This window comes from Wolffia australiana, chromosome 15, assembly GCF_029677425.1.
Source record: "Wolffia australiana isolate 7733 chromosome 15, ASM2967742v1".
In the NCBI taxonomy this organism is placed as follows: Eukaryota; Viridiplantae; Streptophyta; class Magnoliopsida; order Alismatales; family Araceae; genus Wolffia; species Wolffia australiana.
The window spans coordinates 6,522,952-7,027,500 of record NC_135849.1 but is presented as its reverse complement, the minus strand read 5'-3'; the positions used below and the strand labels follow the sequence as shown (position 1 = coordinate 7,027,500).

At 40.6% G+C, this 504,549-nt stretch overlaps 24 protein-coding genes, 3 long non-coding RNA genes, 2 other non-coding genes and 1 pseudogene across 49 annotated transcripts; 13 read left to right on the top strand and 17 right to left on the bottom strand.

The window, feature by feature from the left end:
• Positions 1-13,914: 13,914 nt before the first annotated feature.
• LOC144712642 (transmembrane emp24 domain-containing protein p24beta2-like) lies at positions 13,915-14,964 on the bottom strand. Its single transcript, XM_078586913.1, has 3 exons — positions 14,871-14,964; positions 14,438-14,808; positions 13,915-14,366 (listed from the first exon to the last, which is right to left on the bottom strand). The coding sequence occupies exons 1-3, from the start codon at positions 14,962-14,964 to the stop codon at positions 14,172-14,174; spliced, it is 660 nt and encodes a 219-aa protein (XP_078443039.1). The 3' UTR covers positions 13,915-14,171.
• A 6,147-nt stretch (positions 14,965-21,111) lies between these two features.
• Positions 21,112-24,948, bottom strand: LOC144713012 (pentatricopeptide repeat-containing protein At3g02490, mitochondrial-like). 3 transcript variants are annotated; one of them, XM_078587466.1, is made up of 3 exons: positions 22,811-24,948; positions 22,171-22,307; positions 21,112-21,616 (listed from the first exon to the last, which is right to left on the bottom strand). In XM_078587466.1, the coding sequence occupies exon 1, from the start codon at positions 24,870-24,872 to the stop codon at positions 22,920-22,922; it is 1,953 nt and encodes a 650-aa protein (XP_078443592.1). In that variant the 5' UTR covers positions 24,873-24,948; the 3' UTR covers positions 21,112-21,616; positions 22,171-22,307; positions 22,811-22,919. The 3 variants fall into 3 exon arrangements, with proteins under 3 accessions (XP_078443592.1, XP_078443594.1, XP_078443591.1); XM_078587468.1 differs by lacking the exon at positions 22,171-22,307; XM_078587465.1 differs by lacking the exon at positions 21,112-21,616 and having other exon boundaries at positions 22,125-22,307.
• A 24,504-nt stretch (positions 24,949-49,452) lies between these two features.
• Positions 49,453-57,332, bottom strand: LOC144713095 (uncharacterized). The gene is made up of 6 exons (XM_078587585.1): positions 56,867-57,332; positions 56,536-56,681; positions 51,283-51,451; positions 50,221-50,319; positions 49,780-49,862; positions 49,453-49,693 (listed from the first exon to the last, which is right to left on the bottom strand). Exons 1-6 carry the CDS (start codon positions 57,263-57,265, stop codon positions 49,558-49,560), a joined length of 1,032 nt encoding a protein of 343 aa, XP_078443711.1. The 5' UTR covers positions 57,266-57,332; the 3' UTR covers positions 49,453-49,557.
• Positions 57,333-59,616: 2,284 nt separating this feature from the next.
• On the top strand, positions 59,617-71,541 carry LOC144712857 (indole-3-glycerol phosphate synthase, chloroplastic-like). Its single transcript, XM_078587222.1, has 10 exons — positions 59,617-59,855; positions 60,479-60,733; positions 60,816-60,992; positions 61,507-61,581; positions 61,655-61,699; positions 61,795-61,959; positions 62,137-62,215; positions 62,831-62,913; positions 70,807-70,875; positions 71,261-71,541. Exons 1-10 carry the CDS (start codon positions 59,697-59,699, stop codon positions 71,354-71,356), a joined length of 1,203 nt encoding a protein of 400 aa, XP_078443348.1. The 5' UTR covers positions 59,617-59,696; the 3' UTR covers positions 71,357-71,541.
• A 26,365-nt stretch (positions 71,542-97,906) lies between these two features.
• Positions 97,907-101,066, top strand: D6PKL2 (D6 protein kinase like 2). Its single transcript, XM_078587358.1, has 2 exons — positions 97,907-98,573; positions 99,739-101,066. Exons 1-2 carry the CDS (start codon positions 98,044-98,046, stop codon positions 100,508-100,510), a joined length of 1,302 nt encoding a protein of 433 aa, XP_078443484.1. The 5' UTR covers positions 97,907-98,043; the 3' UTR covers positions 100,511-101,066.
• A 2,400-nt stretch (positions 101,067-103,466) lies between these two features.
• Positions 103,467-106,117, bottom strand: LOC144713190 (uncharacterized). 2 transcript variants are annotated; one of them, XM_078587704.1, is made up of 2 exons: positions 105,320-106,117; positions 103,467-103,733 (listed from the first exon to the last, which is right to left on the bottom strand). In XM_078587704.1, exon 1 carries the CDS (start codon positions 105,925-105,927, stop codon positions 105,322-105,324), a length of 606 nt encoding a protein of 201 aa, XP_078443830.1. In that variant the 5' UTR covers positions 105,928-106,117; the 3' UTR covers positions 103,467-103,733; positions 105,320-105,321. The 2 variants fall into 2 exon arrangements, with proteins under 2 accessions (XP_078443830.1, XP_078443831.1); XM_078587705.1 differs by having other exon boundaries at positions 103,467-103,635.
• Positions 106,118-123,454: 17,337 nt separating this feature from the next.
• On the top strand, positions 123,455-128,672 carry LOC144712731 (S-adenosyl-L-methionine-dependent methyltransferases superfamily protein). Its single transcript, XM_078587022.1, has 17 exons — positions 123,455-124,254; positions 124,328-124,482; positions 124,572-124,635; positions 124,727-124,860; positions 124,950-125,033; positions 125,358-125,432; positions 125,511-125,588; positions 125,745-125,818; positions 125,961-126,013; positions 126,107-126,216; positions 126,322-126,390; positions 126,483-126,557; positions 126,660-126,752; positions 126,983-127,062; positions 127,149-127,248; positions 127,337-127,611; positions 128,513-128,672. Exons 1-17 carry the CDS (start codon positions 123,618-123,620, stop codon positions 128,550-128,552), a joined length of 2,196 nt encoding a protein of 731 aa, XP_078443148.1. The 5' UTR covers positions 123,455-123,617; the 3' UTR covers positions 128,553-128,672.
• Positions 128,673-128,683: 11 nt separating this feature from the next.
• On the top strand, positions 128,684-130,570 carry LOC144712732 (pentatricopeptide repeat-containing protein At5g66520 pseudogene; annotated as a pseudogene).
• Positions 130,571-159,338: 28,768 nt separating this feature from the next.
• Positions 159,339-167,457, top strand: LOC144712815 (flocculation protein (DUF1296)). 3 transcript variants are annotated; one of them, XM_078587146.1, is made up of 11 exons: positions 159,339-159,465; positions 159,577-159,870; positions 160,811-160,854; positions 161,937-162,039; positions 162,280-162,391; positions 163,152-163,558; positions 164,108-164,504; positions 164,630-164,927; positions 165,335-165,490; positions 165,898-166,383; positions 166,816-167,457. In XM_078587146.1, exons 2-11 carry the CDS (start codon positions 159,705-159,707, stop codon positions 167,080-167,082), a joined length of 2,436 nt encoding a protein of 811 aa, XP_078443272.1. In that variant the 5' UTR covers positions 159,339-159,465; positions 159,577-159,704; the 3' UTR covers positions 167,083-167,457. The 3 variants fall into 3 exon arrangements, with proteins under 3 accessions (XP_078443272.1, XP_078443273.1, XP_078443271.1); XM_078587147.1 differs by having other exon boundaries at positions 161,934-162,039; positions 165,338-165,490; XM_078587145.1 differs by having other exon boundaries at positions 161,934-162,039.
• A 7,167-nt stretch (positions 167,458-174,624) lies between these two features.
• LOC144712691 (calcium ion-binding protein) lies at positions 174,625-176,784 on the top strand. Its single transcript, XM_078586958.1, has 2 exons — positions 174,625-174,744; positions 174,895-176,784. Exon 2 carries the CDS (start codon positions 174,911-174,913, stop codon positions 176,642-176,644), a length of 1,734 nt encoding a protein of 577 aa, XP_078443084.1. The 5' UTR covers positions 174,625-174,744; positions 174,895-174,910; the 3' UTR covers positions 176,645-176,784.
• A 107-nt stretch (positions 176,785-176,891) lies between these two features.
• On the top strand, positions 176,892-179,953 carry LOC144712692 (uncharacterized). Of its 2 annotated transcripts, XM_078586961.1 has the most exons (3): positions 176,892-177,199; positions 177,621-177,897; positions 179,744-179,953. In XM_078586961.1, the coding sequence occupies exons 1-3, from the start codon at positions 176,904-176,906 to the stop codon at positions 179,888-179,890; spliced, it is 720 nt and encodes a 239-aa protein (XP_078443087.1). In that variant the 5' UTR covers positions 176,892-176,903; the 3' UTR covers positions 179,891-179,953. The 2 variants fall into 2 exon arrangements, with proteins under 2 accessions (XP_078443087.1, XP_078443086.1); XM_078586960.1 differs by lacking the exon at positions 179,744-179,953 and having other exon boundaries at positions 177,621-179,034.
• Positions 179,704-206,862, bottom strand: RNEE/G (RNAse E/G-like protein). Of its 4 annotated transcripts, none has more exons than XM_078586956.1 (15): positions 206,585-206,862; positions 203,006-203,106; positions 202,433-202,620; positions 201,302-201,563; positions 200,241-201,211; positions 198,429-198,746; positions 198,305-198,346; positions 197,779-197,903; positions 197,288-197,435; positions 194,519-194,591; positions 181,840-181,952; positions 181,317-181,436; positions 180,937-181,092; positions 180,349-180,576; positions 179,704-179,941 (listed from the first exon to the last, which is right to left on the bottom strand). In XM_078586956.1, the coding sequence occupies exons 1-14, from the start codon at positions 206,680-206,682 to the stop codon at positions 180,397-180,399; spliced, it is 2,895 nt and encodes a 964-aa protein (XP_078443082.1). In that variant the 5' UTR covers positions 206,683-206,862; the 3' UTR covers positions 179,704-179,941; positions 180,349-180,396. The 4 variants fall into 4 exon arrangements, with proteins under 4 accessions (XP_078443082.1, XP_078443081.1, XP_078443080.1 ...); XM_078586955.1 differs by having other exon boundaries at positions 179,704-179,865; XM_078586954.1 differs by lacking the exon at positions 179,704-179,941 and having other exon boundaries at positions 180,204-180,576.
• A 152-nt stretch (positions 206,863-207,014) lies between these two features.
• On the top strand, positions 207,015-209,285 carry LOC144713000 (SMAD/FHA domain-containing protein). 4 transcript variants are annotated; one of them, XM_078587452.1, is made up of 3 exons: positions 207,015-207,146; positions 207,489-208,070; positions 208,386-209,285. In XM_078587452.1, the coding sequence occupies exons 2-3, from the start codon at positions 207,649-207,651 to the stop codon at positions 209,209-209,211; spliced, it is 1,248 nt and encodes a 415-aa protein (XP_078443578.1). In that variant the 5' UTR covers positions 207,015-207,146; positions 207,489-207,648; the 3' UTR covers positions 209,212-209,285. The 4 variants fall into 4 exon arrangements, with proteins under 4 accessions (XP_078443578.1, XP_078443575.1, XP_078443577.1 ...); XM_078587449.1 differs by having other exon boundaries at positions 207,462-208,070; XM_078587451.1 differs by having other exon boundaries at positions 207,017-207,297; positions 207,462-208,070.
• A 3,708-nt stretch (positions 209,286-212,993) lies between these two features.
• LOC144713036 (uncharacterized) lies at positions 212,994-216,738 on the bottom strand. The gene is made up of 4 exons (XR_013583941.1): positions 214,775-216,738; positions 214,349-214,686; positions 213,232-214,273; positions 212,994-213,162 (listed from the first exon to the last, which is right to left on the bottom strand). It is a non-coding gene; the product is annotated as an uncharacterized LOC144713036 (long non-coding RNA).
• Positions 216,739-223,855: 7,117 nt separating this feature from the next.
• Positions 223,856-225,860, bottom strand: LYC (lycopene cyclase). The gene has a single exon (XM_078587129.1). It carries the CDS (start codon positions 225,527-225,529, stop codon positions 224,117-224,119), a length of 1,413 nt encoding a protein of 470 aa, XP_078443255.1. The 5' UTR covers positions 225,530-225,860; the 3' UTR covers positions 223,856-224,116.
• Positions 225,861-244,948: 19,088 nt separating this feature from the next.
• On the top strand, positions 244,949-249,652 carry LOC144712611 (SEC14 cytosolic factor-like). The gene is made up of 11 exons (XM_078586860.1): positions 244,949-245,183; positions 245,322-245,350; positions 247,204-247,287; positions 247,388-247,441; positions 247,542-247,619; positions 247,776-247,829; positions 247,930-247,989; positions 248,351-248,446; positions 248,555-248,656; positions 248,815-248,895; positions 249,147-249,652. Exons 1-11 carry the CDS (start codon positions 245,129-245,131, stop codon positions 249,429-249,431), a joined length of 978 nt encoding a protein of 325 aa, XP_078442986.1. The 5' UTR covers positions 244,949-245,128; the 3' UTR covers positions 249,432-249,652.
• On the bottom strand, positions 247,095-253,542 carry LOC144712610 (uncharacterized). 2 transcript variants are annotated; one of them, XM_078586859.1, is made up of 5 exons: positions 253,249-253,542; positions 253,113-253,180; positions 251,818-252,049; positions 250,350-251,666; positions 247,095-247,302 (listed from the first exon to the last, which is right to left on the bottom strand). In XM_078586859.1, the coding sequence occupies exons 3-4, from the start codon at positions 252,001-252,003 to the stop codon at positions 250,353-250,355; spliced, it is 1,500 nt and encodes a 499-aa protein (XP_078442985.1). In that variant the 5' UTR covers positions 252,004-252,049; positions 253,113-253,180; positions 253,249-253,542; the 3' UTR covers positions 247,095-247,302; positions 250,350-250,352. The 2 variants fall into 2 exon arrangements, with proteins under 2 accessions (XP_078442985.1, XP_078442984.1); XM_078586858.1 differs by lacking the exon at positions 247,095-247,302 and having other exon boundaries at positions 250,287-251,666.
• A 36,403-nt stretch (positions 253,543-289,945) lies between these two features.
• On the bottom strand, positions 289,946-293,608 carry LOC144712697 (zinc finger protein CONSTANS-LIKE 9-like). Its single transcript, XM_078586969.1, has 5 exons — positions 293,329-293,608; positions 292,282-292,938; positions 291,812-292,039; positions 291,135-291,445; positions 289,946-290,529 (listed from the first exon to the last, which is right to left on the bottom strand). Exons 2-5 carry the CDS (start codon positions 292,858-292,860, stop codon positions 290,400-290,402), a joined length of 1,248 nt encoding a protein of 415 aa, XP_078443095.1. The 5' UTR covers positions 292,861-292,938; positions 293,329-293,608; the 3' UTR covers positions 289,946-290,399.
• A 124-nt stretch (positions 293,609-293,732) lies between these two features.
• LOC144712694 (uncharacterized) lies at positions 293,733-299,749 on the bottom strand. 3 transcript variants are annotated; one of them, XM_078586963.1, is made up of 16 exons: positions 299,277-299,749; positions 298,222-298,916; positions 296,506-297,735; positions 296,207-296,425; positions 296,049-296,120; positions 295,890-295,970; positions 295,774-295,805; positions 295,608-295,695; positions 295,398-295,520; positions 295,115-295,306; positions 294,959-295,038; positions 294,824-294,896; positions 294,644-294,748; positions 294,455-294,560; positions 294,294-294,381; positions 293,733-294,207 (listed from the first exon to the last, which is right to left on the bottom strand). In XM_078586963.1, the coding sequence occupies exons 1-16, from the start codon at positions 299,614-299,616 to the stop codon at positions 294,054-294,056; spliced, it is 3,678 nt and encodes a 1,225-aa protein (XP_078443089.1). In that variant the 5' UTR covers positions 299,617-299,749; the 3' UTR covers positions 293,733-294,053. The 3 variants fall into 3 exon arrangements, with proteins under 3 accessions (XP_078443089.1, XP_078443090.1, XP_078443091.1); XM_078586964.1 differs by having other exon boundaries at positions 296,207-296,422; XM_078586965.1 differs by having other exon boundaries at positions 298,552-298,916.
• A 128-nt stretch (positions 299,750-299,877) lies between these two features.
• Positions 299,878-307,044, top strand: LOC144712696 (110 kDa U5 small nuclear ribonucleoprotein component CLO-like). Its single transcript, XM_078586968.1, has 10 exons — positions 299,878-300,720; positions 302,085-302,153; positions 302,582-303,775; positions 303,846-303,944; positions 304,008-304,166; positions 304,234-304,319; positions 304,392-304,590; positions 305,247-305,357; positions 305,448-305,654; positions 306,872-307,044. Exons 1-10 carry the CDS (start codon positions 299,971-299,973, stop codon positions 306,965-306,967), a joined length of 2,970 nt encoding a protein of 989 aa, XP_078443094.1. The 5' UTR covers positions 299,878-299,970; the 3' UTR covers positions 306,968-307,044.
• A 1,617-nt stretch (positions 307,045-308,661) lies between these two features.
• On the top strand, positions 308,662-312,788 carry LOC144712695 (uncharacterized). The gene is made up of 2 exons (XM_078586966.1): positions 308,662-311,715; positions 312,271-312,788. Exons 1-2 carry the CDS (start codon positions 309,012-309,014, stop codon positions 312,738-312,740), a joined length of 3,174 nt encoding a protein of 1,057 aa, XP_078443092.1. The 5' UTR covers positions 308,662-309,011; the 3' UTR covers positions 312,741-312,788.
• Positions 312,789-331,809: 19,021 nt separating this feature from the next.
• Positions 331,810-335,619, bottom strand: LOC144713293 (uncharacterized). Of its 3 annotated transcripts, XR_013583997.1 has the most exons (5): positions 335,480-335,619; positions 334,889-334,961; positions 333,664-333,973; positions 331,979-332,061; positions 331,810-331,907 (listed from the first exon to the last, which is right to left on the bottom strand). It is a non-coding gene; the product is annotated as an uncharacterized LOC144713293 (long non-coding RNA). The 3 variants fall into 3 exon arrangements; XR_013583998.1 differs by lacking the exons at positions 331,810-331,907; positions 331,979-332,061 and adding an exon at positions 332,554-333,173; XR_013583996.1 differs by lacking the exons at positions 331,810-331,907; positions 331,979-332,061 and having other exon boundaries at positions 333,612-333,973.
• Positions 335,620-335,874: 255 nt separating this feature from the next.
• Positions 335,875-337,397, top strand: LOC144712960 (sufE-like protein 1, chloroplastic/mitochondrial). Its single transcript, XM_078587392.1, has 2 exons — positions 335,875-337,017; positions 337,132-337,397. Exon 1 carries the CDS (start codon positions 335,975-335,977, stop codon positions 337,004-337,006), a length of 1,032 nt encoding a protein of 343 aa, XP_078443518.1. The 5' UTR covers positions 335,875-335,974; the 3' UTR covers positions 337,007-337,017; positions 337,132-337,397.
• On the bottom strand, positions 337,037-341,103 carry LOC144712959 (putative membrane protein At3g27390). Its single transcript, XM_078587391.1, has 10 exons — positions 340,925-341,103; positions 340,610-340,718; positions 340,313-340,505; positions 340,022-340,158; positions 338,933-339,221; positions 338,736-338,842; positions 338,494-338,632; positions 338,215-338,410; positions 337,889-338,129; positions 337,037-337,268 (listed from the first exon to the last, which is right to left on the bottom strand). The coding sequence occupies exons 1-10, from the start codon at positions 341,016-341,018 to the stop codon at positions 337,082-337,084; spliced, it is 1,692 nt and encodes a 563-aa protein (XP_078443517.1). The 5' UTR covers positions 341,019-341,103; the 3' UTR covers positions 337,037-337,081.
• A 23,822-nt stretch (positions 341,104-364,925) lies between these two features.
• On the bottom strand, positions 364,926-366,747 carry LOC144713026 (uncharacterized). Its single transcript, XM_078587493.1, has 4 exons — positions 366,506-366,747; positions 366,360-366,434; positions 366,248-366,298; positions 364,926-366,164 (listed from the first exon to the last, which is right to left on the bottom strand). Exons 1-4 carry the CDS (start codon positions 366,605-366,607, stop codon positions 365,205-365,207), a joined length of 1,188 nt encoding a protein of 395 aa, XP_078443619.1. The 5' UTR covers positions 366,608-366,747; the 3' UTR covers positions 364,926-365,204.
• Positions 366,748-367,318: 571 nt separating this feature from the next.
• Positions 367,319-375,006, bottom strand: LOC144713025 (RNA recognition motif (RRM)-containing protein). The gene is made up of 4 exons (XM_078587492.1): positions 374,875-375,006; positions 374,267-374,608; positions 368,463-369,439; positions 367,319-368,368 (listed from the first exon to the last, which is right to left on the bottom strand). The coding sequence occupies exons 1-4, from the start codon at positions 374,875-374,877 to the stop codon at positions 367,540-367,542; spliced, it is 2,151 nt and encodes a 716-aa protein (XP_078443618.1). The 5' UTR covers positions 374,878-375,006; the 3' UTR covers positions 367,319-367,539.
• Positions 375,007-382,831: 7,825 nt separating this feature from the next.
• Positions 382,832-382,904, bottom strand: TRNAT-UGU (transfer RNA threonine (anticodon UGU)). Its single transcript has one exon. It is a non-coding gene; the product is annotated as a tRNA-Thr (tRNA).
• Positions 382,905-388,036: 5,132 nt separating this feature from the next.
• TRNAM-CAU (transfer RNA methionine (anticodon CAU)) lies at positions 388,037-388,110 on the bottom strand. Its single transcript has one exon. It is a non-coding gene; the product is annotated as a tRNA-Met (tRNA).
• Positions 388,111-452,437: 64,327 nt separating this feature from the next.
• On the top strand, positions 452,438-489,940 carry PA200 (proteasome activating protein 200). 3 transcript variants are annotated; one of them, XM_078587301.1, is made up of 35 exons: positions 452,438-452,693; positions 454,758-454,860; positions 454,952-455,064; positions 456,923-457,045; positions 457,506-457,607; positions 457,690-457,855; positions 461,935-462,051; positions 462,146-462,213; positions 462,308-462,409; positions 462,479-462,695; positions 462,802-463,020; positions 463,101-463,228; positions 463,319-463,436; positions 463,527-463,745; positions 463,827-463,976; positions 464,056-464,132; positions 464,472-464,677; positions 464,914-465,130; positions 465,210-465,289; positions 465,378-465,495; positions 465,574-465,744; positions 469,300-469,465; positions 469,540-469,583; positions 469,681-469,723; positions 469,800-469,945; positions 470,109-470,203; positions 470,370-471,259; positions 478,917-479,186; positions 479,268-479,363; positions 479,885-480,063; positions 480,525-480,606; positions 488,262-488,386; positions 488,592-488,684; positions 489,444-489,597; positions 489,721-489,940. In XM_078587301.1, the coding sequence occupies exons 1-35, from the start codon at positions 452,485-452,487 to the stop codon at positions 489,760-489,762; spliced, it is 5,448 nt and encodes a 1,815-aa protein (XP_078443427.1). In that variant the 5' UTR covers positions 452,438-452,484; the 3' UTR covers positions 489,763-489,940. The 3 variants fall into 3 exon arrangements, with proteins under 3 accessions (XP_078443427.1, XP_078443425.1, XP_078443428.1); XM_078587299.1 differs by having other exon boundaries at positions 469,297-469,465; XM_078587302.1 differs by lacking the exon at positions 452,438-452,693 and having other exon boundaries at positions 454,957-455,064; positions 469,297-469,465.
• Positions 489,352-490,287, bottom strand: LOC144712908 (uncharacterized). 2 transcript variants are annotated; one of them, XR_013583897.1, is made up of 2 exons: positions 489,915-490,287; positions 489,352-489,496 (listed from the first exon to the last, which is right to left on the bottom strand). It is a non-coding gene; the product is annotated as an uncharacterized LOC144712908 (long non-coding RNA). The 2 variants fall into 2 exon arrangements; XR_013583896.1 differs by having other exon boundaries at positions 489,695-490,285.
• Positions 490,288-504,549: the final 14,262 nt, after the last annotated feature.

The following is a 504,549-nucleotide window of genomic DNA, read 5'->3' as shown; positions in this document are numbered from 1 at the left end:
AGATAATTTATTTTTTATAAATATCCGTAATTCTCTAGTTTTTCATGTTGTATTCAAATTTAATTTCTAAATATGGAAGTTTTGACTTAGTTTATGAGTTTGTTGAAAGAAAGATTGATTATTTAATGTGGTTATCTTATGTAAATTTCCCCTCTTATGAGATATCTAAAATTTTGTTTGCATTTAAACTCATATAGTTTAAATAAAAAATGTCAAGATATAAAAATTATGAATCATTTGAATATATATATGTATATCGATTTAATAATCTTATGAGTTATCATGAGATGTCCAACCTTTGCTTTTATCTATCTGAAGTAAATGATATATTAATGGGGTGCGTGGTCAATATGATCAATATTATGAGGCGAGAGTGAGATAGAAAAAATATATGAATCAAAGAGGACATTTAAGACTAAAACCAAAACATATCAATGATCAAATTGCCTTGTAGGGAGTCTAATATGCTACTGTTTGGTTCCTCAAATGAGTTTTATCTAGCCACACGTGTCTTACCTCTATATGTATCCAAAAAGTCATTGACACATTGGATTTCCTTATATTCTTCTTGATCAACATTTTTTTGGGACTTTCAAGGATCTTATAACCATTCCAATCATACTAAGGGAAAATGGCCTCAAGGATAAGAGTGAAGATCCAGAGGGATGCCCAAAAAGAAACCTGGAAGAGTGCGTTTCTCAATTCAAAATTTGGCCCTTGTATACCTGATAGAGTTTTTCAATAAATCTTATGCATGTGGCCCTCTAGACCATGTACCATTCTTGTTATTGAGTCCATAAGCCCAATAACTCTTTATATGCTTGCTTAATTAACAATATCCAATATAAATGGATCAATCTTAAATTTATTTAACCCAATCGAGGGGTTGAACAACTCAAAATGATAAGCAGCGAAATACTTTAATGAATCATAACAACATCAAAAAAATCATGAAATGAAGAACCTTGACACTAATCACATTCGTGATTCCTTCGGTCCTCAAATGAGTCAAGTGGAGCTGCTCATATGTGCAACCTCTAGAAATATCTATGCATTCCTAGCTCGTCGAATTTCCTCCTTTACATTGATGAGCTCCGTTCAAACTTCATCGTCGTTGTTACATCATCCTAATTGCATCAAGAATGGAGAGGAGACATGGGGAGAAGGGAGAAAAAGAGGAATTCCCCTAAAAAATTCTGGCCTGGGTGAATTTTGTTCAAGGCCTTTCCTTATTTATACTAAGTGGGTATTTTTATTAAAACCTCCATAACTTATGTATAAGTTTCTATGTCCAAAAGGCCATTATGTGCGACCCTCTAGGCCCATGTATCAGTCTAGTTTATAACTCAAACGACCCAATAAGCTTTATTGACTTTCCAAATTAATTAACTATATCTTCATATAGATTAATTAATGTCAGATCAATTTAACCCAATTGATATGTTGAGTTTCCAACATGTGGGGTGCCAAGCTACACCTCGTGCTCTAGAATATACAAAGGAGCGTGTATCGACTCACTCATGGAACATATTTATCATCGATTACCATGTATGTATAGTCCCTCGTCCACTTATCGCTCCTAGGATGACTTAGGATAATATCAACTGTCAAACCCTAATTGGTAATTCGAGTTAGTTCTGATGCGTTTGAAAATTATCGGAGAACTCTTCTCCGATATTTTACTACCTGAGTTGTCACCTTTTATACTGAAGGTGGATGATCCCATCTTCATCCCTAAATCATCTTCATGAACTTCTTGATGCACACAAACTAAGACTATTCATAATCCCATGGTTAGAGACTCATATGTCATAGTCAAATGCAATTGTACGTCCACAATACGTCTTTGGTGTCTCAGGTCTAAGGATCACTTACACAACCAAAAGGTTAATCATCTTGATTGACAATTTGGTATAATAGCATTCTAGGATTTTTATGGATCAATTGAGTGATCTCTTACCACTAAATAACACCCACTATCCTAAGTGTCTCTACACTCATGGCTATGAGAATGGCATACTCATCATATGAGTGAGGCTAGATAGTGTTATTCTATACGAATACTTCAATGCAGTTCTTGAGTATCTTTCGAATACGAATATTTAGAACACATGCTTAAAGACTAGTCATATTTGTGTTTCGATCTCATCATAACTCACTGAGTTGGAATGTGTAATCGTGGACTTCATTTAAAGCATCACACATGCACTATAATGAATATGTTCTATTAATATACATGGAATGAGATATAGGATGTGTGATTGGCGTGCTGGCCACATATATTTCCATCAACCTTCAGCCTCCCCAGCATCCCACCTGCCTTAGGAGTGTATAGCTAGTGACACCCCATTGTCCGCTTTCCTTTAGGGAATGGGACGAGTTCCTAATTGTCATTTTTACGAGAGCATGCATCGCTTCATCCAGACAGATTTTCAATTTGGCCTATCAAGTGCTTTATATACTCAAAAGGGGAAGAAAGATGTCTTCCAACCTTGTTATAAAACTCATGTACTAAGGCTCTAATTTCTCATACGACACAAAGTGCCCAATGGTATGTTGGGTTCTATAGGCCTTGAGATGGATGAACAAATCAAAACGATGCGCAACGGAATACTCTTTGCAAATCGAATGACATCGACAAAAACCATTAAATGAGGTACCTTTGCACGAATCTCATTCGTGATTTCTTCAATCTCAGAGCGAGACGAGTCGAGCTGCTCAAGTGTGCAGCCTCTAGATGTATCCACGTGGTCCTCAGCACGTCGGATCTCCTCCTTCTCGTTGACGAGCCCCGTTCTTTCTCCGTCGGTGTCGTTACGTCGTCCCGATCACATCAAGGATGGAGAGGGGGTGTGGGGAGAGTGGAGAAGAAGGGGAAAGGGCCCTGAACAATTCTGGCCTGGGTGAATTTCGTTCAGGGCCTTCCTCTATTTATACTAAGTGGGTATTTTTCATAAAACCCCCAAAACTTAAGTATATCTTCCAACGTCCAAAAGACCATTTGCGTGTGACCCTCTAGGCCAATGTATCAGTCTAGTTAACGACTCCAGCGACCCAATAACATTTATTGGCCTTCCAAATTAATTAACTTTATCATCATATAGATTAGTTAATGTCGAATCGATTTAACCCAATCGATAGGTCGAGACTCCGACACGTGGGGTGCCAAGCTACACCTCGTGTCCTAGAAGATACAAAGGACTGTGTATCGACTCACTCATGGAACCTGTTCATCATCAGTTAGCGTGTATGTATAATCCCTCATCCACTTGACGCTCCTTGGACGACTTAGGGTATGGTCAACTGTCAAACCCTAATCGGTCATCCGAGTTAGTACTGATGCATTTGGAAATCATGGGAGAGCTCTTCTCTGATATTTCACTGCCTTGGCGAAAGACTTCATCGCATCATCTTCCTTGAGCTGTCACCGCATCATCTTCCATGATCCCATCTTGACCACTTAATCGCCTTCGTGTACTTCTTGATGCACCCGAACTAAGACCGTTTAGAATCCCATGATTAGAGACTTGGTGGCTGTAGCCAAAGTACAACCGTCCGTCCACAAGACATCTTTGGTGTCTCAGGTCTAAGGACCACTTACACAACCGTGACATGAATCAACCTGATTGATAGTTCGGTATAATACCATTCAGGGATTCGTACGGATCAATTCAGTGAACTCTTTCCACTAAAGAGCACCCACTATCTATCCTTAGTGTCGCCGCACTAATGGCTACGGGACCGGCCATACTCATCATATGAGTGAGGCTAGATAGTGCTATTCTATCCGGATACTTCGATGTCCTTCTCGCGTATCCTTTGAATAGGAATGTTTAGAACACATGCTTAAAGACTAGTGATCTCCCTATTACGATCTCATCATAATTCACTAAGTCCGATCATGTATTCATGGACTTCATTATACGCATCACACGTGCACTATAATGAATATGTTCTATTAATGAATATGGAAGGAGATGTGGAATGTGTGATTGGCTTGCCGGCCACATATATTTCCATCATGGTATACCATACATTAGTTGGCAACTCCTTTCTACTTTCCTTAAGTCAATAGGCCACCTTAAGTCATCAGCATTTGGCAGTAATATGTCACCACCATTGGGTGATGTCTCTATTGATACATCAGGTGAATTACAAAATGAATTGATAAGTACTATGTTCCCTTCTCGCTCCACTATTGCATCAGGTGTAGTGACAATGTTTCCTTGTGCCTCTATAGGGTTGGAACATTGATGTTCTGTTTGCTCTCTCGGTGGCCTTGCCTCAAACTTGGAATACACCCTAGAAAGTTTAGGAATGACATATCATCCGGGCAGACACCTAACTTCCTTTCTAGTGTTCCAGCATTGAAGCACATTTATGTCTCATTATACATGATATCCGCTGAGAAAAACATTATGTGAAGGGGGATGATAATACTGGTATCCATTGTGTACCCAAATAACCAAAAAAATACACTAAAGAGCTCTAGGATCTATCTTCGAAGATGCTTTGATGGGGGACCATCCAGCTTTGAAGACCCCGTCGAACCAGTTTGTCGAGCGAGGGCTTATGCGCGAGACCTAGCCATCGGAGTACCTAGCCTCGTTACCTTGCATTTTCCTTGTTTAGTAGGCCATTTATGTCGGCCGCGTATGTGTTTATTTTTGTTTGTTTGCACGTGTTTGGATCGCTGTAAGGACCTACACATTTACGTGTGTGTGCGCCCATATGTGGGCGTGTTAGTGGGTTTCTCTCTCCTATTAGGGGGCCCTAATTACTCTTAATTGGGCCTTCTCCCCTTTCTAAGGGGAGGCCCATATTTGCCCCTATAAAAGGTGGGGCCTGCCCATAGGAAGAGAGAAGAGAAGAAAGATTGAAAAATGTGACTTTTGAAGGATTTTTCCTGATTTTTTAGTGTTTTTTAGTTTTTTTTGTATTTATGAAAATGCCACTGCAAACTTAGGAGAGAGAAAAACCCTAGAGTTAGCAAAAAATTTCCGTTGACATCACCGGTAACCGCCACTGTCTCAGCTTTTGTCGGAGCTTTGCCCATCGCTCCTGAGGCTGCCCATTCTCGGCAACGGCCGCCGAGCGCCACCAGTGGCCGTTCAGGTCCGGCTGCGACCGCCCCAGACCCCCTCGCAGCTTCCTAGACTCTCTGCAACCACCCAAACCACCCACGCTACCCAGGTCGCTCGCGGTCCAGCGGGCTGAGCTGGCGTTCTTTGGCAGCCCAAAGTGAGATTATTGGACCTAAAGGCCCCATAAATGCTAAGGGCCATACTAGGCCCAATTTCTCTCTAGTCTGCCTAGGGGATGTGAAGGCCTTAATGGTTGTGGAAAAGTTCTATTGGAGGTGGTACATTGGATGCAACCTTGTTAGCATTTTTTGCAGCTCCAATAGAGAGAGAGTTGGTTGTGGTGCAGTTCTGGAGCAAGAGGTAACGACCCCTCTAGGTAAGTGTCCTTCCTCTTCTCCTTTTGCAGGCATCCATGTGATTGTCCCTGTATCATGAAAGATGAGGGCTTGGCTGGGTATGCTGCATGTTTGGTTTAGCTGCATCAAGATGAGACCCAACATTTTCTTAATGTGGTTAAACCAATCTTTAGTTGCTTTTGCTCTAGCGATGAATGTGGCCACTTGGCACTCGAGATGTTCCGACAATGGGCGTGTCCATAGGGTATACCTTATTTTCACTACCTCATCACTACATCTACTACCATCAACATCACAGACCACCACTGCCATCACAATCCCTTCTCGTCTTCCCACTTTCTTATATTATAGTAAACCCTGAAGTAATAGACCCTAAATCACTCAACACTTAATCAACTACTTCTTATCATTAACCCTAATCTCGTTTCATGCCACCATTCCATCTACCTTTCTCCTCTTGTCCATCTTCATAAATTTCTACTAGTGCTATCACGATAATTATCTTCACCCATTCACCAACGTGTACACTATACATAACTATTCTTATCTGCTCGAATTCACCCGATCAAGAGAGTTCCTTCCTTAATATCTGTTTCCTGTTGAGATGACCTTTACTCTTCATTAGCTAACTAAATTATTTCACGAGTAAAGGTATATAAATATTATTTATTAAAATCAATTTCAAAATGATGTAATATAATTGATTAAAACTCAATTAAACTCAAGGTTTCTAATTTTTGAGTTTATCACACCTGTACTCATGGTATATGTGACACTCCCTTCAAACAAAAGTGTTCAAGTTGTACCTCGCCCAGTTCTCATTAAAGTACAATCCCTCCCCAAGTAGTTTGGACTAGGTGAGGTTCCTTCACGACTAAATACTTACTGAAGGTTCCCTTTTCTGGTGCCACATGATCAATCAAGCGATTATTTATTATCCACTGAATTATAGAAGGATCGTGCATAGAATCATGCATACATTATTGAATCAGAGAGGCAAAGTTGAGTTGGCCCTGAACTTGGTTGACACATTATGTCTGGGCATCTACCAAGTCTTGAGTTTTTGAGGTTTCAATATTTGCTTTCTTTCCCCCCTTTTGATTTTTCCAGGCCAGCTTCCAGCATGGCTTCTTTTATGGCATCGCCTTTTGTAATAAGCGAAGAATAAAGCATCTTTATTCTCATCTCCTTGTATTGAAATAATTGGATTAGTGCTTGACCTTGATCCATGTTTGCTCAAGGAGGTTGACTTTAATGCCGATTAGATCCTATGTGATTTGATGAGGTGTCAATCTTAGCTGATCCATACTCCAATTTCTTGATGGAGAATGTAGTGGAATTATTGAATGATGCATACCAACTTCAATCAACTCTCTTATTTCCTCATATTGACTGTGGCTTCCTCAAGCTCAATAATTTTCTCTGTGTGAGGACTTGGCTCCTCACATCCTCATACTGTGGATGAAGACCTATGAGGAATGTGAATAAATGTTGTTTCAAAATGTATTGTTGCTCAACAGCTTGAGGATTGTGAGTTGGTCATAGTTAGTCCATCTCCCCCCCAGATAACCTTCAAATTAGACGCATAGGCCAGAATGTTGTCGCGTCCTTGATGCGCTTGAGACGCTATGACATTGAGTTCTTTAATTTTTCAATTGTGGTTTTTAACATTATTTTTAACGCTTCTCATTATTTTTAACATCATTCCATAGTGTTTTGACCTAATCTATATAATAAGTGGATTCTCATTTCTTGTGTCATTGAGTCCAAAATCAGTCCATGAATTTGGGCTTCTCGTTTCCAAACCTTGTAACCTAGATCAAGAAGAGCTAGAAGTGGATCAATGAAATGGTGATCCACTTCTAGCTTAAAGAACTCAATTATATTTGGACATGCTTAAAGAACTCAATTATATTAAACCGATCAAAAGACCTCAGTGAGTCTTTGATAACATGCAAATAAATATGATAATTCATGTTTATTTCATATATTTAAGAGCATAATTAAGCTAATCATGAATTTTATGTAATTTTCACCAAAAAATACATATGTCCACTAAATAATTATTCTTGCATTAAAGTCAGCATTTTTTATGTTTATAATGATTTAAATGGATAGTATATTTAAAAAGAATTAATTTGGTGAAAGCTTCATCCAAAAAGGTACGATAGATAAAGAGATATTTAATCTTCAATTTTAGATAATTTTATTGATTATATTTGATATTTTCCAAGTATTTTTCTAGGTTAAAAAATTGCAAAATCAAGGCCCATTAAGGAGGGATGATGTGGAACAACTGGTGGCTTTATTTTCTTGAGGAACAAGTCAATTTTATGCCCTAAAAAAATGGATGATGTGGCATGCTCTGGTGGCTACCTATTGTGGTGGAATTAGTCAAATAAATGAATGGCTAGAAATGCTCAAAATTCAAATGGCCAAACTGCTGATCCCATGGGTAGTTTTTGTTGAAATTTCATGGGGAGACCCACCTCTTATTTCTCTTTTCATGACCTATGGCTGAGCCTATACAAAGATCCCAAAATTAGGTTCTTCTTGTACTCTTTTTGTCTTTCTCCATTTGGGAGACCTTGTGAAAGAAAGGTGTATGAGAGTCAATCTAGGGTTTTCCTTTTTCCAAGAGTGATTTTCTTCCCTCTCTTGATCTATCTTGAAGCCTATTACAACACGCCAAGGCGCGGAACGCAATATATGGGTCCATGAAGGGAGATTAATGCTTGGGAGCATCACCAAAGGAAGAGGTATGTCCTAAACACTTAATTATGATTTTGATTCAATTTCTCCATCTTTCTATCCATTCCACAATCTGTAATAAGTCATTAAACCCAATGAGTAGGGATTAATAGTTTATACCACCCATTCCTAATTAGGGTTTTCATAGGAAACCCCAAATTAGGATTCTTCATCACATCCATTCATTCCTCTCGTCCTATCTTTATTACAAGATTTTAATAAAATTCTAATCACTGTTATAAGTTCATAATTCTTATGAGTAAGAATTAAGAGTTTATACATATAAATAGTTAAAATAAATGATCATATAAGATTAATTATCTCTTCTTTCATACTTTTACACCTAATCCACTTTCTTAACTATTAATTTTCTTTAAAACCAATCTTAATCACTAACTCTTCTCTGTGATTCGACCCCTTACTCACAATTTACATCTGTAATAAGTGAATTAGGGTTAATTATAATTTTATCGCAATGAAGTCTCAAAATTACACATCGACTAGGCTAACCACCTAAATTTTAACTTATCAGTCTTATAGTATTATAGGTGGCGTACCCCCCTCAATCATTTATTGTCTCTCTTCTGTTGTTGTGGAGTAATAATTTTGACCATCATATGTTTTCGTAAGAAGCCAAGAATGGGATTACAGGACATCCACATGTAGAGGGAGCCTAAAGAAAATATTGTAGGGAAGGAGTACCATGAGGAAGGAAGACAACTGAAAGGCACAAGATCAATATGCGCTCCTCAAAAAAACAACATTGAGGTGTCTTGCTCTGACAACATGATGGAGAAGACAAGCTCCTTCACTACAGTGAAGCTGTTCTGTTAGGGTTTAGGATAAATAAAGAAAATCCCACTCTCAGGAATTTGACAAGATGGTATTTAACCAGCCTGCAAGCAATCAGGCCGGGCCGGACATTAACAATGTGGGTCGATCCAAACAAACTTGAGTGGGTCACTTATAAGTCTTGCCCCAATAGTACAGCTTGCAGGACAGGGTCTAAAAGGTATTATCTTACATTTTTCCAGGGCTAGATAAGAGAGATACTCTCGTCTGGAGAGGGAAATCACAATGACTTCATATTTGTTTCTTCCTTATCTTCTATTACCTTATATCATCCTTGATCTTGGATGAACATGTTGTTGTATATCACATTTCCCTTTATTCTTCTTTCCTGAATTGGAATCGTGGAGGTCCAACCCTTTCTTCTGAATTGCTGGATCGGTTCCTTCAATCTCGGTTCATTCGAGCTATATCATTCAAGATTGTTACAGATTCTTACGTTTGTAATCGTTCTTGAAACTTCTAAACTGGAAAGGAATGGGAAGCTTAAGAAACTAATAACCCAGATAAGAATCTGGAATCTGATAAATCCTTTTGATTTTCTTTGAAGGGGGGAGAATCTGAAAAAAACCTCTCTCCAGGTTTCTCTCTCTTTTAAACTCTAGACATCTCTCTATCTTGAGAAGTAGCGCTTACACTAGCTAAAGAATGACACCCATAAGGTTCTCTTTCCTCTTAAGGCCATATATTTCAGTTTTCTTTACAAAATTTGTCATCCTCAAAAACAAAAAAACTGGGCAGTATATGTTCTTTAGCTACACATCTATGCAATGTTGGTTACTTAACCGATGCCCAACTTTTTTCATTATCAGAACAATATTTCAAAGATGTCCGAGTTCTATTTACTTCATCTTGATTAATTTTCTAACTCTTTTGCTCATCAAGGCCCACATACAATCATATTAGGATTAATTTAGTTGGATGAATATGGTGTCTTTTATAATTAACCTAATGATTTACAGACAATGGAGGATGTCTCTATGGATGACACCAAGGCTTTGCACTATGAGCATTCATCACACTATTATACAAAAAACAGTGACGGTATTAATAAGCGTAAACAATAGAATATAATGGACAAAATAATGAGTTCAAAATATTAAGACATCAAAATGATGGAAGCACTTGAAAGCACACCATATGAAGGAACACAGAGACTTAAAGTTTCCTAGTACTAGAAGACATTCGGACACAAAATTTTCCAAGAGTTCAAATATTTTGACATAAATCTGGAGGAAGTAGAAACACTTTTGTTAAACCTCATTGTAAGTGTGGATTGATCTTTCTTGCTTACTAAAAATAAAAGGTTTAAGATAATATTAGCTTTTGATGCACAAAGGGATGATGCATGTATCCCAAGTGGGAGGATTGAACATTGCACATCAGCTGAAACATTTACGTAGGAAATGTAAAAGGTAAAAGAGTTGTTAAACAAATTGAAAAAGTGTCACTTGAGATGGACAGTTGTACCACTTCCGACAAAGTTCTCATTCTGGGGTTTAATGTTCACTATATTGATAAAATATTGGCGCTTAACACATGAGTTCTCCGCGTTCATCAAATAATCGGTTCTCATCAAAGTCCATTAGTTGTGGAGATATTACACGCCATGTTGAAGAATTATGATCTTACAAAAAAGGTAAAATATTATTAATGAATTATTGTGTATTAAAAATTAATTTAACTTGCTTTTTATTTTCTTAGGTGCTTGCTATCACAAGTGATAATGCAGTTAATAATAAAAGCACTGTTAAAATTTTATAAATGTTCATGAACAGCACTAGCTCAGCTTTCACTAACCAATATCTTGCACCTTTCATATCAAAAATTCTAAAACTTGATGGTGAAAGAAACTAGAAGGATCTAGGTATTTTAATTTATTTATTTTTTAATTATAATGCTTATTTTAAATTTACATAATGCATACTTTGACTCATATTACAAGAGTGACACATTCACTTTATGAAGAAAGTGATGACCACAATTTTCTTGTTAGTAAAAATCTATTTCATTTTAAGAAATTCTATGTAGATTTTTTAAACTTCTGATTACAGCTGAAGTTTCATGTCAAAGAGTTCGCCACTATCGTACTTTATGCCACGATTTAGGTATGCAAGATCGTAACTTGCTCCTTAAAGATTTTCCCGCCAGGTGGAACTCCACATATGAAATGATTGACAAAGCTTAAGAGAAGAGAACTGCATTAGATAAGATGCTGAGTGATAATCTAAATACATAAAATCTATTCTGTCATGCCTAAAGAGTGGGATCTAGAAGGTTTTGATGATGATTCTGACATCCTTTCACGGTCACAAAGGACTATGATGTCTACTAAAAAATAAAATAGAAGGCTAATAAAGTCACTTAATGCATCTACTGTTTTGAGGGGGCATCGACTTCTATTCAATTAATTGGAGACCGAAATTCATTCATTGAACAGAACTCCCAATCTCCGAAGGTCTCTTAGAAATAAAAAACAAGGTCACTTAAAAGTTTATGTGGTACAATAGAAGAGAAGCTGATAGATTATATATATTCCTATTTGTTGGATGCTTGAGATGAACATCGAGTTATCTGGATTGAATAACACTGTATGATCCTACCAATATGATAAACAAGGCTGATTTAGGTGCTACATTAATTTGGAGACACTAAGAACAAAGATTGGGTGCTTTTTTAGAGCAAGGGTTGATCGAAGTGATCCTTATGGATCCCTTGTTGTTATAATTCCTAAGCGTCTATGAGGTTGATTCATGTCAATGTTGTAGAAATGGTCTATTGACCTGAAATATCAATGTCGCCTTGTGAATGCACGACCATGTTTTCTCTAGACATACAAGTCCCTTGATAAGGAAGCAATGATCGACCTCGCTCAAAGAAATGACGACCGTTGCTTTCAACAAACTGTTATTTCAAAAGAGGGTTACAACTGTCCACTGCTGAGAATTAAAAAGAGAATGGACAACGGTCGAGAATTCACATGGTCATGTTGAGGGATATAAATACCCATGTGATGCATTAATTCATTGAGGCTTTATTTACCAAAATCTGTCTCCCAGGGTAGTGGCTCCGCCTGTCCCTCTTTCCCTTCTGTGATTCTCATCTCTCTATTTTGTTCTCTTAGGTTTCAGCCTGAATGACATTTGAGTTAAGGATTGTGAGATGTCCTCCATTTTCTTATTTATTCTTCTCTACTCCCCTCTTCTTGAATACATGACAACTCACTTTACTTTGCATCCCTAACCATGGGATTGAAACATGCCTTAACTTGGACATAGCAATAAATACATGAAGGTGATTTAGTGATCAAGGAAGGATTGTCCACCCTCAGTATTAGATGAGATTCAATTGAGGAAGAAGATGCCCCAGATTCTTGGCCAGTGTAGTACAGATACTACAAAAGGTGATCTCCAATGATCCATGTTTTGCATCAGTATTGACAGAATGAAGAGCCAAAGATTGACAACTAAGAATATTAAGTCATTTGGGAGTCTCAAGCATATGGAGGATTATACATAGACATTATAGGTTCCTCGAGAGAGTTAGAACACTACTCTATATCTTTTATAGCATGAGGTATAGCTTAGCATCCCACGGGCTGGAAACTTAATCCATCAATTGGGTTAAATAAATTTTTCAGTAATTAATCTTATGTCAATATAGTTTATTAATATGATTGGATTGTAAGTTTTAGTTGTCATTTAAAGTTACTAACTGTATTGATATATAGGCCATGGGGAGGCCACGCACATTAAATTAAAGGATGTTGGAACATACATTTTATTAATAATGAGTTTTATAAAAATTTCAAAATAACTGGGGCATCCACTTTAAGTGCCCAAACCGGATCCTCTCTTCTTCCTTTCACTCTCCACTCATTCCATTAAAGAGTCTTGATGGTGAGGAGATCAACAAGGTCTTCTATATGAGTAGGAGAAGAAGGAGAGGAGAGCCAACACCCCTCTGATTTTGTAGATGCTTCTAGAGGTGGAGCATGTGAATGACTTCAAGATATTCTCCCCAGAAGAAAGTCAAGGGTAGAAAAATTTTCCCAAAATGTACATAAATTTTATATAATTTTAGAGATCAATATTGTATTGATCTTCAGCTTACGCTTCTGGGAAAAGTGTTACCCAAACCTCCCTTCGCAGCCTACAACCCAACACCAACCCTACCAATCTGTATCAGATTGAACCAATTTTGTTACTCATCAATATCTAACCAAACCAGCCTATTACCAAACCAAACCAACTATCTCAATGTATACTAATCTGTGTTGAATAAAACCAAAAGAAACCAGTCATTACCAAATCAAACTGACCAAAAACTATCATCATCAGACCAAATAGGTCTTATTATCATTATCAAATCATCCTACCTATAGCCCAAGTGTTACTGACCTACACTGATCACTACCAAATGGATTCAAACCAAACATCCTAGTTATATAGCCAAACACCAAACAAGACATAATTGACCTGAGTTGATCTTAGCCGAATGGAACTGGCCAAAACATGTTTTAATTTTATTCAAGTATCAAAAAAATTATATATCTATCAATTCACAGGAGTTTTATCATTGTGGGGTGCATAAAACTTATTTTCTTATGATACAGAAGGGGACTGGGACATTTAGATTTCGTACATTCATAGAGGTCAAGTCCAATCAAATTGAAACGATGGAATTAATTAAAATGGACTACCGACGTTAATGTAAACTCTCATCTATAAAGATGGACCACGTTAATGTAAGCTCTCTATTAGCCACCCCTTCACACAGGAGATGGAGTCATAAAGAGCTGACTTCAATAACTCACCCTTCTAACCATCAAGAGTTTGTTCAAACATCGATGATTTCGCGCATGTTTCCCGTATTTTTTTCTCACAATATCGTGCTTAAGCATTGGCGAAAGATCATCTTGCGCTTACAATAGGGAGACTCGCTGATTCTGACTAAGATAACGAAGCAACAGAAGATGAAGATTTGGAAGTAAATTCATCTTAAGATCTTACAACAGCTTCACCGTTGAGTCTAAGGCTCTGTCCAGTATAGCCAGAACTGCCCCCTATACTGTATTGATCTTGTTCCATAATCCTGATCAATGTTATAACCAACACGAAGTGCGAGGAGATCATTTCATCATCCCCGCGTTGTCTTCACGATAGGCGAAATGCACCACCTGGATTTCGAAGTCGACGATCTCGTTGTTGGGTGAGTTGTTGAAGAAGCAGAAGCGGAGCAGTCCTTTGCGCCGCACGCTGAAGTTGAACATGTCGCTGAACTTGCCCCTCGATTCTCTGATCTGCATCCCTCTTGAATCCTTCACCTGATGATGATGATAATAACGATGATTATCATGATAATGATGATGGAGATGATGATAAGGTATGTACGTACCACAAGGTCAACGCCGGCCTCGGAGAACTTCCATGAATCGATTTTGATGACGACGAATGAAACTCTGATGGTGTCGCCTTCGTAGGGGACGTTCTTGGAGAAGCACTTACGCCGGGCGACGGCGAATCTGACGCCAACAACGGCCGGCGGCGACCACAAGACGCACAGGACAGCGATCGCTGCTAGCTGGACGTTCATCCGCCGTCTGATCAGCCACGGTAAGAACAAGAAGACGATGATGGAGAAGAGCAAGGGAAGGTCTCCTACCATGGTGTTCTCTTCCTCGAGTGTTGATCGGAACGCTGGCAAGAAGAGGAGAGATATCGGCTCCTCGTCTTTCTCTTCAGGTTTAGTTTTATCTCCGCTGACATCTGAGAGATGGGTACGGCAGCATGAACAAATTGTGTACTTATAATAAACTTGCGACAACAACAGGGAGAAGGAGAATCGACCGTGGCGGTCTTCGTGAAGAAGATGAACGCCATAAATGCGTCCAGAATATCAAACTTCTGAACCGCCGGGTCCATCTAAATGTATTGTTAATCCAAGAGGATGGATAGCGGTGACGAAAATTATCATCATGTTTGTGATGGTGATGATGATGGGTGGAATCTCGGGTCTAAGGGAAGTGGGTTCTCTTCCATCTTATCGTAATATGCTCATGAAAGTCTGATGTCCCATTGATCTCTACATTTAGAAGCAGGATTTTTCTATCAATCTGTATCGTGACGTGTAAACAGTCACCAACTTGCTCTCGCTTCTCTTTTTTTATCTTATCGTCCTGTTTCTCTCTCTTAAACTCACATCCCAAACAAGTAACTGGCATCTTGACATACAAAACAAGCATCGACCTTGCTCTTACTCCCTCTCTTTCTCTCTCTTTTTCTCGATATCCCTCTCTTTCTTTTAAACTCTCATTGGCGCCAAAAGAAGTCATCTTTCGATCAATCAGTAACTTGACACCGTACATTCAACCTCCAGTGTTCAACCGAAAGAAACCATAATGGGAAAATGCCATTATGGGTAAACGCTGATCGCCGCCGAAAAACATAAGCGCCATCAAGGAATCTGAAAGAAACCCATCATTGGTGTAGAAACGAGAGTATGTCGTGACCGAAATTAAGCGACCCCTTCTAAAGATTTTCGTAGGACCGCAAGTTTTCACCCACTTGTCGGCTCAATGCTGTATTTGAAACGTCTACAGTCAGACAGATAAACACCAAACCTCTCTCTCTCTCTCTCTCTCTCTCTCTCTCTCTCTCTCTCTCTCTCTCTCTCTCTCTCTCCCTCTCTCTCCTCTTTCAATCAAGATTCGAGCGATCAGATCCGATCCGATCCCCGATAGAGGCTCCCCCTCTTTCTTTCTTCTCTCCTCTTTCTCTCTCTCCTATCTCTATCTCCCACTCCCTATCTCTCTCTTCCTCTCTCCCTCCCTCTCCCTAGTTCTCTCTCTCTCTATCTACCCACCTATCTAATCTATCTATCTGTCCATCTATCTATCTATATATCTATCTATCATGCCTTTGTCTCTCTCTCGTTTCACAACTCTCAGCTCGTCTCTCGACTCCCATCTCTCTCTCGTCTCTTGAAAGTCGAAACAGGTGAAGTTTATAGGCCGACAGTGCAGTTTTGTGCGTTGTGCGGTGGGGATTTCCGTCTAAAGACTGCACCGCACAATGCGCATGGGTCTAGTGCGGTCGAAAATTCAGAACGGTATTGATTGCTCCAGAACTGAACAAATACTAACAGAACCGACCAGTACCAAATTGACTACAACCGATCAGTATCGATTAGGGTCGAACTGACCAATAAGAAATTGAACATTAACTGAAGTGCTGCTATCTCCAGTTGTCACACGGTCAGATCCCGAGCTAGGTCTCTTGCTCGAATCTGACGTGTGCCGGCCTTAGTGCTCGGAGCGAAACACTGAGCAGCCTTGATCACTTGCAGCGGAAGTCTTTGCAATTGCTTAAGATCGCATAGAAGGAGTTAGAGGAGATGGTGGGGACGCAGCCCCGTCAAGGAATAGGGTCATTTCATTCATATCATGAAAGGTTACGTCATAGTTGGGACAATTACATGGGGGAAGACGAGGGGTGATACAAACAAATGAGACGAGGCGCCTCACGCCAAGGTAGTGTCACCTCTCTGCCTCAAGCCCACCGATACGCGCGTGCCCGCTCTGTCGCTACCCATGTGCCCCCCCGTCGGGCGCCGCGCGCCCGCAGGCGTGGCGATCACACACGCCACCAGCAACAGTGCTGACACCATCATGCGCAGTCTGCACGGTGCCACCACATTCGACACCTCAAGTTGGGTGCTGTGCGCCCAACACTACCCGTAGGAGCGCTACTCACCTCTATGCCACCTCGACACTTTCAGTGCGCCACATGCCTTAGTTTCCTTGCGGGATGTCTCCCTACCGCGTGCCCCGCACAGGCAGTGCGCACGCTGCCCACGCGGCCGCTGCGTGGCACCTCGCAAACTCCGCACGCTGTACCCGCGGCACGCTGCCCAGCTTGCATGTCCCATGCCTGCGCGCGGCACTTCCTGCTCCCACGCAGCGCTTGGCGCCCGCGCGTGGCGCTTGGTGCTGGCGCATAGCGCTTGGCGCGTGCGCACTCACGCCTGTTGGCCCCCGCGCCCAGCACGCGCCGACTTCACCTGATTCGTCTCGCCTTGGGCGTGAACTGGCACGCGCATCGTCTGTAGTGTATCATCCACATACCAGGGCGATGGCTTGAAAGATCAAGTTTGGACATCATTACCCATAGATGACTCAGCCGTTAAATATTGTGAGTCTCAATGCAAACACACCCTCCCAATAAGCACGCAAGCCTCTGGGCAGGGAATGCTGCCTAGTTAGGGGCCTAACACCAATCTATAATTTGTATTTGTACGGATAACTAGTTCTTGATTGTTCTTACTCTAGAATTTTCCACAATTTTATAATGGAAATCCGGATAAATTAAAACAAATGCTTAGACAAATATTTAAATTAGTTTTCACAGCTTTTATAAATACTCTACTATTATATTGAATTTAATCCCTAGAAAAATATTAAAAACCAAAAAATGAAGAACATCTTTAAAAATCTAAAAATAAAGGTCTACAGTTTCATACATGTAATAAATCATTTTTTGGTGTAAGGTATTAAAATATTATTATATTAGGTTTAAAGAAAGAAAAAAACATATATTGTCGAGTTATATCATTATGGAGGGCTAAGCAAGCAGTCATAGTGTCGTCTATCACTTGACAATAAAGCATGTGAAGAAAAAACCAATGGATATCAGTTCAGCTCGAGAAAGACTATAACCAAATGTTTTGTATGGCCTAAATATATCAACGAAAGGTGAATAATTTGTTAAGTTTGGTACCACTTTGAGACACAAGTTGATTTACATTGTGATTCATAATACTAACTTGAAAATTTACTTGTAAATTATTTTTATAAAAATATATTTCAAATAAGATTTACACATATATGACTAATGCAGAAATCAAATTTATGATGTAAAAATTAATCAGTAACATTATTTCTTCTAAAAATCACGTCGACCAAGATAGAAGTCTACATGTATCTACATGTTTCTCTCATGTTTGATGTTTGCATGACTTGAAAATTCTGATTTCTTGGATTCATCACGACTTCAGTTTCTACGGTTTGCGTGCTTATTTCTCCAACCATTATAGGCATCTAAAATCTAGGAAACAACAATAGAGAAACTGTGAATGTAATTATATTAGGGGTTGAAATAGGAAACATCAAGAATGAAAATTAGTACTGTAAATAAGAACCCATAAATATTTTAATAAATCCAAATTATATTTTTATCTTCAAAATAAATTAATATAAGTTAATTTTATTATATTTTCAAAATTAATAAATCTGAAAATATGTTGGTTCAGAAAAAAATCATCCAATAGTTGATTATAAAATCTTATATAGTTTGAATATGTATATTTTTTGTGGGAATATAAATGTCTATGTGATTTTCAATTGTTCTCAACGAAGCGACATTATTATTCACAGAAACTCCAAGTTGAGTAAAATTTCCGACTTGACAAATATATTTGATATCCTTATTTTCTTATGTTTTATGCTCCTCGAATAATTTCTTCAGGATGAGAAAAAAATTACATATTTAACCTCGTGATGCCTATGGACCAGTTTTCAAGACCAATGTTTGAATCATGCTATTTTTTGTACTTATTTAACCTATGAAAAATTTTCACGTATATTTTTATTCATATGATCGCTAACTTTGTAAGTGACCATGTAATCACATATATAAATTAATGATGTATATAACTCATTTTAGCTAATAATATTTGTCATAATTGATAAGCCTAAAATTGGTGTGTAAATACGTTGTTGTTTGAGCTTTTAGAATTATGCAATAAAATTTATAATATACCTTAATCACTAAATACTACATATAGAGTGAGCAAGGAGTCGAACGATAGGAAGGCAGTAAGCAAGAATTATGTCCTATTTCAAATCAATTAATTCAATAAATGAATTAATTTTGCATTTCATGGACTTAAATTATGTTTAATTCTGTTTATAATTAATCAAAATTAAGTATAAACTTAATTTTGATATTAATATTTTCGGTTAAGACACTCAAGATAGGATAATTTTGATTATAATATCAGATTAATTTGGATTACCAATTTCCCAATCAAAGTAATTTTAAAAACAATTTTATGTATTAAAATTGGGAATTAATAATCAAGAAAGGGATTGTTGAAATTGGGCTTGAAGATGGACGAATTTTTGGATGAAATTTTGGATTTAGGTTTTTGATATATTGAGTTGAATTTCTAAATAATAAAATATGAAATCTAGAGAGAAAAAATAGGAGATCTAACCTATAAAGATAAAGTAGACTAATTTGGGGGAAAATGGATTAGAGAAGAAATTCAACCCTAACCTAAAGATCTAAAAATGCAGAATGGATCCAATTCAATGTAGAACTAATTATTAACAATCAGATATTGAATCAATCAAAATCAAAATGCAATGCTAATTTCATTTCAAATCAACTTCAAGGGCATGTACATTTCGCCCATGCCATTGCATTTTAGAATTTTTCAAGAAGAAGTTCAAAAACCAAATTAGAAACTTACAACTTTCAATGATGAATCAGGATCTGTCGACTTCCAAAGAAACTTGTGTCCTTCCTGGCCAAATCCTTGACCAGCTACCAGGGCAAGGGAGAGATGAATGTTTCAATGAGCCTCCATGAGACTAGTGCAGGAGTTTCAATGACATTGCACTGTATATCCGTGGAGAGAGCTTCGACTGTGCGCATCATAGGAGGAAACGAGAAAAAATAGAGGTGGAAAGAATATACATTGCAAGGACAAAGAAGCCCTGATTTTATACAATGTTCAAGTGTTACAGGGTTCAATGGTCAAAAAATGAAACAGATTTATATAAAATTACACAAACTTTTGGGTATGACTGTATAAATGGGAAAAAACTATTTTATTTTGTGGTTGAGGTTATCTTTGCTAACATTTTCATATTACCAAAGAGTGTTATACAGTTATTATGAGCAAAATCGTAGGTATAGAGAACACCAAAGTTCCAACAATACAGTAGAACTGATAAAAGTAATATGATAATGATTATGCTAAAGTATTCACTTTTTTACAGGTGGTTATTGTGTATCTTAGTGATATAATTAACGGGTTCAGAAAAAAATGAGAATTATCTAACTTATACTACAACTAAGTGACAACATAATGTTTAACTATATGTTGTGTAGATAAATTGGATTGATTTCTTCAAATAAAAAAAATTGGATTGATGTAATTTTGAAATCATTTTTATGATCTTCTGTGATATTTCATAAATGTTGGACTTTATTTACTAAAGTTTTTTAGAGGTTGCAATTAAATTTGTATTATTTGAATTCTTAAAATATTTCAATAAATGAAAGAATTCACCATTAAAGGGTACTTAGACTGGTCTAGCTTGCACGCTTTTTCCCCCTGACCAATCATGACACATCTTACTGTCTTTTCATGATATAGATCATATGTTTATTTTTTGTAGCTCAATGCCACATTTATAGAACCACAGTTTCATTTTAAACTTCTTTGGTCATACTGTCCTCAGAAAAAAATCATACAACATAACATGAAAAAGACAAATTTTAAAGGAACGGCCAAGTAAGCGACTTCCTCAACCATTAGGGATTATCTTAATGTTAGACTTATAAGAGCTGCACATGAACACCTTTACCAGTATCCTTATATCAAATGTCGATATCAGTCGCAGATGTCTGTTTTTCTAATATCTGCCTTAAAATATATATAATATATTACCTAGTTTTTGTACGAGGACAAAAACATATGACCAAATACTATGCAGAAGGACAATCTTATCAAATCATTACAAAAAAATCAAGTTCTAACAGTAACGCATGACTTAATTAGAGCTGATAAGTTTATTATTATGGGAAACGAACTAATTGGGCATGAAATGCTATTTTCCATTTTTCAGAATTTTCTTAATTGGGGATACGAGGATTCTTTTACGCGCTTAACATATCCATTGACTTCTCAGAAAATGCAAAATAACCCATGGAGGACTGGTCCAGGTGAACTGTGAGTTTACCTGGACCAGTCCCCCCACTAATCGTTGTGGAGTCTCGTCATGCAAGAAAGATATCAAAATTCAATGTTGACCTCACACCAAAACAATATATACAATGATTTTTGTATGCGTATGAGACAAAACACCTTTACAAAAAGCATAACAATTTCCAGATATTGGTTTCTGATATCCAGATATCAACATTGGAGATTCAGGTCTCAGATATAGGTGCAGATATCAGATTTCGATAATCGAATACCAGAAGTCAATATCCAGTACCATCATCTTCCACTGTCCACACAACTTTGGTATCCTTCCTGACTGATGTGGATCCAATTACCAATATCCATCCGATATCACATAACGTCATCTCGCATCATTATCATTTTCCCAGATATCGGATAGTTCGATATTGATTATGGCAAAGATACAAAAACACGAACACTAATAGTTGCTCACATGATGCCTTGGGAAGTAAGCACAGGAAGGGGGTGTAAAAGGTAACACAGCAAGATAGAGCAGGCTGCCGCCATATGCTAACAAATCCCATGGAATAATATTTTGGCCTGGGTAGTGATCAATGCAGATATTTTGTCAATGACTCCACTCCACAAGTATCTTTTCAGAGATAAATACAACCAGCGAAGGTCATAAGATGTAATGACCATCATTGCAGTCAAATTTTTTATATTTGTTAAACACGAGATCATTACATCTCATGTAAATTCCCATCAAATCATGAATAAATTTGCGTTTCGTGTTCAAAAGTTAGACATAAAATGATTAGACTTATATTCGAAGTTTTTCAGCGTTAACTTGCATAGAAGAAGCGAGTTTCTTTCAAATTTAGTATCAATTGACGCTTTTGACTTATGAATTTTGAGATATTCTAAAGCCATGTGGCCATTTTGGTTTCAAAACTTCGATAAAGAGAATTTTTTCTGCGTATTTGATGAGCTAATATAAATGCAACTAAAATTTTGAAATCAACCATAGTGACGAACTATATTCTTGAAAGTGAATCAAATTGCTTTCATCCAGGTAGTTGTATCTGTTTCAACGATGGAAAGTATATTCATAAAATATTTCCATCTTCCTGATTCTTAGAGATCAGACCTACCGTAATTGGAGTCTTCTACAATAAGTTCTTTGAAATCGGTTCAAGAATGAATGGCAAAATTTTCCAACTGCAATCGACTAATTCTCACATCCCTATGCGGCCAAGGAAAACTCCTCCCTTCTGTTTTCGAAAATGATCTACACAAAAAGGTTGAAGAACAGGAAGATTCAGACCAATCTACAGACAGAATAAACAATAATTACAAAATAAATTAAAGAGCCTACTAAACCCGTTGATGAACCTGTGTTCTTATTGTGGGGAACAACAGAGACACAATAAGGGAAAATGGTGATACGATATCACGCCAGACCTATGAAAGTGCAAGCGTGGTACCATATTGACCCCATTTCCGGAGAACAAAATTGGAGAAACCTAAACAAAACCTTTCTGAGGAGGACAGCTAAAATTATTTGCAAAGGAAAAACTCTAAAACCTAAAATCACCAAAATAACCCACCCAGAGATTAAATGACGAAATGCATGAGAGAAATCAATGCTCCTTTGGAAAAAATACAGAGTTTTTTAGAAAACGATGCTCTTTCGGTTTCATCGAAAAAAGGAAACATCAGATTAATCTCGAAGATTTATCGATTGAAAAATATAACCATAAAGGGAATTAATGCCATTGGTGATAGAGGCACCTGATTTCACAGAGATCAAAGAAACAGAATAGCCATCGGTGAGAAAGAACCGGCAAAACGACGCAGGCCCTCGCCTTCTGCCGGTGGGCCAGTTCTTTACAGAGAGGAATCAGGCAGGCGCCAAGTCTGGATTTGGGCTCCCCTTGGGCGAGTTATGAGAATAGACGAGGTTCAACACATCAGCATGGTTTCTAACAAAACATGGAGACTTGGAAAGAAGATCATCAGCTGTTTCTTTCCTCCCTGCCTTGAGTACACCCTCCAGCGTCCGGATAAAGACAGAAATAGAAGGAAAGGACTTCACTGTCATGGATTTCAGAAACACCATGGCATCCTCCCCACTTCCAAATTTGGAAATATACCCAAAGAACGGTTCTATAAAAGGAGGGTACCCGTGCCTCTTCATCAAAGTCAGAAGAGAGGAAGCCTCTTTGAGCTTGCCTTCACTTAGGAGCCTCTTGATCAATACCTTGTACGTGCTCTGCAGAGGTTCCAGCTTGTTCTTTTCAACCATGGCAGAGAGAACTTTATAAACATCCAAAACTTTGCTCCTTCGCAGGTGGGCAGTCACCAGGGCCTCAAAGGCAAACCCAACTTTCTCACTGCCATTCTTTTCGATCATACGGTTAAAAGAAGATAGGCATTTCTCAGTTGAACCGACCTGGGAATAGCACTGAATAAGAGAAACCCAACTCTTGGGATCAAACTTGTGGCCAGAGGCTTCTTTTTCTAAAATAAATTCTAAGGCTTCATCTGGCTTCCTTGCTCTGCATAATTCAACTGCTACACGGTCAGTGACGGCTCTGCTAGCAGAAAACCCACCTTCTTCCATGGCCTTTAACAGACTACTGCATTCCCCCAGCCTGCCAACGCTTACAACAGATTTAAGTACACTGCCAAAGATTGAATCTTTCAGAGGATACCCACCGTTTTTAAAAATCCTCACTGTTCTTGAGACTAGGTGCAGCTCCAGTTCCCTACACATGACAATTTTCCTCATCAGGTGCAAGAAATCTCTCAGAGATGGCTTCTCTCCAGCATCCATGGCGTGTTCAAAAAAATCTACTGCTTCCTTCGTCATTCCTCTGGAGAGAAATCGCCTGGAGACTTTTAAATAAGTCTCGGGTTCCAATCCTTGTCCAGCAAGCTTCATTTCCTGGAGAAGATCCCAGAACCTCTCCATGCTGCCTTCTCTACCCAAGATCCTGGCCATGGCATTGTAACTCTTGCCCTCTGGTTTGAAAGATGCATTGTCGCTTGCCCATCGGAAGAATAGGAAAGCTTTGGCCGGATAGCTGGATAACTTTTCTAAGACAGCGAAAACCAGATCAGAGGAGTAATTTGGATCTAAATCTTTGAGACTCTTCCAGACTTCGTCTCCCAGTTCATCTCCTTCCCTCAAAATCTTGCATACCCTCGATGCCGTTCTAGGAACCCAGTTTTCGCTTGAATTAGAGGCATAAAGTTCTTTCAATTTACCAAGATCCTCGTGCATAATCAACTGGTCGAAGCTCTTTGAAGCCTTGAAGAACGCGTTCTTCGAGAGGCAGTATCCTTTCTTCTTCATGACTTCCACCATCTCCCAAAACTCGCTAGATTTCCCCCCAGCGGCGAAGAAGCCAAGCATGGAGTTGTACGTCTCGGCGCTGAGCAAGTCGGGTTTTTTCTCTGCAGCCCAGTTAAACAGACGAACAGCAACGTCCGGCTTCCCATCCAGACTACGCAGCGAAGAATTCAAAAACCCATGATCGAATTTGATGTCGGCAGATTCCAACCGAGTCTCAACATCGTGGAGACCGCTATTGCCAGAGAAAATATCGAGCAAAAGAGCATGATCTTCACCGCACGGCTCGACAGAAGATATCTCCGAGGAGTAGAAACGGCGAGATGGGTACTCCGAATTAGCCCGAGATGGGTAATGGGGAGTGAACGTAGAATTTGATGGGAAACATCGCAGAGCCTGTGAAGATGGAAGATGATTCCAAAGGGTCCCGGAAAAAGAGATTCTTTCTGTTCGAAATAGGCCTCCTGGTCGGAGCAGAATCCTCCATGCAGACCTCATTCTGCAGCAATGGCAGCCGGGAGAGCTCGAGCGTTGAAGACGATCTCACTGGAAGTGGGTTACTCTCAGTTCTATCTAGGGTTTATGCATCGCGAGTTATCTCAAACTCGGGCAGATCGAATCGGTCGATCGATCGATTCGTGATCGGGCAAGTCGAACGATCGAAAGTAATTCTGACCCATTTATGTAGTTTTGTTTTCTTTTTTCCTTTTTCCTTTTCTTTCAAAGGGGTCATCACAGGAAAGACTTTATAAAGCCCTCCTAGAACACCCACAAAGGGAGGTGGTTTTTTTAGAAGAAAACACTCTTCGATTAGACATCTTGGATCACTGTCGTGTTGTGCAGAGTCACCCCGTCGCAATGCCACTCACCTGTGGTGACCGCGTCTCCCATATCTTCGCATGCATGCACTAGCATGTAGCTATTGTGTTTATTTTTGTGTGCAATCACGATAAACAATTCTAAACAATCTTAGATTGATCCAAATTCTAATCAATTGGAATATGATATTTGATGGATATTATGTAGTCGTCAAGCCAATCACACCACCATATTTATTTAAGTTCATTCAATAAAATATTACATTCATTATTATTCCAATGTGATGATTATAATCGTCCATGAATACGTGCAATGAACTAGTGAATTATGATGAGATCATAATATAGTGATCACTAGTCTTTAAACATGTATTCAAAATATTCTTATTCGATGGATAATCGAGATGGACATCAAATTATCCGGATAGAATAACACTGATTAATCCTACTTATATGATTAGTATAGTTGATCATGTGGCTATTAGTGTTGCGACAGTAAGGATAGATAGTGGGTGATCTTTGGAGAAAGAGTTCACAGAATTGATCCATATGAATCCCTGAATGGTATTATACTAAAACATCAATCAGGTTGATTCATGTCATAATTGTATAATTGATCCATTTACTTGAGACACTAAAGACATCACGTGGATGGACGACTGCATTTTGGTTACAGCTTGCGAGCCTCTAATCATAGGATTCAAACAAGTCATAGTTCGGATGTAGTAAGAAGCTCACATAGATGATTGAGTGGCCAAGATGGTATCATCCATCGTCGTTATAAGAGGACATCAACTCAAGGAAGACAATGCAGAAAATCCCTGGCCATGGTAGTGTGGATATTGGAGAAAGAGTTCTCCAATGATCCTCGTTACGCATAAGCACTAATTGAATGATGGATTAGGGTTTGAGGATCAACCATACCCTAAGTGTTCGAGAGTTTCGCGTGGATGATGGATTATAGATATACGGTAAAAGATGACAGTGAAGGTTCCAAGAGAGAGTTCAAACACTACACGATATCTTCTAGCGCACGGGTTGGAAACTTAACCTATCGATTGGGTTAAGTCGATCATTAGTTAATTAATTTATATGTTGATATAGTTAATCAATAAGGTTGACCAATAATTGGTATTGGGCCACTAAAGTTATTAACTACAATGATACGAGGGCCTAGAGGGTTACACGCATAAGATCATAAGGGCATTGGTGAATATATTTTACTTTATGGATTTTTGAGAAATAATTAAGTAAAATAGAAATGGGAAAGGGGTACTCATTTCATGCACCTAGGCCAACCAGAATTGTGAGGCCTCTCTTTCTCCACTCTACTCTCTTCTCCACTCAACCAAGGAGAGTGTCTTCATGGTGAGAAGATCTTCAAGATTTTCAAGGAGAAATGTAGAAGAAGAGGTGGAGATCCAAGCGCCAAGAGATCGCATACTAGAGGCCAGACATGTGAATGGCTTCAGAACGATCTCAATGAGAGCAAGTCAAGGATGGAACAAGTTCCCCAAAAGGTACATTTGATGTATTATTTTATAGATCGATTGAGAATCAATTCATATGCTTTCTCATCATGGAAGCCATGTTTTTCATGGTTAAACCAATGCATAGAACCCAAAAACATTGTGATCATATCGATCCTAGTCTCACTTATCTTCATTTATAGTTGGGTTCAAGATTTTAACTTTGGTGAAATAATTCTGTTTAGCTCTTAATGCTGGGAGACAAAAACCTAATCCTTATTTTTGTCTTTTCTCTAAAGGTGAGGGTACCTTTTGTTTGGAAATTAAATTATAACTCGTGTTTTATAGGAGCTTTTAAGAATACCTCAAGATTTTTTTTCCTTTTTCAGGTAATTTTAACCCACCACATATCAATGAATTGAAAACAAAACATCAAAATACAATGACAGATGCTGAAGCATGTTTGAGAAACCATATGAAACATAAACTAGCAAATCATTCAATCGAGCTCCGACCATGTTGCCCATGTCGTATGTGCGCTCTCTTTAGTTTGGTCCAAAGTTTTCAAATAATTGAAAAATAATTAATATCGTTGTAAAAATTATTATATTACACATTTAACTTTGGAGAAAACCCACCTAAGTACCTAGAATTTGATGTTCTTTCTCCCAATACGTGTAGAATTCTTTGCTCTATCATGTTATTTTATCTAATGTGTTGGTGTGATTTTAAATAAGGCAAAAAGTATGGCTATTCTTTTCAGGATTAGGACATCATAAATCCAAATTTGGAACTAAGTTAAATAATATTTTGGAGAGGAAATTATATGTTTGAAAATTTCAGATAAAATTCTATGAAAGGGGATAATTACCTCACATACCTGAAAACATGGATTCAAGAACTTTTTAAAATTCCCTCATTTAAATGCAACATTTTTTCTCCAATAAACACATGCTAATCCGCTAATATGAGTGAATATTTTTTGACAAAAAAAAACTATTACCTTGGTATGAAAAAAGAATCCGTTAACTGACATTAATATATTTGTAACAGAACCAAAATGCATTGCTTTAAATCCCCCTTGATGCACCCTTGTTACTCTACCTTGCAATTGGTATTGTTGCATAACATAAAAAATGAATATCATGGATATCTTTTTGCCAAGTAGGAAATTAAAATTAAAATCATTTGTAGCACAAGCTTTGGCCTCTACAACTACACATCGAGAGATCCTAATAAGGCATACGAAGTAGTGTAGTGATTGAATGTAATTTTAATGTGACATTATTTTTTGAACTTAGGCAAGAATATTTTCTAGTTCATGTTTCTCGTTGATAAAAAATATAGTATGAAAAAGGGGTGAGTCCATAAGTATGCAGCTATCAAAAGTGCATAAGGAAATAACTATTTAAAGGGATTATTTAAATAATTTTAGAATTATTTAAAAATTTTAGGTCTTCATCTTATTCAGAAATATCATAAATTCAATTTATAAAATTTTCCTTATTTATATTTAATTTTTATGCAATCTTACACCAAAATAATATCGCCATCAATTGTAATTGATGGCGTATGTGTCTTTGGGCATGAAACAATCATAGGAGTGTGATGAGTTAGGTATCTTATCAGCTGTTAGGAAAAAAGAATACCAGAAACCAAAAATTTGGCTATCTGGAGATAATCATTAAAGCAAAATGGGTTGCAATGGGGACAGAAAAAGTTTGAATGGAGTTAGACAAAAAATTGAATGAAAAAATGGGAAGAAAAGTTAGGGGGGGAGGGATGAATGATTTTTTATTAAATGATAGGGAGATATATTTTTTGGGATTTTCAGCCTTGATCAAATATGAACTCAATTGCATATCGGAAAATCAAATTGAAAATGGATCTAAAAACCAAAAATCATCTATAGAACCAAAAAAATCACCTTTGTACAAATATAATCTTTGATGTATTGGTTCCTTGAATGAGCATCTTGAAGCCATTCAGATATTTGGTCTCTAGATGTATCCAAAAAATATTTAGAACTTGGATATCCTCTTCTTTACCTTGAACCGTGATGACAGAAATCTTATTTCCTCACCATATAGTCTCACTAGAAGAAACACTCCAGAAGAGGAAGAGAATAAAGGGAACGCCACTAAAAACTTACTCACTTATGTATCAAAAGAGAGTGCCCCTATATATATGAGGAAGTTTCATAATTGTCCCCATCCTAGAGAAAATAAGATTTCTGTCATCACAGAAAATTTGATATAAGTCCCCACACTCAAAGTTTATCCAATATACTAAAAATATTATTTGTGACCCTCTAAGCCCACGTATTAGTCTAGTCAATAACTCTAGTGGCCATATAACATATATTGGTCACCCTCATTAGTTAACTGTATCAACATATATATTAGTTAATCAAGGATCTATTTAACCAAATTGGTAGGTTGAGTTTCTCGCACATGGGGTGCTAAGATACACCTCATCCTTTAGAATATCTAAAGGAGAATGTCAGCTCTTTCATGGGACCTTTGTCATCATCGGTTATTGTGTACATATAATTATTCATTCATGGGATAGTTTCAAATGACTTAGGGTATGGTTGACCATGAATCCCTAACCAGTCCTAGTTAGTACTAACATGTGGTTAAATCATTAGAGAACAATGTCATTGAATTTTGGCTAAATTGTTCAGGGATTTGACGACATATTCTTATTTGAGTCAGTCTCCTCTTATATCGAGGGTAGATGGTCCCATTTTGACCACAAAATCACGTCCATGGACTTTTTGCTGAATCTTACCTTTGTCGGTTTGAAATCATGTGATTAGAAATGTGTAGGTCATAGTCAAAATACAATTATCCATCTTTAAGCTTTATGTGGTGTCTCAGGTCCAAGCATCATTTATAGAGTCATGACATTAATCAATTTGATTGACATTATTTATAATACAATGCAAGGATTCATATGGATCAATTTTGTGAACTCTTTTCCTAACGAAAGACCATTGTTTTTTTGTATTGTGTCCACACTAATGGCTACAAGACTGGTTATAGTCATCATATTAGTGGGACTAAATAGTGATATCCTTTTTTGATATTTTAATGTCCTTCTCGAGTATCCTTTGAATAGGAATATTTTGTATCACATGTTTAAAGAATACTGATCCTTGTATTATGATTCCATCATAGCTCACATATTCATTTCTTCTAGCCATAGACTTCATTAATAAGTATCGCATGTGGATTATTATGCATATTTTCTGTCAAAAAAATCAAACAAAACAGAGAATGTGCAGTTGGCTTGTGGTCCACACATTTTCAACAACATTTCAGATAGATAACTGAACTATTGAAAAGTAAATTTAGGATTATGAGATAAAAAATAAATAAATAAATGTATGGAAATTAAGTTTTAAGAGGAATATGAGATAACTAACATTCCAAGATATGGATATTTATTAAAAAAATGTTAAACTAGTTATTATGCATTTTATTTTTCTTTTTGAATTGAATTGAAATTCTATTTACTATCAAGTTCTTCCTAGATCATCGGAATTCCACCCCAAGAAAGAGCTAGACAAGAATAATCTTATAAATTACAGCTTAAGATCCAATAAATGTTCACTCTACAGGTTGGTTTTCTTCCTAGCTACTTAAGTGTGGGTGAGCTTCCAAAGTGTTTTTTAATCGTTGAACTCTCTAAATAGATCCAACAACATGGTTGGATTGAGAATTAATGGAAAAAATTTCCCGCAACTTGGGCCCAATTAGAAGGTTGGATCTCCAGCTATCAATCCCATTCAGATTAATCTCACTGTTCTCTCACTTCCATGAAGCCACCAGCTTAATCAGCTTCTTTAATTTGCTCCAAATGTCACACTCTATTTGGTTAGCCTTATTCACTTCATTTTCTATATTTCAGTCATATGGTGCCACATGCCTTATGCTGGGGTTGAATCGCCGGGAAGAAATTTTCCACACCAAAAAGACTTGTTGTGCCACGTCTTTCAATGCTGCGCTAAAAAAAAAATTTAACTGCTTTTATGGTGCCTATTTTAGTGCCAAAAATGTACCATATTTAAAAATTTTGAATCACCCCATGCACTCAGTGCAAAGTTAATTACATAGAAAATTAGCTTTTTTTAATCAGCCATGTTTCTGCATCTTTCCATATTTTCTCCTTCTGCAATGTGTCCCTACACACTTAAAGTTACAAATTGAAACTCATGATTGGTCCATTTTTCGTTGTGAAATACTATGTCATTATGGGTAATTCTACATTGATTGTAAATTCAATCATTGGAGGAAATTATATCAAGGCAAAAGGCAAAAGTTGAATTAAAGCCCAAATTTTAATTCAATGGAATTATTCACTGGCTTGTAAAAATTAAGTTCATAATGAATCTGAATTTATAAAACACTAAAAAAATTCTGAAAATCATGAAAAAAATAAGAATATTAATTTAAAGGTAATTTTGATAATTTTAATCCACGATAAAGTTGATGTTGTCTTTATAATTTAACTCATATCTCAACATTACCTTAATGATACATGCATGAGGCTTGTATTTTTATGACATCAACCAAAATTTCATTTCTCTTAACATCTATGTGCTCTCAACCATTATATTTTTCCTCATTTATGTCATGATATATCAGCCAACAAAGAACATCTCTTCTAGGGTGATGGTTAGGGAGATGGACAAAAAATGTTTGTTACCTTTTCTAGTCAGGAAATTATCATTCCCCTGTTTATTTCTATCACGATAATGTACTCTTTGTGGGAAAGAATGAAAAACTAATGCATTCTTCTAATTCATCTAAAGAAAGTATTGTCCTCCAACAAAGATACCTTTAAATAAACAACTCCAGAACTTCAACAAAGATAACAACGAAGATGGTTGACGGTGGCACAACTCCATTCTGTCATTCTGACATATGTTGTCGGCCTCTAAATCTACCATTTTCTGAAGAAGATGATGGACACATCATCTTCTTAGTGGGATGCAACTTTTTCATTACATTCATTGTAGTGTTTCACTCCTATAAAAATATATACCTGGATGATTTCAACATCATTAGGTTACATGAAGCCATCTGCGATACCCACGGTAATTTTTTTAAGCTCTCCTTGCAGTTCTCAAACTTCTTTAGTAACCTCCCAGGATTGTTAGTTCAACAACTTCATACCACTAACAACTACCCGAGAGAATGATAAGCTCTGTGGTATCATCAACTTCCTTATTGATTCACTCTCCTATATCATTATGGGATCTTTCTCCATCGTCCACACATGTTCTCAAATGCTAAGCTTCGTTGGCCCAGCTTGGACATGATGATTAGGAGTTCAAATGGATTCATCACATATCTAAATTCATGCATGTATTTTATGATTTTTAAGGTCATATCATGTGTAAAGCATTGAATTATAATGCATATGTATTTATGTTTTATAATATTCCCATCATAGGCATTAAGTCGCATCTTATGTAAGTTTTCTATTTTTTCTTAATTTGGCATGATTTATGCACAAATGAGATAATGAATATAATCTCAATAGTTTAATTTTATTATAATGTTTGATCCTTCTTTCTAAGACAAATTATATTGAACTGTTTATGAGGTAATGGTAGTCATCATGGGATTTATATAAAATATAATTTAAAAAATGGGGAAATGAGAGTTTCAGGCCGCTGCAACAGCAGCCACAACTGGAGGGTGTAAGACAATCTCAGGGTACAACTTCATGCACTAAGGCAACTACAGGATGTGCAGCCAAAGGCTGTAGCCGCAACACTTCTGGTGGCCATCAGATTCAATATGTAAATACAGAGTCAAATCTTCTGTGCTTGCACACACTGGAAAGGTCGTCTTTTGAAAATAAAATGGATTAAAATTTTGAAATATTACATAATGTCTTGTTTTTTGGTATCTTATGATATGGGATTAACCGATTAGCACTTTTAACTGAATGTGGGCTGGGTCAAATGTGCTTAACGGAGAAGCTGACAAAGGCCTGCGGGCTGAAGTGTAAATAAAAAATAAGTAAATGATATAGGATATTTGAGCCTACCCTTGCCGAAGCCAAAACATAGTGACCCTTCTTTAAAAGCTTATGAATTAATCTCAACCGTCATTATTCATAATGAAGATTGAATGATCAAGTTTGATGCCCATTAATTTTAACTTTGTCTTATATGTTTCAGGTTGTGAGGTTGTAACTAGTGGCGTTGATGTAGACAAATCAAAAGCCAACATATGGAAGAGGTGGCTGCTGAGGCGCTGATGATGTGGATTAAGGACCATCATATCTGAAGGGAATCCACGACTACATTTTAATCTTGCTCATTGAGCCCCCCAGAATGGCGATCAAATAGATCAAGAAGGAGTCGTCGAGATCATTTATTGGCCAACGCTCCTTTCCATATTGACAGTCGATTCTAGCAAATGATAAGCTCAGGGAGTGGTCCACAATGACAAGAAGCTCTAGGAGTTATCCCACATCAGGTAACCACAAAATTCTGCTTGTCCTGACCTAAAAATATATTTTATGTTCACTTTTCAACCATCTTGTCCTCGAAATGAAAATTGATTATCAATATTTTAACTGGGGAAAGATCATCTTCTTCCATCATGTTCTTGATTTATCTTTCCAGTTGAGAGAATGGCACCTACTTTTTTTGGGGAGGCACGAGGGAGATAGTGATCGAAGAATGGAGATCTATTGACTCATCTGGAGGAAGGCATAAATGTAAGAAGGTATGAAGCCGACGACGGTCCTCAAACACGGTGATGGATTCCAAAAAGTCAACATACAAAACAAATCATATAATTAATTTTTTATTTACCCAAAACTATAAAGATCAACACATCAACATGAAGAAATTTTTAGTAGAACTCTACAAGTTCCATTCCTAGCATTTCATCAAACACGTGCAATAATTCCATTTTTGAACTGATTTTCTACATTTTATGCATTTTAATTACAATTAAATATATATTTTTCCTAAATTATATCCTTAAATATTTTGCTTATAACCAAATAAAAATTAACCAATTTCAGTATAAAGATTGATATAAATATTCTCTCCTTTTAGGCATTTTTACAAGCACCTAGTGTGTTATATTTATATCCTACAATTTTTACTTCTTTTTCTCTTGTGATAACTCTTCCTCATTCTCTAATCATTTTCCTAGCTCCTCCCTATCCTCTATACATAACTCTCCCACATTTTACCTATCTCTATATCTAGTTTCTATATTATTAATAATATTCCTCACAAGTATTATAACTCTCTAATTAATTATATCTCTGAATGCCAATCCTGAGAAGATGATATCCCTCACTAGAATACAAGGTGTGAGTTTCAATTTTACAAGTATTATTTGACCATAGCAAAATTAATTACAATAAATTAATACCCTAATTTTTCTTCGTCAATTCACACCCACAATTTTATTTAATATAATTCTAATCATTTTCCCATTATAGGAAGGATTATCAGTTGTAATCATAATTACTTGAAACATGAAAAACATAAATTACATGATTGAATAAATTACTCATAGAGTCACCAAAGATGTACCATCAAAGTGTAAAGCCATCAATAACCAACATTAACACCTCCCTCATTTTCTCTCCTGAATGTCCACAGTCAAGGTCCTGAATGGAAGCACAATATTTTTCTGATGGATATTATATGGCAGTCAAGCCAAACATGCCACCATATTTTTTTTGATTTTACTAGAAGGAATATTTATTCATTATTATTCTCGTGCGATGTTTATAACGAAGTACTTGAATATGTGTAATGACCTAGTGAATTACGGTGAGATCATTATACATAAATCACTAGTCTTTAAACATGTATTCCTATTTGATAGATAGTCAAGATGGACATCAAATTATCCGAACATTATAGCATAATATTATCCTGCTTATATGATAAGTATCACTTATTCTATGTGATAAGCTGGATTTATTGTAATTAACTAAGGTAATTACTATCGTTGTTTGTAATCAACTTATACAATAATATTTATAATGAACCCTCTTTATTAACATGTCAATGATCAGTAGAGGGGTCGTCCACATGGAAGCAGAGTTCAAGGATTTAACAAAAGATAAATAGAATGGAGTTTCAATAGATTTAATATTTGATTAGATATGATATTCCGGGAAGATCAGGTCTCCAAGATTAAATAGGGGTCATCTCTATTGATTTTCTTTCGATATAAAAGGGTAGATTTTTAGAGATCATAAGGTAGGAGAGATGAGAGAATATGAAGAGAATATAGGTCCTCACTTCATTTAACCTGATCCTCAAAAGAAGATCCAGAATCAGAAGTGTAATGGGATAAGAAGAGTACATAATATAGGGTTTTAAACAATAATGGTTGGCGAAGAATGTAGAAATTTAGAGGGAGGTAAGGGACTGACAATATAACTAGTTTTGAGGGTATTTTTATTTGATAATAGAACCCAATTATTAGCTAACTTCCTTCTTCAATCGAGATAAGAGCAAGTACATTTCGCCCTAGCCAATGCGATTTAAAAGAACACAAATCAAGATCAATGAACAAAGAAACTAAAAAATAAAATAAAAGCCTATGGGAAAAAGTGCAGACTGTGGTCGAGCATCCAAGAATGAAAAAGAGAGGAAACCTAGGAATTTATACCTAGGTTAAATAGGTGAGACAATTCCACTTTTTCCCCTGGGTTATCCTTAATTTAATTTATTTTTTGGACTATGATGGTCGATCTATCCATAAGGATGGAAATATGATAGAATGAAGAACTATCCCTCAAAATTTGAGCTCAGTCCGACAATTGGATCTTTACATCTCTAGGTTTGAATCAAGAGCAATCTAAGGTATTTAATTCTTTTGTCCTTCTTTCTCTACATGAAATTTGTAGAAAAACCCCTCCCCTTTTGTGCAGTCTTATTTTAACCTCAATCTTAGAAATATTTGGATATATGGCCCTACTCTCCAATTTTCCAGAAAAATTACAAAAAAGACTTCCATTCTTCCAAAAAACAAGTTACAATACCAAAACTTCACACAAATTAGAGATTTACGCCTGAAAAAACTACCGAGACAAGTTTGAGCCCTTTTCTTTATGTTCTCCACTCAATAATTTCAAAAAAAATCCATAAAAATCATTAAAATCAGGAAATTTTAGGAGAATATACTAAAGACAAATTATTTCATTTTTACTATGAAAACATGCAATTATAGTTATTTTAGTGCAAATATAAATACAATTTGTGTAAAATTAATATTTTAAATTGCATGTTATCACTATGGTAATTAGTATGGAGACACTAAGGATTGAAGATGAGTGCTCTTTAGAGAAATAGTGAACTAAATTGATGCCTATGAATCTCTGAATGGTATTATTCGTAATCGTAAATCAGGTTTATTCATGTCCTTGTTGTACAAGTAATCCATTGACCTGATACGCCATGGAAATCTTGTAGATAGATGACTATGTCTTATTAATCGCTAATCATGGCATTCAATTAAGTCTCAACTCTGATATAGCAAGAAGTACACAAAGTTGATAAAGTAGTCAAAATGAGATTGTCAAACCTTGGTAAAGGAGCAAATTGATTCAAGGAAGATGGTGCAATTAAATATGTGGTCACGATTGTGACGATACTGGAAAAGGTTTTCGCCAGTGATCCCCGTTATGCATCAATACTAACTGAATGATAAATTAGGATTTCAAAATTAACCATAGCTAAGTTTTTCAAGAGTCTCATGTACACAAAGGAATATACATATATAGTAACCAATGGTGGTAAAGGTTACACGAGAGAGTCCAAACAATATTTTATATCTTCTAGAACACAAGGTGTGGCTTGTGATAACACGCATTTTTAATACCTTAACGGAACCATATTTACATGTTTATTTGTATTAAATTTATTATATGCATGTTATCAAGCTTAAAATGATCAAATATATTTTTAGAATGATGTTATGAATTTTCCAGAATTTTTATGTATTTTTGGGATTTTTCTGACAATAAATTCTAAAATAATATAAATTTTGAGTCAGAATATTGTTTTTATGAAATTTTTGGACATCAAAATTGGAAAGATATGATTTTTTCTAAGTGAAAAAATATATTTATATGTATTTTTTGGACCTTTATTCTATTGAATAAGGATTTTAGAAGTCATTTTTTATTATCTATTTTAGCGTCACCCTGTGTTCCCTTCGATTCGTCAAATGACAACAAATCATAGCTAGCAGTAATGATTGGCGTCAGCCAATCATTCAGCTGAGCAATCATGGCATCGCGATTAGCGAATCCATGATTGCATTTATGACTAATGAATCAATTTTTGGATTTTTTCAGGGGAAGAGCAACGGGGACCAGTAAAAAAAGGGATGGTTTTTTTGCAATAAATGCTTGCCTGGACCATGGTGCAAAAAGACAAAAACTCACTTTTTCTTCCCTCTCTTTGAAAGTCAATAATGTCGACCTTGTGACGTGGTGCAACAACATGGCGCCATGTGTACATCTGGCGCCTACGTAGTGGCAAATATGTGTCAGATTTTTATTGAACGATAAAAGGAAATCGCTAACGTGGCTCGCACTGCCGTGATGCCACGTCAGATATGAGAATGATAAAGTAAAATATTTAAATAATATAAATAGAATGATTATTTTTTGTCTTTTCTCCAACTATAGGTACAGGTGGCGACTCTGAACGGCATGAGCATGGAAGATGATGTGGCGCGGAATTTGAAAGGATTTGACAGTTCAACTGAAAAAGGAAAAAGAGGAAGTGTCAAACACGGAAATATCTGACGATATACAACTTCGATTGAGCTGAAATTTCAGCATTGCTTCGTCTCCCCCTCCTCTTTCCATCCGTACTCTCTGATCTATAAAATAGAGGCCTCGATCACTATGAAGTTCATCCTAAACTTGCTTCCTACTTGTGTGGGGTAATTGAAAGATTGTGAGTTTTGAGATCCAACAAGTGTGTTCTTGGTGTCCTGGTTATGTGGGAAGAAGCATTATAGAAGAGGGGAGCTTACTGGCACTCATAAATAGGTATGTTCCTCGCAGAACATAAGGATCTAAGGTAAGCATCTTGGCCTTACGTTGTTCTTTATCAGCATCATCGTTAGCTTAATTAGATTTTACTATTACCTTTTCACTATCATTCCATTCTCTTACACCCCCCTTATCACGTCTCTATCTTTTCCATCACATCGTTCCTACATTCAATTACTATCATATCCTTCACGTTCTCTATCTCACCCACATATTGCTTCGCATAATTCTATGTTCACTTCCTCTTTTCTTCACTAATTTAAGTTGAATTTTAACTATTACATTGTTTTACTCGATATCACTAGCTCACATATTCTATTCTCGTCTTCTTCTCTTCTCATAATCACTATAGTAAGAAAATTAAATCCTTCCTCATTATTCCCTGTGGATACAATACTTACTCATCACTAACTAAAGATTCATAAGTATAGATAAATATATTTTATTGAATAATCTCAATTACCAACGACATATTGAAGCCCCTAAATTTGAGATTATTAGATTGGGCCCCCATGAGTTGGAAACTTAAGCTATGGATTGGTTTAAATCGAACATTAGTTCATTAATCTGTATGTTTTATAATTAATTAAAAAGGTCGGATAATAATTTTTATTGGGCCATTAAAGTTATGAACTAGAACGACACATGGGCCTAAAGGGTCACACACATCAAATTATAGGGGCGTCGATGGATATAATATATTTAAGGGATTTTTATAAAAAATAATTAAGTATAAATATGAGGGGCAACCATTTTAGGCACCCAAGCGAGCTAGAGCTGCCCCCCCTTTCTTCCTTCTCATTCCCTCCCTTCAATTAAGGAGTATGTTCATGGTGAGCAGATCTGAAAGGGCTTCATGAAGAGTTGGGGAAAAAGAAGTAGAGAATCTCTACAAAGATCACCTTGATCGTGTGGATACTAATAGAGGTTGAATACATGAATGGCTTCAGAACACTCTCTAAGGGACCAAGTAAAGGGTGAAACAAGTTCCCATAAGGTACACATGATGTGAATGTTTTAGAGATGGTTTTGGAATCGATCATCCCTTTTCTTGCATAGAAAATAGACTTCTTTCCTTCAATGAAGGCACCTAAACCCAACATCATTCTCCTTTTGCTACTCGAGAGTTTACTTGATAAATCTCATTCTGGTTGTAGGACTTCACGGGAGGTTCATTATGGATATGAGGTGCTTGAGCTCCATTTAGTTGTCTCAAAGGTGATTTCAGTGCCCAGCACTTAGGGTGTCACTTGGCCGGTTGGCCACTAATATCTTATTTTTTCACAATCCCCTTCAATTTGAAACATAATTTGCATTGAGAATTACAAGTTGCCTCTATAATAAACTCTTGACACTCTACTTATTCCTTTTGAAGATGGCATTGCATCAAGGTTTATCTTGTGACATAGCTAACCAGCATAATCTTGAGGTTCAGCCTGGATATAATATTCCATCACCTTGTACCTAGGTGCATAGTGCCCACAATCATATTTGAGGCCTTTACTTTCAGATCCATCACAGTGCCCAGAAAACACTTATCTCTTGAGTGCCATTTGGTTCACTATCCAAATGTCAATCACAAGGGATGAACTATCAAATGTTGGCCAATATGGCTCCTACCTTTCAAGAGATTGGACACTAGGACATGAGTAAAAATGTCTCTCGAAAGGAACCTCAATGGATTAAATTGATTCTAGAAACCATATTACACAAATTTTCTATAAGTCATATGCCTCATGTCACATCATAAGTCATCACTCTCACATCCCATTTGCCCCAAGGTTCAAAGTGAATATGGATGAATGAAAAGTCAGGCAAAAAATGGGCACCATAAACTTGAGTAAAGTCATGCTAGAAAAGGGCCTCAAAACAACATGCTCATTGGCCCACCTCAACTCCAGTTCAACATTATCTTGAATAGGGTATGGTGTCATCGGGGTCACGAGATCAGGATGACGGAACCCTGGTGATGCCATGGGAGCTGCATCCGTAGGGCCACATATAAACGGTGGTCTTGTCCACCAACTTTAGTAGCCCAATTATGTGCCAACGTGACCCTAACTTTAGTTCTATTTGTAAAATCATATGGTGGCACAAGATTCCAAAGAGATAAAGAGGAACACTCTCTATCTTGCCATCTTGCTCTCTATCTCTGTGCTTCTTCTCATTTTTTTACTCCCCTCACTATCATTTTTCTCCCCCTTAATCTTTACATCAATACCCTTATCTCTATCACTCTCTCTCTCTAAAACTCCATGTCTTAATGTGGCACCCCAAGTACTGGAATCCACTCCAGTCCTCGGTCGTGGCAACTTTTTACCCTGGGGTGTCATCATCCAGGGTCACACTACCTCATCGCAATGCACACTAGGGCCAGACGACACATCATATCTAGGACGATGTACCCGAATATGGATAGAGTATGTAGGATTGATTATATATATCAATGTATCTCACTAAATAAATATCTCTCTTTATTTATCTCTATCTCAAACTTAATCTCTCTTCTCTCTCTCTCCCTTTCTTTCAATGTCTCTCTATCTCCCTCTCCCTCTATCCCTCTATCCTCTCTCCCCCTCCCTCTCCCTCTCTCTTATTTATCAATCCCTTTCCCCATCTTCTCTCCCTCTCATTCTCCCTCTCTCTCCCCTATCAGCCTCTCTATCACTTCCCCTCTCTCTTCCCTCTCAATCTATTTCAATACACATATCCCTCTCTCTCTCTCCCTCTTTATCTCCCCTCTTAAATCTCTCTATCCATATACGTCTGCCTCCCTCCTCTTAATCCCTTATCCTTCTCCCGCACTATCTCCCACTATCCATCTTTCTCTCCATTTACCTCTGTCTCTCCTTTCTCAAATCCCACAATAAGTCTTCCCTGTTATCTCCCTCTTTCTCTCCCATCATATCTCTCTCTCCATCTACCTGTCTCTTCCCTCCCGATCCCACTATCCATCTCTCTCCCCCTCAATCTATATAATTATCTCATTATTTTTCTATCTAACTCTTCTCTATCCTCACTCTCAATCAATCTATCTAAACTACTCTCTCCAAATTAGGCTTGTTACATTTTTGATTTTACAATAAAGAGGATGAGTTTTATATGCAATTGAATTGAATCAGATAAGGTCTCCCTGACAAGTCTTGACAGAGTTAAACTATGTGAAACAAAATAAAATGTAAATTATAGGCATCTAATTTATTCTGTAGTTTTGATAACTTTGTCATTATTATACTAATATGATAAAATTTCAATTTTCATTTACACTTAAATGATAATAATGTATGTTATCAAGCATAAAATAATTATGTCTAACACATTCTGACTTTTCTGGGTTGTTTCGTATATTTTATGGAATTTTCAACTTCTTTTTGTAAGTACTTTTATAAGTCAGAATATATTTTCTAAAGAAATTTTTGTCTTTAAATTCATAATGAAATAAGTTTCTTGGTTGGAATTTTGTATAATTTTATGACATTAGAATTAGAATGGTTTACAATTTTATAATTTGATATTTTTATGAATTGAAATATGTTTTCATAAATATTTAAGGGTTTTATAATTATTATGGTTTTCCAAAATTTTGTGATAAATTGGCTGTTAGGCATGTGGATCAATGAGGAGAGAGCACACATCAAGACATCTGACGATCTATAAATATTTTTGAGCTGAAATTTTGTGTAGGGAACGGCAATCATCATCCATCACGTCACAGGTCACTGTGATAGAAACATGACGGATGACATGACAGTGATGGAATTCAGGGGTAGTGATGGTGACGGTGACGCATGACGAGGTTTACGTAACGGTGACGTGACAATGATGGGGTGCCATGGACGTTTGACGTGACGAAATGTCTGTCACAGATGACGACAGTAATGTTTTTTTAATACATTTTAATAATGAATTTAGTGACTGAAAATTATGAATATAATAAATTTAATAAAGTGATATATTGATTGAAAATTTAAGGAATTAGTGTCTTTTGTTTTTATATATTGCGCTAATCAAATTATTGACATAAAATTGTGAATATAATTAATTTAATAATCAATTACTTGATGGAAAAAGTAAAGATTTAGGGAGGTTTTTCTTGAAAAAAATTTAATAATTATTATACCGAATGTGAAATAATGAATATAATAATTGATTTCGTGACGGAAAAATTAAGAATTTCATTGATTTTTTAAAATTCTTTTTACTAATTAATTTGCTGATGGAAAATGTGTATAAATAATTTATTAATTAATTTCTTGATGGAGATATTAAGAATTTAGTGACGTATTTTTAAATACAATTTAATAACTAGTTTACGGAAGGAAAATTATACATAACATATCTTTAAATACAACCAAGGATTAAAAAAGTAGCATATCTTTACCCTCATTTGGATGAAATTTCGGCAATTTTTCTGGGACTGGTAAGTTTTAGAATTTTTTATCCTTGGAATGCGCCGTGCCATGAGGGGCTGAAAGTGTTATGACTGGCCGACCATTGCCCAAACTGAATTAGCCCACATGGGATTTCCCCCAATATCAGACACAAATTAATGCTTCGAGAACATAATCATGTTCATGTCCGTCTAAACTATCCCACATGGGATTCCCCCAAATATCAGACAAAAATTAATGCTGTGGGAACATGATCATGTTCATGCCCGTTCACAAGCATTCATTACAGACAGAAATGCATGATATAATATAACAAAAAACATTCTCAGAGAGATAATTAGAGGAAAATTGTTGCAATGGAGTATAGAGAGACCCCGGGGCCAGCTGCGTAGAATGTCTCACATGCCGCCAATTCCATCTGAGACATCATATAGACATGGTTAAGGAAGATCGACAAGAGACAATGAGGATTCCGGCCATTAGTGGTGGAGTAAAAGACGTAAACTGTCAGCTAAGCACAACGACTAATAAACAATTTTTGAAGCTTCAAAATATATATATACATAAAATTAAGTTCCTCCATGGAAACTCTCCAGAAATAGCTACCAGATAAGTAAGTAGATACTCGACAGTTTGTATATAGTTTTGAAGAAGTGGTCGAAAAGAATGGAAGGTGAATGTAACAACAATTGAAGACTCCAACAAAAAAGAAAATAGATTTTGCATTGTCATACCCTGATAATGAGATCGGATTCCATCATTAGCCATGAGATGAACAAAAAAGAAGAAAAGAGTTGGCATCATGATTTCAAGGTCATACAAGCACTGCCGAGGAGAAGCAAAGTGATATGGCACAGAGGAATGATGAGTCATCCATTGGCAAGAAAGAGAAAATTTTCATTCATAACTCTGAGGCCAAGTCATTCTATAGGGAAGCGTGTAAGAAGTTAAGTTTTGAAAAAAATAAAACACGCTTTAACTGTAGGAATCATGGTCAGTTTTTCTCAGAATACCCTGAATTGACAAGGGTCATAAGAAGATAATCAAAGTGTAAAGGAAATACAACTCTCCAATATATAAAAATTCAAATTGAATACATGGATAAAACCATTAAGACCATAAAAAAGTGTGGAACATGAATCATCAAAAAGTGAAGAAGAATAATACAAGAATAAGGATGTTGATCTTTGTTAGACTGCATACATCAACTTCAAAGGACTAACTATGAATAATATTTTATTTGATGTGATGGATGGGGATGATCATATATAGATGATGTTTAAAAAATAATGCATTTTCCAAGAAAAATGTAAGGTTGTAAAGAATAAAAAAATGTAGAGTATTTAATCATTACTTGTAAAATAAGAAAAGCACATCAAAAGAAAATATTTTGCTAAAGGGATAACTTTTTGGATGCCTATCTCTAATGTAGCAAGTAGCAACAACGAATTGGACCATAAAATTAATGAAATATAGCTTGAAACTATTATACTACTAAACGGTAAGGAAAAAATTAGAATCAAAAGTAAGTTGCCTTAGTTGGATGAAAAACAAAAAGAACCTAGGGCTTTCCATAGTATGGAGACAACTGAGAAATAAGACACTAGTGAGAAGTCAGGGAGCTATCATGTAAGCTCAAATATCATTAACATTATGTGGCCATCTTAAATATATTACTTCATTTTGGAGGGGTTAGAATCTGGAAAGTGGAAGCAAACTGAACAAAAAGTGGGTTATTGAAAGCTTGTGAAGAAATAAATATATCTCAAAGTGGGTTATCTTTCGGAACAAGAGTTTATGTAGAAATTAAGAATTCACATCTCTTTAGGACTCATGGATCAAAGTCAAGGAACAGACAAATCCAAACATTAAAAATGATACCATCCATGTTTGGTATGCTAGAGCAAGTTATACTAGATATAGACAACCATGTCGAGGTGAAATAATTCATTGAATGAGAACTATATTGTTGCACACACAAGGATGTGTATATGGGACTCATTGAGCCTTGATGCATTCCACTCATAGACAAGAGGTTAAATCATCGTCTAAAGCAAATTATCAATCTACTCTTGATGAAGAGTTTAATGTTTAATATCCAGATATTGAAACATTAACGTAACAAGTTGATTTTTTTAAAGAAAATGAATATCAATATTCTGATTGAGAACTCAAGGAGGATTGCGAGTTAGTTTAGTTCTTTAAAAAAAGGTACATGCTCTCGGATCAGGACAAAAGACATCGATCGCCGGACTAGAAGAATGGAAGAGACAATTTTCCCAACGATGATCGCCGTAGCCGCAAAAAAATTGTCCAATAAAATTACCTTAGAAGATTGGACCGATAGAAGTAAATTAAGAGTAATGACTTACACTAGTCTTCGTCATCAGAATAGTCATTCGCACTATCTCCATCACACAACTGAGCATTCTCAGCACGTAACAAACACTTGGTTGTGACCAGGAGATTGATACTTTCAGCAATAAGATGTGCCCGCTTGAAAGCGACTACTACACATCTTGCAGAGAATAAATGTTCTGCTGGGGCACGGTTACACATACTGAGAGAAACTCTTGTGCAAGGGTAGAAAGTCGCGGGTAGGTTCCTATGCCTGTGCGTGCCCACCATCCCAGTGTTGTCTCTGCGTCCTTCCTCTTTGTTGGTTGTAGATATGTCTTCAATTCCTCGGCTGGAGATGGTACTCGTCATTCTGTCTCCCTAGCTGGCGCTAAGCCATCGATGAGTTATATGAGTCAGTCATCATGCTCGGGGTCGTCACCTTGTAGGGGCATAAGTCAACAGAAAAATGCCAATGCATCTTAAATGCCACTAGGATCCAGTGACTCCCTTGTTGAAAGGGTCAAGAATTGCTGATGTCTTCGTCGCACGATTCTTTGAAATTATCTTCTCATATTTCAACATCTTACACTTCAGGCTCTCACAAGCTTTACGGATGGACGCAATTTAAGCAGCATTCATCTTTCTTCTAGGTGTGAATATTTTAGACATATCAAACTTGAGCAAGATTGTGTCGATATGTCACATCAATGCCTTTAAGATGTGAATGACTTCCACGACTCTCACTGTCTTTGAGCCACTAGCATAGTTTGTCATTCTGTAAAATGGCCCTAGAATGTCGCGGAAGTCGGCTACCATTTTCCACTCTTCACATGAGAGTCTCATGTCCTTATTTGTTACCGACAAGATTTTTAAAGCCATAAAATCTATGAATTCTCCCTTCTCCAACACGGCATACAACATGTCATGCATATTGTTCCACTACGTTGGGCAGTCTAATGGGATTTGGTTGTGATTCTGCATGTCTTTGCATGCCTTAACGTACTACTGTCATTGTTGTGTCGATGCTCGAATGCTTGTCACTAAGTGCCTAAGACGGGCAACAACATCCCCTAGGACAAGGCCACCGTCATGAATGACCATTTCTGCGTGACTTGCCGCAGCCTCCCACATGGCGTCCAAATCATCTATATCAGCATTGTAATCATGATCATATGTTGTGTACGTTGCGCAGCTATCTGCAGTCCTAGGAGGAGGTGTGTTCACTGATACACGTAATGATTTCAATGCAACCTGAACGATGATGTTCAGCAAGTGGTCAGCGCATGGGACATGTCGGTCCTCTGTGAAACGGTCATTCAGCGGCTTGAGTTCCTTTGCGCGCAGTGCTATCATCCGCCCGTTACTTGACGCATTGTTCGTTGTGAAAAATCCAACCTGCATGCTCAAAAGGTTAGTTTTGCAATAAGGTAGTACAAACTAAATGAAGCCAGACGGGATGTCGCCGACCTTCGTCTTCAACCCGACGTCTTCCAATGCTTGGAGCACTATTGTGCTCATATTCTCGCCATCGTGCTTCCCCACTAGCTTGCATATAGCAAGTACACGTTTGCATAGTTCCCAATGTTTGTTCACCCAATGAATCATGATGCTGAGAAGACCGCACGAATTCTCAGCGGTTCATGCATCCACCGTTAGTGAGACCTTGGGGACATTTGCCAATAACTCTATGAGCCTCCCCTTCATGGTCCCGTATAGCTTACGTGTCGCAGCCTTTATTACCTTCGAACCTGGTAGGTCAACTATCGTCTCCGCAGCGTACTTCCACATAATATTGAACCCCACATTGTCCACGATAGCCCACGGGGAGTCCGTGAGGCAAACAAACTACGCTGGGATCTCCTTTGTCTTCTCCAACGTCTTCTAGATAAATAGGGAGAGCAAAGAGGATGGAGATAGGGAGATAGAGAAATAGAGCGTGCAAAGAGGGATGGAGATAGGGAGATGGAGAGACAAAAATAGGGAGATAGAGAGAGTAAGCGCAGAGAGTGATCAAGATAGGGAGATAGAGAGATTGAGATTGGGAGATAGAGAAGTAGAGAGGGAAGAGAGGGAAGAGAGGGATGGAGATAGGGAGATAGTGAGATAGAGAGTTTGAGATTGGGAGATAGAGAGAGTGAGAGCAGAGATAGCAAAATTCAAAGACAGGTGATAGAGATAGTAAAATAGAGATATTGAGATAAGGTGATAGAGAAATAAATAGAGTAGACAGGGATGGAGGTGGGGAGATAGATAAATAGGGAGAGCAAAGAGGGATGGAGATAGGGAGATAGATAATCAGGAGAGCAAAGAGGGATGCAGAATTGTTATAAAAAAATTATATTTTCAAATTTTCTGGAGTAGATAACAGTTGATTCTGTTCAGATCAATCTAGTCCCAATAGTTCATATAAGTAGAGCAGAGTTCAAAGTAATCGATCCCAAAGAAACCAAGAGTTTAGATACCTTTTCAAATGCCATGGTCAGGTTTTATCGGGTTGTCAATAAAGGGTTCTCCACCGCCAAGCTCCGAAAGTAACAAAAATTGTTGTAACTTCGTTCCCCTCAGTAAAAATAGATATTATAGCAAGCTGCCAAAAACCATTCACTATTTAATGCTTGAGATAGAATTTGTTTTAACTTCAATTCCACAAACCTTCTCTTTGAATTTTAAAGGCCAAATTTACTGATGCCCAAATCAGGACCCAACAAAAGTGTAAGAAATTAGAAAAGAGCATCAGAGCCTCTGATAAATCGAAATCACACACAGTTCCAGACGAAAGAATGAATCATTGAGTTGACCAGCAAGACTTAAAAGAATTGGAAAACCAACACTAGATTTGCACAAAAGGAGGCAAGAATCGGGGGGAAAAGATAGGGAGGAAGAAAATAACCTTCCCCGAAGATCAATCGCTCGATTTGGAATCACCGCAGGGGGGAACGGCGATTAAAACAGCCCAAATGAAGCGAAAAGTTAGGACTTCCGCAGCACGACAGACACAAAACGCCGAGAAGAGGGAAAGGAAGCACAAACGAGAAGGAAAGGAAAAGGAACAACCGAACAAGGAAGGCCAGCCGTGGGGCTTCTAACGCGAGCCCTCGTCGAGCGTAGAACTTAGAAACTTAAAATTTAGTAAGTATTTCTGTCACCAATGACGGTGGCGTCGTCACAGTAATGGTGACCTGACGGAACGACGCGGCTGCATGACCGTATTTTCCCAAAATCCTCAGCCGTGTGATGAGACGGTGACGTGATGAACCGTTCGTCACCAATCGTCATCCGTCCTGTCACGTCCGTGGCGTCACGTGCTGGACGTGCCATTCCCTAATTTTGAGGGTAGATTTTTTCTCTCTCCTCTATCCATCCACCCCTGATATATAAGTTGATCCATCTATACATATACAAATCAACTTGGAATTGCTCCTATAGTAGAGCCAGTGAAAAAAGTGATATCGAGATCCATCTACTTTTCTCAGGGTCTATCATTGATCAAAGTTAGAAGACAAAGGAGAAGTTGAGGGGCTCTCCCACTGTCACAAATCAGCATGATCTTGGCAAATTGTAATGATATAGAGTGAGCCATGGGCTTACGTTGTTATCTTCTTCTCGATATATATCCACATGTCCATTTACATATATACATCTCATCCATATCATCCACACGTCATCCATCATTACCTAATTTAAATGTCATCGCTATTCACTATACCCACTTAATACATTTTTTTCAAAAAAAATTATATAGATTAATAGTTCCATACATCTATCCTTAATTATTGTCTTTCTTACCTCACCATAATACATATTTTATAAAATATCTCTTTTCATCCCCTAATCATTAATTTAAAAAGAATTAACTTTGTACTATCCTTTCCTTGTGGGGACCACTGTCACTCATCAATAGCTACTCCTATTCTTTTACTAGTCAAGGTTTTATAAAATTTTATTGATGAACTCAAATATCAATGACAAATTAACACCTCAAATTAATGCACTCAAATATCGCTCAGTGGTCAACCAAATTATTGCACATGGAGACTAGGCTTTGCACTTCAGAATTGAATTTAGCTTTAGATTGATGTTTGCTTAAATTTGGACGAGAAAGACCTTAAAATTGTGAAATCAAGGAAGAAAAAAGAGACCTTAATTATAAACAAGGTCACGTTTGATGTCACTTTGAATATTCATAATAAAGGATATATTTTCAAATGAAAAAATCATTGATGTTGAGATTTTTTACGCATAGAAAATCAAAGAGAACTATTAAAAACTGAGAGATATAGAGTGAAATATGATGAAACAATTTTAAACTAATTTCTTGAAAAATGAGTCGTCAAATTATGCGCTAGATCAATGTTTATGGTTATGAGTCAGATGACATCAGAGTTTAACAAAGCCCTACGGTCCTCTCCCAAGAGGTCAGGGGCTGGTAGGATGGGATAGAGTTTCCTATTTTTGCAAGCATTTCCAAGAACACAAATAACAATTGAACAAAAAGGATATCCTCGTACAACTTGGTGACCTGTGATGAGTCTGGATGCTGGGAAAAGTTGCAGAGTCTATCTTGAAAGGATAAACAAGAAGAGAGATGTGAAAAATAAGGATAGAAAGGCAGGGAAATTTCCGTGCCTTTTATATGCTTCGTTGGGTGGAAGAAATATGAAAAATAATTTACAAAAAAGGGTTGATGATAAGATGAGCTTTTGGAGTAGGTTATTAGAATACATAGCAATACGGATGTGTATAATGATATCTAATGGCTGGTTTAAAACCAACCAAAACTGTTTAGAAAAGCATTTCCTAATTCTTTACAAGTTCTTGTTTCATAAAGGAAAGATTATTTGTTTGTTCCTTCAAACGGCTATTGAAAACCAACAGAGTGGTCATCTAATCTCTTCACAACCTTTTCTGACGCACTTCTAAAACATAAAAACTTAATATGATTCTCTCTCACTCACATAAAAGCTTAATGTTTTAATGCAAGACAAATATATTTCATCAAACAGGGTGGAGTATCGACCCAAGATTGGATTAATAAATAATAAGGTTCACCTAAGAAAGAGGAAACAAAGGGCGAGGAAAATATTATTGATTTTATCTAATCTTTTTCAGCTTTCAAAGAGGAAGAAGCCTGGGAAGAGGCTACTGGAATTTCCGGCCGCAGAAGAAGATAAATAGCTGGCCCTGCAAAGGGGATTAAGGCCAACGGCAAGAGCCAAGAGCCCTTTTCATACCTGCGTAATAGAGACAGGCAACTGTTATCTGGAAGGTCAACCAACTTATGCAAGAAAATCGGTCAGGTCAAATCATCAATGCTCACCATTTTCTCACAGTCATATCATTGAAGACCCAGAATGCAGAAAATGCCGAGAGCAGGGAGAAATCAAGACACGTGGCGTGAATCTAGGAATAAGAGCGTAAAGTGTGGGTTGGGTGAGGGATTTTATCCAATTAAACAATAAAAACCATAGAAATGCAATCAAAATTTAAAATTATTAAAAAATATCATTTGTGGGAGATTAGATTTGATAATATGATACTTCTTCCTTCCATGCTAGGACCTTGAGGATACTACACCTGATGACCGTTTTTTCTCATTGTTGTAACAAGAAACAGTTAATGGAAGAAGGTTCATAATTATGGTATAAAAGAGATTAAAGCTGAGAATACTTTTTAAAAAAAATCAGTAGATTCCAATCCACCCACTATGAGAGAGAAAGAGAGAAAAGCGGAGAGTAAATAGTATGTATATTTTACTTACAAACTTGCTCTGTCTAAAATATTGGAAAAATTCCGTCCAGTCTTCACCAGAGGCCAGACCAGCATATGCAATTAATCCAATGCCTGAAGCTGCCACTACCTGAAATCCAGCGGATTAAATTATAGCACATCATCTGATTAAAGTAATTCCTTTAAACAAGCATATCCATTGAGAACCGAGGGTATCAAGATAAAACATATGCCTCATTATGAAATTATAAGCACTACCAGAACCATTATCAACGTTGCACTTGTTGAAAAAGTATAAAAAAATATTTAAAATGTTTATAAGAACAAGTGGTTTTCAATCAATCCAGAAAATCCAGCTTCAAAATATCCATTGCAACCCTCAATTTTATTTCAAAAATCTCCAACTGGTACGCACAAGAAATAGGCCAACTCCTGATATGTTATTTACTATATTGTACAAACGTCATTTCCATAGAAGGAAAGCACACCAGGACACACGTGCGAGTGCTTGCACGAGTGAACAAGTTTAAAAAGGATAAACGGGAGAAGGCCATCATCATTTCTTGCAAGTTGCACCTGAATTGGGAAAGAAGCAGCGGAGCACCGGAAGCTGGAGCAACGGAGATTAAAATCATGGAATCATATAAAATCTGCAGCCAAGGAGGATCTCGTCCATCTAGGGCAATCAATTCTTCTATGTTTTCTTTTCATCTCTCTTAAACTCTCAGTTACAGATTCTCAGAGCATTCTTGGACTTCTTGACTGGTTTGGAATTGAATAAGATCATGATTCACTCGGTCAATTCCCTTATGTGATAGCAAGCTTAGTGTATCAACTCCACAGTTTTTTGTTCAAGATCTTGTGAAATTAAATTTTCATCAGTCCAAGTTAAGGGAATAGTTCCCGGCCCCCTTACTTCTCCATTCAATCAAATAAGTACCTTCTTTCAGAATAGAGAAATTCTCTGGCTTGAATACCCGGATAATTTATTGGATTGTTGGATTGCCATTTTTATGATCTGAAATGGAATTTTCCATAACGTAAAACATGACACAGAATAACTTTTTGTTATATATATGGGTAAAGTTCCTACCGCTGCTGTAATCTTGGACTCCAGAAAATTCAGAGGCCAACGCTGCAGTTCTTCTTTCATTACAGGAGGAGGGGGAGGCTTCCAAAGAACAAAATAAGGGATCAAACCATAAGCTCCAGCAAAAAAAGAGACCATCAAAAAGGGCCACACAGGAACTTTGCTTCGAGAGCTGCAATGGAACACTAAAATGGTTTAAGACATTCATGTTATCGGATAGATAGGTATAACAGTTGAAAAATGATAAAGAAATTTTAATCTATAAAAGACATCAGAATGAATGATGATGTGAACCATGAAGAATTAGATAGTTCAAGACAAACCACAAAGAGTTACATCTTCAGAATAAGAACCCTCAAATACTAAGAACTCCTGAAGCATATTTACTTTGTCATGGTGCATCGGCATCCTTCATTGTTCATTGGAATATCAGATTTGATGATCTTTCTTGACATCTTCTTCTCATCAGTAAATAAAAGTAAATTTCGGTTTCAAGATCAGTTTTCAACATTGGATTTTAATTTTACGAACTGTAAGGGACAATATTACATAAATGATCCAACATCAACTTAACAACACCTTTTGTGTTTCTTGGTGACATTAATCAATTAAACAAAGTCATGTTAAACATACTGATTGGACTCCAGTCAAGACCTATCAGAGGCATAATCATACCAAACCTACAAATTAATTTGAATGTGCGAACCTAGCATTTACATACGATACAACAGAAGCAAGAATTTGCTAAAAAGGAAGCAAGCAGGGAGTTCCTGGAGAGTCTCCCTCTCCTCTGCCACTAGAGTTCAACCCGAACAGCATCTGGTAAGAGTGGGCAGGATGTGACTCATGTGAGATGCATCACGGGACTGTCCTGTCTCAAATCCCATGAGGAGGTGGGACCCAGTAATTTATAATAAAGAACTGATAATTGTCATCAAAAACTCATATTTAGACAGATAGGGTACATTAATATATTAAAAATATTCTTCAAATTTTATACTTAGACGAGTGAGGCCCAGAAATGTATAACAAGATATTTTAATATTCTCCTGGGGACGGAACATGTCCCATTCCATCATCTGTCCTGGGCTATGGGATGAGGCGTGATTTGAGATGTCGCATCCTGTCCTGTGTCAGGGGTGCTAGGAGGGGAGGGGATGCGACACATCTGGTCCCGTCCCCCAACTCTATCTACCAATCTAACTCATTTTATAGGCTTGGGGTATTTCTGTCATTTTCTACTCTGCATGTATTTCTTTTTAAGTAGGACAGCTCCCCCCTTGAGGAAGAAAGCCAAGAAACGAATGGAAGTTGTTGGTTCTCGTATCTCCTTCTCTTGTAATGTTCTTCCCACTGCTTACCTCCCTCTGCCGATAATCTTTCTGACATTTTTTCCCTCCCTCTGAGTTCCATGCAACGGTTTAATCGTTGGGTTATCCTCCTCTATTCCCAACTTCCACAATATAAACTCATGGGTTATTATCACTGATCAAGCATGGTTATCCTCTTTTCCTCTGACTAATTACCTATGGGTCCCTAGTTCCGCCACTCATTTTGGTCGGGTGATCTCATATCTCGACTGAGGAATCAATGGCCTTTGCAGAGTAGCTTGAACACATGGAAATTTTTGACTTTACCAGATCCAGCATTCAGCATTGCATCTACATCGTCTAATGTTGCAATCGATATTTTTGCTAACAAGCCGAGATAGGATTCAATTCTTAATAGAGAAAAAACTATCCTGTTTCTTAAGCTTTTCATAAATGCCATCCAGCACAAGCAGATTCAAACAGTGTATCTTGTTTTTTGAATCTCACATCACATAAAAAATCATTTTGATGTGATGGCTGGATGAGCCGCACTACTTTACAGGGTGGCTGATCAGAGATCTCAGCTTGTGCTGGGTTTATTGCCCTATCTACTTGCAAAAGGCAATTTATGTAAAACTTTTGTAATGACAAGTCAAATATCCACTTTTCACAACCAGAAACAATGGTTAGCTAATCGACTTCAATCTGCCACTTTGGTGATAGAAGTTTCTGTTCTGATGGCAGTGGAGAGGAACAGAAGCTCTACGCGTAGAGAGTGAGAGAGGGGGAGATAGAAAACAGGCCACAACCCAAATACATAGGCTACAGGAGGAGATTCATGAATAACCATGACGGGATATTATCTGGGCCAGCTAGTTGACTAGGAGTAAGGAAGAAGATGACTCAAAGAACGGGATATTATACCCTTCGAATATAAGGCATCAGCAGAGTTAAAATATAAATGGAGAAACAGATATAACAATGATACACCTTTCGCAATTATGTTTGGTGTAGTATTTTGGGAATATTCTAAGGCTGAGCAAGTGTCATTTGCCTATCTGCCTCACAAATACAAACAGGGAGAAATGTTGATAAATTGAGATAGAAGGAGAGTGAGGGGAAGAAGTGGGCCAAAGAACAATGAATAGATAGCAAAACAGTTTTCTAATAATCAAATCCAAATGACTCGGTAAACCCTTTAGAAAAAAAGGTGTGCCTCATACCTTTGTACTGTTTGATTTGAATCATACTTTGGGGTATAAACCCCTCCAACACCCAACTACCCTCTTCCCCTGGATAAGTGGGAGTATCTTCGATATATCTACATCCCTAGCTCCTTTCCTACTTACATTCACAAAAGCTTCCTCCACAATTTTGTAATTAACTACATCAAAGACTTTGACGGAATCCTCTTCTATCTGTTGAGACCCACTGATACTCGTAATGAAAACTCCAAAATGCTGTCCTCAACAAAGTTCGAACACAGAACAAATGGGAAAAGGTGGAAAAAGATAGAGGGAAACAGAAAGGAACGGAGTGGAGCACGCTTGCTCCCCTTGTCGCCAGGAGGCTCGGTTGCAGGGTTTAAGGTCGCTGTAGGAACAGGAAAGGAGAGGAGTTAGGGTCAGGGTAAAAGGGTGAAAGAGAGAGAGGGGAGGGGACTCACGATAGGATTTTCTTCAGGCCTCCCGGCTCCCTGGTCTCCTCTCTTAAATAGAGGGTTGGTCAGGAGCCGAAACGTCCCCCGGGGAAGTCGAAGTGTCCCCCCGGGAAGTTGAACATCAGGGGGCCTTTTCGACTTCCGTCTCTGATAAACCCTTAGCCGGGAAGTCGACGCATCCCCCGGGAAAGTTGAAACGTCAGGGGGCCTTTTTGACTTCCGTCTCAGATAAACCCTTAGCGGGGTCTTAACACTATCAAACTTAGGTGGTTTTTTTTTAATATAAAACGGGTGAACACCCAATGAATCGGTGAACCCCCCATCAGGACTTTAAAGTCCATTCACCATCAAGCCGATCATATTCAAACCCTCCCCTGTCCGCCTGTCTCCCGCAGAAGCCATGTCACCTTTAATCCCTCTGCTTCGTGTATGGCTCCATTTGTAGAAACCATTCTTCCCTTGAACAGCGCTACATTTCGATGCAATCAAATGACTCAAAACACCCCAATGCTCAGCCACCTCCTTCATTTCCTCCGCCTTTGTAATTATGGATTGAATCCCAGAAAGTCTCTTCAGATGTCACCTTTACCCTTGATAATACCTGTCTTGCACAAATCGTGCGACCAAATGATTACTCAAAGAAGAGATGATTGCAGTCTCCTTCCCCATTAGAGCATAGCAGGCATTGTGACGATGTGTCCACATATAGCCTTTTGCGAAAGACTCAAGTAATTACTCTTGTTCGTGCTGGCATCCAACCAAAGATCCTTATCTTCGGCGGTACTCTTTGTCGCCATATGAATCTTCATGCCCGAAATAGCGACCTGACTTCCTCCCGCCCCTCCCGGATCCTTGCATAGGCCTTCTGGACCGAGAAGGGGTCATTTGTCCATAGCCAACCATCCCACGCTCTGTCATTCGGTCTTAACTGGATTAGGGATTATTGCATGTCTATTAGTTCAGACACTCACTGGTTGAATAAGGCACCCTTTATGATCATGATCCACGATTCATCCCAACAGTACCGAACATGGGCATTTTGATTCTGTGCAAACGCGTACAGATGAGGGAACCTCTCACTCAAGATGCCTTGTGCCAATCGGGCATCCCTCCAGTATTGAAACGTCGCCCCGTTTCCTAGCTTGGCAGAAAAGAATCCTCATACTCGTGGAAAGGTCTGTCTAAGCCTTTGCCAGAATGGAGATGCCCCATGATACAGATCTGCCTTTCTGTCCCACTTTAGTCCCCAGCCATAGATGTCTCACAGTAATTTGATGTTCATACGTTGCTGCATGTGAAGGAACCCCATACCTCCCACGTGGGTAGGACGGCATACCTTATCCCAAGCCACCATCGCAAGTCCCCTGCTTTGTTCCGGCCCAGATCCTCTTCATAGAAAGCATCTCATCATGCCTTTTAATTTCTTCCCAACTCCCGCCAGCATCTTGAATACTGAGATGTGGAATATCGGATGGATGAGAGAACCAATAGCAACAACACCAATCGACCTCCTTTCGACAACACATTAGCTTTCCACCCCTCCAGTTGTCTTTCCACCTTCTCAATCACTGGTTGCCGATCTGCTCTTGCCATCCACCCCTTCGTCAGTGGTAGGCCCAAATACCGCATTGGCAGTAACTTCGGTGGTAAAAGCTACTGTTAAGGAGTCCCAATTTGGACGGAACTTTTAAAATCTCTCCATTAAGCCGATGGTTCTATCTTATATAAGGTTGCTTGATGGCCCAAGTGAAACATAGTTATACTGTCCCATTATGAGAGTCTGCTTATTTGAAGTAGATTAAGATCACAATAAGGTTACATTTTCAATATAAGAGATAACAACATAAGGATAAATATAAACTAAGGAAATAACGAAACATTAAAAAATGAATATACTGGTAATTTCTACCATTGCTCGACATTAATTTATAACATAAATTCTTGATACAATTTTAATTGAACTACCGGTAAGAGTGTGCTAGCATTTGATTTAAAAAATAAAGACATGTTTTGTCATTTGATGGAATGAAAGTAATTATGCATCAACCTCGTTTATACACACAGCATCAGCATAAGGGCAAGAACATTCATTGGTAATCTAATGAAGGCCAAGCATCGCAGTTGATTTTTTCATTAAAAATACTGGGAAGTCAGGATGAAAAATCTCCATCCAAGTTTTCAATCCAATGAAAGCTCATAAAATATTAATATGCACATCACTGACGGGTACCATCATTTCTGAAAGGAAATTAGCTTCATTAATGGGAACTGAGAATAATTGGTCACCTTCTAGCGCTCGGAAGTAACAACATGCTGTACACGAAGGGATATAATCCCATGATATACCACAAGGCAACGAGCACTTGGTTCATCTGGAAGCCATCATCTCCTTTCAGATTGAGCAGTTTCTGCAAAAAATAAATATCCGTAGACTGGAGAAAAGAAAAAGACGTCAGTCAAAGAACACACGCCCCAATAAATGAAGAAAAAAAGCGAAAAAATCAGCCCATGCAAACTGTATCACTAACGGGTTAATACTTGAGTAATGATGGATGAACTTCGTGAGAAGAAAAAAAAAGATACCGGAAATAAATCGCTCGAAAATAAGCAGCCTTACTGGTGTTTGGTCCGGAGCAAGCTGCGTCACATAAAACATTAGGGCACCCCAGAGTAAGAACAGAAGAACGGAAGTCGTCCAGTCCTCCTCTCCATCACCCCCAATCTGATCCATCGCCGCCAATTCGTCATCCTCGCTTGAACCGTCCGAACTCTCCCTTCCGGAGAAACTCGTCCGCTGAAGAAGGAATCGCGTTCTGTAAAATTGGAAACAGGGTTTCGACGATAACCCACCTCCGCTGCTACTCCGTCTTAGGCTTGGAACAATCCGAGATGAAAATCGGTCGCAATTGTGAGGAAGAGCGGCATTTTTAGGATTTCCGAGCCTAGAACAACGGGCATAAGGCAAATACGGGAAATTGCAGGAGGTGAGGCCGCTGCCGATCGACCCGAGCACCATTATCCAGCCCCGGATTGACGAGAGCCACCGCTCGGGGATGAATGAAGAGCAATGCTGCGAAATTCTCTGTTCTTTTAAAAAACGCTCTCTTTATTACACAAACTATTCTTGATTATTACAAGTCAACGTGGGTCCCAGAAAGTCAAACTAAAGAGACCCATATGCGTTACTCTTTGACTATTGTCATACGGTCTTAGTCAACTACAACGGTTGACGCTGGCGGGGATGTCTTTTTTAGGTAGATATCAAGTGGATGTATAGTTCCGGATCGTCGAGTATGAGGACGATGGACGGGACGGGACGAAGATCGTCCTGTCCGACATCTGGATAGTTCAACTTCATCCGAAAACGTCCCGTCCAGGGATTCGACCATTGAATAAAAAATCGTCCGGAGAAAAGCGTCCCGTTCCTCATCTCGGACAAAAAAAAGCATGTTTTTAACTTTTTCTTTTAATATGTAGGGAAATCTGGAGGAGAGAGAAAGCGAAGGGACATATGTACAATTACTTTTGGGCGAGGTCAGTTTGGGTGCATGAAAAAAAACAGGGACTTTCATGCAAAATGTCAATGAATTGATATTGCGATGCCACGTGGCAAGATATCAACTGTCCGAAGCGAATCTGGCAGATTTTCGTCCATCCCTTACCGTCCATCATGCGAGACCTCCGGATAGGACAGTTCTTCGTCCGACGATAGGAATAGCGTCCCATTTGTTCGTCCCGGGACAAATATCCATCCCGGTTTTTGTCCAATCTCACGGACGGGATAATTTTTTGGTCCTGGGATGAAAAAACCGTCACGTCCGCATCCCTGCACTATAAGTGGATGGCTGATGTTGAAGAACTTCTCAAGCGTCCTGATACTTGTCCACGTCTTCTAACGATCTAAAATCTTTACCATCGTCGTCGTCGTCAAACAAGCATCTATGATCAGACGAAATAGCAAGAAGATGACGATTGCCAAACCTAGTACATTTGCCTTGCAAAATGCACTACCGAAGCGAGTGCATGGTATTGTGATTGTCTTATATGGACAGTTCAAGAACCTAAATAGCCTGGGATAAAAAATAACTTTAAATATATGCCCTGGCTGTTAATATATTTTCTAATTTTTGAGAGAGAGAGAAAAGAGTTAGTGGAATAGAAGAGTGACTTGCTTTCATTTTGTTGTAATTTATCAAATATTAATGAGAATGCATTGAAAAAGATGAGCCCTAGGTATTTATCAGACGGGGTCTTGGTGTTTGTAAAACCCAATCCAATTTGGCCCAGAAGTAAGTGGGGACTAATTAATAGTGTATTTGAAGGTCATCACACCTACCACATCAACAAGTCTAACATAATTAACTCCATTAACAAAGGTTAATGCTACTCACACATCGGCGACATATCACTCCTACAGCTCAAATATACATTTATATGTTTCTTAGTAAAATGCGAGATCATTAAAATCATATCATAATCAATACATTGGATATCAAAAGAACCTATATCCAACACCGATATCTGGCATCATCATCCAACCTTTGAGACAAAGATGGATGCCAATGCAGAGATGTAGGGAGGTGTCGGATATCGATATTCAGATACTGGTAAAGAGGGATATCAGATTTCCCATTTCTGATATTTGGTTCATATAGTGCAGGGACGCGGACGGGACGATTTTTTCGTCCTATGACAAAAAAATCATCTCGTCTGCGAGGTTGGACAAAAACCAGGACAGAAATTCATTCCGAGACGAACAGATGGGACAATTTTCATCCAGACGGACAAAAAAAAACCATCCCGTCCGGAGGTCTGAGAGGATGGATGGTAAGGGATAGACGAAAATCTATCGAATTCGCTTCTGACATTTGAGATCTTGCCACGTGGCATCACTATATCAATTCCTCGACATTTTGCATCAAAGTTCCTGCTTTTTTTTGCCCTCACGACCTGACCTCGCCAAAAAGTAATTGAACATATGTCCCTCTGATTTTTCTCTCCTCCATACTTCGCTAAAAAACTTACAAAAATTCATATTAATTCAATCAGACCTTGGAACTGTTTTTATTGGATATTTGTCCTGGGACAAGACGAGATTTCTCTGATGCGGAGGGGATGATTTTTTTCGTCCAGGGACGAAAAAACTGCCCCGTCCACTTCAATGCACTGATACCGGACGTCAGACGGGAGGATTTTCGTCCCGTCCCCGTCCATCGTGCATATCGGGTCCGTCGGACGGGACGTTCCGGAACAATATCGGGTCCAGTCTGAGGACGTCAGAAGACGGCTCAATATCTTGCGGTCAAAGTTGACCGGTTCAGTCTTACACGTGTCGGTCGCGACGGTATTTAAGAGCGAGGCTGGTTTTAGACGTGTAACGGTCTAATCCTTTCTTTCCGTATATACTTGCTCGCCGGTTGAAGCAAAGAAGGGAATAAGAGATTGCGATGGAAGCAGCTGCCCTCGCGACTTCGGCCAACAAGCCGTGCACCTCTGTCCCCGCGATCGCCTCTGGACTTCGATGCTTTCGAATGAATTTCGGAAAATTTTCATTTCGGACCCCCGGGAAGCAAGTTCAGAGTTTTTCTTCCGTTCGAGCTCAACAGGTTTCCCTATGCTTATTTGGTGCCGGAATCTTTGGTTATTTGTTTTTAATACGTATTTTTTCGCTGCGTTTTAGCTTGTTTTCGAATGCGGTGTTTTGATTTGTTCGTGGATAGCGATTCTTTTTTGAGCTTTTGAATTTGTTGTGGGAAAGGGAGAGAGTAATTGACATTATAGAGAGCTCATTGTTTTCCTATTCATTCGCCGACGGAATCGCCTGATCGCGATCTTTCTAAACGATTCGTTCCGTTCTCCATCGGCCTCGATAATCTTCTTGTCTGGCGTTTACTATTTTTTATTTTTTCATGTTTTTTCTAATTACTAATAGTCCGTTGGTCTGCGGATCATGGGAGAACGCGCGCTAAATGAAAGTTCGTCGTGGATAACATTTTCATATAGAAGGCTCGATTTTTTAGTTCAGGACCTCTTTCTTCCATTGAACTTTGAGATTTATTTCGAAATATTTTTTCCCATTGTTGATGTGACGCCTTTTGTGAAGAACTGTGGCATCTTGTCATCCAAAAAAGTGAAATTCCAGGTTGTAGTGTTCAAACAAATCGATACTTCCCAACGTTACGTGTACTTCTACTTTTGCAGTTTTAACCTTTATCCTCTGGTTTTCCAGTCTGATCCTTCGGAGACTCCTTCCTCAACAACTGGGGATTCTCTGTCCAGTTCTGTTGAAGTCAGACAGTGGGAAAGTGGATATTCATATGATGATATTGCAGCACGTCAAGGCATCTCAATTAGACGACGACCCTCTACCGGTCCCCCTCAACATTATGTTGGTCCCTTTGAGTTTCGCCTGGAAAATGAAGGAAATACTCCACGAAATATCCTAGAGAAAATAGTGTGGCACAAAGACGGGGAAGTTAAAAAGGTAAAAATGGTTCTTTTTCATTGTCTTCAAGGCTTTTGTGATCTTTTTGTCGGATTATTGACTAGTTTTCCCTCTCTTTCAGATGAAAGAGAAGAAACCTCTTGTTCTACTGAAAAATTATATCGATTATGCTCCTCCTACTCGAGACTTTGTTGCTGCTTTGAGGGCAGCTTCTGAGAGGACCGAGATGCCTGCACTGATAGCGGAGGTCAAGAAAGCCTCTCCAAGCAAAGGAGTACTGAGAGAGGACTTTGATCCCGTAAGATTTTACATACCACTTTTTTTCGTTAGCATTGAGTTTTATCAAGTCTAATAGGTAAGCCTTTGATACTTCTTTTGCTTGTCCCGTGGAAAAAGGTGAGGTTATGCTGATGGGACTATTGATAAAAAATGCTCAAAATATATCTGGATAATGACTCGTGACATAAGTCAGAGTTTTGTCTCAAGAGAAACAATAAGGTTACTTTATGTTCAAATATTCTCTTCATAACCGTAGCCTCCTATGAATACTTGAACTGGGCATTGATCTAGAAATTAGTTCTATGAATACTTTTGTATTTGACTTATCCATTATTTTTTCTCTCTCTAAGCATTTACATCAAACTTAGTTGTTTTCATGCGGAATATGAATACTTTCTTATGAATTGCATTGGTGGGGAGGATATATTTGAACTGTACTTAAGGAAAAAGTGAAGTCTATCAAATATCTCATTTCTAATTTGAAGTCATGTATTGGGAAAGGCCTTTCAAGTCATTTATCAATCTGATTATAGGTCCGCATAGCCAAAGCATATGAGGCTGGTGGTGCAGCTTGTCTCAGCGTATTAACGGATGAAAAGTTCTTTCAGGTGACCAAAAGCTTTTATTATCTTTGTATTTGATATTTGGTTGGTTGCTATGACACATCTTCTATCCCACCAGGGAAGCTTTGAAAATCTAGAAGCAATACGCAAAGCCGGAGTCCAGGTATGCTTAAAATGATTTAATTTCACTGTCAAAATTTGGTAATGCAATTGATATATTTGTAATTAACTATTCTCTAACTTTGCCGGCTTTTTTAGTGTCCACTTCTCTGCAAAGAGTTCATTATAGACGCCTGGCAGCTATTCTATGCAAGAGTCAAAGGCGCCGATGCAGTTCTTTTAATTGCTGCTGTCTTACCTGACCTTGATATCAAATATATGACCCAGATTTGCAAGATTCTCGGCTTAGCTGCCCTTGTAGAGGTTAATCGAATTTACCTTGCATTTAATCTACCTCGAATTTTTCTTGGCAAGATGTTCAGTATTTATTATTCATTGTATTTTTCTTAAGTTTGATTATTTATCTAACTCCTTCTAAGATAAAGAATTCTTGATTTCTTCATTTCATTAGTTTAAGTTTTAATACTTGACGATTTCCAGGTTCACAATGAACAAGAGATGGACCGTGTTCTCGGAATTAGTGGAATTGAGCTCATTGGCATCAACAACAGAAACTTGGGTAAGATGTGTTTGGAGTGATCCATTTCTGCTTTCTCATGTCCAACGCAAATGTGTTTAATTATTACCTGGTTTAAGATGAGTGTGTACGAGTGTGTTTCATGCAAGTTACATATCTTTGATGTATAAAATTTCTTCAAGTAAGAAGATATGTGGGAAAAATTTTGATTGGGACGTGAGTTCTTCTTTGAACAACGAGGCAGATGCCTTGTTCCATCAAATGTGTGAACCGTTGGCAGTGGATGCTTTAAGCTGTGAGTTTGTTTAATTATCTATTTTAATCATCTTATCTGAGCTATGAACCTTAGAACCCAATCTGACTGTGTTTTCCTTGAATCTTACATCAGAATTTTCTGCGAATTAGTTCTAGACTCTTCAGGGTCAGGAAACTCAGTATTTTCATTTTATTGTGATAAATGTATGAACGATCTCATAATATCTGTTACGATTCATTCTTTCTTGAACCATTGCATTTAAAGAGAAGCCACAAAATGGGAGAAACGATCCAAAAGTTATATGCAAAGAAATTTTCTTCTTTGTTTTAGAAGACCATCAATTTCCTGATTGTATGCTGTCTGCTGCCCACTGAGAGCGTCTCTCATGGTGTTCTGTGTAGAAACATTTGAAGTTGACATTTCCATCACAAAGAGGCTCCTTGAAGGAGAACGGGGAGAAACCATACGGCAAAGAGATATAATTGTGAGTATTGTTGACACATTGTTAATTTTGATTCAAATTTTTTGTCTGAGTAAATCTTGATAACAACGTTCTGTATTAATAATTTACTTTCACATTAGAAACTTTTTGCATGCGAGAGGGCCACCTGGAGGCAAACATTTTACTATTTCATTCTATGAGGAGTATGAAGTAGAGCATAAAACATCGAACTGGCATAGATTATCATGTAAACCTCTAGTTAAAGGTTGACATTTACGTCCTTTAGATGACTTCTACACCGCCATTTGTACTGCATTAAAAAGTTGAATTGAGATTTGGAGAAGATAAAACTTTTATGTAGTTGTATCTCGTGATCTGAGTGCCTCCTCCAGTAATCGGTAGCATCATCTTCTTAAAACTAGGTCACTTGAGATTTTGAGGGAAAACGCAGGAAAGTTCAAGAAAGGAAGAATAACTGCATCGCTAGATTCAGGAAAAGTCCGTCTATAGTTGAAAGATAAAACGAAGACATTGAGATGACCTTTTTGTCACAACCCACCCTCAAACTTGGATACTGGATATCCTTAGCAGCAGACGTCAGCAAGATTTGAAGACGCGCATCAGATCTCTGCTGTCAACAGTGCAATACTACTCGAAATAGGGTATAATTCCCCATGGTCTCGCATAGAACAGTGAGGACCTGTGCTAGTTACATTATCAGTTCTAATAAACCAGAAAAAACTCAAGTTACGGGAATGCGGGAAAAATAGAAAAAGGGAAGTAAGAAAAAGGAATTCGTCACTCTAAACAAAAATATGAAGCTTTTTTACATCATGTTTGTGCCAGATTCCTGGCAGGTTTGGATCTTGGGGTTTCTCTATTAATCCTTGAAAACTGAAATATACTCTCCACCTCCCCCATTGGCTCTCTGTCGATTCCCTGTGGTCTGTCCCTCCATTTTTTTTGGGATTGTGCTGGTTCACCTTCTGCTTTTTCTGTATATATATTTTTGCGTTGTTTTTTCCTTTTTGTCTCTTCATTCTCCACTGCTTTCGGAGGTATTTTTTTGCCTTCTTCCCCCTTCGTGTTGAATTCCCTTTCTTTACCCTATGGGCCACCTCTTGTTCTCCATGATCTTTTTTTGGTTTAACGTCAGACCTGAGTCGCCCATGAATATCTTCAAATTTATATACTTTCGTTTTTAATTTCCCAGCCTGACCTGTGAAAATGAATTACGCATTAGATCTCAAAGCTGCTGCCAAGGCTGCTTGAATTATATGATATTAGTGTCAAGAAGTGTTTGTTCTTTTTTGGAGTTCCATCTTTTTTAAAAAAAAAATTCTCCTACTCTTGCTCAACCTTAAGTGTCATTTGGACCATTGAATGTTCGGGGTTAGATCATTGGAATTCATAATTGTAGACTTGAGTTTCCAGGTTGAGAATGAAATTAGTGTCAAGAAGTGTTTGTTCTTTTTTGGAGTTCTATCTTTTTTTTAAAAAGAAATTCTCCTACTGTTGCTCAACCTCAAGCGTCATTTGGACCATTGAATGTTTGGGGTTAGATCATTGGAATTTCATAATTGTAGACTTGAGTTTCCAGGTTAAGAATGAAATTAACCTTTGACTTTGATTGGACCCCTTAAGGACCTATCCCAAGAAGCTGGGACAACACGTGGCTCAGCCTTCAGCTGAGTCTTGGTGAGAGCTTAACTTATTTTTATGGTCTTCATGGGGGTATAAATACCTTTCCATAGTGCTTTTTAGGGTCTTTTTCTTATCGACCCAAGGATTCCTCTAGGCACATGGCGCTGCATCCAGGCAACATGAGGCCAGAACTACCATTCTGGAATTTCTTGAGGCTTCAGCCACTCCAGCTTCTCACCTTTTCTTTCTGCTCTCTTCCTCCTTTTTCCTCCTCGGAGAATCGGTCGGCCATATCCTTTGATGAAAAGGGGTGGTGCATTTTGATTGAAGTGACTGTACTTGCTGAGACTATGAGACTGTCAACCACCACCATGACCATGTCAATGCCTCTGAGCTTAGAAGGCCTTCCACCAAATCCATGGAAATAGCTTCCCGTATCTTCTCTGGAATTGATAATGGTTTCAACATTCCAGCAGGATCCCAAGCCAATGATTTGAAGCTTGGGTGCAACAAGGGCAAGAGTTGACATGAGCTTGATGCAGCATTTGATTGTGCCAAACAACTGCTGGTTGATGCTATGATAACTCTGCACAAATCCAGGTGGGCCCCAATTGGCCTTTCGTGAAATTCTCATGACAGGTCATCATCGGCAGAAGCTGGTCATATGGATCTCCTCCGATGATTCTCATTCCCTGGACTGGTGCGCCAGGAGCGCAGTGTAGGTGTCCTTGTTTGTGAGGCTTGTGCCTAGCTAAAGTTCCCATTAGAACCAATGCGCAGCGAACCCCCTCATGACCCCCTGAGGGGATAGGCCCCAAGGCCTTGGACAGGGGCCATTCCATAAACTGCAGGACTGTTGAACAGGCTGAACGCCTGGACCATCGGCAGGTGGATGGGCCCGCCTAGAGTCCTGCAAATAGGCTGTTTGATCAGCTGGTCAACAGGACTGCCTGATGGCGACTGGATGGGTTGGCTGGCGGTTGATGGATGGCCCTCCATCAGCCCGGAAACAGGTTGGTGGCTCACCTTTTAGTCAATGTGCCTGCTTTTCGGCATATGAATGGTCAGTTGCATACGCTGGCTGGTGGGCTTGCCCTCCCGTGAATATCAGATCCAGAGTGCATATCAGGATTCTGCATAAGTGGAGGTGGACCTCAAATGAAGACTGATTATTGTTCACCTGGCTGACATTTGATGTCCAGATGAAATCAAGAAGATTCCAGATATTGGGATGGAAATCATAGGTGTCAGGACATGTTGGATGCCAGTGCAGGATATCGGATATAGAAATCCGTACTGGAATGTCGGTATCTGGATATCGATATCACATATCTGGATATCAGTTTAAACAACAAGAACCCCCCCCATTGTTCCATATGGACAAAAAGAAAAGTGAAAAATAGTGTAAATGCTTTCAAAGAAAATCATAGTAAAAAAAGCACTGCATTCTATGCATCAAGCATTAAATAATGTTGACTATACTGGGCCTTTGGATGTTCGCGGAGTTGGGGCCAATGGACCTGGCAGGGCTATTTAATAATTCCAAGAATTTCAACTAGTCTAACTTAATTAAATATTGATAAAATTCATTAACAAATATTAATTACCCATATATATGTTTCAGAGAAAAACAATATGTTATTTAAATTATCTGTTAATTTATGTCTGCTATAAAAAACTGATATTCGACACTGATATCCGGTATTGTCATCCAACCCCTGAGATGAAGAAAGATATCGTTATCGGGATAGATAATGATATTGGATATCTGTTCTGTATCAACCGATATCTGATATTATCAGCTGATACACTATATGTCGTTCTGTTCTTTATCTTTCTTTCTATATTTGGCCCAATATGAGGCCCATTATGTACGACCCGTATACCTCATATATATTAGAGTATACAGGGACAATTTGAATAGTGTTCATTATTGTTTTTGTTCTCCACGTGAGTTAGCCTCCTTCCACCCAGCGTCTAGGGTTTGGCTGGAGGTGTAGCTTTCAGGAAAAAGTCCACAGATATCGTCATCTGATATCCAGATATTGGTAAAGATGGATATCAGATATTCCATTTCCAATATCCCATACAGCATCCGACCTGATATCATCATCTGATATTGGGCTCGGGACAGGCGAACACTGTGGATCATGATCAACTGTTGAAAATTGAGCAGTAGAAGTAGAGAAATCTCTTGAATGGGCAGGAGAAAGAGAAAGAAACTGATACGATCCCTGTCGTATCTATTTTGTCATTCCAGCCCAATAAGTGCATTTCAGTTATTTGGCCCTTAATTAATTCCTTTAAATTTAGGAGGGCAGCCAAGAAGTATCAACAGATTTTTTTGGCTCCCCAGCAATCTTTGCTCCGGCGATGTCCACCCCATCAGACCACCTTCTAGGCAACGTCCATTCTGCCTGCCTCTTGTCTTGCTGAAGTCTACCCTGGCATTCTTTGTCCCTTAGCCGACAACCATTCTGATGTCGTCTCCCTCCCTTCCCGACCTATCCCTGATACGAACCCACGGATACGAATCAGAAACTGCCACACACCCTTTCATTAAAGTTGGATCTGCAACAAGCTGTCCAGATGCTTCAAACATGTGCTTCCACTAGGCTCCATAACAAACAGTCCACCGCCCCGACAACCTGAAAACCTAGGTCTCTCAAGCTCCCTTGTAATCTGCCTCAAGATTAATGATATTTTTCTGATTCCTTGAAAATATTCAGTTTTTGTCTGCAAATGCCTCCACACTGGATAACCTGTGGTCCATCTGCAGGTACCAGACCTGATACAGTTCAAACAGAAACTCAAAGAAATGCTTGCAGTGCCGCTCCCATCACACCCAAAGTCTAGATCTACTGACTTTTGATCCAGAATTCTTACCTCACCGATATAATTCCATTGAAACTCCATTGCCTCGCTCAGTTATCAACTTCTGATGACCTCCTTCCCTGGAGTCAAAGGTCCTGACAGATGATGCCTTCTCCCTTTTGCCCTGATCTCCTTTAACACTTCCACCTTTCAAGATTCCCCAGTGGCTAGTCATGTAAGTCATCACGTCTTGGCTCATGTGGTGACTTATTCACTTCAGTCATTATTTGTTGACTATGTCTTTTACAGTTATCAGGACGCCTTCTTTCATGTATCAACTCTAAAACAGTAATCAGTTCTCTCAAAATTATTTAAGTTGAAGAATTCAAAGCACATCCTTACAATGAAGAACGGCCCAAATCAAGAATGGAACACGAAGCAAGAACTTGATACTTCCCGAGTAGAGCCGTATTGGATTCCTTGTAAAACTTTCAACTTTGATAATGGAACACGATACATTGTTCAACATTCACAACAGACAAGGAGAGAGATATGAGAGTGAGAGACATTCCTATGATGAAGAGAACGGAATGGCAAGGGGATGGTAAAGGATCGCCGACAAAGTGGTCGTTGCTTGGCAGGGAGTCGGACTTGCGAGGGCAAGGGGAGGAGATTACAACCACGTGAGGGACTGGAGATACAGCTCAAGAAAACTCATGATGCAATTACTGCACTAGCCTCTGAGGCAAGGCTTAAGTCCACCCAGTAATGGGCTGGGCCATCGTGTCTGGGCCATGCTTCTGTCTGGGCTTCTTCCTTTCCTAGATCTGGCATCGTATCATATTAGAATTCTCATATAGTCTCTGACCAGCCAAATCGACCTCTCTCCGATCTGGCAAATACCTTCCTCTTCATCATCATGATAGCTTTTTGTAATAGCTAATCACATGATGTGAATCACACTATTGATGTGTGCACCTCTTCTTTGGTTGTCACCGGTAAACTTTCAGAATGTTTTTTGTGATTATGATTTGGCTGTAGGAGCTTCCAGAAAGGGGTTTTAAGTGGCTCAATCTGCACGGGACTGTTTGGGAGGTTCCTGGCACTGCATAATAATAAAGACATCTGGCATTGATTCAGGTCCATGTGTAGACCTGATGTATCAGTCTTGATCTTTCTTGCTCCTTCATTTTTCTATTTCTAGAAACTTTGGATTCTATGTACTGGTATCAGAGCCTTTGAGATCCAAAGAACTAATTGACCAAGGAATATGAAACTGAAAACAGAAATGTAGGAAAACAGATTTTGCGATGTCAGCGGAAAAATGGACATGAAATTTCAATTTGAGTCGAAGAAGATTTAGAAGAGAGTGACATTGTCTATCAAGAAACCTGAAGAAAGATCTCTGAGAACACAGCAGGACAGAAGAGTTGACAACGAGAATGGAGGAGATGATGCCCAGTTCCAAGTGGTCAAGGGCGTAAAAGTAAAGGAAATATGGTCCATCTTATTGGAAGAGAGGATTTCCAGTCGGCACAGTCATTTTATCAGTCCAGCAGCGTAAGAGTGAAAACAGAAAGTCAATTCTACAGTAAAAGGAACAGTAATTCTTTTTTTGCACCTGACATGCAACTGGCTAGTAGGAAAGAAATTTCAATGTTTTTTCCTGAAAATAATCTGCTAGGATTGTGATTCGTAATTCCAAATTCCATATGAACTTGTAGCGATATTGCCAATGAAGATTTGCAAAAGATATTTTCAATGTATGCGCAACAGCCATCCCATGAACTTCGGATCTCGTTCAAGACAAAACATGAAGATTGAAAGGAAGAAAGATGGAGACAATGAAGATTGGCTTATTTCATGAGATGGTAAAAGCTGGATGTCATCGGATCATCTATCCGCCTGGAGATTGCCGGATCAGTCGCTCCCTGTTAGCCAAGATAATCTCCGTGCCCCTCTCGACTGTAGCTAGGACTTTCCTGATTCTGATGCGATCCGACAACGCATCTACGAACGTCGGCCCAAGCCCATGTCGAGGGGCCCATTAGCGGAGTCTACTTAACCCTACCCGCTGAGGAAGAGCGGCACTTTTGACTCTGGTAAGTGTCTACGCACCTCCCCAATTCGAAGGTCCCAATCTGACCTCCCTCGTTGCAGACAATCACTCCTGCGCGAGGGCAGCTCACCAGGCCGAGCCAGACGTCATCAACCCCGTCTGCTCGGAGGCGTCGTCAGCCCCGCCGCACGTCATCCCTATCCCTCTATTTCCCTATCTTTTGCTATCTTCCTCAGACACGAGAACAGTGGAGCTATTAAGTTCTATTAATATTGGAGTTGTTATTGGAGTTACACAGGGTTGTAACAATCAACTGCCTTTCTTGAGGATGATTCCTCTTATTAAGACTCCTTGCCCGTTCAAAACTTAGCAGTGACCCATACATGCCCCTCATGTGCACTTCAATTGTACTTCCTGGGTTGGCTCATATCAGATTGACCGAGCTGGGGAACTATTATTTACCTTCATCATATGAATGAGAGATATAAGTTGACAACTGCAGTGGTCAACTTTGAAGGAGAAGCACTCACTTGGTGGCAGCATTAACAGTCGGTGTCATTTCTGTTGCTTGGAAATACCAAGAGATCAGGCAATAGAGCATTTTGGGAAGTAAAATATGGTGATTAAAGGAGAAACTTTCCAGTATTCAACAGAAACAGACAGTTTTTCTTTTCAGTATTTATTTTTTGCATGTTCCAGGTGAAAATCAAATAGAGAACCCACGGGGAATTATTTGTCTCCGGTGAAAGAAAAGAAAATCCTTGCTCAATTTTCCCAAATCTTTCTAAAATTATTACCTCTCGAGGATTCCACTGCTTCTGGACCTTATATGTGGGCTTCAGTCATTATATCTAAAGACTTTGCGTTTTTACATAAACCGGTCTTTTTGCAATAGAAATAACTTTTCCCTTCTGTTATCCCCGACATTGTAGTCGTGCACCAAGTGCTTTTTCTTTTGACTATTTAACTTTTGCTTTCATTACATCTGTTGCGATATTGACAATCTGTCTCCAGACTTAGATCCGCCCGTCCCTTGAGGGGTATTTACACTTATCCAATCAGCACTGTTTACTTGGACCTTCTGGTATTTCCCTATATTCTGGTGAATTTTTTATACTTCTGCCTTGATTTTACGGTACAAGTATCATCCGAGCAGATTTTTGTCAGTTCAACTCTAAGATTATTCTCGTCACTTGGAAGTCAAAACTTTCTTCTGTGTTAATATTTGGCTCTTTGTTGTCTGGTCCTTTTGTGTCATCATATTTACATGAAGATCTTCATTTTATCTTCAACCTTGAGACGGTTGCCACTTCTTTTAATAAGTTATATTCATACATAGCTTTTTTGCAAATTAATATGATCCTGTTTACCTCATAATCTTTATCAAACTAGTGAACATTTTATTTCTTGTCGGTTAGGTGGTGGGTGAGTCCGGCCTGTTCACTCCGCAAGATATTGCCGTTGTTCAAGAAGCGGGAGTAAAAGCTGTGAGGCCCCTACTTTGGATTTTCCAAAAAATCTATAATTCTCCCTCTCATTATCTCCCTATTTCTTGACCTCCGTCTGTCTCTTACTCTCTCTAATTTATTCGCTCTTAGTCTCCATCTTTTTCAATCTCCATCTGTCTCTTACTCGCTCTAATTTTCTCTCTCTTACTCTTTATCTGTCTCTCTCTGTCCTACTCTCTCTAATTCTCTCTCTCTTAATCTCAGTTTCTCTTTACCTTCGCCAATATCAATCTCGCTCACTTTACTAGTTTCTTTCAATCTATCAATTATTTTTATCTGGACAATTTCATTATTTTGAGTACAAATGAATCCTTGCAGCATGAAGAAATAACCATTATCTTTGTCAAATTGCACACCTGTCCAGGTTTTGGTAGGAGAGTCCCTGGTAAAGCAGGATGATCCAACAAAGGCAATTGCAGGGCTTTTTGGGAAGAATATATCGCCTGATGTGTTCCATTGAAGTTCCCTGCTGTTGAATAATCCACTTAATGGCCAAGAGGAACAATCTTTCAAATCCTGCTTCAACCATATCAATTGAGGAGCCATGTTCCAGCGGTAAGAAATGACGTGACATGTTTCTTTGTGTTTGTCATATTTGATTTTTTCTCCCAGTTTTGGTTGGTATTGAGGTTATTTATTCTGATCTCTCTCTCCTCTCCGTCCTCTGCATGCTCCTCTCTTATATAAAACACTTCATTCGCACAAAAAGCTTAGAAAAAATGCAATCCATTTGTTGCTAACCAAATTATCTGTTTAGTCATCCGACAAAACATGAAAATACTGTTCTACTCCTGGATTTTGTTGCTGGATTGTTATTTAACACTATGTGTCTAATTTTGTTTACATTTTTTGGTACAAATAATTTAAGAAGACAATGTGATAATCACATTTGGGGTATTATCTCTGTCATGTAGGTTTTCGGAGAATTATGGGATAATGAGAATAAAATGAAATATAAGATTGAAGAAACCTTACACTAGTATCAGCACACTAGTGTACCGGAAACCATTAAAACTCCGAAGTTAAGTGTGCTTGGGCGAGAGCAGTACCAGGATGGGTGACTGCCTGGGAAGTCCTCGTTGGGGACCACAGCATGTGCATGTGATCACAGTTCAAAATTTCAAAAAAAAAAAGATTGAAGAAACCTTGAAGAAAAGTTAAAAAATTATTTATGAATATGACTCATTTACCTGTTCTCGATGACCGTTATGAATCATAATCCACTCTAAGCTAATGGATTATCTTGAGTTAATTACTGTTGCTGTATTGCATGATACCATCTGCCATCTGTTGATACTACTGATATGGACACCAGACAAACTGCTCTGGCTGTATATTAGCCTATTTAATATATATACTCCACGTTTTTCCTTTACTATGATTCTCTACTGTTATCATTATAATTACATAGACTCTCTCTCTCTCTTAGTGTCCACCTTGACTATGGTTCCATGTAGGGAAGGACACGGTCTGACCGAAGTTCGGTCAGACCGGACCGAACCGGACCGTCGGTCAGCCTTTTTTGGGCTGACCAAACCTTCCGGTCCGGGTCCGGTTCGCACATCGACCCAGACCGAAGACCGTTAGTCTCTCTCTCGCTTGCTCCCTCTCCCTCTCCCCCTCTCTCCCTCTGTTCTCTCTCCCGTTCTCTCTCCCTCTCTCTTTCATCCTCTCGCCCTCTCTCCCGCTCGTTCTCTCTCTCTGTCGTCCACTTTCTTTCTCGCCTGCGCGTTCTCTCTCCCTCTATCTCTCTCTCTTGTTCTCTCGTTGTCTCTCCCTCTCTCCCGCTCATTCTCTCTCACTCTCTCCCATTCGTTCTCTCTCCCTCTCTTTCTCTCCCTCTGTTCCGGTCTCACTCTCCCTCTCGTTCGCTCTCCCTCCCTCTCTCCTTCCCTTTTGGCCCTCTGTACCGTTCTCACTCTCTCCCTCTCGTTTTCTTTTTCTTTATTCCTCTCCCTATCTCATTCTCTCCCTCTCTTTCTCTCGCCCTCTCTCTCGTTCTCCTTCCTCTCTTCCTCACTCTTTCACCAGCTCTTCCTCTCTCTCTCCCCCTCCCTCTCCCTCTCTCTTCCGGTCTTCCTCTCTCTCGTTAGCTCTCCATCCCTCGCTCCCTCTTTCCATTGCTCCCGTTCTCATTCTCTTCCACTCATTTTATTTTCCTCTATCCCTCTCTCTATCTCGTTCTCTCCCCCTCTCTCTCACCTTCTCTCCCGATCTCCCTATCCTCCTCTCTCTATCTCGTTCTCTCCCTCTATCCCAATCTCCCTCCCCACCTCTCTCTATCTCGTTCTCTCCCTCACTCGCGCTCTCTCTCTCACCCTCTCTCCCTCTCCTCTCTCTCTCTCACCCCACTCTCCCTCTCCTCCTGTCTCCCTCTCTCAAGTCCCTCTCTCCCGTTCTCCATCTCCTCTCTCCCTCTCTCTCCACGCCATCTCGCTCTCCTTCTCTTCCTCTCTCCCTCTCTCTATCTCACCCTCTCTCCTACTCTCCCTCTCTCTCTCAAGGCCCTCTCTCCCTCTCTTCCCTCTCCCTCAAACTCTTGCCTGCTCTCTCTCTCCTCTCGCCCTCTCTCTCAAGCCCTCTCGTTCTCTCTCCCGCTCTCTGTCACCCCCTCTCTCTCCCTCTCTCTATCTCACCCTCTCTCCTACTCTCCCTGTCCTCTTCTCTCTCTCAAGGCCCTCTCTTCCTCTCTTTTCCCCTCTCCCTCAAATTCTCTCCTGCTCTCCCTTTCCTCCTCTCGCCCTCTCTCTCAAGCCCTCTTGTTCTCTCTCCCACTCTCTGTCCCCCCCTCTCCCTCCCTCTCTCATGCTCTTACTCTATGCCTCTCTTCCTCTAGTCCTCTCTCTCGCTCGCCCTCTCTCATTCTCTCTCACACACTCTCTCCCTCTCGCAATCTCTCTCTATTGAACTCCCTCCCTCTCGCCTACTCCCTCTCCCCCTCCCGTTCCCCCTCTCTCCATCTCTCACTCTCCTACTCTTTCTCTATTGTACTCTCCATCTTACCTGCTCCCTCTCTCTCTCTCTCTCCTCTCTCTCTCTCACACTTTCTTCCTATGGTATTCTCTTTGCCTTTGCACTATCTTAGTGTCATTCTCTCCCTCTCTCATGCTCACACCTTTCACTATCCCCCTCTCTCATTATTCAACATTGCTTCAGCACCAGAGGTGACATTAGATGCAGTGAGATGACCAAGTCAACTTAACCTTGAGTAGTCAACATGGCCGACCAAAGACCGGACCTTACCGAGCCTGGACCGAGACCGAGACTGGACCAAACTTAAGGTCTAGGTTTAGGTTTTGGTAAAACCGGACTGAGACCGGACTGTGTCCTTCCCTAGTTCCATGAAAGAATCTTTATATTAATATGCTCCTACCTCAATTGTTAATTATATTGAAGTGGCATGAGGCAATGTGTTCTAATAGGCCTTGTACTGTGACTATGGGCAAATGACAGGGTAAATGAATTAAGGATCAATGAAAACAATGAATCAAAAAATAAAGAATGTCATATTGGGTTATGATTTCACAAAATCAGGTTGAACAGAGAGAGAGAGAGAGATAAGATAAATAGAGAGTGATAAGTGTAATAATATAGATAGAAGGGAGAATAGAAAGAGAGATAAATCAGGGTGAGATAGAGTAGGAAATAAGGATAGAAGAGTGTTGGGACTTTTTGGCCTTTACTGACATGATCCAAACAAGGCCGAATTCTAACTTGAAGACAAATGGAAACAAAACCATCACCTTTATGATGATCACATCTATGATTTCTTGGTTTCTTGAGTGTGTGTCTTCAAGAAGGTCAGATGTTCAGCCTCTAGAAGTATTCAAACAATCTCTAAGAGTATTGGATCTCCTCTTCTTTCCAAAAAAAATAGCCTGCTAGAAATGTGATTTCCTCTCCATCTAGTATCCAATAGAAGCAGCACTCAAGGAAGAGGAAGAGAAGAACGAGGGGATCTCAAATTGACTCACATGGGTATTAAATGAGTCCCCCCTACTAAAACTCTCCAGCAAAAAAATCAATAAAGTCATTGGAAATTTCAAATAAAGTCCCTAAGTAAAAGTCATCATCCCTGGGAATATTTAAATAAAATCCCTAAACTTAAAGTACATCCAACAACATCCAAAAACCTTATGTTTGTGGCCTCTAAGCCCATGTATCAATCTAGTTAAAAATTTTAAATACACGATAATCTTTATAACAGCAATATCACATATATTTTAATTAATCATGTATTCATTTAACCCCATAGATTGGTTAAGTCGTCAGCCCGTGGGGTGCCAAGCTACCTCATGCCATAGAAGACACAAAGGAGTATGTCAACTCTCTCAATGAACTCTTCATCATTGATAATCCTTCAATCACGTGAAACTCTCAAATGAATCAAGGCATGGTTAATCATCAAACCCTAATTGGTTATATCGGTTACCATTAAAGGGTGGCAAAATCATCTAAGAATATCTTCTTTGACATTTACACTACCCTGGTCAAGGATTTAACAACATCATCTTACTTGGGTCAATCTCCAGTAATACTGAGGGCATACAATACCATTTCAACCACCCAATTACCTTCATGGACTTTTTGAATTTGAGCTAAAGTGGTTTGGAATCCTGTGATTAGAGACTCTTAACAAAATAGACCATCAACAAGTAGTTTTTGGTGACTCAAATCTAAGGACATCTTACAAAACCATAACATAAGTCAACTTGATTGATGATAGATATAATACCATTCAGGGATTAATGTGGATTAATTCAGTGAACTCTTTCTCCAAATAGCTCCCACTATCTCTCCTTAATGTATCCACACTAACACCAATGGAATGGGTCATACTCATCATATGAATGGGACTAACCACTATTATTCTAGTTGGATATTTTGATGCCTCTCCCCAGCATCCTTCGAATATGAGTATTCAGCACACGTGCTCAAATACCAATGATCAGTGTATTATGATATCATCCTCATTCACTTAGTCATTGTGCGTAGTTGTGAACTTCAATTATAAACATCACATATGCATTATGATGAATGTATTGTATTAGTGAATATTAAGTGAGACACAAATAAGTGTTAATCGGTGCGACGGTGGCGATGGCATTGGCGGTGACAAGAAGCTGGGTTTCTTGGATGCTAACCGCTCAAGAACCCCAATTCTTGAAGAACCCCAAGAACGTATGACAGCAGAATGGTGTTGTTGGCGGCAATTCCTCCACGGAGTGTTCTCTACATGGGGAACAGGTGCGGCGACGAAGATTGACGTCGGCACGCCCTCGGAGTGATCTCAACAAGGGGTGGTGGCTATGACAAATCTTGAAAAGAAACTTCAGGTCTTTAATGATACTTTATTTTAATAATGAACTTTATTTTATCAAAATTTAAGGTAAACATGCAATCAGTTGATATTTCTAATAGTTTTTTCAAATAAATTATGTTTAATTACATATTTAAATCAAAAGTAGTATTTAAGATCACTTAGATCATTAGATTCTTCATTTTTACGAGATTGAAATATTAATCATAAATGAGTGGCTTAAGCTCAACATCTGAAAAATTCCTAAAACTTAAATATATGTTCTTTATAACATGTTATGTTACATACATTATTCTCATCCCATCATCATCCAAACTCATCATCTTGTCATCATTTTATAATTTTTGTGGAGTTTTCATTGTCATCGTCTACACAATCTAATTCTCCCAAGCCTATAAATTGATGATGAAATTTTGGTGATAATGACGATGAACAATATCACAACTTCCAAATAGTTTATAAAAGACATTTTATTTACCAGGGAAAAATGAGTGTGTGGTGAAAAGGTTTATATTTGTTTTTCTTTCAAATTTTCCTTTGGAAAGAAAATATTTCTTAGCTCTATGGTATCGAATGAAACCATAAGTGGTTTTTATTTCAGTTAGTCATTAAAATTTTTTTGAGTAGATATTTCCATAATTTATTAATGAATCAATGATGGAATGTGAAAGGATAAATATGAGGATAGAAAAGAACAGTAAAAAAATGAGATGGAAACTCAATGCAATCAAAATTGAACATTAGTGTTGATAATGGAATAGCTCGAGGTAACTTACGATAATATTAAATTTCAAATAAAATCTTAATAACCCAGTGAAAGTCCACAATTAATTAGTTTATGGCTATCACTAACCAGTAAAATTGGAAATCAAAATAAAATTCAGTCAAAATATATGTTATCCCTTTGTGCTAAAAATATAACTTTAATGCAACTTTTTATGTGCCAAGGATAAAAATGGGTGAACTTAAATACAGAAACATTCATTAAATATATTAAATATTCTCTCATATTTTCCAAAATAGTAGTTAAAAATCAACATTCAAGACCTTAGTAGACCAAGAGTATCACAAAATATATTTGATATATTTAATCGTTTGTACATGAATACTGGATATGGTAATTTAAGTTTTTTTAAAAATATAAGTGTAAGGCATCAGAGGTATTTTCACATGTTAATTGGTGGACTAAAGGAGGAAAATTGGGGTGTTATTTTTTTAATAGTCATTGTATTTTTTATTTTCCTACAATCAAATAAATTTGATAAAATATAGAACTGACTCAAATGTATAGAGTGAGTAAGGTCGTCTCCACAGGGACTGGCCTTTAGGGATAATGTATTCAATAATCGAGTTGTTATTTATTAAGATATAATAATACTAAAGACAATGAATATACGGAGAATTAATTAATTAGTAAGTAGAGAGAATATTAGTTTAATAAGATAGTTAGAGAAGATAGAATATCAGATATTATAGGTAGGTATATTTTATAGATACTAAGAATAATGAAGAAGTAATATACTAGATATTATAGTTATAGATGGTCTGAATATAGTTGATGAAGAGGTATAGAGAAATTAATAAGACTAAGTAGTTTAATTAGATTAAATAATAAGAAGTAGAAGAAGCTAGATAGGTAGGGAAAGCCTATTCACTTTAGATAGGTAATCTAGAGAAGTATTTATATATGTTAAAAAGATAGATAGGAATGAATCAAGTAATTATCTAAATATGATATACTAGGTAAGTGTTTGATTATGGGGAGATATGAAGAATATATTTTTATAGAATTTTATAGATGTTCCATTAATAATTATCTAGCTAATTTTTGTATTTTATTTTTTATATATTTGTATATGTATGTTTATAATCAATTTCAAGAAATAAAGGGTGATTTAGTCGAACACCCAAGAGGTGTTCGATCAAATGCCCAAGAGAGGTAGAGATCTAAAGGATATACGAGTTATTTATATTTTATATTCTTTTTATATAGTTTAGATAGATTTTTTCTGAGTATAAAATGAAGACAAGAAGGGTTTTCTGTCGAACACCCCTCGAGTGTTCAACAGAATGCCCGATCGAATTCGATAGTGTATTTTTTAGATTTTTTTAAGTAGAAAACCAAGATAAAAGGGGTGTTTCTGCCAAATTCCCATGAGGAGTTTGATTGACTGAATACCTGAGATAAATCAGAGTAAGATGAATGCACATATTTTATATTGTATAAGGTAAAGAAATAGGAACTTATGTAAATCGTAAAAATTATGCGATGCTCATTGGGTGTTTGATAAAATGCCTCTAGAGACTGCGATGATACAACTCTAAGAAAACTCGATCAGTCTTATTTTGTGCACAAAATCATGCATTCAAAGTGTACTAGAACATAAAATTCAATCGAAGGTAATCGTAAGATCACCTAAATCGCCCTGATTCGAAGACCGAGAGTGGCGGCGATCACCGCCGCCGAGCTTTGGTTTAGGAGATCCCTCGTTATTCTCTACCGTCCAGGTGCGCATCCAAGCTGCTTAGACTCTTATTTGATGCCGCTCGGAGCTTCTAGAGCAGTCAGGAGGTTGTCACACCCTTCCTCCCACTCTCGCCGCCGCCGGTGATAAGCCTAAAAATGCGTGTAAATATGTCATTGATTTGATGTTTAGACTTGTACAATAAAATTTATAAATACCCTTAATCACTAAATATAGAATATAGAGCAAGAAAGGGGTCGAACCACAGGGAGGCAGCAAGTAAGAATTTTTATCAAATTTCAATGAATTAATTCAAAGAAGAATTAATTATGCACTTAATAAATCTTAATTATGCGTAATAGTGTTTTTAACTAATCAAAATCAAGTAAACTTAATTTTGATTTCAAATATTTCAGTCAGAAAGCTCAAGATATAAGTATTTCAATTATAAGATCAGATTAATTCGGATTATTAATTTCCCAATTATTATAATATTTTAAGACAATTTTTATGAATTAAAATTGGGAATTAAATAATCAAGAAAGGGATTTTTAAATTGAACTTCAAGATGGATGAATTATCGAATCAAATTTTATTTTTAGGTTTTTTCTATATTAAATTAAACAATAAAAATAAAAATATAGAGAGAGAAACTAGACAAATTAACCTAGAGAGAGAAAGTGAAGAATTCGGGGAAAAGATGAAATCCAACCCTAAATTAAAAATCTAATTATGCAAAAATGTTCTAAATTGATGTAGAATTAAAGATCAAAAATCAGATCTTGAATCAGAATCAAAATGCAGTGCTAATTTCATTCAAAACCAACTTCTAGGGCATGTACATTTCGCCCATGCCTTGGCATTTTAGAATCGTTCAAGAAGAAGATTGAAACACAAATCAGAAACTTAAAACTTTGAGTGCAGAATCAAGAACTGTCGACTTCCAAAGCATCCCTTGTGTCCTTCCGGGCCAAATCCTTGGAGAGAGCTTCAAAAAGTCATTTTTGCCCATTTTGAGACCTCCATTTAAAGATCCAGCCCTCTGGATTGTAAAGGGAGAAAAGACGAACCTGCCCTCAAAATTTCAGCCCAATCGGACGTCTAGATCTCAAGATATCAAGGTTTTAGTGAGGATTAATCTAGGCCATTGGATGTATTTATCTCTCCTCCAAGAAGGTAGGAAAATGGCATTTTTCTATTGGTCGGAATATCTTTTTCTCGTTTTATGCCTTCTTGGATTGCGCTCTGACACGTCATTGTGCGCATCCGCCGCCCACAATTATTGGAGAATATTCATCTTTTTAAACGACCAGGAATAAACCATGTCGGCCTTCTCTTTTTTTTCCCATTGAGCAGCAATTTTTGACCTGTGTCATTTTTAAAATAATAATAAGAAATGTGGTAACCTTACCGGGCGTCGATTTCTTTAAAAAAAATGTCGGTTAGCGCGTGCATTAAATGCACACGCTAACGACTTTAAAAAAATTAATATAAACCGTGCACGTGTGTGTCAGTTGCCACGTGCATTAAATGCACGCGGCAACTCGACGCCACATGCATGCTGATTAATTTATCAGTTAGCGCGTGTTGGTTGGCCTTTTTAATAAAAATCATTCGCTCATTATGGCATCGCAATTCGCGATGCCATAATGACTCAATAACGCTCTCTCTTTCTTATTATTATAAATAATAATCATCCACTCATTCGCCCGAATTTTGGGCGAATGATGTGGATGCCCCTTGATATATATATGTATGTATTATAAAATTCCAAATAAATTAGATATGTATTATTTAAATATATAAAAATCATTTCTTGGCTATATAATGGTAAAAAAATTGTATAAAAATATGGAACAATTCTAGAAAAATTAGGAAAGCCCTTACCAAACTTTAGCCAATTATTTAAGGCCCTGTAAAAAATACTTCTTCACTGAAATGAGGTTAAATTCCATATAAAAAATGATAAAAATCAGAAATAATAGTAAAACCAAAGTGCAAGTGATTTATCTTCATTTTTATATGATAACATGCAAATATAGTCATTAAAACACATAAATCTAATGTAAAATTCATTAATTAATCATGTTAATTTTCAAGTTATCATACCCCCCCACTTAAATCATTGCTAGTCCCTTAGCAATGTACCATTATTTCCTTAGATGACTTCTTCATCCATCAATCCTCATTCATCTGCATGAAGTGTTAGAATTATCAATAACATGCTCAAACAAAACTCACCTCGAAAATTTTGATTCCACCTTGTCAGGAATATGAGTGCCATCCCTCTTGGTTTTGGGTAGAGCTAATGAAATGAAATATAAAGATATACTTCTCTCCAGATATTACACTATGATCCAGAAGGTTCCTCACTGCACTCTTCAAGTGGTGGACCTCTCGCCTCTCATATCAAGATCACTCTCTTCCGGTAGCGGCCACTTTGTGTTAAAATTCTCCACTAAGTTTCCTCCAACTATAAGATAAAATCTAGACATTCTCCGCCTCCTAGTTAGCACAGAAAATCAAACATTGTGATGGCATGGGTAAGAGAATAAGAATGAATAAGAGATAGGATGCTCAAAGGGGAAAAGATGGATTTGGCATGAAAAGTTTCATCAAAGATATACATTTCAGGTTGCCTTATCCCAAAACTTAGACGAATGAGAAAGAAATAGAAAGAAAGAAATCATGTGTAATGCCCTTACTAGATTCAATAACTTGAAACAAAATTAATGTACTACCAATGCCTATCACAAAAATCCCCATTTTTTTTTAATAAATTCCTCATATTTTGCTTGAAGTTGAGGACTTTTTTTTTTCAGGGGTAAAGAAAATACTAAACATTGTGAAAGAGAAAAGAGAATAAAATTATCTTATTGACTCTAATAAGGGCATTATGTAAAATCATCGAAGAGAAGAAGAGGTAGTAAGAAATTGAAGAGTGAAATTAGACAGAAATGGTGATAGAGATGGGATAAAGGTGATCCCATGGAAAGGGAGATAGAATGGCTTGGGAGATGGCTACCATCCATGAAAGGCTGTTGGTTAGAGAAAGGTTCAAGAAAGTGGATAGGTATACAAAATGTGGTATAACAAATGAAAGGGCATATGGAATGGCATAGTGGAATGGCAAGGTAGATGGAGAATCAAGAAAAGGAAATTCTGTGCTGAAAGACTTGAAGAAATGTCTATCTTCCACCCTAAAGTAAGATTGACTCAATGAAAGAATAAAAACATTCAAGTAGGATCGGCTCAGTGAATGGTGGCGCAGTGGGGGGCCTCAATTCACTCAACTCTCTACCATTTTGAGTCATAGTGCTTCAATCCTTTGATTTTCCTATCCCCTACACACCCACTAGATACCCTTGCCATTTGGGCATTGACTCCCATATTATCCAAAATCAAAGTTTGTTTTATTTTTTCATGATCCTGATCTGCTATATAAAGCCAAACTTCCCTGCACATGTAATTCGAATTCATGGATGAAGGTCTCCTAAAGGTGGGTTTTCAATTATACATGGAATTTATATGACACAAAAACAAAGGTTTGCACTCCTAAGCACATGAAATGTTCTCCCCCTCACTAAATTATGCAATGTCCTCAATGCATGGGAATGGATCATAAATATAATTCAGAAGTTCAGAATTACAAACCTGTTTAGGTGTGATCTTTGAAGAACTTACTAATGATGAGCCAACATCTCGTTATGTGTGCGAATTATACTTCTTCTTTATTCCTGGAAAAGCTATAAACTGAAAACAAAAGAAACAAGAAAATTTGAAAGCTAGGGAATTAGGTTAATTTCTATTATTTGCAAAATAAAAATACAATAAAGAGAAGTTCTAGAATCCAAATCCTAGGTTGGTGCTTCTTGTTCGGTGGGCTCGATCTGGTTTAACAATATTGTTGCTGTGGGTTGCGATAAATCTTCTGCTTCCACATACGGCTTTAATCGCATGCCATTTACTGTGAACTCCTTCCCTGTCTTAGGATCAAAAATCAAAATTTCTCCATTATCATATATGTCAGTAATTATAAATGGTCCATCCCATCTTGATTTTAAATTCCCTGGAAAAAGTTTCAACCTTGAATTATAAAGCCATACCTTTTGATGTTTCTGAAAATGCTTACGGTTAATGTTCTTGTCATGAAAATACTTCATTCTGGCTTTATAAATTCTTGAATTTTCATGATTCATTCCTCGGCTCCTGGAGTTCGTGCATCTGCAATAAACGTTGTTTTCCTACTGCATCTAAAGAGAGATTAAGTTTTTTAATAGCCCAATAAGCTCTATGTTCTATTTCCACTAGAAGATGACATGCTTTACCAAAAACAACCCTATAAGGAGACATCCGTAAGGGTGTTTTGTAAGTAGTTCTATATGCCCAAAGTGCATCATACAACCTACTTGACCAATCTTTTCCATCAGGCCAGATAATCTTTTTAATAATCTTCTTAATCTCTCTATTTGAATTCTCAATTTGACCATTAGCTTGTGGATGATATGGGGTAGTGATTCTATGTTGAACCCCATATTTCTTTAGCATGGTCCTGAATTGAGAATTATTGAAATGGCTTCCTCCATCGCTAATAATTTCTCTAGGACAACCAAACCTGCAAAATATATGTTGTTGAATGAATGTAAGCGTTACTTTATGATCATTTGACCTAATGGGGATTGCTTCAACCCATCTGGAAAGATAATCTACTCCCATCAAGATGTACTCATGTCCATCTGAATTTGGGAATGGTCCCTTAAAATCAATCCCCCATAGGTCAAACATTTCTACTTCAATTATGGGCTGTAGTGGCATTCTATCATTCTTTTTGATATTTAACACATCTTGACACTTTAAAAGACTAGAGCATAACTTAAAGCATCCGAAAATAAGCTTGGCCAAAAAAATCCACAATTCAAAACCTTAAATGCAGTTAATTTTGGAGCACAATGTCCACCACATAAAGAAGAATGGCAAAGCATCTAATATTCTCCATTGTTCTTCTTCGGGCATACACCTTCTAAACACATGGTCAACACCTAATTTAAAAAGTTCAGGTTCATCATAGTAATAGTAATTAATATCTTTATAAAACTTCTTTCTATCATTAACATCCCAATCATTAGGTAATAACCCTGTGACAAGAAAGTTTACAATATGAGCATACCATGGAAGTTTTTTACTTTGAATTTCTAAAATATATTCATCAGGAAAATCATCATGGATAGGCAAAGATAATTCTGTAGATAATCTAGAAAGATGATCCGCAACTGTATTATCTATTCCACGTTTATCCTTGATTTCTAAATCAAATTCTTGTAAAAGTAAAATCCACCGTATTAATCTAGGTTTAGATTCTTTTTTATTTAATAAAAAATTTAAAGCTGCATGATCTGAAAAGATAATTATTTTACTACCTAACAGATAAGAATGGAATTTTTCTAAAGCAAATATAATAGCAAGCAATTGTTTTTCAGTTGTTGAGTAGTTTACCTGAGCTTCTCCTAAAGTTTTGCTTGCGTCGTAGATGGCAATTGGCCTCTTGACAATTATTTGTCCTAAGATAGCTCCCACTGCACTGTCGGAGGCATCACACATGATTTCAAAAGGTTTACTCCAATCTGGAGCTTGTAAGATTGGTGCTTGAATTAAAGCCTCTTTAATCTACAAAAATGATGCTTTAGCATTTTCATTAAAAACAAAGAATGTATCTTTAGAAAGTAAATTAGTTAAAGGTTTAGAAATTTTAGCAAAATCTTTAAGAAATCTTCTGTTGAAGCCAGCATGCCCTAGAAATCCCCTAAGTTGCTTTAGGGTTGTGGGCAGGGGAAGGTTCTTGATAACCTCGACCTTGGCCCTGTCCACCGTTAGTCCATCCTTGCTGATATGGTGCCCTAGGACAATTCCCTCCTCCACCATGAAGTGGGACTTCTCCCAACTTAGCACCAGATTGTTCTGTACACATATCTGCAATACCTTGGTTAAATTAGATAAACAACTATCAAATGATGAACCAAAGACTGAAAAATCATCCATAAAAATTTCTAAGCAATCCCCTACTAAATCAGAAAACATAGCAGTCATACATCTTTGAAAAGTAGCTGGCATTGCATTGCATTGCATAACCCGAAAGGCATCCTTTTAAATGCAAAATTACCTACTGGACATGTAAACGTTGTTTTTTCCTGATCACTTTCATTAATTTCAATTTGGTTATATCCTCAATATCCATAAAAAAAAAAATAAAAATTTTTACCTGAAAGTCTTTCAAGAATCTGATCAGTGAATGGTAATGGATTATGATCTTTCTTTGTTACCGAGTTAAGCTTCCTGTAATCAATGCATACTCTCCAACTAGAAGCCACTGCAGTTTGAACTTCATTTCCATTCTCATCCTTTGTCAATGTTATTCCTGTTTTCTTGGGTACTACATGTATAGGACTTATCCATGGGCTATCTGAAATGGCATATATGAAATCAGCTTTTCGTCATTTCATAATTTCTTTCTTAACAACCTCCAACATGTGCGGATTGAGTCTCCTTTGAGGTTGTCTTGTTGCTTTAGAATTTTCTTCTAAGAAAATTCTATGCTCACAAATTTTTGGACTAATGCCCTTAATATCATCAATTGTCCATCCTATAGCAGATTTGTAAGTAGATAAAACATCTAAAATCTCTAATTCTTGTTCAGATGATAACAATGATGATATACTTACGGGAAAAGAATTTTATGGTCCTAAATAAGCATACTTCAATGACGAAGGTAAAGGTTTAAGCTCAATTTCAGAATGTAATGAAATATTTGCAGGCATAGATGAATTTTCATTTAAAAACTCATTAGATTCACAAGAAAATAAATCATAAGAGCACGGATCAAAATCAAAGTCATCTTCTTCTACCAACCCTAGAAAACAAACATCCTCGCTTGTGTCTTTTGGGTATTTCATTAATTTTGAGATAGATAGTTCAATTTTTCATCTCCTACTTTGAGTTCCACAGTACCCTTATCCCAATCTGTTGTGGCTTTCGCCGTAGCTAGGAATGGTCTACTTAAAATAACATGAGCATGGCTCAAATTTCTTGTTATTTTCATATCTACAACTATGAAATCAACAGGAAATTTACAGTTCTCTAATTTCACAATAACATCTTCTAATTTTCCATAAGGTTGCCTAATTGATCCATCGGCTAATTTTAATTCAAGAAAAATAGGTTCAAGTTCACCAATTTAAATGTTAACACCAGCACCTGAATCAAGAAGTGATTTGCTAAAAACCATTCCTCCTATTTCACATTTTATGAGAGGAGCCCCTGGATCTCTTCTTTTTCTAGGAATATCATTCAATAAAATTGAACTAATATTTTCAGAAAGTTGTACTCTTTTCTGTTTTCTAGAAGGGGTGCACAATTCCTTCACATATTTTGCATAGGAAGGAATATTTTGTATTGCCTCAGTAAGGGGAATAGTTATGTTGCATTTTTAAATATATCAAGCAAATGAGAATTTTCTGATTTTTTCTTGGTTATATTTAATGCACTAGGAAATGGAATGGGTGGTCTATAATCAACTGGATTAGGGTCTGCCATTCTTGGATGCCTTTCCTCATCCTGGTAACCCTTATCTTGTTGATCATTTTCCATCTCTCCATTTTCTTTCTACACCCTTTTCATGAGAATCCAACAAAACCTTTCCACTTCTAAGTTTTGAAATTGCATGCACTTGCTCATCTTTATTATTTTTTTCATTCATATCTTCTTCACAACTATATAAACAATTATACGTAAAATCAGTGCATGATGCAACATTATTATTTTCACTAATGCAAGATTCATTCGTATTTTCAGAAGATACAAAACATGATGATTCTAAATTCCTTTCTACACACAACATGATATTCTTCGGATTAATATTAGGCTGGGTAGGGAGTTGACCTGGATGGCTTTCTCTTCGAAGGATTTCTTCCGATTTACCTTTCATTCTGAGAGCAGGTTGTTGTGCTTCAACGCCTTGTCCTCTCTTGAGCATTTCAATTTCTTTTTTGTACTCTTCTAAGGTCTGCATCAAAAATCTTTCTTTCTTTCTTCATGCATACTTTTTCTCTCTTCCTGCATTTCCCTAATAAAATCCATTAAGGTTGAGTTAGTGCTTTCATTATTGTTGTTAGGATGAGAGTAAAAAGGCTTAGAAAAATTTTGAAAATTTTGCGGATATGGCTGTGGAGCAAATTGCTTTGATGCGAAGTTGTTGTTTCCTCCTTTGTCACACCCTTCCTCCCACTCTCGCCGCCGCCGGATGGGATCCCCACCGTCCTCTAGACTTATGGTCAAAAGATATTGAAATTGGGGCCTTCATGCCCCTTTTAATGGCTTGGGAGGGACCTCCCAGGCTGTCCGATGGAGGGGGACAGCCTTGGGGGTCCTCCCATGCCGTTAGATCCTTTTGCGGTCCCCCCCTCGCCGGCCAAAAATGGCCTCCAGCAAGGGCGTTGACAGGGACGACATGAAGGGGAAGAGGACAATCCTCCCCCCCCCAACCGTTGGATTCGTCCGCCAGGGTTTTCGCGATCCGTGTCAGCTGTCTTGGACCAATCAGATGATCTGAAAAGCATAAACAAGATATTGTGATAAAAAGAGGCCGATCTCACCTCTTACTTAAAAGATCTAGTCCTCTTACTTAAAAACAGCTCGAAATGACATGGGCTTTGGGCCAAGCTGGCTCAAAGCCCGGTCTCTTTTTACTTTTGTTTTCTTCAAGATCGTGGACAATTAGGACGCGATCAATAGGTTGCTCAATGACCTCCCCGCTGTGATTAAAAAGATGAGGGGCTTTTTATCCCATATCGATAATTTCTAAAAGATGACACACTATATAAATGTCGGCAGAAATTATATAACGAATTGAAATGACATACCTCTCTAGTGTGCGACTTTGTCTTCTTTGTGGGCCTTTTCTCCTTGTGGCCAGCTAGACGTGCCTGTCAGGCGCTGTCCCTTGCCGATTGTGGGCTGGCTTGAGGCTTGTGCTCGCTGGCCTATGCCTGGCTTGGGCTTTGTGCGCCTGGTCGGCTCCTTAGCCGGCCCAATAAACAATTATATATTTGTATATATTTCTTTCTTATTCATTTCATTCATTTTCTCTATTTCTTTATTCTCTTTATTTCTCCAACTTCCTTTTCTTCCCTGCAATAGCATAGATACATACTAAGTAGAGAATTAAAAATTAAAAAGGTCTTAAATATATTTTTATTAATAAATATTTAAAGTTGTAGAACATGCAAAAAAAGGCATTAAAATGCATTATTTCATCGCTTGCTCTATTTAGTGCATGAAATGTAAACTTCTTATAAAATTGGAGAAAATACTCATGAAATGATCCCAAAATGACTTTAAAATATGTCCAGTTACATGACATATTTTGGGTCTATCATGGACCAACATAAACAAAACCGATGCAGTTTTTTTATTGGATTGAAAACACTATCACCTTGAGCTTTTCTATAATGCTTATATTTTATGATCTAGAATTTCACTTGAAAATATGTGAAATAGATGAGATAGTATTTTAAATAATTATCATGACTAGTCCTAAAAACTATACTCAAACCTCTGCAGCTTTTAAATTATCTCTGAAATTTCTACTAAAATTATTCACTTGTGATGCATTACATTCAAGAGAACTAGTATTTAAAAAATAATATAATATTCATTCCAAAATGCAAATTTTGAGAGAAACTAAACATATTTCATTGTAATAACAAAATCATGTGATTGCATCAACCTGGCCATCAAATAAGGTCATTCATTAAAATATGGCACAATTATCGTGAGCTTATTGTTTCTTACTTATTTTTTTGGAATTTTTTTCCCCAATTTTGTGTCCTTCCATCTTATAGATATAGGCATTTTCAGTGCATGACATGGTGTCAGAGTAAAGTCTTCAAAGGGGATTGTCTCCAGTCCTACTTGATTTGAGTTCCCTATAAATATATCACCTCGATGTCAGCATCTAGGGTGGAAACAAACCCATTTATTTCCAGTTCCCAACAGCTGAAGTGAAATTTTAACATAGGCTTAGTTCTTTATTTAGTGCCTGGTATTGGTTCAATAAGAAAATACATAAAAAGAGACAAAAAACATATGGTTTATTGTGCCAACAACCCTCTTTAAGATTGGTCTGGATGTTTAATATGCCAATCCTGCAAACCAACTTATATAAATTGATCCATGAACCTCCTTAGTGAATACATCTGCAACATGGTCAGTGGATACTGAAAGCAAATATTAGAGTTACATTTCAAATAAGTTCTCTTATGATGTGGAACTCAGACAATCCATGTTTATTCAAGGAAAATAAAAGTGGTTGGATATTGTACAATCTGATCATAAATCACAAAAACCAAGTTGAGACTTGAGAGTGATCAAAGCACATTTCTTATGTAAAAAATTATAAATAAGTGGTCATTTTATAAGACCAAATTGGATCATTTGAAATGTACGATGAGCAAAATATCTAAGAAATATCCATGTTTTTTATATTAGTATACATTCCATGAGATATTGTAACTATCTAATTAGTCCTTTAAGCTTATAATAAAATTTTGTGAGTTATGTAGTGAAAATAAATATTAATCTACTATTCATGCTCAAATAAATTTGCCATTGGAGAAAATATATGGATCACTATCACGTTATAAAATTATTGATAATAGGAACAAGATATTGAGTATGAATATATGAATAGTAGGAATATTAGAAATATAGGGTTTATGACTCATATTATACGTATTAAAATATATGCATGCTATCTTGAGTGATAATAAAATTTTCAAGGAAAAGGAAAGCATAATGTATCAACACTATTTTCTGTAATCAAAGATTTAATGCCATCTTTTTCATAATAGATTTAAGAAAGTGAAAAAAAATCCAAATATCAAATCAAGAAGGATAATAAGTCATTATAGGCATCAAGGAACAAAAGACAAGAAATCTCTAGTAAATACAAAAGGCTGAAAATTATCTACCTCATGAAAATATCAGGAATGAGACTATTTTCTTCCAATAAACATTTTTGTGATTCAAAAAACTATTTTCTTCCAAATTAAAACTTCATCTAGTAATAAATAAAGTATAACAGAGCGATTAAAATTTTCAAGGAAGTGAAAATAAGCTTTGTGTAACTAGGAAATAAATAATTTATATATACAAGGATGTCATACTTAGAAAGTAAAAAAGGCAACCTACAGTATAAAATTTCAAATATGAAATTTCAATCCACAGTATTAATATTTATCAAATAAAATAATATCACCTTAGTTTAAGAATCTTTTAACAAACAACAAATCTAACAACAGCATCATATATAGATCTTATAGAAGACAACGATACGTTGAAAGAGGGTATCATTAAATCTACTAATTAAATATGAATAATTGTCAATTGTATGTGTACATGTGAAATAAAAAATAATATGGATTTAAGAAAAAACGTAATATTTGGAAGACAAGTATCACATGAATTCAACATATCATTGTCTTCATTTGTGTACAAATGGTATTGCACCATTTGTGTACTTGTTGAGTTTTGTTTTCATATTATCACATGAATTTTGGATTGATAAAATTTATAGAGATGTAAACTTTCTAATGCTTGAGGAAATGGTTAGCCCATTCATGTGTGCCAGCACGCTATCTACTAGCGTTGTCACTTCTCATACCAAGATGATGACATCCAACACGTATTATGAACTGTTATGGGCTACATGAAAATATTCAAATACTCTAACTCACACTGGGCTAATGCACATATTTATGTCAAATGACTCTAATAGGGACCACAACATCACCCAACATGTGGTACATATATGTGAGAAGCTGGTTGACATGAGTGATAATACACACTTCTGGTAGCTTAACCTGACAATATTACATGTATATTTGCATTCAATTGATTATATATCAGTGTAATCAAGCTTAAAATGATTAATTTTATTTTTAGAATGATATTCTGAATTCCACGCATTTTTACATATTTTTAGGGATCGTTGTAACATCAAATTCTGAAAGAATATAATTCTTAAAGTCAGAATGTAATTTTCACGGAACTTTTTGACATTAAATTTGTAATATTTATGTTACAACAATTTAACAAATTTTAGAATATTTTTTAAGCTGTTTATTTTTGCGACGCCACGTGTCGTCGTTTGATTTGTCGAACGTTGACCAATCTTGGATAGGGATAATGATTGGCGACAGCCAATCATTAAACCAGGTTAATAATTGGTGTCAGCCAATCATTTACCTAAACCTTTATGGTATTGTAATTAGCAATGCCATCATGGCATTTAAAGCTTCACTCTTTTACGTTATATTTTTCTTAGTGCAGGTTGACTTGGCCCAATAAAAGAAAAAGAATGCTTTTGTCACAATACATGATGTGCCAGACCAAGGATTAAGGAATTTAAAAAATAATTTTTCTCTCTTTGTGGAACTGGTCAAAAGTTGTAGGCGCCCACGTGTCACAAGACAAATGGTGGGACGTGTACACATGGCGTGTATGTGTCAACCTTTGATTGGTTTTCAAAGAAACATGCTGACGTGGTATGCGCTGATGCACTGCCACGTCAGATACGACATAGTTATTAAATAATATATTTGATAATATATTTTTATTCCTTCTATTCTGTATTTTCCCAAGGCGACACTTGGCACGACAAGAGCTGACAAGTATGGATGATGAGGAAGAATTTGAGCCAATTATCACATTAAATGCCAAGATGAGACAAAACCCTAACTGAACGACATGACAGTGCTGACAAGGATGAGGAGAGAGAAATCTTTTGATTAAATCAATGGCTAGGAATCGTCCCACTTCCATGCTTGATATCTCACGATCTAGAAATACTATTGATCTTGATTTTTAAGGGGGTCTTCGCCTTTATGTCCTCTATCCATCCACATGGTTGGATCTATAAATTGAGCTCTAGATCATTGTAAAAAAAATATTTAAGCTCACTTCCTCCTAGAGAGACATACTGAAAGAAAGTGAAGTTCTGAAGGTTCGTCAAGGTTGTTCTTGGTCTCTCGAGTTCTTGGAGAGGGTCAACAAAGAAGTGGGGAGGCTGATCTTCATCACGAAGACGTCGTGATCCCATTGGAACATAGGGATCTAAGGTTAGTTTTTTGTCTTACATTGATTACTCTTCAACACAATTAGGTAGCTTATCCGTCATCATCATCCATCACATCCATCCAGCACCATCCTTATCTAGCATCCACTACCATCAAATTCATGTGTCACCTATGTCATCACAATCCCTTATCGTCTTCCCTCTCTCATATATTATATTAAACCCTAAAGTAGTAAACCCTAAATCATTTAACACTACATCAACTACTTCTTGTCATTAATTCTAATCTCCTCTAACGCCACCATCCACGTCTACCTTTGTTGTGTTCTAGAGGCCTTGACATGGATGAACAAAACAAAGCATTCTGCAATGGAACCTTAAACGGGATCAAACGACATCATTAAAACTATGAAATGAAGTACCTTTGCACAGATTGCATCTGTGATTTCTTCGCTCCCAGAGCAAGACGGGCCGAGCTGCTCAAGTGTGCAGCATCTAGACATATCCCCGCAATCCTCAGCACGTTGGATCTCCTCCTTCTCATTTACGAGCCCTGTACAATCTCCGTCATCACCGTTACGTCGTCCCGATCGCATCGGCGATGGAGAGCGGGTGTGGGGAGAAGGGAGAAGAAGGAGAAAGGCCCCTGAACAATTCTGGACTTGGTGAATTTCATTCAGGGCCTTCCCCTACTTATACTAAGTGGGTATTTTTCATAAAAACCCCAAAACTTACGTATATCTTCCGACGTCCAAAAGACCATTTATGTGTGAACCTCTAGGCCCATGTATCAGTCTAGTTAACCACTCCAGTGGCCCGATAACCTTTATTGGCCTTACGAATTAATTAACTATATCATCATATAGATTAATTAACATCGGATCGATTTAACACAATCGATAGGTCGAGTCTCCAACACGTCGGGTGCCAAGCTACACCTCGTGATCTAGAAGATACAAAGGAGTGTGTATTGACTCACTCGTAGAACGTGTTTGTCATCGGTTACCATGTATGTATAGTCCTTTATCCACTTGACGCTCCTTGGATGACTCAGGGTATGGTCAACTGTCAAACCCTAATCGATCATCTGAGTTAGTATTGATGCTTTCAGAAATCATCGGAGAACTCTTCTCTGATATTTCACTGCCTTGGACAAGGACTTCATCGCATCGTCTTCCTTGAGCTGTCACCTCTTATACCGAGGGTGGACAATCCCATCTTGATCACTCAATCATCTTCATGAACTTCTTGATGTACCCGAACTAAGACCGTTTAGAATCCAATGATTAGAAACTCGTTGGCCATAGTCAAAGTACAACCGTCCGCCCAGAAGGCGTCTTTGGTGTCTCATGTCCAAGAACCACTTATACAATCGTGACATGAATTGACCTTATTGACAGTTTGGTATAATACCATTTAGGGATTTGTATGGATCAATTCAGTGAACTCTTTCCACTAAAGAGCATCCACTATCTATCCTTAGTGTCTCCACACTAATGGCTATAGGACCGACCATACTCATCATATGAGTGACGCTAGATAGTGCTATTATATCCGGATACTTACGAATGTTTAGAACACATGCTTAAGGAATAGTGATCTCCGTATTACAATTGCATCATAATTCTGATCATGTAATCATGGACTTCATTATAAGCATCATATGTGCATTATAATGAATATGTTGTATTAATGAACATGGAACGAGGTGTGGAATGTGTTATTGGCTTGCCGGCCACATATATTTCCATCAACCTTTACCCTTTAACCCTACTGGCTTGATAACAATCCACTACTAGTACTATACTCGTCACATCTTCTTAAATTACTACTACCTCTATTTTGATTACTATCTTCACCCATTCAATACCTTGTATGATATATGTAATCCTTCTTATTTTCTCGAATTCACCCAATAGAGATAGCTCTTTTACTAATATTCGTTCGCTGTGGAGACAACCCTTGCTCATCACTAACTAATTAAATTTTTTATAAGTATATGTTTATAAATATTGACTAAACTCAATTTCACGGCATAATTTTACCCAAAATTTTGAGTTTATCAATGACATAGTTTATCAACTATGTCCTTGACATCATCGACATGTGCACTGTCATCTTCATTTGAATAGGAGCATCCACATCCATAGGCAGGTGCTGATGACGATTCACATATAGAATTCATTATTGCATGAAGGATGATATCAAAGATGTTGACCATACATAAGGTATGTCTTCTAGATGTCTTAAATTTATTTTTGAATTCCTTAGAGTTAGTAATGTGACACATTTTGAATGCATATATTTCCTGGCGTGATAGCTTTGAAGTACTTCAAAATATTTAGTTTCAAGTGTTATGTTCTAGTAGAAGTGGATTTCCCTTTGGGAAAAGTATAGTGAACATTTGAGATCATGGCCAACATGAAATAGTACTTTTTGGAAAGATGAGACGTTATCGCCAACAGGAAAGATGAGACGTTTTCTATGCAAGCTGAATGATGCAAGGGGCCAAAAGAAGTTTGACTACAAATATTATTATATGAAAGGAAATATGCTCATAGAATTCAAAACAAAAATATAGAAAATATTAAGAATAGGAAGGAGACATTGAAGTTAAAAGAGAGAACGTGCCAAAAGTAGATAGAGAGAGATCATAAATAAGATGGAGAATATTAAAATGTTCTCTAAAATAAGAAAAAATTTCCCTAGGATAATATGTTTGATTTGGCTGGTTAACCACTTACATGGCTTGATTTTTTTATTTTTTATTATAATTAAAATGCAACTGAAGCATTGTCAGATGATATGTTAAGAAGGTTCTCAACTTTTCCAAAAAAATCAGTTGTATGTTCAATTGCCAGAAGTTCTCACTCTCGATGTAAACAGCTGCACTGTTAATTCTTTGGAGGAGCCCATGCACTGAGTAATCTCAATGGTGGACCCTTCTCTTGCAACTTAATTTTCTTTTTCAGAAATTTCTCAATTTTCTATGCCTACCAATTTTTGTCAACAGATCATATTCAGAACAGAAGGATGAGAAATTGGTTCCAGAAAAAAAAAGCATTATGTAGCTGTTCAGAATGCAAAAAAAGTAAAATAAAAGGGTGAAGCAAAAGATTAGGGTTGACCCTACTGAAACAATTTCTTTCCAGAACAATTGAAGTGCTCCAGAATATGATCAAACTAGATTACCATTTGTATCATTCTGAGTTTACACTTCTAGTTCACTGCTTACCTTTTTATGCACCCAATTGTTCATAATACAATCGTGGAACACTTGAATTTCTCGTCCAACGAGTGATAATCAAAATCAAATCAATTTTCCTCGTCTTTTTACTGTACTTTTTTCATCACCACGTCAATGGTAGAACTAGAAGTTAATGGCCAATCATTACGAGAGGATTTTGATTTTCAAAATCGATGACGAAATCGACATCCGATGGCGTTGGCGGCAGGGCACGTCCGACGGGAAAGAGAAGATTCGGCAGAGGAGCGTCGTAGTTCTTCATTCAAAGTCGATTGAAGAGCAGACAGCGCAGAATTCGGCTAGGGTTTCTCGCCAATTAAAACCGCCACGGCCGCTCATCCTGCGCCGAAGATTTTGGCCGCCGATCTACGACCGGATTTCCGTTAAGGAGCGATTGAAGCTTTTCTGACCTAGATTCTACCCCAATTGTTTGGGCGGTGACGAAATTGAAGGTTTGATTTCGCCCGGGAACGAGGCGATGAAGCGCCTCTCGTCTTCTTCTTCCTCTTTCGTGATCTTCTTCTTCGGGGTTTGGCGGTGGTGGGGTTCGAATTGGGGGGGAGTGGGGAGAGGGAAAGGGGGCCCGGCAGAGGTCAAGGGAAATTTTGAACGGCTTCATCGGGACAGGGGAAAGTACAGACTACAGAGAGAAACACAAGAGGAGAGAGAGAGTGTGTGTGTGTGTTTTTCTGAGAGAGAGAGAGAGAAAAAAAAAAGACAAGGAGAGAGAGTATGGTCTTTTTAGGGAGAGAGAGAGAGAGAGAGAGAGAGAGAGAGAGAGAGAGAGAGATAGACAAGGAGAGAGAGTATGGTCTTTTTAGAGAAAGAGAAAGACAAGGAGGGAATGTGTTTTTAGAGAGAGAGAAAGACAAAGAGAGATAGTGAGTATGGGATTTTTAGAGAGAGAAAGACAAAGAGGGAGATAGTGAGTATGGGATTTTGGGAGAGAGAAAGACAGAGAGAGTATGGGATTTACAGAGAGAGAAAGACAGAGAGAGAGGGTATGGGCTTTTTAGGGAGAGAGAAAGGTATTGGCGTTTTAGAGAGAGAGAGAGAAAGACAGAGAAAGAAGATATGGGCTTTTAGAGAGAGAAAGACATAGAGAGAGAGGGTATGGACTTTGTAGAGAGAGAGAGAGAGAGAGAAAGAAAGACAGAGAGAGAGGGTATGGGCTTTTAGAGGGAGAGAGAGCATGGGCTTTTTAGAGAGAGAGAGAGAGGCTATGGGCTTTTTAGAGAGAGAAAGACAGAGAGAGTGCATGGGCTTCTTAAAGAAAGAGAAAGACAGAGAGAGAGAGAGAGAGAGAGAGAGAGAGAGAGAAAGACAGAGAGAGAGAGAGAGAGAGGATATGGGCTTTTTAGAGGGAGAGAAAGACAGAGAGAGAGGGTATGGGCTTTGTAGAGAGAGAGAGAGAAAGACACAGAGAGAGGGTATGGGCTTTTTAGAGGGAGAGAGAGAGTATGGGCTTTTTAGAGAGAGAGGCTATGGGCTTTTTAAAGAGAGAGAAAGACAGAGAGAGAGTATGGGCTTTCCAGAGAGAGAGAGAGAAAGACACAGAGAGAGGGTATGGGCTTTTTAGAGGGAGAGAGAGAGTATGGGCTTTTTAGAGAGAGAGGCTATGGGCTTTTTAGAGAGAGAGGCTATGGGCTTTTTAAAGAGAGAGAAAGACAGAGAGAGAGTATGGGCTTTCCAGAGAGGGAGAGAAAGACAGACACAGAGAGAGCATGGGCTTTTTAGTGAGGGAGAAAAAGACAGACAGCGTGAGAGAGTATGGCTTTTTAGAGAGGGAGAGAGACAGGGTGAGAGGGTTCTTTAAAGAGAAAGGACAGGGAGTGTGTGTGATTTCAGAGAGAGAGAGATAGACAAGGAGAGAGAGTGTGATTTAGATAGAGAAAAGACAGGGAGAGTGTGTGTGCGTGTTTGATTTTAGAGAGAGAGAGAGAGAGAGAAAGACAAGGAGAGAGTGTGTTTTCCAGAGGGAGAGAGAAATACAACAAGAGAGACTGTTATTGAGAGAAAGAGATAGAGAGAAAGATGAGAGAGTGTTTTAAGAGAGGAAGAAGAGAGAGCAAGACAAGGAGAAATAGTGTTTTTAGAGATGGGGGGAAAGAGATAGAAAGAGAGAGAAAGACAAGAAGAGAGAGTGTCTACAGAGAGGGAGAGAGAAAAATATAGAGAAAGCAAGACGAGAAATAGTGATTTTGAGAGAGAGGGTGTAAGAGCTAGAGAGAGAGAAGTACAAGGAGAGAGAGTGTCCACAGAGAGGGAGAGAGAAAAATAAAGAGAAAGCAAGACAAGAGAAATAGTGATTTTGAGAGAGAGGGTGTAAGAGCTAGAGAGAGAGACAAGGAAACAGAGTGTTTTTTTAAAAGAAAGAGAAATAGGGAGAAAAGCAAGAAACGCCAAGGAAGAGAGTGTTTTAGAGAGAGATAGAGGGAGTTTTTAAGAGAAAGAGATAGAGAGAGAAAGAGAGCTTGCTGTGCGATCTCTGGCTTTGTGGAGCAGAGTCGCCCTTGGACAAGGGAGGGGGGACAGGGGGCCAAAATATAATAAAAAGCTCTGACCGCAGCTTTGACCCAGAAAAGGACTACCCATCTCTCTCTCTTTCTCTCTCTCTCTCACTATCTCAAAAATCATCTCACTCTGGGCGCCTTTTATTAAATAATCCACCTTTCTCTTTTCCCTTCTTCCCCTCCTCCCTCTCCCCTCTGCAAAAGCTCCAAAATTCCAATCTTTGGTCGACACCCACTGTCCCGCCCTCTCTCTCTCTCTCTCTCTCTCTACCACCTCTCACTATTTGCTTTATTCTCTCTCTTACTCTCCTCTCCGGCACAGGGAAGCCGCGACGAGCGAAACCCAAGAGCCAAATCCAATCCCCCCCTCTCTCTTTCTCCCGCTATCTACCCTTCTTCGTCTTCTTTAAGGCACGGGGAGAAGTCTCTTCAATGGGGGCGCGGATCTGGTGAGAGAAGCTTCGATCTCGTCTCCAATGGCGGGGGGCGGCGAGAAGGGAGAGGGGAGCTCGGCGTCATCGTCGTCGTCGTCGTCGGCGAAGACGAGCGGGAAGGCGGTGGAGAGCGTCTGGCGGGGGAGCTTCGGCAGCGAGGTGAGCGAGGAGAGCACGAGCAGCGGCGGCGGCGGCGGCGGCGCGGCGGGGCGGCGCGGCGGCGACGGGCGGTGGGCCGCGGCGGCGGGGGGGCTGAGCAAGTTCAGGCTGGTGAAGAAGGTGGGGAGCGGGGACATTGGGACGGTGTATTTGGCTGAGGTGGCGGGCTGCGATTGGCGGTTCGCGGTGAAGGTGATGGACAAGAGGGCGTTGGAGGGGAGGAAGAAGCTGCTGAGAGCGCAGACGGAGAGAGAGATATTGAAGAGCCTGGATCATCCCTTCTTGCCCACCTTGTTTTCTCACTTCGACACGGAGAGCTTCTCCTGCCTCGTCATGGAGTTCTGCCCCGGCGGCGACCTCCACGCTCTCCGCCAGCGCCAGCCTCACAAACACTTCTCCGAGCCCGCCGCCAAGTACCCGTCTTCTCCTCCTTTCCCATCATCATCATCATCATCATCATCATCATCATCTTCTTCTTCTTCTTCTTCTTGTTATGCGTCCGATTCTTACGCATCGTCACCATCATCGGCATCTTCTACTTCTAGCCTTTTTTTTTTCTTCTTCTTCTTCACCATCACCATCAGCACCATCGTCGTCGTCATTATCACCATCTACACCATCGTCACCATCATCTTCTTCTTACCCATCATCTTCATCTCATGATCATCGCGGATCTTATTGTTATAGCCCGTCATCGGCATCACCATCGTCACCCTCGTCGTCTTCATCACCAACACCGTCATCTTCTTCTTTCTTTTTTTTCTTCTTCTTAGTTCTTACCCATCATCGGCATCATCATCATCTCATGCTCATGAGGATCTTATTGTTACTACCCATCATCGGCATCATCATCATCTCATGCTCATGGGGATCTTATTGTTACTACCCATCATCGGCATCATCATCATCTCATCATCATGGGGATATTATTGTTACTGCCCATCATCGGCATCATCGTCATCTCATCATCATATGGGGGATCTTATTGTTACTACCCATCATCGGCATCATCACCATCTCATCATCATACGGGGGACCTTATTGTTACTACCCATCATCGGCATCATCATCATGGGGATCTTATTGTTACCACCCATCATCGGCATCATCGTCATCTCGTCATCATGGGGATCTTATTGTTACTGCCCATCATCGGCATCATCGTCATCTCATCATCATATGGGGGATCTTATTGTTACTACCCATCATCGGCATCATCACCATCTCATCATCATATGGGGGACCTTATTGTTACTACCCATCATCGGCATCATCACCATCTCATCATCGTATGGGGATCTTATTGTTACTACCCATCATCGGTTTCATCGTCATCTCATGCTCATGGGTATCTTATTGTTACAACTTATCATCGGCATCACCATCATCATCATCTCATCATCATCTCATCATCATATGGGGATCTTATTGTTACTACCCATCATCCGCATCATCATCATGGGCGATCTTATTGTTATCACCCATCATCGGCACCATCATCATCAGCATCTCATTCTTTCAACTATTATCACCCATCATCATCATCATCATAGCGTAATCAGAGCAAAAACGTCGCAGGTTTTACGTGGCGGAGGTGCTGCTGGCGCTGGAATACCTCCACATGCTGGGAATCGTGTACCGGGACCTCAAGCCCGAGAACGTCCTCGTCCGCGAAGACGGCCACATCATGCTCTCCGACTTCGACCTCTCTCTCCGCTGTCACGTCAGCCCCACCCTCGTCCGCGCCGCCTCCCTCTCCACCTCCGCCGCCGTCTCCGGCTCCTGCGCCGCCACCTGCTTCCTCTCCAAGAACACCAAGAACACCAAGAAGAAGAAGAAGAAGAAGAAGGGGAGCGAGAGAGAAGAGGCGGCGTTGCTGGAGCTGGTGGCGGAGCCGACGGGGGCGCGCTCCATGTCCTTCGTGGGAACGCACGAGTACTTAGCGCCGGAGATCGTCCGGGGGGAGGGGCACGGCAGCGCGGTGGACTGGTGGACGTTGGGCATCTTCTTGTACGAGCTTCTCTTCGGGAGAACGCCGTTCAAGGGCGCCGGCAACCGGGCCACGCTCTTTAACGTGGTCGGGCAGCCGCTCAAGTTCCCGGCGGCGGAGGCGAGCGTGGCGGCGAGGGATTTGATAAGAGGGCTGCTGGCCAAGGAGCCCGGCCATCGGCTCGGGGGGAAGAGAGGCGCCGCCGAGATCAAGCAGCACCCGTTCTTTCACGGCGTTAACTGGGCTTTGATTCGGTGCGCTACTCCGCCCGAGATTCCGCCGCCGCCCGCCCTTCCTCCGCCGCCGCGCGCCGCCGGCGCCCGCGGCGACGACGGCTACCTCGACTTTGAGTTCTTCTAGTCTCTCTCTCGCTCACTCTCTCACTTTGTCTCTCTCCTTTTCTCTCTCACTCTGTCTTTCTCTCGCTCTCACTCTATCTCTATCTCTCTCTCTCACTCTGTCTCTCTCTTTCTCTCGCTCTCGCTCTATCTCTATCTCTCTCTCAATCTGTCTCTCTCTTTCTCTCTCTCTCTCTCTCACTCTGTCTCTCTCTTTCTCCCTCTCATTCTGTCTCTCTCTTTCTCTCGCTCACTCTGTGTCTCTCTTTCTCTCTCGCTCTCTCTATCTATCTATCTCTCTTTCTTGCTCTCTGTGTTTATTTCCTTGTCCCGCTAGTTCCGCGACGATGCTTACCTTGAGGCTTGACGTTGAGTGTGCGGTCTGTTCTCTCTCTAACTCTGTTTTTTTTCTAAGTTATCTCTTGTTCTCTGTTCGTCTGTGTAGCTATGTCTCGTGGAGGGATGAGAGAGAGATGAGCGACTCTCTCTTCCCTCTGTTTCGCTCTTTTCTTTCTTTTTTCTCTCTGGCTGTCTGTCTGTGGGTGGTACGGGTACGATGTTTAAGATTTTTTTCTCGTTGTAGAGTTGTAGAGACGAGAGGAGAGAGGTTTCTATAGAAGGTAACTGCGGGATCTGTGTGGTATGCCCGTTGGTCTTCTGATATATATATTTATGGGTTTGGAGTGTGTTCTTTCTTCTCAGCTTTTTTCTCTGAAAGAAACGAGAGAGGAGAGGCTCTTCTCTTTGGAAAATCTAAGCTTTTTACTCTCTCTCTCTCTCTCTCCCTCTCTCTATTTATATCTATCTTTCTCTCCCTCCCTCTCTCTATTTATATCTATCTTTCTCTCCCTCCCTCTCTCTATTTATATCTATCTTTCTCTCCCTCCCTCTCTTTATTTATATCTATCTTTCTCTCCCTCCCTCTCTTTATTTATATCTATCTTTCTCTCCCTCCCTCTCTCTATATACATCTATCTCTCTCCCTCCCTCTCTCAATATATATATATATATATATATATCTTTCTCTCTCCGTCCCTCTCACTCTATATATATCTATCTCCCTCTCTCCCTCCCCCTCTCTCTATATATATATCTCCCCTCTCTCCCTCCCTCACTACCTATATATCTATCTTTCTATTTAGTACGTGTAGGGGGACGACAACCCATTTAGTTCTGTCTGAAAAGTATGAATATCACTTTTATCAAAAGTAAAATTAGGTTTTTCATTGAACTTGTTATTTTGGAAATTTTGATTTAATTTGTTTCAACATACTACATTTAATAAACCTCTTTAACTGCATGTTATGGATGTAAATATTTTAATTTACAAATATTGCACGAACCCTTAACTTCAATATAGTTGATGAATGAAGGAATTGGACGGATAGATAAATTGTAAACATAGTGGTAGAGAGAGAGAGAGGGAGAGATAGGTAGAGATAGAGAGAGGGAAGAGAGGGGAAGGGATATAGATAAAACGAGAGAGAGAGGGAGAGGGGGAGAGAGATAGATAGGTAGAGATAGAGAGAGGGGGAGAGAGAATATAGGTAGAGATAGAGAGAGGGGGAGAGAGAATATAGGTAGAGATAGAGAGAGGCGGAGAGAGATAGAAAGAGGGAGAGAGGGGGGGAGATAGATAAATAGAGAGAGGGAGAGATAGATAGAGAGAGAGGGAGGGAGAAGGGGAGAGAAAGATAGATAGATAGAGAGAGGGAGGGAGAAGGGGAGAGATGGATAGGTAGAGATAGAGAGAGAGCAGAGACGGGAGAGAGATAGATAGAGAGAGGGAAGAGAGGGAGAGAGGGGCGGAGAGAGATAGATAGATAGAGAGAGAGGGAAAGAGAGGGAAGAGGGAGAGAGAGATAGATAGATAGAGAGAGGGAAAGAGGGGGAAAGAGGGAGAGAGAGATAGAGAGAGAGCGAGGGAAAGAGGGGGAAAGAGGGAGAGAGAGATAGAGAGAGAGCGAGGGAAAGAGGGGAGAGAGATAGGTAGAAAGAGAGGGGAAAGAGGGGGAGAGAGAGATAGATAGAGAGAGAGGGAAAGAGGGGGAGAGAGATAGATATTGAGAGAGATGGGAGAGAGGGGGAGAGAGAGATAGATCGACAGGGGGAGATAGATAGGTAGCGAGAGAGATAGATAGGGAGAGAGGGGAGAGAAGGGAAGAGAGAGAGAGAGAGAGTGAAAGAGGGGGAGAGATATAGATAGAGAGAGGGGAGAGAGGGAGAGAGATAGAGAGAGAGGGAAAGAGAGGGAGAGATATAGATAGAGAGAGAGGGGAGAGAAGAGGAAAGAGAGAGAGAGAGAGAGGGGAGAGAGGGGAGAGAGAGAGAGAGAGAGATAGAGAGAGAGGGGAGAGAGGGGGAGAGAGAGAGAGAGAGAGATAGAAAGGGAGAGAGAGAGAGGGAAAGAGGGGGCGAGAGATAGATAGATAGAGAGAGAGAGAGGGAAAGAGGGGGAGATAGATGGATAGAGAGAGAGCGGGAAAGGAGAGAGATAGATAGAGAGAGAGGGAGAGAGGGAGATAGGGAGAGACGGAGAGAGGGGAGATATATATAGAGAGAGAGGGAGAGAGAGGGAGAGAGAGAGATATAGATATAGAGAGAGAGGGGAGAGAGGGGGAGAGAGAGAGACCGAGAGAGGGGAGAGGGAGAGGGAGAGAGAGGAGAGAGGGGGAGAGGGAGAGAGGGAGAGAGGGGAGGGAGAGATAGAGAGAGAGAGGGGAGAGAGGGGGAGAGGGAGAGACCGAGAGAGGGGGGAGAGAGAGGGAAATTGGGGGAGAGATATAGATAGAAAGAGAGGGAGAGAAATAGATAGAGAGAGGGGGAGAGAGAGAGAGGGAGATAAATATATAGGTATAGAATAAAGAGACACAGAGAGGAAGGGAGGGAGAGAGGGGGAGGGAGGGAGAGAAAGAGAGGGGGAAGGAGAGAGAGAGATAAAAGAGAAATAGATAAGAGAGATGAGAAACGGAGTGAAGTTCAGACTTAAATACCCTGCGTTAATGCGTGGTCAAAAGTCAAGAACAATAGAGAAAGACAGAGAGGAAGGAAGAGAGGAGAAAGAGAGCGCGAGAGAGAGAACTCCAACTGGGCATTACCTTATGGCAGATCTCCAGAAACTGGGACTCCAAAGACGTGGTTATATCCCTGCAAGCGGCATCTCTCATCAGTTTACCATTATTTGGTGAAACAACAAGCCCAGTTGATTTCTCGAGTTGGGGTTGGATTCTTTGATAAACTCCTGTCTATTGCAGGGAAAAAATGCACCTAAATCAGATTCGATTTCGAAGGTTCGAGAAATATTAACCACAAGTATTCGAGAAAATTGACGCGGAAAATATCACATACGGCCTACAAATAAAATTGGGTCACAACTGAGACATAAATGATTCATATAAGCCATTGAAAACATAACTAATTTTTTAACGTTTCTTTCGATCATATTTTACAAATAAAATTGGATCACAACTGAGACATAAATGATCCATCAAAGCCATTGATACGAATAATACAAAAATAGCAAATAGATTATCTGTATAACTGAAGTAAATGACACGTTTGATATTAAATAAAGAAAACTCTCTTCTTCCATAGAGAATTATTTGAGAAACTCTTTTTTTTTAAGAAAATTCTTTGAGAAACTCTGCACTTAAGCGCTGCAAAAAAATGAGCACTACTGTTTTATTAGAGTTCCAAAGCGCTACAATGGGATTCTGCGCTTCATGTAGATCCAGTCACTGAAGTGTGAAGGCTTCTTGGATACAGGAAGATGATAAAATTCGAAAATGAACAAACATTTTCCTACAAATTGTGACGTCTTATCCGAATAATTCTCATTATTTATCAGAAAAAGTATATTTTCAAAATTATAGTTACCTAGGCCTCGTACATCAGAAGTCGACATTTTACATCCTGAGGACAAGAATATTAAAGACGAGTCTTTCCCACAGCATACAATTCACCAGATGCAAAGAAAACCAAATCAAATGGGTCGTTTTAAATAACGAGTAAATTGCTCCAAACTGCAAATAATCTCAAACAAGCAAATACAATTCTAGAAGGATACAAATATCAATTACTGGACCCATATCATAACTCTTTTTATTGGTCTATTTATCGCCAGATGCTCATGTTCTAAAGAGGAATCATGCGGAACCAGAATTTAACAGAAAATGCTCGTAAATAGAAGTCAGAGTTTTCTACGTTCAAATTCCGATGTGTATCAGCCATTACAGGCGTTATCCCTGATGTGCCAGTTTTGAATGGAAACATTCAAAGTGTGGAAGCATCAGTTTAGATTGGGAATTGGAAAATATTCGCCTCACGACCAATTTCATGATATTTAAAACTGAAATGACGACAGGAATATCAAAGCGGCATTTCAACTCGGTGGAGGGTATTTTGCAGGAAACAAGAAATTTATATTCCTAGGGGGGAGATAACAGTGTGAACGATTTAACCCATGAAAATAATCAGAAAGAATGAGTACAGTCAGAGTTCGTCCTTGTCTTCGCAAGAATCAGCTTGCTAATTTCAATTAAGAAAATACTATTATAGACTCGTGTACAGATCAAGAACACGGAAAAAGACAAACAAAACTGACTGATTTTCTGAACACAGAATATACATTTCTCGGACTTTTCATCGCTCGAAACAAAATTTGTCAGACTGGAACTTTTCTCGGCGTTAGCCCTTTCTAGACTAGATGTTCGAAAGTAGGCGCACTAAAGGATCGTTTTATGAGAAAATTTGTAAATCAGGTATCTCAAAGAACAAAAATAAGAGTTATAATGCAATACCAATCATAGAAAATAGTTTTTCTCAACCTCACCTTCACGCGTCAGAGGCGGAGCCAAGAGAGAAAGAGAAAATCTCGCGAACAACAGGCGAGAACTCCACAATCCCCACATCAATTGTGTACCCAGAAACAGGGAGCTTCAGATCTCGAAGAACGTTGAAAGCATCGGTGATCTTGTTCTTGGGCAAATCCTGGGCCACGGCGCAGTGAGGCACCCAGAAATCAGGCCGAAATTCCTCCAATATATCAAATCCATCCTTTCTCAGCAGATCAAACAGCTGTGAATGCAGGCTTAGAAGACCCGCGGAAGGCGTGGCGGCGAGGAACAAGGAAGGCGCCGATTGGAAGGCGCCGATGAAGGAGAAGGTGAGAGGGAGGGGTTCATGGCGGGCCGCGAAGGAACGGAGAGAAGGGAGGAGTTTTTGGGGCTCCATGAACGCGGAGACGGAGGGGGGGAAGGAGAAGAGCGTGATGTGCGGCCGGGATTCGATCTCGATGAGATGGGTGCTGATCTGACGGCGAGCGAGGACGTTCCAGGCCTTGAGAACTTGGTTTTCGAGCGCTGGATCGAAGTAGAGCTCCACCGCATACCCGCCTCGCTGGCCTTGCTCCGCCGCAGTCGCCTGCGACGCCATCTCCATCTCCGCCGCGCCTTCTCCACTTCGCCTTTGAAGGGATTTTGGCAAAAACCCACCACTCGATCGATCAGCAGAGCAGAAACCCAGCTCGCAAACTGCTCTCCCTGCGCCGACGACGCTTCTTCTGCCTCAAAGATCGCGACTTTGCGCTCGAGAAAGCGCGCCGGGAGGAAAAAATCACCCGTATAAAGGGGTCAAATGACTTTAATTTTATGAAACAAGTATGAAAAAGTGTAACTTTGCAGATGAGATTTGGGAAATATTTAGAGTGGATCGGACTTCTTGGACTTTCCATGAATTACCCAGTGGAGTTTGCCAGATTCAGAAAGTGAAAATATTGAAACTACGTCTTGAAAGGAAAGGGTAAGAAATATATATCTATTATAGAGAGAGAGAGAGGGAGAGAGAATTCTTATGTAGTTCTTGATGATGATTTTGTAATGCTTCTTATTTAAGCTTCTTTCACTGTCTGTTATTGGACCATGTTAATATTTTGGTCTTTAGGGACCGCTTTGTAAGATATTTCATATAAATGTCGTCAGCATGTTCGGAGGGTTCTCATTTAGGATTAATGGAAAAGGCAACATTATAAAAGTTAGTCAATCAAGTCATATCATCCACATTAGTTGTATGACTTTGATAATAAAAAACTAAAAGGGAATAAGTTAGTTGTTTGATCAATACACACACTATAAAATATATCAATTTGACAGATGTCATTGCACGATAAAATTTTACAAGTTTGAGAAGTCAGTGTGAGATGAGGGCATCTAAAGTGACAAAATGGCTAGTCTCTTGGACAATCACCGAGTAAAAACTCAATGAATCAATATACGCAACCTACCCGAAACAGTGAGAAAATATATAATTTATCCAAATGCTACACCATTTCAATAACTAAAAAATTCCTGACAAGGCATTGACTCACAAGGCATGTAGTGTCAAATCATATGTACACTTTCACTGTTCTCCGAATATGGTCCATGTTTTATGGATTTTCCTAATGCAAAATGATAGATTCCCTACCCCATTGACAGTGAGTTTCATATTTTTCTGGCCTCTCAGCTCATTTACCTCTTACTCTATCAATGTCTCTTTATTATGTCACATCATTGAGATTTTTTCCACTAAGTTGATTCAAAGAAAAAATTGAGCCAAGAAATTTTGTGCAAATGTGACTACACAACTAACTAGTTGGTATATTTTTTATGATTTAATGTTATTAGATATAATTGTAAATACATTATAAAACCTGATACTATCAGGTACATCAAACCTGACCTCAAACGAAGTCCCAAGAAAATTTTACGTAAACGAAAGCTAAACTCCTTCATTCTCATATCAAGTGGTAAAACATCATCCCGTTATTAAATCTTCTACAGGATAATGAATCCATACATTTAAATGGGTCAAACCATATATTTGAGGATAGGTTTCAAACTGTCCTAAAGAGAGTGTCATGTGAAAATGACATGATTATGATAGATTATAGATGGAATAAATTTCACGGCATCAGCGTCAATTATAATCAACATTAAAATAATCTGCACATGAAGAAAAGTGTTCATAATTGTTACATCATGTTAATGGAAGGGGGAAGGTTGGGCAGAATTGGGGCAGGGAGAGGGAGGGATTGGGGGAAGGGGAGGTGATAAGAGATGTAGGTTGGTGGGTTGGGGTGTTGGGGTGAGGGTGGGGAAGGGGAAGAGGGAAGAGGGCGATGAGGGAGAGAATTGGGGTAAAGAGAGGTATGTGATGAATATCTCCTAGGGTTAGGCTATTACAGAGTACAAGGCCTCGGGCCCATTAGTTAGCTTAAACCCTACTAAGTATCCTCCATGACCTAACACCCCCCCGCAAGTTGGGTATAGATGTTGATAATGCCCAAATTGGACACCAACACTTGGAATTGTGGGCCTGGGATGCCCTTCGTGAAGATGTCTGCGGTCTGTTCCAACGTAGGAACATATTACGGGACTATGTGTCCTTCGTCAATGTTCTGCTTGATGTAATGCCTGGCCACTCGTGCGTGTTTCGTGCGCTCATGTTGGACGGGGTTCTTCGCCATCGCAATGGCTGATTTGCTGTCTTATTGCAAAATCATACCTTTACCGTCATACAAGCGTAGGTCCTTTAGGATGCCTTGGAGCCACATGCCCTCGCAGACTCCCTTCTTCAAGGCTCGAAGCTCTGCTTCGGCACTTGAGAGGGAAACTTCCTTTTGCTTCTTGCTGCGCCATGTAACAAGGTTGCCACCGAGGAAGCTGCAGTACTCGGAGGTAGAGCGGCTGTCTTCAAAGGACCCTGCATAATCAGAGTCAGTGTATAAAGTAACACTAGGCTCACCTCCTGTCCGGAAGTACAGTCCCTGTCCAATAGTTCCCTTCAAGCAGGCTAAAATTCTGTCTGTTGCGCCTTGATGAGACTCCCGTGGATCGTTCATGAACTGACTCAGGGAGTTAACTACAAACGCAATATCAGGTCTCGTATGATTGAGGTATAGGAGTTTACCAATGAGCCTCTGAAACGAGGTTCTGTCCACCGGAGCATCCTTCTCATGCTGTTGTGCCTTCAGTTTGACATTAATGTCGATGGTGTGGCTGGACGATCCAGCTTACCGATTTCTTTCAACAAATCTAGAATGTACTTGTGCTGAGACAGTACAATCCCAGTCGCTGATTATACCACTTCAATTCCTAAAAAATACGTTAGAAGTCCAAGCGATTTAATATCAAATGATGAAGACATGTACCTTTCAAGGTTCTGAATTTCTTCGTCATCGTTCCCTGTTCTGATTATGTCATCCACATAAACAATTAATATTGCTACCTTACCTTCCTTACCGTGCTTTATGAAAAGTGTAAGGTCTCCTTCACTCAGGAAGTATCCTACTGTCAACATGGCCCGAGAGAACTTACCGAACCATGCTCTGGGGGACTGCTTAAGTCCGTATAGGGACTTTCGAGGCGCAGACGCTGGGTTTGTCGCTTACCTGATATCCAGGAGGTTGTGCCATATATACCTCCTCTTCAAGTTCTCCATGTAGGAAAGCATTCTTCACGTCGTACTAGTGTAGTTTCCATTTGTAGATTGCTGCTAGTGCAATCAGAATTCTGACCGTGTTTAGTTTTGCGACCGGGGCAAACGTCTCATTGTAGTCAATCCCATATGATTGCGTATACCCCTGGGCCACCAATCTGGCTTTGTGTCTTGCAATTGACCCATCTAAATGGTACTTAACCGTAAAGACCCATCTACAACCTACTACCTTTTTTCCCATAGGGAGAGGGCCTACTTCCCAGGTGCCGTTCTTCTTAAGTGCTTCCATCTCCTCGTCCATTGCCTTTCTCCATTCTAAGGATGTCAGAGCTTCTCTGACGTTCTTTGGGATAGACACAGCTATCATAGCCTGCACAACCTGAGTGTATTCTGGGGAAAAACGACTGTAGGAGACATAGTTGCTTACCGGATAGAGTTTGGTCTTTGTACACTTCCGGGTTCCTTTACTAACTGCAATCGGCCATCCATAGTTGCTTCGGTTTGGTTCTTCTGCTGGTATTTGTTCTTCACTTATGGCGTCGGCTATCGGGCGTGGTCCCTCATTTTCTGTCAAATCCGGCACAGCGCCCTCTTCAAGTTCCTCTGCACTATCCCTATGGGAAAAACAACTAAACTCCATACCTTCGGCATCTCCTTCCTCTGATTCCAAGTAGTCCCCGGATCTGTCTGTTGTCTCATAAAACATCCTGACCTCGTCGAATCTTACATCTGCAGAGATGTACACTTTCCTTGACTCCGGATGGTAGCACTTATACCCTTTCTGCGTGGTAGAGTAGCCCAAAAATACGCACTTTACTGCCCGATGATCCAATTTACCTGCATTGTGGACATAAACATACACAACACAGCCAAATACTTTGGCCGGCAGGTTAGTCTTTGATGTTATGTTAGGAAATTCAACGGATAATAGGTCGATTGGGGCCTTGAGTCCCAATGTCTTTGACGTTGTCCTATTTATGAGGTGTGTGGCCGTAGCTACTGCCTCAGTCCAGAGATGTTTAGGGAAATTTCCCTGAAATAGTAGTGCCCTGGCCGATGTCATAATATGGCCAATTTTCCTTTCAGCAAGCCCATTTTGCTGAGGAGTATTCACACATGAAGATTGATGAACAATTCCCTTCATTTCCATGTAGTTATTTACTTTTCCACAGAAGTATTCTTTGGCCTTGTCTGATCTCAAACATTTAATCCTTTTCCCAAACTGATTTTGAATCATTTCCCAAAATAACAGAATAATAGATGGTACTTCTGCCTTGGATTTCATTAGATATACCCATTATACCTTGTGAAATCATCTACGAAGAGAACAAACCATTTCTGGTGGGATAAACCAGATATGGAGCAGGGGCCCCATACATCACTATGAACACACTCGAAGGCCAAGGAGGCTTTGTGGTTCGTACTGACGTATGGGGATCGTTTGAGTTTCGCGAATTGGCAACTCTCGCAAATTAAATTTTCAAAAGGAATTCTTTTAAACATATGAGGATGCAACTGTTTTAAGATATGAAATGAGGGGTGTCCTAGTCTCCTATGAAGAAGGATGACCCGCTCCTCACTCTGGGCATTATAGACCATCGACTGCCCTTCTCCTTCCCGTGATTCATCTAGCATGAGAAGACCACCTCTCTGGCTAACAGATGAAATCTTCTGTCCGGTGTCCTTTACACATAAAAAACAGCAGTCAGAATCTAAGGAGAACCGCCACCTGGCATTCTCCACTAGCTGAATTAGAGACAAAAGATTTGCCTTTAATTCAGGAACGTGAAGAACACCCTACAAGATTTTTCCTTTAATGAGGATTGTTCCTCTTCCTTCTACCCGTAGGACTCCACCATTGGCGGTAAAAACTTTAAGATTCCCCTTCTCAGACTAATAAGTCTGAAATAAGGACCTGTGGGGTGACATGTGATCTGTCGCCCCTGAATCCAACACCCATGATACTGAAATTGATTTAGTATTTGTTAAAGTGGTAAATGCGAAACACTTACCAGACTGCACGAGGGATGTTGAGCTCATCTTCTGCAGGATTTTGCTTATTTCCGCTTGAATAAGCTTCTGAATGTCGCTCCCTGATTCCTCCTTCTCGGTGGAGGGTGGTTGGTCGCCTTCCCTGGCCATGTAGGCCTTCTTCTGCTGACCTGGGTTCCAGGTCCCTTTCTTGATTTGCTCCTCCTTCCACGCCAGTCTTCGGCAGTCCCGCTTGATGTGCCCTGGCTTTCTGCAGTACCCACAGATCAGTTCTGAGGTGTTACCTTCCTTTGGAGGGGCTTTGGCTTGCTGAGAAGATGGTGCCACTAGCTGTGGTGGTGCCCCAGGTTCTTCCTACTTTCTGCTCCTTGGAGCTCTGAAATTGCCTCTGCTAGCGTGAGAAATCTTTCCCGTTGTAGCATCTGACTTTGGAGGGTCTCGTACTCGGAATTGAGGCCCATCAGGAACTGCAGAGTTATGAATTTTACTTCACAAAGGTATGAGGGGGAATTTTTATCACCTGTGGGCCACAAGAGATCTAATTCCTGCCAAATCGCCTTCAGTCTGGCCGAATAGGTGGAGATCGTTAGATTTCCTTGCTTTAGCGTCCGCTCTTGCTCGCGGAGATCATAGACCCAAAAATCGCTGTGCATTTCTACACATGACTTGTTGACTTCTAACCAGAGGTCCCTGACACCGTCGATCAGAAGGTAGTCATCCTTCTATTCGTCTTCCATATTCTTCAACATCCAATTCATAATGAGAGCCTCTTTCGACTCCCATACTTCCCAATCGGCTTCGTCTTTTGACGGAGCTTCTTCAGTCAGGTGTCTCCCAAGGTAGGCTGCCTTGAGAGCCCTCTGTACCATAGTGATCCATTTTTGGCCATTTAGGCCATTGTTCTTCATGTCCAGGTCGGGTAGGACAGGCCTTCCCTGGATTGGTGTGGTGAACTGCATGGCGGTAGGGGCTGCTAGGGCAGCAGCTGGAGTGGAGGCAGCTAAGGAAGCAGCTAGGGAAGCCAACTCCTCAGCCTCCTTTTCTGCTTTGGCTGTGGCTCTGGTTCTGGACTTTCCCATAGAAATTTTTAGAAGAAAAAAAGTCACAAAAATCGGAACTTCACTAGACCTTCTGGTGGGCTTCAAACAGTGCTTCAGAAATGCCTCGAACAGGGCTTCAAACAGTGCTTCAGGAATGCTTCGAACAGAGCTCTAATGGAGACTTCAATCAGGGCTTCATAGGGCTTCAATCAGGGCTGCACTAGGTTCAGATCCAACCTTGCTCTGATACCATGTGATTAATGGAAAGAGAAAAAAGAAGAGAGAAGAATTTGGGGCAAGAAGGAATCATTTTTATTGCTGAACTGGGCCCCCTTTTATAGAAGAAAAAACTTCACTTGTTAGAAAGGGAATATTCCTAAGGAATATTCCTTGTTTCCAACGGTCATATATTTTGAATATATAACTGTTTGAAACAGAGAGGTCCAGCTGCTTTTAAAGCAGCTGGACTCTCCAACTAGTTTCAGCCGTTGGAGAGTTGGGCCTGACTGTGGTCAGGCCCAACATATATTAGGCCCTACTGGGCCTAATATATGGGCCCTACTGGGCCTACACTAATGGGCCCTTAATGGGCCCTTAGTGGGAAGTTAGGCGGCCCATGTTGGGCCTGAAGTAGTTATTTTTATTAATATCTCCTAGGGTTAGGCTATTACAGAGTACAAGGCCTCGGGCCCATTAGTTAGCTTAAACCCTACTAAGTATCCTCCATGACCTAACAGTACCTCTCCAGGATAATGGAGATATTGGAGAAAACATCCTCTAATGATCCATGTTATGCATTCTTAGTAACTAAATGATGTTGATTTGGTGATTAAGCATACCCAGAGCAGTTGGGGAGTATCACAAAATGAAGTATTATACATACATGATAGGCGATGAGGATTAGACTTCCATACGAGAGTGTGAACACCACTATGTAGCTTGGCACGATATATAGCTTTGCATTCCACCTGTTAGAAACCTATCACATCGATGGGGATAAACTAATATACATGTTGATAAAAGGAATTAAGAAGGTTCGCTAATAAATAGATAAAGGGCCACAAGATACACTGGCCTAGAGGGCCACACGTATAAGATTACAAGGGCATTGGTGGATATACTTTACTTGAGTAATTTTATAAAAATATATATATAAATCGAGGAGGAGCACCCAAGACATTGAGACATGGGTGTCCCCCGCCCCTTTTATTCCCTTCAATTAAGAAGAGTGTTTTCACAGCGAGAAAATTTAGAAAAGCTTTGAGAAGAGTTGGACAAGGTGAAGTGGAGATCCAAGAGCACCTTGATAGTGTGGATACTTCTAGATGTAGGATACATGAATGTCTTCAAAGTACTCTCTAAGGGAGAAAGTCCACGGTGGAAAAGTTTCCCCATAAGGAATTTAATGCTTGATTTGTTTTATGGATTGGTTTGAAATTACGTTCAGCTTTCAATAGTTTGAAAACATTTTTCTAGATTTCAATCAGTCCCCAAAATGCAACACCCTTCTCATCATCATTGAAGAAGTTCATAATCAATATATTTTTATGAGCGTTTCCAAGACTAGGGAAACATAGTAGGTGTTGCTTGCGTATTTAGGTTCATGACCCTACCTAGAGACTGCTCCAAACGCAGAATAACACCTAAAGTATGTAACGGCAAGCATCATTTGTCACATCATTCATCAGAGTAGTCGAGGTGCAAGGGATGATGTGATGTGACAAATGACGTTCTAGAAAGTCATGATAGTAGCAAATGACATGACAGAATAATGGCAATGAGTGTTGTGATGGTGATCGATGACATGATAGAATATCAGCGACGAGTGATGTGATCGTGATGGAGGACCTTGAACAAGTGAGTGACTGGACGTCCATGGAGGACGACAACAGTGAAAGAAGAGAAGAAGAGACACGAGAGATGGAGGCAAAGAGACGCCAAGAGAGAGAGAAAGAAAGATGAGGAAAAGAAATACAATGAGAGAGCAAGGCACCAAAAGAGTGATAGAGAGACGGAGAGACCAAGAGCAAAAAACACCAAGAGATATATATATATATATATATATATATATATATATATATATATATATATATATATATATATATATATATATAGAATACGAGACAAAAGAGGGAGAAAGCGAGAGACACAAATAGAGAGAAGAGAAAGAGGGACTATGAGAGAAAAAAGGAAGAGTGAGACATTGAAAGAGAGGAGAGAAAGAGGGACTGTGAGAAAAAAGGAAGAGTGAGACACCAAGAGAGAGGAGAGAAAGAGGGACAGTGAGAAAAAAGGAAGAGCGAGACACCAAGAAATAGGAGAGAAAGAGAGACCAAGAGAGAGAAGAGGGAGATAGAGAAAGAGAGGCCAGGAGAGAGGAGAGAAAGAGGAACTATGCAAAAAAAAGGAAGAGATAGACACCGAGAGAGATGAGAGAAAGAGAAACCAAGAGAGAGAATAGGGAGATAGAGAAGGAGAGGACGAGAGAGAGAAGAGAGACAGAATAAAGTGAGAGAAAAAGGGAGACCAATAAAAAGAGTGAGAGGAAGAGACCAAGAGAGAGGAGAGAAAGAGAGAATGAGAAAAAAAGAGACGAGTAAAGAAGAAGGGAGAGGAGAGAAGAAGAGACCAAGAGGGAGAGAGAATGAGAGTTCGAGAGAGAGAGGATAGAAAGAAAGAAAGACAAGGGCATCAAGAAAGAGACACAGTGAGATGGAGGGAGACATTGAAAGAAGGGAGGGTGATGGATATTATGTGGCCATCGAACCCAATCACACCACCATGATTATTTAAGTTCATTGAATACATTATTGCATTCCTTATAATGAAGTCAATGAATACATGCAATGGCATAGTGAATTATGATGATAGATCATAATACAGAGATCACTAGTCTTTAAAAATGTATTATAAATATTCTTATTCGATTGATAGTCGAGATGGACATCAATTTATCCATATAGAATAACACTAACTGATCCTACTTATACGAAAAATATAGCTGATAATGTGGATATCAGCGAGGCAACACTAAGGACATATAGTGGGTGCTTTTTGGATAAAGAGTTCGTTGAATTGATCCATATGAATACTTGAGTGGTATCATACCTAAATGTCATTAGGTTGATTCATGTCACGATTGTATAAGTCATCCACCGACCTGAGACACTAAGTACATCTCGTGAATGGACGACTACATTTTGATTACAACTTACTAGTCTCTAAGCACAAAATTTAGATAAGTCATAGTTGGGACGTAGGAAGAAGCCCAAATAGGTCATTGAGTGGTCAAGACATGATCATTCGGCCTCAATATACAAGGGGGTAGGTGATTCTCTTAGGATACACAAACAAGGGTGAAGAGAAAAAAAGTATCTAAATCAATGGATATTCAATATGCTTCTTCTAGTGTTCTAACATTGCTTAAGATAACTTATCATCCTATATCATCTTATAGTTTGGTTCTAAATATTGACAAGGTGAGGTGAGGATCTTCTCATAAACCACAAGCCATCTTCAGTTTATCAAATTCAGTCACATATTCTAAGGCACTATGATTTCCTTGTTGAATTCATTGCCATTGATCAACGAGACTATCTTGGTAATTAGAAAGAACAAATTTTTCTATTAACTTAGTTTTCACTTCCTCCCAAGTATCGATGGGTTCTTGAAATCTTCTAACTAAGATGCGTTCCACATTGCTCCATAGTAATTTAGCTGGGCCTAGTAACTTCAATTCCATAAGTCTAACTTTACGAGCCTCTTACATATCTACCCATGAGAAATAACTATTCATTTGAGATTCCCAATTCAGATATTCTTTTGGGTTAGTAACCTTCTAAGGTGGGAATATCTATCTTCACATGTTCATAATAATTATCGGAGTGTTGGGTTTGAATCCTCCCAAAAAGCATATATTTGGTTGTCTAGGTTTGGATTATGACCATAAAGGTTTCTTGGGAAATCATGGTTAGGATTCCTAGGATGTTCTATGGGTGGAGGAGCCTTAGTCCTATTTTCTAAACATGTTAAATGTTGTGTTATATTTTTGAGGCCATCCATAATCACTTTTGCCCAAGGAGGGATAGACTCTTCTATGGGAGTATTAGACTCTTTATCCTTTTGAGAATAATCTAGATCCGATCGATTCGTCATATTGAGATAAAATGTAAAAACAAGTGCAATAAAAGTTTTTTTCACTAAAGATGCGACAAAGTAAGTACGCTTATTTTTTTTAAGAAAAAGATAATCAAATAAGCAAATAAGACCTTTTGGCTCTGATACCACTTAATGTGGAACACAAAAACAGAATTCATGAAATTGATAAATTAACACCAATATAATATTAATTAAATGTTCCTTAAGGGTGATCCAAATTTGGTTTAATCCTATAGAAGGGGACTAAGTCGATGGAGCAGGGATTAATAATGACAATTTGGTAATGCTTATGATATTCCTAAATTAAGGGAAGTGGCAGATGAAATAATCGGCCAAAGTTTAGCACGCAGAATTCTGAAGTAAACAACCACTCAGAGCAAATTAACAATTATCATGAACCAATAATTATCTCAAAGTTAAGGTGTCACAAGGTGCCTCAAAGAAGGGAGCCAATAACTCGATTAGTCTGATGTTGAATGGCATTGATAGATATTGATCTACAGCTCCACAAGCGGATGTGAATAAAGAGATGAGACGGTGTGAAAAGCGGATAAATTGGGAGTGTGAGATTTGATCGGCACGAGAAGATGTCGATGTGTAAGGTGAGAGGGGTGGAGATGAAGTGTGGAGAATGATTTATATGATGGATGGGATATGGGTGTAATAATTGATGAAGATAATAAGAAGGGAGACAATGAGAACCAAATGGAGATGAAGAGATGTGTTCAATGAGGTCACATGTAATATGATATGAAAATGAAGGAAATGATATGGTATGGCTATAGGGAAAGGAGAAACCCAAGAGGAGTTGACCAGTGTTGAAGACGAGAAGCCGTCGTAGCCGTTCTGTTGACATTTTGTTGCCATTATCACCAGAAAATTATCAAAGAATCACTATTTCCTCACAACCTACTTCACCTCAATTCTCAAGCAAAAGTGTCCATACAAACACGCTCATAACCCTTTTAAAGGAAAAGAAACATGTAGTTACAACGAACATAAATTATCGATAATTTAAGAGAGAGTGGTAGAAAGATTGGAGGTTCACGTGGAGAAATTTGTGAGGAAAGGTGAGGGAGAGAGGTTATGATAAAAGTCAATTTAGAAGTTACGTGGAAGAGAGAAAGAAAGAAATTTAGAGAGGGAAGAGAATGATTGAATAGTAAATAATAATAGGTGGTTAAGAGGTTGAGAGAGAGGATAGAAAGAAAGAGAACAGGCGGAGAAGAAAAGTTAGAGAAAAAGAACATGAGAGAGAGAAGGGGACTGAGGGAGGAGAGAGACAAAGAACGCGAGAGATACAGAGAAAAAGAAAAGGGAGAGAAGAGAGAGGGAAATGCTAAAATATTTCTCATCAACGATGTATGTAAATCACTGGCCAAGGTAACAATGATATTGGAAAAGACATTTTCGAATGATCCCCGTTGCGCATCAATACTAATCGAATGACAGATTAGGGTTTTACAATCAAGCATACCCTAAGTCATTCGAGAGTCTCGCACGGATGATGGATTATACATGTATGATTACTGATATGACGGTAAAGGTTCCATGAGAGAGTTCAAACACTACTCGATATGTTCAATAGACAAGGTGTATCTTGGCATCCCACGGGCTAGAAACTTAACCTATCAATTCGGTTAAATCAATCCTTAGTTAGTTAATTTATATGTTGATATAGTTAATTAATATGATCGGCGAATAATTTGTAGTGGACTAGTAACAGTAAAGTTATTAACTAAAATGGTACATGGGCCTAGAAGGTCATGCGCATAAGATCATAAGGATATTGGTCAATATTTACTTTTTGAGATTTTTTCACAAAAGACTTTAATAAAATATAAGTAGAGAAGGGGCACTCATTTCAAGCACCCATGCCAGCCAAAATCGAGAGCCCCTCTTCATTCTAAGAACTTCTCTACTTAGCCAATGAGATAGTCCTCACGGCGAGAAGATCTTCAAAATTTTCAAGAATATTTGGAGAAGAAGAAGTGGAAATCCAATAGCAACTTGATTGCATTAATACTTCCAGAAGTCGGGCACATGAACGACTTCGGCACAATCTCAAAGTGAGCAAGTCAAGGGTGGGATAAGTTCCACGCAAGATACATACGATGTATCGATTTCGTAGATCGATTCTGAATCGTTAATAGCTTTTGTTGGATTGAAAAACTATTATCATTCGACCATGGCACTAGAAACCAACAACTCTATTGTTTTGACGTCCAATTGCTCTTAAGTTGCCACAACATCTAAAATTACATCAAAAGTTTCAAAAAAGTTAATGAACAATTATTGAATAATCTTTATGTTGGAAATGAATGTGGCTTGCAAGCCGATCACAAATTCACATGTTATTCAATATTCATTGAAACAATATATACTCACTAGAATGCATGCATGACGCTTATGGTAGGAGTACATGAATACATGTAATGAGTACATGAATTATGATGATACCATAATATAATGACCACTTATCTTTAAACATGTGTTTCAAATATTTTTATTTGAAGGACACTTGAGAAGGATATCCCATTATTTCGGTAGAATGGCCCTATCTAGTCCCCCTCGTATGATGAACATGGCTAATCCCCTAGCCATTAGTGCGGAGACATTAAAAGACATATATTGGGTGTTCTTTGGAGAAAGAGTTCACATAAATGGTCTATATGAATCCCTTAATGGTGTTATACCTATCTGTTGATTAATGTCATAGTTGTGTATGAGGTCCTTGACCAAGACACCAAATACATCTTATGGATGATGTTTGTGTTTTGACTATGACCTATGAGTATCTAGCAGGGGATTCTAAACTGCCCTAGCTTGGATGTGCTTACAAGTTCATGAAGGTGATTGTATGGTCAAGATGGGATCATCCAGCCTTGGTATTTGAGGGTTTTTATTATAAAAAAATGACGCAGTTAAATCCTTGTTTATGGTAGCATAAATATTAGAGAATGCATCCTCTGATGATTTTGCCAAGCATCAATATCATCTAGAATGATCAATCAGACATGACGATTAACTATTAATCTATCCTCTGATGATTTTGCCAAACAATCAATATCATCTAGAATGATCGATCAGACATGACGATTAACTATTAATCTAATTTGATTAAGTAAATTAAAAAATAACAAACACAAAAAAATGAATAACTAAAAAATAATAAAGTGAAAGGAATGAAACCATTGAGAGGAAATAACTAGCACAAAACACTCTTTAAAATATTAAGTGGTACGATTAAATCAAATAATCCCTTCTGAAATAAATACTTGGCTCTTTGAAGTCATAAGAGAGTCTCATAAGGATAAGGGAATAAATTAAACACACACAATAACTAATGACGGTAAAGGTTCCATTGAAAAAGTTGGCATACTATATTCTATCTTTAGGGCATGGGTTGTATCTTGGCAGCCAATGGGGCAGCAATTTAATAAAGAGATTGTGTTAAATAAATAATTGAATAATTATTCTTTATGTGATACAGTTAATTAATAAGTTTGGCCTAATGAAGCTTATTGGGCCTTTCGAGTCATTAACAAGATTTATACATGAGCCTTAAGGGCCATGCACACAAGGTGTTGAGACGTTGGTGGATATACTCAAAATTGAAGGATATCAATAAAGGGAGTATGACAAATTTAAATAGAGGGAGGGAACTGCATTTTGTACTTATGTTAGTCAGTTTAAGTGCTCCCTCTTTCTTCTATTGTTCTTCCTCGAGAGCTCATTCAAGTGGTTACAAGATAGAGAGGAAATTGAATTTCTAGCAGCAGGGTTTGTGGAAAGAAGAGGAGATACGTTGCTTTGTAGATTGCTTGAATATGTGTAGAGACCAGAAAACTTAACGGCTTGAAGATTCTCTCTAGAGGAACAAATAAATCACAAATTCGATTGGCACACATGTCATCATTTTGGTTTGATATGTTTTTATTTTTGGATCCACTTCAATTCAATATTCTGCTGTGCAATCGAGTTTAGATCACATCAACCAAATTCTCAAAATTTCCCAACACCATAGGCCAAACACAAAAAATAATTCAAGATGATTAATACTTGATGTTTCTAGTTGGGTGTTGATGTCAGTGTAAGACAAATGTCATGCCTTTCTGTTTTTTCCCTCAATGCCAATACTTAACAAAAATAAGTGTCTCAATACTTGGCTCATCTAGTCATGATTGCTTATAAATGACAATTGCTCGACCAACCTAAAGCCATTGTTCTGATGGAACACTTATTGCATACACTAACAGAAATCTGCGTACAATATTTTCTATTTTTTGGTAGAGGAGAAAGTCTTTGCCAACCCACCAAGTGTGTGCAGTCCCCCTCCCCCTTCCTTGGTGCACAATACGTAGGAATGTCTCAAATTCCTCCAAATGGGGCTCAATGCTAAGGGCATGAATGACCTTGGCCTTTGATGATGGTTGTTAATTTGGCATGTTTGTATTGCATCTGTCTTATACGATTTTAGGTGTAGTAGGGAGAATTCATCAAACATAGGATACCACATTAGAGTAGGATGCCTTATCAAACATTAATCCATTGCAAAATGGGTCATGTAACATTGAAGCGAGGACACCGTCTCATAGTTGGCCAGTTTTGTTTGCATGATGATGCATGAAATCATCAACAATGCTCGCTCATCTTGAGATAGTCTCCTTCTAATGAGTAACATGGATTCAACCAATCGCTTCATGGCATCCTCCACATTTCATGATAAAGTTTGAACCGGGAGGAGGACATCTTTGCCAAATAACTATATCAAGCAACTCACACGATTTATTGTGTATGCCAATAGACCGAATAGGGGAAGGTATGGCAAAATCCTTGAAACTCTCTCGTTCTTTACATGAAATATTCACCTGGCCTCACTCCTAACGTGAAGAATACAACCCTTGCATTGATCATGTCTCTCTTTACAATAGCTTCTTCTAGCATCTCATGCGCGCTACTCTACTGTGTTGGGTAATCGAGTGTAGGTAACATTGACTTCAATTTATGTGTCTTGCATATATCTTCATAATATATTCATCACCTTTATTTTCAACGAATGGCCCAAACTATTGTTCTTACTTTAGTCATTGCATCGCCAAAAGAATTTGTGTGTCTATGGGATGATTTGCTCGCTTCCCCTCCCTCCACCTCTGATTCACTGTCATAAAGGTCAACAATCACACTGATGTCGTTCCCTTCCGCAATTATGGGTGATGTACTTCAACTATGATATCCACCTTCACTCTCTCAAACAACTTCATCATTCATGTCTTGATGATTAGTGCTCTAGGAGAGGGCACCTCAGTGTGCATCACATATTACCACATCTCTTTCCAGACATTAGCATCAACCCAAAACTATGGCAACTCATTGGAATAGATAAGCTGACTAATGACGCCCTTTGTGTCTTATGGCATTCGATCCCTCGAGGGTCAACTTCCATTGAAGAGACAAAATGTCATGTCATTTATTAGCTCCTCAACACAATGTATTATCATAGTGTTGCCCTTCAACTCATCATGCTCTTTAGGATAACAATTATGAAATGGTGGCAGAAGACGCTTGTACTATCATTTGTTGGTCGCTTCATTTGGGCGATCTTTGTCGAGTTCTTGGCATGAAAAATTTCACACTCATATGTGGAATCCCCAACAAGTATAATGCATTTTAGTGTTGGGGACAGTTTCATTTGTTCGCGTAGCTTCAACACATTAGTAGTATGCTGTTATGGTAGTTCTTTGTAGGCCAGTCCCTCTCAATTTGGGGTAAAGTACTGTCTGTCGTGACATAGCAGCTGGTTAGGTGAATATTAAGGTCTATTCATAATGAACTCTATATGTTTCTTATTAAAAGTGGACTTTATAGAATAAATGAACATTAAATGAATGAATATATCTAAAGTAAACTCTTTACCGTAAAGAAAAAGCTGAACCAAAATAATAAAGTACATCAAAGTAAATATAACCAAAATAGAAATAAAATTGTTATTGCATTAACCTCTAACAAGAAGTGAAAGAAACCATGTGCCATGTTGTCATTATATTATTTTAGAATGTGATAACTTTATGGTGTCTGAGTTTAAGATGACCGATCTTGGATTGGTTTATGATTTTCATGTATTTCAGGTATTTAAAAAATTATTGCCTTTAGAAACATTGAATATGCACATAGTTGTGTATTTAAATTTCCATTATTATGGGAAGCATGTTACTGGTTTAGATATTACTCTTCGGAGATATCTAAAATACAATTCAAAATATCATTGATGAAAATATTAATAATCATGATCGATCTAATTGGCAGAGATCATATCAATTGGCTGATCCGATACATTAAGATTTTGAGTAACATCTGATCATTGATCAATTTGATCCGGCTTGGGTGATCAAGTTTGACTACCCAAAATAATCAGACCAGTTCCGCGTAATTGATCATGTAGGGTATGACAATCAAACCAAGTAGATCAATCTTCATACTTGATCCATGAACAGTCTGATCGATGATCCGTAACAGGTAACGTACGGAAAATTCCAATACCTTTCGAAGAATGACTACAAACCATTGCAGGATAGGTTTTTGAAAAAAAGTTTGGGTGTATCCGTTATCATTATCCATTAACAGATATCGAATGTCGATTACAGAAATTTCGATCATATACAAAATTTTTATGAAACACAACCCACTACTGGTATCCGATGCCCAGTTTCGTATATCTGTGTACTGAATGGTCACATCCTACAGTCCATCGTGATCACCATGCCTAAGAGCCGCCCTGCCCAAGAAAATTAACCACAGATGGACTAGCAAAAATTTCAAAAAATAAATCAAAATCCCCCAGAACACTATTAAAGGATCTTATCAAATGTAAATATAAAATCAGGCTTCCCAAGAATCATTACGTATAAATCAAAATTCCCCAGAATACTATTCAAGGATCTTATCAAATGTAAATATAAAATCAGGCTTCCCAAGGATCATGAAGTATAAATCAAAATTCCCCAGAATACTATTCAAGGATCTTATCAAATGTAAATATAAAATCAGGCTTCCCAAGAATCTTACTTAATGATATTATACAATGTAACTATGCGCCACTGGAACCGTTGTAGGATAATTCTCAGCAAAAAAGATCAAAATTAGACAAATACGGACCAGCAAAAAGATAAAAAAATAAAACCAAGCTTCCCAAAATTACAAGGAGCAGATGGCTAATTGAGCTGATGGGTCTTAACGGGTCGGATCCTGCCCAACGGGTCGTCGTCTGATCGGACTTGTGTCTTCTTCAACCTCTCGTTCTAGCAAAACCCTAAAACCCTTCTGCAAAATCTGCCTCTTCCGCACCAGTCTGCCCTTCTCCGATTTGCAGTTCCTCTTGCCCTCTATCTTCTTCTTCTTCTTCTTCTTCTTCTTCTTCTTCTTCTTCTTCTTCTTCTTCTCTCCCTCTCTGGTGGACCGCTGGACATGGTGCAGAAGAACAAGAAAGGCGGAAAGCCCCGTTCTTCCGAGACTAATAGGACAGAAGAGCCCGTGGAGCTCAACGTTCTCGAGGCAGACGTCAAGGTGAAGAAGAAGAAGAAAGGAAACGAGAAGGGTCGGCGCGTAGAATCGAGCGGTGAAGGGAATTCAATCCCAGTTCAACAATCAGAGAAGAAGATGAAGAAGAAGACGAAGGAAGTCGAGTCTGGCGAGGATGAGGGGTCGGAGAGGACGTCTCAGAAGCAGCCGAAATTAAAGAAGAACAAGAAGAATAAGCAAGAGAAGATCGAAGCTAATTCCGCAGAAGACGAAGTGAAACTCGCGGTGAAGCGGCGACAGAAGAAAAACGCTAAGCTGGGAGAGATCGATTACGAGGAGGAGGGAGATGAGCCTCAAGAGAAGCGCCCGCCAAAGAAGAAGAAGGGTTCGAAGAAGTCGAAGGGTGAAACCGAGGAGTTCGACTCTGGGAAAGAAGAAATTTCTAACTTTCGTCAGGAGGAGCCTTATATGGATCTCTTGGCCGGAGACGACGGCGGGGACGATGGAGAAGGATCTCTGTCTGGGTTTTCTTCTGATGGGGATGACCCATTTGCCGATGATGTTCTCCGAGATGATGAAGACGGTATGCTTACTTTGACCTTCATCCATCTTTGAAGATTTTGTTGCATAATTTCTGAACATTGATTTTCTTGCAGAGGAGGAACTGCCTTCTGGTTCAGACGAGTCGGATATAGAGACGAAGTCGAGGGCGATCGATGAAAAGAAGGCGAGGGAAGCTGAAGACGCAGACGAGGAGATGAAATTAAACATCAAGGGAGAATACGACGAGTTCAGATTGCCTACAAAGGAGGTAACTTGTTGCGTTGAAGCTCTTGTTCTTCGCTTTTCTTGATCTTCGGTTTCCATCTCATCGATTGGGGATACTTGTTTGATGCTTAGGAACTGGAAGAAGAGTCGCGTTCCCCACCCGATATTCAAAATTTGAAGCAAAGAATCCAAGAAAGTGAGTAATCGTTCTTACCCAGTCTTTAAACTGTCATTAACTTGAAGTTTTTGATGCTCCCGGTGTTGACATTGAGTTCTCTTTAATGAAGTTGTGCGGGTGCTTTCTAAGTTTAAGAAACTGAGGCCTGAAGGTGTCCCACGAAAGGACTACGTTGAGCAGCTCAAGAGGGATTTCCAATCATTTTATGGATATAATGAGTTCCTCATCGGTGTCATGATAGAGGTGCTTTGGAGTCATCTTATTGTCTTAATTCGGCGAATTATTCTGGGAAGATTATTAACCGTTTAATAAATATCTTCTTTTTCTGTTAGATGTTCCCTGCCCGAGAGCTGTTGGAACTGATCGAAGCATTCGAGAAGCCGCGACCGGTTTGTTTGCGTACCAACACTCTAAAGGTATGTTTTTTTCTTGATCTGGGGATTAAACTCTCAGCTGTATGTTTTAATCTGTGTCATTAATTCAAACTCTTGACTCTAAACCCTAAAATCGAAATTCTAGACCCTAAACGCCATATTATAAACCTCAACCCTATAATATCGTTGACCCTAATCTCCATAACCAAAAAATTGAACCCTACACCTTAAACTGTAAACCTAAAATCATATAACCCTAGACCCTGAATTATGAATCTGAAACATAAACCCTGCAGTAAAATTATTAATAATTGTCAAGGTTATCATGGATTCCTGAGCAGGAACTTTCTTTTTGTCTATCTCTAGACTCGTCGAAAGGAGTTGATAGCTGCTTTGGAGAGTAGAGGAGTGAATATACAACCTCTGGGAAAGTGGTCGAAGGTAAGGGGCGATGTTCTTTATTTCGTGGACAAAGAATCAATAATTTTGATGAATTTTGAAATACGTTCTTAATCACAGGTTGGGCTTGTAGCATACGATTCTCCCAAAGCTCCTAGCCTGGGCTCAACCACCGAGTACCTTGCTGGGCACTATATGGTAGACGACGCTAAAGTTTTTTCTTTACTATCAAAGCTTTAATTAGTTTTTTTCTTTCAATATTTTCAGTATTAATATAGTTTTTTAACTATTGAAGAGTCTTTTTGTTTATCAGCCTTTTCTGAGGCCGCATGATGGAATCTGTTTTCTTTACAGCTTCAAAGTGCAAACTCGTTTTTGCCTGTGATGGCTCTCGCTCCCCAGGAAAAAGAACGTGTCGTAGACATGGCGTAAGTGTAAACGATGGTTGTTTTCAATTGAGCAGATTATATTTATTACCCAAAAAGTTTTTGTTTGGCGTTTGATTCCCTTTCGGTATATTTTGACAACATGATCGGTACATTTGCTGAGCGTATCAGTCTTCTGTTTCAGGGCCGCACCTGGCGGTAAAACAACTTACATTGCGGCACTAATGAAGAATACGGGTATGTAGTTAAGTTGTCATCTTGCTCATTGGATAATTGGTTACAATAATTAATTTTTGCCCAAAAAATTATTTTTTTTCTTGTGGTGTGCAGGTATAATCTACGCGAACGAAATAAAAGAGTCTCGATTGAAGTCTCTGCTTGCCAATATGAATCGTATGGGAGTAAAGAACACTGTTGTCTGTAACTATGATGGACGTGAGGTTTGTATGCTTTGCTAGTTTGTTTACGTTGTTGTTCAACGACAAATTGTTTTGATTCATCGAATTCTAGTTCTAATTCTAATTCAATCCTTGAATTGGGTACAGCTTTCGAAGATCATTGGGCCAAATTCGGTTGACAGAGTGTTGCTCGATGCCCCCTGTAGTGGAACTGGGGTAATATATTTTTTTGGGTCATCATATGGATTTATGAGAGTTCTGTATAGCCTTTTCTCATTTGATTCGTTTATTTTCTTTTCTCCTCCCAGGTCATATCGAAGGATGAATCGGTGAAAGTGTCCAAGAGTGTTGAAGATATACAAAACTGTGCGTTTCTACAGAAGGTAGAGTTTCCAACGCCGAAGATAACATCTCCTACGATTCTTTATATTCTCGTTTACCATATTCTTGTTGAAAACATTCTGACCAAGATTCTCTTGTTGCAGCAACTTATTCTTGCGGCAATAGATATGGTTGATGCCCATTCAAAATCTGGAGGATACATCGTGTACTCGACATGTTCATTCATGGTTCCTGAGGTTTGCCCTTGAAGTTTTTTCTGAATTAAAATTTTTTTTTCAGCCTGTGACGCCCGCTAACGAAAAATTAAAACAGTCTCTTAAAATTTGACGGGGGAGTATTTTCTGAATTTTAAAGATTGTTACATTGTAAAGCTAGCAGCCAAACGTGTTTAATTAGACTGGTAAATCGATCTGGGAAAAAGAATGCGGCTTTTATCACGTTAAATCATTTTCCGGGGTGTCTGCAGAATGAAGGTGTAATCGATTATGCGCTGAGGAAGAGGGATGTGCAGGTTGTGCCATGTGGGCTTGATTTTGGCTGCCCAGGGTAATAATATTTATAAAAATGATCATGATGATGTTGTTTATAAAAAGCTGTAGACATCTTTATACTAATGATGTTTAAATTCACAGGTTCGTACGCTTCAGGGAGCACCGGTTTCATCCCTCGCTAGAAAAAACGAGGCGCTTTTACCCCCATGTCCATAACATGGATGGCTTCTTCGTTGCCAAGGTGATCTATAAAGAAATACATTGATCGATAAAATCAAAACCCCTTCTATGTTATGTTTTCATATTAATGCCATAATTCTCGGTTACAGCTGAAGAAGATGAGTAATGCCAAGGTAGCCTCGGGAGCATCTCCTGCAGAAGTGGGCAAAGAGGAGAATTCAACGGAGGAGGGAATTGAAGAGTTGAAAGACGAGGGAGTTGAGGAGAAGCAACCTCAGAAGAAGACCCAGATTAGAGAACAGACGCTGCGCAGAAAAAATAATAACAATAATAATAATAAGAAGAAAAAAGATTCGGTTGGTTTCAAGAAGGGCCCAGCCGGTCCCCAGGGGTTTCGCAAGAGGAAGGAGTTTTCGAAAGGAAGGTTCGGTTTTCCTCTCACTTGTCCCACTATTAGCCTTTTTCTTTTGTATTTTTCGATCGTTCTCTCTTACGGTTCTTCCTAATGAATCAATCTTCCTATATCTCTTTCTCTATATATCTGTGAATTTACCTTCTTCCGCTTGATTGCTATCACTAATATTACTCTTTATCAGTAAAAAATACGACACGTTTGGCTTTTCTTGATCGAATTTCATTGATTCATCTTCATTTTCTTCAGCTTGTTCTTCAAAATCATCAGTTAATTTGTATGACCATCTAGGAACCTTTTTTCTGATTTCTTCTGTTCCAGGAAGAATCAATCGATTATTTTTCTATCACTTGTTCTAGTACTTGCCCGGTTTAATGTATTCCCTATGAATCAATCAATCTTCATAAGTCTCTTTCTCTATATCTGTGAATTTACTCTCCATCCATCCATCAATCTGTCTGTCGATTAGACATGCTTGTTTGGTTCCTTTTGTGCGAATTGTTTGTTCTGTTCGGTTTTCCGAACAGAACAATATCAAATTCGAACAGATCATCGCACAGACCTGTGTGCAGTTCTATTGTTCGTTTTGTGTGAATTTTGTTCTAATTTTGTTCAAATGTGCAAATTTTGTTCGAATGTGCGAATTTTGTTTCTTTTTGTACAAAAAAAAAACAAAACAAAGAACAAGGCCTTGTGCTGTCCTTTTGTGCGAATTTTTTGTTCATTTCATACGAACAGAACAGAACAACTATGTCTACTGTAGATCAATTATACTTGTTGATTGATCTTTGAAATAAAGAAAGGTTAGGTTCCTCTTAAAATTCTTCATGTTAAAATTCTCTTAAAAGCTTGGGTGAATTTACTACATCACATCTATACTTACTTCTCATCCTTGTTGATTGATCTTTGACAGAAACGATAAAAGGGAGCAGAAGAAGGCGAAGACTGCCTAATTTCCAAGGCTTGCCCGCTAAACTCGGAGAAATCTCCCTTCTCCCAATTTTGATTTTTTTATATTTTTTACTGAAAACCTACCTACTTTATATAAAAAACACCACATTCATTCCGATAAACCCCCATCTTCTTCCTCGCGATGTTCGCTCTCTCCCAGGCGGCGGCGGCAGCGGCACCGCCACCTCCGCCGGAGCTCCGCCAGCTCCACGGCCAGCTCATCAAGACCGGCACTCCCATCTCCGGCGACCTCCGCCGGACCGCCGCCATCTTCGCCCAATCCCAGCCGTCCGTTCTCTTCCCGGCCTCCACCGCCGCCACGTGGAACTCTCGCATCCGCGCCACGGCGGAGTCCGCCGCCCCGATCGACGCCGTCTTCCTCTTCTCCCTCGCCGTCGCCGCCGCCGAGCCCGACAAGTACACCTTCTCCTTCGCCCTCAAAGCCTGCTCCCGCCTCCCGCCAACCCCCTCCACCCTCGCCATAGCCAAAACCCTCCACGGCTCCCTCCACAAGCGCCCCCATCTCTTCTCCGAGCTCCACCTCCGCAACGCCGTCGTCCACGCCTACGCCACCGCCGGCGGCCCCGGCGCCGCCCTCCAAGCGTTCGACGAAATGCCCGAACGAGACTCCGTCTCCTGGAACACGGTCATCGCGATGCTCGCCAAGGCGGGGGAGATGGAGGCCGCGGAGAAGCTCCTCTCCGCCATGCCCGAGCCGACGGTCCGGTCCTGGACCGCGGTCATCGCCGGGCACGTCCGCGCCGGCGACCCCACCGCCGCGGTCCGCCGCCTGGAAGACATGCGCGCCGCCGGCGTCCCGGCTAACGAAGTCACCGCCGTGGCGGGTCTCGCCGCCGCGGGCGACCTCGGCGACCTCCGCCTGGGTCGGGCCCTCCACCGCTTCGCGCGCCGCCGCGGCTTCCTCGGCAACGGCCTCCTACGCAACGCGCTGATCGACATGTACGCCAAGTGCGGGAGCTTGGAGGAGGCGCGGGAGGTGTTCGAGGAAATGCCGGACAAGACGGTGGTGACCTGGTCGACGATGATCTCGGGGCTGGCGCGGCACGGGCGGGCGGAGGAGGCGGCGGAGCTCCTGGAGAGGATGGTCATGGCGGGGGTGGCCCCCAACGGGGTGACCTTCCTGGGGCTTCTCCAGGGCTACAGCCACGCCGGGAAGGTGGCGGAGGGCCGCCGGGTGTTCGCCGCCATGGCGGCGGAGTTCGGCGTCGAGCCGGAGATGGAGCACTACGGCTGCATGGTCGACCTGCTGAGCCGGTCGGGGCGGCTGGCCGAAGCGTTGGAGTTCATCAGGGGGATGCCGACGGCGGCGACGGCGGCGGTCTGGGGCGCGCTGCTCGGCGGCGCGCGGCTCCACGGCGACGTGGGCGCGGCGGAGGTGGCGGCGGCGGAGCTCCGGCGGCTGGACCCCGGCAACGACGGGTACCGGATCGTGCTGTTCAACGCGTACGCGGCGGCGGGGCTGCGGGAGAAGGCGGCGGCGGTGCGGGTGGAGATGAAGGGGGAGGGGGTGAAGAAGAAGCCCGGGCGGAGCTCCGTCGCGGTGGGCGGCGCGGTGCACGAGTTCGGGGCGGGGGAGTGCGCGCACCCGCAGGCGGCGGCGGTGCGGCGGCGGTGGGAGGAGATGGCGGCGGAGCTGCGGCGGCGCGGGTACGTGCCGGACACGCGCGCGGTGCTGCTGGACGTGGCGGAGGAGGACAAGGAAAGGGCGCTGTTCGGGCACAGCGAGAAGATGGCGCTGACGTTCGGGCTGATGAACTCGCCGGCGGGGAGCACGATCAGGATCATCAAGAATCTGCGCGTCTGCGCCGACTGCCACGCCGCGTTCAAGCTCGTCTCCGCCCTCACCGGCCGGGAGATCGTCCTGCGCGACCGGAGCCGCTTCCACAGCTTCAGGGACGGCGCCTGCTCTTGCCAAGATTTCTGGTAGTTTGATGCCCATCATAATGCAAATGATGATCATGATGATGATGATCAATGATTGGGGGGATGCTGCTGCTGATGATGATGAGAGAGTGAGATTGAGAGTGATGGTGATGGTTACACTGCTGATCAAGAACCCCCATGTTGAGGATGAGAGTGAGGCACCTCAAGTTAGAGCTGTAGGACGGATGACATTTCGCCATCCATCCGTTCAAAAAACGTCGTCCGTTATCGTCCGGAGCAACGGACGGATGACTTTACGGAGAGCTTTTAGTCATCCGTCATTTGTCATCTGTCATTTGTGAGGGATGATGGATGACGAACGGATGACAAAAACAAACTGACGACGTTTTGGTAGCAGAAATATTTCTTCGTCTCCCTGTCTCTCACTCTTGATCGCTCCCTCTTCCTTTCTCTCGCGATCGATCACTCCCTCCTCTTCCTCTTCCTCTCTCTTTCTAGATCGCTCCCTCTTCCTCTCTCTCTCTCTCTTGATCACTCCCTCTTCCTCTCTCTTGATCGTTCCCTCTCCTTCTCCTCTCTCTCGATCGTTCCCTCTCCTCCCTCACTCTCTCTCTCGATCACTCCCTCTTCCTCTCTCTCTAGATCGTTCCCTCTCCTTCTCCCTCTCTCTCTCTCGATCATTCCCTCTTCCTCTCTCTCGATCGTTCCTTCTCCTTCTCCCTCTCTCTCTTTCTCTCTGTTGAAGAATGAAGAAGAGAGTAGACGAAAGACGAATATAGAAGAGATATCAAAGAAACAGAAGAGATAAAACAATGTATTCGTCTATGTCAAGTAGATTGCAAACCACTTTATTTATAGTGGTGCAAGTTTTCGAGTTTTATACATTGAAGAAAAGAAATTTGAATGAAGTCCGCCGTCGTGATACGATGGTGTTTATCATGGCGGAAGATGGCGGTGGTGCTTGATGGCAGGTAATGATGACAGCTGCCTTGGCGGTTAAGGCGGCTTAGACGCAGGTGACGACAACCGCCGTGTAGGTGATGAGTGACGTGAGTGTGGCGGCTGTGGCGGTTGATCCTGTTGGGCCATATTGGACTTGTGTCCTCAACACTCCCCTGCAAGCTAAAGTGCGGGTGAAGATTGAGCTTGGACTTGAGAATGGAAAATCGAGCCTTGGGAATATGTTTAGTGAGAAAGTCTGTAAGTTGATCTCGTGTAGATAGGAAGGAAACCTGCATTAACCCTTGTGAGACATAATCATGGACAACGTGGAAATCTATTTCACTATGCTTTGTCCGGGCATGAAATACCGGATTTTTAGTGAGGTCGGTGGCCAAGGTTATCGCACCAGAGTATTGGATGAGAATGAATAGTAATTTGAAGTCCTTGAAGAAGGGATTTGATCTAGATGAGTTCAGCGATAGCGTTGGCGACAGCTTTATATTCAGCTTTAGTGCTGGAGCGAGCGACAATAGTCTGCTTTTTAGACAACCAGTTGATAAGATCTTTACCTAAGTAAATCAGGAAACCACTTGTGGACTTTCGATCTAGGGGATCGCCAGCCCAGTCTGCGTCACGAAAAATATGCAATTTATGTGGAGAATCAGCATAAAATTGAAGAGAAAAATTGAAAGTACCTTTGAGGTATCTTAGAAGGTGTTTAAGAAAAACCCAATTACTGGGTTGAGATTCGTGCATTGACTGGCATGCCTTATTGACGGCAAAAGCAATGTTTGGGCGTGTAAAAGTCAAATATTGAAGACTGCCCTCTATTTTCCGATATAATGTATCATCTTCTTTGAGATGTGAAGAGCCTCCTTGATGGGAGGAGATGGTAGTGGAACATGGAGTGGTGACTGGTTTACAATCGACCATGTTTGCCAGTTGAAGAATTTTAATGGCATATTGTTCTTGTGAGAGAGACAAACCTGAGTTGTGACGAGTTAGGTGAATGCCGAGGAAACTTTGGGCTTGCCCGAGATCACGGACTGCGAATTGGGCGCGTAAGTTGTTAATAGTTTGAGAAATGAGTTGTTGATCAGGACTTAAGAGTAGCATATCATCTACATAAATGAGCATATTCAGTGGAGCTTTATTTGAAATTGTAAAAAATAGTTAAGGGTCAGTATGTGATCCAGTAAAGTGTTGAGCAAGGGAGAATGCACTTAGCTTTTCAAACCATGCTCTGGGAGCTTGCTTGAGTCCATATAGAGATTTTTGTAGTCGACAGACATGATTTGGTTGTTGCTGAGATATGAAGCCTAGAGGTTGTCGCATAAAAATGGTTTCAGCTAGATCACCATGAAGAAATGCGCTAGAGATATCAAGTTGATGAATGTGCCACCGGTGGCTGGCAGCTAAAGAAAGAAGTATTCGTAAGGAGGTCATTTTCAAAAGGGGACCGTAAGTTTCATGAATGTCAACTCTTGGGGTTTGACTAAACCCTTGATCTAGCAGGCGAGCCTTGCAACGATCAAGGGAGCCATCAGAATGAAGCTTGGTTCTAAAGATCCACTTACAGCCCACGAGTTTCACGTTCTTCGGTGGAGGGACAAGATCCCACATGGAGTTGTTGAGGAGAGCTGCATATTCATCAGACATAGCTTGGCGCCATAAGGGATGACTAAGTGCGGCTTTCACACTACTTGGTTCAGATGGTAGTTTGGTGGACATGTAGCATGAGTGAATGGGGTATCTGGTAGAGGCTGAGTACAATTCAGAGATATTTGTAACGTTGCGGTGGTGTGGATGATGGTGTTCTGGATGTCGTGCTAGTGGACTCAAGGGTTTCTGGACTAGCGCTGATGGGTTCAACAGTTTGAGTTTGGGGTTCTTTGGCTGTTGTCGGTAGACACAGAGGTGTGGGTGTATGGTGGCTTTTTGAGAGTGGCAAGGCTTGTGTTGGAAGCGGCAGATTGGATAGAGGCAGAGTGGACGGGTTGTGCAATTTGAAAGGATATATATTCTCATGAAAGACAACATCGCGAGAGATAATGATTTTATTTGTACGAAGATTAAGACATCTGTACCCGTGGTGACGAGAGCTGTGTCCAAAGAAGATGCACCTTTCCGAGCAAGAGCTCAGCTTTGAGTTAGCGTATGGCCTGAGGTTTGGGTAGCACAAACATCCAAAAATCTTGAGAAAACTTCTAATCAGGGTTTTGAGAATAGAGTACCTCATATGGGGACCAAAACTCCAGTTGAGCCATTGGGAGCCGGTTTATGAGATAGGTGGCGGTGGCTGTAGCTTCATCCCAGTAACGTTGCGGTACAGCTACATGATGCATGAGTGATAGAGCAGTCTCAATGACATGCATGTGTTTCCGTTCTGCGACTCTGTTCTGTTGATGAGCATGCGGGCAGGATACTTGGTGCTGAATGCCTTCTGGCTTGGCTGCAGCTAGATGATATAGCCCATTCCTCACATCACCCTTGAGAAGGATTTCTCGTGTCTGTCGATCCTTGACAAAACAAGTATGAGGTGAAATTCAACATAAACATTATTATCAAGAGTAAGTTGTCGAACAGACAGAAGAATTTTCGTGATTTTCGGAACATATAAGACATTTTGAAGTTGTATAGGTTTCATGCATGTAGGTAAACTAGATTTAATAGTAGCTTTAATAGACAAACCTGATCCGTCTCCTATGTAGAGCTTCTCGGTGCCGGAGTAGGGAGTGGATGGGTTGACGATCTATGGATCAGCCATGACATGATGAGTGGCACCACTATCTGGATACCAGTGAGTGGCATTGGTTGATGGGATCGACGAGGGACCGCTTGGGGACATGAAGTAGGCTTCAACAGTTGGATAGTTGAATTTTGTGTTAGGATTGGGGGACCAATTCTATGGAGTTCTTGGTCCAAACCGGTCGTAGCATACATCAGCTCGATGACCAATCCACATATTTGACATTTTGGCCCTTTCCTGGTGGATTAATTTCCGCCATGTCATCCACGTCCTCTATCGCGGTTGCCTGTTCCCCCCCAAGTTTGCTTTGAAGATTGCTCAGTGTGGGTCTCATTTGCTTCAGCAGGGGGCTGATCTTCAATTTCCTCTTCGTCACCAAAAGTTGTTAGATTTTCTTCAGCTCAAAGCATGGGAACAATGGAATCAAACAAAAGAAAGCTGGAGTACGTGTTCACGCTAGTTCTAAACGCTTGATACTTATGCCCCAAACCTCGAAGTAAAATGAATTTCAGTGTGCGCTCATGGACTGTCTCTCCTATGGTGCCCAATGATGTAGAAATTTTGTGTATTTCCTAAACAAAATCATTGATTGTACGCGTACCTCTGCGAATGTTATGGACCTTGTTTGTTAACTCCATGACTCTTGCCTCTGAGCTTGAGGAGAGTTCATTGGTGAGAGTTCTCCATGCATCAATAGCTGTGACACTGTCTTGAATGACTAGGAGAACGTCGTCGCTTATTGACGCCATTAGGATAGCCATGGCGGTCATATCCTTCTTCCACCAGACATTTTCTGGATCTGAAAACATGATGGTCTTTCATGAGTTAAATGCTTACCAAGCCCTTGGGCTATGATGGTGGCTTGCACGTAGCGCTTCCACACCGGGTAGTTTGTCAGGGTGAGCTTGATTCCAATTTGTGGAAGATGAGGCGCTGAGGCTTTTACTGGCGAACGAGTTTGTCGTTGCCTTTGACGCTGGATGACTCCTTCCTCAAAGGACGCGTCTTCAGGGCTCGTCAGGGCGTGCTCTGATACCATGTTGAAGAATGAAGAAGAGAGTAGACGAAAGACGAATATAGAAGAGATATCGAAGGAACAGAAGAGATAAAACAATATATTCGTCTATGTCAAGTAGATTGCAAACCACTTTATTTATAGTGGTGCAAGTTTTCGAGTTTTATACATTGAAGAAAATAAATTTGAATGAAGTCCGCCGTCATGATGCGACAGTGGTTATCATGGCAGAAGATGGCGGTGGTGCTTGATGGCAGGTAATGATGACAGCTGCCTTGGCGGTTGAGGCGGCTTAGACGCAGGTGACGACAGGCGCCGTGTGGGTGATGAGTGACGTGAGTGTGGCGGCTGTGGCGGTTGATCCTGTTGGGCCATATTGGACCTTGCGTCCTTAACACTCTCGAATGCTCTCTCCTCCATCTCTCTCTCTCTTGATCACTCCCTCTTCCTCTCTCTCTCTCTCTCTCGATTGTTCCCTCTCCTTCTCCCTCACTCTCTTTCTCTCTCGATCATTCCCTCTCCTTCTCCCTCTCTCTCTCTCGATCGTTCCCTCTCGATCGTTCCCTCTCTCTCTCTCTCTCAATCGTTCCCTCTCCTTCTCCCTCTCTCTCTCTCTCAATCGTTCCCTCTCCTTCTCCCTCTCTCTCTCTCTCAATCGTTCCCTCTCCTTCTCCCTCACTCTCTCTCTCTCAATCGTTCCCTCTCCTTCTCCCTCACTCTCTCTCTCTTGATCATTCCCTTCTCCTTCTCCCTCTCTCTCTCTCGATTGTTCCCTCTCCTTCTCCCTCTCTTTCTCTCTCGATCGTTGCCTCTCCTTCTCTCTCTCTCTCTCGATCGTTCCCTCTCCCTCTCCCTCTCTCTCTCTTGATCATTCCCTCTCCTTCTCCCTCTCTCCCTCTCTTTCTCTCTCTATCGTTTCCTCTCCTTCTCCCTCACTCTCTCTCTCTCTCTTGATCATTCCCTCTCCTCCCTCTCTCTCTCTCTCTCTCGATTTTTCCCTCTCCTTCTCCCTCTCTCTCTCTCGCGATCGTTCCCTCTCCTTCTCTCTCTCCCTCCCGATCGTTCCCTCTCCTTTTCCCTCACTCTCTCTCTCTCGATCATGCCCTCTCCTTCTCCCTTTCTCTATAACGCAACTACAGATAATGATCACAAGCCGCAGGTGCCAAGTCCCAGAAACAACAGTCCCAGGAGTAGCCGCCCGTCGTATGCCTCGACTGATGACAAGCAAAGTTGGCTCCCCTGCACATCGCCCAACAACAGTCCCCGGGACGTGGCGCCTACCTGCCGCCGTCAGCCGTACGCCTCAGCTGACGAGAAGACCTCGAAGCTTCCCGAGACTACCTTGGACATATCCCACTCTGCTATGCCCATAACGAAGAGGACATATGTCTTGCGATTCTGAGGTATTCCTCGTTTGCCAAAGGACGGCGCCACCAAGGCCGATGTACGTCATCATGCCACTCGGTATGATGACACCCTGTGGGTTAGGTATTATCATTAATGCCCCTAAACCGCCCTTGGCGGCTACAAATACTGGACGATCTGTTATTTTTCATATGGGATTTTCCTTCTCTTATCCCGTTCTTTCCCTCTATCCTTCTCTCTCTCTACATACTTTATTTCTCTCTCTTCATACTACGCCATATTTCAACATGGTATCAGAGCATGGTGAGGCCATCCGTGCCTCTACCAATGGCATTCCAATGCCTTCCGAAGCACATCCTGCTCACATTCCGCCGCTGTCTTGCACCTCCACTATGTCCACAGCACCAACGGTGTCGATCAAGCCTACAAAAGCAACCTACCTGATTTGGAAAATACAAATCGTGCCTATTGTGAAGGCATAGGGCTTGGGGAAGCATCTCACTCACCCCAAACCTCCTGAGGAAGAAGATATTGATGATGAAAACACTCCATGGAAGCGCAACGATCAATAGGTACTCTCTACAATTATCTCCTCCATGTCTGCCGAGCTTCTCCCTCTTGTCTCGAGCTGTGTAGAAAACTCGATAGCCAGAGACGCTTGGAGAAAACTCGAGATAGAACTTTCGTCGGCTTGTGAATCGCGCATCATGGAGTTAACTTCCCATTTTCACTCTATCAAAAAAGGGTCTCTTCCCCTCGATGATTACATTTCACATTTTCGCCAAGTTTTGGCAGAACTGGTCGATGCCATAGAACCAAAAGTTGAAAGAACAGTCAAATTTTTTTTTCTTCGTGGGCTAGGTCCCAAATTTTGCTCCTTTTGAACTGGTGTGACCACTCGCAATGAGAATCTTTCGTTAGATAATTTGAGAGTAGCTAATCTCCGCTCCAAAGTTCCTTAGATAATTTTGACAATGATGATGACGCCTTGGATGCACCTGGTTCTCCAATGGTGCATCAAGTCCAGACCAATCCTCCCAACCAGCCATCCTACCACAGCCAACCGTTGTCTTTTAATCGAGAACGTGGTGACCGTCATGGAACTGGTGGAGGAACCAGTCGGGGCCGTGGAGGATGCCATGGGCGTTTCATTCCTTGTTGTCAACTATGCCTTAAACAAGGTCATCAGGCTCCTGAGTGCCGATCTTTCTCCTATGGACATATGCACTCTCCTTCTCCTTCGGCGGTCATGATGCGTCCACCTACGCACACTTTTGGGGGACCTCCTCAAGCGAATGCGACATCTTTTGCTGGATCCGATGCATCACTGCCTCGCCCAATGTTGCCTCCAAGACCACATCCGTACCAGCAAGCTTGGTATCCAGACAGCGGTACTACTCATCACGTGACCTCCGATGTTCACAGCTTTTACGGGGTCGTTCCCTACGATGGATCGGAGCAGCTGTATGTTGGCCATGGAGCAGGTTTGCCCATACATTCCCTTGGCTCCTCTCAAATTTCTTCATCACACCTTTATCAACCTCTGCTATTAAAAAATGTTCTTCATGTTCCCCAAATCTCTAAAAATCTCCTTTCTATTCATAAACTAACAGTTGACAATCATGTATTCGTAGAGTTTCATCCTAATGCATACTATATCAAGGATCACACGATGAGGGAACTGCTCCTCACCGGAAATGGTTCGTGACGGGCTTTACTGCATCAACCCTCCACATGCAACAACATTTTTGAGAGAAAAATCAACACTGGATGTTTGGCACCTTCGGCTTGGACACCCTGCGTTTAGCATTTTGAAGAAAACAATTTCTCTTTTTCGGCTTCCTACATCACGAACTCTATCTACTTTTGTTTGTTCTGCTTGTTACCTTGCCAAATCTCGAAAACTCCCATTTTCTCCTACTACTCATACAACTTCACAACCTCTTCAAGTCATTCATTCTGACTTATTGGGTCCTGCGCCTGTTCAATCTTATTCTGGTTATTCCTACGATGTTTCTTTCATTGACAAATTTAGCAGGTTCACATGGCTCTACCCCCTAAAAGCCAATAGCAATGTCTACTCGACATTCATTCAGTTCCAATGCTTGGTGGAGAAGCAATTTTCTTGCAACATTCAGACCTTCCATTCAAACTGGGGAGGTGAGTTCCAGTCCTTGCATAAACATCGACTCAAATGTGGGATAAAACACTTTGTTTCGTGCCCACACACTCCGGAGCAAAATGGCACGACTGAGTGCAAACTTCAACATGTGGTTGAGACCGCTCTCAGCATGCTAAATCATGCCTCTTTACCAACAACTTTCTGGGACGAGGCAGTCACAACGGCAACATACCTCATCAACTGAATGATCTTGCATGTTCTAGGTAAAAAATCTCCATTTGAAAAGTTACATCCCAGATCACCTGAATACCAATTTCTCAAAGTCTTTGGATGTTTATGCTTCCTTAACTTACAACCATATTGTAAAAATAAACTGTCTCCCAGATCTGAGCAATGCGTATTTTTGGGATACAGCTCATTTCATAAGGGATATTGATGTCTTTCTCTCTCGACGTCTCGTCTTTATATTTTGCATGATGTTATTTCCCTTTTCTCCTATATTTAAAGAAGCTCGACAGTCTGACGGTCTGTTATGCTCAGGCCCTACTTACAACTGCACATTGTGCATTATCAATACACTTGAAGAGAATACTCTTGTCTCTAACGCTCGTTGTGAAGCACGTCTTGGAGTTAGCTCTCTTGCTGAAGCCTGCTCAACCCTTGGTCAGATGCCTCTACCCGCAATTTCTTCTCCTCTGTCCAGTACAACCTTGTCAACTCTGCATCTTCGTACTCGTGGCATCTACAATTTACTTAACATCCCTGACACGTCTCAGAAACGTGCTCGCCATTTATTTCTCTCAAACATCTTTCATACTCAGGTCACCTTCAATGTCATAACACTCTACCTCCCGAACCTACGAACATCTCACAAGCCTTGTACGATCCGTGTTGGCGGGCCGCCATGGAGGCATAAATTTCTGCCCTCCATAAAAATGGCACATGGGTGCTTGTGAACCCACCAAACGGTGTCAATATAGTTGGTTCAAAATGGATATTTAAATGTAAGTTATATGCAGATAGCACACTAGAGAGATGTAAAGCTTGTCTCGTCGCCCAAGGATTCAGTCAAGCCCCAAGAATCAACTACCAGGACACTTTCAGTCCGGTAGTCAAAATGACGACCATAAGGTTTCTTCTCTTTATTGCCCTCTGTAATAATTGGGAAATCAAGCAGCTAGATATCTCTAACGCCTTCTTACATGGAGACTTTAATGAAACCATCTTTATGAAACAACCCCCCGACTTTGTTAATCCAAACTTTCCTCATCATGTATGCTTACTTAAAAAATCTCTATATGGCCTTAAACAAGCACCTCGCATGTGGTATTAAAAGCTATCCGATTTTCTAACACTCAAAGGCTTCCACAGTTCTAAAACGGACACCTCGTTGTTCTTTAAAAACACACCCACTTCAATATTATTTCTTCTTGTGTATGTTGTTGACATACTTGTCATCGTTCTAACCCTTGTAAAGTTGCAGACACAATTTCTTCCATGCAAAGTGCATTCCCGGTTCAGAACCTCCGGAATGTGACATACTTATATGGGAATTGAATTAATTCCGCACTCAAAAAGTATTTATCTTTCTCAATCTAAATATCTGGCACAAATATTGCAAAATGCAAAAGTGGGCGAATGCAAGCCCACTAATACACCATGCAACGTGTCCTCCTATGTGCCATCAAAATTTCTGATAGGCCCGACCCAACATTTTACATAAAAATTGTTGGCAGTCTCTAATATCTAACAATTACTAGGCCTGACATTGCCTATGCTGTCAATCGGGCATGCCAGAATATGCATGACCCCCAACCCATACACTGGGCCGTTGTCAAACATTTACTTTGCTACTTGAAGGGAACTACTGACTTCTCCTTATCATACTTGCGTTCAACCACCATGAAAATTAATGTCTACAGTGATTTGGATTGGGCGGGCGATCCAAATGATAGACGCTTTACACATGGGTATCTTATTTTTCTCGGTCCTAACCTAATTAGTTGGTCATCCAAGAAACAAACCACAATGTCTCTTTCGAGCACTGAAGCGGAGTACAAGTTAGCCGCTCACGCCACAGCTGAAGTTATCTAGGTCGAATCCCTTCTTAACGAACTCAACCTCCACCCAACTACGCCGCCCCTACTTTGGGGTGACAATTTAGGTGCCACCTATTTAACAAAAAATCCAATTTTTTGTTCTCGTACAAAGCATATATAGATTGCTTTCACTTTGTATGAATATGTGTTTCAACAGGACTCTTGAAAGTGTCATTTGTGTCTACTAATGATCAACTTGCAGCAACATTCTCATTGGCTTCGTACAAAACTCGATGTGGTCCCCACCTTGGTTTTGCGGGGGCATATTAACGCAATTACAAATAAGGATGACAAGCCGCAGGTGCCAAGTCCCAAAAACGTGTCTGTCAGGAGCAGTCGCCCGCCATACGCCTCGACTGATGACAAGCAAAGTCGGCTCCCATGCACATCGCCCAACAACTATCATAGGGACGTGGCGCCTACCTGCCGCCGTCAGCCGTACGTCTCGGCTGACGAGAAGGCCTCAAAGCTTCCTGAGACTACAAGTGTGCGCCGCCTGCTACCTTGGACATCGTCCCACTCTGCTGTGCCCATAACGAATAGGACATCTGTCTTGCGGTCACGAGGCATCCCTCATCTGCCGAAGGCCGATGCACGTCATCATGCCACTCGGCATGATGACGCCTTGTCGGTTAGGTATTATCATAAATACCCCTAAACCGCTTTTGGCGGCTATAAATACTGGACGATTCGTTATTTTTCATATGAGAGTTTCCTTCTCTTATCATGTTCTTTTCCTCTATCCTTCTCTCTCTCTACATACTTTCTTTCTCTCTCTTCATACTACGCCATATTTCAACACACACTCTCTCTCTCTTTCTCTCTCTCTCTCGATCATTCCCTCTCCTTCTCCCTCTCTCTCTCGATCGTTCCCTCTCCTCCCTCTCTCTCTCTCTTGATCATTCCCTCTCCTCCCTCTCTCTCTCTCGATCATTCCCTCTCCTCCCTCTCTCTCTCTCTTGATCGATCACTCCCTCTTCCTCTCTCTCTCTCTATCATTCCCTCTCCTTCTCCCTCTCTCTCTCTTGATCTCACCCTCTCCCTCTGCTTCTCTCTCTTTCTCTCAATCACCCTCTCCTCTCTCTATCTCTCTATCACTCCCTCTCCTTCTACCTTGCTCCCCCCCTCTCTCTCTCGGTCACTCCCTCTCCTTCTCCCTTCTTCCCTCTCTCTCTCTCTTGATCACTCCCTCTCCTTCTCCCTTCTTCCCTCTCTCTCTTTCTTTCTCTCTCTCTTCCTCTTCCTCTCTCTCGCGCTCGTTCTCTCTCCTTCTCTCTCTCTCTCTCTCTCTCTCTCGTTTCCTCTCCTTCTCTCTCTCTCTCTCTCTTGATCATTCCCTCTTCCTCTCTCTCTTGTTCGTTCCCTCTCCTTTCTCTCTCTCCATCACTCCCCTCCCCCCCTCTCTATCTACTTCGTCATCCATTCGTCTGTTATCCGTTCCGTTTTTTATAACGGACGAATAACAGAACAGATAACAATGACAGACTTGTAATGATGATGAAACAATGACGAATGACGAATAGGATGAAACAAAATTCCATGGGCGGATAATGGAACGGAAGTCCGTTCAGTCCCATTCCGTCCATTCAAAAACGTCATTCATTTTTTGTCCAATAGCTGCACCTCAAGTTGTGTTCAGGTCCCCCATTACTAGGGATAGGTAGACCATGCCCGTCCATCTTTCATCGCTGTAGTCGGCCTCTGAGGGTGGTGGTGGCAGCGATGACCCACAACCATGAGGATGGTGTCAAAGATTTTTGGAAGTGTATGATTGTGATGATGAGGATAATGGTGATGATGATGATGATGCTGATGCTGATGATGATGATAGTGATGTTGGTGGTGATCATGGAAAGCGTCAGACAATGAGTGTGAGGCACCTCAAGTTGTGTTCCTGTTCCACATGAGTGGGGATCAGCAATTGCCGTCAGGCTTTGAGGATGATGGTGGTGATGACGATGATGGTTAATGCAAGATGTTATAAAGCTTCCTCGATGGCTATGTGATGATGACGTAAAGATAATAATGATACAATCATAGTTGTTAGATGACGGAGTTAAATGTATTTTACTCTTCAATTTTGCTTTAAATTGCCATTTTTTATTTAAGATATCATGTCATTTTGGAGAAAAATGTCAGATCCTATGTATAATATTTTGACATTTGGAACATATATATATACTATATATATATGGTATTTTGTATTGCATTACAAGTCACAAAAAAGAATAAAAGAGTACTATTCCAATTAATCATAGGGTTATGATGGAATATTTTGAGTACCTATAATATTCACTGGTCATGGATGGAATCGTTATACTGCTGTTACCTTTAAAGATCTGTAAAAGAATTAAGGACTATACATTGTGATATCTGCACCTTAGGACACCATATTTAAAGCTTAATATAAAGAAACATGATAAAATTAGTTGGATCTTGTTGAGAAAAAATAGATAGGAAATATTCTAAAATCAAATGAATGAAGTATTAATGAGACCTAAAAGCCTTTTGATCATTAATGAGACCTAAAAAACCTATTTATAATAATTTATTGAGACCAAATGAAAACCTTTTGGCACATTAGAAAATGTATCACTTTTTTTAAAATCGTAATAATTTAATATGATTTATATGATAATCAGGAATAAAAAGATAAAAAATAAATTGATGATGAATTTATTTGTTGATTGTGCTTCTTAATCAATGTTTTTTTTCAAAATACTATTGATTCAGTCATCAAAAGGAACATCAGTGCTATGTGAGATCTGTTGGAAAATTTTGAGGCTTGGATCAATAAGATCCAAACTGTTGGGTTCAGTGCCTTGGTTCCTCCATGGAAAACACGTTTCTATGGATGCAGAAGCGTGTCAATCGATTCACAATCGATCTTTAAAACAAAACATTCAAAGTACATTTTGGGCAACTCATTGCACCCTTGACTTTGTCGCTTCTAGATCGTTCTGAAGCCGTTCGCGCGTCCGGCCTCTAGAAGTATCCACCCGATCACTCGGCGCATGGATCTCCACATCTTCTTCTTCAACTCTTCTTGAAAATCTTGAAGATCTCCTCACCATGAAGACACTCTTCCTTGGATGAGTGGAGAAGAGAATGGAGAAATGTAGGGGATCTCAAATCAGGCTTGCATGGGTGCTTAAAATGAGACCCCTTCCCCTCTTTATATTTCACTTAAGGTTTTCTCAAAAACCTTACAAAGTAAAATATATCCACCAAAGCCCTTATTGACCATCATTATTAATTTACTATATCAACACATAGGTTAATTAAATATTGATCAATTTAACCCAATCGATAGATTAAGTTTCCAGCCCGTGGGGTGCCAAGCTACACCTCGTGCTCTAAAAGATACCGAGTAGTCTCGAACTCTCTCATGGAACCTTTACCATTATCGGTTACCATATATGTATAATTCATCATCAGCGTGAGACTCTCGAATGACTTAGGGTATGGTTTATAGTCAAACCCTAATCCGTCATTCGATTAGTATTGATGCGGAATAGGGAACATTAGAGAACACCTTCTCCAATATCCTCACTATCCTGGCCAGGGATTTTTCTGCATCTCCTTCCTCGAGTCAATCTCCTCTTATACCGAGGGCGGATGATCCCATCTTGACTACTCAATCATCTCCGTAAGTTTTTTACTACATTCGATCTATAACTTATTTGAATCCCATGATTAGAGGCTCGTAAGTCATAGTCAAAACTTAGTCATCCACTCACGAGATGTCCTTGGTGTCTCAGGTCAGTGGATCACTTACACAACCGTACTTGAATCAACCTGATTGACGTTTATGTATAATACCATTCAGAGATTCATACTGATCAATTCAGTGAACTCTTTCTCCAAAAGCACCACAATCTGTCCTTAGTGCCGTCACACTAATAGCTACCTGATCAACTATACTTATCGTATAAGTAGGATCAGCTTGTGCTACTCTATCCGCATAATTCGATGTCCGTCTCGACTATCCATCGAATAGGAATATCTAGAATACATGTTTAAATACTAGTGATCATTGTATTATGATCTCATCATAATTCACTTGCACGTATTCATGGACTTCATTATAAACATCACACAGAATAATAATGAATGCAAATATTTTATTCAATGAACTTATATGAATATGGTAGTGTGATTGGCTTGACGACCACATAATATCCATCACCAACTTAACAAATCCAAACTCTGTTGTGCAGTGGAATGTCGAATAAAAAACATATCTGAAAACCAAGAACCAATAGAAACAAAAAATATAGCCATCGAACGGATCAAGTCTGCAATTTCTGGGTTCCTCGAGTGAGCACCTATATGTATCAACTCAATCTTCAAAGTGCTGGATCTTATCTTCTTCCCCTGAATTCCACTGCTCGAAATTCAATTTCCTCTCTATCCAGTCCTAACTAGAATCAACACTCAGGGAATAGGAAGAGAAGAAAGGAGTACTCAAAGTAATTCACATGGGTGTCAAATGAGGATTCCTCGTTTATTTATATTGTCTAGGGAAATTTTCATGAAAGTCCTTATCTTGGGGAACAATTCATAAAAACCTACAAACTTTGAGTATATCCACTAATGTCAGAACCTTGTGTGAGTGACCTTGTGGGCCCATGTATTGGTCTAGATAATCAATTCAATGACCCAATAACCTTTATTGGGCCAACCTTATTAATTAACTATATCTCACATAGATTAAGTATCAACGATCTATCTAACCTAATCAATTAGTTATGTTTCTGATTTGTGGGGTGCCAGGCAGTACTTTATGTCCTAGAAGATACAAAGGATTATGTCAACTCTCTCATGGAACCTTTAACACCATTAGTTAGTGTGTGTATATAATCCCTCAACCGCACAAGATTGCTAAATGACTGAGTACATATAATCATCAAAATCTACTTGGTCATTCTAGTGAGTACTGATGCTCGACAAAATCATCCGAGGATGTGTTCTTCAATATTTCCATCCACATCCTTGATTAGAGTTTATTAGGTCATATTCAAAACAACCTTTTGTCCACATGGCTTCTTTGGTGTTTTAGATAGATGGATTACTTATATAATAGTGGCATGAATCAACCTGATTGACGTTTAAGTATAATACCATTCACGAGCTCATACAGATCGATTCAGAGAACTCTTTATCCAAAGAGCACGCACAATCTAAACTTAATGTCTCCACAATAATGGTTACATGATCGACTGTAATCATCATATGTGCGAACTAGAAAATATTATTCTACATGGATATTTTAATTTCCTTGAGTAAAGTTCAAATAAGAATGTTTTGAACACTTGTTTAGAGAGTAGTGATCTCTGTATTATGATTCCATAATAATTCACTCATTCATTGCATGCATTCATACTCTTCAATTATTAGCGTCACACATGTATTATAATGATTTATATATTCTATCACTGAATATGGAACAAGATGTGGAACGTGGTTTTGGCTTGCAGGCCACAAATATTTCTTACAATAAGTGCATTTTAATGAACTATATTACGTTCCAAAATGAGTATATATCTAATATTATACATAAAATTTATCATATGTAGTTGTAATTAATCAAAATAAACATTCTAGAATTGAAGTACTACTAAGGATCTTTTCATGATATCATTTTAATTATTTTATTTGTCTTACATCCTTTGGTGATATGGGAAATTTGGTTGCTTTTGATGGATATTATGTGGCAGTCAAGCCAAATCACATCACCAAATTTTTTATAAGTTTATTGAATAAAATATTAGTTCATTATTATTCTAGCGTGATGTTTATAATGGAGTTTGTGAATACGTGCAATGCCCTAGTGAATTTTGATAATATCATAATATACTGATCGTTATTCTTTACACATGTATTCAAAATATTTCTAGTCGATGGATAGTCAAGATGTACATTAAATTATCTGGACATAATAACACTAACTGATCCTTCTTATATGATAAGTATAGTTGATGTTGTGGCTATTAATGTGTCGACACTAAGGACAGATAGTGGGTGCTCTTTGGAGAAAGAGTTTACTGAATTGATTTGATCCAAAGAATCCCTGAATGGTATTATACCCAAAAGTCAATCAGGTTGATTCATGTGACAGTTGTATAAGTGATCCATTAACCTGAGACACCAAGGACATCTCGTGGATGGACGACTACATTTTGTCTACGACTTATGAGTCTCTAATCATTGGATTCAAATAAGTCATAGCTCGGATGTAGTAAGAAGCTCACGGAGATAATTGAGTGGTCAAGAAGGGATCATCAGTGCTTGATATAAGAGGAAATTGACTCAAGGAAGATGATGCAACTAAATCCATGGCTAGGGTAGTGAGAACTGACGTATCCAAATCCGTGCTTGCAATTTCATACTATTTGAAGAATATATGGTCTATTTAATGGGATTAATATATATGCTTCATGATATAGGATAAACAAATTCAATTTCATGTTTGTATTCATATATTATGTAACTATCCTATGTTTAATGAATTTAGCATGAATATGGAATAATATGTAACTCGTTAATAAAGTAAAAATAAAAAGAAAATAATAATAATAATAAGAAGAAGAAAATGCAAAAAAGGTTTTGGCGCCTAAGGTATCGCGAAGGAGCTATGGCCGCAGCCGCAGCTTGAGCGCCAAGGGCCCGAAGGACCCATTGATGTATGAGAGCACACAGTGACATTATGGTACACAAACTTGGACGTGTAAGAGTCTTTGTTTGTTTCCTTTCCAATACAAATCATTAATAGTTTCAAATTTTATATAGTTTTAAAGGATTATAAATCTTTCCATATGGGATTTACAAGTTAGAATTTTCAGAGAGGATCGGGATGGGCCAGGGCAGAATAATGAGTATGGGCAGGCCCGCGGACTGCAGTATGCAAAAATCATTGATAAAAAACACTCGTACTTCGCACGGCCCAGGCCCAAGCCCATGTTGGCATGTGCTTTTCCTAAAGCCTATGTCATAATCTTGACCGTTGATCTTCTTTAAGAATATTGAACAGTCAAGATCGATTCCTATTTCTTTTAATAATGCTATTTTCCTTATAGACGAATGCTCAGCGACAAACATCAACCTGGACCAATGGAGGAAGAACAGGTAGCGATCGTAGCTGAAGTTGCGGCGCCAACTGTGTTGGGTCCATCGAGAGTTAAGAGGATCCATGGCTACAATTTAATTGTAGCCGTTGAATCTTCTTGAGCAGGATAGGACGGTGGACGAGGAAGGGGATCTTCTTCAACCTCTTGATGCCATCTCCGTCGCTGGAGACTTCATTCCGGCAACGAGCAGGTGGATATCCACCAAATCACCACCGAAGAAGAAGGGGAACTAGTCCCATATCAATCAGGAAGGTTCTTGGACCAATCCTGACCTACAAAACACACTTCAGCTCTCCGGAAAGAACACCCAATTTACCATGATTGAATTTTATTTTTAGAACAAATCGGAGAGAAATACAAAATTTATTTTGTATCTTCTTGGATCTCTTAATTAAGAAGAGTGACAACTTCACGGGATGAGGATATGAAGCCGTCGGCGACCCCCCAACGGCAAGGAACTCTAGTAAGTAATAAAAATTTGGATAGCTTTAATTCATACGTTATATAATTTTGAACAAAGATTGAGGATTCATCCTCAATCCAACAACTCAAAATCATATGATTTCAGTCTAAAAGGACAAATCCCTTCTAATAATTTCATTGAACCCTTGATTTGCAATTTTTTCTTAAATGAATTCTTAATCAATTTTCTTAATATTTCTAAACCAATTAAAAATCTCCTAAAATATCTAATAGCTACAAATAAGTACACGTCTCGTCTCTTTTGATTTACTAGCTATAAAATACATAAAAAATCCTTTGCATGCTTTACAACGCATCATATACTTCCTCTCTTTCTTTCAGGCAATTCATCAAACACCACATCCATATATTCTTCAAATATTTACTCTGAATTTTATACCATCAATCAACTCCTAAAAATTCAATAAAAATTACCTAAATTTGCCAATTTACATTTACTTTCAATACACAAATTTTGAGATTCAAATAAAATCGCTAAGACGAATTTTCTTTATAGAAAATTCATATAAATTCCATCTCTCTCTGTTAGTCATTTCCACAAACACCTAGTGGTGTTTGTTATATCACTAATTGCTACCTTAATTTTTTAAAACGTGTCTTGCCTATTTTCACTCAGTGAATTATTTCTAATATTCTACTCAACTATCTTCAGTGAATCCATCCACATTCTCCTATTTTGTTTTCAAATACCAATAATCATAAGACTATTTATTAGCACCATCATTCTAGAATTCCTTATCTCTACTTCCTAACTAAGTAGTTAGAGCTAACTCTAAGAACCAATCCCTGAGGAGATGACCTTAATCGCTGCTATACAAATTTGAGTAAGACTACAAATTCATAAATTTTATTTGGTTGAAGTGAAATTAATAACAATGGCATTAACATCTCATTTTTGCTCCTATCAAGGATATTGGAGAAGGCATTCTCCAATGATCTTAGTTAAGCATTAGTACTAATCAAATGACAGACTAGGGTTGGATGATCAACCATACCCTAAGTTTTTTGAGAGTCTCGCGTGGATGAATGATTAAACATATATGGAAACCAATGACAATAAAGGTTCCATGTGAGAGTTTGAATACTATCAATATCTTTTAAAGCAAGAGGTGTAGCTTGGCGCCCCACGAGCTGGAAACTTAACCTATTGATTTGGTTAAATTGATCCTTAGTCAATTAATCTATATGTTGATATAGTTAATTTATAAGGTTGACTTATAACTGTTATTGGGCCACTAAAGTTATGAAATAGAATGATACATGGGCCTAGAGGGTCACACACATAGGAACCTAGGGGCATTGGAGAATACGTTTTACTTTATGGGTTTTTTGAGAAAAAAACTTAAGTTAAATATAAATAGGGGAAGGGGCACCCCTTTTAAGAAACCATGCCAGCCAGAATCGGAAGGCCTCCTCTATCTGATCCCTTCTCCACTCAACCAAGGAGAGAGTCTTCATGGTGAGAAGATCTTCAAGATTTTCAAGAAGAGTTGGAAAACATTTTCAAGATCTAAAGTAACTAATTAAGCTACTCGATTATTATTTTATTCAATATCTTTTCATAAGATTACTAAACTCAATAGTTTTTCTCCTTGTAGATTTAACACCACTATATAGCATAATAACTTAAAGTATATAAATTTATTTTATGAACTCCCCTAAATCTTGTTTATGAGTAAAAATTATGTGAAGGAAAAATTCATAAGGTATTAATCACTAATAAATGTTTTAATTGTTATTTATTTTCTTTCCTAATTTTTCAAATAATGTTGCTATGTAGAAGAGGCTACATTATTATATATTCAGTACATTAGGAGAGTGTTTTTTGAAAATTTTTAGTATAAAATTGATAACTTTGGGAAGAAAACTATGTACTTGGGAATCAGAAAACTAAGGCCTTGAGTCAAACTCATTAAAATGGAGGATGAAGTTGATAGAACACCATGATCCTATGCATAGAAAATTTAGCATATTGTTGATCCATTTAGGAAGTAGTAAATTTTAAAATAGAAAATGCATTCCTGAATTTTTTTCTAGCTTCCATGGTCTATCTGTTGAGGATCTAAAGTGAAGTTTTCTTTCAACCATGGGTTTAAATTGAGAATCATTTTGAAAATACTGTACTTGATAGAAAATAAAATTACTTATAGAAAATACAGCAGAGAATCGAACCAATGTGAGGATTCATTGAGTGAGGCATATGATAAATAAATGAATTAATCAGGAAATACCTTCAACATGGAAACACATATTGGCCATTTTTGAATAAAATTTATGACATACACACTTAAAGATCTAGAAAGTAGATTGACCTAGCCTGTGGAGGAATTTTTTTGACATGAATGATTATGAATTGGTTGATCTACTTCTGAAGAGAATGATTTTCATCATATGGGGCTCACAATGGTTAAAATTGCGTTCCTAAGAGATGAGATTGAGATTATATGGTGAATACTTTATTAGTTAAAGCAACTAAATTAATGGATGAAATCACCAAAATGATTCAAATTTTCATTAGGAAGCCTAAAATGTCTCATGTACAACTATAGTTGGTCTGTTTAATGTAAGTGAATGCTTTGAACAAGGAGCATCCAATATAATTCATGGAATGCATGAGGAAAATCAAGTTTCAACTCAGAGATCATGCCACCACTTTATCCAATGCCTCAATACTATCAACAGGTACAAGTAACTTATTAACACACTAATGAGTGAATGATGGTGTTCTTCAAATACATTAATGGAGAAGTAGACATGGATGATCCAACAATAACAAGGTGATAGTATGAAAGACATAGATGAGATAAAGAGGGCATACATGTACGTGAAAAGCTTGCAAACCATAGCATGTGACCTTAGTGAGTAGAGGATAACTCACAAAAGGATGATTTCCAACCTTAAGAGTAATCAACTAATAGAAACACTTAATAAGGCGACTATAACCATCATCTAAGATGATATTATTAATTATATCCCTTATTGTTCAAAGTATATCAATGAATGCTGCACACCTAATAGGAATCATAAAAGGATTAGTATTTCAGAAACTATAATTCCGTACTTGTAGACCACATCTGTTAAAAAAATGAAGAGCCCAGTAGAACCAATGAATAGATGTGAAATAGTATTCTCTATTTTCTCTAAATCATTATTGCATTCCATTATCAGTGTAAGCATCATGCAAAAGGCCATATACGAAAAAATTAAATTCAGTGATGTTGAGACCATTTTCATTGAAGTCCATTTATCCGATGGTTCCATTAGACAACCAAATGGGAGATTATGGAATACTATTGTGAGTGAAAATTTTTATTTCTAATAGTAGGACTCCAATTTGGTGATCTAGAGAACATTTTTATTGAACTCCAATTATCCGATGGTTCCATTTTATAACCACATAGGAGATCATGGGAGAAATGGGATATGATTGTGAGTGTAAAATTTTTTATTTCTAATACTAAGACTAATTCGGTGATCTAGAGACCATTTACACTGAACTCCAATTCTCTGATGGTTCCATTAGACAACCACATGGGAGGCTAAGGGATGTTATTATGAGTGTCAAAATTTTTGAGTCTTAGAGTAGGAGTTAATATCAACATCAGTAATGTTTTTGCCCACATGCTCAAAGATAAAATGGCGATTCAGAGGCCATTTTCATTGAAATTCAATAATCCGATGACTCCATTAGACAACCACATAGAGCATTGAATTGTGGCGGAGATGAAGGGGGCCGGAGATTTAATTCAAGCACCATTGATTTGGGCACACCCTTTCTAGCCACAGCCTAAGCCATCACAGGCTGGGAAAAAAAGATTATTGGAACTGAAAGTAGGAGAATACATTGTTTATCATCATGGATTATACGATAACTAAAAATGATGTTGACATAACAACAATAAATGGCATGAGGAAAATCTTCAATTTTTATTGGAGCAAGAAGTCTATTTGAGGTCAAAAGAACGTGTAGCATACTTGTGAGATAACTAAAAATAGTGTAGACATAAAAAAAAATGGCCTGAGGAAAATTTTGAATTTTTATCAGACCAAGAAGTCTATTGGAGAGTCAAAAGAAGTTGTAGCACATGCAGACAATATTATTTGTATGACATGCAGATAACATGCAACTGCCTGCCATTAGGATACTTGGTCATTTACAAGGATCAGATGGATATCACCTATCACTTTTTGACTCATTGAAGTGACACCTTCCTGGTCTAGCTACTTTTCAAAAATGAATATCTAATGACAAAAACTGAAGAGGTAAATAACATTTAACATACACCAGCGCCACATATTTGATATATAACCATTACTTGAGGGAGCTAAAATAACACTACTTAGTACATAAACTAGAATCAGAATTTAATCAACCAAGTACATGGACACGTATTCCCCTATCTTTTGAGGAATAGACACTATGTATAGAAATATTTATCCAAAAATAGAATGACTTGAACAATATGTAAAGAAGACTTTCATAAATTATTTTATCTACTTATTAATATTTATATCATCAAGACTTATTTGATTATTTTCTTTATTTTTTATGTCATGTGCTTCCTGACTTTACGCTGATTAAAAATGGTTTGGAAATATAACTCAATGGGATCTACATGACTTCTTGGATAAATCTTTATAAAGCATGATCCTTCGTCTCAGATAATTCTATTTCTCGAAAAAGTTGGCATTATAAAATCTTGAATATTGTGTATCCAACTGAATACTCACACATTAAAAAAAAATTACGAATCATGGATATGTTTTCCTGAGATGTCTAAAATTTCAGCCATATACGACACCAGGAACCATGATGACGTCTCTGGGAGCATACTTTTTTTGGAATATATTGGATAAATTCTAATATTTTAGCCCTATACAACATCAGGAATGGTGATGACTTCTCTGGGACCATGTTTTCTTAGATTATCATTAGTGTGATCTGGAATTCAATATGTTGGAATGAATTAAGTTTGATTGCATCAAATCTACTGAAATAGGGTAGATAAATTTTATTTAGGAAAATATTGGGGTCTATTTTTTATTTATTCAATATAATAGGTGGTTGAATTATGTTATCTTATTATTTTGTTTTGTTCTTATGTTTTGAATTTCAACGTGTCTTGTCTATTTAGTTTTCTACGTTCCAAATTTATGCATAGACTTATTTGTAATACCTTAGTGGGAAAAAATTAAGGTATAAGTTATGAAAATGGATATTTTAAATGCAAGATGCTGCTATTCCATTTGTCATGGCTATGATATTCTCATTTCCAAGAGCCTCACCCACGACCACACGCATCAATCTTAGACACCAATGTCAAAACTCTAAGAAACTATGGATTCTAAGAAACAATGGGTTAAAATTTCATTTTAAGGTAATGATTTATTCAATAAAACTTGAAATAATTTCCTTACCAAGAATTGATTGAGGGTCCAATCCACGTATAGCAGGTATTGATTTTTCAACTTTTTATTTTAGAAGTGAAATTTATTTTTTAGGATTTTATAATTTTATGATAATTATTTTTAATGAAGATGAAATTAGATTAATTTAAAATAATTTAGAAAACATCAAAAAAATCTATCTATTTGAAAATAAACTATCCAATGTTTCAAGGTTTAGTGCAAAAAAACAATTAAAAACCATGTACAATATTTTTGTTCGGTGCTGTTTGGTTGAACCCGTGATCTGATGGCAGCATTAGAAAGCACCCTCAGAAAAATCATGCTGCATTTGGGGATCACAATGTGTGGTGAGCAGCTGAATTGGGCTGCGGGGTGTGGTGTATTAAAAGCACTAACTTTTCTCATAGAAGGATTTTTTAGTATGGTTTGTGGCATTTGAAAGATATAGATCTTGGTAAAATTTTTGTGTCAAGAAGGTGAATATTTTAAAATAATGCACTAACCTTTTTTCACAATGGTTAGTGCTCAATATGGTGCCCACTAACCTTTTGTCACTAAACCTCAAAACATTGGGTAATTGATTTTCAGATATAAGAGATAATTTTAAATGTTTTATAAATTATTTTAAATTAATATAATTTGAATGAGGATGATTTAAACTAATTTACAAAAAATTCATTTTTGGTTTAATCATAGGGGATTAATCAGATCGTGTGTTTTTCTGTTGCAGATTCACACCCTGACACTGAAGTTAGAAGGCTTCTCGTCCAAAATCAAAGGATAAAATTCTAAATTAATCAAATAAATTTCAACAAATATTGTTATCTTATCTCAATAATGCCTATTATTTGATAAACAAAAATTCTCATGATCTTAAATAACAGTTAACTTGTCCTTATACATCACAGCTCTTTGTATTCCAATCTAAAGACATGAATGTTGCATATGCTTGCGTCGATTTGAATAGTTATTGGTATCTTTCAAACAGATCAACACATTAAGTTTATGTCAAGAAAACAAATCATTTAAAACATGCGAATTTTATCATGTCATCTCATCCCATTTACATCTACTTGTATCAAACTCTGTCACAGATGTCTCATACTTAAAAAATCCTCCAAAGTATGTCAATAAAAACCTGATGCCATGGAATTTTGTGCCTAAGCAACTATGAAACAAAGTTTTAATGCCTAAATGTCATTCAATAAAATTTCCAAATATCTTAAATTTGGGTAAAAACCTTAATCATGCTCACCATCCTTTTTATGGATATCAATCAGAGCAACCTAAAATTTTAACATTATAAGGTCAATAAAATTTTAAGTTTATTAAAATTCATTTCATTAGCAAATTGTTTTTTTCAACCCTCAGATATACAGAATTCTGAAAAGCGGTAGTCATAATTTTCTTACAAAAAGTAGGATATAAGGGCTCCAAGCGTTTAAAGAAGCGTTTATAGACGACAAAAGTCGTGTGATATTTGGAAACATAGAAGATGTAAATGTTATGGCAAAGGCCTGAACTTGGTATTAACGGGAGTTTCTCACTCTCCTCAATATATTTTATTTTCCCTCTCATTATATATGTGATGCCTCTAGCTCAAGTAATTCCTAGGTCTGGGTCTCTCATTGGCCTGTTTTCCACTTTAAACACCTGGGCCACGTCCATTTTTATCCCACCTAGTCTCATATTGCCCATGAGTTGTGATTGCTTTGCTCTGACTCTCAGGGTTCTTGGCAATGGGAGTGTTGTTATGCTTCATAATATCTCTCTATGAGTACACCATTACCTCCTTCGTGAGATAGATCAATTTCTAAAACAAGAAATAATGAAATATACTCCCCTTTGTATCATATTTAATATGGCGTTAGAAGTTGGGGAAAGTAATTTCCATTTTATGAGGACCTCAAAGCCATTAGGGACTTGATTTATCTCAGGACAGTTGTAGTTTTTTTCTTGATCAATGTTTGTCCAGCAGGATTGAGAACCCATCACCTTATCTTCATAGTCATAACTATGATCGTAAAATTGTACCCATGTAGCTTGTAGAGTAACCTTAAATATTCCATCTGGACTTTTTGTTTTCTCAATGAATATCATGAATTTAGTTCTCATTAGATTGTAACCATTTTTTGATGTACCCTGAATGTATTACATCTATCATCGATTCATGGGAGAAGTCTAAGAGTACCAGGACTCATGTGGACACCATTACCCATTGAGCCTTCTAAAGGGAAAATGTAATAATGCATATTTCTTGAGTTTATTAATAAAAATAACTACTTCAGGCCCAACATGGGCCGCCTAACTTCCCACTAAGGGACCATTAAGGGCCCATTAGTGTAGGCCCAGTAGGGCCCATATATTAGGCCCTACTGGGCCTAATATATGTTGGGCCTGACCACAGTCAGGCCCAACTCTCCAACGGCTGAAACCCAGCCGTTGGAGAGTCCAGCTGCTTTAAAAGCAGCTGGACCTCTCTGTTTCAAACAGTTATATATTCAAGATATATGATCAAGAAACAGGAATATTCCTTAGGAATATTCCCTTTCTAACGAGTGAAGTTTTTTCTTCTATAAAAGGGGGCCCAGTTCAGCAATAAAAATGATTCCTTCTTGCCCCAAATTCTTCTCTCTTCTTTTTTCTCTCTCCATTAATCACAGGTATTTAGCTGCATCGTCTTCCTTTAGTCATTCTCCTCCTTTACCAAGGTCAGAAGATCCTTCCTTGACCACTCAATCACCTATGTGTACTTCTCATTACATTTGAGCTAAGATTTATTTTCCTATGCTTTGAGACATGTAAGCCAAAATCAAAACATTGTCTTCCATCCACAATATGTCCTTGGTATCTTTGGTCAATAGATCTCTTACAGGACTGTGATATGAATCAACTTCATTGACTTTCTAGTATAATACCATTCAGGGATTCATATGGATCTGTTTAAGGAACTCTTTCTCTAATGAGCACCCACTGCCTATCCTTAGTGTCAACCATACTTATTGTATATGTAGGATCATAAAGTTATATTCAATCCATATAACTCGATGTCCATCTCACCTATGCATCGAATCAAAATTTTCATAATACGTGACACGTATTCTGAAAACCTAATAATGAATAATGGATCTCATCATAATTTAATATGTCATTGCACATATTTATAAAATTCATAGTAAACATCATGTTAATAAAAGTTTATTTTAATCAATAAAAGTTTCTTTTAATGAACGTAAACAAAACCTTATGGTGTGATTAGCTTGATGGTTACATAATATCCATCAAAATTGTTGGTGATACGGAATGACCTTCTCATAGAGATCTCATGAATGTGAACAAATGAATGGAATTTCCATTCACTTGTAAGGAGAAGTGACTATCCCATACACAAGCATCAATAATATTAATGAATTCATTGGTGGCGCTTAGGCTTTTCAATTCTTAGATAAAGGAAATTCCACTCATTTTGATAAATTTCATCTGCCATATTGAGTTTGATGATAACATTTAAGTTGAGTATGCGGTAATCAAATGGTTAAATACTTGCATTCGATAATATAATTAAGGGTTGGGGAGAAGCCTGATTTCATTTTTGATATATTTATTGGTAGGCTTTTGGTTAATTTCCTTGGGAGGGGTCCTTTTTATTGGGTTTGATGCTTTCGTTCGTCCATGGAAATCACGTTTCCATGGATGCGGAAGCATGGTCGATCGCTTCTCAATCGATCTTTAAAAAAAAAAATTGAAAGTACCTTTTGGGGAACTCGTTCCACCCTTGACTTTGCCGCTATGAGATCGTTCTGAAGCCGTTCACGCGTTCGGCCTCTAGAAGTATCCACGCGTTCACTCAGTGCTTGGATCTCCACTTCTTCTTCTTCAACTCTTCTTGAAAATCTAGAAGATCTCCTCATCATGAAGACAGTCTTCCTTAGATGAGTGGAGAAGAGAGAGGAGAAGGGGAGAGGCTCTTAAATTAGGCTTACATGGGTGCTTCAAATAAGACCCCTTTCCCTCTTTATACTTCACTTGAGGTTTTTCTCAAAAACCCTCCAAAGTAAAATATATCCACCAATGCCTTATGACCTTGTGCGTGTGACCCTTTAGGCCCATGTATCGTTCTAGATTATAACTTTAATGGCCCAATAATATTTATTTACCAACCTTGTTAATTAACTATATCAACATATGGATCGATTTAACCCAATCGATAAATTATGTTTCTAGCCCGTGGGGTGCCAAGCTACACCTCGTTTTCTAGAAGATACCGAGTAGTCTCGAACTCTCTCATGGAACCTTTACCATCATCGGTTAATGTATATGTATAATCCATCATCGGCGCGAGACTCTTGAACGACTTTGGGTATGGCTTATCGTCAAACCCTAATGCGTCATTCGCTTAGTACTAATGCGTAACATATATCATTGGAGAATGCCTTCTCCAATATCCTCACTATCCTGGCTAGGGATTTTTTTGCATCGTCTTCTCGGGTCAATTTCCTCTTACACCAAGGGCGGATGGTCCCATCTTGACCACTCAATCATCTACGTAAACTCCTTACTAAATCTGATTTATTACTTATTTGAATCCCATGATTAGAGACTCATAAGTCATAGTCAAAACATAGTCATCCACTCACGAGACGTCTTTGGTGTATCAGGTCAGTGGATCACTTATACAACCGTGACTTGAATCAACCTGATTGACGTTTAGGTAAAATACCATTCAAGGATTCGTACGGATCAATTCAGTGAACTCTTTTTCCAAAGAGCACCCATCATCTGTCCTTTGTGTCGCCACACTAATAGCTTACAAGATTAGCTATACTTATCGTATAAGTAAGATCAACTAGTGCTATTATATTCAGATAATTCAATGTCCGTCTTGACTATCCGTCAAATATGAATATTAAGAATATATATTTAAAAACTAGTAATCATTGTATTATGATCTCATCATAATTCACTAAGTCATTGCATGTATTCATGGACTTCATTATAAACATCACACGGAATAATAATGAATGCAAATATTTTATTCAATGAACTTAAATAAATATGGAAGTGTGATAGGCTTGACGGCCACATAATATCCATCACTTTTCTGGCATACTCATCACGTTTGATCATCCCAACAACTATTGACAATAGATTCTACAAAGATAAAAAATCAATAATATCATTAAATGAGACTCTTAAGAAGCTTGATTTTACTTTTCATATTATTTTTGTGACATATTTGGTTAATTTTCTTTGGGGGGGGGGAGGGTATTTCAAGCGTGGCGATCACACTGGGTTGGCTCAAAACCTCCCAACAGTGAATTCTACAAAGGTTCCAGTAGTTGCACATTTAAATATGGGAATACCAGTTTTTCTTGGATTTTCAAATATTGGAAAAGGGGCATTTTTGGCCAAGTGATCAGTGGCCAACATTTATATTCGATGGTATATTTAATTAAGATTCAGGTTGAATTTTGTTTTTTATTTTTGATATTTTTTTCTGGAAAGATGGCCCTTCTGGGCCGGGTGGGCCGGCCTGTTTAACACACGAGTAGGGTGAGAAATAGACAGAGACAGATCCGACTTAAAAAAAAAACTAAAAAAGTCGTTCTTTCTTCGGCGCAAGACGAATGAATGCTCTTTGAAGGTGGAAGCGGGGGAGGGGGGGAACGAGTCGGAGCTTCCTAGTTCCTACTTAGGTCTTCGTCTTCGCCGTCTTCTTCTTGTTCTTCTTCTTGTTATTGTTCTTGTTATTGTTCTTGTTTTTGTTGTTGTTGTTGTTCTTCTTCTCATTCAGTTAGGTTTTACAGCGGCCAGATCTCCTGCCACGCCCCATGGTTGATTGTGATCCTGAAGCTTGGGACATCGTACTCTGAAGCGGCCCGAATTGTTTGATTCCCCGTCTTCTGTACTCTGTGCCCTCGGTCGTTCATTGAGGATGAACAACGGCGACGCCTCTAGGGTTTTGATTCCGACCTCTGAGAGGAAGATTATCCAGGACATAAGGGAGATCGCGGGGAACCATGGTGATGATGAGATTTACGCAATGCTCCAGGAGTGCAATATGGATCCCAACGAAGCAGCGCAGAAGCTCCTTTTTCTAGGTTTCTCGGCTGATCTCTGATCCTTGCGAAGTCGAGTTCTTGTTTTCGTTCTTCGCCCTATTTTCGCTTTTGCCGCAGTGGGTTAGCCATCTTTTGGTGCGCACGTTCAATTTTCTGTTTTTGGGTGTTTTTTGTTGAGTTTGATAGATTATTCATTGGCTGAGAGATGTCGATTCTTTGAGCGCCCTCTTGTTCAGTCTCTGACTTCAAACCCGCAAATTGGTTCTTGTAATAACTTCTGTTTTGGGATTTCAAAAAAAAAAAAACTTCTGCTTTGCCCCCTTGTTTAGTCGGCCGAGTGCAATGAGTCCATCTCATTCAAAATGACATTTTTGTATTGATTCCCCGTTCAAACTTCCCGATTTCTGATAAGAAAAGATCGATTCTTATCAGTTCTCTGTTTGCACTGATATATGTGGTTGAATATGGTGATAGTTATGTTCGTTAACGCAGATCCTTAATCCTTAGATCCGGTACCTGATTCTCGAGGTTTTGACGATTGTTTGTTGATTTGATTTGCAAATCCCTTTCCTCTCTCGTTTATGCGAGTAACATAGCGGTGACGTCACGACTGTCTTATTTAAATCCCTGCGAGTTATATCCAACTGCTGATTTCTGTGTCACTTAATACTTGTTTGCCGAAATCATGTCCTCAGGATTTCCCTCTTTGATATCCGGTGGCTATTTGAATCATATTGATCCTTCGTATTTTATTTTAGTTTTGTTGTAATTGGATGAACTGTAGTCTGCTATCTCTTTCCTTTTCTGTCATTCTTGTCTCATTAGAGTCCAAATGTTCGTGAAAACTTGGCTTTTAAAATTCGTACCGGTCATCTTTTTGATAATACTTTCTAATTTATGCTACTCTTCTGCTTCCTCGCCTTTTGCATTGATTATTAGTGTGACGCAGTATCGTTTTTTGTTATTCGCGATTTTGCAGACACTTTTCACGAGGTGAAGAGGAAGCGTGAGAGGAAAAAAGAGGTGGTGCTCTCTTGTCTTCAACTGTTAATCTCAATTTTTTTCTCACCCTACATTTAATTTAGGCCAACTCGTTGAGAGTTATTATTTATCACAACGGAGGTCTGAATTCTGCGGTGAATGCAATATAGTCTATCCCTCACATAAAAATATTGACTATGATGTGTTCTACGACACCGATTCCTTTTTGTTTAGTTAATTATTTCGACAGAATCAGGAACTATCAATTTCTCGACTGAACTAAGATAGAGAACTCTGCGTTGGATTGGATACTCAAGAAAAATAATCGTGATTCTCAATTTGTTGAATTACTGAATTGATTAGAACAGCAATCCGGTTGCATTATTCGCTTAGCTTTCTTCATTACTTGTTGACTGGTGTATCTTTCGTTGGACCTCTTTTGTTGCCCCTATTTCATATTTATGAGACAACCTTTCATTATCTCCATATTTATTAGAGTTTTTCTGTGCTAAAAAAAGTGCAAGCAAAGAAGATGAAACCGCTCCGCAGTCGAGAACTTTCAACGCCAAAAACAACGTTGTTTCTTCCATTAACCTGTCAATTTTCCAGTTAGGTGGCATTCATTAATGAACTTTGAAAGGAGGCCGTTATCTTGAGATTTAATTCTGATATGATTTTGAATAATCTGCTTCATTTTTGTGACTATTCCCATTATTTTCTTCATTGCGTTTGTTTCTGAGTTTGAGGTCACATAGATAGTAAACTTCTAAATCATTGGTTTTTCTTAATCCCCAAACTTTCTTCTTTGTTCCTTGAGACGGACTGGCCAGGTGATAGTCTAAGGCTTTATAAGAAATCAATCTCTTAATTTAGAAACTTTGCTTAGGTTGGTGTACTAGTGTGTAACAAGCCGTCTTACAGGATTGGATTAATGGCGCCACATGTTAGTCCATCAATTTTAATCGAGGGATGAGCATTTTCATTTATTTTGTACGATTATTTCTGGCCTATTATCTGGCGTCTCTCTGTTTCTCTTTCAGCCAAACTTACCTTTTCTGATGATAGAAGTATTTATGAGATCTATTATTTTTATTTTCTCCTCTAAACATTCATTTTTTCAGCAGAGTGCTATCAACAAGGAGCCGCATGACAGTCAGTGGAGGTCCAGTTTGCAAGGTCGTGGGAGTAGAGGCCGCGGAGGTTACAACACCCGCTACCAGTCTTACGGTATATTTCTCCCATTTAATTTATTTTGTTTAAATATATGGTTTGCCATGATTGTTTATGCAAATTTAGATGGCATAATGATGAGATTGCATCTTATATTTCATTTTAGTAGAAACTCAGTTTCATGTCTACTTATAAGATTCGTTGATCATCTCAATTGTAGTGTTCATAGACGTTTCTTGAGGCTATCTGCCTTTGTGGTACTCCGAAGTTCTTTAATGTTTTTTTATTATTTCACAGATGCTGGCGGAGCTAACCCTGCAAAGAGAGATGTGGCCAACCGAGGAACTGAGAAAGGTGTTGATGTTAGATATCAGGAGAACGCTAATATATTAGACAGTCAAGTATCCCGGTATGTGTCACCTTTTCTGTCATTCTGTTTTTTTAAAAACATTTTTTCTGTCATTCTTTACCCAGAAAGTACTGACTTCTGTGCCATCAGCATATAAATACCCTGTCATATGATTTCTTTCAAAGAAAAATATCCTGTCATATGATGCGTCCACGAAGTCAACTAGTGTTTTCCTTTTTTGCCTGAATGCCTGTAATCTTCGTCCCTGTGGCTTTTTTCAATGCGTCTATTTTTCACTGTTCTGGATAATAAATCATGGATGATACGACTTATAAAATCAACTAAAAATATCAGCATTCTACACCATAGTTTCATAATAGAAAATTATGTATCCACAGAAGTCATATACATAAAATTCACACCTTGGAAACCTTGAAAGGAGCTAAAATTCTGTGAAATCTTCATATAAATATTCTGTCACATGATGTCCATTGAAGTCAACTAGTATTTTCTCTTTTTCTCTGAATGCCAGAAATATCAGCATTGATTTCTTTTGAAAAAAAATTCTACGCCATTGGTCTAATGTTTCAGTTAGGAAATTTCCTGGTCAAATGTGTTTAAATATGTAAGAATTTGAACGTAATTTTATATTAATAAGTTGCCATAAAGAGTTGACAATTTTCCTGCCTCTTTTTTCACGAGTGATGGTGATAACATGATTCATAAAGATTAAATCCTAGTAAATTATAATTTCTGCGAATGCTGCTGCCTTAGACTTATTTTATGTAGCTAATAAATTTATGGTAATTTTTTTTGTCAGCCCGGACTTTGAGGTCAATGATCCGTCAAAAGAGGAGTCCCTTAGCTCTCCGGGGGATGCTATACCTCAGATATCACGTGAGGAGATATCTCCATCCTCTGAACACCATACTGTCGAAGACAGTGCCGTATGTCATTCTGAAATTAATTCCCGAAGCTCGACATTTCTAGAAGCTCCAGCTTCTGTCATATCTGAATTTGATGCCGGTGCTCCTAATGATGCCAAACAATTTGAAGTTGGAACCAAAGAAACGAATGAGTATCCGAGGGGTAGTGGTTTCCCTTCAGAATCAGCTAATATTTCCGCAGGTGCTCAGAGGAAAGAACAGAAGTTTATACTGTCGTCTGCAAATAAGACGGTGTCTGCTGCAGGAGGCAGGTCTCAACAAGCAGTTGGTCACCAGAAAGGTGATATGGCGAACTTTCATCTTGTTTCATCTTATTGGTAATTTTAACGTTTTCTTACGGGGGTAACTGTGCACGTGAGGAATCAGATTTCATTATGTTCTTAACTTTTGATCTGCTGTTCATAATTGAATGATAAAAAAATTCTTTCCACTCAATAATATCGAATTTTATTGACCATATTTATTCTGTTTTTTTTCTATATCTAGATGGCTGATCGGTAGCTGCTAAACGTATAATACCTTCAACAAAGTGTCATTTACAATAATATAAAATATCCTAGGAAGGGATGCGTGTTATCTGCATTTCTACTCTCTGTTGGTTGATGCTTGATTGATATAATGCGATAAATTTTTATATACCAACCTATTGTTTTCTTTTTCGTTCTGAGAATATACTTGGCATGATTTTCTTGCATAGCATTGTTGAGCATATCCCCTTTCCCTCTGAGGGGTGCTTGATATTTCTCTGTGGTTTTGAAACTTTGTGCTACCTGTCATTTAAAGCGCAACGTTAATTTTTGTCATCAAACCTTTTGAATTTTATTTTCAGGATTTGCTCCTAACATGGAGTGGAAGCCAAAGCCCGCAAAGCAAGCACCAACTTCAGTCTCGGTTGCAAGTGACACAAATGAAATATCTTGCACTATAGTTGAAGAAGATGTCAGGGCTGTAACTCCAGAAAGTTCTGTAAACTCCAACCTTCCTGCTTCTAAGCTTCAGCAGAAGCTAGAGGACCTACACGTCTCAGAGCGTCAGCACGTTATCATCCCTGATCACCTTCAAGTCCCAGAAGCTCAGAGAAGTGGACTAAGTTTTGGTAGCTTTGATGCCAGCTTTGCTGTTGAAACCAGGTCAACTTTGGTCAATGGTTCCTCCAATGACAGAAGCTCAACATTTTTGAGCGACTCGTTTCAGACGTCAAGTAATGATGCCGGATCAACCTTGAGGTGATTATCACTATTTTTATGCCTTGCTAGAAATATGATTTTGATTACAACCCCTCCCGTTTTGTATAAACCCCATTGATATGATTATCTTTTGAATGCTGATTGAAATTTCTCATGTATCTCAGTGAACACAGTGCATCATCGTCATCGCAGCAAGAAAATCTTGACCATTCCCCAAAGAAGTCGGAGATTCTGTCATCTAAGGAGGCCGAGACACCATCAGACGGTCCGACTATGCCAGAGCAAGAAGAATTGAGGCATGAAGCCGTTCTTTCCCTGGAAAGTTCTCAGGTTTCGAGAATGCACACTCCTCCGCTTTATTCAGCGTTTGGTCTGGTGCCACCTGTTCTTGGTGGCCAGTTTGCGTCTTTTGAGGGCTCCGAGACTCAGAACCGCGAATCCTCTGCAGTTGCTGGCTTTATCGTAAGTACTTCAACTCTCCTTTCTTTGCTTTTTTCTCAAGTTAGCATTCTCATCCGTGCCTTAAGCTAACTCAAGTTAGCTTGGGTTAAAAAATGTAGTTTTACCCCAAGATAAAGCAGGAAAGAAAAGGGAATGATGCAAAGCTGAGCTTTTACCTCATTCTGTTCCATAAAATCCATGCTGACTGTAGGAATCGATGTAAAACTTCTCACTTTTCTGAACTAAATGTACAATTAGTATTTGATTGGAAAAGCCAACGAAAGTTCAAACGAAACGGTTATAGATGTCATGTATTGTCCTGGGTACGGGTTTCATCTACTTATAATAACAATCCTGTTTCTACTACAATTACTATCATTTTTCGTCTTATTTTACAAACTCTGATATTTTGTACAAACTCTGTTCAGCAGCCTTTCGATCCTTCCGCAAATTATTATACCCAAATTTACCAACCGGGTGCTGATGGGGACGGTCGTTTTTCTCCGTATCTTGCACCAGCCGTCAGTAACTACGGGGGGAATACTGCCATAATGCCACCATATAACACCCAGCTAGTTCAGGAGGTACACCATTCAGCTTCATCTTTTTTACTTTAATTATTTCCTTAATACTTTAGGAAGTACCGCTGCTACTATTTGTGCCGCTTTTAAATTGGAAACAAATTATTCTGTTCTCATAGACTATGGGAACGTTTTCGCAAAGTTCATCGATAGTTTTTAGTTTCACTTGGCTAGCCCTCGATCCATTCACTTAGTGGACTGATTGATCACTACACGAATCTCTCAGTTGGTTCGGGTTGTCAGAGTCCGACCAATCTTATCATCAATCTGGTCCCCAATTGTGGATAAGATATGTTTGACACGGCTATTGATTAAGTGATACCAGATCTGATACCAGGATTTTTGAAGTTAGATCATTTCATTTTTATATTATGCAAGTTTCTCAGGAGTTCTCTTTCTCTCATCATCAGGGCGTCAGCTCGCCTATGTTAGACACCACCATCAATGCCTCTGCTGCCCAAGCTAGTGGAGCAATGCTCACGTCAGCCGGCATCGGCCAGCAGCCCCTTCCTTCTTATCGTCAGCCTGGAGTACACATGCCGCAGTACTCCCCCAACTACATGCCGTATGGCCATTATTACTCCCCATTCTACGTTCCCACTCCCATTCATCCCTTCTTTAGTGGCACACACTTTGCCCAGCAGCCCCTTCCCAGTGGCCTGTACACGCCGCCCCCTGTTGCTGTCACTGCTGCCACTGCCGCAGCTGCTGCTGCTACCATGAAGTATTCCCAGTACAAGAGTGGGACGGGCGGCAGCAGTCCTCTCCCTTCGTCGCAGCCGAGCAGTGGCGGTTACAGCTCTGGTCAACCCCGCCACAGCAACCCGTCAACGGTCAATGATGACCCCTCTGCTGCTCAATACAAGGATAGCAATGTCTACATCACTGGGCAGCAGGTCAGTCTCTATCTTTTTTTCGTTTTGTGCTCTCTCCCCTTGTCTCCATGTCTATTTTCATTTCTAATTTTGTCGTTATACACTATTTGTTTATTCTAATCTCTTTTCGTGATTTGTTCCTATCGCCATCTCTTCATCGAGCTCTGTCATCAATATGTCCATCTCTGTCTCTATCTTTACCTCTGACTATATATATGAATTACTTCCTCTTTCTTATTTCTATCTACATTTCTACGATCTCTGACCGCTTATCTCTATCGTCATCTCCTCATCTTCATCACTATCTCTCTCTCTCTCTCTCTTATCTCTATTATCTTATCTCTATCTCTATCTCCGATTCTATCAACATCTGGCCAGTTCCATCTCCATCTTTACCTACCCTGCTGCCGTCACCATTGATCTCTGGCTTCTCTCTGTGGGCACCTTACACAGAATGAAGGCGGTGCAGTGTGGATCTCTGGCGCTGGGAGAGAGCTTGCTGGCCTCCAGACGGGATCTTTCTACAATATGCCCCCCGCCCAGTCAGTCAACGCCTTCCCTGGTCTCTACCATCCCTCCCAGTCACTGGCCCAGCCGGTCAACCCCTTGCTCCAGCCCCCGTTGACCCTCCCTGCCTCGACCCCAGAACTGGCGCCGCCGGCTGCAGCTGCCTACCAGCCATCCCAGCGAGCCCAGATGAACTGGGCGGTCAACTACTGAATCGCATACGTCATCAGCCTCATCCAGATTCGATGGAAAGACGTTGACTTGGCGGCACGCAGAGTGTAAATATCTTCTCTTTATGGTAGACGGACAGTCAATGCAGCAGCGACAGCTCAGCCAGGTGCGAGTACTCTGCTTTCTTCTCTCTCTCTCTCTCCACATTTGCCAGCTTCCTCTTTAGATGCTTGTTTTTCTCTCTCTATATCTTTCTGTCTCTTCATTTTGGGTTGGGAGGTCAACGGTGCTTTTGTCTTGTCGTTTGTTATTGGGCTTTATTCTTTCTTCTTGACGTGTAAAATCAATTTTGGGTGGCTCAGACCGAACTGTGTAGTGGTCCTATTTCCTTAGTGATCTTATATTTCATTTCAAGAATGACCTGGCTCGGTTAGTCGACAGCTCAATTTTTGTAGTTCCAACAGTCCCTGATCTGTGATGCCTGAGCTCCCCCCTCCACACGACCACTTGGAAGTCTACCTGCCTCTTGACCCGACTAATTAGTTAATCCGAGTGACTATTTAATCAATTGTGTATGGTGACCTAATATTATAGTTAAAAACATGGTTTTATGTTGAGGTTGTTTTGAATATTTAGATGCAGAGTCGCAATGATCTATGTTTATGTGTACTGTAGAAGTAATTAATATTAAGTCAATTGTTGGCAGCCGAAGACTTGGCGAAGAAAGGGTTGAATTTGGCATTTCCGATTAAATTATCACTTTTTGGATTTCTAATCTTCATTTATCTGAATGTCTATGTGAGGAAGGGGATAGAGGATAAGGATTAAACATTGGTTTTTATCCAGATTGAGGGACAGAGCTCTTCTAGCTCACATCCTCACTCACCGGATACCCATGTTTAAAAACTAAGTACTATCAAGGATGACCAATTGGCTTGTTATCCTACCAAGGATGACCAATTGATTGTTGCACTTAGTTTGAAATACCCTTGCCTTCAACTACATCCAAAAGTGTGATTATTGGATCACGTGTCATGGTTGTAGTTCATGCGTTGACTCCTCTAATCTTCACAGCCACAGTCACCTTCACCTTCATTGCTCAGGTCTCCAAAATTGCAAGGAGAATGTCTCCTTCCTTTTTGCAAAACCTCTATGGGCCTTTTCCTCTAGATCTTAGAGAAGCTCCTTGTTACACAAGGTGTGGACAATAATGATATATTGAGGACTTGAAATCGGTATTCTGGTTTCTACAGTGTCTATCAACAACCCCGAAGTATATTAAAGTGCTATGAACAATTAGAGTGAAGTTGTTCAAGTTCATTGATCATTGCACAGATGCAAGAAGCAAATTTAATATTCAATGCGACTTATGTACTTTTGTTCAGTGGTAAACCTACATTTAGGTTTCTCAAATGATTATAATGAATATAATGTATTACAACTCTGAACTGATCTCCCAATTTACTTCAATTTAAATATCTTCTAACAGAGGAGGTTTCCTATCTGCTATGTATGGATCGAATTTCCTCTATTTTTATCCTCTGGGAATCAATAGTATTGATTGTTATCTATGGAGCCCCAGAATGGTCGGTTGTTTTGTCAAATTATAATTCGGAAACGACATGGGTGCAGATTATCACAACAAAAGAAAATTTGTCAATTAGATTTTACTGTGAGTAGCTTTCACTTATTGTTGTCCTGGTGCTGGCACTGGCAAGTTAAATTCTGGGGTTGTATGCGCAAGTTCTACCATATTTCATTCAAGATTAACACACCAAACAACTTATAGAAGGGAATTAGCCATTTTATGTCAAGAAGGAAAAATGGATCAAGGATAAATGAGGATCTGTTTTCAGAGGCTTTAGCAGCTCATTTGGGGCCCTTGTATGGGGCTTCAAAATTCAACCTTTTTGTTAGTAAGAGTGCAGCTAGTGTTCACCTGTCCCCAGCCTGATATTGCATGGTGAAATTGGATGGATGGTTTTCATACTCTGGATACCAAATGACCATATCTGATACCGTTGGCTAAAGTATCAATATCTGATACTGTTATCCATCTTGATAGTGGCATCCATCTTCATCTGTTGGGTTGGATGAGGATGTCCAATATCAGCTTCCTTGATATTGGACATTATAAATTGAAATACGATTTAAATGATGTATCACCCGACTATGAATCACATCAATATGTTATTAAGCTGTTGGACAATATCAAATGTTTAAATTAAATTACAGAGTATTCGTTCAAGTTGAACTTGTTGAAATAACATGAGAAATGTTAAATTCAAATAAGCTATTTGTTAGCCGGGCCCAGACCATAAGGCATTTGACTACATCAGATTCTATGTCCAGATTGGCTAAGTCAGCATCATATACTGAGTTTATTCCTTGAGTACAATTTTTTTCATAATGATTTCGTTTGAAAGATCTTATGGTGTTTTCCTTTTTTTAACATGGCACGGATTTTGAAATTTGGCATTGGCATCCACTGTCCCGATCCCTACGATATCTGTCCTGATATCCAATGTCGGGTGGATATTCAATATTAGTCTGATGTCCTATATTTGTTATCTGATATCATCTTGATTTCATCGGATATTGGATGTTGGATGGGTGAACGTGAAGTGCAACATATCAAATTGACAGGTATTCTTTAGAAAATCAATTGACAGGTATTCATTAGAAATTTGGGTCAAGATTCATGAATACCAAGTTGGAATATAGGGGAAATGACTATTGTTATATTAAGACAGAATGTGAATGAAAGTGACCCAGACTCTATTTACATAAGATTGAATCAATCAAAAAACGGAAAAATGGGAAGTAATGGAAACTTGGGTGATATTTTTAGTATAAATTGATTAGTATTGAAAAGTCGAAGAAAAATGATTCCAATTCAACCATATCTGATTATTGGATGAGCAGTGGAAGAAAAATGGAAATGCAATAAATATCCAATCAAAACAAGAAAATAATATTATAAAAGCTTAATATTATATATCTAATCCAATATTGGAGCAAAGAAACAAAACCTGCACTTTGCATCATCAAATCTACTCCACATCACATGAATCAAGAAAAGTTTCGATTTCTCTAACCAAGGGCCGACCCAAAAAGAGTCAGCGATTAACCCCTCCAAATATTTGGCGCCCATCATTTCAATGGATAGTTTAAGTTAAGCAACAACACAAAACTGTCCCAAAAATAACAAAGGACAGTGTGGATCTGTTTCATTTAGCCTTATTGAATCACTGATGCTTTGGGCAAAACTCGAAAGAGAGAGAGACTAAAAGTGATGAAAAGGGCTTTTGTATTGACTGTCAAGGCTGATTATCTCCTTATAACTATAAGAAGACAGATAATGCGCGGGAGGATGATAGTCAGATTTCCCTATCACAAAAACTCACTCCCATGGATTGATCACATCACAATCCATAGGTAGCCATATCTTTCAGTTGATACCAAATTTTGTTTGAAATGTCAAAGTCTTGGTTAAAGCTGGCGTAAACTTTGGACAATTTTTCTCTTCTACTTAATTTCAAGGCCCTCTTAGGCACATATTTTCCCATTTCTAGCTGTATTTTGAGTTGATATCTGTAGAAGCACAACTCATACCACCCATCCTGTTATTTTCTAGAAAGACTATTGAGCAAAAGTCATAGTCTAAAATTGGTCTGAAGCCCCCCACTTTTTAACTGCAAGTTTACACTAACATGCCCCCCTTTGCTCTGTGTGGGCATTCATGGGTTTCTAGCACTTGGGTTTTGAGTTAGCTTCTGGGATTTGTAGGCCTCATCGACGCTATCTGAATCTTATTTTTCACCAGAATAGCAATTCGAAAGAATCAGGAAATAAAAACATAGAAAACCAAAATCAACACCTTTTTCTGGATCAAATCAGTGATTTTTGGTTCATAAGGTGAGTTTCTTCAAGCTGTTTAGATGTTTGGACTCTTGACATATCTGTACATTCTTCAAAGCACAAGTCCTCCTCTTATTTTCATAAACTACGTTGAAAAAATATGATTTGCTCTCCATCTAGCCTCACTTGAATCACCATTCGAGGAAGAGATGGATAATACAAAGGGCACTCAAAATGACTTGCACGCGTATCAAATGAGAGAATGTGGATTTTTCATAAAAGTCCCTGGAAAAATTCCTTATCTCTAGGAAAAAATTAGTAAAAGTTATTTAACTTAAAGTACATCCATCCGTCTAAAAATCTTTTGTGACCCTTTAGGCCCATTTAACTGTCCAGTTAATAACTTCAATCACCCTACAACTCTTATTGGGCTGAACTTATTAGTTAAATATACAACTCAAAGATTAATTAATCACATGCCAATTTTAACCTAATGGATCAGTTACGATGAATGCCTATAAGGGGCCAAGCTACACCTCGAGGATTATGTCAAATTTTTCATGGAGCCTTTAGAGTCATTTGTATTGTGTTATGTATACTCCTTAATCTGCACTAGACTCTTGAATGAATTTGGGTATGATTAGCTGTCAAACCCTAATTGATCATTTAGTTAGTAATAATGCATGGTGAAAATATTATAGAACACATGATGAAAATATTAGAGAACACATTCTATGATATTTCCACTACCCTTGGCCAATGATGTAATTTCATCTTCTTCCTCGAGAAAGTCTAATCTAATAATGTGGCAGATGATCCCCTATTGACCATTTAATCCCCTTAATTGAATTATTTCTGCATCAAAGCTAGGACGGTTTTGAATCTCACGTATAGAGAATCATAGGTCATAGTAAAAACACAACTGTCCATCTGCAAGGTATCTTTGGTGTCTTAGGTCTAAGGAAAAATTACACTACGGTGACATGAATTCACTGTATTGATGACAACATGCATCTTTAGTACCTAATATGATCATATTTACATGTTTATCTGCATTTATTACTCATATTTGCATGTTATCAAGCTTAAAATGATTTAATCTATTTTTAGAATGAATTTCTTAATTTTCTGTATTTTTTGGGTTCTTTCTAACAATAGATTATAAAATAAAATAATTTTTGAGACAGAGTATATTTTTTGGATTTTTTCGACATTAAATTGGAAAGATATGATTTTTCTGAGTCAATATATATATATTGATATGTATTTTTTTGGGCTTTTTTTTAATTAATATGGATTTTAAAATATTTTAAGCCCTTTTATTTTGCGTTGCCACGTGTCGCCGTTCGATTCATCGAACGGCGATGAATTAGAAATGATTGTGATGATTGGCGATAACCAATCATCAACTGACTTAATGATTGGCGTCAGCCAATCATTGCGTCACACAGTTATGGCTTCGCGATTCACGAAGCCATGATTGCAGTAATAACTCACAAATAAAATTTGAATTTCTGGCATAGAGGGCGACGTAGAAGAATGAAAAAAATAAGCTCTTTTTTGCAATAAATGCTACGAAGACCGAGGCGCAAAAGACAAAAAAGACTTTGTCTCTCTCTCTCTCTCTTGATTTTGGCGCAGGGTGATGTGGCGCAATCTCGTCCAAGTATTTTTTAAAAAATAAAAAATGAATAGAGAGAAGAGGGTGACGTGGCGTGCGCTGACATGCCGCCACATCAGCCTGGGGGAAAACATGTTTTTAATGCTTTTTTCTTCTTTTTTTTATCTCTTTTGTCTTTTTCTTCTCCTTTGGTGCACGTGGCGCGGAATACGACGAGCACCCCAGAATATGAAAAGCACAGAATGTGGAGCACTTTGAGCTCTCAACAGGCAGGGAAAACGATTACAATGACGAGGAGAGAAAAATTTCAAGGGCTAGGATTTCTTCAACTTCAAACGACCATAACTTTTGGTCTACAACTCCGATTGAGCTGAAGATTTCAGCATTGCTTCATCTTCCCCTCCTCTTTCCATCCATACCCTATGATCTATATATATAGACCTATATCATTGTGAAATTCAGCTTGAACTTGCTTCCTACTTGTGTAGGTTGATTGAAAGATAGTGAGTTCTGAGATCCATCAAGTGTGTTCTTGGTGTCCTGGGTGTGTGGGAGATGCATTGGAGAAGAGGGGGAGCTTACGGTAATTAGGGTTTATCATCATATCTTCACTCACATTTTACTCTCTTATCTCGTCTCTCTATCCTCTCCATCATACCCCTCCCTCCACATCCAATCTCTGTCCTCGTTCATACCATCGTCCATCATCGTGTCCATCACATTCACTTACTCTTTTCTTTAAGTTAAATTAACACATAATTACATATTTTTAATCGATCTCACTAGCTCATACCTTCAAATCTTGTCCTCATCTATCCTCTCGTCGATCATCACTAGCATAAGAAATTAATTCCTTAATCGTCGTCCCCTGTGGAGACGATCCGTACTCATCACTAACTAAGTATTCTTAGGTACGGTTAAATATATTTTTATTGAATAATCTCAACTACCAACGACGAATTAAACCCCTACAATTGAGATTAAAAATTGACGCTAGGTATAATACGATTCAGGGAATCGTACGATTTAGTGCACTCTTTCCCTAAGTAGCACCCACTATCTGTCATTATTGTATCCACACTTATGGATCGACCATAATCATGATGATATGACTAGGAATACACAATGCTTCTTCCGACATATTTTGATGCCCTTCTCTACTATCCTTCAAATTAGAATATTTGGAGCCATTTTTAAAAGCTAGTGCTCATCATATTATGATCATGATCTTATCATTATTCACTTATCCTTTTCATATATTAATGGACTTCAATTACAAGTATCACATGTGCATTATAACAAATCTATTGGATTGATGAATATTGATTGATAAGTAGAATATGAATTCAACTTTGAAGCTACATGTATTTCCAATATCAGCTCCCTACGACATCACCTTTTATATTCCACTCTAGGATTCTAAAACACGCACACACACACACATCTGTCAAATTTTGCCTAATTTTTTTCATATTCTTCACCCTTTCTTGTTTTGTTTTCATTTTCCTCTGAATTACCTTTAGTTAGTCCTCATGCTAATTAATATCATGTCCCTCCACTGAAGAAAACCAATGGAGATTATTAGAACAGTCCATGCAGAATGCACACTTTATTACTTAAATTGGTGCACAATGAGTTGTCATGCTATTTTATTCAGAAATGGATGAAAAAATTGCAAATAAACTGATACCACACAGTATTCAACGTTCTCCCAGGTGAAAGACAATAATTTGCATCTACTTATCATGATAAACTTCACCTCAATCAATAGTAATCTCCTCTCTTCTAAAACTTATTGACTTCATGTATCAAATGACATACCCAAAAAATCCAATTGATCGCTTCAAATAATATTCACATTCCAAAAAGCATTAGTTCAGAAAAAAAAATCAGAAATAATTAAAAATTAACCCTAAATTTTCAATCCTCTAACACCATAAAATTAAGGGTCAAAGTCTGACCTATGCCAACTGGATCTTGTCACTCGCGGTGGTCGTATCATGTGGAGTACCCAATAGATTACAACCTTCTTGTGGGAGGTAACTACACCGGGGAGGTGACTGTATCGAGTTATATTTAATTTGATACATAAGTTAGCCTCTCATATCCTGCGAAAATACTTCCGTAGTTTGAACACCGACGCGCGAGCAGAGAAGCGAAAGAGCAGACGGAATCGACGAGCTGCGGGCCGGCGGCTCGCAGATCTACATCGATTACAGCAGGTAAAACGATCTCCGATTCGTTAATTTTCGATTTCTCGCCTTCTCTTTGATCCTGGATCGACGTATTCTTCTCAATCTTTCGAGTTCTAGCTCAGATCTAGGCTTTTCCCAGCAAGTTTCTCGACCGATTTCTGAGGTTTTTGATGCTAGATCGGCTCTCTGGAGGATGAAGAGGCTGCGGGGGAGCTTCTCTAGGTCGGGGAGCTTCAATGCCGACAGCCTGGGGCACGACGCCGTGCGCCTCGTCGGCAACCTCTGCTTCGCTCTCTTCGTCGTCGGCGTGCTCGTCTTCACCATCATCGCGGCCACTTACCAGCCGGACGATCCCCTCCTCCATCCCACGGACAAGATCGCTTCTTTCCTGACCTCCACCTCCAACGCCACCTTCCGCACCGACGGCAGCACCGTTCGAACCGGAGAAGACTTCATCCCCCTCTCCAACGACACCGTCACAGCCGAAACCTTCATCCATCTCACCGACATCGTCCCCTCCATTGAAATTTCAGCTCAAGACGAGGCCAACTCCACCGCCACCGAAGAAACCCCCAATTGCGATACGACGGCAGCCGTGGACTGCTCAGATCAGGAGATCTTCAACACGCTGATGCGAGCAGCGATCGAAGAGTTCAAAGACGTGCATTTCTACCGATTCGGCAAGCCGGTCCGCGGCGGTGGCGACCTGTCCTGCGACATGGCCTGGCGATTCCGACCCAAGAACGCTAAACGGGCGGCGTTTTACAAAGACTACCGAAGGTTTGAGATCAGCCGTGATAAAGCCTGCTCTCCCTTCGTCTCCTCCATTGGAGAGTACCACTCCGGGCTCAACGCGAGGAAGAAGAAGAGGAAGAACGCGCCCAAAGAAGGCGACTTGGGATTTGGGCCGATGGAAAAGCCACCCCAAATTGTAGCCCCCCTGGTAGGGGAGTTGGTGAACGATTCACTCCCGGTGGTGGAATCGGAGGGCTCGTTCAGCAGCAACAAATACTTGATCTACTCCGGCGGTGGGGATCGCTGCAAGAGCATGGATCAGTATCTCTGGAGCTTCCTCTGCGCTCTCGGCGAAGCCCAATACTTGAATCGAACTCTGGTGATGGACCTGAGCATCTGCTTATCAGCCATTTACTCCTCCGCAGGGCAACACGAAGAAGGCAAGGACTTTCGCTTCTACTTCGACTTCGAGCACTTGAAGGAGACGGCCTCGGTTCTAGACCAGAGAGAGTTCTGGGCCGACTGGGGAAGATGGCAGAAGAAGGACAAGCTCGGGCTTTACCTCGTTGAAGACTTCAGAGTGACGCCCATGAAGCTTTCCGGAGTGAAAGACGCGCTGATCATGAGGAAGTTTGGAGACGTAGAGCCGGATAACTACTGGTACAGAGTTTGCGAAGGGGAGACGGAGGCGGTGATCCAACGGCCGTGGGACAAGATCTGGAAATCTCGACGGCTGATGGAGATCGTGTCGGGGATCGCCAGCAAGATGAGCTGGGACTTTGATTCAGTGCATGTAGTCAGAGGCGACAAGGCGAAGAACACCGAGTTATGGCCGAATCTAGCGGCTGATACTTCTCCTGACGCCCTCCTCGCCACGCTCAAGGACAAGATCGACGATGGGAGGAAGCTCTACGTGGCCACCAACGAGGAGGACGTCTCTCTGTTTGATCCTCTCAAGGACAAGTACGAGACCCACTTTCTTGACGAGTTTAAGGATTTCTGGGCGGAGGGCAGCGAGTGGTATCAGGAGACGAGTCAGCTCAACAACGGCGTGCCGGTGGAGTTTGATGGGTACATGAGATTGGAGGTGGACACGGAGGTTTTTTTAAGGGGGAAGAAGCAGCTCGAGACCTTCAACGATCTCACCAACGACTGCAAGGATGGAGTCAATACTTGTAAGACTGCCGCTTGAACGCTTGTCCCGGGTAAGTAAGTGCCCATCTCTCTTTCATTCAATAAGATAGATTTTGGTTGCCCTTGGAAGACTGCATCTTTCTTTCTTTTTTTTTTTTTTGCAAAAAATATACCAAAGTCTCTCTATTTCTTTTTCTATTTCTATTTCTATCTCCTCCCCTCCCACGTTGTCACGTCTTGAGTGAGGCCGTTATTTTAGTCTCTCTGGGGCTTTGGGTTCTGGTTTTGGTTCGGCTGCTTAATTGTAGTAGTTAGTCATGGTGGGTTTCATGGAGGGGCCGGCGGTGGCGGTGGGCGGAGCTCTCCGGCGGGTTCTCCGTCGGTGGGAGGATAGTCCGGTTGAGTCGCCGTCGTGGGCAGCCATGGAGATTGCCTGTGCTTTGGTTCAGATCGCTGCTGCCGTCGCGGCCGTCGTCGTCGCTGCCTCGCGAGGCGAGGTTACTGCCTGGCCAGTGAAAACCTGGCTGGGGGGATACACTTTGGCCAACGTTCTCAGCCTGCCTCTCCACCTCCTCCGCTTACGACGCGCTCCTTCTCCAGACCCAGAAGCCATGTAACTAGTTTTACCTCTTCTTCTTCATCAATGTCAGTATCAGTGTCATCATATTGTGAGCATCTTCTTTCTTCTTCCTGATCATGATCTCCATCATTGTTATCATTGCCATAATCTTGATCATGAACACCATCTTCTTCACTATCATCATGAGAATTTAGCATCATCATCTTGAACTGTTTCAATGATCTTTATCATGATGGCGCTCCTTCTCCAGACCCAGAAGCCATGTAACTAGTTTTACTTCTTCTTCATCCATATCAATATCAATGTCATCACGATCTCCATCATTATTATCATGGCCATAATCATGATCATGAGCAGCATCTTCTTCCCTATCATCAAGAGAATTACCATCATCATCTTGAACTGTTTCAATGATCTTTATCATGATGACTGTGATCTTAATTTGGTGGTTCAGAGGGGAGGAGGAAGGAGAGGTGGGGGGATGGGAGAGGGGGCTGGAGCTGTTCTGGGGGGTGTGGTTTGTGGCGGGGAATGTGTGGTTGGCGGGGGGGTGGCGACGAGGGGGCGTTGTTTACGCCCTGGGAGTGAGCTTGCTGCTGTGGAACGCGCTGCTCTACTGCATCCCCTTGCTTCTCTCCTGCTGCCGCCACGCCGCCCGCCTCGACCTCGCCCCTCTCCCTTGCTTTCTCTTCCAACCCTCCTCCCCCCGCCGGCCCCACGACTTCAACCCGGTCGGCTCTCTCTCGTTCTCTCTCTCTCTCTCCTCTCTTTCTTACAGATTCTCTACTCTGTTGCACATTCTCTCTCTGCTCTCTCTTTCTTACAGATTCTCTAGTCTCTACTCTCTCTGTTGCACATTCTCTCTCTGCTCTCTCTCTTTCTTACAGATTCTCTAGTCTCTACTCTCTCTGTTGCACATTCTCTCTCTGCTCTCTCTCTCTTTCTTACAGATTCTCTAGTCTCTACTCTCTCTGTTGCACATTCTCTCTGCTCTCTCTTTCTTACATATTCTCTAGTCTCTACTCTCTCTGTTGCACATTCTCTCTCTTCTCTCTCTCTCTTCCTTACAAATTCTCTAGTCTCTACTCTCTCTGTTGCACATTCTCTCTCTGCTCTCTCTTTCTTACATATTCTCTAGTCTCTACTCTCTCTGTTGCACATTCTCTCTCTGCTCTCTCTTTCTTACATATTCTCTAGTCTCTACTCTCTCTGTTGCACATTCTCTCTCTTCTCTCTCTCTCTTTCTTACAAATTCTCTACTCTCTCTGTTCGCTGCTCTCTGTTCTCTCTCTCTCTCTCTCTCTCTCTCTTTCTTACATATTTTCTAGTCTCTACTCTCTGTTGCACATTCTCTTTCTGCTCTCTCTCTCTTTCTTACAGATTCTCTACTCTCTCTGTTGCACATTCTCTCTCTTTCTTACACGTTCTTTAATCTCTTTCTATTACACATTTTCCTCTACTCTCTCTTTCTTACGCGTTCTCTAATCTCTTCCTATTACACATTTTCCTCACTCTCTCTTTCTTACACGTTTTCTTGTCTCTTTCTAGTACACATTTTCCTCTACTCTCTTTTTCTTTCACGTTATCTAATCTCATTCTATTACGCATTCTCTCTCTCTCTCTCTCTCTCTCTCTCTCTCTCTCTTTCTTACGCGTTCTCTAATCTCTTTTTGTTACACATTCTCTCTCTACTCGCTCTCTCTGTTACACAGTCTCTACTCTCGCTCTCTTTCTCTCTCTCTCTCTCACTTTCATACACATTCTCTTCTCTCGCTCTCTCACTTGCATACACATTCTCTACTCTCTCTCTCTCACTTGCATACACATTCTCTACTCTCGCTCTCTTTCTCTCTCTCTCTCTCTCTCACTTTCATACATATTCTCTACTCGACACATTCTCTACTCTCTCTCTCCCTCTCCCCCTTTCTTACTCATTCTCTGCTCTCCCATTCTTACACATTCTCTACTCTCTCTCTCTCTCTCTCACTTTCTTACACATTCTCAGCTCTCTCTCTCACACTTTCTTACGCATTCTCTATCTTCTCTCTCTCACACTTTCTTACACATTCTCCACTTTCTCTCTCTCACACTTTCTTACACATTCTCCCCTTTCTCTCTCTCACACTTTCTTACACATTCTCTACTTTCTCTCTCTCACACTTTCTTACACATTCTCTACTCTCTCACTCGCTCTCTCACACTCATTCTTTCTCTTTCGCCCCTTTCTCCTCTCACACGCTGATACGCACACACACTCTCTCTCTCCCTCTCTCTCACAAAACTCTCTCCCATCCTATTCCTCTCTGTCACACTCTTCATCTTTCCCCTGTCACACATCCTGTTTCCGTCTCTCTTTCAGTTCTCCACGCCCCACCTCTCATGCACTCTTATTCACCCTCCCACTTGCTTTCTTTCTCCCTCTGGCTCAGTCTCTCTAACTCTTTCTTTTTATCTCTCTCTCTCTCTCTCTGCCACCCTCTCTTTCTCTCTATCTCCTCTCTGTCACCCTCTTTCTTGCAATCTGCCCCATCTCTCTCTCTCTCTCTATCAAACTAATTGATGGCAGACTGTAAATAGAAATGCAGCATATGCCTAGCCAAATATAAGAATAAGGAGGAGCTGAGGGAGCTACCCTGTGCGCACCTGTTCCACTGCGCCTGCGTCGACCGCTGGCTCGACACCTCCGCTTCCTGCCCTCTCTGCAAGAAGCTCCTGTTCCACTGAATACCCATTCTTCCTCCCAACAATTTGATTTTTGAAGAACAGATTTTGATACTTATTTCCACATGCCAAAAATTACCCGAAATAGTAACACCAGTTAGTTACTTGCAAAAAACAAGAACTCAGTTCCACATCCTGCCAACTCGGATATTTATTTAGTTAAGATGCCCGAAATTGGACAGAAAATCTATGACTAATTTTGTCCCGGGACAAACCTGTTAGATTAAAGCGCTTACCAACTGTGCTAAAATCAATAGATGTTAGCAAGGGCGCTACTTTCATCTTTAATCAGGATGTGGAACTTCAACACGTGCAGTGCGTTGCACAGTAGATTCTTTTTATTATTTTTGGAAAGGAGAGGTGGGCTAGGAGAGAAATCTCCTCTAAAAAAAATTACCCATCTGTCAAAATTGAGGTAAAAGAATGCAGAGCAGTGCAATGGAGATGGGTTGGAGCAGGACCTGTACAGAAGGTTGCACATTTTCCACGTGCTTCGCATACGAGGCGTCTTATTTCCCACGTGATTTCCATTTCTTGACGGGGAAGAGGGTGAGCTTGGCTCTTGGAATGTACGGCCTTCCTTCGGCGGCTCGTAGCCTGGGAATGGGCGGTTGCTGCGGCTCCCCACCAGCCATGTCTTCTGTGAATGGCCTCACCTCAAATGTGCCTCTGCTAAACCCTCTGGTTACCTGTTGGGCCAACAAACAAAAAGAAGAAAAATTAATCGATTTTGATTTACTACGCAAAAACCTATTAAATGTTTCCCAAAAAAGCCTTTTTGGTAAGAGGATTTTCACATATGTGAAAAAAAACAGATAAATTGCATGATTAGGTGGAAAAAATTGCGGCTGCCGATCACAAATTTGATCAAATGTAATTAGTTAATGAGATAAACTAGTATGGACATCAGAGTAAGTTCCAGAACTGTCGAGGACGTTTCTAAAGATTATTCTAATGTCAATTCCTCAGAAAAGAGATGATCTTATTAAGTATGCGATAATGATTTGGTCAAAACCTTTATTATGCCATTGATCAGGGTAGACTTTCACCTTAAGAAGGATCCATACTTTGAGAGAACTACTCAAAATTGCGAGCTTTGTCCGCTTCCCTGAGGTTAGGTAATTGAACATATTCTTGTCAACCCTCAGAACGAACCTCGGCCAAGATTTTGCGTTCTCTGGCTCCGCCTTCTGATTTGTTGAAGCCTGAGTGGAACAGCAAAAAGTTATTAAGATTGTCCGAATGAAATTATATTAAATTACCATATTTTGCACAATTTTCTGCATCGTTACCAGCTAATGTTTCTCATGAATGAAGGTTAATGGAAAATTTAGAATAGAATTTGGGGATTAATTAACTTAAATCTGGGGATATAAGGTTCAGGTTGTAAAGATTAATTAACTTTGTCAAGTAGATGATTGTTGCTCACCAGCCTGCGACAAATCTCATGTTCGATTTTTGAATATGATGTTTCCAGAGCTTCAACTCTGCCAGTAGCCTGACAGCAAGGGCATGGCTCGCTTATCATAAATGAGACACTTGGGCGAACCTGTATCATAAGAGAGCGTTCTTTGCAGGGTTAAACTCGTTTCTTAAAAATCGCAATTGTTTTAACTTTGATAGAGCATAACGCTAGAAGTACAAGGCTTATAATTCATTTAATGTAAGAAAGTATAATGATGCATTTACGAATCTTAATAATTCATTTTTTGATAAACTTTGAGGAATAGATCAACCTTACACGCACTTGAAAAGCAGTGCAATTAGATTCCCCATGCCTAGATCGAATGAGTGATGATCTTCACAGGCAAATCATGTGATGATATTATAGTGATGATCTCTATAAGAAATGATCTTCTCAAGTCTCAGGCAATTCATCAGAGAAATTTCAAGGATTTAAGAGGAGCAACTGATTGAATTTCAGTAAAAATGACTTCCATAACGCATCTTACCCTCTTTCTAGTTATCTCCATCAGTCCATGTCTTGATAATTCAGATACTTTGACAAGCGATCGATCTCTCTCCACAGATCTTTTCATTTCCTCGTAAACCAATTTCTTATTCGCTGCAAAATGAAGAAATAATAGCAAATTTAATTCTAAATATAACTATCCTGTAAATAGAGGATGTTTTCCCGAGGAAAGCCATATCAAAATTTCTTGATTAATCCCAAAAAAGAAATTTAGAAGATCATTATTGAAGTATTGAACTCCCCAACTTCCTCGATAATTATTTTTTTTGGAGAAAATTCCGTGAAATTTATTTCCCATGGATAAATATGACTGTATCAGATACACTTCGATTCATGAATCTAATAAAATCCTACAAGCTCTTTACTACGACTCCGATACATTCTTTACACAAAAAAAATAAAAGAAGACAAAAAAGAAGGAATCAGTAACTGAGACGTTGATACAAGTCACTTCCTCTCCAAAAAATATCAAAGAAAGAAGCGAAGGACCCGGGAGTGAGGAGCCACGTGCGAACGAAAGCCTTTCACGTGGAGGGGAGCTTAAGTAGCAGTAGCGGGAACCCCAGGCGGAGTTTTTGGGCAGAGTCAGTTGCAACTGCAACTGGATGCTGAAAGTGGGATCGGGCCTGCGACCAGAGGGAGTGACCCCTGTGGAGTCCTCTCATCATTCCTTCTTTCCTTTCCTTGTTCTCCATCCTCCTTCCCTTCCCTTCCCTCTTCTCCATCCTAGCAAATGAACCGTGAACCACAGTTATTTTCCCTTTTCTTCTGAAGTAAATTGGTCGTTTTCTTGACCGGAAGTTCCTCTCTTCTCTCCCCGTCAACTGACGGTGGACGGCGATATCACACGTGCGGGAAGGTCGCATGTGTAGAGACCTTCTAAATACAAGCAGAGGGAGTGGGAAGCGGCATTGGCATTCTTTCAAAATGCTCCATAAGGGGAGAATCCTGATGGATTCTCCATGATCGTTCTTTTTTCTCCTGATTCTCACTCTAGTGTGTGGTACTCTCTTCGGATTTCAAGGATCTCAAACTGGTTTGGATTTACTTCGGAGAAAATGGATTGGATTTTCCCTTTCTTCATATAAGTCTCATATCAACTGGCATCAGGGCATCTACAATCCAGATTCAGAGGCCATGAACGACACCAAAAATTGTGGAAAGAAAATGGTGATATAACAACCAGATACTTTGGAGATTATATCCAGCAATTAAAGTCCATGAACTTGAAGCTCGAAGGAAACGTCCCTAACGCTTCTAAATGCACTTCAGAAGGAGAACCAAAGTATGCACGAATTTCATACAATCAAGATCTTTCACCAGATCGGAATTTGAATTTCGAAATGGAGATTTACTGTATTTTAATGGAGATCATACCAAAATTGGCTAAACTGCATGTGTGATTCCTCCTTGTAAATTGAATATTTGATTCCGAGAAACTGCATTTGCTTTCAGGACATACGGATGGGCCAGCCCAGGGATGGTTTATCCAGACCGAAGAACATTTCGGTTTTGACCACCCGTTGGTTTTCAGAGGTCGTTATATCCGTATGTCGTCACAGTTTTTATTCAAGGGCATTATGCTAGGAACTTATGAATTTCTAATAGACTTGTTCTGTATCAGATTACTGGTCGGCATCTGAAGATTTGGTGGCACGTCTCATGCATTTACCATCGGATGTTCATGAAACCACTTACCTCCAAGGACTGAAGTCCGAGATCATAGTCGAACTTCACAAGGACAAACCATATGGAATTTAGGAAATCATGGATTACTCCATAGAAGATAAAAGTAATCTGTATGTTTTGGATAATCGAGGTCAGGGGAAAATAACGACAACTTCAGGATGCACTCCTCCACCCATCAGAACAAAGCTTGCTGATCTTATCAAAGTGCAGAGCCAAATCAATACCCTGCGTCGTCCATTAAGATGATGGCATAGACCACTACGAGTGACCAAGCACCCGAACCTGGTAAAAATGAAGTAATTCCCCTTTTGAAGATTTTCTTCAAAGTAAATGATTATGCTATAACTGCAATGAACAATATCTTCCTGGTAACAGGAGTCAAAAGAAGTTTATTACATGATCCAGGAAGCTGAAGATAGTGAGCCGCAACGTATCGCTGACGATGATTTGATGCAAATGGACGAACCCCCTTTAGAACATGGTGTGTTATTAGCGATGTTAGCTTTGCATAACTCATGCTCTCCAAGATCACATGGAGCATTAAAATTATGCGGATCTATCAGACACTTGAAAGTGAAGGTACTAATAGATGGTGGTGCTACTTTCAATCTTATTAATCTAAGGGCAATCCAAAAGGTTACAGATCCTTATCCAACCCTGTCACAAATTCAATATCGTGTTGGGGGATTGGTTGTATTGGCTGACGGCAAGAGTATGCGCTAATGAATTTATGACTCCAGAACTTACTTCTAACCAGAATGATACTCCATTTACCTTGGGGAACATTGACATCATACCAGACATACTGTGGTTGAGGACTTTAGAATGGTTTTCAGCAATTATAACCATTTGATGCTGCAGGTCTTATGTCAGAACAATGTCCATACTAGCCAGGTCGATCCAGATTTAAACAACACCAAGCTTCTACCCTTTCACAGGGAGCAAGCTCATCAATATTGGGAATTATCAATCCAAAGAACAACATAAATCAGCCAATCTAGTCCATCCACAATCTTGGAGGAAAATTATCTGTCTCTTGATTCCTGCCTCGATTGAATCTGTTAGCTTGCTCTATGGCTGGTCGGCATTTGACCTAGCCGCCAGTCAGAGCAAGAGAAGGAAGCGGGAGAGAAAGAAAACCTCATTAACATTATTCCCTAGGGTTTCTCTGGTTTAAACCCCAGAGACTTACAAGTAAATGGGCTGGGCCCACAAGTAAATGCGCTAGCGGATTGGCGAGTTAGTGGGCCTCTTATATATGGGGCCCACATTTACAGAAAGACAAAGAAAGAAAGAAGGAAAAATAAAAAACTAGAAGAAATAAATGTAAGTTCCTCTGCTAACACCCCCCCTCAAATCACTTTTTCCCATTGTGTTTGAAAACCCCACCTCCCTGCATCCAAACCTGTCAACATCCACCTTTACAGATATTCCCATCTACACAGTAATACATTGGAATGTCTCAACCAAGCATTACTAGATTTAAACATCATTAAACCATCAAATAGTCGTTTTTCCAGTCATGACCTCTTCAATGGACTAGGGAGCAGTCAATAAACTCGTAAAACCCCATATTTTCCCACACCTAAAATGGATGAGTTAGAAGAATTACAGGGCATGATTATGTTTTCAAAGTTGGACCAAAGGTTAGGTTATCATCAAGTTTGGATGGGGGGATAGGAGTATACAATACAAGACATGAGTCTAACGTTACTGGCCTAGTTAGTGGACAGACTCATGGGACCAGAGGTGGAAATGATTGCACAGGTCCTGACAGTCAGCTGTGGAACATACATGGACAGGGAGAAAGGCACGTCTCCGGATGGAGGGTCCTCTGCATTCTGACCAGGGTTGAGGCAGGTTTTTCCCCAAATCCAGGAATTCAGCGCCAAGCTGGGAGACTGCTCAGCCTTCCGGCATAGGAACAACCAGTTTCTTAGTCAGCGTTGGAGGATTATTGTTCCCAACGGAAATCTTAGTCAGCGAATCAAGTAACATATTTCTTCTTGAAAACTAATATTTGTATTTTGGGAAGGTATCAGAAGCCTGAGAGGGGAAGTTGAAAGGCCCAAAATTATGTCTGGCTCTACGTCACTAGTTAAATCAGGTGAACATTTTGTACCCTCTGTCTTCTTATCATTTTTTTTTGAACTATTCTGTCTTCTTATCATGTCACTTATGAATGGACTGGGTGGTTGACACGGGTGCAACTGACCACATGACTCCCACCAATCAGCCTTCTCCCACTATGTTCCGTGTTATTCTCAGAAAAGGTAATTACTGCAGGAGGAGAAATCCTTCCTGTTACAGGAATTGGCTCAGTTTTTATTACCCTTAGGATTTCTTCAGGACGTCCTATGTGTGCCTAAGCTTAAGGCACAAATTATTTTTTTTGAAAAAAGGATTGGGGCCATGTAGAACTCCTATCACTGGAAAACTGTGGTTCTTGATTCTGGTTGATGATTACACAAGGAAGACGTGGTTACATTTAATTAAAAATAAATCAGAAGTTCCCAGGTTAATCCAAGATTTTATCATCATGGTAAAGAATCAATATGGCGTCTCAATCAAGAATTTTTCCTCAGATAACTCCAGGGATTATTTCAAATCACGACGTCTAGATTCTTCCTGGATTATGGAGTTATGCATGAATCAGAGAGAAAGATTGGACACATAGTAGCCACCACCAGGACCTCATTATTTCATGGACAGGTCCCTTCTCACTTCTGAGTAGACACTCAGCTGACTTTAGTATATCTAATCAATTGGCTACCATCTAAGAAGTTGGAGATTCAAAGCCTGGTGGAACTGATGTCGAAATAATTCCCAAAGATAAATACACATTCAGCCTTCCTCTCAAGATTTTTGGGTGTATCGCTGATAGGATCCCGAGACGGGATCGTATCAAGGACAATGATAACCCTGGCGGGGTGGACGACGCCGAGGGAACGAGAGAGGCAGAGAGTGGCGGGGTGGACGTCACCGGAGGAACAGGACTCGACGGGGTGAATGTCGTCGAGAGAGAAGGAGACTACTGGAAGGAAGATATGACTAACAACTCATGTCCTGCCCTCCAATGAGGAGGGCTACATATTTAAAGCGACATGCCAAGGAAATGCAAAAAGACGATAATGCCCCTAGTGGGCTTAGTGGATCGTAAAAACCGCATACATGCATGTCCATAGCCCATGTAGTAAGCTGGTGCCCGGGTCTCCCAAGGGTGTTTATCTCGGCTATTCTCCAACCCAGAAAGGGTTCGAGTGTTATCAACCTGGAATGGGAAAGTTCTTTATCTCCGTTGATGTAACCTTTGATGAAGAAGATAATTATTATGCTTCCATGGAGAGTTAGAAGCCTATGGTGAGTCAACTTGAGATTCAACCTGAAATTACTATGTCGAGAGAGACATAGCCAAGGAATCTGAAGTACCAGCATTACATTTTCCGACTGAGAACCGTCCAGAGCCGGAATCCCGTCAAGCAATTGACTGAACTCCTGGTGAGGATGGACAAAGCACTCCACTTGATGAGTTTCCTACAGGGTCCTCAAGTATGGACGGGGAGGTGCAGGAGGAGAAATATCACGCAAGACAAAATTGGGGTAGCAGTTACAGCAGTTTGATGTAAAGAACGCATGTCTCCACAGCGACTTGGAGGAGGACATTTTCACGGAACAGACACCAGGGTATTCTACTCAAACAAAAGAGAAGAAAGTGTGCTGTCTAAAGAAAACACTATATGGCCTGAAGCAATCTCCACGTGCATAGTGGAGAAGAATGGACGCTGTGGGGACAAATGTTGCTGGAATGCGGGGACAAAAGTTGATGGGGTAGCAACTTCAACTTCAATAACTTCTTGACTGCCCTTTTAAAGGGAGGGTAACCTCATTTAAAAGCAAACACATACATAGTGGAAAAGATTATAATACCTCTAGTGGACTCATCTGACAGAAATCTGATATGATTCTAACCAAATCAAGAAACGAATTCTTGGAAATATAGAATTGACTCACAATGTAGTATATGGCCAGATAATTCTTCAGATAGAGAGTAAGATCCAGATCCGTGGCGCCTCCTCAAGCTCCCGCAGCCGAATACAGCTTAAGCTTCACGACGGCTCCCAAGCTCCCGGCCTTCTCTCCAAATGATCGATGCCCCCTCCTGCCAGAGGGGTTATTCTTTATATAGGAGCAAGGTGTCCTTGCTCCTAGCCCAGGCAGTTAGTTACTGCCCTGGGCGGTTACCCTTCACTTTGGACTACACGGACTCCACACATGTGGGCCCTACTGTGGTCCCACGTGCAGAGTTATCCCCTCTTTCACCTCCTTTCTTCTTTCTCTTATATGTAATCCAAGGCATCGTAACATTACCCCCCCCCATCCACTATCACCTTGTCCCCAAGGTGAAAATCTGGAAACCGTTCTTTGATTGTAGATAGTGGTTCCCATGAAGAGTCTTCAATAGGTAGGCCTGCCCATTTGATACACACCTCCACAAAACCATTAGACTCTCTGACATTCAACACTTTAGCTGGGGTTAATTGCCATTCCATCTGTGGTGAGAGAGGAGTTAACACAACTGTTTGATCCTTCGGCCCAAGGGCTTTGCGCAACTGAGATACATGGAATACTGGATGTAACCCACAAGAAGCTGGTAGATGTAATTTGTAGGCAACTGATCCAACTTTCTCTAAGATTTCAAAAGGTCCAAAAAACTTGGGGGACAATTTTTCATTCACACGTTTGGCCAATGATCTCATTCTGTATGGTCGCAACCTTAGATATACCATATCACCAGTACTGAAATTTATGTCTCTCCTGTGTCTGTCTGCCTTCTCTTTCATCACTGCTTGGGCATCTGCTAGTCTTTGTCGCAGAGTTGTCAACATCTGATCATGCTCCAATAACAAAGTATCCACCGCTGGAGAAGGGGGACTACCATAGTGTAACAATTTGGGCGGATCTCTGCCATATACCACATTAAAAGGGGTAGTCTTCAATGAAGAATGATATGATGTATTGTAAGAAAATTCTGCCCAATGCAACCACTTGGACCAAATGCTGGGTGTTTCGGACGTAACGCATCGTAAGTACCCTTCTAAGCATCGATTCACAACTTCTGTTTGACCATCAGTTTGTGGGTGATACGAGGAGCTCATCCGTAAACTAGTACCCTGGAGTTTGAATAATTCTTTCCAAAAAGTACTTGTAAACACTTTGTCCCTATCCGAAACAATGGAAGTGGGAATGCCATGGAGGCGGACTACTTCTTTGACAAATTTGTCAGTGACCACTGACGCAGAAAAAGGATGTTTCAGAGGAATAAAATGGCCGTATTTACTTAGTCTGTCAACTACCACCATAATACAATTGTAACCGTGCGACTGAGGAAGTCCCTCAATAAAGTCCATCGAAATATCGTCCCAAACTTTCTCTGGAATAGGTAATGGTTGCAGCAATCCTGCTGGGGAAAGACTTGAAATCTTGTGCGTTTGACAAATGTGACATTGGTCTATATATGCTTTCACTTCTTTCTTCATGCCTGGCCAATAAAGATCTTTTATGATTCGGTTGTAAGTCCTTAAGAACCCCGTGTGTCCACCCATGGCTGAATCATGGTATTCTCTCAGGATGTGAGGTATAAGCGACGATTTAGCTGCTAGTACCAAACGGTCTTTATAGAATAAGCGGCCATGTGTGAGGGAAAATTTTGGATAAGACTCAGCTTTGACTGCTAATTCCTCCTGAATTTTATTCAAACTGGAATCAGATCTTAGTTCTTCTTGAATAACCTGATGATCCAAAAATCGAATCCGGGAAGTAGACAAGTTGGACAAATTCCCAAATAAGGGGGACCTCGATAAGGCATCAGCTACTTGGTTATGCTTACCCGGTTTATATTCAATGTCAAAGTTAAAACCCAACAGCTTATAGGCCCACTTGTTGTAGGGTTCCTGGACTTGCTTTTGGTCAAGTAAAAATTTGAGGCTGTACTGGTCTGTTCTGATCAGAAATGGGAGGTGTATGAGATAGTGTTTCCACTTCTGCACTGCCAATACGATAGCCATCAACTCTCGTTCATAGGCTGACTTTACTTGACTCCTCCTTGGTAAAGCCTGACTGAAAAATGCGATTGGTCGGCCATTTTGCATGAGAACTGCTCCAATTCCGACTCCTGATGCATCTGTCTCAATTACGAATCTAGAATTGAAATCTGGTAAAGCTAACACTGGTGTTGTACTCATGACTTCCTTCAAGTTTTCAAATGCCCTTTGTGTGAGATCTGACCAAAGGAATGCATCCTTTTTAAGTAAGGCTGTTAAAGGAGATGCAAGGAGTGCATAATTCTTCACAAATCTTCTGTAGTAACCCGTCAGTCCCAAAAATCCCCTTAGTTCTTTAAGAGTTTTAGGAACTGGCCAGCAACGCATGGCCTCAACTTTTACCGAATCTGCCATGACCCCATTCTGAGAAATCCAGTGGCCTAGGAACTCCAATTGGGAGCACCCAAATCGGCACTTCTTAGGGTTAATGTGCAGTGAGTTTGATGTTAATATTTGGAAGACTTGATGCAAGTGGCTATAGTGATCTTCCACAGTCTTGCTATAAATCAAAATGTCATAAAAAAAGACTAGTAAAAATCGTCTCATATGAGGTCGGAAGAGGTGATTCATCAGTGATTTTGAAAAGTAGCAGGTGCATTCATTAGTCCGAATGGCATCACTCTGAACTCGTAATGACCTTCATGAGTTTTGAATGCAGTCTGAGCAATGTCTTCTTCTTTCATACGAATTTGATGATACCCTGATTTTAAATCCAATTTGGAAAAAATAGTGGAGCCATGCAACTCATCAAGCAATTCTTCAACTACTGGGATAGGATATCTATTTGGGACTGTAATTTTATTTAATGCTCAGTAGTCAACACAGAAACGCCAGCCTGAATCCTTCTTTTTGACCAACAGCACTGGGCTTGCAAAAGGGCTGTGAGACGGTCGTATGAATTCAGATTCTAGCAACTCTTGAACGAGCTTCTCAATCTCATCTTTCTGGATATACGAGTATCTGTAAGGTCGGAGGTTCACTGGTTGTGAATTTGGTAAAAGATGGATGGGGTGATCAATCTCACGGGAAGGAGGTAGGGTAGATGGGGTTTGAAACACTGATGGATAAGTGGACCTTAAACTGACTTCCAGTTCCCTGTTATCCTCGTCAGAATTTTGAATAGTAACCCCTTCCAGTCGATATAATTCCATCATCATCACTTGCTTTTGTTTCAATGATTTGTTTGCAGATTTTGGGGCTAAATTTCCTCTGGATAATTCTTGGTCTCCTTTGAGCATTATGACACGGTTATCTGTCTTGAACTTGATTATAAGTTTTTCCCAGTGAATATGAGTCCATCCCAATGAGGTGAGCCACGACATTCCCAAAATCAGATCTGTGTTCCCTAACTGTAAGGGTAAAAAATTTGTGCTCATCACTACATCCTGAACCGAAAATTTGACCCCCACACACATGCCTTGCCCTTTTGTCGCCTGTCCATTCCCCAGAATTACTTCAAACAATACAGAGTCATTGGATCTAAATTGGAGTTCCTTACTCAATTTTGAGCAAATAAAGTTATGGGAAGTTCCGCTATCCAATAAAATTGTGACTTCATTTCCTTGTACTTTGCCCTTCAACTTCATAGAATTTGGGCTGATTCGCCCCATAACTGTCTGAAGTGACACATGGGCTGTTAATAAATTTCCTTCTACTGGTTGTTCCTCATCTTCCGACCAATCTTCCTCCTCCTTGTCTTGTCCGTTGACTTATGGCTCTTCCTCCGGTATGATTAGGATCTGCAACGATTTCTTGCACCTATGACCTGGACCAAACTTATCATTACAATGGTAACATAATCCTTGCTCTTTCCTTTTTAAGTATTCCTCTTTGGTCAATAATAGTCTCCTTTGCTTCTTAGCAACTTCATTCTGCCCTGGTTTGACTTGGCCTTTGAGCACATTTCCATGCTTGGAACCTTCTTCAGGTGTGATGAACGTCTTGCTAGATGACCAATTGGACTTTTTGGTCCCCTGGTAATGTTGAAATTGAATTTGTCGAGATTCATCATATGCTTGCCATATAGTTTCTAACCATTTCTCAGTTTCCAATGCAGCATCCATAATGTTCCTCAGACCCTTGGGTTTAACTCTTTTTAATTCTGCAAAAAATTCTGGTTTCAGACCCGTGGTGAAGGTCTCTTCTGCTATATATTCTGGTATCGGCGGCAGATACACTGATAGTCTTTCAAATTCTTCTCTATATTCTTTGACAGAGCCAACTTGTTTGATAACCATAAACTGATGCATGATATTATCAGATAGTGTTTCGTCGAAGCGTTTACCAATATGTAACTTGAAATCTGACCAATCCAGAAAAGTGTATCGGTCTTCTGTCCATATGTACCATTGGAGCGCGGCTCCCTCTAAACACGGCATTACTTTTTCCAGTCTCTCACTTTCCTCAATCTTGTGAACTCTGAAGTACTTTTCCATGCTGCGTAACCATCCTTCAACGTCCTCGCCTCTGAACGTCGGAGCTTCAATCTTGCTGACATGTGAGTCGGCACTGCGGTGGTTGACGTTGACCCTTCTTTGTTTACTTCTTCCGTTCTCACTTCTGGCTGATGGACATCCCATTCTTTAATCTTCCCTTTTGCCTTTTCTCCCGCTTGCAATGTATCCAACCTTGTCGTAATATTCTGCATCATTTGAATCAAGATATCTCTATTCTCATTCCCAGATTTCTGTAATTCCTCATTCGACTTTTTCATCTCATCTCTTAACCCTTTTTGTTCCTTTTTCATCTCCGCAATATCTGACTCCATTTCTTCAACTCTCGCTTCTAATGCCTTGCGAGTCATGGTGGCCAAGACCACGGCTCTGATACCAATGATATGATTCTAACCAAATCAAGAAACGAATTCTTGGAAATATAGAATTGACTCACAATGTAGTATATGGCCAGATAATTCTTCAGATAGAGAGTAAGATCCAGATCCGTGGCGCCTCCTCAAGCTCCCGCAGCCGAATACAGCTTAAGCTTCACGACGGCTCCCAAGCTCCCGGCCTTCTCTCCAAATGATCGATGCCCCCTCCTGCCAGAGGGGTTATTCTTTATATAGGAGCAAGGTGTCCTTGCTCCTAGCCCAGGCAGTTAGTTACTGCCCTGGGCGGTTACCCTTCACTTTGGACTACACGGACTCCACACATGTGGGCCCTACTGTGGTCCCACGTGCAGAGTTATCCCCTCTTTCACCTCCTTTCTTCTTTCTCTTATATGTAATCCAAGGTATCGTAACAAAATCACCTAGCAGGAGAGTGTGGGTTCATATCACTTCAATGACCCCACCTCTTTTTCTTCAACCACGTTTTGATAGCGTGAGCAGTCTATCATTGAATATTGGAGATCAGGTGTCCAATTGGTCATCGAAGGAAATAGCTCTTGGCACATTCAGCTGAGCTGGGACCGTCTCCTGAATAATATAGTGATGTATCAACCCAAAAAGTTTATGTGCATTCATAAATTACCATATTAGAGACAACTTGAATGGTAACCTGATTCACAGTAAAGGGGCTTTGTCTGTGATGGAGAGAACCCTAACTCTATAAGGGAATGATGGTGTTCACTTGTTGCGAAGATATGGTGTGATACTCTGATTTAGTACCAGATTTGGGAACTAATTGTTTCTTATTGGCGCAATGGAATACAAATTAACATGTAGTAAAGGATAGATCAACATGGCCCTTACAAGAATGTAATTCAAGATTGCTTCTTATTGCCACCAAGAGAACCACTTTCTGCATAACTTTTCCCACATTTGATCCAAAATTTACGGCATATTAATAGAAACAAATTCTGACTACCAGAACATCAGCTAGAATGTGATAAGTTTCTGACGAAGACTTATCAAAGCAAGAAGAGACGCAAGGCCAACACCGCACATGCAAACTGATGCAGCACGTGCGAGTTTTTGAATAAAGCGCGGGAAGATCATTATATATGGAAGGGGGGCGTCTTTTGTCGGCATTATCTAGAAGTAGTTTCGTCGCTCGCCCTTCTGTGTGTGGAAGGAGATCCTCCTTCGCGTGAGTTGCTGAAGACCGATCCGGCTGCCAGCTAACAGGATTCGAACAGAAGAGTAATTCCTTCGCTCTATCGGTCTAGATATTGTTCTTTCATCTTACTATTGTCAATAGACGTTGTTTGCTCGAATTCTTCCCTGTTATTTGGGATCCGAAGCAAATATAGTTCTTCATACAAGTTTGGTGACTGGATCTTGAATACAGAGTAGAGATCTTCGGTGTCGAGTTCTCTACCTTTGCATCTTTTGATTTGTACTGATTCTGTTGGTATCCTAACAGAATGTCTGATCCATTAGCTGCCAGAAGATGAGTTATCTATGAACCGTCAAAGTCCTGATCATCATATAATATCCAATCATTGCAGAAGGAAACTTAATGGACTAGAATACCCATCTTCCAGTGCTGGTGATAAATTTTTTTCAAGAAAGTGCTGATCATAGTTGCTCTTTACTAGTAAATGAAAGATGTTGAACATCGGTGATGGGATTCTTTTCAAAGAACTGATATTGTATGCAGAAATATATCTGAACCTGATAAAACGAAACAGGTCGCCAGTTCCCACTTAAAACATTAGGTGAGGTGGACTTATTGACCAGACAGGAATGCATACAATTCATAGCATGGGTACAAAAAAATACTGCTCTAGATCTAATGAAGACTAGTGACCCTGGAGATGACGATCAGAATTGTCAAAAATATGTGTAAGCCCATAAGAAACATTTTTAAAGTCCAAAACAATAACTGAAAAACATGGCATTGAAATATTATGGGGAACAATAAAAAGCTTGTCAGAAACAACTACTAGTCTCAAGGCAATGAGTAATTCAAAGAGAAAATTTCTTACACTCATCAACCATATCAATGAAATCGACAACAATAATGCCACCAATGTCTCTCAGTCTTAGTTCCCGTGCAATCTGAAAATATAAAAATCAATAGCTTCTCCTATCCCTTTTTACAAACCTTGAAACAGTGAATAACATTCTAAAATATGAATAATCCCTTCTTTCAAAAAAAAAAAAAAAATGAATAATACCAAGATGAATCAGGCATTAAAATAAATCAAAAGAATAGTGAACAGTATATCTAAAAGTTATTAGACAACAACTCAACAATGGAATTGAATGTTTCAGGAAAGATAGTGCAAAACCTTATAATAACAATGAGTTGGAATTTTCTTCAAATATAATGGTATGATACAAGAAACATGTGTACAAACACCTCAACATAATCGACCAGTGGAACTGAATCTTGGGCACAAATTTGAGAAAACAGGAGTTTTTCTCTTCATGGTAATTAACCCAATGTGACATCTCAAATTCTAAAAACAAGCCATTTATATTATATTAGAAAGAGAGACGGGAGGTAATATCTAAGCCAAACGTATGGAACAATCAACAGTAAGTTTATCCTGAATGATCATATATAATGAGAAAATTTCTCAAAGGACCGCATTGGCAGGATGAGCGACCACCTGAGAAATCCCCCAAAGGAATCCAATGTGTGGACTAAGAGGACCAACTATACCTCTGAGAGATGCAGTGGCAAACTAGGACCAAATGGACCGCCTATAAGAAAGGCATGACACAAGGAGAAGCTCCAAACTCTCTAACTTTGGAAAGGAGTCTAACTCTGGTAGGGACTGGCTAGAAAAATCCATAATGAGCAAGGAAGGAATTGAAAAGAAAATGATCGGTGTTGAACAGGGCATGAACAGAAACAAGATTAACCACGCAATGAAAGGCCAACAAAATATGACATCTAAAACTCGTCACAAGAAAGTCTAGAGCCCATAATCAACACCGACCCAACCTGTAAATTCTAGGGCAGATGAGTACTAACGAGGAAGGTTGAAAAACTACTCCAATATTCCCCAAAGGGACACCTACATATAGCTTTCTTGTACCATACCATTATCTTTGAAGAAAATAACAAAGCAGATCAACCCGGGAAGCCTCATCAATGACAATGTAAGCATAGACCCAGTGTTAGACTGGCCACCTAGGTGGAGAGCCTAATGGGTGGGGTTAAAAAAAACCATTACTAAAACAGAAAGCCCATGAATGAGACAATTGGTGAAAGCTTAATAGCAAACAACCAAGGATAAGACATACATCTACTCCGTGTGTCTTATCCACTCCAAGCGAGAGTTATACCTAAGAATTTTAATTAAAGGAGACACCTACAGATGCTAGAATTTCAAAAACATAAAAATTCTCACAAGAATAATTCATTTCTCTCTTTTATTAAGCTTTTAGCGGATCTTGTCCTCAGGTAACTTACCCAACACAAATAATTTCTGTATTAACGTTTAACACAGTCGTCTTTCCTATGTCCTTAATCCTTTCCCCTTAATCAGTCGTAACAGGTATCGTGCCAAAAGTGAATAGGCCTAATACCTGGCTTTGTAATTTCTAATTCTAATTTCTTGCTAGGGTTACTTTTATAGCCAACTAGTACAACTGGTGTTTAAACAGTTGTTTTCTCTGTTAATAGTTACAAATTTTCATTCTCAAACTCTATCCTCTCCACTGGCGGCCGGGAGAAACACTGGGAAGGCAGTGCTTTACAATCAACATGGATCAAATAATAATGAAATCTTTCTCTGGTGCACATATTCCAACAAAATTGAGTTGAAGTGGTTGATACCTTTTCCACATAGATCCTCTCCACTGCTGATTATTTCTCAAGTACCTTTCTCTCATCATCACACAAATCCTCCAGCCTCCTTTGAACAATCAATCTCAAATAGAGCCTCTAAGACGTCTTCAGTTTTCCATTCTGGCTTCGAAAACACATGACGTGTTATCATCACATAATCTTCCTTTCATAACTCAGTTATGAAACCCAATGCCAGGCAATCGCCAACAGTCAAACACCGCAGCGGTGGAGATCAAGTGCAACAGTGAGATAGAAAAAGGAACGAGAGAATAGACGAGGTGAAAGGGAAGGGAGGTAGGTAGAAAACCGTTGTCTTGGTTGTCAGGTGAAACCCCGTCACCCTGGTAATAGGGCAGATGGAGAGAAGTGAACAAACTTTTGGTCATAAAAACATATACCAAGAAAGGACATGACTTTGAAGTTACTCTAGTTTTTGTCCTCCAAGAAACTGATAAGCAGAGAATCAGGATAATGCACTCACTACAGTAATGAAAGTGATCTAATCTTGATCTTCCTCTACAGGACAGTTATTGTTGGAGTTTCTTATCATCTTGGCGCATCTATGACTCCAGCCAGGTCGAAATAAAGAAGAGCAAGGGCTCCACGATGTGAGATCAGAAAAAATGGCAGAAAGAGAAAAACACCACACCTTCATTGTTTAGGACAAACACAATTATAATGAGCCTAATGGGTTCGGATCTTAATGTCCAAACCCGATATCCTTACAACTGTCATATTTGCTAACCGTTAGACTGGATACAAATATACATTGTATGGAAAAGGTGTAAATGCTAATGTATTCCCATTATAAATCAACTTTGTAGCTAATAGGTCATGAAACCTTTTGAAAACATATGTCCAAATAGATTGGTATTTCTAACTCATGGACAAGCGCAAATCATTATAAACTTGTGTTTGTACAGGAAAATAAAGCATCAAATTTGGAACATACTTGTTTTGCAGCAGCAAGGTTGACATCTAGGACAGCTTTCTCTTGAGAAGTTCCCTGACCAAGCATGCCATGACCCCCATTGACATCAATAGACACAAGAGCTTCAGTTTGCTCAATAACTAGTGAGCCTCCATTAACAAGAGGCACTCTGCAATAAAAAATGGAAGGATGAGAATGAGATAGTAAGTACATGGAGAAAAAATCGACACATTTTAAATGAAACATTATCTAACTGAAATCATCTAACTTAAACCTCTCCGAGTTTCTACTTCTGGTTTAGGAAGAGAAAATAACCATGTAACCCATTATTTGTTGAAAATCAAGTTTAAGGTTTCTTGATAATTTATGGTAGATCAGCAGGAACTAAAGCTTCTGAATAATAAGAGGCTATATATTTAATTAAAACTTCTGTAAAATGAAAACTGGAAACAAAATATTTGATGACGAGTCAAGAATAACTAATTGGCCCTGTAGAGGGCAAAAATTTGTACCTTTTACTAAGAATGCTATCGATCTCTTCTTCAACTCCGTATTCATCAAAGATGGGCGTTCGTTTTGAGTACAACAAAACGCGGTCACATAGATCAGGGGCCATTTCCTGAAGATAGCTTGTAACCTAAAGAAAACATTCATTAATTCCAACAGCAATTGTGTATCACAAAGCAAAGTTGAAACCTTGTCATAAGTTTATTCCAACATCACTAGAAGAACCAAAATACAAGCATCATATCTCATGCATTGTATAAGGATCCATTCAAAATATCTGGTCCCTATTACACGCATCCATTTGTGTCTTCCACAGACTTTCAGAGTGAAAAGTTTTCTCAGACCAGAGATGAAATAACAAAAATTTTAACCTTCTCAAATATTTTATGAAGGCGAATTGTGAATTCTGGAGTCCTAGAAACAACCTTGATGCCAGGAAGAAATACAGAACATGCAATATGAACCGTTCGTAGAAAATAATCTTTCACTCCAGTCCCCCAAAGAATGAGAATATCTTGCTTTTGGCAATACCTCACGGTAAGTCCGAGGAGAGTCGACAACCATACTGTTGACCTGAATAAGACATTTTTCAGCTCTTTCAAAATATATTATCAGGAAAATTAAAAGAAAAGTATCATGATGCCATGAATCAGACCTTCTCATTAAAATAATCTTGCACAACAGACAGAGTTTGGCCCATAGCTCTGTGTAATAAAACGGGAACAGCATCCTCTACTCCTTCATCAGCAGCAAGAGCTGCAGATTTGGCGTGTTCAATTATACCTTTCCACGTGGTCAATAACCCCTCTAGATCCTTCTGCAACTCTTCCAAAGAATGGTTTGCAGCAACTGTTCTGACGGTCAAACCGAAACCAGGAGGTTGCAACGTTTTTGCAATCACTCTCAAACGTGTACGTTCCACACCAGTAATCTTCTTGGAAACACCAATTCTGTTACAACGAGCGCTCAATATCTGCAAGCCAAAGGGAACCATCTCCTTTGTAATCATCACTCATCTTTTCAGCTCATCTTCAAATTTATGTTTTTATAAAAAAGACATTCTCTAAAAATGTGATACATAATATCAGAAAAACAAAAGGGAAATTTTCAAATAAGCGTTTGGATTATCTCAGAAAGCTGACATTACTTACTCTTACGGCCATATCAGAGTTTAAAAATAGGAGCTTGCACAAAGGAAGTTAATAAAACAAATGAGTGTTGGACTACCTGTTTCACAAATTTACTAAAGTTTAATTCATATTTCAAATCGAACACTAAACCCAAAAAGACCAATTCGTCAGACTATTGTAGGCCATAGTCTCAGAAAAAGGAGTCCAGCCAATTCTTAAATGGTGCTAGGAAAATAAGGCCAAAAGAGAATGAGAGTCAGTTAGGGTTATTCACGTGAAGTGACATTTCTCAAAGTATCGAGATCAACTTAGCCAGCTTCACCAGTGTCTAGGATTTTCTAGAAAACTACAGTTCTTCCCCCTTCCTAAATCAAGCACTTCTTTCCTCTGACACTCAGCAAAAGGAGTCCAGCCCATTCTTAAATGTGATAAAAAATAAAGTCAAATGAGAATGGGAGTCATGGAGAGCTATTAACGCGAAGTGAGATTTCTCGAGGAATCGTGATCAACTTAGTCGGCTTCACCAGTGTCGAGGATTTTCTGGCCACCAGCAGTTCTTTCCTCTTTCTATGTCAATCATTTCTTTCCCTTAAATCTTTCTAGGGTCCAGATAATTCTCAGGATGTTGACTCTTTTGGTGAGATTCAATCATCAATCTAGATTGCCCTTCCGTTGAATACATAAAATAACTATATAAAAAAAAATCTTAAAGAGACCTTCCTATCTAGAAGCTAGCCAATACAGAAAACATGGGGAAACTGATGAAAGAGCAATCTAATAAGTTGTGCCAGTTCGAGGAAGACATCTAGTGATTGTGTCAAGAAAGAGCCGATACACTTCCTTAACTAATAAGGCATTATAACATCATGCATTCCACTGCATAAACATTTTGTGATTAGCCTATGGCATGAATTATAAGTAGTTCTTGGTTTCTGCCGCTTTAGACTCAGCACGTGAGATAATTGTTGGGACTTGGGAGGCATTGGCTCAATTGCAAATGGGAAGATCAAGATAGAGAGCTTAATAATAAGGAAAGTGAAATAAGCTAACTCGAAATGATGAGGATAGCCTTCCAATATCAGCATAAAACATGACTATCTTTTCTAACCATGAAACATGAAAACCCAATAACTAAACAACCTCATGTCAAACATGGACAATAAAATAAACATATGGAAAATACGATTGCTAGGAGTGCCACAGTCAAGTAAACAACTTTCACAAGATCCAAACGCCTTAAGAGGATTAGCCCATTGAATGTAAAAAACTAAGCAGGAAAATTAAAATCATAATGAATTACTCCTTTGTACCGTTTTAAAAAAGATTAACTCACTCACCCAGAACCTACTTCTCAGGGTCGGATAAGCTGTTAGAGCAGGACCTTTTGTCCCCAAACCCTCTTTAACAACTTGCACAATAACTTTCGTCCCTTTCTTTACATGATCCCACTTGTTTTCATCAGTATGAGGTTCAATGTTTTCTTTCAGGCTTTGCAGGAAAATTTCTGATAAATTGGTATCGTTCAAACCATCTGTGTCAACTGAAAATAAATCCTCAACAGATCCATATTCAGTGGAATGCACATGCTCGTCATCATAATCTTCAAAGTCAGCTTCGCCATCTGCAATGCCGACTGCACCATTGGTCAGAGGTGCTTCATGACCACTGGAGGAATCATCATTATCCATCTGCTCATCATCCTTCATAACGTCATCAACATCTACGAATCCATCATTCAAGGTTCTGACATTGTAGGCAGGATAATGTTCCTCAACATCCAGTGCATCATTCACTTCATTACTCATAAAGCCGTTGACTTCCTGCCCGTTGACCAACTCATGGAACGGGGGATATACAAATGGTGCACGGTTTTGTTTTATCTCCATAAGTGATGGTCTAGAAATCCCAATGTCCACAAAAGCACCTCCCATGTGTGGAACAAGCTTTGTTAAAACACCAAGATATACACTATCACACTGCACATTATGTTTTAGAGGTTCTAGTAACAATTCTACAAGCTTTCCATCTTCTAGAATTGCAACACGTTGCATGGTACATACAGAGGAGTTGATGAGAATGTCAGTAGTAACAAGTTTAGCTGTCTGACTTGACTTGGAGCTATATTCAGCGACCTCCTTGTCTATAACTTCGTAAAGATTCTTGGGAAGTCCAACTTCAGAAACTAGAGTTTCATCTAATAAATCTTTTGGAGCAGAATCTTCGACTCCAAATGTTATTAATCCTTGAAGCCAAGGTTCCTCAGTAGGCTGGCTTCTTTCAGGAGATTGGTGAGATACCTCCAGCACATCTGTTGATCAAATCGTGAAGGGATTAAACAAAAATATGAAAAAGGGCGATGTAAAGAGATGTTGTGCTATTCGTCAATATTTTGTGTTACCTGAAGATAATGGTAGTTTTTTCATGGCGTTGGTCTGCTCAGGATAATCTCCGATCTCCAACCATGTACCCCAGGAAAAAACTGGAGGTATTTCTATTTTACTATTCACCCACAGGTCTCTTACTTGAAGTTTGTTACTCGTCTGTCTTGACATAGGAACTGAAAGGGAAAACTCTGGCCCCTGCCGACAAATGATAACACAAGAAGCTCCAGTGCATTGTTTAATGAAATAATTGTAGCTGAAATTCGCTCCATAAGGCACCTAAAATGTGAAAATGAAATAAGCAATTAAATAAAATGGGACTCATGAAGAATGTGTTACCCAACATCAGTTCTGTTAAGGTCTCCATGAGAAGATATACATAAGTCAAAAAATGGTAGACCCCCAAATGTGTAAACCAAGACCATTTTTTAAGTCACAGGCGAACCTCTTTGAATTACGTCGTGCAGGAAGTGAGTCTATAATGTCGTTTAGCAGCAGTCAATCAGGGTATCAGATAGGAAACACATCTAAGCTTACTAAATAATTGATGAGTTTTACCAAGTGAAATTATCTCCAATTCAGGGTATCAGATAGGAAACACATCTAAGCTTACTAAATAATTGATGAGTTTTACCAAGTGAAATTATCTCCAATTCAGGATATCAGATAGGAAACAGAAGAATACAATCCAGAAACTTTGTCATAATCAAGAATTCCAACTTTGAATGAATGACACGTGACGTCAGCAAGCTATCACGCCCTCAATAACAAGAAAGGTGAAAGATATTGAAGAAGAGCACTATTTGTGACAAGATATGCAGGGATGTTTATGCATACACAATAAAACGCCAGTCATGAATATATCGCAGAGAATAAAATTAATATAATTAAATCACTTCCCTTCGAAACAAAGGTATACCTAAAAAGCTTTAAAACAAATTAAACTCTTCTTAACTGCAGAAACACTAATATTTGTCCAGTCCTCGCTCTCAGAAAAGAAGATGGTAAAAGAGCACAAGTAGTTTTTTAACTTTTCTGAAACATTTTCACAAGAAAAGTTGCACATAACAGACAAATAGATAGGTAAGAATGATAGCAGTGTGTTGGCAGACAAATAAAAATACAGTCTAACAATTACGTTAACATGCCTCTGTTTCAGCCATCCACAAGTTACTGCGATCCTTGCAATGGGATAGGGGAATGGCCCTTTCTGGCTCCCAGCAACCTAATGTCTCAAGATCACCAGTGATGTAGAGAATCTCCCCCTCGGCCACATCAGCTTCAATGCACCATAACACTTCACATAGGTCATCACCAGATGACGCTTCAGTTTCTTCTGTAGAAAATAAGAATTATAAATAAGTCATTTTGAACATACAAACAAATCACATCAACTAACAAAAGTAAGCATTTCTTTAATGATAATTTACTTTAGCATCAGTCATCACAGACGCTTTTTAAAAGTTCTACCATATTTCACTTAGCATGAAAGTGAAATAAGGTACGACTTTATGGCGTAAATATATCCACAGGATACAATCGCATCCAAATTTAAGGTGTTTATTCATCTTTAATTCATGGTTCGTATTTCACTTAATCCTAAACAATTCATTTAGATAAAAAAGAAAAGATGGTGATCATTACAAGAGCAAAAAAGGAGGGCCTATGATCTACTAACAGAGATACTTCTTATCAACTGAAGAGAAAAAAAAATCACATACCTTTTTCAATGGACAATATTCGAGATCCAGGAAGGCGGTTGTTAACACTCAGATAGGTGATATTAAAACCCCTTTGTAGCGGTAACCACTGAAAGAAGTATCTGAAATGAAGTCATAAATTAGATTTGTTTGATTAGAAAATCAATGAGTACACTTAAATATCAAAAGTACAGAAAGTGCGTAAAAAACAGAAGGTTTACTTTGGAATAAATTTGAAGCATGAAACGGTCTCATTTTAAATTATCAGAACATCAATGGAGCGTCCTTTGAGTAAATCACTCAAATGACAATGGAGTAATTATACCCTTCATCCGCACTCTCACTATTTACAGAGAGAGTAAAATGAGTGCAGTTAGAATGTACAGGGGTCAAGGCAATTAGACAAAAAAATAGCTCTTTCAAATTAAAAACAAACTCCAACTTATACCTTCGCAAGTAAAGCTAATGTGCATTTACTTTCATCCTTCATGGCTCCACGGGTAGACATCTTGATCTACTTTATTCATTCTCCATTCTTTCTACTTCTCATATCCTCATAATGATCACCCAGCATGTAAAATGGGTGACACGGTTTGACGTACTAGTCATTAGGCTCACTGTTAGATTTTCGTTTTGGGATCTTGGTCCAATAACTTATTGTATATTTTTTCTTCACCGTTTTCTTCCTTTAATCATCCTTAACTGCCCTCTATTATCCTCTCTGGAAAGATCCACATCCATAACGACTCTGAGGTACTTACATCCTTCACTTCGTGGTCTTTACTCATCTTGTCGTAAGTACCTTTCTGAAAGGATCAAATCTCCGACCCACAGGACATCTACTTTGAGCTGATCACATTCTCTAGCTTGATGACTTTTGGCTGAATAATAATGTTCAACGGGAAAGAAAGAAGTCATCCTTCGGCTCCTGGATGTGAGGACATTGATCTTCCGACTGACTGGAAGACTGAACACGCTGAAGCTCTGCTACAAGAAAAATGGCTAGTGACTTCTCGGGCATCGTCTCCACCATGTCCGCTGACCCTAGCTGTACTGGGTGCACGTTTTCCTCTGCGAGTAGAAATTTTTTCATCACCGGGCTCGAACTTAAGCCCACTGAGTATTGCCACAACTTGGCGGACGCCTGGCTTAACACCTCTGCAAAAATGAGAGAATTGACTGACTGGGAGGTGGCATGCCCTGTTCATTTTCACTCTCTTAACAGACTGGGAGGTGGGACCCTCTCTTCTTGAGGCATACAGTTGCAATCGCTCTACTTCCTCATCTGGTCTTGCTTGCTTGCTTTTGCTCCACCATCTGGTTATTCTGCAGCTTTGTTACTATTGGATTTTTTTAAGATCACTACTGGGTTTATTTTATGGCTAAAGAAGAATCGGGTGTTTCTTTCACTCATGTGAAAGAAAAATGGTACATGCAGTTGACTCAAACTGCACCGATAAACTTGTTCACTGGTCACAATCAGTACCAGAGGACAAAATAAATACGCAGGACACTTTGAGCCAGAGGTCAACTCCTTCACTTGGCCAACGATCCACCTTCAGAAGCAGATCCTAGGCAACTTAAGTGGCCGTTTGAAGAGGATGTGCTCTTCCCATGGATCTAGGACTCCATGCTGCAAGACATTACTTAAGTCTATGCAGATTATGACAACGTCAAAGAAATTTGGGACATCACTCTGCACCGATATTCCATGAGGGATGACGATCACCCGTAGCACTTACAGCCAACCCTATAGATCTCAGATATGTATACGTGATAGGGTTGACTGGTACCTAAAAGAACTTTGGCATTAATTCGATTCTTTTGGAGCCCAATTGTTTGACCGTGAACATAAACTAAAATTTGAAGACACAGTTCAACAAATTCGTTTTGAACACAATACTACTATATTGACTCAAAGTTCAGCATGCATCGTCAAGCCCCTCCAAAGATGCTATCGTCGTAACCCATCTGATTGTTCCTTCCACTGAATCACAAGTCAATCAGAATCAACAGGGAACCAAGCAAAACCAACCTAAAGGACCACATGGAGATGAGAAACGTAATTTGTGTAGCCATTGTCAACGAGATCAACACACTAAAGATACATGTTGGGAACTTCATGGACAGCCAACATGGGCTGAAAATCATTGGCAAGCGTAACAGTGCAGTACAAACGTCAACAGATGGGAAGGATACCAGTCAGTATACCAAGTCAACAAGTGACATTGAATGAGTAATGGGGATGATACAGTACGTAACATGCACTGATATTGAATGACTTTTAGTTTGCCAGCAAGTTAATGGGGATCATACGGGCTTCTATCATTGCTTGGCTCCAGTACCATAGTTATTCTGATTACATACGTTAATGACATTCTCATTACTGGGAATGATACTGTAGGAATTGAAATCTTCGGCCAACAATTAAGTACACAATTTGACATCAAAATATTGGGAGAACTTAAATATTTTCTAGGTATTGAAGTGGCACGTTCCTCTAGGGCTATTGCTCTTTTACTACACAAATATAAAACTATAGTTTGCCCAGCCATAGCCAGTTAGAGATTCTTCAAAGTAATTTCAAAACTTTTCATTTCAAAAACTTTTAAAAGTTGACTCCAACAGTAGCCAGTTAGAGTCAACTTACTTTGGTCTCAAATAGAAATGTTAGAGATCTTGCGACTGCCAAACGTGTTCCCAGAAAAAAGCAATGGGATAAACATCCATTTCGAACTTCCAACCTTGACAATAAAATAATCAAGGATTATTTACCAATCCTTGCTTAAAAACTCTTTCCATCCTCTAATTTAGCATCATCTCTGACACATTCTACAAGACATTACCCAACGAAGGCAAAGACGCAAGATGAGTCTGTAACATACACATGGGCCTAAAGGAGCACGGGTGGAGAACCTATAAAAGAAGACGGAGAGGGAGTGAGGAGCACATTGGCAATTTTCTTCTAGAACTTCCACGAGTGGCGGTTTCCGAACAACTGAGGCTGGAGCAGCAGGGACGAGCCGGCTGATCAGAGAAGTGGAGAATCCAACATGGCTTCATATCCAACATGAATCCAACAGTAGCATCAAATTATGGAGCCATGTTGGATTCCACTCGGAAATATTGATTCTAGATATAATCCGTAGTATCAAATTATCAACAGTAGTTAAAAAACGCCTTTTCCCAAACATTTACGTTCCCAATTTCGTTCAGACGGTGTCCCAGAACCAACGTCGATGCCTTCTGTCGCCTTACAGACCTTAAAATCTCCCTTAACTATGTTGATGCAGCCAAGGAAATGATGCAAAATTTATGATATTTTTTCAAAGTTCTCATATCTACGGATAAGAAGGCTCCTCCTAGGATGAAAAAAGTGAATGAAGAACAAGGAAGACAACGAACACGACTTTGGAAAAATCAGAAACCTATTCTAAAATCGTCCTCGAAATTTCGGACAAGGCGTTATCAAAAAAATTAAAATTCCTTGCTGTTCACAACACAATGAAGCGTTGTCGCGTAATTCCCTAGCTAACCGTCATCACTCGCGATGAAAAAACAGCCGCGTAAACTGAATAATTCCGAGAATAGAGCTCTTACTTGGAGAGAGAGTTCCGATTTCCAATAAACTGCGAGAAAGGAGAGCTACGATGACGTCCGAAGCGAACAGAAGACCGATAAGCTTCGTGAAGCGCCATGTCATTTTCCTCCACAAATGACAGCTCTCGAAGTCCTGCACAAGATGTAGATGCAACGTTCGATCCAAGCTTGAGCTGAAGAACACTCCGCTAGAACAACTTGAGATTTTGAAAAGCTCTCGTCGCCATTTTGAAAAGCTCGAGCGAACCCGGCATGGCGGGGTGCTCTCTCGCTCTTCTCCTCGCAAACGAAAGAGATGACTGCGGAGATAAGGAAAGGATACGCAAAGGGTATTTTGGTCTTTCCCTCTCTGTATAAAATCGTAAATTGAAAATTTTCTCCCGATTATATAAACCTGCCTCTGAAAGCTATGAATTACTTTTGTGGTCTTGCTTTTAATCTCGGGTTTTATTTTCAGAAATTATTTTTGATTGCAAAAGAGGAGAATTTCGTCCTGAAGATCGTCGCTCCTGGCTGCGGATAGAAACCCTAGAATCGTCGTCGCGCGTCGTGCGCTGCTGAGGTCCGTTGATTTTCACGTTTGAATCTAGTCCTTGATTCGTTCTGTGTATATTCGTTACTGGAAAGTATGAACGCGTTCGATCTCTGCGGATTTTTTTCCCTGCTCAAGTTGAATGCCTCTGGTTTGCGTCCGGCCGGCGCCTTTGAATCTTGTAAATTTCAGCCCTGCAATTATCCGGTGAATTGGACTGTCTGACCTAATTACAATCTTTGCAGATTCTGTTCTATTGATTCTCACTCGACTTTTTCGCTCTTCGGCTTTTGATACATTCTAACAAATCTGTGTACAATGCTTTGCGTGATTCGGATTTCTCAGATTTCATTCGTCTTTCTGCTCAAGCAGTGGACGATATCTGAAGCTTCAATTAGAGACTGACGGTGCAAAATACATGTCCTCGCTCAAGTTGCTGCTCCTGATTGTACAAATCATATCAATATGAGCTGCTTAATTGCCAAAACGTGAATTCTGCTCGAATTTTCTCTGAAACTGCGTCTGACCCGAGATGTACAGAGGAGGCTTAGACAGATTCAGAAAGGCTCAAACGTTGGAGCCATTCTCTGTCTCGAAGAATGCAAGCTCAAAAGCCCCTTCCCTTTCCCCTCCTGCTCCCAACAGCCATCCTCGAGCTCCCCCTTCAGAATCTCACCCTCAGACGAAAAATCAAGCTTCATCCGAGCCTTCACTTCAGCATGCTACTCAGATCGGTGGTGGGCAATCAACCTGGCAACCCCCGGATTGGGCAATTGATCCGAGACCTGGTATTTACTACCTCGATGTTTTGAAAGATGGGCAAGTTCTTGATCGGATCAACTTGGACAAACGCCGGCATATATTCGGCAGGCAGCAGCCGACTTGCGACTTCATCCTCGACCATCTGTCTGTCTCTCGTCAGCATGCTGCCATTGTGCCGCATAGAAATGGAAGGTTAGTCCAGTTTCCTGCTCTTCGTTATTCATCTGATTCCACCAGAGATTTCATGCTTGTATGGAAAATTTGGAAACTTTGATTTAGTACTTTTATGATTTCTTGATATTTACCAGATTTCAGAAGTATTTGCCTCAAATTGAGGAGAGAATGTATCTATGCTAATTTAAAGAAATGTTTGCTTCAAGATCAAGTAAATTTCCCTCGGTTTTGCGGTTTCTTTCTATGGTACTTTTGTTCAGTCTCTGGAAAAACCTCCCCATTTACGATAATGCATCAATCTCTCTAAGTTCTGTCCATTAATGGTCTTTCCAGCATATTCGTGATCGATTTAGGATCAGTCCATGGCACATTTGTGGCCAATGAGAGGCTGAAGAAAGATATCCCGATGGAGCTTGAAGTGGGCCAATCTGTGAGATTTGCGGCCTCAACAAGAACTTACATTCTGAGGAAGAACTCAGCAGCCCTCTTTCCCAAGCCGCCGCCCCCTGCCGAGATTGATCTCACCTCGCCTCCGGACCCATCAGACGAAGACGCTGTCCTCGCATACAACACGACACTTAACCGTTATGGCCTGACCAAATCTGACCTTTTCCCCGAATCTGGGAGTAGCCCAAGAGACAGCTCTGAATCTGGGAGACTTGCCAAGAGGCGAAGACGACTACGGGTGGCGTTCAGGGACCAGGTGGGAGGAGAATTGGTTCAAGTTGTTGGGATTTCAGATGGAGCTGATGTTGAGACGGAGCCAGGCCCTATTGGAGTGAAGGAGGGCAGTCTCGTGGGCAAGTACGAGTCCCTTGTACATATCACAGTTATTCCAAAGGGAAAGGAGCATATGTCCTTGAAGGAGGAAGGGTTCTCCCCTAGAGGAGTCACTGACAAGCTGCAGCAGGCTCTGAACAAAGTAAAGAGTTCAACAGGGAGGACAGTTGATGGGCTGTATGGGGATATCTTTGCTGGAGGCCTTGGCTCATCATGGGCGTACTCGTCTTCTGCTGCTTTGCACTCTCCGAATGCTGCCGATGAGAGTGCGGTTGGGTCTGGTCAAATTAAAGATCATGACAAGGGCTGTGACAAATATGATGGGAAGCATGATCCCACCTTTGGCGATGACGATGATGATGACTTATTCGGGCATTAGTGTTGATATATTTGCCAAAAACTATGTCACATGCATTCAGTTTGGCTTTATGATCATCTTCGTTCAACTGTAAATTGAGATGTTTGGTGTGGTGCACCCTCATGAACACCCCCTCTTCCCCCTCTCTATTCTCTCTCTACTCTCCCTCCTCCCCTCTCTCTGTACTCTCCCCCCCCCTCGCATTCTCTCCAATTTCCCTCTCTACTATTGTCTATCTCTCTGTTCTCTCCATTTCCCTCTCTACCATTTTACATATCTGTCAATATCTATCAATCTACCTATATAACTCCATTCTTATATACAGATTTACTTATCTTCCTATTTACTTAGCTATACATTTACCTTTGTACCTCTCTTCATACATGGCCATCTTACTATATACCTATCTACCCATCTACCTTTCAACAAATCAACCTATCTATTCATTTAGATATTTACCAACCTTTATACTATGCACCTAACTGACAACTAGACATGGTCGTTCTGTTCTGTTCTTTTGAAACGAACACAAAATTCGCACAAAAGAACTGCACAGGCCCTTGTTCTTTGTTCTGTTCTTTTTCTGTTTCAAAAATGAACAAAATTTGCACATTCGCACAAACTCGCACATTCGCACAAAATTAGACTAAAATTCGCACAAAGCGAACAAAAGAACAGAACACGGGTCTGTTCAATGTTCTGTTCGAATTCGTTTCTGTTCTGTTCGGAAAACCAAACAGAACGAACAATTTGCACAAATTCACACCAAAAGAACAGAACAACCATGTCTACTGACAACACGCATACGGTTCTTCCCATGTATCCACCTACTTTTCTATATGGCTATGTACCTATTTTCATATCTACATGCCTATATTTCTACTTATCTGCCTATATCTCTATCTCTACTTTTTATCTACCCCTTGAGCACCTTTTATCCATGTGCCCATCTTTCTATTTATCTATCCCGATACATTCACATACCTTGAAATCGAGCAATCGACCAATCTAAACATCTACATGTCCAGATATGTTCATCTATCTATCTAATTAATGACGTATGCACATGTATACCTACATGCCTAACCACTAATATACATTTCTATAGTTACATATCTCTACCTCACTACCCAAGTGTCTAGTGAATGACAGTCTTGGTGTTGATTCGGTTTTAGGAAACCCGAACCTCTACCTAAAATTCGGTGCAGTCTTGATGACCAGTTTTGTCCGGCCTTGGTTTGTTCAGGCCTACTAGTAAATGATGAAGTTAAACCAGAAAATTCAACATCGTAGTTAAAGTCAATGAAGGAAATTAAGAGTCAATATTAAATGATAAACCTGCTATTTTGTTCATGGATACAATGCAATAAACCACAGAAAAAAATTGAAATGAATTTCCAATATTGCCAAAGAGATCCCTCTTCATCCTTCTGAGTTTGACCGAAGATATCTTTATAATTATTATAAAGAGAGAGAGAATGATCCCTCTTCATCCTTCTGAGTTTGACCGAAGATATCTTTATAATTATTATACAGAGAGAGAGAATGATCCCTCTTCAGTCCTCTGCTACTCTCTCAATCTCATTCTTTCCTCTCACTGTCTCTCCCTTAATCCCTCTTCGTCTTTCTGTCTGGCTCTCTATCCCATGATCCCATGAAAGCCACCTATCCCAGTGCTACGACCACTAGTCACAGCCCATGCCACTGCCGCTGCCAACTCAGTAAGGCCTCTCTACCTCTCTATCTCTCTCAATCTCTTATCCTGATAAGTTTCTCAGTCTCCTCCTTTCTATCTCTGTCAATCTCTCATCCTGATTCACTTCTCTCTCTCCCTCTCTCTTTCTCTCTCACAATCTCTCGTTCTTCCTTGCTCTTGCATTATTTCCTTCTCATCGTCTCCCCCACTACAATTCTCTCAATTGCTCTCTTTCCTCTCACTGTCTCTCCTGTGCTAGATATGTTGAGGGACAGAGAGAGGGAGATGGAGAGAGAGACACACACAAATAGATAGAGAGAGTGGCATGGCAGAAGTGTGGTAAAAGAAGATGGTGCTTCAACACTCTCTCTCTATCTTGCTCTCTCACTCTCTCACCATCTTACTCTCTCACTCTCTCTCTCCCCGTCTCTTCCTCTCTCCCTCTCTCACTCTATCTTTTACTCTGTCCCTCTTGCTATTCTCTCATTCTTTCTCTTTCACTCTTTTATTCCTGCTCACTCACACTCTCTCCCTCTCTCCCCCTCTCTCTCTCTCTCACACACACACCCTTCTTTCTTTCTCACTCTTTCGTTCTTTAAGTTATATTAGTCTACTATTTAATAAGTATTTTTAAGTTTTTTGTAAAGGAAAATTAGAGAAAAACAGATACATCCATTGGCACTTAGTCGATGTTCAACAGAATGCCTCAAAGAGGCCGTGCCACGAAGTAGAGTGTTACTAGCAGTATCCGTATGCGTTATCCGTGTTCGGATAACATGTTATTCGTACACTAAAAAATGTAGAACGTGGACGATGTCAGTATCGGATATTGATGCCGGATATTGCTATCAATTAATGAACGGATAACAATATTGGATATCGTTAGTATGATAACAATATCGATGTCGATATTGTTAAGAGGATAACAGTTATGATGTTGATTACAATATTGGTACGGATAAGGGATTATGAACATGGTACACATGTCTTGGTAATATCGATTTTAAGAAGTTTTATCCAATATCCACAGTAACTGCCTCGAGTTTAAAGTTTCACCAATCGTTGCCCATAAGAGCAAGGTGCTCCTGTTTCTTTGAGGGCATCTGGAAAATGATATCCATCAATATTTTTCAGCAGTTTCAGAGGATTTATGACATGTTTTTTCTGTTTTCCTTTATTTTTCCTCCTAATGATTGTTAATATTTTGCCACTTTTAACGCTCGGATTTTATTTTCTAAGGAGGCCATAGTAAACAAGCACAAATGAATGTTTTTGGAAAAATCATACTAAATGTGGAAGTATCAAATCCATCGTCAAGTTTGAGATGATTTTTGGAAAGTCGTAGACTGCTTGTTGCAGATAATTGATTATATAACAGATAATGGCCGACGCACAATAGGAACATTGATAGACAGTGCATGTACATTGGTAATGTTATGAGATTAACGATAAATTAATGTTCCACTTTGATGTCAAATTGGGGAAGTCAGCTAAACGTACATTATAAAAGTAAAGATGATCCGTAAAACAACTAAACATAACAAACAGCATAGACTTTCATTCCACAATCCATCCGTTTCCCTCGTTGTCGCTTTTCGGTGATGGATGTTGACTTTTAAAGAGGCTATGGGCGACCTAAAACTTGACAAAGTTAATCATTGCTAGGGTGAAGTTGTAGCGGGTCTAATAGGTGTGGTCAACCTATGGCTAAGAAAACAGATCACGGCTCTCAGGGATGTGTGGCTCTGGTATGGGCTCAATTTGAGTGAAGTACAAGCTTGGAAGGTTCGTATCGAACTGGCATCGATCAATTCAGTTTGCTCCGGTCAGAATTGAGGGGCATTGATAGTGATGTCTCGGTAATTTATTCCAAGCCTTCCATTACTATCGCCGTCGTCTTCAGAGCCAGAGCTGATGACATGCACAATTGAGTCTTGTGGTTTCTTCGCCAGGCGTTAAAGGAGTAGTCTCATACTCCGATGTGGTAGGTGTTGATGTTGTGTTGTTGGTTTATCACCTGACCTCATGGAACCTATCATAGTCTATATGACTTAGGTAATATGGCGTGTAATACTCAAATATAAAGTAAAAAAGTATCATATGGCAAACAAGCTGCATAGAATATACTTGTAGTAAGAAAAAAGTTCTGAAAAAAAGTGTTTCTCCATGTTTGGAAAAAGGTTAGATTCATCATAACAACTCAGCACAGACTTCATCGTAAATCCGATGCGATGCAACCTCACAGGCGTCCTACAGTTCCAAAACTACTGCGACATCTGAAATAAAAGCCATGTCACTTTACCATCCATATGTGTAAAATAACTTAAGATAAATTAGAATCTTACCTGATGTATCTGGGTCAACATCAATGCCATTGTCAAGAAAAATGTCATACCATTTAGTTCTTCCTCCTCGACATCAACACTTTACACGAACAAGTGCCTCAATACTCATCCCCGCCAAACGCGATCTACTAGCGAGAACAACCGTTCTGAGGGAGCACTTGTAGCAAACACTGATAGATATTCACATGGAATTTTTGATAATGTTAGGTAGACAAGAATACCCTTAGTACCACACCAGGCACATGCAAAATCTCCCCATCCTTGTTGTGTTGTATGTAGGAATGTCTCTAATTCCTTCAAAGGGGAAGCTGGCGAAGTTGTTATTGTAGATAGTTCGCTGCTAAGGGCCTGACTGACCCAAGCCTTTGATGGTTGTTGTCGGGGCATGGTTGTGTCGCGTCGGTCATGGAAAAATGCCGGTGTAGTAGGGAGAATTCCTCGAACAAAGTGATACGACCTTCAAATAGGATGCCTCGTCAAACATTGACCCCTTGCGAAATGGGTCAAGTAATGAGGCATCTAGGACGGCATCGTTGTTCCACAACAACTTCTCATAATCGTCTAGTTTTGTCTACATGGTGACAATTGCATGCAACAATGATGCTCGTTTATCTTGTGACAGTCTCTTGCCCGTGAACATCGTGGACTCAACAATCTGCTTCATGGCGTTCTCCATGTGTCGTTCTAATGCCCACACGAGGAGGACATCCCCAATAACAGACTCCGACATCTCGTGCGTGCTACTCCATCGTGTCACGCAGTCAAGTGAGGGAAATCTTGGCTTTAATTTATGTGTCATGCATAGATCATCATAACACATGTGTCGCTTTGTTGTTCGATGAATAGCTCGAACTATTGTTTTCACTTTAGTCACTATGTCCCCAAGCAAACCGCTGCGCCGCTGCAATGAGACGTCCTCTTCATCCTTCTCCACATCTGATTCACTGTCAAACATGTCGGCAGTCATGCCATACAGTCTTCTTCCTAATATGATCATCATTTTTTTGTAGCTTGATGTGTTATCAGCAGTAACCGCACATAACTGCAATGGAAAGCACATTAAATATTAGAGCGTACATTGACAAGTATTAAGTACAATGGTCTTAACATTACTCACCTTTGAGTCGAGTTCATACTCTTCAAGCACCTCGACAATAATTTTCGCCATAGACTCCCCATCGTGCTTTCTACAAAGCTCGAGAATGACTAGGACAAGTTCATAATACGTCCAATGAGCGTCGATCTAATGAACTGTTATGCCCAGAAGTTCACAACCATCTTCCGCCATCCAACTATTAGCTATCACCGCCACACGGTCGACATCTATTAATCTGTGACTCCTCCATCCTCTCAAGTAACTTCATCGTCCATGCCTTGATGACTCGTGCACTCGGCGAAGGTACCTCACTGTATGTTGCAAATTTCCATGTCTCTTTCCTGTTGGGTTCTAGAGGCCTTGACATGGATGAAGACGAAGATTTCAAGCAGCAGAAGACATGTAACAGAATCATAATGACATCATTAAAATCATGAAACAAAGTACCTTTGCATGGATCGCATATGTAATTTCTTGAATTCCGGAGCGAGACAAGTTGAGTTGCTCAAGTGTGAAGTCTCTAGACGTATCCACACGATTCTCGGCATGTCGAATCTCTTCCTTCTACTTGACGAGCCCCGTTCTTTCTTCGTCGTCGTCGATACGTCGCCCTGATCGCATTAGGAGTGGAGAGGGATTGTGGGGAGAAGGGAGAAGGAGAAAGGCCCCTGAACAATTCTACATTGGTGAATTTTTTTTAGGGCCTTTTCCGATTTATATTAATTTAGTATTTTTCATAAAAAAACCCCAAAACTAAAGTATATCTTACGACGTCTAAAAGATAATTTGTGTGTGACCCTCTAGGCCAATATATCAGTCTTGTTAATGACTCTAGCGGCCCAATAACCTTTATTGGCTTTACAAATTAATTAACTATATCAACATATAGATTAATTAATGTCAGATCGATTCAACTCAATCGATAGGTTGAGTCTCCAACACGTGGGGTGCCAAGCTACACCTTGTGTTCTACAAGATACAAAGGAGTATAAACCGACTCACTCATGAAACTTGTTCGTCATTGATTACCGTGTACATATAATCCCTCATTCACTTGACGCTCCTTGGATGACTTAGGGTATGGTCAGCTGTCAAACCCTAATCGGTCATCCGAGTTAGTACAGATGTATTTAGAAATCATCGAAGAACTCTTCTCTGATATTTCACTGCCTTGGCCAATGACTTCATTGCATCGTCTTCCTTGAGCTGTCACCTCTTATACCGAAGGTGGACGATCCCATATTGACCACTCAATCGTCTTTGTGAACTTATTGATGCACTCAGACTAATACTATTTAGAATCTCGTGATTAGGGACACGTAGGTCATAGTCAAAGTACAACTCCATGTCCACTGATGTCTTTGGTGTCTCATGTCTAAGGACCACTTGTACAACCGTGAAGTGAATCAACCTAATCGACAGTTCGGTATAATACCGTTCAAAGATTCGTACGGATGAATTGAGTGAACTCTTTCCATTAAAGAGCACTCACTATCTATCATTAGTGTCTCTACACTAATGGCTATGGGAACGACCATACTCATCATATGAGTGATGCCAAATAGTGATATTCTATCAGGATACTTTAATGTCTTTCGCGTTTATACTTTGAAGAATATTAAGAACATATGTTTAAAGCCTGGTGATTTATATATTACGATCTTATCATAATTCACTAAGTTTGATCATGTATTCATGGACTTCATTATAAATATCACACGTGCACTATAATGAATATGTTCTATTAATGAACATAGAACGAGATGTAGAATATGTGATTGGCTTGACGGCTACATATATTTTCATTACTTCCAAGCATCTGTATCGACCCAACGCCATGGCAAGTGTGTGCGACAAACTAGCCAGCTAATGACGTCCTTGGTCTGTTTTGTGTTCAACCCCTCAATGGTCGTCTTTTGCCAAAGAGACTTGATGTCCCGTAGTCTGTTAAGTCATCTTTACATCGTTGCGTACTAGTGCTGTCCTTCAGCCCATCATGTTATTTTGGATGAACGAATTTGAAATGACGCCAAAAGATATTTTTACTACCGTCTATTGGGCGCTTTAGATGGATCGCCTTTCTTGCATTCTTCATGCGACAAATTTCACACTCGTATGTCGAATCCCCAATAACTGTGAAGTACTTTAGTATGGGTGACCATTTTGCTCGTCCACGAGGCTCCAACGCATTAACAGTATGCTCTACTGGTAATTCCTCAAACACCAATTCCTCATCTGTTTGGGGTAAAGTGCTCTCCGTTGTTGGCATGGCAGCTGCTTGGGTGAAGTGTAATGTACGGATGTTAAAAAAAAGAACCCTAAAAAGTATTTGAAAAATAAAATATCACCATAAATAATGTGATTAATGGAAAGAGAAAAAAGAAGAGAGAAGAATTTGGGGCAAGAAGGAATAATTTTTATTGCTAAACTGGGCCCCCTTTTATAGAAGAAAAACTTCACTTGTTAGAAAGGGAATATTCCCAAGGAATATTCCCTGTTTCCAACGGTCATATATTTTGAATATATGACTGTTTGAAACAGAGAGGTCCAGCTGCTTTTAAAGTAGCTGGACTCTCCAACGGCTGGGTTTCAGCCGTTGGAGAGTTGAGTCAGGCCCAACATATATTAGGCCCTACTGGGCCTACACTAATGGGCCCTTAATGGGCCCTTAGTGGGAAGTTAGGCGGCCCATGTTGGGCCTGAAGTAGTTATTTTTATTAATATCTCCTAGGGTTAGGCTATTATAGAGTACAAGGCCTCGGGCCCATTAGTTAGCTTAAACCCCACTAAGTATCCTCCATGACCTAACACCCCCCCGCAAGTTGGGTATAGATGTTGATAATGCCCAACTTGGACACCAACACTTGGAATTGTGGGCCTGGGATGCCCTTCGTGAAGATGTCCGCGGTCTGTTCCAACGTAGGAACATATTGCGGGACTATGTGTCCTTCGTCAATGTTCTGCTTGATGTAATGCCTGGCCACTCGTGCGTGTTTCGTGCGCTCATGTTGGACGGGGTTCTTCGCCATCGCAATGGCTGATTTGCTGTCTGACTGCAAAATCATACCTATACCGTCATATAAGCGTAGGTCCTTCAGGATGCCTTGGAGCCACATGCCCTCGCAGACTCCCTTCTTCAAGGCTCGAAGCTCTACTTCGGCACTTGAGAGGGAAACTTCCTTTTGCTTCTTGCTGCGCCATGTAACAAGGTTGCCACCGAGGAAGCTGCAGTACCCAGAGGTAGAGCGGCTGTCTTCAAAGGACCCTGCATAATCAGAGTCAGTGTATAAAGTAACACTAGGCTCACCTCCTGTCCGGAAGTTCAGTCCCTGTCCAATAGTTCCCTTCAGGTAGGCTAAAATTCTGCCTGCTGTGCCTTGATGAGACTCCCATGGATCGTTCATGAACTGACTCAGGGAGTTAACTGCAAACGCAATATCAGGTCTCATATGATTGAGGTATAGGAGTTTACCAACGAGCCTCTGAAACGAGGTCCTGTCCACCGGAGCATCCTTCTCATGCTGTTGTGCCTTCAGTTTGACATTAATGTCGACTGGTGTGGCGGCTGGACGACAGTCCAGCTTACCGGTTTCTTTCAACAAATCTAGAATGTACTTGTGCTGAGACAGTACAATCCCAGTCCCTGAGTATGCCACTTCAATTCCTAAAAAATACGTTAGAAGTCCAAGCGATTTAAAATCAAATGATGAAGACAAGTACCTTTCAAGGTTCTGAATTTCTTCGTCATCGTTCCCTGTTATGATTATGTCATCCACATAAACAATTAATATTGCTATCTTACCTTCCTTACCGTGCTTTATGAAAAGTGTATGGTCTCCTTCACTCTGGAAGTATCCTACTGTCAACATGGCCCGAGAGAACTTACCGAACCATGCTCTGGGGGACTGCTTAAGTCCATATAGGGACTTTCTGAGGCGGCAGACGTCGCTGGGTTTGTCGCTTACCTGATATCCAAGAGGTTGTGCCATATATACCTCCTCTTCAAGTTTTCCATGTAGGAAAGCATTCTTCACGTCGTACTGGTGTAGTTTCCATTTGTAGATTGCTGCTAGTGCAATCAGAATTCTGACTGTGTTTAGTTTTACGACCAGGGCAAACGTCTCATTGTAGTCAATCCTATATGATTGCATATACCCCTAGGCCACCAATCTGGCTTTGTGTCTTGCAATTGACCCATCTGAATGGTACTTAACCGTAAAGACCCATCTACAACCTACTACCTTTTTTCCCATAGGGAGAGGGCCTACTTCCCAGGTGCCGTTCTTCTTAAGTGCTTCCATCTCCTCGTCCATTGCCTTTCTCCATTCTAAGGATGTCAGAGCTTCTCTGATGTTCTTTGGGATAGACATAGCTATCATAGCCTGCACAACCTGAGTGTATTCTGGGGAAAAACGACTGTAGGAGACATAGTTGCTTACCGGATAGAGTTTGGTCTTCGTACACTTCCGGGTTCCTTTACTAACCGCAATCGGCCATCCATAGTTGCTTTGGTTTGGTTCTTCTGCTGGTATTTGTTCTTCACTTATGGCGTCGGCTATCGGGCGTGGTCCCTCATTTTCCGTCAAATCCGGCACAGTGCCCTCTTCAAGTTCCTTTGCACTATCCCTATGGAAAAAACAACTAAACTCCATACCTTCGGCATCTCCTTCCTCTGATTCCAAGTAGTCCCCGGATCTGTCTGTTGTCTCATAAAACATCCTGACCTCATCGAATCTTACATCTGCAGAGATGTACACTTTCCTTGACTCCGGATGGTAGCACTTATACCCTTTCTGCGTGGTAGAGTAGCCCAAAAATACGCACTTTACTGCCCGATGATCCAATTTACCTGCATTGTGGACATAAACATACACAACACAGCCAAATACTTTGGCCGGTAGGTGAGTCTTTAATGTTATGTTAGGAAATTCAGCGGATAATAGGTCGATTGGGGCCTTGAGTCCCAATGTCTTTGACGCTGTCCTATTTATGAGGTGTGTGGCCATAGCTACTGCCTCAGTCCAGAGATGTTTAGGGCAATTTCCCTGAAATAGTAGTGCCCTGGCCGATGTCATAATATGGCCAATTTTCCTTTCAGCAATCCCATTTTGCTCAGGAGTATTCACACATGAAGATTGATCAACAATTCCCTTCACTTCCATGTAGTTATTTACTTCCCCACACAAGCATTCTTTGGCGCTGTCTGATCTCAAACATTTAATCCTTTTCCCAAACTGATTTTGAATCATTTCGCAAAATAACAGAATAATAGATGGTACTTCTGCCTTGGATTTCATTAGATATACCCATGTATACCTTGTGAAATCATCTACGAAGAGAACAAACCATTTCTGGTGGGATAAACCAGATATGGAGCAGGGGCCCCATACATCACTATGAACACACTCGAAGGCTGAGGAGGCTCTGTGGTTCGTACTGACGTATGGGGATCGTTTGAGTTTCGCGAATTGGCAACTCTCACAAATTAAATTTTCAAAAGGAATTCCTTTAAACATATGAGGATGCAACTGTTTTAAGATATGAAATGAGGGGTGTCCTAGTCTCCTATGAAGAAGGATGACCCGCTCCTCGCTCTGGGCAGTATAGACCATCGACTGCCCTTCTCCTTCCCGTGATTCATCTAGCATGAGAAGACCACCTCTCCGGCTAACAGATGAAATCTTCTGTTCGGTCTCCTTTACACATAAAAAACAGCAGTCAGAATCCAAGGAGAACCGCCACCCGGTATTCTCCACTAGCTGAATCAGAGACAAAATATTTGCCTTTAATCCAGGAACGTGAAGAACACCCTGCAAGATTTTTCCTTTAATGAGGATTGTTCCTCTTCCTTCTACCCGTAGGACTCCACCATTGGCGGTAAAAACTTTAAGATTCCCCTTCCAACACCCATGAGTCTGAAATAAGGACCTATGGGGTGACATGTGATCTGTCGCCCCTGAATCCAACACCCATGATACTGAAATTGATTTAGTATTTGTAAAAGTGGTAAATGCGAAACACTTACCAGACTGCACGAGGGATGTTGAGCTCATCTTCTGCAGGATTTTGCTTATTTTCGCTTGAATAAGCTTCTGAATGTCGCTCCCTGATTCCTCCTTCTCGGTGGAGGGTGGTTGGTCGCCTTCGCTGGCCACGTAGGCCTTCTTCTGCTGACCTGGGTTCCAGGTCCCTTTCTTGATCTGCTCCTCCTTCCACGCCAGTCTTCGGCAGTCCCGCTTGATGTGCCCTGGCTTTCTGCAGTACCCACAGATCAGTTCTGAGGTGTTACCTTCCTTTGGAGGGGCTTTGGCTTGCTGAGAAGATGGTGCCACAGGCTGTGGTGGTGCCCTAGGTTGAGACTCCTTTTTCGCTAAGTGAGCAGCAACGGTAGGTTTGGAGGTTTCCCCTCCCTTGCTACCCAATTTCTTTCTGCTTTCTGCTCCTTGGAGCTCTGAAATTGCCTTTGCTAGCGTGGGAAATCTTTCCCGGTGTAGCAGCTGACTTTGGAGGGTCTCGTACTCGGAATTGAGGCCCATCAGAAACTGTAGAGTTCTGAATTTTACTTCACGGAGGTATGAGGGGGAATTTTTATCACCTGTGGGCCACAGGAGATCTAATTCCCGCCAAATCGCCTTCAGCCTGGCCGAATAGGTGGAGATCGTCAGATTTCCCTGCTTTAGCGTCCACTCTTGCTCGCGGAGATCATAGACCCGAAAATCGCTGTGCATTTCTGCACATGACTTGTTGACTTCTAACCAGAGGTCCCTGACGCCGTCGATCAGAAGGTAGTCATCCCTCTGTTCGTCTTCCATATTCTTCAACATCCAATTCATATGGAGAGCCTCTTCCGACTCCCATACTTCCCAACCGGCTTCGTCTTCTGACGGAGCTTCTTCAGTCAGGTGTCTCCCAAGGTAGGCTGCCTTGAGAGCCCTCTGTACCATAGTGATCCATTTTTGGTCATTTAGGCCATTGTACTTCATGTGCAGGTCGGGTAGGACAGACCTTCCCTGGACTGGTGTGGTGAACTGCATGGCGGCAGGGGCTGCTGGGGCAACAGCTGGAGTGGAGGCAGCTAGGGAAGCCAGCTCCTCAGCCTCCTTTTCTGCTTTGGCTGTGGCTCTGGTTCTGAACTTTCCCATTGAAATTTTTAGAAGAAAAAAAAGTCACAGAAATCAGAACTTCACTAGACCTTCTGGTGGGCTTCAAACAGTGCTTCAGAAATGCCTTGAACAGGGCTTCAAACAGTGCTTCAGGAATGTTTCGAACAGAGCTCTAATGGAGACTTCAATCAGGGCTTCACAGGGCTTCAATCAGGGCTGCACTAGGTTCAGATCAAACCTTGCTCTGATACCATGTGATTAATGGAAAGAGAAAAAAGAAGAGAGAAGAATTTGGGGCAAGAAGGAATAATTTTTATTGCTAAACTGGGCCCCCTTTTATAGAAGAAAAACTTCACTTGTTAGAAAGGGAATATTCCCAAGGAATATTCCCTGTTTCCAGCAGTCATATATTTTGAATATATGACTGTTTGAAACAGAGAGGTCCAGCTGCTTTTAAAGTAGCTGGACTCTCCAACGGCTGGGTTTCAGCCGTTGGAGAGTTGAGTCAGGCCCAACATATATTAGGCCCTACTGGGCCTAATATATGGGCCCTATTGGGCCTACACTAATGGGCCCTTAATGGGCCCTTAGTGGGAAGTTAGGCGGCCCATGTTGGGCCTGAAGTAGTTATTTTTATTAATATCTCCTAGGGTTAGGCTATTACAGAGTACAAGGCCTCGGGCCCATTAGTTAACTTAAACCCTACTAAGTATCCTTCATGACCTAACAAATAAGATTGCAAAAATAACATTTGCCGTCTACTAATTCCAATGATAATTTCATGGTTGTTTTCATATGACTTAGAATTTGGAATTTGATGATAGAGCAATCATACCAAAAAATAGATGATGCGTCAACTGTACATAAACACATATCACTGTATACAAATCTATGTCAATTGATGGACAAATAGATGATGCGGTATATAACTACGTAGGGAAGAGGGAGAAAGTGTGAATAAATTAACTGGAAAGAATGAGAAAGTGCAAGATGAATAGAGGATAGAGCGAGAAGCAATGAGAGTGAGTGAGAATGAGAGAGGGAAAAAGTGAGAAGGAATGAGAGAGTGAAAGATAGAGAGGGAAAGAGTGAGAACTGCGAAGGAAAGAGAGAATGGGTAAGTGAGAGATTGAGAGAGCGAGAGGGTTAAAAGGTTAAAGGTCTAAACATCTTGATATGACAAGTCAGTGCTGAATGTGTTTGCTAAACCAGATTATTCAATAGATTAAATGTGCCTAATGAATATAACTTTAACAGTTGTGTGATATATACATTCATTAAATAAACTAGTTAAATAACTTTTGACGATGCACCATAAATCACATGCTCCGCATATAAATTGCACCAAGAGTATGAGAGCTCAAGATCGAGTGGTCATGAGAGTCTTTACCAGGTCACGAGAAAGCATGCAATGCAGCATTATGAATAAGAAAAAAAGATATATAAATAAATATAGATCGATGCATGACGAACCCTTGTCGACTGGAGGACATACCTGAAATGAAGGAGAACCCTACTCGTGGTATGGGTTTGCCCTAGCGTCTTCAACAATGCCAATTGTTGTCTTCAACAGGAGATCTTCAGCTGAAACTCTTCAAGCCCCAAATTACAGCCTTGAATCACAGCTCCTCCAACCCCAAATCGCAGCTCCTACAGCCCCAAATCTCGGCCCTAAAATGACCTCCAACTCCAGCTCCTCCACCATAGACGCTTAGGCGCAAGTATTGGGCCAACAAAACATAAAAAACATTGTTGGCCCATTAAAAATATTTTTACCGTTATACGATATCCGTACATAATATTGTATAATGAAACAATGAAAAATATAATTTTGCTGAACGGAGGCGGATAACGGACCTGTAACTGACAATGTCCAGAATTTTTTCTGTAATCTGACATCGATATCTGATAACAGATATTGGATATTGATTACGATAATGCGGATAACAAATGAACGTTGAACGAAACAAGTTGCATATTTGGATACCAGTGCCCTGTTTCTTATCCATTACCTGAACCGTCGCACCCTTTTACAAAGACCTGATGAAATCCTTTCCTCTTTAAATCAAATTGAATTCTACTCAATCAAAGACATTCATAGACTAATTTTCATCCAGATGAAGTGAGGAAGAGTCCCGGATATGCCCTGATTTGAAGAACAAGGGGTGGGGACGCCCATCGTTGCCTCCTAACCTCAGTTTTGCGACTTCCCATTCTCTTCTCCTCTGTTCTGGTGCAGTTGCTTCTCTTAGCGAACCTTCTCTGGTGCCTCCTAGAGTCTGTTGAGCTGTGGCAGAGCTGTCACGACTCCAAAACTCCTCCAAGCTCTGAAAGAGTCTCTGCCATTGCCCCTAAATTGAAGCAAGACTTCTTCACACAGATCAAAGCCATGGGCACCAAAATTTTTAAATACTCAAGGACAGTGTGTGTATCACTAACCATACCATAGAATGCAAAAAAATGATACAAACCCCAATCATACAATGGGCAATTATGGATTGCATTCCCTGCCATCCGGATAAATGCATGGCACAGACGGAGAGAGAGAAGAGAGAGGGAGAGGGAGGGAGGGAGGGGGAGAGGGAGAGGGAGAGAGAGAGAGAGAGAGAGAGAGAGAGAGAGAGAGAGAGAGAGAGGTCACATTTTCAGAATAATTCTAGAGATGGAGGGAGACAGAGAAAGGGGGTCATTCTCTATCTCTGACCAAGTTACCAATCATGTTGACCAAGGGGAGGGTGCCCTTGGCCATGATCTCCAGCCTGGAGGCATTAGAAGCATGGGCGAAGAGGGAGAAGCCGAAGAAGATGAGCTCAGGGAGAAACAAGCGAGAAGAGAGGAACCCATGCCAGTACTTGGGCTCCAGATCAAAGAAGGCGTCAAAGAACCTCCTCGTCCCCTCCAAATCGAGCTTCAGAAGCACGTCCATGCCGAAGCAGAAGAACTCCCTCTGCCTCCGCCGCTCAATCGGCCACAGCTCCGCCCACACCGCAGCGGCGGCCCCCTCTCCTCCGCCGCCCAAGTAGCGCACAATCGAGCCCGCCACCGTCGGCGCCGCCGCCAGCGTTCTCGCGACCATGTACCCCGTCGAAGGGTGCACCATCCCGGCCGTGCCGCCGATGCCCACCACTCTCTGAGGCAGCACCGGCAGCGGGCCGCCCATCGGTATCACGCACCGCTCGTCCTCCTCTATCCTCTTCACCCTTATCCCCAAATGCTTCAATCTCGCGGCCATCCTCTCCTGAATATCCTCGAATTTGAGCCCCGGCCGCGCCACCAGCGACGTCTCCTCCAGAAAAATCCGATCTTTCGAGAAGGGCATGGCGTAGAGGAAAGTGGGCACGCGCGAATTCCTCCCCCGGAGCTCCTCGTCCTTGGCGAGGTGGTCGTCTCTCCAGTCCATGAACAGCATCTGGTCGAGGTCGAAGGGGTGGTCTTCCACCTCGGCGAGGATCCCGTAGGCGACCTGGTAGCCGGGGTTGTAGGGCCGGTCGTACTGGACCAGGCACCGGGAGAAGCCGGTCGCGTCGAGCACCAGCCGGGCCGAGACGGCCGAGCCGTCGCTGCAGACCAGGTCCGACTGTTCCGGGCCGTGGCTCGCGCTCAGGACCTTGGCCTGGTGGAAGGAGACCCCGTTGGAGACGCAGTTTTGCATCATCTTCAGCTTGAGCTGCTTGCGGTTGACGCGGCCGTAGGGGCGGTGGAGGAGCTTCTTCGTGGCGCTGTCGATGTGGACCGCCGCGCCGGGCCAGGTCGCGTCGAGGCAGTCGAGCAGGCCCATGGCTTCGAACTCGTCGACCCAGACGCCGTAGTTGTTGGGCCAGATGGTCTGCGGAGATGGGTCGATGCAGCAGACCGACAGCCCCTCGGCCGAGACTTGCTGAGCCACGGCGAGCCCCGCCGGCCCGCCGCCGACCACGGCGAGGTCCACCGTCTTCTTCCCCGCCGCGTCGAAGCGGGGGAGGTCCATGTCGAGGGTCTCCTTCCTCGTCTCCGGGACCAGCTCGAGAAGGGCGCTGCGCCCGGATCGGACGGTCAGGCTTCGAGGGCGATGGGCGTGGAGCAGGCCCAAGCCCGAGTGGGCTCTCAGCAGGCTCTCCATCGAATCCAAGCTCGAAGCTCGCCGGGTCAGCTCCAGAAGAAGGAATAAGAAGAAGAAGAGGAAGAAGAAGAAGAAGAACCCAAGAGAGGATGAGCGATAATCGAATTGAATCGAGCTCGAATCATCGGCTATGGCGCTGAGAGGTTGGAGGGGGAGACGAGGAGACCCCGAAGAAGAGAAAGTTGGGGTCTTTGGAGGATATGAGGAGGGGGGCCAATGGCCATTATCCTCCGGAGAAGGAAGATCTGGAGAACCTTATCTACCCTCGGCGCTGCCGCCTCTTCTGTGGGCGAGGACGCGGTCTCTTCAGGGGGGGACTGGGGGAGTGGGCTGGATCTTCAAGATTTGGGCGTTTTTAGGGAGAGAGTAACGTGTTTGGACCGGAACTCGGTCCGATTGGGCAGCAATTTTGGGTGGACTGAAATTGGCGTTTTTTTTAATGTAAAAAGAAAATTATGGGTTCCTTGGAAGAAATTCATTTGGGCCATAAATTTTATATGAGAAGTGGTATAAACACGTTTTGTGGTCTATCTTTTTGTTCAGACGCCGTTGTGAGAAGCAAGTCTTCCTGGCAGAGCCCTCTCCACAATCTCATGGGAAGTAGGGCTCTGATTGTTGGTGCGCCGAGTACGGTGCTTCGAACGGTGTTCATATCCAATATCCTTTATCTTTCAAACACACATACACTACCTATATCAATAGAGGTATCGGAATTGGATATCGAAGGTATTGGAATGATACAGAGAAAGTTTATCATGAAGCCAATAATGATAACAATAACACTATCAATAGCGGAAATGGATAATAGGTAATGTGAAGAAAATATTCTTTAGAGACTGTCTTAAATAAAATTCATCTAAATTTTATCCACATCTCATGACACTGAATTTAGCTAATACATCAATATCATGTAGGATTCCATAATTATGGAAGTATACTCGAATCATTCATTTTTGGGATAATTAGAGATTTACCAAATTCACTTCATGTTCAGATTTCTTATTTAAAATCATTATTGAGATCAAATCAGTAATTTTAATCCATTCCATATTGGAGTTTTTTACAAGTTTAAATAATTTGATCTTATACTTACGTATATCATCAATTTTCCTCCAAAAGACACCATTTACCAAGGATGATGAATTGTTGGCAAAAACAGCTCACACTCGAAGGAGTCTGAAGCATTTAACAATGAAAGGCTACATAATTTCTGGGTGTGAAGGGGGAGATAGGAAGATAAGGCATAGATGCACTAAAATGGGATGATTATGTTTTCTTAAACCATCCAAAGACAATGCATTTCCTCTGCGATGGTTCTAGAGATTTAACCCAAACTAAAATCCTTGAAAGATGAGAGCAAAAGTAGGACTGGGGACTCCTAAAAATGATTGAGGTCATTCAATGCTTCATTCCACAAGCCATCCAAAGCTGGAATAGGATGGTTGCATGGGTCGTGGGTGCTCCCTACCAGAGAGGGTGTGTGCCACCTGATGTTGGAACCATACCATTGAGGTAAGTGGTAACAACTCAAATGGGCTTGATAATGATAGAAATACATGTAGCTAGAAATCCAATCACACATTCCATATTGTGTTCCATGTTCATTAATAGAATGCATTCATTATAGTACATGTGCGATGCTTATAATGAAGTCTATGCGTACATGATTGGACTTGGTGAATTATGATGCAATCGTAATATGTAGATCACTAGTCTTTAAGCATGTGTTCCAAATATTCCTCTTAGAAAGATACTTGTGAAGGACATCAAAGTACCTGAATAGAATAAATCCCACATTAAGGACATCGCATCACTCATATGATGGGCATGTGATGGGGACCATCTAGCACCGAAGATGGGTCTCAGCCAGCTCAAGGGGCACGGGCTAACGTGAAAGTATTCAGCCTAGTCAACAGGCCTTGGAGGTTGACTTTATCTTTGTTCATGCTTTTTATGGCTTCTTTTTAGTTTAAAAGGCCCTGTATGTGGGCCTACGTGTTTGTATATTTGGGCCTTTGTGTCTGGCCCCATGTGTTTGTGTGTGTTTGGGCCTATGTGGGCATGTATGTGGGTCCATATTCACCCTATGTATGGGGCGGGGGTAACCGGGGGTGGGTGGTTGTGGGGAGTAACCCCTTGTTGAGTTAGAGAGAAGAAAAGGAAGAAAAAAAACCCGTTTTTATTTTTATTTTTATTATAATATTTGTTTTACTCATATTTACAAAATTGGGCACTGTGAATTTGGGCATCCCCCTTGGAAACCCTAACGCCGCTGCATGCGGCTGCCGCCACCGCCACTCTCTTCCATCAACGCTGTCAATGCTGCCCCCCACATGCCACTGTGCCGCCACAACTATTGTTGACGCTGTGGCTGCTGACGACAATGATGCCACTACAGCTGCCTCCGGCCCGTCAAACCTGCTGCCATTATCATTGTTGAAATGCCAAAGGCCGGCGGTCGCCATCGCCATCGTCCCTCTCCCACCTGTTGAGGCGCGCGCTCACTCACGCACCCGTTTGTCCCCATATTCTGGCTGTGCACCCACACACTGCCAACGCTCCCCCGCGCCACCAGCGCGCACGTGCACCGCCAGTGCACCAGCGTGCTGCCCCCTGGCCCCCGTACCATCGGTGTCGCGCCTTCGTTGTTGCCATCGTTTCTGCCACAACTGCCACCGCCACCATCGTTGACGCTGCCCCCTTCTTGGTTGCCTCCGTCTTGTTGGCCACAAAGACGTTAGGCTTTAAGCAGGTCACAGATGACTATGTTGATTTTCCTGACTTCGGGTAGATCATTGAGGATCTTTGAGAGAGGTCCAAGCCTGCGTAAGGAGAGTACCTCGTCTTAAATGGATATCCTTTCTATGGGAAAATACTGCATACCTCACACATCATGGCATGACTTCCTCGTCTGGAGACTCACGTTGGAGGTCTTAGCAGCCATTTTGGATGCAACAAGTGCATAGAGGCCGAAGAGTATCAGTTCTATAGGCCTTCACTGAAGAGGGAGGTAGGAGCATCGTACCACGATGCTTGACCTGTGAAAGGCCAAGGTGATGAAGCAGAATGTCGCCCTTTACACCCCTTTGCCAGTGCCTTCGAGGCCCTAGGACGATGTCAACATGGACTTCGTCCTCGGTCTTCCCATGACTTCACGACAAATTACCAGATCATGGTCATCATGGATTGATTTTGGAAGATGGCGCATTTCGTGCCATATTCAAAGACTGCGGATGCCTCTAAGATGGATGACCTTTACTTCTGCAACATAGTTAGCTTGCACGGGTTGCCCCTAACCACCATCACGGATTGAGATGTCTACTTCACGAGCTACTTCTAGAAGATGTTGTAGCTCTTATTGGGAATGCACGTCAAGTTCTCGACGGCCTACCATCCTCAGACTGATGGACAAACGGAGGTAGTTAACTATAGTCTAGGGAACTTACTACGTTCCAATTGTGGGGGATAACCTCACGACTTGAAATTAATCATCCCAAGGGCCAAGTTCACCTTCAACTTGTCAGTGAAACATACTTAGACACTGCCCATTTGATATTGTTTACAACCAGATATGTCCCACCTTCAATGTGTCCGACCTTGTGTCGTATTATTCCATGATGCCTCTTCTCTCTCCCAAAAAGTTGTCCCACTCTGGCCCTACTCGTACGCATTCCGATGTGAGTGAGTTTTCCATTCTAGCTCCTCCAGTTTACACCCCACTTAGGCACGAGCATGTAGAGGAGGTATTGGAGGAGATAATTATCGTTGCAGGGAAAGGCAATGCACAACAAGGATTATTAGTCCAATGGGAGGGTTGACCACCGACAGAGGACTCTTGGATATCGAAAGACAAGCTTTACTAGTTTTGTTCGAAGTTACTCCTTTGTACGATTTAGTTGGTCCCAAGCTCAACGATGTCAAGCTTCCCCCACCTCGAGAGGATGATAGAGACCATCTAGCCACAAAGAACCAATCTCAACCAGCTCGAGGAGCAAGGGCTGAAGTGAAAGACCCAACCTTCAAGTATTCAGCCTAGTTAATGGCCACGAAGGTTGAAGTTATCTACATCAGTATTTTGTTGACTATTTTTGTAGGCCTTGTATCGAGTAGTCACAAACGATCCCTGTGTGAATTCAGTCATGAGTTGGTGGGCTGGTGGGTAGCAACCGAGACCTGGATGGGGCAGAGAATCAGTGGCCGTAGCTAGAAATGAAGGCAATAGTCCCCAAAAAAAACATGTTCAGAGCTGAACGTGCACCATGACCCAAGCGACTGTGGTGGAGGGGGATGCACAGCCATGATCGTACCCTTGAAGGGGCAATTGGTGGTCTATGGCCGCAACAAAAGGGAGGGAGGGAAGAATCAATGGCCAAGAGTAATCGACCTTCTAACGGCGATGGCAAAGTTCCAAGGCATGAGGGGGCAATCTTTGCGCACAGTGGTAGACAGAGATTCGCCCAGCCAAGGGCTCTTGGCAAAGGATGCACCGCCAACAGTGTTGGCTGGTGCTTAGTGCAATTGAAAGAGGGGAAGTGGGCTGCGTCAATTTCGCGGCATCAGTTGGAGAAATACACTGGCGGGAACAAGAAATACTTACTTATATCATCAATCTTACGACCGGGATGACCAGTTAAGATGTCCTCAATCAGGCAACGGCAGAAGAAGAACCTGCGGTGTAAGTAGTTAGCTTTCAGGCAGATCAGGAGGGGTTTCCTCTATTGTACAAAGATAGCCGGAGGGGGACACTGGGCTGAAGGTGCCAATAGACAGCCTCGTGACGTCGGTATCAAGGATCTGCACATAATGGCAGTGGGTTGTGACAAAAATGGAATGATGTGATGTGCCAAGGTAGGCATGCATCCGTCAACAAGACGATAACAAAAGATAGATGACAACAGTGGATGAGCGACGACTGTTCTTTTGGCGCTGTCAGCGGTGGCGATAGCGGTGAACCTGGCGACGACAGTCGACTAACAATCAACTTCTCTTGGTTACTCTAGGAAATAAGGGAATTCTCCGTGGATAGAGGAGGCGGGAATGCCAAATGAAGAAGAAGAGCAATCTTTCAATTTATTTTGAAATGGATTCCAAAATGAATGTGAGGGCATACCATCCCTTTTATAGGTTAGGGGGTGGTTGCCCTAATGGTCCAAGTTAGGGGGAATTTTCCAAGGTGACAAGGATGTTCCCTAAATCACCCGAATAAAACAATAATGCGGGAAAAAAAACATGGGGGGGGGGGGGGGAACACGGGGCCCTCCATACAAATCTATAAAATAAAACGATGCGCGCGGAATTTATAGGAACACTAGATACCTATCGTCAAGGCTTGGGCTCCATGTCGCGTTTGCTGGCGAGCTTGGGCTTGATCTTCCAAATGGTCCTCCATCACGATGGGTACCCACCCCCTTGCGTGATAACGGTAGCCACCCATCACACCTAAGGTGCTGATCGGTGTCGCCCCAACTTTTCTTTAGGTGGCACCCCGAGAAACACAGTATGCGCCACTTATTGTGCACCACTCACCACAACCCATTAACCGCTTGTGCTTTGCGTGCTCAACACTCCATCGTGTCGTTCGCGTGCCTCTCGCATAATGCATGTCTTTTGGAACTCCTACGACCGACCTGTGCACTGTCTGTTATGGTTCGTCGAGTCTGATTGTTGGTGTCGGAATATACAGGCCTTGATATGGATAGCTAAATCATAACGATACGCAGCGAATGACTTAAGCGAAATCGTATGACATCGATAAAACCATTGAAACGAAGTACCTTTGCACGGATCACATCCATTATTTCTTTGACCCTGGAGCAAGAAGAGTCGAGCTGCTCAAGTGTGCAGCCTCTAGACGTATCCACTCGGTCCCTGGCACATCGGATCTCCTCCTTCTCATTGTCGTTCAATCTCCCTTGTCATCGTTACGCTGTCTTCATTGCATCGGGAGTGAAGAGGATTCATGGGGAGAGCGGAGAAGGGGAAGGGCCCTCAAAAATTCTAGCATTAGTGAATTTTTTTCAAGGCCTTCCCCCTATTTATACTAAGTGGGTATTTTTCATAAAACCCCCAAAACTGAAGTATATATTCTGATGTCCAAAAGATCATTTGTGTGTGACCCTATAGGCTCATGTATCAATCTAGTTGACTCTAGCAGCCCAATAATCTTTATTTTTCTTCCAAATTAATTAACTATATCATCATATAGATTAACTAATGTTGGATTGATTTTACCCAATCGAATCGCCTGAGTCTCAAACATATGGGGTGCCAGCTAAACCTCATGCTCTAGAAAATATAAATGAGTGTGTATCGGCTCACTCATGTAACATGATCGTCTTCAGTTACCGTGTACGTATAGTCCCTCATCTATTTGCATTAAATTACTCATATTTGCATGTTATCAAGCTTAAAATGATTAAATCTATTTTTAGAATGGTTTTATGAATTTTCTGTATTTTCATGCATTTTTTAGAGATTTCTTTAACTATATATTCTAAAAGAATATAATTTTTGAGATAGACAATAATTTTTATGTAATTGTTCAACATTACAATTTTAAAGATATGAATTTTCAAAGTGGAAATAGATATTTACATGTATTTTGGGACTTTTATTTTATTTAAAATACTTTTAGCGCTTTATCTGGCGTCGGCACGTGTCACCCGGTCGATTCGTCGAAAGGCGACGAATCACAGCTAGTGCTGATGATTGGCGACAACCAATCATTTCGCCACACAATCATTGCTTCGTAATTTGCGAAGGGATGATTGCAATTATAATAGACAAATCATTTTAAATTTTCTGACATAGGGGCGACGTGGACGAATAAAAAAAGAAGCCATCTTTTTGCAATAAATGCACACGTGGGTTGAGGGAAAAGACAAAATACGACTTTTTGAATTTTGTTTTTTCTTTTTTCTTTGAAATAGTGCGAGCGACGTGGCCACACAACATGACGCCACATGTACAATGTTGGGTTCGATGCCTTGGTTCGTCCATAGAAAACACATTCAATGGATGCGAAAGCGTGTCGATCAATTCACAATTGATCTTTAAAACAAAATATTGATTGTATATTTTGGGGAACTCGGTCCACCCTTGACTTTGTCACTCTGAGATCGTTCTGAAGCCGTTCATGCGTTCGACCTCTAGAAGTATCAACGTGATCACTCGGTGCTTGGATCTCCACCTCTTCCTCCTCAACTCTTCTTGGTGACTCTCTCCTTGGTTGATGTAGAGAACGAAGAAAGGGAGAGGCTCTCAAATCAGCCTGCATGGGTGCTTAAAATGAGACCCTTTTCCTCTTTATACTTCACTTAAGGTTTTTCTCAAAAACCCTACAATGCCCTTCTGACCTTGTGCGTGTGACCCTCTAGGGCCATATATCATTCTAGTTAATAACTTAAGTGGCCCAATAACATTTATTGGCCAACCTTATTAATTAACTATATCAACATATAGATTAATTAAATAAGGATTGATTTAACCCAATCAATAGGTTAAGTTTCCAGCTTATGGGGTGCCAAGCTACACCACATGCTCTAGAAGATACCGAGTAGCCTCGAACTCTCTCATGGAAACTTTACCGTCATCAGTTTCTATGTATGTATAATCCATCATCTACATGAAACTCTCGAACGACTTAGGGTGTGGTTTATCGTCAAAACCTAATCCGTCATTCGATTAGTACTGATGTGTAAGGGGATCATTGGAGAATGCCTTCTCTAATATCCTCACTACCATGGCCAAGGATTTTTATGCATCGTCTTTCTTGAGTCAATCTCCTCTTATACCGAGGGCAGATGATCCCATCTTGACCACTCAATCATCTCCGACAGCTTCTTACTACATCAAATCTATAACTTATTTGAATCCCATGATTAGAGGCTTGTAATTCATAGTCAAAATGTAGTCATCCACTCATGAGATGTCCTTGGTGTCTCAGGTCAATGGATCACTTATACAACCCTGGCTTGAATCAACCTGATTGACGTTTAGATATTATACCATTCAAGGATTTGTACGGATCAATTCAGTGAACTCTTTCTCCAAAGAGCACCCATTTGTCCTTAGTGTTGCCACACTAATAGCCATAGGATCAGCTATACTTATCGTATAAGTACGATCGGCTAGTGCTATTCTATCTGGATAATTCGATGTCCGTCTCGACTATCCATCGAATAAGAATATTTAGAATACATGTAAGACTAGTGATCATTGTATTATTATTTGATCATAATTCACTAAGTCATTGCATGTATTCATGGACTTCATTATAAACATCGCATGGAATAATAATGAACACAAATATTTTATTCAATGAACTTAAACAAACATGGTAGTGTGATTGGCTTGACGGCCATATAATATCCATTAATCTCCCACTTGGACTAAAGCCAATCACCCTTGTTCAACAATCGCATTGTTTGACAGTGACGCTCAAAGACTTCATGAGCTAGTGGCTTAGTTAGTGGGTCTGCTATATTTTCGGTGGATATAACCCTTTCCATCACAATATCTCCTCGTGCAATAATCTCTGTAATCAAGTGATAATGCCTCAGAATGTGTTTGACTTCTGATGAGACAGTGGCTCTTTTGCTTGTGCTATTGCACCATTGTTGTTGCACAACAATGGAATAGGTTCTGAGATGGAAGGAAAAACACCAAGTTCCATAATGAATTTCTTCAACCAAACTGCTTCCTTGGCAGCCTCAATTGCTACTATGTATTCAGCTTCCGTCGTCGAGTCTGTGGTAGTACTTTGCTTAGAACTCTTTCAAGATATTGAGCCTCCATTCGGTGTGAACAAGAATCCAGATGCAGATCTACTATTGTTTGGATTTGACTGGAAACTTGAGTAAATGTAACCCTGGAGCTTCAGCTCCTCAACTCCATAAATCAGAAATAAGTCCTTAGTCCTTCTTAAGTACTTAAATTGCATTTCACTGCTACCTAGTGTTCCTCTGTTGGGTCTGCCTGAAATCTTCTTGTAGCACTTAGAAAAAAAAGCAACATCAGGCCTAGTACATAGCATTGCGTACATGATGGATCTGATAGCCGAAGTATATGGAACTTTAGATATCATCGCTCTATCTTCAAGAGTCTTAGGTGAGAGCTCCTTAGATATTTAAACTCCATGTCTCATCGGTATGAGAGCTCTCTTAGAGTTATCCATGCCAAACATTTTGACAATGGTGTCTATGTACATAGATTGGGACAATCCCAGCAACCTCCTCGATCTATCTCTATAGATACGTTTTCCCAATACTTAGGTTGCCTCTCCCAAATCTTTCATGGAGAAGTTCTTGGATAACCATGCCTTTACTGATGAAAACATTCCCAATGAGTAGAAAATCATCCACATAAAATCACGAAATTGAATGCGCGCCCACAAGTTTTTCTTGTATACACATGGTTCATCTTCATTCTTAATGAAGTCATAAGATCTGATAGCCTCATGAAATCTGAGATTCCAGCTTCTCAAAGCTTGCTATAATCCATAAATGGATCTTTGCAACTTGCACACCTTATCTGGAAATTCCTTGAATTCATAACCCTCTAGTTGAATCATATACACCTCTTCCTCAAGGTTTCTAGTGAGGAAAGCGGTCTTCACATCCATTTGCCAGATTTCATAGTCGTGCTATGTAGCTATGGCAAGAAGAATTCTGATTGACTTTATCATGGCAACTAGCAAAAATGTTTCGTCATAGTCAACTCCTTGCCTTAGAAGATAACCTTTTGCAATAAACCTTGCCTTGTATGTGTCAACTTGTCCATCTGCGTCGATCTTTTTCTTAAAGATCCACTTACACCCTATAGGTACAATACCTTCGGGAGGGTCAACTAAGTACCATACTTGATTTTGGTGCATGGAGTGGATTTCAGAATCCTTTGCTTCTCGTCATCTCTGAGAGTCAAAATCTCAAACCACCTCGTCGTATACCAGAGGATCATCATCCTTAAGATGTAGTGTTTTGACTTCACATGGAGCAATATGTCAGATATAGCGATCAAGTTATCACTACTCTTCCTGACTTACTTGGCTCTAGTGTATTTTTCCTCAATATGTTCATGAACTAAGCGTTCATATGATGAGGTAGTATTTGTGTCTTGATTTGGAATTTCTTCTAAAACTACTTTACTCCCACTATCTTCTCTTAGAAGATATTCATCCTCTAGGAAGATGACCCTCTTTGACACAAGTACTATTTGTTCCACGGGCCAGTAAAAGTAGTATCCATGTGTCTCTTTTGGATATCCCACAAATCTACACAGCTCAATTCTGGGTTCTAGCTTTCCTGGGTCATGCCTCTTCACGTGTGCAAGACATCCCCATACTTAAGCATACATAAAATTTGGTCTTCTCCCTCTCCATATCTCATATGGTGTGGACGTTATCGACTTTCTAGGTAATCTGTTCAGTATATGCGATATTTTTTCAAGTGCATATCCCAGAGGAACACTAGTAGTTTCGAGAAGCTCATCATAGATCTTACCATGTCTAACAAGGTTCGATTTCTCCTTTCTAACACCCCATTCATTTGTGGTTTATATGGAGGAGTCAGCTGAGTCTGGATGCCATTATCCTTCATGTATTGAGTGAACTCCGTACTCACGTATTCTCCAACTCAATCCGATTGAAGTGTTTTAATACTCTTTCCAGATTGTTTCTCCACTTCATTCTTAAATTCCTTTAATTTCTCAAGAGCTTCGGATTTATACTTCACTAAGTATACCCATCCGTATCTAGAGAATCATCGGTGAAAGTTATGAAATAAGAACAACCACCTCTATCTTGGAGAGGCATAGGACCACATACATCAGAATGTACGAGTCCAAGATGCCCTTGGCATGCTCGCCATTCCCTAAGAATTGTGATTTGGGTAACTCACCCATAATGCAAGATTCACAGGTTGCATATGATTCAAAATCAAACAAACCCGAGTATGCATCCTTTTGAAACTTTAGTAATCTTCCATTTCCAACATGCCCAAGCCGACAGTTCCATAAATAGGTTGTGTTCACTAATTGTTTACTCTTCTTAAGAAAAACATATGCTTGGAGATTGTAAGAAGAAACATCCATCAAGTACAGCACATTGACCAATGGTGTCGATGCAAACAATTTATTCTGAAAATAAATAGAACAACATTTGTTCATAATGGTCACGGCATACCCAAGTCTATTCAAACATGAAATATATACGATGTTCTTTATTATGCTAGGAACATAATAGCAGTCTTCTGAAGACAAGAAATCTCCGGATGGAAGCTTGAGGTTCACTGTCCCCACAGTGATAGCAGCAATTCTTGTGCCATTCCCCACTCTCAGCTCCACCTCGCCTTTGCTCAGCTTTCTTCTACTTGTCAACACCTAAGGCATTGCCATGCTTCTTTTGAGCTATCTCATTGATGTACTTCTTGCAGTTCCTTCCAATGGACCTTTTTTCCACAATGGAAACACATGCCTTTCTTGCCGTTGTCCTTCTTTGTCGATGGTGCTTTCGCTTGCTTGTTCCCTTTGTCTCCCCTTGAGGTAGACATTGCCTTTCTATTCTTGTTGATCATACCAACAAAGAGAACTTGGGGCTTGTCCTTTTTAAGGTTGCCCTCGGCAGTGGTAAGCATGTTGAGCAGCTCTAGAAGAGTCATCTGAATTTTGTCCATGTTAAAGTTCAATGAACTGAGAGAATGAATCAGGTAAGGATTGAAGAATGAGGTCTGTGCTCATCTCAATAGGGAGTTCAACTCCCAGCACTACCAACCTTTCTATCCACTTAATCATCTTTAGTACATGACTTTGTACCGAAGACAATTCGGTCACGTGAGCTCTGAATAGGCTCTTTGATATCTCATATCTATGAGTCCTACTCTGTTCGGTGAATAACTCCATCAAATGGAGTAGCATTGGCCTTGGCTCCATATCTTCATGTTGCATCTACAACTTATTGCATATAGAAGCTAGCACGTAGGATTGGACCATAGTGGAGTCATCTTTCCACTTCTGATATTTCATACTCTCCCTTTCAGTTGCACCTGATGCAAGCTCTCCCAGGCCATCACTTTCAAGGACGTAGGCTATGTGCTCAGACTTAAGGAGGATCTTTAAGTTCCTGAGCCAATCAATAAAGTTCAGTCCAGTCAAACAGTTGGCATCCATTATGCGACATACCAGGTTGCTCGACGACATCTTTGCCTCACACATGATATATCTAATGGATTACTAGTGCAAGCAGATTCTAAGTTCATCGAATATAAATAGCTCCCACTAAAATTCATCATTCCATACAACCCTCAAGTGTACGGTAGCAGAGAAACCGACTCTCTCTTAGTGGGGATCATAATTTCAACATGTATAATACGATCTAGAGTATACCCCCACCAATCATAATACACATTATTGAACACCCATCTCATGGCACTTGCAACCCTTTGCAATATCCAATCATATTTTGGTCCCCAACACTCATGCGGCTTGGAGTATACCCCAATCAACCACTGAGTTTGGTCTGAGCAATACCATCGTTACTTGTCGAAAATAGATTTGCGTGTAATCATGGAGTATACCCCACCAAATTACACGGTTCCTCTCTCTTGACCTCGTGTCACGCACTAGCTCTTAATTTCTCAATTACCAACGAAGAATTAAAACCCTAAATTTGAGATTATCAGTCGTCGTGTCATTTTATGCCAACACAGCCAATACACTCACCTGGCCTCTTGTGTCACCGTCATGATCAATTGGGCTTCGGCCCCCACAAGTATGCTCGCAGCTGTCCTGTTGAACACAATCTTATTTTCTTGAGTACCTTCCGAGCTTGTCTCCACCTCTAGTGTTGGGTTAGAAGTAGACATTGAAATTGCTTTGAAGGATAGGACTTTGACAGTATGTCCTTGGTTGGGGCATGTTGAAGGTGCACATAATAGTGGTAGTAGCCGTGCTTTCATAGTCAATGTTCCACCTGACGAGCGGGCCATTGGGAGCCTAGTGGAATTCCCAAGGATCTCTTATAGTGACTTAACGGTAGTCGGTGTTATTCAACACCCGATCTGTACTTCTCATTGATTGTTTCATGTTGCATTCACATTTTCATTTCAGTCGCATTCACCCGCTTAATTGATGTTGAACGGTCGTTAGTTCCCGATCCCTTGTCCCGCATCACTCTTATAGGTATCATCACTAGAGATTGATTCATAATATATACTACTTTTAGAATAATATCCCCCAATAATGTTGGAGCATTGTTGCTTAAAATTAGTGACCTATGAGAGGTTTAGATATGCCCCATCTTCCTTTTAGCTATTATATTCTTCTTAAGGCTATTAACACGTGGACTGGTGCTAATCCCCCAAGTGGAGAGGTAGAAACTGACAATTGGGTTTAAGAACACACTTATTTTCTGACATGATCTGTTTGACCTTGACTTCAAACTTTTATTTTTATATTCTCAGAGAATTGAAGAACTACTTGGAAAATGTTGAAATTATATAATAAAGGGAATATCCATGAAAAATGATTCAAATAATCTAAAAATGAAATAAACCATAAACCATATGCATCTAGAAAGGCTGGGAACTGGGCAATCCCCCCAAACATTATAATGAAAATGTTCACAAAGTTCAAATATCTCACATTTAATGGCATGAATGATGATTGCATGAGCTAAGGCTAACTAATAGGCATCTCAAAAAGGAGCACCAAAGCCAACCCATTACATCAAATAAGAAACTATTGCTTGAAAAAATCAAAATATGGGATTTTGATGCCCTTCTTGAGTATCCTTTGAATAAGAATCTTTGGAACACATGCATAAATACTAGTAATATCTGTAATACGATAATTCAGTAAGTCAAATTATGTATTTATGGACTTCATCATAAGCATCACATACACATTATGCTGAATAAATTATCTAAATGAGCATTGAACAAGATGCTTGACATGTGATTGGCTTGCAGGTGACATATTTCCATCAGAGGATTGGTGTTTGAACTTGGTTAATGAGGAAGAAAACTATGGAAATAGATTGATCCAAAATTTGTGAGACATAAAGGCATAATTCAATAGAGACATGCATGTCTCTATAAGATGATAGTGCTTTTTTCAAAGCTGCAATTAATCTAGAGTATATGTCAGGATGGCTGAATGATGATGGATTGATTATCGAGGTGGGTACTTACAGTTTGATACTCTCCACCATAGTATTAGTGTAAAGAAATAAACTTACATGAAGTCTGACATTCAACTCATTTCTGAAACTTGAAAAACATATTTAAAAACACCATTTTTTTTAATGGATAAAAATATGTATGTTTTATCATTGATAAAAATAACATAGCTGGAAAACCCATTGTATTATTATAAAGTTACATTCATTAAGATCCCAAAATATTCAATTTTGAAAGTTAATATATTTATAGGATTTATTACTATCTGTATTTATTTATCACTACCAACAAATCTTCTTCTCGTGTGTGAATATCTTTATTTATATTCATAAAAATATACTAATTTTTTTGCTGTAGTATATTATTATTATAAATAAAATATTTGGAAAAACATAGTCTTTCACGTGGAAACCTTTAAAGGACTCATTTTCATGGAAGTTGAATGTGAAATATTTTATCTTTAGTCTTCCCAAGGATGCCATTAATCCATATTTGGGATAATTACAGGCATGTAAATGGAGATAACATTCAAAACTTCTAGTGGTATCCTCTATTTTTTTTATCTCAGGATAATATGACAATGATAACTTGATGGTGGTGCCTTGAAGTTGATACAGTTAAAACCATGAGAAAAAACTAAATTTGCATCCCTTATCCAAAATAATAAATCAATTTATACCATTCAGTATTAAAATATCCTTAAGAAACAATTCAATAATATTTAGAATTACTTATGGGTTCACTTCCACATAGTTTCCATAAACTAAATCTGTTTACCACAGCCATGATTCAATTGTAAAAATCTAAAGACACATTTAATAAAATCCACAGAAATAGACTCCTAAATGTTATTTGGTGTAACCAATGTGTGTATCATGTTTTCTAGTTGCAATGTAGATGATATATGGTGCTTTCAAATGTGACATCCAATGATGTAGGTTTTTATATTCGTTGGGAAAGTTCTATTGTATGTCTTAGCAAACCCATCACGTCCAGCCACATTCATGAAATTATTATGAGATAATGTGAAGATGCAATAAGGGGTGAGAGATAACAAATTCTCCCTTGTAGAATAAAATATTTTCTTGGACTAAACGTTGGGGATAGTTATCTTCATGTGAGAGGAGTGAAGTTTTTATAGAAGATATATTGATAGGTAAAGGCATTCTGCCTAAATAGTATACACAAGTAATAAAAAAGAGAATACTAAAGATTCAAGCTAGAGAATTTCTCAATTCTGAAAGAAGGTACTTGGCCACTCATGTATCAGAATTTTGCCGTATCCAGAATAATACTAATCCAACGCACGTAATAAACAAATCTCAGACAATTGGCTACCATGTATCAGAATTTAATGGAACTTATTTGTGCTCATTGAGAATCAAGGGACTAGTTTGGATGAAGAACTTTTGGAACATGAAGTAATGTTTAGAGTTAAGGACTGACTAAAAAAACATTGGTTCATGGCACCATTTATATTTTCTCTGAGCCTTTTGAGAGAATGATGTGTTTGTAATAAATAGGATATGACTCTCACACATGGAAACCATGAATACTCGAATCTGAGACATCAATTTTGATAATGAAAGATATCAAAAATATGGTAGTTGCAACAATGGCGTGGATGCAAGTCAGTTCCTATTTTTTTGGTGAGTCTTGAACAATGTGATCTCAACTATAAGATTTCCTTTTAAAGGGAGATGTGAGTGGTTGAGCTTTTGTGGCCTAATGTGAAAAACAAATATCATTTAGTGGTTGGTCATCCCTAGAAACCATTTCAATTCCTTTTTTTAATGAGCACCTTATAATAGCTTAAATTGTAGGTATCATTGTCGTGCATCCTCAAATGATAGTAACCATATTTGAGAGACATCTTGATGAAATTTGTTGGTCCATGTCATTCCTCTAACTTTCCATCAACAATGGGTATAAGGAGTTTGTTAGGAATAATGATTCTATTCAAGCATATGTGATATATGAAAATTCGTCAAGAGGCTGATTGTCACATTATTATCACCATTTTTGAACATAAAAATATTATGCTTTATCTTCCCTCTTACTGAGTGAAAAAATAAGGATAGTGGCAGCCGGGAAGTTGATCCTTTCATTTTTCAAATTCAGCCTTTGTCACTTTCAGGTTCCTTCTCTCGGTTTCCTAGATCATGATATTTAATTTAAATTTTAGGATCACGTTGAAGGTTGATTAACATTAGTTTCAGAGAGGCATCATGCCCTGACCAAAGATGGGGTCATAGGTATATGCTGATAATGACTTATAGTATTTCTAAGTATGGGGTAATTTTAAAGACCAAAGGATCTCTAAAATACATACTAGTCTGCCATGCCTTAAAAGAAGTTCTTAGATTATTTTTCTGATTCAGTGGTTAAGAGCATAAATTCTTGTTTTCTAAAAGGGTGATACCTAATAACTCTGCGCTATTTTCATATCTTAAGCCTCAAAGGTTAAATCTCTAAACTATTAAGTATCAAATGAGTGAGATGTGCTTCAATTTTTTTCACCTCTACATGTTAGTCTTACACATATATATATTAGTATAAATCAAATAAATCTCGAGTTATAGATTTTTAAGAAAGTCCATGATGCAAATATATGTGGCCAGTAAACCAATCACACATTCCATATCTCGTATCATGTTCATTAATAAAACATATTCATTATAGTGCACATGTGATGCTTATAATGAAGTCCATGAATACATGATGAGACTTAGTGAATTATGATGAGATCGTAATACAGAGATCACTAGTCTTTAAGCATGTGTTCTAAACATTCCTATTCGAAGGATACCGGGGGAAAAGGATATCTAAGTATCCGCATAGAACATCACTATCTAGCCTCACTCATATGATTTGTGGGATCTGGCTGGGAAGGGGGGATGTTGCTAACGAGGCTTTGTGTTGATATGTATAACTTGTTGCATATGATGCTCCAAAACATCTATTGGCAGCATTTCTTGTACACTTTATTCAATTTTGGCATATTTTTCAGATAATTATATGCAAGGATTAAAATTCCTCTGGTAACAAATTAATATCTACAAATAGAGTAATGAACAAAAATTGCATAATCATGGAAAATCCTAACAACTTTCAAACTCAATAATTTCAAATAAACATGATCGCAAGAAATAATAAAAGGAGAAGACCATATGTTTAGGAACAGAAGCTAGGAGACAAGACAGATCCATATCCTTTCTGCTTTGATCCAGAAGTATCTCATTGTTCCACCCACAGTTCTCTCAATTTGAAAAGTATGCCGAATGTTCATCGAAAAGATTGAAACCCCTTTTCTTTATGACTAGGACTTCCTATTTTTACTCCAAGGCATGACTCACACAAGTCAAGTAAACTTGCACAAGCTTTATGATTGATCATTGAATTCTAATCTACAAAATATCTCATGAGGAACCCATCAGCACCACAACGGTGCACACTCCATGTCATCATCCCCACACTTATGTGAGCCCATATTCCGGCTACTAGTGTCGTTATTTTTCCAGAGGATCAGACACGTGAATGGCTTGAGGGCTCTATCTTAGGGAGAAAGTCATGGGTAGAACTAGCTCCCCACAAGGTACTATGAGTTTCTTATTTTTTAGAGATCAATTGAGAATAGCTTTCCACCTTCTGTTGCATGCAAAATGGTTTTCCAAGCATTTATTCAAGGCCCAAAACCATCTGTAAGTAAAAAGTAAATGTCCCAAATACCCCATGGGGAGTTTAGACAATGCCTAACATTTTGCTTGATTTTTTTTCATGAATACAATCTCTAATCTGATAATTTTGAATTATATTTTTCCTTATTAGGGCTTAATAATCTACTTATAACCACTTATGATAAAATGGTAACACATCAGATGGTTAAGGTTCAACTTTAGGTTTGTAGCCAACATCCAGATTTAACTGAAATAAATAAATATTTAACTCTTATCAGGTGACATTAGCTTATTCAAAAAATTATTTGTGCTCATGAAATTGTCTTTAATGTATGATAAAGTCTTAATTTAAGTCATTATTGGTATTATACGAAAGCTTAAATGTATCAAAATTTCCACGTGGCAGTTCTCAGTTAGAATCGTCAGTTACTTACTATCAATGGGTTTAATAAATAGAGCTAGTATATTTGATAATTTTATGTGTTAACTAATCATTGCTAGGCCCTCTTGCAAAGATCCATCACTTCAGTTCGATGTCCATTCAATTGATTTTACTGATCAATCTGGCTGATCTGGTCACAATCAAGATCATTCTACTCATCACATATTTTGTTCTGATATAAGATTCAATCAAATCCAAAAGGACCGGATCGGCAACTCCATCACAGTGGACTCAGCGTATACTGTTTAAGATTTTTTCCCCAGTAGCAAGAGAAATGATGAGAGGACACAATGCCCAGATTTATACTTGACTCAAAGTTCTAATTTATCTCTCTCAAACCTAGTATTGATGTTGTAATGATTTTGTATCTCTCACAAGGATGACATTTTATAAATATATTACAAGTATCTCATATATGCTGTGGAAAATGCTGATTCATCTACCTGACATCCCAGAAAAAGAGAGACCGAGAGAAATATTCTGAGTGATGTATCTGCTCAGGCTCAGGAAGCTGACCGTGGGTTGACTTATTCAAACCTACCTAGAGGGTGAGTTAGGGTTTGGCTTTACCTAGGATTGGTTGGGGTTGGGCAAAAAGCTAGGTCAGCTATTAGCCGATGGATTTGGTATGGTTAGGTAACCCGCCTCTATCAGCCCAGTAAGCCCATTAGTTATTTAGGTCAGATGGGATGGCAGGTTTGTCAGCTGGATCAACCCATCAAGTCAGGCTAAGACCCGTTTAGTCACCTCATAATATTAATACAGAGTGATAATGAATGTCCATTTTAAGAGAATAGTTTGTAGGTATATGACTCAAATTATTTTGAGTGACTTAAGTTGAACATAAAAAATGTAGTTTCTGGAACTTTAATGGGCCATTCTGAAACAGCCTACCATCCTTCGACAGCGATCTCTATTGACATTTGACAAACTTTAATGAGCCGCCGATCTTCCCCTTTGACCTTCTTTATTGAGCTTCATGCTGAAGAGATCGCCTATCATTTCAACCGCGTCTGGACCCATATGGCAGAAGCGTTGAACTTTCTCTTGGGATACGGTCAAGAAAAGGAGACATTTTTTCTACTTTTTTTGGAGAATTTTTGATGCCCACTTCCATTGAAAAGATGACCGACGGGTGGCAGATGAGAGTCAAGATTCAAGAGACGGGGAGAAGAGGCAAGAGGGAGAAGAAACTCCCTTCTTCTCTCCTCCAGATAGCGAGATCTCGCTCGTTTATCTCTTCTTCTTCTTCTTCTTCATCATCATCTTCTTCTTCTTCTTCCTCGTCGTCTCTGGAGACTCGCCTGACATGGGTCCCGGGCAGCGTGAGGCGATAAACCAGTTCAGAGCTCTCATCAGTGAAGGTTCGCCCTCTCTCTCTCTATCTCTCTCTCTCTTTCTCTATCGACCCATCTATCAATCTATCTATCTATCACTTACAGATTATTCCGTCTGACTTGATTTTCCCCTCTTTTCACTTCTTGATATTCTTGTCTCCGCAGTTGACGAGGAGCTGCAAAGAACTTTCTGGGTGAGGATCGATGATCTATCTTGTTTTTGGTTGATCTCTGTAACTGGGTCTTATTCTGATAGTTCTCTCTCTAATCTGAGGTCGTGTAATTTGAGTTCGGATTCTTTGCTTTTTTGAAGAGTGAAGGATGATCAGTAGTTAATAGAATCCCCCTTCCGAGTGTCATCATTGCTGAAGAGAGAGGGAGAGAGGGAAGGAGGGAAGGAGAGAGAGAGAGAGAGAGAGAGAGAGAGAGAGAGAGATAGAGAGAGGGAGAGAGAAGAAGAGAGATGGAGGGAGGGAGAGGAAGAGAGAGAGAGGGAGAGAGAGAGAGAGAGGGAGAAAGAGAGTGAGGGAGGGGAGAGAGGGAGGAAGAGGGAGAAAAAGAGATAGAGAGAGATGGAGGGAGGAGAGGGAGAGAGAGAGAGAGAGAGAGAGAGGAGAAAGAGGGGGAGGGAGGGGGAGAGAGGGAGGAAAGAGGGGGAGGGAGGGAGACTGAGAGAGAGAGATGGAGGGAGGAGAGGGAGAGAGAGAGATGGGGGGGAGGGGGAGAGAGAGAGAGAGAGAGAGAGAGAGTGAGGGGGGGGGAGAGAGGGAGGAAGAGGGAGAGAGACGGAGAGGGAGAAAAAGAGAGAGAGAGATGGAGGGAGGGAGAGGGGGAGAGAGAGAGAGAGGGAGAAAGAGAGTGAGGGGGAGAGAGGAGGAAAGAGGGGAGGAGGGAGAGGGAGAGAGAGAGATGGATGGAGGGAGGGAGGTAGAGATCGAGAAAGAGGGAGAGAGAGAGAGAGAGAGAGAGGGGGAGGGAGAGAGAGAGAGAGAGAGGGGGGGGGAGGGAGGGAGAGAGGGAGAGAGGGGGGGAGAGCGAGAGAGAGAGAGAGAGAGGGAGGGGAGGGAGGGAGAGAGAGAGAGAGGGAGAGGGGGAGGGAGGGAGAGAGAGAGAAAGGAAGAGAGAGAGAGATGGAGGGAGGGAGAGGGGGAGAGAGAGAGAGAGGGAGAAAGAGAGAGAGGGGGGGGAGAGAGGGGGGAAAGAGGGGGGGGGAGGGAGAGAGAGAGAGAGGGGGGGAGGGAGGGAGAGAGGGAGAGAGCGAGCGGGGGGGAGAGAGAGAGAGAGGGAGAGGGGGAGGGAGAGAGAAAGAGGAGGAGGGGGACGGAGGGAGAGAGAAATGGAAGTAGGGAGGGACAGAGAGAGGGTGAGGGAGAGAGAGAGAGAGAGGGAGAGGGAGGGAGGGAGAGAGAGAGAGAGAGGGAGAGAGAGAGGGAGAGGGGAGGAGGAGAGAGAGAAAAAGGAGGAGAGAGAGAGAGAGGGAGAGAGAGAGAGAGGAGAGGGGAGGAGGAGGGAGAGAGAGAGAGAGAGGGAGGGAGAGAGAGAGGGAGAGAGAGGGAGAGGGAGGGAGGGAGGGAGAGAGAGAGAGAGAGGGAGAGGGGGAGGGAGAGAGAGAGGGAGAGAGAGGGAGAGGGAGGGAGGGAGGGAGAGAGAGAGGGAGAGAGGAAGAGGGAGAGAGAGGGAGGGAGGGAGAGAGGAAGGGAGAGAGGAAGGGAGAGAGATGGGTGGAAACTGGAAAGGTCGATTGACAAAATGATATAAGAGAGAGAAATAGCATGAAGTTTATGATCTATGAAGGAAGATATATGGACTGATGAGATGACACCCTCGCTTTCAGCTTGCTTTTCCGTGACAAAATTGTGATCTTTATGCCAAGCTTTCGAGAGAGTTACGGGTTATTAATGAATATTTTCATGGAGCGAACTTTCTATCATCCAGATCTTGCATGAAGGACGCCTTAAAGAAACTTTGCATCGAACAGAAAATAAAACCGAAACATCTACTTATGTTCAAAACAACATTCTTATTAAACTGATTTATTTGCATGTAGAATGTGCACCAAGGATACCCGGATGAGACGTTGATTCGCTTCCTCCAAGCGAGGAACTGGAACGTCCAAGCAGCCCATGAGATGGTTCGTGTCGTTTCTCTGATCATCACAAAAAAAACGAGGAGAGAAACAATAAAAAAACCGGGTAATCTTAGTATTTATAATATTTTTTTCTTTTCCACAGCTCGTGAACTGCTTGAAGTGGAGGGTTGAGAATGAAATCGACAACATTCTTGCGGTGGGTGGAAACTGATGCATTATATATCTATATAGATTTTTACCAAATCATGTCCCATATTTTCTGACGAATTTAACATGGCTCCTCTTTCTCTCACTAGAAACCGATCACACCGGCTGATCTCTACAGAGCTCTGCGCGAAACCCAGCTCGTTGGATTGTCCGGATACTCTAAGAAAGTAGGAATGGAGGATCTATCCTTGTTTAATAAATATTTTTTTAAAAAAGGATTCAACATTGTTGGTCTTTGTCGATTTGAGTAATATTTTCTCTCATTTGATGCCTATTTTGAGGGATATGCTGAAAATCAGCCTGCTTGGTCTGGCTTTTCACAGGGTCAACCAGTGTTTGCCATCGGCGTTGGGATGAGCACATTTGACAGGGCATCGGTAATCATTCTTTCTAATCCCATTAAATAATATCTTCTTACTTGAATCATTTACTCTATGCAATTAAAAAAAATGCAACTAAAGTTAATGGGATATGCAGGTTCACTATTATCTGCAATCGCACATTCAGATCAACGAGTATCGAGATCGAGTGGTGTTTGTGAGTATCTTTTTTTGGATTTCTGATCATAATTCTGCAACTCTCTTTCTCACACAACCAACCACCTGGACTTTCTCTGTATTGCTTTGTCTCCCTCTATCATCTTTCTCTCAAACATAAACCCACAGACGGACTTTCTCTCTGGTTTTGTATTGCTCTTTCTCCCTATCTCTATCCATTTATCTCTCTCTCTGATTCACACACACAGAGACTTCCTCTCTCTTCATTTCCCCCTCTTTCTCTCTCACTCACATAGTTCTTCAGATTTTGTAATATCTCTCTCTCTATTACACATAAAGGGGGTCTTTCTCTCTGTCCCTTTCTCTCTCTCTGGAGGTATCTCACTCTCTCTCTAAAACAGCCTGCTGCCACGAAGAAGAGAGGAACCTACGTGGGCAAGTGCCTAAAGGTCCTTGACATGACTGGTCTAAAGATCTCAGCACTGAGCCAAGTCAAGGTTTGGCCAAAACTGATAATGATTATTTACCCAACATTTTATCCCTGTTCTTAGAATTTTGGTATTCCATCGAACTGAATTTCATCATTGACTTTTTTTGTATTTCAGCTGCTGACTATGATATCGACAGTCGACGATCTCAACTATCCTGAGAAGACAGAAACTTACTACGTCGTCAACGCCCCATATGTTTTCTCTGCCTGCTGGAGGGTAAGATTAATGACTAAGTCACCCAAAAAAAATATTTTTTTGACCGGCGTTTTTGGACTGGATCAAAAAAAAATCTATTTTTTGACTGGACACCACCATTGAAGGCAACGGTCAGAGCTGGACTGATCTCTGTCTGCGTTATCCTAAAAATCTGGCAGGTGGTTAAGCCTCTGTTGCAAGAAAGGACAAGAAGAAAGATTCAAGTTCTCCAGGGTTGTGGCAAAGATGAGTTGTTGAAGGTAAGATCTCACACCCTCTCCAAATATCTAAATATAGAGACTTGGAGGTGAGAACTTTTGCAAAATTCTTGGGCAAAAAAGGATAATAAAGGAATATGCACATCTCAGTTTCTCAATCCAAACCTTGGGCGTCCAGAATTCAGCATTAGAATGGTTGATTGCAGTAAATGATATCAAAATCCTCCAAAGATCTAAAAAAGGAAATTCTTATGCAGAAAGTTACTGATCCACAGAACGTTGACTTTCTTCAGGTGATGGACTATTCATCTCTGCCTCATTTCTGCCAGAGAGAAGGCTCCATTGGAGCTAAAAGCTGCTACTCCTTTGACCATCACTTCCATCAGCAACTCTACGCCTACATAAGAGAAGAGTTTACTAAGGCCAATCCTGTGGGCCCCATCTCAGCGGGATCCTTCCACGTGGACGTCCCAGAAGGCGAGTGTGAGAAGACGATAGAATCTGAGCTCCAGAAATTAGGGTTACAGAAGGGTGTCAACCGGTGTGTTCAAGGCATCAGAGTTTGTGACCAGAGATAAGAAGCTTACTTTACAGTAACAAATACGAGTAACTTGAGCGCTATCTATCGGCTGCCTTAGTGATTGCATTCCCCCCCTTTTCAATAATTGAAAAATGGGGCAGGGCTCTTGCAGGGTCTTGAAATATGTGCATCTACTTGGGGCATAACATAATACCTATATATTTGTGAATTGTACACCGATAAGTTCATACTTATTTCAAATTTACATTATTTAAAGTACGCCAGAATGGATGGATCAGAACCTGCATTGAAACTAGACATGGTCGTTCTGTTCTTTAGAAACGAACAAAAAATTCGCACAAAAGAACCGCACAGGCCCTTGTTCTTTGTTCTGTTATTTTTCTTTTTCAAAAACGAACAAAATTCGCATATTCGCACAAATTCGCACAAAATTAGACTAAAATTTGCACAAAGCGAACAAAAGAACAGAACATGGGTCTGTTCGATGTTCTGTTCTAATTCGTTTTTGTTCCGTTCAGAAAACCGAACAAAACAAACAATTCGCACAAATTCGCACCAAAAGAATAGACCGACCATGTCTAATTGAAACTCTTCCAGGAATAAATGCACTTAAATAACAAAAACGGTGCAACAAGAAACATAGAAATATCGGTTAACAAATACAGAAATGGTAATGTGAGATCACTAGTTTAGAAATTTTGAGGAGTATAATCAATTATTGTCCACGTTTTTCGAATCACATTTTCCAACCGATGGTGAGCCAATCTGAATTTAGCGAGCTCGGGGTTTTATTCCCTAGTCTGATGGAAGTTACTCTTCCGATCAACAGAAATTGATCTTGTTACTATCCTAAGATCATGGAACATCTATGATATCACTCTAAAGACTAAAATGAACAGAAAATAATCGAGCTGGAACCCTTCATTAAGACAGCATCAAGAAAGAGCAAACATACAGCTTACAACTGTTCTTCACCCGGAAGATAAGACAGAGATCCGCCTTCAACTCGAACGCCCCTCCTCTGAAACAATCCACCGACTTGTAGAAATAGAGACATCTGTCTTGAAGAAACACGCCCAGATTTCCTAAGATCTCTCCTTTCCACTAAATCAGCACGACGACGAACCCTAGTTCTTGGGGGCGACGGGGCCTTAGAAAGTTGCTGTTCAGACAACACATACGATGCCACTTCCGTAGCCCTTCTCTGATCCTTCTCATGCATTCTCCTCGACTCTCCTTCAGCCACTTTCCTCGATATTTCCAACGCTTCCACTCTCTTCAGAGCTTCCACTGTAACCTGTTTCATCTCTTCCATCTCTCTCTTCATGGCTTCTAGTCGCGCAACTCCCTCTTGCTTACTCGCCCGAATCGCTTCCACTTCCGTCAACGCAGCTTCCACCTTCAGCTCGGCCAGCTTCTCACATTCAAACGGTTTCCTGATCAAGCAATCGTACTCTTGCGAGCTCAAACAAACGTGGGTTCCGTCGTCTGATCCTGATACTTCTAGAAACTTGTTAGAGAGAGAAGCCAGCCGATTTAGAGCGTCGATCTCGGCGATCTTCGCATCATCCGCGCTTTTGACGGCCTCTTGAAGCCTTTCCTCAGCCTCTTTCTGTTCGATTCGTGCTGCTTCAGCTTCTTTTGCTAACTCGGTGAAGATCTTCTTCACTGCCTCTGATCTTTGTTTTGCCATTTCAGATTCCATGGTCAGCACTTGAAACGTCGATGTTAGGTAGTTGCGCGTGGCTTCCGCGTTGGGTTCTGAAGGAGTGGTTGTAATGAGGTCTTCCTTTGTCCTCTGGAGTTCGACTTCGAGTTCAGCGACGAGTGATTTTGTTTCGGATTCTTTCAGTTTCAGTTTCAGATTCTCTCCCTTCAAGTTTTCCAGTTCTAGGGTTAGCGACTCCATCTGGGTTTTGAGGGATTTCTCTTCCTCTGCAATCTTCTGTAACACGTCCCTTGCACCATCCAGCCCGGAAGTCACAGCAATAATAGAAGCTTTAGGAAATGGCGCAGTAGTTTCTCTTTCTTCGATATCATGAAGATCTTCCTCACTGCTGCTGTTAACATTTTTGTTTTTCGAAGCTTTTCGTGATGGTTCCTCGGGCTCGGTGACTGTTTTGATTTCTTCCTTGAGGACTTTGACAGTCTTTTTGGCTTGTTCAAGCTCCGAAAGCGCTTGAATTCTTGTTATCTCGGCGTTCTTCAGCTTTTCCTGGAATATTTTTAAGCCTTTCTGAGCCAGGCGAATCTGTACCGCATAGAGTTCTCCCTGTCACAAAAGAAAGCAATTATGAATAACAATAAGCAAAATTTCAATTAATGTCGTGAGGCAACACGTTATGGATGAAGAAATACGATGAGGAAGACAGTTCCAACATTACCATTTCCAATGATAATTAATCACGATACAAGTGACTAACCTGTTCAGGACGTGGCGCTTTGTGCTGCAGACCATTGAGCTTAGCAACATTAGCTTTATTTTTGGGGAACGCCGGCTTACCAAACAAGCTCACAGCAGCTTTGACGGAATCAAAAGGAATACTTGTGTCGATTTCGCCAACTGATTTCGGAGAATCGGCCAATTTTTCCTGAAGTTTGGTACTCATGCTGACACTTCTAATGCTAATATAGCATTTTTAATTGCAAATTCAGCTGGAAACATTGGTAAAGAGAAAATGCATCACTATTGTCACAAAGAAAGATAATTATTAATCACACAGAGAAACCTAAAGACAAATACGATTTTAATCCTTATGAAGTTTATCAAAAGGCAAAACCACTAAAATTTAGGAAAAAGTTGCGACAGATAAGAGAAAGAGGGTTTATATATGACAGGACGAGTACTATTTGTTATCTCAACGCGTAACGAAAGCAGCACGTAAGTCAACAATAGCCGTGCATCTTTCAAAAATTCTAGAACAGTAGTCTATAAGAATAGCCAAAATTTTTCAAAATTAGATAAACTACGTGCGTAATGCACTAACCGACGAGAATTCTGATTATGAAGGAGATAAAAAAAGAGCAGCGTCTGTAATGGTATGTCATTCAATTTAAGATATCGTTAGGTAGTATGATAAACAAGAAAATACGGCATATTAAACAAAAGCCGCAAGGATTCCTCACATTATCAAGGACAGTATTCTAAAGCGGCTTCGACTGCGTCTATAACAGTTTACTTTGACGGAAATGAAAATGAAGAAGATACCAAAACGAGAATGGAAAGAAATAATAAACTTGAATTATAATGTACCACAGCCTAGTAATTTCTACGAATAATATAAGAATACAACACTCAAAACTCGGATTTCTCTTTTTTTTTGAAACATCTCAAAACTCGGATTTCATCCGGATAAACTAAGGGAAAAGTTGTCTCCGGAGCGATATACGAGAAAGAATCATGACTTTGAGAGTACATTATCTTCATAGAAGCTCGTTGGAGCAAATGACGAGTAAATATGTATACAAATCCAATAGAGAAATCTCCTGAGTTTCAACTCCGAATGGATACTTCCGCAAGGCTTCCGTTGCCAATGCCGTTGCCGAAAACCAAAGTTTGTTTTCACCACCCAAAATAAAAACCAAGTCATACGACTGGCATACAATTTTCAGGCATCAATGAAATCACCGCAGGATGAAATGAAAACTAGGATGAGAATCGTACAAAGAAAAAACTCAACAAAATCTTAAAAAGTCTAAACGTTCATTCCGAGCTCACCGCATTGTTGTATGCTCCCCAGACGTCACAAAAACCGGTCTTCGTACCGCGCACTCAACTTCAAAAGTCTGCATAATCTTACAGACATAAGCTACCATCGCCAGTCACACATTGTTGAAGGAAAGCGAAAGCATACCTGAATGCAGGGAAGGAGACCTCTCCCAGTACCCATTTAAGAGCAGAAACTATATTTTGCGACAGCCGGCCAGCTGCTCCATAGAAGAACAAGCAACCCGCAGAAGTTTGAAAAGAGAAAATTGACGGATATGCTGTAAATCAGAGAAATCAAAGAAGATCCAAGCCCTAGAGCGCGCACAATCGACAAAATCTGATGTCGATGTGCTCCGCAAATGCCGCTTGGCCTCACGGGCAGATCACCATGGTGAAATTTGGCGCAGATCGAGTAATTTTAGGCGCAGATCGAATAATTTTCTTCCTTTTTTTCACGTTTCTTGAGATTCGAAATATACCGTCGGATATCGACAGTCGAAGTCACACCAAACCCGTCAGGGCGTACGTATCGTATTGCACGAGACACCGTACGTTCAGCCACTGACGCGATTTGATGTTTATTTTACACTCTTCTTTGTCGCCGGCCAATCGTTCAGTGGTAATCATTCTTGTACTTAAATTTCTTTTTTATAGTCATTCTTTTTCATGTAAGTGCATATTTCATTCTAATTATGCTTGAGAACAACGCTATTAGAAGTATGAAATCTCAATTCTTTATAAATTTAGGTGCATGAATCATTTTTGGTGTTTTACAAGTGGTATGGTTTCAGTAAAGAAATAAAGATGGTTTTAGTCACTAAATTTGTTAGCAAGTTCACTTTATTCACCTGAGTAGAATGCTAAAATCCACTATTTGTAAACTGTGATGAGAGAATGACCCTTAATGTTCTACTATTTACCATTGATGTTCAACTATCTCTCCTTAAAGTTCTTGGTGTTTTCAATACGTTATAGATGTAGAAGAGGCTAAAAGTTCTTAGGCATCTCAAGAAAAGATTTAAGCAATCAAATTTCACAGGTCCTCTTCATCCGAGATGTGAGTTTTCATATTGTTAAATTCAAAGGGGGCATTTCCATCATTCAACCATCATAAGAATTGCTACTCACATGAGAATCTTTCAATAAACAATCAGATTTCTTCAAAATGTATACATCACCTGAAGATTCATTTCCAGGTCATGTTTCTGTTCGTACCAGTTTAAGGGGAATAAGTGAAATACGATACTAAAATATATTAATGCATGAGAATATAACTAGAATATCAAGATTCAAAATTTATAATTTTGATGTACTATTTTACACCATAATGTCAAAAAAGATTTTCTGTTTATTTTGGCTTGAGCTTGTGATTAGAGATTCAAAAACTAATATTTCTCTCACTCAAGTATCAATATCTTAAAAAAAAATTAGAAATTTGATAAATCTCTAATTCTGTTACCCATCTATCACCAGGCATAAGAAACTTATAATTCCTCCTTTTTTATCAAACTGTGACCAGAAATTTAAAAATCATTATGTCATTATGTAATCAGTAAATCGACAATCAAAGTACCCATTAGTATTTTTTTCTTTTATTGTTTTCTTTGTGGTTGTCTTCATTGCTCAGCGCCATGCCAATCTTTGATGTATCATTCCAATTTAATTGGATGTCCCCGAAGGTACATCAAGGCCTATTTGCCCACAAAAATCAGAAAAACATAAATGGTTCTAGTCTCAATGTTGATAAAAATAAACCATGTTATCTGAAAGCAAGCTTATATGGTCCTTCTGCACCAACTCATAACAAGAATATTGAAATTCATATTTCAAAAAATTATGATTCACTTTTTCGAAAGAATATATCAAGCTCAAACTTAAAGTTTTACTCCATCTGGGTAAAAAAATCCTTAGATTGATGCCTCATTAGAAATTCTTTAATTATTAATATTAAAACTAAAAATGACTTTCATCACTTACTATTACAGTTCCAAAATACAAGCATATGCTTTTCCAACCAGATCCCTCAAATCATAAAAGAGACAATGGTTGACTATATTGAGTGAAAGTTTCTATCATTTTACATAGTTTTTATCATTAGAAACTAATCGATTGGCAGATTATCAGAAAATTTTAAGCAGCTGGATCATGATATACACAATTGGAAATTTATTATTTTTAATTTTTCTGCTATAATTTGGTATACCCGTGGGTTGAATTTAATAATTATAATTTTCCATTTTCCATATATTTAAATATGTTATATATAACTAAACTGTTAATCAAAATTGTCTTGGTAAGGTATTTGAAATCTCGTCATGAATTCCAATTCTTTTATAAATATGTATTGTGAATATTTATATCTGAGAGTTAACTATGTTTGAAGTGAAGTAAAAGACAATATATCAAAAAGAGAAGAAAAAAGATCAGAATCTGAGAACTGAATTGAAGAACAACATTACCTTTTGAGGAAAAGGAAACTTTTCAAGGCTCAATAAGTAAGAGGCCACATATAAAATCATCATTTTGGAGGCCAAAATGATGGAGGTGAGGACAACGTTAGCTTTAAATACCAGAGGTGTCAACGCTGGTTCTATGAGTGAGGTGACTTGTACTAGTTCTCACACATATCAACTTTGATTGGGTACCGAGGGTATGTGTACATTCCAAACTAAGATGATAGAGGCGTGAGGGGATAGATGAGTACCCATACATACATACATACATATCTTACCATCAAAGTCCAAACGATAATTATTTTTAGTATCAATCTAGTTTCATGAATTCATGTCATTTACCAAGTAGAATGTAAAAATTATAAAAATCAAACTATAATGAGAAAACTATCAATCATTTTCAACTCTTTGTCCAATTAGTTCTTGATGCACTCTAGACATCTTATCTATCTTGAAGAGAATATGTTTGCGTCTACATCCTGATGATACTAATTGAGGTTATGAGGGGATTCTCTCATGATTCAAAATCTACCCAAAAGGAGCATGTCTCATATAAGACCCATGTAATAGAAGCTTTAAATACCCAAGGTAGAGCACATTTTTTTACGCAATAATATTTGAGATTTAATTAAATATTTTTAGGAGGATGATATTATCATCAGCTGAAAGTTAACAAATAATAAGAGTGATTTGCAATAATTTCAAACCATTACTTATGAAAGGGCCAACATGAAGTACTTATTACATTGGAAATCCATGGAAACACGTAGCTATTCATTCATCTCACCGTCAGAACTTTGCAAAGCCTAGTATCATCTGACCTATCTTATGTAAATTATTTTTTCTTATTTTAAATTATGTACGTTCATAATTTTTATTAATCCTACATGCTTTTCTCAGTTAAGATCACTAGGTGGCTAAGTTCAGTGCGATGGTTTTACTAAGTACAATACTCTTTCTTAAACTATTAATTGAGTTGAGGAAACAACAAAAGGGATACATACACATTTGGGATAATTAACAAGTGCCCATAAATACTATGAAAAAATGGACTAAATTCTTATTCAGGAATCCATAATTTTATATTGGTTAGGTCTTAAGACAACTTTTTATTATTTCAAATTGTGTCCCAAATCTATATAATGATAGATACATAATTTATTGTTTATGTCTAATAAAAGATATTTACTGATGATTATAAAATTCACTACATTAGTGCAACTAATAACATATTTTCCAAAATAAGATAAAGGGAATAAAGATAGTTATAAAATAAACCCTTATATTTCAACCTTCTTATAGATGTAGATAAAATATTTAGGATTTAGGCTAATTTTTTTGATAAAACTAAACCTGTAATAAAGAATGATGAGCATAAGATAAATTATTATGGGTTTGAATCTGATCAGACTTCCACATTAGTAATTAATCAAGGGTGGTGTGACAATATTTATCTAGATACTTCCCCCCATTCAAATATAGTGATGTAGGAAAGTTATTGAATGGACCTAAACATGGGTGGAAAAGGCGTAATGTTAGGATTTGTCATCATTCCTCCATTTGGGCCTCTGGACATGTGTAAGACTCGATTTTACTCATGACTTTCTGTGCAGAAGTATTATGATAATTTTTAATAATAGAATGGATTTAGGTGGGCATGGATGAGGAATGGAATGGAAAACAAAGTAAATACATAAAAATCCTGGCAGGTTTTTGCACTACTTTGTCTTGAGGTAGCTGTGATGGAACACTCTCAGTGTTAGAGGTGACAGCAAGGTCTCACAACATACGAGTTCACAGCATAAGGGGAGTGCATATGAAACAAATTAACTATGGTATTGGGGGAATTTGATGGCAAGGAAGAAAATTGACAACACATTGGTGACTGAGGGTTGGGGGAAATCTTCCCTCCCATTAGATTTTTGCCTTGTTTAATGTGTCCCGCCATTATTATCATATTTTCTGTCACCATCTACCATTTGATTCATTCTGTCACTACCATCCGTCTGTCCATAGATTCAAAAATGGATACAACAAACTGTAGATGGTTTTGGACTTAGAAAGATCAGTAGAAAGGTTTCCCGAAGAATGACTATTGGTACGTACTAAAAAATGGAAAAATATTTCATTCCCTGAACAAAATGACTATATGAATCTCTGTTTGATTCCATTCCATCAGTTTTCTTCTATACATGAACCCTATGCATTTAGATGAGAAATTAACCATAATTAGAAATAGTATTTATATGAGACATTGACAACGTGGAATTATATGTCCGTCTGGATCATATACAGATCATTTTTTACAAAAATAAGATTTTACATGCATATCATCATTAATTTTACTGATCTTAATGTTTTTTAATGATTTCATTCAATTTTATAATTCCAATTAAGACACTCATTAAGGTCAGGTAATTATCTAATAAACTCATTTTTCAATATTTTCATGTGAAGTAATTTTTATCTAACGCACTGCGCTTGTTTTTTGACTTACTTATCAGCTTCTACAAGGTCCTAAAGGGATCCAGAGGAGCACATTATCCACATATTTGGGAGGGTAATTTTCCCATAAAACTCTCATTCCATTCAAATGCAACTGGAAAAAGTTTTTGGCTAGGAAAATGCTGCATCTAAATGGTGATTATCTGCTTGAAGATATATATATAATGAACTACTGGAAATTAATATAGAGAATAACCGGATACAAGGTTTTTGGAGGGATAGCAAAAGGAATGAGACCGAATCCAAGTTTTCATCAGTTATCCATCTTGACTCATGACGCAGTTCATGTTCAGTAAATGTGCCATGCATGCACATAATGTATCTTGTGCGAATCATTTAACAATCAAAGTTATAAATAATTTTTTAAGTCCTTAAAATAAGTTAATAATATAATTTTCAATATTTATTTTCATACAAATCCAGAACTTTCTGTCCACGTCATTTGAGTAGGGGATGATTACATGCTGCCTCCAATATCTCCTTCATACTGGGTTGAACCTATTGATGTCTGGATGGGCGTTGCTCTAATTATCCAACACTCAGGAGAGGTGATGTATATGGAACTTCATAGAAAAGGTCAGGATGGAGCTTTATTCTGCTGTTTCCTTAGCCAAATCCTGGATTCTTGAGGTTGATTAAGTTTGTCTCTACAATGATAAATTTCTTCTGAATATCATACATGGGTAATTGTATACAGTTTCATACTGTAAATGTTTTTCTCCCAATTTGTAGAGCATTTTATGATGTCACCTGCCAACCAAACATCCATATTTCCCTTTTTGAATTATTCCGCTATTCTGAACAAGCAAACTTTATTTTGAATAGGTAAATCACTGAAAATATGTTGACTTGAATAATAATAAATTGATAGGTATTAGTAAACTTTATTAGGTATATGTTTTCCAAATATTATTATCTAACATTTTCCAAACCAATTCCCTCAGTATAGATTATAGAAATAGGCAAAAAGAATGAAATGATTTAATAAATAGATAAATATCAAGATAATAAATTAAAGAACCAATTTCATTTGTAATAAGTACCCAAGATTGAAAATTCCATAAATATCCAGCTCCAATGAAATATAATCATATGAGTAAAATGAAAGCACTGGATATCCATGGCGGTATCTGCTTTATCATAACTCATTTGAGGATCCAAGTTGCAACCTAATTTTTACAAAGATATAATTAATAGTGACCATGATGAATGAAGTTAGAGGCATTTAAGAGAAATGAAGAATAAATTGATTGAGTAAATATCAGATAAGACCCAATCACGTGGACATGTTGTCTCTATTTTTTATTGTTTACAATATCTGAATCTATTTTAAAAGACAGACACTAAATTATGAACTTTTTTCGTGAGCGCCGATGGGGAAGAATGGGTAAAAAATGCATGATGATTAAATCATTACAATGGAGGGTGATTCTCCACTCAATATATATTCCATCAGGATATATGATGTGATATATTTAACTGTATAAAATTCATTATATCTTGATTTATCCTGTTATTTAATTTTTTAAATAAAAATTCATTTAAATTCATGGATGTTCACTTTGTTACCTTGGAAATCCGAAGATGAAGGTTTGGATCTTTCAATTGGAATAGAGAAACTTCTTTAAGCCACTTTATTGATTATTTGCAATTCCTTGAATTGAGCAGGATGAATGTACAGCCCAGTGGGAAAAGGTAAAAAAAAGGAGACTATCCATTAATATAATGAAAAAGGTGATCAAAATTCTTTAAGGTTCATGATAAAATTAATATTTTATACTTCATAATTGAATCATCAATACTCCTTTAGAAATGGAGATACATCTAACACATAATGAGACCAATAAGAGATAATAGTTTTGCATGAGTTTAGGATTTATGGAAGATGACACTAATGATGGAAATATATGTGGCCGACAAACCAATCACACATTCCATATCTCGTTCCATGTTAATTAATATAATATATTCATTATAGTGCACATGTGATGCTTATAATGAAATAGATGACTTGACTTAGTGAATTATGTAAGATCCATGAATACATTAGTCCTTAAGCATGTGTTCTAAATATTCCTATTCTAATCATACACGGGAAGAACATCAGAGTATCCTGATAGAATATCACTATCTCACTTCACTCATATGATGAGTATGGCGGGTCCCGTAGCCATTAGTGTGGAGATACTAAGGATAGATGGTGGATGCCCTTTAATGGAAAGATTTCACTGGATTGATCCATATGAATGCCTGAATGGTATTATACCAAACTGTTAATCAGGTTGATTCACATCATTGTTGTGTAAGTGGTCCATAGATCTAAGACATCAAGACGTCTTGTGGATGGGAAATTTTACTTTGCCTATAACCTAGGAGTCCCTAATCATGGGGTTATAAATACTATTACTTCAGGAGCATCAAGAAGTTCACAAAGATGATTGAGTCATGAAGATGAGATCATCCACCCTCGTGTATAAGAGTTAACAGCTCAAGGAAGATGATGCGATTAAATCCTTGGCCAAGGCAATAAAATATTAGAGAAGAGTTCTTAGATGATTTCTGAATGCATCAGTGCTAACTCGAATGAATGATGAGGGTTAGACTGTTCTCCATACCCTAAGTCATCCAAGGGGTGTCAAGTGGATGAGGGACTATACGTACATGGTAGCCGATGACGAACATGTTCAATGAGTGAGACGATATACACTCCTTTGTATCTTCTAGAGCACGAGGTGTAGCTTGGCACCCCACGTGTTTGAGACAACTTTTCAATTGGTTCAATCGATCCAACTTTTATTAATCTATATGGTGATATAGTTAATTAACTTGGAAGGATAATAAAGGTTATTGGGCCACTGGAGTCATTAATTAGACTGATACATGGGCCTAGAGGGTCACATCAAAACAATCTTTTGGACGTCAGAAGATATACTTAAGTTTTGGGGTTTTTAATAAAAAAATACTGACTTAGTGAACTAAATTCACCCATACCAGAATTGTTCATTGGCCTTTCCCTTCTTCTCTCTTATCCCCACAACCCCTCTCCACTCCCGATGCGATTAGGATGACATAGCGACGATGACGGAGATTGAACGGGGCTCATCAATGAGGAGGAGATTCCACATGCCTAGGATCGCATGTATACTTCTAGAGGCTGCACAGTTGAGCAGCTCAATTTGTCTCGCTCCCAGATCCAAGCAATCACGGATCTGTATAAAGGTTCTTCGTTTCATGGTATTATCGATACCATATGATTTCTCTTAAGTCTTCCGCTACGGATCATTTTGATTTCTTTATCCATGTTAAAGCCTCTAGAACCCAACAAAATTCAGATTAAGTATTTCTCCAGCTCTTGGTGAAAGTAGAACGTTGATAAAGGAACATATTCATACATCCTAACCATCACTTGAGAAGTATCCTAGAGAACTAAAGACCAATATTCAATCTCCTTTCCTCCAATCCAAAAAATTTTTTTATCATCATTCTAGCATCCGCTATCTAGGTGAAATAGTGATTTTGAGGACCCCTTCTTTTGCATGTTTCTGCATAGAATTAAGCAGAAGAGTGGGTTCTGAGCTTCTTGAGGAGTAAAGTTTTGGAAACATCAGTCTAGATTCGTGGTAACTAAGGTTTGTGCACCTCCATTCTTCGGAATAATAATACATGGCTAACCAGTTTCTTTAGTGTTAAGATCACCAACTACACCCATCACCAATGCTGAACTACAATTCCATCTCTCTCCACAACTATCACCTTTCCTTCTGGTTATAACTGCTACTCCACCAATCTCTGCTACTCTACCTGTCCTATTTGCTTTTACCACATGAACACAGAGCCTCAATTCCTATCGTCATGTGCTTGTTGTTCCTCTGCCACTGATGTAGTGCATCCCTTGTGTGATAGCTTCTGCCATTATGCACGATTGCCACATCGTAAATCCTTCTCGCTTCTGCAATTGCCGTCGCTACTGTGGTGGAACCACCGCTACTGCCACTGTATGCAAATTCTTTAAGCCCCTACCACTATAGTCACTTCCACAACAGGAATGTTGTTGCTACTACAAGTCGCCATGCACTACAACCAGCGCAAACCATTTATATGACTCACTACACATCCTCGGCCTCTGTTGGAAAAACTATGCCATCGGGTGCTGCCATTACCATTTCATAAAACATTCCCATTACTATTTCTATGTGCTTCCTATTGCTACCAATTGTGCCTGCCAATATTACCTCCGATGTTGGGCTTGTCTCTACATCAGCTATTGCATGTGATGCAACGTGTGCTACCAAATCAACTAAAAAAAATTGCCAATCACTGGGCATGTATGTTTTTCATTATTTCTAGTTTCAATAATATGCGAAAACTTCAAAAAATAGTTTTCATTATGTACATACAGAAATTATAACTATGTTACAAATCATTGGACTTATTTCCTTTGCAATCCACTTCAGAAACATTTTCTCCATACGGAATTTTTTTCTAAACTTTCGAGAAACATATATTTTACCCCTAAATTGATTTAATTAAAGATGTTATAAAATATATACAAACAATTTTATGATTTTATTCCTTATAAATGAGGATACTTTATCTTTTAGTTGTAAATGAATATTTATTTCAAGGTTGCACATCCTTCTTAGCATCATACGTAATGTTGATACTAAATAACCCACTCATTATTTTGGAGTTTTCAAAACTGCTGAATGCCTCGAATGGTACCATCTTCTCAGTATCTTTAAGGATCACCACTTCTTCATCTTTGTTGGTAGTTTATATATCAATTTTTTAAAAATACCTTACCAAAATTATTGGCAGTTTCTTAAAGTTTCCAATTTATAATATAAACGGTCTGATTAGGTGAAACACCCGTGATATAAATAATCACATTCTAAATTGGATCAATATTATCTCTCTCTGTCCCTCACAAAAATTATTGAGTATTTGAAATGGATTACCCTATTGTATTGTATCAATTTAGTCATGATCAATCCAAGGTCTATAAAAACAATGGGGGTTTGATGTCATTCTTATTTCTCATTGAACCATCATCTTTGATGCTCTACCCTTATGAAGTATTTTTTGGTATCTGTAGGCCTTGATATGGATGAATACATCAAAATATTCCAAAGCATAAGACTTGAACAGAATCAAACAAAATCATTAAAACTATGAAACGAAGTACCTTTACACGGATCGCATCTGTGATTTCTTGGATCCTTGAGCGAGCCTAGACGAGCTACTCAAATGTCTAGCCTCTAGATGTATCCATGCGATCCGTGGCTCGTCAAATCTCCTCCTTCTCATTAACGAGCATCGTTCTACGTCCATCGTCGTCGTTACGTCGTTCCAATCGCATCGGGCATGGAGAGGGGGTGTGGGGAGAGGGCAGAAAAAGGGGAAGGCCCCTGAAGAATTCTGGCCTGGGTGAATTTCGTTTAGGGCCTTTCCCTATTTTTACTAAGTGGGTATTTTTCATAAAACACCTAAAACTTAAGCATATCTTCCGACGTCCAAAAGACCGTTTGCGTGTTACCCTCTAGGCCCATGTATCGGTCTAGTTAATTTCTCTAGTGGCCTAATAACCTTTATTGACCTTCCAAATTAATTAACTATATCATCATATATAGTAATTAATGTCGGATCGATTTAACCCAATCGATAAGTTGAGTCTCCAACACGTGGGGTGCCAAGTTACACCTCTTGCTCTAGAAGATACAAATGAGTGTTTATTGACTCACTGATAGAATCTATTCATCATTGGTTACCATGTACGTACAATCCCTCATCCACTTGACGCTTCTTGAATGACTTAGGGTATGGTCAACTGTCAAACCCTAATCGGTCATCCGCGTTAGTACTGATGCATTCAGAAATCATTGGAGAACTCTTCTCCGATATTTCACTGCCTTGGCCAAGGACTTCATCACATTGGTGTCCTTGAGCTATCACCTCTTATATCAAGGGTGGACAATCCCATTTTGACCTCTCAATTTTCTTCTTGAACTTCTTGATGTACTCGAACTATGACCGTTTAGAATCCCATGATTAGAGACTCATTGGCCATAGTCAAAGTACAACTGTCGGCCCACAAGATATCTTTGGTGTCTCAAGTCTAAGGACCACTTACAAAATCGTGACTTGAATCGACCTGATTGACAGTTTGGTATAAAACCATTCAGGGATTCGTATGGATCAATTCAGTGAACTCTTTGCACTAAATAGCACCTACTATCTATCCTTACTGTCTCCACACTAATGGCTACGGGATCGGCCATACTCATCATATGAGTGAGGCTAGATAGTGCTATTCTATACGGATACTTCGATGTCATTCTCGCGTTTCCTTCAAATAGGAATATTTAGAACACATGCTTAAAGACTAGTGATCTCCGTATTACGATCTCATCATAATTCACTAAGTCTGATCATGTACTCATGGACTTCATTATAAGCATCACACGTGCATCATAATGAATATGTTCTACCAATGAACATCGAACGAGATGTGGAATGTGTGATTGGCTTGCTGGCCACATATATTTCCATCAGTATTTTCACCTGAGATTTTTAAAATAATACTTGGTGTATAGGTTAGGTTGCCTATAATATTCAACCCCTAAGTTTGGACATACTATTCTTCATGCATGTTACCATGTCTATAGGAATGAACTTTTATCAATGTCTTATTCAAGGGTATTTCCATCATTTCATATCATGGGCCTCTTGTTATTCTCTGTAAAATGTACAATAAGGCATCGAAGTATTTACATAAATTATAGGCATTGGAATCATCTAAGAAGGAGGTTGGTAAAAATATATGACCTTCTTCCCTTATCTATATTTATCATTATGATTTAAACTGGCTGTAGAATATAACTTGATCACTCTAGTCATGATTTTTTTCATTATTTTACATAATTATCTCTTCCTTTTATCCAATATTTGATCCTATCTACGTCCTTTTGATCAAAGTTGTCTAATGATGCATACGTTCTGAAGGACAATTATGTTTTGTTCAGAAGCAAAGTTCCTTTGTGCATTAAATGGCTCGGGTGTCTGGATCAAACAATGAAATGGATGATGGTAGAACTTATTATAGTTAAATTTAAAATGCAAATTCCAAGAGGAGATAAAACCTAAGAAATAGTTCTACTATTTACATCTTTTTTATGACCAGAGTTGATGTTAATTTATGGCCAGATAAGAACTCGGACCTTTATTTAGTAATATAATGACTATCATTTATATAATTTAAATCATTAAACTTAGGAACACAAAAGCATATCAGATGATCCAGAACTTGGAATGAGCTGAAATTTTAAGGGTAGCTTCGTCTTTATGTCCTCTATCCATCCATACCGTTGGATCTATCAATTGAGCCCTCGATATTTGTAAACCACATGTTTAAGCTCACTTCCTCTTAGAGAGGCAGATTGAAAGAAAGTGAAGCTTTGAAGGTCCATCAATTATTTCTTAGTGTCTTTGGTGCTTGGAGAGGTTCAACAGAGAAGTGGGGAGGATGATCTTCATCAAAAAGATACCTCGATCCTAGCAGAATATAGGGATCTAAGGTTAGCCTTTTGCCTTGCATTGAGTGATCTTCAACATATAGGTAGTTTATTTATCTTCATCATCCATCATCTTCATGTATCATCTGCATCCATCAGTATCACTTATCCACCTTCATCCTCACCGATCATCTTCCCTATCCATCCTCATCTATTTTTCATTTCACGTGTCCCCTACTCCATTACAATCTCGTCACATCCCTCTATCCTTCCCATTTAAGCAAACACTTTTCACTACATCTCCCGTTTCACTCACCCTTCTACCTTATTTTCACTACCTCAATCCACGATCTTTGTCCCATAAGTCTACATTATAAATTGATATTACACGAGTCAGAATCGAGTGGCTTGTGCTACACCACAGGGTAATAGAAGATAAAATACGATGCGATAATAAGAAATGATACGAACAATTTAAATAAATCACGAGAAGTATGTCAGAAGACAGTTGGTCCGAGACGTAACCCAAATGATGAAACGGAGGGGGGCGGTCATGGCATGGCCAAGGCCCCAATCATCCGTGTAATCAGCTCGAGGGCCGTCGGAGTGGGGGACAATCTTCGTCCAAGAGCATCCACGCCGTCGACATGATCAAGTAGATCTTACGCCGTCAAAGAAAATTCACTTAACACAAGAACAATGGCTAGTCATATAAAGCATTTAAAACTCCCTCGGGGTGACGAGCAATGGGAGACTGACATTGAAAGAAATAACTGACACTGTAATGCAGAAGAGGGGCATGACTTGTGGCTTGGCATTAGAAAGTCTGTAGTAGATCACGGCAGATCTAGCGAAAGGCCCAATGAACTACTTCAAGAACACGAATTCAATAGATCATGCGCATCTTGACCACGTCTTGTGACCGAGAAGCGAGAATCACAAGAGCAGCAATGGGGCGAGACCATCGTTCACTTGGCTGACGACCAAGCGGTTAGTGAAGGACCCCAAGCTGAGCGAATAGAAGTCCTTGAGTTAAGAGTAGGGACACAAGGGCCCACTGAATTCTGAGGTAGAGTCAACGCTGTGAACCAGAGTGCAACAGAACAGTGTCGTCAGAATAGAATAGATAGAACTGAGTTTAATTCCATGATCGATAAGTAGAATCCCCACGATTAAAGGTTTGTTGTAGGTCAGAGATGAGTCCTAGGAGGGGTTGTAGCTAGTTTCAGACCAAGGTTGTTGATTGAAGCCGACACTGCAGAATTGCGAGGGCGCGACGACGATGGAAAATAAACTGAGATGGCCAATGAGAGGGATCGCACACGGGCACATCGGTTACCCACAATGATGATAAACCTACTGAAGATCGGTCCCCCATTCGAAGCTGATATAGGGAAGAATGTCGTACGCTGGAACGAAACAAGATCGGGCTGCAGCTATGTAGTCGAATGGGTCCTTTCCAGACGTTCACATCCACGGTGAAGCGGTTGTTTGACGGGGCTGATCAGACTTCAGATTATCGGTGAGTTGATGAAAATTGGGATCTTTGCAATGGCCGGTGAGGCAGAACATCCTCGCCAGAGATGGGACCCCGTGGTGCACTCTTCAAAGTTGACCTAATGTCGAACGTGGAATGATCTTCTCCAAGGAAAAGGTACAAAGGAACTATGAGGCAACAAAAGAGTAGATTTTTTTCTTTCAACAAAAGAAAACTGCTTCCTCCATGTTCACCCCCCCTCTCCTCATATAAAGGGGCTTATTGGGCTTCCCCTTAAAATGGTTCTTTAGGGGTAAAGAAGTCAAACATGGATTCATCCACCTAAAGGTGCAGACTACTTCAACCAATCAAGCAGAACAAATACGGGGGACGCCTATACACACGTGGGCGGGGGCCTCCCTACAATCCAAAGACGTAGATAAAAGACTAAAACAACACGAAGATGGAGCCTATACACGATGAAATGAGCCGCCATAAAACCACAAAGAGACATGACCAGAAGCAAAATGAATCGAATACGCCTTCTCAAATCTGATAGCGGAAATTCGGGTTCTTCACATCGGATGACTGAAGGAATTACATTCAGTTATCCATCATTAGTCATCAATCATTTGTCACTAGGATGATTGATGAGAGAAATGAGGGAGAGTGAGTGAGTGAGTGAGAGAGGGAGGGAACATAACAGAGAGACTCTGGTGAGATTTGGATAAAAAATAATGAAGAACAGAAGAAAAAGGGAACATCAGCAAATGGTGGTAGAAACTAGAAATGAAAGCTTTGGAATTCTCATAATGTGTGAAATTATAATTGAAATATAAGATGCTTGAATTTGAATAAACAGTCTTAATGTCTCAAATCTAAAAATTAAGCATTTTAAAAAAGATAATTTCAACGTGTATTTGTCAAATATCTTTTTATTTTTTACTTCATTTCGGTCGACCTAAATCAAATTAAAATAAGAAAACTAAAATTTTAAAGGTGTTCGTATTTAAAACCACATTTCCCAATATCTAAGTTGATTCTAGTTTAAACCTCACGGTAAAAAATTATCTCAGTTATATCTCAACATGATCACTCGTACTGTATCAAATCGTTCTTATTTTCATTGAGATATCAGCCACTCATTTTCTTCTACTTCTGTATTTACCTCTATTATTTCACATTCTATCTTAATATGTTCACTTTTAATTTATTAAAGCCTGTCTATTTATATTTTAATGGCAACATATCTATTTTTCAGTAGTTTTTTAAAAGTCTCCATCTCAATATAATGATAAAGTTCTCATATTTATTCTGAATTGTTATATGAAGTCTATTCTACGCTCTCATGCTATCTAATTTAAAATAAACAAACTTTTAGACTTATTCCAAATTTTTATATTTATTTCTCTATTCTTTAGTAGATTTTTTTAAGTTTCCATCTCAATATAATGATAAAGTATTCAGATTTATTCTTAATTACTATATACGTACACTATAAAGTAATTTCAACGCTCTCATGCTATCTAATTTAAATAAATTAACTTTTATATTTATTTCAACCGACAAAGTTTTATCGTATCAAGTAATAGCTTCAGTTTTATCAATTTGAATATCCATTCATGAAAGTACCTGATTTTTCCATAACAGTTTTCTTGTTTATACATGAAATCAACCAATTTGTAACTTTTGATGTCTATCTTTCAATACTAAGCAGGTGTAAACTTATTGATTGACTCAAAAAATCCTTATTTCTAATTTTGTTTCTACCAAAATTTAATGTGACCCCAACCAAAAGCTTTACTTATTCATAAGTTTAATATTATAATTTATTCTATCATGTTCTTATCTTTGATTATTTTACCCCAAAATTTTGTTTACTGTGTATGATTTAAGAAAAATACAGAATACTGTCGATCAGTATAAGAAATATATCAAGTAATTTAGTAAATGGGATCTCTTAAGCATCTGAAGTCGGTATGTTTGTCCATTTCCCAAGAGACATATGTTGACCACGTTCTGAAGCAGAGATAAATTGATCTTTGATTATATGATCAATTAGTCTTTCACTTGAATAATGAGAATTCAGTGGAATGGTCTTGTTTCAGTTTTAAGACAAGGAGAAGATTCGACCAATTCACAATGAATATTGGGCAGTCCATAATACAGAACTCGATCAGAGACATTGGACGTGGGCGCTCGTACCCCAGCCGTAAGGTAGATCAATAACATGTGCATCCGTCCCTGATTTCTATAAAGTTTTTAAGGGTCGATCTCCTCGGCAATGTAGGTAAGAATATAAAAATTTGGCATTTTAGCTGGATTTAATCAGATAATTACAAGATCACCTTCTTGGCATTTGTTATAGCGATGATCCATATCGGATCATTACTTGTAAATATCATTTTATAAGAGATATTTATAAAAGTTAATTTTTATAAATATCTTTTAAGATCGCCGGCGGTGGCATTGGTGACATTGCCCTCATCAAAACAACTTGTTTGCCCGAACTGGCCTGTTGGAGTGTACTAGCCAATAGGAGTTCAATTGTACATCAATGGCGATCCCTTTGGTCGAACGTGTGTTTTAGGGGAAAAGAGAAAAATAAAGAAATATACATTTCAGGGAAGAATGACTTAATCGATGCCCTCTGCATGGTGTCACCCAACACAAAAATAACAACTAAATCGGAATATATTGGAAAGGCCCGAGGGCCTTGGCTCTCAACGGTTTTACGAGTTGCCAGGATACAACAGCTTGGGGCAAGGAGTGTCATTTAATAATGCCAACAATTCTTCGAGTTCCGTAAGCCCTCCTTCCGAGTGAATATTCTCACTCTGAAAAATACTGTCCTATGGTCCTGCATCAAAGAAATATAAAAGATGATGAGAAATATAGTGATGCCCATGACGATGAAAATGATGATATGAGAAAGAAGATTAAGAGGGCCATATACACACCAGTCAAAGATGGGACTGACACGTCATGGGCCCAACTCTGCGGAATGATGTCTTCCAAGTCTGCACTTACACAAACAAGGTGAAGATGAGTGTAAGATGGTGAGGAAAAAGAAGAAAACCAAGAGGGTGATTAAAACACCTTCTTCCATTAGCGCGGCCTCAAGCAACGTCCAACCAATAAAATCATCTTCCGCTCCTACATCTAGCAAAATAAAAAACAAGACAATTGGTATAACGATGCCCATTATGATGCATATGACGATGAAATGGAAAGAATCAACGATAAGAGAGTTAGTGATGTGCGCACCGTTCACTGGTGCAGTTGGGATGCTTTCGGGGCCATTTATCTGGCCGCAGGGTCCCCCGGCCACTTCCTCAAGGGGCGGCGCAGGTGCCAAGTCAACCGTCTCATGGACTCGAGTGGTTTCAACGGTTGGCGGGGGGCTTTGGACAGAAGGGAACTCCATCTCGCCAATCTCTTGATTGTGGGGGATTGGAGAAGGAGTCATGTTGTCACCTTTCAAGGCGTTGCTCGGGCCAAGTTCATGGACCGTGCCCGAGGTGAGCATGGCTGCACTAATTCTGGAGGGTGGTTCATACGTGGCCGGGCCACTACTGAGCTCACAGTGGTTGTTAAGTCTAGGTCCCCCATCAAAAAGTCCATGATTTGAGGCAACAATAGCTGCCGATAGACCTCTCTAGTGTCCGGGTCGTTTAGAAAGACTTTGCACAAGACAAAGGAACCATCGGGTGATATAGAGGCACCTCGAGCTTGCGCTTCACCTTGCGTAAGAAAAATCAAAAGTTTTAAACCACTCTATTGTGAAAACCCCACACTGAGAATCAGATAGAGAGACCTAGAGAGACATAGAAAAATACAGCGATATTGAGAGATACATAAAGAAAGAAAGAAATCGAGAGAGAGAGAGAGAGAGGCAAAAAAAGAGATCGAGAGAGAAAAACAACTACAGCGAGAGTAAGTAAATCAAGAGAGAAAGAGAAAAAGAAAAGAGAGAGAACAAGAGATTGCTTGAGACAGAGAGAAAGAGAGACCGAGAGAGAAAAGAGATATGCGGAGAGTGAGAAAGAGCGAGAGAGCGAGAGAGAGATTGACGGAGAGAGGGAGAAAGGGTGACCGAGAGAGAGAGAGAGAAAGAGAGCGAAAGAAAGAATAACAGAGAGAGAGGGAGACACACAGAACGCGAGAGAGAAAAAGAGAGAGATTGTCTGCGAGAGGGATAAAAAGAGACCGAGAGAGAAAGGAGAGACCGGAAGAGAGGGAGAGAGAGAGACCGGGAGAGAGATAAAAAGAGAAAGATTGACAGAGAGATTGTCAAGGAACCTGGTGCACATGTCAATTCCGATGATGACGCAATTGCTGCTGACACAACCGAAGGTTCAAGAAGTCCCTCGAATAAATCAGGAAAATCTGCAGCCGCCAAAAGAGATACTTCGCCTAGTTCCCACGTTGCCAAGGCGGCGTCCTCGCAGACTCCCGAGACGGCGGTAAATATGGCATCTTCCCATATCGATGCTCCATTAAGATCTCAACCGCCCTAAGGCATCTTTGATCTTCTATAAGAAGAGACGAACTGTATCACGAAAATGCAAGGCAGCCTAATGGTAATACATCTTTCTATCCTTAATATTTTATCTCCTTCTTCATCCATCTTGTTCCTTCATCTCTCCTCAGAGAATACCAATTTCTATCATGGTATCAGAGCCACTGCCAGAGTCAACATTTGAAGCACTACATCGGAATGACAGAAGCACTCCAGATTCATCGTCTCTAGATGAGTCTTCAACAACTCAGAGAAGAATCGCCTCTCGCAAAAGTCCTACGAGGATCAAAGCTGCAATGGTACCTTCGGTGAAGTTCACAAGAGAAAATTAGGTAGTGTGGAAAAGTCAAGTAATTCCTACACTGAAGTCTCATCGACTCATGTCTCACATCGAAGCAGAACCGCATCCACAAGCTGAGGACCCCGAAGATGACTGGTGGTACTACAACCAACACGTCATGGGGTTTCTCCTATCATCCATGACAGAGAATGTCATAGGATGTGTCATCCAAGCTCCCACAGTAAAGGCCATATGGGACACATTGGCGAAGGACTTCTGATGTAGGACAGCTAACGAAAAAGGGCGACTGAGGGGATGGATACGACAACGACGGGTGAAGGGTGCTAGATGGGTTTGAATGGGAAGGATAAAACAGACCACATAAATCCACACGGACGAATTCGGAGTTTAAAACCGATGAAATACAGGTGGTGCAGCTCCGATCCTCGTCGAGGGGGGGAGTATTGTCTTCACCCACCGCGACGATGCCGAAGCACCAAAATCAATACCCGAATTCAAGTCACGATAGAAACACTCGAAGAGAATTTTAGGAAAATCCAAATCAAACAAATCTGGCGGCGGTGGAGACTTCTCGTGGAATACTAGACGAAGAACACTTCGACACCAAAGAGTTCAGGCGTACCTCGGCACCGTAGTGCGTGAAGAGGATGCGGAAAATTCTGACTGAGGCAAGACTGGGCGATTTCGGGCGTTGAGCGGCCCACTGGACGATGGGATCTGGGCATTCCGGGTGTTGTACGGCCCTGGCAGAGAGAGTGAGACCGATGAGTGCAGACACGGGCGAGACGGGCGCGCACAGACAGACAGGGCACGGGCCGCTCCTAGGGCAGTCCTGGGATATTTCTTTTTGGACGGCCCGGGGCAGGAGGCTTGGCTGGGCGGCCTGGCGGCCTTCGGGCGACCCTGGGTGAGCAGCTTGGGGTGGCCCTTGGGCGGCCCTGGACAGGCGGCCTAGGGATGGCCTGGGGCAGCCTTGGTAGCCCTAGTTGGGGCGGCCTGGGGCAGCCTTGGTAGCCCTGGTTGGGGCGGCCTGGGTAGCCATTTGGTGGCCCAAGCGGGCAGCCTGGTGGCGGCCTTGGGCGGCCCTTGGGCGGCCTCTTGACGAGCAGTCTGGGCAGCCCTAGGGTAGCCTTGGGGCGGCCCTTGGCGGGCAGCCTGGGCAGCCTGGGGCGGCCCTGGCAGGGGCGGCCTGGGCGGCACTTGGGCGGTCCCTTGACGGGCAGTCTGGGTGGCCCTTGGGCGGCCCTGGACAGGCGGCCTGGGGGTGGCTTGGGGCGGCCTTGGCAGCCCGGGTCGGGATGGCTCGCGGCCTTTGGCGCCCTGCGAGCAGCCTGGGCGGCTCTTGGCGGGCAGCCGGGGCGGCCCTTGGGCGGCCTTGGCGGGCAGCCTGGCGGCCCTTGGCGGCCCAGGGCGCCCTTGGCGGGCAGCCCAAGGCCTTGGGCGCCTTGGGCGGCCCTTGGCAGGCAACCTGGGCGGCCTGGGGGCGGCCTAGGGGCGGCCCTAGGCGGGCAACCTGGAGGATGATAGAGAGAGAGAGAGAGAAAGAGAGGGAGAGAGAAAGAGAAGAGAGGGAGGAAGGACGAGGGGTGGAGGCAGGCCGGCGACACGAGGCGGTAGTGGCGGCGGCGGTGGAAGCGGCAGAGGTAGGGTTGAAGAAGGGATAGGGAGGCTTGGGCAGTTCTCCAAGAAGAGTTAAACAAAAACTCGATTCTTGAATTATGACTGCCTAACTATTTCTTGAAACAATGGCCTATACATATAGGCCTTGGAGGAAAGAGAAAATACAACTTAAAGATGAGAAATTAAAGATGAGAAATTAAAGACACAAGACGAGCTTCATGTCATGCCAAGGGGCAGTTGTTGATCTGCGGTTGGCGACGTGTCATGATGCGCGAAGGAGCATGCCTGCGTGGAGACGTGCGTAGCGGAGACGGTTGCGGCGTGTTCGTGGCGGAGGTGTTGACGTTGGTTGACTGTGGCGGTGTGTCTGTGGCGGAGACGTTGACTTCGGTTGATGGCGGCGGCGCGTCCGGTGGCGATGCGATGGTGTCCACGCCACCAACTTTGCCTCTTCTACTGAAGCCCGAGTGCAAGAACTACTCAGAAAGCTGCACACTCACACAAAAGGAAGTTCAAGTCTTGAAGACTATATCGCTCAGTTCTGCTCAATCTGCAGCGCCCTCGCGGCATCCAGAGAAAGAATCGACCAACATACGATGGTCCGAGCACTTCTTTGAGATTTGGGCACACAGTATGCACCAGTCATTACAACTGTTTGAGTAGCAGCAGAGCCCATGTCATTGGGCATAGTTATATCTCACCTTTGCAACCACGAAGCGATGCTCACACATCATCAGGCTGTCAAAGAGTCAACCGACTTTCCAGCAACATACAACCTCACTCAAGCAAACTCATGAAACACTGGTCAAGGCAAAGGTAAGTCTGAAAACTCGAATCGTAATCGGTGAGGTTTTGGCAGGGGCAACGGACGGGAAGTAGGATGCTCAAATGGAAATGTACGACTTGTTCCGAAATGCCAAATTTTCTCCAGAACCGGACATCGAGCATTGGAATGTTACGAACGATTCAATCGCATGTCCATTCCACAAGACCCTCGAGTGCCTCAAGTCACTTCCCCAGACACACGATGAAACTACGCGAATCGTCCGCCACACTTCGAACCACATCTCTGTCCACCACCGCAAGCCTACATCACCACATCATCAGTCGCGCCCTGATCACATTGGTACCCAAACAGCGGGGCCACGTATCACGTGGTCGTCAACCCAAACATGCTCGTCGATCCACAAGTCTACTCAGGTTGGCGACGACTCAGGTTTGTAAATCCATCATTCAGGTCACACAACTATATCCACAGATGTTTGTAGTTTAAATCTTAAACATGTCCTGCACGTTCCTAATATCACTCGCAATCTCCTTTCTGTTCGTCAATTTACCGAGGATAATAATGTGTATTTCGAGTTTCATTCCACACACTGTCTTGTTAAAGACAACTCTACTGGACAAGTTCTACTCAAGGGTCTCACTGAAGATGGGATGTACCAGCTCGCTCCAAGTTTTTCGCCAGCAGCTCTCGTCGGTGAACACAGCTCCCCTAGCATGTGGCATCGTTGTCTCGGCCATCCTTCTTTCCGCATCCTCCCACAAACAATAAAACAGTTCAGTTTACCCTTCACTCAACTCCCTAAACATTATGTTTGCACGGCTTGCGAAATGTCAAAGAGCCATAGACTCCCCTATCTTTCTACCCACTCTTCTTCCGTCAAACCTTTACAACTCATTCATTCGGATTTATAGGGACCGGCACCTGTTCGTTCGCATTTACATTTCACTTATTAAATAATTTTCATCAATGATTACAGTCGATACACCTGGTTTTTTCTGTTAAAGTTCAAAAGTGACGTTTTTTCGACCTTCGTCGCCTTCCAATCATTGGTAGGACGACAATTTGCTTCCAAAATCGTCACCTTCCAATCGGACTGGGGTGACGAATTTCAAGCCCTCCATCCTCATCTCAAGCTGCATCTTGTGCCCTCATACCCCGCAACAAAACGAGACAGCGGAACGAAAGCACAGACATATCGTCGAAACAACTTTCACGTTGCTTAACCATGCTTCCCTGCCTCACCGGTATTGGGACGAAGCTGCGGCCACTGCCACATATTTGATCAACCGGCTACCATCGCCACTACTCGAAATAAGTCACTCTTTGAACTCCTACACAAAGATAAGCCTAATTACTATTTTCTCAAAACCTTTGGATGTTTCTATTTTCCTCACTTACGTTCTTATGCAGATCATAAACTCTCGCCTTGGTCCCAGCGGTGCATCTTCCTGGGCTACAACGCACATCATCTGGGTTATTTTTGCCTCTCTCTCCACTGTGGTAAAATCTACATCTCTCGCGACGTTCGATTTGATGAACACACATTTCCTGGTCTTCCCGCTTCGCTTGATACACCCAACTTATCTTCACTACCATCCAGCATCCTCGGACCTGTGCCCCATTCGGTTCAACTACCGATTCCTCCTACATCGCTTGTACCATACCCACATCCCAAGCCACGTACCGCCCGTTCATCTTCGCCACCTCTGTCTTCTCCCACGTCCCACTCTCATGCCACCACACACAACCGCTCTTCCCCATGTTCCGCGTCCTCATTTTCCAGCGATGATTCTCGTCACCAACCTCATCAGTCTTTACGCGACATCTATGTGCGTACCCGACCCACTCCTCGACCGACCGCCTCTCCCTCACCTCCTCAATGCCACACCCTCCGCACCTGCACTCATGAACCTACCTCCTATCTTGGCGCCATCTCCCATCCCGAATGGCGACAAGCCATGCTCTCTAAATATCAAGCTTTAATCCGGAATGGTACCTGGACTCTCGTCCCCCCACCTCCTTAGGCCCGTGTCCTTGGCTGCAAATGGATCTATCGACTCAAGCATCACCTCGATGGCTCCATTGACCGTTATAAAGCACGCCTCGTCGCTCAGGGTTTTTGTCAAACCCTTGGGGTTGACTTCGCCGAATCTTTCAGCCATGTCGTCAAGATCACGTCCGTCCAGCTTCATCTCGCAATGGCCATCTTTTGTGGACGGTGCATTCACCAGTTGGATGTCTCCAATGCGTTCCTTCGCAGCGGCCTTCACGAGACCGTTTACATGCGTCAACCCCCAGATTTTTCCCATCCTTGCTTTCCTTAGCATGTCTATCTTCTTTGTAAATCTCTTTACGGACTCAAACAAGCCCCTTGGGCGTGGTTTCTAAACTCTCTCCATTTCTTCTCCGCATCGGTTCTTCTGGGTCTCGCACTAACTCTTCCTTTTTTTTTTAAATCACACTTCTTCCCACATCTATCTTCTCATTTACGTTGACGATTTTCTGGTCCTCGGCTCGGATCGCTAAGGGGGTAGCTTCTCTTCTTCCGTCTCTTCAAAAAACTTTTGCTATCCGTGACCGCGGTCCAGCTCGCACATTTCGTGGCATACAACTCACTCCTCATTAACTTGGGCTTGCTCTCTCTCAGTCGCACTATTTATCTATCATTCTTCGCAGGGCTAACATGAGCCACTGCAATGCCACAGTCACTCCCGCTCCCGCCTCCTTAAACACACCTATTGAAGGCCCATGTGGCTCCACTCTCTACCGACAAATTGTGGGGGCTCTTCAATATCTTACGCTCACGCATCCAGATATTTGCTACGTTGTCAACAAAGCATGCCAGCATATGCATCAACTATGACCTGAACATTGGAAATCAGTTAAATATCTTCTCCGCTACCTCAAGGGCACCTCTAACCTTGGGTTACTCTATTATAAAAATTCTAATCCTTCCTTAAGTATGTTCAGTGATGCAGACTGGGCAGGCAACCCCGAAGATCGACGATCCACCAGCGGATACCTCATTTACCTGGGGTCCAACCTGGTGTAGTGGAGCTCCAAGAAACAATCCACTATCTCCAGATCAAGCACAAAAGCAGAATATAAGTCCATGGCTAACATTACCTCTGAATTTATTTGGATCAATTCACTTATGCAGGAATTTCAGCTCCCTGTCATTGGCACTCCTACGCTGTGGTGCGATAATCTCAGAGCTACGTACCTTGCTCGAAACCCTGTGTTCCATGCATGCATGAAGCATGTGGAAATTGACTTCCACTTCGTCCGAGAAAGGGTCGCCGCCATACAACTGCAAATCATGTTTACGTCTAGCCAAAATCAAAAAGCCGATATTCTGACGAAAAGCCTTCCCAAGAAACTGTTTCTCCGGCTGTGTTCCAAGCTCAACCTCTTCCCTCTGATGAGCTTGCTGGGGCGTGTCAAGGAACTTGATACACGTGACAATTCCGATGATGACGCAATTGCTGGTGACACAACCGAAGGTTCGAGAAGGGCCTCCTCAACTAAATCAGGAAAATCTACAGCCGCCAAAAGAGATACTTCGCCTAGTTCCGACGTTGCCAAGGCGGCGTCCTCGCAACGTCCCGAGACAGCGTTAATGATGGCATCGCCCGGTATCAATGCTCCATTAAGACCTCAACCGCCCTAAGGCATCTTTGATCTTCTATAAGAAGAGATGAGCTGTATCACAAAAACGCAAGGCAGCCTAACGGCGATACAGCTTTCTATCCTTAATATTTTATCTCCTTCTTCATCCATCTTGTTTCTTCATCTCTCTCAGAGAATACTCATGTCTATCAGAGACAGGGAGAAAGAGAGACTGCGAGAGAACAAAAAGCGAGTGAGATGGAGCAACACAGACCGAAAGAAAGGAACAGAGAAAGAGCGGAGAGAGAGAGAGAGCGAGAGAGCGAGAGAGAGAGAGAGACACACACACACACATACACACACCATGACATAGACTGAAAGAAAGAAACAGAGATGAGAGTCTGAGAAAGAAACAGAGACCAAAAGAAAGAAAAAGAGAAAGAGCGAAGAGAATGGAGCAACACAGGCTGAAGAAGGAAACAGAGAAAGAGCAAAGAGAGAGAGACACACACACGCCAAGACAAAGAGACAAAAGTTGGAGAGAGAGAGAGACAGAGATAGAGAGAGACCATGATAGAGAGAGAGAGAGAAAGAGATCCTGAGCGTGAGAGACGGAGAGAGTGAATGAGTGAGTGAGAGAATGAACCCAAGATGATTCTCAAAATTTCTCGTAAATGGACTAGAAAATGTGGCCATGGATTGAAGGAGAAGAAGAAGATGCGGACATGGATTGCAGAAATCGAAATCGACTCGTGCAGAGAAAAATGAACTAGAAAATGGAGCAAAAGAGGGAAAGGGAGAATCTTCCACGGTGGCATGCCAAAGCCTTGCAGAAAATCCAAAAGAGAAAAGAAAAGGATCAAGATCCTTACACAGTCTGACGAGGGATTGGAAACTGCTTGGCGTTTGTGTCCATGCTCAGGATCAAGAGAATCAAAGAAGAGGATAGAAGATAGTGGAAGAGTGGGGGATTGTGTTGATACCATCAGAGCCAGCAAATGAGGAGCGAGTCATCTGGGATCCAACGATGAGAGACCTTGGAGGAAACTCTTTGACGCTATCTTTGCAGGTGCCATGGAGATCGGATGGCTCGGATTGCGATCTGATCGATCTGATCTGGTCAATCTAGAGTTATTAGACGAATGACTGGCCGTATTCTCGTCCTTGCAGAAGCCGGCATCCGTCTTAATCCGGAGCCAAGGACAGATGACTGAAAGAATTACTTTTAGTTATCCATCATTAGTCATCAATCATCCGTCACTAGGATGATCGATGACGGAAATGTGGGAGAGTGAGGGAGAACATAATATCATAAAAGAGTGGGAGAGAGAGAGAGTGAACATAAGAGAGAGAATCTGGTGAGATTTGGATAAAAGATAATGAAGAACAGAAGAAAAAAGGGAACATCAGCAAATGGTGGTAGAAACTAGAAATTAGATGACCAAAAATAAAATTACACATTAAGCATATAAAAAGAATTCATTAATACAAGTAGGGTTCGCCCGTCCAGATATCCGTCCGATATCCGATATCGGACAACCGATATCCGATATCGGACAACCGATATCCGATATCGGACAACCGATATCCGATATCGGACTAAAGAGGGGCGGTATAGGATCTGGATATCAGATATCGGCCGATATCCGTCCCTTAGGTGGTGGACGGATATCAACATCGGATATCGGAGGGGTAGGGACGTGGCGGATCTCGGATGCCGGATATCGGTTTTCGATATCCGGATATCGAAAATCGATATCCGGCGAATTCTTTGTACAGTTTTTGCTATCCCATACCGGAAAATTTTAAATTCCGGGAGAGTATTAGTACGGGCAGCCCATTTTTTAATTGAAACGCATTTGAGCCGCCCCGTGGCCCATTAATATCGATGTTAACATTTCAAAACGACCTAAAGGTGTGTGGTTGTAATTGATAGAAATAATAATAAAATTGTATTAATTGAATCAAAAAGTAAATACAATTTTCCTTTACGTGAACAAACTCACGTGTTGTAGTTAGTGTATTTGGCAGTGTAGATGTAGATAACAAAAATATTTATTAACGTGTTGTACTGAACAGAAACAGTAAAAAATATTAATAAATTTTTTTTAATTGAATTAAGAAGTAAATTTTTTTTTTATTTTAAGTGAACAGAATTATGTGATGTAGTTAATAAAAATATTAATAAATATTTGTTAATTGAATTACGACGTAAATTTTTTTTTTATTTTAAGCTAACAGAATTACGGGTTGTAGTTAATAAAAATACTTAAAATTTTAATGTTATCTTGGGAAAATTTATGGCATTTGATATTTAGTTAGTGGCATTAATAAATTAATGGAGTTTTCACTTTAAGAGAAGTAAGTCACGTGTTGTAGTTAGTGTATTAAGGAGTGTGGATGTAGTTAACAAAAATATTTATTAACGTGTTGTAGTTAATAGAAACAGTAAAAAATATTAATAATTTTTTTTAATTTAATTAAGAAGTGAGAACAATTTTTATTTTAAGTGAATAGAATTACGTGATGTAGTAAATAAAAATATTGATAAATATTTGTTAATAGAATTAAGAAGTAAAAACAATTTTTATTTTAAGCTAACAGAATTACGGGTTGTAGTTAATAATAATAATAATAAATTTGTGTTAACTGAATTAAAGAGTAAATACAAATTTCATTTACGTGAACAAAGTCCTGTGTTGTAGTTAGTGTATTTGGGAGCATAGATGTAGGTAACAAAAATATTAACTAACGTGTTGTAGTTATCAGAAACAGTAAAAAATAGTAATAAAAAAATTTAATTGAATTAAGAAGTGAAAACAATTTTTATTTTAAGTGAACAGAATTACGTGATGTATTTCATAAAAATAATAATAAATTTGCGTTAACTGAATTAAAGAGTAAATACAAATTTCATTTACGTGAACAAAGTCCCGTGTTGTAGTTAGTGTATTTGGGAGCGTAGTCAGTGTATTTGGGAGCGTAGTTAGTGTATTTGGGAGCGTAGAAGTCACGTGTTGTAGTTAGTGTATTGAGGAGTGCAGATTTAGTTATTAAGAGTAATGAACACATTAAGTTAATTGAGTTTATGGTGTTTCATACATAGTTAATTGAATTAAGAACTGGAAACGATTTTCATTTCAAGTGAACATACTCACGGGTTGTAGTTAATTTTCATTTATGGCGTTTGATAGTTAGTGAATGGAATGAAGAAATTAATGGCAAGTGCATTCAACTGTATTGTCGTAGTAAATTCGGGATATTTAATTACATGACTGGCCAGTGCATTAAAACTCTACTAATACAAAAGACACCATACAGCAGTGTTCGCCGGTATCCGGTTTTCCGATATTCGGTCAAAAAATTTACGGGTATGCTATGAATGCAGCCCTGTCAAAAAATCATAAGCCCAACGTCTCTGTCAAAGATTTCCGCTCACCTGATCGTCACCTGCGTTGCATAAGAGAAGTGATAAGTAGTGATAAATATGTATAAATAACATTTAGTTGAGTTAAGTGATGTGTACCTCGAGAACAGCTAACCCCACCATCTTCGTCGTCCTCAATATCCTCGTCTAGCTCGACGTCATTGTACCAACGTTTGTTGTCCGCATGGAGCCAACACTTCACGGTGATGAGTGTTTCAATGCTTATCGGCGAGAGACGGGAACACTTGTACGTGACAATAGCGTTGCCAACCGAGAACATGCGCTCGGTGGGGGCGCTCGTCGCACATACGGATAACAAGTCCCTCGCGACGGCTGCAAGCAAGGGGAAACGCTTCGCCCCCGTCGTTTCCCACCAAGACAGTGGAGTGTAGACACCCTCGTTCGGCACAGTCTCCGCAAGGAACTGGTCAAACTCATCCCAGGCCGACCGTGTTGTCAACGGTGCCGGTTCCACGTGTCGCATAGTGGTGCTAAGCCACCCAACCAACTCTGCACCTCCTTGTCGCCCCACCTGAGCGGCCATTCTCGGAACACGACTCGACCTGTCACCGGGCAACAACGACTGTACGTACGCGATAGTCGCCTCTCGAACCCCCGGGCGGAGCATTGACCCTTTGTGGATTGGGTCCATCAACGCTGCGGCAGTGATCGCCTCATTCGCCCACAATATCTCCGCGTACTGTTTAAGTTTGGAAAGCATCGCTCTACACGCCTGTGCCATATTCGACCGATCTCCTTTGTTCAAATGTCGAACAGATGTGAAGAATGTGCCGTCTTCAATTTGCTCGACCACTTCCTCCATGTGAACCCTCAGGCCGTCTATGAGATGTAGGACGTCGCAGATCGCTGGCGTCACGGACTTGCAAACATGGTCTGTGGATACGGCAAAACGGCCAAGGATGCGACAGAACTGTCCGACCAATTCCCACTCGTCCTTCGACAGCTTCGAGGACGTCGCCTTCCAGCCGAAAGCCGTTGAGACTTCGTCCAGCACATCACGCTTCTCCACGGCGGCCATGTTTTGGACCAATTAAATTCAAATCTAGATACATTAATAATCAATCGAAACAGTGGAAGTACAGAAAACTTGGCATAATCAATATCACGACCTCCATCTTCATCATCGTAATTAACATATTCCCCACAATTTCGACGTTTGTTTTCAGAATCGTGAAGTGATAAAATATGCACGAAAAGTAGATCTAAGTTAACCATAAAAATGACATTGCCTAGACTGACACCTAAACACCAAATCAACAATAAAATCCATAGTGTAATAAAGGATTTTAGGTGAAGAAATACTGTTGAAGAGCTCTTCTTCAGTTGTAATAATGCCGATATGTGGGTCTTCTACTCTTCCGGTCCTCAATCAGACAAGCTCGTCTTCAATTAAGAGAGGGAGAAGAAAAAATGGAGTTATGAAATTGAGAGAGGGGGAAGAAAAATAGAGATTTCAAATTGCGGGAGAGGAGAAATGGACTCATGAAATTGAGGGAGGGAGAAGAAAAATGGAGTTATGAAATTAATAGATGGAGAAGTAAAATGGAGATATGAATTTGAGGGAGGGAGAAGAGAAATAGAGATATGAAATTGAGAGAGGGAGAGGAGAAATGGAGTTATAAAATTGAGGGAGGGGGAAGAAATATGGAGTTATGAAATTAGTAGATGGAGAAGTTAAATGGAGATATGAAATTGAGAGAGGGAGAAGAGAAATAGAGATATGAAATTGAGAGAGGGAGAGGAGTAATAGAGTTATGAAATTAAGAGATGGGGGAAAAAATAGTGATATGATATTGAAAGAGGAAGAAGTAAAATAGAGATGTGAAATTGAGAGAGGGAGAGGAGAAATGGAGTTATAAAATTGAGGGAGGGGGAAGAAATATGGAGTTATGAAATTAGTAGATGGAGAAGTTAAATGGAGATATGAAATTGAGAGAGGGAGAAGAGAAATAGAGATATGAAATTGAGAGAGGGAGAGGAGTAATAGAGTTATGAAATTGATAGATGGAGAAGTAAAATGGAGATATGAATTTGAGGGAGGGAGAAGAGAAATAGAGATATGAAATTGAGAGAGGGAGAGGAGAAATGGAGTTATAAAATTGAGGGAGGGAGAAGAAAAATGGAGTTATGAAATTAGTAGATGGAAAAGTTAAATGGAGATATGAAATTGAGAGAGGGAGAAGAGAAATAGAGATATGAAATTGAGAGAGGGAGAGGAGTAATAGAGTTATGAAATTGATAGATGGAGAAGTAAAATGGAGATATGAATTTGAGGGAGGGAGAAGAGAAATAGAGATATAAAATTGAGAGAGGGAGAGGAGAAATGGAGTTATAAAATTGAGGGAGGGAGAAGAAAAATGGAGTTATGAAATTAGTAGATGGAAAAGTTAAATGGAGATATGAAATTGAGAGAGGGAGAAGAGAAATAGAGATATGAAATTGAGAGAGGGAGAAGTAAAATAGAGATATGAAACTGAGAGAGAGAGAGAGAACAGAAATAGAGTTATGAAATTGAGAGAGGGAGAAGTAAACTAGAGATATGAAATTGAGAGAGGGAGAAGAGAAATAGAGATATGAAATTGAGAGGGGGAGAGGAGTAATAGAGTTATGAAATTAAGAGATGGGGAAAAAAATAGTGATATGATATTGAAAGAGGAAGATGTAAAATAGAGATATGAAATTGAGAGAGGGAGAAGAGAAATGGAGTTATGAAATTAATAGATGGAGAAGTAAAATGGAGATATGAATTTGAGAGATGGAGAAGTAAAATGGAGATATGAAATTGAGAGAGGGAGAAGTAAAATAGGGATATGAAATTGAGAGAGGGAGAAGAAAAATAGAGATAGGAAATTGACAGAGATATGAAATTGAGAGAGGGAGAACAAAAATAGAGATATGAAATTGGGAGAGGGAGAAGAAAAATAGAGCTACGAAATTGAGAAAGGGAGAAGTAAAATAGAGATATGAAAGTGAGGGAGGGAGAAGAAAAATGGAGCTATGAAATTGATGGAGGGAGAAGTAAAATAGGGATATGAAATTGAGAGAGGGAGAAGAAAAATAGAGATAGGAAATTGACAGAGATATGAAATTTAGAGAGGGAGAACAAAAATAGAGATATGAAATTGAGAGAGGGAGAAGAAAAATAGAGCTATGAAATTGAGAAAGGGAGAAGTAAAATAGAGATATGAAAGTGAGGGAGGGAGAAGAAAAATGGAGTTATGAAATTGATGGAGGGAGAAGTAAAATAGGGATATGAAATTGAGAGAGGGAGAAGAAAAACAGAGATAGGAAATTGGCAGATATATGAAATTGAGAGAGGGAGAACAAAAATAGAGATATGAAATTGAGAGAGGGAGAAGAAAAATAGATCTATGAAATTGAGAAAGGGAGAAGTAAAGTAGATATATAAAAGTGAGAGAGGGAGAGGACGAAGAGAGATAGGAAATTGAGAGAGGACGGAGATAACGGGAGAGAAAAGATAGAGAAAAAGAGGAAGCTGAGAGGAAAGATAGAGCGAGAGCTGAAATTGACGGAAACAGAAGAGCAATGGTCCTATTTTCCAGCAGAAAATTGACTTACCCCTGTTGCCTTCTGCCGCCGTTGCCCGCCGCCGCCGTTGCCCGCCGTTGCCCGCCGGTGCTCGCCGATGCCCGCTCCCGCCGTTGCCAGAAAACAAGGTTCAAAACTTTAAAAAATCGAAATACGTAACTTATATGAAATTTCATAAAAGAACTAACTTATATGAAATGTTTATGAAATTCGATGCGGATATCGAAAACCGATATCCGCATCCGATATCCGATACCGTCATCTGTCCCCCTCAGACGGGAGAAGGATCACGGTATCGGATATCGGAAAAAACCTTCCGGTACCGGCATCAGGACGGGCGAACACTAAATACAAATCACATAATTATTATGCAAATTTAATAATGAAGTAAAAGTGTGTTCATAATAATGAAGCGATTATAATTAGTCATCCAACGATGGTTTCTCCTTTTAAAAAGGATATTTAAAGCACTGCTATTTGTAAAATATTTGAGAAGGAAAACATTGTAACTCTTGCTCATGTGATAAGGATTTATATCCCCTTACCATTTGTGTGTATGCAGTAACAAAGGTTACTGGATTCTCATTAGAGTACGTGTTCATTCAATTGAACTGAATGAATTCCTCAATGGTATTGAACATGGCTATCGACCATTTTGATTCATGTTACATTTGTTATGAGTTACCCATAGACATGACACACAAAGTAGAGCTTGCAAATTAATCATTCTATCTGGACTATAATTTTAGGACTCCAACCAGTCTTATCTTAAATAATTTCTCAAGCCCATGAATGGCATTACAGGATGAAGATGGGATTGTTTATCCTGGATCAGAGAGATACATACTCTGAAAAAATGATGCAATGAAATCTTCTGAAAAGGCTGTGAAATATACATCAAATGAGTTTTCTGACAATATCCCAATATACTAGATTTAAATGGAGTGTTCGATTAGGGTTCCATAGTCGATCATCCTCTTAGTCATTCTCCAAGGTACAAGTGAATGAGGGATTATAAGTACAACATAACTTTTGAGCATAAAGGTTCTATCAAAGGGTTGACTAAATTACTTGTGCCTTGTAACACAAATAATATAACTTAAATTCTTTCATGTTGGGAACTTAATCTATCAATTGAGTTAAATAAATCCAAGCTTAAAATGATAGTTAATTATTTGGATGTTTGGTGACATAATTAAAACTTAGGGTCTTTCTGTTTAGAAAACAGTTAAGTATTAAAAAATATTAAATCCTAAGTGAGGGACACCATCAAGTTTCTCCTTCATTGCTCCTCCTCAACCTCCCTTATCTTCAAGAGCCTTCCTTCCCATCATGACCAGAATGGTGAAAAGATGCTCATGGATCTCTGGAAGCAAAGATATATCAGAGGATGTGAATATTTTAATGTTGAAGATTACATGGATATGTAAATATTCTGAGGATCTAAGCAGCATGAAATCATTAGTCGATAAAACCTACCATTGCTTATTCAAGTACACAAGGTGAAATGATAACCTAGTTTTTATGGTTTTAACATTTCAAGGTCCAATTTTCTTCGTCTTTGTTCTCCAATGTGGAAATCTATTATCTTGAACATTTCTTATGGATAAAAAGATGGACCAATCTGAAAAAAGGAGGTATTTTTGTAGCAACAAATGCGTTTTGTGACCCAAGAAAGAGATGATTAAAATATTATTATTTCTCTCTCCTTGGAATAATCAATAGTGACGGCAGACGACAAGGCAGCACCGCAGAGCGCCATCTGTACATGTGGGCACATGTGTACACTTGGCACATACATGTCACGTTTCTATTGGTTTTGGAAGGCAAAATTGCTGACGTGGTGCGCTGATGTGGTGCCACATGAGTTGCAACAAAAGGTATTAAATAATATATTTAAACAATAAACTATTATTATTTTTGTCTTTTCCCAGGGCGACACGTGGGGCGATGAGAGCCATCAATCACAGATGACGAGGAAGTATCTCTGCTAATCATCACATGTAATGCCCAAAAGATACAAAACCCTAGCCGAATGACGTGACGACGCTGATGAGGATAAGGAGAGAGAAATATTTGAATTAAATTGATGGCTAGAAATCATCCAACTTTTAGGCTTGATGTCCTCTATCCATCCATATGGTTGGATCTATAAATGGAGCCTCTTTGTAAAAACATATTTAAGCTCACTTCCTGCTAGTGAGGCTGATTGAAAGAAAGTGAAGTTTTGAAGATCCATCAAATGTTCCTTGGTGTCTCGAGTTCTTGGGGAGGCTCAACTGAGAAGTGGGAAGGTTGATCTGAAGCAGGATGACGTTGTGATCCTGGTGGAATATAGGAATCTAATGTTGGCCTTTCGCCTTACATTGAATTGTTTCTAACACACAGTTAGTTTATCCATCTTCACCATCTATCACCCTCATCCATTACCATCCTCAATCCACTCCATCATAATCCCCTGCCCATCCTCACCTTAACCTTCATTTCACGTGCTCTCCACACCGTGGCAATCTCGTCACACATATCTCTCCTTCCTATTTCAACTAACATACATTGCTATGTCTCCCATTTCTACCATCGTCTACCTCATTCTTGCTATCTTTATCACCATATCCACTCGCGTTTACGCCACTTACCACACAATTGTTACGATCCCATCTCGCTCTCCTTTCTCGTCTATCCTAATCCCCAATTAATCTAACCCTTATAAGCCATTTATCATCTTATTATTTATTCTCATCACACATTCATAACCGCATACATAATTCCTCTCATCTTCGCTTCACCCAATTGAAATCATACTTTCCCTAATATCCATTCCTTGTGGAGATGAACTATACTCATCACTAACTAATTAAATTATTTATGAGTATTGGTTATAAATTTTATTGATTAAACTCAAATTCTCAACAACGTGATTTTACCCAAATTTTGAGTTTATCAATAAGATATATCAAAGACTAGTGATTACTTTTAAGTATTTGTATATTTTAACATATTATACTGAAAATTTCAGGATAATCTATAATAAAGTTTTTATTGGAGTCTATATAGAGCTTTTATTCCACTATAAGTCATAACGGTAGATTTCATTATTTAAAATCTAGATTAATTTTTATAAAAAAGGTAACTTTAAAATTTTAATAGATCTAGTAAAATACGTTAATATAATGAATATAATACGTTAATATAATCTTAATTTTCTTTGACTAGACTGTTGGGTAATGCCCTACAATTTGTTTCTTAATCCAATATTTTAACTTAACCAGAATGTGTTGACATTCATAAATATGTACTGGAATTTATAACTTAAAAAGTTGACTTGCATATATAATTTTGAAGTCTTATTCTCAACAAAACATAAAATTAGTTCAACTTTTTGTCTTTTACATTGACTATTTATCAAACATTATTATTTCTATCTAGCTTATCTGTGTCTAAGATTATGACATATTAGTCTTTAGATCACAATCAGAAGGAATCGACAGCCTTGGAAGAGCTTAAACTGATTAAAGTTTCAGCTATTTTTCTTTAGCATTTCTAGGTAATCAGATCATTGAAATCTTAGCATTGCATTTCTAGGCAGAGGCTAAAATCTCGTACAGTAATTACTTATAGAAATCGATTCACACCATGGTGTCTCTAGATATGGACTACTGCTTTCAGAAGTTCTCGACCCCACGAGACAGTCATCAACTATAAATTGGTTATCCTACATTCAATGTCATAATATATTTTTGTAATATTTGTTAATCATGACATTATCTAATACAAAACATGTTGCCACAAAACATCATGTAAGATTGATCTTTATATGTTACTACTTTAGTCACTGATACCTAGCCTCCCTGTTAGATATATGAACGACTAGAGTATAACTTAAAAAATGCATATCGTTAAAATATCATATATATTTCAGTTTACTGATGTAAAACTTGAAGTCTCTAGAAGTGTACATGATAAAAATAAAATAAGTTAGATTTCATTAGTTACTTTGTTTGTTAGAGAGGGGATACCAGGTGGAATATCTAGCTGCAAAACATTAATTTTCTGCTGTGAGGTATAAATGGAATTTACCTACATGAAATCTAAGAAATCATTATTAACCCGAAGAAAGTCAATAGTAGGCTGATAACGATCTAATCACATGCAGCACATTATGGAAAAACATTTTATGATGTTAATGATCTAATTAACCGTCAAACTACAATAATCAGCCATGCTCAAGTTTTACTCCATTAAATTACTCTCCTGTGCCACTTGAAAACTCCCTTCCCAAAATTCGCACTCTGAAAATTTTAAGTCCGAAGATTCAGACTGATTAAGTAAAAAAATTATGATAATTAATACTTACTTTACCTTTTTGAAGAAAAGGTAGAAAAAATCATACTAATGTAGACACTTGAATCTAAATGTATGAAGATAATAATATTTTTAAAATCCCAAAGTATGGAAACATAGAAAATATATTCCTACATCATATCCCAACCAAGCATGAAAGCTCACTTCACATTGTTTAGGAAAACTTTTAGCTAATTAATTCATGACATTCATCCAACTCCATTCCTGGCATGAATAACCCCTGCTATAGTCATGTCACTAGTAGTCAAGGATGGCAAAGAATTTGAAACGTTCTTCTCAAGAACATACTGAAGATGAATGACGCAGAAGGCTAGACAGCAAGAAGCACATGGCGCGAGGTGGCGCGTGTGCAATGAGCTGCTATAATTACCGGGAACAGGAAGTAGCAGACAAGGATTCATTTTCAAGAAGATTGTTACCCGTCTTGTCAGCCTGCGCGGCTAAGGGCTGGGATGCAGGAGAGGCCTCACTCTTCTTATTCCGTCTTCGATCTTCCATTCTCCATCATTCTTCTCTCCTGATCTCTTCCCAGACCTGACCCTACATTCTTCTTCTATCAGTTAATGGGGTTCTCAGTTGTATGAACTCTACTCTACATTTGTCAAGAGATTTCCTCAAGATTTACGTTTGATTTCTGCTTGATTGATTTGACCATAACAGAATTCCTACAAATTACTCTTGAAAATGATCAGGAGACCTTCTATAGTTCTCAAAGATATTCTTCATGTGAGTAAGAATCCATTTCAACATCTCCAAGGAGTACAATAATGATGAGAGAGATGAGAATGATCAAGGTGTTATGTACATGCTATACAAGAGAGGAAAGATGTACCAACCAAAGGAATAAAAGGGTTTCAGTAATAATAGGAGGATAACTGATAAATGAAGGAAATAATACTTACCTGAAGGAGTTTAGACACAGACACGAGCTTTTCTTCCCTCAAAATTGCCGGCCACGCATTTTCCAGAATGGGCAATAAAATGGCTCACGGTCGGTGAGAAGCCCAAGTTATTAGCCCTTCACTCTGGAAATCATCATAAAAAATTCATGGTCTCCGGTTACCCATTTGAGACATTGGGCATCTCAATCAGACTATGGAAGAGGCACTCAGACATTTCCATAGTCCATTAGCTTAAGAAAACCCATTTCCACTAAAAGCTCCTTGTCTGGCAAAGAGGATCATAGTCATACGCATCCCCAGCCTTGACGAACCGGCCCTTCACACGTCTCCGCACATCGGCTCTCGCCTTCCGAGATTCATACCTTATCTTCTTGTCAAATCTGTTTTCAATCAGAACAGATGAAATTTCTCCAGTTAGGCATTATTGACGGAGCAGCCATTCTCACTCGTTGAAAGAAGGTAAGAAAGCACGCCAAACTAAATAGAGTTATTGTCATTTTGTCAGATCTGATCAAGGGTTAATTAATTAAGGTAAAATCATGCCAAAATAAACTCAATTAAAGTAAGTGGTAACAATTCATGCCAAATTACCCAGAGTTTTCTCATTTCGTCAGATTTGAGCAAGAAGTTCAATTATTATTTCGGTTTAAAAACGGAAATGAGATACTGAGAAAATCAACAGAGCATTCAAATATTACTCGTTTAAAGAAAGTAATAATTCATGATAAATTAAGCAGCTTTTCTATACATTTAGGGTTTGATGATATGTGTTAATACTATACATAAATAATCTTAAAATGTTTTGGTTCATAAACAGAAAACAGGGCAAGAATTCATACCGAATCAAACAGTCGGGTTTGAAGAAACATATTTAAAATTACGCATAAACAAAAAGCAATCCAAATTTGTTTTCTGAACAAAAACGAGACACTAAGAAGCAATAAACGCAAAAAACTGGACCATGGGACACAATAAAAAGACATACTTTCTGGATTTTTTCTTTTCCTGGTAGCGCTTTACGGCTGTCTCACGGTTGGCACTGGTGAAGGCCTGACTGGCAGAACCAGAAGTGCCCCATGGAGGCTCCCCCATTAGTAGAGTGGGAGATACTCCACAGTCTTGGTAATCACTGGCGCTACTATCGCCTGTTAGCCCTGAAAATGAAAGCGAAAGGCTGGAGTGCCCTTGCCTTACTGGAAAACAGAGCTTCGGAGAGCCGTTCCTCGGATTCGAATCAGTAGACACTGCAACGCTCGATGCAGGCTGATGTTTCTCCTCTTGCCCAGCAGGAGAAGCCTTCGAAACAAAAAAAAGGAGATGAGAATGAAATCTTTCTCCTATAAATCTTTTTTATTTGCGCTCCAACCATTTGATTTTATCGGAAATTCGAGAGACAAGCATAATGGGTAGTCTTAATTTCCCATTTATCAAGATCATGGCACTATATTATTGAAATTCGATTAGAAATCAACTTGATAACATGTTCGAGTGAATGATGATACAAGCTGAAAATTTTGAATCGTCGAATTCTCCAGTCATAAAAATACGAACTCCTCACTTTACGACATACTAGGGGAAGGTGAGACATCAATTTTAAATCCTTGAAAAAATGGAGGTTGTAAATTTAACAATAATAAAACTAAGATTATTTAAAGCACCAACCTCGGTAGGAAATTCATCCAGATCGTTGTCATTCGCTGAAGAAGGGTTCTTCATATCAAACATACTGTCTATTTCAGCGTCGTCAAAAAGGTCCTCGGAATGATTTCGAGACGTCCCGAAGAATTCATTGTAATCATCGAAATTTAGGCCGCCGTCTTCAACGTCAAAATCATCATAGAATTCGTCATTTCCAGCCAACCCGAAGTCATCCGTGTCCATGTTCCCTTGCTGTATATCCATCCATCCGACACATAAATTCTCAAATCATCCCGTCCACCCACAGCGAAAAGTTTGTAAAGGACTCATAATTCGAATCAGAAAGTTCCCCGATTTGAAATAATAAACTGATTAAGACAATGAACGAAGACCACTTTAAAAGCTTATGTTTCACCAAACCGGAGGACAGAAGAGCAATACTGACACCAAACCGGAGAATATTTTTTGAAAGAAAATTAAAATGAAGGAAATACCTCGTGTGAAGCGGAGTCTACTGATCCGGCTGGCTGATTTCCACTCGATGCAAAACCATCCGCACCATTTTGGCCTAACCAGCCACTGAATTTATCACCATCTCCCAGCTCATTCATGTTGCTAGTGCTCGCCATCTCGCCGGTGCTGCTATTTACAGGAGGAGATGTGAACTTGCTGACACTCTCCTCTTCGATTCTCATCAACCCAATTGCTTCCTCGCAGTTGGATTGTTCTGAGGCAGGGCTTTCCAAAAGAAAAGACCAGCTCTTTGAAAGTTCTGCTGCGGAGGGGCAGCCCGAATAACAGGAAATCGACTGTCTTTTGTGCCCTGAAGTTTGGAAAGGCCTGCCATGCTTGTTCCAGTCGCAATTGTGACAAAGCGAGAGCTTTTCATCGATACACCTGACGATGGCTGGCTGAGATGAACATTCATCACATATAAGTGTCCGGGAATGTCTTTTGGAGAGAGCGTTAGCAGAGTGGACATTACGATCACACGATAGGCATAGACAAGCCGTATCAGACCTGCAGTAAACCACTGGTCTTTGCTCCCCACAAAAGTCACACAACTGACCCATTACTGAATTTTTCTGTCCACCCAAGATTATTCGTGATATCAGGCAAGACGAAGGATTTCTCAAGGGTTTTTCTGTACTCTGCAAAAAGAAGATATTTAGAGAGTTTCACACGAAATCAGCAATTACTGTGGGGAGATATTTTATCGCCGTGATTGAGGGGGGCACAGCAGTTTGATTAAACGAGGAATAAATCTCGAAACACGAGGATAATCCTCGTTCACCCGATTTGTGGAAACTCCCGGTTTAAAAAAAAAAAACAGATCCGCAAAGGATTCATCCAACGAATCATCGAATCAAGCTGAAATTTAAAACTAAAAATAGAGCCGGCTACTCATGAAGCAAACACACGTCGCCCAACAAATCGCGCACGAAAACCCTCTTTTGTAGAACTCCAAACAATTGAGCGAAAACCGATTCAACGATCAAAGCAGCAAAGAACAGAAATAGCAGAGACAATCAGCGAGGTACCTGAGAATCCTGGAGAACACAGAATACCTCTTGAGCAAATTCCAGCGCGAAAACTCCAAGACGAGACAAATACAGCAAAAACAATCGATCAAATCCAATTCACAAGGGGGAAAAAAGGGAAAGAAAGGACACTCCTCGTCACGCCTTCGCCTTCTTCCTCGGCTAAGCTTGCCGTTCTCGCACAAATCGATTGCCACGCGAGAAGATAGGAAATCAGAAGAACCCCAAATCCAGCTCCGCCTCTCCCGAACCGGATAGGAACTTTGCCCGCTGACTGTCCGAGCCGTCCGCAAAAGCGTACCCAAGATAGAGAGAGAGAGAGAAGATAGAGGCAAAAAGTGCAACTGGCCGGCCGTGGGCCCCGCTACTTCCTCGTGATTTGACTTTGCCGTAACTTTTTTACACTTTTCCGGGGCAAACATCGTATTTAACGCCGGGGCAAAGGGTAATCTAATCTCTCGGCCCATCGTCCGGCGGATAATCGACGGCTAAGAGTGGCGCCACGTGCCGATCCAGGTGGGGCCCACCGACGTGGCGACGGATACCCTTTACCGCCCGGCGTAAGTGGGGCCCAGGAAAGCGTAGAAGCTGACGTAAGACGATTCGGATAGGAAGATAGGCTGGCGGGGGACTCTGTCGGCGCCACGTCAGCGCGGGGAGGGGGTTTATCCCAATAAACGTCTCAAACATTTCGGAGTCAACGGGTGAGGTTGACCGCGGTGATTTCACCGCCCCACCACGGCGGAGAGTGACCGGCAGAGGCGGAGCAGGGCCAGGCCGCCGCCCTTCAGCCGGCGGACCGCCGCGTTGACTTCCTCCTCCGCCGGCGTTGACTTCGGAGAAGCGGCGCTGACCTGGACCTCCGACGGGTAGACGGCGCTGCGGACGGTAGATCGACCGTCAGAAGGAAATCCGGACGGGATTGTGGGGAAGGAGAATAACAACACCGTTCCGTTAACACTCACCAGTTCAGAGCCGTCAAGTCAACGGTCAACGCTATCTTCCTCCCGTTCTTCGCGTCGACGAACTGTAACTCCAGCTCGAGTTTGCCGTCTGCAAGGCAGCCCCGTTTAGGAGAGAGAGAGAGAGAGAGAGAGAGAAGTAGAGAGAGAGAGAAAGGACTGACCCGAGGAGAGAGAAAAGGTAGACGACGTGAGCGCTGCAACGTGGAGTTGAGCGGTCTGGATTTCTTCAAGAACGTCGAGAAGATTGCCCAGAATGAAAGAACACGCCTGCGGGGAATTTCGCGTGTTTTAATAATCGTTGACTTAATTACAATTGAAAAATGTCAAGTGTATTAGATCAGAAAGCCAACCTGGGCCTCGTTCTGGAAACAACGCACGCTGGAGAGTCTTCTTTTGCCCTTAATCCGATTGAACACATGATGGAACGCGGTTGACGCGTTCATTTTGGGAAAGCACTGTTATTTAGTCACTAAACCTTGTCAGAACCCTTTCTTGAACATACATTCATGTTTGTTCATGCATAAACAAACCTTTTCCACGTGTGAATCGTGTATTGATAGTTCAACACCAAATCTCGAGGCTGGGGTGAACATAATCGTGAACCTAGCAAAAACATAAATCAGACATGAGATATTATAAAAATTTTATAGAGCAGGAGGGCTCACCGTTGGGAAAGAAAATCGAGGTAGTTTAGCTCAATATCACACTGATCACTTTGATTCACCACATCCGCCAGCTTCCATAGCTGTTTTGGCAAACAAAAAATTGTCGAGCAGAATTTGGAAATAATTTCGGGGAAGTCAAGGAAATGAAGAGCTTACTTGTAGGCGTTGGCAAACCGCTCTGCATCCATTCCATTTACTGAAATGGCCATTGACCACTTTAATCACTTCTTCCGGGGTTGGATTCCCAGTAATACCGTAATGCCCCACAAAAAATTTGACCAAAGCCTTGATTTTCTCCTCCATCTCCGCCAGTTTCCTGCTCATGGACTCGACTTCATCGTGTTCTTTCTGGCGTGTTAATTCTTTGTTGAGTAAGAAAATTCCACAGCAAGAACACAGTAAGTTCTGAATAAGAAGTCGAAATTATAATATTAATCACCTGTGAGGCTATTTTTGATGCTGCGGCAGGCATAGCATTTGATTGCATTTCTATCGATTGGGTCAAACTTGACTTCAGTTTGGCGATTTCGTCAAGCTTAGATTTCAACTCTGGAGCTTTTTTCTGCAGCGACAGCAAGCAAGTTTCAGAGAACAAGCAGATAATCTTTCTCAAAAGATGATCTTTAGGCGCGGGAGGGCAGCAGTATACCAGCAACAGATCATGTTTTGCTCTCCTCAGCTGCAATCTTGCACGCTCGTACAGCAGCGTTTCCTTGAGTAATTTGATTTCAGACAATCTGCATGGTGTTATTTCCATCAGACCACATATGGTGCTTTTAATTATGAATATGAAAGTCTAAAAGGCTAAATCTTACCTTTTCAGTTTATCCGGATTATTGTTGCTTCCCTGTGACAGACAAACACAACTTAATTTGAAACCCACATGAGATAAAATGAATGCACCGCAAAAAAAGAAGATCAACTCACTCACCAGGTTCTGGATATGGCTGCAGAGGGTCTCATATTTTCTAACATTTTTCAACTGGCAAACCAGATCTTCCAGGGGATCAACCTGCGTTAAAAAGTAAGAAATTGGTGAAAGCTTCGAGAACAACTGTAATTATGCCGAAGCATGAAGTCTATGGAATACCTCCTGCAAGTTAAGCCGACTCGCCGAAAGTGAAAATGGAACCCTCGTTTTCTCAACTACTCTTACCAATATCTGTAAGAACAAGAGTAGATTAATTTATTCACGTAAAAGGTAAATATGCTATAGCAGAATAGAAACTCAAACGAGCTGCAATTTACCTCTGGGACAGTAACTGCTTTATTAATTTTATGACTCATGCCAGGATCATTACCACTTTCTGTGGAAATAAAATCTTGTTTGCTTTTCGACAAAGCCGAAGCGCTCAAAGAAGGTGATTTCGAGGGAGTATGAACACTCAGAGAGACAACATTTTGTCGATGAGATGCCGGGCTATTGTTTCCTCTGCCGCGTTCTAGCACTCCGTCGTTTAAAGTCTGCTGCGTGAGAAGAGAAAAGGGGAAACGTTATACACCGCTAAATTTTAATTCCAGACTAAGACGACAAAAGAAAGAATTACTTCTTCCGCTCGTTCAGGCCCATTTCCACTTGTAGACTTCTGGCTGCCATCTGAAGACGCATCAGAAAATATGGGGTTTTGATCTGCTAATGTCCCTCCTCTACGACCAAACTCTTTTATTCCAGGGTCCTCCACATTGTTTGTGACATCCTTTCCAGGAGTATGTGAAGTTTCAACTCCCTTTTTGTTGTTATGACCATCTTCTTCTCCCATCATTTCACTAGAACTGCATGAAGCACGATCAATAACTGTCTCCGGTCTCGTTTCATTGACCGTGGGCTTTGACTTTAGTGGCTCATTGACAGAGATTGTTACCCCCTTGTTACATTTTGGAGAGGCGAAAAGCTTGCGACATGGCCTAGCATCACGAGAATTTTCTTGGCGATTTTGCTCCGGGAATGGAGATGCTGCACCTGCGTGAACAGTATTTGAAATATCTACCGATTTATCACCTCTTGGTGAAGACTCTGATGGGAGCGTCTGAACCGTTGTGATTGGTTGTAAGGAGACTTCTTGAATATCACTGTTTTTTCCTTCACTTGTAGACTTCCTTAAGATACTATAGGCGCTAGATTCGTTCCTCGGTGTCTCAGTTTTCATTTCCAAGTTGGAAGTGTAACCCAAATGATCTTTACGCAATGGAGTTCCATCCTTCATCGGCGTAGGTCTCAAGTTTTGATGCTGATGACTTTCCAACGAGAGCGACGATCCAGCTCTGCTTCCCAAGCTTTTATCCTTGTCAGAAAATTCAAAATCTGCAGTAAAATTCTTGACAAGTGAAGTTCTCTCCACACGTGATAAAACTTCCATTTTTGAAGATAAGTTGCTTCGGAGACCAGTAGAAAATGGTGGATCATGGTCAACCAATTTTGCCCTTTTGGAACGTAACGAAGAGATCGATGTCTCAGCGGGAGAATATAAAGTCCCATTCGGAGTCTGGAACATAGGAGGAGAACGTGATCTTGTTCCAAGTGAGTGGGAGACACTTCTCTCAGCATTTATAGATTTCTTGGGAGCCGAATCCGAAATTGCAGCAAATGACAGCTTTGAAAATTGTTCATCTTCGCGGTGCTTATCAATAAAATGACGCCCTGGAGAAGAACATTTTTGAGATCGAACACTTGGAGATAATATTCCGTTAGTTTTGTAGGCGTCAGTTGACGACGCAGAAACTCTCATTTCTGGATTGTGGACGACATCCACACTTGTCTGAGCAGCAAGCTGACTTTCCTATCGAAAAAGAAAAATGACAATGTCAGTTGGACGTACTAAATTACTATCCCACAGAAGTTAAATATTGAGGCTCATACATAATTCCAACGGATGAAAACCCATGATACTAAGCCGAGGTCCTCCGTAACAAATATAAGTAAACAGACATATGGGAGCACATAAGGCTCTACATGATTATCGGCAGCCGAAGAGTAAGACTGGTAAGAACGGCTTCAGAAATGCCAAGACAATATTCAAATAAACAAGGGAAATTGAATGGATTAAATTCATTTACGCATGCAATAATGGGGCAACAAACTTATATCGTATGTAAATTGTAAGGACAGCTCAAAATTATGCTTTGCGAATCATTGAATGAAGTGAATTGTGTAACGTAATTATCGCACAAAGAAAAGGAAAGAATTGGAAAATTGTCAACACGAGAATTCAAAATGGAATTATGCCGCCGCAAAAGGATGACAAGCAAAGTAAAGAATTTCTCACGTTATTGATTAAAGCACTATTATTTCCTTCTCTGTTTAGGCCGGAATGGGGACTTTCCATCGCGGTAGTGGGAGGGAAAGAAAATCCATCTGAAACACTAATATCTTTGCCAAACGCGACTTTAGATCCCTGATGAAGGTGTTCATCATTTTGAGAAGTTGGGATATCTTCGCCAGACCGAAGTTCAACAATAGCGGTAGATTTTGTGGCTTCAAGTTTACACTGGGATCCTTCAACTTTCGAGGTCTCTGAGTTTTTTGTGAGATGATTATGAGCAGAGAATAACTTTTTTCCAATGCTTCGAGATCCAGGCTGTATGGCTTCGCTTACCTTGGCCAGTAGCCCTTCCATAGTTGGAGAGAGCTTTCCATAGTCATAGTTATTCTTTCTTTCTTGAACAAGAGTCATGTCACTGGAGTAACCGTTTGCCTTTCGAAGTTCAAAGCGAGGGGTTCTTTCGCCTGCTTCTGTGCTTAACAGCGGACTGCGAGAAGTATTCGTCAGCGACATTCCAGTTGGTGTCCTGGGCGTTCCGACTGAGTTGATTGTATGATCATCTGAGGGAAGAACGCTACTGAAATGCATAGAGAACGCAGTGGAATCGAGTGTTATATCATGGTTATTGTCATCCGACACTCCGGAATAGCCACCCGATCTGATGAAGCTTGTTGATACTGGGCCGAAGAGATTATCATCTGCACATCATTGTCCAAGTTAGGGATTTCAACGCGTACTACTTACAAAATTACGAATTCAGGATTTTTATCGTTTGAAACAGCCAAAATCGAATCAGAAATCCCAAGCTACGCGGAAGCTTGATTCAGATTTCAAACAAAATATTTAAAGATTCAGATCATCATTTTCGGAAAAGGGAATGGAAATCATGGTTATTGTCAAGTTTGGCAGATCTGAAAGATACCGCCTCTCGATGGAGCATCAATAACGCCACAAAAAAAAAGGATCTTGCGAATTAAAAAAGCAAACATTTCAGGCCAGAAAAATTCAGAGAAGACGAAACTACCGATCAGATATTTGCGATCGAAGAAACATTTTACCGTCCATCGATGCCACAGAGCCAGCGGTGCTGCAAGGAGAGCACGAGTCTGCATCTCTCCGGACGAACAACTCGAACTCATCACCAGGATCTTCATCGTCATCCTCACATCCTTCCTCTAGGCGATGCGAGCTCGCGTCCTTACCGCGAACCGGACCAGGCACCTCGGTTCTCAACTCCGACGGCGCGGCGGCCTCCGTCGCTGCCTTCGCGTCTGGCGGGGTATCCAAATCTTCATCCCTGCTGAAGAAATGAACAGCGGTGGTCTCCGCGAAGCTCACGCGCCGTTGCCTCTTCGCGGCGAAGTTCGTACCAACCTCAGCAGATCTCGTGACATCCATGAACTTGCTCGAATCCAAATCGAAGAACTCCTTCAATCTCTACACCAGTTCCGATCTCTACCCGCGGATCTGCCGACAGTTCATCTCCATCGTTCTTCGATTCGATCAACCTCGCAGAAGTTAGGGCTGTTTCCGCTCGATCGAGCCCTTCTCGGTTTTTGGGCGGGAAATATACCCCAGTTTGAAAATTCCGTCCCGAGGAAGGATGACGGATGAGAAATCGTCATCCGTCCTGATCCTGACTATATCAATTATCAAATCGATCGATCTTCTTCCCGCTGCTCGGAACGATAATTCTCCAAAACCCTAGCTACTGCGGAGCTCTGGAGAGGGCGCCAAATTCGAGCTCCAGCGATGGATGACAGCCTCTACGACGAGTTCGGCAACTACATCGGCCCCGAGATCGAGTCAGATCAGGAATCAGACGGCGGTGAAGCGATCGATGAGGATGAGAAATCGGTCGATGGAGCTCGATCGGACGAGGAAGAGGCCGCCAATGGCCATGGCCGCAATGGCTGGCTCACGGCTGTTGACGAGATGGAAGAAGGAATCGGATCGCAGATTGTTCTTGCGGAAGACAAGAAGTACTACCCCACTGCCGAAGAGGTGTTTGGAGAGGGCGTGGAAGCCTTGGTCATGGACGAGGACGCCCAACCCCTTGAACAACCGATCATCAAGCCTGTTCGAAACGTGAAGTTCGAGGTGAGCGTGAAGGATTCGTCGACTTACGTCTCCACCGAATTCTTGCTGGGGCTTGCTTCTAATCCCTCCTTGGTGCGAAATGTCGCCTTGGTCGGGCACATACACCACGGCAAGACTGTGTTCATGGATATGTTGGTGGAGCAGACCCATCAGATTTCGACCTTGGATTCTGGTAATGAGCGGCATATCAGGTATACGGATACGCGGATTGATGAACAAGAGCGGCGGATCTCTATCAAAGCTGTGCCCATGTCGTTGGTTCTCGAGGACAGCAATGCTAAATCGTATCTTTGCAATGTTATGGATACTCCGGGCCACGTCAATTTTTCTGACGAGATGACTGCGGCTCTCTCTCTTGCGGATGGAGCAGTGGTGATTGTGGATGCCGCCGAAGGAGTCATGGTGAGTTTGGCTGAATTTTTGTTGCGTTTTCTGTTTTCCCGTTGATTTTCTTTCCGGTGGATTTTTTTGTGGAGGAGAAACTGGAACGTTGGACTTGACGTAGTAATTTAGTGTGGACCCGCGTTGAGGCAAACATCGGTCTTGATGGGAAGTAGATTTTAATGAAATTGGGTTTCTTCCCGAGTTAATCTTATTTGCACGCTTCTAGTTCGACTTTCTAAGATGTTGGTTTATTCTGTATCGTTGAGAATTTTCCGAGTTTGTTGAAAACTAATTATGTCTTGGACGGTTAAATCGGTAAAAGTTATTCCGTTGCTGTAAGTAATTGTGCTACGTAGTATTTGAAATGCATTTCTATGTATTCGGTTGGATATTAATTCGATTGCAGAACTCAGCCCCAAAAGTGTATAGGGTACCATCAGACGCAAGGAGAGAGATTTCTTGTTATGTGAAAACAGTGTATTTTGGTGTCCATTTACTGAACCAGTCGTCTTTTGGCCGTTTTAAACTGGTCACTGCTAAGATCCTCGATGCCACCATGAATAAAACGCAGAAATCTCCGTAAAATAAGTCCTGAAAATAGTTCCCTCGTAGTACACAGATCCCTTGGATCAACAAACGAACAAGAATGATTTACCAAAACTGATGTTGAGAAAAGGTATTGAAGAGAGAGGTGGAAATGGAGACTTAGGAGCTAATCCTGATCGGCAAATGCTCATCCAGCAAAGAGGGTCTCCCACTGGCCCCTAATCACAGATGTGATCTTTATCTTTAGACATAGTCAATTGAATTAACAGCCGTCATGTTAAGTGGCATGGATGTTCTCTGTCTTGCTCCCAAATAAATTTGGGATCTCTTGATAATATTCAACGGAGAGAAAGTGTATTTTCGACAAGACGCAAACATTTGTTAGCTGTGGTGCCCTAGTTCTTTTCTAGTAATGTCAATTTCTATGACCTCAGACGTTACAGCTTCATCAGAGGTGTTTTTCCTCTTCAAGTCACCTTCCATGCCTCATCTTCATGACAAAAATAGGTGCTTTTGGGAATCCCTTTTAAAATATTTGCATAGGTGTTAGGAACAAATGGGTGAAACGCCAGGCTTTGTCGTCAGGATGCTAGTCTATCAAATTCTCAAACAAGGATTCTGTGGTTGTCTCACCATTCTGGCTGATATCGCCTCAAACATGTCTTTTTTTCTAGTATAAAATGGCATTATAATTTCAATATATCATAAAGCGACCCTCGCATTAGTTGAAATAAAGGTCTTTGATTGTACTCCCATATTTTGAATGTTTATTTTGATTATAGGGAACTAGAATCTTTTCATGGGTATTTTTTGACATTCATGGCCTACTTATGTAGGTAAACACTGAGAGAGCTATTCGCCATGCAATACTGGAACGGCTACCCATTGTTGTCGTCATAAACAAGGTCATTTGTTTTTACTTTTTCAACATCCTTGTGATCTTCCGATGAGTAAGGCTCGGCACATTCCGGGAGTGACAGAATGGAATAATGATGGGCGGTTGACGAATGGTGCCATGACGAAAGAACTTTGATGAACAGTTCGTCGCATGACTCATCTAGTCACACATCCCTGAATTTATAAAAATTCGTTGCAGTACATTGTCCACACCAAACCTGTTGCCCTTCATCATCATTTCATCACCAGACAGCGTCATTGACCGTCACAGTCTTGTAAAACCACCTTCCGTCATGCCACATTTGACATGATGGAAGATGTGATGCAAGACGGTTGCCGAAGTTTATCGGTGAACTTATTCTTCGCCTCGCTATTAACAGCAAATCTTGAGACCTTTATTTATTTCAATCTATTTTTTATACTTTTAAATAAATAGGTCGACAGGTTGATTACAGAGCTCAAGCTTCCGCCAACTGATGCATACTTCAAGCTGCGGCACACGTTGGAAGCGGTCAATGAGTTAATATCTTCCTTCTCCACAACAGCAGGTGGCGTACGAACAGTTGACCCGACTGCCGGCAATGTCTGTTTTGCCAGCGCCTCTGACGGCTGGTCATTCTCGCTGCAGTCTTTCGCCAAACTCTACCTCAAACTCCATGGAATCCCCTTTGACCATCAAAAATTCGCTTCACGCTTATGGGGAGACCTCTTCTATCATCCAGACACCCGAACCTTCAAGAAAAAACCCCCGTCAAGCGATGGCAAAAGATCCTTCGTGGAATTCATTCTCGAACCATTGTACAAAATCTACAGTCAAGTGATTGGGGAGCATAAAAAGAGTGTGGAGTCTACCCTTCTTGAGCTGGGTGTCACATTAAGTAACGGAGCTTACAGACTGAACGTGCGTCCACTTCTAAGGCTGGCTTGTAGCTCTGTCTTTGGATCGGCATCTGGCTTTACTGATATGTTAGTTCATCACATTCCTTCCGCCAAAGAAGCTGCTGCCAGAAAGATAGAGCACATCTACACCGGCCCTCAGGATTCTTCTATTGCAGAATCTATGAAGTCTTGCGACCCATCAGGCCCTCTCATGGTCAACATAGTCAAACTATACCCTAAGTCTGATTGCAGCGTGTTTGATGCCTTTGGGCGGGTTTATAGCGGCACGATCATGACAGGGCAGACGCTACGGGTGCTAGGAGAAGGGTACTCGCCAGATGACGAAGAGGACATGACAGTGAAGGATGTCACTAAGCTGTGGGTTTATCAAGCTCGCTACCGCATACCGATCAGTAAAGCGCCGGCTGGCTCGTGGGTGCTCATCGAAGGCGTCGATACCTCGATCATGAAGACTGCTACTCTCTGCCCTTTGAGCTTAGATGACGATGTCTATATCTTCCGTCCTCTTCGCTTCAACACATTGTCTGTTGTGAAGACCGCGACAGAGCCGCTCAATCCAAGTGAGCTGCCGAAGATGGTGGAAGGGCTCCGTAAGATCAGTAAAAGCTATCCTTTGGCTATTACTAAAGTGGAGGAATCTGGGGAACATACGATCTTGGGCACTGGGGAGATATATTTAGATTCTATTATGAAGGATCTTCGAGAACTCTACTCTGAGGTGGAAGTCAAGGTGGGCACGTTGCCTTTGTAAATTTTCATGCGATTTTAGGGATATTCTAATTTTCCCATCTTCGTGGCAGGTGGCTGATCCGGTGGTCACTTTTTGTGAAACGGTGCATGACTCATCATCGTTGAAATGCTTTGCAGAGACGCCAAACAAGAAGAACAAGATTACGATGGTTAGAATTTTCCTTTGTTATTCGAACAATAGCAACCTCTTACGTGCTTGTTATGTGGGACAGCTGGCTGAACCTCTGGAGAGGGGACTGTCGGAGGACATCGAGAACGGAGTGGTTAGCATTGACTGGCCAAAGAGAAAGCTCGGTGATTTCTTCCAGAGCAAATACGACTGGGATTTGCTCGCTGCACGTTCCATTTGGGCATTTGGCCCTGATAAGCAGGTAATCTTTTTTAATTTTCCTCTATTATATTTTATCTTTTCCCCATACTGAAGGATTCTTCTTCCAGGGACCAAACATTCTTCTAGACGACACCCTACCTACCGAGGTGGACAAGAACCTGCTCAACGCAGTCAGGGATTCTATCGTACAAGGGTATGAAAAAGGATTAAAACTTCCATTCTGTGAATGTTTGTATTGATGCAATCCATCGTGGGTGTTTGTCAGATTTCAGTGGGGAGCTCGGGAAGGGCCGCTCTGCGACGAGCCTATCAGGAATGTGAAGTTCAAAATTCTAGACGCTGCCATCGCCGCCGAACCACTCCACCGTGGTGGCGGCCAGATCATCCCTACCGCCAGAAGAGTTGCCTACTCATCTTTCTTAATGGCCACCCCTCGTCTGATGGAGCCTGTGTACTACGTTGAGGCAAGTCTTTCAGTATTGGTATCCTGCCAAGTAGGGATCAGGTATTCGGACAGATCGTTCGAATGTTCGTTTGGATCGGGCATTCGAACGATCAAATCTGAACACCAATCTGTCCATTTCAGATCTGATCCAAACACGATGTGCGCATCGGGTTCAGATCGGATTGTTCGAACAAGATGGCTGATTGAATGTTTGAAGTCAATCCGATTCGAACACGTTCGAACCGGATCGAATTGAATGTTCGAATCCGAATCGTTCAGTTCAGCTCCTGCAGTACTGGGTTAGCCAACAGTGGCTAGCGGCAGCCAGCGGCGGCCAGCAGCACCAGCGGTCGCCAGCTGCACCAGAGGCGGCCAGAGGACACCAGCGACCGCCAGCGGTCAATGGCGCCGCTGCCCATTTGTTTGAACTTGTTCGAACAAATGGCCGATCGAACACGAACAAACCAAATTGTTCGTTCGAAACTTTCGACCGAATAGAACCAAGGGTCTGTTCGATCGAAAGATTCGAACAGATCTGTTCGAATCGGCATTTGTTCGTTCAAATCTTTCAATCAAGATTCGAACGATCGGATCCGATCTCCGATGCCTACTGCCAAGTCAGCTCATTTGCTGTGCACATCATATGAGATAAAATCCGTGTGTGGGATCATCCAGGTGCTAACTCCTGCCGACTGCCTGTCCGCCATCTACACCGTCATCTCTCGGCGGCGGGGGCACGTGACTGCCGACGTGCCGAAGCCCGGGACGCCGGCCTACATCGTCAAGGTTCGGGTCATCTGTTTATCAATAATATTTACTGATGGTTGTTGGTTTGGATGTTGATGTTAGTTTTGAATGATGGGTTTGGTGTTGCAGGCGTTTTTGCCGGTGATAGAGTCGTTTGGGTTTGAGACGGACTTGAGGTATCATACTCAGGGGCAGGCCTTCTGCGTGTCGGTGTTCGACCACTGGGCGATTGTGCCCGGAGATCCGCTCGACAAAAGCATCGTGCTGCGCCCTCTCGAGCCCGCCCCCATCCAGCACCTTGCCCGTGAGTTCATGGTCAAGACGCGCCGTAGAAAGGTCTCTCTCTCTCTCTCTGAGCCTCGCTCGTTCCCTCTCTCTTTGAGCCTCTCTCTCTCTATGAGCCTCGCTCTTTCCCTCTCTCTCTTGAGCCTCTCTCTCTATGAGCCTCGCTCTTTCCCTCTCTCTCTTTGAGCCTCTCTCTGAGTCTCACTCTTTCTCACTCTCTTTAAGTCTCTCTTGAGCCTCGCTCTTTCCCTCTCTCTTTGAGCCTCTCTCTCTATGAGCCTCGCTCTTTCCGTCTCTCTCTGAGTCTCGCTCTTTCTCACTCTCTTTGAGTCTCTCTCTGAGTCTCGCTCTTTCTCACTCTCTTTGAGTCTCTCTCTCTGAGTCTCACTCCTTCTCACTCTCTTTGAGTCTTTCTCTCTCTCATAGTCTCGCTCTTTCTCACTCTCTTTGAGTCTCTCTCTCTCTCTCTGAGTCTCGCTCTTTCTCACTCTCTTTGAGTCTCTCTCTGTCGCTCTCTGAGCCTCGCGCTTTCTATCTCTCTCTGAGTCTCTATCTCTCTCTGAGCCTCGATCTTTTTGTGTCTTTCTCTGACCCTCGCCATTGCTGTCTCTCTCTCTCTGAGCCTCGCTATTGCTGTCTCTCTCTCTCTGAGCCTCGCTCTTTCTCTCTCACTCTCTGAGCTTCTCTCTTTCTCTCTCTCTCTCTGAGCCTCCCTCTTTCTGTCTCTCTCTCTCTCTGAGCCTCCCTCTTTCTGTCTCTCTCTCTCTCTGAGCCTCCCTCTTTCTGTCTCTCTCTCTCTCTGAGCTTCTACCACTCTCTCTCTGAGCCTTGCTCTTTCTGTCCCTCTCTGAGTTCTTCCTTTCTCTCTCTGAGCCTCACTATCTCTCTCTCTCTCTCCCTCTCTCCAAAAATCGCTTTCTGTCTCTCTCAGAGCGTCGCTCTCTCTCTCTCTCTCTATCTCTTGCTCTCTCTCATAGCCGCGTTCTCTCTTCCCCCTTCTAAGTCTATCTCTGCGTCTCATTTCTCACTCTTTCCCTGACCCTCTCCATCTGTGTCGCTGCCTTATCTCCCCTTCTTATTCTCTCTCTTTTTACCGCTCTTCCTCTCTCTTTCCCATCCCAATCCATCCCACTTTCCTTTCCTGTCTCTCTTGCCTTCTCTCTCTCTCTTTCCATCTATCTCTCTCTCTAGCCCATCTCCCTTTCAGCATCAGGTTTCTCGTTTAATAGATGAATATAAACATGACCGAGTTTTCTGCTTGCTTGCAGGGGATGAGCGACGACGTAAGCGCGAACAAGTTCTTCGACGAAGCCATGATGGTTGAGCTCGCCCAGCAGGCCGCCGAGCTCCACCAGCTCATGTGATCTAATATATCATCTCTCTCTCTTTTCTATCCATCGAATTTTGTTAACTTTTTTTTTATAAAAAAAAAATCCTGTCACCGGTTTCTCCCTCACATAACAGTTAATTTTTAAAACACCGACTCATCTTAAATTCCTTTCTTCTCGGAGCTCGGCTTCGAGTAGGCTAATAACGAGGAAGATGACAGGGGGGGGCTGTGAAAACCACGCTATATCAGGCAAGTCGACGTTGACTTCGTGTAATATAATTCCTTTTTTTGTAATAAAATATTGGTCACGGAATGAGAGAAGTAATAAAGAGGGGGGGGAGATCGTAAAGAGACTGGCAGAGATAGAGACAGAAGCTTTGGGGCCACTCCTTGCCTATCCGGCCGCCCAACGGAAGGCAGACAAGTAGAGAGAGAGAGAGAGAGAGAGTGAAGAAAGAGAAAAACACCAACCGGAATCCAGAGAGATACACAGAGAAAGAAACAAAATACTGAGTGAAAATGAGCGAGGAAGAGACGAGAGAGCGATGGGTTCGATAGGAGGATAGAAAGAGAGAGAGAAAGACGTGTCAGACAGAAGGGGGTTAGAAAGAGAGAGAGAGAGGGAGAGAGAGAGAGAGAGATGGGTTAGATAGAAGGGGGATAGAAAGAGAGAGAGAGAGAGAGAGAGAGAGAGAGGGAGAGAGAGAGAGAGATGGGTTAGATAGAAGGGGTATAGAGAGAGAGAGTGAGAGAGTGGATTAGAGAGAGATGGTTTATATAGGAGGATAGAAAGAGAGAGAGAGAGATGTGTAAGATAGAAGGGGGATAGAAAGATAGAGAGTGGAGCAGAGAGAGAGAGGAAGTGGGAGAGAGAGATATGGGTAAGATAGAAGGGGGATAGAAAGATAGAGAGTGGAGCAGAGAGAGAGAGGAAGTGGGAGAGAGAGATATGGGTAAGATAGAAGGGGGATAGAAAGATAGAGAGTGGAGCAGAGAGAGGGAGGGAGTGGGAGAGAGAGAGATGGGTAAGATAGAAGGGGGATAGAAAGATACAGAATGGAGCAGAGAGAGAGAGATGGGTTAGATAAAAGGGGATACACATAGAGAGAGAGAAATCGAGAGATGGGATAGAAAGAGAGACGGTGAGAGAGAGATGAGATAGAAAGATAGAGGAGTGAGACAAAGAGAGAGAAGAGAGATGGATTAGAGAGAGAGAGAGAGAGGAGAGAAGTAGCTGCGGCTTCCCTTTTGGCCAAAACACAATAAAACCATCGCCCATCCCCGGTCCCCGGCTCTGCCCGCGTCGGCCTCGCACAGTCACCCCCACATTCTAGAGCGAGAGGCGAAGAAAGAGACGCGCGCGGGGCAGGCAACGTCCCACATTTAAGAGCGAGAGAGGTTAGAGAGAGAACCGAGTTTTGGCACCGCATGCACAGTTTGCAGGGTGGGGGGGCAAAAAGGCCGATCTGTCCCAGAAGAGAATAACTCGATGCGATTGAGTTACAAGCCGCCGAGAGAATCTCATCGGCGAAGCTCAAGTCATGCCCTCGATACACATCATGTGCTTCGCCTTGTCGCCGGCCCTTTGGCCGTTACTCCAATCCTGCCAACGCCTCTACAGCCTGGAGAAGAAGATCCATCCATCTCTCACGAGCCTCCGCTCTTTCAATGCCTCCTTCAAATAATCCTATTCTATCCCTCTCTCTCTCTCTAGTTTTATCCCCTTCCTCACCTATCTCTCTCTCCATAACTCTCCCTACAGCACTGCAGATCTAGAAAGAGAGAAGGGTCTGGACCAGATAGATACGGGTTAGAGAGAGAAACAACCCAGTGGACGTGGGAGAGCAGATTTATCGCCTATTCTGGAGATCTATCTCGCTTTCATGAGAGCCCCCTTCCTCGACCACGTGCTCTATTCTCTCTCTCTCTCTATCTCTCTCTTCTCGGATTTCTCCCGTCTTGGCAATTCTGAGGCCTTCTCCTCCGGACTCTGATGTAGAAGAAGAAAGAAAGGAGAGAAAGAGAGAGAGATAGAGAGTTGGGTAACTTTCACTCTCTCTTCTCCTTGCCAACCGGCAATGCCGCTTCTCTCTCCCTTCCTTCTCCTCCTCTTCCTCTCCAGTTCTCCGGCTTCTTCCCTCAACGAGCAAGGCCGAGCTCTTCTCTCATGGAAGGACTCGCTGACCGGGGCCGCCGAGCCGCTCGCGTCGTGGGCGGCGACCGCGGCCGGGCCCTGCCGCTGGGCCGGCGTCGTCTGCGACTCCGCCGGCGCCGTGGCGGAGCTCCGCCTTGACTCCGCCGACCTGGCCGGGCCGCTCCCCAGCGAACTACTCCCCCTCTCCTCTCTCCGCTCTCTCACCATCTCCTCCACCAACATCTCCGGCCCCATCCCCCCCTCTCTCCTCCACCTCTCCGCTCTCACCCACCTCGACCTGAGCTGCAATCGCCTCTCCGGCGAAATCCCACCGTCCATCTCCCGTCTCCGCCGTCTCCAAGCCCTCCATCTCCACTCCAATTCCCTCTCCGGGAGAATCCCCCCCGAGATCGGCCTTCTCTCTCACCTCGTCAACCTCACTCTCTTCGACAACCGCCTCTCCGGCGACATCCCGCCGACCATCGGCCAGCTCCGCCGCCTTCAACTCCTCCGCGCCGGCGGCAATCCCTCGCTCTCCGGCCCGCTTCCGCCGGAGATAAGCAACTGCGGCGAGCTCACCACGCTCGGCCTCGCCGAGACCGCCATCTCCGGCGAGATTCCCCCCTCCGTCGGATCCTTGAAGAAGCTTCAAACCATGGCCATCTACACCGCTAATCTCTCCGGCGCCATTCCTTCAGAGCTCGCCGACTGCGTCAGCCTCAGAGACCTCTACCTCCACCAGAATTCCCTCTCTGGGTTCATCCCCTTTCAGTTCGGGAAGCTCCCCGCGTTGCAGAACCTTCTTCTCTGGGGGAATAATCTCTCCGGCGCCATCCCCGCTGAACTGGGCAACTGCTCCGAGCTCAAAGTTCTCGACTTGTCCGCGAACTCTCTCTCCGGCTTCATCCCCCCCAGCCTGGGCAATCTCTCCGCCATGGAAGAGCTTCAGCTGAGCTCGAACAACCTCGTCGGGCCCATCCCGCCGGAGCTCTCCTCCTGCGCCTCCCTCGTCGCCTTGGAGCTCGACAGAAACTCTCTCTCCGGCGAGATCCGGCTGGACTTCTCGCGGCTGTCCTCTCTCGCTTCCTTCATCGCCTGGCAGAACAATCTAACCGGGGGAGTCCCGGCGAGTCTGTCGCAGTCTCGCTCGCTGCAACTCCTCGATCTCTCCTTCAATGGCCTCTCCGGCGAGATTCCCGGCGAGATTTTCTCTCTGCAGAACCTCACTCAGCTGCTACTCCTCGAGAATAATCTCTCAGGGAAGCTTCCGCGGGAGATCGGAGCCTGCTCCAGACTGTTCAGATTTCGGGCAGGCGGTAACGCGCTGTCCGGGCTTATCCCGCAGGAGATAGGCCGGCTGGCGGAGCTCAACTTCGTCGACCTCCGCGGTAATCTCCTCTCCGGGGAGATCCCTCCGGCCATCTCCGGCTGCCGCAAGCTCGAGTTCCTCGACTTACACTCCAACGCTCTCTCTGGGCCTCTTCCCGAGCGTCTCCCTTCCAGCCTGCAAATCCTCGACGTGGGAGATAACCATCTCTGCGGCCCGCTTAGCGCCAAGATCGGCGCGCTCAGTCTGCTAACGAAGCTCGTCCTCGGCGAGAACAACTTCTCCGGCTTCATCCCTTCCGAGCTGGGCTCCTGCAAAAAGCTCCAAGTCATCGATCTGGGGAAGAACAGCTTCTCCGGGCCGATCCCGCCGGAGCTCGGCGACCTCCCGGAGCTTGAAATCTCGTTAAATCTCAGCTGCAATCGTCTCTCCGGCGACATCCCCCCGCAGTTCTCCAGACTAACGAGGCTGGGCTCTCTTGACCTGTCCCACAACCGGCTAACTGGCGGGCTCGTCGCCATTGCTGGGTTGCAGAACCTACTCGTTCTCAACATCTCCAACAACGGCTTCTCCCGCGGGCTCGCCAGCGGCGCCGCGCGCAGCGCCGCCGTGAAGGCCTCCGTCGCCGCGCTGCTCATTTCAAGCTGTCTCTTGACAGTCGCCGCCGTCTACGTAATCCGGAGGTGGCGGCGCAGCCGCCGCCTCGCCGGCGACGACGGCGGGTCTTGGGAGGTCACCTTCTTCCAGAAGCTCGACTTGACGGTGAGCGCGGTGGCGAGGGAGTTAACTTCGGGGAATATCATCGGCGCGGGAAGCTCCGGCGTGGTGTACAGAGTGGCGGTTCCCGGCGGGGAGACCGTCGCCGTGAAGAAGATGTGGTCGCCGCCCGCGCCGGAGAAGGCGGAGGAAGACGACGGCTGCTTTCGGAACGAGATTTCTACGCTGGGTTCGATCCGGCACAGGAATATCACGCGGCTGCTCGGCTGGGCGGCGAACGGGCCGAATAAGCTGCTGTTCTACAGCTACCACCCGAACGGGAGCTTGGGATCGTTAATCCATGGCGGGAGGAAGGGGGCAGAGGAGTGGGAGACGAGAATGGAGATCGTGCTTGGGCTTGCCCACGCCGTCGCTTATCTTCACCATGACTGCGTGCCGCCGATCGTTCATGGCGATGTCAAGGCCATGAACGTGCTCCTCGGGCCGGACAATGAACCGTACCTCGCTGATTTTGGCCAGGCCAGGCCGGCGAACTTGGGCGGCGCCGCCAGCCGTTATCTCTCTTCCCCTCGCCTGGTTGGCTCCTTCGGCTACATCGCCCCCGGTGAGTGTTTCGTTTATCTCTTCTTTTCTTGGATTATCGTCTTCTTTCGTTTTGTTTTGCTTCTTCATCTTCTTATCGTGGATTATCGTCTCATCATCATCTTCTTCTTCTTCTTTCTGACTTCTTCCTATTCTCGTTACTTTTACGATTATTATTATTCTCTTCATCGTCGCCATCGATATTATCATCATCTTCGTCCTCAACATCTTTTTTTTTCTCATGGATCATCATGGGTCGTCGACAATTTCTTCCAACTCTTGTAATAATTCTCTTCATGGGTGGTCATCTTCTTCTTCGTTTTGCGGATGGATAATCTTCCTCTTCATCGTGTCCATCAGTAACGCCAGCATTATCCTATGTTCATATTCGTCCTTCGGCTATGTTCTTATTCTCATGTATCACCACCATCATCGTCATCTTCTTCCTCTTCTTCTTTGTGATTTCTTCCGATTCTTGGTATTATTATGATAATAAGTATTCTCTTCGTTTCACCGGATGGATTCTCTTTCGGTCTTTTATCGGATGTTCATCTTCTTCCTCGTCTTCCATCGGCAGAGCACGCATCGGCGGAGCCAATCACAGAGAAGAGCGACGTCTACAGCTACGGCGTGGTGCTGCTGGAGGTGCTCACGGGGAAGCATCCGCTGGACCCGGCGCTACCAGAGGGGAAGCCGCTGGTGCAGTGGGCTATGGACCACTGGCGCAGCGGAGAAGACCCATCGGCGATTCTCGACGCGAGATTGCAGGGCTCGCCGGAGTCGCAGTTGCACGAGATGGCGCAGGTCTTGGCCGTGGCGGCGCTCTGCCTCGTCCGGCGGCCCAGAGACCGGCCCGCCATGAAAGACGTGGTGGCGCTGCTCGAGGAGATATCCTCTCCCGTGCCGGACGAGACCGCCAAGGCCCCGACTTGCCTCCCCCCTTCGTCGTCTCTTTCCAAGAGTCTGCGCCTTCTCGCGGCTTCCTCCACTTCTTCCTTTGCTCTCTCCGACTCCTTCAGAAGCTCCTCCAGAGATGGATTGAAATGAGCAACATGACCATGACGCTTAGCCTCATAATTCTTTCTCTCTCTCTCATCCTCTTTCGTTCTCTCTCGCTCTCTCTCCTCCTCTTTCTCTCTCGCTCTCTCTCCTCCTCTTTCTTTCTCTCCCTCTCTCTCGTCTTCTTTCTTTCTCTCTTTCTCGCCTTCTTTCTTTCTCTCTCTCTCGTCTTCTTTCTTTCTCTCTCTCTCTCTCTTGTCCTCTTTGTTTCGCTCTCTCTCGTTCTCTTTCTTTCTCTCTCTCTCTCGTCTTATTTCTTTTCTTTCTCTTTCAGTGACTCTCTCTCTCTCGTCTTATTTCTTTTCTTTCTCTTTCAGTGACTCTCTCTCTCTCGTCTTATTTCGTTTCTTTCTCTTTCAGTGACTCTCTCTCTCGGTCTCTTATCACGAACTGCAGACGCACACCCAGATCTCTCAGTTTCTTTATCTTTCTCTCTAGTATCTCCGTCTCTCTTTTACAGTTATTTTCTATGAGTAACGTGAAGATGCTTAGCCTCAAAATTCTCTCTCTCTCTCTCGTCCTCTTTCTTTCTTTCTTTCTCTCTCTCTCTCTCTCGTCGTCTTTCTTTCTCTCTCTCTCTCTCGTCCTCTTTCTCTCTCTCTCTCTCTCTCTCTCTCTCTCTCTCTCTCTCTCTCTCTCTCTCTCTCTCTCTCTCTCTCTCTCTCTCTCTCTCTCTCTCTCTCTCTCTCTCTCTCTCTCTCTCTCTCTCTCTCTCTCTCTCTCTCTCTCCATCCCTCTCTCTCTCCATCCCTCTCTCTCTCTATCCCTCTCCTTCTCTCTCTCTCTGTCCCTCTCCCTCTCTCTCGCCACTTCTTTGTCCGACTCTCTTCCTCGTTCTTCCCCCACTGTTACTCTCTCTCTTTCTATCCACTTTTTATGTTTACCTTTCTCTGTTTCTCAATCACTATTTATTTCTCACTCTCCCGTTTTGTCTACTTTGTTTTTCTCTCGTCCCTCTCTCTCTCTCGTGTCCTCCGTCTCTTCTTCACTCTCTTTCTCTCTCTTACTTTATATCTCGTATCTCTCTCTCTCGTATTCTTCCCAACTTTCTTACCCAGCTTTTAATCCAATCTTCCTCGATCTCTCCCCAATCTTACTTGCTCACCCTTGCTTTCTTTCTTGACTCTCTGATTTCTCTTTATCTGTTTCATTGGGTCGGCAGATAGGGTCTGGTCGGCGCATTAACCGAAATGATATTCTACTAGTAGTCCGATTGCCTAAGCATTTAGAATGTATTGTATATATTATTATACATAAACATCGTATTTTAATATTTTGTGTATAGTTGACAAATTCTCGTAGCTATTAAAAAGTTTCTGAAATGCTAAAACTTTATTCTTGGATACTGTGTTGTTTTATGAGTTCACTGGATTCAGAGAGAGAGAGAGAGAGAGATGAGACAAACGAAGGGGACAAAAGGAGAGACTGAGAAAGAAACAGTAGTGAGTGATAAACAGAGAAAAGTTGGCATAAAAAGCGAAGTTCAGAAAGAGAGACAGTAATAGTGGGGGAAGAACGAGGAAGAGAGTTGGAAGAGAGAGAGAGACTGAGATAGTTGTAGACGAAAATCAGGGCTGGTTTTTTTTAATAATATTTAATATACTTTTATGAGTAACTCTTTTTTGTCACTCTTCAGGATTCCTACTTCCCTTCTGTTTCACTTTCTCATTCTCTCCTTGTCTCATTTGTCTGGCCCTCCATGTCTCTTTTCACCCTTTCCGTGTCTGTTTTCTGTCTCTCCTCTATCACCCCCCTCCTTTTGTCATATCTTTCTCTCTCTCACCACCCCCCCTTGTTTTCTCTTTCTTTCGCTCACCCTCAATCTCTCTATCACCCACTATCTATCTCTCTCACCCCCTTTCGTCGTCGCTTTCATTCTCTCACCTTCAATCTCTCTCTCTCTCCCCCCCCCTTTTTGTCGTCTCTTTCATTCTCTCCCCCTCAATCTCTCTCACCCTCAATCTCTCTCTCTCACCCCCCCTTTTGTCGTCTCTTTCATTCTCTCACTCTCAATCTCTCTCTCTCACCCACTATCTCTCTCTCTCACCAACCCTTTTGTCGTTTCTTTCATTCTCTCACCCTCAATCTCTCTCTCACCCACTATCTCTCTCTCTCACCCCCCTATTTGTCTTCTGTTTCATTATCTCACCCTCAATCTCTCTCACCCATTATACTTCTCTCTCTTACTATCTCTTTCTCTTTCCATCTTTTTCTATTTCTCTCACCCACTATCTCTTTATCTCTTACCCGCTCTCTCTCCACACTCTCTCCTTACCTACTCTTTCTGTCGGACATCCTTTAATTGCTAAGCTCTCTCCCCCCCCCGCTCTCACCCACTAAATTATTATGTCGCATCTCTCTCACAAGATCCAAGAAAGGGCAAGGAAGTCATTACCCTCAACGGACTGAGCCCAAGTCAATTTAACCCAATGACAATCAACCCATTCCAACTTCGCCTCTCTTAACCAGCCCAATAAACAACCAGGCAAATATAAAATTATTCATCTAAATCACCCCCCACTAGAGAATGTCCTTTCGTGCGACCGAATCTGTTTTGGTGTGATTGTGCCGTCCGGCACCTCACTTCGAACAGCCCTTTGTGCAGTGTGAATGAGAAATTTTTTTTTGAGACAACAGTACTACTAGCATTTGGCTAGGGGCTCTGCAGAATTGGCATTCTGGCATTCCAGCTGGCATTCCAGCAGCATTTGGAGAGGCATTTCGGCATTTTCTATCCCTATCTCATAACTGTTTTCTCCTTGGCATCTTCCGGCCCCTTCGGCATCCTGCGAGTGATCGTCGGAGTCAATGTCACAGCACCGACGGTCATTTTCCTCGACGAGGCATTGGGCAGCATTACGGCATTTTCTCTCGGAGAAAATATAGGCATTCCGGCATTCCAGCGTTCAAAGGTACATCGGTTTCTTTTTACACAGTATATTGTTTGTATCATCTTGTGATTTTTTCCTACTCCATTGTTTTCGTCGTGATTTTACCCTATTCCATTATCAATTTATGTGTGGGCTTCCAGTGTCTTCCTTTTGCTCTGCCATCTTTCATATTATCTGATAAAGTTTCTCGCCATTTCCATTGATATATCTTCATGGATTCAAACATCCCAGGGCATATGAAATTATGCCTCATTTTTCACTTATAGAAGAGATATGGAGACGTGTTGTGGATCAGGAGACTTTGTTGGGGTGTATTTAATTTGCTGATTTGATTGATAAGTTGAATCTTATCCCCCAAGGGGGGTGTCTCTGCATTGTCGACTTTTCTTGATCATTGAAATAGTGTTAATTATGTTTTGTGTGTTGGGTTTTGTGCCTTGGTTCGTTCATTGAAAACATGTTCCATGGATGTGGAAGCGTGTCGATCGATTCATAATCGATCATTAAAGTCAAGGGGGAACTCGTTCCACCCTTGACTTTGCTGCTCCGAGATTGTTCTAAAGTCGTTCACGCATCCGGCCTCTGGAAGTATCCACACGATCACTCCGCGCTTGGATCTCCACAACTTCTTGTTCAACTCTCCTTGGAGACTCTCTCCTTGGTTGAAGTAGAGAATGATGAAAGTAGGGGGCTCTTAAATCAGGCTTGCATGGGTGCTTAAAATGAGACCCCGTTCCCTCTTTATATTTCACTTAAGGTTTTTATCAAAAACCCTCTAAAGTAAAATATATCCACCGATGCCCTTATGACCTTGTGCGTGTGACCCTCTAGGCCCATGTATCATTCTAGTTAATAACATTAATATATAGATTATTGGACCCTCTAGGCAATAATATTTATTAACCAACCTTATTAATTAACTGTATCAAACATATAGATTAATTAAATAAGGATCGATTTAACCCAATCAATAGGTTAAGTTTCCTGCCCATGGGGTGCCAAGCTACACCTTGTGCTCTAGAAGATACCGAGTAGTCTCAAACTCTCTCATGGAACCTTTACTGTCATCGATTATCGTATATGTATAATCCATCATCCGCGTGAGACTCTCAAACGACTTAGGGTATGGTTTATCGTCAAACCCTAATTCATCATTTGATTAGTACTGATGCGTAACGAGGATCATTGGAGAACGCCTTCTCAAATATCCTCACTACCCTGGCCAGAGATTTTTTGCATCGTCTTCTTTGAATCAATCTCCTCTCATACTGAGGGCGGATGATCTCGTCTTGACCACTTAATCATCTTAGTAAGCTTCTTAATACATCCGATCCATAAATTATTTGAATCCCATGATTAGAGGCTCCATAGTCAAAACGTAGTTGTCCACTCACGAGATGTCCTTGGTGTCTCAAGTAAGTGGATCACTTATACAACCGTGACTTGAATCAACCTGATTGATGTTTAGGTATAATATCATTTAGGGATTTGTACGAATCAATTCAATGAAGTCTTTCTCCAAAGAGCACCCACTATCTGTCCTTAGTGTCGCCACACTAAAAGCCACAAGATCAGCTATACTTATCGCATAAGTAAGATCAGCTAGTGCTATTTTATCCGGATAATTCGATGTCCATCTCGACTATCCATCGAATAGGAACATTTAGAATACATGTTTAAAGACTAGTGATCACTGTATTATGATCTCATCATAATTCACTACATCATTGTACGTATTCATGGACTTCCTTATAAACATCACACGAAATAATAATGAACGCAAATATTTTATTCAATGAACTTAAATAAACATGGTAGTGTGATTGTCTTGACGGCCACATAATATCCATCATTGTGTAAAATGGAGCTTTCTAGGTTAAATGTTGAAGGGTGATTTTGGGATGATGATCCCCCCAGAATTGAGTGTAGTGCTAAATTAGTCATTGCATATTCCCATCTCCCCCTCTCTATCTCTGAATCTATTACTCTTTTTCTCACCATCTCCAATACGACCCCCCTCCCTACTCCTTTTCCTCGTGATTTCTTCCCTCCACCTCTATCACTCATGGATAAAAACGTGGAGATTAATCAATCTCCACCTCTTGATCTCTCCCTCTTACTTCACCCCTCTCTTCTTATTATTCTCTCAATCTCGCTCTCTTTTTTCCCATCTCCCTCTCTCTCTCTCTCTCTCTCTCTCTCTCTCTCTCTCTCTCTCTCTCTCTCTCTCTCTCTCTCTCTCTCTAAATCTATCAATCTTCCTCTCACCATCCCCAACATGATCTCTCTCTCTGCTCCTCCTCCTCATGATTTCTTCCCTCTAACTCTTGATCCACCTCTAACACTCTCAATTCCCTTGTGAATTGATGAATCTATCTCCCTAATCATCTTATGGTAGCTCGGAGGCCCCTATCACCGCTATCTTCTCATGGTCCCTTAATTTCTTTGATATTCTATTACATCACCTATCCTGCCACTCTATTCATTCGGCCAAATTGAAATTTTTTAGGATGTAAGATGGTACGTCTTCACATGTACCAAATACTGCAGAAATTTCAGCAAAAGATGAATCAAAGTTGCGCAAACACCAAACAGAAAAAGACTCGCCTTAATGCATGAGATGCACTAAGGCACTACACAGCTTTGGGTGGAACGAAATTTAAATGCAACTTGTGTGGTATATTGCAACTTAGTGTTACTTGATGATGAATGGGAAATGATTACGGAGTTTTCAGGTATATTGCAACACCTTTAGATGACTATTGCCATAGCATTCTTGTGAGGCGATGAAGACCAAGATGATCAAATATGCATCAATCCTCACTCGCTACTGAGCCGTCATCGTTGTTGATGTTGTTGATACCACCATGAAGATACGGTTTTGTTGACCGTGACCACCGGGAGGAACTATTAGCATATGTGCAAACCTTATTACATATGCCCAAGGTCACCAATGATGCAAGCATCATTCGTGTAGCTTCTTCGGGATGTTTTCGACCGGCATGGACGTCTACAGCTTTCTTTAGCGAAGCACAGATGAGTTGTTACCAAACAGCGAGCACACACTAACCATTAATCTAGGGCACGAGCTAGATGTGTACATGAGCTCACCTCCTCTCATGGGGATAGAACCATAGCATTGGTGGAAATTAGTATGCATACACTCATATCTAGGGTTGGCTATATTTGCGAAGAAATTCCTATCGGTCTCGGCGATGAGTGCGCCCTCTAAAAGATTCTTCTTTGCCGGTCATGTCATCGTCAACTAGGGAACGACACGTCCGGGACTTGATGTCTCGGACGTGACGGGACGGATGATGCCTGGTGACGGACGAAGACATGAAAAAAAAATTCTTCACGTCACAGTCACGTCACACGTCCCAGGATATGCAAAAACCTGCCACACACCCGTCACTCGTTGTTGTACCATCGCCCCGTCATGTCATCGTCACCGTGATGGCGTCATCGTCACTGGTAACAGAAAAACGTTTCTAACAGAAAATCGTTCCCTAACTCGGGATTCCCCGTTAGGGAACGACAAGCTCTTAACCTCTTAGAACGCTCTTGCCAAGTTGAGCTCTTCCTTATTCTCCATTGATTCTCCGTTAGTCGGGGACCGCTTCTGCCAAGAGGAGCTTCTTCATCAAGCGGTAAGTCTTCTTCTCCATTGATTGCGGTTTTTGAGAGCTAGGGCTCCAATGCAGGTTGTTTTTTTATCATGATGATGATGGAAAACAAAAGTTTCTCTGGCGCGACAAAAATTTGATGAAGTATTGATTTCATTCAAAAAACTTTGATGTTATATTGATTATCTTATGAATTATTGATGGAGGTGCAGTATGATTATATGTACGTGATCATTGAAAAGTATCGTCATACCGACATGAGATCGTTAAACTTGTGGGGATGAACATGAAGAACACCTTCTCGATGCCTGCAGGGATAATAAGTTTTTAGATGCTTACGTATGATGATCAATCCAAATGAATTTTTTTGTGATCCTTTCTTCTGTATTGAAGTTATCATTTAGAGGAACGGCCGGTGGAAACAAAAGGAATGTCTTATAAAACTTTGTGCATTTAAATTATTGATATCTTTTGTTAATTATGAGAAAATAGCAAAGTTTTTTTTCTGCAAAAAGGATGTCTCTTTGTTCTAGCATCAGTGCTTATTTGAGTTAACTCTGATGATATTTTGATGTTGAGCTGTGTATGCAATGTTGGTGAAATTGAAGCTATGTATGAACTGGAATGTTATTCTCTCTATTTCTCTATCTTCCTATCTCAATCTCTCTATCACTTTCTACTTTCACTCTCTCTATCTCTATATCTCTCTATCTCACTAGCTCTATCTCTCTCTCATCTCTCTCTATCGCGCTATCTCCCTAGCTTTATCTCTCTCTCATCTCCCTCTATCTCTCTGTCTCCCTATTCTATCTCTGTATCTCCCTATCTCTATCACTCTCTACTCTCACCCGCTCTATATCTCTATATCCCCAGCTCTATCTCTCTCTACTTTCTCTATCTCCCTATCTCTATCACTCTCTACTCTCTATTTCTCTATCTCAATCTCTCTATCTCCCTATTTTCTATCTCTCTATCTCCCTATCTCTATCCCTCTCTACTCTCTCTATTTCTCTATCTCAATCTCTCTATCTCCCTATTTTCTAGCTCTCTATCTCCCTATCTCTATCCCTCTCTACTCTCTCTATTTCTCTATCTCCTTATCTCAATCTCTCTATCTCCCTATCCCTATCATTCTCTACTCTCACTCTCTCTATCTCTCTATAGTCATAGCTCTATCTCTCTCTCTACTCTTTCTATCACTCTATCTCCCTATTTCTATCTCTCTACCTCCCTATGTATTTATATGTCCATCTATCTTTCTTTAGCTGAATCACCGTATTCATCTTTACATCTCTATTTTTTTTATTAACATCTTTGTTCACTTCTCTTTGAATATTGTTATCTGGCTGCCTGCATCTTTTTGTTTACCTTTATCTATACTCATAGTAGTGGAATGTTCAATATTTGACTTGGTCTGATGTCCATTTATCCATCTGCCGGTCTGTTTCTCTGTCTATTAGTCTCTATTTATGTCGTTTTATTTATATGTTTGTCTGCTTTGTCAGATCATTTATTTACACAGTTTCGTCAACATATCTACCTAAATATGTTCCTCTCATTCTCTTTTTCACACTGTCCCTTTCTATGTTTAGGTCTCTTATTCTATCTTCATATATACTGATCTAGCTGCATGTCTATCTGGTTGTACACGTGATTTTTTATCCATCTTGTATGATTGATCATCTATCAGAATGTTGATAACTTGATTAATTAATAAATTTTACATTATATTTATGTGTTTTAATGACCATATTTGCATGTTATCATATTAAAATGAAGATAAATGTCTTACACTTTGATTTTACAATTATTTCTAATTTTTAACTTTTTTCACATGGTATTTAACCTCATTTCATTGAAGAAATACTTTTTACAGGGCCTTAAATACTTGGCTAAAGGTTGGTAAGGGTTTTCCTAATTTTTTTGGAATTTTTCCATAGTTTTATATAATTTTCTGACCATTATATAGCCAAGAAATATTTTTTTACGAATTTAAAGAAGATATTTTATTTTTATAGTATTTAAAATATGTTTTTTTATTTAATTACGACGTCCACGTCATTTGCCCGAAAATTTGAGCAAATGATTGGAAGTGCATAACGAACAAATCATTGGCTCCAATGATTTGTGTCGTGTTGATTCATCGCGTGCATTAAAGAAAAAAAATCCCTCGTACGTTCATTCCATTAGCCGTGTGCATTTAATGCACGTGGCAACCGACACCACATGCGTATTATTTAACGCACGCAGCCGTCAATTCACCGCGTGGCATTTTTCTAGCCATTTAAATACGGGAATTATTCTTCAATCATTTTTGCATGTGGAAGCGCACAACACGTGTCAGAACGTGATCCAAGAACGGGGGAAAACAAAAATAAAGGCGCCAACCAATTAGAGAAGGGCATTTTTTGAGATATTTTTAAGAGAGATAAACGATCCAACAACCATGATTAATCCTCAGTAAAACTTGATATCTTGAGCTCTAGACGTCCGATTGGGCTGAAATTTTGAGGGCATGTTTGTCTTTTCTCCCTCTACAATCCAGATGGTTAGATCATTAAATAGAGGTCTGAAAAAGGGCAAAATTCACTTTCTGAAGCTCTCCCCAAGGATTTGGCCAGGAAGGACACAAGAGTTGCTTTGGAAGTCGATAGTTCTTGATTGTGAATTCAAATTTCTAAGTTTCTGATTTGTATTTTAAACTTCTTCTTGAGAGATTCTAAAACATCTTGGCATGGGCGAAATGTACATGCCCTAGAAGTTGTTTTGAATAAAATTAGCATTGCATTTTGAGTCTGATTCAATATTTGATTTTTAATATTTAATTTTAAATACATTTGGAACAATTCTGAATTTTTAGATTTTTAATTAAGGGTCGAATTTTACCTTTTCCCCAAATTCTTCACTTTCTCTCTCTAGGTTAATTCGTCTAGTTTCTCTCTCTATATTTCAAAATTGATTATTAGGAAATTTAATTGAATATATTAAAAACCCTAAATATAAAATATCATCCAAAAATTCATCCATCTTGACATCTAATTTCAAAATCCCTTTCTTGATTATTAAATTCCCAATTTTAATTCATAAAAATTGTCTTATTATAATAATTGGGAAATGAATAATTTGAATTAATCTGATCTTATAATTAAAATTATGCTATTTTATGTGTTTTGATCAAAAATAATTTAAATCAAAATTAAGTTTTTACTTAATTTTGATTAATTAAAAACATCACTAAGTATAATTAAGGTCTCTTAATTAAAAAGCTAATTCATTCTTGAATTAATTTATTAAAAATTGGATTAAATTCTTGCTTGCTGCCTCCCTGTGTTTCAACCCCTTGCTTGCTCTATACTCTGTATTTAGTGATAAGGGTATTTATAAATTTTATTGTATAAGTCTAAACGCAAAATCAACGACATATTTACACGCCATTTTTAGGCTTATCAAATATTCATCTCCATAATGGACATGCAAATGTTTAGTACCGACATGATTCATTATCTTCTATCTATCAATGTATTCCTTAATACATCAGTCTTCAAAAATATTAATTAATTTATGTTTGTCTCTCACTCCAATTCAGATATCCATCTTTCTATCAATCTCATCAAAGATGGAGAGGCCATTCGAAGATCAAAATTTCTGACTTTCTGCTCGAGTTGCCATTCGTAAACCAAAAGTTCCAATGTCCAACTTTGGGTGCCCCAGAAGCAAGGTACACTTGAAGGCAATAATTTCACACATAGCTCCATATTTGTGATGTCTATTTTGCGATCTGAAACCAACCATTATCTACAAGTAACAGGAAATATTTTAAACGTTTGCATTTTTGTGATTCCTTTTGAGTGTTGAATGATGGTTATGCTCTTCATATATTTAGAGTCTTAGTCATAATTCTCTTCATCTAATTCACATGGGGTAATTTTCTTCACTCCCATAATTCTCAAAAGACAAATAGGAGACTTAAAATTTTAAAAAAATTTATGTTAAACCTCATAAATAATTGCGCTCATGTGATGATGATGTAGCTCTAATATTTGTACTTGTTGTTTCTACTGTTCATTTTATCTTACTATTAATCTCTTGGAGATTTATTCACTGTTTACTTTACGTTATATGTCGTAGGAACATTTGAATGATTTAATTTTTGAATTTGACTAAATGAGCATTTTCACCTATTCTCTACGACACAGTCACCAATGGAAACTCCAATTGGCGACGTGTGCGTTGACTTAGTAGTAGAGTCATCGGAGGAGGATGTTTGAGAAACCTCTCTACAAGTGGTAGGGCCTTCACGTCCCAAACACAAAGGGAAGGCTGAAATATTGCGATATTTCACGGAGGTTGGGTCAGGCACATCGACGTGCCTATTATGCGACGACCAAAAAGTTGACCTGTAGTGGAATAGGTTGAAGCAGTGACAAGACAGGTCAACAAACATATTCTAGAGGCACTTGTAGTTCAGTCATGGCAAAGTATACAACACGGTGAGGGCACTAATCCCAATAAACGGATAATAGCTTAGGTGTACGAGCAGGGTGGTGTAGTCATGAAGATGCAAGAGAAGACAAAGGAGATCATAGAGCAGCTTGTTTGTCTCACGGAGTCCCCATGGGCCATCATGGACAATGTGGAGTTCAAGATTATGTGGAACTACGCTACAGAGACGACAGTTGACCCGCCAAGTTCTGAGGCAATAAAGGCTGCGACGCGTACACTATACGGGACCATGAAGGGGAGGCTTGTAGAGTTATTTACAAATGTCCCCAAGGTCTTAATGATGGTGGATGCATTGACTGTTGAGAATTCTTGTGGTCTTTTCGGCATCACGGTTCATTGGGTGAACAAGCGATGGGAACTATGCGAACGTGTGTTTGCTATACGCGAGCTAGTGGGGAAACACGATGGTGAGAATATGAGCACAATAGTGCTCCAAGTATTGGAAGACTTCGGGTTGAAGATGAAGGTCGGCGATAACCCGTCTGGCTTCATTTTGCGTCATACTACTTTATTTCAAAACTAACCTTTTGAACATGCAGGTTGAGCCTATCGGATGCAGGACAACTAATGCAGGATGACTATGGTGACGGAAAAGGGGACGAAGGGTTATGAGGGGTGTAAGATAATTGAGGAGAGCGGGAAATGGATGATGGGATGCTAGATTTGGGATTGGTTTAAGAAGGGAATGGATAAAACAGACCACAAATCTCACGATTGAGTTCGAAGGCTTAAATCCGATGAAATAGTAGTGGTGCAGCCCCTTTCCTCGTCCAGGGCGGGAGTACTGTCTTCAACCACCACGATGATGCCAAGCACCAAAATCAATACTTCGAATTCACGCTCACGGGAAAACTCAAGAAAAGACCCAATCCACGAGTCGTTGAAAATTCCAGAAAACCTAAAACAAATCCGACGGCGGTGGAAGAACTTCTCGCGGGACACTGGACGAAGAACACGCGACACAAAAGAGTTCAGGGAAACCTCAGCACCAGGTGTGTGTTGGGTTCTAGAGGCCTTGACTTGGATGAACAGAACAAAACGATGCGCAACGGAAGACTCTTTGCGAATCGAACGGCATCAACAAAAACATTGAAACGGCGTACCTTGCACGAATCTCATTCGTGATTTCTTCTATACCGGAGCGAGACGAGTCGAGCTGCTCAAGTGTGCAGCCTCTAGACGTATCCACCCGGTCCTCGGCGCGTCGGATCTCCTCCTTCTCGTTGACGAGCCCCGTTCTTTCTCCTTCGGCGTCGTTACGTCGTCCTGATCACATCATGGATGGAGAGGGGGTGGGGAGAGTGGAGAAGAAGGGGAAAGGCCCCTGAACAATTCTGGCCTGGGTGAATTTTGTTCAGGGTCTTCCCCTATTTATACTAAGTGGGTATTTTTCATAAAAACCCCCAAAACTTAAGTATATCTTCCAACGTCCAAAAGACCATTTGCGTGTGACCCTCTAGGCCCATGTATCAGTCTAGTTAATGACTCCAACGTCCCAATAACCTTTATTGGCCTTCCAAATTAATTAACTATATCATCATATAGATTAATTAACGTCGGATCGATTTAACCCAATCGATAGGTCGAGACTCCAACACGTGGGGTGCCAAGCTACACCTCGTGTCCTAGAAGATACAAAGGAGTGTGTATCGACTCACTCATGGAACCTGTTCATCATCAGTTACCGTGTATGTATAATCCCTCATCCACTTGACGCTCCTTGGACGACTTAGGGTATGGTCAACTGTCAAACCCTAATCGGTCATCCGAGTTAGTACTGATCATTTGAAAATCATCGGAGAACTCTTGTACGATATTTCACTGCCTTGGCCAAGGACTTCATTGCAACATCTTCCTTGAGCTTTCACCTCTTATACCGAGGGTGGACGATCCCATGTTGACCACTCAATCGCCTTCGTGTACTTCTTGATGCACCCAAATTAAGACCGTTTAGAATCTCATGACTAGAGACTCGTTGGCCATAGCCAAAGTACAACCGTCCGTCCACAAGACATCTTTGGTGTCTCAGGTCTAAGGACCACTTACACAACCGTGACATGAATTGACCTGATTGACAGTTCGGTATAATACCATTCAGGGATTCGTACGGATCAATTCAGTGAACTCTTTCCACTAAAGAGCACCCACTATCTATCCTTAGTGTCACCACACTAATGGCTACGGGACCGGCCATACTCATCATATGAGTGAGGCTAGATAGTGCTATTCTATCCGGATACTTCGATGTCCTTCTCGTGTATCCTTTGAATAGGAATGTTTAGAACACATGCTTAAAGACTAGTGATCTCCGCATTACGATCTCATCATAATTCACTAGGTCCGATCAAGTATTCATGGACTTCATTATACGCATCACACGTGCACTATAATGAATATGTTCTATTAATGAATATGAAACGAGATGTGAAATGTGTGATTGGCTTGCCGGCCACATATATTTCCATCAGTGTGTGTTGAGGCTGCGGGGAATTCTGATCGTGGCCTTGACTGGCGTGAGATGTGGTCCAAACGCAGGCCGCTATCGGGGATCGAGGACAGTCACGAGGTGGGCTAGGGGCACTTGGCGATCCGGGTGTTGAACAGCCCTGGCGTTGGGGTGGCCGGGGCTAGGATTGGTCGCACGGCGGCCTGAGCGCTAGGCGGTCCTAGCATGGGCGGCCTAGCACTTGGGCGACCGAGTGCTGGGTGGCCTGGTTGCTCGGCGGCCCGAGCGCTGGGCAGCCCTGACATGGGCAGCCTGGCGCTTGGGCCACCGAGCGCAGGGTGGCCTGATCACTCAGCGGCCTGGGCACTGGGCGACCCTGGCGCTTTGGCGGTCGGGCGTTGGGCAGCCTGGTCGCTTGGTGGCCAGGGCGCTGGGCGGCCCTAGCGTTGGTGGCTTGGCGCTTGGTCGCTCGGGCGTTGGGCGGCCTGGTCGCTTGGCGGCATGGCACTAGGGCGGCTGGGCGCTGGGCGCCCTGGTCGCTCGGCGGCCCTGGTGGGCGGCATGGCGCTAGGGCGGCCGGGCGCTGGGTGGCCATGTCGCTCGGCGGCCCTGTTGGGCGGCCTGGCACTAGGGCGGCCGAGACGCTGGGCAGCCTGGTCGCTCAGCGGCCCTAGTGGGCGGCTTGGCGCTACAGTAGACGGGCGTTGGGCAGCCTGGTTGCTCTGACAGCCTGGGTGCTAGGCAGCCTGACGAGGGCAGCCTGGCATTGGGCGACTGAGTGTGAGCGGACATAGAGAAGGGGCGGTCGACAGCGCAAAGCGACGGCGATGGCGGCGACGGCAATGGCACGAAGGGGGAGAGGGTTAGGGCAAGTCCTCCAAGAAGAAAACTCAATTCTTGAAATTAAATTTGCCAACTGTTTCTTGCAACATTGGCCTATACATAAAGGTCTTGGAGGAAAATGCGAGAAATAAAAATAAAAATAAAGATGGGCGGCGTGGTATCATGTCACGTCAAAGGGAAGTTCTTGATCTGGCATTGACGACGTGTCATGACAATTGGTGAGGCGTGCGTAGGTGGAGATGTGATTGATGCCGATGTGTCGACTTGGTCGTTGTCTGGCCGGTCCTGTAGTTGTTGACGACGTGTCATGATACGTGTCGGGGTGTGTGTAGGTGGAGAAGTTATTGATGCTGGTGCATTGACTTGGCCGGGCGACGGCGGTGGCGTGTCAGCAGAAGTTGTGTTGACGTCGTCGCCATCACTATCACCAAGGACAATGTGTCAAGTAACATGCGGCTGATATCACTGCTCGCGAAGGAACTCAAGCCGGTGAATGACCGTTTCACAATGGACCGTCATGTTTTGTGTGCTGCCCATGTGATGAACATCATTGTCGAGGATGCATTGAAATCGTTACGTGTATCGCTGAACACACCTCCACCTAGGATTGTGGACAGTTGCGTAGCGGACGAAGTACATGACACTGATTACGACGATGATATAGATGATTTGGATGCCATGCAAGATGCCACGGCAAGTCATGCAGAAATGGTCATTCATGACAATAGCCTTGTCCTGGGGGACGCGGTTGCCCATTTTAGATTCTTAGTGACAAGCATCCGGGCATCGACACAACAATGACAACAATACATAAAGAGGTGCAGAGACATGCAGAAGAATCACAACCAAATCCCATTAGACTGCCCAACGCGGTGAAACAGTACACATGACATGTTGCATGCCGCGTTGGAGAAGCGAGAAGTCATCGATTTAATGGCCTTACAAATCATGTCATTAACAGATAAGGACATGAGACTCTCACGTGAAGAGTGGGAAATGTTAGCCGAATTTTGCGACATTCTAGGGTCATTTTACAAGACGACAAACTATGTTAGTGGCTCAAAGATAGTTAATGTCGTGGAAGTCCTTCGCATCTTTAAGGCCCTGATGCAACATATCAATACAATCTTGCTCAAGTTTGATATGTCAATAATATTCGCATCGAGAACAAAGATGACCATTGATCAAATTGCGTCTATACTAAAAGCTTGTGAGAGCATGAAGGATAAGATGTTGAAATATGAGAAAATTATTTTGAAGAATCGTGTGATGACAATAGCAGCCATTTTTTACCCTTTCAAAAAGGGAGCATCACTCGATCCTACTGGCATTCAAGATGCATTGGCATTTGTCCACCGACTAATGCCCTTACATGGTGATCAAGACATACTAGTAAACGATCCCGAGGATGGTGACTGGCTCATAGAACTCATCGATGCGTAACACCAGCTATGGAGGAGGAATGACGGGTACTAACTCCGGCTGAGGAATTGGAGACGTATCTCCAATCAACGGAGAGGAAGGACACGGATACAACATTGGGATGGTGGGCACGCATTGGCACACAAATTTACCCGCAACTTTTGACCCTAGCGCTAGAGTTTCTCTCAGTATGTGCGACTAGGGCCCAAGCAGAACGTTTATTCTCCGAAGGGCGTGTAGTCGTCACTTTCCAGTGGGCACATCTTACTATCGAAAGCATCGAGCTCTTGGTCACAGTCAAGTGTTGGTTACGTGCCGAGAATGCTCAGTTGTGTGATGGAGATAGTGTGAATGACTTTTCTGATGACGAAAACTAGTGTAAGTTATTACTCTTCAATGTTTGCATCTTAATTTACTTCTATCGTTCCAATCTTCTAAGGTAATTGTATTGGACGATTTTTTGCAGCTATGGCGATTGTTGTCAGGAAAATTGTTTGTTCCATTCTTCTAGCCCGATCGATGTCTTTTGTCCTGATCCGTGAACATGTATCTTTTTTTTGAGAACTAAGTCGCAATCCTCTTTGAGTTCTCAACCGGTATATTGATATTCATTTTTTAAAAAAAATCAATTGTTTACGTTAACTTTTTTTAATTGTTTCGATATCTGGGTTCCGCTCCCCATAACGAACAGCATTACGCTTTTCAGCACAATCATAAGTATGAGAAAAAAAACTCATCTTAGGTCCGAATAGTCTCGCCTCTAATGCAACTTGTAATTCTGTTACTGTTTCTTTGTTAATCCTTCGATGTTGTGGGTAAGAAGCGAATGCAGCAAACACAATGACATGAGAAAATTTCCTTAACATAGCACATGGAACAAAAAAAAGAATGACATGAGAAGATTTTCTTGATCTTTCTTAATGATGGAATGACTTACCACATTTTCCTCAATGATGATATATTCGAGGCTCATGGTTTATTCCGTTTGGTTATAGACATCATTTCTTCTTATCATGTGTTCTTTATCCTTTTCTGTGGCTTCAACAAGAAAAGCTGTTAATTTTTATGTGCCTCTCAAACTCATAAATTGGAGAGAAACGATATCTATGATGCAATTTTAAATCAGACGAATGTTAGAGACAACAACAAAAAGTTCTACGTGATCCAAGTTCTTGGTCTGTACCTTCATGAACCTGCATGTAGGCTTCTTGAACCTGCCTGTTGTGTTTGTGACAGTCAAAACGTAGCCTATGGTTTACAGGTGCCTTCGTTAAGGGCATGGACTATCGCATTTGATTTATTATTTTCTTTTGATTTTGGATTCCATCTTGAATGTGTACTAAAGCGACTATGGGGCGGGGGCTTCTTGGAGCCTTTTGAAAAATAGTTTCACCCTCATATTAATGCCTGGTAAATCTCACCCTTGAATTTAGTACTTTGAATGTTGAAAGAATAATGCGTTCCAATCTCTCTGAAGTCCACCTCTCTTGTAAGATAAGTTCTTTGAATCTTGACTTAAACTTATAATTCCTAAGACCTTATGAACTGACTCCAACTTATCGCAACATCAACAACAGATTAAACGTCAAATACTACTTGAACATTGTCCTTGTTGACGAAAAAGACCATTTTACGGATAAAGTTTCATGTTACTGCAGTTGGAGAAGTTTCATGTTAGGCATGGGTTGATAAATGTGATATTATCAAATAAAGTTTCATTATTTTGATGAACTAAGTTTTTCCTCATGTCGGCACGTGTTTGAAAACATATGAAGAGTTAATGCATTTTGCTGAATAATCAAAGGCTTTTGTTTTACCTGCGCTCGGAATCAATAGAGTGGTATCTTCTTGAATATCTTTTTGGTGGGTCTGGCCAACACCTTCTTGTTTTCATTATTACGAGTCAAACCTGTTTAATTTCTGCTGTTTTATAACTTTCTCTTCACTCTTTCTCTCTTTTTACTCAATGTTCTTGCGACTTTTATTACCGTAGCTTTGATGCCCTTTGCTGCTGCTGCCTTCTAGAAGAGTGCTTCTAGGTGTACAGTTGTCAAGTGCATAATATTTGGATTGTTTTATCTCTATATATTTGGCTTTCAAAGTGGATGCCATTGGAGGGGCCAAAACATTCTGTACGATGTGTGTTCAAATCATTTACAAGACCTTTTGCGAAAAATGTCTTACATAAAAGTTGATCTTGATTCTTAGGTCGCTTTATCTACTTTCAAATAGTTAAATGCATACTCGGCTTAACATATTCGTTTATGCACTTGGAAATTAGATACTCTCACTATGTGTATATAACTTAATAATAAATATCTCAAACCATATATGTCTACGCATACATATTTATTCACATATATTATTATGTACGAAATGCGATTGACGTTGAGCAGCTTACAAAATAGTTTCTCAAAAAATGTAAGTTAGTCAGCCATACAATGATTGTGACTAAACAATGCCTTTAAGGCACTATTACGTTCATAGAAAAATTGTTGGAGTAGGGTTTTGATTTAACAGAAAAAAAGAACAAACACTAATAATTGATTATGAAAAAGAGATATTGAAAGTTTGAGTGAAGAGAAAAACACTTAAAGACATCAAAACAATAAAATTATAGCAAACGGCCGACAGAAAATTAATTACATTCACAAATTTTAGTCAATTAATTAATTATTAAAACATATTAAACAAACGTCACTAAATCCTTAATTTTTTCATCAATAAATTAGTTATAAAATTAATTAAAAATTAATTATATTCCTAATTTTCCGTCAATAAATTAAATTTTAAAATGTATTTAAAATAATGTCACTAAATCATTAATTTTTCCGTCAAGAAAGTAATTATTACATTAATGATATTCATAATTTTATTTCAATAAACTAATTATGAAATTCTATTTTAAAATACGTCACTAAATCCTTAATTTCTCCGTGATGGAATTTATTTTTAAATTTATTATATTCACAACTTTCCGTCACTAAATTATATACTAAAATGTATTTGAAAAAAATGTAATTAAAATCCTTAATTTTTTTGTCAAGAAATTAATGATTAAATTAATTATATTCATAATTTCTGTCAATAAATTAATTATTCAATTGTATTTAAAAAACATCACTAAATCCTTCATTTTTTCAGCAAGAAGTTAATTATTAAATTAATTATATTCACAATTTGTCGTCAATAAAGTAATTATCAAAATTTATTAAAATAAAAGTCACAAAATCCTTAACTTTTTGTCAAAGAATTATTTATTAAATTAATTATATTCATAATTTTATGTCAATAAATTAATTATTAAAATGTATCAAAAAACGTCACGGCGGTCATCCGTGATGGGCGTTCTGTCACGTCCAGCGCACCCTGTCACCGTCACGTCACCATCACGCATTTTTGTCATCTGCCACCGTCACCAACCCTGAAAACCATTACCATCACCATCAGGCATTTTCATCATCTGTCACCGTCACCAACCCTGAAAACCATTACCATCACGATCACGTTTCTGTCACAGTGGCGCGTGGCGTGACGGATGACGCTTGCCATTCCCTATCGTCAACTACAAAGTGATCCTGGTTGACAGCAGAGATTATCGAGTTACTAATGACATTCAAGTGTTGAGGGCAAGCCGATGAAAATGTCAACAATAATATCAATCAAACAGACGAAGATAGTGACGAAGACCCAAGTGTTGATTAAGTTCATTTCTTTTTGCTTCAACTTGTTGAATGATTTATACATTTGTTTATGTATTGATACAAGTTGTGGCATTGCCTATTTCAAGTAAATCTTAACATATTTATTTATGCCAATTAATTAAATTAAGAGAACTGACTTGATTAAATTCCCATTTCATAGAATTAATGTTACTTACATTCTTTTAAACAATCTACATCAACAAGAATGTGAAGTAGATATCGAATGACAAAAAGTTATAATTATTACCAAGTAACAACAAATGTTAATTATATTCTTATATATAATCTACATCAAAAGGCATGTCGAGTAGATATCTAATGACAATAAACTATTATTATTACCATGTAATATTAAATGCTAATTTAATCCTTATAAATAATTAGGGGCCCATTTTGACCTCCCCTTTATAAGGGAAGAGGGGGCGCCCTAATGAGAGTAGACCAAGTAATTCAGGAAGGAGGAAGAAGAAACGAGAAGAACAAGAATTGGAAGGGGAACGGGAAGCTGAGTCGCCGGGCACCCACGAGAACCACCGTCGCCCCTCGCCATGACTGGCCTAAACGGTTCATCGGAATCTGCCTGAGCCGATTCCCCTGCCTGACAAACCCGTTGCCGTCACCCTCTGCTAACTGGACGGACCGAATCGCCCTCTGTCGTCGCCTATTGTGCCATCCATCGAGCGGACGTCACCAACCCTCAGCAACAGCGCTGGTCGGCCAGTGCGACAAGCCGCGGAGCGCCCAACGCAGTCAAGCGCGTGCTCTTGCTGACGATTTTACACCACCCGAGCTGTTCGATTTGGCGGACTTCGGTCCACGATCGTGACATCCGTCGCCCGGGCCGTGTCACGGTAGATCGGCACTAGAGTACTAGCAGCCCAGCGGTTCCCATTTTCTGATCACGGGGCCGTGAATCAGACCGTCATTCCCTGACGGACGCTACTGGGCAACAATCTCTTGACGGCGAGTTGACCGACTGCTACGATCTGCAAGGTATCCGCCGAGTGAATTCAGGGATGGACGAGGGAAATTAAGGGAAGTACGGGACGCCGGTATATTGCCCCCTCTATGACCCCTCTCGTCTGCTTCCTTGAGGAGACGCCAACTCCGTCGCTCACCCGACCCACTGCCGAGCCAAGCCGATCTACGCCAGATCGTACGCTGTGCCCAAGCGAACACCGACCGGGAGCGTACACTCTCCCGCGGCCGCTTGCACTTGCTCGAGCAGTGCCCACTCTTCTCCTTGGACTCTTCACCTTCGAGTATTACCAATTCGCTCCTGGGCCTCTGGTCAGTCGAGCCACGCCGACCCTCTCCGGCGTCTCTCCACCGCATCCGTTTCGGCCGCTGTATTGACACACTACCGTTTCGGCCGCTGTATTGACACACTACTTTCGTACTGTCTCCACCGCGCTCGGGCTAGGTAGGTGATAGAGGGTTTGAGAGAAAACTACGTACAACGTTTGAGTGTCTTACCGCTATGGACGAGACCGTCCGTTACGTGTGAGCCTTACTGGTAAATTCCATTCGGCCGTAGACGCCCCATCGCTCTGACGACATTCGAGTGGCCCCGTCGCCGTCATCCGACGACCCCTGTCCAAGCTTGGAGCTCGGCGTCTCCCTCGAGTCAGAGCCTGCACGTACGACACATAGGACATTCATCCTCGCATCATAGTTACATCGACCTGTTAGGGTACATTCGTTTGACGACGACACCGTCGACGTTCGATACCACCATCCCTTAGTGGTACTGAGCCATCATACTCGGTGTCAACCGGACAACGTCCTAGACAACGTCCAACATCAAAGAAATTCAACAGCATGAGTACTTTGGTAGTATCGGATATAAAAGATGACAGGGCACCATACCAACAATACAATGACAGTTACAATTTATTTGAAAATTAAGAAACAATAGCAATGGCAATGGTCGGTTTGATCCTTTGTAAGAACCAGAAGAAGTTAACTAGACGCAAAGGATAAAAGAAGAAAAAGATAATAATTATGGATAGTTTATGAAAATTAGAGTTATAATCTTCATAAGTATTTTTAATTATTAATTCAAAAAATACCTATTTCTTTATAAAGAAGTAAGAGGCATAATATGAAATGGAATTTTCAGAGAGGAAACTGGGAAGAAATAGTCATGTGAAGAAACCCCCACCCCCAAAGAACTTACCCAACTTCGTGCTATTTTCTTTATTAATATTTTTTATAAAATGTTGGCATTAATACCATTTTTGCGCAATTTCCAATGACAGAGGAAATAAAGTTTTATTAAAAGTTATTCAAAAACATTTTGCAGAATTGATGACAAAAGACAAAAATTCAAGACAAAAATTTCAAGTACAATTTAATAAATGGAATTGAATCATGATTCGTTCAAAAATCATATATATATAATTAAAGAATTCAGCTTTAACATGAACATTGAATTATAAAATGACATTAAAAATAACAACTCTACAATACAGAATTCCAAGCTATCAAATTGATTTTATGAAATGTTTGGCAGATACAATTGTGCATTTCTTTAGGAGATTATATAATTTATGAGAACAGTGAAATCGAAAATTCGCAGATCATAGATAACAAAACTATATATATCTCTCCTATATTAACACAAATTTATCCATACACGTGCATATGAAAAGGAGAGATGAAGCAATAAGCACACAGGTAAAAAATGAGTAAAAAGTACCAGACACTTGATATTCAAGCAGAGCTTCTTAGAAGAAGGAGACGACACAGCCAAGAACTGTGCTAGCGCCGACCTGCATAAGCCAAAGTTTTATTGAACTGCGAAAATAGTTTTTAATTAGAAAAAAATACAGGGAGAATTATGTTATTATATTCCACAAATTTGATCTTTCCAAAAAATGTCGTGTTTCTAACACGTGTTTCAAAGAAAAAAAGAACCAGATTAGAGAATTTGAGATATGGGGTATTGGGGATAGAGAAATAGGGCGATCAGAGAGGGATCGAGAAATATGGAGATTGGGAATTTGAGATAGGGAGATAGAAAGATAGAGAATTGGAAATATGCGGAATTGGGGATAGAGATCTCAAGAAATCATCGCCGAGAACTGTTCAAGCAATTACTGCCCACAAACAGATCTCAAGAAAACATCGCTGGGCAACATCATGAAATCATTCGCCGAAAGAATTTAAACATTTGCCGCTATTTTTCCACTTACGAGCAAGAAGAGCTTGCTCTTGTTCATAGAGCACGACCAAGAAAGAGCCTAGTTATCATAAACGGATTAAACAGTCAGGTAAGGAGGGGAGGAACCTTGGTTTTCTGAACTGTGCGGCGTCCCTCCAAATCAAAGAAGGACTTTGAGGGGAGGAACCTTGGTTTTCAGTCTTCTACTTTGAGTTTTCAACTTCCACGGTCGAAGTTTGTCCGAAGGGGACTTCGACGCAGAGAAGTAGAAGTTAGATAGTAAAATAAATAATATTATTTCTATCACTGGCGACGGTGATGTGATGGAACAAGGAAGAAGGGACGCATGACGGGTACGTAACGAAGTTTTTTAAAATCCTCGGTTGCGTGACGAGACGGTGACGTGACGAAATCGTCATCCGTCCCGTGACGTTAGGGTCGTCACGTCATATGTGCAATTAGCACAGGCGGTGCGACCTTGTCTACCCGCCACAACATGCTTCTCCAATAGAGGGGCCAAATGGTACTATTCCTCTGATTTCCTCTCATTTCTTCTTCAACCTGAGCCGAATTCTAGAAACATCTTTCACATCTTTCACGGAGCTCGCCTCTCCGCCTCTCATGGCGACCGCCGCGGCAACCGCCGCCCTCTCCGGCAATCTCCTCCGATCAAAGCGCCCCGACCACGCCTTCCTCTCCGCCAGGCGCCTCTCCGTCGCCTCCTTCCCCCTCTCCTTCCCCTTCCTCTCATGGCGGCCCGGCCGATCCACCCACCCCGTCCGATCTCTCCCGCCCCAGCAACAACAACAACAACAGCAGCAGCAAGAGGAGGCCGTCGATCCGGACCTTCTCCCCGACTCCCTCCGCGAGATCGTCTCGCTCTTCCAGTCCGTCTCCGATCCCAAGGCCAAGTACCAGCAGCTCCTCCACTACGGCGGCCGCCTCCCGCGGCTCGATCCGCGGTTCAAGACCGACGAGCACCGCGTCCGAGGCTGCGTCTCGCAAGTCTGGGTGCGCGCCTTCCCCGATCCGATCGATCCCTCCGCGGTCCGATTCGAGGCCGACTCCGACTCCGCCCTAACCAAGGGCCTCGCCGCGCTCCTCGTTCTCGGTCTCTCCGGCGCCCAACCCCAGGCCATTGCCCGCGTCCCCCCTCAGTTCGTCCACCTCCTCGGCCTCCGCCAGAGCCTCACCCCTTCCCGAAACAACGGCTTCCTCAACATGCTCAAGCTCATGCAGATCAAAGCCCTCCAAATCTCCCAATCCTCCTCTCCTCCCGTTTCCCCCAATTCTCCCAATCCTCCTTCTGAAGAGAATCCACCGTCCAAAATCCCCGATCCCCGCCCTTCGATCCCGGCCGTCGATCCCGCCCCCGGCGGCGGCAGAGCCGCGAGGATTAGACAGCGGCTGCAGAAGGCGCTGCTCCCGCTCGAGCTCGACGTGGACGACGTGTCGTACCAGCACGCCGGCCACGTCGCCGTGCGAGGAAGCGGCGACGGCGAAACCCACTTCAATCTGAGGATCGTTTCCAGGGAGTTTGAAGGGAAGAGCCTGGTGAAGAGGCACAGGCTTGTTTATGATCTCCTTCAGGAGGAGCTTCAAACTGGGCTTCACGCCGTCTCCATCTCCGCCAAAACCCCGTCCGAGGTTTAACTGCTGATGAGGTACTCTTCATTCGTGCCATTGTCGTGGAATATTTGACCATCGTTTGATATTGAAAGAGCGGTGCTAGACCATGTTTTCGGACTCGCTCCTAGTTGAAATTTTGCTGCTTACAGAGGAGGAGGCCGGGCTCCCGCTGTTCTGGCCCAGGGCTCCGCCTGCCCTGGCTTCTAGGTACAGTTCCTTGACCAGACTGAGGAACCGTCTCCTGAAGGTTGGGAGGCGCGATAGGGATGCCACCATCCCTCGCAGCCTGTCACATAGTAGGAATATTTTTACCGTTTCAGGAAAATGATGAAGAACAGAGAGGGAATCTTGTTACCGATTTAGGAAAATCGGTGAGGAATAGTCTCAATGAGTGGACAGTTTCCAATTTTTAAAAGCTGATCAGGAAAGGTTTTACCGTGTGAGGAAATATTTTTACCGTTCCAATGATGAAGAACAGACACCCCAAGTGGAAAGGAAAAATTGGTGAGGAACAGACCCAAGCACTTTCCTACTTTTCAAGCCAAACGAGGAAAGGTTTTACCGTGTGAGGAAATAATTTTACTGTTTGAGGAAAATGATGAAGAACGGACCCAAGTGGAAGTATTTTTACTGTTTTAGGAAAATGGTGAGGAACAGACCCAAAAACTTGTCTACTTTTAAACAAGCGGACAGTTTCCAACTTTTCAAGCCAAACGAGGACAGGTTTTCAAGAACTTGGTTTCTTCAAAAACAAGTGGAAATATTTCCTACGTTTCACTGTTTCAGTAAAATGATGAAGAACGGACCCAAGAACTTGCCTTCTAATAATTTTCTAGCCAGAGGAGGAATCTTTTGAACCGTTTTTTGGGAAAATAATGAAGAACAAGAAGAAACCCAAGAACTTGCCTTCTTAGGATGGCCTGCAACTGGGCGCGGCGGACGTTATCATCTGAGGGGAACCCACTGCCATTCCAGTCCTCTGGCTTGCCGCTGTTGTAAACCATGACCAGCTTTCTAAGGCAGGCTTCTTCTGCATCGCTGAGTTGGAGTCCCCTGATCTGTTCTTTCATGATGAGCAGCGGCTCCATGAACCATTCCAGAACTTTGTCCTTTGGCCAGTTGAACTCCCCCAGCTCCACGTCATCCGCTGCAGAACAACATTAGATTGCTCATCCCAAGATTGCTGAATCATATCACAGTTGAAAATTAGAAACAGAAAATTAGGACAGTACAGATCAGCAGTCCGCAGGAATCTGACTTTGCCGACCGGAGTAGGCACTGTAGAATGCACCAAGCCGGGAGCTCGATGCAGAGTCTCTCGCTCCTCCCCTTCAAAACGCAGTCTGCGATGTCTGAAACTTGAATCAGACCGTCCTGGAGAAGATCTCTCCCGTTCTGTTCGCACGACCTGAATAACCAGTCCCAAATCTAGGAAAATGTTTCCATTAGCGATCGCCAGTGGCCATTTGACAGATTCGATTAGAGAATTCGGATGGTCAAGAGATCTTCACCTGAACTGGTTTGAACTGCTGGAATGCCCTCCTTAATGGCTTAGACTGTTCAGAAACCAGCTTCCTGCGCCTGGGTCCGCCTCTAAGGCTCCTATCTTGCTCAGCCGTTGGATCAATCTTGCCCTTTCGATATAAAGGCCTGGCTGCCAAACCACCAAAAAACAGAAATAATTGCCTCATTAAATGACGAAAAAAAGACCCATCTATTTTTTCCAGGCCGAAAAACCAAAAAAAGAATATACCTTGGGAGATAGGAACCCTCTCTCAAGTACAGAAAGTCGTTGGAGTACTCATCAAACATTGAAATCACTGAAACGATATAAGCAAGACCCATCTGCACCGACCCCTCCTGGTTTAACAAATATTAAAAATCGCAAACTTTGTTATTATATTTTTAAATTGATCAAACCATTGTAAGAAGAATAATCCAGGCTCTGACTTGGTATGCGACGACGGAGCTGTAGATGGCCAGGAAGAAGCTGGAGAAGAAGGCGCAAATCACAGCTCCTATGACAGCGATGGGCCAAAAGATGATGGCTAGGCCGGCAAAAGGGACGCATACAGTCTCCAAGAAAGGGCCTTCTCTTCCTATCAGATCCTCGATAAGCCTGTGCCAACCTTTGAACAGCATGTACGGACTCTTCAGCAGGGCCAATCCGGTAATCATGGGCACATCAACGATGATGGAGAGGATACAGAGCAGTAAGCATCCTGGAAGCTTCAGGAGACTTCAAAAAAAGACAAGTTCGTAGGTATTAAATATTATGATCACTAATGGGTATTGGTTTGTCATTCATTCGTAGCGATAACAACATTGTTTATGAAATTAAATACCAAAAGAAAAGGTGAAGAAAAAGTGAGGTTTAGGCCTTGGGTGATTTTGTTTGGGAGTTTTTGGGAGGAGCCACATAAACAAATTAAACTTTTTGGGAAAAAAATTATGAAGTTAGCACAAAATGGTAAAGACTGGTGAGGTTAAGAATGCTGAAGGAAAAAAAAAACTAGCAATCAGGCGTTCTTGGAGAAGAAAACTGTTCATTGGTCGACAGCTACTACTTTTACGAGATAAATGGCGTCCTAAAGGAATAAACCTTCGCCTTTTTCCTTTTAGAGAACTCAGTTAAGCAAAGAAAGAAAAATAAACAACAGCGAACTTTAGGTGAACAGCGACTTGGCCCTCAGGCAAGGCCCGAGGGTCTAAGAGTTCATGGAGAAAACACAAAAAATAAATCTACGTTGTTTGAGGAGACTAAAAAATCAAAACTTCAAAACTAATTTTCCGAAAGAAACTGTATCCTAATAATTGTATTGGATCTTTTGTTTCTTTTACAATTTCAATGACCAGCAAACCAAACATTCGATCAAAAACTAACTGAAACATCGAGAGAAGAGGCGGAAAATAAATCAACATGACCGGTGAAGACGGTAGATGTAATGTTTCTAAACCTTTTGATAGGTCAGATTTTTTAAAATCATTCTTTACATTCTTTAACTGAATGTCAAAAGCCAACGCGAGGAAAAGCCTTACTCTAAATCAATAGGCCTGCCTCCTTCTGGCTCCTTCTCCAAGATGTCATCCATATAGGAGAAGTAAGAGTGGAACCCAAAGTCTGTACAATCCCTGACCACAGTACAAGCACCCTTAATGGTGCCCTGACAGCCATCCTGTTCCCCATCAGAAATGAACATCACTATTACCATCAACCCATTAGAAATGACCTTAAACATACAAAACCATCAACCAACAGGATTATACTTGAATAAGGGCCACTAGAAGATGTAGGGATTCAAGATATATCAGAATGAATGAAAGTCTTACAGCGAAACAGTGGTAAAATTTGTCAGAAACTTCTTCGCCGACTGCCTCAAAAGTTGCCACCAGAGGGGCACCGAATCCGAAGGCTAGTCCGAATAATAAGCTCCCCAATATGGCAAGAACTGGCAATAATATTACGGGAATCGGCAAGAATATCAGGATCAACACCTTCAACACTGGTCCAAGTCTCTTTGCCCTGGGAAAGGAAAAGAGAAGCAGGAGTTCAGGAGGCGGACATGAAGCGCACGGTGATAAAAAAAAATCATTGGATTGTGTTTGAGGTATCAGGCGATAACGTACTTTCCGACGCAGAAGTACGTCCAGATGAAATGGGCAGGCCAAAGACCAATAATCACGGAAGAATTCCCAACGGCAATGATCGCCGCAGAAACTGGACCGACCACCGCGGCTGCCAACAAAACTTAAGGTTTTACAATCTGCGAAATATCTCTTGCACAGTAAATTTCGATTCAGTCGCGCTTCGTCGTATCCAACAAGGAAAAAATCTTTGCACCAAAAATCAGGATGCAATGGATGATTTAGAACGAAAAACGCGCGAACTAAGAAAAATTGCTCACAAAAAAACAAAGAAAATTTGCTCAGGGAATTCATCACCTTTTGCGACTCCGAGGATCAAGAGAGCGAGGAAGAAAGGAAGAAACGATACAAATCTCCACAGCCTGGCTAAGAAGCCTACAGGAACCTCCATACCGCGATCTAGGGCAACTTGAACTGCCTCCGCATTCGATTGATAATTCGCTGGACGTAGCGGGAGGTTCAAACTATGGAGGGAGGAGGAAGATAAGCCTTTATACTAGGCGAAGGTGGGCAGTTGCGGCCTACGTGTCTCCTTGTAATCTTGACACGTGGCATACGTCATCCGTCTCGTCTCAAAACGCCGCCTTAGAAGTCCTTGTCGCACCAAGTATAAGACAATCAATCATGATTTAATTTTAAAAATGAATATGCCACGAACATGATATACTTGCATATCAACTAATTCTGTATCAAAACTTATGTTAGAATTCCTGATTTTATTTCTATCGCCTAGATTGATCTGAGCAAACCCCCAACTGTCTTAGCACTCTGTTGACCTAAAGTAGGCTACATTGATCTTAACATCCACATTTTGCCTTTCTAGGGTCATGGACAAAATCTTAACATCCACAGAGATAGAAATATGTCATGAACATGATATATTAGCATGGCATATTATTATTTGTCAAAAAATAATGATTGGTATCTTGATTTTATTTATTGTGTGTTGCCTAGATTGATATAAGCCTTTGCCTATTTTACCACATTGTTTACTTAAATTAGCCTTTTAACAATGGAAGTTACATCCACACTTGCCATTCTAGGGTCAAGGAATTCAACACTTGAGTTATGATCATTAAGTGAGTGGGCAGATTCCGTGGCTTACCTGACTGAAATATTTGGTAGTAATTTGCCTCATAACTTGCCCTAAACAGAAAATTTGGGCTCATCCATCATCTGATCCTGATCTCAGGAATCAAATAGGTACCTTGAATCTCTATTGAATCTGAAAAGAGGGCCCAAAAGAATATTTGATCTTAACTTTGCTTTCACAGCTCTGACAATGGCCACTACAAAATGTGATTCGCTCATATAGAGATAGATATATTTAAAAAGAGAAGAGAGATGGCCAACTTCCCCATGTCAGAGAAGCCCGTGTGCAGTGGATGTTCCATAATGGTCCAATAACATCCAAAAAATTATTCACATTTCACACTTATCTGCATCGCATATTACTATATTTTCATGATATCATGTTTTATTTCCAGTAAAATAGCCTATAGGATGATTTTATGGTATTTTTTCATTTTTGGGGATTTTCTCATTTTTCTGACTTTGGATTCATTAAGAAAATAGTTTTACAAGTCAGAGAATAACTTTTTAGAATTATGCGAGGCATTTACTATATTTTTTACTATTTGGGTATTTTTAAAGATTTTTCTGTCAATATTCATTGAGAAATTAATTTTACATGTCAGAATAAATTTGAAATATTTATTTTTAATCGCCTCTTTCAACATCTCGCTTTTACTTTTGCCCATTTTTGCCAACAATTTTCTGCACCAATTAATTGGTTAAGACATCATTATAGCACCACAAATGTGTGATGCCATAATGAGTCATTATCACAATTATTGACTCCTCCAATAACAAGATTTTGATGCAGAAAAATTAGTTTATCATGTTTCCAATCAACATCCATATCTTGGATTCCTACATCAGTCTAAAGTTCTTCTTAAAATAAATTTATCATATTTTTTTTTCCTTTTTCTCTCTCTGCATACAGAAGTCTATTATTCAAGAATTCAATTCCGTATGCATAAAATCGCTCGCCAAGTTTTTTTCTCAAATTTTATGCCCTTCAGTAATCTATTCACTATTATTCTCAGTTTAATTTTTTTTTCTAATTCCAATAAGATATTTATATTCCCCCTGCATTCCACTTTATTATGAGTACAATCCCAGGACAGCCAAATTTTGAATAGGTGCTCAGCTCAGTGTTTTTACATAATTTAATTAAATTATATAAAAATACAATAAAAGCATATAAAGTGCATTTCTGATAATTCGGAACAAGATAAACTTGGAAAATAACTACAAAGTCTAAAAAGCACTTTAATAATAAAACAACTTAATTTAATTTAATAATTTAATGAAAATTGAAAACATCTATAAAATTTAAAAAGTCCTGAGAAATATTTCTTTCATTCAACACTTCCTATACTCTTTGTCAAAAATTAATTGATAATTTTTTGGATAGCTACCTACCTATGGACTGACCCCTTTCTCATCATATTTTTTATAAATTGATAAAGAGAACTTTATAATTATGTTTGCATTAGTCTAAGCACTAACAATACATTTAACTCTCATCATCCCATTTTTAAGCTTAACACAATCCATATCCACTTAGTTTAGATAGGCCACAAACATGAAAATGGGAAGTGTTCTTATTCAAGGTCGTGAGAAACCACTAAAAAAATATCTCACTTGGAGTAATTAATTGTAGGCATATCCATTGTCTGATTACAATATCAAGTGTCATTTTTTTATAACATTTTTCATACATATTAGTCAAGTCAGTAATGCCTCTTCAAGGCACAAGTCTCAACCATGCATTAAATACATATGATCAATGTTCAGTGTTCCATGTTGAAAAAAATATAAATTGCACGGGTTCATCATTAAGCAAATATTGATTCATATTTTTTCTAGATATTTCATCAGCCTAGCCATATTAATTTCTTACTTTTCTTTCCCCGCCTTTAATTCCCTTTTTCCTAGTCTGTATTTCCCCCAGCTGTGGCTAAGAAAGGTCTGCCTAAGATGATAGAGGTATTCTTAATATCTTTGGTGACTATCATGTCAGCCACTAGAAAGTCTGAAGAAAAATGACAGTGTTCTATCTTTACTACTACATATTCCAACAATCCATAAGATTGCCTTATAGATCCATCCGCTAGTTGAAGTTCTAGAAAGATAGATTCTAAATCTGCAATTTTAAATGTATGATATAAGGCCTTAGGAAAATACTTAAACTTGATTTTAAATCAAGGAGTGATTTGGAGAAAATCATTCTCCATAGGTTCCTACATTTTTCAGGAAATTTTTGTAAAATGGAACTCAAATTTCAGATCTTATAGGATCCTATTCTGCTTTCTACTAGGTGTGCATAAGTTTTTCAAAAATTTGCCATACAAGGAAATATGTCTAACTGCTTCAGTTAATGGAATTTTAATCATAGCTCGCTTAAAACTTTCAAGAAGATGCTCATCATTATCACTTGGCTTAATCGTCTAATTTTTCAAAGCTTCAGGAAATTTAATGGTTAGCATATAATCTTTAGGATCAGGTTATTTCCTAGTTTCTTCAACATCCTCATGAGATGATTCTATTTCGTGCACTTTCTTCAGAAATATCAGGAGGCAATTTTTTATTTCTCAACTTGGATATTGCTTGCATGGTTTCATGAATGGTTTTCACTTGAGATATTACTATCAATAGATTGTAAATTTCTAGGATTCATTATCTCTAGGATTCAAAGATTTTGACCCACTGGTCTGTTCATCTGAGACCTATTAATATCCATAACTTTTCATGTAGAGGACAATCTACCTTAACATGATCAGCACTAAAGCAATACTGGCGTATCTACTTGAGATGGTGGAGGTGCATCATGAGTGTCAATCTTATCTTACAGTGTAGTTAAATCAGAAATTGCTTTAACTTGTTTGTCAATCCTTAAATTGGGTTCAACAGCACTAAAGTTGATCATTCTACCTCTTCTAGCATTTGTATTTCTACCATGGATGTTGTGGGCATCATATTGGGAATCATTCTCTGCAAAGGTTTCTAAAATATTGATATCCTCATCTAGATATTTATTCATTCACGTACATCCAATACCCTATTTGTTATTTCCATGGATACTTTTTAGACTTCAGCCCCATAATGAATCAAGTAGATGTGAGTTCCTCATCATAGCCCTGACCATTTCCTTGGATGTTACACTAATTACTTAGAAAACCCCATTCATGTTATGATTACTTTGGATAGTATGCTAATCATTGAATGATCCTTGAGAAATAGTACAAAAGTTTGAAGCATTAATCTCTATTAGTATATCAAATGTATTATTTCTCTCCGATGTCTGATTTGTCTGATTTGATGAGCTTACTCAATTTCTCATCTACATCGATCTTTGAGTCATAAAGCAGTGTATATGTTTCACATTGTAAATGATTCCAAATATTATTCTCAATTATAAAACTTCCTTGTCGAAATCCGATGTTCAATAAATTTAAATAGAAATTTATGTTCCTTAAAAATAACCATCATATTTTTTGGAAATTTATGATTGAGACTAGCATATTTTTGGAAATTTTTAGATGATATGCCATGTCATCTTGATTAGTATTGAAATCACTTGGAAATTTTTGGATTCAATAACACAAATGTTATTTTAAAGAAACTAGGACAAATATCATGATGAAATTCTCAAATACTTGAAAAAAGTAAAGTTCATGGATACTGTATGAAACATGTGATTCGCATTTAATTTTAATGTGAAGTAAATTTTAAATATTTGTAATAGAGTTATAGACTCCTATATTGAAAATACAAAGTAATTAATATTAATATTTAATATTTGTTTCATAAATTAGAAAACCAATACATATAATTTATCGACAAAAAGGGTCTTGGGCTATAAAATGGATCCAAATAAAGGTAGTGAAAACTAATTTAGTATCCTTCGTCTTGGGCGAGAATTATCTATAAACTGAACTGATAAACTTTAAAATTGCCCAAAATTCAGCTCAAATGTTGCCCCATATTACCCTAACATGGCTATAAAATGCCAAAGTAGATCCAAAGTTTCTGGAAAGGGAATAAACACAGGTTAACTAGACCCAAAATGGCCAGAAAATGGTCCAAAATATGGCTGAAAAGGCCCAAAAAATGAAAATATGCCCTAAACATTTGGCATAAAATAGGATCATGATAAACTCAAATTTACCTTGATTACTTGTTAATACTCCCAATTGAATTGAATAAAAAATTTTAAATAGGACATTGGCTCCAGAAATGCTACGCGATAGGATGACAAAGGGTCGTCTCCATTGGAAACAAATATTAGGAAATTAATATCTAAAGAAATGGCAAACAATAGTTTTTGTTAAATAATATGTAGAAATGTGTGAGAATTGGGAAATGGTGAAATAATATAACATAATTAATCATTGATAATTAACGTTAATATTTATCTGAAATGTGTATATAGCAATGATAGGTAAGAGAGGAGTGAGAATGTCAGTGTAGGAACGATGAAGAGATAAGGAAGTGGATAAGGCTAGATTTATGCATATGTGTATATGAATATTTATCGTGCATTTGGTGTGAATGATTTGATTGAAAACTATTCTGATTAGTGTAATGGACATATGGTTATAATATATATATATATATATAAGAAACTGTATAAGTGAATTCCAGATTTAATTTCCAGATTTAAGGTTTTGATTAGTGGAATGCACATATGGTTATAATATATATATAAGAGTCTCATTGGATCCTTTTCTTCCCCCAGTAAACCAGAGATGAGGTTATAAATGTTGTTTTAGGCTTCTTATTTATGGAATAATATTTATAATAATCCTTATGAAGACATGGCAAGCAAGGTTGTGTCCATAGGAAGTAAGTATTAAATTAGTGAATTCCAGAATTAATTTCTATCTATTTATTTATTTATGAAATTATATATAATTTAATAAAATAAAATTAGTGAAATAATAATTCACAATAAAATGGTGATAAATTATTTTTTCTAACTAACCTAACTTATGCAAACATTAAAAAATAATTTAAAGAATTTTAATATAAATTTATAATACAAAAATACTAATTAATTCTAAACAAATGTCTTTACCAGCGTTAAGTGAGAGTTGGCCTGTGCTAGGTGTGAGTTGATGGTGAGGGAAGTGAGTCAAGTGGAGCGGGCAAAAGAGATAACACCAGCGATCGACATAGCAAGGGTGAGTGATGATAATTTTAGAATTGCTAGTGGTGATCGACAAGCGATGGTGAAAAGAAGGATGGGGATACACACTGCCAAGAAATGGAGTTTTACATGGTGTGTGTGTTGGTAAAAACTTAGGCTATCGGTGATGATAGCCTAGGAGGAAGGACAAAGACATGAGTCAAAAAAAAGGTAAAGATCACAATAACCTCGTCATCACGCCTGATTAGCCGAGTGGTACATTTTATTTACATGTTTTGGTATGAACCTCACTCCTTCAATCCTTCACTCTTGGATTGCAAAAAAGGACCTTAAAGAGTTTTTGAATGACCAAGTCATTTCGCTAATTATAATTAGGAACAAAATCCAAGGGTGCCTTTAGACAAGGATGGGGATTTCTAATTATAGATCCAAATGGTGGATGAACAGAGGACATAAATATGGAACTACCCTCAAATTTTCACCCCATAACTTCTTCTAGATTTCTACAAATCATTATTTGAATTTGGAGCAACAGAGACATCTAATTTTTTGTCTCCTCCGATCTGTCTGGTGGATCATCAATGTGGCACAAAATTCTAGGAGGACATGTAAACGTCAATAAATTCATTTAAAATATTTAAATAAATTTAAAATTATTTTTTTACTTATAAAATTATTTTCTTGATGATTTTAACATTAAAAAATTCCACAAAATTTTTTTGCAATAATTCAAGTAATGACTTGTCTTAAAAAATGGAAAATTGTGGTCTTTCATCCCTTAACATTCTCTACATAGGACTATGGTACAAATATTTGTCCTCGGAGGTGCATCATTTAAATAAAAAATTCCAAAGTGATATTTTGATTCTTCTAGTTTTATAAGAAGCAAACTCTCGGATATTGAAGTATCTGTCCACCTTCATGAACATGAAAAACAGTTTCAGTCCAAGGAAAAATACTATTACATCTAATTATAGAAGAAAACACAAGGATGTCCACCAGGTCATCCAAATCTCCAACCATATGCTTTCAGAACTACTATCTTGATCACTGTTAACTAATGATGGAGTGATGACTTGTAAGGGTTTTGGATATGGCTGGGGAAAACTTTGAGCCTTTGGATCATGATGAGTGAAAAATGACAGAGTGAGAAAAAAGAAGATTTTAGGCATAGGAATGGCAATGTAGATGATGCATCATCTTCTTTACCCCTTTTCATTGACTGCTGCAAGGTTTGGATGGAAGCATAGTGAATAAATGGCATGTGTGATTAAATGATACCAACATTGGATAAACTTTTCCTCTATCTCACAATATCATTTTTTACTGAGCACTAGCACGATTCTTAAGTTGAAAAAAAATAATATGTTTTTTTTAAAATAACACGTCATTTAACACAATTACATATATTCTTTCACCCAAACTATGTGACTGAAATCATATTTATCATTGGATCTTTATACAAGTTCTTTGGCCTCTTATTTTTCTTTACTCGACATAGAAATAAGATATTATGATATTATTATGATTGAGATTCAAAGGTCAAGCTGAGAAAACTAATTGATTTGACCAAAATTGATTTTTAATTAGTATGGGCCACTTCATATTGGAAAAACTTATTTGGTCAGTTCATTCACTTAACTAGGTCAATCATGGCCTCGATATAAGACATTATAGTTTGGTGCAACTATGATTTAGATGTAAAGGCTGATTTTAGATGATCAATTGACTTGACAGAAATATTATTTGATTCTTGATCTGCAATCTGATCTTAAAACAAGATCTTCATCCTATTGGAATTAATAGTAGGTCTATATTACTATTATTGAATAAATTATTTGGAATAAATTACTTGAATCGCCATGATATAATTTATGCAAATATATGTAGCATGCATGCCTATCACACATTCCAAAAATAAGTCAACAGTCATTAATACATTCATTTGATATATTAAATTCATTATACTACATATGCCATACTAAGTATAAGTCCATGAATAGACTCAATGATTAAGTGAATTATGATGGGACCATACTACGTCGATGACTAGTATTAAAACATATTTTTTAAATATTACTATTAAAAGGATACACAGGAAGGTCATTAAAGAAAAACCATAAATAAAGAAAATGTCTAGTCCCACTCATATAATGAATATGGTTAATCATCTAGCCTTGAGTAATAGATAATGTGTGCTATTTAACAGAAATATATGTAATTACAAAGCCAAGGAGCATCAAGCAAATGAGGGCCTATGCATACACTATAACCAATGTCAGAAGGTTGCATGAGCAATTCAATAGATTCCATTGTATCTTTGAACATCTAACCGACTTGTACACGATAACCAATGGCAGAAAGGTTCCATGAGTACGTAAATGTATTCTTTTTTATCCTTTTTTTTCTATCAAAATTGGGTTCAATCAATATATGATTAATTGAGATACATGATGATATAGATAATGAAGTTGGAAATCAAATAAAGGTTATATGGCCATTTGAGTCATTAAATAGACTATTAAATGGGCCTAGGGGTTCACATGCACGTGGTATTTTGGACATCAGAAAACATACTTCAAGTTTATGTTTTTTATGAAAAAACTCCACTTAGTATAATTAGGGATGACCTTGAACAAAATCCAATTGAACGAAAAAATTTTCAAGGCCCTAACCTTCTACTCCCTCTTCCCCATTGCTCCTCTCGATTCTGCATGTGACTGGGATGGCGTAACGATGATGATAGACCAAGAAGGGGCTCAATTCAAGGAGATCCCAAGTGCCAAGGAATACACACATACCAAGAGGTTAGACACATAAAAATATCAACACATCTCATTCAAGGAACTGAGAAATCATGGATTCCACCCATACAGAAGTTGGTCATTGATTCACAGTACCTTTACGATTCCATTCCTTTATTTCTACGACATCAATTTTTTAAGTTTCACCTTAATCAAGGCCATGGAACTCAACAGACATTAATGAAGTGCCTAAGCCTGTAAGTTTATTAGATATGAAAGCAATACAAGTTGAGTTTAGAATGGAAAAGTGGCGAGGGATGTAGCAAAAAAATGAGTGAGGCCATGTAGGAGCTCACTCAACATGTGAAGAGCCTGATGTAGAGCCCATCTTCCATTGTCTCTTCTATTCTTCTAAAGCCTGAACCCGCCCTTATCATTTATGTTCTATTAATGAAATTTATGACCATAAAAATGATATTTTGGGGGAAATTTGGAAATTAGTGATGTAATAGAGGAAAACTGCATTATAATTGTGGCCCTACTAAACTCTTATTCTAGACATAATTTTTCTCATCATTCTCATGATTATTATTTTAGTTATATGCTGGATATTACTAAATAGATGATGCAAAGACACAAGGACTTCATGGAGCAACAGATGGGAGAAATCCATGAAACATGGAGTTCCACGAGTGGGTGAATAAAGGAAATGGAGTAAGAAATCCCAAGGGAAATCCACGGTCAACAAACTCAAACGTAAAATGTATTAAGTAGGGATAAAATACCCAATTCAGGTACACTTCCAATCTAAATTGGAATAAGTCCTAAAAATTGCATCCAGTAGGATGTTCATGATAAACCTAGTGATGAATTGCCACGTTTTATTCCTTCTTGTGCATATTGATAACATTCGAATAAGAGCTGATAAACTGTTGATTTTATCATATTTTTGTGGCTTTTAATGCATGTTATCATGTTCTTAGGTTAAAAGCAGAATTTCCTTGAATTTCATGTGAAACACTACTATGGAAGAATAATTAGGTCAATTTATACATTTTTAATTGTTTTAAAATGATGATTATAAGAATTTAAAATTTTTAGTTGATCTATTTCTATAAAAAAAATAAAAGTAACGATAAAACTTTTTTTAAAGCTATTAATACATTTTTCGCATTAATAACATTTTCTTATGTTTAATTTCAATTGTTTTTTTATTTTTTTTAAACTGGCCCTTATTGGGCCAGTTTTAGCGCTAAGTATTGATAAGTAGCGCAGGGCGCACGAATGACGCGCACCGCATGCAGCGCCGCATAAGCGTAATTTTGTGCGTTCAGTGCGCGACACACATGTACGCAATTTTGTGTGTGTCGCACATGGAATGGAGACACGCCAAGGCACCACGAGCCAATCGCGTCACGTTGTACGCTCAGCGTACAATGCGAAAAAGATAAAAAAAATTAACGGAATCAGAAGAAGCTGTTCTTGTGATCCCAAGGCGATAAAAGGGGAAAACGAGAAATTGTAGAGGCGTTCTTGATCTGAAAAGCGAGAGGAGAAGTCCCGAGCTCCCTCTCTGACTCAAGAGGAGCCTGGAATGCTTTTAGAGCTAAATTGGGACAGGAATTTTGACGATCCGGCTTCGCATTCCACCCCAAAATCAAGCATCAAATTGGTGGAAATCGGATAATTCGTTGAGCGAAATTCACCCGAATCGACCGGAAATCATTCCATACTTCTCGGTTTAATTTGAATTCATTCTGCAATTGATTTCGTGTTCAATTTTTCCCAGTTTCATAGTTCATTCCTGTTCGTCGTTCTTCTTTACATTCCCGATACTAATTCTCTTAATTCTGAAATTTATCTCCTTTTAGGATAGATCAAGTTTCAATTGAGTTGGTTAGATAGATCTGAAGTTAATTCAAACTTTAATTCTTCTAAATCTGATCCCAATTACATCAAATTTGCAAATCGTGTTCACGATTTGCCACTCACGGTATTGGTAAAATTCAAACAAAAGGACCAGGATTATAAGTTCTATCTGTTGAAATTGGTGATTACATCGTTGGGGAATTCTTAATTTGACACTCTATATAGAAATTACCGTTAGATCTCACTTAGTGCGAGCTCAGATCGTGCGAGTCAACGACTCGCCACCGTGAATGGTAAGAATGGGTATTTCGTCAAATATTTGATGAGTTGAGGTAGGATTGCAATTTCCTAGATAAAACTTTAGTAATCCTAATCTGAGGAAACAATAGTTAGTTCTTATGAATTAATTTCAATAGAGCACTTAGAATTGATTAAATTGCCTAGAATTTAAGGCCAAATTCACTAGTTAGCCTTCAAATATAATTGAGAATATTGACTAGTTAGCACTGAAACTTAATTCATCTGAATCAAGTTGCTGGAAAAATTATTAGGGAAAAATTCTGAGAATCTAAAACCAAGTCAACAAACTCGATATGTTTAGGGATTAATTAGTAATTCTTACCAAGAATTTCTAATTAATCATTAATTTTAGTATCACTGCTAACAAGAATATCAGGATTACATCTCCAATTAATTGAAAAAAGTTGAATTGGAAGAGTTTAGAAGGGAAGTTGTAATTTATACGCCTCTTCCATATCTCGGGTAAAATAGGTTCATATCTGATTAATCTAGAGGGTTAATCCCTAACTAGAGAAAAATTGGATTTCCCTATCGCCTCCCTAGGGTTTGACCCCATACTTAAACACTAAGGGATAAATAAATATTATTGATTAAGTTCAGAAACCCTTAAAATAATGACAAATATAACATGTAATTTTTGAACTTATCACATATGAATATGCATCTCATCATGAGAAGACACACAAATGTCATTTCTAATTTTAGGAGTGGAAAGGAAATACCTCATCCGTGTGAGAGAAAAGTTCCTCGTGAACCAGAAATGAAAATGATGAAGAAAATTACCATAGGGTAGAGAAATAGAATCTGTAGGCAAACCAAAATCAATAGAACCAAGCCCACAATATTTTTACCTCATATTCCACTTCCTCAAGCTCTAAAATGATATTAAGTTCCTCCAAGTGAAAGTCATTTGCTTAAAATTTTAAAGGAAGAAATTATACAATTTTGGTTTTTATGGCTAGGTTTATACCTAAGAGTGGGGTTGAATAAGGATTTTAAAATTTTTCTTTTTAGTTTTCTAATTTAATTTCTAGATGGTTGGTTTCCCATCAGTGGTGTGAGATGATGGATTGACACTGTGATTTCTATATAGGTTAGGGATAGTTTCTTACTCTTGACCCAGATATATCCTTGCCCAGAGTCAATACATAACTATCATTCAAAGCCATCAAGAAAATGCTCGGAAATAGGGTTTTACAAGGAAATCAAATAAATGAAATTTATTGAAGAACTTGCCACTCCTCGACCCCTTAGCCTTGTTAGATGCATGTCTCTTCGGCCTCATCTTCTTCTGACCACAAAAGGCAACTTCAATGGGCCCCCTTATCCACCTTGAATCAACTTCACTCGGTCACCTTAGCCACCTTGAATGAGGTTACCACAACCTCGGTGTTTGACTCCACAGGTCATTGGACCGGCCCCTTAGCCTAGTCTATGTGACGCCGGACGTCGTCGAGGACGTTGCCCGGTCAGCACTGAGTATGATGGCTCGATACTGAGATAGATAGTGGTATCGAATGTTGACTGTGTCGTCATCTAACGGATAAACCCTAATTGGGTATGTGTAACTACGATGCAAGGCGTCCTACGCATTGTACATGCAGACTCCAACTCAAGGGAAGCGCGGAACTCTGAGCTTGGATGGGGTCAATGGGCGACGCGGCGGTGGCCTCTCGAACCTTGTCGGAGTGACGAAGACGTCTATGGCCAAACAAAATCACACCGTAGGGCTCGCACGTAACGGACGGACTCGTCCGCATCGATAAGATGCTCAATTGTATCATAATTTCTCTCAATTACCGCTCTCACCTACCTAACCTGAGTGTGGAGTCAAGACAAAACTATACTCCAAAGGATAATTAAACGAATGGCGGGAGAGGACGGCGTACCTCATCGGCATGGGGCTCGTCATGCAGGGTCGTCGACAATTGTGGCGGTTGGAGCGGGTGTGATGGAGAGGCATCGGAGAGCGACTCGATTGACGCTATGTAGCAGGAGAGCTTGGCAAAGGTCAGTTGAGAGATTATTGAAGGGCTGTGGCGATCCGACTCAAGCGTAATTATGACCTGGGGTGCGTCCATATGGTGGAGAGGTGTTGTAGGATCAGGCAGGTGACGCGAGCAATGGCGTCGGCACGTTGGCAATGCATAGTTGGCCCACAGTCAGAGTATCGTGGGGTAGCGAAGAACAACTGAGACCACGGAGATACGTTGTTCTATCAGACACCTGTCCGAACACCTGGCGTGACGGTTGTCATTAGTTCAGCTTGCGCATAGCATGCAACGGCTAACTGAAGAGGTTTAGCTGCTAGCTATTGGCTATGCAAGCCCACCACTTCAAGGTCGTTAAGCCGAGCTGCTAAAGATGTGCGACCAATCTAGTGCACGATCGTCACAACAACAGTTTTGCTCACCAACGTCAGAAGAACTCTCACGTTGTACCCGCGGCTGTAGTGCTCACCAGTGGAGCTTTGAAATGCCTAAAATAGAGGTGAATTTTATAAAAATTTAAACCCTTGTCGTTGTAAATTTTAGCTTGTACAATAAAATTTATAAAAACTCTACTTAAGATGTGTACTGATAAGTACGAGTACCATCCAAGGGAAGCTAATAAGGAATCCAATTGATGATCTTCTTGAATAATTTGAACCTAATTGGGGTTAATTCAATCTTCAACAGAGAATAAATTACCCTAATTACATGAGGAATTTAGAAAGGGGGTAGAAGAGATAAGAGGAATAGAAGAAATACGGGCTCTAAATTGAATTATTTGATTTAATTGGAAGGATCAAAGTAGTCAATTAGAGAGGTGAGAGAGAAAATTTGCATTTTTTTGGTTGATTTTGTAGGTTTGATAATTCAGAAATAACTACACTATTACATAATAAAAAGGGTAATTTAATCTCCTAACAATTAAATCTCTTTTTAATATTTTTTTAATGTGCACTTGGAATAGCTAAGTAGATTTCTCAATCTCAGTAAGGGCTTGTACATTTCGCTCAAGCCTAGCAATTTAGAAGTTCAGACCAAGATCAAGAAGAACGATGAAGGAATTCAACTAAAACATCATCCAAATACACCAAAAATTCAAATGCAAAGAATAAAAAAGGACCAAACAAGTTGATCCAAGCTGGAGCTCCTCACTGTCTTGTAGCTGTGATAGAGCACCATCCAGAATGAGCTCCCCCTCTTAAAATTCAGCTTTTATATCTTGGTTACATGATAAAAATTACCATTTTATCCCCATATAGTAATTACTTTTTATTTATTAATATAGGTTTGATCTGAATGATCCATACAAATAGAAAGAGGAGGTCAAGAGGAGCAAATCCATAAAAAAATCATCTCAATCAAACTTCAGGACTGAAAGTTATTAATAAATGAATTTAAACCAATTTTAGCCATTGGATTTAAATCCATTTATTAAACAATTTATTTCTTCCATATGCAATGATGTGTCGACTTTGGATTGGCTAGCGCAGTTGAAGTGTTTTTTTTTGGTTGAATTTGCGAGCGCCACTTACCCTATGGCGAAAATAAAGTCAAAATGAAAAGATTAGAAAAAATATGAGTGGTACTTATAACATGCATCTAAATGTGTGTTCTTCATAGCATCGACGAGTTAAACGATACCACGTCACCGCCCGTGCGTGCGCGTTACATCCGCCGCACGGGCAGTGAACTTACCTCCCAGTAGCCCCCTAAATGAGGCCACGTCGATCGCCTGACAACCTCTCTGGTTGTTTTGCGTTAAAGTCCTTCTTAAAAATGGGAAATTGCCGCCTAATGCCGTCCAAAAATAATTGTGTATATGCCCCTTCCGTATTCTCTCTCCTATGAATTTTTCCTGAAATCACAAAAATACCGTGACAATTTGCAATTAAATCCCTGAAACTATTGTGTCTATGCCCCTACCGAGAGCTGTTTTTAGGGATATAATTGCAACACATATTTACAAAAAACCCCTCGAAGTTGGAAAATTACTTTAACACTCATTTTCTCCTTATAAATATCCATTTTCCTCTTTAAAAATTAATTTCTTCCTCAAATAAAATCCAGAAAAATCCAAGAAAATCCTAAAACATCCTAGAAAATTCCAGAAAAATCTAGAAAATTCAGTAATTCCTCCCCACACTAATTAACCTCAAAATAAAATTTAAAACCTGCCATTTTCATTTTAAAATAATTATTTCAAGCTTAAATAAATTTCAGAAAATTATTAAAATTATCAGAAAATTAGGAAAAAATCAGAAATCACTTGGAAACATTAATTAAATGTAAATATATGATAACAACCCCATTTTAAACTCTTTAATGCATAAAATTGTGCTAATAGTATGAAATAAAGACCAAATTTATGGTGTTATCAAGCTTCCTCCGCGGGGATGGGGGGAATCTACGACCAGGTCCATCTGCTCAGTCTGTTGGTGAATGGCCCTTCACCTCAATCAGGATGGTCAAAATCCACGGCCACCAAAGAATCAATAGGTTCAACAGATTCCACAGAATTCCACTAAATGGTCCTTTGGGTCCATCGAAGTCAACATTTTGCATTCACCGCACGATGATTGTGTCGGGTTGATCACCGCGTGGCGGATATGACCGCCTGTGTAGCGGAAGCCGGCGGTTCCAGCAAATGGCATCCACCAGGAGGTCGGGCATGCCGGAATTTGACCCGTGCGAGGGTGGATCAGGCCGCCTCCGTAGCAGAATTTGGTGGACCCAGTCGATGGCAACCGACGGGAGGGCGGGAGCGTCGGGAATTGACCAGCGTGGGCGGATTGTCTGTTGTGGATATTCACCAGTGTGGAGTGTCGGGCGAAAGGGGGAAATGTCTGTCATGAGGGTCGACCACACCAAAAGAGAGGGCGACTACTTACGCGACCCAAATTGAAGTTGGGGAAGGGAATCGACTCTCGACCTCCTCAATTTCTTCCTCCTTGTCCCTTCCGTCCTCTCTTCCCCTTTTCCTTTTTTCCCTTCCCTGAACGAGGGGGTGAGACCAAGATAGAATTCAACAATCGATACTTGTTCTTCTTCCTCGTCTGAGTTTAGGGCATCCACCCCTCTTCCCTTATAAAGGGAGAGGTCAAGTGGGCCCCTAAATGGGTCAACAAGGAGAAATTGGCTTCATTAGGGGGCCTTTATATAATGGGCCCCCCATTACAAGTAGAGAAAAAATTAAAATATATAAAAAAAGACAAGGGGGAATAAGGGAGGGGAAGTCCAAATTGCTAAGGACCCCCTCCCACATGATGACAAAGACAAGCGGTGTAGATGAAGTGCGCCGTAGTGCGACGAAAATAGGACTACAAGGGCGGAAGTCACAAAAAATACGACTAAAAAGACAATGAAAATCAAAAGCGATGAATGATCATATTTCACCCGGTTGTTGACGACAGTGGCGGGCGGCGCGGACGGCGTCGTCGACGTTTTGAGATGGCGTGCGCCATCAATATGAAATTCTCTGAATTTCCTAAATCACTTAAGATAATCACACCAAATAAAATAGCAAAAATAAAGATAAAAAGATAATATCAAATGGTACATTTTGAGATTTTTGGCTTTTTTTTATCTAGGTCAACTTACTCCTTTCATTCTCAAGTCTTGTCTCTCACGAGGATTCTACTTGATTTACCAACTTTACCCAAAAGGGCTCTATGAATGGCTCAAAAAGCTTCGCTCAGCTTAATCCAGTCAAAACCTTCCTAAGTATATTCCTTAGAATTGTTGGGTTTGGTGCCTTGGTTCGGCCATGGAAAACACGCTCCATGGATGTTGAAGCGTGTAGATTGATTCACAATCGATCTTTATAATCAACATTAATTGTACCTTTTGGAGAACTTATTCCACCCTTGACATGCTCACTTTGATAACCTTCTGAAGCCGTTCACGTGTTTGGCCTCCAGAAGTATCCACGCGATCACTCGGTGCTTGGATCTCTACCTCTTCTTGGAGACTCTCCCCTTGGTTTATGTAGAGAATGAAGAAAGGGAGGGGCTCTCAAATCAGTCTTGACCTTGTGTGTGTGACCCTCTAGACCCATGTATCATTCTATTCAATAACTTTAGTGGCCCAATAACATTTATTGGTGAACCTTATTAATTAATTATATCAACATATAGATTAATTAAATAAGGATCAATTTAACCCAATCGATAGGTTAAGTTTTTAGTCCGTGGGGTACCAAGCTACACCTCGTGCTCTAGAATATACCGAGTAGTCTCGAACTCTTTCATGGAACGTTTACCATCATCGATAACCATATATGTATATTCCATCATCGGCGCCAAACTCTCGAATGACTTAGGGTATGGTTTATCATCAAACCCTAATTCATCATTTAATTAGTACTGATGCGTAACAGGGATCATTGGAGAACGCCTTCTCTAATATCCTCACTACCCTGGCCAAGGTTTTTTCTGCATCGTCTTCCTTGAATCAATCTCCTTTTATACCGAGGGCAGATGATCCCCTCTTGACTACTCAATCATCTCTTTAAGCTTCTTAATACATCCGATCTATAACTTATTGGAATCCCATTATTAGACGCTCATAAGTCATAGTCAAAATGTAGTCGTCCATTAACGAGATGTCTTTGGTGTCTCATGTCAGTGGATCACATATACAACCGTGACTTGAGTCAAGCTGATTGACATTTAGGTATAATACCATTCAGGGATTTGTACGGATCAATTCAGTGAACGCTTTCTTCAAAGAGCGCCCACTATCTGTCCATAGTATCACTACACTAATAGCCACATGATCAGCTATACTTATCGTATGAGTAGGATCAGCTAGTGCTATTATATCTCGATAATTTGATGTCCATCTCCACTATCTATCAAATATGAATATTTAGAATATGTATTTAAAAACTAGTGATCATTGTATTATGATCTCATCATAATCCACTAAGTAATTGCACATATTATGGACTTCATTATAAACAACACACGGAATAATAATGAACATAAATATTTTATTCAATGAACTTAAATAAACATGGTAGTGTGATTGGGTTGACGGCCACAATATCTATCAAGAATTACTCCACATAATATTTCCCACATCCCTTTAGTTTCTCAATATGATTCCTCAAGTTAATATGATAATATTTCCTAAAAATTCCCAAATAGAACCTTCAACCAATCATCCAATGAGAAATATTTTTGAATTAAGCCCATTTAACACCCAAATTATATCATAAAATTTAATACAATATAATTTATAATAGGTAATCCTTTCTAACCCTCTCAAGAATAATTCATTATACTCTCTTTCTATCTCTCTACAAATCAATCTGTTGCTTCTCTTATTCTTAATTCCATTTTTATCCTCTCTCTTCCTTTCTTTCTCCACATTTTTTTCAATATCTAGGTTACAAAATATCTTCTAGACAAACCCAAGATGACCTCCTACATGAAACTTTCAATCACAACTTCTCTAACTCAAGATTACTTCTCCCACTCAAACTCAGAAGAACCTCAATTCAAATTCACCAAATTTCTTAACTAGCCAGATTCAATTTGAGCTCTATTCCTCTATCATACTCCAATATTCCTTCTGTCCAATATCATTATAAATATTTCTATTCCATGATAAGTGAAATGTAATTGTGCACCTTATGACTGTGTTTGAACCTTGATTCTTTCTTCCCCCTCCTTCTTTGATGATATGCCTCATCTTTTAATTGTCTTCTTTCCCAATGATTTATAGTTGTTGGATGCCCAGAAACGAATGCAAAGAAAACACATAAGGGCAGGGGAATGTGGAAGAAAGGGGTAGATCGTGTTCATTTCTTGAGAATGGAAGTGCAATGACATGAGAATTTTTTTCTTCTCTTCTCAGATTTTGGTGCTTGAAGCTTGAGGATAGCTTGAATAAAATAACCAAATCTCATTCAAGGGAAGAGTATTTCACACCTTTTTTGAAAAGGTGGCTGGCAGCTATAAATGCAGCATTGTCTAATTAAAGTAACCACGATGACCTTATTATCATCTTTCTCTTGCCAGGCTCAGACTTCATGAGAGACATCATGCAATTTCTGGGGAACCCTCTAAAGTCCTCATGATGATGTCACATCGTCCAGCTCAGCCAAAAATATTATTAAACAAATTTTTTAGAATAAATGAAATCCTAAGTACGTAGACCTTCGTGTGATGTGCACGACCAATGTCTCATAAATATATGAAATAAATATTTTGGAAAATATTACTTAGAATATCACAAATTTAATTTAAAATTATACACTACTTTGACCCGATAGTTTGATATGAACATTTTTCATTTAAATAGGGCATAGTTGACTCTAAACTAGAACATTTTTCATTTTTTAGCAAACACTTATAGCCTGTCTACAAGTTAAATTAACGATTATAAAATTCTGTGATAAATTACATCTGATACTTTCATTAAAAAATAAATATAAATGTTTATTTGAGAGACATACATTATTTTTATGTATACGCTAATATAGAAAATGTTTAAATAAATCAAGCATAGTTGATTTGAAACTAGAAACCCAGATATTGGTCAATGCATTTGAGTGTATGAAGGTATGAGATTGTTTTGAGTTTTCAACTCAACCTAAAAATATCTAGATATTAATTCAATTCTTCGTCATGAATTATAAATAAAGTGATCATCAAATGGTCATTGGTTAAATAAGTTGCATGGGTTCACCAAATTGTGTGTAGACTTAATAAGGCAAATAAATTGATGTAAGGTCAATAGTTCTCAATCTTCAACAATCCCTCAGATGTTATTCCAAACATTCCCTATTCTAAGCTTTATGAATGTTTGTAGATCGTTTATGAAGCAAAAGAGAATTCAACTATCTGAAAACATTACATGTATTTTGTAAAATAAAGTTCCTAAAGAATATGTGTCTAGGATATTGACTACTTAAGTGCAAAATGAGGCACTGATTTTCAACATATCTCTTTGGATATGTTGAGCTGGTGAAAGCATCACATCCAAGGCTCTATAATATAGAATAAATTTTTGTGAATTAGATTCTACATTTAGAATTTCATATTGTAGATGGGTAGAAACATATTGGAAGGATAGAGGCTAAAATTGTTATTTCGTTGTTGATTTCATGTAGCTGCTATGCAGGTTACCAAAATTTGAGCCACACGCCAATAATATTGGGTAGGTCTTTCTTAATTATAATAAAATAATAAGGACTGGGTTAAAGGAGAAATTAATGGAAAGGGGAAACTTTAGAAGCCAGATATGATTTCTCAGAAAATAAAAAATAAAAGTGGTTCATGTTCTCTTTATATATGTTATTTCCAATATCCTAGACTCAAAAAATGTTCAAGATGAACGACTACTGGGTTCTAGGGGCCTTGACATGGATGGAGATGAGGATTCCATGAAATAGAAGACACGTAATGGAATCATAACGGTATTGATGAAACCATGAAACATAATAACTTTACATGGATTGCATCCGTGATTTCTTGGATCCTCGAGCGGGCTGAGTCGAGCTACTCAAATGTGCAGCCTCTATACATATCCATGGGATCCTCGGCATGTTGAATCTCCTCCTCCTTGACGAGCCCCGTTTCAACCACCACCATTATCATTACGCCGTTCCGATTGCATTGGGCATGGAGAGGGGTGTTGGGAGAGGGGAAAAGAAGGGGAAGGGCCCTGAACAATTCTGCCCTGGGTGAATTTTTTTCACGGCCTTCTCCTATTTATACTAAGTGGATATTTTACATAAAACCCTCCAAAACTTAAGTATATCTTCCGACGTCCAAAACACCATTTGCGTGTGACCCTCTTTGCCCATGTATCAGTTTTGTTAACGACTCCGGCAGCCCAATAACCTTCATTGGCCTTCCAAATTAATTAATTGTATCATCATATAGATTACTTAGTGTCAGATTGATTTAATCCAATCGATAGGTCGAGTCTCCAATATGTGGGCTGCCAAGCTACACCTCGTGTTCTAGAAGATACAAAGGAGTGTGTATCGACTCACTTCATGGAACCTGTTCGTCATTGGTTACCGTGTATGTATAGTCCCTCATCCACTTGATGCTCCTTGGACAACTTAGAGTATGGTCAACTGTCAAACCCTAATCGATCATCCGAGTTAGTACCGATGCATTCAAAAATCATCAGAGAACTCTTCTCTGATATTTCACTGGCTTGGCCAAGGACTTCATCACATCATCTTCCTTGTGTTGTCACCTCTTATACGGAGGGTAGACAATCCCATCTCGACCACTCAATCGTTTTTCTGAACTTCTTGATGTACCGGAACTAAGACCACTTAGAATCCCATGATTAGAGACTCGTTGGCCATAGTCAAAGTACAACCGTCTGTCCAGAAGACGTCTTTGGTGTCTCACTTCTAAGGACCACTTACACAACCGTGATGTGAATCAACTTGATTGACAGTTCGGTATAATACCATTCATGGATTCCTACAAATTAATTCACACTCCTTCGTATCTTCTAGAGACTCAGGTCTAAGGACCCATGACTAGAGATTCGTTGGCCATAGTCAAAGTAGATGAGGGATTACATGTACACGGTAACCAATGATGACCATATTCCATGAGTGAGTAGATAAACACTCTTTTGTATCTTCTAGAGCCCGAGGCGTAGCTTGGCACCCCACATGTTGGAGACTCAACGTATCAATTGGGTTAAATCGATCTGAAGTTACTTAATCTATATGATGATATAGTTAATTAATTTAGAATGTCAACAAAGGTTATTGGGCCACTAGAGTCACTCACTAGACTGACACATGGGCCTAGAGGGTCGCACACAAATGATCGTTTAGACGTTGGAAGATATACCTAAGTTTTTGGTGTTTTAATGAAAAATACCTACTTAATATAAATAGGGGAAGGCCTTGAACGAAATTCACCTGGGACAGAGTTGTGTGGGGCTCATTAACAATAAAGAGGAGATTTGACATACGAGGAATGTGTGGATATGTCTAGAGGTTGCACACTTAAGCAGCTCGACTCATCTCACTTTGGGATCCAAGAATCATGAATGGGATCCGTAAAAAGATACTTTGTTTTAATGATTTTATCGATGTCATTCAATTTCTCCAAAGTCTCCCGCTGCATATCATTTTGACTTAGTCATCAATATCAAGGCCTGCAGAACCCAACGCCACTTGCGTAAAACTCCCAAGGAAATTTGGTTTGGGGTTTTCCTTTGTCCTTGACCTGTACTGGCTTGGAATCAGCTCCGACATTGGCCTACCTCCCTCTGTTGCATCATCACTTAATATAAAAATGAATATAAAATTATTCAACATTAAAACAAATTTAAATGTCATTATAAAATAAACACTTGACTTCTATGAATGCAATTGGGCTTTTAGAAAGTCTATTATAGTTTAATGGAAGTCAAAATAATTAGGTCATAGATGCAAGATGCATGATTCAGGAGAGATGACCAAACCACATGATAACATTCATTAAATCAATATTTCATTCATATACACTGCATATTGATGGTATAAATGTGTTATGAGCCTCTAAGATAAAGTTTATCCTCTTCGTAAGAGTTGGCCTTCAATTTATGAAGTCATCATTTTGTATTAACTTCAGAGACTAATGTAAAAGTCAAAGTTTCAAATATAATAAAAAATATTCTTCTAAATGGACAAAGATTGTGAATTATTTTTTAGATAGAACAAAAAAATGAATGTGCTCAGAAAAATACTATAATGGATCATGACTACGAGATCCTGTTAAGCAGATTTATTTTTTAATATTAGATGGTTTATGAATACTAAATATGACTTTGGGTTTTGATATTTCAAGAGAAGGACATCAGATTGTAAAGGGGAATATTTTGGAGTAATTAGAGTTTTTATGACCTCCCTGGCCCGTTCCTATGAAGAGACAAAAAACTAGGGTTTGATCCAAAGGAATAAGAACATATGAAAAGAATGTTCTGGATTGATCTCAATGAACACGAAGTATGGATGATGAAGATGATGGTGATATCATTATCTCAAAATAGGGTGCTCGGATGCACACCTATCCTTTTAGCAAGTCATGGAAATCTTATGCGCTCACATTCACCACTGTTTTGATACTCACTGGGTCTGTATTATTATTTTGATTCTATTGTCTACATACCAGAATATATTCATCAAACACAATATATGGCCAATAAAATAAAATTTGAAACAAATAGTGGTTTTTTGGGTTGGAGAGTTGTATTGAGGGAGATTTTTTGTACATTATCTACCTCAATATTCCTTTATAAAATTACCATTCTTAATTAAAATTAAATTATAAAGCATAATGGACTATTTAGACATAGGAATATAAGGGCAATAATTTATTGGAAGATAAAAGCATTAATCATAAAATCATTATTCATAGGAATGAGACCAAGGAATATTTTACCTCATGTACAGATAATTTCATGAGAAATAAGGTTGATTAGTTAGTTCCCATCATAATATCAAAACCATAGGAAAATACTTTCCTACTTAGTATGAGATCAAGATGTCATATGATGGGAATAAACCTTATGACAGTATTAAGGGGTTGAATATCATATTCATATCACAGGTTGATACAAATTAATCTGAGACACATAATTTTGACCTCCCATCTTGATACGAAAGACCTTTAACTGTAATTGATATTTCTCCCTTAGCTAGAGGCTTAATATTCTCAATTTAGCGGTGGTGGTTATGACTAGTGTGAGTTGGAGGTGTGGAATGGCACCACCAGTGGCCATGTCATTTTTGGAGCAGAAGTGGAGACAAAAATTCACTAGAAAGTGAGGTAATGCATGATAGCATTATCTTTAAAACTTCTTGGTGGCCCATAATTGGTTGATTTGTAATTTCTAGATGGGAAACCATCATCAAGTAACATTGGACATAATGAGATGACGCTGGTGGCATATGATGTGCAGGACAGATTTCTGTGAATTTTGGCTTTGATTGATTCGATCCCAACCCAATTGTACAATGGATTATCGAACTGGAAATAGATCCAAAAGCCATGCCATCCAAAACCATCACCTTTGCATGGACCAAATCCATCATTTTTTTGGTTCCTTTTATACCATCGATGAAATTTTCTAGTACATTAGACAATCTAACACAATTCATTCTGTCAGTATATTTTATACATTAATTTGAAAAAAATCTCAGTGCGTAAGAATAAAATTATAAGTAACATTATCATATTCCTTTTCTTGTTTTTCTCCGACGAGATAGACCTGACTGAGGACAAAAGCCGGACAGGAAACGTGTCATACAGGTCGATCTCTCGCTGGACTGACAGAGAGAAAGATTTGACTCCATTCAAATTAAAAAAATCTCGCCAGCGACCGTTCCCGAGTAGGAGAAGCGCTACAGAACCAGAAGCCATGGACAAGGAGTCGCTCTGTCGTGGGTTGCTTCACAAATCTGTTTCAACAGTACCAGAAGAAGATCAAGCCACGACCAACCGCGGGGGCCATAGAGGAGGGGGGGCCGCGAGGAACAGATCGACGAAGGCAGGGCCGTAGATCTTCTCGGGGACGGCCAAGATCACGTCGCCGGTCATCATCTTCTCCTCCACGCCGCCGCCGAGGTAGCTATACCCGACGGAGACGACGCCGCCGCCGCCGCCGCCGGCGGCGGCGGAGAGGGGGATAAGCCTCTCATCGCCGCCTCGCATTCCGCCCAAGAAGACGACCCGGCCTTCCTCTTCAATCCTCAGCCGGGCTTCTCTCGCGGACCCGCCCACGACCCGCCAGAGGCACTCCTCCAGCGCGCCGGTCTCTCGCCCGACCTGGAACCGGCGGACCGGCGCCGGCACGTCGGCGGGAGGGCCCTGGCTCGGCGGGCCGTCCGTGAGATGCAGGACCAGGGCGACCGGGTTGCGGTGGGTCCGGTCGCGGAGGATCTGAGCCGCCTTCCTGAGCCCGCCGGCCGGGTCCGCGGAGCCCAGGAAGAAGACCCGGTCCAGGGCCCGCAGCGCGGCGCGTTTCCCCGGCTGGCCCATTCTCCGGAGCGGGAGGGCCTTGGCGGGGGCGCCCCACCCGGCCACGATGGCCAGGCGGTCGGCCGGCCGGAGAGCGCAGACCACCAGCGCCATGGCCCGCGCCAGGAGCCGCGGGTTCGGACCCCCCGGCGTGGCCACGACGACCACGTCGGCCGGCCGCGGGTGCAGAAGGCGCGCCGAGAGGACCGGCCCGGCCGGGCCCGGGAGGAGCTCGAGCCGTAGCGGGTCGTCTCGGTCGTGCCGGGCCGGGAGCTGGCTCCACGCGGCTCGGCAGATGGGGCAGGTCACGCCGCCGAACCGGACGTTGCAGGAGACGCAGGCGAAGTGGAACGAGTGCCCGCACTCGGCCGTGAACACCGACCGCGGCTCCTCCGCCAGCGGCTCTAAGCAGATGGCGCAGGCCTCCTGCGCCCATGCTCATCTCGGATTGGTTATCTAGAGAGAGAGATGCCCGGGTATGTGTGTTTAGGAGAGAGAGATGGGTGTACCTTTTCCGGGGAGCCTGCAGCCTGGGAGACGCTCTTGACTGCTTCTTTGGCCTGCAAGATGGGCTCTTTGAGAACGAGGTGGAGGAGGAGATAGAGAGAGAGATGGGCGTGCCTTTGTGGGGGTTCCTGATGATGGCTGGGAGAAGGTCTTGGCTGGCGCCATGGAAGGTTTCTGGGAGGAGAGAAACTGAGAAATGGACGGTGTTAGAGAGGAGAGTGGAGCCTCTGTAGAGAGAGAAACTAGAGAGAGAAACCTACGCTTGAAGGGACGACCCATGGTCTGATAGCGGAGGATAAGGAGAAACAGGGTACCCAGATCTTTCTGGCGGCTCGTCGGAGCCTCGAAGAACCTCCGGCCATGACTCCTGGGAGATGAGCTATGCCATCTCTCTCTCCTCCATCTATCTCACTTCCCCCTCTGCGATGGCCAATTTCTACAGGTCGCGGCCTTCTCCTTCTCTCTCTGTCTTCGCTCTTGGTGCATACTTATACAAACGCAGCAGGACTGGTGCAGCGCTGGCTTTTGCCCTTGGGTTTCTCTGTTACGGCAGTGGAAAAAAAAAAGAGTGACATCATTCAACTCTGTGTAAAAGGCTACGGTCTTTCGAATTATAATTTTCAATATCGACACCTCCCCCCCTATTTCTCTGTCTCTCTCTCTCTTGGTTGAATACTTCCAAACAACGCCGCGAGCAAGAGAGATAGTCGCACGCAATCTTTCTGTATCTCCTCTGTTCTTCCCACAGAGTTTGGACCAATCAATCTGACATCATCTCTCTCTCTCTCTCCTCCCTCTTTTGTAATACCATCGCTTTCTCACACCCTCTGTATTGCTGCTGCTGCAAATTTAAATATTATCCACGATCTGTGAGTCTATTATCCATAATTCAATTTATCAATCAGGCAGAAAATGGATGGGAGCGCAGGTTCAGAGGCCTTCCTAATCATCCAACGAGTACCCATCCCATCGGAGTCTGTCTTAGAGAGAGAGAGATATCAAAAATCTACTGTAGAGAGAGAGAGAGATAAGGGAAAGAGGATCTGCCATCATTGGAAACAGAACCCAAGGAAGACTCATGAAACTTATCACAGAAAAAGCTGCAGCTATCAGCCGCAGGAGTTCCTGTTACATATCCAAACAAGGAAAACACCATTTACCACCAACCAATCAAGACCCCTCATCACACAAAGTTTTTGATCATTCTCCCTCTCTCTCTCTCTCCACCCCCATCTCTTTCTCTTTCTAGCCAGACATCATGCTCTGGATAACGAAAAAAAAAAAGAAAAAAAAATCAGGAGTCAGGCTTTGACTGGTGTTGAATCTGCTGAAGAAGAGCAGCAGCCAGCTGAAGAGTGGCCTGGAGCCTCTTCTCCGGGTCACCCTCCGGCTCACCCAACGAGTCCAACTTCACCGCAGGCTCGGCGGCTCGAACCGCGTTGACTAGCGGCCGCTGACCTTGACTAGAGAGAGAAACAGCAGGAGTCAAAGGCCTCTGCACAGAAGCCTGCTTCTGTTGACCGAGAAACGACGCCAGCTGCGCGAGCTGCTCCGGCAACAAGGGAGGCTGCTGCTTAGCCGAAGAAGACGCCAAGTCCAAGCCCGGCTCGTTCGCCGCCGGGGTTTCTTCTGCCGGCTCGGTCAACGGCTGTTTTCTTTGAATTCTCTCTTGGGCTGCCGAGTAAGGGCGAGGAGCAGGCGCGAACGGGTCGGGTAGTGAAGAGAAGTGAGCTCCTTCTCTGGGCGAGGGAAGAGGCGGCCGGCTGCTCCGAGGAAGCGTTGACTCATCAACGGACGGCCTGGATTGCGCCGGGGCGGAATCAAGATCAGAGCTGGACTCCTGGAACCGTAGGATCACGCCGGAGATGCTCAGCTTGCCGGGCACTTTGAGAACTTTCTCGGAGAATTCCGAAGGGGGGATGAGGAACAGCGTGGTTTTGTCCTCCAGCTTGGCCACCGCTGCCCTGTTCTTCTCCCCCAGAAAGTGGAGGAACTCGTTGTAGAAGGCGATGTCCGCGTCCGTGTCAGGAACGAAGAACACCACCCAGGAATCGGAGGCCTGGTAGAAGTGCCGGGATAGCATGTCAAGCCCCGTCCTCGCCGTGCAGTCTAGAAATTCCGGCCTGGGAAATTTTTTTTTTTTTAAATGATTATCGTCAGAGAAGATGAGCAGAGGAGAAGAAAAACACTGGGGATTGAAGGGATTGAGTAACTTACAGCATGAAATCCAGGGCTTTTCCGACGGGAAAGCAACGGGCGCGACAGATGGGAGTCCCCCCTTTGGCTATAGTTCCCTCCCACTTCCACTCCTTGACTGGAATCGGTTGGTTTTCAGGGGTTGACCTCCGCCATTTCTCAGGGTTTGGTCTTGACGGAGGAAAGCCCTCAGGCTTCCTCCAAAGATCATCGTTTTCTGGGAAATCTGGAGCAGTTTTGCCCCCAAACTCGGACACCAAGCTTCGGCTGTAAAGATCACGCTCCGGTAATCTCGGAGCTCTTTCTTTATCAAAAGAGGAAAATGGGTACTCGGGAAGCTCCCTGTCGGGGAAAGAATCGGTCTTCAGTTTCTTCGCCGAAGAGAACGGTCTATCGTCAGCTGCCCAAGGCGGCTGATGATGAAGTCCCGGATCAACGGACGGGCTAAACCGGCGGTCAACTCTGTCTTCCGGGGGGGGGAGATTTTGAAATCTGGGATGGTCAAAACTTCTGGGGAAAGCGTCCCTCTCTCCAGGGAAATTCTCCAATTCTGGGAAGAATCTAGGAGCTGGAAAGGGGAAATTCTCGAAATCCCTCGGTCCGGAGTCGATCTTGGCGAAGGAGATGATGATGCGCGGATTGTTGAATAATCTGCCCTGCATCGCATCTTTGGCCAAGCACGCTGCTACAATGCTCCTGTATCTCACGATGGCGTAGCCCCGAGTAGGATAACAAATGACGTTATCAAGCTCGCCAAAGGGAGAGAAGGCCCTTTCTAGATCATTCCGGTCGATAATCAGGTGAATTGGGAAACCAATTCGCAAGAATTCACTGGGTTCTTCGCTACTAATCCACTGAGAGTTGTCGAGGAATGCTCTGCCGGGGCTAGAACTCTGCGGCCCGGGACCTCTCATGAGAAAAGGTTCTCCTAAATCTGCCGAGTTCCTTTCGTCCCTACCATACCCGCCTTCAAATGAAGAGTTTGCCGAGAGTTTGTCCTGTGATTGAGACGCTATTAAGGACAGCTGAGGTCGCCAAGAATTTTCCCACAATCTTAAAAGATAGTTTGTGATCAATGAAAAAAAAAACTGAAAGGAACTTGCTTTTCAACCGCAATTATATTCATGAAATCATGCATCACGACTCCAACCTAGTTAGAAGCCATAAAATAGTCCAACTGACTTGATGAACGCGTTTTAGATTACCGAAAATAAATAGGACACGTGAAATGTAATCATAAGGGGGAAGCAATTTCAGCGTCAGTATAGGAATTCAAAGCAGTTGAAGAAACTGAAAAGACGATATAAATCTATCTAATTTCATTCCATTGTATGGAAGTTGATTTCATTCATAAAAAAATTGTATGGAAGTTGATGAAAAAGGCAACTTCAACCGAAAAAAAAAAAAGGTAAAACAGAAGTTAGACGAGCCAGGGAAGTTCTACTAGAAAATCAGTGTTTCCTCTTTGATCTTTCTAAATGCTACAAAGATCAGATATTTCCGAAATAGTTGAACAAAAACCAACCATCCCAATAAATGTCAAGAAACTACCCTAACTAGGACACTGCCAATCCGTCATGCAGTTTTCATTGTACAGGAACAATGTTAAGTCAGGTTGAAGGAAAGAAGAACAAAATCCCCATTCAAAAAAATAAGAAAAAACACGGAAATTTTTTTAACATATCCGAACTGATACCGATAAATTTCCAAACGTCAGCTTTGATGAGGCCATGAACGCATAACAAGTAGCACTAAGCAACAGACCATACGTAGATAGTCCAATTCAAATATGTACAGGACTTGGTACCATGATCTCGATTGATGTCTTCTGCGGGCAGAGCAAGCAACTCATCAGCAAGCACTGAACCTCCTGAAAAAAGCCTACCAGTTTCCACCCGGATAATGTAGACTAGAGTTTACAACGCTTACTTTTCATCAAAGTATTATGCTGCCCAAAAGAGGAACCTTAATGGATTCCTAAACATTATAAGCAGAAGATCTGTAATCACATATCGGTGCAAGGATTTTTCCAAAATATTCATATCATGTGATGCTCGCTTCAGCTTAGCATGACAACCCATAAGACCACATTTACTGTTAATCCTTGTCAAAGTTTTCCAAAAGTTTATTTATTTTACATGATACTGCTTGTGCAGGAAAATTTACCGCAGTCTCTGGACAGCATGTGAAATTTCTGATTTCTGAAGTCCTAATAGTAACGAGTGCATTAGTCCTAATATTAATGAGTGAAATTTCTAATCCACCGTCCGCGGCCAACTCTTATAATACTGCTGCTGAAATGTTGAGTCAGTAGGTTGCATCTGAAGCTCGCCTTTTACGGTCGACAGGATACTCAAATTTCTGACATTTGCATGTCAAATATCAACACACAAATTTCTTTTAAAATTTTGGATTAAAGAACAAGGTTAAATAGGATCAGGCAAAATGCTATGTGTTGGTACATGAAACTTTAAATGGGAAGCAAGTCAGCGACTGGTACATCATTCTTGAAACCTAACATGAGCGCAGAAGAGAAGAATGTCACAGAAAAAGGCAGTGAACTACACAGTAACAACGTCATTCAGTTGCCCAGTAAAGAATCACTTTGTCCTTTTTCATTTTCCCCTCAAATGACACTTTCCACATTTTTTGGCACTACGTTTAATTGTCCCACAAAATTTCCCATCATTTTTTTCTTTCCAATTGTCCCTGCAGAGCCGTAAACACATGATTTGATTGTTGGAATTGTTGTAGTTTTTTTCAGCTCTTTTGTTGCAGAGCCATGAACACGTATGATTTGATTCGTGCTATAGTCCATCTTTTCAACTTGTACCTTGTCCGTGACAAAGCAGCTCATTCAGGAGGGATGCCAGCGTCATAATTATTGCCACTGTGCATAATCAAAGTCAGGCTTCATTTCAATTCAATTATTGCCACTGTGGATAACCAGAATGATTCACCTCAATTTTTCTCAAAGGTATTCCTACCATCCCATCATGAGTAGGGGGAGAACCGTGATTTGAACACGACTTAGTCATTCTAATAGAAAGCCAACACTGTATGACAAAAATAAATGTGACTCAATACTGTCTGAGTCAAATCTGACTGGGTATGCTTTTAGCCGACATTCAAATGTTAATTCAATCTTATTTTCTTCAGCCGTATCAAAAATTCAAATCGAGATATTGACCGCAATATCATGGAATTAGTATCAATGAACTGGGATGTCATCCAAGGCATGCGCCATTTATTAGGTCAGTCAATGAATTTGGAGGAGCTTAGTTCTCTGAATCGTCATATGAAATGTATATAGAATTTTTTGAGAAGTCCTGAAGTTTTCAAATTTGGAATTGTAAGTTACGTCTCAATTCAATTCAATGGAGACGAAGTTTCGCATGAATTTTGATCAATTCGCCTGGGCAAAAGTGAAGCTTCGTTTTTTCTCTTAATTTTTACAATAAAATATTCAATGAGCTATGGAGCGAACCCCACACCGATTGACTTATACAACTAAAAGGTTAAGATGAGATTGTCTAGTTTTCATAATGTATGATAGAAAGGTTAAATCACTTGACTTGTAATTAAAATCTCCTTCTACCCAAGTTTGCCGTAAAAAAAAGTAGTTAATCTTGGAAAAGGAGTTTTTGGATACTACTAAGAGGCTCACTTAAGCTTGGTTTTTTCTAGGGCAACCGAGATGAGGATCTTTCAAGTCATATTCAACTGTCAATCGTATGACTACAGTAGCGTTTTAAGGGTGACATTTGTAGTACTACTGATAGAACCTGAATCATAGGCAGACATAAGAATTGGTACCATAACGGGAACTAGTGACTCAATTCCCATTACCTACTTCAATATCGAGGCCAAGCTGCGAGATGAGTTGTCCTAACTTAAACTAATTATAGTGGGAATGACATCCGCCCCAAAAGAGCCATTGATTTCTCCTCAAAAATTTAAGCAGAAATTTCAAACGTTCTGCATACATAATGTAGGCAGAGCTGTGTAACGAGTTGCGGTTATTTAAACTAATTGTTGTGGGATGACATGGCCTCAAAAAAGCAGTCAATTTTTTGTCAAATCTTAAGCAGAATTTTGGCACGTTCTGCTTATAAATTTTGGGAGACAGAAAATGTTATGGCTACTGAATGACAGTAGCAACTCAACGTTAACCTTCACAAATCAATGAGCACACCCAGTATGATAAGCCTCAAACACTACAATAGCTAAAATTATCCTGCGCGTATTGCATTTGCTAACAGTACACACGATGGGCTCAATTTCCGACTGGTCAGAGTATAAAAGAATGAATGAATAAATAGCGCTGTAAAAACCATAGTAATCAATATTTTACGGATTATTTAGCTAATGGCGCACCAACGAAAAGTGTTGATATCAAACTAGCCCATTACACGGTCGTTTTTTATTACGCTGCCAAAAAACAACAGAAAAGTTGCAAAAAAAAACTTTTTACTGATTCCAAATGAGCAATGATTATGAATGTTGGGACCATTAATCTCAGGTCAACCCTATATTTTACGATAACATTATGAATGTCTGTTTGCATAAGTTAGCTAAGGAAAATTAAACCTTTTTTCTGGATGGATCGCTTGTTGCCTTTAATCCATTATTCAGTTTTCTGGCAATGGAAACTCAAGGATGATAACTAACCATAAAAAGATTTTTAACAAACTAATTACCTTCAGTAAGAAGTTTATCCGAGGGACATTTTCAAAGAAATACTCAAAAACGTATCAATTATTAGAGTATTGAAGGGAAAAAACTTTTGCCAAACATGAAACGTTTGAAATTGAGATGAAATCAGTTCTTATTTAGTTACTTTGATCAACACAACATAGCAACAGTTAACACCATAATAAATCACGTTTATGGAAATCTGGCCCGTCTGTATATCATATGATGGGCAACATGATCAAAGGTTACTTTTTTGCTTGCGTTTTTTTCCTTTATATCAATAAATTATGGGTTTTACCATTTATTTGAAACATAGTATGCGCTACGCCAATAGAAGTCAAAGTTTTGACTTGCCTAAACCCCTGAAAATTTTATCATCGCATGAAAACGAGATCTAGTGACAAGTATCGGAGGAACAAAAAATAAATGGATCTTCAATTAAACGGAAAATCAAAACTGAAAGAAATAGTGTAGTTTTTCTTCAGATCTCTAGTGGAAACCTTTTCATCAAAAAGGCCTTTTGGAAGTAAACATTTTATTTTCTTGGTTATATGAGTGAAGTCGAACTGCAAGAGTTTTCAGTTATGACTATCTGAGATAATCTACCTTGGTGACCTAATAGTTTTAATAATCAAGCGAAAAGGTAAAATCGGTAATTTGATGTTCTTGAATTAACATTATCATTTAATTTACAACAAACCTCTGGCCACAAGTGGAATTAAGTATTTCAGTTCCTCTTTTTCGATAGAAAAAATAAAGAAAAATGACTATGAGACAGAATCTAGTGTCATAAGATTCTTTGAGAAAGAACTTTGTCTTTTACACTTTCGGGGACTAGAAGCAATGATGAATCATGGATTTCGGTCGTTTTCTCGGTGGAAGCCTTAGAAACTTAGTTGTCTGCTATGGGTAGGTTTAAAACAAGTATTATTGTGGGACAACATCTATTCAGAAAATTGCATCTGTTTTGGACACAAAGAGACAGGTTATAGCTTGATTTAATTAAAATATTCTACTCAGGATGGTATTTGAGGCCATATTTTGAACAAGTCTGATGCAAAATGGACCCTAATATCATATAAAAGTAGTAAACAGCAGATTTGATGAGTAAAAAGATCAACATCACTAACCCCCTTCTGAAACTCGATCTTAAGAGGCAACCCAGCGAACATCTGACCCTGTAAGGTTCTCAATGCAAAGATCGCGTCCTCCACCCTTCTGAAATTAACGAAGGCATAGCTTCGTCCTGGTACGAATGCGATAGTTTCCAGGTCTCCAAATCGTAGGAACTGCTCCAACAACATGCCCTGAGTAACTCGGGGCGGGAGGTTTCCCACCCATAGATGGCGGCTCGGCTGTGCCTCTACCTGCCCTAACGGATGACTCCGGGGATTAACTCCATTACCCCTCTCTTCAATTCTCGGATTGAACGCACCGCGATGTTTCTCCCTCCCACCTCCTATCCGGCCCATCTGCAACAAGGAAGAATAAAGATTAAGGTTAAGAAATAGCAATTAGATATACGAATCATGAACCATAATAAAATAGCAAAAGCATAGAAACAGATCATACATCATTAAACACGGGGAAAACGAATTTCTTTCTCTGGATTTGGGGAAAAACATAGAGAACGAAGGAAAAAAACAGAAATTCCACGATCCAGGACAAATCTCGGAGTGTAAAGAGGGCAACGGATTGACGGAAAACTTAAAAACGGGAGGCCGGGAGGTGGGGAGACCATTCTCTTGCAGAGCTTTGATGCAGGGAGTGCGTCCCGATGAAGGTATGTCTTGGTTAGGGTTTCTCGCGAGCAGCCTGCGGAGCAGATTTGAACCACGACGAAGGTAGAAGTACTTGGTCAAAAAAAAAACACGGTTGAGAAAATCTCGATTTTAATTTATAGTCTGGAAAATTTTCGATCATCCTCATCGGAAACGAAATCGGACGGCTGTCCGTCCGTCTCAAAGTCAAACACAAACCGTTATTAAATATTCAATTTATGGTGATCCCGCGTGAACTACTGGGACGAATAAATTGTCAAGCAAAAATATTAAAAATTAGAGTTATCGGTTAATGAATTGAAATAGCATTCTCTAAAACTTTTCACTTATGATTTCAATAGAAACCCCAAATATAATTGTCTAATTTTTTTATACAAATTTTATTGAGTCTAATTATTTTTAATACTTTTCAGTGAGTACCAATGAATTTACAGATAAAAGGTTTTAAAAGGGTATATGAATAGACGAACAATTTTCACAACGTCAGCCTAAACGTTCTTTGAGAGGTTACTCTATATATCAAAATAGGGATTTTGTTCTTCCTCCTAATTCGCCCACCACCCACATTTTTAGGAATTACCAGTATGAGTGTTAATGAACCACTCCATCTTCCTCATAAAATTCAATTAAGAGTTTCTTCATATATTATCCATAAAGATATCTAAGAAGCCGTCACAACGGATGACTATTCTCATAGTTTTCAATTTAATAAATGGCTACTTGTTAGGCCCCTAACTAGGCAGCATTCCTTTTCCAGAGGCCTGCGTGCTTATTGGGAAGGATTGCCCTTGTATTTGGCTCACGACATTTCTAAGGACTGAGTCATAATGGATAGCGATATCCGAATACCTGATCTATTAGGCCATTACCACTGTACGTGGTGATACACTGCAGACTGTGCACGCGCCCGTCTGCGCCCAAGGAGGGACGGATCAGGTACGGTCCGCGCGTGCTGGGCGCGCGGGCTGACCGGCACCGGCGAGTGCACGCGCAAGCGCCGCGCGCCAACACCAAGTGCCACGCGCGGGCGCCAACGCTATCCGCCAGCGCCGAGCGCTGCGCGCGGAGCGGGAAGCGCTGCGTGCAGATGCGGGACGCGCAGGCCAGGCGGCATGCCGTGGGCGCAGCGCGCGGAGTTGCGGGTACCGCGCAGCGGCCACGCGGGTGCCGCGCGCATTTCGTGTGCGGGGCGCGCGGCTGGGAGACATCCCGCCACGAGACTAAGGCATGTGGCGCACAGAGAGCGCCGAGACGGCACAGTGGGCGCGCAGCGCTCCTACGGGTAGTGCTAGGCGCGCAGCGCCCAGCTCGGGGCCGCTAGATGCGGCGGCGTAGCGCACGTTGTGCGCTAGAGTGTTGACATGGGTGCCGTTGGCGTGTGTGATCGCCGAGGCAGGGGTGGCGTGTGTGATCGCCAAGCCTCTGGGCGCACGGCGCCCGGCCCGGCGCACTTGTGTAGCGGCAGAGTGCACGCACGCGGAGCGACGGCCCTAAGGCAGTGTGGTGACATTACCTCAGCGCAAGGCGCCTCGTCTCATTCTTTGTAACACCCCTCGTCTTCCCCCATGTAAACTACAATGTAACCTTTATGATATCAATGCAATGACCCTATTCACTGACGCTGCCTAGCACTACCATCTCCTCTAACCCCTCTATGCGATCTTAAGCAATCCCAAGAGCTTCTGTTGCAAGAGATCAAGGCTGCTCAGTGTTCTGCCCAAGCACTGAGGCCGGCACACGCCAATTCCGAGCAAAGAGTCCTAGCTCGAGATTTGATCGTGTGACACTACTAGATAGCCAACATGATCTTATCAACTCTATTTTTTAAGTGTTTTGTTTTATAGACCACGATATTATAACAAAGGATGCAAGCTTAATGATCTATATGTTATCCAATGTTTACCAGGATTTTACAGAATATGTTATCCAATGATCTGTGTTACACATTAATACTAATGTAATGAGTGATTAGGGTTTGATGGTTAGTTATACAAGTTATTCAAGAAACTAACATGGACAAAATATTATACATATATGGCAACTCATGATGGTTCGATGAGAGAATTCAATAACTACTATGTATCTTTCATAGCATGAGGTATATCTTGACACCCTGCAAGCTGAAATAACCCATAGGTTCAATTCCTGCTGGATGCACGCCAATGGGAACGTTCAATTCAATAAGTCTATTGGAATTGGCTCTGTATCAATGGAATCTCAGGGGTACTACGAGCCCTCTGTCCCAGATTCCCTCGCTGCTAGGAAATCTGTTCACCGGTTCCACCGACGTCACCCTTAGATAGAGTCATTCAGTCGATACAGAGGTGCGCTTAAAGTGGGGGGTGTGCTGTCCCTATTGGGCTGGGCCCTTCCCCATAAGGGCCGACGGAGGCATAAGCGCCCTCTTGCTACCCATATGCAAGGCGCCGTCTTAGCCTTCCCTGACCAGGATCGCTCCCACACCTGTAGCGTTCGTTTTTATTGCAGAACCTCAACTGTGTATCGATCGAAAGGCAGGCGCTACTTTAGGAGCAACCGACGAGAGTGGTGACGTCAAGTAAGTCCCCCCTCGATTCCCGACATGCTAAGGTGCCCCCGGGTGGGTAGGAGCGGGTCGAGTCCGTATCGCCGCGGTGCAGCGTCCGGATCTGATCTATATACTCGGCAATTCATCCGGTGACTTCACGGTCGCCAAAGAAGCCCCAAGAAGCATCAAACATTTCCGATGAGATCCAAAGTCAAATGGCATCCTTCCCCGCTCCCTCTTTTTCTACATATGCGGTGGCGGGCAGAGCGCTCTATATGACTGGCGGCGGGTTACCAGAGCAGAGAGGAGGGGACAACGTACGTCATTCTTCGTAATGATTTACTTTACTTTGACTTTATGTAAACATAACGTTTATTTAATTTATCGCTCCGTCGCTTCTGCTCATAAACGCTCCCTTATGCTCCCGCCAGAAACTCGCTTCTTTTTCATAACTTTTCCGCCGCCGTCTTCATCTTAATTCACGCCTCGCGCCTTATGATAACCAAAGGCGCGAGTGAGCTGGCGCCTTTAGGCGCTTAGTTAGGAGCGTTCTGAGCGGGAGCGATGAAGATGAAGATGAAGATTCATCAACGATTCATGTTCTGCAAGAAACGTTACGAAGTCAAAGAAACGCGCGACGGCGCTTAGCGCTTAGGAGCGAAGATGAATGTTACGAAGTCAAAGAAACGATGAAAAGTTGGCTTCTTTCTTGCAGAACAAAAGAAACCTTCGATTTAATTTAGAGAGCTTTAGAACAACTGAATCATAAATGATTCACCAAGTCATTGATACGAAAAATATCCAAATACCAAATGGGTTCTCTATATAACTGATGTAAAGGATAAGAAGTTCTTGATAACATTAAAGAAAGAACTTTTTCTTCTTCCATAAAAAATTCTTCGAAAAACTCTGAACCTAATCTTTGCAAAAAGTGCGATCGTCGTTTTATGTTTACGCGCCAAAGTTCGAGCACATGAAAGTCTAAGTATATACTTTATTCGGTACAAACTTTGTTTTTTTGAAGTCCCACTGTAATAATGCGAAAGGTTTCGACATAATCTACCAAATCGATCAATAATCTCCGAATCTGACAAATCGGTCCTCACCTCAGGTTCTGTGAAGTAAACTCAGAACCTCAGTTCTTCAGATGAAACGTTATCTGAAAGATAAGTTACCGAAGGTAAAGAAGCTGCCCGAAGAATGCGGATAGCATCACCTTCCAGGACCATCTTACCGCCGATCGATAGCACTTGACCATGTCTTAATCCGCTTATAAAAACACTGACAACACTACCCACGCTCTCGCTCCCGCTTTCGCGCCTAAGGGGACTCGAAATGGTTTATCAGTAAGGTCGTGGTAGAGTGGAAGCTTACCAAACCATAAGTGGATTCCGTATCAAGTCAAGAGCTAGCCGAACACCTAGTCTCCCATCAAAAACTAAATCACAGGCTTCTGATAAAAAACGCGCAGTTCTCGTAAGATTTATAATATGAATACCTTTACGTTTTGCGGATATGAAAGGTGCCATTCTAGGATTCCATTTCCTAGTCCCATGACCAAAATGAACTCCTGCTTCCAGCATTTCTTCCAAATTGATGTTCCAATATCTTCTTGTCATTTTTCCCCACACTTGCTTCCTCTTTCTTAAAAAAAACTAAAGAGACGAGGTATGTAAAATAAATAATTGTTCCGATGGAACTTTATACGGAAGATTGACCCTTGATATACGCTCCAAAACATTAATGACTTTAAATTCAGTATGATCTACCCCGATCATCAAATAAAAAAATGACCGGCTAATAAAATTATATAAATATAAAATAAATAAACTTATTTTGACTTTAGTTTAGGCATCGTTGAATCGTTTCAATGATTCTTCTGATGTCTACTGAAAATTATTTGGCATGCAAGAACTCAAAAATTCTCTATCGTTTTATTACATTCCAATTCTTTCCCGATACCTTCCAAGGAAAATCCCAAATTGGATCCAAAAAAATGAACGGGTTGGTGTGAGCTTATCCATGCGGTTATGCACTCTTCAAATAGGAATCCATTTTCTGACAGATTCTGGCTTTCGTGCTTTGGTGAGTCGTCCGAGATCTTTTCGATGACCTATGTTGTGTTGAAGGGATATCTATATGATCCGATCCATTGCGTAAGGCCCGCGGGACGGTAGCAACGGAACCGGGCAAAGTATACAGAAAAGACAGTTCTTTTCTATTCTTTTCTATTATATTAGTATTAGTTAGGGCCGGAGCAATGAACCTATTTGAAGTGGCTCATTTCGTACCGGAAAAGCCGATGTATGAACAAGGATTGATTTTACTTCCCCATCTAGCTACTTTAGGTTGGGGGGTAGGTCCGGGAGGAGAAGTTATAGATACTTTTCCATACTTTGTGTCTGGAGTACTTCACTTAATTTCCTCTGCAGTCTTAGGCTTTGGCGGCATTTATCATGCGCTTCTGGGACCTGAAACTCTTGAAGAATCTTTTCCATTCTTTGGTTATGTATGGAAAGATAGAAATAAAATGACCACAATTTTAGGTATTCACTTAATTTTGTTAGGTCTAGGTGCTTTTCTTTTAGTATTCAAAGCTGTTTATTTTGGTGGTGTATATGATACCTGGGCTCCAGGAGGGGGAGATGTAAGAAAAATTACCAACTTGACCCTTAGCCCAAGTGTTATATTTGGTTATTTACTAAAATCTCCTTTTGGAGGAGAAGGTTGGATTGTTAGTGTGGACGATTTAGAAGATATAATTGGCGGACATGTATGGTTAGGTTTCACTTGTATACTTGGTGGATACAAGTGAAACCCATAGCAAATAGCAAAAAAAATCGTATTCAGGTTTAATCGTCCCTCAATCAAGAGGATTATCCTTGTCTATTTTGTTAATTGGCATTGAATTCATAATAGGTTGAATGGAGTAATCTCCCATTATAGATATTGGTAAACGACCCAATGCAATTTGATTATAATTCAATTCGTGACGATCATAAGCAGAAAGTTCATATTCCTCAGTCATCGATAAACAGTTTGTTGGACAATACTCAACACAATTCCCACAAAATATACATACCCCGAAATCAATACTATAATTAAGCAATTGTTTCTTTTTAATATTTGTTTCCAATCGCTTTTGAATTTTGACCAATCAAAAATAAATCATAATTTAAGGTCCAGAGATTTTTCTAGCTCTCTTTTAATTTATACTGAGTATCCCGAGATAGATGAAAACTGTTCAATTAAAAAAAAAAAAAATGGTCTCGGATAGAGTATTAGAACAGAAAGATCTATTAGATAATGAACTATTGGTTCTAAGCCATCTCTGGCGATGAATCAACAATTCGAAGTGCTTTTCTTGCGTATTTTTGATGAACCAGCGTTTATATATAGATGTAGGAGGATTTTTTTGGGAAGTAATAAGCCCCTTTGACATCTCTTCATCTGCAAAGAATTCTCGACGTGAAAACACAGAGACAAAGGGCTGATCTTTGAATAGGAAAAAGACCCACCAGGGTAAAAATACTATAGCTGCAATATATGGAAGGAAAATAAAAGCTTTATTTTTTTTTTTTTCACTTTGTTCTTTTTCATTTTTTTGAATTGTTACTAAACCTGCTTCATTTGTTGATTTCTCTTATATGATCTTTTCTTGAAGCATGAGTTATATAACAAGCAAGGTATGGAACCTATGGATCTATTTCCATTTTTTATATAGAGATAATTATTTAGTTCATTTCTTTAGTCTTTAGATCTAAAATAGAGAACTAGAAAAATAGGCTTTTGTTTCGTATAAAAAATAAGCGAATAGAGTTCTGAGCTATTTGAATTGAACAAGAAACAAATGTCTTGCATCCTTTTTTGTTCTCTTTTCAATTACTGCTCGAAACAAAACTCAAATAAAGACTAGTCTTTGTTTGAGTTTTATTTCAAGACAAAAAAACTCCATCTGTGGATCAACTCATTTTTTGAAAAAGTTATACACCGAGGAAAGAAGATATTTCAGATTTATGAAAAATAGTGATGATCAAATCGGAAACAGGTGGTAAAACTAAAGTAAAGATTAGTCTAATTAATGGTAAAAAAAGTAATGCTTTATGATATGAGCGTGCGAATTTATGATATGACATAGGTTCCTGTTTGGAGAAGAATCAACGGAATAGCTAATAGCATAAAAACGGATCCAAGTGAAGTATATAGGAAAAACTGATATGCTGCCTTGATCTTTCTTTGTCTCGAACCCCATACCCCTATAATAATGGTAGAGTAAGGGGTGGCCCCAAAGCAGAATTGACCTGACCGGTGGTAGTTTTTATAAGCTCCAGTGGGTAGCCACTCCCTTCTCAGGGAACCGTACGTGACACTTCCGCATCATACGGCTCCGTCCCGAGTTGTAGTCGTCGGCCCTTGTCATTAGACCACTATCTATGCATGTATTTATCCTAAAGTAAAGTCGAACCTTCGTTTCATTTATCGCTCCTGCTCATAAATTCCTCGCGCCTTGCTTGACTCTCGAATCTTTTGCTTCTCGGGTGGTGGCGAACAATGCTGCTTGCGTTGCGGGAGATGCCCGCCCGTAGGGCCTGGCCTGCTTTCCGCCCGAAAGAACCGCTCACTAGCTAGTCGGACTAGTGGTAGGGGGCCCGACCAACGGAGGACTTCATTCAGTGACTCCGCGATCGCCCTCTAAACGATCAGAATAAGGTAAAGCTTGAAGATAAGTTTTGTACTCTATTAATTTCTCAGTTCCTCTAGTCGGGTGGGCGCCGGCCGGTCTTTCGGCCATATCCCCCTGAAAACCGTACGTGCGGGTCTCCCCGCATGCGGCTCACGCCATTCGAGGTGGCCCAGCCCTTACTTCGTACCTGTAGTAAAATTGAGACTGCTCGACTTCGCCGCTCCCGCTCGTAAACGCTCCTAACTAAGCGCCGTCGAACCCGCTCGTAAACTCTTCGTCCCTCCAATTACCAGAAGACGCATTCTAACGCTCTACAGAGCCCGAAATAAACTCCGTTCGGGATCAGATCAGATTCAGAATCGGAGAATAGGAACAAGAGGAACTACTCTTTACTTAAAGAAAGAGCTTTATAAATAAAGAGAGTCGCTTACTAATCCCCACTAGTCTTATTTACTTAACTCTCAGTCACTGATTCAAGAACGAATACCGAGACAGTTCATTTTAACCAGTTCATTTTAGGTTTCAGTTGTTGGATAGAAATCTAATTACTCCAGTTTTTGATTCATAGGTGGAAGTTAATGTCGCATAATATAATAAATGAGCAACTCAACATTTCACGAAAGGAAAAAAAGAGCAGTCTTTTGACTTTTTTTGATGTCAAGAGGGTATCATCAATCATCAAAAAATCAGATAATAGGGAAAAAGCCAGCTATCGGAGTCGAACCGATGACCATCGCATTACAAATGCGAAGCTCTAACCTCTGAGCTAAGCGGGCTCACATAACCAAACTAACTTATAGCACGCAAATTATGAGTATCTTGACTATTTACAATTCAGTTTATTTTCTTCTTATCTTCTCTTCATTTCAGAATTATTGTATAGTCTTTTCTTTGTATGTTATATTTTTTGTCTATTATTATCTTATATATAGCCTATATTATATATATCTCTCTAGTCTAGTATTAGAGTCCTTTTTGTCTAATGTAATAGTATATAGTTGTGTATTTATTCTTATCTTAAACATTGATTAGCATAAAAAAAAATATATTACTTAACTATATTATAGTTAATTACAAAAAAAAAACAAATAAGTTAACTTAACTATTATAACTAGACTATTTATTAGCTAATCTACTTAATTCTATAAGAACTCTATTAGACCTTATATATTATAAGAATATAAGTTTTATATAACAATACCAAAACTTACTAAAATCCAATTTGACTATATTAAAAAGTACTAATAAATTTTTTGAATAAATTAGTTAAATTAGTAATGGAAGGAACTAATATATATATAATTTTAATATATAATCAAAATTCATAAGATAAGAATGAAATACTTAAATTGATAATTAAATAGAACTATAAAAAATGATAAAAATGTATTCAATATGAATTGAGAAATTCAATAAAAACTTTTTTTAATCTAAAAAAAAGAAAAAAAAATTCATCGGAAATGTTTGATGCATCGGAAATGAAATACTCAACAGAAAACTGTTGAGTACAGACTTTAGGAGCGTGCGAATTTATGATATGAGCGGAGCGAAGAAGCGACGGCGTGACTTTAGGAGCAAAGAACGTGATGCTAATATAATAAGTAAGAAATCACTTTTTTTCGGTGATTTATCCGCAACTGGAGCCGATTAAATTCTGTTGTGATAATAAAAACCCACAGGAAAGTCAAAGTCAAGTTTCAACCCAACCATTATATAAATAGTGTTGTGAAGCAAGGCGCGGAAGCGGTGAATATATTAAGATTCAGACGCGAGTGAGCGAGCGTCATATGCTAATAGATGAGTTCTTTCAGAACCTCTCACGAAAGCATTAGATGCTGAAACATTCCTAGGACATGTGTATAAGATGGGCATTCATTTACTTTTGTTGAGGTTCTGAAAGAAGGTTCCACTCGGTTTGTAGAAGGTTCAGCATGAACTGCAAGAAGGAAGGTTACGAAGTAAAGTATCCGCTTCGTCGCTTCTGCTCATAAATCGCTCGTCGCTGAGCGGATTGAAAAAAAAAGACTAGTCATTATTTCGCTCCCTTCTGCTCCGCTCCGTCGCGCCTTTTTCGGTATGCGTTGCGAACACTTATCCGCTGGATAACGTTTTATGTTAAAAATAACATAACCTTCTCTGGAGAAGCAAAAATAGAAGGGATAGAGCAGATGGTCCAACTACAGAACTTCTTCTTTTTCATTACTTCCATGGTCGTGCCTCGTGGCACGGCAGCGCTCCCTAAAAAAAGAGCGATTCTTTCAAGGAAGGATCAATACGATCATATTGGCTCTATAACAGAAAAGGTCTTTCTTTCATTATTTGCAATACCAGCAGACAGCGATCTTCTTACTGATTTACCAACGTTTAACGAATCAGATGGTACGACCAGAAGACGCATTCTAACGCTCTACAGAGCCCGAAATAAACTCCGTTCGGGATCAGATCAGATTCAGAATCGGAGAATAGGAACAAGAGGAACTACTCTTTACTTAAAGAAAGAGCTTTATAAATAAAGAGAGTTGCTTACTAATCCCCACTAGTCTTATTTACTTAACTCTCAGTCACTGATTCAAGAACGAATACCGAGACAGTTCATTTTTAGATATTTTAACCAGTTGAATTCTTTGTTGAAATCAATTGAGATTCAGAAGGAGTTAGTCAATGATGGTTGAGCATGTACTTTTTTTGAGTGCATATTTGTTTTCTCTTGGTATTTATGGATTGATAACAAGTCGAAACATGGTTAGAGCACTTATGTGTCTTGAGCTGATACTAAATTCCGTTAATATCAATCTTGTCACATTTTCGGATTTATTTGATAGTCGACAATTAAAAGGAGATATTTTCTCCATTTTTGTTATAGCTATTGCAGCGGCTGAAGCAGCTATTGGTCTAGCTATTGTCTCATCGATCTATCGTAACAGAAACTCAACACGTATTAATCAATCCAATTTGTTGAATAAATAGTCTTATCTTGTAATGGTATACTAGACCTAAATTGTCATCACTAATTGTCGAAATACATACTAATTCTATTTCTATCTAGTCATTTTTTATACAAAATAGACACACTTATTACTTAATTATACACTTTTCACTCATTACAGAAATATATCTTCAATAAACAGAAAAAGACCTTATAAACTCCAAAAAAATCCAATTAAAAATCTATTAATTTATTATATACTTTTTAGATAAATCGATAAAGTAGAAGGTATAAATTTCTTTTAACTCTCCGTTTAAGTACCATGCGAGGAAGGTTCTGCAAGAACTCCGTTTAACATGGTTTGTTGTTCCAGTCCAGAATCAACAACCCGGGGCCGGGTCACTAGTAAAGTACGCTAATATGGATTCCAAACATTCATGATCTGTATGTGAATGAGTCGAATTACTTATCCCTCGGTTTATTAGTGAACTATCTCTCCAGGGACTGTGAAAGAAGTTCCACTAGAAATATTCTTGTTATTGCTTCGACTCATATTCCCCTTAACCATCCCATCAAATAAGTGGAGGATTCATTAAATTGTGAAACATTACCTTGCCATAGTGTAATGTGTTTCCAATGCCAATAAAAAGTAACCCATCCAATGGTATTTAACATCCAGAAAACTGCCAAATAAAAAGCGTCCCAGTGTAGATAAATGGAAGGATGATAGATAGAAAGAAAAAAGTCTAAATGATATATTATTCCAAAATGTATGGTTTATGAAAGATTTTAGAGTCTAAAAGACAGCTGCTGAATCCATGGGCAGGCAAGAGACAACCTGGCGAACTGAAACATCTTAGTAGCCAGAGGAAAAGAAAGCAAAAGCGATTCCCGTAGTAGCGGCGAGCGAAATGGGAACAGCCTAAACCGTGAAAACGGGGTTGTGGGAGAGCAATACAAGCGTCGTGCTGCTAGGCGAAGCGGTTGAATACTGCACCCTAGATGGCGAAAGTCCAGTAGCCGAAAGCATCACTAGCTTATGCTCTGACCCGAGTAGCATGGGGCACGTGGAATCCCGTGTGAATCAGCAAGGACCACCTTGCAAGGCTAAATACTCCTGGGTGACCGATAGCGAAGTAGTACCGTGAGGGAAAGGTGAAAAGAACCCCCATCGGGGAGTGAAATAGAACATGAAACCGTGAGCTCTCAAGCAGTGGGAGGAGAATATAATCTCTGACCGTGTGCCTGTTGAAGAATGAGCCGGCGACTCATAGGCAGTGGCTTGGTTAAGGGAATCCACCGGAGCCGTAGCGAAAGCGAGTCTTCATAGGGCGATTGTCACTGCTTATGGACCCGAACCTGGGTGATCTATCCATGACCAGGATGAAGCTTGGGTGAAACTAAGTGGAGGTCCGAACCGACTGATGTTGAAGAATCAGCGGATGAGTTCCATTGAATGAATAATAGATCCAGAGCCCAAAAATAATAATGCTTTAGAATACGCATGAGTTATTAAATGAAATAAAGCAGCTCTATAAGATCCTAGTCCTAGGGCTAACATAATATAACCCAATTGAGACATTGTAGAATAGGCTAAACTTCTTTTAATATCTCTTTGAGCAAGAGCCAAAGTTGCTCCTAATAGTAGTGTTATTACACCTATACATGAAATAAGATTCATTATATAAGGTATGCCTATAAAAAGAGGAAGAAGTCTAGCCACAAGAAAAATTCCCGCAGCTACCATAGTAGCAGCATGTATATTCATTCGCTATCGTGATCAAGTGCTTTTTGGATTATCTCATATCTTGTCATTGTTAGTTTTTCTCACAATATTGAGATTGTGAGTCTTTTTAAATGAAAAGAATTAACTTGTTACTAATAAAATTTAGCCTTTGGTTTTCCTTAGATCCCTTATTTCACTCCGATAGTATCATGTATCTTGATGGCTGCAAAGGAAATGGATGCATTTCCATACTATAAACTATAAATAAGTAAGTAGAATAGATAGACCATAAATAGATTAGGTCCCATCACCTATTTTACGGGATCTTACGGAGCCTGTTCACTCTAATTTAAGGGACAAATTTTATTGAAAACACTAGTTTTCTTGAAGCCTCTTGCTCGTATCTCTCATCAAAAGGGGCTATTCTATAATGTCTATTTAAAAGATCTCCCGCTAAGCCGAGCGAACATTCAAATATCTGTCCAACATTCATTCGTGAGGGTACTCCTAAAGGGTTGAAGACCATATCAACCGGAGTTCCATCTTGTAAATAGGGCATGTCTTGTCTAGGCAAAATTTTAGAAATAATACCCTTATTCCCATGTCTTCCTGCTACTTTATCACCCACTTTGATTTCACGTTTCTGTGAAATATATACACGAATCATTTCTGGGTTATAACTGGAACCCCCTTTTTTCTGGATCCATCTCACATCAATTACTCGACCCCTTCCACCTATAGGTAGTTTTAGAGAAGTCTCCTTTGCAGTGGAAACCTGAATACCAAGTATGGCTCGTAATAATCTATCCTCTGGTGCATACGACGATTCATTCGCTATCTGAGGCGTTAATTTACCTACTAAAATATCACCTATGAATCAAAAATTGGAGTAATTGGAGTGATAACGGTCCTTGTCTCGGGAGTCGATGACTATTCATAGCTATTACCTTGACACCAAAGAAGAGTTCGACCCAATGCTTTATTTCTGTCCTAGTTGATCCTGATTCGACATTAGAAGTATATTGATTGTTCCCCAATAACCGAATACTTTTTTCTGTAAATACTGCATATTTGATTCCATCCATAAATCCATTTTCTTCCCTATGAGTTTCCAGTATCGATAAGAATTCTAGTTCTTACTGTTCATATGTTATGGTATGAATATACCATACCAATTCGTTATGTATGGATGATGAGATTCCATTGATACAGAGCCAATTCCAATAGACTTATTGAATTGAACGTTCCCATTGGCGTGCATCCAGCAGGAATTGAACCTACGAATTTGCCAATTATGAGTTGGGCGCTTTAACCATTCAGCCATGGATGCTTAACAGGGATCATTTCGATCCAAACCTGCCAGCCCACATCTATTTATTATATGATTATATATATGATGTATATACGAAATTGTGAGTTCTACCTTCTTCGAAATAACTTGATTTTCATAGTTTACGAAGCGGATAATTAAAAATAAGAACCTGAAAGAAAAGAAGTCACTTCTTTCAGAATCGTGTTGTGCAAGGATGGCTCTTTGCCACCGTAGTGGAGTAGTAGAAGTGGCCTTCCTGGGACAGGAGGCGAGAGTATTGGAGCATTTATCAAGTAGTGTTTGATGGAGTCGAAAACTTTCTGTTTCGTCCCATATTAATTCGCCCGCTAAGAGCTTTTAGAAAGGTTCCGAAGGGGCGAGTGAGCGGGTTACGAAGTCAATGAATTGAAGTCTGCTAATGAGACCGCGCTGTTCTTTGAGATTTTTTGGCGAAGGCAAGCACGCACCTTATCAAGTTCTATCCCCCGGACAATAAAGCCGAGGAGCATTCCGGCAGATACACCGATCTTTGGATGAATCTTGAGCTTGTTAGGCGCGACGCGCGACGGCGCGAGGTGTTGTCTTGGGGAGCGTTGAAGCCTGCTTCTTCTCCAGAGTTTTCTTGGTCATCAATACGACGACCTGTCCTTAAGAAAACCGATCTTATTCTCTGAACAAGAGGGATTTCGTGCTTCTGTCGGATCCTCCCTATCTCCTGATCGAGCTTGTGTAGGTAGATGTTGCCGGAACACGGGGACTAGTTGAAGTAATGAACCTCCCTATATATAATATGGGAGGTTCATTACTTCAATTGGGATAATGCAAAATTATTTTATTTTTTAGTCGGAACCTTAGGAGGCTCTCGAAAAAAGATAGCGAAAAAAATTATTCCCAGAGTAGAGACTAACAGGAATGTATAAACCAATGCTTCCATAGATTCGATCGTGGTTTACAATTATAGCTTCCAAACCTATTTCTATTTAGTTGGGATTGATTATTAAAAAAAAAAATACAAATGTAGGCGAAAACTACGTGAGAAATTTTGTATTATACTGCCTGTCTCTTTGTAGTAGGGTCTCCAAGTTTTTGGAATGTTCCAAATTCCACTTGAGCATCCAAATCTGGATCAATACCAGCAAATACATCTCGGAACAAAGTTCTAGCGCCATGCCAAATGTGTCCGAAAAAGAATAGCAAAGCGAATGAGGCATGCCCGAAGGTGAACCACCCTCTTGGACTGCTACGAAAAACACCGTCGGATTTCAAAGTAGCACGATCCAATTCAAAAATTTCTCCCAATTGGGCACGTCTAGCATATTTTTTCACAGTAGCAGGATCACTGTAACTAACTCCATTAAGTTCACCACCATAGAATTCAACAGTTACACCTACTTGTTCAACACTATACTTGGATTCTGCCCTTCTAAAAGGAACATCGGCTCTTACAATTCCATCCCCATCTACTAAAACTACCGGAAAAGTTTCGAAAAAAGTAGGCATAAGCTTTCTCCGCTCCATCAGTCGCGTCTTCATCTTAATCTTCCCCGCTTCCGCGCCTTCACACTAGTGGCTGAGGTTATGTTTGCATAATTCAACAGATTTGAGGTTGAGTCAATAACTTGGGTCGGGAATCTTTGCTCTTCTCTTTTGCATTTCCGCTGCCTGCGTTCTTCTTCGTGTCCGTCAATTGAGCTAAATTGATCCTTTATTGATTCATATATATGCCAATATAATTGATAAATCTTAAAGTTATTAGCTAGATGAATGCATGACCCTAGAGAGTCACACACATAATATCTAATGATGTTGACAGATATGCACAAATTATAAGGCTTTTTGCATAAATATCAAAAGATAAGTATACATAGAGAGGAGCACCCATTTTAGTTGCCCATGCCATCAAGGCTTGGGCAGCCCCCTTGTATTCCCTTCTTTCCTAAACCATTGTGTTCAATGATTGGCTGATGACAATCATTAATGAGGTTTAATGATTGGTTGTTGTGAATCATTAACCCTAACTGCTGGCTGGTATTCGTTTGACGAATTGAACGGTGACACATGGCATCGCAGATATAAAAACACAAAAGTTATATTAAAGTTCATATAAAATTAAATATGAATCCAAGTATATAAATAAGAACATATTTCGACTTACAAAAATCATGTATTTAAGAATATAATGTCTAACATTTTAGAAAAAAATCATATTGTGACTCACAAAATTATTTTCTTTCAGAATATGGAGTCAACCTAAAAATATGTAACAATACAAAAAATTATTTATACCATTTTAAAAATATATTTAAAATAGATTTAATCATTTTAGACTCGATAACATGCATATATAACCAGTTCAAAGTAAATAAATAACTATCATTATATTAACCTATTAATATTGCAAAAATTATATTGTGTTATCATTATCATTCTTATATTGTGATGGTTATGAGTCTTTTACTGTAATTGGAATCGGTTTTTAGGTCCAGAAGATCACTTAGATATATTGATTGAGGTGATATATACAAATGTTGATATTGTTGATATATGGATAGGTATAGGGGTGAGAATTAGGCCTATGTAAAATATACTGAGAATAGGTATAGAAACGGGAATATCTAAGTGAATTTAATCTATCTACTTGGCTACATTATTTCCTAATCTCAATCTAGTTTAAACCGGGGGAATGGATCATTTAAAGGGAAATGATACTTTATTCCTAAGGAGGTATCTCTTCCCCATTAATTTTGAAGACTAAGTATTCTTCATTTAGGTAAGTCTAATTCTATGTACATATCACTCGTGATATACTCCTGCTCATGGAGATCAACCATAGTAGCATTGAATAACTTTAATTCCATGGGACATCCCTCCAAACTCGAACATAATTAATACGAGAATCCTTAATTCCATTTTATTTTTTTCTTTAAAATCTCGTGATCGGAATTGAGTGAAAAGATTGATGAATAATATCTAGATAAAACTACTCCTTGGATGATTAACATTCATCTTATCTTGGGGTGGCACCTTACAGATGGGTTGTAATGCCCAATATGATTTTTTCTGTTATAAATTGTCCCATTAATAACATTAAACTCCCTTTGTAGTGTCATAAGTGAAAGCTAATCCTTTCCTAAAATAATATTATTTATTTTGTCGAATGTCCTTTGGTGATGTGATACATTTTTCGTTTGTTCAATTTGAAATTAATGGATCATATGTTCTCTTGGAGCTAATGATTTGTCTATGTTATATTTAAATTTATTGAAATAAATAACCATTCATTATTATTATTGTGTAATGTTTATATTGAAGTCCTTAAATATTTGAAATCACTAAGTAAATTATGATTAGTCATAATATTCCTAGTAATATTGCTACTCAGATTATACTCCAGATGGACAACAAGATATCCTTATATAGTAACAGTACCAACCATATTTATATGACAATATGATTGATCATCTGGTCAGCGATGAACAGAAATTAGGATTAGTTACGCTATTTACGGTTTCTAGTCGATACAGAATATTTATAATTTTCCTTGTGAGCTCAGGATAAGGGTCACATGGAGTAAGTACTGAAAGAATGAATTTATATTTTTTTGTATTAAAATATAATTTAATAAACTAAAAACATTGAAGTTAATTCAATATAATTATAAAATAGATAGATACTAAAGTTGATAAGTAACCTAATTCATTGAAAGTTTTAAAAATAAAGATATGAATTATAATTGAATTTAATAATGAAAACCCCTAATTTGTTCTAATTAAATACCTTAGCTTCCACTTCGGCAACTTTAGTGATGGCTGACAGAAGTGGATGTGAGTTGACAAAATATCACCCCTAATTGTGACAAATAGTGGCATATACGTGCTGGCCAGTGGCAGAAGAGGGCAGTGATGACAACTTGGGAATGGTGGCATGATGAACCCTAAATGAATTATGATTGTATACACATCATAAGGCCATGTTGGCATCCTTTTACTGATATTGTCTTCATTGTGATATGGGTTTTCATTTTATGCATTGATGGGCCATTTGGTTAAAACAATAGTTTTTATATAATACTTACAGGATTTATTGGCCCATAAATTTGATTCAAAATATGTGTTAAGATTATTACTTTCAATGCATTTAACTCTCTCGCTCTCTCTATATATATATCTCTTTCTCTCTCTCTCTCTCAAGTTGGTCATTCTACATTGTGCAGGGCTGGGTTAGAATAAAAGGAAAGAAAAAAATTAGTAGCCAACCGCATCAGCACTCAAGCTTTCACGCAACTGGTGAATGTTGGTGTGTAGGCAACATAGAGCACACCGAAGGCCCGCAAAAAAAAGCCTAGATCAAGTTCACGTGGCCCTCTCACATGCACATATTGGGGAACCATTTAATTTATTCAATCCATGTATCCATTTAGGATTAAGTATTGTCATTTAATGTTTTGAATTTTTTTTCATGGGATGGCATCTAACAGACTTTTAAGCCTTGCCCAGGTCGGGGCAAAGGGAGGAGAGAAGAATCCCAACCCAACAAGCTGCAATCCTAATAAAAACCAATTATTTGAGCTAATGTGCCCAAAGCTCATTTCATAACGAGCTTATTTTAAATAAACATTCAATCTCAACCATCTGATACTCTTAAAGAAGATCCAACGTAGAGATTTAAATATAACAAACACACGCTTGTGTTCCCAATTTATAGGCTTTTGATTCATCTTGGAGGCCAGGACAATGGGGGTTGCTCGACATACCAATTTGAGAAGCAGCCACTTACGAGGCAGTTCACTAGTAAAGGAATGTGGCCCAATCAGGTACATCATATGGAATGGGTCCATGTGTGCAGCTTAATTGGAACCATCAACCCATTCACTTGGAGATTAAACAATCAAGTGGTAAATGTGTCCTTCTCCACTCCCTCATCCTCGTTAGTTTACCCATGGGGTGGTGATGGTGTTGGTTTCAACGGGCCTTGAGTTAGACGTACGACTAAAAATGATCTAGAGCAGGAAACTTTAACGAAACACAACGACATCAACAAAACATTGAAATTAGGTACCTTTCCACAGATTGCACTCGTGATTTATTGGATCCCAGTGCGAGACGATTCAAGCTACTCATGTGTGCAACATCTATATGTATCCTCTCAATCCTCGACACATTGAATCTCCTCATTCACCTTGGCGAGCTTTGTTCAACATCTGTCATCGCCATTACACCACGTCCCAATCACATCAATAATGGTGAGGAGCCACAAGGAGAAGGGAGAAGATGAGGAAGGACCCTGAACCATTCTGGCCAGGGTGAATTTCATTAAAGGTATCCCAACTTTAACTATATTTTTTGACGTCCAAAGACCATTTATGTGTGACCCTTAAGGACCATGTATCAGTCTAGTCAATGGCTCAAGCGGCCCAACAACCTTTATTGGCCTTTCAAATTAAGTAACTATATCATTTTATAGATTAATTAATACTGAATTGATTTAGCCCAATCAATAGTTGAGTATTCTACATGTGGGGTGTCAAGCTACACTTTGTGCTCTAGAATATACAAATTGATGGGGGACCATCATGCCTTAAGGAAAATATCTTTTTTTCTGTTGTTTGTTGATTGTTTGTTTTTTTTGTTTTGTTTTGTTTGTTTGTTTGTATCTCCCCTAACAGATTTGGGCATATTTCTTCCTTATAAAAGGAAGTTTGCCCCTTGTAATAAAATGGGTGAAATTGAAAAGGATTTTCAAAATGTAGCCCCGTTGAGTAGTTTAGGCATTTTAGGATTAGTTTGAGAGTTTTCTTGTGATCTTTTGGAAGTTCTAAAAAATTACAAAAATGCCATCAAGAATTTTTCGTTAGGGTTCCTTCCCGTCGACTTTATCGGAGCTCAGGTGCTGACTTCGCTGGCACCGCCAAAGCCGTCGCCTAAGCAGCTTCGAAACTTCCCTCGGCCTTCTTCGTCGGTCGTCTTCAGTCGCCTCTACAGCCTACGGCCATCCTAGGTCGACTTCGGCCTCGCCGACCGTCTAATGGATGCCTTCTTGTCGACTTCGTCGGAGCTCCAGCTCCGACTTCACCGGCGCCGTCATGTCCTTCGCCTTGACTTCTCCGAGACCTCCTTGGCCGTGCATGTGTCATCTCCGGCAACCCTGCTCGCCTGCGGACGATCTACAGCCACTGCTGGCCCTCAGGTCGCCTTTCAGCCGCCACCGGTCGCTGCGATCTTCTCCGTTGGTGAGGTCGCTGATAACATGCAAATTAATATACTTAACTACTGAATTATACATTCTATTTATGTGTTTTAATGGTCATATTTGCATGTTATCATGATAAAATACATTGAAATCAGTTAACATGTCGTTTTTCTATTATTTCATATTTTTTATCATTTTTTACATGGAATTTGACATTGTTTCAGTGAAGAAATATTTTTACATGATTTTATTTGCTTGGTTTAAGGTCAGTAAATCATCTCCTGATTTTTCTGAATTTTTCCCATATTTTTATGAATTTTTCTGAATTTTTCTGACCATTATTTAGGCAAGAAATGATTTTTATTTAATTAAATAATATATTGATTATTTATTTTGCATTTTAAATGCATTTAAAATGAATATCCACGTCATTCGCCCGAAATTCGGGCGAATAAAGGGATATATTAATTAAATAAGAAAGGAGAGAAGAGAGGAGAGAGATAGGAAAAGTCAAATAGAGTGATTAAAAGAGAGAGAGAGAAAAGCGGAAGAGAGAGGAGCGAGAGTAGAGTGGCTAGAGAGGAGAGAGAAGAAAAGATATTTAATATGAGGAGAGAGATTTGAAAAGTCAGAAAGTGCGGCCGACGCGGACAACGAGGGTGCACGTGTCCCGAAACACGGAAAGCGAGAAAATCAAGCCCAGCCAATAGGAAATTCCGATTTTTTAGAGAAAATAAAAGAGATCCAACGGCCCACATTTGATCTCACTAAAACTGCGATATCTTGAGATCTACAATTCCGATTGGGCTGAAATTTTGAGGGCAGGTTCGTCTTTTCCTCCTCTACAATCTGGACGGTTGGATCTTTAAATAGAGGTCAGAAAAAAGGCGAAATTCACTTTTGGAGGCTCTCCCCAAGCAATTGGCCAGGAAGGACACAAGAGGCATTCTGGAAGTCGTCAGATCTGGATCTCTTTATCAAATTTGTAAGTTTCTGAATTGTATTTGATCATCTTCTAGAACGATTCAAAAACGCCTTGGCATGGGCGAAATGTACATGCCCTAGATTCATGTTTTGAATGCATCAGCACTTCTTTTTGATTTGGATTCGAGATCTGACTTTTGATAATTAATTCTTAATCATTTTAGGACATTTCTGCTTCATTACATTTTTAATTTAGGGTCGAAATTGGGGCTTTCCCCAATTTCTTCACTTTCTCTCTCTAGGTTAATTTGATTTTTTTCTCTCTCTAGATTTCGGTTTTTATTGTTTAGGAATTTAATTTAATATATAAAAAAACCCAAAAATAAAATTTGAACCGAAAATTCATCCATTTTGAACTCCAATTCAAAAATCACTTTCTTGATTATTAATTTCCCAAATTTAATTCTGAAAATTATTATAAATTTTATTAAATTGGGAAATTAATAATTTATATTTTTATAAGCTTAGATTAATAATAATATTCTTATCTGGAATTATTCGATCAAATCAAAATTAAGTTTTACTTAATTTTGATTATTTTAAGAATATTATTTAATATTAATTGAATTAAATATTGCAAAATTCAAAATTACTTGACTGGATTCATAAAAATTGTTTGAAAATTCTGAATTGTTGCCTCCTTGCGGATCGACCCCTTGCTTGCTCTATATTCTTATTTAGTAATTAAGGGAATTATAAATTTATTGCATAAGTCTAAAAAGCGCAACGACCACGTAATTTTACGTGATTTTTTGGCTTATCAGTCGCATACGGTTGCTTAAGGCCGCCTCCGACGGCCTAGGGTCCTCATCGACTGCCTACGACGGCCTCTGACAGCCTGGGCTACCCTCTTGAGGCGACCCGGTCGCCTCTCCGCCGCCTAGTTGCCCTGGTCGCCCGGTCGCCCTTGGCCGTCCGTTCGGCCTCGGCCGCGTTGGCAGCTTTGGTGGGTCACGGCCTCAGCTACAGTAGTCGCTTCGGCTGGTCACGGCCCCCTCGGCCGCCCGACCACTCATGGGTGTTCTACCGTCGCTCATCCGGCAGCCCTCGGCCTGTTCTAGTTTCTCTCGTCGCCTTCTGGTCACCCTGGCCTCCTCGAGCCACCTCGTCTGTCTCAGCATGTGCATCGTCATCTACCGACATCATCGGCCTTCTCCAGACGCCTCCAGCCTCCTCCGACCACATGCAACCAGCCCAGGCAGCCTCCGCTCACCTTTGGTCGTCCTTAACCAACCGACCACCGCCTATCGCCTCAGCTGCTCTCGATCTCCTCTGCCTGCTTAGTTCCATAACCGGCTCAGACCCTTCTAGTTATCTTCATTCGCCCCATCGAGATTACTCCGGGATGAATCCAGAAGAATCCAGACTTTCAGTTCTCGATGGTTGACGTCGCCAACATTTCTTCATCGAGATCACTCCGAGGACTTGTTGACGACCCGCCGCCACCGATACCCTCGTCCGTTACCGTCCATTCGTAGTTAGCTAGAACTCGCACAGTTACAAGCCTACTCAATTAGAACCCTCGTAGTTAGCTATAGCCTTCTTAGTCCTTCGATAGGATATAGAATGCAGCCGCCCTATGCTGCTGCCTTCGTAGTTAGTTTGTAGCCACTACCTTCCCTCACGTCGAGATTACTCTGTGAGTCATCACTATGCATTCTCACGTCGAGATCACTCTGTGAGACACCACCTCGCGACCTCGTCGAGACCACTCCGAGGCCGTTCTTCAAGATTCAAGTTGAGCAACTCTTCGGAATCATCACCGCCTCCTCGTCGAGATTACTCCGAGGGCGCTTCTTAGAGATCCAAGATTTGCAGCTTGTGGGTGTTGTCGTCATCTCACTTCCTCGTAGAGATCACTCTGAGGATGTGTTGACATCACCGCCATCATCAACCATATTCACTGTAAGCCGGGCCCACCGAATCACCAAAGCCTTCGCCCCGTGCTGCCGCTCCGTCGCTCTGCCCTCCCCTCCCTGTGGTGTTAACGCGAGCCGCTCGATCCCGGCAGGTCGTGTTACATTACAAATGAGTATTTATCGACTCACTCATGGAACCTATTCATCATCGATTATTGTGTACATATAGTCCCTCATCCACTTGACAATCCTAGGATGACTTAGGGTATGGTCAATTGTCAAACCTTAATTGGTCATCCGAGTTAGTAATGATGCGTTTGGAAATCATATAAGAACTCTTCTCTGATATGTCACTACTTTGGCCAAATACTTCATCCAATTATTTCCTTGATGCGTTACCTCTTATACTGAGGGTTGACGATCCCATATTGACCACTCAATCGTCTTCGTAGACTTTTTGATGCACCCCACCTAAGAATATTTAGAATCCCGTGATTAGAGACTCATAGATCATAGTCAAAGTACTACTGTCCATCCACAAGATATCTTTGGTGTCTAATGTCTAAGGACCACTTTCAAAATTGTGACAATTTGGTATAACACCATTCAAGGGTCTGTATGGATTAATTTAGCGAATTCTTTCCATTAAAGAGCACCCGCTATCTTTCCTTAGTATGTCCACACTAATGGCTATGGGACTGGCCATACTCATCATATGAGTGATGCTAGATAGTGATATTCTAATCTGATGTTTTGATATCCTTCTCAATTATCCTTAATAACTATTGAATTTATAAAGTTCTGTAAATAGAATTCCATTAAATATCGACTCCCAATTAACCATATAATAACATAAATACTTACTTTCGTAATTAATTCTATTAGTCCCTTCTACCTTCCTCCTCTCTACTTAATTAATTTAACAATATTGATTTCCCATTTAATCATAAATATTATCTCATTTTCATCTTTATCCTTCCTCTTACATCTTACCAAAATAAAATTCCCTACATACTACCTACCTAAATCTCAATATCACTCATTATAATAGTTGGTTTTTAGTGCCTTGATTGAATGACAGGAAATATTTTTCTATGTAACTAAAGCATTGATCAAGTTCAAATCGATCTCTAAAATATAATACATCACATGTACCATGTGGGGAACTTTTTCCAACATTGACTTGCTCGCTTTGAGACTACTCTGAAAAGCCTTTCATGTGTGCAACCTCTAGAAGTATTTTATAACCTCGATTTTTGGGTTAAAATTCATCGTCGGTGGTTGAGATTATTCAATATATATATATATATATATTCGTACTTAAAAATACGTAGTCAGTGATGAGTACGGATCACCTCCACAAGGAATGATGATTAAGGAATTACTTTCTTATATTAGTAATTATGAACAAGAGGATGGACAAAAAAAAGATTCGAGAACGTGAGCTAGTAATATCAATTAAAAATACGGAAGTTATAAGTTAATTTAACTTAAATAAAAGAGTAAGTGCACGTGTCAGACATGATGATGGATGATGGTATGAACGAAGATAGTGACTGCATTAGGAATGGTACGGTGGTGAGGACGAGGAGACTAAAAAATAGAGTAAAATGAGAGTGCAAGATCAATGATAAACACTAATCATGTTTACATCGTCGGGATAGGGACAACGTGAGGTGAAGATACTTACCATATATCCTTACGTTTCGCCAAGATCACGGCAATTTATGAGTGTTGGTAAGCTCTCCCTCTTCTTCAATGCTTCTCCCCACACACCCAGGACACCAAGAACACTCTTGATGGATCTAAAAACTCACTATCTTTCAATCATCCTACACAAGTAGGAAGCAAGTTGAAGATGAATTTTACAATGATCGAAGCCTCTATTTATAGATCAGTGGGTGCGGATAGAAAGAGGAGGGGGAGACGAAGCAATGATGAAAATTTTAGCTAAATTGAAATTGAAGAAATCCTAGTCATTGAAATTTTCTCTCTCCTCATCATCATCGTCGTTTTCCGTGCATGTTGAGAAGTCAAAGCACTTCGGATTCCACATCGCATTGTCTTTCATGCACACTTGTCATTTTTGGCGCCACGTGCTCCGAGGAGGAAGAAAAGGACGAAGAAAGAGAGAATAAATAGAAACAAAAGCTTTTAAAAAGAGTTATTTTTCGAGGTTGACGTGACGATGCATTAGCAGCGCCACATCACCCTCTCTCTCTCATTTATTTCTCTTTTCTTCTCCCTTTTTTTTGTTTTAATCATGTGGATGCGATCACGCCACGTCACTCCTACGCCAACCAAATAAAGAGGGAATGATTTAATAATGTCAGTAATCATCCCTTTGCAAATTGCGCAGTGATGATTGCCTTGTTAATGATGTCCTGGCGCTAATCATTAACTCAATTAATGATTGGATGGTGCCAATCAACATAAAGCCCTGATTCGTCACCATACGACGAATCGAACGACGACATGTGGCGGCGCGAAATAAGAAAAACAAAAAATCTTTAAAATTTTATATTAAACAAAATAAGAGTCCATTTAATACAATAAATATAAATATATATCTTTCCAAATTTAATGTCAAAATTCCATAAAAGTAGTATTCTATCTCAAAAATTATATTATTTTAAATCTATTGTCAGAAAATTCCTTAAAAATACTTAAAAATTGTAGAAAATTTTGAAATTCAATCTAAAAATAGATTTAATCATTTTAAACTTGATAACATGAACATAGGAGTAATTTAATGTAGATAAATTTATTAGTATGATCATACATGGTACTAAAAATGCATGTTATCAGGCCCCCCAACTTAAATCATTGTTAGTCCCTTAGCGATGGCATTTAAAATCTCTTGGTTGATACATTCACCTTTGAAGATTACGTTTCAAGGGTATTTTTAACACAATGATTTGATGTGTGTTTTGATGAATGTTCAAAGTGATGCATGCCTCAATATGGGTTGTGATGGAAGCACAATAGCCCCTCAGTCAAGTAGTTACTTAGCTAAAATAAGAGCCTTAGATATATTAAACAGTTACTTAGCTTAGCCATACACTGAACAAGTCAAACCGTGTATTTAGGACTTGTAATTTTCGAAAATGAAGATAAACATAGACATTACCATTGTTCAGATGTTTGTGTGAATTAATCTTCATTTGATTTGTTGAATAATTTGTTCAAAATCTTAATTTCTACCTTCGAATATTTAAAGCTGAATTTATTGATAATTTAATGAATATTAATTACATCAAGATACTATTATCCAATGGTGATATCTTTATTTAAATTTTGTGTTAAACATATCTGAAAGTTTAATATTATTTTAATTATCAAGTCCTCATTATAACGGCTAGTTTTTGCTATTAACTCTTGAAAGGTATTTTGAATTGATGGAAAAATTGTAAATATAAAATAAACAAAATTAAAATGATTATTATTTTATATTGCTTAATCTATACTACTATAATAGAAAGTGGCGTACCCTTCTGGCCTCTGACTGGGTGAGAGGATTTAGAGAGAGAGAGAGATAGAGAGAGAGATAGAAGAGAGAGAGAGTGAGAGCGTGAGAGCAAGCGAGTGAGTGAACAAGACAGAGAGAGGGGGGAGAGAGGGATAGAGGGAGCGAGCGAGCGAGAGAGAGAGGGGGGGGGGGGGGGAGAGAGAGAGAGAGAGAGAGAGAGAGGGGGAGAGAGAGAGAGAGAGAGAGAGAGGCAGGGAGAGAGAGGGAGAGAGCGATAGAGAGAGTGAGAGAGTGAGAGAGTGAGAGAGAGAGAGAGAGGGGCAGGGAGAGAGAGGGAGAGAGCGATAGAGAGCGAGAGAGAGTGAGAGAGTGAGAGAGAGAGAGAGGGAGAGGGAGAGAGAGAGAGGGAGGGGGATGATTGGTCCAAACTAAGGGGTAAAAGTTGATATCAAGTTGTTTGTAAGGATAATTAGGTACCAATCAACAACTTTATTTCCTTACTAGTAGTATTTTAGTCAGGGTCGATCCCTCAGGGGGCTAGATAACTAGTTAGGATGAATTTCAATTAGTATTTTGTAATGTTTTTGGTGATTAAGCAGGTTTATGTTCAATTAATGAAGATTATATAAATTTTACCAAGTGTGAAAAAATTTCCGTAGGAAGCTTAGACTGAGAATGATTTTTGAGAATTTTTTCAGAATTTTTTATCGTCTCTAGGGAGAGATAAAAATTCTGAATTTATTTGAGTGAGAAAAGGAGAGTAGGAGAGAGATAGCGCACAAATTGGGCGCTTCCGCCGCTGAATGTGCGGGCGGAAGCGTGGCTTGTGCGCTGGGCCTCAGCGCTCCGCCGCTGGTCGCGCGCGTGTAGGTCCTCTCACGTGCGGTGGACCAAAACAACGATATTTGGAGTTCCAGATATCGGTTTGACACGTGTGAGTAGGCGTTGGAAAGCTTGAGACGTTGGCTATCTGCTTAAGGATAGCCAAGAAGCTTAGGAAAATTCTAGGAGGAGGTAGGATGAGAAGAAGAACGTAACCTTTTTTGTCACACCCCAAAGGGTCCAAGGTTGTTTCTCCAGCTCCCTACCAACTGGCTTGAGATCCAGGACACTCCTAGAAGACTCCTTACACCTTCAGAATGAAGGTGGACCCAGGAACAAGCTCAGAAAGAAAGAAAGTGAACAAAACAATACTGAATTCTTGGATGCCCTCAAGGAGGGTGAGGGGGACCTTTTATAGGGTACATGTGTTTGTTCCAACCATTCTTAGTTGTTGGATCATGGATGAACGTCTAGGATTGAGTTCTTGAGGCCTCAATCCAGGTGATCAGACCCCAACCAACCAGATTCCAACTGGCTATGATTAGTTACAACAAACTCTAACCAATGGGAAGGGAAAAGAAAAAGTTTGTTAGAGTTAGTTACAACTCATCCCTAACCCTTGGATTTGAGCTGGAATGGATGGATGGATGGGTTCCACCTCATGAATCCTGGGCTGGATCTCAACCCTGGGCTCTCCTCCAACCAGGATATGCCAGCTGGAGTCATCCTCATGTGCCTTGATCAACCTGGAAGCCTCCAAGGACGTTCTAGAAGGTCTCCTTCAAGCTCCTTTATACCAAGCCTATCGATTGAGTCAACTCCACTGGTTAGCATGCATCTTTTTCTTCATTGCTCCTTTTGACTTGAAATTTTGTCCCAAGCCTCAAGACTCCTGTCTTGACTTCCCCATAAAATTTCATAATTTTATGACCATCAAAAGTCAATCTTGACCTGAAGAGTCAACACACGAGGGAAATCGTTAGACTCAATGAGTCAAGTGGGGGTTAGAAATATCCCTCAAATCCTCTTAAAGGTAAATCCCAAACTGTGTAACTTGTGAAATGCATGTCAAAGCATTGATGAAAACATTAATTAAGTAGAAAATTTAAGCTTTTTAATCATTAGGAAAGTGAAAAGGCATGATCTCATTACTATGGAAAATAAGCATTTTTGGCAATGTTGTACTTACTTTTAGGAGATTTAAGATGAATAATGCATGGAAATGACTACCCTTATTTGAGTTTATCAGGGGAGAGGGAGAGGGAGGCGGAGAGATGGAGAATGGGAGAGAGGGAGAGGGAGAGGGAGAGCGAGAAGGAGAAGGAGTGGGAGTGGGAGAGGGAGAGAGAGAGAGCACGAGAGAGGGAGAGAGGGAGAGAGAGAGAGAGAGAATGAGGGAGGGAGAGCGAGGGAGAGAGCGAGTGGGAGAGGGAGAGGGAGAGGGAGAGGGAGAGAGGGAGGGAGAGGGAGAGGGAGAGAGGGAGAGAGAGAGAGAGGGATAGGAAGAGGGAGAGGGAGAGAGGGAGCGGGAGAGAGAGGGAAAGAGGGAGAGGGAGAGGGAGAGGGAGAGGGGGAGAGGGAGAGAGGGGGGGAGGGGGGGGGGGAGAGGGAGAGAGGGAGCGGGAGAGAGAGGGAAAGAGGGAGAGGGAGAGAGATGGAGAGAGAGAGGGAGAGAGAGGGACGTCGTCAGGCCCCTCTTGGAACGGCTGCTCGCCCTCTACATCATGATCTCTCTTCTCTCTCTACCCCAGGCAAGCATTGCGAGCGAGAGCGAGAGAGAGAGGGAGAGGGAGAGGGAGAGCGAGAGCGAGAGAGAGAGGGAGAGGGAGAGCGAGAGCGAGAGGGAGAGGGAGAGCGAGAGAGAGAGAGAGGGAGTGAGGGAGAGAGAGAGAGAGGGAGAGAGAGCAAGAGAGGGAGAGGGAGTGAGGGAGAGCGAGAGAGAGAGAGAGAGAGAGAGAGAGAGAGAGAGAGAGGGAGAGGGAGAGAGCGAAAGGGAGAGGGAGAGGGAGAGGGAGAGGGAGAGAGGGAGAGGGAGAGAGTGAGAGAGAGAGAGGGAGGAGAGAGGGAGAGGGAGAGAGAGAGAGGGAGAGGGAGAGAGGGAGCAAGAGAGAGGAAGCGAGAGAGAGTGAGGGAGAGAGATAGGGTGAGGGAGAGAGATAGGGAGAGGAGAGAGGGAAAGGAGAGAGGGAGATAGAGAGGGAGAGGAAGAGGGAGTGGGAGAGAGAGAGAGAGAGATAGAGAGAGAGAGAGTGTGAGAGGGACATCATCGGGCCCCTATTGGAAGGGCTGCTCGCCCTCTACCTCATGATATCTCTTCTCTCTCTACCTCAAGTAGAACTGGAAACTGGAGGCACTTGAATCAAAATGGAAGCCTCGATTGGGATGTGTAAAGTGAGATCCGTGGTAAGAGATGGACATTGCCATAGAAATTTCTTTGGCTGACGATTGTGAATTGCAGAATTTAAACAGAATTTATGAATTTAAATTACAGAATTTAAAGTAAATTTAAAGTGCACAATTTAAGTTACAGAAGAAAAACTGAATTTAAATTAAGATTTTAAATTACATAATCTAAACAATATTTAAACCGAATTGAAATACATAATTTGAACATAATTTTAAAGGCATAAATTACAGAATTTAAACGGAATTTAAATGAATTTAAATTTCAGAAGTTAAACAGAATTTAAAATCTGATTACATCCAGTTTTTGTCTTTTAAGCTTCATAACCTCGATTGACTGCCTCATCAGATTCACTTTTGTCTGCGCACTCAAGAGAGAAGACTGACCATGGAGTAGCAGGTGATGTCAGTTGATAACCCATCCATATCAACAATTTTGACTTATTTCATTTCTTAGAGATCAGATTATATATATATATATTGATTAAAAATCATAATATATAAATCATAATATACAAATCAGAATATTAAAAGTCATAATGTACAAATAAGAATATACAAATCAGCAAATAAAAATAAGATTAGAAAAATAAGAATATCAGAATATATACTACTATAATAGGATATATATATATATATATATATTCAGAATATACAAATCAGAATATTAAAAGTCATAACGTACAAATGATAATATAAAAGACAGCATATAAAATAATATTAAAAAAATAAGAATATAAATATATATAAATCAGAATATATAAATATATATATAATAGGGACCGCTGGTTTGCCCTGGGCACCCGTAACAACCATTAAAATTTTACTTACATCTGACACGATAAAAATGGGAGAGAGAACCCTTTAAACAATTAATGGTGGATTCGTTCACATGGGGTTCCAAGTTGTTGAGAGAGAGAGATAGAATCCTATAAACAATTAATGTCAATGATAAGAACGAGAGATAAGAATTCGTCCACATGAGGGTCCAAATTGCCAAGGATGGGAGCGAGAGAGAGAGAGAGAGAGTAAAAAAAAAATTAATGGCAAAGGATAAGAACGAGAGAGAGAGAGAGAGAGAGAGAGAGAGAGAGAGAGAGAGAGAGAGAGAGAGAGAGAGAGAGAGAGAGAGAGAGATGTAGAGAGAGAAAGAGACTGATTGCGGACACCCATTTTAAACCCTAACCTGACTCAAAATCAGGCTGCTCATCATGAGAATAATGGATAGACTGGTTTGTTGTTCACCATTCAATCTACCAAACACCATCTACGAGATGATTTGACTCACTGATCGAAGAAGCATTCAATTAAATCTGCCAGTTGCCCTTTGTTCGGGACCCAAGGCTGGATCACCATTCAGCACCTTCAGCTTCTTATAAAAGATGAGACCTTCCATCCAATGAGCATCTTAGGATAGGTAGAGAGATAGAGAGAGAGATGGGAGGCTCGAAGTTTCGTGCATCTGCCATGATCGTTGTTTTCGTTCTCATGGCTCTAGTGTGTGAGGGCAGCACGCCCTCCTGCTGCGATGACTGCTGATTCGCACGCTGGACTGGTAAATGCGTGTGCGACGATGTTACGAATAGGGTTTGACATTTTGGACCGGGGACCGGTTGGACTGGACCAAACCGGGACCGACGGTCCACCATTTCCAGGGGGCCCAGTCGATTGGTCAGGATCCGGTCTGAAGGTCAGACCAGACCGGTACCCGTATATATTTAAAAAATATATAATTTTTTTTACTTTGGTCAACCCCGAGAGCCTTGCCTCTCACCCCCATGCACGATCCACGTCCCACGCAATGCCCATCTCCTTCCCCGTAGCACGCTACCCCCCGTGCTCATCCGCCCCCTCTTCCTCCTGTATGTAGATGATTTAATCATCACTGGCTCAAGTGCTGAAGACAGAGAGAAATTCAAGCAATCCATGAAGACTTTGAGACAACCTGATCTCGGAATTCTTCTGCAACACCTCAATGCCCAGATAGGAGTTGAGCAAACCGAAATCAGTCATGTCAAACAAAGTCTTCATGGATTGCTTGAATTTCTCTATGTCTTCAGCACTTGAGCCAGTGATGATTAAATCATCTACATACACTCCCACCAGTAATCTGTGCTGATTAACTGATGAGATGTACACGGCCTGATCACTTGCACTTCTCTTGAACCCAATTCTGGTCAATGCCTCATCCAATTTCGAGTTCCATGCCCTTGGTGCCTGTTTGAGCCCATACAATGCCTTTTTCAGTTTTAGAACGTAATTCTCTTTTACTTTCATCACAAAACCTTCTAGTTGTGCCACGTATATCTCCTCCTTGATTTCACCATTTAGGAAAGCTGACTTAACATCTAGATGATGCAAGCACCACTTCAACTGAGCTGCTAGTGCCATAAGAATTCGAATGGATTCCATTCGTGCCACAGGTGAGAAAACTTCATCAAAGTCAACTCCTTTTCTTTGACTGTAGCCTTTAGCAACTAGTCTAGCTTTATACCTTGTGACTTCACCCTGAGAGTCTTTCTTGACTCTATACACCCATTTCACCCCAATGGGTTTGCACTTGTGAGATGGCTGCACTAATTCCCATGTGGAATTCTTCTCAATTGCTGCGATTTCTTCACTCATAGCTTGCCTCCACACTTCACTTTTAACTGCTGCTGCATATGACGAGGGCTCTTCACTTGGAAGAAAACAAATTTCATCATCTTCCACTTGTTGAGTTGCTTCATAGATCGACTGAATGGATCTCATTCTTTCAGGTCTCTCCTCTTCGTCAGAAAGTTGATTTTGGTCAATATTTCCATGTAGAGACACGTCCACTGTTGAATCTTCAGAATCTGTGGAAGCTCTAGATGTTAAGTTGTTTGCTGAAATAAAAGTAAGATTAAAATCTTGGCTCGCCTGTTGACCAAAATCCCAATTCTGAGTTTCTTCAAAAATGACATCTCGACTTATAACAACTTTGAAATTTACTGGATCAAGGCACCTGTATGCTTTTGACCCCAACTCATAACCGATGAAGATCATGGCATGGCTTCGGTCTTCAAGTTTACTCGTCTTCTTTGTGCTCTTTACATGGGCCACTGATCCAAACACTCGCAGATGCTCCAAGTTTGGCTTTCTTCCAAACCACCTCTCATAAGGAGTTACACCTTGGAGACTTTTAGTGGATGATCGGTTGAGAACATACACGCAAGCGTTCACAGCCTCTGCCCATAGCTCGAGGGGTAACTTCTTCTCCTTCAGCATACTTCTTACAAGGGACATGATGGTCCTATTTCTTCTCTCCACGACTCCATTCTGCTGTGGTGAGTACGGGGCAGTAAGCTAGCGCTTAATTCCACTTTCATCACAATAGTACTTGAATTCTGCAGAATTGAATTCTCCTCCACGGTCTGTTCTGAGACATTTGATCTTTTCTCCACACTCTGATTCAGCTAGAGTTTTGAACCTTTTGAAAGCACTGAACGCCTCTGATTTTTCCTTCAGGAAGGCCACCCACATTAGACGAGAGAAATCATCAACAATTAACAGAAAATACCTGCTGCCCCCGATTGTTGATGGTTGAATAGGCCCACACAGGTCACCATGGATTAGCTCTAGCCTCTTGGAAGCTCGAAATTCTGAGGCACTTGGAAAAGATTTTCGAGTTTGCTTCCCAGCAACGCAATTCCTGCAAAGCTGATCAGAAAAACGTACTAGAGGTAGGCCCACCACCATGTTATTTCTTCTCATATCATCTATTGTCCGAAAATTTTGGTGACATAATCGATAGTGCCACAGCCACACTTGCTTCTCTTCTTCTTGCGTAATCTGACAGATTTCAGACACAGACAACTTGAGAATATACATACTGCCACCAGTCTTCTTTACTTTAGCAAACACCCTGCCCACATCATCAGTAATGGTGAGAAAGCCTCCACTTAATGAGGAATTAAAGCCAGCGTCATCTAATTTTCCAAGGCTAAGTATGTTTGCCCTGAGATCGGGTACATATAGTACTCCTTCTAGCTTTAACTCAGCACCATCTGAACTGTGGACGAAAATCGAGCCTTTGCCCTCAAACTTAATTGAGGATCCATCGCCAAATTTTACCACCCCACAATGATCTTCATCTAAGGAATGAAAATAAGATTTCTTGCAGGTCATGTGAGAGCTAGCACTAGTGTCGAGATACCACACTCCATCTTCAAATTTTGGTTCTTGAGCCCCTTGCAGCAGAGTAGTCTCCGTCAAGGCCATGAACAGTTTCGACTCTTCAACTGTTATATTTGCAGCTTCATCTCTTGCCCTCGGTTTTTTTCCATTTGTGCACTCATCTGCAAAATGCCCAAAATTTTGACAATTATAACATCGCACCTTTGATTTATCAAATGGTTTCCTGTCTCCATCATGTTTCTGATCTTCATCTGTTTGGGTTTTGCCTCTGCCTCAGCCTCTACCTCTGCCTCGTCCTCTTCCTCTGCTTCTACCACGGGAGGACTGCCCTTCTTCTGGCTTAGTCTTCTTAAGTCGATTCAATGCACGAGTCAGTAGTGCTTGCTCCTCTTCTCTGGCATCTCTCTCCGCAAGACGCATTTCATGGATCTTAAGAGATCCAATGGCTTCCACTAGAGACATGGTCTCCATATCACAGAACTGTTCTAGGGTGAGCGTCAAAGAGTTGTACCTCGGAGGCATTGATAGAAGCAACTTCCGAATGGCTTCTCGGTCTTCAATGTTGTCACCACACTGTCTCAAATCAAACACAATCCTTGTAAATTTATCAGTGAAATCACTGAGTTTTTCTTCCTTCTTCATGGTGAGATTTTCGAACTCTCGCCGCAAGCCTTGAGCTCTGGACTGAGCGAGACGATCTATCCCCACATGGAACGATCGGATGATCTCCCAGTTCTCTTTTGCAGTCTTCTTAATATCCAGCTGAACTCCTGACGTTTCTGGAATCGCTGCTAGCATGGCAGAGAGGGATAACCTGTCCTTCTGTTGATTCGTCTCAGTTCCGGCCACCACATCCCACAAGTTCTGGGCGTCGAGATGCACCTCCATCCTCATTGACCAGTGCCTGTAGTTTGTCGCTGACAGCTGCGTCAGCGGCGTCGGTACCACGACTTCAAGTTTCTTTAACGACTCTTCAGGCGTGCCCTTCTCTCCTTGTGTTGATGATTCTCCACGCTTCGGCATTACGACAGATCCCTGGAATCAGAGTGCTCTGATACCACTTGTAAGCACACATGCTCTCAAGGAACGATCTGTAGCTTGTAGGAAGCTCAAAAACACTAATGGGAGAACCAAAAACAAGGAAACACAAGCAAGAAGGAAGACACACACAAGAGTGTTCACGCACGCACCCCCCACTCCATACACTGTCCTCCGGCGGGACATTTAAACAAACACAAAAATGCACTGAAGATTCTTGATGAGTTTAACATGAGGGATTGCAACTTATCCAAGTCACTAATGGAGCATCGTTTGAAATTGAGCAGAGAAGGAGAAGGGGTAGAAGTGGATCCCACCATGTTCAGAAAATTAATCGGGTGTCTGAGGTATTTAACACAAACTCGACCTGATTTGGTATTTTCTGTGAGTTATTTGAGCAGGTTCATGAATAAACCAAGCTCAAGTCACATGGCGGCTGCAAAAAGGATACTGAGATATGTAAAGGGATCTGTCGAGTATGGACTGGTGTATAAGCATGATAAGCCTATTGTGTGGAATTCTTGCAAGCAACAAGTGATAGCCCTGTCGTCCTGTGAGGCTGAATACATTGCTGCTACCACGGCAGCATGTCAAGGCGTCTGGATTAGTCGGTTCATAAACGAGCTACTTGGAGAAAGTCAACCACAATTTGATTTGTGCATTGACAACAAATCAGAAATTGAGATCAGCCGAAATCCGGTTCATCACGGGCGTACAAAACACATTGACGTGCGCTTCCATTTTATCAGGAATCTGGTAGAAGAAAAGAAGGTGGAGATGAAATACGTGTGCACAGATGATCAGCTTGCTGATCTATTCACTAAACCACTCAGTGTTATAAGATTTGCAGAGCTCCGCCGGCGCATTGGTCTCTCGCTGGTGAAAGAAGGCTCAGATCAAGGAGGAGACCGAAGGGGTGATCCTCACCGTAGGATCATGATCTAACGAGCTATCTTAATTTAAGTGCAAGTTTTATATCATAGCCATCAGATCTTAAGAGTTATAACGGCAGCGGTGAGGCCACGATGGAGAAAGTGGGACCCGCGGCAGTTACAACTGCTATTTTTCATTTTTGTGTTTGTTTAAATATCCCGCCGGAGGACGGTGTATGGAGTGGGGGGTGCGTGCGTGAACACTCTAGTGTGTGTCTTCCTTCTTGCTTGTGTTTCCTTGTTTTTGGTTCTCCCATTAGTGTTTTTGAGCTTCCTGCAAGCTACAGATCGTTCCTTGAGAGCCTGTGTGCTTACACCTCCCCCCCCGTCCCCCCCCACACCTCTCTCGCCGCCGTTCCCCCCGCTCACTCGCGGCCCCCACCCACCTCCCGTCCGCCCTCTCGCGGCCCCCCCCCCCCTCCCGTCCGCTCTCCCGCCGCCGACCCACACCCCCCCCCCCCCTCCTCCAGCCTGCTCTCTCGCCGCCGTCCCCCTCCCCCCCCTCACTCGCAGCCCCCACCCACCTCCTGCCCGCTCTCTCACCGCCGTACCACCTTCCCCCCACCTCTCTCGCCGCCGTCCCCACTTCTTGCCGCTCACTCACGGCCCCCACCTTCCCCTTCCAGGCGACCCCCCTCGCGCTCGCCGCTGCCCCCCTCCTACGGCGAGCCCCCCTCCCACTAGTACTCTAATTTCTGAATACCTTTGTTAATACTCTAATTTCTTATTTCTTACTACGCTCGTTCTTATTCTTTTCTTCTTTTCTTGTTTTATTCTTCTCTTCTTCTTTTCATCTTTCTTTGCTCTTATCTTCTCTGTCTTCTTTTTACCATTTATTTTTGTTCTTCTCCTCTTGTCGTTTTCCTCTTTTACTTTTTCTTCTCTTCTGATCTTCATTATTGATTTTCTTCCTTTATTCTTCTTTTTTGTCTAATTATCATATTCCTTTCTTCTTATCTTCACTTCTGGTCTTCTTTATTCTTCTCTTCTCTTCTTATCTTCACCTTTTTTTCTCTGACCTCTTATCTTATCTTCTTTTTCTTTTATTCTTCTTTTCCTCTTTTCACTTCTTCATTTTTTTCATCTCTTTTATCTTCTTATTTTTGTTCTCTTCTTCTTTTATTCTCCTTTTATTATTCTTTTCTTCATCTTCCTTCCTTTTTATTGTTATCTTCCTCTTTTACTTTTATTTTATTCTTCCTTTTTTCAATTAGGCTCTGCTATTCATGTGCTGGATGATATGCATCCTGAACTCTCAAGGTTACCAAGCAAGGAACAAACAAGTTCGCTTAAAATTGCATATGGTTCAATGAAGGAGAAATTGACAGATTATCAACATCACTTGAAGTTAAAGCCTATGTTCCCCGTTGCGACAATGTTAGACCCGCAAAGAAGCTTGAGTTATTCCCGATGATGAAATTTTTTTTCTTCATCCACACTACTGTACAATTGCTCAATAAAGCATCCAGCTCTTTAACTTCAACTACCCAACAAACTATTCAAGAACAACCACCTATACTTGTAAAACACTCAAAATTAAAGGTTGCGTTGATGGAGCCTGACAAAGAAACTACAAGTCCAAGTCAAAGATTCACTAGAGATGAATTAGATAAATACTTGAAAGAGCCTTGCATTGGCCCTCGTGATGACTTGCGTTTGTCGCAAATGAGTTCCTCTCTATATGTGCTTCGAGTGCACCATCAGTGCGTCTTTTTTCAGCAGGAAGAGGAATTGTCACTTTCAAAAGAGGATGGCTATCTGCGGAATCTATATCCATATTGATGACTTTAAAATGTTGGTCTTATAAAGCCGATGAGGAGAACAAAGAGGAAGATGGTGAAGTGGAAGAAATTTCAGAGGATGACGATGAAGAGTAAAAGTTTTATGATCATTTTATGGTATTATTATTATTCAAATTTTAGATTGTCTTTTCCAATTGTGTGTTGTTTAATCATGATGTATGTCTGTGCTTCTTTTAGGTTGTAGCAGCAAGGTGGTGCTAAAGCAATGTTACTATGGAGGTTGTGCATCGATCAAACTGAAGAGAGCTAGGAAGCACGTTTTTCACTTTCCAAGATGGATATTGTAAATTGACTTGTAATGTAATATTCTTTTAAGAAAATTTATTTCCAAATTTTCATCTTTGACTTTGATTAGTCAAGTTGACAGAACTGGGACTGGATCGGGACCGAGCAAGACCGGACCGAAACCAGACGGAACTTTAGGTAAGTTTTAGGTCCATGCCAAAAAACCGGACCTGACCGGGTCCGTCAAACCCTAATTAGTCTTCTTGTATCTGCAACGACCAGCTAAGTGTCTGCCCTCCTCGTTGCAGCGACTACTAGCCCTCAGTCAAAAAGGGAAGCGCCTGAACGACTGCTTCCCTTTAATAAAGAACGGCCATGAAAGAATAGCCATGGTCGCGCATGCTCTTTTTTGTACTCTTCAAGATAATTGTGAGTGAATTCTCAGCTTTAACCCTTATGAATCAAATAATCGTTGTGAAGGAAGAAGAAATCTCACTGTTCTGGCCACCCAAAGACCTACTTCTCCATGGACTTGGATCATGAAGATGGGATCTTCTTTCTCCTTTTTTATTCTCCTTCATCCTCTCATGTACTCTTCAAGGAAATTTCGAGTGAATTCTAATTGACCAGCTTTTACACCTATGAGTCAAAGAATAGTTGGAATAAGAAATTTCACCGTTCTGATCACCAAAGCCTGCATCTCCATGGACTTGGATCATGAAGATGGGATCTTCTTTCTCTTTTTCTTCTTCTCCTTCCTCTTTGTTAATGGTGGAGATCGAGTCCGACTTGAATGCTGGATGGCTAAGCACGGCCTGCAGTTTCCTTCTCTCTTTATCCCTTAGAGAGAGAAAGAATACACAAATTCATAAATGAAAAAGAAGCCATAGAAAGATCCAACTCAGAGAGTATCTTCTTCCCAGAGTGACAATTGAGATTCGGTTAAACCAGAATAGCCCTCATCTCTGACGGTATTCCACCCTGTCAAGTTTCATAGAGTTTAGAAGCCATTGCAGTGGGGTTGAGTTATCTCTGCCTTGGGACGTGGCAGAGTTTGGAAGCCGCGGATCGCTGAGGTGTTACTTGTGCATCGGGACGAGGCGGAGTCGTGGAGGCAAGGTAGCACTGAAGAGATATCTGCCGGGGTCTTGATGTAAAGTAGATGATGGGACTTCATCCTGATCACGTTTGTTGACAAGAGAGAGAGGATGAGTGTCGGTGGTGACCAGAAAACGGCAGTAATTTAACGTTAATTGACTGCTTTGTCGTTCACCATGCAATCCATTGAACGTCATCCACAAGATCTTTTGACCAGAAAAGCATCAACTCAATCTGCCAATCATCCTATCCGAGACCGGATCATCACCGTCAGCTTGGATTTATAAAAGGCAAGGCCATCCGTCCAATGAGCATCTCAGATAGAGAGAGACATAGAGAGAGGAGAGAGTGAGAAGGAAGGCTTTGGTTAGTTTCTCGAAATTTTGCACGTCTGCCATTTTAGGTCAGTAGGGATCGTCATTTGCGTTTTGGGTCAGGTTAAAGCCTTGACCTTAACCTTGACCTAAAGTTAGTTCAAGCCATTCATGAGGACCTATTCGTTCATACACAGGGACATACAATCTGACCTATGACCTAACTTATTATTATTATTTTTTGGCAACAGAACTTTAACATTGTAAAAAGCTTCATATATCTAACTTAATTCATATCATCGTATTTTATTCATACCGTAATGTATATGATGAGATATTTCTTAAAAATTGAGATCCCAATTTGAGCATAAATTGATAATTTTTTATGTTAAATAAGTAGATATGTCGTTAATCATTTTTACGAATACATGTAACTAAAATGTTAGGGGTTAATAATAAATTATTAAACAAAAAAATAACATCAACATTAATAACAAATGTGCAAACAAATAAATTACTTATCAATGACAGTAGACTTCATTATCCTTGAACTTAATTGATAAAAAGTATAAATGATGAGTTAAAATTCATATTAACTTCAAAGGAAATAACTAAATGAAATACAAATAAGATATTTCCAAATTATTTTTTTAATTTGAGTTTCAATTGATGGCTTTGATTTGGTTGTCGACCGCTTTTCCTTACTTGCATTAAAATGTGAAGAATATAAAAGATAATACCTTTGTGTTTCTTGGAATTTGTATATGAAATGTTAGATTTCTTCAACACAATCCTACATTGATGAATCATATACATGGATTTAAAATGTTCATGATATAAAATATGAAAATGAGAATAAAAATAAAATATTAAAATTTGAATTTAATACTTAAAGTTTAGATCAGATAATAAGAACTAAAATCACAAATAGAAAACTAAGATCTAATAGTAAAAGATTGATCCTTTTTGTAATTAGAAAATAAGATTGGAAACTTTGATTTTCATTATTTAGACTTTGAAAGTTGTGAATAAGACATTGAAAAAATGAGAGAATAAGAATTCTAAAAAAATCAATCATTTATTTGAGATTCAAATAGAGTGTTCAAACTAAAAATATAGAATTAGGATCTATATTAAGTTGATATTTGAAATTTATCAAAAGACAAACTGAAACGGAAATAAAAAGATAAAGAAAATATTTGCAGGTCTAAAATCTGAAGCTTCGAAAGTGAAATTAAAGACTAGGCAATAGAAATCATGAATCTTTAGAAAGGTCTGAAATCATGAAATTGTTCATCAACACCTCAAGTTTTCGGTGTCCACATTAACCGGACAAGTATTGGGCCAAAAACTTGTCCTAAGCCAAAATCCATTATGGGCTCAAATTTTGGACTTGTGGACCTAGGACTGGTCAGGTCCACCTGCCCACGTTTCAAAACGCCTATCCCTAGCAGTAAGTTAGGAATCAAAGAATGATTGAGACAAAGAAAAAAGTTACTCCATTCTTATCAACTTTTTCTCTGTTCACTAAATCAGCAAAATAAGCCTCACTCTCACTCTACTACTTTAGGAAAGACAAAATAGCGAGTAAAAATGAAGGTTATATTCTTAACAATCAGAGAATAATTGAGAAGAAAGACTAAATTTTCACCATTGCCGTCAACTTTCTCTCTCTTCAATAAATCGGAAACATGATTGAGATATCTGTAAAAAAAATGAATGCAATATTTTTAGGAATCAAAGAATGATTGAGATGGAAATATGTTTGTTTAATAAAGGCATGGTAATCAAAGTGACAGAATGGAAGAAAAAAAATTTTGGATTTATTTTAAGTGTTTTTTGAATAAAAATGCTTTTTTATTGAAACTAGCCCTTATTGGGCCAGTTTAAGTGCTAAATTGGTAGGAAGTGCGCAGGGAAACGCACTGAGCCGCACAGACCAATCAGAGGCCGCGTTCAGGACTTGGTGCGCGGCACACACGCAAGCACAGTTATGCGTATCGCGCATCACGTGCAGCATGGAGCGCACCGCACGCGCCGCAACGTGAACCAATCACGTGCAAGGCGCAACGTGGACCAATCACGTCGCAGATAGAACTCTAACCGTCGATGGATAACGCGTGCGTTTCACACGCACGCGCCACCGTGTGCATGCCGCACGACCCTCCACGACGCCCCGTGGACCAACCCAAGCTCACCGCACAACCCGTGTACAATGCAAATAAAAGCAATATCTAACGGAAATTGGAACAACGAGTTCTTCTGATTTCCGGCTATAAAATGAAGATGAGATTGTTTCTTACCTTCGTTCTTGATTTTGCTGCTTGAGGAGAGGTTGCCTAGCTCCCCCCACATACGTGGGTTCGGTCCTCCAAGGCCTGTTAGAGCTCTCTTCAACCTGCTCATGGCTAGATTGATTGGTTTCGGGTCAAAGTCTCAGGAATGCCCAAGAAACAATTTGGAGCTCAGTTGGAGAGAGAATTCGACGATCATTAGCAAATTTAAGAGAACACTATTCATGAAAGTGGGTTATTCCACCCAAACATTTCTTGGGTATTTCAAAGTTTTGATACTGACAGAAATTTAGGAAAATTCTAATGATAATGTTTGACTTTCCATGTTTTAATTTTACTTTAAGATATCTTTTTTAATTTTAATAGCTCTACATTCCTTGGGGTTTTGCATCATGTTGGTCTGCTAAATTCCGATTAGATTTTTTTGAAGAAATCATTTCCTATCAATACTACTATAATGGACAGTGTTGTACCCTTCTGACCTCTGATTGGGTGAGAGGAGTTAGGGAGAGAGAGAGAGATAGACAGAGATAGAAGAAAGAGAGAGTGAGAGCGTGAGAGCGAGCGAGCGAGTGAACGAGAAAGAGGGGGGGGGGGAGAGAGAGGGGGGAGCGAGAGAGAGAGAGAGAGAGCGAGAGAGAGAGAGAGAGAGAGAGAGAGAGAGAGAAAGAGAGAGAGAGAGAGAGGGGGAGCGAGAGGGAGTGAGAGAGAGAGAGAGAGCAAGAGAGGGAGAGAGGGGGGGAGAGAGGGAGAGAGAGAGAGGGAGAGAGAGAGCAAGAGAGGGAGCGAGCGAGAGAGAGAGGGAGAGGAAGGGGGAGAGGGAGAGGGAGAGCGAGAGCGAGAGGGAGAGGGAGAGGGAGAGCGAGAGCGAGAGGGAGAGGGAGAGCGAGAAGGAGAGCGAGAGGGAGAGGGAGAGCGAGAGGGAGAGGGAGAGGGAGAGGGAGAGGGAGAGGGAGAGGGAGAGCGAGAGCGAGAGGGAGAGGGAGAGGGAGAGGGAGAGGGAGAGGGAGAGCAAGAGAGGGAGAGGGAGAGAGAGAGAGTGTGTGTTAAGGACCTTAGCCCATGTGTCCATGACGACAACGATGACACAACTGCTAACGACACAGAATATTTGAGAAGAATCAAGACTGACGCTGGAGAATCACCAGCAGCTACAACGACGATCTTGTATCCTTCCCATGACAGCACGACGGCGATCTCGCAACGTCCCAAGACCACTGCAATGATGGCATCGGCACATTGCAAGATTACATTAACTCAATTGCCGACCTAACGCTCCCTAGCAGCTCTATAAGAGGAACCAATCTGTATCATCAAACACACACCAAAAAGCCTCATGGCTAACTTATCCATCCTTCTAGCAATTTCTCGTTTTCTTGATTCCATCTTAAATTGCATAGTCTATCCTGTCCTTCCTCTCATTCTCCCATTGCTGGTAGAAGATCAGATCATCATTTTCTATCATGGTATCAGAGCCATTGCCAGAGTCAACCGGCACTGAGTCTGGATGAAGACAGCACTTCAGAATCGTCATCTACGGATGAGTCTGCAACGACCCAAAGAAGGATCAAATCCTATAAAGGTTCAATAAGAATCGTGGCCGCCATGGTGCCGTCGGTCAAGTTGACAAGAGAAAATTACGTCGTATGGAAAATTCAAGTAATCCCTACGTTGAAATCTCATAGATTGATATCTCACATTGAAGCAGAATCACCACCGAAGTCCAGAGATCCCGAAGATGAGTCGTGGTACTATGAGCAGCGTGTCATGGGATTCCTTCTATCGTCCATGACAGAAAATGTCATTGGATGCGTAACTGAAGCCACTATGGCAAAAGAAATCTGGGATGTGTTAGCAAAAGACTTCACCTCATCCGTAGAAGCGCGAGTGCATGAGCTCTTTGGAAAGTTACATACTCAGACAAAAGGCAGTTTGAGACTCAAAGACTACATCGCCCAATTCAGAATGCTCGGCAGTGCTCTATGGGCGTTAGGAGAAAGAATCGATCAACGAACAATGGTTCGCGCGCTCCTTTGCGGATTAGGCACGTAATATGCCCCTGTGATTAAGACCATGCGAGCATTAGCTGAGCCAATGTCACTCAAAATGGTCATTTCTCACCTTCAAGACCATGAGGCGATGCTCGCACGTCACCAAGTTGCTAAAGAAACAACCGACTTCCCTGCAACGGCCAATCTCACTCAATCCAGCCCAGGCAACACAAATCAAGGCAGAGGTAAGAACAAAAACTCAACTCGTAATCATGGAGGTTATGGCAGGGGAAACATACGAGGAACGACGCACACTGGCCCCAATGGACGATTCCCTCCGAAATGCCAAATATTCTCAGAACATGGCACAGGGCCCTGGAATGCTATGAATGATTCAATCAAACGTACATTCCATAGGACCCTCGGCTGAACCAGTCGATGCCACCAGACACTCGAGGTCAGCGTGCTCGCAATCATCTGCAAGTTGAGTAGTTCCATCGTCCACCACCACAAGTCTATAGCACCACGCCTTCAGTCGCGCCATCATCAATGTACTAGTGCCCAGACAACGGTGCCACACATCATGTAGTGACCGATCCAAACATGCTCGTTGACGCCCAAGTCTACTCTGGACAAGACAAAATCTATATTAGAGATGGCTCAGGTTTGCAAATTCAACACTCAGGTCATACCACAATCCAAACTATTTCTTGTAGCCCAGACCTTAAACAAGTTTTACACGTTCCCAACATCACTCTCAATCTACTCTCTATTTGTCAATTTACCGAAGATAACATGTGTTTTTTGAGTTCCACTCTACACACTGTCTCGTTAAAGACAACTCTAACAGACAGGTTCTGCTCAAGGGTGACATTGAAGATGGCATATATCAGCTCACGCCAAGCCCCTCGTCAGTTGCTCTCATCGGCGAACGTAGCTCTCCCACTACAAGGCACCACTGCTTTGGACACCCATCCTTTTGCATTCTCCAACAAACTATTCAGCGTTTTGGGTTACCTTCCACTCAACTCCCTAAACAATACGTTTGCACGGCATGTGCGATGGGGAAAAGCCACAGACTTCTGTGCTCATCTTCTCTCTCTTGTTCTATCAAACCTTTAAAACTCAAACATTCGGATTTATGCGGACCGACCCCTGTTCGCTCTTACTCAGATTTCTCCTACTACGTCATTTTTAGCGATGATTATAGTCGTTACATATGGTTTTTTCTGTTAAAGACCAAAACTGAAGTAATTTCAACTTTTCTCACCTTCCAAGCCTTGGTCGATCGACAATTTGCATCCAAAATTGTCGCCTTTCAATCCGATTGGGGGGGCGAGGTCCAAGCACTTCACTCTCATCTCAAGCAACAAGGCATTTGTCACCGCATCTCCTGTCCACACACGCCACAACAAAATGGGACGGCCAAAAAGAAACACAAACACGTCGTCGAAACCGCTCTGGCACTCCTCACTGCCTCACCAATACTTCGATGAAACCACGGCAACTGCGCCATACTTGATCAATTGTTTACCATCGCCACTCCTCAACTATAAGTCTCCCTACGAGCTACTTCACAAAGATAAGCCGAATTTCAATTCTCTTAAAACCTTTGGATGCCTGTGCTCTCCTCACTTACGTTCTTACGCAGCTCATAAGCTCTCTCCTCGATGCGAGCGGTGCATCTTCCTGGGCTACAGCGCACACCATCAGGGCTATCGATGCCTTTCCCTCTCCTCCGGTAAATTATATATCTCTCGTGATGTACGCTTTGATGAACATACATTTCCAGGTATCACCATATCGCGTCAAGCACAACAACCATCTCCAATGTCACCCAGCATCCTCGAACCACCACCACACCGCTCTCTTCCCTTGCCAATTGCTCAACAGCCTCCTTTACAACACCACTGACCTTCACCCTCCTCATCCCGCTCGCCCTCATTAGATCGCTCCCCCTACTCAGACCCTACACTCATCGATCGACTCTTTCGACCCTCCTGCTTGCTCAGCCTCCTCCCCATCCTCCAGTCCCGCTTCCCTATAATGACCACACCACTTATTGCACGACATTTATGCCCACACCCTACCCATCTCTCCTCCACTCTTTCCCCAATGTCACACTCTCGCCCCTTCATCTGCCGAGCCTACGTCGCACGCCGAAGCCGCCACCCACCCCAAATAGCGACAAGCCATGCTGTCTGAATATCACGCTTACTCACACATGGCACATGGATTCTTTTTCCTCCACCTCCCAACGCCCGCATACTTGGATGCAAATGGTTCTATCGGCTCAAGTACCACCCAGATGGCTCCATTGCTCATCACAAAGCATGCCTCGTCGCTCAAGGATTTTGTCAAATCCTCGGGGTCGACTTCGCTGACTCCTTCAGCCCAGTGGTCAAAGTCACGTCCATTCGACTCCTCGTAGCAATGGCCGTCGCTCGCGGATGGTGCATTCACCAGCTGGACGTCTCCAACGCGTTCCTTCACAGTGACCTCCACGAGACCGTCCACATGCGCCAGCCTCCAGGTTTCATCCATCCTCGCTATCCCTCGCACGTTTTCCTTCTCCGCAAATCTCTCTATGGCCTGAAACAAGCCCCTCAGGCCTGGTTTTTTAAACTTTCTCAATTTCTTCTCCGTCTCGGATTTTTCAGCTCTCTCACTGACTCTTCTCTATTTTTCAAAATCACTCCCTCCTCTCGTATTTATCTCCTCATTTACGTCGATGATTTTCTCGTCCTAGGCTCGGATAGCTAGGGGGGTTACATCTCTCCTTCTCTCTCTCCATCATGCCTTTGCTATCCGTGACCTCGGTCCAGCTTGCACGTTTCTCGACATTCAACTCACTCCTCACCCACTCGGCCTTAGTCTCTCCCAATCTCAGTATCTATCCGCTATTCTAAGTCACCCCAACATGAGCAAGTGTAATGCAGCCATCACTCCCGCTCTAGCCTCGTCCATTAAACCCATCGACGGCTCATGTGACGATACCCTCAACCAGCAGATAGTTGGGGCACTCCGATATCTCACGCTCACACGCCCAGACATCTGCTACGCAGTCAACTGAGCCTGTCAACACATGCATCAACTGCATCCCGAACACTAGAAAGCGGTTAAACATCTCCTACACTACCTCAAAGGCACCGCTAACCTTGGATTAATTTACTATAAAAATTCTAACTCTTGTTTAAGCATGTACAACGACGCCGACTGGGCCGGAGACTCAGAAGATCGGCGATCCACTAGCAGTTACCTCATCTATCTTGGATCAAACTTGGTGTCGTGGAGCTCGTAAAAACAATCGACCATCTCCCGCTCAAGCACGGAGGCTGAATATAAATCTATGGCTAACGTTACCTCCGAATTTCTTTGGATCAAATCCCTTTTGCAAGAACTGCAGTTGCCAGTCGACAACACTCCTTGATGGTGGACGTCGTCGGGGACGTCGTCCGGTCGACACTGAGTATGATGGCTCAGTGCCGATACATGATGATGGATCAAATGTCGATAGTGTTGTCGTCCGACGGATGCAACCCTAACGAGTTATGTAACTACGACGTGATGAATGGATGTCCAACGTGTTGTACGTGCAGGCTACGACTCGAGAGAGATGTTGAGCTCCAAGCTTGGACGGGGTCGTCGAGTGATGGCGACGGTGGCCTCTCGAACCTCGTCGGAACAACGAAGGCGTCCACATCTGAACGGAATCTCTCCGCAGGGCTCGCACGTAACATACGTACTCATCTGCATCGGTAAGACACTTAAATGTTGTAGTTCTCTCAATACCTCTCTCACCTACCTAGCCCGAGCGCGATGGAGTCAAGATGAAAATATTTTGCAAAAGGTAAATAAACGAACAACGGGAGAGGATGGCGTAGCTCGTCGTCGGTGGCTCATCATGCAGGATTCGTCGACGGTCGGCGGTGGTCGAAGCGGGTGTGGTAGAGGGGCGCCGGAGAGCGGCAGCAGCTCGACGAGCAAGATGATGCTGGAGCGTGATAAAGGATGGAGGAGGAGAACAAGATACAGCTGTTCGCCCGACGCTCGACCGCTTGGGGCGGACAAGTCCTCGGGAGGGTTGTTTAGGGGCGATTCCAAATATGGATGTGACAGGTAGGAATGAATCTAAGCGGCAGGGCTCTGGCTTGAGCACTCCACGCGGGGTGGCCTCATGCCCACAGTTCAAGGGATAGCTGGTTGATTCCTAGGGACAATCCAAGGGCGTTGACTTGGGCACACGAGGATGGATTGATGTCGTCCGTCTATCGTAGCTCCGTAGGGTCCCAAATCGTCTAGGCGACAGAGAGATGGCAGTAGCACAGGAATTTGTTACCTGGATGAGTTGCTAGAATAGCGGTCACCCTTGCATTGGCAAGCATTGACCGCTCAACCACGCAAGAGGAGTGCGATCCATGTTAGAGGGTGTCAATTTCCCTTGCTTTGTATGACGAAAGGGGAAATCCACGTACACCCAATCACTCGCGAGGATAGCAAGATCCCACAGAGTATGCTGAGTAATCCGTCAAGACCACCCGAATAGGGCAGAATTGAACGGTTGCACGACCTTCTCTCGGGGAAATGCCTCACCAAATTAGGTGATCCAGGAATTAGATGGCTGCCAAGGCCTGAATTTGTTGAATAGAGGTGAAGAATCCACCGCAGGCCGCTCACTCAGGCGTAGACGGCATCAGTTTTCCATGTAACCACCGCAGAATCGCAAATACGGCGGAAGTTCGTCGCTGGTCTTGGGCGTTGGTCGGTGAGTCAAGGGGCGTGCGTTCCCCTGGGGCGACGGGGAGATCCTGGAAGGGGAAATCGAGACCTTGGGGCGAGGGAGTCGTCTTCCCCCCAGGTCGCTCTCTATCCCAGGCTTCCACGATCCCTTTCTGCAACCTCGTTCTCCCGCTTCTCCCTCTTTGCTTTCCTCAAGAAGGGGGGGGGGTTGAGACCAAGATGAAACAAACATGATTTTTTTCTTTCTTTCCTGGCCTGAGCACCTAGGGCATCCCCTCTTCCCTTATAAAAGGGGAAGATGAATTGGGCTCCCTAAGTGGGCCAACAAGGGAGGAAAGAGGGTCCATTAAGGGGGCCCTTATATAATTGGGCCCTCTCATTACAAAATAGAAGGGAGGGGAAATTAAAACAAATAAAAAGAAAAGAAAACAAAGACAAAGGCACAAGGGAGGGGATCCAAAATGGCTAAGGACCCCTCCCCGTGATGACTACGAAGGATGTACGGATGCATCGCGAATGCGACCAAAACACAATGAAGATATGGGAAAACATAAAACATGAGAGAGTGATGAAAACAAAAACGATAAGTGAGAAATTTCATCCGAGCTTTGACGACGGCGGCGGGCGGCGTGGAGGACGTCGTCGACGATCTTTGATGGCATGTGCAATCACTCCCACACTATGGTGTGATAATCTCTGAGCAACGTACCTCGCCCAAAATCCTGTGTTTCATGCTCGCATGAAACATGTGGAAATTGACTTCCATTTCGTTCGAGAATGAGTTTCCGCCAAACAACTGCAAGTTATGTTGTCGTACAACCACAATCAGTACGCCGACATTCTCACCAAAAGTCTTCCTAAGCAGCCATTTCTATGGCTGCACTCCAAGCTCCACCTTGTCCCTCTACTAAGCTTGCTGGGGTGTGTTAAGGACCTTAGCCCACGTGTCCATGACAACAAGGATGACACAACTACTGACGACACAGAATATTCGAGAAGAATCAAGACTAACGCTGGAGAATCACCAGCCGCCACAGTGATGATCTTGTATCCTCCCCACGGCGGCACGATGGCAATCTCGCAGCGTCCCAAGACCACTACAATGATGGCATCGGCACATTGCAAGATTACATTAACTCAATTGCCGACCTAACGCTCCCTAGCAGCTCTATAAGAGGAACCAATCTGTATCATCAAACACACACCAAAAAGCCTCACGGCTAACTTATCCATCCTAGCAATTTCTTGTTTTCTCTATATCATCTTGCATTGCATAGTCTATCCCCTCCTTTCCTCTCATTCTCCTATTGCTAGTAGAAGATCAGATCATCATTTTCTATCAGAGTGAGAGAGAGAGAGAGAGCGAGTGGGAGAGGGAGAGAGGGAGAGGGAGAGGGAGAGAGGGGGAGAGGGAGAGAGAGAGAGGGAGAGGGAGAGAGGGGTAGAGCGAGAGGGAGAGAGCGAAAGGAGAGCAAGAGCGAGAGGTAGAGAGGGAGAGGGAGAGGGAGAGGGAGAGGGAGAGGGAGAGGGAGGGGAGAGGGAGAGGGAGCGGGAGAGAGAGAGAGAGAGCGAGTGGGAGAGGGAGAGAGCGAGAGAGAGGGAGAGCGAGAGGGAGAGGGAGAGGGAGAGAGCGAGAGAGAGGGAGAGGGAGAGAGGGAGAGAGAGGGGGGAGAGAGAGGGGGTGAGAGAGGGGGAGAGGGAGCGGGAGAGAGGGAGAGAGAGAGGGACGTCGTCGGTCCCCTCTTGGAATGGCTGCTCACCCTCTACCTCATGATCTGTCTTCTCTCTCTACCCCAAGTGAGCATTGCGAGGGAGAGGGAGAGGGAGAGGGAGAGGGAGAGCGAGAGTGAGAGGGAGGGGGAGAGCGAGAGTGAGAGGGAGGGGGAGAGCGAGAGAGAGAGAGGGGGAGAGAGAGCGAGAGAGGGAGAGCGAGAGAGAGAGAGAAGGGGTGAGAGAGAGAGAGGGAGTGAGGGAGAGCGAGAGTGAGAGAGAGAGAGAGGGAGTGAGGGAGAGCGAGAGAGGGAGAACGAGAGTGAGAGAGAGAGGGAGTGAGGGAGAGCGAGAGAGGGAGAGAGAGAGAGCGAGAGAGAGAGTGAGAGGTAGAGGGAGAGAGGGAAAGGGAGAGAGCGAGAGGGAGAGGGAGAGGTAGTTATGTAAACACAGGGGTCACGTGGCTAACGATACCTTTGAAGGAGTCAAATGTTGTTGAAGCTAAGTCCCATATTAGCGGACGTCGAAGAGTTAAATAGTACTGGCGCTAACCAACACCCAATACCTCATGCGACTTGATACCTTGACCAACAAGGCTCTTGTCGAATGTTGAATAATGCTGGTGCACAGGGGCTGGCCCCGAAGAGGAAATGCTGCTCACAATCACACGAGGGAGAAGAATACCTGTAAGTGCCGCGGGAGACCTCCGCAGTTAGAACTCTCCGAAACCGAACTGGGAGTCGAGCAAGACAACCGCTCGGTCGAGAGAAGTGAAGGGCGCTAGAGAGGAGGAGAGAGAGGAAATGCTAGCAAGAGGAAAATGTCGCAATATTCCAAAGATTTAAAAGTGTCTGTTCCTACCGGTTTTCAGGGGCTATTTAAAGAAACAACATCAAAGAGTTTAAACCATAAATAGGCATGGGGGTGGCTTACCTACTGCTAAGGTCTTCACGTGGATTTTTAACTCCAGCCTGCGGAGGGCGTAGTTATACGTCAACTCCCACAGGATTCAGAAGATTTAACTCCTTTTAAGGAGTTGAACATACTACGACCGTTACTCCATGAGCCAGCCGTTGTCATCGCCATCTAGGGGGGGGTGGGTCTGTTCCTGGTATGGTGGCGATGACAGGTGCATCACAGAATGGCTGAGCTGCCATTGCGAGAACTTGGCAAATCATCTCCAGAGAAAAGTTATGCAAGTCCCAAAAGATGAATCCTTGAAATAGTCCTTGGGTACCGTCGGGTGTGGCGGGGATACGGCTGTGGCATCGAGCTATCGGATTTCAAATCAGAGGTAACGATGGAGACATCTTCATTTGGATGATGGTATGCTAGGCGTTGGAGGAGCAGACAAACGCTGCGGCGTGGGAGGCGTTGACTCCGCCGCAAGTTATCCCCTCTGGGATCCACTTGATGGTGTGCTGTTGACGAGGACCGCGGCATGCTCGATGATTGTGTTGATGACTTCAAAGTACCTTTTCAAGGTCGATAGAGATTCCTTCTATTGAAATGATGAATCCCAAGAAGAGAACTCAATCTTGAAAGAAATTGCTGTTTTTAAGGTTAGCCATAAATTGGTGTGCTTGTAGAAGACGACAGACAAAACGGAGATGCTCCAGATGATCTTGGATAGTGGGACCATAGATGAGGATATCATAGAAATACACAACCACAAATTTTCCTAGATGCTCCCGGAATGTATAAGTCATAATTCTCACGAACGTGCTAGGAGCATTTGAGAGGCCTAAAGGCATCGCCAACCATTCGTAGAGTCCATCTTTAGTTTTGAAAACCGTCTTCCACTCATCTCCAGGATGTATGTGTACTTGATGATACCCACTCCGCAAATCAATTTTGGAGAACACCTGGGCCCTAGTCATCATGTCAATTATGTCATCTAATCGAGGAATGGGGAATTGATACTTCACAGTAATTTTGTTGGCAGCTCGAGAATCTATACACATGCGCTAGGATCCGTCTTTCTTTGGGACCAGTAAGGCGATTAATACGCAGGGACTGAGGCTTTCTCGAATAAAACCTTGATCAAGAAGATCTTGTACTTGTCGACGTAGCTCTTGATGTTCAGCTGGGGCTTAACGATAATGAGGCATATTAGGTAATGGGGCCCATGGATACAAGACGATGATATGTTGCACATCCCTGAGGGGCGGTAATGTTGTAGAGTATGATTCAGCAAAAATGTGAGGGGATGCACCTTGCAGTTGTTGTTCCTACGGTCCATTGACGGTGGATTTAGTTTCCATAGTCACCAGTGCTGGGTACACTAGGTAGAGAATCTGCCTCCATACAAACTTGATGGAGTATGATTTGTAGAGGCAAGACTTACAATTGGCGGTCAACAACATGATTCACTGTGACTGCTTTGGGCTGGGGTCGGAAAGGTTTGATTACTACCCTTTTGTTAGCATCCATGAATGTGCAAGGTAGCGTTAGTATCATATAACCACGGTTGGCCAAGGAACATGCTGCTGACTTTCATAGGCAGGACATCCATTCACACATCATCTTGATAGGATCAGATCTGTAAGTTGAACAAACATTAGTGAGTCACGGGTGTCGATTGAGAGTTTACCCATGCCACTTGATACGGAGATGGGTGCTTCTACAGGGGTAGTCACATTTTTTTGACAGCTTCTTGTGAGATGGCGTTGACGCTGCTTCCATTGTCAATAATAACCTTGTAATGTTGACCACCTATGCAGACGTAAGTGCTCAATATAGAGGCGCGTACAAGATCCACAACCTGTGTTTGATGATATAGCGGATTCAGTAAATGGAGGTCTTCTACTTCTTCATCAGGTGCTACGAAGTTGGGGTCCAACTCGCACTCTTCTTCCTCAATATCTTGTGTTGTTGCTGGAGGTTATTCTTCAGGTGCTTTGTCCATTACTTCCTCTTGTGTAATGGCTGGGGTCCGGTTGTGGCAGCTTCCTGAAAACTGACCGTACCCTCCACAAGAAAAGCAATGTCGATTCAACGAGCGGGAGAGGGAGAGAACAAGAGGGAGAGAAGGAGAGAGAGAGAGAGATAGAGAGAGAGGGAGAGAGAGAGGGACGTCATCGGGCCCCTCTTGGAAGGGCTGCTCACCCTCTACGTCATGATATCTCTTCTCTCTCCACCCGAAGTCGAACTGGAAACTGGAGGCGCCTGAATCAAAATGGAAGCCTCGATTGGGATGGGTATAGCGAGATCTGTGGTAGGAGATGGACATTGCCATAGAAATTTCCTTGGATGACGATTGTGAATTTCAGAATTTAAAAAGAATTTATGAATTTAAATTACAGAATTTAAAATAAATTTAAAGTACACAATTTCAATTACAAAATGGAAAATTGAATTAATTTAGATTTTAAATTACATAATCTAAACAAAATTTAAACAGAATTTAAATACATAATTTGAACATAATTTTGAAGGCATAAATTACAGAATTTAAACAGAATTTAAATGAATTTAAATTTCAGAAGTTAAACATAATTTAAAATATGATTAAAGCCAGTTTTTGTCTTTCAAGATTCATAAAATGATTGACTGCGTCATCAGATTCACTTTCGTTTGCGCGCTCGAGATAGAAGACTGACCATGGATTAGCAGGTGATGTCAGTTGATAACCCATCCATATTTATAATTTTGGCCGATTTCATTTCTTAGAGATCAGATTATATATATATTGATTGAAAAACATAATATACACATCAGAATATTAAATGTCATAATGTACAAATAAGAATATAAAAATCAGCATATAAAAATAAGATTATAAAAATAAGAATATCAGAATATATATATTCAGAATATACAAACCAGAATACTAAAAGTCATAATGTAGAAATGATAATAATAAAGTCAGCATATAAAATAATATTATAAAAATATATATCTCTACTAGGAATTCATGTACCCTTCTGTACGCTGATTGGGTGACAAGAGAATGAGAGAGAAGAGAGAGAGTGAGAGAGAAGAGGGGGCACGTGTATCCTTTCTCGCTTCGCATATCCCCTCTCTGCTCCGGGGCTATGGTGGATGGGCCCAACCCCTCGGGCTTCTCCTGGAGCTACCCGATCTTCCGCAGATGTCCAGATCTTCCACAAGAGAGATCGTTGTAGGCTGGGAGGACGGCCATTAGAGGGAGCCGTGGGAGAAGGAGGAAGGCGAGGATTCCTCCCCGAGGGAGCGCCGACTTCAGTGGATGTGGAAGGAGGTGCTCCAACGGCTAAGTTTCTGCGGCACCGATGACGAGAACTACGCTCTGTTCCTGGACAAGCTCACGGACGTTGAGTTCTTCTTCCTCGCGTCCATGTACTTCTCCTTCCCCCGCAGAGTCGGCGGCCCGAGGAAGGCGCTTGCCTCTAGGGATCCCTCTAGGTCAGCGGCGTGACCGCCATGGCCGATTTTTGCATGCGTGGGTTCCTCGTCAAGTCCACGGGGATCCAGACTATGGAGCTGGTGCCGGCCGACGATGGCGTGCTCGAGCTCGGCTTGGTCGCGGCAGCGGCGCAGACCGTGGAAGCCATGGTCGCCATCAGAGTCCTTCTCTCCTCCGACCGCCATGATTGAACCTAGCTCTTCGGCAGGGACCTGGACTGCAGAAAGAGGGGCCTCCTTCTTCATCCTCGGACGAGTGTCTTCCCTCTACTAAAGCAACAGTCTTTGCCCGTGCCGATCCTGATCTCGAGGCAGATCTACTTCTCTACGGCGGGCAAGCCAAGGAAAGAGAGGAGAAGCCATTTCCTCCCAAGGAGTGGAGGCCGAGGAAGCGAGGGAGGAAGCCTGCCAACGGCATAGAGGAGCCCCTCAACCACGTCGAAGTAGAGAGGCAGTGGAGGGAGAAGCTCAATCAGTGGTAGTATGCGCTGAGAGAAGTAGTCTCCAACATATCGAAGATGGACACGACCTCTCTCCTCGGCGACGCCATAGCCTACATCAACGTGCTCCAGACCAAGCTCAAAGACATGGAGGCAAACAGAGAGAAGGTCAAAGAGAGCCCTCTAGTGGAGGTGAAGGCCGTGGGAGAGGAGGTGGTCGTGCACGTCGGCTGCTCTCTCGAAGCCCATCTTGTTTCAAAGGTCATCGTTGTGTTCAATGAGGAGCAAGTCGAGGTGGTAGAGTCTATCGTCAATGCCACCTTCGACACGGTCCTTCACACCTTTGTCGTCAACTCTAGCTCCTCTTAGCAGCATACCTCTGAATTTCAGAGTTTTTAGAGTACTCGGGTCAGTTACGATTTCTGTTAATTCTTTATGTCAATTCTTTCAGGATTCTGTGATTTACTTGATGAGATAGCTTCTGTTCCTTTCGAGTAATGAATTTTACTTTGGGTTTTTAGTGTCCCCTGGTCACTTTAAATCGTTATCTTTTCGGCTCCTCCGATCTCGATGTTCCAATTCTTTCGGGATTCTGAGATTTTCTTGATAAGATCGCTTCTGTTCATTTTGATTAATTAATTTTACTTTGAACTTGCCTTTTTATGTCATTCGGAGATTTTTTTCATTAGATTGTTTATTTTAATCTTAATTTGTGTTCTGAAGCATATACCGTTTGTCTTATTTCGATGGTTTTACTTCAAATTCCTGTTTTTTTTATCTAATTAATGGATTGAGATGGGGATTTTTTTTCATCTTAGATCGATTTCTGATACATTCGATCTTTTCTTCGATGATTGGGAATGAATGTCTGATTGTTTTGGGCACCTTGACCACTTTGATTGTGGTTTTTTTGGCTCCTCAGATCTCACTGTCTTCGTATAAATTCTTTCACTATTATGAGATTTACTTTATGAGATCACTTCTGCTCATCGTGATTCGATTCCAGAAGCATATCCAGTTTTTTCCATTTTAGTATTTTGATCAATTTGATTGACCAAGTACGTGATAAAAGATGAAACACACAGGGGCTTTTTCTTTGTACAACATAATTTTGGCGTGAGCTTACTTGAACATGTGATGGAAGTACTTGACCAGGAGGCTTATACATAAATTATTTTGGATCGCGGTCGTTCACATTGGCATATGATGCTTTGTTCTTTTTACAGTATATGACGGTCGTTGACATTGATGTCATCACATTGACTCTGTCAACCATATCTCATTATCATGCGATAGGATCCCTACTAGGATCGTATCGAAGACAGTTGAACCCGGGAGGAGTGGACATCGCCGATGGGGTAAATGATAGAATCCCTGTCGGGATCGTATCAAAGACGGTTGAACCTGGGCGCAGTGGATGTCGCTGATGGGGTAAAGAGAAGATGGGGGGACGGCGGAATGATGACTTAGGAAAGAAATTAAAAAAATATATAGATAGCTCAAAGATCCTCAACATGATGTTGGGATCTCAAAGGCCATCATTCATCAAAGAAGGGCTAGGATACAACCCTTCCTACAAGGGTACAACGGATAAGACAACAGCAGCCGTGAAGAAGGCAGAGGATAATATCAACAAAAGAAGATAATATCAACATCAATATCGATGGATGAGAAGAAGAAGACATTGGAGAATATGAACTGACATTCAAGAAGACCTGAGCTCAAGAGAGAAGACCTACTAGGTCATATCCCATTCATGAAGGTGAAAGGATAGAGAACACCATGGATAATTATGTTTCTTATCCATGTGAGGCTATGCATCCATATCCGCAAACACATGTTCCGAGAAATGTGACGCCATATGGATATGACTATGGTCAGATGTCAAGACAACACTTTGCACATGGCTACTCTTGTAGATATGTTTCTCCAAGGAATTATCCTAGCACATATCATCATCTCCCTACATCTATTCAGCCATATACATTCTCTCCTAGACATACCATACCTAGGAAATATGATATGGAACTCGATTTTTACCATGTCTATACCACTGCACCTAGCCCACTTGCTAGGATGACATGCGTTAGGAAATTGACCTAGATTTATTTCAGGTCAGTCACAGTCAAAGAGGAGCTGGTACATAGCTAGTCGTTGATCAAGACACATGACTGGTGACTCGTCATGGCTGACATGCATGAGAAACACAAAAGGAGGGAAAGTAATTTTTGGGGACAACAAATGTGGACAGATTCAAGGTATGGGAGACGTCAGTTTGAATCACGAGGTTTTGATCCGGAATGTTTTGTATGTGGAAGGGCTTCATCATAATTTAATTAGCATTAGCCAATTGTGTGATACCAACCTATGAGTTGAATTCACAAAGGACACATGTAGTGTCCTTAATTCCACTAGTGTAGAATTATTTTTTAGTGGAAAGCGATTACAAAATATTTATGTTATAGATATAGATGCAATTAGTAGAGAAGGCCTCGGCCTTATGGCAAGAGGCAACGAGAACCTTATCGACCTATGGCATAGGTGCCTAGGTCAAATAGGATATCATCAGCTAAGGAAGTTGATTAGCAAAGGGGTAGTTAGAGGCCTACCATATAAGTTTGAAGACATTGAGAAAGTGTGCCCAACATGTCTTAAGAGCAAACAAGTGAAAGAAAGTTTTCCTTCAAAGCTTTATGTGTCTACTAAGAGACCACTTGAGTTGCCACATATGAACCTATTTGGGCCAAACCAAACTCCAAGTCTGAGTGGAAAAGTATATTGCCTAGTCATAGTGGACGACTATTCAAGATATACTTTGGTGTATTTTCTAACACATAAGAATGAAGTATTTGAAATTTTCATGAATTTTTTAAAGAGAATCCAAAATGAATTTGATTTTAAGATTAAGATGATTAAAAGTGACCATGGGAGAGAATTTGATAATATGTTTTTTACTGAATTTTGTGATGAGAACGGGATCACACATCAATTCTCAGCCCCGAAAACTCCCCAACAGAATGGGGTGGTTGAGCGGAAGAATCGATCTTTGACTGAAATGTTGAGGACTATGCTAGAAGAATATATGGTAAAGAAGTCCTTATGGGCAGAAGCCGTGAGCACGGCCTGTTACATTCAGAACAGGGTGCTCATTAGACCTCACATGGAGAAGACTCCATATGAGATATTGAAAGGTAAAAAACATATACTTGGATACTTTCGACCATTCGAATGTAAATGCTACATCTTGAATATCGATAGAAAGGACCTAGGAAAATTTAATCCATCTAGTCATGAGGGCATTTTAGTCGGATATTCAGAGACATCAAGAGCCTATCGAGTGTATAACATGGTTTCAAGAAAAGTTGAAGAATATATTCATGTTAAATTTGTGGAATTTAAAGAGGCCGAAAAAGATGATGATATTGATGGTCTAGAAGATAATGATAAGAATGAGGAGGAGATGATGATAAATGAAGAGATTAGTGAGAGAGAAAGAATGACAGATTTTATAGAACATGATGATAAGGAGGAGGAAGTAGATCAAGAGATGATTGAACTTAGAGAGAAACTAAGAAAAATCAGAGTAGCTAAGGACCCCACGAGAGAACATTCTTGGCAGTCTTATTGATCGAATCAGAACTCGATCCACCTTTAGAGACAATGTAGATGTAGCACTTACATCTCAAATTGAGCCAAAGAAAGTGGACAAGGCTCTAAATGATCTGGATTGGGTAAATGCTATGCATGAGGAGTTAGCCCAATTCGAAAGGAATACGGTATGGGAGCTAATACCAAGACCTAAGGGTATGAATGTCATAGGCACTAAGCGGGAGTGGGTGTTTAAGAATAAGTTGAATGAAAAAGGAGAAATCAGTAGAAATAAGGTGAGGCTTGTTGCTCAAGGGTATGTCCAAATTGAAGGAGTCGATTATGAGGAGACATATGCTCCAGTGGCAAGACTTGACGCCATTAGGATATTATTGGCCTTCATGTGTGCCAATAATTTTAAACTATTCCAAATGGATGTAAAGAGTGCCTTTCTTAATGGAGAGATTAAGGAAGAAGTATATGTGAAGCAACCACTAGGTTTTGAAGATTTAGAGAAGCCTGACTCGGTGCAAAGCTACATAAAGCCCTCTATGGTCTCAAACAAGCACCTAGAGCCTGGTATGAGAATTTGAGTACATACTTAACTTCGCATGGCTACAAGAGAGGTAGTGTAGATACTACTCTCTTTATTAAGAGAGAGGGAAAGGACTTGATATTAGTCCAAATCTACGTTGATGATATTATATTTGGATCTACAAATCCAAACTTATGCAAAGCATTTTCACAGCTTGTGCAAAATGAATTTGAGATGAGTCTAATAGGGAAACTAAGCTATTTCCTCAGACTTCAAATTCTACAGAAGCAAAATGGCATATTTATATGCCAAGAGAAGTACACAAAGGAACTTTTGAAAAAGTTCCAAGTAAAGGATTGTCAAGACAAAGGCACTCCCATGAGTCCAAGCACTAAGCTGGACATCGACATCATTGGTCAACGTATTGACCAACTGATGTATAGAAGAATGATTGGATCCTTCTATACTTGACAGCTAGCCGACTAGACATACTTTTTAGTGTATGTCTTTGGGCTAGATTTCAAAGTAATCCCAAAGAATCCCATCTAAAGGCAGTGAAGAGAATACTATGGTATCTCAAAGGGACGACTGATTTAGGGATTTGGTACCCTAAGAATCATGATTTGACATTGGTCAACTTCTGTGATACGGACTTTGCAGGATGCAAAGTTGATAGGAAAAGCACAAGCGGCACATGTGCATTTCTTGGGGGATGTCTCATATCATGAACATCTAAAAAGAAAAACTCAATTGCTTTATCTACAGTCGAGGCTGAATATATAGCAGGTGGACTATGTTGCACTCAAACTCTATGGGCTAAACAACATCTAGAAGACTATGGAGTCACACTAAATAAAATTCCTATAATGTGCGACAATACAAGTGCCATCAATCTGGCAAAAAACCCCATCATGCATTCACGAACGAAGCACATGGAAGTGAAGCATCAGTTCATTAAAGATCATATTAGTATAGGTGACATTGATCTTCACTTCATAGCTACTGAACAGCAAGTTGCAAACATCTTTACTAAACCTTTAAGTGAAATCGGTTTAGCTCTCTGCGGAGAGAGCTAGGCATGGCTCATGCTAGGGATTTATGATGACTGCCCATCCACGATTTTTTTATCGACATTTTTTTTTTGGATCCATCAAGGATAAGACATCGAATATGATGGTCCTACTCCTATTAAGGATCACATTAAACTGAGACTCAGGGGGAATCTACTCGTGATATACACAGTTTTTTAGTTTTTATATTCATATAAAAGTTTTGGATTACTTCCACTTATATAAATGTATTTGTCTATATCAATTATTCTTGCAGCCATTCATACGCCAAACGAAGATTTGTTTTTTCTTTTGGTGGATTCTCCCAGATCCGTGTCTCAAAAATTCCCATTATCATCTCGGATCTTTCCCTACTTGTTGATCTCCAATTAGACTAACCCTTGCTGATGGAAATCTCTAAAGTATGCAAGCTATGTGTTAGAGGGAGCTAGAATGTAGGGGGAGCTAAAATGTAGGGGGAGCTAAAGCTTAGGAGGAGCCATCCTGATCTTTTTGATAATTTTCAAAAAGGGGGAGAAAACTATGAGTATTGTGGAATGTTTTGAAATTCATCGAAAAGGGGGAGATTGAAGATTACATTTTAAGGGTATTTTTAACACAGTGCTTTGATGTGTGTAGGGAGCGACACGTCTCGGAAGTGACACCCCGGACGTGACAGGACGGTGATGGGTTGTGACGAATGGTGACGTGACAAAATGTTCGTCACGTCACCATCATGTCACTCGTCCATGGATTTTCAAAAAATCCATCACCGTCACGTCACTCATCCTCCCCTTCTCGTTTTGTCATGTCACCGTCACGGTGACGACGTCACAGTCACTAGTGACGGAAAATTCCTGTAATAGAGATAGAGAGAGGGGATTGAGAGAGAGGGACTGAGAGAGAGAGAGAGATAGGGAGAGAGAGAGAGTGAGAGAGAGAGAGAGATCGGGAGAGAGGGAGAGAGATCGGGAAAGAGAGAAAGAGCGAGAGATCGGGAGAGAGGGAGAGAGATCGGGAAAGAGAGAGAGCGCGCGAGAGAGAGAGATCAGGAGAGAGGGAGAGAGATCAGGAAAGAGGGAGAGAGCGAGCGAGAGAGAGAGAGAGAACAAAAGAGAGAGAGCAAGAGATAAAGAGAGAGAAAGAGAACAAAAGAGAGAACGAAAGAGAGAGAGCGAAAGAGAAAGAGAGAACGAGAGAGGGAGAGGATGAAAGAGAGAGAGAGAGAACAAAAGAGAGAATGAAAGAGAGAGAGAGAGAGAGAGAAAGAGAGAACGAGAGAGGGAGAGAACGAAAGAGAGAGATAGATAGATAGAGAGAGAGAGAGACTTATTAAAATTCCATCACGGACGTCATCCGTGACGGCTTATTTGTCATGTCACTCATCCCGGACCACTCCGTCACCGTCACATCACCGTCAAGGGCGATCCGTCACTGTTATCGTCACCGTCACGGGCCCTCTGATTCGTCACCGTCACCGTCACGTCATCCATCACGTGACCGTCACGGTGACGCGTGACGTGAGGGATGACGATTGCCGATCCCTAGATGTGTGTTTTGATGAATGTTCAAAGTGATGCATGCCTCGATATGGGTTGTGATCAAAGCACAAGAGGCCCTCAATCAAGTAGTTGACTGATTGTGTACGAAGATAAAAAAAGAGCCTTAGATATATTAAACAATTACTTAGTTTAGCCATACACTGAACAAGTCAAACCGTGTATTTAGGACTTGTAATTTTAGGAAATAAAGATAAACATAGTCATTACCGATGTTCAGATATTTTTGTGAATTAATCTTCATTTTATTTATTGAATAATTTGTTCAAAATCTTAATTGCTACATTCCAATATTTTAAGCTGAATTTATTGATAATTTAATAGAAATTAATTACATCAAGATACAATTGTCCAATGGCGATGTCTTTATTTAAATTTTATGTTAAACATATCTAAAATTTTAATATTACTTTAAATCTCAAGTCCTTGGTAAAATGACTAGTTTTTGCTCTTAACTCTTGAAAGGTATTTTGAATTGATGGCAAAATTCTAAATATAAAAAAATAAAATTAAAATGATTATTATTTTATATTGCTTAATCAAAATCAATGAATATGACCGTTGGACTTTTGCCACATTACCGTTATGCCCCTTTTGGATTTCCAAGTCTATATATGCAGTTTTGAGCCCTAATTTCAAACTCCCTTCTCCTTGCCCTTTGAAAATCGTAGTCCAAAAGCCAGAGAGATCTCTCAAGTCCTGGAGCAATTTTCAAGCAGTTTTTGAGCATTCTTTGAAGAGATCATTTGATGCTAACATCAATACAAGTCCATAGAACTTGAAATTGTGGTTTTTTGTGCAGGTTTTCTTAAGATTCAAAGAAAAGAAGGCTGGGATCCGAACTTCGCACATCCTCGACCCTGTGATAAGTTTATAATTTTTAGCATATTTTTATACTGATTTTGAGATTTCATTCAACAACATATAAATTGTGCTTAACATCCATATGGAACCAAAGAAATTTGAATCGCATCATTTGGTTGAGTTTAGAAAGAGTTACAGGGGTTTGAAGTTGAACACAAAGGAATCGAGCGGTGAACAAAGGATGTTGAAAGATTGATCTTTGGAGATTTCTCTAATTCTTTTTTGAATATTTTGTGAGAGAAAATCTTTGTGCACAATTGTGCTATGAAACTGTTCTAGGTAGAATCATTGAATTTGGTGCACGATTGAAAAAGATATTGGAATTTTAAGCATCTAAGGTCAAACGCGAATCGAGAATTTTATCAAAAGAAAAATGTAGAGGAGAAAAGGGTTGAAGAAAGAAAGACCACAAACAAGGAGGTATTATTGAAGGGAAGTCATGCTTAGATTTATGAATATTTAATTCAATATAATTTTGACATAAAAGTTTTCTTGTTGAAATACTAAAAATTAAACATTGTCTTGAATACTATTTTGAGTAGCCATCAATACTTAGTGTTGTTGAGGAAAATACATTATTCATAAATATACTGTTATTGCTAGATCTTTATGATCACTCAGGTCAAGGCTTTGGGGACCATAAGAAGAAGGCTTTGGGGGCTAAGTTGAAGTAGATTAATCAGCGTCATTTCGTGGAAGCCTTTGAGGGTTGAGGACGACAAAGCTTCATCAACTTTTTCTTTTCTTGGTACCCTTGTTCAGCCTTATTTCCAAGTGATTGGCTTGGGGGGCATTCAAAAAACTTGGTTAGGGCACATCATCACCACGGGACGGATAACCCCAAACAACATTAAGGATTAGTCTAAGCTGTCTAAAAAAAATAACTGTGTCTTCCATTTCTTCTTCCACATTTCTTAAGTAGAAAAATCCTAGGCTAATTAAATAAATAAATAAAATATGAATAGAGAACCTAATTCACCCCCCCTCTTTGGTTGTTCCTTGGCCACCTAAACTAACAACCTTAAAGTCCTCACAACATGAGCTTGAAGTAATTATGATATCAATTACACCTCTAAGTACGATTATACCCATGTAATGTTAGAATGCGTATAGAGACTCCATTGTGATTTTTGAAAGAGGTGGTGGTCATGAAGAGTGAAGCCTACTTCTCGCCGGATATGATACTATAATAGAGGTAATGCTTTCCCTCTCTTTCTCGCATCACTCACTCACTTATGATGGCTACCCACTAAGTTTGATCCATCTTGAGAGTAAGAGATAATCATTATTCACTTCTCATGTAAACACATAATATAAATTGTGTATCAATGAATCATGTGTGACGAGGCTCCTATCTAACTATGTGTGAAGATAGAAGAGAATGAGGAATGACTCAAAAGAATGGGTGAGATGTATGTTAAGGATGACTGACAGGCGTAGAATACTTAGATAGCTTACTCCCAAGATAGCCAAAAAGAGTATAATGGTATGAGAAAATAAGTGAAGATGGAGGTTATTGACTAAGACTGGATGATAATTGGATCAACATTCATAACGAGTAAACAGAGATGCCTCCAAGATAACAAGAAAAACCCCACAAATTTTTTTTTTATTATAAACAGGGGTGAACATAAGTGGAAGCTTAATATGGGAACATATAATGATAGATCAACTACACAATATTAGATGCATTCCAGGCTAGTACCATGAAGATGAACTCAGAAGAGAGGATGTATACATAAACAGAGAGAGGTATGCAAAGGAAAAGATATCATAATAGAGTGATATCACAAAGGGAAGAGGATAAGATACTTGGGAGTAAGCATATCATAAGCATCTAGGACGAGCGAGGAATCTATGGGCACCTATAAGAATGAGTGAAATTGGGTTAATGGTAAGGGGTAAGCTAGGAAAAATGGGTGAAGAAGATACACATATAGGTTTCAAAAAGGTATTTCAAGGTAGCTCAAGGAAAAGTTGATTATGTGCTTAAGTAATGAAAATGTGACCATTTTTACCTCAAGAGAGATTCACTTAGTGGAGACTAAAAAACCTAGACATGATTCACTCATTGGTGGGTGGATGATGGGTGGCTCACTCGGCATTTCCCTAAGACAATAGTACTTCATTCCTTTGATTTTCATGTATGTTGCTCACCCTACCAGTTATCCTAACCATTTGGAATAAAAACACATGCATCTAGACCATGGCTCATACCATTAAGAGATGTATTTGATCTGCTACACAACCCTAACTTCTATACTCATGTTGCTATGACAAGGGGTGAGTGATTCTCCAAGATGGGCATAATTAAATTCATACAATTACATGCTACCCCCTAACTTGAAAGGATGTAAGGAAAAAATATTTTAGAACCAAATTTTTCCTCCCCTCCCCACTTGAAATATGCATTGTCCCTAATGCAAGAAATAAAATTGTAGGGAAAGGGGCTGTCAAACCGTGATTCTTGTGCCATTGATGTCACTCTCTTGCCGTGGATCCTTGTACTTAGTATGGTTGCCTCCACTTAATTTATTATCCTAAAAACCAAAATTATCTAGAAGGATAGTTAAAAGAGATCATATTGGCTATGTGATAGCCAATTATTAAAAGCAAGAAGACAGAAATATTATTTAAAGCCAATTACTAAAAGAGATTATTAGATTGAAAATAAAGAAGCTAGAAGCCTGATAAAAACAAACGCCATTTCTAGGTCAAGAAAAACTTTAGAGGTAAATAGAACCTTAGGCTGCATTTTTCGTGGTGAAAATACGACAAAAATGAGTAGTGGACGAAAATCTCTGTAACTTTTGCCGCATGAGGAATTTTTGAGTGTCGTCTGATGCGTTGGAAAGCTTGAGGTCTAGGATATCCTCTGAAATTCAAGATTAAATAGTGAGAAATTCAATTCAAACCTTCAGGAGATCATACAACCCTTGTTGTCACGTTCCCCAAGGGCCAAGTGGTGCTCTATCTCCAAGAATCTTGATCACCTTTGAACTCTCTCTTCTACACTCTTGTAGCAAAGAATATATCTAAGAAGTTTTATGCACTAGGACTCCAAAAACAATTTGGAAGAAGAAATCCAAGATGAGATTCACAGAGACGGGAGAAGAGAATAAATAGAAGCAACCTAACTCTCCCAGCCATTGGATTTAATTACATGGGATTGGATGGCTAAGATTTCTTGATTTCCAGCCTGGACCCACGTGCCCTACATCTCAGATTTCAAAATAAACCATTCAAATTCAAATTATGGGTTAGTTCCACAATTCTTACCTTTAGTTGACCCGGTCTTTAAGGAGGTTTGAATGGACTTCTAGAATGAGTTTCTTGTTTATTGGGCATCCTCTCATTATCCATTTGATTTCTCATTTACTCCTATTTGTATATCATATCCACCATTATATTTACCTAATTCTTGTCTATCATATAAAACTCCAAGAAGATGTAAGAAATCCATTTGACTCTAAAGAGTCAAGTGGGGTTAGTATAAAAAATCAATAAAATTTATAAAAATAGAGCTCAGGAAATTAAACCATAAATTTCTCATTTTATCCTTAAATGGTGAATAATACTAGATCAAATCTAGAAATATGATGTAAAAATTAAGTATAAACCATTGTTTTACTGATCTAATTTGACGTTATCAAAGGGGGCCCAACTCTAGCTAGCATGGGTGCCTAAATGGGTGCCCCTTCCCTGTTTATATTATATTTAAGATTTTCTAATAAACCAATTGAGTAAAGTATATTCACTAGTACCCCTATGAACTTATGGATGTGACCCTCCAAGCCCATATATCATGCTAGTTAGTAACTTTAGTGGCACAATAACAATTATTAACCAAACTTATTAGTTAACTATATCAAAATCTAAATTAATTAAATAAGGATTGATATTCTCTTATAAATATCTCACATGTACCTTTATTTATCTCACATGTACCTTACTACATCTTTCCACTTACTACTTATCCTCGTAGTTATAATTTCATTAATGATTTATATTTTTCTTACTATACATTATAAATAATTTATTTTGTTATCCTCGTTATCATTTTATTTTCTAACTCTTACTCAATTGTTAGTTGTAAATCTAAAGGCCAGTCCCATTGGAGACAACCGCGCCCTCTTAATACGCATTTGAGTGAGTTTACATAATTATAATTTTATTTGATTTAGTTGAATTAAACTTACCATGAAATTGAAATCAGCACCATAATTTGCCTCCATCAACGCACATATGCACCAACGCGTGGTAGATTTGGAGGTGTTGTGCACGGTGATGAACAATAGGGCTATCGACGATGATAACACATGAGAAAGGACAAATATGTGAATAAGAAAGATGATGGTTACACTGACCTTTTCATCGTGTGTCAAATGAGTGGAGTGATGATTTCTCTTCATCAATCTCTATCTGAATGCCACTCCTTCAATCATTCATTCTTTGAATGAAAAGTGTTAGTTTAGGTGGCCAAGGAATAACTTAAGGAGGGGGGGGGGAGGTGAATTATGTTCTCTATTTATATTATATTTTTATTTTTAATTAGCCTAGGATTTTTCTACCTAAGGAGGTAGGGGAAATAGGAGACAATTATTTTTTTAGACAGATTAGAATAATCCTTAATGTTGTTTGGGGGGTATCTGTCTCGAGGTGATGATGCGCCCTAACCTAGTTTGTGTGAATGCCCCCCAAGAAAATCACTTGGAAATAGGGTTGAACAAGGATACCAAGAGATTAGAAAAAGTCGATGAAGCTTTGTCATCCTCAACCCTCAAAGGCTTCCACGGAACGATGTTGTTTGATCTACTTGAACTTAGCCCCAAAGCCTTCTTCTCCTTAACCTGAGTGATCACAAAGATCTTTAAATAACAGTATATTTATGAATAATGTATTCTCCTCAAAAACACTTAGTATTGATGGCTATTTAAAATAATATTCAAGGCAAGGATCAATTTTAAGTATTTCAACAAGAGTAATTTTATGTAAAATTTTTATTTATTTTAGAGATAAATATTCATAAATACAAGTATGCCTTCTCTTTAGTAATACCCCTTGTTTGTGGTCGGTCTTTCTTCAGTCCTCTTCTCCTCCGTGTTTTTCTTTGGATGAAATTATTGATTCACCTTTGAAGCTTTAAACTCAAATATCTTTTTCAATCTTGCACAAATGCAATGATTCTACCTGGAACCGTTTCGTACCACAATTTCACACAACTGTTATCTCAACAAAGTGTTAAAAAAATCAGATAAATCTCCCGAGTTCAATCTTTCAACGTCCTTAGTTAATTGCTCAAATCCTCCGTGTCCAACTTTAAATCCCTGTAACTCTTTCCAATCTGAACCAAATGATGTGATTCAAATTTCTTTGGTTTTGTATGGATGTTAGCAACAATTCATATAAAAATATGTTGAACAAAAATATCAAAATCAGTAAAAAAAAATATGTTACAAATTATAAGCTTATCATACGGTCGAGATGTGTGAAGTTCGTATCACAACCTTCTTTTCTTTGATCTTGAAATACCTTGCACCATAAACCACGATTCCAATTTATATGGACGTGGATTGATATTAGCAAAAAATGATCTCTTCCAAGAATGCTCAAAAACTGCTTGAAAATTGCTCGAGGAATTGAGAGATCTCTCCACTTTTTGGATTACGATTTTCAAAGGGCAAAGAGAAGGGGGCTTGAAATTAGGGCTAAAAACTGTATATATGGACTTAGAAATCCAAAAGGGCATAATGTTAATCTGTCAAAAGTTTAACAATCATATGCATTGATTATGACTAAGTACAACGAGTGTGGCAAGATACCGTTAACGGGGTCCGAGAGAATTTGGGGGAAATGGCGATCGATTGACTGGCAATAGTGACCGGTGGTTCCCGAAGGGCACCCCGTTCTCCTATCTTAGGGGGCTGTTGTGTTGCCGCGCTCTGAAGATGCGCGCTGACAATGCCCCAGCCATGGCATGCCCCAATTGGGCGGGCAGTTAAGTCCGATCGAAGGATCCTAGGGAGAGGATCATCATGGGAAAGCTAGGATCGCCAGATCCGAGGGCGTCGGCGTAGGTGCCCGACCGCCGATGAAGACCCATGGCAGACTCTTTTGGATCAGGAGTCTGGTCCAGTCGCAGGATGGTCTGGATCAGCAGCTAAATGACTTGGATTGGAGGTTCAGTTCCGCAACCAAACTGGTATGGTTCGGAGGTCTCGATCGGCAGCGAACCATTCTGTATCGGAGTTTTGGATCGGTCGGGGTCGGAAATTGTCGATGATGCCCAACTGCTAATTACGATCGGTCAGATCCGCGGACCCCGGGAAAGGGGTCTTTAAGAGAGTGCCTGGATCGTCGGGTCTAGGAACGTGGGTGAGGTGCCCGACTGTCAATGATGACCCGCAATAACGAGCGATCATCTTCACCTTCCTCTGGCGCCGACAATGGCTCTAGTTCTTCCGGGACTGGTGAACGAAGCTCCTCTATTTCTTTCTCGGTGATTCAGGTGACTGATGGTGGTGGTCAATTATGGGCATCGGGAGGTTTCTTGCTTGAAGAGAAAGAAAAGGAAGAACAAAAACAACAAGCACCTGCCCCAATGGACGAGGATGGAGAGGGGAGGGGGAAAGCGACAGATCGAGGTTGGTGGAGGAGGAGGGAACTTCTTCAAGAAATCATTCTTCTTTCAAAATTCCCTAAAGAAAACAGGGACGCCACTTCCCTATTATAGGGTGGGGAAGGGGTGCCCTAATCTCGCCTGTTAGGATGGCGTTTAAGATAACGGCGCCACCCTACGGCCAGCATCGTTCATGAAAATAACAAAGAGGAAAAAGATATGTGTAGAACACCCAAATACACGTGGGTAGTCACGGAAGGAAACTGAAAGTAAACAAAAAATAAATGTGCATCAGCGCTCTCGTGAGTTCATGATAAAAAAAAAGAAAGCAAACCTCATGCCGTGTATTAGAACTGCGGGTCCTTTCTGTCGGCTCAGGTTGCAAGGTGTGGTTGCTTGCGGTCTGGTGCTGGATCGCTTGGATGGTCCTCCATACGTATTGTCTCAAGGTTCATTTTGTTTCCACCATGTTGGGTGATCAAATTACTCATTCTTTTGATTGACAAGCCTCCACGTTAGCCAAAACATACTTATTAATAGGCATATTTAAATAATAAATAATTAACCTTGTATTTTTGCTTCCTGAAGTGACATGTGGCATGACGAGAGCCATCGATTAACGATGACACGGGGAAAATGGAGCCAATGATTGCATTTAATGATACCAAAAGACAAAGCCCTGACAAAAAATATGACAACATTGACGAGGACAAGGAGAGAAAGATATTTGGATAAAATCAATGGCTTTGATCATCCAACTTCCATGCCTGATATTTGACAATCAAGAGCTCTAATTAAACTAACATTTTAAGGGTAGCTTCATCTTTATCTCCTCTATCAATTCATATGGTTATGGATTGAGCTCCCGATCTTTGCAAAAAATCTTTAAGCTTGCTTTCTCCTTGAGAGGAAGATTGAAAGAAAGTGAAGTTTTGAAGGACCATCAAGGTTATTCTAAATGTCTTTAGTGCTTGGAGAGTGTTAATTGAGAAGTGGGGAGCATGATCTTCATTAGGAAGATGAATTGATCTCAGATGAACATAGGGGTCTATGGTTAACCTATTGCTTTGCATTGATTATTCTTTAACACAATTAAGTAGATCATCTATCGCTCTGAGCTATCATCACCATCCATCTCCATACGTCATCCATCATCATCCTTATTTATCATCACCTACCGTCCACCTCACACATCACCTTCATTATCAAAATATCATCACATTTTCCCTATCCTTTGGTATAAGAAAACATAAATCACAATCTCCCGTATTTCACACATCACCCCACTCCTATTTCACTACCTTCACTTCATCACCACACACCACATTATCATCTTCATTTTGTCTTGCCTTCCCATCCTCCTATATTCTGTTAAAACCTAAGCAGACCCTAAATCTGCTACTTCTTATAATTATTTCTCATCTCATCTCATTGCCATATTTCACATCATCCTCCATCCTAAGCTCATATTCCTAGTCGCTTGACCATTGACCATTACTTGTATGATACTCGTCTCATCTTCCTAAGTTATTGATATCTCTAACGTGATCACTTTCTTCATCCAATCACTATCTCTTACGCTATACATAATCCTTCTCACCTTATAGAATTTACCCTATAGAAAGAGTTATTTTCCTAAGATCCACTCCCTGTGAAGATGACATTTGCTCATTATTATCTAGACAAAATCATCACGAGTAAAGGTTTACAAATATTATTGATTAATAACTCAAATTCATAATGATTTGAATTTTACCCTAAGTTTGAGTCTATCAGATGTCACCCTACGGATTTGAAAGTGAAATATGCCTTAACTGATCATTGGATGTCATGGCATAGTGATTTGTGATACCAAAAAGACTCCTTTGGCCATGATTATATGAACTAAGCATTGCAAAATGCCATGATTAGTCACTAGATCGAATGTCGATACATTTAGGGTGAGAATTTAAGACATGAAAATATTTAAAAAATTGGATTGAAATAAATACATGTATCATAAAAACATATACTTTTTTATTCTGTCTGATACAACTAATATCTTCCTAAACATAATGATATTAAATCCTTTATATATTTCAACTCAAAAAATAATTTCTTGAAAAAGATTATTGCATAAAAATCCTTAATATATTAATAAATTGACGTATATCAAAATATCCTTTCTAAAAAAAAACTTTGTTCATTTTAGGCTTGATGACACACATATATAAGTATTCAATACAGAAAAACACGTAAATCGGATTGGATGACTATAATATTTCACATGTTATGAGAACCCCAACTTAAATCATTGCTATTCCCAACGCATTGGCCGTGAATATTCCTTAGATACTATATTCCCTATGTGAACCTAAAAACTTGAGTATGAAGCATCAAAGATATCAAGTTCCTCCAAGTATGAATATATTTGTGTAATCCAAGTGATGATCTATAAGTATGATACTATAATCCTGGTGATGATCTCTCCGTCATTTTATCTAGGTCAATCACTCGCATGTGGTGGCTATTTATCATTTGGAGTTCCTCGCTAACCTTCTCCTACTTTAAAGTAAAAGATGTGTATTCTTCTCCTCTTGTTCTAGCACATAAAATCAACTATGAATGGCTTAATATAATGGGTAAGTGCAGGTAGGAAATAATGGAGGGAAAATAACACACACACACACACACACACACACACACACATATATATATATATATATATATATATATATATATATATATATATATATATTAGTCCCAATGCTAAATGAATAAGCAGAATACACCACGAGGGCGATAGGAAAATGAGGGTATAAAAGTCTTGTGAGAAATGGTCGATAATATAGAGATTTGTCCATATGAGCAATGTATTATATAAACTAAATGATGAAAAATTACTTAAAATAATGACAATGCATGCTTCTAGAACAACAAACCCAAATAAACTTTCCTTCTTTTATTTTTTATCCCTATTCAATGGATACTAGAGAAAGACATCAAATTATCCGAATAGAAAATCATTATCTAGACTTGCTCATAGGACGAGTATGGTCGGTCCTAAAGCCATGAGTATATTTGCACAAAGGATAGATTGCAAGATCTCTTTAATGCAAAGAGTTTACATAATGGATTCACATAAATCCCTGAATGGTATTATATCAAACAGTCAATCAAGTTGATTCACATCACAATTGTGTAAGTGTTCATTAGACCCGAGATACCAAACAAATCTCATAGAAAGAGTTTGGTAAGTGGTCAATGCCTGTGATCTACGAGTTCTTAATCATAATATTCCAAACAGTCTTAGTCCGGGTGCGAAAAGAAGTTCATGAAGATGATTCAGAGGTCGAGATAAGATCGAACAACCTTAGTTTAAGAGGATACACCTCAAAGAAGAAGATGTGATGAAACACTTAGCCTAGGCAGTTGAATAAATGGAAAAATTTTCTAATTATTTATGAACACATCAATACTAATTATGATGACTGATTAGGGTTTAATAATTCACTGATAATCTCAATTTTAGGGTTTTAACTCTTCGTTGGTCATTGAGATTATTCAATAAATATATTCCAGTACTTATCTATGAATATTTAGCTAATGATGAGTACGGATAGTCTCCACAAAGAACGCTGATTAAGGATTCAATTTTCTTATATAGTGTTTATCGATATTAGAATAGAAAAAGAGGAGAAGTTACTAGGCGAGATAGTGATATCAAGTAAAATAGTGTAAATAACTGTAATTTAAACTTAGAAATAGCAAATAAAAGAGGAAATGAAAGTAGAAATATGTGAAGTGTTACGTGAATGAGGTGGTGAATGTGTGAGAGACGAGAATGTAGAGTGGATGAATGGTATGATGATAGAGAGATGAGGTTATGGGAATGTAAGGAGGTGGTGTGATTGCAAAAAAAGATGTTAGTAAAATTGAATTAAGCTAACAACGAAGACACAAAAGATCTACATAAATTGAAGACACTTACCTTATGTTCTGCTAGGATCACAACGATTTACGAGAGCTGGTAAGCTCCCCCTTTTCTCTAATGTTTCTTCTCACATAAACACCAAGAACACACCTGATGGATCTCAAAACTCATTATCTTTCAATCATCCTATATAAATAGGAAGCTAATTCAAGATGAATTTTAGAGTGATCCATACGTCTCTTTATAGATCAGATGATATGGATGAAAAGAGGAGGGGGAGACGAAGCGACGCTGAAAATTTCAGCTTGATCAGACTTATGAATTGTTAGATAGCGCAATTTGACTCTAGAGCAATCCTAGGCCTTATTTTTTATCTCTCCTCGTCATCAGCATTGACACTTCCTCTTTTTGATTTTTGGTTGAACTGTCAAAACATTGAGACTCCTCATCCTCTTGTCTTCTGCATGCACGTTTTTTGAAGCTACCACGTGTACAAAGAGGGAAAAAGACAAAAAATAGAATAATAACACTATGTTATTTAAATATATTTGAAAGAACTAGCTCCACTACTAACGTGGCTCCGCATCAGCGTGCACCACATCTGCTCCTCCATTTCATCAAGTCACGGGATGACACATGTGTCCACGTGTACACGTGCACACTATGTGTACACATGGCACCATATAGCCTCTGCCACATCGGTTGACTGGTCAATTGAATATAAAAATCATGATCTTAAAGGTCACACCTCAGTCGTCGTGCCACATTTATCACTAAAAAAGAGTTTCTTTTTTTATTCATCCATTTATTCATCCACGTCACCCTACACCTCAAAAAGTAAAAAGTGATTTTGTTATTTGTTAAATGCAATTATGGGATTGCTAATCGTGATGCGATATTTTCTTAGCTAAATAATTGGCTGATGCCAATCATTATATCTAGCTGTGATTTGTTGCTGTTTAACGAATTGAACGACGACAAGTGGTGACGCAAAATAAGATAATAAAAATAAGTTCTAAATCCATATTTCATAAAAAAAAGGTCCAAAAATACATGTAAATATATATCCTTTGACTTTAAAAAATCATATCTTTCTGAATTTAATGTAAAAAAATTCTAGAAAATCATAAAAATGCATTTATGGTCGAAAATAATACTCATTAAAATTTATTGTTTGAAAATTCCGTAAAAATACATAAAAATTCTGGAAAATCAGAATATAATTCTAAAAATAAATTTAATCATTTTAAGCTTGATAACATACATATATACTTAAATTAATGCAAAAAAATGTCAATACTGTTAGATTAAGGTACTAAAAATGCATGTTTTCATTCGCCATACCTTAACTCATCCAATGAAAATCAAGCAGATGAGGGGTTATATGTACACAATAACCAAGGATAGAAATATTCCATATGTGAGTCGATACACAGTCCTTTGTATCTTCTAGAGCATAAGTTGTAGATTGGCACCTCACAAGTTAAAGAATAAACCTATAAATTGGTTAATTAATCTTTATGATGATATAATCAATTAATTTAGAAGAAAAATAAAGGTTATTGGGCCACTAGATTCAATAGCTAGCTTATACACGGGCCTCGAGGGTGACACGTAAATAGTATTTTGGACATCAGAAAATATAATTAAAGTTTATGGGGTTTAATGAAAAATACCTAGTTTAAATTGGGGAAGACCCAAGATGTAATTCAACCATGCTAGAACATTTCAGGGCCCTTTCTCTTTGTTTCCCTTCTCATCTTGGCTCCTCCCTATTCTCAGTGATATATGGTAATTCATAACGACATTGATGGAACGTTAACATGGCTCAGCGAGATGTAGGAAATTCAATGTGATAGGGACTATGTATATATATCTAGAGAATACACACTTGAGCAACTAAACATGTCTCATTTGAGGATCCAAGAAGTCATATATGTGATTCATGTCGATGTCGTTTGATTAGTGACTTTGTTGATGTCGTTTTGATTCCATTCCAAGTCTCATATTGTAGGTATCACTTGAGTTTAATTCATATCAAGGCTATAGAACCTGAAAACTCACTCATACCTATTATACCACACATGGAGCATCTTGAGCTCTTTGACATGCATCATGATCCGACTATAAACTACCCATGTGTGCCTAAAAATTGATGGGCTCTCTTAAACTCAACGTGTATAGTGTGGCCAAAGAGAAGCTGGACATACCCGATGGAGGCAATGTCTTCCGTGATCATTCAAGAAGCATCATATTTGCCTTTTCCCTCTTGTATGCGACAACTTCCTCCTTAATGAGGAGTGAAGCCTTTATTGATATCCCCATAAAATTTGACTCAAAACTATTAGTTGATGTGCAGAATATAGGTTCCTGCTCTCATTGTCATCTATAGAGTGTTTGGAAGGATATCACCTACTATAGGGTGAGCCATAAGATTATACATTGTCAGTTATGTGAGGGGAATCAGATGATTAATGGGCTTCCCAACTACATGATACAATCATTCAATCTTTCTCTTCTCCACTTGGTAGGACCTATCTCAAGAACCAAGATGTTGTCATTTTGTTAACAGCCTCAACATGCTGGCTCTTCACACTTCATGCACCCTCTTCCTCGATGGATATCACATGTGGTGCATATGGGTATTGTCAGAGGATGGGTATGCATGACAACTTGCAGATGCATCATCTATAATGTAGTGCTCTTGCAACGACATTTGACGAAAGAGATGACAACACCTCTTCATCGAGACACTCCAAAGCCTCTAGAGGATGCAAAAAAAACTAATGACTACTTAGTGAACTATCAATATATGATTTTTATATGCATGTTCATCTTGTCGCGGGCATTGATGAGTGGAATCCATGAGCATATTGGGATATTTATGCTCAATCCATGCTCACAAATTCGTGAAAGTGCTAAATATGAACATATATTGACACCACTTGATTAGTCTATGAGCAGGACCTTCACGTTGGTCTTACTTGGCATCATGTTTTTGCCCACATGAATAAAAATAAAATTAATAAATTAGATCAGTGATAATATTTATATAATTATTTTGGCTGATTATAATATAATAAATGTATGATAGCTGTTGATCAATGACGAGGAAGGAAATAATTTATTGACTAATTTATAATCAATAAAATATAATTTTTTTTGAGAATGAACACACTATCAAAGGGGGGATTTATTGGTGACTTTAGTTAGTGGAGAGGCAGTAAAAAGTGCATGTGAGTTATTGTGGGAAGCACATGTTAATTGAAAAATTCCTCTATAATTGGAAGGGGGGGGCTCACATATCAAAATGGTATATTTTAAACCAGATCTGGGTTAATACATGTCATTAAAAGACTCTAATTTATGTAAAAATATTATAATTTTTTTTACCTGTGTGGAGGGTAAGAAAGGGTTAAATTTATAGGGAGAAGATAATGCAGAATAAAATGCATTTAAAATATACTTTATAATATATTTTGAGGTCTTTTATATTTTCTTGAGATTTTTAGATATTCATAATAATAAATAAACTAGTAGAAAAGATAAGTGGTTAAATAAATAAATAAAAGAAAATTTTTTAATATATTTTAATAATATTATATGATTTTGAGGAAAAACTGGGATTTTATACTAGAAACTTACGTGAAATAAATCAAATGAATAGGAAGAATTTTTCAGGTGGGGGGTTGGGGGGGGGGGGACGGGGGAGTGCATTGGCATGTGGTAGAGTTAGATGTGTGTGTGGCATGCTAAAAGTGCTGAAAATTTTCCTACAAGAGGAACTTTTGAGCATAGTTGATGGTTTTGGAGATTTTTTCATATACCCGTCCAGTGGAATGTTCACCAAGAGAAAAATGAGAGGAAATTTAAATAAAAATATTAGAGATCACAAAAAGCTTGTTCTCACTTCCCCCTAGATTATGCGGTACCTTTTCCTATTAGAATCTTTATCAAATTTGTACACTCTCTCCCATACAACCATATAAATATAATCTTGGATCCCAAAAACATGTTGGAAGGAGAAATTCAAGTGAAAATAAAAAGAGAGAATGAAAGAAGTTAAATAAAAGTACCCCCATCTCTCCTTGCCCTTGGTTTTAATTCCAGGGGTTTGGAGGGCTGAGATGACTTGAAGTCCAGCAGGGATCCATGTTCCTTATTGCCCATATTTCTAAATAGAGTTTATAAATCTGAATTTCAGGTTAGTTCTAAATCAATTGCCTGTATTTTATCTACCTATTAAAAGGTCTTAAATGGACTCAAAAAAGGAAATGGGCTCACAAAGACGATGGCAGAGTCAAACTTCACGGGTTGTGATGAACAGTAATGGTGAAAAAAATGCATATTCTCATACCAAGCATTTTTTCTTGGGCATTGAAATATCTCATGGCTATCAAGCTAAACCCCAAATCTCATATTGTATTTCCGCTTATCCTATGCTATAACAAAGTTTAGAATGAATATATGTAGAGAGGAAGATATTAGTAATATATTGGTCATGATTATCATATTACCCCTTTTTTCTAGAAAGTCATACTCACCTTGTCCCAACACACTTCAATGGATAAACTTCTAAAGGTTATAGAATTCTCCAGGCCATTCAAAAATTCCTGAATTGAATTCCCAACCCATACATAACTTCTAGATCTAAGACAGTTCTTTCGCGCATGAGACTATGAAATAAACATTGGCAGTAAATTCAATTAACTTTTATAAAATCAAGTGGTTAAATTGTGATTATCTAATATCCAGAAAGTGATTCTTTACATAATTCCATAGGCCTAGGAATCCAATTGATGCAGCAACAACTAGGCATGGTTGTTCTGTTCTGTTCGTTTTAAATGAACAAAAAATTGGCACAAAAGAACCGCACAGGGCCTTGTTCTTTGTTCTGTTCTTTTTTTTTCATTAAAGAACAAAATTTGCACATGCGCACAAATTCGCACATTCACAGAAAACTAGACCAAAAATTCGCACAAGGTGAACAAAAGAACCGCACACGGGTCTGTGCGATGTTCTGTTCGAATTTGTTTTTTTCTATTCATAAACCGAACGGAACGAACAATTTGCACAAATTCGCACAAAAAGAACATAACTACCATATCTAGCAACAACTCATAAATTTATTACAAATAAAAAGATAAAAAATAAAAAATTAGAAACGGAAAGATTCCGACATATTTGCCACGTGGCGGAAAGTCCAACAAATTCAGTGTGGAGTCGTTGCGACCCCTCTGGGCATCGGGAACGATCCGACCGTCCGTTGAGTACGACGAGTCAACGGGATAGGACAGAACGACGGCCATGGACTCCGAGAGAGTTAGCCTTCTTGCAGAAGAAGAAACGGTGAACAATTGGCTATATAAGATTCACACAAGAGAGGAAGCGTAGCGGGAGACTAGACGAAGATGCAGGCGGAGGAAGCGGGAGAAATCAAGCGGAGTGAAGATGGCGGGATTCATCTGTACAACGCTTGGCTTCCGCCGGCGATCGCCGAGGAAACCAAGAGGGAGAAGGAGGCTTTCGCTTTTGTCGTCGAATCTGTTAAGAATTCTTGGAGCCCCGAGGATCCTGAGAGTGTTTACGCCACTCTCAAGTGGATCTCCATCATTCAGCTGTGAGATTTCCTTTTCAATCTGTTTCCTGTTGTGCTGATTGCGTCTGGCGGTTTTACCAGTTGGAGTAGATTGGAGCTAGTGTTTCTTTAGGGTTTATTGTTTAATTTGCGGAATTTTTGCCATCTTGTGTAGAGTTTGGCTTTTTTCGTAGATGCGATGACGAGCGCTAATTGAATTTACATTTTCTGATATTAATGGCGCGGGACGTTGGACCTTTTCTTTTTTTTTTTTTTTTGGATTTGGTATGAGGTCCCTCTTCGGTGGTCCTTTTAGAATTGTTCCTAACGCAGGAGCTGGTGAACTGACTTCATACTATTGTGGTGGGATTGACTAGATTGTCTTGCAAGCATTTTCGAGATCTCATGCGACCGTGTTAAAACTCCTATGGTCTCTCCTCTTCATTGGTGATACAGGACAGAGTCGAGAGGGCTCGGATGTAACATGAAATATTGAAAAAAATTAGTTACAAGAGTCACTTTTAGCCAGAGTCCCAAGAAATGTTTAGCCAGTGGAACTATGACTGGGAACTAAGAATAGAGGAGACGACCAAGTGAAGTCCTGCTGGATCTGAGCCATGTGCGAAGGGGAACCGCCTCCTTTTGTAGCTATGATAAGTTGCCGTAGGATTCTTATCACATTTTTGGTTTCTATCGTGCTGCACCAGATTGTGGGCAGTATTTATCGGGGACTCAACATTGCATTACAGTTTAGTTGGAGCTTCCAATAGAAATTTTTAGATCCTTCAGGTTACCTCTAATCCATAAACTTTGCAAATCCCCTTTGCCACTTCTCTAAATTGGGCCTCAGAAATCAATCTGGTGATGATCGTCTGTTTCTTGCTCTGCCAAGACCTTGCATTTCATGCTGGAAAAGTACAGTACCCAGTAATTGACTGACGGTCAATTGCTGAACCCTGCATAGCCTGCAAAGGTTGTTCAATAAGTTATGTTTACATAAGTTTCTCTATTTTGCTTATCAGAACATAACGTTTCTTCTGCGACGCTAGGCCATTTGTAGCAGCCAAGGATTAGTTCCATCCATTAGGTTCTTTGATTATATGTTGATTTCCATTCCGATCATCTTGACTGTCAATCAATAAGAACCATTGACACTCTTGCTTGAAGTCAAACCAGAAATTGTATAGGTCAGAAACTGGCCAATTGCTGTCACCTCTAACTCTGGTTCTATGTCACGTTGGAGCTGGCCACTTGCTGCCACCACATTGTCCCCTGCTCCCCCAACAGGATTAGGGTAATCCAACAGGAAAAGCTTGATTGGCTAATAGTAGTGGGAGAAATCTACTTCTGCCGAATACAGCGGGTCTTAGTGGGCTTCTAGTCATGTAGACAGGGTCCACGTGAGGCCCAAGGGGTACAATTTCTAAAGAGAGGCACATTAAGGTACAGAAAGAAAACTATACATCACAGGCTAACAAAGTGGATTCCATGATTCTAAAAGCACTTAAATGCAAACATGACGATTTCAGTTTTGACAGCTAGAGATGGAATGGAGGAAGGGAGATGGAAGGGAGAAGGCTGAACACCCCGTGAATGGCATAATGGCTAGGTTTGTTCAATTGGTGTAAAAGATATATACAAGTGCATATTGGGCTGAATTATTCACAGCCTAATATGAGGTAGAACCTTTAGATTAATGGAACGGTCAGGTTATCCTCAAGCTGTGTGTAGCCTGTGAGACCCGTGTGTCACACCTTAACACCATAACAAGTTTATTATGTAGCATCTGAAGTCTAAGGTTGGAGAGGATCTCTTTCAAAGAAGTTGCCCCCAACTGGGATTATGTGGTGACAAAATTGTTTTGGTTATTGTTTGTTTTCATTCAAATAGTTCCAGGCCTTCTTCATGGTCTGGCCATCAATCTTCTAATGTGGCTGTGAACTTTCGTTTTTTTCATCTAGTAGTTTTGTTCATCCCTTTTGGTAGAGATGAACTATTGTTTTTAGGTAAAAGCTAGTGTGTTACATCTCTGCTTTTCGCATGTCTTATTCCAAATTATTGATATCATTTATTTTGAATTTTCTATTCATGAATGATTCTCTGCAGCTATGTGAAAGCCAAAAGTGAAGTTTCTTCAGGAGATGTGAAAGCCCTCGTAGAAGTTGGTTTGGAAATATTTCATTCGTCGAAAAATAAACTTTATGCGCAGGTATCGCATTTATTTCATAACTTCACGTTGGTACTTAATTTTCTTACTTCTGGTTTTCCATTTCCACGACAATATTCTGGTTTGTGATTAGGTTAGATGGGGAGTTATTCTGGTCAGGTTACTCAAGAAATTTGGAAAAAAGTTTACGTTAGAAGTTCAGTGGAGACCTTTCTATGACATGCTGATGCACACACACTTCAAAAGGTAGGGTTTTAGTTTGTGCATGTGCTTGATCAGTGATTGAAATATATGAATATATTGTTTGTCAATAAGTATATCTATGTTCTTTTTCTTAAAAAACATATATTTATATTTTTTTTAATTGTAGATGACTTCCTAAAATTACCTTTAAGGTCCTGTAGAAATTGACAAAATATTGTACAAATGTAGGAACTAATTCGTAAGCAAAAATATACAAATTGAACGACAGCATATTTGGAAGGATTGGCTTGTGTATGCAAAGTTTGCTTCATTTGATAGTCACATTGGTGTTTTGGGATCAAAGTGTATAGTGTTCCAGGAGGTCAATCTTCTGACTTACACAATAATTTAGCTTTTTTTAAAAACCTTTTCAAAGCATCCAGTAGAACTATTGTTAAAAAAAAGTACTGTGACCAACTTACAACGTATACTATTTTTTGGTACACAAAGATTGTGAAATGTTCTTGTCTGCTTTGCATGCTTCCCTCTTTTTATTTCATAAAGCTGAAAATATTATTTTTGAATTCACTCAGTTTGATGAGAGAAACTGATTTTTTCATCAACATAAGAAGCCTTTTGTAATCCCCCTACCTTTCTTGACTATATCTTCCCTTTAGTCATTCATCTTCTACAGAGACTCACTAAAAAAATCTTCCGCATTGTGTTTTACATTCTTCCCTTAAGGAGTTAGCTTGCGCTTTCTTGAGTAGGTTAACAGCCTAGCGGCGTACCGTTATCCCACTTAGCTGAAAAGTAGTATCCACCTAAAATCATTTGATGTAAATTATTCTTGCGTCTTTTTTTCACCTGTTGTCTCATCAATCATGAAGTTTATGATCTTTGCCCTTTAGGGAGTTAGACTAGGACAATACTGTTTTTTGTCTATATTCAACCTTAATAACTGAGGATATCTATGTGAATTACCCACAACTTTACCAAATTTGTGGACTTTGTCGGCAGGGGGGAAGCTTAGAGCTTCATCTCTTTGCCAGATTCCTGCGAGTGACTAAAATCTTCATTTTTTTTTTGAACACATGAGGCGGTCAACTGAACAAATCAGTAACCACCTGACAAGTACATGGTTCGAGCCCTAGGACTCTATTACTTGTATACATTTTCCTCTTCCCTCGTCATTCCCGTCATGAGGAAAACCATGATGATAGGAGACCTTCTACCTCATGGGCGAGCTCGTCTGTAGAGGCCTTCCCCCCTCGGAAGATCACCTCATTTCTGTGTAGCCAGATTCCCCAGAGCACTGTCAGCGCCTGGTCCCCCTCTTCTCTATGTCTGGGACCGGTCGTCTGCATGGACTCCCAAAAGGCCTCCTCTGATGACGTGTTCACCGCCAACTGTGCTTGGGTGGCCCAAACTGTGCGTGCGAAAGGGCATCCAAAAAATAAATAATTACAATCTTCGTCATCTCTCGTGCACAACACGCATACCGTCGAGGCACCTGGATACATCCTCTTGAGAAAGATGCGGGACATCAGTCTCTTTCGGAGCAAGAGCTCCCCAAAAATCTTGGCCGTAAGCAGAACCTTAAGATGCCAGATGGCTTGACACGCGTGGATCATATTTTTGTCTTCCTCATTGCCCTGCCGGATCCGTGCATAGGCTTTTCCCACTGAGAAAGGAAACCATGATAGCTGTTGTAGGCTGCATACAGTACTGTTTGTGCATTTATAATTGGCTTGACGTTGTGCATGCCCTAAATTCTTTTTCAGTTTCCATTCACTTGTTTTGACTTAACCTTTTATTAGAATTCAACTACCATTTGGTTTTAAGCATTTTGGGATTGTAATACAGCTGTGTAACTTTCGATACTCTTGAGAACATCTCCTTTAACTAAGTTTCTCAATAGAAATACAGGTCCAGAAGGATGGAGACTGAGACAGAGGCATTTCGAAACACTAACTTCTCTTGTTCAGCATTGTCGGAAGTTCTTCCCTCAAGGTTCTGCCTCTGAAATATGGTCAGAATTCAGGTATTATTTCACTCCCTTCTTTGATTATCAGGGTCTATTTATATTTGCCCTCATAGTTAATGGTTCAGAAGAGTAGCCAAATTTATCAATAGGTGCATTTTAAAGTTTTCCTGGTAGAATTTTTCAACGAACCAGTACAATTCCAATCTAATTGAAATAAGGTCTATAATATTGAATGATCTGTAAATCATAGATCCTTGGAGTAAACTTGTAGTATCAGAATGGCTGTATTTACTTTGAATATTCTCACAACATCTCTTACATAAATCCCTGAGTGATCTGAATGTTATCCCTGAGTGATTCGATTATCCTCAGCATCTCTTACATCCAGGTATTTGGCTCCAAAGAAGGATATTTAATATAATTCGTTTAATGCTGTTCTCTTTGATTAATTGACTTATACTTCCAAAATTTCCATTGAAATTTCAGATAACTATATTTTATTTATTTTAATGTTCAGGCCTGGACTGGAAAACCCTTGGCATAATTCAGCCTTTGAAGTTTCTGGCTTTGTCAAGCTTTTTCTTCCTATGAACGCACAGAACAAGGACTTCTTTACCAAGTATTATGGGATGTTTATTTATATTCGTCTCTCAAATTTTAATTTTATAATTGTTAACTTTTTCTCTACTTTTGCACTTCAGTGATTGGATTAAAAAGTGCATTGACATCTGGGAGTTGGTTCCGAATTGTCAATTTTGGGATGTCCAGTGGGCTTCAGTACTTGCGCGTTGCATTAAAAAACATAGTTCACTTGACTGGGAGAATTTCATGCCTAGACTTTTTACTCGGTATCTCAATTTGTTTGAGGTGAGGAACAAATGCTTCAACAAATATCCATATTGATGTTTCCTCCTTTGTTTCACTCTGTACAATTTTTTGCTGATATGAGTTGTGTCAGATTTTTCTGTCCGGATTATACTGTCATGTTTCCATTATTTAGATGCCGTGGATGTTTCACAGTTCTTCCGTTTCTGTCAACTTGTCAACACAATAGTTGTAGTGATCACAAATTTTTGTGTCAATCTTGGATGCACCAGCCATTCCCTTCTTTGGTTGAGCTAAGAGGAAGGCTCTCTCTTTCCTAACCTGAAAAACCCTGTACTTATACTAGGTAAAGTGGGGCACATATTAATGGTCTTGTTAGTCTCACAAGTAAAATAAAACAACCCTATACGCCTGACATATGTTTTTTTTTGGCAAAAAGAGGGGAAGGTCACAAGACATCAGTGATTGTCCCTAAATGATTATTATGTAGAAAATTACAAATACACCCTTGATTTAGGAGGTTCCCACACCCTCCATCCACCTCCCTTGAAACCAAACAGACATTAAATTCTTTACATCTGTACTAAGCCTAGGGGTTTGGAAAAAAATTTCGTTTGTTCGCGAACGAACACGAACAGGAAAATTCTAGGTGAACAATGTTAGCAAACAGACGGTCCGCTGGAGTGGTGGTAGCATGGAATGAGGCCATGTTCTCCAAAATGTCTACGTGGACGGGGAAGTTTGGTGCAGCAGTCAAATTGACGCACAGGAGCGACAACTTCGAAATGATTGTAACCTCTATATACGGCCCAGAAAATGCCCAACATAGAAGGGAACTATGGAGGGAGATGACCGAGTTAACAAACACGTTCAACGGGTGCCCCATGTTGTTGGGTGGCGACTTCAACGTGACATTGGCTAAGGATCGACCAAATGAAGCCGTAGGGAGAAATGTAGACTCGAAAAACTTTTGGAATTTCATCGCAGACTGCATATATATGTGGAGAAGTGCAATGGGACGAAACAGGATGTCGCGTCTGGACCGGTTTCTATGCTCTGTTGAGCTCGCGGAGCGATTTCTATTAGCGGATGTGAGATCACTTCCGCGCCCTCTCTCTACTCATACACCAATCGTATGGGCTGGAAATGAGACAACTAGGGGACCCACCTACCTCAAGGTAGACAAATCGTGGCTGCAAGAGGTTGACTTCAAAGAAGAGATGCAAGAAAAATGGCACTCACTACCCCAACTACAATTAGAGACGAAAACGTTGGCCACCAAAATATACGGGCTGCAGCAACATTTCGTGGAGTTTAGTAAGAAAGTACACGAGCACAGAAAGAAGACAAGAAATGAGGCTCTGTGCAGAATCAAACAACTAGATGATCTTGAGGATATACAGTTTTTGGAAGAAGAAGAATCACACAAACAAAGGAAGTGGAGGGGGGGTGATTGCCATGGAGGACAAGAAACTCGAGATGGATTGGAGACAGCGGTCCAGACAACTATGGCTACAAGCTGGTGATGCAAACACGAGATTTTTCCAATCAGCAGCAAATGGGTGACGTCGGACCAACAATATTTGGAAATTAACGGTTGGAGGTCATGAGCATGTCGGAGCCCAGCCGGTGGGCCGTGCAGTTGCAGATCATTTCCACACTTTCTATTAGAAAAGTAGACGCAATATGTGGATGTGGTGCGAAAAGGGGTCTTGGACTTCAGACCCCTCACACAAGGAGGAGTCGATTCCTCTGTTTTCGGAGGAAGAGGTCAAGGAGGCAATAAAAGGCCTCAATGGTGAAGGGGCGCCAGGCCCAGACGGATTGCCAGTTTTCTTCTATAATGTATACTAGGAGTTGGTGAAACCAAATGTGATGGCCACGTTTGAAGAGTTCCAACAAGGGATATGCAGTATGGGGATACTAAATAGGACATATTTGGTTCTACTCCCCAAGCAGCAAGGCGCGGAATGAATCGAGGACTTTAGACCAATCTCCTTGTCTAACTCCATATACCTTATCATTGCAAAGGTATTGGCAAACATATTGAGAGAGGTGATTGGGGAACTTGTGGGACCCTCCCAATCAGCTTTCATACCGGGTCGTTTACTGGTCGACAGTGCCATAGCAGCAGGCGAGATCCTAGCGACGTGGAAACGTGACAGAACTAAAGGTCTCATGTGGAAGGTTGATTTTGCCAAGACATATGACATGCTTGACTGGGGATACCTCTGGGCGTCAATGAAAAAGGAGGGGCTTCCCGAAACAATGGGTCACATGGATGAAAAGATACATCACAACACATTCCTTCTCAGTGTTGGTGAATGAAAGGCCGGAAGGCAGGTATATACAACTGCAAAGGGGGGTGAGGCAAGGGTGCCCCCTCGCACCCCTATTGTTTGTGTTAGCGGTTGACGCACTTGCCACATGCACTAATCTAGCATGTACACATGGTCTTCTGAAGGGTTATCACACCGCTAGTGTCCTTGGGGGTATCCCATTACTGCAGTACACGGACGACACTACCTTTTTTGTAGAAGGCTCTGTAGAGGAGGCAAAATACCTGTCCACGTTACTCGACCTATTCGCGGACTTCTTCGGCCTATGCATCAATCTGGCTAAGTCTGCATTTGTGAGCTGTGGCTTATCCTTGGAGGAGTGGACTCAATGTGCTGAGGCGCTGGGAACACCGATTGGTAGCCTCCCTAAGAGATATCTAGGTCTGCCGTTGCCTAGAGGGTGGATGACTAAGGCGGATTGGCTGCCGATGATAGAGAAGGTCGAGAGGCGATTGGAAGGATGGCAAGCCAAAGTGTTGTCCAGAGGCGGTAGGTTGGTGATATTGAGGGCGGTCCTGTCAGCAATCTTTATATTCTATCTCTCTGTATTCAAGATGCCTGCTGGAATCGGCCAGAGACTCGAAGGCTTGATGAGACGCTTCCTCCAGAAAGGCAATGGTACCTCTGTAATGCATGCATATAAGGCCTCTGATCCATGTCTGCTCCAGAAGGCCTATCCTCTGCCTACAACGTCACATTGAAGTCACTCTCAAATAATAATGAACGTCCCTGGAATTGTGACACCACCCCTCCCAACTTCCCCCCAAGGGTTGCCCTTAGAGCCGCATTTACTGTGCTGTACTCTGAGATGACCAACTAGAGTTCAATGCTCTTTTGGTTCAATTTCATGGCTGCACTAAACGGGCTTGTCCACATGTCTTCTTTAGAGAACAGTGCTCATTCCAAGACACAACCAAAACCATTTGATCGACCTACAGTGTTCACGACCAGGTACGCCTCTAGGAAACCTCAGCCCACAACCCTCCAGTCCCGTGCCTGGCACTTCTCCAGCATGGTCTCTGATGCGATACACCATCGCATATATGGATGCAGACCCAGGAACACGAAGGAGGACAATGCAACCCACGGAGGCCCAAAAGCAGGAGCTACATAAGCAGATCATCGGAGAGGAGAGAGGGGTTTTTGACTACTTTAAGTGCATCTTTGCATTCGTTCTCAAAGGCCCCTTCTGACTCCTCCTCGTCTGCAGATGTTGATCCCTGCACGAGGTCAGCGTCCCTGCACTGAGTCCAGTTGTCGTCCATCCCGTCTGCTTGGCAGCATCATCAATTCCGCCACCCCTTATCTATTCTATCTCTCTCTTCTTCTACCTTCTTCCTCAGAATGCAGTTGAGACCATTTGGAATAGAATTCATATTTCAAATGCAGTGTTACAAGGGAGGGCGTATCAGTCTCCTGCAGGCATACCATTGTGGCTCCCCATTCTTGCAGATATCTTCCCTCTATTCCTCTTCTCCTCTCGTTACGGAGCCCATGTACATTCCAGGAGATGCACTTCAATGGGTGGGCCGGGTTTTCCTCCCTTGTCTTCTTTTCCCTTTAGTACTCTGCTCCATCTGCCACCACTTCAGTTTTGTATGGCAAGGCTCTGGCCCCCTACTCGGCCTCCCCCCAATGCGTTGGCCTCCGGTATCTTGCTGGCTCCACCATGCTGGCCATACGCATTACGTTCTTTCCCTAGAAGGCTTTACAGATTTACTTGTGAGACACAGAAGGTAGGATAATGGCATGGGCTAAGACTTCATCATTATTTTATTTCAGGTCCCTGTTTCTAGTCGGAGTGGTTCAAATCCTTTTTCTTTGGATGTCCCGGCAAATCTACGTTATTTATTTTCTGAGAAAACTGGTATTCCTGCAACCGCTGTCGCCAATGCTATTGTAAGTACTAAAGCCTTCTTTTTTAGAAATCTCATTGATCCTGTATTGACGAAATGACACCCCATGAATGATGGCTTATATTTTTGCCATTCAGGTCTACAGTTTGAAGCCAGGGGATTCCGCAATGGTTTACTTTGGGAAACTTACAGATATATTAGAACAGTTAATTCATCTCTTCTGAATGGTTAATAGTTTCATGCTGTTTGCACCATGTTTCTCATTGACTTAACATTTCTCATCTCATTTCATGTTGTAGATATTACCACCCATCAAATGGGGGAAGGTGGACCTACTCATTGGAGCGTTTCCTCAGACATTTAACAATTTCTTTCCAGAAACGACTCTATCGCGAAAAACTGTGAGAATTTTTTTTGGTAGACTTCATAATGAGTTAGTAAGAATTCTCAGCTTAACCTTGTGCCTTCAGCATGATACATGATGGCACGGCCGTTGAATTTCCATTGGGCAAGTCAGAAAGGGCTTCTTTTGTTAGGACGATTCTAAAAATAATTGATCGTGGCCAGTACAGCAAAAACAATCCTCTCGCTGAAACAGTTGCTTCCACTATTTCAATCTTATCATATGTAGAACCTTCACTGGTCCTTCCTTTTACTGCTGCTCGGTTCCAACTTGCATTGGAAACGGTGAGTTTCTCTTTGGTTTCTATTTTTTGATGTATTCCGTCTTTTCATCACGACAAAGCTTCATACGCCTGATTCCTATGGAGCCGATTTTTTGCCTATTAATTAGGTAACGGCTACACACCAGCTGAAGGCCGCCATAATGTCTATAGCGTTCACTGTACGACCCTTTTTGGCATCCGTTGCAGAGTCAGATTCTGACTGTGATAGCCTTTCTGCTTCAAATCTCTTAACGGTGTGTCTATCCAACTCCTTGCTCGGCTTGGATGCTAATGATCCTCCAAAGACCTTGGCAACAATGCAACTGATAGCATCTTTATTCTCTAATGTATGCCTGAATCGTTATTCCTGTCAAAACTCATGAGATCTCATACTTCGACTTGAAATGTAACTTCTTCACTTTTTCAGTTAACAGAGATTAGCGATAACAAGAACATGCCTCCAGTCCTCCAGAACGTCAGCTTCTCTGATTGGCTTGATGAGTTTTTTGATCGATTATTTTCTCTTCTTCAACATTTGGAGTCTAGTAGTACTGGGTGAGTCATCTGATCACATAGTTTTTCTTTTGGTGGTACAGCATTGACATTTTTGCTAAGGCTTATGATTTATGTTTTTTTGAATTTCAGGAACGAAGGTCTGAATGATTCTAATACTTCAGAAACTTTTCTTCTTCATGATAGTTCTTATTATTTTTGTATGTTGGAAGTCTTGCTTGGGAAATTGTCAAAGCCTCTCTTTGATCGGGTTGAGTATCTTCTATGCTCAGAAAGCTTCTCATTTGAACTGATCTATTTTATTATGGAAATTTTGGATGACGGTATTATTTATTTGCAGTCTCTGAAGAAGATCTCCAAATTCGTGAATACCAATATTCTTACGGGGGCTGTTGCTGAAGTCGGGCTTCTTTGTTGCACTTGTCTCTATTCGAATCCTGATGATGCTAGTATCCATATTATTAAACCGATTGTAATGTCTATTATGGAAACCTTGGAAGAATTCCCGGCTTCTGGATTTGGTGATGATGGATCCTCAAGCTCATCTTTTTGTACTAAGGTTACTTCATAATAAAAATACATGCCAATCCTCATTTTCTGCGTATTTTTCTTTTTTGACTTCAAAAAATCTCATATTCAGGTCACGGTATCCCCTGCCATAGAAACGACCCTTGAGTACCAGCTGAAAGTATTGTCAGCAGCCATCAGTTATGGGGGTCCTGTGCTGCTACATTACAGAGAAGAATTGAAAAAACTTGTCGCATCTGCTTTCAACGCTCACTCGTGGAAGGTTCCAATGATCTCCCTTTTGAAATTCTGATTAAATTGTATGCTGAAATCATTTTAAACATCTTTTTTATGGAATAAAGGTGTATGGAGCTGGTGATCATCTTCTTCGTTCTCTTCTTGGAAGCCTTGTCCTTTATTACCCTGTTGATCAGCATAGGTGCATTGTCTTACTCAGTTTATGATTCTTTTTTTCCTTTCCAAAAATTTCCATCCTGCATTCTGCCACTAGATGTAGCAATGCATGTAACAAACATACCTTCCCAAATCTACTGCTCAAATTAAATATTTCCATGTCTTTAGCTTGTGGGATCCAAGTCCATGGATTATTTGTAGCTACTTGCATAAGCATTCTCAATGTAGCCATCCACCTGTGTACTCAGTTTTTTGGGGGGACAGTGAGAAGCATCAAATGGATCTAATGAAATTACCTTTGATGTTTTCCGCTCTAAACAGTTTTTCATACTTGTATTTTTGTCTCAACTCTTTGTTCTTTCAGATGCATCTCTCACCATCCCGATATCCAAGGTTTGGAGGAATGGATTTGCTCAAAAAATACAGGAGGAGGAGCTCAACATCTTCCCAGGTGGCATATTCCTTCGTTGGACGAATTGTCATTTGCCAATGAGCTCCTTGATCAACATCTGCAGTCTGCTTTGGACACTCTTCTTAGAATATGCCAGACAAAACTACACTCTGAGGCTGGTATGATTTAATTCTGTGGTGCATCCCATGATTAGCTTTGGAAAAAGTAAACTAGATGGTATGCCTTTTAAGTTAAAAATGTCACTGATGTGCGATAATTTTGATTTCCTTGAAAATTGATATTTTGAAAAATTCTCATGCGCAATAGTAGTGGTTCTGTACAAAAAAGGTTGACAGGCTGAGTTATATTTAACTTCTTAATCATGTTCGATGTCTCAAATTTTACGTATGAATAGGGAATGAGAAGGAGCACCTGAAAGTTACTCTTCTTCGCATATACTCTTCGCTAAGAGGTGTGCAATCATGTTTACCTGACCTCCGCCCAAGAAATGAAAAGGGAGAAATCTGCAATGAGGACCATGGGACATTTTTTATCTCTGGAGCCGCTGGTTTGAGTGTTGGGAGTTCTGAACTGAGGGAAAAAGCATCAGAGGTTATGCATGTCGCCTCCAAGTAATATTTTCTATATCCAATAACGTGATAATGTCCCATAAAATGACTTTTTTTCTCATCGATGTTTACTCTGCATCAGGTATACATGGGAAGAAAGATCAGATGACAGCATACTGTTGATACTTGTCATCCGTATAATTGATTTGCTAGCCAACTTTGGTAAGATGATGTATTTTTTTAATTCAGTGGGTTGTCATCTAGTTAACTCATTGCATGTATTTTGAATGCCAAAATTTACCTTATATAGGTGGTATGGAGTTTGAAGAGTGGTCTAATCATCTCCATTCCTGGATGTATGAATCTGCTTCCACTATTGAGCCGCCATGCAACTTTATCATTCCGTCTTCAGTTCAAGGAAAGAAAAGGTAACGACCTACATTTAGATGGTTAAAAATGCTCCTCCATAATTCTGTAAATCTTCATCTGTTTTCTTATGGTTCCAGGCCTAGGTGGGCAATAATCGAAAAAGTATATGTGCATAACATATGGCGGTCCTCACAGTCATCATATCATAAATTCCGGACTAATACTAAATTATCTCCTTCTCCGTGCCTTGTCCTTCTCTTGGAAGATCTCCTGCGTCTATCTCTGCATCAATATGAATCTGTTCGATTGTAAGTGTTCTTCACCATCTTTTCTCATCAGATATGGTTGTTTTATCAGTAAAACTATTGGACGCATTTCAATTCTTCTTTGCATATCTGTCATTTATCCTCCAGTTGGCCGTATTGGGAATTTAATATTTGGTGGGGGGGGGGGGGTTGGAGATCCATTTCTATCCATTTCACAATAATGAAATATCTATTCATAGCCAAGTAAAGACGATGAGTAAGGCAATAAAAACTGTATCTGAAGACACATGCTGACAATGTTGGCAATTTTTTCTCTGATTATTTAGGTTCTAGAATTATTAAGTAAAGGATGTAGGTGAATTGTGGATGAGCCAGACATTCACATTGTATGGTACTAAATAAGTTTTTTCTGATAAAGAAGAGTTGCCAAATCATTGAAGGGCCATTCCCAAGAACATTTTGTGCTGGTATTCGCTATCATATCATTGGGTTGGCACCTTGTCAAACAGGATTACCCATCTATCATGAAGGAAGAGCAGAGAATGAATTACTTGGGATAATGACGTAAATTTGCTGTCTTGAGTTTCAATGAAGGCACTCTTGAATGAAGAAGGCATTCTTTTACCCGTCTATGGAAGTTTCAATGAAAAAGGCACTCTTTTACACCACAAATGACCATCTTTGAGCTTGGAAACTGATACAGTTCTAACTAATCAAGAAACGAATTCTTGAAAACAGTAGAATTGACTCACAATGGTAGTGTAGCAATACAATTCTCCAGATAGAGGAAGATCCCAGATACGTAGCGCCTGCTCGAGCTCCCCAACCGAGTGCAGCTTCAGCTCAGCAACGCCTCCAATCTCCAGGTTCTTTCTCCAAGTGATCGATGCCCCTCCAGTCCAGAGGGGGTTTTCCTTATATGGGAGCAAGATGTCCTTGCTCCTAGCCCAGGCAGTTAGTTACCACCCTGGGCGGTTAATCTTGATCTTGGACTACATGGACTCCACACATGTGGGCCAAAGGGTGGTCCCACGTGCAAACTCATTCACCTTTTTTCCTTCCTGTCCTCCTTTCTTCTTTCTTTTATATGTAATCCAAGGTATCGTAACAGAAATATTTAAGGCATTGTGTGATTCATATGATTTAAAACCATGTCTTATGTCAAAGCGTAGTTAAATTCTTTGACGCGAACCTTAAAAAACAATGGGGGCACAAGGTTATACTCCTATTCACCTTATTAAGAAAACCTCTTTCTATTTGTCTTTTCTGCAATGTGTTGGCTTTCATTCTTCTATCCGCCTTACATGTGAACATACTGTTGCCTATGTGATGTCAGTGTCTGCCTAAATAAAATATAAAAGAGACAAATGAGAGAACACTAAAGAATCACGTCACAAAACTCGTTAAAGGGATATGCTCATTGCATGTTGAATCTTAACCTAGATTTATGCATTTGATAAATTCCATATAGCCTTTATGACTGACTTGTGAGTGGATGTGTTTGAGAGTGAAATGTTATTCTCGTGTTTGTCAAATTATTTGAGAAAGTGCATAAGCTAGTAAAATTCAAGAGTTAACATGGGCAAAGACATGGCAATAGGGAAGAATTCCAGTTTCCCTTGGCCACATGTTTGCTTCCATGATATTCCATTACCCTTAAATAGGCAAATGGATGATGACATTATGACACAAACCCCTTACATTGTGAAAACTATCTTCCATTTCATTCCATTCCATCTCCCTCAAATGTGCAAATGGAGGATGACATTATGACTCAAACCCTTCATATGGTGAAGAGTATCTTACTGCCTTTTTGTCTAAGTGTAAGAGTTGTGCAAGTCAGGCGTCATTGAGACGGTGAAGCAGAGGTTAAAGGGGTGCATGGCCAGAGTGCTGTTTGAGGGGTATTTTGGGGGGGGGGGGGGGAGGCGCCTGGTATTGTTGCATCAGGTGCCCTCAACGCATCCCATCTTTTACCTATCTATCTCGAATCTCCCTTTGGGAATCGGTGAGTGCCAAGAAGGCTTGATGAAGCAATCTCTCTGGAAAAGCTCGGGGTTGGAGAAAGGGAGGGGCATGAACCAAGTATCTTGGGATGTGGTTAGCAGACGACCAAACAGCAGTGGCTTGGGTTGTCGCAGCTGCAAGACATGAATCTCAACCTCTTGGTCAAGTGGTTGGGCAGACTTATTGGACTGGAGGTGGATATGGTAGAGATTATGGACCATGGATGGACTAGGAGAGACAAGCATCTCTATTTAGAGGGGACTTTGCATTCTGACAAGGGTTGAGGCAAGTGTTCCCCAAAGTCTGAGAATTTTTGGCACCAAGCTGGGGAGGGGTGCACAACTAACCGAGGCCTCTCCTGAACAAGAATCCAGGGAAGGTGTCCAACAGACACCAACCTTGGATATGTTCAAAGAAAGCAACTGAAGCAACAGTATAACTGCCCAAATTAGGATAGTATAAATAGGCGTAGATAAGTGTTGTATAGGTTAGGAAAACACTCATGGAGAAGTAGGAGTGATTCCTAAGGCTCTTAAGTTAATCCTTAAGAGATTGGGGGGCGAGTGATTGTCTAGTTGGTCAGATCCTGCCAGAAGAGGTCTGTATACTGGTATCTCCAACTGTGATCAATATATTGTTTCTATCTTCCTAATTTATTCTCGTCTGAATTGGAATATTTCTGAGAAGACTGTAACATACACCCACCATTGAGACAATGGGGGCATAAAGACGACTGCTTTTGCTGATGGCCATACCTCAATGGCTTGAAACTGTGTAAGGTTAGTCACAATTGTCTGAGAGAGTACTTAAAGGGTCTGGAAGCCCATGGTGGGGGCTGATGTATTGGGCAGCTCTCATTTATTATTTGCTTAAGTCTCTCTCTCTCGACTCCTCCCTTCCCTTCCGCCTTTCCTCGATCCTTCTTTTCTTCTTCTCTTATGGTCTTCCCTTCGTATTTTTCCCTTTTCTTCTCTTACTATAGCTCTTTCATTCTACCTTAATCCTTCTCTCTCCCTCCTTTGCATGATCTTTCTCTCTCTGTCTCAAGATCCTTCTCTTTTTTCCCCTTCTCAGTTGATCCCAAGCCCATCTTCCAAATATTGGGGGTGTTTTAATTTGTAGAAATATTCGAGAGATCACATAAAATCGGTGACACCCCAAATATTTGGGGTGTGTCTTGGGATATCTACTTTGGGCTATATACTTGGATATGTGTGCCAGTTTCAGCATTCATTTATGAGAAGTCTGCAGTCTGTGTGTGATTCTCGAGGGTTTCTATTGTCTGTTGATCTCTGCACACTAGTGGAGTCTCAAGAAGTCTCCTTCCCAGTCTTTATTAACTCCTTCCCTTTTTCTCTCACTTTTAGAGTCCCTTTATTCCCATTTGTTTTGTAGCAGAATTATATTGCTTCTGCAGACCTTATATGCTTAACTAAAAAAACTAACTGGTATTAGCATTTCTATTTAATTATTTATTTGGCAATTTCTAGTTGGGTCAGCATTTTGATTCTATTTGTATCTTTGTCAACGACCAACATTTTGGCCGCTAAGGACTTTTTCCATGTTTTCTTTGACTCATTTTCCCAGCAGAGCTGCCAAAACTCTCTTGAAAATAGTGAAGCGTTGGCCAACATTAATCTCATACTGTGTTCGTACTTTGACGGAGAAGCTACATGATCCCACTTCATCAGAACATGTGGTTTTGGGTGCATGCTCTGTTCTTGGTTCACAGACTGTTCTTAGGCATTTGACAATGGTATATTTTTCCTTTTCTTATAATCTCATATTTCAGTCCTTTAACCTTCTAATCATGAGTTTTTGTTTCTTCAGGATGCCAGCTCTTTCTCATCCTTTATCTTGGGGCTTCTTTCCAGGTAATCCTTTACAAATTGTCCTCACACTGCCCTAATTTTACTTCCTTTTTGGGTAGTATTGCTTGATTGGCTATCACTTGTGTTCCATGTCCTGTAGTTCTCACCATGAGTCATTAAAGGCACAGAAAGCAATTAGCGAGGTATAATATTGTCCAGATTTTTCGAAGAATGTACATCATCCGTCTTTTCACATTAATGTGATATTTCCTTGATCAGCTCTTCGTAAAGTATAACATTCACTTTGCTGGGCTGCCAGAGTGTTTCTTCAAGGACTTTGACAATTCTCTCGAGCAAACAGAGTTCCAAAATCTGATTTCTAAAATTAGCTCCATGAGCTTTGCTTCAAATGGGCTGCATTGGAGGTATTATTCTTTACGATTTCCACTAATTACTTGACGCAGTTATCTCTTCAGAAACCATGAGTTCTGTCTTCCTTTCCCATCCACCATTTCTGTGGTTTGATAATAATCCATTATAATTTTGATACACCCATCTGATATGACACAACTCACATTTTATTTTCAGGTATCACCTAATGGCTAATCGAGTACTTTTATTGTTGACACTTGCTTCAAGAAATGGCTCAACTTTCTCTACCCAATTACTTGGAGAAACTACAGGTTTGTGTCAATAATAAATACTGCTGTTTACTACATCCATTTGTGTGATAGTAGTTTATCTTATGTCTAGCTCATTTCTTGATCCATCGGAACCACTGGTGTTGGTATCCTGGATACTGCTTCCTTTTCACATAAATAAGAGTTTAATAAGAATATTTTTTACCAGGGCATTTTTTGAAGGCTTTGAAGAGCCAACAGCCGCAATCAAGGATGCTTGCAATCTCAGCTTTGAATACTCTTCTGGAAGGATCACATCGCAAAATGGCTGCTGAGAAGTCACTTCTGTGCGAAGAAAATTTGGGTGAAACAAACAGATCATTTCTAGAAATTATCCTGACTCAAATTTTTCAGGAAGGAGATTTCCTTGCTGAGACACTGAAAAGCCTCTCCCTTGTTCATGTGATTACTGACATGGAAGGTTCGAGGGCTGATTATGGATCCCTCCAGAGCTCAACAGACAAAGCTATCACCTCATTCTACTTTGAATTTTCTGCCTCGTGGCCACGTACTCCCTCCTGGATATCACTCATGAATGGTAGCTCATTTTACTCCAAATTTGCGCGTATCTTTAAGAGGTTAACTCAAGAATGCAGAACACCATTAGTTTTATCCATTCGTGGCCCAATTGAAGAGCTTGTACGTGAAACAGAGAGACCAATGCAGTGTGTTGCTGCTGAGGCCTTGGCTGGGATGTTGCATTCTGACATTGGTGATTTGGCTGGCGCTTGGGAGAATTGGGTCATGGCGCTATTGGAGACAATAATTTCTATTCCATCAGTGGAGTCCATAACAGAATGGGCCGCATGTGTTCGTTATGCTGTCACAGGAAAAGGAAAATATGGCACCAGAGCTCCTTCTCTACGGCATAAAATTCTGGATTGTTTACTTAGGCCCCTTCCTCCAGCTATCGCCACCAGTATAATGGCAAAGAGATATATTTTTCTTTCTGCAGCATTTGGTGAAATTTCCCCACCAACAATGCCTTATATCGAAATCCAGTACCATTATAAACTCTTGAATGAGCTGTGGGAAAATCTGGATCATTCATCTGCACAGGTAAGATGATAATATCTCAACACTTTTTTATAACCTTTTTTCCTGGGTTTTTGATGCACTTTTGCCTGTTGCCCTAGCCCCAGTAATTGGTCACTTCTAGCTGGTGGGGGACAAACTTTCATTTTTCAAACGTGGCAAATTAATGAGAATAATCATGCTACTTTCTGTTGTACCTAGTTCATGTTTTAGTACTCTGTAGAAATCTACATCAGTCGAGATACTTGCAGAAACTAGATATAGAGTGGATCGAAATAAGAGGTGATAGGGCAGGGCCATGGAAGGAACCTGGCGGGAGGGTCGTTAGCTGTTTAAGAGACACTTTACAATATGTGTTCCCTACCCGTATATTGGAGTAGGAATCCAAATGAGAAATTACATAAAGGCTCTTTATATTCTTTGCTTTCCATCTCTTGGATGCTTTAACTTACTGCTGTTTCATAGGCCTTAATTTTCTCCCTCTACTCTAGTGAGTTGTACAAAAAAACTTTATATAAGGTAACTGGTGTCAGCGGTAGTAGGAAAAAAATGGCATTTTGAAAACCATCATTTTATGCTTTAGTCACAAATGAGTCAGTGGTTATCAACATCTTTTGAATTATATTTTGTCGGAGTAGTTCAATTCATATTTCATTTTTCTTTTGACAGTTCCTATCTTAAGTGAAAGATTCTTATGAAACTGCGATCCAATCATGATCAGGTTGGATTGCCGTCGATCGTCTCTGTCAAGCAATCTGATGATCAAAGAATTTGATCTGATCAAGTTTCCGAATCGATCAAGTGGGTTGGATCTTGATCATGAGCATGGTCCAATCTGATCTCAACTGTCATTTGATCAAGGATTGACAATCAGGTCAAACTTTTAGATCAATTGATCCGTTGAGGGGGGAGGTAAAGTGAAAGAGGAAGTTTGTCCAATGGATAGCTGTTATACGTCAGCGGAGATCTGTCACATGCCATAGATGAAAATATGGCCATTAAAATCAGCATCATATCTAGTCTTTTCCTCCATTTCATTAAAAAATATATTTTGACAGGAGCCGCCCATCATGCCATCAGATCGGATGACCCGATCGCATTTTGCATCAACTCACGATTGGCTATCGCAATTGATCTACCTGGCCCAATTGAGATAGTCGATGGATCTCATGGGTCCAAACGTGGGCCAAACCTAATACAGATCTGCAAGATGGAAGATAATATCGGCTCAGCAAGCCAGTCACTCTGCCGATCAATCTGATTGAATCCCTGAGCACTAGTCAACATCATAGTCAATGGTGTCAACCCTCGTTGATACTGGCATTGATGTTTATTTTGCCGAATTTTGGGTGGTTGATAATGATGTTGATGAGGTTACTATCGGTAGTTCAAGTAAAATCTACCAAATATTCGTCAATGTAAGACATCAAGTGTTGAAGGGAAAGATGGAGGGCAAAGAGAGACCAAAAAAAGAACATCTCCCGCTAATGGTGATCAGCCTGATCTCAATGAATTATATATAAAGAGGGGGAAAGAGAGAGAAACTTAATGGACATGTGCATTAAGTTAAATAGAGGTGCAAATAGAAACAGGGTAGGGCCCATTTCAACACTCCCCCTCAAACTGGAGAGTAGAGATCTTTCAGACCGAGCTTGCAGCATGATACCGTCCTGTTTCACGATCTATCCAGATGTTGTAAACAACCAAATAGAGGAGTATGAGACAGTATCACACGGTCAAATCTCGCGCTAGGAACAGCTCTTGGATTGAGTGCATACTGGCCTCAATGCTTTCAACAAGCCTTTGCTTGTGCAGCGAAAGTCTTGAGCGACCGCTTTAGAAAGCTTGGAGGTTAAGGAGAGGGTGGGGCAGCCCTGTACATGAATTGGGTCATTGCATCATATATCAGAACAGATTACATTGTAGTCGTAGCCATTAAATGGGGGAAGACTAGGGAAGATTCCGAAGCAACGAGACGAGACGCTACGTACCTGGGTAGTGGCGCTCCTGCACCTTGAGGCCCACAGCCATGCGCATGCCTTCCTGCACCGCTGCTAAATGCTTGTCCCCGGGCTGGGCGCCGCGTACCTGTGGGTCTCGGCAGTTGGCAGGAAATGCTGCCTTGGTGCAGGAAATGCTGCCCACTTTGGGGCCTTACAGATAATCATACAGCTAAGAGTGAAAGAGTGGGAAGCGAGATAGGATTAGGAGATAGGTGTGGAGGAAGGAAGCGGGAAGATCACTGCCTTCATTTGGTAGAGGAAGCCACCGCCATTTGAGGGTAGATCATCCGGAGAACGAAGGGTGGGGGTCAGGAATGAAGTAGAAGGGAGTTCAGAGAGGGAGGGAAATCACCCTTAAACTATAAATATGTTCCTCCTCACGTGAACATATTTGATTGACTAGGGGATCACACTTATTTTTTAGTACAAGTAGCTAAGGGTTTTGCTATGACTTTTTTCTTATGGCCAAACTGTTACAGAGGCCTTTTCCTCTGTTCAATACATAATGACTGAGGTGAAATCTAGTTGGTTAATACGATCAGTTCATCAATGGTCAGCAAGTATGATGGTTCTAATGATGATTTTACATGTATTTTGTGTTTATCTCACAGGTGGATTTAAAAAACCTCAGGAATTAACTTGGGTAACTGGTGTAGTTCTGTCGTTCAGCCGGTTTCCAGCCCTAATGTGGGAACGCTCAGTAGACTCATGAGCTGTCCCCCCTTAGTGGGCCGGCGCCGTTTGTAGATGTAGCTAGGGATCATATCACAACATAACTTCTGAAAGTGCACCGCCAACAGGGCCTTTGTTAGGATGTCAGTGCGCTGCAATGACAAGGCTATTTACCGAGTGCAGAATTGTCCTGAGTCCAGCTTCTCTTAATAAAGTGGAGTTCCACTTCAAAAGGCTAACTGCAATCATGTTGCGCTGGGTCATGGGCAATACTAACTGTAGATTTGTTGTCAAAAAGAGATGAAAATAAATTTTAATTTGAGAGATAGTTCTACGACTTCTTAGCTACTCTTGACAAGAGCTCAAAATTCTGCCCCTGCATCAGAATGAGCCACAACAACTTGCATCTAATATGATCCCCACTGTATCTAGGGCATCTTGCCATTTTACCCTCCTGGTGTATATTGGTCATTTTCCATTCTTTATGTATTTCCCCTTAGATAGGATACAGTTACAAACCTCCCAATAATCTACAAGAAACGACCAAGAAGGGAAAATGACCAATATACACCTGACAGGCATATATTCCTAAAGTAGAGTAGACTGCGGAAACAGACTATATAAATAAACTCCAGTCCTCAAGCATTGCAGAAGGATTCAAGTATTCTCTAGAAGCGGGCTGGGCGAGAGATTCTCTGACCAGAAGTGGGAGAGGATGGCTGATGCGGCTGAAGATCCTCCCCAACAATCTATTTCTTCTTTCCTCTGTTCTCTTTTCTTCTCTTACCTTTGAGTGTCTACGGTCCTCTTGTATCTCCGATTGTAGACGTCTTGGATTGGATCATTCTATGTACGTTCTCCTTGGATTTTGTTGCGAATTTTGTCGGGATCCATATCAGATACCCTTTCTTTAAGAAAGCAGCTACGAAATAATCAGATACCCGTGTTGCTTCACTACTCGTGTAAGAATTTGAAATGATATAAATAAGCTGTCCTGGAGAAGCTTATACTGTGGACTTGATTCTGTAAGGCACTGTAACACCTGAAGATGAAGCAAATATCTATGATCAACAAAGGATGGATCAGGAGGTATATAGTGGTCCACCTAGGCCTATGGAGACTGTCATTCAATACTGTACTCCACTTCTGAGCAATTGCATTGATTAAAGTTGGTCAAGCGATTATTGGACCGGAGAAAGACATTGTCACAAAGGTCTGGAGAGACAACTACGGTATGGAGATGAGCTGAGAACAGCGATTGACCCCAACTAGAGGGACATCCGTTTTCTGGCAGGGCCCAAGACAGATGTTCCTGCAAATTCCGAGGTTTTGAGAGACTTCTACGGTACGGAGATGAGTTATTAACAGTGATCGACCCCAATCATAGGGGCATCCATTTTCTGGCATGGCCTAAGTTAGATTTTCCCACAAATTTAGAGGTTTTTTGAGCCCAAACTGGGGGACAGAGCCTTACTTTTCTACTGGATAGATGATTGGTCGACTAGAGGGACCCCGCCCCTATTTGCATTGACACGGAATCCCCAAGCGTTGGTGCGAGATTGTTGGGATGACACATGGCACACAATCGTGGAGGGTGTGCTGTCTGATCAGAGGTAGGAAGACCTTTTGAATATGCAACAGTCCATCTTACAACTGAGGCCCAGCATTGGCACACGAGACAGCTGGGTGTGGAGGGGGCCATCTATTTCAGTTCGGGTGGTTTACAAGAGGATCAGAGTGGATACAACAGAGGATGAGGCCATCATCTGTACCTGTCGACGTTTATGGAAGCAGAAGGTGTCATTAAAAGTGCATTTTTTTGGATGGCTGGTTCTTTGGAGACAAATTGTGACATGCATCATCCAAAAGCACATGATCCCAGACAAATCAGCGTTGTCCCCATGTGTGCACAAGGGACAGAAGACTTCTCTTATCTGATTTCTGAGTGTTCTTTTGTGCTGGCAATTTGGAGATCGCAGAATGCTCATCGGGGTGGATGTGATGTCCGTCTAGGCATGCTGAAGCTCGCTCAAGGAGTGTGTGTGTGTGTGCAGAGGACATTCAGGGTAGGGAAGGCTCCTCGCAGTGCTCTGGGCATTAGGGCTGTGCCACTGGACCTAATACTACATGATGTGGAGAACTGTATATCCTACTGGTTTAGTAGGAAGTGATGGATTGAAAGGGGACCAGGCTGGTCGGTCATGTATTTTTCACGATTGTATATATTTTTTATTTCAGGTGGATCACCGGTTTGGGCAATCTTCCCTCTTTTTTCAAAAGAAAATGATGCACCACATCATCGATGAGAGCCATGTTGTTTTTGTTGGGGTGATTTTTGCGGGCTGTATTCGGATTTTTCAAGCAATGCAAAGAGACACAAATTCACCAACAATAAATGGGTGAAAACTGTCGAGTAAAAACTGATGGGTGACACTCTCAACATTGAGCTAGGGATCATATTTGGGATCTGTAGAGGCCCATCCTGAAGCAGGTGCTTCATAAGTTTGCCTTCATGAGTGTTTTACACATATTGACCCATTGCAGTAGATTCAACCTTGCAAAGCAAAATTCCAGGGGATCCGTGGGAAAGGATAATACCAGCTGCAAAAATACAATGATATGGACAAACTAGACGGTGACCAGAGCCGGAGCCACAGGTACCTGAAAATCAGAAGAGCCATCCAAGTTGATAGATGCCATGATATAAAAGAACAGTCACCTGAAGATGGCTGCGTGGGCACATGCCAACCTGCGCTTAGGACAGCAGGCGTAAACAGCAGCAACTGGCAACACACAGTGGCAGATGACCAGAAGAACGCATGACAGATGATGTTGAAGGCAACAAAGGTAGAACAATGCACCGTGAGTCCCCCTCCAGCTCTAACCCCGAAAGAGCCAAGGGTTGATGGGCAATAAGAATATCAAACATGAAGTAGAATGTAAACTTCATTGAACCAGAATGGCTAAGGAGTTTCATAGGATGTAAAGGGCTGCACATCACAGAACCTTTCCCGTGGGACCCTCAAGATACTTTTGGTGCTTCCTTTGGGCTTCCAAAAACACCCTGTTGGGGTTTTTCTGGGGTCTAACCATTGGCCTTTCCAGAGCATCGGGGGAAGGATCTGGGTTTTCTTGCTGTCATCTGCGTCCATCTCAATTCTATCTTATGACACCTTGGGAACAAGATGTTCTTAAAAAGAGAGGGCGAGTATTGCGACCCTGTTATGGAATATACTACCTGGTGTATCATTGCATAGAACAGGATGCCTTGGTGGTTAACAGATGATACCCTTCTGATAAGTCTCTTACAAAGACTTACAAGAGCAAGAGAAGACGCCGAGCTTCCTCCACATGTGGTAATTGAGGGCCATGTGCGACCACTCAAATAAGCGCGGGAATCCCTATATAAATAAGGGCGGGCTTCGTATCAAGAAGTGTGTGAAATTTCGTCATCCAGTTGAGAGAAGGAGATTCTCCCTTGGCTTGGAACAGCTGCAGACCTATTCAGGCCGCAGTCTCTGCGATCTAGACAGGGAAGTTGCTTGTATTTCCTGTCTGGTTACTTAGCTATCTCACTATACCTGTCAGATCTTGGATCGGTTCTTCATTATCATTGGATCCAGCCAGAACTGATCTTTTATTGCGTTGTGGTCGAATATTGTGTTGGATCTTGATTGATGTGTTGATATTTCTATTATTTCCGTTACGATCTCTATACGAATTCCTTGGAACCTTAACACCCTCCTTGATCTGATGAGTTTCTAGAAATCTAGTTACTTACAGTGGTCTTCAAGTAAGAATAATAAATGATATAGAAGAAGATGAACAGAACAAAAGGAAATATAGGATGGAAGAGCTTCAGAGTGTCTGGACGCAAGAAGAATCTCTGACTCTGCCTTTGCGCAGAAGGAACAGTGTTGAACAACAACTTGAGTCAACATGCCTTTTTCTTCTTGAAGCAGCCAAGTATCGAATCCATAGAGCTAGTCTCTTTAACCCTTGTGGCTCCACAAGGGGAGGAATAGGGCTCACAGAGAAAAATAATACTCCAAATTATGTCCTCAAGGTTGCATTTGGGCATTATATAGCGTACTAAAAATAAAGAACTGCCCAAAACGATAGTCCATGAGAGAGGGCAACTTAAAACATCGGGAAAAACTACACTAGCAAGGCATGACAGAGTAGGCTGATAAGAAGCCTGAGAGGTCTGAGCAGAGATATTCTGCTGGGTCTGGGACTTGAAATATCTGTCAAAAAATATTGTATGGCTCAAGAAGATTCTGACAAGAAAAAAACAGAAGATTTCAATCTCTGAAAAGTTGTTTTTTATTTCTGAACTATCAATCTCTGAAAAGTTGTAGCAGAGATATTCTGAAGATTCTGGCAAAAGTAGAATCTGTCATAGGATTTTTTGTGTCTCTAGGCAATGAATGTCCTACAGATCTTGTCAGCTTCTTGAAGATTCTCCACCCTGACCCACTATCTGTTTGTGGGCTTCACGAAATAGGCTTTTGGGCTACATCAATCTCCCAGCTCCCTGCCCCCAACTGCTCATGCAATTGCCCAATTAGCTCTCCAGGCAAATTACTTTTCTTGATCTGCCGGTTCCGGCCTTCTGTTTTATTTTGTAGCCTGGTTGATACATGTGTCATTAATTCAAAACGTGCAACAGTGTAAGCGTGTCTGGATCTCTTCCTTTGATTAGTCCTCACGAGGATCTTTTCAGTATGGACCTCTATAAATAGGAGGTAGAGCTAGGATGAAAGATGGAAGAAACTTTCCAGTAGAAGTTTTTTTGGTCCCTCTCCCTCTCTTAATTCCCTGATATCCGTCAGCTTCTTGCATCTCTCTCTTGATCCCTCTCTTTTTCTACTTATAAATATATATCATTCTTTTATGCTGTAACTAGACAGGTTTGTGACACTATCCTCTCCTCTTTCACTTTTCCTCTGCCTCTGAGTTGCTACTTTCCCGTAGAGTCTTGGATCATATTTTTCTTCCTGCAGGTACGAGAGGCAATCGGTGTTGTTCTGAGTATTACTTGTTCAAACCTTCGGCTCTGTGCGTCAGAATCACATCATCATGAAAATGAGAGCAAAGTGGACGAGTCCAGACTTGATACTGTTGCTGAATCTTTCAAGGCTCAGGCGTTCACACTGACAGGAAATATCCAGAATCTCAGCCCTTCGGAGAATGCTATCTCTGCAGGTGCAGAATTGGGGGAAAATGGTTCTGCTGACCTGAGACTAAATGCGGATGTTAGGAAGATGGAAACGGTGATTATCCTGATAATTTCTTGTTTCATGTGATGGTTTTATTGTATTTTCCCTTATTTTTATTGTTTGAATATTTTGCAGATGTTTCACTTCGCTGTTTCATCTCTTAAGTCTGGAAGATCTTCTCATTTGCTGGACATGATTGTTGCACTTATTTATCCCATCATTTCTTTACAGGTAACTATCGAGCCTTGTAATCTGCTCTTGTAGATCCTATGTGTCAGTTCAAAAAAGGAAATTATTATTGATAGATGAAGGCTGTCATAATTCACCTTAAGTACTGTTTATGAAGGAATATGCAGTCCAGAAAGTATGATATAGTGCGATAAATGGAATACTTAATGTCAGACGATACCTGAATTTCTTATTTCTTGTCTTGATTTCTGTTGAAACCCGGAAACTTCCAATATTGTAGAAATGCCCTTATGAGATCCATCTTATTGGATCCATCGTATTGTGTCCTAGAGACCCATAACATTGTAACCCAATATAAATATTGGGGTTCTATGACTGAAAAAAAGAGGAAGTTTCTTTGGAGTTTTGTCTCAGGCGGCTAGGGTTTAGGCAGGTGGATCAAGGGGAGTTTCTGAAGCTAACACATAACTATTATTTAGTATAAATCTAGTGTATGGCCATTGCACATAGTTTTTGGGCAACTCTTTTCTTCTTTTTCACTTTTTTATATTGCTTCGTGGTAGGATACATCTCATAAAGATTTATCAGCCCTGGCCAAGAGGGCATTGAGAGTGCTCAAATGGAGGGTTCTTCCTCGTCCGCATCTAGAAGAAGTTGTCACTGTGCTCCTATCTTCAACTAGCGACCCCAACTGGAGAACGCGATTTGCTTCTCTTACTTATCTTTTGGCCTTCATGTACAGGTGCGTAGTCTGAAGAAAAGGTATTTAGAATTCATCCAGCATCTGAAGATAGATTGTTTTCCTTTCTCATATTCACAGAATTCGTTCTCGTAAATATCTCATGTTTCTCAAAATATCTATTCATTCTTATAAAAAATTTGTATATCAGTTCTTTAATACTCGAAAATCTTTGAAATAGAATGTTTACCTGATATTCATGACAATAAACAATCGTCCATTCTAATCGGGGTAGCAACTGCAGTCAGAATCAACTGTGTTTTACATCATAGGGCTTGAATATTTTGCAACAAATTGTGAAACGAATTTCAAACTCCTTTCATGGTTTTTATGAAGAAGATTTAACTTCTGGTTCCTTAAATGCGTTTTCTATTTTGCGGTTCCCGGTAAAATTTTGGTTCTTGGTTGTTGAATTGTGTAAATGTAAATTGAATCTTGATCTGGTTTATCAATACAATTGTTAGGCACACATTTATTCTGTCAAATACAGAGAAGGAAAAAATCTGGGCAAGTATTGAGGAGCTTCTTCTAGATACTCAAGTTGAGGTATTTTGCCGTGGCTTTTTACTATGATCCTTTTTTTTTGCACGTGACGTATGCTCATTCAATCTCATTGTCGGGGAAAATAGAGCAGCTTCGGAACATAGAATGTTTATTTCCATGGCTGAGTAATTTGATATATGGATGACTCAGGGTATCTACAGCTTATTTTGTAAAGAAATGGTAGAGAGACATTAAGCATGTTGGTGATTATGTGGGTTAGGGAGTATGCAGCCTATGTTCTGATATGTACCTAGAGATAAGATTTAGTCATCCCCGTACCACTGGGAACAAATATCATGGACGGGAACAGTAATGATGATGATAATGGAGATAATGGTATCCAGACTTATAATCTGGGATTGTGATTAAAGACTGGATGGTGGTCCAGTAGAATATCATTATCTTTGTTTTTTTGATATGAATCCAATAATATTTTATGATCTGGATAACAATGACAGATACCATTATTGGTTACAAACATCGATACCTGCCTCACTCCCTCAGCTCAGCGCTCACTGCACGGGGGGTGGGGGGGTTGGTAGGCTGGGGATGCACCTGATGTTAGTGTTAACATTATCATTATTGGTATCATCATCTACGTATAGGTATCATCATCTTCGTATAGGTATCATCATCCCTCTGTTGTATCAAGGCGTTCATTAACCTTATCTTCATTTTTAAAGATATCATATTGGTTCCAATATTGGTATCTCTTTCTGTTTTCAGACAGATAATGCAGATACCGGTATCAGATATTGATGACGGATATAATTAGGGAAGCATTACCTAGAGAGAGAGATAGAGACCCGGCAGTTCTGGTGGAATTGTAGATCCCTCGTAGTGCTCCTATTCCCAGGGGTGATTCATAGAAGGAAGATGAATTGCTGGATCTGATGAATCAAGGACTTTCAGATTTTGTGCTGGACAAAGGTAAAGGCGTACTCCGAGGCGGGTAGACACGGCAGAGTCAGGCCAGTGTAACGATCAGCAGCAAATGACCGTTGGCGGTGCGCAGATAGATCCACAGCTGGGCAAGCAGTTGGCTGGCCTCTGACAAGGGTGATCCCTGTTCGTCGGCAGAATCAATCCACACTCAACCAGAGCGGCAGAAAATGATCCATCCCGTAACAACATTACCGGTCTTTTCCCTCATCGATCTCCTTGCATTGTAGACTTTTTTGCTCGTGAATCACTTGTGACCATGGGTGAGCTCCTTGGCCCAGTTTTTCTTTTTCCTTGAATATGTAACTCTGGGATTTTATCAATAATCCCCTCTAAACCTTTCACCTTGTCCACCTGGTGGCGGATGTCAGTTGATGTGGTTGCTAAATGTTGCCATTTTACCAGGACTTGAGGGCCTGGTAGGAAGCAACTTGCCTCTGTAATATCTCCATGCAACAAATACTATCATGCTCCTTGGATAAGGATGGAGGGAGTGGATGGCTTCTTTGATGGCTGTTAGCCTAGGAGTTACTATCTTGGACTTTAATCATCCAGTCAGGATGATCATCCAGAGAGTAGACAAAGCCTGGAAGTACACGACAGAGTTATCAGAGAATGCTTAATAGGAGTAGTCAGGAAAGGAGCCCCGGATTTGGAGGAAGTAAGACAAGATCTCTGGGAGAAGTGGCCAAATCTTGAGAGAGCAGAAACCTGGGAGTTGGAAAACGGGCAATTCTTCATTTGTAGAGTCTCAATGGCGACTTACATCAAAATCAATGGTTGGAAACAACGGATTGGCAAAAAGGTGGAGATAAAATGGCGGAGAGTCCTCCCGCAGGACGGAGCCCCAAAGGAGACACGAGAGACATCTATACTAGAGGCACGGGACATTCCAGTGGGGTACAGAACCAGGCCGGCGCTGGAGACGATGATAAAACAGTTTAGCAAACTTCGCAATATCATCTCAACCAGACTTGTAACCAGTGATCCAAACTGTGTGATAATGGATGTGGAAAGGCTCAAGGGGGCAGTGATTCCACCAGTGGTCAGATTATGGGGCCGGAGGGGGTCTTTTGAGATCAGGCTGGTTACGAGGACGCCACCACCCCCACCATTTGCAGGACCAAGCAGGGAAGAGACTGGAGACGACAAGGAGGAGCAGGCCTCGCAGCATGCGAAAGGAGCATTAAAGAAAGCCGGGATCAAAACAAACCAACACAAAACACAAATATACCGCCACCAGGGGAAGAGGGGAGGCAAGGGGACAGTAATAGTGCAGGTTCTGACCCAAAAGCGGACACTGACAGACAGGAAATAAACAAAGGAACTAACCCATCTCGTAATAAGACAAATTCAGGCCAAAGCGAGCAGCCGGCAAAAAAGGTGGTAATTCAAAGCCTGGAGCAGAGCAAAGAAAGAGCGACAATCCTGAGTCAGAGGCTTTTGCAAAAGAGTGCAGTAGTGAGAATGGAGGACCATGAAGAAGAGACGAATAAGGAAAGAACAGAGATACAACCGACACAGACAAAAGAAAGGGGAAGCTCAGGAGCCAGTATGGTTAGGCGGAAGAGGACAGAACTGAAGCAGGATAAGGGAGTTGTGAGGTGGATGAAGGCCGGAAAAAGTGGCCGTCGGAAGTTAATGGCAGGGGAAATGATGAAGAGTACCATGAGGAGCAAAGCACAAAGACTTACAATACACTCGAGAACACAAGATGTGGAGATGACTGCAATGGTAATGACAGACACCACAGACAATACAATTGACAGAGATGGTGACCCAGTATTGAATAAGCAAATAGAAGAGGTTGCGGTGGAAGTGGGACTGCAGCGTATCCAGGGGGGGAGAGGGGTACCCAACAGTCAGTCATGAAGTGTATCTCATGGAATGTACGAGGGCTCCGCGATGAACAGAGAAGAGGGATAGTCAGAAGTTATATGATGGAGTGGGGGGTCACAATAGCCTGTTTGCAGGAAAAAATGTTGGAAAACTGCTAAGCTAGAGTGTGGAACACAGTAGGTCGAAGATTTCTCGAGGGTTTTCTGGAGGTAAATGCTGTTGGAAGATCGGGGGGTGGTGTTAGCCTGGAATGATACAGTGTTCTCTAAAGTAGAGACATTGTTGGGGGAGGTGACGGCAGCAGTCAAACTAAGAAGGACAACTGATGAGTTTGAAATGGTAATAGCCTTAGTGTATGGTGCATCAAATCCAGCAGGAAGAAATGGGCTATGGGAAGAGCTGGCAGAGGTGAGCTCTAAATTTCAAGGACTGCCAATGCTGTTCGGGGGAGATTTCAACGCGACACTAGAGGCAGGAGACAGACCAAATGGCAAGGGAGGCCTAGATTACGACTCATCAAATTTCTGGTCATTCATTGCAGAAGCACAGCTGCAAGAAATGGGGCCCGTGGACTGTACTTACACATGGAGGAGCATTGCAGGCGGAGGGAGAAAATCTAGACTTGACAGATTCCTATGCCCAGTAGAGATGGCAGAAAATTCTCAAACGCAGACGTAAGAAATTTGCCAAGGCCGCTATCAGATCATACTCCCATAGTGTGCGCAATGAATGAAGGACACAGACGGTCCACATACTTTAAATTGGATAGATCGTGGTTTCATGAGGACAAGTTCAAAGAGATGATAGCGAATGCATGGTTGGCAATCCAGAAAGCAGGGTCGGGCATAGAGACACTGGCTGAGAGAGTGAAAGGTCTTCGACAACATTTGATGGGATATTGCAACCAAGTTTGGGAAAATAGGAAGACGAAGAGGAATGAGGCCCTTTCTAGAATAAAACAACTGGATGAGATGGAAGACACCACAAACCTAGAGGGAGATGAGGTCCAAGAACGAAAGAAATGGCAGGGTGTGGTTGCTGAGGACAGGAAATTGGAGATGGACTGGAGACAGAGATCAAGACAATTGTGGCTTCGAGAAGGCGATGCGAACATGCGATTTTTTCACCTTGTGGCAAATCGCAGGAGACGTATTAACTAGATAGTGAAGATAAAAGTGGGACAACAGGTACACACAGGAGCACAGGCAGTAGGACGAGCCATTGCAAATCATTTCCGATCGTTTTACAAAAAAGGGAAAAAGAGCACATGGAAGTGGTGTGGAAGGGGGGCATGGAATGTGAGTCGTGAGCATCGAATGGAACTGATTCGACCTTTCTCTGAAGTGGAGGTGAAGGCAGAAATTAAGGGGCTGAACGGGGAGGGAGCTCCAGGACCAGATAGCATCCCAGTGTTCTTTTATAGCAAATGCTGGGATCGGGCTGGGTCGGATGTGATGGCCACGATTGACGATTTTCGAGAAGGTCGAGGGAGCATGGAGAAGATTAACAGGTCCCATCTACTCCTACCGAAATGTCAACGGGTGGAGAAAATTGAAGATTTTTGGCCCATCTCTTTGTCAAACTCAATCTATCTGATTATTACGAAGGTGCTCGCGAACAGACTCAGGGCAAGGATAGGAGAATTGATTGAACCGGCGCAATCAGCATTCATCCCCGGTAGGCTACTTGTGGACAGTGCAGTAACAGCGGGAGAAATATTGGCAGCATGGGAGAGGAACAGAACCAAGGGATTCCTGTGGAAGGTTGACTTTGCAAAGGCATATGACTCAATCGATTGGGATTTCCTGTGGGCCTCCATGAAGAGAAGGGGGTTCCCTAAGGAATGAATAAGGTGGGTGAAAAGATGCATCACCTCACACTCTTGCACGGTGTTGATAAATGGACGACCTGAAGGGGGCCGTATACACCCACAAAGAGGTGTGAGACAAGGATGTCCACTGGCACCATTACTGTTTGTCCTGGCGGTGGACGCACTTGCATTTTGTACCCACCAGGCATGCGCAAAGGGACTGCTGCGAGGGTACCAAATGTCAGAGCAAGAGAATAGAATTCCCCTACTCCAATATGCTGATGACACCACCTTCATCCAAGGATCAGCGAGGGAAGCGAGAAACTTATCTATACTAATTGACCTGTTTGCAGATTTCTCAGGACTTCAAATAAACAGAAGCAAATCTGCCTTGATGTGCAACGGGTTATCGTCGGAAGAGGAGGCACAATGCGCAATGATATTGAGAATGCCGCTCGGGAGTCTGCCGATGCGATATCTGGGCCTACCATTGACGAAGGGTAGGCTGACAAAAGCAGATTGGCAACCGGTTATTGAGAAAGTGGAAAAACGGTTAGAGGGGTGGCAGACAAAGGTGTTATCGAGAAGGAGCAGATTGGTGCTGTTGAGGTCCGTATTATCATCCATCCTGCTTTTTTATCTCTCAGTTTTCAAGATGCCAACTGGAGTCGGGAAGAGAATAGAAGGCATGTTGCGGCCTTTTCTATGGAAAGGCTCAGGGGCAGAACAAAGCAGGGGAATCGCGATGGTGGCATGGGATAAAGTTTGCCGGCCCACCAAAATGGGAGGGTTGGGGGTCCTACATATGCAAAGTATGAACGTGGCATTACTAACCAAATGGGTGGAGAGAATTATGAATCCCCGAGAGGATCTCGTCATCAAAGTACTCCAAGACATCTATGTAAAGGGGCTGAACTGGGATAAAAAGGCAGAGCCGTACCATTGAGTGTCGCCTTTCTGGCAAGGCCTTGGACGGATCTTCCCAAGAGTACAAGGTTTTTTCTCTGCCAAGTTAGGCGATGGGGCGACTTTTCAATTCTGGAGTGATGCATGGTTGCCACGAGGCAACTTAAGCGTAATGTTCCCCAGACTATATGCACTTGCACGTGATAAAAAAGCCAGGGTTAGAGATTATTGGAATGGAACGTGGAACCCGATCATCCTGGGGGCTTTATCCGACCAGCGCATGGTTGAATTCATGAGCATGCAGCAGTCTTTAACCCACCTACGAACTAAAGAGGGCGAACAGGACAGCTGGGCAAGGACAACAGGCCCCTTCTCAGTCCAGCAGGCTTATTTGAAGATTCGAGAGGGGCGAGAGGAAGACACATCACTGATCAGGGCATGCAGGTTCACATGGCAACAAAAAGTCCCCCTGAAGGTGAGGATTTTTGGATGGCTTCTGGCATGGAAAAGACTCATGACAAGAGTCTTTCGCAGAAGACTATATCCAGATGCATCAGCGCAATGCATGCTCTGCTTGACTGATGAAGAAAACTGTAACCATCTGTTCTTTGAGTGCTCGTTTGCGCGCACGATTTGGGCTAGCCAGGGTCTGACAAGGATAAAGGTGACATCGGAAAGGGCTTTCTGGGAATCGGTACAGAAATGTAGGGGCAGAGGAAACAGGGAAGGTATTCGAGCAATGTCGGTTCTGTGGGCCATCTGGCTGCACAGAAATGAGGTGGTGTTCAGGGGAAGAACGGCTTCCACGGATGGAGCTATACACGAAGTGGAAGGAATTCAGGCAGCATGGTTGCTGCGACCGCCAGGAGGAGGGGGGTGACTTTGAATTGGTTGAAACGTAAAGGGAGGGGGTTGTAAGGTTCCGATGGGAAGTCCACCGAGTTCTTGGGGTGTTCATCCCTTTTTTTATTTTTAAAAAAATATATCTTGGACTTTAATTGCCTTTTACCATGAAGATGCGTGGACCCACACAGATTCACTTCTCTTTTTTCATAAGTACTCACTGGGGGGGCCCATAATGTATCCTTTACAAGGTGGGTTTTCCACCTTCATCTATGTACAAGTCTATTTCTCCTATCCAAGGTTTAGACAGATGGCTGGAGGGCTTCGACCCCCCAGATGTAATGAAACGCAGCAGTCGACAGAGTCTCTCAGCTGCTAGTTGGATCTTAAGGTCACCTCCTCCTGCCCTCACTCCCATCACTCCTTGATTTAAACCTTGATGAAATATATCCTATATTCTCAATTTTTTTTATTTTGAAGAAAATCCTATATTCTCAAATTTGAGATAGAATTGGAAGCGATTGTAAGATTTGTGCTGTGGCCCATGATGACGGGGATGTTCCTGACATACTTCTTGATATACTTTTTCATGCCATTCCTTCACAAATTGACTGATGATCTGATAAGGTTTAAGCAACTGAGCAGGTTATCCTGCTGGATTGTCAAGGAATAATTTGAAGAATTGTGTTGATGACCACATCCCTTGTAAAGTAGTATGCCTTCTTGTCAAAATTGGCATGGCTGAGGGTCGTCCTGTTAGTAAACTGCTTCCTTTAAGGAGTTCTATTCTGGGCATTGACAGGCAGAGGTGTGTTCCCTCCCACTCCTTTTTGGTTTTGGTGAATGGGATGGATCCACCCACCAAGGGGAGTCAGGCAGTGATGTCCCTTAGCACAATTGCTGTTTATCCTAGTAATGTATGCACTGGAAACATGTATATTCCGGCATGTTCACATAACCTGCTGCAGGGTTTACACTTGACGAGCTACCCAAGAGGCATTCCAATAATACCATTTGCAGATTAACACATTATTCATGAAAGCCTCCATGGAGGAGGCTTGGAACCTATTGGAATTTAGATTCCAATAAGGGGCTGTCTCAAAAGACACCCTCCTGCATGATGTATAGAGCTCTGTTCCATTTCCTGCTCGTTATCATTTATTTATAGATTTTTTTGGTTCATGAGTCACTTATGACTCATGTGCTAGGTCCATGATCCTCCTTTTGTTTCTCATTCGGTAAGTTAGTGCGACTGCAATGGCTGCTTATTTCTTTTACGTCTGGAGGAGAGAAATTCATAGTGTTCGTGATCATGCAGGTTAGGGAGCATGCGGCCAGTGTTCTCGCCAATTTAATGAATGGAGGGGATGAAGATCTTGCGAGGGTCTTCCGGGACAGAGCACTCGCTGAAGCACATTCAGTGAATAAGAAACGCAAATCAAGGTCAGTACTCTTTTATTTATCCTGATACTCGTTATAGTTACTAATTTTTGTCATCCTCTATAACTGATGAATTCCTTAGGGGATTTCCATTTTTTGATAATTTTAATTCCGTCCCTTGGGTGCCTTACATTTGCCTATCCAAAACAGCTTGACGAGTCTCTAATTTAGAAATATTTGCATCGTAATTCGTAAATATTGGCTGCAGAAAGTGGAGGTCGACTCAATCCACAGTTAAAATGCATGGCACTGTACTTGCTTTGGTCGCAACGATATTGTCAACCCCCCATGACATGCCCAGGTGCGTTGACATGGAAATCTTTCATTTTTTGCCCTTTAATCAGACAGTAACTCACTTCGAACATAGTTTTTTGAGTCAAACCCGGGCAAATTTTATAGAATCCGGAAACTTTTTGACAATGGACCGTCACCCTTTCTGCCCTCGATCGTGATTACTGATGACCGGTTAAATAGTGATCTATCTCTATCTCTATCTCTGTGTGTCCATCTCTTCCTCTCACTCAATTTCTATCATCTGTTCCGTTCCGTCCAGGTCCACGAAACCCACGCCGTTTCTTCCCCCCTTCCCAGCGTCTTCTCTGCGAAACCCATTATCCTCGTGCTACATGGCATAATTATTTCTTACGCTAAACAAATACACCCCGAAATTTGCATTTGTCTGTAATTTGACAGCATATCTTAGGGGATAAAACTCGACGCTGGACATGGTCGTTCTGTTCTTTTTGTGCGAATTTGTGAGAAGTGTTTGTTCTGTTTGGTTTTTCAAACAGAAGAACCAATTCGTTCTGTTCGGTCGTTCTGTTCTTTGTTATGTTCTTTTGTCCACTTTGTGCGAATTTGTGCGAATGTGCAAATTTTGTTCGTTTTTGAAGAAAAAAAGAACATAACAAAGAACAAGGCCCTGTGCGGTTCTTTTGTGCGATTTATTTGTTTGTTTAAAACGAACAGAAGAGAACAACCATGTCTACTCGACGCCAATTTGGGAATTTATTTTGCTCTGATTTACATCGCGTTTGAAATGGAACTCCAATCCTTTCAGCTGGCTCCCAGAACACGTGACCTTGCTCGCCCAGTTTATCAACGAGCCCTCGCCTGTCAAGTCAACGGTCACAAAGGCAGTCGCAGAATTCCGCAGGACTCATGCGGACATGTGGATTATCCAGAAAGATTCATTCACCGAGGAGCAACTGGAGGCATGCCCCCCCATCTTTCAAACCCAAACAACTACACAGATATCCATAATTCACCCCCAAAAAAAGAAAAAAAAATAAGAAAAAAACCAAGTCTCACCGTATCTTTCTGGTCTACAATTTCAGGTACTGGCGGATGCGTCTTCGTCGTCATCTTATTTCGCATAACCGCATAGGAAATCAGGTTTCTTTAGACCGATCGTTTGACGTAAAACTCAGTCGGGTTTTCCTTTTTTTTTATAATTTTTTTCTTCCCCGTTTACCATTACTTTGAATCTCTCAAGAAAGTTGAGATGTACCTGGAGAAGGAAGTAGTGTACCTGGAGGTGGTCATTTCTCTGTGGCTTCTTTCGGGGTCTTGTCATTTCCGTCCGAGTTGGCGGCGGAGGCGGCTCGGAGGGCGAGGCCTACGCCGCCGCTGCCGCCGACGACGCTGTCATTGAAGGTGAAGTTCTTCACGGCCTTGGCCGGCTTCCTTCGGCGAAATCCGCAGGCGAAGACGACGGTGGAGAAGGCGGAGAGGAAGAGCAGGACCGTGGCCGGGCTCAGGTCGACCGCGGCAGCCGTGGGAACTACTCCGAAGCTCCGCGGCATACTCTCTCTTCCGTGAAAGAAGAACAAGAAGAAGGTTTGGGTTGCCCAATTTAAGAAGGGGCTTTAAGGGGGGTCATAAATGGGTTCGTATGGGGGGGGGGGGATTCAAAGGTTGACAATCTGGCACCCCTGCCCTGCGCGTCTCGTTTGGGTTTGTGGATCCGGCCAAGAACGAAGTGCCGACATTCGCTTCGAGAGAGAGAGAGCGGGGGGTAGATAGTCAATAGTCAATGAAAGAGAGTGCGGGTGTGAGAGATGAGATAGTCAGTGAAAGAGAGTGGGCTTTAAGGGAGCGATAGTTTTGGAGAAAGTGTGCGATGAGAAAGAGAAAGAGAGAGAGCCGGTGAGAGAGGGAAAGGGAGAGAAAGTCAATGAGAGAGAGACTCAGTGAGGGCGAGAGAAAGAGAGACTCAGTGAAAGATAGAGGGAGTCAATGTGTGAGAGAGAGCAAGAGAGAAATAGAGTCGGAGAGAGAGAGAGAGAGAGAGAGAGAGAGAGAGAGAGAGAGAGAGAGAGAGAGAGAGAGAGAGAGATTGAGTCAGAAAGAGAGAGAGAGACAGCAAGAGAGAGATTGAGTCAGAGAGAGAGAGAGACAGCAAGAGAGAGATTCAGTGTGAGAGAGAGAGAGAGAGACAGCAAGAGAGAGATTCAGTCAGAGAGAGAGCGAGAGACAGAGTCAAACAGAGAGAGAGAGACAAAGTCAAAGAGAGAGAAAGACAGAAAGACAAAGAGCGAGAGAAAAATGTGGGAAGAGAGAATCAGTGATAGAGAGAGGGAGGGAGTGAGAGAGGGAGAGAGCAAGGGATCAATAGAGTCGGAGAGAGAGAGAGAGCAAGAGAGAGATTGAGTCAGAGAGAGAGAGACATCAAGAGAGAGATTGAGTCAGAGAGAGAGAGAGAGAGTCAAATAGAGAGAGAGAGAGACAAAGTCAAAGAGAGAGAAAGACAGAAAGACAGAGAGAGAGAAACAGAAAGAGAAAAAATTTAGGAGAGAATCAGTGATAGAGAGAGGGAGTGAGAGAGAGAGAGCAAGAGACAGATAGAGCCGGAGGGAGAGAGCAAGAGAGAGATTGAGTCAGAGAGAGAGACAGCAAGAGAGAGATTGAGTGAGAGAGAGAGACAGCGAGAGAGAGATTGAGTGAGAGAGAGAGAGAGAGACAGCCAGGGAGAGATTGAGTCAGAGAGAGAGAGAGAGAGAGACTAAGCCAAAGAGAGAGAAAGACAGAAAGACAAAGAGAGAGAGAAACAAAAAGAAAGAAAAATGTAGGAGAGAATCAGTGATAGAGAGAGTGAGGGAGTGAGAGAGAGAGAGAGCAAGAGATAGATAGAGTTGAAGAGAGAGAGAGAGCAAGAGAGAGATTGAGTCAGAGAGAGAGAGCAAGAGAAAGATTGAGTCAGAGAGAGAGACAGAGTCAAAGAGAGAGAGAGACAAGTCAAAAGAAGAGAAAGACAATAGAGAAAAATGTAGGAAGAGAGAATCAGTGATAAAGAGTCAGTGAGAGAGAGAGCAAGAGCGAGATAGAGTCAGAGAGAGACAGCAAGAGAGATAGAGTCAGAGAGAGAGAGATACAATGTCAAAGAGAGACAGAAAGACAGAGAAAGAGAGAAAAATGTGGGAAGAGAGAATCAGTGATATAGAGAGTCAGTGAGGGAGAGAGAGAATGCAAGAGAGACAGATAGTCAATGAAGAAGAGATTGAGTGTGAGAGAGAGGGAGAGAGAGTCAATGAGAGAGGCACAAAGGGAGAGAGAGAGAGTCAGTGAGAGAGGCATAGAGAGAAAGAGAGAGAGTCAGTGAGAGAGTCACGGAGAAAGAGAAACAGAGAGTCAGAGAGAGAGGCAGAATGAGAAAAAAAGGCAGTGAGGGGGAGAGACAGAGAGAGAGAGAGTTAACGAGAAAGAAAGAGAGTTGTGAAAGAGAGACAACGAGAAAGAGAAAGAGAGTTGTTAGAGAGAGAGAGAGACAAAGAGAAAGTGAAAGAGAAAGAGAGTTGTGAGAGAGAGGATCCATTCAGGTGAAACTAACTTTTGACAAGTAGAAGATGACGTACTAGATGGTGTAGACGTTGGCTTACATAGATCCATTTTAGTAGTAGTTAAAATTTGATTAAGATATTTCAATTGGGACAACTGAATTCCAGTTGGTGTCTTTATAAGTTCAATTCCAAGAACATACTGAGCGGGTCCTATATCACGAACAGGAAACTTGCCTTAAAATGCATTAATCGTGGTAAAAACCTCTTTTGGATTTGATCCTAAAATTAAAACCTCATCAACATAGACAAGAATAAATATATGTGATTGTGCTGAAGTTTTGAAAAATAACGATGTATCAGTTTTAGAACTTTGAAAATTTAATTGCTATAAGAAATTTGAGAGTTTTTGGCGCCACATTCGAGGCACTTGCTTTAAGCCATAGATAGATTTCTTTAATAAACATACATGATTAGGATATAAGGAATTAACAAAACTCAGAGGTTGTGGCATATAAATTGTCTCGACAAGATCACCATGTAAGAATGCATTAGAAATGTCTAGCTGTTGTATAGACCAATTTTTAGAAATAGAGACAGATAATAAAAGCCAAACTCTAGTCATCTTTACCACTGGACTAAACGTATCATGATAATCTATTCCTTGAGATTGACTAAGACCTTGAGCAACTAGCCCAGCTTTATATCTTTCAACAGTACCATGAGCATTGAGTTTAGTTTTGAATACCCATCTAGAGCCGACAATATTTGCACCTTCAGATGGTATTGTAAGATGCCATAGCCTTTTTCTAGACTGGCATTCTTAGGGCCTGCACAAATGAAGAAGGTTCAAGTCACGGTGATAAGATGGAATTCGAACTTACCTGTGCATTGTAGGTGTTGAGATTCGAAAGAAGCCGTTTTCGCTCTTTTGTTGCCTGCGGAATATGAAGTAAATCATAGATCCGCCTTGTTTTTAGAGGTGGAGTTGACTGATTCGTTGTACTGGTAGATGACGAACCATCACTATTCCCTGGTTCTTGAAAGGGTGATGATGCAGCAGGGGGTGTGGAGGTGACATTAGGATTTTGTTGTAATACTGGAGTAGATATAGAATCTGTTTGATAGGATGTAGAAGGTAATTCATGTTCGGTGTTGGGAGGACTGTGAAATTTAGGTATTGTTGCATATTCAGCAGGCGAAGAACCTAGAATTACATCAGACGAGTGAGTAGAAAGAAAGAGTGTCCAAAAAGGAAAAAAATGTTTCATCGAATATTACATCTCTAGAAATATATTGACGATTTGTGGCGAGAGAAAGACACCTGTATCCTTTATGCAACAAACTGTATCCTACAAAAACACAGCGTTCAGAACGGGTAGACAATTTGTTTTTAGCATAACGACGAAGATTTGGAAAACAAAGTGTGCCAAATTTTTTTAGAAATCTATAGTCAGGAACCTTAGAGTGCAGTATTTCAAATGGTGTTTAGTTGCCCAACAAAGGAGAAAGCATGCGATTGATAAGATATGCTGCAATTGCAACAGCTTCATCCCAGAATTTCTCTGGCATGGAAGCTTGTTGCAACATGCATAGAGTTGTTTCAATAATATGTCGATGTTTTCGTTCTGCTGTCCCATTCTGCTCAGGTGTATGTGGACATGAATTTTCATGTTTGATACCACAAGTTTAAAAATATTTATAAAAAGGTTGATACTCACAGCCCCAATCTGAGCAAAATACCTTAATTTTGCTGGAGTATTGTCGCTCAACCAACTGTTGAAACTGGATGAAGGTTGAAAGAACATCGCTTTTGGCCTTAAGTGGGTACAGCCAAGTATACATGCAATATTCATCAATGAAGGTGACATAATACGAATATCCAACATATGACTTAATAGGCGAAGGACACCAAAGGTCAGAATGTATTTTCTGAAGTGGTAAAAGTGAAGAGTTTTTGGATACTGAAAATGACAATTTACGTGCCTTACTTAAACAACAAACTGAACGAGACGATAATGATAATGTTTGAGATAAAGGCAAACCAAAACATGTAATTGTTTGTCTTAAAACACGAAATGCGAGGTGTCCCAGACGAAGATGCCACACGTCAGCAGACTGTCGTTCGCCAAAAAATGCCTTTGCTTCAATTGGTTCAATACAATAGAGGCCTTCATGCACCCGTCCCGTGAGAAGAAGATCCCCTGTCATGTGATCCTTTATATAACATACATCAGGATGAAATTCAACATAAACTAGATTATCGGCAATTAGTTTTTGAATCAATAAAATATTTTTTGAAATTTGGGGTACATGAAGGACATTGTGAAGCTTAAGAAAATGATTTTGTTGCTTAGTGAAATAGAAAATTGCCCAAGAGAGGAGATAACCAAACCTGTACCATCATATATGTAGAGTCGATCGGATCCGGCATATGGAACTGGTCTGTAGAGGTTGTGCACATCAGAGGTGACATGATGTGTAGCTCCACTATCAGGATACCAAGTCGTGGGTTGATGTTGAGCTTGTAGAGGAACAAACGGACGGCCATGACTTCCATGATGAGCAACATAGCCTTGTGGATGTGGAGAGAAACTTGGTGGTGGTGACAGATGTGGTGTGCCTGAAAAATGAAGCGATCGATGTTGCAAAACAGACCGGCACTCTGATGCTCGTCGGGATTTTTTAAGACACAACTGGCATCTGGGAATAAAGCGTCCGCCTCGTCCATGGCCTCCTCATCCATCTCGAATTCTTCAAGAATAGCGATGCCCGCGATTGCAAAAAGAAGATGAATAATAGTTGAAATTGGAGTTCGGAGCTGGACTTACATGAGTTATTTGCACTTGATTGGCCATTGGAGCTGTTGCTGGGTCTTGATGCTCATCATCACTATCAAAATATATCCAATGCTACTTCCGAGAGAAGAGTAGCCACCGTATAATCAAAGGACAAGTTTTCATTGTGAGTTGTAATCCTAATCCGAAAGGAGCAAAATTTGGATCCAAGACCACGAAGAAACACAAATTTAACATGTTCACCGCACTAATTAGTTTTGCCACTATTGTCCGAAACTCAAATATGTATTCGTCAAGCGATCGGTTTCCTTCCTTAAAGGAATGAAACCGTGTGGTTAATTCCATAATGTGGGGCTCCGATGCTGACGATAATTCAGTCATAAATTTATCCCAGGCTTCTCTGGCCGTAAGACAGCTAGAAACCATAGGCAGAAGTTCAACAAACATGAAAGAGATGATGGTGGAGAGTACCTGCTGCGTTTCCAAGGCGTATGTTCATCGTCGGTGTCAATTTCTTCAGGTTTTGGGCGCTTCAGATGCTGCCCAAAGACTTGTGACTAGATTATTGGAACAATCTGTATCTTCCACAACAGGTAACTGTGCTTTGAAAAATTGATGGTCATCCCTGGAGATGGATGAGTAGTGACGATTGGAGTGCCCATACGCTGACGAGGTGGAGGAGAAGGCCACATAGGAGCAGGATTGGTTGTCACAGCAGCACCTTTAGTTGAGGCACTTGCAGCTTCCGCAAGTTCTGATACCATGACAAGAATTGAAGACACAGACGAGAAGAGAAGTAGAACTCGAAGAAGAAAAGATATAATAGGAAGTAGCAGAGAAGGGACTATAAGAGAATCCCATAAATTGCAATGAAGTCGAGTGTCCTATTTATAGAGATGAAGAGGAGATGAGCGTTAATGTGGTCTAATGCTCTATTGATGACAGTATGTCGAATATCATCATGACGATATGTAATCATGATGATGTCCGAAATGTGCCTTGGTAGCTGCCATATCTTCTGTATTTATGGCAGATATTAGTAGTCGTTATGTGTCGTTGGAGGAGCTGGCACATGTACGGCTGGCAGCATTCCAACATTCCAATGTACTGACTTGTGTATGGCCACCGTCGGAGTAGTCACCCGATGCAGATATCCTTGATGGACACCTTCTGGCGGCAGATCTTTGTTATGGGAAGTGCACCCTACTAGAGGCGTTATGATAGTAGTGTCAGTGGGTGGTGCTCGAGGCCAACTGTTAGAAGTTTCTGGATTATCGTCTGTCTTGAAAAGATAGAGAGTCATTGAGAGAGAAAAAGAGAGATGGCGATCAGCGAGGGAGAGCCAGTGAGAGAGAGAGTCAGTGGGAGAGACAGTGAGAGAGAGTCAATGAGAGAGAGACAGAGAGAGAGAAAGAGTAAGAGATAGAGCCAGAGAGAGAAAGAAAGAGAGATGTAGAGCCAAAGCGAGAGTCAGGGAGAGAGAAAGAGAGTCAGAGAGGGAGAGAGAGAAAGAGAATCAGAGACAGAGAGTTAATGCGAGCGAGAATGAGAGAGAGAGAGTCAATGAGAAGAGAAAGAGTGTCAAACAGAGAGTCAGAAAGATAGAGGATTGAGAGAGAGAGAGACAGTGATGGAGAGAAAAAGAGAGTCAGAAAGAGAAAGCCGGTGAGAGAGAGAGGATTCAAAGAGAGTCAGAAAGAGAGAGCTGGTGCGAGAGAGGATACAGTGAGAGTCAGAAAGAGAGAGCCGGAGTGAGAGAGAATATTCAGAGAGGATCAGAAAGAGAACCAGTGAGAGAGAGGATTTAGTGAGAGTCAGAGAGAGGGAGAGAGAGAAAGAAAGAGTGTGAGAGAGAATTCAGAGAGAGAGAGTTAGTGAAAGAGAAAGAGAGAGTGAGAGAGAACCAATGAGAGAGAAAAAGAGAGTTAGAGAGAAAGAGAGAGAGAGTGAGAGAGAACAAATGAGAGAGAAAAAGAGAGTTAGAGAGAAAGAGAGAGTCTGTTAGAGAGATGAAGAGAGATAAAGAGTCAGCAAGAAAGAGAAAAAAGGAGTGAGAGATGGATAGATAGAGAGCTAGATAGATAGAGAGATGATAGATAGATAAATAGAGAGATAGAGATAGATAGAGATAGAGATAGATAGAGATAGAGATAGATAGATAGAGAGATAGATAGATAGAGATAGGGAGAGAGAGAGAGAGATAGATAGATAGAGAGAGAGAGAGGCTTTGCTGCCGATTGTCTCTGAAGTTCAGGTGGTCACTGACTGTCGCTACAAATTTGTGACATCTAGTGGTCACTTAATGCCATGGCAGTTAGATGCAACTATTCTCGTGTGTTTTTTCAATTGTTGCGTCATCTGCCAATTAATTTTCTCTCGTAGTGATCGTCGAATTACTTATGCGCTTGTGTTTCCTTCTGGGCCAATCATAACATATCATCGCATGTTGCAGTCTGCACATACTACATGTTGCAATCTAGATTCATCCGTTATTATCATCGCTTAGTGAAGATCTCTTCTATCCTTACTAGTCTGACTTTTGTTATCATTTCTCCAGGATGATATGATACCCATTCCTTGAATGGCCATAAAATTGGTACAGAAAATATGGAAATTCTGGCTTATAGTAAGATTAGTTGATGTCAAAAGTTTCATAAAAATATATAAGATCCATCAAAAGTTCATCAAATTTTGATTATATATGGAAAGTCACAATTACCCCTAACAACTTAAATAATCAATATTTCGGCATGTAACATACTGAAAAGGCATAGAGTGATGCAATATTGATTAATTCAAGGCATTTAAAGGCTAATTTAGAACTGTTTTTTAATTTTTCTAAAGCTAAAACTCCATGAAATCAAGGCACCGGATAAGAGTTTATATTCCAAATTAATATTTACTTGGAATAATCAAAATTTGATGAGCACATTATAAAACAAAAGGAGCTGAAGCTGAAGAAATAGCTTTAAAATTTCCCATTACCTTTCCAATATCTATTGAGCACAACTAGAAACCACTCTGATAAGACATTTAAGACAAATTTTATGGTTTCATTCTTTCTTTAATATTTGTTCTCTACAACTAAAGTAAAATAGTAGATAGGTCTTCATAAGTCACAAAATATTTAATACTTGTACTGCAAAACTATAAGAAAAAAGAACTTAGATCATCATAAGTCATAAAATGCTTCCCAACTTTCATGGTATAGATCACAATAAGTGGTAGTTAATTCATTTTTCTGAAACTCTTTGAGTTACGCTACTACTATTTCTTGGTTATTAAGCCATTTATCATAAGACCTACCTTATTTGTATTATTTAATACAAAAAATAAACATCATAACTTATGGTCATATCAAATAACATTTTGACAGTTGATGAAGTGAAAATGGGGTGTTAATTTGTCGTTGTTTTATTTTCGCTTCAATCAAATAAAATTTTAAATTTGTAAACTCACTCAAGAGTGTATAGTTGTCAGTAAGGTCATCTCCACAGGGGCTGGCTCTTAGAGTTGAAATCAACTAATGAGTAGGAGAGTAAACAACCACTATTAGGTGTTTGTTGTAATGTATAGGAGAGAACAATGAAATATTTAATAGTGATTTGTAAAGGAATTCCTCTCTAAAGATTTTATTTTGACCTCAAATTTCATATATATGTAGTAAATATATATTAGTGGCTTCAAGAATTTTGGTAGGAGAATTTGTAGAATCAATGTAGGAGGAAATGAGTTTTATATAATGCCTAATGGAAGAAAATGTGTTTATATGTAGTTTTATAATGAACGAGAGTGGTTTTTACTGCATTTTATCTCAACATGTATATATAATAGGAAGTATATCTTCCTTGATTTTATTATATATTTTTTAGACTTTTAACTGGGTAAAAAATATTTAAAATGGTTTTAATGATCATTTGAAGAATTGGCACGAAAGGTGTTTGTAGAAATGCCTTAAGGACTTATTTCAATTTCACGGAAATGGATAGAGGATGATTCCTCAATACTTGATTAATGTTCTAGTAATAGTAATAACTATAAAATTGAATTACTTATCAGATTCTGCACCAGCTCGGGTCGGCGACCGCTCCTGACCTGTCTCCAGCTGCGTCGTTGACCGAGATACCCAAGAGAGAAAAGCAGAAAATGGAGGATCAGGAATTCCTCGCGGTCTCGGAGTTGCCGTTGGCTTCAGACTTCGTTCTTGGTCGAAGTATTCCCTCCAGGTAAATCTTCTTAACTCTATCTTCTTTTATCACTCTCTTCACGTTCTACCTTTTAGGTCGCAGCACTATCACTGCCGTCGACCAAGACAATCGGAAGAAAATGAAAAAAAGGAGGATCTTCCGCTCCGTAATTTTTATTTCAGAAACATGATTGAGAATTCGGTGGAAAGATATCCGTTCAGGGCCATAGAATGGGATTTTATAGGGTAGGACTTTTCCAAAGTTTCTCTCCGACGATGTAGGATCATTTCTATTCACTTCTTGGCAGCGGGATGACGGCGATTTGCCTCCTCATCACCAGAATTTGGTAGCCATCAACGGAGATGGCGACCACAGGGGGCAAGAGATTATTGGTGATCCAAAACCGTTGGATCTTCTGTTAGAGGGTTCAACGACAATGATTAAATTGTAGCCGTGGACCCTCTTTATTCCGGTGAACTCTGCTCCGTCAGCGGCACCGCGTCATCATTGACGGTCCATGTGGGTGCATCGGATTTGTCCACGACAGCGCATTTGCTGAGCTTTCACCTGGAAATAAAAGAAAAAAATAGAAAATAATTAAAATCTGATATTGACCGTTCGATCTTCAGAAAGAAGATCGACGATCAAGATTATATCGTTATTTTAATAAAAGCCCAAACTGATATGGGCTTCGGGCCAAGTTGGCTCGAAGCCCGGTCTGGTTTTCTTTTACTTTCTTTCCATCTATGGCCTGGCCCGTTTCTTTGAGAAGCAGTTGAATGACAATCCCATATTGCTCGTTTAAGAAACTAGTGTGCTATATAAATCCTGCATTTCTATTCCTAATGAATTGAAATAACCTTACGCTTACCTTGGCCGCTGGCTAGTGCTACCTCTGTGCCGCTTTGAGGCGTTGGCCTTGGCTGCGCCAGCGCTGCACATGCTGCCTGAGGCTGCGACCTTGGCTGTGGCTGCAGGTGGCACCTGTGGTGCGCCTGCCTCGGCTGTGCCTTGACGGCTCCTTAAGAGCCTATATTTTTATTTGTTTTATATCTATAATATTATTCTTATCACTCATATTATTACCGTTATCATTATTACTATCATTGCTATTACTATTATTATTATAATTACTATTATAATTAATTTTTAAAATCTTTCTACTTAATCAAACAATTTCATACTATTTTTTTAGAAATGCAAAAACCCATTAAAAATGTGAGATTTTACATAATGAATGAATAATTGCATAAAAATGGAATTTAACATAAAAATGCATCTTCATTTCATTAGATGACTTCATAACCCCTTAAAAAATGTTGATTTACATGCATGATTTGTTTTACGTCAATAGTCAATGTATTAGTTAGCAAAAATTAATAAGACCAAGGTGTTCAATGTCGTAGTAAGCTCTTCCAATCCCCTCAGTCACTAGATAATCATCTAATAAAAATTAGTTAAGTTTTGATTAAATAATCTAATTTGACTTTGTAAATGAGTAAAACATCCTCAACATATTGACCCAATGTTATCAAAAGGCCTTATTTAATGATACTTGATAATAATTTGAAGTCATCAGATATAAACTTTGAGCAAAAATTAGGAGCTAGATCAATCCAAGATATTTAATAGATATGTATTTTAAATATTAGTATGAGTCATTATAAAAAAAATATGTATCAATTCAAATTTCCAATATTATATTCAAGATTATATTACTCTCATATTATTCAATATCATCCCATTTACTAAATAACCAAATAACCATTTAATCTTCTTTCACTTCTGCTTTCTTGATTCTTAGTCTCTTCTAAAATGTATAACAAATAATTATCCTTTGTGATAAAAAAATCAATAATAATTTATTGAAATAATTATTGGGTGAGACTAAAAGTTGTGCAAAGGTTAGTGTGGAGAGCAGCGCGGATCAAATTTTGAACCACATTTCTTATATCCCTACCCTTCTGAAAGAGAAGGTGCACTGCATGTTGCATTGAGGCCTGTCCATTGAGATTGAATGGTTGTGTGTGAATTTAATTAAATGAAAAAAATAGAAGGCATTGCTAAATGCTGAGAGGCATTCCACAGAGATGTGACTTTGATTTTGGAAACATATGGCCAGAGCTTCTGGCAAGTGAACAATGAGTGATGGCGTACAGCAGCCAGAGTCCCCAGAGACGTCTTTGAAGACACTGTCATCATCATCAGTGCCTCCGCCAGTTCACGTTCAACCCAACTGGCACACCAAGGCGCCCGTGAGAGCACCCGGGTTCAAGTACCTGGGGTCAAAAGCATGCTCGTGTTTGTTTGGGCTTTTCTCGGTATCATTCTGTTTTCTTGTGCTCGTCCGTCGTTCATCCATCATTGTGTGTTTAATTTCATTTTGTAATGGGGGGGGACCCTTAGCCATTTGAACCCCTTCCCCCTAACCCTTTTACGTTTCTTTTATTTTATTTGCTTGTAATGGGGGCCCATCATATAGGAGCCCCCCCTTTATGGACCACTTCCTCCACTCGGGGTGAAAAGCATGCGTATTTCATTTGTTGAGAAAGAATGCAGGTCTCCCCTCTAGAAGAAAGGAAAAGGAGAGTACAGGACAGGGAGGAGCCCCTTTTATGGAAAGGAAAAGGAGAGTACCCCTTTTATGTTTCTTTTATTTTATTTGCTTGTAATGGGGGCCCATCATATAAGAGCCCCCCCTTTATGGACCACTTCCTCCACTCAGGGTGAAAAGCATGCGTATTTCATTAGTTGAGAAAGAATGCAGGTCTCCCCTCTAGAAGAAAGGAAAAGGAGAGTACAGGACAGGGAGGAGCTGGGAGTGGAAGAGCACTTGGACACCTGCGTTGGATAGAGGTACGGAGTTTCTGCCCGCTCTTCATTCACGTTAATCTTGTTCCAAGACTACGCATGGATGTGCACACGGTGGTTGAACTGTTGTCCATCGCCAGGAATTCTGATCGCGGCAGTCCACGGGCTGCTCGCCAGGGAGAAGGTACTAGAGATCTAGGGAGAGAGCCCTGAGCCATTCTACCCCTCCCCCGTGGTCGCTCTTAATGGCCGTACAGCTCTAGTTGGTTGAGAGGGGAAAATTGGGCTGCTCTGCTGCGAGATTCATCTTTGCATTTTTGGTGTGCACTAGTGGGTCTAGGGGGACCATCGGCCCTATGCCAGTTGATCAACTGCCCCAGTTGCAGGCTGACCGTGAGGCCTCTAGTTGCTCGTCAAGAGTCCCATGAGCACCCTTCCTTGAATAGGGTGGAGGTCCACTATGAAAGAAGAACAAGAGGGACATGGAGAGATACAAATTTGAAGAGATGTGAAGATAGAATAGAGAAAAATCTTTTTATTGCATAAAAAAAAACTAGTACATGCATAGGATTTTTATATTGATACAAAAAAGGATAAAGCAGGGAATGAATAAAGTTGGGAAGTTATAAATCTGTAACTGTTTTTGGTAACCGTTGTGAATAATGCTTCTTTCACAACGGTTATTCCATAGTTCAAATATTTAGTGTATTCTTATTTTTATTTATTCATTAAGTGGGGTATGTGGCTGTTTCTTATTTGTTAAATATTAAGTGAGTCCTGATTGGTTATGCCTTATTATTTCTTATTTCTTGGAATGGAATGCGTTTTCAATTATTATTGACTCAGATAGGCTCTGAGTCGCGAAGTCTTTGTTGACTCAGATAGGCTATGAGTCGCAAAGCCGTTATTGCAGTGAGAAAGCTTACCTGACGAATCCTTGTCTTCAACACACTACGGGGCCAGCAAGTAGGCCGCGCCGGCTTGCTGGCCCCTCCCCCCCCCCCCCCCCCCCAAACCATAGGCAAGGCCTGAGACATCGACCAACGCTCTTCGCGCTGCCGCCGGTTTACCAGGTGTCTGGATAGGTCGGGACCATTATATTTGCACTCCTATTGCCACCCATTGTTGACCGCTCTGACTCGTTTGGAGTTTTCACCCACTGAGTCAGGCTGCTCATTGGTGCGACCCGACAGCACTATTGCTGTATCACTTCCTCAACTCCTCCCTCCCCAGACTTCATCATTTGCTCCTGCGCCGCTGCCACTCAAGCTGCGTCGGCCCCTCCTGCGCCATGTCTCTCCACCCTACCCTGCCCGCAAATTGTACCGATGGCATTTGACGCAGGAATTATCAACGAGCACTCCGATTGACGAGGTACGTCATCCTCCACTTGCCAGTAATATTATCTTCTGCAGTATATTTTTCGAATTGCCTCCACCATACTTGGGCTAGATAGTGAGAGAGGATTTGAGAGAAAACTATGAGTAATTGAGTGTCTTATCGGTATGGATCGAGCCCGTCTGTTACATGCGAGCCTCTATGGATTGATTCTGTTTGGCGCCGTGGTTGCCTTCCTCCCCTCCGACGAGGCTCGAGAGGCCACAGTCACCATCACCCGGCGACTTCGCCGGAGCCTGCAAGTATGACACGTAGGATGCATCACTATCTAGGTACTAGAGCATCGTCTCGATAGTGACTGGACGACGTCCTAGATGACGTTCAGCATCAGTGAGTCTTCTTCTCATTCCTCATGCTATTCTGTATGTCATACTTCTTTTGCTTTGTGTTCTTTTTCTTCAACACCTGCCCTCAGTCCTGTTCAGCTGATTCCTTTTATGCTCATTCTTCTTAATAATAGATGGATAGTGTATACATCAAATGTCTAAAATTATTAAGTGCATGTTCATTGTAGATCATATTTATTATTTTTTATTATTTTATTCTTCTTTGGTTTTCATTAGTTCTCTTCAGCTTATATCCATCTTATTTTTTCCTTTAGTATTCTCTATCTCTCCCCATCTCCTCCTATTTTCAAGGGCAATTCTGGCTTTTTTCCTCTTTTCTTGGTCGAATTTCTACTTCCTCTTCATTTTTTCAGTTACTTAACTTCCTCTCTTCCATTTCTCTCCCTATTCTCTTATTTTATTTTCCTATATTATTTGTATTCCCTTCCTATATTTGTCTGCATTTCTGAGGATTTTTTTCCTTTGTTCAACATTTGTTTTTGTCTTCCTCCATTTCTTCTCCTCTCCTTATCTCTTCTCATTTCCTCATTCTTTTTCTTCCACTCCTTCTTCTCCTTATTCTTCTCTTTGTGTTTTTTTTTCTGAAACTCTGCATTAATTTTCTTCATTTCTTCAATCCTAATTTTTCTTCTTTCCTTCTCATCTTATCATTTCTGTTCTAACTTTATTTCCCTCTTATTCTTTGTCTTGATTTCTTTTTTTTCCTCTGTTCCCCATTGTCTACCTACTCTGTTATTCTTTCCAATTCTTCTTCATTCAAGTCTCTGACTATTTAGTTCCTTGAGTTTTGAAAGAATGGTACATTTTAATGTTTCTGTGTTACAATTTTTCATGTCATATGTAAAGTAT

Coding starts and splice junctions, on each gene's coding strand:
- LOC144712642 (XM_078586913.1), bottom strand. CDS start 14,964: ATGGACCCGGCGGTTCAGAAGTTTGATATTCTGGACGCATTTATGGCG. Junction 14,809..14,870: donor GGTCGATTCTCCTTCTCCCT/GTTGTTGTCGCA, acceptor CCCATCTCTCAG/ATGTCAGCGGAGATAAAACT. Junction 14,367..14,437: donor AGGCCGGCGTTGACCTTGTG/GTACGTACATAC, acceptor CATCATCATCAG/GTGAAGGATTCAAGAGGGAT.
- LOC144713012 (XM_078587466.1), bottom strand. CDS start 24,872: ATGAGGTCTGCATGGAGGATTCTGCTCCGACCAGGAGGCCTATTTCGA.
- LOC144713095 (XM_078587585.1), bottom strand. CDS start 57,265: ATGGTGCTCGGGTCGATCGGCAGCGGCCTCACCTCCTGCAATTTCCCG. Junction 51,452..56,535: donor TTACTTCCGAGCGCTAGAAG/GTGACCAATTAT, acceptor GTTCCATTGCAG/CTCTCGAAGCAAAGTTCCTG. Junction 49,863..50,220: donor ATTTTAGACAGAGCAAGTTT/GTAAGTAAAATA, acceptor TCTTATTCCTAG/ATTCACGCCACGTGTCTTGA.
- LOC144712857 (XM_078587222.1), top strand. CDS start 59,697: ATGGAAGCAGCTGCCCTCGCGACTTCGGCCAACAAGCCGTGCACCTCT. Junction 61,960..62,136: donor GCTTAGCTGCCCTTGTAGAG/GTTAATCGAATT, acceptor GACGATTTCCAG/GTTCACAATGAACAAGAGAT. Junction 62,216..62,830: donor CATCAACAACAGAAACTTGG/GTAAGATGTGTT, acceptor TGTTCTGTGTAG/AAACATTTGAAGTTGACATT.
- D6PKL2 (XM_078587358.1), top strand. CDS start 98,044: ATGGCGGGGGGCGGCGAGAAGGGAGAGGGGAGCTCGGCGTCATCGTCG. Junction 98,574..99,738: donor TTCTCCGAGCCCGCCGCCAA/GTACCCGTCTTC, acceptor AAAACGTCGCAG/GTTTTACGTGGCGGAGGTGC.
- LOC144713190 (XM_078587704.1), bottom strand. CDS start 105,927: ATGGAGATGGCGTCGCAGGCGACTGCGGCGGAGCAAGGCCAGCGAGGC.
- LOC144712731 (XM_078587022.1), top strand. CDS start 123,618: ATGGTGCAGAAGAACAAGAAAGGCGGAAAGCCCCGTTCTTCCGAGACT. Junction 124,636..124,726: donor GAAGCAAAGAATCCAAGAAA/GTGAGTAATCGT, acceptor TCTTTAATGAAG/TTGTGCGGGTGCTTTCTAAG. Junction 127,249..127,336: donor ATGGCTTCTTCGTTGCCAAG/GTGATCTATAAA, acceptor TCTCGGTTACAG/CTGAAGAAGATGAGTAATGC.
- LOC144712815 (XM_078587145.1), top strand. CDS start 159,705: ATGAACAACGGCGACGCCTCTAGGGTTTTGATTCCGACCTCTGAGAGG. Junction 160,855..161,933: donor AGCGTGAGAGGAAAAAAGAG/GTGGTGCTCTCT, acceptor TCATTTTTTCAG/CAGAGTGCTATCAACAAGGA. Junction 165,491..165,897: donor ACACCCAGCTAGTTCAGGAG/GTACACCATTCA, acceptor TCTCATCATCAG/GGCGTCAGCTCGCCTATGTT.
- LOC144712691 (XM_078586958.1), top strand. CDS start 174,911: ATGAAGAGGCTGCGGGGGAGCTTCTCTAGGTCGGGGAGCTTCAATGCC.
- LOC144712692 (XM_078586960.1), top strand. CDS start 176,904: ATGGTGGGTTTCATGGAGGGGCCGGCGGTGGCGGTGGGCGGAGCTCTC. Junction 177,200..177,620: donor TCTCCAGACCCAGAAGCCAT/GTAACTAGTTTT, acceptor TTGGTGGTTCAG/AGGGGAGGAGGAAGGAGAGG.
- RNEE/G (XM_078586956.1), bottom strand. CDS start 206,682: ATGGCGCTTCACGAAGCTTATCGGTCTTCTGTTCGCTTCGGACGTCAT. Junction 203,107..206,584: donor AATCGGAACTCTCTCTCCAA/GTAAGAGCTCTA, acceptor ACTTCATTTCAG/ATACTTCTTTCAGTGGTTAC. Junction 197,904..198,304: donor CTCCTCGGACTTACCGTGAG/GTATTGCCAAAA, acceptor TGTTTTCTTTAG/GTTACAAGCTATCTTCAGGA.
- LOC144713000 (XM_078587452.1), top strand. CDS start 207,649: ATGTACAGAGGAGGCTTAGACAGATTCAGAAAGGCTCAAACGTTGGAG. Junction 208,071..208,385: donor GTGCCGCATAGAAATGGAAG/GTTAGTCCAGTT, acceptor TGGTCTTTCCAG/CATATTCGTGATCGATTTAG.
- LYC (XM_078587129.1), bottom strand. CDS start 225,529: ATGGAGAGCCTGCTGAGAGCCCACTCGGGCTTGGGCCTGCTCCACGCC.
- LOC144712611 (XM_078586860.1), top strand. CDS start 245,129: ATGGGTCCCGGGCAGCGTGAGGCGATAAACCAGTTCAGAGCTCTCATC. Junction 245,184..245,321: donor CAGAGCTCTCATCAGTGAAG/GTTCGCCCTCTC, acceptor TTGTCTCCGCAG/TTGACGAGGAGCTGCAAAGA. Junction 245,351..247,203: donor AGCTGCAAAGAACTTTCTGG/GTGAGGATCGAT, acceptor ATTTGCATGTAG/AATGTGCACCAAGGATACCC.
- LOC144712610 (XM_078586859.1), bottom strand. CDS start 252,003: ATGAGTACCAAACTTCAGGAAAAATTGGCCGATTCTCCGAAATCAGTT. Junction 251,667..251,817: donor AAGCGCCACGTCCTGAACAG/GTTAGTCACTTG, acceptor CTTTTGTGACAG/GGAGAACTCTATGCGGTACA.
- LOC144712697 (XM_078586969.1), bottom strand. CDS start 292,860: ATGGGTCAGTTGTGTGACTTTTGTGGGGAGCAAAGACCAGTGGTTTAC. Junction 291,446..291,811: donor TGGATGAATTTCCTACCGAG/GTTGGTGCTTTA, acceptor TTTGTTTCGAAG/GCTTCTCCTGCTGGGCAAGA. Junction 290,530..291,134: donor GAAAAGAAAAAATCCAGAAA/GTATGTCTTTTT, acceptor GATTGAAAACAG/ATTTGACAAGAAGATAAGGT.
- LOC144712694 (XM_078586963.1), bottom strand. CDS start 299,616: ATGGATGTCACGAGATCTGCTGAGGTTGGTACGAACTTCGCCGCGAAG. Junction 294,749..294,823: donor ACGATTCACACGTGGAAAAG/GTTTGTTTATGC, acceptor ACTAAATAACAG/TGCTTTCCCAAAATGAACGC. Junction 294,382..294,454: donor TACCTTTTCTCTCTCCTCGG/GTCAGTCCTTTC, acceptor GCTGCCTTGCAG/ACGGCAAACTCGAGCTGGAG.
- LOC144712696 (XM_078586968.1), top strand. CDS start 299,971: ATGGATGACAGCCTCTACGACGAGTTCGGCAACTACATCGGCCCCGAG. Junction 303,945..304,007: donor AGAAGAACAAGATTACGATG/GTTAGAATTTTC, acceptor TATGTGGGACAG/CTGGCTGAACCTCTGGAGAG. Junction 304,320..304,391: donor AGGGATTCTATCGTACAAGG/GTATGAAAAAGG, acceptor GGTGTTTGTCAG/ATTTCAGTGGGGAGCTCGGG.
- LOC144712695 (XM_078586966.1), top strand. CDS start 309,012: ATGCCGCTTCTCTCTCCCTTCCTTCTCCTCCTCTTCCTCTCCAGTTCT. Junction 311,716..312,270: donor CTTCGGCTACATCGCCCCCG/GTGAGTGTTTCG, acceptor TTCCATCGGCAG/AGCACGCATCGGCGGAGCCA.
- LOC144712960 (XM_078587392.1), top strand. CDS start 335,975: ATGGCGACCGCCGCGGCAACCGCCGCCCTCTCCGGCAATCTCCTCCGA.
- LOC144712959 (XM_078587391.1), bottom strand. CDS start 341,018: ATGGAGGTTCCTGTAGGCTTCTTAGCCAGGCTGTGGAGATTTGTATCG. Junction 339,222..340,021: donor GGCAGGCCTATTGATTTAGA/GTAAGGCTTTTC, acceptor CTTTTTTTGAAG/TCTCCTGAAGCTTCCAGGAT. Junction 337,269..337,888: donor TTGCAGGCCATCCTAAGAAG/GCAAGTTCTTGG, acceptor ACTATGTGACAG/GCTGCGAGGGATGGTGGCAT.
- LOC144713026 (XM_078587493.1), bottom strand. CDS start 366,607: ATGGCCGGAGGTTCTTCGAGGCTCCGACGAGCCGCCAGAAAGATCTGG. Junction 366,435..366,505: donor CATGGGTCGTCCCTTCAAGC/GTAGGTTTCTCT, acceptor TCCATTTCTCAG/TTTCTCTCCTCCCAGAAACC. Junction 366,299..366,359: donor CATCAGGAACCCCCACAAAG/GCACGCCCATCT, acceptor CCCATCTTGCAG/GCCAAAGAAGCAGTCAAGAG.
- LOC144713025 (XM_078587492.1), bottom strand. Junction 369,440..374,266: donor AGATCGAGTTTCAGAAGGGG/GTTAGTGATGTT, acceptor TCTCAATCACAG/GACAAACTCTCGGCAAACTC. Junction 368,369..368,462: donor AAAGCCCTGGATTTCATGCT/GTAAGTTACTCA, acceptor AAAATTTCCCAG/GCCGGAATTTCTAGACTGCA.
- PA200 (XM_078587299.1), top strand. CDS start 452,485: ATGCAGGCGGAGGAAGCGGGAGAAATCAAGCGGAGTGAAGATGGCGGG. Junction 452,694..454,757: donor TGGATCTCCATCATTCAGCT/GTGAGATTTCCT, acceptor GATTCTCTGCAG/CTATGTGAAAGCCAAAAGTG. Junction 463,021..463,100: donor TAGCATCTTTATTCTCTAAT/GTATGCCTGAAT, acceptor TCACTTTTTCAG/TTAACAGAGATTAGCGATAA.